The 510849-nt window shown below is 39.8% G+C and overlaps 3 protein-coding genes across 14 annotated transcripts; 1 reads left to right on the top strand and 2 right to left on the bottom strand.

The window, feature by feature from the left end:
* Positions 1 to 25349: 25349 nt before the first annotated feature.
* On the bottom strand, positions 25350 to 159969 carry LOC126412087 (dual oxidase maturation factor 1-like). 5 transcript variants are annotated; one of them, XM_050081503.1, is made up of 11 exons: positions 159864 to 159969; positions 149126 to 149333; positions 113198 to 113255; positions 112950 to 113090; positions 112671 to 112778; positions 92109 to 92262; positions 77298 to 77509; positions 56749 to 56865; positions 56339 to 56445; positions 30059 to 30177; positions 25350 to 25655 (listed from the first exon to the last, which is right to left on the bottom strand). In XM_050081503.1, exons 2-11 carry the CDS (start codon positions 149285 to 149287, stop codon positions 25607 to 25609), a joined length of 1227 nt encoding a protein of 408 aa, XP_049937460.1. In that variant the 5' UTR covers positions 149288 to 149333; positions 159864 to 159969; the 3' UTR covers positions 25350 to 25606. The 5 variants fall into 5 exon arrangements, with proteins under 5 accessions (XP_049937460.1, XP_049937459.1, XP_049937462.1 ...); XM_050081502.1 differs by lacking the exon at positions 159864 to 159969 and adding an exon at positions 150792 to 150938; XM_050081505.1 differs by lacking the exon at positions 159864 to 159969 and adding an exon at positions 150691 to 150937 and having other exon boundaries at positions 25350 to 25652.
* Positions 159970 to 160014: 45 nt separating this feature from the next.
* Positions 160015 to 423595, bottom strand: LOC126412085 (GPI mannosyltransferase 2). 7 transcript variants are annotated; one of them, XM_050081498.1, is made up of 4 exons: positions 423502 to 423595; positions 349021 to 349091; positions 197296 to 197346; positions 160015 to 162243 (listed from the first exon to the last, which is right to left on the bottom strand). In XM_050081498.1, exon 4 carries the CDS (start codon positions 161902 to 161904, stop codon positions 160378 to 160380), a length of 1527 nt encoding a protein of 508 aa, XP_049937455.1. In that variant the 5' UTR covers positions 161905 to 162243; positions 197296 to 197346; positions 349021 to 349091; positions 423502 to 423595; the 3' UTR covers positions 160015 to 160377. The 7 variants fall into 7 exon arrangements, with proteins under 7 accessions (XP_049937455.1, XP_049937454.1, XP_049937451.1 ...); XM_050081497.1 differs by lacking the exon at positions 197296 to 197346 and adding an exon at positions 233960 to 234089; XM_050081500.1 differs by lacking the exon at positions 197296 to 197346 and having other exon boundaries at positions 160546 to 160674; positions 160755 to 162243.
* On the top strand, positions 162022 to 419748 carry LOC126412084 (dual oxidase-like). 2 transcript variants are annotated; one of them, XM_050081493.1, is made up of 32 exons: positions 162022 to 162134; positions 189974 to 190179; positions 205239 to 205442; positions 213648 to 213809; positions 222261 to 222442; positions 223646 to 223889; positions 225056 to 225283; positions 232217 to 232300; positions 236936 to 237036; positions 237310 to 237433; positions 246469 to 246626; positions 263834 to 264018; positions 264224 to 264345; positions 273900 to 274106; positions 282175 to 282306; positions 287200 to 287399; positions 295450 to 295635; positions 303815 to 303955; positions 307537 to 307618; positions 307744 to 307837; positions 321066 to 321159; positions 337208 to 337371; positions 339487 to 339704; positions 344390 to 344620; positions 350160 to 350253; positions 357334 to 357544; positions 358187 to 358307; positions 360401 to 360630; positions 367420 to 367578; positions 392151 to 392306; positions 403419 to 403547; positions 419518 to 419748. In XM_050081493.1, the coding sequence occupies exons 2-32, from the start codon at positions 190017 to 190019 to the stop codon at positions 419644 to 419646; spliced, it is 4935 nt and encodes a 1644-aa protein (XP_049937450.1). In that variant the 5' UTR covers positions 162022 to 162134; positions 189974 to 190016; the 3' UTR covers positions 419647 to 419748. The 2 variants fall into 2 exon arrangements, with proteins under 2 accessions (XP_049937450.1, XP_049937449.1); XM_050081492.1 differs by lacking the exon at positions 162022 to 162134 and adding an exon at positions 189635 to 189757.
* Positions 423596 to 510849: the final 87254 nt, after the last annotated feature.

Below are 510849 nucleotides of genomic sequence, written 5' to 3' on the forward strand. Positions count from 1 at the left end.
TGTGTGTGTGTGTGTGTGTGTGTCAGTGAGGGGGGGGGGGGGAGAGAGGGGGGGGGAAAGAAGTATTTTTCAGCTGTCATTGTAGAAAACAATTCTTTTAGGGGGCACCATGCAGTGAATGGTTCTTCAAATTACTGAGTGGGAGGTGCCTGCTGGAAAAAAACTATTGGAAGCTTAGGAAGAGAGATAAATTGACATAAAATATGTCTAGAACTGACTGTTTGTTTAATTGTGGAGTCTGTGTTGTGTGTAATGTGATAAAAAAAATCTGTATGAGATGATTGTCTTTATGTGCTCTAAGATTGAGATTACAGTTTACGAAACTTATTTCTAGGCAGGCACAATTTAGTGATTATCATAATACACTATGTAAATCTCAGCACAGTATAATATAGTATCACATACCAGAACCTGTCACATAGAAGCCAGCCTTCTCAACTCAAAGGAAAGAACATTATACCTACAGGTTTTCAGTTTGTCTTCCTGTTCATTGTGAATTATACACAACCATCACAGTTACATGTGCTTCGTCGTCATCCCCCCCCCATCCCCCCCCCCTCTCTCTCTCTCTCTCTCTCTCTCTCTCTCTCTCTCTCTCTCTCTCCCCCCCCCCCCCCCCCCCTTGCCTGTCTGATACATTATTACAAGGGTGGTTTGAAAAGTTCTTGGAACGGAATAGGAAAAAAGTACTTACATCACTGAAACTTTTTATATTTTTCAATGTAGTCTTCTTGTAGATTAGTGCACTGGGTCCAACAATGTTCCAGTGCCTTAATCCCATCTCTAAAATGACTTTCCTTCAGGCCTGCAAAATAGTTGACAACTCCAGCTATCAATTTTTCCTTTGAAGTGAATCTTCGTCCACCAAGCAAATTTTCAGTTTTGGGATGAGATGGAAGTCTGATGGAGCCACATTAGGTGGATAAGGTGGGTGTGGCAACAACTCGTACCTTAGTTTGTGTAATTTTGCATGGCGACGGCACGTGTGTGCGGGTGCACATTGTCTTGATGGAAGATGACTTTCTTCCTTGCTAAACCTGGCCTTTTTTCATGTAATTTTTGTTCCAGTTTGTCCAAGAGGTTAGCATAGTATTCTCCAGTAATTGTTTGCCCAGTGGGGAGATAATCTACAAAAAGAGTCTCCTTTGCATCCCAGAACACTGATGCCTTGACCTTACCCACCGAACGAATTGTCTTTGCTTTCTTTGGTGGCCGAGAATCAGCATGTTTCCACTGCTTTGACTGTTTAGTCTCTGGGGTATAATAGTGCACCCAGGTTTCATCTGTGGTCACAAACTGGTGCAAAAATCTTGTTCGTTTCTCATAAAACGGGCCTAACATTGTTCCGTTATGTCCATTCTCATGAGTTTTTGATGCAGTATCAAGTTATGGCTCCCATCTGCAGATAATTTTTTTGTTTCTAATTCTTCAGTTAAAATGTAATATACCTTTTCAGATGACATCTGGCAAGTGCGAGCAGTTTCATGCACTTTCAATCTGCGATCCTCCATGGCCATTTTGTGCACTTTTGCAATGATTTCTGAAGTAGTGGCACATCTTGGCTGACCACCGCGTGGATCATCATCTAAGCTCTCCCGACCAAATTTAAATTCGTTTGTCGACTTGGCAACAGTTGAATATAATGGAGCAGAGTCCCCCAGTGTATTCTGGAAATCACCATGAATGTCCTTTGCTTTCGTACCTTTCTTTATGAAATACTTAATCACTGCTCAAATCTCGATATTTTTATTTATTTATTTATTTTCCATCTTCACAAATCGCTACTCAGGAACAACAGAGCCACATCACCCCCACAGCTCTCTTTAAAGAGCACTGATGTGGCACGTGTTTACAGGCAACAGTCCAGTAATATCACGTGAACAACTCGTTGCACTAGCACTGACCCCTTGTGGTGATTTTGAGAACTTTTCAAAACACCTTTGTATTTTCTTTTTGGACCACCTGAATTTTGCTTTTTGATTTAAAATGATAGCTGGCTGTAAACGTCCTTTCTCCAATTGGATCTTCCATATTGTGTATCTTACATTAGTTTGATTCTGTACTATGGTGCCTGTGTGACTAAATAAGACAGATGGTGTTACTGCTTTCACATGTCTCTCTTACTGTAGTTACCTGAAAAATGTAATTAAATGTGTGGGCTGGAGGAAGACAGCAAGATAGATCTCAAGCATAGGGAGGAAAAGATTTTTGTGCACACAGTTGTGTTACAACAGTGTATTGTATTGTATGTTAACCAGGGGCATAGAAACGACAGAAAGGCTCTGTCCCCGCCATAGCCGCAATTGTCCACAATCCCCACGACAACTACTGCAGTTTCACTTCATCCCTCCTCCGCCCCACACCAAACCACTCTTTCAGGGTTATCGTGCGGTTCAGCCACAGTTGGAACCCCCCCCCCCCCCCCCCCCCCCCCCCCCCCCCCCTCCGTCCTCCACAGGGAACCTCTCACACCAGACGAGTGGAAACCCTATGTTTACGTGGTAAAGTAATGGTCGTGAACACATACGTGGAGAACTTGTTTACGCAGCAATCTCTGACATTGTGTAGCTGAGGCGGAATAAGGGGAACCAGCCCGCATTTGCCAAGGCAGGTGGAAAACCACCTAAAAACCATCCACAGACTGGCCGGCTCACCGGACCTCGACACAAGTCTTCCGGGCGGATTCGTGTTGGGGACCAGGCACTCCTTCCCAATTTGGAAAGCCGTGCATTAGACCGCACGGCTAACCGGGTGGGCTTACAACAGTGTACCTGATGCTGTGTTAGAAAGTCTGATTTTTGTTGGCCAGCTGTTGGTTGTGGATGCCCATTGTATGAATGAGAACTAATTGTGCTGGCATCACTAATATGACTCGCACAGCCCAACGCTTGGACATTACAATCTTAAGGCTAAATTGTTTATATTGCCACAAAATTATACGTTTATATTGTGTGGTATGGAGATTAATTAGTTGTTTGAAACTTAGTATTTTATAACTAAGAAGTTTCAACTCTGATAATCTCAACATGTTGGGCAAAAGTTGTTTTTAAACCACCATCTGGAATTCAGTAACAAATTAGCTGCTGTAACAGTTTTAGCTTCATCTGATGAAGATGTGCAGACAATGGAGAATGTCCTCTCTTGAAATTCAGAGCAACAGTAAATGTGTTTAAAAAGGCTATGTTAATAAGAAAGTTAATCAGTTACAAATATTAGTAAGTCGCAAAGTGGCATCTGCTGATTGGTGGCTTCAATCCTGGTGAATTGCACAGTCCAGTAGGTTCAGGTGAACAGAATGCGTAAATATGGATTACATTCATTTGTCACACTTGAAAGAAAAAAAAAATCGCAGTTCTACTCATGCTGAGAAAACAGATTTGCACGTTACTGCCAAAGAGTTGGTCTATTATAAAAAAAAGGAAGCAGAACTTTTTCTCTCTGAGAGAATGGTTAAAACTGCTAGAAAGTGAAAAGGGTGTGCTATCTGCATCAGGCAAAAAGCAGAATGTACTTTTTGATCGAATGAAGACTTGTGTGCTTGAATTTTGATGATGAGTTCAGTAGTCTGTACCCCAGTATGAAGGATTGTGTTTGTTCAGAATTGATGAAACAAACAAAAAGACAGTTGTTAAGCAATTTGAAAGAAGTTTGCATAACAGAATCAAAAGGTTATATGCTGCACCTTTGTGATAGTTGCCCTGGAAGAAAAGCACTTGTATCATGCTTTACTGACCTGTACAGGGGCATTGACCTTGGAGAAACGAGTTACAAAAAGTGGATCCAAACAGGTCGTGCATCACTTGAAACTAAGCAATTCCTGGAAGAGGTGGCATCAAAAACTCTGACCTGGCTGTTAACCACTTTTTTGTCAACAAATCAAACTCATTAGTTTAAAACTGTCCAGCAAATCTTAAGCGTAGTGAAGTTATTGCACCCTGTGATTTTGCAAAGAATTATTTCTTTGTTGTCCAGGGCACTGTCCAAAGTTTCCTTTGATAAATGGTAGAAAATTACAAAGTACAGTGCAAAAGATTTTTGTGTAACTAATGAGAGCCTAAGACATGATACAGATGCAGTTCATTTCATCTTTCAAAAGTTTTGAATTCACTCCAACAAAATGTGACAAATCTGCAGCAAATCATGTACTGCAATGAGGAGTCAACATATACATCTACATCTTACTCAGCAAGCCACCTAATGGTGTGCGGTGGACGGTACTTTCGGTACCACTATCTGATCCCTCCAACCCTGCTCCACTCGCGAATAGTACATGGGAAGGATGTTTGTCAGTACGCCTCTGTATAGGCTCTAATTTCTCAAATTTTCTCATCGTGTTCAATACACAAGATGTATGTGGGGGGAAGTAATATGTTGTCTGACTACTCCTGAAAAGTGCTGTCCCAAAATTTCAATAGTAAATCTCTCCATGATGCACAATGTCTCTCTCATAACGTCTGCCATTGGAGTTTGTTTAGCATCTCCGTAACGCTGTCTTGCCAGCTAAACGATCCCATGACGAAACGCGCCGCTCTTTGTTGGATCTTCTCTATCACCTGTACCTCATAGGGATCCCAGATAGATGAACAATACTCAATAATCAGGCAAACAAGTGCCTTATAAGCCACTGCTTCTGTGGATGAGTCAAGTTTCCTTAAGGTTCTTCCGATGAATATGAGTCTTGTCTGCTTTTCCCACTGTCCGTTTTATGTGGTGATTCCACTTAAGGTCGCTCTGGATAGTTACGCCTAGATATTTTATGGCAGATGCTGTCTCCAGCTGTTTGTCATCAATAATGTAGCTGTACAGTTGTGGATTTCTTTTCCTGTTTATGCGCAGTATGTTACATTTATCCACGTTCAGGGTCAACTGCCAAAGCCTGCACCATTCTGTTTGTGGAATCTATGTGTATTTTTATAGAAGAGCTGTTCATTTTCCAAGAACGTCATAATTCTTGAGCACAAAATATGTTCCGTAATTCTACAACAGATTGACGTCAACAAAATGGGTCTATAATGGTGTGGATCTGTCTTATGGCCTTTCTTGAAAATGGGAATGACCTGTGCTTTTTTCCAGTCATTAGGTACCTTTTGTTGCTCAAGCAATCTACGATAAATTACTGCTAGAAGGGGAGCAAGTTCTTTCACATAATCTTTGTAGAATCTTATAGGTATCTCATCTGGTCCTGAAACCTTTCCATTGCTAAGTGATTGTAGCTGCTTTTCAATTCCATGGTCAGTTATCTCAATATCTGCCATTTCGACATTCGCACAATGATTGAAAGGAGGGACAGTGTTATGATCTTTCATGGTGGAACAACTTCGGAAGACCGAATTCAGTATTTTGGCCTTCTCTGCTATCTTCTGTTTCGGTGCCGGTGTGGTCGCTGAAAGAATGAAGAGATGATTTTGACCCACTTACTGATTTTACATATGACCAAAATCTCTTAGGGGTTTTACTCATGTCGATTGACAATGTCTTACTTCAGAAATCATTGAACGCTTCTCTCATTGCCCTCCTTATTCTCATTTTTGCTTCGTTCAGCTTTTGTTTGTCAGCTAGGTTTTTACTTCTCTTGAATCTGAGATGAAGTGCTCTTTGTTTATGTAGTGCTTTTCTAACTTAGTTATTAAACCATGATGGATCTTTCCCATCCCTTAAAACCTTACTTGGAACATACTTGTCTAGGCCTTATTGAATGATGCCTTTGAATTTTTTCCATTTGTTCTCCATATCTTTTCCTTGTAGGATCCGTCGTCATAGATGCTGTCACAGCCTTATGATTACTGATGTCTTCCTCTACGTTACGGGGACATTGTACCTGAAATTTTTTGAAATTTGACATTTTCTGTTTTCTACTCCATAATGTACTTTGTACTTTCCTGAACATTTTGGTATATAACACATTAAAATCAGACAATTGTGAGACCTTCAAATAATATTTTGAATGTTTACTTGTGACTGTCAAATTTTGCGGCGACGCATATACTGCCACAGTTGAGCAGTCGTATCTTGGTTGCTTTGTTTTGTGCATACTGCTACGTCTCAGAAGTTGGCATTACAAATAAACAAGTCAATCATTTGTTTCTGATACTAGTTTTCGTTGAAAGTAGTGTGATTATTGGCTATTTTTGTAGTAACCTAACTCCTATTGCTTTTTATACGAAAATAAAACGACTAAGCATAAAAATAACTTCAAGAAACGCAAATTTGTGGATGACAGATGTGAGACCTGCGTTTTCTCCTAAAGTACATGAAAACAGTGTGCTAGCAGTGAAGGAAACCACGATAATGTTTCTGAAGTGACCATGCCCCCTAGTGCATCGAAAAGGAAAGTAAGTTTAGAAACGAGTGACAGTGCTAAAAGTAATGATATTATGGACGTTGTCGTAATTGATCTGCAGATTCTTTTACAAGTTCTTTCTGAAACTGTCTCTTGCTGTCTTTGTGGTGGTGAAGTTAAACTTAGAGGATATTGGAGCTAGAATAGGTGTTGTGTCTAAATTAATTATTAAATGTCAGAAGCGCAAGAACAAAAAAGCATTTCATACTTCACAAAGTGTTCAGGTAATGAATTCTATGAAACTAATGTGAGATTGTTCTACGGCCTTAGATGCATTGGTAAAGGTGCAAGGGCTGGTAATGTTCTCTGCACTTTGTTGAATTTGCCAAAACCACTTTCTAGGTATACGAAATATGTAACAGCAATTGGGGACTCTGTAAACGCTGTGGCTGAAGATTCAGTGGTTGTTGCTGCATCAGAAGCTGTCGCACAAAATGAGGATGACACAGACACCAGCATTTCTGTGGATAGACCCTGGCAAAAGCGTGGGTTTCATTCTAAAAATGGTTTTACATCTGCAATAAATATTGAAACTGGAAAAGTTTTGGATTTTGAAATTCTCAGTAAATACTGCCAAGGTTGTACAGTGAACCAGAACAACAGATTACTTCATAAGCAGCAGTGTATAAGAAATTATTATGGCACAAGTAGAGGAAGGGAGGTAAAAGGAGCAGTTAACATTTTCCGGCATTTGCAGGAGGAGAGAGGTGTCAGATATGTGAATTACTTGGGTGATGGACACAGCAAGGCTTTCATAGCAGTACAAAACAGTAAGCCATTTGATGTTCCTATACTAAAACTTGAGTGTGTAGGACATGTCAAGAAAAGGATGGGAACACATCAGCATAACTTAAAAACCAAGCTGGGTAACACAAAAATTTGTGATTGCAAGACAATAAAATGTGCTGGAAGACTAACAAAGTAATTGATGAATTGTTTCAAATGAAAAACAGCCCACACTTTCACTAATTATGTCTAATCTTGATGATGGTTTCAACTATAATAATGTTAATAAATTAATAATATTAATAAAGTAAGGATAATTGCAGAATGTAGTACCACACAACATGGCACTATACAAAACTAGCACTAATAGCATAGTAACATAGGGGACACACACGACACAGATCTGCAAGTCCACGGTATTGGTGATAAGTTGAGAAAACCGTCCTGAAACATGTGCTACAAAACACCACTGTTTCCTATGCATGTACCCTGACATCAGTATGGGATATGATCACTGTGCACACGTACACAGCCCGCACAGTGGGTTGGCATCCTCTTGATTAGATGGTCGAGCAGCTGTTGGGGTGTAGCCTCCCATTCTTGCACCAGTGCCTATTGGAGCTCCTGAAGTGTCCTAGGGGTTTGAAGACGTGCAGCAATACGTCGACAGAGAGCATCCCAGATGTGCTCGATGGGGTTTAGGTCTGGAGAACAGGCAGGTCACTCGACTCGCCTGATATCATCTGTTTCAAGGTACTTCTCCACGATGGCAGGTCGGTGGGGCTGTGTGTTATCATTGATCAGGAGGAAGGTGGGACCCACTGCACCCCTGGAAGGTTGACATACTGGTGCAAAATGACGTCCTGATACACCTGACCTGTTACAGTTCCTCTGTCGAAGATATGCAGGGGTGTATGTGCACCAATTATAATCCCACCCCACACCATCAAACCACGACCTCCATACAGGTCCCTTTCAAGGACATTAAGGGGTTGGTATCTGGTTCCTGGTTCACGCCAGACGAAAACCTGGCGAGAATCACTGTTCAGACTATACGTGGACTTGTGCGTGAACATAACCTGGGACCACTGTTCCAATGACCACGTACTGTGTTCTTGACACCAGGCTTTACGGGCTCTCCTGTGACCAGGGGTCAGTGGAATGCACCTTGCACGTCTCCGGGTGAATAAACCGTGTCTGTTCGGTCATCTGTAGACTGTGTGTCTGGAGACAACTGTTCCAGTGGCTGCAGTAAGGTCCCGAGCAAGGCTACCTGCAGTTCTCCGTGGTCGTCTGCGGGCACTGACGGTGAGATATCGGTCTTCTTGTGGTGTTGTACACTGTGGACGTCCCGTACTGTAGTGCCTGGACATGTTTCCTGTTGCTGGTATCGTTGGCATAATCTTGAGATCACACTTTGTGGCACACAGAGGTCCCATGCTACGACCTGCTGCGTTTGACCAGCCTCCAGTCGCCCTAGTATTCTACCCCTCATAATGTCACCAATGTGTGTTCTTTGAGCCATTTTCAACACACAGTCACCATTAGCATGTCTGAAAACGTGTGCACTCTTACTCGCTGCACCGTATTCTGACATGCACCAATACACCTCTGCGTATGTGGACTGCTGCCAGCGCCACCATGCGACGAGTGCAGGTCCAATGCAACGCATGGTCATAACCTGAGGTAATTTAAACCCGCAAACCCCTCACCAGAGCATTGTTTCACCATGTACCAGCATATCCTTAATTTATGAGCATGAGTGTAGCTATCGTCTAGGTTCCTGATGAACGGTGCGTTGTAGCTCAATGTGTGTAGCGCCACCAGTGGCGCGCGGGATGTAGCACATTTGACGACCGTACGCCTAGTATAACAGATGTAATGGCAGAAGACATACAGTGCCATATGTAGTTTTACTAATGATCGAAACAGGCTTATGTCTGTTGAAGTTATTTTATTTTATTGATCGTGAAGCAGCCGCTGGGCTAAGACGTTTTTCGTTTTTAAAAGCTTATGTAAGTAATATGTTGTCTCACATGTAATTTTAGAAGTTTATGTATTGATGGTACTACTAGTCTAAATGTTATTTTGATCATGTTTGGGACTTCTGAAGAAGGCTATATTATTATAGTTGAAATCATGGTCAAGATTTAGTATGAACATTTCTACGGAATCCAAACTGATCTTCCCCGAGGTCAGCTTCTACCAGTTTTTCCATTCGTCTCTAAAGAATACGCGTTAGAATTTTTCAGCTGTGGGTTATTAAACTGATTGTTTGGTAATTTTCACATCTGTCAACACCTGCTTTCTTTGGGATTGGAATTATTATATTCTACTTGAAGTCTGAGGGGTATTTCGCCTGTATCATACATTTTGCTCACCAAATGGTAGAGATTCGTCAGGACTGGCTCTCCCAAGGCTGTCAGTAGTTCTGATGCAATGTTGTCTACTGCCGGGGCCTTGTTTCGACTTAGGCCTTTCAGTGCTCTGTCAAACTCTTCATGCAGTATCATAGCTCCCATTTCACCTTCATCTATATCCTCTTCCTTTTCCATAATATTGCCCTCAAGTATATTGCCCTTGTATAGACCCTCTATATACTCCTTCCACCTTTCTGCTTTCCCTTCTTTGCTTAGAATTGGGTTTCCTTCTGAGCTCTTGATATTCATACAAATGGTTCTCTTTTCTTCTAAGGTCTCTCTAATTTTGCTGTAGGCAGTATCTGTCTTACCCTTAGTGAGATAAGCCTCTAAAACCTTACATTTGTCCTCTAGCCATCCCTGCGTAGCCATTTTGCACTTCCTGTCGATCTTATTTTTGAGACGTTTGTATTCCTTTTTGCCTGCTTCACTTACTGCATTTTTGTATTTTCTCCTTTCATGAATTAAATTCAGTATCTCTTCTGTTGCCCAAGGATTTCTATTAGCACTCGTCTCTTTACCTAATTGATCCTCTGCTGTCTTCACTACTTCATCCCTCAAAGCTACCCATTCTTCTTCTACTGTATTTCTTTCCCCCATTCTTGTCAACTGTTCCCTTACACTCTCCCTGAAACTCTGTACAACCTCTGGCTGAGTTAGTTTATCCAGGTCCCATCTCCTTAAATTGCCACCTTTTTGCAGTTTCTTCAGTTTTAATCTACAGTTCATAGCCAATAGATTGTGGTCAGAGTCCGCATCTGCCACTGGAAATGTCTTACAACTCAAAACCTGGTTCCTAAATCTCTGTCTTACCATTATATAATCTATCTGATACCTTTTAGTATCTCCAGGATTCTTCCATGTATACAACCTTCTTTTATGATTCTTGAACCAAGTGTTAGTTATGATTAAGTTGTGCTCTGTGCAAAATTCTACTAGGCGGCTTCCTCTTTCATCTCTTACCCCCAGTCCATATTCACCTACTAAGTTTCCTTCTCTTCCTTTTCGTACTATCGAATTCCAGTCACCCATGACTATTAAATTTTCGTCACCCTTCACTATCTGAATAATTTCTTTTATTTCATCATACATTTCTTCAATTTCTTCGTCATCTGCAGAGCTAGTTGGCATATAAACTTGTACTACTGTAGTAGGGGTGGGTTTCATGTGTATCTTGGCCACAATAGGGCGTTCACTATGCTGTTTGTAGTAGCTTACCCGCACTCCTATTTTTTTATTCATTATTAAACTAACTCGTGCATTACCCCTATTTGATTTTGTGGTTATAACCCTGTATTCACCTGACCAGAAGTCTTGTTCCTCCTGCCACCGAACTTCACTAATTCCCACTATATCTAACTTTTACCTATCCATTTCCCTTTTTAAATTTTCTAACCTACCTGCCCGATTAAGGGATCCGACATTCCGCACTCCGATCCGTAGAACACCAGTTTTCTTTCTCCTGATAAAGACATCCTCTTTAGTAGTCCCCGCCCGGAGATCCGAATGGGGGACTATTTTACCTCTGGAATATTTTACCCAAGAGGACGCCATCATCATTTAACCATATAGTAAAGCTGCGTGCCCTCAGGAAAAATTACGGCTGTAGTTTCCCCTTGCTTTCAGCCGTTCGCAGTACCAGCACAGCAAGGCCGTTTTGGTTAGTGTTACAAGGCCAGATCAGTCAGTCATCCAGACTGTTGCCTCTGCAACTACTGAAAAGGCTGCTGCCCCTCATCGGGAACCACACGTTTGTGTGGTTAATAATAATAAAAGGAGCATTTGAAAATGGAGTTAAGCATTATAGACTTCACTTTGCTACCGTCAATTTCAGTTTCTGTCTCATTTGCTAGGGACTGGACACTAACTTTGGTGCCACTAACAGCCTTTACATACAATAACAATTTCTTTGGGTTTTGTGAAAGATCATTTGACAATATTCTGCTGTGCTAACCACTGAAGTATACATGCATTCCTCTCTTGACAGCCAAACACATTTCATCCAGCATCTCTCTATCTATAACCCTATGCTTTGTTTATGCCTATTGTGCAGTAATCTCTGTTTCTATGGAAGCTTCTTTACAGTGACTGTATACTGTGGGGGGTCACTCCCATTATGAACTGTACTGCTGGGTACATATCCATCCAGCGCATGGTCAGTTATTCCTTTAAACTAGAGCCGTAGTTCCTCTACATGATCTTGCTCTGTGCTGAAAGTTTCAAATTCCTCAATGATATATCCATGACACTACTGATTTTTTATGTAGTTTACTGACCATTTATATCTTTCTGCTTAATTTAGTTGTCCTTTGTACTTAGGTAACCATTCTTGCCATAACAGTGTCAGGGTCACTGATACGAGTGTTGATGTGGACATCCTCAAAGAGGTCAAGTCTCTTAATTGCCCCTAGATCCAATATGTTTCCATAATGAATGGGGTTCTGAACTACCTTTCCAAGATGATGGATCACAAAATTAAATAATTTAACATTGGCAGTACAGGACATACAATTTCCCCTTAACTGATTTGATAAGATCAGGTCTGTTTGTTGCCAGGTCTATGATGTTACCCTCGTGAGTTGGTTAGAATATCAAGAGCTCAGTTGGAAACCCTGTTCTAAGCAAAGAAGAGAAAGGAGTATATAGAGGGTCTATACAAGGACGATGTACTTGAGGACAATATTTTGGAAATGGAAGAGGATGTAGATGAAGATGAAATGGGAGATATGATACTGCGTGAAGCGTTTGACAGAGCACTGAAAGACCTAAATCGAAACAAGGCCCCAGGAGTAGACAATATTCCATTAGAACTACTGACAGCTTTGGGAGAGCCAGTCCTGACAAAACTCTACCATCTGGTGAGCTAAATGTATGAGACAGGCGAAATACCCTCAGATTTCAAGAAGAGTATAATAATTCCAATCCCAAAGAAAGCAGGTGTTGACAGATGTGAAAATTACCGAACTATGTTTAAAAAGTCACGGCTGCAAAATACTAACGCGAATTCTTTACAGACGAATGGAAGAACTGGTAGAAGCCGACCACGGGGAAGATCAGTTTGGATTCCGTAGAAATATTGGAACACATGAGGCAATACTGACCCTACGACTTATCTTAGAAGCTAGATTAAGGAAAGGCAAACCTACGTTTCTGGCATTTGTAGACTTAGAGAAAGCTTTTGACAATGTTGACTGGAATACTCTCTTTCAAATTCTGAATGTGGCAGGGGTAAAATACAGGGAGCGAAAGGCTATTTACAATTTGTACAGAAACCAGATTGCAGTTATAAGAGTCGAGGGGCATGAACGGGAAGCAGTGGTAGGGAAGGGAGTGAGACAGGATTGTAGCCTCTCCCCGATGTTATTCAATCTGTATATTGAGCAAGCAGTAAAGGAAACAAAAGAAAAATTTGGAGTAGGACTTAAAATCCATGGAGAAGAAATAAAAACTTTGTGGTTCGCCGATGACTTTGTAATTGTCAGAGACAGCAAAGGACTTGGAAGAGCAGTTGAATGGAATGGACAGTGTCTTGAAAGGATATAAGATGAACATCAACAAAAGTAAAACGAGGATAATGGGATGTAATCGAATTAACTCAGGTGATGCTGAGGGAATTAGATTAGGAAATGAGACACTTAATGTAGCAAAGGAGCTTTGCTGTTTGGGGAGCAAAATAAGTGATGATGGTCGAAGTAGAGAGGATATAAAATGTAGACTGGCAATAGTAAGGAAAGCGTTTCTGAAGAAGAGAAATTTATTAACATCGAGTACAGATTTAAGTGTCAAGAAGTCACTTCTGAAAGTATTTGTACGGAGTGTAGCCATGTATGGAAGTGAAACATGGACGATAAATAGTTTAGACAAGAAGAGAATAGAAGCTTTCGAAATGTGGTGGTACAGAAGAATGCTGAAGATGAGATGGGTAGATCACATAACTAATGAGGAGGCATTGAATAGAATTAGGGAGAAGAGAAGTTTGTGGCACAACTTGACTAGAAGAAGGGATCAGTTGGTAGGAAATGTTCTGAGGCAACAAGGGATCACCAATTTAGTATTGGAGGGCAGCATGGAGGGTAAAAATTGTAGAGGGAGACCAAGAGATGAATACACTAAACAGATACAGAAGGATGTAGGTTGCAATAGGTACTGGGAGATGATGAAGCTTGCACAGGATAGAGTAGCATGGAGAGCTGCATCAAACCAGTCTCAAGACTGAAGACCACAACAACAACAATAAGCTTTACTGCTGACGCAGTAAATTTATTTGAAACGAAATGTTTAATTTCACACTATTGGCTAGTTTCAACTGTTTGCTGCATTTCTAGTGCACGTTCATCTTCTAGCACGTATGGCATTATGCCATAATAAATAACCAGACATGAGATAATACAGTACTGGTACTCCAAGAGAATTTACATCCCGAAAACCATACCGAAAAGTTACGTCATTGGGAATCTGGACATGTGAATGTGCGCTTTAAGGTGAACTATGCATTTTAGTATGGTTCACGAATTTCTGACGCTCTTGGAGTATCCTCTGATGCCTTGTTTCTTTTATGACATTATGTAAGTAAACTCTTTTAGTGTTTTACGCGTACGAACATACGGGCTTCCTACGCCACCGTAGCTGCGCAAGCACGGTGACGCCTCTTATCTGGCACTCTCAGGCAACTGCTGAAATGAATCCATTTCTAACAGGTCGCAGGAAAATATTGCGAATTGTGGTTCGAAAAGCATTATTTTCAAAGTAAATTTCATGTTACCCAAGATTAATTATTTGCGAGAATGTACAATGAATTTCTTAAATCACAGAGCGTTTGCTCTCATCAAAAATCAACTCTTTGATTTAGAAGAATTTCGAGCCCAGGAGATAAGAGATGTATGTCGGTATTAAAAAATTTACTGCCGTATTTGTGCGACATATTTTGCTATTCTAGTAGCAACACTATGTATAGTAACTTAAACCATTGATTTTTCCTGTTGGTGGAATTCGAATTTATACTTTAATTGTACAAAAATATGCAGCGTACATGGTGCTGCATATCAAAGATCTTTCCAAAACGTGTTCCCCCCCCCCCACCCTCGAGTTTCGTTTTCTAAAGTGCCAAGTAATTCTATGCTGCTGTATAAAACCATATCTATTTGAAGGATTGATAAGTTTAACAGTTGTGACGGAAAGTATACTATCACTTAATACAGAAAAAGTGTATTTTCACCCGGGAGAAAATGTATTTTTAACCGGAAGATCTGGGAATTTTTTTCCTTGTCCGTGTATACACTCAGAAAATAGATATAAGGTCTCAAATGACACTACTGAGTTTGAAAATATACCAAAGGAGAATAAAGTAACACCAAAAGTTGGTGTGCAGATTTCTCATGGAACTCTGAGACCGCAAGTTATTAAACAGAAATAAATTTCTCTAAATGCAAAATTTACACTAGGAAGCTGCCCTACACAAGAATAATCACAAGACTTATGCAGAAACAAAAACTATGATTAATTTTCTAACCACTAGTCTACACAGTAAAATACACATGTACAGTTCACTTCTTTGCAGATGCACGTGAACAAGAAGCAAAGACTAAATTAATTTACAGTTTATCCCACAGCCCGGTAAAAACATTTCAAGAATTTTTCTAATTTGTGCTACCACTTCAAAGATTTTGGTGTAAATATTAGGATGAACTATTTTGCAACAAACTGTAGAAAATATGCTTACAATGGAATTGGAGACACTGTTAAACGATTGGCTTGCTGAGGTAAACCATCACACCCAAAGGAAAACCAGATTCTCACACTTGATATTTAAAGACATTCTGTGAGCAAAACTTGAATAAAATAAATTCATTTTTGGTCACACACACACACACACACACACACACACACACACACACACACACACACACACACACACACACACACACACACACACACACACACATTCCATGCATCCTTGGTGCCCTTGGAGATCATTTCAGTGGCTAGTTTGAAAATATACATGCTGGACCTCTGATCAGAACATTATCACAAAACTATTAGTGTCATGTACAACAACAGTGGAGCAGCAGTAGTTTCCTAGAGCCAGTCATTACATAAGTTGATGAAAAATTTAAATCACTACAGCACTAATGGTGTTTTTCTATGAATGTCACCGAGCGAGGTGGCACAGTGGTTAGCACACTGGATTCGCATTTGGGAGGACGATGGTTCAAACCCTTGGCCAGCCATCCTGATTTAGGTTTTCCATGATTTCCCTAAATCGATTCAGGTAAATGCTGGGATGGTTCCTGTGATAGGGCATGGCCAACTTCCTTCCCTAATCCTACAGGAGCGATGATCTAGCTGTTTGATCCCCTCACCCAAATCCACCACCCAACCACGACTGTCAATACGTCAACTGGGGTGCCATAAAGATACCCCAATACGAGGCATGGGAAAATGCTAAGTTTCTCAGAAGCTTGGGAACTTGGAAAAAGGCAAAAGTTGCTCCTGCTCCCCTTTTTGACAATGGGGATTCCAGTTTTTTATACAAACAGATAATGCCGAAAGCCACAATGGGTCTTCATTATATTGTGACTGACAACTACTTTTTAAAAAATCCTGTTTTTTTTTCTGATATGCCAAAATATTAATTTGCATGAGAAACTTCACTGAATTGTAGACCTTGTAGGAAAAAAAGACATTTGTGGAAATATGAAATTTTATAGAGAACAATGTGCTGTAACAAGTGGTGGTTAACACAAGGATGGATCAGACATGCTTTCTGAGATACAAGTCATCAAAAATCACTTATTTTGGCAGCAAATTTGTTTTTGGGCAACTTCATCCATGTCTTATCTTGATAAGCTATGAACATGAAAATGATAATACTTACAGGTTTTATGAACATGCTAAAAAAGGTCTTAAAGAAATAAGTCTTGTGATAATACATATCACTCCAGAGGAGTGATATGTATTCCCACTACTTCTTCCTACCAGTGAATGAAAACTATGTAAAAGCAGTCTTTGAGGGATGACATATGTCTTAGAGGTGGGATTACAATTGCAACTTCAGGAGAGGAAATACCTGCTTGGATGTGAAAATAGAAGTTAGGGATCATCAGCGTGCTTGGAAGGGGTGCACAATTCCTAAGATGATATATAAATACTTCAACAATGAAGGTTATGCTTTTTAAAAACCAGTGATCTTCATACTATCTGGTGGGATATATCTGATCTCAGAGCATGGAACTTCAACTAGCCTGCAGATTCTTATCATCTGTATAGCCCGTTGTATTGCAATTAGGCAAAACAAATTTCCACCAGTATATGATAAAGAATTCTTTACTAATTTTGGCTTTGAACTTTATATATCAATATGTGAGGAATGAGCTGATGTGGGAGCAGAATTGAAAAGTACTTTCATTTTGCATTCTTGTGACATTTTATAGCAGCCACATTGTAATTGGACAAGAAACAAAATAAGAGTATCTTTGGCCAGCACGTTCAGACAGCTGGAGTTCAACATCCAGATAGTTAAAGAGATCTGTGGTAAAAACCAAATGGAATGTGCTTGTTGCAAACCCATTGTTGAATGATAATATTGGCCGAAATTCTTGATGTGATTTGTTTAATGATATATGTGTTGCAGGCCGATATAAGAGTTTATGGACTGTTTATATTAATTGAGAGGAGTTAAAATTGTGGTATAGATTCTGTTCAATAAAAGCGCATTCAGAAGATGAATCTCGTAAGAGCTGTGCAGGCTAACACTACATTAATGTACGAGGGGGTAAAAAAAAAAAAAAAAAAAAGAACAACAACACTGCCATGTGCGGAACGGAACTTGTGCAGTACGCATTTCTGCTGCTACGTGTGTATGACACAACTAATTGCCGGTTCAGTACCGCCCGCCTATGTTGTCGACCTGGCTTGTTCTGTTCATCTGCAGTGACTGTTTTTGTTAGTGCTGTTTTGTTCTCCTTTCATTCTTTCATAATGGCAAGTTTAAGTGAACAACATGCAACTATGTAATTTTGTTTTCTGCTTGGTGAAAATTTTGCTGAAATTGCTTTAATGTTGAAAACAGCTTACCAAGATATGGAAAAAAAACTCTAGTGAATTGCTTGAATTAAAAATAGCAACATATTGATTGATGACAAACGTCATTCTGGACATCCATCAACTGCTCCAATCAATGAAAATATTGAAAAAAATTCTGGACTTCTACTCTCAGACCATCAACAGATAATCGATCAACTGTCAGATTTTTGGGTTGTCTTGGAGCTCAAGAAAGACCCTATTTGGGGCAGACAGGAGACGTGTTCTTCCACCACAAGAACACACCTGCACACACACAGCTATCTGTGTTAGATACACCCAAAACATCCGTTTTTCGTTTTAGGTGCATTGTGCTGCCATCTACTGCCAGGTACTCCATATCAGTGACCTCAATAGTCATTAGACATCGTGAGAGAGAAGAATGGGATGCTCCGTGGAACTCATGTGGTCAGGTGACTGGGTGTTACTTGTCATATGCCTGTACGCAAAATTTCCACACACTCACACATTTCTAGGTCCACTGTTTTCAATGTGTTTCTGAAGTGGAAATGTGAAGGGATACGCACAGCACAAAAGCGTACAGGCCGACCTCTTCTGTTGACAGACAGAGACCGCCAATAGTTGAAGAGGGTCGTAATGTGTAATAGGCAGACATCTATCCAGACCATCACACAGGAATTCCAAACTGCATCAGGATCCACTGCAAGTACTATGACAGGTAGGTGGGAGTTGAGAAAACTTGGATTTCATGGTTGAGTGGCTGTTCATAAGCTACACATCACGCTGGTAATGCCAAACGATGCCTTGCTTGGTGCAAGGAGCGTAAACATTGGACCACTGAACAGTGGAAAAATGTTGTGTGGAGTGACTAATCACGGTACACAATGTGGTGATCCGATGGCAGCATGTGGGTATGGAAAATGCCCTGTGAATATCATCTGCCAACGTGTGTAGTGCCAACAGTAAAATTCAGAGGCGGTTGTGTTAGGGTGTGGTCATGTTTTTCATGGAGGGGCTTTCACCCCTTGTTGTTTTGCGTGGCACTATCACAGCACAGGCCTACATTGATGTTTTAAGCACCTTCTTGTTTCCCACTGTTGAAGAGAAATTCAGGGATGGTGAATGCCTAGAGTCCTGACCTGAATCTTATAGAGCACTTTTGGGATGTTTTGGAACACCAACTTCATGCCAGGCCTCTTGACCGACATTGATACCTCTCCTCAGTGCAGCACTTCATGAAAAATGGGCTGCCATTTCCCTACCAGCACCTGACTGAACGTATGCCTGTGAGAGTGGAAGCTGTCATCAAGGCTAAGGGTTGGCCAACACTATATTGAATTCCAGCACTACCGATGGAGGGTGCCATGAACTTGTAAGACATTTTCAGCAAGGTGTCCGGATACTTTTGATTACATAGGGTATAATTTTCATCCTCCCCATCTTGTGCTATAACTAATTGATCATCTGCATATGGTAGGTGATGTAAATAAACTCCATCTTTAATTTCTAGCCTCATCCTCTTGCGTTTATGAGACCGTGTCTTAAGACTTACGTCTATAAAGTTTTTAAATAATGTTGGTGACATGGGGCAGCCTTGTAATAGACCTTTACTTGTTCTATATTTCTGTGAAAGTGTATTACCAATTTTCACTTGGCATATGTTATCTTTAAATATTTCTTGTATTATTTTAATTAAAGGGGCCTTAATGTTCATCATATGTAATGCTCTCCAAAGTGGTTTCCTCAGGACAGTGTCGTATGCTTTCTCTAAATCTATAATTTAATTCTATATATTATAATTTTTTGCTATATTTCTCCAAGATCTGTCTTATTGTGAATATATGGTCTTCGCATGATCTACCAGCTGTAAAGTCACATTGTTCTTCCTGGGTTTTAAAATTTATTTCCAGCTTATTTTTAATTATTTTCTCAAAAATTCTCATCACTTTGTTGATAACACAAGTTCCTCAATAGTTTCAGCAGTTTTTCGATCCCCTTTCTTAAATATAGTATTAATATATCCCAACTTCATTTCCTTTGTTACTGAATCACTATGTGACATTATGTTGAATATGTGTGTTATTAGTTTCGTAATTTTGTCACCACCATATTTTAAGAACTCCAGATTGATACCGCTTGGTTCAGTTGATTTATCATCCCCTGTCCTTACTACCTTACTCACCTCACCTCATCTCACTTTTTAAAATTTGGTCTCCTTCCCTTCCTGTTCCTTTTCATCCACTGTTCCTTCCTGCTGATACTCTTCTCCATCCTCATTTAATAATTTCCAGAAATATTCTTCCCATTCTTTTGGTGTTGTCAGTTGAAGATCGGTTTTGGCTTTCATCTCTTGTCGAAGTCGTTTTAATACTGATCACTCTTCTTCTGCTTTCCCAAATCCTAGTTTGCTATTAACATTTGCACATGTCCATTCCCATGCTGCATTCTTTGCTATCCTTATTTTTTATCACGTCATGCTTCTTTTCCTTGCAGATTGTTCTTCTTGCTGCCAATTTATCATTCACCCACTGGTTGACTGCATTCCTCTTTTCTTTAACTGTCACCTCTATTTCCTTTAACCACCATTCTGTTGCACAGCTGTGGTTGTTTCCCCTTAGGCGCAGCCCCTCTGTTGCTATATTTATAACATTGGATTTTATGTATTCATATATTTCCACTGTACTTCCTTCAAATGATTCTTCCAGTGTCCTTTCCATTCTGACAGCAAAGAATGTTTGTATACTAGTAGAAAGCTTGTAGTATTCTGTTGGGTGTCAGGACACTGTGGGCTGAAGTGTAATAAGCAAATAGAACCAGTAACATAAGAAGCTTGTCAGGAACACACTGCTATGTAATGTTTCATCCACCTGTGGGATGTTACACAATTGTTTCAGAAGCCAATGAGCCATTGGGGGAGAGTGGCTGGAAGTGACACTCAAAAAGCTGCCAGACGTGTCATTTTAAATTTGTATACTGGTGGGCCTACTTTAATTTGTGATTCTGTTGTGAATTGTGCTGCAGGTTGTCTTGATAAGTTTTCAATGGATTGCTAGAGTCATCAGTTGCCTAGTTGTATGTATTGGGTCAGTGAAAATCTGCAAAGTGCAATATAGGAAATAGTTAATTTCTTGGTTAAACAGTGTGGTGCATTTTGTGTAAGACAGTTATTCTTTAAAGCAATTGTAATGCATGAACAGTATAATAGTGTGTTACTGAAAGCATTATGGCAACTTTGCACCTGTCATTCTTTGCGTAAAGAATAAAGGGTGCTTAGTTCATCTGACTGACAAAATGCAGAATTGATACAACCAATAATATTTATTGGATGATACACCACAATATGAGGATTTTCAGTGGCCAGCAAACGAAAACTTGTTTTAATTAATGGTGTGCTTTCAGGTGATCAACTAAGTTGTCGACTCTATTTTACACCCAATATTTCGACAAATAACTGGTCTTCTTCAGGAGCTATCATCTCTGTTTTTATGAATACTCAATTGCCTGTACTCCTATAGACAGACTGTGAAGTATTGTTGGTGTTGCACCACTATTTATAACTATGCTGTTTTATGCTCATTTGTTTTCTGAGCCCACACAGCTACACTGTGAAATGCACGTTCTGTCAATGTTTTCCAGCTCTGGTGGATGGATGCCCTGTGAAAAGTCTTGTTTAAATGGAAACTTCCATCCTGGTTTATAATGTTTTCCAGCATTTTTATTTTAATAGCCTCCTTAATTATGCTGTTCCAGGAATGGAGCATTTGCACGACATTACTAGTCTCCTCCTATTTTGCTTCATGATTATATTTGAGGCAGTGCTTGACGACACCTGATTTACTTGGTTGTTGTAGTTGGGTGTGTCACAGATGTCCGTTCCATCTCTTTGACTGTTCTAATGGTCTGCTCCATGTAAGACACATAAATGAGGGCAATATGCTTACTCTTGGATAAAACAAACATTGAAAGGGCACAGAGTGGCAAGACCATGGTGAGTATTCCAACGACTTCTAATTGTTTCATTGCTCTGTTCCCATGGTCCACGTTTTGCATCCGTACACACCTAACATAATGGTTTTTTTGCTTTTGTTTTACAGGTTATGTTTTTCAATGAAAGCATCTATTTTTTCCAGTAAGCCCTCTTGCCCTGAGAAATTCTTGCTACTTGTACCCCAGAAAGCGTTGGTCAGCGCAGCATCACCAGTGACTCGTGCAATGTTCCAGCCTCAACGCTCAGGTATTGCGCAACAAAAAGTGCTGAGCCCTTCCTATCAGAAGTGCCACCTGGTAGGCGAAAGACCACAAATTCGTTAAAGCGATTATGAAGTGAACAGTTTTGTTAACTCGTATATGCCGCCATTCACACGAGTTACAGCGCCGACAGTCTTCGGAAAAAGCTCCAAAATTTGGAAATTTATGGTAAGGTCTTGTGGGGCCAAACTGCTTACGCACTACTTAATCTAACTTAAACTGACTTACGCTAAGGACAACACACCCACCCATGCCACATTACAATATTTAACCATGTCTATTGGGGGACTTCTCTATAGACTGTACACACCATTCGTCAGAGGTTTGTGCATGAGATGTCCGCCTCCGTAGCCTAGCGGTAGCGTTACTGCCTACCACACACGGGGCCCGGGTTCGATTCCCGGCAGAGGACTGGGTGTTGTGTGTCCTTCATCATCATTTTCATCTTCATTGACTCAGAAGTCGCAATGTGGCATCACCTAAAAAGGACTTGCAATACGGCGGCTGAACTCCCCCGAATGGGGCTTCCCGGCCAACAGTGCCATACTATCAGTTTTTTTTGTCATGAGATGTCATATTTAACATGCCAGTGGCTCTCCATTATTCCATTTGCTTGGAAATTATACGATGTTTGGGATTGTGGCTTATGTTATTGTAGAGATGAATTATTTCTTGTAGCATTCATTCTGAAAATTTTTGCTGATGTGTTTGTGGTATACATGAAGTTACACTTCGCTTGTTACTCTTAACTGGCCAATCCAAAATTCTTGAATTTCAGAAGCCACCATTTCATACTGTTTTGGTATACTGAATGCTGTCTCACAATATAGGGTTACTCTGATGTCTCACTAATGTTGCATGCTGTGCCATTGTAATAACTGACTGTTGTGCATCTTTTGTTTTGAATAAACATTCGACAGGCACAGCATAAAATAGGCACCATCTATTCATATTCATAAAGATTGGTTGATGACCTTTGCAACCCTGTGATGAATATGAGTAGAAGTTTTGAGTAGTAGCGGAAGTTGGGTTGTTACAGTAGTAACAGAGCAGTGGACTATATTACTGTGTGCTTTTTTAACTGGGACACTTTTCAAAAGTAATGACTGCATGGTAACATCCCAATGTAAGAATGAGCTGCACTTTAACAATGAAAGTTGAGGAAGAGTGTCAAACTGAATGTGAACAGAACAGTTCCATGCAACAATTCAAAGAAGTGAAAATTGTGAAAATTGATAGTACACAGTTCAAAGAACCCAGAGAAGATGTATATGATTTTGAAACAAGTCTTGGGCTTCCAGTGCTACAAAACTTAGTACTTCAGCACACATGATTGACAGAAGTTTTGTGATGATGTGCTGCCATGTTCGTTTCCAGTATTTGATTGTAATTGCCATGTTGCAAGAACTGCAGCTTTTTAGTCAAGAAATGTCAAATAACAAAGACACCCCACTAGCACAAATCACTGATAAAGAACAAATATAATAAAGAAGAGAAAGATACAGCAAACAAAAACTCAAATATGCACCTGTTGATCCTGCAAGAGTATGTCAAATTATTACCTTTAGAGATTTGAGTTTTCTCATAAATTTTCTAAGTGAAATCTTCATTTCGATTCATTGCATAATGTAACTGTGGACAGTGAATCATTTGCTACTGTTTATACGTGCAGTGTAAACTCGCTGATGGTTCACGCTGCCTCACAACTACAAACTAACGATAGATATGTTCATTGAGGTCTTATAGTTACACATTGTTATTAATCGCTTGTGTTGAACAAATAAATTTATATACACATGATACTTGGTGAACCTGAGTTTCTGAATCACGTGGGAATGATGAAACACATTTTACGTAAGTTTTCGTGACAGCTGCACTATGCAGGACCACTTGTGAGCAACTGCATTGTGTAATCAATTCCTACCGTGACAAACACAAAATCCTGCAAGCACAACTTACCAGTGAGACTCGTGATCCTTACTTTGATTGTGATGAAATGTAAACTGTCATACTTGTATTACAACAGAGAAAGGAGCATGTGACCACTCTAGGCAGTGCCACAGATTACCCCAGAGTTTTAATATAACACATACCTGTCATACTGACACATGTAAATCTACATTATGATGCAGGTTTACCCTTCGAAATGTGTTGTGGAGATAAATAAACGGTGACTGATAACAGTAAACTTGCACTATTTGCTGTTTCATTCGATATCAGTAAGGGCCATGGTGAAGCCCATGGAGTCTATTCTTACCTCCATGGTGAAGCCAAACCTAAAACTTTCACATCACGAGGGCTATATAATACTTCAGTAACTTTTTCAAAAGCTAAAAGGTTGTTACTGAAGAATAATGTAAAAAATTCCATCTTTCTAGCTCACATACCCTTCTATGTGTGTTAAATCAGTTTTCTTTCTGAATGGTAGTCACCATATTCTCAAGAAACTTTATCAGCATTAAATATTTCGTTTGTGGACATAGTTGTAAGTTTGGAGACATAGCATACTCCTGATTCTCACTTTTACTGCTTTCTTCCCTCTCCAGTGGGACTGACTAAATAGGGAGTAGTTGAAACTTGGATCCGTATTTGATAAACTTAAAAGTAAAAGTTCAGGAAGACATCAAGTACAAATATCTTATGTTGGATAAATTCATGCATTCATTTTTAGATACAGCTACCTGAATGGTGGATTGATGGCTAGCTATTGTGTTACATTAAATGAGGGAATATATTTTTGGGGGGGGGGGGGGGGGGGGGGGAGGTGGAACGAGATGGAATGTTAGGTTGGTTGTTCCTCACACACTTCTTTCTGTTGCTCACCCAGTTTAATTCAAGTCTCTTTCTTTTCAACTTTAATCTGCCCTTCCTGTTACATTTAGTAAATGTATCCCTGGCATTTTATACACAGTAATGATACTGGTGTCACAGGTGCTGTCCTCTGTCCTGGAAATGAAGTCATGTTCATCTCCCATACTTGTGTGTGTGGCATTTGTATCATTCTGACAATCGTGTTGTACACATATTTGTATTGGGATGTATTGCCATTTTGAATTTTATTAACAAAACAACTCACATAAATTCTTGCATGTGCAGCATATAACTGATTTCCCATATCTTATGAACTTGTACATTTTTTAATTAGTTAATGATGAAGGAAACTGCCTGGTAATGGCTCCATTATGTTTCCCAGACTTCATGAAGTGAGGTTAAAGTCTTGTATTCAGTTTTTTACCTGCTATGTTTTTGTGATGATATTAATATAATGCATTGTTTCCTTTATCAATTCTCTGGGCTTTCTGCTCTTTCAAAATTGCTTTAGTCTGTTATATTTTAGGACACACTAACTGTATGAGTAACTTCATTTATCTACACGTGGTTCTTAGATACAAAATGAGTGTAACTCTGTCTCATGAGTACAGGCTTCATATATTTTGATATACAACTGCAATCAGATACTCGGTAGATGGTAATACAGTTTAATTTTGTATTTTCAGAGGCCATGTGTTATTAGTGTAGTAAAACAGACAGTATGTGGTGGACAGAGATACAGACTGAGTAACACACTGCCACAATTTATTATAATAAAACTCTTTATTGGACATTGTTTATTTTCATAACAACCTTTAAAATACTTATATGTGGATTTGACATTTTGGTAAATGTTCTACACTAACACTAACACTTGCACTTACACTTACACTTACACTATGCTTTTTGCTCTCCATACCAATAAACTGGACAAGAACATTTCCATTCTTCTGAGAATTTAGTTTCAAAATCATTTATTATTTACTCATAAGTATTTCAAATATGTCTGTTTATAATACTGTCAGTTGTCTAATGACAAGAGTGGCCCATCATGGGTTGCTGGAGAACTGCTGTGGTGCAAAAACAAACATTTGAAATGCTTTAATACATCTGATGAAGCATGAAATCATAAAAAATGCAAAAGATTATTGTATATCTGCATCAAGAATAAAATAAGATAACATTCAAATGATGTATTGCACTAATGATTATTAATAAAGTTGCACTAGTTTTAAAATGCAAGCTGGAGACAACCATTCTTTCTATGCCTTTGAGTTATGATACATATCAAAACCACAAGAACTTATTGTCTTGACTGCAGCCTCTTTATTTTCAAGCAGTTTGTGGACAAGTGAATGGTATGCAGTTTTGATAGTCGATGGTTAATAAACATTTCCATAATAGTCAGTCTCAGATGTTCAGTAACAACTCGTAAGGGGTCCCTTATAAGTTTAGAAATTTGACCTGACTATTGATCTAACAAGGCACAAGCAGTGCAGCAGCTTGAAACATTGATAAGATTGGGGTGCCATTTCTATAATTTGCTCAACTCCTGTAATAGCTGTAAAATCCCCAAGTGTGGTGAACTCATTGTACTGATAGGTTCTAACTTGGTAGTAATAGGGTCTAATAAAAATTAAATTTTCACTAATCTTCAGTAGAAATTTTCTATTCAAATTGCTGCAAATACTGTTCTTAAAACAGTGTCATGCTGTGGCACTTTAGAAATTATATACTTAACATTCTTGCATGCTGTGTTAGTTCTTACATGTATAAATCACTGCCAATAATCTTATGCTTACTGCAAATAGATAGCATTTCACAGTTTCCTCAGGTTTTACTTTTTTGATTGTTAACAGATTTTGAGTATCAAGAAATGAGGAACTATTTCTGAAAGCCTTCCTATATTTCCTCCCCAGAGCAATATTCACTGATTTGCTAATATCATATAAAGTGGATCAATCATGCAGTGCACTACTAACTAAAAAATTGGCTCTAAGCCTTATAAGCAGATATCATCCCTTCAGGTCCCTCCACCAGCTGTAACTCCACTCATATCAAATGACTATCATGTCATATTCACACTATTTATCAGCTTACTGTGTTGTTGTTGTACTATCTTCTTAAATAGGAAAGCGGATTTTAGTATACAGTGTGTGTCATGGAAGTGCATACTGCAATGATTAACAGCTGCCATTGAACCAGAATTGTTGTGTATGCTTTACTGCAGACACATCTAATATTTCCAGTTTGGTTTCTGTTCTCCTGTTCTGCATATCTGTACTTTTGTGGGTTTAATGCATATTTCATTTTCATAATCCATCCTGAAGCTACATCGTTACTTTCTACTTCTTTTAAATCACTTATTGTCTGTTTCCCTTATATTTCATTTAATTTCATTTCTTTACCCCCTTACAAATCCTCTATGCTTCATCCTCTTACTACCATTAATTTATAAGCATGACCTTATATTATTTTCTAAAAACAAAGATGATGTAACTTACCAAACAAAAGTGTTGGTATGTTGATAGACACACAAACGCACACACAAAATTCGAGCTTTCGCAACCCACAGTTGCTTCATCAGGAAAGAGGGAAGGAGAGGGAAAGACGAAAGGATGTGGGTTTTAAGGGAGAGGGTAAGGAGTCATTCCAATCCCGGGAGTGGAAAGACTTACCTTAGGGGGAAAAAAGGACACACACACACACACACACACACACACACACACACACACACACTATCCATCCGCACATATACAGACACAAGCAGACATTTGTAAAGGCAAAGAGTTTGGGCAGAGATGTCAGTCTAACTAACAGTCACTAACACCAACCTATCAGAACTCCGGAGACAGGAACTTGCCCTTCAGTATATCCTCTCTTCCTGTTACCCAGCCGGAAAAATTGGCGATAGCAGAACACTGCCTAAATGAAGGACACAATATGAAATTTGAGGAAACTGTTGTGGTTGCCAACATTTCCGGTTTTTGGAACAGTGTTTATAAAGAGGCAATTGAAATTAGGTTGGCTGATAATTTAATCAACAGAGACAATGGCTTTCCTCTTAGCAAGACGTGGAATCCTGTATTATCTCGCATCAAAACTGAACATTCTTCGGTGCGGCCTTGATTGTGATATATCGTTGCCAGCAGTGTTTCACTACGGGCGGTGCCACCTCCCTGTTTTGGAAGGCAGAAACCGTGATGGGTGGCGCATGCGCCGTGTACTGAACGGTGGCCTATATAGGACGTCGATTTGCAACCTGGCATCAGTTCTCAGCGGGACTCATCAGCAGAAGCAGCATTTTCCTGAAGATGGCGACCAGTTGGATCGCTGAAATATCGAGTCAAGTTGATTTTAGGATCCGGCAGCAAACCCGAAGAGACTTTCAAGTATCAATCTGTCAGTCTGTGTTCACAATAATCACACACAATAAAAGTTGGATCGTCGAAATATCGAGTCAAGTTGACTTTAGGATCCGGCAGCAAACCCACAGAGACTTTCAAGTATCAATCTGTCAATCTGTGTTCACAATAATCACGCACAATATATACATTTTCGGACATATCAATGCATTATGGTTGTCTGAAGAAGATAGTGGCATCTGCTAAACCAATGTTAAATAAGTTTCTATAATACCTTTCTAATACTTTACACAAATGTATAACAAGGTCTAAAGATTTATAATATCCCTAATATTGGAGGCTTCTGAAGATGACAGATTAATTTGTCGAAGCAAGTAAAGTGAAATAAAAGTATATTTGCAAATGATAACTGAATTTTATTCTGAAATATATATAACAGTTGCTGAAAAATAACAGGTACGAATAAATTAACTGATCGAGAAATCTGTGGGGCCACCTCGATCGTGCTGTTAATGCCTTGGATCTCTCAGGTGAGAAATCTAGTGCAGCTGGCCACAGCACCGGAGTTGGCGTGGCTCCACATCCCCATAGGTATCTTACAGAACCTCACTGGCTCTCTTCCTGCATGTCTGGTAGCGGTCCCCTCTGCAAAACGTAGTTATTCAGGATTTTGACGGGTGCTTACATTAATGTGACTGGGCAGTGTATAATTATGTTTTTGATATAGTGAGTTCCGGGAAAAGGAAATTTAAGGAGACTGCATTAGCTAAGAATAGGGGGAAATGAGGAAAATCCATTTGGAAGCATGGATGTACAGGGGTGACAAGTGTGTACAGGGACAATGGTAGTCATTATTGTTGCTTCAGTGAATATGTCATTAACTGTCTTTCAAAATGAAGCTGAAGATAAGTTCCTGCTACTGAGAATGACTTCAAGAAAGTAGGTGAGTGATGGAGTGGGACAGAAAGGGTTTTGCTCTGATGAAAAAGGGTGTTTCTGACATATTGTTCAGACAAGTTTGAGGAGAGGTATGAGGTACAGTGTATGAAGAGAAGACAGAGAGTATGGAAATTCCTGCACACAACCAGGATAGCTGTTCATATGATATGGTCAAACAGTCAAATATCACAGACATAATGAACACAGGCATTCATAACCCATTCTATGTGACATGAGTTTCCCTGAGAAACACCTCACAGGATAGCATTGCTGTAATGAGTAACTGGAAGCACAAATATTGGTACAAGTTTCTTTGTCAGGTAAGGACAGAAGAGCTTTTTATATTTTTGTAGGGTATGGAGGGATGCTGATGCCTTCTTGCACATTGCAGCTACATTATCAGTCCAATTTCAATTTCCACCTATTATTACTCCAAGACTCCTTGCTGAGGTTGTTCCATTTAGGATTAAAGATGGTAGGGATTTCCCATATTGGGCTAATGAACATAGTATTGCTTGGGTTTTGGATGGGTTGAGCTGTAGTTTTGCACTTAGATACAACTGGAGGTCACCAGCATACATGTGCTATTTGCATTATGACAAAACTGATGACACATCATTGGCATACAATGAAAAGAGTATAGGACCTAATACAGAACCTTATGACTGTTACTGAAAAAAAATAACAGTTATTGGTCATGCAGTCTGCAAAAGTAGGTGTGCTCTTTATTTTTATTCATTCTTCTCATTTTCTTCCTTCCTTTTTCCCTGTTACTATGAGCACCATGCATCAATTCTTTATCAATATGTTCTCTAACATTATATTTCTACACTTTTTTTTGCAATGAATTGCTTTCTCTTTTGTACACAATGAGCACTTGCACACACTTGTCCCCAATTGTGACTTTATCAAATTTTGAGCAAGGATGTCATACTTCATGAGTTAACTTACCCTTCATTTCTATACAGTTAATACACCAGAAAAATGAATCTAGTATGAATCAGTAAATACGCACCTAGCAATACCACTATAATCAGTGCAGTCTTTGCATTCTTCACAAATGACGAATGATCTGTTATCATTTCCATAGTGGCATACGTAGCATATATTTTTAAAATTTGCTTTATAGTTTCACTATAGAGTGTCATATAAAGTCACATATATATTACCTTCCCCATCTGCTGTGGCCCACGGATGGGTCATCATCTGCCAAAGTAGATGGTTCCAGAGGTGTCCTAAATAGAGTTTTCTGGGCTTTTGTTACTGTTCCTCTCCTCTTGAATACAACCTGCAAGAGCAAAAGTGTATACGAACAATAACAGTTTTCCCACTCATTATATAAAAACAACAAAAAGACTCAATTGACAAGAAGATAACTATGAAATAGTAAAGCAATAAATTTCCTGTGCAAAGAAGATGCATTATTGAATCATTTTAATTATACATCTTTTCAAACACCAAAGACAAAGTATCCATAATGTCAACTGTATTTCCATCCGGATGAAAATTTTCTACTGGGGAAGTAAACACAAAATTGTAAGCTGTTTGGTGACAGCCTTCCTGTACACATTCATTCATTCACATTCATTCTTCATTCACATTCATTCATTCATCTCTCCATAGTGTTCCAGAGATCCCAGCAACAAAGAGAACCTTCCGGGCTAAGGAATGAGTCAAGGTATACATTAACATGAGACAAAGACATTATGGAAAGTTAATCTGTATATTGTATTAACAATAAATGATCACTGTACTACTTATACCATCTAAATTTGAGTAAATTGCAAAGCTGCTACTTCGTAAAAAGCTATTGCCTCCTGAAGTTTACTATATGACTGCTGTTTATCTGTTATCAGTAGCCTAATATATACTTGACTGCAACAGTTTTATGCATGTAAACACTAAGTATTATGTGTAGTAAATGCATGTAAAATAAGCTTGTAATATCCAGACTGAGGTGTAAGTATAGTTTTAACGTACGTACTGAATACATGGCAAGAGTTCTGGGATCATTGCAAGAGTTCTGCGGTCACCAAATTATGTTTATAATTGCCATCTTTTCATCAATAAAGCTTTGACATGCTAGTTCTGTATAATAGGCACTTCACACCCACACAGGCTGTTTTGATCTGGAAATTATTTGACAATGCCAAAGATGTCACCTGGTGGCGTAATCACTTTAAAAATTATTTTGTCATATTCTTTGTACTTGCAAATCAGACATCACATTTTTTGTATTTATGTAAAGTAGTGTAAACATAATTTGTTTTACATAAACAGCACACTGTGCTGTAACAGGGAAAAGAGAGTAACTAGCTGAAAAATGCTCCTGTCAGAGCACAAAAAAGGCAGATGTGCTCTTCTTTTAAAAAAACTCTGACAGTAAAATAGGCAACCAACTGTTTAATCCTCATTCGCCTTCCTCACCAAACATTTTGGCATGCAGACATATTCACGCTTTTTAATGCTGAGAGTGAGTATCAGAGATCCAGTGATGGTGGAAGAGAGAGAAGACATAATGGAGACAGTAGCAGTAGGAGCAAAATAGAGAGGAGACAATGGAAATGAAAAAACGAGAGATGAGTGGAGAGTATACATAGGCTTTGGAGGGGGGGGGGGGGGGGGAGGTGTTTAGACCCCTCCCCTGGACCAGTGAGTATGAAAGCTTCCTAAATAGAGAGATTGACTAAAAGAACTTAGAATTTACTGAGTTAAAAGAATATGAACATGAATATGCTCACAAGCCAAAATTTTAGGTGAGGAAGGTGGGATGATGATTGAAGCAACTTGTTGTCCACTTTTCTGTCAGAGTTTTTTAAAGAGGAGCATATTCACTCTGACAGGAGTTTTTTCAGCTGATGGTTGTCTACTTTATGTAATATTCTTACTACTCACTGCTGCTGAACAAATACTTTATTTACTTTAGGTGAAATGCCCCAGAAGAGAATTATTTTCGGTTAATACAATGACAGGTGCTTTTAAAGGCATAACAAGCTGAACTGAGCTTCTTGATTAGTTTGTCCATGTTTTGGTTCCATTTTAACTTGTTCTACGCACTTTTGTAAATTACACAGCCTGACAGAAAAAGTTAAGTACCCACAAGGGAAGGAGAAAATGAAATTAAACTTCACAGGTTAGAGGGTCTGTGATATCATTGCAGTGATTCCAAAACTGAGTCAAATTTGCAAATATCATTGTAGTATGATCTCACTTATATGTATTAAGCTGCAGCTCCTCTGACCTGGATGCATGTTCTGATTTGCTTGGGAAGGGGTGTCATAAGGCTGTTGTATTCTCCCCTGAGACAACCTGGTGGGCACTTACTGTAGCTGATCCTTGATGTTCCAGATACTGGCACTGGGACAAAGTTGACATCTGATCTGGTTCCACACATGTTCTATGGGCAGGTCTGGGGATCTTGGTGGCCACAGGAGTGCCTCAACATCACACTGACAGTTTATAGAGGTGTGTCATGTGGACAAGCATTGCCCCGTTGAAAAACTGCACTACAATACTGTTACATGAAAGGTAACACATTAGGATGCTGGATATCTGTGACATACTATTGTGCTGTCAGAGTTCTCTCAATCACTACCAGCCATGACCTGAACTCATACCCAATGAACCCCACACCACAATGGCATAAGTAACACTGCTTGCCTCTCCCTAACATTGGAAGATGGGACCTCTCCCCATGTCACCACCATGCTTGTCAACAATGGTCATCAGGAGTAGCAGTGCAGAGCTGTGATTCATTGCTGAGCACAATGTTTCGCTATTTACCAACAGTGCATGCCTCCCGGCCACAGCAACATTAGAAACACACCGTTTGTGTTGTGATGTTAACTACAGTATAGGGATGTGATGGTAATTCCCTAATCAGGATGCTTGTGTGGGATGACAGAGTATGTTACAGAGAGCCCATTACTTGTTCTCGGATGGTAGATGCAGATTTGAAGGGGTTACGATGTGCTTGGTGCACAGTACGTCACTCCTCCCTTGTGGTGTTAGAAGTGCGGTGGACCTTAACCTTGACATTGTGTATGCCTGCCCTCACATTTCTCTGCAGTCCCATGTTGGGCCACTGTCACATGCATTCTAACATTTTTGATGACTGAGATGTGTGAAGTGTATGCGCAAACTCCCCACTTCTCTTACACTAGTTGACTTACTTGGCAATGCGCAGCCGATCTTCATCTCTGGATAGCCGGCTTCTGGAATCCCTACAAACTTCTTCTCTGAAGAATGATGCTAGTCACAGGAACCTTAAGGACTCTCTCTCTCTCTCTTTGTGAAATAATGACAACAACTATCGGTATATTTGGTCTTTAACAAAGAACAAAATTCACACTTCTCACATAAACAATTGACTTCTTGTAAGTCAGTCGTGTCGTCTCACGTTATAAACAATTAAGTTACATTTACAACAGAGTTGGCTTGATAACCATGACTCTATTATACAGGAATCATACCCATGTGTTGCCTCTAGTAAGTTCAAGTTAAAAGTTACCAAACAATCTTTTTCACTCAATTGTTGTTTCATCACTAACAATAGTCACAGTTACAAAACAGCACAGAATAACACAGAAGTTCCTTGATGCTGCCATGTGCTTTCATTACGACTTCTGTGGACCGACCGACAAGTACTTGTCGGTGTCGTTCGACTGCCATGTCTACCGTCTTCGTACAAAAAACTTTAAACTGGCCCGCTCAGACAGGTGACGTGTAGCAGACAGGGTTCCTTCCCCCCCCCCCCCCCCCCTCCCCCCCCCCCCTGCCCCCCACTCACATCTAAAATACCATGTGTTCAAGATGGTGGAAGGCTGACTGATTCTAGAATTTGCACAGAAATTTTCAAAACACTACAGTATGTACCCACAAATCTGGATATTGCAGAAGTCGACATCTGACCCAATGGAGACCCACAATGAGGGCCGTTTCAAACTCTGTCACATGCTTTTAACATTTTCTCACACACTAATCACTCAACATCTGACACTGTTGAAGCTCCTTTATATACACTCCAGGTTGGCTAACAACAGTAAACATGAACAACACAAACACACTGTGGTGGCCATTCTACTCTAATAATTTACAAACCTACAATGGTGTGTACATTTAAGTTGTTACAGTCACATCTGACCATGTCATCTGTATAGTGGATGACCTTCATCCCACAAATACACAAAGAATACACGTTTTTCAAACAAATATATTTATTCAACTGTAAGACATACAGCTATGAAACTTGGGACACATATTTATGAATCTCTTAAGTTTAGATTACAGACGTTCGATACGTCCTCGATCACAAGATGACATATATTACATCGAGACTTAAATTCCTCCAATACTTGGATAAGCATCTCCATCATCACTGTCATTATGGCAGTATGAGTCAGTTCTTCAACTCTTGTTCTGTAGAAGCATTGGTGCATAAACGTCCTGAATGGAACTCCACAGGAAGGAGTCACATGGTGTCAAATCCAGTGACTGTGGAGGCCAGCTGAGAAGTGTTAAGCTGCTGGCTGTTTGACAACCAGTTTCATTCAAATATTCACACACACTTAGCAACTCCAATGAGGGGAATGCCCTTATCTTGTCGAAAATTGAAGTTGGGTTGATTTGGTGGAAGAGACCAAACAATGAGGTCATCGGTCTCATTGGATGAGGGAAGGATGGGGAAGAAAGTTGGCTGTGCCCTTTCAAAGAAACCATCCTGGCATTTGCGTGAAACGATTTAGGGAAATCATGGAAAACCTAAATCAGGATGGCCGGACTTGGGATTAAACTGTTGTCCTCCTGTGTGAGTCCAGTGTGCTAACCACCATCCCACCTCACCCCGTGAAAATGGAAGTTGTCCTTTTTTAGCCTTGAAACAATCAGTTTTGTAACATAGCAAGATACTGTTGCTTGTTAACTGTGTTTTGATCAAAGAAGAATGGGCTTGAACAGATGAGAGAGATATCACACAAAACACACTGACTTTGCATGAATTTTGTATATGTTCAATGTGTGCAAGTGGGTTCTGTACGTCCCAAATTCAAACTTTGTGTTTGTCCACTTTCCCACAATGGTGGAAAGTCACCTCATCACTGAACACAATGTATTGTACAAAAGTGCTACCATTGTCAATAGTATTCTGAATCTCATCAGAAAAGGCCATAAGTTTATGTTTGTCATCATGAAGTTGAGCCTGTAATAGCTGTAACTTGTAAGGCTTCATAATCAACTAACACGTCAAAACACACCAAATTATTGCTGTAGGCAGGATTTTGTTGGACTGGCCTGGGCAAACATTTTCAGCTGTCCCCGTTGATATTTATTAATGCCTGTAAGCAGCTAATGGTCTGGATTTCATTGTAATTTCACATTGGAACATGATTTGAATTCACATGATATTGTCATCGGTAATACATGGGTGGCCAGGATTCTTTCCTTTATGTACAAATCCTGTGTCTACGAATTGTCAATACCATCTATGAATGTTCCGTCCATTTGGAGGATCAGTCCGATACCTCAACATGAAACATCTTTCCACTATAATCACGAAATTACATTTCGGAAATTCGAGAAAGCAGAATGATTTCTTCTGCAGAGTAGTCATTTTGCAATGTGTGATGATAACCAAGTAAACCAAAGGCAACTGGTATCTAGCGGCAATGAATATGAACTAGAAAATGTTTTTGTTCATCCAATAACCAAGCCATGACATGGCAATCAATAGTTTTGACAACATAATACTTTGTAATATGTATATTCCTTTTTGAAACAACCTGTATTTTCTCAGTTGTGTAAAGAAAGTAAAATATGAATAGAAGCCCTCTCTATAAGCTGCAAGTACTGGTATATGTCCAGTTCTCAAAGTGTATAATCATTATAATGGTAACAGCCATGGCTGATCTGCAACTCACTTACTTGTTATAAGAATGTCTTTTGCAAGAAACACTTTGAAACTGCCTGGTGCAATACTGGGACTTCTGAATACCAAGCAATATTTGTTAACAAGGTGAAAAATGATTAACTGGAATAAATTTAAGGTATTCATAAACAACAGCCATAGCTGTGTGAAATAAATTGTTCAGCATACTTGGATCTCTTCTCACCGTTATTTACACTTTTCATTCATTCATACATTCTGTTCCAAAGAACCAGCTGTAAAGGAAAACCCTTAGGAATACAGCACTCCGGTTGGCAATGCCTATGTAAGATAACAAGTATCTGGCACAGTTGTTAAGTCAGTTACTGCTGCTACAATGGCAGGTTATCAAGATTTAAATGACTTTGAACATGGTGTTATAGTCAGCGCACGAGTGAGGGGATGCAGCATCTCCGAGGTAGAGATGAAATGGGGATTTTCCCATATGACCATTTTGTGAGTGTACTATGGATATCAGGAGCCCATTAAAACATCAAATCTCCAACATCTCTGTGGATGGAAAAAGATCCTTCAAGAATTGGACCACCGGCCACTGTGGCTGAGTGGTTCTAAGTGCTTCAGTCTGGAACCGCGCTGCTGCTACGGTCGCAGGTTTGAATCCTGCCTCGGGCAGGGATTGTGTGATGTCCTTAGTTTAGTTACATTACACTTCTGCATATTGTTGCAGATTTCAGTGCTGGGGCATCAACAAATGTCAGAGTGTGAGCCGTTCAACAAAACATCATTTATATGGGCATTCGGAGCTGAAGGCCCACTCGTGTACCCTTGAGGACTGCACGACAGAAAGCTTTACATCTCACCTGGGCCCGTCAACACCGACATTGGACTGTTGATGACAGGAAACATGTTGCCTGGTCAGATGAGTCTCATTTCAAATTGTATCAAGCAGATGGACGTGCACGAGTATGGACAGAGTTCCATGGACCCTGCATGTCAGCAGGGGACTGTTCAAGCTGGTGGAGGCTCAGTAATGGTGTGGAGCATTATCAACCACACTCCAGTATCATTTTTCTGGTGAAGTTTCCACCAATGCATGAAATAAGGCATATATGAAAGCCTTTTACTGTGACAGTGCAGAGTTACTTCAACACCTCCTGAACTGAAGGCATTCAAAGTATCTGTATGGGGTACCCACCTACTTTCCAAAGAAGCTAACTACTTTGATGGAAACTTCACCAGATAAATGATACTGGAGTGTGGTTGATAATATGTGGAAGTTGCTGATATATGTAATGAGAGCTTACCTAACATTGAAGATCTGAAGATGGGCAGCTAGTCTGAAACCGGTCATTTAAAATAAAAAATAGCAATCAAAGACTGAAATGCCATATTTCTATTCAAAGAACGATTGCGGCAATCCTAATAAGACAATCCTGTCTAGTTTTGATACAGATTATTGATGGCTGTCATAACAAGAAGATCCACAAAAACAAATTCGAGATCAACAACAGCTTATACTACAGCTGCTCATCATGATGAAGATTGGGACTCATATTAGATATCTGCAGTCTCACTTCCAAGCAAGTAGCATAACCAACATTGCTTTTCTGCTATCTAAAATGCAGACTTTTACAAAAATTACATCACCTCAATAAATATGATTTTTAGATTTGTCTGAATTCCGCAGATAGCTTTCTAAGCATTACAAGCAGCCAACACATGTTGTAGGATTTTTTCAGTGTCAGAAGTGGTCACATCAACCACTGAAAAGACTGACCTGTAAGCATGGATTTTTGTGTGAAAATCAAAATTCTAAATAATCATATGCAGAATCATTAGTGTGTGATGTAATAATTATGTATGAACCTGACAAAAACTACTTAAAATATTGAATGCAGCACAATGAAATTTTGATTAAAGTGAGGTAGATTCCTCAAAATGGTGTACCCTTCCACGTCACAGCTAAGTAGATTTGAACTCATCTTCATCATTTAACTCAGGATTTGAATCCTGATGTCCTTTTGGCAACAAAGCCCAAACAACTAATCAGCAGTGCCACATATTTCTACATCTGTACTCTGCAAATCAACGTGAAGCATATGGCCAAGGGTGTGTCCCATTGTACCAGTTATTAGGGTTCCTTCCTGTTCCATTCATGTATGGTTCACAGGAAGAATGATTGTTTGAATGCCCCTGCACATGCAGTAATTAATCTAATCTTATCCTTACGATCCCTGTGTGAGCGATACGTAGGGGGGTTGTGGTATGTTCCTAGAGTAATAATTTAAAGCCAGTTCTTGGAACACACTTGAGCAATATTCTAGAACCAGTTACACAAGAGATTTGTAAGCAATCTCCTTTGTAGGCTGACTGCATTTCCCCAGTATTCTACCAACCGCCTGCTATACCGATGACTGAACCTATGTGATCATTCCATTTCATATCCCTATAAAGTGTTACACCCAAGTATCTGTATGAGTTGGCTGATTCCAGCTGTTACCAATTGATATTATAGTCATAGGATACTATGTTTGTTTGTTTTATGAACTGAATAATTTTACATTTCTGAACATTTAAAGCAAGTTGCCAATCTCTGCACCAGTTTGAAATCTTATCAAGATCTAACTGAATATTTATACAGCTTGTTTCAGATAGTACTTCATTATAGATAAATGCATCATTTGCAAAAAGCCTGATGTTACTGTTTATATTTTCTGCAAGGTCAATAATATATAGGGCGAGTCACCTAACATTACCGCTGGATATATTTCGTAAACTACATCAAATACTGACAAATCGATTCCACAGACCGAACGTGAGGAGAGGGGCTAGTGTAATTGGTTAATACAAACCATACAAAAATGCACGGAAGTATGTTTTTTAACACAAACCTATGTTTTTTACATGGAACCACATTAGTTTTGTTAGCACATCTGAACATATACGTAATCAGTGCCGTTTGTTGCATTGTAAAATGTTAATTACATCTGGAGATATTGTAACCTAAAGTTGACGCTTGAGTACCGCTCCTCCTCTGTTCGATCGTGTGTATCGGAGAGCACCGAATTATGTAGGGATCCAAAGGGAACGGTGATGGACCTTAGGTACAGATGAGACTGGAACAGCACATTACGTCCACATGTTAACACCTTTTATTATATATGACGGTAGTATCTGTTCCCGAAAGAACAGTTACCGTTGATGACCATGCAGCTTTGCTAGAAATGAAATGATAATTAAATGGACACCCTAGCTGCAAACAGGCATTGATGTACTTCATTGGGGACATGTTGAAAATGTGTGCCCCGACCGGGACTCGAACCCGGGATCTCCTGCTTACATGGCAGACGCTCTATCCATCTGAGCCACTGCGGGCACAGAGGATAGTGCGTCTGCAGGGACTTGTCCCTTTTTATTGGTCTTTTTCACTGATGCACATGTGCATTACCATGATGGGTGAGGTACACGTACACACGTGGTTTCCGTTTTCAATTACGGAGTGGAATAGAGTGTGTCCCAACATGTCAGGCCAATAGATGTTCAATGTGGTGGCCATCATTTGCTGCACAAAATTGCAATCTCTGGCGTAATGAATCTCGTACACGCCACAGTACATCTGGTGTAATGGCGCCGCAGGCTGCCACAATACGTTGTTTCATATCCTCTGGGGTTGTAGGCACATCACGGTACACATTCTCCTTTAACGTACCCCACAGAAAGAAGTCCAGAGGTGTAAGATCAGGAGAACGGGCTGGCCAATTTATGCGTCCTCCACGTCTTGGTAATGTACATGTGCGTTAGTGAAAAAGACCAATAAAAAGGTGTTAGCATGTGGACGTAATGTGCTGTTCCAGTCTCTTCTGTACCTAAGGTCCATCACCGTTCCCTTTGGATCCCTACGTAATTCGGTGCTCTCCGATACACACGATTGAACAGCGGAGGAGTGGTACTCAAGCGTCAACTTTAGGTTACAATATCTCTGGATGTAATTAACATTTTACAATGCAACAAACGGCACTGATTACGTATTTGTTTATATGTTCAGATGTGCTAACAAAACTAATGTGGTTCCATTTAAAAAAACGTAGGTTTGTGTTACAAAACATACTTTTGTGCATTTTTGTATGGTTTGTATTAACCAATTACACTATCCCCTCTCCTCACGTTCGGTCTGTGGAATTGGTTCGTCAGTATTTGATGTGGTTTATGAAATATATCCACCGGTAACGTTAGGTGACTCACCCTGTATAACATGAACAGCAAGGGTCCTAACACACTCCGCTGGGGCACACCCGAAGTTACTTCTACATCTGATGATAACTCTCCATCCAAGATAAGATGCTGTGCTTCCCTACCAAAAAGTCCTCAGTCCAATCACTTCTTCATTTGATACTCCATATGATCATGCTATTGACAATAAGCATAGGTATGGTACATAGTCAAATGCTTTTCGGAAATCAAGAATTAATGCATCTACCTGACTGTCTATATCCAAATCTTTCAGTATATTGTTTGAGAAAAGTGCGAGCTGGGTTTCACATGATTGGTGTTTTCGGAATCCATGCTGGTTGATACTGAGGAAGTCATTCTGTTCAAGTGTTTACATTTTGCGGCGTCCACTGCAGCTGTAGTGGTTATAAGCTAAGTACTGTCAAACTTATTTGTGCTCTGTAATACAGTTATTAAATTTAATAGATTTCAGCGGTGTTGCGTGCTGTTTGTGGTGAAATAATGACCTAGTAAACTTTTGTAATCATTCGCTCGCTGTGTTTTTATAGAGTTTTCAGTGCACTGAAGTCGTTTAGTAAATTTCGTGTTTTAGTTTTCAACTGATGTTTATTGTTGTTTCTTGTGAAATATATCAGAAAAATTTTCATTCAGTATTTTAACTTGGAAATTTTCATTCAGTATTTTAACTTCGCTTAGTGTTACAGTGGCCATTTGAAGTTTTTGATTTAGCTAATAATTTTGTGAAGTTTTGGTGGTATTGGTATTGGCTGTGTTGTTGTAGTATTAATACAAGTAGTTGCTTTCTTAGTAGGCAGAGAATTTTGAAACCATTATTGTTAGTTCTTAAATAGTTCTACTGGTGTAACTGAACTTTAGTAATGTAGACATACAGTTTTTTTCAGTAACTATAAAATTTTACCATGAGTGAGAAGTGTGGGCTCTGTCGTAGGTTTTTGAGTAGTGGATTACGGTGTGGGATTTGTTCAAAGTATTTTCATAGGGGGGAATGCAGTAGGGAAGCCAATGGTCATTTTAGTGAGATCCTCTCCTGGGAATGTAGAATCTGTAGTAGGAACAAGTTGATAGAGGAGCAGAAGCGTAAGATCTGTGCCCTTCAGGTGCAGTTTCAATGTGCAAAGGAGGAACTAGATAGGTTGAGGAGCGCGAAGGGTGGTGGGGAATGGGAACTGGCAGTTGGCAAGAAGGCAGCTAGGAAGAGGAGGTGTTCAGAAAGTTTTACTTTGTATACATGCAATAGATATGACCAACTGTCAGAGTTGAGTGGAGAGGAGCCTCATGTACCTGTAGATGTAGGGAACTTGCAGCAGTCCTCAGCAATTAGGAGGCCTAGGTTAGTTGCGAAGTCTAGCAGAAAGAAGGTTCTGCTGCTAGGTAGTTCCCACGGTAGAGGTGTGGCCAGCAGTTGCAGGAAGTGTTGGGGAGTGAGTACCAGGTCACCAGCATTGTGAAGCCTAGTGCAGGATTGGCTCAGGTGACTGAAAGCATAGGGGAGTTATGTAAGAATTTTACGAAGGAGGATCAGGTAGTGATAGTGGGTGGAGCAGCGAACAGTCTTGATAGGGACAGGGAATATGATGTCGGTGGTGACTTAGTTAAGATAGCTACTCAAACTGGTGGCACTAATGTGCATTTCGTGCAACTGTTTCAGCGTCATGATCGGCCTCACCTTAATGCAGCTGTTAGGCGCATTAATGTGGGGCTGGGGAGGGCACTGATGGCGAAGGGCATGGATCACATCTCAGTGGTGCCAGTTGGGTCTATCAGTAGATCGGGTTTCACTAGGCATGGCCTGCACCTCAATAGGCATGGGAAGGGGAGGCTGGCTAAGCTTATAGGTGACAATGTAGTGGGTGGTGGTGGTGGTGTCACTCATGGAAAAATTCCTGTAGTAGTTGGTGTTAGAGCTGCACCTTTTTTAGATTGAAGTCCGCTGATAGGTATAACTGCTTAAAGGAAGTCCCTCTAAGGGCTCACCTTAAGAGGCTGTAATGTTTCCAAGTAGAGAAGGAATTAGCATATTTCATCAAAATATAAGAGGTATTAAAGATAAAGTTAGTGAACTGCTAATAGATGTTGTCTCTGAAATTATTGGTATTTCAGAGCACCACTTAAATAATTTGATAATTCAGAGGGCTTCCTTTACCAGGCTACAGATTAGCTGGCTGTTTCTCAAGGAGTTCCTTGCAGGGTGGGGGAGTGGCTCTGCATGTAAAAAACAGTATTCCATTTGGGTCCATAGACTTATCACGACACTGCACTGAACAGATATTTGAAAGTTGTGGAGCGTTAGTTGAAATCAGTGAAACTAAACTTCTAATTGTTGTTGTTTATAGGTCCCCTAACTCTGACTTCAGGGCACTTTTGCTCAAGCTAGAGAGGGTTCTTGATTCACTTTGTAGGAAGTACGAGAAAGTAGTTATATGTGGTGACTTCAATATTAATTTTGTATATGATTGTGCAAGAAAAAGGATGTTAGTCGATCTCCTAAATTCATATGATCTGATACAAACTGTGGTTTTTCCAACTAGTGTGCAGGGGAACAGTAGCACAGCCATAGACAATATTTTTATTCATTCTTCATTGCTAGATGGACATTCTGTTAGTAAAAGTGTGAATGGCCTTTCAGACCATGATGCACAAATTTTAACATTAAAAGGCTTTTGTACTCAAACCAATCTCATATTTAATTTCAAACTATGTAGGAAAGTTAATCCAACAGCAATAGAGAATTTTTTAAAACTTGTTAAGGAACAAGAGTGGTAGGATGTTTATAGTGCCAATAATATAGGTGATAAAGACAATGCTTTCCATGATACATTTCTCATGGTCTTTGAGAGTTGCTTTCCATTAGAACATTCTAAATGGGGTACTAGCAGTAATGGACAGCCCAGGTGGCTGACTAGTGGGATAAGGATATCATGTAGAAGAAAGTTGGAATTAGATCAAAATGTTAGAAGTAGTCACAGTCAAGCTACAGTAGCCTATTACAACTAGTATTGTAAGGTGCTTAAAATGTTATTAGGAAGGCAAAGGGAATGTGGTATGCAAATAGAATAGCTAATTCACAGGATAAAATTAAAACCATATGGTCAGTTGTGAAGGAAGTGTCTGGTCAGCAGCACAAGGTCAACGATATAAAGTCAGTTCACAGTAAAAATATTTCTGTTGCTGATAAATCAGATATATGTACAGTATTTAACAATCATTTTCTGAGCATTGCTGGTGAATTAAATAAAAATTTAGTTTCTACAGGAAATCATATAACTTTCTTGGCAAATGCCTTTCTGAGATTGATGTCTGAAATTCTCCTCTATGATACAGACAAGAGGGAGATTGAGTTCATAATTAAATCACTGAAGACTAAGGACTCTCATGGTTATGATTGAGTGTCTAGCAGAAAATTAAAGTACTGTGCTGCACATGTTAGCCCTGTATTTAGCCATATTTGTGATTTTTCCTTTTGGAATGGTCAGTTTCCTGAGCAATTAAAGTACTCATTAGCAATGCCGCTTTATAAAAAGGGAGAAAGGGATAATGTAGATAATTTTAGACCTCTTTCTATGCCATCAGTGTTTGCAAAAGTTATTGAAAAGGCTGTGTATGTAAGGATAATTGATCATTTTATATCATATGATTTGCTATCAAATGTACAGTTCGGCTTTAGAAGTCGTTTAACAACTGAAAATGCTATATTCTCTTTTCTCTGTGAGGTACTGGATGGGCTAAACAAAAATTTTCGAACACTTGGCATATTTTTTGATTTAACTAAGGCATTTGATTGTGTTGATCACAAAATATTGCTCCAGAAGTTGGATCATTACAGAGTACGGGGAGTAGCTCACAATTGGTTCACCTCTTACTCTAGCAACAGGCAGCAAAAGGTCATTATTCACAATGTTGATAACGGCTGTGATGTGGGATCTGAGTGGGGTGTTGTCAAGTGGGGGGTCATCCAGGGATCAGTGTTGGGGCCGCTCCTGTTCCTTATTTATATAAATGATATGCCCTCTAGTATTTCGGGTAACTCTAAAATATCTGTTTGCTGATGACACTAGATTGGTAGTAAAGGATGTTTGTGTGCAACATTGACTCGGTTTCAAATAGTGCAGTGCGTGACATCAGTTTATGGCTTGTAGAAAATAAACTAATTTTAAATCACAGTAAGACACAGTTTTTACAGCTTCTAACACACAAAATACAACAAAACCTGACGTTTTAATTTCACAGAACGGGCATATGATTAGTGAAATTGAACAGTTCAAATTTCTAGGTGTTCAGATAGTTAGTAAACTGTTGTGGAAAGCCCACATTCAGGATCTTGTTCAGAGACTTAATACTGCCATTTTTACTATTTGAATGGTATCAAAAGTGAGTGATACTTCGACACCAAAATTAGTCTACTTTGCTTATTTTCATTCACTTATGTCATATGGTATTATATTTTGAGGTAACTCTTCCCATTCTACAAGGATATTTTTGGCTCAGAAACGGGCGGTCAGGGCAATAAGTGGTGTGAGTTCACGAACCTCTTGTCGACCTCTGTTCACGAGTCTGGGTATTTTGACATTGGCCTCTCAATATGTATATTCCTTATTGTCTTTTCTTGTTACCAATATTAGTTTATTCCCAAGAATAAGCAGCTTTTACTCGGTTAATACTCAGACCTTCTGGTGACAAACAGACCCGAACTATTTGAAAAAGTTAACGCAGAACAGGGAATCAGCGATCATAAAGCGGTTACAGCATCGATGATTTCAGCCGTAAATAGGAATATTAAAAAGGGTAGGAAGATTTTTCTGTTTAGAAAAAGTGACAAAAAGCAGATTTCAGAGTACCTGTTGGCTCAACAAAAAGTTTTGTCTCAAATACAGATAGTGTTGAGGATCAGTGGACAAAGTTCAAAACCGTCGTACACAATGCGTTAGATGAGTATATGCCAAGCAAGATCGTAAGAGATGGAAAAGAGCCACCGTGGTACAACAAACGAGTTAGAAAAGTGCTACGGAAGCAAAGGGAACTTCACAGCAAACATAAACATAGCCAAAGCCTTGCAGACAAACAAAAATTATGCGAAGCGAAATGTAGTGTGAGGAGGGCTATGCGAGAGGCGTTCAATGAATTCGAAAGTAAAGTTCTATGTACTGACTTGGCAGAAAATCCTAAGAAATTTTGGTCTTATGTCAAAGCGGTAGGTGGATCAAAACAAAATGTCCAGACACTCTGTGACCAAAATGGTACTGAAACAGAGGATGACAGACTAAAGGCCGAAATACTAAATGTCTTTTTCCAAAGTTGTTTCACAGAGGAAGATTGCACTGTAGTTCCTTCTCTAGATTGTCGCACAGATGACAAAATGGTAGATATCGAAATAGACGACAGAGGGATAGAGAAACAATTAAAATCGCTCAAAAGAGGAAAGGCCTCTGGACCTGATGGGATACCAGTTCAATTTTACACAGAGTACGCGAAGGAACTTGCCCCCCTTCTTGCAGCGGTGTACCGTAGGTCTCTAGAAGAGCGTAGCGTTCCAAAGGATTGGAAAAGGGCACAGGTCATCCCCGTTTTCAAGAAGGGACGTCGAGCAGATGTGCAGAACTATAGACCTATATCTCTAACGTCGATCAGTTGTAGAATTTTGGAACACGTATTGTGTTCGAGTATAATGACTTTTCTGGAGACTAGAAATCTACTCTGTAGGAATCAGCATGGGTTTCGAAAAAGACGGTCATGTGAAACCCAGCTCGCACTATTCGTCCACGAGACTCAGAGGGCCATAGATACGGGTTCACAGGTAGATGCTGTGTTTCTTGACTTCCGCAAGGCATTCGATACAGTTCCCCACAGTCGTTTAATGAACAAAGTAAGAGCATATGGACTATCAGACCAATTGTGTGATTGGATTGAGGAGTTCCTAGATAACAGGACGCAGCATGTCATTCTCAATGGAGAGAAGTCTTCCGAAGTAAGAGTGATTTCAGGTGTGCCGCAGGGGAGTGTCATAGGACCGTTGCTATTCACCATATACATAAATGACCTTGTGGATGACATCGGAAGTTCACTGAGGATTTTTGCGGATGATGCTGTGGTGTATCGAGAGGTTGTAACAATGGAAAATTGTACTGAAATGCAGGAGGATCTGCAGCGAATTGACGCATGGTGCAGGGAATGGCAATTGAATCTCAATGTAGACAAGTGTAATGTGCTGCGAATACACAGAAAGATAGATCCTTTATCATTTAGCTACAAAATAGCGGGTCAGCAACTGGAAGCAGTTAATACCATAAATTATCTGGGAGTACGCATTAGAAGTTATTTAAAATGGAATGATCATATAATGTTGATCGTCGGTAAAGCAGATGCCAGACTGAGATTCATTGGAAGAATCCTAAGGAAATGCAATCCGAAAACAAAGGAAGTAGGTTACAGTACGCTTGTTCGCCCAATGCTTGAATACTGCTCAGCAGTGTGGGATCCGTACCAGATAGAGTTGATAGAAGATATAGAGAAGATCCAACGGAGAGCAGCGCGCTTCGTTACAGGATCATTTAGTAATCGCGAAAGCGTTACGGAGATGATAGATAAACTCCAGTGGAAGACTCTGCAGGAGAGACGCTCAGTAGCTCGGTACGGGCTTTTGTCAAAGTTTCGAGAACATACCTTCACCGAAGAGTCAAGCAGTATATTGCTCCCTCCTATGTATATCTCGCGAAGAGACCATGAGGATAAGATCAGAGAGATTAGAGCCCACACAGAGGCATACCGACAATCCTTCTTTCCACGAACAATACGAGAATGGAATAGAAGGGAGAACCGATAGAGGTACTCAAGGTACCCTCCGCCACACACCGTCAGGTGGCTTGCGGAGTATGGATGTAGATGTAGATGTAGATGTAGAAATCAAACCTGCATTTGGATCAGACTTCCTTAACTCTTGTGCAAAAAGGTGTGCAGTATACTGCTGCATCCATTTTCAATAAGCTGCCACTTGAATTCAAAAATCTTAGCAGTAATCCACGCGCTTTCAAATCGAAACTGAAGGGTTTCCTCATGGGTCACTCCTTCTACTCTGTCGAGGAGTTCCTTGAAAAATTAAGCTGAGTCTTATTGTATTGCTGATAGTGTTTACTTTAACTTATGGACTTACTTTTTTCAGGTTCATGAACATTTATTTTTATCTGTTATTACTTTTATGTTGTAATTTCATGTACTGACACTTCCATGACCTTGGAGATCTGCTCCTCAATTTGGTCCTACGGAACTTGACGTGTAAATAAATAATTAAGATACTTCATTATGTTTGAGCTCAGAATATGTTGTAAGATTCTACAACAAATCAGTATCAAGGATATTGGACAGTAGTTTTGTGGATCACTTCTACTGCCCTTCTTATAGACAGGTGTGACCTGCACCTTTTTCCAAGTCCTGGGCCCGGTTTCTTGTTCAAGGGATCTATGACAGATTATAGTTAGAAGAGGGGCTAAGTCAGCCAAAAATTCAGTATCGAATCTGACTGCAAACTCAGTATAGAATCTGTCAGGGATTTCATCAGATCCTGGAGCTTTGTTCAGTTTTAACGATTTCTGCTGTTTCTCAACACCAATGACATTAATAGTTCTTTCACTCATCATTTTAGTGTACGAAGGTTAAATTGTGGCAATTCTCCTGGGTTTTCCTTCATAAAGGAACATTTGAAAACAGAGTTAAGCATTTCAGCTTTTGATTTGCTACACTCAATTTCAGTTCCTGTCTCTTTCACTAGGGACTGGACACTTAACTTTGGTGCCACTAACAGCCTTTACATAAGACCAGAATTTCTTTGAGTTCTGTGGAAGATCACTTGACAATATTCTGCTATGGTACTCACTGAATATATCACGCATTGCCCTCTTGACAGACAAATGTTTTTCATGCGGCATCTCTTTATCTGTAGACCTATGCTTCATTTTACACCTAGTATGCAGTAATCTCTGTTTCTTTAGTTTTTTCATAGTGATTGTATACCATGGAGGTTCCCTCCCATTATGAATTGTCCTACGCTCCTGATCTGTGCTGAAACTTTCAAGTTCCCCATTGAGATAAGCCACTACTGATATTTTATCTAGTTTACTGAACATACATATCTTTCTGTTTGTTTTAGTTGGCCTTTGTAATTTGGTAACCATTGTTGCCACAATTGTGTCATCATCACTGATACCATTTCCAGTGTGGACCACCTCAAAGAGGTCAGGCCTCGGTCAGGCCTCTTTGTTGCTGTTGGATCCAATATATTTCCATCATGAATGGGGTTCCTAACTATCTGTTCCAGGTAGATTTTAGAGATGGGATTTAGTAGTTTCACAGGATGTCTTTACACACCCATCACTAACATAACTGTATTTTTCCCAATTAATTGTTGGATGATTAAAGTTTCCACAGATGATTACAGTATGATTAGAGAACTTATGTAGAAGTGAACTGAGGTCGTCTCTAAAGTTTTCTGTTACATCAGGAGATGAGTCTGGAGGATGGCAGAAGCCTTCAATTATCATTTTATGCTCGCCCCTGATACTGAGTCTTGCCCAAACAATCTCACATGCTCCTTCAATTTCAACCTTGGTGGGTCTGAGTTTCTCGTCTACTGCGACAAATACACCACCTCCATTTCCCATTTGCTATCCTTCTGATATGCACTTAAATTTTCCCCAAAAATCTAATTGCTATCAATTTCAGGTATCAACCAGCTTTCTGTACCCAGTATTATGTGAGCTTCACTGCTTTTCATGAGCACTTCAAACTCTGGAACTTTGTTGTGAATGCTTCTGCAGTTTACCATTAGGATTTTAAGACTTTCACATGTGGGGGGCATTCCTTTCGATCTTACATTGATACTTCTGGGTTTCCTACAGCTGTCGTTAACTGAATTGGATAGAGTGTCACCTAATCTAAAAATCCCTTGTGTGTGCTCCACACACAGTCAGCTACCCTAGTAGCAGCCTCTGATGTGTAATACACAACTTGTTACGGTGTAAAGTTAAGTTCCAGACTGCCAGTTGGGAACAATAGAGCAGAGAGGGCTGTGAGATGAGGTCAGCCAATCGCACACTGACCGACCCCTCTCCAGGACAACAATGCAACAGCAGCAGCCCCTCAGCGAAGAAAAGTGGTTGCAGCCCAGACGAAGAGAAGCTTCAAGACCAGTTACCTGGCTAGAAGCGTCATCTCTATTACTTTGCTTGTATTAGGATTGTTTATATTGAAGATCCTTGCTTATTTTGCATGTTGCCCTTTCCTTGTGACACATCTGTATAACAAAATGTTAAGTATTGTAATTGCTCATTTTGTAATACATTTCATTAATACGATTTACTTGAATTGTTGTCTAGCAATCCGAGAAAGCAGGTTTCCTGGACACCCCATCTTTGAGGACTAGGCAGGATTTAACACAAATGGCCCATTTAGGGGAACCTTATAGTTCTCAACCATATACTTGATTCACATTCTTCACATAGTCGCTCTACAACCCAAATTCACTATTATACCAATATGAAGTGGTAATCAGGGTACCCAGTGTGCTGAACATTTGCACACTCAGTGCCTGTACGGGGAAATGCCTTGTGTACAATGCTGTGATCAAAGACATGTGGCAGAAGTTTGCAAAAACTGCACCAATAATGCCACAGCAGCATACTACAGCCACAGCCATAGTTGAACTCTCTTACAGAGCAACCACAATAATTTTCTCTCCCACTAATGGACCAACAATCAGTTAATAAATTTTTTTGTTTATACTGGTGCACCAGTTGCTATTATAAATGAGGAAGCCTATGCTCAGACTGGTTCTCCATCTTGCAAAGATTACAGCTGTACAGCTAGCACCATATACTTTCGTATAGTAAATGTACAATAATGGCTTTGTGCAAAAAGTCAGCTGTCCAGTCACTTTCTTGATTGTACCATCACATCAGGCACAAAACATTATTAGGATACATGCTTTTTCGTCTTTTGATTTTAAAAAAATGGTATCAGTAGTTGTACCATTTTATGATCTTGATTCACTATGCACCAAATTTTCAGCTCTGTTTTCAGCATGCTTAGAGTGTGCAAATTATTATGCAGCTTACCTACAGTGGAAGTCTTCTGCAGTAGTCTCTACTCTAGAGCTAGACCAGTGACAGTAGCATTGTGAAATGTCTCCAAGTCCAAATTAGTTCATCTGGTCCAACAAGACATTCTCAAAGCCACCACATTTAGTAAATGGGCAACACCATTATTAGTGTTTTGAAAATCAAGTGGCTCGCTATGTGTTTGTGGTGACTTTATATCAACTATACTGTAAATGCACAATCAGAAAGTGACATCTATCACATCTAAGGCCAGGAGAACTTGTGTCAAGACTATATGGTGGATAGTACTTCTCTAAAATTAATTTGTTCAAATCTTATTTACAAGTGCCACTAGATGAACAGTCCTGCCAATTCATGGTCAACAACACTCCATTTGGATCATACATATACACGGGGTTGTCTTTCAGAATTGTTAGAGCACTAGCAATTGTCCAACATTTTATGGAGCAGCTAATCCAAATCAGTCCAAACACAGTAAATTATCAAAATGATATATTAGTAAATGACATAACAAGAGAGCAACATCTTGTGAGCTTAACATCTACTGTTGCAGACAAAACAATAAAATTCACAAAATGTCAACCTACATAAGTACAAATTCTTTTAAGAGCAAATGGAGTATACTTAGGTCACATATTGAGTTGTAATGGACTTAACCAACTCAGCAACATTTGGAAGCCATTGAAAAAGTCCAGGTGTATTCCAAATTAAAAGGCCCTCTCATTTCTCAGAAAAATAAATTATTATGCAAAATTTATACCAGTTCACCAGACCCCTTAATAATTTACACAGAAAAGGTGCAAAATATAAATACACACAATGGTGTCAGAAGGCTTTTCACAAGTTAAAACATTATCTAAAGTGTGTCCCTTGTTTGGTGACGTATAACCCATCTGTATATTGAGCAAGCAGTAAAGAAAACAAAAGAAAAATTCGAAGTAGGAATTAAAATCCATGGAGAAGAAATAAAAACTTTGAGGTTCGCCGATGACATTGTAATTCTGTCAGAGACAGCAAACGACCTGGAAGAGCAGCTGTACGGAATGGACAGTGTCTTGAAAGGAGGATATAAGATGAACATCAACAAAAGCAAGACGAGGATAATGGAATGTAATCAAATTAAATCGGGTGATGCTGAGGGTATTAGATTAGGAAATGAGACGTTTAAAGTAGTAAATGAGTTTTGCTATTTGGGGAGCAAAATAACTAATGATGGTCAAAGTAGAGAGGATATAAAATGTAGACTGGCGATGGCAAGGAAAGCATTTCTGGAGAAAAGAAATTCGTTAACATCGAGTATAGATTTAAGTGTCAGGAAGTCTTTTCTGAAAGCATTTGTATGGAGTGTAGCCATGTATGGAAGTGAAACGTGGATGATAAATAGCTTAGACAAAAAGAGAATAGAAGCTTTCGAAATGTGGTGCTGCAGAAGGATGCTGAAGATTAGATGCATAGATCACATAACTAATGAGAAGGTATTGAACAGAATTGGGGAGAAGAGAAATTTGTGGCACAACTTGACTAGAAGAAGGGATCGATTGGTAGAACATATTCTGAGGCATCAAGGGATAACCAATTTAGTTATGGAGGGCAGCACGGAGGGTAAAAATCGTAGAGAGAGACCAATAGATGAATACACTAAACAGATTCAGAAGGATGTAGGTTGCAGTAGGTACTAGGAGATGAAGACACTCGCACAGGATAGAGTAGCATGGAGAGCTGCATCAAACCAGTCTCTGGACTGAAGACCACAACAACAACAACAACCTATCAAAGCACACATCCTAGCCACTGACATGTCTCAACACAGAAATGGCACCATTCTTTCTCACAAAAGTAATGGTGGGCATAAACAACCTATCACATATGTATCTAAGAAGCCATTTCAGTCCAGACTAATTTCTCATAAATTGCATAAGGACCATAATGAGGATCCATAAATTCCATACATTTCCTTCTGGCACAAAATTTGACTCCATAACAAACCATAAATCATTAACTTCCTTGTACAGTCCTAAGAATGACCACTCATAAAAAGGAGTACAATATTGGAGCTTCTTCCTCAGAAGTTACAATTATTCAGTTCACAGCGTGGCAATGCAAATGCTCTATCCAGACTACCTATAAGACAAGATTCCACATATCATCCCTAGGAAACTCTGTGCTGTCTCCAAATAGACAATACCTTACAAAACTGCCTACAAGACTTAACTGTTACTGCAGCTGTAACTGAAAAGGGTACAGCCGAGGAGGACTGTATCCTCGAACAAGCTACAAAAAACACTTGCCAAGATTCCTGGAACATCTCCCACCCACTCTCTCCCTGAACTCTGCACACAGTTTTCCCCAATAAACAGGATCCACATGGTATAGGAAGTAGTGATGCTGAAATCAGATGTCAACAATGACTGCCTGATGGTGTTCCTACTGCCACTGCATGAGCAGGGCATAAATCTACTGCATGTTGACTACTGGAGTATGACACACATGAAAGCACTCACAAGTCAGTATGCTTATTGGCCCAGTATCACACAGGACATCAAGAGGAGTCAGCATCCCCCACAATGGTTCCTATCAAAGTTGGCAGTGCCCATGCATATTTCACTAGCCAGTTCCTCAAAAAGTTGTGGCTCAGTGTCACAGACTTATTTCCCAAGATGCATTATGTAATTCAAATGTCAATGCCACACCGAGGGAGATGATAAAACCTTACAGGTAAATATTTGTCATTGGGAGGCCCCCAGAAACAAACATTTCAGAGAATGGCCCTCAATTTTCAGGGTTTTTGGCCTTGGAATCACGTCCCTTCCCCCTAGCTCTTTTACCTATTACACAGGTTCTTAACAGGGTCAGAACAGGAACTATTTTTGGCTACTTACAAGTCACCATGCACCTTCCAAAATATGAGAAATACTTCATAATCTCAGGTCTAGCCTCCTGCCACATACAAATTATCACAAGAATGTCTTTGATTACTGGGTATCCAAATTTTCTTTGTAATAAAGAACATGCTGCATCATAGCAGTTGTAATAGCAACAATACTTAGAACAGCGATAATATGTTCAACATAGCCAGTCCTCTGCTAACTAGCAAGAAAGATCTTATCCAGTTGCAGGATCTGGCTGGTCACACACTGATGCAGGCCTGAGTAATATGCAAATGGAGGAGGAGGCGGCATGGGGTTCATGCTGGACACTCCTTTCCCTGATTAGTATATGGGTTTGAGCTATTAGAATGGTATCTGGCTGGGCGATAGTTGTTGCGCATGGTTTGGCAGGCCTGCCATCAGATGAGTTATGTTGCAAACTGGTAATGGACACGTAGGCTGGCTTCCACTCCATCAACCCACCACAAGGGGTTGTCAGTAGCAAATAAACAGTTCTCGAGTAGGAGAAGTATTCGCAGGTGTAGTAAGAGCACTGTATCAGAATTAGTTCCAGTGACAGATAATATTCTGTTATTAACAAATGAGGAATTAAGACAGCCATCGGCTGTAATAGAGACCCACCTCCACTTAGAGACATGAAAACATACTGGAAATAGTCCAGAAGGGCTAACTGACCGAATGAAAATGTAGCTAGTATAGTTAGTAAATGTCATAAGTTAGTAAATCATCATTATAGAATGCAGAATAATTGTAAGCAGCATACTTTGATCAATTTTTGAGATTGCTACTGTACATAATTGATGGGAATGGATGGTGTAATTATTAATATGAAAAAGTCTGTATCCAGTTGATGCACTGAGACTACAGGTAAGACAATATTTAAGATGAAAGGCCAAATACCATCAAAATAGTGATTTATTTTTACTAATTCAAAGGCAATAGCATTTTTCATACACAGTGTGCTTCTATTTTATTCAAAAAATTCCTCAGTGGCGAATTTTTGCTCTTCCATAACAATATTTATGCTGCACTATTGGAGAAACTTATACCCACATATATAGTAGCCAGTACTCAGTCCCATGTATTCCTTAACAATATTTATGCTGCGCTATTGGAGAAACTTACACCCACATATATAGTAGCCAGTACTCAGTCCCGTGTATTGTTCCTGTGTTGTTGCCTTGCTCATGGGATCACCCCGAATGGTCTTACCATTAAGTTACCCATCTCTAACTGCCGTCCCTCCTTCGACAGTGACCTCTATCTTTTCAAATTCTACCAGTCCATAGCCCTCACCACCTAGTCCTGCAAAACCATGTACATCTGGCCCAAACCTCCTTGCAGTACCTTCTCTCCATCCCTAAAATTCTCCTACTCCACAATCCCAAATTCCTGCATCCCATCTCTCACACTGAAACTCTTGCCTTCCAGGAAATAGAGCAGCTCGCACAATACTACCTAAAAAACCTCTCCAACCTGTTCACCTCCTACTCTCACCTTGGACTACCACTATGCACAACCTCTACAACAGTTTTCAAACCTCCCTCACATTACAGTTCCTCCACTGAGAGAGCCTCCGCTCTTGTAGACCAACAGCTTCAGCCTATTACACATAACCTACTCTCCTATGTATTAAATACCGACCATTTCCTCCAGCGACTCTCCACAGTTCTTGCTTCTTTACCACGTGGCACCTTGCTCATCACTTTTGATGCCATCTTCCTCTACGCTAACATACTCTTTGTTAGATCCTGAGCTTCCTGGGGTTACAACTTGTGACATAAGGGCACAAAGTACCTGGTGCTGCTGGTAGAAGTCACACTCAGGGAATCTTTCATAAAGCTCTGGTTGTTCTTCCCAAGATTTGTGAAAATGACTTCAATGTATTTGAGTGATAGATTTGTTATGCACAGTGTATGTGTGTGCACTCTGTCAGACATCATGTAATCCTAAATATGAGCTTTTATCTGACAAGGGACCTTATGGACTTGGAATGTTCAATTATCTTTATATATATTTATAGGATTTTAAAACCTGTACCCATGCATAAATTTTCTAAAGCAGTGCAACAAAATTTTAAAAAAGAAAAAATTGCCTCAAAAAATGAAATGATTTACAATCACTGTTAACTGCAAAACAATTGGCAGGTGTTTTGTAGTTGCTTGCAGCTGAATGCATAACATTGAAGACTGTCAATGGAAGAGTCTCCGGTTCAAATCTCATTTGCAGCAACTTTTTTTTTTACTTTTATTTAAATTCTATATTTTTTTCAGATGAAAATTATAATAAAGAAATGTTGGTTCATAGTTTTTTAACAAAAGTAACTTCATTTTATTTTCAATTATGGGTCATACGAAAAAAATTAAAATTTTATACAGACATGTGGGGGGCTTTCTTTCTCTAGTGGAGAGTGTGCTAAAATGAAACTTCCTCTCAGAGTGAAACCAGGTTTATCTGGCAGGAAACTTCCTCAATAATACTGGTGCATTTTGTTTGTCCATAAACAGTGATGGATAGTGTTATTTGTCCTTCTAGTATTATGTTTATGAATCATACTGTTATATCATTTATTGTGCTTGATTGTCAACAAGAAACTTCATAACAGATAAATGTCCACAGACTATGCATTCCACTGTATCGGTAAATATAATGTGAGGCTGCTGCCAGTATGGCCAACTGTTGCAGTTACAGTGTACGGAATGGTACTGGAAGATTTAAGATTCAAGTCAAACTGTGAAGCATTTTTGTTTAGCTCAGTAAGGATATTTTTTAACTGGTTTACAAAAGCAGCTTATGAATAAGGCATTGGGCAAATCATTTTATATGTATACAAGTGAAAGTAACTTCTATCCTCAAAGATTTTAAATGACAAATAATACGCTTCATACATTTAAATATTTTTGTATGGTGTAAAAGCAGTGATGCTGTAAATGTGGCTTTAAAGACTTTCTGAAGCTTTTGACCTCAGTATTTGCTTTTATATTTTCTAGAAGTTTGTTACAAAGTCTAAGGTAGTGTATATTAAAATTATGGCTCACATTTTCAGTATCAATCTAGCACAAAGTTTTAATCTGTTGGAAAGATTCATTGCAGTGTATGCCCCATGATGAAGTGAATGATGATGTCAGGGAGGAAGGAAATGAAACATCCTGTTGTTATTCAAGAAATAATTGAACCATAAAACTAACTGTATGGTATTGGTGAGGCAATAACAGACCTGAATTCCTTGTAGTTGTGGAAATCATTTTATGAGAGGAGTCATGCAAAAGTTAGCTGCTGGCAACAGATTTCTTTCTTTACCTGCAGACGACAGGTTTCTTTCTTTACCTTAGTTTTCAGCTCACTTGGTTCACCAGGCATATTTCCCATTTCAATAATGTCTTGTTGACTCTGAGTTGAAATTTGCTGACCAACTTTCCCAAATTCCTCAGCAGCTGTGGAAAGGAAAAAAATCTGTATATGTTGAATGCCAGTATACTTTCATATATTATGGCAACATGAAAAATTATAATTCATGTCACATTAGTTGTTTGTATTAATTTTAATATAAAGGATGAAATTTCTTGACTTTTTATCATAGTATTTGCTACATGGAATATTTGTGGGTTTGAGGCCCAGTTCAGTACAAAGTCTTAATTTGCCACAACATTCAGTATATTTTGCCAGTTGAAAGTAATAGACAGACAAATGAAAATTTGTGTTTCAAATACTGTATGGTTGCTAAAGAAATCACTTACTCAGATGGTATTCTTCATATTCAGACAATGGATCAAGCCCAAAGAATACTGCCAGATCATCTGGATAGTGAAGGTCAAGATAAGTTATCAGCAGACCAAGGATAACCACCAGCACTCCTAGAAAGAAATCAATTTCTGATCAACTACTGATTTTTACTTTATTTAAACCATTAAAGGTGATTTATTGCCAGAATAACTAAATAAATAAATAAATAAAACAGAGGAAGTAAAACAAAAAGTTAACAACAGCATAGTATGGGTAACCCAAAAGAAACAATAAACTGCTTGACCTTTGCAGATGAACTCATAATAATATGTAGAACCTTAGAGAATGCAAAATTAAGACTAGAACTTCTGAAGGAGACAGCTGAAAAGGCAAGTCTGGAAATATCTTTTGAAAAGATAGAGTACATGACCAATGAAGATAACTCAACAATAATTTTAAAAACCAAGTATGGTAACATCAATAACACAGACGATTTCAAATGTATGGGTAAAAATATAAACATAAAAAGTGAAAAAGAAGCAATTAAAACAGCAATTGAAAAAGTTAAAAGAGCTTACATAAAACTGGGAAAATCTGTACAAAGAAAAACGTTTTTCTAAAGATGTTACATTAAGGCATTGTAATACAATTGTAAAACCAGAAATCCTCTATGGGACCATTTTTTTCATCTGGTACAAAATGGCATTAGAAGATTTAGAGAAAGAAGTATCTTGCAAAAAATTTAGTGCAAAAAAAGCATCTTGCAAAAAATTTGGCGCAAAAGAAGTATCTTGCAAAAAATTTGCTGGGGGAAAAAAAAATGGCAATTGGGCTCGGGCTTTGAGACCAAACATGGCAACATAATCATTTTCCCCCTAAGTGACACATAAAACCAGGAAAAGATTGCTATACTCTGCACTTCTAGAGAGAATGAAGGAAGGCAGATCAACGAAGAAGATCCACACATTCTTCCAAAGCTAGATAACAGACAAACAGAAAAGGATGGAGATGCAAGACAAAAAAAGGACTTTAGAAGAAATGCAAATTGAACAGGGGATCTTAGTCAACTGAGAAAAATTAGGACTAGAAGTCACGGAGTTCCAGTATATTTAACAGAAGAAGAAATTATTGTGACTGGATTGGAGTATTAGGAGGTTTATGATGCAGGTTTTGCACCTGGGCCACCCACAGAGGAGTGATCTGAGAATAGGAGTGGAAAGAGATGGGCTAGGATACTGCATAAGTTTTTTGGGTAAAGCAATACAACTTTGGGCCATGGCTGTAGGTTGCTGGTTAGGATATATTTCATAATAGGGTAATTGAAGCTCTTCTAGATGATGTGATTGAGCTTTTCAAGGCCAGAGTGATAATCAGTGCTTCGCACTGGCAATGTGCGTGGCAGTGCCACTCTGATTCAGGGTTGCTGGGCAGGGTGTCACACTTCTGTTAAGTCTGTGGCAGGATTATCAACACATTCAGACAACTCCTGCTTCCCGCAGTGGTTGTGGTCACCAAGTGTGTCATGGTTGCTGTGAAAGGAGTTTTTGATAATATTGAGAGACAGCTGTCTAAGTTGAGGTTTTGTTGGTAGCTGGTGCAGTTGATATTAACCAAGATTTTTTTATGGGGCCATTCAACAGGTGGAGACCAACATCCTGGAAGGTAGATTATTGTACTATCAGGGCTGGATGGAGTAGATTTAGGAGTAAGTGTTGTGTTATGGAGGAAAGAGCAGAGGCTGTCTTTGCTATGGCTCTAGATTTATATCTATAAATGTGAACCAAAGTTTTTAACAGATTGAGTGAATAGCTAAGGCTTCTAAAGCTGTCTCACAATTACACTACTGGCCATTAAAATTGCTACACCAAGAAGAAATGCAGATGATAAATGGCTATTCATTGGACAAATATATTATACTAGAACTGACATATGATTACATTTTCACACAATTTGGGTGCATAGATCCTGAGAAATCAGTACCCAGAACAACCACCTCCGGCCTTGATACACCTGGGCATTGAGTCAAACAGAGCTTGGATGGCGTGTAAAGGTACATCTGCCCATGCAGCTTCAACACAAAACACAGTTCATCAAGAGTCGTGACTGGCATATTGTGACGAGCCAGTTGCTCAGCCACCATTGACCAGATGTTTTCAATTGGTGAGAGATCTGGAGAATGTGCTGGCCAGGGCAGCAGTCAGTATCCAGAAAGGCCCGTACAGGACCTGCAGCAGGCGGTCATGCATTATCCTGCTGAAATGTAGGGTTTCACAGGGATCGAATGAAGGCTAGAGCCACGGTTCGTAGCACATCTGAAATGTAACGTCCATGTTCAAAGTGCCGTCTGTGAATAAGGGGTAACCGAGGCGTGTAACCAATGGCACCCCATACCATCACGCCGGGTGATACGCCAGTATGGCGATGACGAATATACGCTTCTGATGTGCATTCACCGTGATGTCGCCAAACATGGATGCGACCATCATGATGCTGTAAAGAGAACCTGGATTCATCCGAAAAAATGACGTTTTGCCATTCACGCACCCAGGTTTGTCGTTGAGTACACCATCGCAGGCACTCCTGTCTGTTATGCAGCATCAGGGGAAACCGCAGCCATGGTCTCCAAGCTGATAGTCCATGCTGCTGCAAACGTCACCGAACTGTTCGTGCAGATGGTTGTTGTCTTGCAAATGTCCCCATCTGTTGACTAGGGGATCGAGACATGGCTGCACGATCCGTTACAGCCACACGAATAAGATGCCTGTCATCTTGACTGCTAGTGATACGAGGCTGTTGGGATCCAGCACAGCGTTCCGTATTACCCTCGTGAACCCACCGATTCCATATTCTGCTAACAGTCATTAGATCTCAACCAACGCGAGCAGCAATGTCGCGATACTATAAACCGCAATTGTGATAGGCTACAATACAGCCTTTATCAAAGTCAGAAATGTGATGGTACTCACTTCTCCTCCTTACACAAGGCATCACAACAATGTTTCACCAGGCTATGCTGGTCAACTGCTGTTTGTGTATGAGAAATCGGTTGGAAACTTTCCTCATGTCAGCACGCTGTAGGTGTCGCCACCGGTGCCCAACCTTGTGTGAATGCTCTGAAAAGCTAATCATTTGCATATCACAGCATCTTCTTCCTGTCGGTTAAATTTTGCATCTGTAGTATGTCATCTTCATGGTGTAACAATTTTAATGGCCAGTAGTGTAAGTTATCTCACCATACTTGTACCCATGACAGTTCACAGGTTTACATGTAGCTTTGAGCTTCAAAAGAGAAATAATTTCAGCCAGAATGCTAACAGGTTTTGAAGTGGACCTTATATTTTATGTAGTTGATGGAAATCATGTTGGACTTTTGAAATGGGGTCATAGTATGGTAAGGTTTGTCAGCAGAGGTTTCAGAAAGCTGGAGAGACCATCAGCCATGTAGTCACTACAGTTCATGATTATGGTGATGGAGACCTTGTCAGTGGGAAGAGTGATTAGGTCAGGATTGGCTTTTGGGTTACGAATAGCTGTTGTTTCCATAACTATGGAGCTGGACTTGCCAGGAAGAGATTTTAGTAAGGAGTATCGAGTCAGGTTGGAGATGAGGAATCCCTGGAATGGAAGATTACTCGGGATTAGAAACAGAGATGGATCACAATTGAAAGAAGATTGGAATGGTCTGAGCCGAGGTTCGATATTTGCTTTGGGATGACTGTGATACATGGCGTGGATGACAAATAAGTGTTTGCACTTAAAATAATGGATAAAAGAAATTACATAATTGACAAGTTCAAGGTGATTAAACCTGGGTTAGTAAGACAACTTGAGAGGACTAAACTGTAGGTAAGAATCAGATTTTTAAAAGATACATAGACAACTGTGTGGGAGTTCTGGAAAGGAAGCTTGAGACTAAGTTCAGAAGCAAACTTCTGTTTGGCTGTAAATAAAAAAACTTGCATGGAAAAAATGATTGGAAACATTCTAAGAAAAAGAAAATCTGTACCTACAAACAAATGATTACAGTTTCAGAAAATTGGATGATTTATTCAAGAGAAAGAGCTTCACACAATGAGCAAGTCAGTAACACATTGGTCGACCTCTGGCCCTTATGCAAGCAGCTATTCAGGTTTTCGGAGATTGGTAGAGTTGTTGGCTGTAGAGTTGTTGGATGTCCTCCAGAGGGTTATCATGTCAAATTCTGTCTGATTGGTATGTTCGATCATCAAAATCCTGAGCTGCTTGGAGGGTCCTGTTTATAATGCTTCAAACATTTTTAGTTGGGGAGAGATCCGGCAAACTTGGTGGCTAAGGTAAGGCTCAGCAAGCATGAAAACAAGCAGTATAAACTCTTGCCATGTCTGGGTGGGCATTGTCTTGCTGAAATGTAAGCTCAGGATGGCTTGCTATGAAAGGCAACAAAATGGGGCATAGAATGTTGTTGACATACCGCTGTGGTGTAATGGTGCTACGGATGACAACCCGAGGGGTCCTGCTATGAAAAGAAATGGCGCCCCAGACCATCACTCCTAGTTTTCAGGCAGTATGTTGGGTGGCAGTCAGGTTGGTATTCCACCACTGTCTGGGGCATCTCCAGACAGATCTTTGTCAGTCATCAGGGACTCAGTTAAAAAAGGACTCATCCCTGAAGACAGCTCTACTACAGTCAGTGAGATTCAAAGCTGAAGATAGGTCTGGTGATGCCCCAACAGTGATGAGATACCAGCGTGACTGTCACCCACCAAAAGGCCCAACAACCAGGAGATGCCATTTCTTTGCAGGACCCCTGTGATTGTCACTCACGGTACCCTTACAGCACAATGGTATGTTGACAATAGTCTGTGCCCCATTTTGTTGCCCTTCATGGCAAGCCATCCTGGGCATACATTTCAGCAAGATACTGTCTGCCCACACATGGTGAGAGCCTCTGTTGCTTGTCTTGATGCTTGTCAAGCCCTACCTTGGCCAGCAAGGTCTCTGGATCTCTCCCCATTTGAGAACATTTGGAGCATTATTGGCAGGGCTCTCCATCCATCTCATGATTTCGATGATCTAATGTACCAATTGGATGGAATTTGGCACGATATCCCTCAGTAGGACATCAATAACTCTATCAATCAATGACAATCCAAATAATGGCTTGTACATATAAAGGTCACAGGTAGACCAACATGTACTGACTTACTCAATTTGTGAAGCTCTTTCTCTGGAATATATCATAAAATTTTTCTGAAACTGTAATCATATGTTTTTCTGTACATGTGTATCTCATCTACCGATTTTCATCCCATTCATATAATTCCTTCATGGTGCATCATTTCTTTGTCTTAGAGTGTAAAGTCACCCTTTAAATTCAAGCATTTGTCATAGCATTTAACTAATTTACAAATTTCTTCTCCATAAAATTCTGCCACTTAGGTACATAGCCAATCTTTCACTTCTTCATGTGAGTGAACAGATGAAAATCACTTGGTGCCAAGTCTGGGCTGTATGGAGGATTATTGAAAACACCCTGTTCGAATTGCTTCAAAATTTCTAGAGCTTTTTGGGCACTGTGAGGATGAACACTGTCATGAAACAACACAACACTGGATGTCAGCATACTGCAATGTTTATTTTGAATGACTCACTTAGGTTTCTTCAAAGTTTCGCAGTAGACGTCTGAAGTGACCGTTGTTTCACACTCCACAAATTCAACCAGCAAAGCTCCCTCAGCATTCCAAGAAACCGTAGTCAAACCTACCTCTACGACAGAGTTTGGTGCACCTTGTCTGCCTTGCATAGAGTACTGATATGGCCACAAGACACTGACTGTTGTTTCATTTCAGCTTTTACATATGCCACCCAAGTTTCAACACATCAAAATTGTCTTAGAAAAAAACTTCCCCTTCTGCATCATAGCATGAAAGGAAGTCTAAGGCACAGCCCATTTGTTTCATTTTATGGACCTCTGTGAGCAATTTTGGTACCTACCGAGCACAGAACTTTCATAGCCTAAGGTAATGGAGACAGCCTCAAACAGAACCATAAGAGGAATTTGCGGGAATTTCTCAGAAAGTTCAGAGATGGCAAATTTTCAATTTTCATTAACTGTTTCATAAATTTTCTTGACAAGAACTTTATTCACTACAGAAGCCCTACCGCCCCTCTCTTCATAATGAATGTCTACTTAACCACTTTTAAGAAACTGGACCCATTGCTGTGCAACACCTTCACTCATGTTTGGATCTTATACAGTACACAACTGATGATGAATGTCTGCTGCTGAAACATTTTTCACAGAAATAAATCTTATTATTGTTGTATTTTGCAGGATTTTATGTTACAGCACTCATGTTTGCTATTATAAGAAGCAAATGCATGAAGTTCATACTTTCACAGCTGGATGCTTACTTAATCAGAGGACAATGACAGCACAACAATACTACCACCATGATGGAAAGGCAGCTACTTTCTGAACTGCCCTTGTATACTACAAGGTGCTTAATGAAGTTGTGGATATGTGAGAAGCAGAGCATATTAACAATGCATGGTCTGTGGTTATGAGTTGTTGAGGGCACTGTCATTGGATGGGAATAGAATATGAATACCACTGATAGCTTTGTCAGTCAGCACAGAGCGTGTTGTTCCAGATTTGGGAAAGGGAGGGGGGAGCAGCACCAATGGATGAAAGAAAACAAATAGCTTAACAATTAACATCTTATTTATTTATTGTTCCGTGGGACCAAATTAAGGAGAAGTCTCCATGCTCATGGAACGAGTCAATACATTAAATTATAACACGATATTAGAAACAGATAAAATGAAATATAAAAAAAACATATTCAGGTGACAAGTCGTAAGTTTAAATAAATAAAATCAACAATGTAACACTGGAATCTGCTTAATTTTTTAGCTCTTCCAGGAGTTCCTCGGCAGAATAGAAGGAGTGAGCCATGAGGAAACTCTTCAGTTTAGACTTAAGAGTTTGGGCTACTGCTAAGATTTTTGAGTTCTTGTGGCAGCTTATTGAAAATGGATGCAGCAGAATACTGCACTCCTTTCTGCACAAGAGTCAAGGAAGTGCATTCCAGATGCAGATTGGATTTCTGCATAGTATTAACTGAGTGAAAGCTGCTAACTCTTGGGAATAGGCTAATATTGCTAACAACAAACGGCATTAAAGAAAATATATACTGTGAGGGCAATGTCAGAATTCCCAGACTGTTGAATAGGGGTTGACAAGAGGTTCTCGAACTTACACCACATATAGCTCGAACAGCCCGCTTTTGAGCCAAAAATACCCTTTTTGAATCAGAAGAATTACCCCAAAAAATAATACCATACAACATAAGCGTATGAAAATATGCGAAGTAGACTACTTTTCGTGTTGAAGTGTCACTTATTTCAGATACTGTTCTAATGGTAAATAAAGTGGCATTTAGTTTCTGAACAAGATCCTGGACATGGGCTTTCCACAACAGCTTACTATCTATCTGAATGCCTAGGAACTTGAACTGTTCCGTCTCGCTTATAATATGCCCATTCTGTCTGATCAAAATATCGGTTCTTGTTGAATTGTGAGTTAGAAACTGTAAAAACTGAGTCTTACTGTGATTTAGCATCAAATTATTTTCCACAAGCCACAAACTTATTTCATGAACTACATTATTTGATACTGTTTCAATATTACACACAAGATCCTTCACTATCAAGCTGGTGTCATCAGCAAACAGAAATATTTTTGAATCACCTGTAATACTAGAAGGCATATCATTTATATAAATAAGAAACAGCAGTGGCCCCAGCACCGACCCTTGGGGAACGCCCCACTTAACAGTGCCCCATTGAAACTGAACATCACTACCACTCTCAATATTGCGGAGAATTACCTTCTGCTTTCTGTTCTTAAAGTAAGAGGTGAACCAATTGTAAGCTACTCCCCTTACTCCATAATGGTCCAACTTCTGCAGTAATATTTTGTGGTCAACACAGTCAAAAGCCTTCGTTAAATCAAAGAAAACACCTAGCGTTCGCAACCTTTTATTTAATCCGTCCAAAACCTCACAGAGAAAAGAGAATATAGCATTTTCAGTTGTTAAACCATTTCTAAAACCAAACTGAACATTTGACAGCAAATTATGTGAATTTAAATGCTCCAGTAACCTTGTATATACAACCTTCTCGATAACTTTAGCAAACACCGATGGCATAGAAATAGGCCTATAATTGTCAACATTATTCTTGTCTTCCTTTTTATAAAGTGGCTTCACTACAGAGTACTTTAATAGGTCAGGAAACCGACCACTCCTAAAGGAAAAGTTACAGATATGGCTAAGTACTGGGCTAACATACATAGAACAATACTTCAGTATTCTGCTAGATACCCCGTCATATGCATGAGAGTTCTTGGTCTTTAGTGATTTAATTATTAACTCAATCTTCCTCTTGTCAGTATCATGGAGGAACATTTCAGGTAACAGTCTCGGAACACTTTTTTCTAAGAGTGCTATATGATTCTCTGTTGGGACTAGGTTTCTATTCAGTTCACCTGCTATATTCAGAAAGTAATTATTAAATACTGTACATATATGCGACTTATCAGTAACACGGACATTCCCACTACGCACTGATTCTATATCCTCGACCTGTCTCTGCAGACCAGCCACTTCCTTTACGACTGACCATATGGTTTTAATTTTATCCTGAGACTTAGCTATTCTATCTGCATACCACATACTTTTTGCCTTCCTAATAACATCTTTAAGCACCTTACAATACTGTTTGTAATGGGCTGCTGCATTTAGATTTTGACTGTTTCTAACGTTTTGATGTAATTGCCACTTTGTTCTACAAGATATTCTTATCCCTCTAGTCAGCCACCCAGGCTGCCTGTTTGTGCTAGTACCCTGTTTTGAACGTTCTAACGGAAAGCAACTTTCAAAGAGCACGAGAAAAGTCTTGAGAAAAGCATTATATTTATCGTCTACTGTATCAGCTCTATAAACATCTTACCACTGTTGTTCCTTGATAAGGTTTACAAAGGTCTCTACAGCAACTGGATCAGCTTTCCGAAACAGCTGATGACTATATTTAACACGTGTTGCAGCACAAAAATCTTTTAGAGTTAAAATTTGTGCATCATGATCTGAAAGGCCATTCACCTTTTTGCTAACAGAATGCCCTTCTAGTAATGAGGAATGAACAAAAATGTTGTCTATGGTTGTTCTACTGTTTCCTTGTACTCTCGTTGGAAAGAATACGGTTTGCATAAGATTATATGAATTAAGGATGTCTACCAGCATCCTCTTCCTTGCACAATCACTTATACAATTAATATTGAAGTCACCTCGCTTATTTGTGGCAAGGACTTTGAGAGTGCAGCGGTCATAGTTACAGAAATAAATGTAATAGCTGCAATTGTGTACCATTCCCCATTAGGAACATTTGAAATATTTTTGTAAAGAATGAAAGTACAATGAATGAAAGTAGTCACAATTTATTTATTTCTATGATTTGTTTCAGATTATCTAACACCAGGTGAATTCCTGTGGATTAATACATGTATGTTTTGCATTACAACTTTGGGGAGGGGGGGGGGGGGGAGGTCAAGAGGGAGGATTGGGGGAGGGAGGGTAACATGTGATGCTGTCTCCAGTGGTCAAAGGCTACTTTTTATGTCCTGTTAATCACATATGCCATCACACTTTGTAAAAACAGACGGGATCAAAGGTGGCACTTAGAATCTAATACAATTAGAAAGTGTGATGGTGTATGTGATGTAACACTCAGAAAAAAAGTAGCCTGTGAGCACTGGAGAAGATGCCAAAGGTTATCTGAAAGGTGTAACATGACACATCCATGTTCTATTAATCCACATGAATCAGACTGATGATGGAAGTTCAAACCTCCGTAACGTGGCATGGATATAAATAAACTGAGACTACTAATAATGAACTTGCTGTTTCATCCAATATCAATGACCGCCATGGTACAGGCTAAACAAAAATGGTTGTGTTGTGACTCACCGATCTTTCAAAGTGCTGCCGTGCAGTTATGCGCATCCTCTACATGCGGCACTGTCTGCCAGCCATGCAGCAGCCGCGCCACCTAAGTGGCCAGCCAGCCAGCGGCCGCTAGACTTGGACTCAGTGCTGATTTGACTGTTACAGTGTACACACGTCTTACTTTGTTTACTTGAGCTGTGACTTACATGTATTGTGTTGACTTACATGTATTGTGTCGTCCTAGAAATATATTTGTTCAACTTGACGTTATAACAATTGGCGACGAGGTAGTGAATTTTTTGTTTCATCGTTGACCCACAGGTTTCCATGGCTACTTTAGAGCAACTATTACAAGGTCTCATTGAACAGCAAATGCTTCTCACATCTGCGATTTGTGATTTCGTTGCGGCGTTCAGTGCAGGGGGGTCTCTCGTCGTTGTCTCTACCTCCTTTTCCTCCTTACGACGAGACGGCGGAAGAATGGCCTGATTACGAAAAACGTCTTCGACAGCACTTCTTGGCATTTCATGTTGCGGATGACCAAACATGTAAGTCTTTGTTCCTTTCATGGATTTCACCTCAAATGTATCAGTTGTTGTCGCAATTGGCTCCTTTGCAGGATCCTGCGTCTTTGTCCTTTGCTGAAATGTGCCGGCCATGGTGGTCGAGCGGTTCTAGGCGCTTTAGTCTGGAGCCGCGTGACCGCTACGGTGCAGGTTTGAATCCTGCCTCGGGCATGGATGTGTGTGATGTCCTTAGGTTAGTTAGGTTTAAATAGTTCTCAGTTCTAGGGGACTGATGACCTCAGAAGTTAAGTCCCATAGTGCTCAGAGCCATTTGAACCATTTTTTTGCTGAAATGTGCTCACTTCTGTCCGTATATTTTCAAAAGCATACACATGTGGTAGCCTCTCGTGTTGCCTTTTATCATTGTCAAAAACAACCGAATCCCGAATCAATCCTATTGGGCTTGGGCGGCTGAACTTCACGGCCTCAGTCGAAAGTGTCAATTTGTTACTGATGTTCACAAAGAATCCTATGCCGATTCCATGGTACGGGATGCTATTATCCGGTCAGTGCCCGACAAAGAAGTTAGGCAACGTGCCCTTCAGTTGGCAAATCTAACTCTCGATGAAGTCCTATCCATCGCTCAGTCTTCTGAAATTTCTCGCGCCGCTGGAGCGCAAATAGAGGCATGGGGTGACGTCAGGGAAGTACAACCTCTGTGCACTGTTGACGAAGCATGCGGCGTGTCCCCGCCGGCCGACGTTTCCGCAGTACACTCCCAAGCGCAGCCTTGGCCTAACCATAAACAAACCCCTAAGAAACTGCAGCAAAACCCACGGCAACTTCCTTCATGTCCATAGTGTTTTACGAAGCATTCACGGGAGGATTGTCCCCAACGTTGGGCCGTGTGTTGCAAATGCAAAAAGAAGGGTCATGTGTCATTCGTTTGCAAATCTGACCACATACCTGACGTTCATGAACGTGACGCTGATTCTGCTTCTGTGTTGTCTGTCAATGGTACTTCTTCCCTTTCGGGGAAGTTATTCCTCACTATCCAAATCCTTGGTCGGGATGTTCGCGTGCAGGTGGATACTGGTTCTGCTGCCACTATCATCAATTCTCAGACGTATCTTCAGTTGGGTTCTCCAATCCTATCACCTGTCACTAGGCGATTACGGATGTACAGTAAACAGAAGATTTCTCTCTTGGGACAATTTAATGCCGAGGTACCTTACAAATCCATCGTTTGCACTGTTCCCATATTTGTGGTCAACCATAGTAACGCAGAGAATCTTTTTGGTTTTGATGCCTTTCGCGTTTTTGGGTTCTCCATAGATGACTCTGTCAATATCGTCTCTGATGCTATTCCTTATGCTCAATTGGATTCCTTGTCGACGACATTTTTGTCCCTTTTTTCTCCTAGGTTAGGCCGTGCAAACGACTTTGATGCTCATATCATGCTCAAACCCACTGCTCGGCCTAAGTTTTTTTGGGCTCAGCCCATTCCTGTGGCCCTTCGTGATCAGATCAAATGGGAGCTGGATCGTCTCACTGCTTCAGGGGTCCTGCTTCCTGTCACTTCCAGTGAGTGGTCCTCTCCTGTCATTGTCGTTGCTAAGCCCAATGGTGATATTCATCTCTGTGGCGATTTCAAAACCACTGTAAATGCTCAATCCCTTATCAACACTTACCCTATGCGCCGACCTGAAGAATTGTTCACTAAACTTGCTGGAGGCTACTATTTTTCTTAACTTGACTTGTCAGAAGCTTATCATCAACTTCCTCTTCATGCTGCTTCCCGGCAGTTCCTGGTCCTTAACACGCCTTTTGGCCTCTATCAATACCAATTATTGCCATTTGGGGTTGCCAGCACCCCTGCTCTCTTTCAGTGATTCTTGGAACAATTATTGCTCCCTGTCACTGGGTGTATAAATTACGTGGACGACATTGTTGTCACGAGCTCCACCACTGAAGAACATCTTCAGAATCTCCGCACACTTTTTCATGTCTTACAGACCACCGGTCTTAAGTGTAATCTTCAGAGATCAAAATTTTTTCAGGCATCTATCACGTACTTGGGGTTTCAACTCTCTCGGGATGGTATTCGTCTGCTTCAGCAAACTGTCGCTGCGATCGATGCCCTTCCTCGCCCTACATCTGTTAAGGAACTGCAGGCCTTCTTGGGGAAAATAGCATACTATCACAGGTTTTTACCACCTGCGGCTTTGGTGGCTCAGCCATTGCATCGCCTGTTGCATAAAAACGTGCCCTTTCACTGGTCCACGTCATGCGATGCGGCTTTCCAGAAATTGAAGACTATGCTGAAACAGGCCCCATGCCTGGCTACTTATCGACCTGGCCAACATCTTGTTCTTGCCACGGACGCCTCTCAATACAGGATTGGTGCAGTCCTTGTGCACCGTTTTTCTGACGGTTCTGAACAACCCATTCTTATGCCTCCAAAACACCCACGGATGCAAATTGAAAAAGAAGCTTTGGCCATTATTTATGCTTTTCATAAGTTTGGTGTTTTTCTCTATGGATCCAAATTTCATCTTGTTACGGACCACAAACCACTTGTTTCCTTGTTTCATCCATCAACGTCGCTTCCCGACAAGGCTGCACACCGCCTCCAGCGTTGGGCTCTTTACTTGTCTTGTTTCAATTATGAGATTCATTTCCGGCTGATGGCTCAACATGCAAATGCTGATGCTCTGTCTCGCCTTCCCATGGGTCCTGATCAGGCATTCGATAGAGATGTAATTTTGTGTTTCCACCTGGATGTTGCCGAGCAGCGGGTTGTGGACGAGTTCCCCATCACCGGGGACCGGCTAGTGGCTTTTACGGGTTCTGATCCTACCCTCTCCCGGGTTTTATGCTGTATTCAAAAGGGTTGGCCATATTGTCCATCTGCTAAGCCTTCTGATCCGTTGCTGAACTACTACGCTTTGCGTTACCGCCTCACGGCTAGGGATGGTGTTATCCTCCTTTCCACCGACAATGCTTCGCCGCGTGTTGTGGTACCTGCGTCTTTGGGTGCTTCGGTCTTGCGCCTCTTTCACCAAGGACACTGGGGTGTCTCTCGCACAAAATCTCTGGTGCACCGATATGTGTACTGGCCCGGCATCGACTCTGAAATCGCACACATGGTCGCTGCCTGCGGCCCTTGTGCGTCACAGGCCACCGCCCCGAAGTCATCTTTGTCACCGTGGCCTTCGCCTGAGAAGCCCTGGGAGCATATTCATGCTGACTTCGCGGGACCTTTTTTAGGTAATTATTGGCTTCTGGTTATTGACACCTACTCTAACTTTCCTTTAATTGTCTGTTGCACGTCGCCCACCACCGCGGCAACCACCAATGCTCTAGCTCGCATTTTCTCTTTGGAAGGCCTTCCCTCTATTCTTGTTACTGATAATGGTCTGTGATTTGCCTCTTCCGATTTTGCGGATTTTTGTGTCCATCATGGTGTCATGCATGACACGGCCCCTCCATTCCATCCACACTCAAACGGTGAGGCTGAACGACTTGTCCGCACATTTAAGGCTCAGATGAGGAAACTCCTGACTTCTGCTGCTGATGATGCGCTTCTCCAGTTTCTGGCTTCTTACCGTTTCACCTCCATGGGCGACCGCAGCCCGGCTGAGCTGTTACATGGCCGACAGCCCCGCACGCTACTTCATCTTCTGCGGACTTCCATCTAATGGCTGCGGGTGCCTTCGCTTGGCCGGTTCACCGCCGACAACCTTGTATGGGTAGGGGGAAATGGCAGGCAGCCAAAATGGAGTCCTGGCCGCATCTTACGACACCATGGCTGACACTTGTATGAAATCCAGATGGACACGGGTGTTGCAGTGTGTCATTCGGACCAGCTTCGGCCTCGTGTGCCGGTAAAGCCTGTTCCGAATGCCGCTACACCACCTTCGGCTCTACCTGACACTCAGGATCTTGGAATCTCTCATTACTCACAACGCAGCCCTCTCACCATCATCTCGGTGCCAGCACAAGAACTGACGCCACCAGGAGACGTGCCCATGCAGGAACCAGATGACCATCATCTGTTGGAGCAACTCTACTCGCCTCCTTGTCGTACGGACGCCGACACATCGCCCATGTCTCCTGTTATAACAACCGGACTTGCCGCAATGGGCAGATTGGGGCACGGGGCCCCAGCAGATTCGACCCCTACGTCTCCTGTCATCTCGACCCGTTATCATCGGGGACACTTCCATCCGTACGGGAAGCCTCCTCCTCGAGACTTTACGGCCAGTCAAACAACACCTATGGACGTTAGCAATCTACAGGCCACCTCCATCAAGACCTGTGCAAAAAATTCAAAGGGGGGAAAAGCGTTGTGACTCGCCGATCTTTCAAAGTGCCGCCGCGCAGTTATGCGTGTCCTCTACATGCGGCGCTGTCTGCCAACCATGCAGCAACCCCGCCACCTAAGCGGCCAGCCAGTCAACGACCGCTAGACTTGGACTCAGTGCTGATTTGGCTGTTACAGTGTACACACATCTTACTTTGTTTACTTGTGCTGTGACTTACATGTATTGTGTCGTCCTAGAAATATATTTGTTGAACTTGACATTATAACAGATTGCATTTAAAGTAAGTATAATTAATTGTGAGGCAGTCATTTTTGGTGACAGAAACATGGACTTCCTCACAGAAAATAAACACAAGTGTAAATTATTAGACCTAACTAAAGCACGTAATCTGAAACAAGGGTGGATGTTCCAACTAGAGTCACACCAACCAACCAGAAAACCTCGGACCAAGTAACCGTTAACAAGTATAAGAAAGGTGCATCAGTAAAAGTAGTGATCACACAGCCCAGTCCTCAGAATGGATTAAAAGAACAGTCTGCAAAAATAGTAGCCTAAAAATGAAACAAAGACTCTACATGTAGTCAAAGTTAAGACACTTTAATGAATTATTAAGTAGTGAACATTGGTCATGTATCAGTCATACTCTAAATGCAGATGATAAGTTCACCTTATTTGTAGAGTACTATATTTTGTATCAGCCTTTCCTTTATGCACATTATTAGACCTAACAAAAGCATATAATCTAGAAACAACAAATAACTGGAATATTAAAGGAATTGGAGCCTTGTGCAAGAGAATACGAATACTGCATGAAATGTGTAAGGAAAGAACTCATCGAATAGATGAACACATATACTACAAAAAACATCTTTAGAAAATAAATCAATAGTCTTAAGAATGTATAATGATAATGCAACAAATAAACTGGATTTCATCAGATAGGATATAGGGCATTATTTTTTTATAACTGAAACAGTGTGTGCTGGCACAGAACAATAAGAAAATAGCTAGTTCAACAGAAACAGCAAACATCTTCAACTGTTACTTAACAACAATAGCTGAAGATTTTAAACAAGACCATTTCACTACCAACATGCACACAACCAAAAGCAAAATCTAGTATTACCAAACGTGCATTACAAAAACTCATGTTTTTTACTAATGAAACCAGAGAACAGAAAAATAATGTCTGTAATTATTACCTAATTACTTTTGACCTCCATTTTTTCAAATTATTAGAACATATTACATATACCAGGATGACAAAACTCACGAACAAAAATTATACATCAATAAAACTAAAGCATGACTGCGAAAGCCAGGAATCAACAGACACCTATATATGGCTGTAGATATAGTAGTCCAAAACTTATGGATGGGAAAAGACATGTAATGGGAATATTCCTCGGCTTAACATAAGCATTTGATGTGATAGGCCCACCATTCTCCTTCACATACATGGAAACTATGACTGTGAAGCTTACCAATGTAGTGGCCATTTCTAAGTAACCATACACAAAGAGTTAGCACAAGACTCACAGACAACAAAATTAGATTAGTTTCTAACTGCTTATCAAACGAACAAACATTATCCTATCACTATAATATCAATCGGTCACAGTTAGAATCAGCCAACTCATAGAGATACTTCGTTGTAACACTTCGTAGGGATATGAAATGGAATGATCACAAAGGCTCAGTCGTGAGTACAGCAGATGGTAGGCTATGATTTATTGGTAGAATACTGGGGAACTGCAGTAAGTCCAAAAAGGAGATCACTTACAAATCACTTGTGGAACCCATTCTAGAAAACTGCTCAAGCATGTGGGATCTCTACCAAATAGGATTAACAGGGGAAATTGAACATATACAGAGAAAGGCAGCATGAATGGTCACATGTTTGTTTGATTCATGAGAGTGTGTCACAGAGATACTGAAGGAACTGAACTGGCAGGCTCTTGAAGATAGATGTAAACTATCCTGAGAAAGTTTTAAGACTGCTGTGATTCCAATGTCATTGGCTAACCTCAAAATTTTTATTACTTATCATTGATTTTCATTATTGCTTGTCAATGTACAGATTGATAACATTGGGGATAGACAGGGGATAGATAGGCTGCAACCCTGCCCTACTCCCTTCTTAAATACTGCTTCTCTTCCTTCAACTCTTATAGCTGCAGTTTGGTTTCTGTACAAATTGTTGATAATCTTTTGTTTCTTGTATTTAACCCTCGTATCTTCAGAATGAGGAGGTATTGACTAGGATTGGGGAGAAGAGAAGTTTGTGGCACAACTTGACTAGAAGAAGGGATCAGTTGGTAGGACATGTTTTGAGGCATCAAGGGATCACAAATTTAGCATTGGAGGGCAGCGTGGAGGGTAAAAATAGTAGAGGGAGACCAAGAGATGAATACACTAAGCAGATTCACAAGGATGTAGGTTGCAGTAGGTACTGGGAGATGAAGAAGCTTGCACAGGATAGAGTAGCATGGAGAGCTGCATCAAACCAGTCTCAGGACTGAAGACCACAACAACAACAACAACAACAACATCTTCAGAATTTCAAAGTGTGTATTCTAGTCAACATATTCAAAACCTTTCTTTAAATCCTTCAACCCACTGTCTAAGATAATTTGTCGGGTCATTTTTTTGTTTTACCATACATGTTTCTGCCTTTCTTTGGAACATAAACTGATCATCCCCAAGATTGGCTTCTACTAGCTTTTCCAGTCTTCTGTAAATAATTTACACCAGTCTTGTGCAATTAATATTCTCACATGTCAGCAACTCCTGTCCTTGGAATTGGAATTGTTACATTCTTCTTGAAGTCTGAGGATATTTCCACTGTCTCAAGTATCTTGCACACCATATGGAATAGTTTTGTCATGGCTGGCTCTCCCAAGGATCTCAATAATTATTGGAAAACTTTGTCTATTTCAGGGGCATTATTTCAGCTTAAGTATTTCACTGTCCTGTCAAATTCTTCTCACAGCATCATACCTCCCATCTCATCTGTAGCTAGTTTCTCTTCCCTTTCCATAACCCTGTCTTTCATCTCACTTTCCTTGAATAGCCCATCTACATATTCTTATACCTTTCTGTCAACAGATTTTTTGAGCTTGTGGATCCAGAGTAACATGAAATGAGACATGTTACTTCAAAAGGTAAGTAGAGGTTGTTATGCATTAATGGTCCTGGAAATTAATGTGTAAAATATAGAATGATATCCTGAGACATCTTTTCTGCAACACAGAGATGTATGGAATAAAATAAAAGACCACTATCAGAATCAGTCACTGCACACAACATTAGTGGCTCATGTACGAGTAGATCTTTGTTTAAAAGTTCAATATAGCACAATTGCCCAATATGTACATATCATAAATATTACTGTTCTTCAAGAAACATGAAATGAGTAAGGAACATATGAATAAAACTTCATAATCACTGCGCAAGATAACCAGATAATCTTCATGTTATGTCTAAAAACATGTCAAAAAGAACCTATCAAAAGGAGATAATACCCTAGAACAAAACTCCTAATATTGTAAAACCTATCACAGATAAGAAAAGTTTGAGAGGAAAGTACTGACATATTTACATCTATGAGGTATGTTTTTTACGTAAGTACCGTTTTGAAATTTAATCTACTTTTCTACATAATTCCTGTCAATATTGAGGCACTTGTCATAACGTTGTACCAGTTTTTGAATATCCTCCTCACAGAAGTCTGCCGCCTGACTTGTTAACCACTGCATCACCACTGCTTTGACTTTCTCATCGTCTTGAAGACGCTGACTGCCCAGGTGTTTCTTCAAGTGCAGGAACAGATGGTAGTCACTGGGTGCAAGATCGGGGCTGTATGGAGGATGATCTAGAGTTTCCCATTGAAAAGATGTGATGAGATCTTTGGTCTGATTTGCCACATGCGGACAGGCATTGTCTTGCAGCAAAACGATGCCCTTGCTCAACTTCCATGGACGGTTGCTTTGATTCTGGTGTGACGTAGGCTGCCCATGTTTCAACACCCATAACAATTTGGCTTAAGAAATCATCACCGTCATTGTGGTACCATTTAAGGAAAGTCAATGCACTGTCTAAACGTTTGGTTTTGTGCACATCCGTCAACATTTTCAGTACCCAACGTGCGCACAATTTTCGGTAATTCAAGTGCTCGGTCACAATGCCATACGAAACACTATGAGAATGTAAAGGCTTTACATATGTCTGCTTGTGTCTGCATATGTGCGGATGGATATGTGTGTGTGTGCGAATGAATACCTGTCCTTTTTTCCCCCTAAGGTAAATCTTTCCGCTCCCAGGATTGGAATGACTCCTTACCCTCTCCCTTAAAACCCACATCCTTTCGTCTTTCCCTCTCCTTCCCTCTTTCCTGATGAAGCAGCTGTGGGTTGCGAAAGCTTGAATTTTGTGTGTGTGTTCATGTTTGTTTGTGTGTCTATCAACATACCAACGCTTTCGTTTGGTAAGTTACATCATCTTTGTTTTTAGATATATTTTAACAATAGTAATATTAATGACAAGCTCATCAGAGGCACAGCACAACCTGGGTTAGGCGCAAATGAGGAAGGAAAAGGACCAAGTCCTTTCAGAGGAACCATACTGGAATTCAAATTAAACAATTTACTGAAATTATGGAAAACTTGTATCTTTATGGTCAGCCAAGAATTTGAAGTACCATCATCCTGAATACCACTGCACTGCCTTGTTCAGTAGTATAGAAACTGATAATCTGCACAATTTCTTCCCATGAAATAAATAACTCTTGTCATCACTGTAAACCAGCCACAGACTAGCGCTCCCATTATCACCTTGAAAAGACAACCACACCCTGTTGTCATGTGCTACGATGAGATGAGGAATATCTTACCTATAATTCCACTGTCATCCTACAAAGTGGTATTCTGTTGCCAATTCAGGCTACACAGTATCCAAATGTACCACTACACCACATCCTCTATCAATCAGCCACCCTATGAATCATTGCTTCATGCAAAGGCCTTTTCTATACATGCACTCACTACTTCCTGTTGCAGTCCAGTCACAGGCATTTCCTGTTCTATCAAAGTTTAGTTCATTTGTGAAAGAAGCTATGGTATACACTATGGGTGCTAGCCTTATGTGAGCTGTCTCTATTCAGAAAAGGCCACCTTCCAATTCTTGATTAACTAAAAACTTGACCACCCACTTGGTGAGCATGATGCACACTATAACACCAGTGATTTCAACAGTTGTTTCATTTTCAGTTCCATTAGGGCCTCCTTCCTAGCACAAGCTCCTCTGAACTGCACACATTGAAACTGCCAGCCTATAATATATCTCCACAATCCCTTGGCCCAAAGCTCTGCTAGTCCTTTATTTTCAACCACCATCTTCTGACTCATTCGCCATTACCCTCGCCATTTCCTTAATTATCATCTTCGGCCACATTCCCCACCTATGCCAACACTATACTCTTCTTACTTTCTCCTGCTTCTGCCTAACATGGTATCACAGTGGTAAGATACTTAAACTCGCACATGGGAGTACTGCATTTCATTTCCCCATTGACCAAATGGTGAAACAGTTCTGTTGAAAATAACATGAACACTTTTCTTCCCGAACCTTGTACAGTTTTACCTTGTACCCTGTCTCTAATGACTTCTTTCCTCATTTATCACTTTCTTGCCCAAAACATTACCATCCTAATATAGATACCAGTATTTAAATGTTTATAGCTTACCTACAATGAGCACAAGCCAAAAATGAAAGCCAAAGTGTGTCACAAGAACTTCTTTCCCGATAGGTATTGCTAGCTCTTGATAATTTCGTATTGATGCCCACAGGATGCAGGCTAGTATCTGGAAGAAGCCTGTAAGCACCATGAAATATCCTCCATAGCGCACCACATGCAAAAAGGATAGGTTGGCTACCAACCAGCATGGAAATGCAGACCTGCTCCAAAAAAAAAAAAAAATTAATTACTGCAGACATTAAAAATAAGGATTTACAGAGAGATTATTACATTACAATGTGCTGTAATTCCATTCTTAAAGCTATACAGAGACCATATCTCTATCTGTGTGTGTTTTGACCCATGGTCTTCAGAAACCAAAAAGCCATCATTACCAGAGCCACTTTCCTAGTGCAATATAGCAGCTATATGCATTGTGATACTGATGTCTTGCCATTGTGGTGATTCCATACAGTTTTACAGCCAATGAGAATTCGATGAAATTGGTCAGAGAAATGTGCAAAATGTGTTCACAGGGACAATAAATACAGATGTATACAAATTGTTTAGTGGACATTATGCTATAGATTATACATGTTGTGGAGCCCTTGGAAGTATAGAATGTTTTCTACAGCAAACATGTAATGAATTCTTAATAAGCAGTGGAGAGCATGGATCAATATGATACAAGATCAGGCAGAACTAAGAACACACCCTTTTATTCACATAATTTTCAAGCTAAACTTACCATTATTATGATTATTAGTATTGCTACACATGTAGCTATGAAAATATCCTCTTTCAGCATCTGATAGCTTTAAGGATCTACCAAAAATAATAATCTATTATAATGAAAAGTGGGAAAATGGTATGTTTGGTTAAACAAGTCACCATATCTTTAAGTCAGAGGTATGGCTGGCGATATAAAATTATTTATAAGTTTTACCCAACTAATGTAGTGTGCATCTATATTATTTAGTTAAAACAGAATACTGTAGTTTGTTTGGTCACTAGTTAATTAGTTATTTACATATTCTTTGGATCATAATTTTCATCTCTCACTGTGATGTGGAATGTGTCTGTTTTACAATTATAGTACACTTTCTCAGTGAAAAATTGGTAACATGCTGACTATTTATACTATTTCTTGAATGATGATTTTTCTTGTTATGTATTAAACTGCCTTCATCATTTGGACAGTGGAGGGGGAGGGTGGGAGGAGAGGCAGGTGGGGAAGGGGGGGGGGGGGGGAGTCGAAGATTTTCGTAGCTGAATACCTCTCTCTTTCTGTGCCACACTAGGCTCAGTGATGGACAGTATAAATCATTTCTCCTTCTAATGCTACATTTAAGCATGTTATTATTGTTTTCAAACTGTGATTGGTTGGTGAGAACAAATGTAGTCAGGAAGTAAATTTACTATGAGGCTGATGTCAGTATGGCCAACTGGTGCTGTCCACAAGAGGTACTAGAGTGGACACCACATACTATCCACATTGCATGCTTTTGTACAATGAACACTTCTTTCTCAATGATGAGTTACCCCAGAATATGCTCCCATAAGACATTAATGAATGAAAATAAGAAATTAAGTCAACCTTTTGACTTTTCATGTCCAAAACCTGATATTATCTGTAATGCAAAATTTGAAAAACTTTGACATTTAAGAAAATATATGACATTTGACTTCCAGTTCAAGTTTTTATCAATAAAGATACCTAGTAATTTCGAATACTCTGTTTTATTTATTGATTGACCCTCATGTATTATATTTATAATAGTGTAGTTAGGCATTATGCTGTATTGTATTGCATGTACCGTTTTTTAACAAATTCAGTAACAGTCCATTCGCAAAGATCCAGTAACTAATTTTCAAGAAATATTATTTACATTTTCAAAAAATGGAAAATCAAGAATGAGTCAACAGTAACAAAATAAATTAGGATTGTCTGCTAATCACCATATAGAGGAGAGGCACTGAGCAGTACACAAGCACCTTCAAAAGTAGATTTTGGGAGTGTGTAGAGACATGGTGGAACAGGATGGTGAACTGCTAGGGGCAACATCATCAGGAGAGCTGTGCTGGCAGTATGAGAGGAGGAGGTGGTGTGTATGTGTGGCGGGAGGGGGGGGGGGGGAAGGGGGGATGACTGGAGAGAAGAGAGAGGAAGAACTGTGCAGGTGAATGGATGCCAAAAAGCATGTGTAAGGTTGGAGAGGGAACAAAGCAATCAGTGAGGCAGGTGAAGGACAGAGGTTAGCAAAGGTTGAGGCCAAGTGGGCTGCAACAATGAAACACTTTGCAAGTAGAGTTCCCATTTGTGCAATCCAGAAAAGCTGGTAGTGGTGACAGAAAAATCCAGTTGGCATGGCCTGTGAAGCTGTCATTGAAGTCATGTACATCGTGTTGTGTGCAATGTTTAGTAATGGTGATCACCATTCATGAAGGCAGACAGTCTGGTAGTGGTCATTCCCACATAGAATAAAACAAAGTGATTGTATCTACACTGGTAGACTACATGGCTGTTTTCATAGGTGGCCTTTGATGGAGTAGGAAATGCCTGTGACTGGACTGAAGTAGGTGGCAGTGGTGGAAGGGTGCAGGGAACAGGTCTTGCATATAGGTCCTTTACAAGAACGTGAGCCATAGGGCAAGGGATTGTGGGTAGAGGTGGAACAGGGATAGACAAGCATTTGTGTAGGCTGGGTGGACAGCTCCCACTGTGGGAGGGAAGGGGAAGATATTTTTCATTTCAGGTCATGTGTCATCTATTGTTGACAAAGGCCTTAATGGCCAAAAGCTTCATTTGTGACAGTCTTTTTGTTGTGCCTAGCTGCGACTCAGCATCTCTGCTACATGGTTAGTGGCAACTTTCCTTTTTATAATATTGTTACATTCATTCCTGCATTTTCCATTGTTTGATACAGTTGTTTATGTGACATGTGATAGGTACATGAAAACCTGCAAATCAGTTATCAGGCAAAGTTACATTTAATTCATTTTTCAGCTTATTTTTCTCATTGCATTGATTCCATTGATACCAGTAATTTGTCTATAGATTATTTTAATTAAAAGTCATAGTTGATTAAAGATAATACTACAATTCAAGAAGAAGAAAGCAGAATCCATTATAATGACCCACACCATTCTAAAGCTACGAATTCCAATTTCCCAAATATGTACTTTAAATTACATGAAACTAATTCTCTTCTGAAATAATTAAAGTTGAACTTATGAGCTACTTCCAAATATAGACTGCAGATTTTGGCCTTAATCACTGTTACATTCTGACCTTCAGCAACCTACTTTCATTAACTTAATTCTTTTGTCCAATATGATGTACAGCACTAATTAATTGTCTGACTAATCAATTATTTCATGTAATTTACTATGATTTTAAATATGGTGGTTAAATTTATAAACAAAGAGATTTACATCATGGAAGCATAATAATATCCATATAATCTTCTAAATTTCTAACCAATAACATTTTTTATAAGCCAAAATTTATTAAAAGGTTGCAGTTCATTCAAAACAGCTAAATTCAGCCTAGCCAATTTTCAAAGTATTATGTAGTTGTTCTTATGCCAATCTTTATAAGACCATTTAAGTCCCATTCTGCAGTCTGTGATCAGAAATCTTAGAAGCAAAAACTATTGATAGTTGATACAGGAAAATTCACTGCAGTCAGTTTGTCAGAAGTGACAGTTCAGCAAAATGTACAATGCTCAGGTCGAATTTCATGTCCTGTCATTTCTTATTTAATAACTCAATGAAACTGCATTTTAATTATTTGTATTGTGAATTCTGTGCATGATGTGGTTGTGGTATCATAGGTCAATACCATCCCTACTGACACATCACAGTTGGCAACGGAAACACATATTTCTGACAGACACCAATAGCAGTGCCATGGGGACCCTGTGGATCCAACGATGTGCACCTGCCTGTGCCTTCAATGGCTCCGACTATGAGTGCCCTCTGCCACCATGACATAGGATGGCTGGTGGCAGCTATGCGGCACAGTCTCAGTTGCAGTCTTCAGTCTTAGTCAGCTTTCGACAGTTCACTCGCATCAGTAGCTGGAGCCCCACGTTACATGACACTTTCCTTGTAATATCTGGGCTTTATTGCTGTTTGTTCTTTTGTAAAGTTTCTTTACAATGGTGGAGAAAGCTACAAGTTAAATAAAACTTCTGTTTTCTGTATTCACGTGTTCACTCATCATTTCTACTCCTGTCCTGCCTGTACCCAATAGTGACTGATTGTGTCAGATTTCAACAGTGACCTACCAGGACAAGTGGTAATCAATTGCCATCAAAGACCATGTTAACTAACGAGAACATATGGTTACTATGCAGTCTTGTTTAATTTTGGCGTCTCTGCTCAACTTATAAGACAATTGTGTTATTCTAGTAGGGTTGTGCTATCACTTTAGATAGTGTTTAAGTCTGTGACTATAATGTTAACTGTTCTTATGACTCACTGAACAAATACTAACCATCTTTTTGAGGTCAGGACAGAGATTTTCTATGTAAGGCACAGTATTAAGCCATAATGTGATATCCTGGTGGTTGGGCTTACGTATTTTGGAAAGTGGGTAGAAGGTAGGAGTCTGGGGTTTGGCAAACGTGAGGGGAGTGATAAACTCAGGTTCTGGGATGGACCTATAGATGAGTGACTGGAGATTACACCAGATTTTTCAAATAGGATAACTGTAGCAGGACTTATTGGACATGTCTGACAGCTGACTGAGACCCTCCACCAGGTAATCCCTGTGAATCATAACAGCAGTGGTGGCTCTTTTGTTGATGGATAGATTATAAGGTACGGATCAGATTTATGTGGTGGACTGTGGTTCTTTCTGTGGATGTGATGTTGGTTTCCATACTGAGGGATTTGGGGGAGGAGTCAGACAGTTGGTGGAAGCCTTCCATCAGATAGTCACTGCAGTTCATCACAACAGTGGTGGAGCCTTTGTCTGCAGGGAGTATCTGTTGTAAGGTTGTACGGTTGTCCTTTCTTCTGATGAAATATTAGTGTTCTTAGAAAAGATAATGAGACCAAAGTGGAAGTACAAAATGCCTGGAAAGTGACCAGGGGGTGGTGGTGGTGGTAGTGGTGAGGGGGGGGGGGGGGGAGGGAGACAGTTACTGTTGTATGGTAGTACAAACTGGGAGAGGCAAGTTTCAATGTTGGAATTCAGTTGGCTGCATTTGGAGGGAATTGTGGCAAAGAAGTGCTTCCACTGTAGGAACTAGGAAAAGGTGAGTAGGTATCAGTTGAGTACAACACAGTTAAACTTGGGTATGGGGCTGAAAGATAGGTCTGGGGTTTTCACTGAAATCATTAACAACAGTGTTTTGGGTTTTTTTAGGTTCTGGATATTGTGGAAGACTGAGAGGTAGTTTTGGAGGACGTGGCGATTTGGAAAGGACAGCTAGGCAGAGTCTGGGTGCTATGAGGGGTTGACAAGGTGCTTCACTGTGAATGGGATGGGTGTTGATGGGTAACCGTGCTCCAAGGCAGTAGTAGTATCTCAGTAGGTGAGATAATTTATGGAGGTGTGAACTCCCCACCACGCCACCCTACTCCACCTGCCAAACTGCACTCCTGGTATTGTGCATCCATGCTGCACTGTGTAAGGATACAAGTGTGTGTGTGTGTGTGTGTGTGTACTCTAGCTAGAGAAAAGATAGTCCAAAAGGTGGCAAGTTTTCTGTCCTTTTTTGTGTATTGCTGTCATCGACTCAATGTTTCTGTTATTTGGTAAGTGATACAATTATTGTCTCTAAACCGTTCCTCTACTGTATGGACTACACAGAATGCTGAAAAATTTGTTCATGTCCTTCTGCATTTGGCGTTTTCTTAAGTGCAATAAGGGGAGCACATTGTAACTATGAAAAACACTCCGATACTCTAATGCCACCCCATCTGTACTTCACTGTTGGTACAACACCTGATGGCATTTCAAAAAATATATTGGTGTATTTACAACAATACTTTAGATTTTCTAGCTGAAACAAGTTTTTATAGGTACATTAATTCCAACATTACTACTTTAAAAATGTAAATTGTCAAACAAATTTCCATTTCAGTAAATTCATGACACTGTCAATCTGAAAGATATTTACTCAATATCGTAATCATATATCTCTTGAAATATATATTTACCTCAGCTTCTATGTTCTGGCACAACTTCTATTAATAATTTGATCCCTTTCTGCTTCAGTCACATCTTCATTTTCCAGAAAGACAAAGTAAACGCTACCATCAAGAACTTTCTTTCTCAGTGATGTCATTTAATACATGTCAAACAACTCCATGTTGGAATATCAACAACGTGAGGAACAGATAGATTGCTACTTACATAAAGATGACACATTAAGTTTCAGACAGGCATAATTAAAAGACATACTTCAGCTTTTGGCCACAGCCTTTGTTGGAAAAAGAAAGAGAAACATACATACATTCATTCACACAAGCAAGCGCACATCATGCACATGTGACTTAATCACTTTTGAGTCTTCTAAATGCTGGAGATAAGGCAAGACAATCTGGATAAATCATGATTCAAACACTGTTAGGCCAAACCAACCACTTTGATGACATACATACATTCATTCACACAGCAAGCAAACATCATGCACATGTGACCAGAATTTGGTCCAAGCTACCGGAGATGGCAATCATGTGTGCGTGTTTCTCTTCCTTTTTCTGATGTGGGCTGTGGTCAAAAACTAAATTGCAAATGTCTTTTAATTGCGCCTGTCTGCAACTTAACATGTCATCTTTATGGTAAGTAGTAATCTATCGTTTCCATACATTGTTGATATTTCGTAAATGTCTTTAGAGAAGTTATCAATTTTACCAATAAGAAAACTGAACCTTCTTTTTGTAGGAAATTTCACTATAGTGAAACCATTTTTATTTAATTCTTGGCCATCTTTCCTTCTTCTTATCCATTCCTTCATTTTCATTTGACTTGTGCTGTTCTACATCACTATTAAATGTTCTGGAGATAGAATCTGAATCACATGATAGGGATCCCCTGATTTGAGTTCTGTCAGTATCAGTTTCATTGAAGTTCCTGGCAACAACACCTTTTCCTGGAGTTGATGGTAAGCACATTGATTATGTGGCATTCCTTTTGTTTCATTAGAATGAAACTGCTTCAGCAGAATTTCAAAGGGTGCTGTCCAAGAAATTTACAGAGTTAATATCATGTGTGTTTCTTCTGGAATCTGTAAAACTCCCTATTGGGACAGGCAGGAAAAGTTCCTGCTTTTCCATAACATCAGAGTTAGAAGTGATAGTAACTTTTCAAAGGCCCCTTTCAATAACCTAAGAAATTCAGATTTTACTAGTTTCTCCAGGCATGATTTAGAGGTCTAAAAAGGGCACACACAGTGGCTGCCACAAACGAATAAAGTTAGGTGATAGAAACACAAACTGAATGCCATGTTCCTGCCACAGTTTAATCATGTTAAGTAACAGACGACTCAAGAGACTGTCACCTTAATCACTTTTGAGTCTTCTAAATGCTGGAGATAAGGCAAGACAATCTGGATAAATCATGATTCAAACACTGTTATGTCAAACCAACCACTTTGATTCCTATTTTAACTTGCACCAGTTAAACTTCTTTCAGAACAAGTATCATAGAGATGTTTTGCCCTATAAACTGTGTGCAATGTCTGCAGCCACTGATATCATTACATGATATTTGACTTAGAAATATCCGCAATCCTTTCAGGATGTTTTGTACTTAACTTCACTATTAATTCCACTTGTTCGGGATACTCAAGAAAGTTGATCTCATCACATTTTATAATACTGGAAGGAGGGACACCATTAACGGACACTTCAAGATTCTTAAAACAATCACTCATTGTTTTCCAGGGAAATGCTGCCTTTGCCCTCCTTACATTTCACTTACTCTAAGAGTTAGTTCCTTATTTCTTTCCAGAAAACAGTCTACTCACTCATGACCAGATCAGTTTTCATGAAATCTTTCTTTAATTTGCCCTGTTCAGTTAAGAGGTCCCTAACATCATTATTCCTCAAAGAAAATTCCAATTTTGCACAACAAAATATTCCTTCAACCAGATAATTTTCCTAATTATTGGTTAATGCTGGTTGGCCTTCCACTTTACATCTGTATCTGTTATTGAGTTTGTCATTTAATGTTGTATAAGGAACTGCATATTGTTCTGAAGCCTTGTTGATGCTTAACATTTCCTGATTGGATAGTGTTCAGAGCATTTATAAGGAATTCCGTGTTGTAGTAGGTTTTCCGGGTTAGTCTCCTCCTGCTTAGCTGGGTGGTAATGTGCTTGCGTCCCATGCAGTGGTCCCAGGTGGTTCGATTCCCAGAGGGATTGGAGATTTTCCCCGCTTGTGGATTGGGTGTTGTGTTGTCCTCATCATTTCATCCTAATCACCAGCCCGCAAGTCATCCAGTGTGGTGTTGACTGAAATAAGACTTGAACTCGGCGGTGGAACTTTTCCAGATGGGACCTTCTGGCCAACAGTGCCACATAATCATTTCATTTTTTTCTGGGTTAGTCCTAGAACCTTCTTGTGTACTCACATGATTGGATACACACTAAAAAATGCAATTTTATGTTGAAAAATAGCTAAAAGATTGGTTCACACCATCTGATTGGATTCACCTCATTTTATTTTATTCCATCTATTGTCATGCTATTAATGTTTTGTGTATCAGTTATTGTGTTCATACATTTGCCTTTAATTCTCGCACTCAGAGACAAGTAGGTGGTTTGCATTGCAGGTTTGCTGTGGATTTTAAGTGTGCATTCTGACATTACCAAAGATAAAGGCAGTGCTCATGGCATTCTCAGTATTTTGTGAAATGAAGCAGTGCACACTTCTAGACCTGACTTTCTTGTGTGGAAGAGCCACTGGCAATGCACATTGCACATGAAATTCAGTGCCTGTGTGCACTCTATATCTGAACAGATGTCAACTGAACAGACATCAACCACAGCCCCAAACATTTCAAACAAAACAGTTTACCACTGAATCAGGGAGACAGGTGCATGATGCCCACAGAGTATTCAAACAGTAGATATGGAAGAGAAGGTACTTGCATGTGTGAAAGAATAGCCATCGAAAAGCACGTGTGCCATCACTCATACCATGGATGTGTCTCAAAGCAGTGTGCAGTGGTTCCTGTATGATGAGTAGTTGCATCCCTATTATCAACAGTGAGTTCAAGGTTCGACTGTGGATGATTTCTAACAAGTAGTTCAGTTTTGTATGTGGATTGTCCCGTGTTGTGCAAATGTCCCCAATTTTTTAAGCAATGTTGTCTTGGAAGATGAGGCACAGTTCACCAGAGATAAATTCTTTAACTGTCATAACAGTCACAGCTGGGCATGGCACAATCTTTGCATCCCATTCAGACACCATCACCATCACAGGTTTGCAGTGAATGTATGGGCTAGTATTACCAGCGATCATGTATTCAGACCATATGTCCTGCCACCATGATTGAATGGATTAAGGTCTTGATCAAATAAGTTTTTCCAGAACTGTTAGAGGATATAACACTTAACAATCATTGTCAGATGTGCCTGCTACTATACCTAGCACCTGCAACTGTGCAACTATGTGATGCATTCAGTGTGACATAGGCAAGGCAATGGGGTAAAAGTGAAGCCCCCCCCCCCCCACCTTTTTCGATTTAGGGGGGTGGCGGGCAGGGATACAGTCCAAAAGCATCAAATACACGACACCAGTCCCTGAGGTAGCATCACTTCTCATGAGGTTACTTGCTACATCCAATGAGGTTCATGCAATATCTGGTGTACTTGGTAGAGTGCACCAGAATTTTCTACGAAACTGTTCTGCCCATATTGAATGTTATGGTCATCACTTTGAACAGCTCCTAAATTGTTAACAGCAAATTTTCTTCGCTAAACTTGAAGTGCAAGTGCATTGATTGTTCTTGTTGTTTGTGACATCCCAAAGTTTTTGACGGCTCCTGATTACTCCCAAGACCATAACTCCTATTCCAAAGCTGTTGTACTTAGATTCCTCTATTCATTTCTTCAATTTGAGTGCAACATTTTGAATCACTGAGTAGAATGGTGGGTTGTGTACCCAATAAGTGAGGAGAGTTATCTGGAAAGTGTGGCTGGTAACATGTTGTCTGCCAGTGAAATGTAAACTGATTTTCTGTATTGCTGACTCTTAAAACAAAGTTAGCCACCTCCAATGACCTAGACTGAACACTGTCCTTTGGTGCAATCTCATGCCATAAGAGTAGACAAATATATTCTGTAACTTACCGGCTCAGGTAAGACTTTTCCACGCTGAAAACATCTAGTAATAGGGTTCTTGCACTAGTGTTAATATCTATGCTATCCAATTACAAGAGTTTCTTTTATAGAATGTTGGCTTGTGTATCCAACATGCGAGAAGATTTTTCTGGATGGCGTGTGTGATGACACATTGTCTGGCATTGAACTAGAAGTTGATTTTCTGTATTGTTACCTCTTACATCAAAGGCAGCTGACAATGGTCTCTTTCTATCCATATTTTGTTGGCAATAACAGCAGGAGGGCTAGTTGATAAAAACTAATATAGTTTCATCAGAGTCTTTTCATAGTGGCACATTAAAAGCCATGAGTCCTAGTAAATTTTGCATAGTGTTATAGATGATTTTAATTATTGTTTTTGAGACACAAAATGGTTTGTTTTTCGTTATTTTTATGTTGAGTCATAGATGGATCAGAGGCCTTTCTTGTGTTTTTGGTTTAAATAAAACAATAGAAATCTGACTTAGTGGCAGTCTCCACATAAATTTAATTTGGCATCTATCCTCCCTTATGAATAGTGCTAAGCTGTAACCTTCCTGCCTTCACTTTTCAATTTATGATTGCTCTGCCATTTTGAGTGACTTCTGAGGGTCTGCATGTACATGTTTGACAGAATACTTCATGCTAAAGTGAGAAGCATTGTCAGTAATGCATCCTATGTCATTTTCAGTTGGGGAAAGAATTTATAAATGTTCAGCATGTAATCATATTTACAAATTAATTTGCGACGTGAATGTAAAATGGCTCATACCAGGTCATTATGATTTGTCATCCAAAACGATCTGTGGAACACGAAACTAACTAACTAGTGAAGGTTACAGTCCAAACACTTCCATCACCTCTGCCTCAATAATCACAACACGATTCACTTTGTCAAGATTCCTCCCCAGAGAGCCTAAATCACAGGTGACATTGCTGAGCACTCCACATGGCTTAAAAATACACTACTGGCCATTAAAATTGCTACACCAAGGAGAAATGCAGATGATAAACGAGTATTCATTGGACAAGTACATTATACTAGAACTGACATGTGATTACATTTTTACGCAATTTGGGTGCATAGATCCTGAGAAATCAGTACCCAGAACAACCACCTCTGGCCGTAATAAGGGCCTTGATATGCCTGGGAATTGAGTTAAACAGAACTTGGATGGTGTGTACAGGTACAGCTGCCGATGCAGCTTCAACACGATACCACAATTCATCAAGAGTTGTGACTGGCATATTGTGACGATCCAGTTGCTCGTCCACCATTGACCAGACGTTTTCAATTGGTGAGAGATCTGGAGAATGTGCTGGCCAGGGCAGCAGTCGAACATTTTCTGTATCCAGAAAGGCCCGTACAGGACCTGCAACATGCGGTCGTGTGTTATCCTGCTGAAATGTAGGGTTTTGCAGGGATCAAATGAAGGGTAGAGGCACGGGTCGTAACACATCTGAAATGTAATGTCCACTATTGAAAGTGCTGTCAATGCGAACAAGAGGTGACCGAGACGTATAACCAATGGCACCCCATACCATCATGCCGGGTGATACGCCAGTATGGCGATGACGAATACACGCTTCCAATGTGCATTGACTGCGATGTCACGAAACACAGATGTGACCATCATGATGCTGTAAACAGAGCCTGGATTCATCTGAAAAAATTATGTTTTGCCATTCGTGCACCCAGGTTCATCATTGAGTACGCCATTGCAGGTGCTCCTGTCTGTGATGCAGTGTCAAGGGCAACCACAGCCATGGTCTCTGAGCTGATAGCCCATGCTGCTGCAAACATCATCAAACTGTTCGTTCAGGTGGTTGTTATCTTACAAACGTCCCCATCTGTTGACTCAGGGATCGAGACGTGGCTACACGATCCGTTACAGCCATTGGGGTAAGATGCCTGTCATCTAGAATGCTAGTGATACGAGGCTATTGGGATCCAGCACAGCATTCCGTATTACCCTTCTGAACCCACCAATTCCATATTCTGCTGACAGTCATTGGATCTCGACCAACGCGAGCAGCAATGTCGCGATACGATAAACCGCAATTGCAATAGGCTACAATCCAACCTTTATCAAAGTCGGAAACGTGATGGTACACATTTCTCCTCCTTACGCAAGGCATCACAACAATGTTTCACCAAGCAACGTCGGTCAACTGCTGCTTGTGTATGAGAAATCAGTTGGAAACTTTCCTCATATGAGCATTTTGTAGGTGTCGCCACCGGCGCCAACCTTGTGTGAATGCTCTGAAAAGCTAATCATTTGCATATCATAGCATCTTCTTCCTGTCAGTTAAATTTCGCGTCAGTAGCACATCATCTTCATGGTGTAGCAATTTTAATGGCCACTAGTGTACTTGTCACTTTATATTCACTAACCAGGGAGTAGTGAGCTAGTTCCGACATTTCCCTCCAAGACTACTCCATAGCAGAAGGACCTTCTTTGTCTTTTTAGGATTGTAGCTACTATTTGCCTTAAATTTCACTTGTATCCCTGTCTTTTCAGACTATTCCTGAATTGTGGGCTCTCAGATTTCCTCAGCCTGTTTGACTGATGCTGTGCCTCTGGGTGTTCTGGCTTGTTGTTTCCATGTAATGCACAATATTTTGACAACTGACTCAGCCACCTCCTTCACATTCTGTGAATTGTGCTGTTGGGTGTACTTGCTGTTTGTACTCCAAAAAGTCTGTAAGTATACATAACAGCAAAACTCACAGCACCTGAAGAAGATAGTGGGGCAGTATCATAATATTGTGTGTTAAATGGAAACAACAATTTGGCAGAGGACTTGGAAACTTATCATTGTTCCTGAACTGCTTAGATTGTCTTCACACATTTGCTTACAGTCCTTAGTACACTGATACTGTTGTCGATGTCAAGAATAAAGCTAGCAGACTTGCAGCGCATCATAAACCTCTTGGTGAATTTGGCAGGTTTTCGCAATCTAGTCATCTACCATATTTCTAACATTACTGCTGTCAACTGCAGCTCTCAACTTTCTAATATCTAGACTGAATTTGAGTTTTATAATTAGCTACGCCTTCCACATAACCACAGAAAAACAGACACAATTACTATAGAGACAAAGACAAGACACACCTCCTTCCATGACAAGCGTAACATTTTCTTTTATAACCCTCTGAAAAGTTGAAGAGTTGTGTAAACTAAGACTGAAACAGATTTTAAATTGATGAAAAGTAAATGAAGAATTAAATTACACAATTCCAGAAACATGTTGCGGTGAAAGAGAAATATGGTCAACCTACAGTGCCTCATAAGAAGAACAATGGCAAAACACAGGCCATATAACTTAAAATAGCATGTAGAAAGAATAGTTTTATCAAGGAACAAAGGTACAAAACATATAAATATCATAATTGTTCTTACAATTAACCCCATTCACAGGGATTTGATAAACTACACTGAGAACTCAAAAAATTACTTGGAAAATATTTAAATACAAACATGAATTATGCTCCTCTGAAAATCAAATAAACTGGGAAAAGCTTTGAAATCAAAACAAGGTCATAATGAAAACACAGGTAATCTGTTTGAAAATGCAGATTTTTGCACATCTGTGAAATCAAACGTATTTGCTGGGTAACATTCAATACTACCTTGCTCCACCCTGAGCAATGTAGCATGCTGACCACAAGATGGTCAAGACAATGACACTCAAGACTCCCATTTTTCAACTTCTGCCTTCATGATTTAACCCACTGAGTGAAGAGGAAATGATGAACCAAAGTTTCAACTTGTCCCAAACATGCTTTATTATGTTAATGTCAACAGATACCACAGGCCATTCCATTTGGTTGATTTCTGATTCCTGGAAGAAGGTGTTCATGAGGGGGCACAGTGTGATCAAGCATTGTCCTGAAATATGAATCCATTGCTGTAATACTGACTGTAGGGCTGGACGACAGGTTGAAGGAATCTATCCTGATACTGCACAGCCCTCAAATTAACTTCAAAAGTGATGAGAGGGATTAGACATCCATGTGGAGCACTGGCTCAAAACACAAGTGACTTATCTCCCTGCAGAAACCTGAGACTGTGTGCCTGTGACATGCATTTGTGCAAGGCGACCTCCACAATCTTCTATGATGATCACCAGACATGAGACAAAAATGCAGTTATTTTTATTAACAGTACTGTCTCTGTCTTTAATAATTGTTTTGTGTTTTCAGCTAGATGTTTTGCATTATTTAAAGTATTCAGTAGTTTTTGTCCGATTTTTAGGTATCTTGTTATTGAAAGTAGAAATGAAAAGCATCTTAATAATGTGAAACTGAACTGGGAAAACAACCATGAAAAAGTAATAGTATCACAAGAACAGTAACAGATGAAACTGCAAAATGCAAAATTGATATAATTGGCTCTGTGGGAGCTAATTCAAGTAATAAACATAATAATGATTGCTCTATATTTAGTGAAACTTATACTCAAACATAGGCACTTAGTATTTTCAGACATACCACATAGCAATGTGGGCATACCAGCCAGCAGTCCGATAATAACGACCAAATCTGAAGCCTTCTCCATCAATGACAAGGTAATCAATTATCCACAAGATTGGGATAGGAAGCCCAATCAGCTGACCATGGCGAAATTCACGTTGCAACTGGCCAGCTGTAATACAATTAAGTTACATTTTATAAAATAGCTACTTCTGACAGATTACTCTTTTCTTTGTAAGATCTGCTCTCACTTAGTCATTTGACAGCTGCAGTAATAAGTTAATGACAGTGACAGTGGATGTAAAAAGTTGAGATGATTATTTTACATACACATAGTTGGGCACAGAGGCATTATATAGTTAAGTTACTTTTTTAAAAAGCAGATAATCATCTCAGTTATGATATATAAATTGCATTTTAATGTCATCAACATGATAAACACATAGAACAGCAACACCGAATTGCATTTAAGTACACATAAGGTTAGCAAAATCAATTGGAAATTTTATTGTCAGTCCAAGAAGAGAAATCTTGCAAGCCTGAGCTGCACAGAAATTGTGGCAATATGTGAATCAGATTGCAAGACACCTGTTAGGAAGTGTTTTTATGATTACTCTTATTGGTAATGTCTTTCAGATAAATTTCTGTAGTGTAAATATTTATGCTTGTCAGAGCATAATTTGGCTTTTATGTGTCACAAGATGTCAGCTTATACTGCTTGTTCACCTTTCCTTTAGCTTTGTTTTTTCTATGTCAGGATCAGCAGAAATTGGAAATCTATGGGCAAACAGCGTATATGCTTCTGGTTTTGCCAACCTTCACAGACAGCAGTGTGGTGGTACAGGGTTGTGTCAGAGTATTATGGTGGAAAATTCATTTCAGTTCAGATGAAATATTTAGGTTTTCATTATCTCTGCAGACAGTCTTAAATGATTAGTTGTTCTGAATGAATACCAAAATGCAACTGCCATTTCTTACATTGCCAGCACTTATCAAGGGGAGTGCTGTTTAGTGAATCTGCTCATCTCTCTATGCAGTAGCAGTTTATGTGTGAGGCAGAGCTAATCTTAACCACTTCCTACACACCTTACTGAAAGAGCTAAGGAATATGTGAACAAATAGTAACAATGGTGGGACAGGGTTCTTCTGGAGTTGTCAGTTGGATATTGATGTCAAAAGTCAGTTGTAGATGCACCTCTATGCAATCTAGCAGTATTACAACTACATCTGCTAACAACACCAGAAATATTTGTAAAAGTTTTTTTATTGATAACCTGTTCATTCTGGTATCCATTTGAATCATTTACAGTGATGAAAAGTTTCATTACAGGACTGTTTTAATGGCATTGTGGATGTTTTTGTGATTTAGCAGTCAATATCCACTGCTCATACAAAGTCACAATATTATAGGTTCAGTTTCACAGTGTATGCAAGAATCTCAACACAAAAACTGTAAACACAGGCTAAGTTCAAAGCTATAGGCACTGTAAATTTTTTCATGGAAAATAATAACGTGTTGTTGATTAAAAATTAATGTTTAGTAGGAGTAAGATCAAAAACATTAGCAATGAAACTAAACTGGAGTCCACTGGATACCAATTGTGCACAGCAACCATTGAACATTCAAACATAAAGAAAAATGGTAATCATTCACGGAAATCTGTCATTTATTGCAGATCTACATTTTGACTACAACATAATCATCATTAGTGCTAAAATAAAAAAAAAAAAGCAGGAATCAAGAACAGGCACAAAATATGTACACAACACAGTCATACAAATCGATGTAAGTGGGGACATAGCATTAACATACCATTACTAGAAGTCATATAGACATAATTGTGTCAGATCATAAACATGTGACTGATACTAGCATTTATATGACAGAAACAAAACTGAAGGTATCGTTTATAAACAGTGGAGGCAGCGAGAATATGAGTCATCAAGGACCTGTGGTGCCCTTTATTGGAGTATACATCTACAAAGCTATAGCTCACTTTTATTGAAGAACATAACAATTAAACAAACCTTAAGAAACAGTATATCTGGAATATGTGAATTACACAGTGAATGTATATATAAATGCGTAAAAACTGAACAATGGAATTTAAATAGAAATAATGACATAAAACACAGGATGGTTCCCCAGGGATTATGTTGTGATAAAACTATGTTGAATTTTATAACAAAGCTAATGGATGAAAAATCCATTTACAAAAGTTTTATGCAACATATTTCATTAATGGATGTCCAAAGGCAGTAATTGTGAACAGAAACTGAAAAAATCTGCAGTAATATAAAATAACATAAAATAGTACCATAAGAGGCATGAGGTTGCCTCTCTTAGATTATATTTGAGAGAGATAAAAATCCAAAAATACTTTAACTTATAGAACCTCATGGTTGGATAAATTTCTATTCCTACACTTCCACACGTAGCAATATAGTGACTATTTATCATCTCTCCCTGTAAATATCAATATTGTTGCCCTTGGCAGCAGGCAACAGTAACATCTTTGACTCTGATTTCAGTTTGTTCTGTACCTCCGACTTGAGTGTCATGGTGTATTGTCTACTCTGCCAATAAAGTATGGAATTGTCTACTCAGCACCAGTGTATATTATTCTTTGTAAACACGTTCCAGTACCGCGCTTGCTACATCGACTACTCCATCTACCATGCTGCATCATGATTTTGTGCAAATCTACCATACTGATTGGGTACACAACAATGCTGTCATTTCCCATTGTTTCATCTCACCATCTCCATGACATGGTGAAGGATATTTCACATACATTGCCACAATGTGTTACCAACATTCCATGTGACAATTTGCAAAACAACCTATGGCCTGGACAAAGTGACATTCAGTGCAATGATTTGGACAGGAACAATGCTGAGTGGAATCATGAACATGGCACCCTGTTTATCCTGCAACTGTTACCTTACATGCTCCTATATTTTTCACTGAATCAACTCCCGTGTCTGTTCACAGATTCCTGAACAATTCCACTGACTTTTAGGGTGAAAATCTCCAACCACAGTGCTATATGGATGCTCCTAATAGTGCCTTTACTGTACAAAAAACAGTGGCTTCATCAAACAATCCTGCCGTTATCTCGCCTACCTCTTCAATTTATGGACAGAAAATTCCAATGATTCATCCCTCCATGGTGTCTGAGTCTCATGTTGCACCTATTTCCACATTGTCAATTCTGCTCAGAAGTGCTGCTCGTGCAATAAACAATATCATCATGCCTGTAACAACAACACCTTTCATGTCACACATCAGTTTCAGCCTCACAACCACCACCACGGACCTCGCATCTAGCACCTATCAGGTGCATTCTGTCTACAGAGCAAACATGTTCCACAAGTTTGAGCTCTTGCAACCTTCACAGCTTCAGGTTTTGCCTCTGCAGGGCCAACCCATGTCTGACATCACACGCAAGCCAGCCTCGTTGCATGCTTTTGACCTTTGCATGCCACCCACAGAACTGAGACAAACCCGTAGAATTGACCGTGCAATACCCCTCCAGCACCTGCTGCGTAGTTCTTTGAGCCACATGCCACTGTGCTTCTGCGACTGCCTCAACAGAACTGTATATTGCCCGAGGTCTATACTCCATACAACATAACATCTGCACCACCTACATCGCGGGCTTTCACACTACCACCTGACGTGCACATCCATGAGATGCAACACCTGCATACTGCATGCTCCACTGTTCCCTTGCCAGCTGCACCAGTTAATGCCACACTCTGGCTGGCATTGCGTGTACAGCCAATGAACAGTCATAACGCCACCCAACCTTGCTTTAAACTGCCCCATTCTGTAATGATTTCGCCGGCCGGAGTGGCCATGCGGTTCTAGGAGCTGCAGTCTGGAACCGCGTTTCTGCTACGGTCGCAGGTTCGAATCCTGCCTCGGGCATGGATGTGTGTGATGTCCTTAGGTTAGTTAGGTTTAATTAGTTCTAAGTTCTAGGCGACTGATGACCTCAGAAGTTAAGTCGCATAGTGGTCAGAGCCATTTGAACCATTTTGTAATGATTTCCTGGCAGTACGGGTTGCTTTATGTGAGTGCCTGGCATCCAACCACAGCATCATCTATGACTTTACTCAGACATCGGAGATCTCTTCCTGGCAACACTTGCTCACAGTATGTACGAGATGGTGAAGGCCCTGTTGCTCCAGCACCTCTAATGCTTACCAGAGCAGCAGCTGCACCTTTTATACATTAAGAAACTGCCACAGACAGCTCACCTTCCTCACTCTGATGCCATCTCCACAAGCAGATTGATTTTATGTAGATGCCTGGCTGCATGCTCTCGACACTGTGTCTTCTTAAACTTCCCACATACGTCCAGACTGCAATGCTGTCCCACGAGGAAAGCCCCCTTGACACCAGAGCCTGTCTTGAAGACAAAATCACCACTGTGACCAAGCACTGTCATCTCATTAACAGCTAGTCTGATGTCATCAAGGCCATCGCCCCACTCAGCTACAGTGCGACTGAAGACAGCCAATCCCTACTGAGTCAGCTCGAGCTCCCACTCTTGCCACCAGTCGTCATCATCGCCTTCGCTCAGTGCAACTGCAGAATGACTGAGGACTGGTGACTCCTTCCGAACCAACCCAAGCCCACAACTGCTGCCTTTCCGTGCAACTTTCACAGCACGGACAGCCAACAAATGCCAGATGCTACAGTGAATACACTTGCCCCCTCCCCCCCATCCTGCCATCCCTAAAACACTGTTTACAAACAAACGCCGGGACAGAAAACAGCATTGCCCGCCTCTGCTCATTCAGCAGCCAAGCGGTACTGTTGGTTCCATAGCAGGTTTGGACAGGAGGCACGCAACTAAAGGATACCTTGTGCTTACCCAAAAATGTACAGCAACATGCCATAGGTTCACCAGGTAGCTCTGTAGCCACAAGATATCTTAACCAGCCACATTGGCACAGCTGTGCCACCTCAGATCATCCCAGTTATTTGTTTACAATTGTCTCACACGAACCTACTTCCTCATTGACACGGGAACTGATGTCAGCACTCTCCCGCCACCTCGAGAGCCATCTAGCTTACTCTCTCGCCATAATCCCTTCAATTACATGCCACTAATGACACCATTGTAGCTGTTGCCAGCACTGCATCCATTACCTTAGACTTGGGGCAGAAAAACACATGCTTCGGATCTTCCTCATCACCAGATTGTTGAGCCAGCCATAGGAGCGGACTTTCTATGTCATTATCAGCTGCTTCCTGACCTTCCCATAGTTTGTTATTATACCACGAAGATGGCAGCCCATTGGTGGAGTTATCGCTGATGCTCTCCCCAAGCAATTTCTATCACCATTCTATCTCTCATCATTGGAAGATACACCACTAGACCTTCTCCTTAAGTGTTCTGCACTCTTCAACAAACTTTGCTTTCTCATGTCTGACTACTCCTCACTACAAGCCGCAAATGACATCACGAGACATGGCAACATACACCTCATGGACACTGCTGCCAAACAGCACGTAGCCAAGCAACATCTCATTGTCTGCAACAGCTCCAACATTCATCCAGCACCTCAGAGGACGCCAACAGATTACCAGATCCTGTCTGCAAGGACTCTGAACAGGTTAGTGGAGTGTTGTGTCTGATTGTAGTGTGCAATTTTGACAGTGTACCAGTTGCCCCACCCAATGTTTCTTCTCTACAACACACTTTTTTCCCAGCCCCTGATGTGCTCCCCACTGACATGCCACACACCCTTTGCACCATTCGTGATGGTACTGTCCATCACATCACTACTACACCTGGCCTGCCCATCTGATGTAGACCTCAGCACCTCCTACCCCACAAACCAATAGTGGCAAGAACCGCTGTGGATGAACTGTTGAAAGTGGGGATCGTTCGTCCATTGGACAGCACTTGGGCGTCACCTATAAAACTAGTTTTAAAAAAAAAGACAGATTGTGGCAACTTTGTGGCAACAACTTAACACTCAATGCTCAAACTATTGTAGACAGTTATCCCTTTCCCAACCTACAGGACTTCTCACATGTACAAACAGGTGCCACAATTTTTAGCATAGTGGACTGTAAAAAATCATAGCTTCAGACTCCCATGGCGGAAGAGGACATACTGAAGACAGTGATTGTTACACCTGTTGGATTCTACGAATTTTTGTACAAGTCTTACAGATTAACAAACTGTGCAAATGTGACAACATTTTATCAAGAGTACCTTGTTCAGTTCACCAATTTGTTTTGCCTAGTTAGACAATGTCATTATAGGTTTACCCTCAGTCGAAGAGTATGTTTCACATCTACAAGTTCTCAACAGAGTATCTGCCCATGGGTTTGTCATTAATGAGAACAAATTTCAATTATGACAAACTCGCATGACATTCTTCTGTCATCAAGTACATGCTTCAGGCATCTGTCTGACACCTGAAAAGACCAAGACAATGTGACTCTTGCCACCATGCACTAATTATCAAGAATTATGCAGATTTTTAGGTGTCATTAACTTCCACAGAAGAGTAGTCTTGAAAGAACAGCCCAAACAACATGGCACTGATGTACAAGAACATGCATTGGTACAATGAAATAGTGCACTGATAATGGCTAGGCACTAGCTGAAATCAAGATTTGCTGAATAAAACCTGCAAGAAAAGGACAACTGATTGCTCTGGTCTATCATTTGAAAGTTCTACAAAAGACACACCCTGCACGCAGCTGAGAGTCTCCTTTTCTTGACACATATGCTCTGCAGGAAGAATACATTGAGTAAGTGTGAACTGGAGTGGAAATAATCCATGCAAACCACCTTTGATAAGATCAAGGATTCACTGAATGCAACTAGACTGGCTCATCCATCTCCTGATACACACCTTACAATAATAGTGGATGCTAGTAACCACACAGTCAGTGCCATAAAACAGCAAGGGATTGCTGGCATCCCTCAACCTCTGCAGTTTTTCTCATATTAACTCTCAAACAGGCAGCATAAGTGGTCAACCTTTGACCAAGAACTCCTCACCACCTATGAATCTATGAGTTACTTCCAAGATGATATGGAGGGCAGACCCCTAACAATTTACACAGACCAGTGTCATTTGGCCAACACGAAACATAACCCATCTGTGGACTCTGCCCCCAGGTGGTTTCAACACCTTGATTTCAAATCTCAATTTGTGTGCACTACATCAAGAGTGCAGATAATGTGGTCACAAACTATCTGTCACACATTGCCTTTCTTTCCCCCCAGCTTTATTACAACTAAATTGCTAAGGTGCAAGATCCAGACCAGGGCTTACAAAACCTGCTTCCTGACCTGGACACAGGCCTTAAACTAGAACAAATTACCTTTCTCAGTTCCACCAAACCAGTTTGGTCTAATGTTCCTGCAATAGGGGGACCTTTTCACAAAGCAGTTTTTGCTTCAGTCCACAATCTTGCACACCCTGGTGCACGACCATCTGTATGTTAAGTCATGGAGGCCTTTGTGCGCCCCATGTGCCAAAAGACTGAGACACATGGACCAGAGCATGTATCACCTACCAGCAAAGTAAAACTGGTTGACATGCACAGCCCCACCGTGGCAAATTCCTAATTCCCAAGGGGATTTCCCAACAAGTGCTAGCTGACATATCAGACCACTTCCTGACTCAGGGGGATGTCATTATATTTTCTGTGATTGGTTGAGTCATGTGGTGGGTTGAGGCAACACCTACTGCTGACATCTCTCCCTACACTGTCTTCTTAATACCTGTATTTCATGCTTTCACTATCCTGTGTCACTCCCTTCTAAATCCTTATAATTCAATGAGCTGTGCCATCTTGGTGGCTGCCACCACTTCTGCACCACCACTTATCATCCACAGTCGAATGGACTAGCAGAAAGATGACACTGGGCATTAAAAATGGCATGGGCAGAGATCCTTCCCTGAGTCGTGCTTGGCCTACTCACCACCCGTAATGAAGATATTGATGCTTCCTAAGCGGAAATCCTCTACAGCAAGATACTGTCACTTCCTGCTGATTTCATTGTGCAGGCCACATCTCCTGCTGCTCACGAACTGCCAGTTCTCATTGCCCATGTTACATGACACATACGAAGCATGCATGTACCCCTTCTGCCTCATCACTCAATGCTGTGGGTTCTTGTACATAAAGACTTTCCCACCTGGTAGCACGCAATGCTATGTGTCGATCCAGAGCAAGCTGCACTATATCGGCCATATGTTGGCCCTCATATAAGTGATAGCATGTGATACAAACACATTTGACATTACGACTGGGGGCAAAAGATCGACAGTGTCTGCCAATAGACTGAAGCCTGCTTGGACCATTACAGACCCATCTCATCAGCCACTCTCTGGTTCTGGACCTGCTTTGCCATCTTCTACCCCCTTCACATTGTGGATAAACCTTTCACACTTCCTCCCTGAGGATATATCAGTGATGCTCACTGATGACAATCTCATTGTCTCCGTGCATCAGCACAATTTCATCTAACTACGGAGGCCTCCCTCATCATCACCACCCCAACCTTGGCAATGGCTGTTCTGGCAACAGCAGACAATGACACCACATCACCTGACACTCTACCCACACTGGCAGACAGCAACACCAATGCTGATGCCTGTGCCCCACCAACGCCACTGCACAGGTCCTGACTACTTCATCTTGCAGGTGGGCTCTCCAGCCTGCTGCCCACCTTCAAGACTATGAGATCTCTGGCATCACTGCAGCCACAGCACTACCACTACCTAATGCCACTACTTCACCACTTCCTGTTGCTCTGCCACCTCCCACACTCCACACCCCAAGGGGGGTGGGGAGAAGGGGGAGGCGGATTCTGTGGCATCACAACGACTATTTATCATCTCTCACTGTAAATATTGATATCAATGCCCTGAGCAGCAGGCAACAATAACATCTATGACTTTGATTTCAGTTCGTTCTGACCTCTGACTTGAGCGTCACAGTATATTGTCTATTCTGATAATAAAGTCTGGAATTGTCTACTCAGTACTGGTATTTATTATTCTGTATTTGCACCTACCAGTGCTGCACTTCCTGCACTCATCTATGTCTGTTACATAGCTGTAAAGGTACTGATAATAAGCATGTCAGACCACTCCTTCATAATATGAGCACTTGAAATTTTGTTTATTGGGAACTAGGTTTGCATGTCACGTAAAAGAATTTTACAAACTTTTGGTTTTTTAAGTTTTTAAAAGTTTTTAATGGCCTTTCATAAAATTCTCTTATATGACATGTAAACATAGTTCATAATAAAATTTCAAGCATAAATTTGTGAACTGCTTACATCAGGAAGGAGTGGGTTGATGTACCTGCTAGAAATACCTTTATAGCTATGTAACAGATACAAATATGGAAGTGTGTACATGGAAAATTATCAAAACATTTGGTTCTTTAAGATGAAGTGTTTTTAGGTTTTTAACTCTCTCAAATGTAATCTCAGAGAATGACGACAAAATGATTATCGAAGCGAAATGTTTACTGAACAGTTAAAATGCAGACATCTATATCTAAGTTTTGAACCAAGTCATTGGTTGTTGGAATAAATGTGTTGCCTTGTATTGTGAACATGCACAGAGGGACTATGTTTCCTGGTTACAGCTTGATTTCTATATGTGATAATTAAAACTGTATGACTACCTCTAAAACTTCATCATCATTATCAGAACCAGCGGCAGCAGCAGTAGTAGCAGGCATACATCATCCACTATTGGATACATGTCTCTATGAGACTACTCTATACGTTGGGATCTTCATCTCTCTGCATCAAAATTTGTCTTGCTCGGTTTTCTTTAATTATCAATCCATTTTCCATTGTGTAACCCTCTAGGTCTTTTCTTATCAAGAATAATTCAACACAGAATCTCTTTACTCCATCTCCCTTCATTTAGTCTTGCTGTATCCTTGCCCTGTTTCTTTTTCAGTTTCTAATAGTCATTATTCCTCCACAGAGAATATTGCCTCATCGAAGGCACCTTATGTGCTGGGTGGGGAGGCTTACGACCTCTAAAGAAGCTAGGGTTATGTCGGGGTGGTAGCATAGTTGTTGACAGGGTCATCCAAGCCAGACTGGCCTCAGCAGAGGAACAAGACAAAGCATGTCGTACACCATAGGGTGGGTGGGGGTGGGGGGTGGAGGGGGGGGGGGGGGTGGGGGGTGGGGAGGTTCTACAGACTACATTGCCAACTCCTCTAGTGGAGCCAACCTAGACCATCCATAAGCTAGTACTAGCAGTATACATCGGTTGTGGACGTTCCATTTAATGCACATCAGGAATTTATTTTGAATATAGCATTCAGTTTTCCAGACGAACCCCAAAACATTTTTAACATTATCTGTATTTCTTAAAGTGGTCAGCCACTAGTTATTTTCAGTTGCCTCCAGTATATAAATTCAAGTGTTTCTATAGTTTCATCATTAAGCTTTATTATTCCCCTGGCTGCATATTATTTTCGTCTTACTGTAACTCCCATCTGTGCCATTCAGAGAAGCTCATGGTGGATGGGAGGATCCAGATGGTCTGCACTGTGAAACAACCATTGAAATCAAGCATATTAAATTCAGTGATATGTTGTGCCACACAGTGGGCCACTTTGCTGTTGACCACAATTTGGCAGTGGGTGTTCATCATGGTGGAGAGCTAATCATACCAATAGTCATACCAATAGCCATAGCCAAGAGCAAAGTGGACCACCCTGCTGGTCAACATGCTGCTGAAAATAACATGCTTCATTTCAGCATCTGCTTCACAACCCAGGCCATTTGGATCCTCCCCTCCACTACCAGCTTTTATGAATTGCACAGATGGGAGTTATCCTTACAACAAATCCTCCGTCCCTGAAATCATCCCAGCCTCAACCTACTGTCCCCCCACTCTCCAACCAGCAGTTTCCACTCTCTCAGTCCTATCCACTCCTCCCAGTTCACATCCCTTCATCCTCATCGTGTGCCACTATCTTACAATACAACCACCAGTCTTTCCCTTCTCTGATACCTCCCCACCTCCCCTCTCTTCCATCCCACAGCCTGCCAGAGCTGCGCCTGGAAACCTTATTCTGCCACCATCCAGTCTTTGTACACTTCGCCAGACAGCACTGACTTCACTCCCCCCCATACATTCATTGCCATCCCTCACCCTTCCCTGCCAATTCCAGGTTGCTGCTTTCATTCAACACAACACCTGCATTCAGGCCAGAGTGGCTGGAGGTAGTGGTAATGTGTGTGAGAGATGTGCTTGCTTGTGTGTGTGTGTGTGTGTGTGTGTGTGTGTGTGTGTGTGTCTTCTTTTCTGAAGGAGGCTTTGGCTGAAAGTTCATGTGTAACAGCTTTTTCATTGTGCCTATCTGCAACTCAATGTGCTGTATAGCAATCTATCTTTTTCATAATATTGTTGATATTCCGACCTGGGCTTTCCATTGTTTGGTTTAATACTAGCCGGCCGCTGTGGCCGAGCGGTTCTGGGCACTTCAGTCTGGAACCACATTGCTGCTATGGTCACAGGTTTGAATCCTGCCTCGGGCATGGATGTGTGTGATGTCCTTAGGTTAGTTAGGTTTAAGTAGTTCTAAGTCTAGAGGACTGATGACCTCAGATGTTAAGTCCCATAGTGCTTAGAGTCATTTTTTGTTTAATGCTATTTTTGCTATTCTGTCAAACATTCTATCAGTATCAACAACCTGGTCTTTAATTTTCTTGTCAATGATAAAACCTACTAATAACTACAGGCATTTGCCTGTGCCTCTGTCACAAAAGACATTTCCTGATTACAGATCTGATTCTCTTCCTTTCTTCTTGCCTCTCATATCCCAGTGATATCCAACTTGATATTATTTAGTTCTGCTTACAGTTCCAACAGGCTTTCTTCATCACTAAGCATGCTGCAGTTTAAGATCCTTACACAGAGCTTTTGACAATGTTGACTGGAATACTCTCTTTCAAATTCTAAAGGTGGCAGGGGTAAAATACAGGGAGCGAAAGGCTATTTACAATTTGTACAGAAACCAGATGGCAGTTATAAGAGTCGAGGGACATGAAAGGGAAGCAGTGGTTGGGAAGGGAGTAAGACAGGGTTGTAGCCTCTCCCCGATGTTGTTCAATCGGTATATTGAGCAAGCAGTAAAGGAAACAAAAGAAAAATTCGGGGTAGGCATTAAAATTCATGGAGAAGAAATAAAAACTTTGAGGTTCGCCGATTACATTGTAATTCTGTCAGAGACAGCAAAGGACTTGGAAGAGCAGTTGAACGGAATGGACAGTGTCTTGAGAGTAGGGTATAAGATGAACATCAACGAAAGCAAAACGATGATAATGGAATGTAGTCGAATTAAGTCGGGTGATGCTGAGGGAATTAGACTAGGAAATGAGACACTTAAAGTAGTAAAGGAGTTTTGCTGTTTAGGGAGCAAAATAACTGATGATGATTGAAGTAGAGAGGATATAAAATGTAGACTGGCAGTGGCAAGGAAAGCGTTTCTGAAGAAGAGAAATTTGTTAACATCCAGTATTGATTTAAGTGTCAGGAAGTCATTTCTGAAAGTATTCGTATGGAGTGTAGCCATGTATGGAAGTGAAACATGGACGATAAATAGTTTGGACAAGAAGAGAATAGAAGCTTTCGAAATGTGGTGCTACAGAAGAATGCTGAAGATTAGGTGGGTAGATCACATAACTAATGAGGAGGTATTGAATAGGATTGGGGAGGAGAGAAGTTTGTGGCACAACTTGACCAGAAGAAGGGATCGGTTGGTAGGACATGTTCTGAGGCATCAAGGGATCACCAATTTAGTATTGGAGGGCAGCGTGGAGGTTAAAATCGTAGAGGGAGACCAAGAGATGAATACACTAAGCAGATTCAGAAGGATGTAGGTTGCAGTAGGTACTGGGAGATGAAAAAGCTTGCACAGGATAGAGTAGCATGGAGAGCTGCATCAAACCAGTCCCAGGACTGAAGACCACAACAACAACAACACGGAGTGAGGTAGAAGCAGTCTAGTCTTTTTGAGTTGTGATATTTTGTTTTAATAAAATTTTGTGCGATAAGATGTGAGCACAGCAGTAGGTAACTGTATCCCATGTTATGAACATAGTGCCATCAGTTCACTACTTCCAGTATGCTTTAACACAGGTCAAGATACTAACATTCCAGGAACTCACACACAAAAATAAAACCTCTGACAACCCTGTCCATAGTACACCAGCTGGACAGGCAAAAAAGTTTGGTGACACATATGTCAAGTGATTAACCTCAGCAGAGCAGGGCTCATGGCAGTTTCAGTCCATTTATAGGGGACGCTGATTGTGCAGATGGAGAGGTTTGTGTGTTCACCTGATGCTGAGATCTATAATGACATTAACACAGTCATTGATAGGATCTTCCAAGCCAAATCAGTCCCAGCGGATGACCTAGACACAGTGTGTCTCAAAAACATCCCACCACCCTGTGAGGTGACCTTCTGGAATGACTTAGATATCATAAAATAAATTCAGACAATGCAAACTCCAGATAGGAATATCAACAATGCAGGAAAAGATAGATCGCTACTTACTGTGAAGAAGACACGTCAAGTTGCAGTCAGGCACGATTAAAAGATGCTACACACACACACACACACACACACACACACACACACACACACACACACAAGCAAGCAAGCACACATCATGCATGCACAACTGCCAACTCCAGCATCTCGGGCTAGAAAGTGTGTGTGTGTGAGTGTGTGTGTGTGTGTGTGTGTGTGTGTGTACTGATGAAGGCTGTGGCCAAAAGCTACATGTGAGTGTCTTTTAATCATGCCTGTCTGCAACTTGACGTGTCTTCTTTACGGGAATTAACAATCTGTCTTTTCCTACATTGATAAAATAAATTCATTTTGATAATTCTTGTAAAAGACTTGTAAATAACAACACATAAACCTGTATGTATTACATGTGATCTGTGATATTGTTAAGCTTTGTTGGCTGTAATTATTCCATTTTAGTATTGAAATAAGTAAATTCTTCATGTGTAGGTTATGAATAGTTGTGTATGCTATACCAGAAGTCCTTTATAGACTGTATTTCTTGAATCCCTTTTATTCAAAGTATAGTTTATAGTTAACTCAAGGCAATAACATAAGTATTATGCATAAAAACATTTTATTTGAGGAAATATTCAAAAGTTTAGAGACTGCAAAACCACACGCTCACAAAAGTTTGATTCCATTAATAATTATTTGTTGTAAAATTGATGTATATCATTTGAAAGACCTCATTTCTTTCCTTCTTTTTGTGTAGTCTAGGAAATATTTTAATCCAAAATTATTGCTGTCACATCTGTTCCAGAGTGTTCAAATTTTAGAGCATAATCTTTTCAATGTTTCAGTCTAACTATATTGTCATCTCGATTTTTCTGTATCCACAAATGTACAGCATTACAAATAAAACATATTAGTTAAGGAAGTATCTCATGGAGGTTAGTTCATCACCATCAAACATTTTAGTCCAGAAAATCTCTCATTAACATTAGTTCACACAACATCGTAATCGTCAATTGTGTAAGTGTTACCTATAATTCATGACTTATATTGTTATTAAATATGAGGGCTATCAGTTTCTGTTAAAATATCAAGCCAGTTTTAGTTTAATACACCTTACACAATTATAATTATTTTGTAAAAGTTTCTCAGAACAATCTGTCTGGAATATTTCTCCACGTCATAGATGAAATTGGAATAAATGATGTATTCTGAGACTATAAAAAAAAGTCTCTGAGACAGATTTGCTAGCCAGTACTTATCTTTAGGAGGGAAAATATTTAGTACAGCCAATAGGCACGTATGAAAGTACATGATACTCTACCATCTTTTGGAATTATAGTTACTTCCTCAAGGAAAGAGTAAGGCAGATTAGGGCACATACCTCAGGCACCAGGATAATAGGGACTTGCCTGTGTTCAAGATGGCATTTTTATTTATTCACAGTTTCAGGATAAGTAAAAATTCTTACAAATGAGTGTGCTATTTTCTCACACCAAACAACACCGACAACTGCAATTTAGTTAGTTATTACATACCACATGCACACTGTAAAAGAAAGAGCAACTACAAAATTTTTCAATAAAATACCATATGCAGGATATACACTAGCATTAAATAAATATAAGATCACATAAGCTAAGACTAGAAAAGAAAAGGTTAAGAAGACCATTCATTCACTTCCTAAAGGCCAAACCATTTAGAAGCAATCACTGTATGCTTATCATTCAGTACTCTTTTTATTTCTCCATAAGTTTTGCATCTTGGCTGGTCTTGATGCCTTCAAAGTAAATTTTACTTATGTGTTCTCTTGATTTAAAGCTTACGATCTTGCCTACAGACACAGATCATCCCAAACATTTAGACTCAAAACTGCATATTAAGTTGGGCATTTTGACATATGGAACTAATGATCAGAAATGAATGTTTCAGGCAGTATGAGGTCTTGATCAAGCAATGCGTGTGAAGCACGTATTAGTAAAATGCTTATGTTTCATGACAACTAACACATTGACATTGTTAATGCTACCTTGAGAAACAATATAGAACTGTCTGTGGTTTATCTGTGTTGGATTTATCACTGTTCGTGGCTGGTTGGAACAAAAATATGAGGTCCAGCAAAAATGACATTACAGTTATGTATAATCAATTGTAGCTTGATGTGATAATTAATATTTATGTATTGCTGAATAGTGACATGTTAAAGAACAGTTATTAGTTTTGTGGGAGGATGGTACTTCATGTGGTGGTGTGTGTTTCAAAGGCCTCTGGGCATCAGAGAGATGAAGGTGCATGATCAATGGCGAGAGTAAGAGATACACGGAGCACTGAGCTAAGCATCACTGTTTCAGACCACTGCAGGTCCATGTATAGAATGTCCTTAAAGAGTCCTCTAAGAATATTGCTTTGCAATGTTCTATTTTGTGAATAAAAACTTTGGAATTGTAACATGATTCATGATGTGATTTTGAAAGTGTAGTCAGTCTCTGTGGGTGCTGATGGCATGGAAGAAGTTTAGCAGTAGCAGAACAACAGAAACATAATAGGATTGCACAAAGTCCACAGATAATCCTCAGAAGATATTAGAAGAATGAAAAGAACATACTACAAAATACACCAAATGAATATTCAGGGAAAATGTAAAGGGTTATCAGTTTCAAAATATATGTTCTTTGAAAGAACAGACACCTATGTGTTGGGTAGCAATCTGTCCTATTTTGTACTTTGTATTCCATTCCAAATTTTCCATTGTTAGAGTTCGGTCTTGGGTAGAAATCTGATATACAGGTCGGAGTTCAATTATGGTATTAATTTTTGTGACTAAACTGAATTGAGACGCAATACACACAACAAGACAGGGTCGACTACCTGTAATACATATGTTTATGGTGGTTGACTCGCCACTCTATTAACTAACGAAAATATTAACAGTTCATTTTAGGTGTTACCAAAAATTTCTGAGTGAAATACAGGTCTATGAATGATGAAGTTGTTTATACTTTAAATGAAAACTAATTGGTTAGCTTCCTCTAGCATCTACCACAGACACCCAGAGTCACAAGAACATATATTCATTATTTAATGCTGCCCTTTCAGGTATGACACTGGTTTATTGTGTCTTCTTGGTACAATATTTTGAAAATGCAACTTGACATCATCATCAGATGCTCCCCCCGTGGTGCACCCAAGATTACATAACATATCAACAGTCCTGGGAAACTGTAAGATCTTACATACATGATGACTTATAAGCTGACATTAATAATAAATAGTAAATAATAATAATAATAATAATAATAATAATAATACCACAACTTGTGATGAGGCCATTGAATTTATAATTCTGGCATGGAAGAAGTTTAGCAGTAGCAGAACAACAGAAACATGATAGGATTGCACAAAGTCCACAGACAATCCTCAGAAGATATTAGAAGAATGAAAAGAACATACTACAAAATACACCAAATGAATATTCATGGAAAATGCAAAGGGTTATCAGTTTCAAAATATATGTTCTTTGAAAGAACAGACAGGTCTCTGTAAACAAATACTAAAGAAAACTGAAAAATCATTAAAAAAATACTTCGATAAACTCCTCAACTGCGGGAAGCATGTAGAAATATTACACTTCATGGAAACAATACCAAATTCAGATTTGAAACTGCTTCCAACCACAGAGCCTGTGGAGAAGATGGCATTATCTCCAAGACTTGGAAGCTCAAAGAGCAAAATATCACAAAGAAAATTCACAAAAATGTGGATCACACAGGAATGGAAATGTGGATTGATTCACCCACTCTGCAAAAAGGACAAGACAGACCCTAATAATTACAGAGGTATCTCATTCTTAGCAGTCACTAACAAAACTCTCTCCAAGGCATTACTCCATAGGTAGGTAGACCCTCTTTCACACTAGAAAAATATAAAACAGGCAGACAAACTAGGATTTTTGTACAAAAGACACTCGCAGACCCACATCTAAAATAAAATTTAGGGAGAAATCTCAGAACCATTTGAGATACATATAGGACAAGGAGATGGTCTCTCACTGCTTTTATTCAATATGGTCTTTGACAAAATTATCAAACAATGGGAAGAAAAAGTAAAAGGGATTTGTTTATGAAGAATGTGTGCAAACAAGACAATCCTAAAACGCCTGACATTTGGAGATGACCTGGCAACAGTCAGCAATAATGGACAAGAAGCACTCGAATATTTCTACATCTAAATCTATACTCTGCAAACTGCCATGAAGTGCTTGGCAGAGGGTACATCCCATTGTACCAATTATTTGGATTTCTTCCCATTCTATTCAAGTATGGAGAATAGGAAGAATGATTTAATGTCTCTGAGTGTGCTGCAGTTTTTCTAATCTTATCCTAATGATTCCTATGTGAGTGAAATGTAGGGGGTTATAGCATATTACTAGATTCATCATTTAAAGCCAATTCTTGAAACTTTGTTAGTAAATTTTTTTGGGATAGTTTACATCTATATTCAAGGGTCTGACAGTTCAGTTTCTTCAGTATCTGCGTGATACTCTCCCATGGATCAAACAAATCTGTGACCATTCATGCTGCCCTTCTCTGTATACATTCAGTATACACTTTTAGTCCTATCTGGTGCGGTTCCTATGCTCTTGAACAATAGACTCCAAAGGGAATGGTTAGGTTGCTGTTAAAAGAAGGTGATAAAGCTGACATTTCCAACTACTGGCCAGTTTCACTGCTGACAAATCTTTCTAAAATCCTAGAGAAACCTATGTTCAAGAGAATCATGGATCAACTTAATAAACATAAATTCCTTAATAAAAATCAGGTAGGTACAAAAAGAGTGTCACAATATATACTTTCAGCCAACAAGGCTTTTATCAGCCAGAGGCTTCAGTCGTGTGTGTGTGTGTGTGTGTGTGTGTGTGTGTGTGTGTGTGTGTGTGTGAGTGTGTGTGTGTGTGTGTGAGAGAGAGAGAGAGAGAGAGAGAGAGAGAGAGAGAGAGTGCGTGTGTGGTCTATTTTTGACAAAGACCTTGTTGGCTGAAAGCTTATATTGTGAAAGTCTTTTTGCTGTGCCTATCTGCGACTCAGCATCTCCATTATATGGTGAGCAGCAACTTTCCTTTTCATAATATTATTACATTTCATCCTGGATTTTCCATTGTTTAATAAAATAAATTTGGATTCCAAATGGGTATTTCAACTGAACATCCCATTTTCACATTTGTCGACCATCTTCTTGAATCCATAAACAATAAAATATGCCCTGTTGGAATCTTTTGTGATCTGCCTATAGCATTCGACTGTGTAGATCACAAAATTATACGTACAAATGCTAAGCACTATGGCTTATATGGTAAAGTAGGGATGTGGCTCAAATGATCTCTGGATGAAGAAGGCAGAAGATCGTAGTGAATAATTCTGCAAAGGAACCTACCTACTCTGACTGGGGCACAGTGAAATGTGGAGTCCCACAGGGCTCAGTGTTGGGTCCCTTACTTTTCCTAATCTTCCATGGTGTATGACACTAAAAGCACACTTCATCCTGTTTGCAGATGATATCACCATTATGATAGAAAATGTACCAAATTGCAGTCTAGAGAACTCTGTGACCACTATATTCAAAGAAGCTCTAGATTGGTTCACTTCTAATGGACTGCCTCTCAGTGTTAACAAGACTCAATTCATTCAGTTTCAGACAGCAAACAAAAAGCTGGAAAATATTCAAATAAAATGTGGTGACAAAGAATTATCGAGAGTTTAGTTTTCCAAATTCGTTGGATTACACATTAACATAAGTCTAAACTGGTCAATTCACATTGTCGAACTGTGTAAAAGACTGACTTCAGCAGCATTTACCATTTGCTCAATTTCATCTGTTTGTGTCTTGGAAACAATCAAAAAGCTGAGTACTTCAGATATTTCCATTTACTTATGATATATGGCTTCATATTCTGGGGAAACCAGTCATGAGCAAATAAAGTCTTTATTGCACAGAAGAGAGGCATCAGAATTATGGATAGAGTGAACCCTATATGCTCGTGCAGAAACTTGTTCAAACAACTGGGGATCCTCACCATGCCATGCCAATACAGTCTTTCACTAATTTGCTTTGTGAACATTAATTAGACAATGTATGGGACAAGCAGTCAATACCATGATCATGATACAAGAAGTAAACATGATCTTCACAGAGATGTAAAAAATCTCAGTATGGTAAAGAAAGAAGTACATTATTCATGAATAAAAGTGTACAATAAATTTCCAGTTCACGTTAAATCAGTCACCGGAGATAAGACTAAATTCAAAAATAGCTAAAACTTAATTTTTTGAATAGTTCTTTCTACTCTTTACAGGATTTTTTTGATAATGCTTAATAATTAGTGAAATTTGTTTAATTTTAAGCTTTCCTATAAGAAATGACTATATAGCACTGTATATTAATTGCTGACAATGTGTTTTATATGAATTAGAATGTAAGCCTTACAATTTATTTGTGTAAGCATCATTACTACTATAATCTATGCCGTTATTTGAAGACTTCAACCTCATGTATCTATTTAGTATGATTTAGATTGTAAGCCTCATGACCATTTACATATGATTATTGTAGTAATAATCTGACATAATCTACATCCTAGCTATACATTGTGTCAAAGATCCACAGAACTCGAAAATAAATAAATAAATAAATGGTAAATGAAAGAGACAATTTCAGAAATAAAATTATGAACATGAAACTTGAAGTAAAATAAAGAGGAAAACAGTGAAAATACAGAAAGACCAAAGAAAACAGGAACACATAAAAGAATGAAGATCTTACAGGACGAGAAAAATAAGTAACAATAACAATAATAATAGTAGTAGTAGAAGTAGGAGTAGAAATAGTAGTATTAGTGTAGTAGTAATTCACTAAAATACTATTAAAACAGGCTAATATTACAAAGCACTGAGACTGAATGAAATACTATGTGGAAAAAAAGGTAAAAGGAATTTATTGCAATGTATTCTTTGTAAATATCTTACCTCGTGGCCCAAAACCAAATATTCCTTGGTCCCACTCCCAGGTAAAACGTTCATTATAGTTGATAATTTCATCTTTGAGAGCTTTATCATCTGATGTGTTCTGTCCTCCTGAGATAGTGTCAAGTGACAGAAAAAACACATATATACAAAGCAATGGATAAGTGCACAATAAACTTTTTTTCCTCTCTCTCTCTCTCTATCTATCTATCTCTCCTCACCACACATACACCCTCACACTCACAAACACACCACATACTAATAATTATGAAAACTATATACCTTCCTGTTTAAGAGTGACATTGACGGAACGCAATCCTAGTTTGACACCTATGATGGCGTTTATCTCCTTTGGAGTTCCAGCTTTGTAAGGGGTTTTTGCACTGACATCACCAGTTTCCCATTCTTGCCCAAAGTTTCCGACTACAGCCCAAAATACAGAAAAATGTGGATTATTAGAATTCAGAGCATTAAAAGCTACCTAAACAGTTCTAAAAAATGAATTAGGTAGAAGAGAATTTGTAGCTCACGCATCAGTGTGACACCAACAAACAGGCTCAGTGTTGTCCTTAAGCATATCCAAAGTCTCTGGAAAACAATCATAAATATTGATGATCACTATGTGGATACCACATAATGCATATAATTTTAAAAAGTAGATTGTACAACTATTGTGTGGCTCTGAAGTACAACTACCATACAGTATACACATAATATGCAATTACAATAATTACATCTATTGTGAGATGCATATCTAATTCTCTCTCTCTCTCTCTCTCTCTCTCTCTCTCTCTCTCACACACACACACACTTATGTAACCCCCCCCCCCCCCCTCTCCATCCCTCACACCACCACCGTTCCTGGCCACTTATCTTGGGAAAAGTATATCTGATCTCTAAGTTAATGCTTTAATTCATTAACAAAACTTCAAAAAGCAACTAAATCTATGTAGTAATTTCAGAATATAGCAAGTTGATTAGCTTTTAAGTTTGTTAAAGCAGGACTCGCTGTATGTAGGTGCATTCAGAACAGTGGTCACTTTTACTTCATATACATTATCAGATAACATATATCAAAGCAGCATCCAAATGATACTGTAAGAAAAACTTGCAATTGTTAAAACAGCATAAAAACCACATTTTATTTTAAAAAATATGTTTAAAAATAGCTTAGTCTTCAAAACAATTCAGGGTGGTTAACAACTGTCACTTACAAAGAGGTTATAATGTTTATAGTTCCGTTATGTCATCAGCCACATAATAAGGATTTATCAGGATGAAGTGATTATTTTAGCCTTTATTCAGTCAGTCTATATAGGTTTCAAAAGGTAAACAAGTGCCATTTGTAATAAGAGGTTGAATGTATGATTCAATAGAAAATCTCTGTAATCTGGAGTTGCCTAGCAGTTTGCACAAATGCAGGGCAGAGAATACTGTTGTTTGTAGGGTGGCGGCAACATCAGAAGACTGTAGTGAAATTAGGGACTGGCAGTCAACCCTGAACATGAATAAATTCTATATAAAGCACATAAATAGTTGAAGAGATCCATTATTGTTCAATTCCGCTACAGATGACAAATCACCAGACACAATAATCACTATAACATAGCTAGGAGTAACCAACTGGAGTGACCTAAAGTGAAATGACCACATTAAATAAACAGCAGAAAAGCCAATACAAGACTGAAATTCATTGGGAGAATCTTGTGGAAATGTGATTCATCCATGAAAGAAGAGAATTACAAAACACTTGTTTGACTGATTCTTGAATACTATCCATCATTCTGGGGCCCTTACAAAGTAGGATAAAAGAAGAAGTACAGAAGATCCAAGGAAGAGTGGTGCTTTTCATCACTGAGATGGGTTACTCAGTGGGAGAGGGTTATGGAGATGCTCAATAAAATCCAGTGGCAGATGCTACAAGAGAGGTATTGTGCATCACAGAGAGGTATACTGTTGAAATATTGCGAGCTTCCACTCCTCCCAAATTTCTCTGCGAAATCATCACCCTGAGAAAATTAGAGAAATTAGATGTCATACTGAGCCTTTCCAACAATCATTTATCCTACACACCATTCGTGAATGTAACAGGAGTGTGGGAAAACATACTGGTGCCAGAAGTACCATCTGACATTGCTGTAAGGTAGCTTGCACAGTACAGATGAAGACTGCAAAAGAGTATATATGCATTCCAGTCACAAAGGAGATATTTACATAAGAGGGGTTCTAATGAGGTGTAGGTTAAAAAATTAGACAGAGATTTAGAAACCAGGTTTTAAACTAAAAGCATTTCCATTAGTAGCTGTTTACTCTGACTGTAATTTATTAGTTATAAAACACAAAACAAAGTTGGATAAATTGTAAAAAGATAGAAAATTAAGTATGTGAGCCCTGGATAATTTGAAAAAAGCCAGACATCCTTAAGAGTTCCAGAAGGATTAGCAGGCAGCAACTAGGAAACATGAAAAAGGAATACGACAGAAGACAAATCAATATTTTTGAGAAGTAAAATACTGAAGGAAGCAGGGGAAAACTAGTAAATAAGACAAGTCTCAGCTAAAAGACTTGGATAATACTTGAGAAACTCAATCTGAAGATTAGGAAATATAAGAATACAGCAACTAAAGCAGGTAAATGTGAGTATGGATGCCTGAAAAATGAGATTAACAGAAAGTCCAAAGCAAGAATGACTAAATGAAGAAAGCTAAGGGTATGTGATTGACAATAGGAAAGACAGGTGCCATTCATAAGTAGTAAAGATGGGTGCCAAACATGGGAAAATTAAACAAGCGTTTGGAGAAAATGGAAAAGCGTATGAACTTCAAGAGGTTAGATCGTAATCCGGCACTATGCATAGACAAAAATGCTGACTCTCTCTCTCTCTCTCTCTCTCTCTCTCTCTCTGTGTGTGTGTGTGTGTGTGTGTGTGTGTGTGTGTGTGTGTGTGTGTGTGTGTGTGTGTGTGTGTGTGAGAGACAGATGATGCAATACTTCAACAAGAATTTGGCTGAGCACTGAAAGATCTATGTCATAACAGCACCCTTATAATAAAGAACAGTCCCTCAGAATTATTTAAAATCTGTGGGAGAACCAACCATGACAAAACTGATCAGCATGATAAATAGTGTGCACGACACAGATGGCTTTCACTCAGACTTACAACATAATTTAAAAACCCTTACACCAAAGAAGATTGACACTGGAAGGTGTATCACTGAACCGTCAGATTAACAAGGTGTGCACATTACTGAACCATTGGGCTAAAAGCATGATTGCAAAATTCACCACAAAATAACCTAAAAAATGAAGGAATGATTGGTAGAAGCTCACCTGGAGAAAGACTTATTTATATCCTGTAGAAACATAGGAACATGAATAGAAATAGTGACCATGTGTCTTATCTTAAAGGATAGATTACAAAAAGACAGACCTTCATTTACAGCATTTGCAGATTTAGAAAAAGATTTGGTAACGTTGATGATAATTTAAAATTCTGATGGTATCACTTATAAAACATGTGGATGAAACGTTACCTACAACATGTACAGGAACGAAACTGCAGTTCTAAGAGTCATAGGATACGAAAGAGAGGCAGTAATATAGAAGGGAGTGAGACATGGTTGTGGCCTTTCCTTTATGTTCTTTAATTTGTATATTCAGAAATCAGAAAAGGAAGCTAAGGAGCAATTCTGGAAAATGAATTAAAGTTAGGCAAGAAGAAATAAAATTTGGATGTTTCCACATGACATTGTACTCCTGTCAGAGGGCAAAGGACTTGTGAAAGAAGTTGAGCAGCGTGAAACAGTTTTGAAGGGAGATTATATGATACATATCAATAAAAATAAAGGAAGAGTAATGGAATGCAGTCAAATTAAATCAGATAAGGCTTATAGAATTAAATTAGGAAATGAGACATTAAAAGTAGAAGAACATCAACACCATCATATACATTTTCCCAGTTTCCAGCTGCTGGCCAGGTCTGTTTTGAACGTAAGTCTCTCCATCATTTTATGTCTTCCCACCATCTCTCTGCCTCCACCTTGATCCTTTCTTTCACATGCAGTCCTTCACTTCTTTTGGCCACCTGTCTCTTAGTCTTCCTTTTGGTCTTTTTCCTCGATTTTCATCGTGTGTGTTTTCCTGGGAATACACCTCTGTTTCATTTACTTAACATGTCAATACTATCTAAGCCTCAGTTCCTCTATCATAACCTGTAATGGTTCCTCCTTCACTAATTCCCTAATCCTCTCATTCCTTACTCTACCTTTTTTTTTTTGTCAGCCCAGCATTGTTTCTCAAGAATTTTATCCCACTAGCTTGAATTTCACTTCTCTCTTTTTCTTTTGCCGCATACATGTTCAGGACATAGGTTAAGATTGGAAAATACTATGCCAGATGTATTAAGCTTCAGAGATATATGAAATTCTCCACCTTAATCAGTTCTTCCCCACCAGTTGTTATCCCACTGCAGCCTTACTCTTATTCCTGGTTGTTGTCAACATTTCAAATATATTTATGCTGAATTTCATCCCATATAGTTGTGCTATTCATTGCCATATGTCCAACTACTCCTGCCCTGCCTCCTCTTTGTTTTCCAAATCTTCAAACCATCTGCAAACACCATTGCTTTCCTTGTTCTTTCACGAATTACTTGTGTCACTCTGGCTATTATCTCATCCATACCCATGATGAAGAGCAATGCTGATAGTATGCTTCTCTGCCTCAAGCCATTCTTCTGTTCCAACCAATCTGATCTCTCTCCTCCTTCTTTCACACAGTTCAGACTCCTGCTGTCCATATGTTTATGCTCCATATAGTCTACTTTTCTACTCCTCTGTTGTCCAGGGACTTCCATGCATTGGTTCTATACACATCATCATATGCATTTTTGATGTTGAGGAAGGCCAACACTAGATCTGTTACATATTTTCTGTGGTGTTGTGACAGCTGTCTTACAGTGAAAATTAGATTTAGCTGTGGATCTTTCTACTCTGAACCCATGTTGTTCTCACATCCTTCCTTCTGTTATTGTCCAAATTCATGTTACCAAAACTTTCTCGAACATCTTTGCAAATAGCTAATCAATGTGATTCCCCAATAGCTTTGCACTCTTTTCTATTACCTTTCTTCCAGTCTTCTGGGGTCCTCCTCTCTCCTGCTGCTATCATTATTTCCACACTCAGTTCATCCAAACCAGGTGCCTACCCTCCTCGTGTCTTTCTAAACGAATCTTCCACTTCTCACCATGTTAAGTCCTTCTCTGTTTGTAGTTCCTTTTCTTCTGCCTCACCTAGGTCTCCATTTGGATTCAGGAGTTTCTCAAAATACTCCCTCTGCACAATCTTGAATTTTTCCTTGTTTTCTATCTTTTGGCCACTTTTATTCACCATTCCAACATAATCTGTCGTATAAGTCTGCCTCTTACTTTTAACTGTCCCATATGGGACCTTTTCTGAAGCATCATTATCCTCCTTTGTCATTCTCGTCCACTCTTCCATGCATTTTCTTCTCCCCTCTGGAACCACTCTTTCTGCCTCTTTCCTTCTTGTTCTGTAATCTTCTCTTTTTTCCACTGACTTATTCTGGGACCATAACCTAAAGTCCCGATTCTTCTTCTACATGCTGTTTTCCAATTTTTTCATTTCACCATGATATTTCCTTCCAGGAGTTTTGCTACTTGGGCAGTAAAATAACTGGCAAAGGCTGAGGTAAACAGGACATGAAATATTAGACTTTCTATAACAAGAAAAACGTTTTTGGAAAAAGAGAATTATGCAGGGTGTACAGAAAACTTCTGAAAGAAAATCTTGGATTTTGTTCAGCTTTGTGAGGACATTCATACTAGTTTTCAGTTGATAACATGAGTTCTGCAAGATGCCATGGAAATAAATGGTTATGCAAAAAGAAAAAGATGCAGCAAAGGCAGTGAATATCTACATCTACATTTTTCAAATCACTTTGATGTAAGCATTTCGGGGCAACACAGGAGGACGAACAAGTTGCTGGAGGTCACGAGCAACACAGCGAGCTGAGCAGACGATGTGGAAAGGGAACACCAGTCAAAAGCAGCAGTCGTCATCAAAGCAACACAAGCTAAAAGTGTTTATTTTGTCAAGTGTCTACTCGGTATTTGAGAAAATTTAAATCTTAAAATTAATCAGTCATTCAAAGTGGGAAGCTGTTGAATTTTGTTGGGAAGTTTTAAATGAGATACTAACAGCTGTTATGCCAAGTCAATAATGCCGGTGTGCCCCATAAAAAGACAGTTGAGAACCCATGTAAAAGGAGAATGGACACTTTCTAATTCTGGAGTGAACAACAACACATATTTAGAAATAGTTTGTAATCATAACAGGGATGTGCTGAGTTTATTCAAAAAGAGAATGGGAAAAGTAAATGACAATTTGAAGATATGGTAAGCAAAATCCAGAGAGTGAATCATAATGTGTGTGCCATGCCAAATCTATCTTCTTGTGTTAATTGCAAGAAATTTACTGATTTTGAAGAATATGGTGAAGTGTACCCTGCTGATTTTATTACAGAATTTAATGTGTCTGCCAGAAAATTATAATCATAGGAAAAATATCTTTTGTGGGGGGGTGATTTTTAAGAGGATATTTCTATAGTTGGGTAACTGAGGTTGCAGAATCCTCCAGTTCATAGGAAGAATTCAAGGAATTATTTTTGAAGGAATATTGGTCTAAAGATGAACAGCAAAGTATATTAAGTGAATTCTGGATAGGTGATAGATATGACTCATAATTGTGGAATTAAAGAAAAAAATGCTCCACAAAGTTAAAGAATTGCTTTTACGAGGGCAGTTCAATAAGTAATGCAACACATTTTTTTTTCTGAAACAGGGGTTGTTTTATTCAGCATTGAAATACACCAGGTTATTCCCCAATCTTTTAGCTACACAACACTATTTTTCAACGTAATCTCCATTCAATGCTACGGCCTTACGCCACCTTGAAATGAGGGCCTGTATGCCTGCATGGTACCATTCCACTGGTTGATGTCAGAGCCAACGTTGTACTGCATCAATAACTTCTTCATCATCCGCGTAGTGCCTCCCACGGATTGCGTCCTTCATTGGGCCAAACATATGGAAATCCAACGGTGTGAGATCGGGGCTGTAGGGTGCATGAGGAAGAACAGTCCACTGAAGTTTTGTGAGCTCCTCTCGGGTGCGAAGACTTGTGTGAGGTCTTGCGTTGTCATGAAGAAGGAGAAGTTCATTCAGATTTTTGTGCCTACGAACACGCTGAAGTCGTTTCTTCAATTTCTGAAGAGTAGCACAATACACTTCAGAGTTGATCGTTTGACCATGGGGAAGGACATCGAACAGAATAACCCCTTCAGCGTCCCAGAAGACTGTAACCATGACTTTACCGGCTGAGGGTATGGCTTTAAACTTTTTCTTGGTAGGGGAGTGGGTGTGGCGCCACTCCATTGACTGACGTTTTGTTTCAGGTTCAAAGTGATGAACCCATGTTTCATCGCCTGTAACAATCTTTGACAAGAAATTGTCATCCTCAGCCACATGACGAGCAAGCAATTCTGCACAGATGGTTCTCCTTTGCTCTTTATGGTGTTCGGTTAGACAACGAGGGACCCAGCGGGAACAAACCTTTGAATATCCAACTGGTGAACAATTGTGACAGCACTACCAACAGAGATGTCAAGTTGAGCACTGAGTTGTTTGATGGTGATCCGTCGATCATCTCAAACGAGTGTGTTCGCACGCTCTGCCATTGCAGGAGTCACAGCTGTGCACGGCTGGCCCGCACGCGGGAGATCAGACAGTCTTGCTTGACCTTGCGGCGATGATGACACACGCTTTGCCCAACGACTCACCGTGCTTTTGTCCACTGCCAGATCACCGTAGACATTCTGCAAGCGCCTATGAATATCTGAGATGCCCTGGTTTTCCGCCAAAAGAAACTCGATCACTGCCCATTGTTTGCAACGCACATCCGTTACAGACGCCATTTTAACAGCTCTGTGCAGCGCTGCCACCTGTCGGAAGTCAATGAAACTATACGAGACGAAGCGGGAATGTTTGAAAATATTCCACAAGAAATGTCCGGTTTTTTCAACCAAAATTGGCCGGGAAAAAAAATGTGTTGCATTACTTATTGAACTGCCCTCGTACCTGCCACTAGGACGAATACAAATGAATTCTTAAACTATATGGAACCAAGTAGAGCAAACAAAACCCAGGTCTCAGAATAGGAGAGGGAAACTAGCAAGTAAATAATATAAGAAGAACAGATACTGGTAGGAACAAGGGTTAATACACTGTGATTGGACAAAAAACAGAAAAGAACCACTGGTGATTAGAGACAACCTAAAAGAGACTGATGATAAAGTGAAGGGAGATAGGAAAGTAGAGAGAGAAACTAAACCAGATCTAGAAATAAAGAGAATAGATTCCAGTAGAAAGCATCACTTTACATCAGAGGAAACAGATAAAATGGAAAAGCAAATAAAGGAGACAAAAGAATATTCCATGAAGTTTGATAAGAAATATTGTCAGGAAGGCTATCAGAATGCTATGAAGGAATAAAGCAACAGCAAAGAACAAAGCTGTTTAAATGCTTAAATGCCTTCCTTCATGGTCAAAGAATGTGGACAGAGAATGGGGGCAGAGCCTGCCCCCCAATAATTTAAGAAAATTATTAGTTATATTATGCTTTGTAAAATCACAAAATTATGTTGGAATTTTTTATTTTCCATGTTTGATAATAGTTACCTTTTAATGAGTCAAAACAAATATTTATTATGGTGGTAACAGGTTAACTGAACACAAATGGTGTGAATCATGATATTGTTACAATGCTGTGGGCACACTTAGAATTTGTCCCGGTGCACTAACTTTTGGGTCTAGTGCTGGCGGGCCAGTGCTGCGGCCGCAGCGACATCAAAAGGACTGGAGCAGAAGTGCCTAGAACCCTCCACCTCATGTTGCGTTGACGCTTCGAGACATTACGATGCTGTGGCTATATAAAGCCCACCCTCCTGTTGCAGTCATTCAGTGTGGATAGTTTCTTTCAGTGCATGCTGCAGATGTGTTTAGTGTTCCAAATTTAGTGTGTAGTGGGTTATTTTATATGACTATATTTTATTCGTTTACTTTCATCTCTCGGTTTATTGTGAATTAAGTTTGCAATGGATAAATTTGTTACCAAAAAGGCATGCTTGGAAGTTCATGACACTGCAAGTCAACCTCCAACAATTATTGTGTCATCAATTGCTTCGTCGTCTTCAGGTGAGAACCGTTCACAGCTGAAACCTGGACAATCCAGTAAGGGAAGATCATTTCAGAAGTCTTGGTTGATCAAATGTACATGGCTAGAATATGAAGCATCCACCTAAAAAGTTTTTTGCAAAACCTGCAAAGAGGCAGATGCTAAAAATCTACTACAATTTTCTTCAAAAAAAGAAGATGTATTTACTTCTGTAGGGTTTTCTAACTGGAAAAAGGCTTTGGAAAAATTCTGTCTTCATGAAAATATGTTTATGCATAAAGAAGGTGTTCTGAAACTAAATTCTATCACTAATTGAAGTGTGGTCTTCTAATTGAATGAACAGTTAGATAGTGATATGAAGAAACGCCGTTTAGCCCTTGAGACAATTTTTAATGCCGTGCAATTTCTATGCCAACAAGGACTAGCAATTAGAGGGCACGAAGATGTAAACTCAAATTTTTTTCAATAGTTGGAACTCCAAAAGAATGAGATACCTGGGTTTAAAGATTGGTTAGGACAACATGGTATAAGTGGATGACCCACGATATTCAAAATGAGATCATTGATCTACTAGGAAAGTTTGTGTTGAGAAAGGTATTGGCTTCAGTCAAGAAGACTGAACATTTTTCTATTATGGTTGACAAAACAAGTGATTCTTTGATTCATGAACAAGTGTCATTTTGTATTCATACTGTCGATGATTCCTTAATCATCAATCAAGACTTTATTGACTTATACGAGACCCCCAACACTGAATCACAAACTCTGTTTAGTATTTTAAAACACGTTTTTGCTCATTTTGGTTTGTAATGGATAACTTAAGAGGACAGTGCTATTATGGTGCTTCGAATACGAGAGGTAAGTTCAAAGGACTAAAAAAAGTTAGTTTTGAATATACAACCTAAAGCATGTTATGTACACTGCCCAGCACACAGCTTAGACTTGGCAGTTGTAGACAGTCTCTGCCATTTACGTCTATGAGGGATATTGTGGCTTTGGCCAATGACTTAATAAACGCCATAAGGGAATCCCACAAAAGGGTAGGACTTTTCAGAAGCATATGCTGTGAGAGCGCCAACGACCAAGCTGGTCTATGACCCCTTTACCTAACTTGATGGACTATGTGAGCTTCTAGTATCTTGAGAATACATTTTCTGCACAAGACATAACAGAGGCAGGTTACAACTATGCAGGCTACCTTGAGTCAATGTTACAATTCAAGACTTATTTCGTTTTACGTCTTTATTGCCATGCAATGAACCCAGTAGAGGATGTCACTGAAAATATTCAATGCACTCATCTAAGTGTTGCTGATCTGGAAAAAATATATGAGGGCTTGATTTGTATATTGAATGGAAGATGTGATAGTTTTGAACACTTTTGGGAATTGTGTTTAAAAGAAAAACGTCCACAAGTTGATTATCCTTCACTTCCTTGGAATCGAAGTATACCAAAGAAGTATGAAGACAACGAAGGCAGCTCACCACACACCTTCAAAACCCCAACGGAATACTACAAAGCTATTTACATTGAAGTTTGTGAAACTGTGCGATCTTGCATTACAGAGCAGTTTGCTTCAACTGGACTCACACAGGTCATTGCAGCTGAACAAGAGTGCTTGCTTTTAGTAAATAGAGGTGAAACAAATTTGGAAAAATCAACAGAGTTTTGTAAAAATGACCTATACATTGAGAGACTGTGCTTACACTTGAATATGTTAGGTGATATCGCTAATAAAAAACAACTGGTCTTAAAAAATATGCGTGAGAAAGTACATTACACAAGAGCCTGCAGTTGGAGAAATGTTATGTGGAGTAGTGAAGTGCATCAAGCTTCTCCAAATAGTTCCAATCATGACAGCAACAGCAGAATGGTCATTTAGTGCCCTTAGATGTCTAAAGTCATATCTCTGATCAACAATCGGACAGAAGCAATTGAACAATTTGGCTTTTCTTCATGCCCACCGAGATGTTTTGGATAAATTGGATATCTGACCAGTCATCAATTACTTCACATTCAGTAATCCAGTCAGACAGTCAACATTTGCACCTTTCTAAAGATGGCATTTCTAATAATGGCATTTAGAGCAATAATAAAAATCTTTATAAATAGAGAAATAAATACATACATAATGTTAAATTTTCAGTTTCGAAATATTAGCACTAGTTTAGTATTGTATTACTATATTAATATAGTACTGTATTAGTTATTTTCAAATGATTAAATATTTTTAGGGTGTAAGACCCAATTAAAACCCGCTATTTACATACTTTTTGACTGAAAGTATTAGGCATACTATATTAACTTTATTAACTGTATTAAAGCATTAACTCTGAGATACTGTTTTTATTTAATGAACCCTGAGCTTTATTCAAAGTAAGCTTATATTAACTATTTCACATATTAATCAAAGTGCTATTACTGTGCGACAGCAATATTTTATGTTTTATTCTTATAATGATAGTTTAGGATTTATTTAAATATAATTTCAGTCTTTTCAGTGTTATATATTCACTGCTCTGTAATAGCCTATAAGTGTGATTATTACTGTAAATTAAATTAGCTTTTTACAAAAATACTTTGCGTGTTTATGGTTTTTTTCTTCTTTTTTTCTTTTTCAAAGACAAAAAATGTGTCAGGCTTGTCGAGTTTCCCCGAGTATTGAGTTATCGAGACTCCAGTTTTCAGGGTTCTAATGTTGATCATATGACTCTAAAATGCTTAAAAAACTTTCAAAATCACTAATTTTTAATGTAAAATTTAGAAAACTTCCCAGGGCAAGACCACCAGTACGGGCCTCCCCAATATTTTTTTTATAAGTCGGTACCCCTGTGGAAGACCTCTCAAGGCTCCTCCTCTAAATTGTGTTCAGAGAGGGGTTCATGTTTGTAATAGGACACACTCCTCTAACATTACCTATTTTTCATAGAAATAACCGATACCATTTATAATTTTGATTCTTGTATAGGTCTACCAACATTATCTCAGTTGTTTAACTAAAAGATTTCCTCTCCGGGGGACACCACCTTGATGAAGCACTGTCCGTGCGGGTGGAGAGGCTTGCGTATCTGCAGGAAGCTGAGGGCTATGTCGAAGGTAGAGGACCTACTGCCGGAAAGGACTCAGCCGATGGATCAGACTAAGAGTGTCTCATAACGTCCCCTCTTCCCTATCCACTCCTAGTCCTACCCTATTCCCTGACCCAACCCAAGGTGTGATGCGATCCATGCTGAGGGGTGCGTGGCACACGGGAAAATGTGTGGCAAATGGAGCCTCAGGGATACCAGACGACCTCCCTGGGTAATTAGCCTTACACCGCACGGGGTATTCGTGGTGTGGACCTTCTAGAGTCCCAAATCTCGTGGGACCAACATGGACACGATTACAGAAAAGAAAAAGAAACTGAGGGGCAAATTGAGACCTCAGATACCCAAACATCAGGGACTGAACAGATGGAAGGCACTTCCACTACTGTATCAGGGTCTAGACCTGAGCCAGAAGTGGGAACTGTAACCGAGAAGCTAGACCAGATTCAGATCAAAGGCTTGTCTGGGGCCCAAAGGAGGAAGCTACTCAGGGAACAGAGGGAAAAGGAAGGAAAAGAATGGCTTCCTAAACACAAATGGAGGGAAGTAAAGGGACTAGAACCCAAGACCCCCCAGGAAAAAATGGTCTCAGGTTGAAGGGGACACGCAGACCCCCACAACGTCAAAGACAGGTAGTAAGCGGATAAGGGAGGAATCAAAGACTCCCCCCTCCCTGGATAAGCAAGCCCAGAAAAAATTGAGGCAAGAAATAGGGAAACAGACCTATAGTACTGCAGTCTCGGTTTTTAGGATGGCAGTTATCCATGAAGGTTATCCACTGGTGGCCATTACCTCGCAGCAGGAGGAACTAGTACAGATGGCCCTCTTTGAAAAGATTGGGGGGACGCTGGCCCAGGACCCAACTTCAGAAGGGTCTATCTAGACTGTGGTGCACTCATTTTTGTCTGTGAGGGGGGTGCACACAGTAGAATGGCTCAAGGACAAGGTGCCCATGAGATATCCCCATGGGAAGATGCGAAGCTGCTGGTCAAGATGGCAGCGGAACTTCTTAAGACCGCAAAGATATCATTATGGGTACCTAAGATCTTTAAGGAAGTCTCTCCCAAGACTCTGTTCGGGAAAATGGGGGCCCAGAACCCAAAAGTCCCGACACAAGACTGGAGAGTGATTAAATGGTTCAAATGGCTCTGAGCACTATGGGACTCAACTGCTGAGGTCATTAGTCCCCTAGAACTTAGAACTAGTTAAACCTAACTAACCGAAGGACATCACAAACATCCATGCCCGAGGCAGGATTCGAACCTGCGACCGTAGCGGTCTTGCGGTTCCAGACTGCAGCGCCTTTAACCGCATGGCCGGAGAGTGATTAACCAGAAGGTTGCTCCAGAAGGATGAACCCTGGTGGTGGAGGTTGGTGAGAAGTCCCTGAAGGCGATGCGGGAGCAGGACCTGAAACTGTTTTTAGGGTTCTCGCAGGTCACCGTCAGGGTTCTCAAAGACTTCAAAGATGGCAGTAAGACAGAGCCTGGAGGTGCTGCAGATTAATCTGCAGCACAGTAAAGGGGCCTCTGCTGCCCTGAGCTGCTGCCTGGGGAGACAGGAAGTGGACGTGGCCCTGATACAAGAACCCTATTTATACAAAGGGGGTGTATCGAGCCTCGGAGGCACTGGAGGTAAGCTGATCTATGCTAGAAATCTAAGAAACTCCAGAACATGCATCTATGTTAGAAACGGCATTTCTTTCATGCCAATGCTGGATTTCTGCTCTAGGGACTTAGTGATCATCAAAATGCAGCAATGTGAGGAAGGTATCACGAGGGAAATAGTCTTGGCCTCAGCATACCTTCCTTACGAAGACAGTTCTCCCCCTCCCTTGGAGGTGAGGAGACTGGTAGAGACTTGCCATCGGCAAGGTGACCAACTGCTGGTGGGGTGCGACGCCAATGCCCATAACCTAGTGTGGGGCAGCAAGGACACCAACAGTAGAGGTGAGTACCATCTTGAATTCCTCTTAGCTAACTACTTAGAGGTCCTGAATAGGGACAATGAACCTACATTCAGGAATAGCAGAAGGGAAGAAGTAATTGATAAAACATTTGGTTCCATGATGTTGGGTAGCTATGTCAAACAATGGCATGTGGTGTTGGAGCCATCCTTATCGGACCACATGTACATTAAAGTCAAGGCTGAAATGGGAATCAGACAGACCATGACTTATAGAAATCCCAGGAAAACAGACCGGGCAGACATAGAGGAGGGACCTCGACTTAGGCTTATCGGAAATTAAAACCACGATAAGGAAGCCAGTAGAATTTGAGTAAGTAGCAGAGGCTGTTACTTCTGCCATAGTGACCTCATATCAAGACAACTGCACAATCACCAGGAAGTGCACAAATAGGAGTGTTCCTTGGTGGAATAACAAATTGGAAACGCAAAGAAAACAGGTACGGAGACTGTTTAATATTGCGAGACTCAAAGGACAATGGGCTAAATATCGTGAGGCCCTTGTCAGTTACAACCTTGCAATAAGACATGCAAACGAGGCATCCCGGAAGGCATTCTGTGAGGAAGTGGAAGGCACGGCTACACAAGCCAGACTTCACAAGATTCTCACTAGAGTACCAACTAATCCAGGAGGTACATTGAGGAAGGAGGATGGGGAATATACAAAGACAGCGCATGAGACGCTGGAATTGCTCCTCAAAACTCACTTTCCTCAATATGCTCTGCCGGATAACACAGACCAGTATGTGACCCCAGAGAGACAACGGTTCTCAGACACTCGAAGAGAGGACTGGGAATTGGTCAAGCAGTGTATGAACTTCAACAAAATCCAGTGGGCAGTGGGAACATTCCAGCCGTTCAAGTCACCTGGCCCAGATGGCATTTTTCCAGCTCTCCTGCAACAGGCAGGAGGAAAGCTTATAAGAATCCTATGCAGGCTATTTAGGGTTAGCTTAGCAGTAGGAATCATTCCCAATGTTTGGAGGGCAGTGAAGGTTGTCTTCATTCCAAAGACAGGGAGAACTGATCATACCAAGGCCAAGGATATGAGACCAATCAGTCTGTTCTCCTTCATTCTCAAAACACTGGAAAAACTGGTTCATGTATATATTGGGGAGAGGAGGCTACGTAGGGTCCCTCTACACCTGAACCAACACGGATACCAACCAGGTAAATCATGTGAAACAGCTCTCTACCAACTCGTCTGGAAGATGGAAAAAGCACTTCACTTCCAAGAAATAGCCCTTTGCATCTTCCTGTATATCGAGAGGGCCTTTAGTAACACGACTTTCGATTCCATGGTAAGGGCAGCAGAGGTGCCTCATCTGGGGCCACTATATGTAGGTGGACCAGAGCCATGCTTAGTGGAAGGAAGGTAGAGGCTACCATGATGAATGAAAAGATGGTAATTAAGACCACTAGAGGCTGCCCACGAGGAGGAGTTTTGTCTCCTCTATTGTGGAATCTAATGGTGAATGAACTCATTGAGGAACTAAATTCCAGACAATGCTTCTGCCAAGGATACACAGATGACCTTGTCATAGTAACACTTGGCAAATTCGCTGACACAGTCAGGAATATGGCACAAGGAGGGTTGGACATTGTGCATAAATGGTGCATTAAACAGGATCTGAGCGTTAATCCTAAGAAGACTGTTGTGGTGCCATTTACGAAGAGACATATTCAGCATGCAAGTTGGAATCTAAAGCTCTTCGATGAAACTCTACCTGTGAAGGGGACAGTGAAATATCTAGGTGTAACCTTGGACAAGAAGCTAACTTGGACCCCCCATATTAAGAGTATCTGCTCCAAGGCAAAAAGCACTTTAGTAAGTACTAGGAGGGCTTGTGGCAAAAACTGGGGCCTAAGCCCCAGGGGTATGCACTAGATATACACCACAGTGGTTAGACCTAGGATTTACTATGGGGCCGTAGTGTGGTGGAAGAAGGTAGAACAGCAGGTTGCTGCTAAAGAGCTTTGCTAAGGTGCAGAGATTGGCCTGCTTTGTCATGACGGGTGGAATTAGCAGCACACCAACCGCTGGAATGGAAGCTATGCTGGACATGTCTCCACTTCACCTTTGGGTTAAGATGGAGGTAGCAGCTGGGGCATACAGACTTAAAACTGGCCAAAACTGGGTCTCATTTGGATATCCAAAACCACACACTAACATAGTGAGTGAGTTAAATATAGGTATGGCTGGGGAAATGACTATAATAACTCCTAACTGCTTCGATAAGCCTTACAACATAATAATTGGAAGTAGGGAGCAGTGGGAGAAAACAGTTTGACACCGTACAGGGGACATTGTTTGGTTCACCGATGGGTCGAAAACATATCAAGGCATTGGGGCAGGGTTGTACGGGGTTCAGCCAAGGCTGGAGAGCAGCATCTCTCTAGGGAAACTGGCCTCTGTATTCCAAGCAGAAATTACTGCAATCAGGGCATGTGTGGAGGAGAATATGAGCAGGTGCTATAATGATCGTAGCATCTACATCTATTCAGACAGCCAGGCAGCCCTGAAATCATTGGCAGCTCCTGGCCACTCAGGGATCTATGGCAATGAACAAGCCGACAGATTGGCTAGGATGGGGGCAACAACTCCATTTATTGGACCAGAACCTGTCTTGACGACCACCAAGGCTATGATCAAATTAGAATTACAGAACTGGTTTAGGAAACAGCACGTAGGATATTAGACTAAGGTTAATAAACAAAAACATGGTAAGGTAATGATGCCCAAGCAATGTTTTAAAAGAAGCTCTGTAATCCTGGGATTGAACAGGAAAGAGATCAAACTCATGACTGGACTGATGACCGGCCATGGGAACTTCAAAAGCACCTACACACAATGGGTATAATGGAAGAGGACCCTAAATGTAGGATCTGTGATGGGGGTGAAGAAACTGCATCACGCCTAATCTTTGAATGCATGGCACTGGAGAGTAAAAGATACAGATCTTCGGGACAACTAGACCTGAAGAAATTGTGTCTAACAAAAAACTGGTAGAGGGACTCCTTGCACTATTCAAGGGCACTGGTTGGCTTTACTACACATACAGGGAGCGATACCTAGTTTTGGTGCGGGCAGTGGCGGGTTAGACCTCAGCTGTTTTAGCTCTCCTGTTAAAATCAAATCAAATCAATTAAAAGATTTTCATACAATTCTGTAAATGATGTATTATATTTCAGGCTAAAATATATAAAAAGAAATTAATGCATTACAATTGATATGTACTAACAGTTAAAATTACTCTTCTTTTAAAAATATTCGAAATTAAAAAATATCTGGCATACTTACAATTCCTATTATTAATTACACAATTTGATGATAACTATAAAATTTATTTCTGGTCTCATTTACAAAATAATGATATATTTTAGCAAAGATTCTTCTTTTGTCAATAAAATTTGTAAACTCTTTTGCTTTGTTAACTCTTTTGCTTCATAAACTCTTTGGAATATTGTGAGTACCGCAGAATGTAAGTAGTGGTGGGCATGTCTCTGATGGAATCGGTCAGATTGTTATGTTATGCCATAACACTGTGAATTTGAGTCCTGAAGTGGAAACTGTAAAAACGGTGTGATATGGAAAAATGTGACAAAGAATAAAATTCAAGAGTAATACAGGCAAATCTTCAACAGTTAGTTAGTCAAAATTTCAGGCACAAGAATGTATCCCTAGACACAAGAACTGAAATCAACAACAATAAGCAGACAAAATAAAGATAAGTAAAAAGTTTTTCTTTTGTATATCTTATGCCTCAAGAAGCTTTCAAAACTTGTGCAGAGACAGAGAATTTTAATAGTTGTATGAGGGAGGGTAAGATTACAAGTGTGGGCATCAGCTGGACTCAGTTGACTGATAATGAAGTCTTGTCTGTCGCAGAAGAAGAAAGGACAGTGATTTGTATCATTTCCAGTTTTTATATACATACGGAAACTCCAATCACTTGAGGAAAGAAAACCCGAGAGCTGCCCAACAAAGTTGGATCACCAGTGACCGAGATAATATCAATAATGACGGACCACATCAATTGAAAGAGGACTTTACAACTATGATGAAGGAAATCAGAAAAGATAAGTACAAACTATCTTTTTTCTGAACGAAAGCTGCAGGACATAGCCTAGACATGTTTGAACCAAGTGATAGTGTAGTCAGCAAAGAAACAGTGGAAACCGATATTTTGCAGTTGATTTTAGTAAAATTAGAGGAAATGAAGACGGATAACAATAACAAATTTTGCGCTGGTAATGATCAGTTAACAGAAATAAAAGCAGTTAACAACAGCAAATTTAGTGCAGTCAATGATAAGTTTTCCGCAGCTTGTGGTCTTACAGTAGGATTCTCGCTTCCTGCACACAGGATCCCGGGTTTGATTCTCGGCGTGGTCAGGGATTTTATCTGGCTCGAGATGATTGGGTGTTGTTGTGTCATCTTCATCATCATCATTCATCCCCATTACGGTCGGAGGAAGGCAATGGCAAACCACCTCCGCTAGGACCTTGCCTAGCACAGTGGTGTGGTTCTCCCACATCATCCCCTACACTCCTCGGAGTATGGGACCTCATACATAGTGATAAGTTAACAGAAATATGAACAGAAAACAATGATAAAATGAACAGGGTACAATACCAAATAGACCTACTAAGTAATCAGGTTTTGGAGTTAAATAAGGGATCGTCAGACGGATTAAAAAGTGAATGAGAAAGTCGAAATTTATTGTTTTGGAAAATGAGTTAGGTGCAAAATCCGCAAATCAGGAGAAGAATGTCAGTGACGTCAAAGCTCAACAGAAGGCCGTAGAAGAAAAAATTGAACAGAACTTTAGTAGTTTAGATCAAAAAATTTTAAATGTTGAAACAGTATGCTAACTAATGTAAATGTTTTAGATCAAAAAATTTCAGTAGTTCAGGAAATTTGCATTCACAACAATCTGTATTCAAATAATGGTATTGTGTGATCCAACATTCTGGTAAAAGTTTTCCATCAGACAAGTTACATCCAGTGACTTTTCTACATCACTGTAGAGATAGTTTTTTGCTGGGCATGAATGATGACCAAGAGATTAAATTTGTTAAAAGATGTCTTGAAGGTGAAGCTCTGTCTTGGGTGAATCTAAATTTAAGTCAGTGGGAAACATATCAAAGTTTCAAAACAAGGTTTTTAAATAAATTTTGATCAGAAGCTGAACAAGGGAGAATTAAAAGTTAATTTCTGAATGGTCTAAATTATAGGAATAAGGACAGTACCCTAAAAGAGTTTTGTAAGAATCAACTTAAGAAATTGATTGATGCACTAAAAAGGAGGTTACCAGAAAGGTTGCAGTGGGATTTAGTACACGGACCTGATGATTGCCTTGAACAGTTTTCACGATATGTTGACAGGCTTGACAGGGCAGTAGAAAGAAACATGTACCATAACAACCATAATGATATAAATCACAATGGTAATAACTACAGAAACAGAGATAGTGGTAACTTCTGTCAGGGTCAAAATGGTAATAGAGACAGAAACTTTGAACATCAGCAGAATAGGAATAATGGGGATAACCATGGGCAATTTATAGAAGAAACAATGATAGAGATGACCATTCAGGAAATGGTGATCCGCCTCAATGAAGGTCCATAGTTTTGAGGTGAGGAAATACTACACATGCCGCACCCACAATTTACACTTGCATTTAGATAATAACAACAGTATTAATAATATGGCACAGGTATCTGAAGTTGAACAGAAGGAACATCAGATTTCTCACTTATGTTCTGATCAAAAGTTTTGGAATACTTGTTTAATTATAGTTATGTAGATACTAATCACAAACCAGAATGTGAGAGTAATGAGAATTTTTATGTAGTGTGTACTAATGATTTCTTCTCTTGGTCAGAAAACGGTGTTATTGATATATGTTAAACAGGTGAGGACTGTATTGGATCTGAATTAGGTGGTATTTTTAATGTAGATGTGAATGAAAGCTGTGAAATGACTGAGGTTGGTAAGTCTGAGACTAGTAGCTTATAGCAAATGAATGTAGGTGAAGTGTGTGTCTTTGATGGTATTGAGACTTGGTTGATAATGATGTTGTTGATGAACTAATTTTGGAAGACTATGATTATGATGATGATGAGTATAAGGTATTTGTGGAGTTTAAGAACAATGAAGTTTCAGAGTTGTTTGTGAATACAGGTAAGGTAAGTGGTGTTTTTGATGATGTAAGGGAGAGTCATGGAATACCAATCCATTCAAAGCAGTTTTCCGTTAATGTCGTGTACAGTAATGATCCAAACATTGAAGATGAGTTATATGTAAGCTTAGAGAATAAAGGTGAAAATTTTTTGAAATTTGTTTGGGACCAAATTGATGATAACATAGATAAATGTGCATTTTGGAGTAAGTTAGCTGTGGTTAGTCAAAATTTGTGTCCAAATTGTTGGAATGAAGTGAAAGAAGATTTAAGTAGGAAATGTAATTTTGACAATAACATATTTTGTGTTACTTCTGTAATAAGTGATGTTAGTTGTGCTATAGAACCCATTCAGTGCGTTCCATCTTTACCTGACAATGTGTGTAACCAAAATAATGCTATGATACCAGTGAAGTTGATAAAACCCTGCAAAAACACTGTGAATATAGCATTTGATGAAATTGAAAATGATCTTTTACATGAAGTGTCTAATAACAGAGATGATGATTCAGATTTTGGATGTCCTTACATTAAATTAAGTTTGAACAGTGGAAAGGGACCTGATACAGGTAGCCCAATTTGTGATATATCTGAAAAACTTAGATACGATGAACAACTTAGATACGAGATCCAGTATAGTAAGAATTTTGTGGAAATGCCTCTTGTAGGTGTAAAGATAAGAGGAGCTACTGATAAGCAAAGCAGTTATGTAAAATGTCAAGTACTGTTAACGTTTAGTACAGAGGACAAGATATATGAACATGATACCTAGCCCAGAAGAAAATATTCACTATGTTTGTAGATTTTTAAGACTATATAATTGTGTTTTGTTTGCCATGAATGTGGTATGTAAGATCATGTAATTCTATCTTATTTATTGACTGAGTTAAAATCTATAACACACTGTATAGTTGTGTTGTGTTTTAGATTTGTGCTTTAGAATTTGATACATATATCCCATGAGAGTAAATGAGTAGATCGTTTTACAATTTTGAAATGGCACACTGTTCATAATTTGTACCGCAAAAATTAGGAATAGTATCTGAGCATATCTGTGTGTAATACATTATTAGTAAATTATTTTCATTGCATTTAACTCTGTTTATTAATGTTTCATAAGTGAACGCTTTTTAATCTCACCTGACATAAATCCCATGTAATTGACTTTAAAAAAATGACTAAGGAGAGCATATCTCGTGTGATGTGAAGGTGTTGAGCAGGACATTTGGTACACAAAACAATGTTTCAGGATGTGATGTGAATGCTAGACAGGAAGTTATCTATCCATTGGAGTGTGTGATGAGAACTCTACGGAGGAATGTAAAAGATGTGGACGGATCCACTCCCCACTCTGCTGTATGGCGTATCCTGCTGGACCAGTCAACTTGCAAGAGATCATGGGTGCTGGGTAACATACTCGAGCATCTGTCAACTGGATCTGTGTTGTGACTGATATTTGTGAATTGTTAGTCAAGACTGCCAAAGACAATGTTATTCTGCATAAATGCATGTTTTTTTCAAATAGGGGGACTGACTTTCCAACACATTATGTAACTTTAAATCACTACTTATTTTTTCACCAATTTTAAATGAATCTTCTAGGTCTTTTTGTACGTAGGTTACTTGTATGGACAATTAGCAAATAGTGTGGAAGACACCTACTTGTATAAACAATATAACAGGATGTAGACATGTCTGCTTTCATACTCTGATTTTTGTTCTCAAGTTACTGGATTGTGTCAGCATTCAAAGCTAATTTATGACTCTGTTTACCTGTATTTATCCTGAGTATTGCAATATTGTATCTGATTGGAACTTGAGTCATAGACAGACTCATGCTTAACTCTGTTTTGGGTAGCCCTGGTCATCACAACTGTGTGTATGTGTGTGTGTTGATATGATTATGTACTTTATTCATTTTGTTATGTCGAAACATTTTTTGCTGGTTTGTACCCGGTGTGGTTTGGATTCATGTGTCAGTCCTCACATCGTAAACTCAGGCCCTAATATTTTTCCATTATTTTGTTCTTTTATAAGTCAACATATCCTTAAATACTCTGGTTTATGTGGCTGATTGATTCCTACTCATGATTGAGTGTGTTTCTGCTGGTCTGTACCCGTCATTGTGAGTTTTACGAGTTGACTCAATCATCGCACACTTAGGCTCTGAAATTTTTTCTCTTCTCTTTTGAAGATTTTGGATGTTTGTTTGTATGGATGTTAGCTTAAAATTTGTAATCCTAGTAATTTGCCCTGTCTCTGTAATTATTTCTAGAGTTTAGTGATGTAATGTTGTAGTTTTGACTTTTATTGGTTGTCTTGTGACAGTATGTTTCACAGATTTGAAAATCTGAATGCCATGTCCTGATATATGTATAGATTATGGCTTGTATAGAAGATATTTTTCTTATGTTTTCTGTAATATGTTATGTATCAGATACTCCAATACATCTATCTGCTGTCCTGGGCAACATTTTGTACACCTGTTGGAAAACCTTGTAGTCTGTCACAAAATATTGTAAACACCCTGTTTCCAAATTTTGTGAGGGGGATATTGTAATGGGACACCCTCCTCTAACATTACCTTCTTTTTATAGAAGTAACCGATACCATTTATACTATTGATCTTGTGTAGGTGAACATTACCTCAGTTGTTTAACTAAAAGAATTTCATATGATTCTGTATATGATGCATTATAGTTCAGGCTAAAACGTATAAAAAGAAATTAATGCGTTACAATCGATATGTACTAACAGTCAAAATTACTCGTCTTTTAAAATATTTGAAATTACAAAATATCTGACATACTTAAAATTCCTATTATTGACTGCACAGTCTGACGATAATTATAAAATTTATTTCTGGATTCATTTACAAAATAATGATATATTTTAGCGAAGATTATTCTTTTGTCAAGGGAGTTTTAAACTCTTTTTGCTTTGTAAACTCTTTGGAATATTGTGAGTACTGCAGAATGAGAGTAGTGATGGAATCGGTCGGATTTTTATGTTGTGCCATAACACTGTGAATTTGAGTCCTGAAACAGAAATTGTAAAGATGGTGTGATATGGAAAAAATGTGACAAAGAATAAAATTCAAGAGTAATACAGGCAAATTTTCAACAGTTATTTAGTCATCTGGAACCCACTAAGTCAAAATTTCAGGTGCAAGAATGTTTCTCTAGACGCAAGAACTGAAGCCAACAACAAGGAGAAATTACTTCTTCTCCTTGTTGTTGGCTTCAGTTCTTGCATCTAGAGAAACATTCTTGCACCTGAAATTTTGACTTAGTGGGTTCCAGATGACTAAATAACTGTTGAAAATTTGCCTTTATTACTCTTGAATTTTATTCTTTGTCACATTTTTCCATATCACACCATCTTTACAATTTCTGTTTCAGGACTCAAATTCACAGTGTTATGGCACAACATAAAAATCTGACCGATTCCATCACTACTCTCATTCTGCAGTACTCACAATATTCCAAAGAGTTTACAAAGCAAAAAGAGTTTAAAACTCCCTTGACAAAAGAATAATCTTCACTAAAATATAACATTATTTTGTAAATGAATCCAGAATAAATTTTATAATTATCATCAGACTGTGCAGTCAATAATAGGAATTTTAAGTATGCCAGATATTTTGTAATTTCAAATATTTTAAAAGACGAGTAATTTTGACTGCTAGTACATATTGATTGTAACACATTAATTTCTTTTTATACATTTTAGCCTGAACTATAATACATCATATACAGAATCATATGAAATTCTTTTAGTTAAACAACTGAGGTAATGTTCACCTACACAAGAATCAATAGTATAAAAGGTATCGGTTACTTCTATAAAAAGAAGGTAATGTTAGAGGAGGGTGTCCCATTACAATATCCCCCTCACAAAATTTGGAAACAGGGTGTTTATAATATTTTGTGACAGACTACAAGGTTTTCCAACAGGTGTACAAAATGTTGCCCAGGACAGCAGATAGATGTATTGGAGTATCTGATACATAACATATTACAGAAAACATAAGAAAAATATCTTCTATACAAGCCATAATCTATACATATATCAGGACATGGCATTCAGATTTTCAAATCTGTGAAACATACTGTCACAAGACAACCAATAAAAGTCAAAACTACAACATTACATCACTAAACTCTAGAAATAATTACAGAGACAGGGCAAATTACTAGGATTACAAATTTTAAGCTAACATCCATACAAACAAACATCCAAAATCTTCAAAAGAGAAGAGAAAAAATTTCAGAGCCTAAGTGTGCGATGATTGAGTCAACTCGTAAAACTCACAATGACGGGTACAGACCAGCAGAAACACACTCAATCATGAGTAGGAATCAATCAGCCACATAAACCAGAGTATTTAAGGATATGTTGACTTATAAAAGAACAAAATAATAGAAAAATATTAGGGCCTGAGTTTACGATGTGAGGACTGACACATGAATCCAAACCACACCGGGTACAAACCAGCAAAAAATGTTTCGACATAACAAAATGAATAAAGTACATAATCATATCAACACACACACATACACACAGTTGTGATGACCAGGGCTACCCAAAACAGAGTTAAGCATGAGTCTGTCTATGACTCAAGTTCCAATCAGATACAATATTGCAATACTCAGGATAAATACAGGTAAACAGAGTCATAAATTAGCTTTGAATGCTGACACAATCCAGTAACTTGAGAACAAAAATCAGAGTATGAAAGCAGACATGTCTACATCTGTTATATTGTTTATACAAGTAGGTGTCTTCCACATTATTTGCTAATTGTCCATACAAGTAACCTACGTACAAAAAGACCTAGAAGATTCATTTAAAATTGGTGAAAAAATACGTAGTGATTTAAAGTTACATAATGTGTTGGAAAGTCAGTCCCCCTATTTGAAAAAAACATGCATTTATGCAGAATAACATTGTCTTTGGCAGTCTTGACTAACAATTCACAAATATCAGTCACAACACAGATCCAGTAGACAGATGCTCGAGTATGTTACCCAGCACCCATGATCTCTTGCAAGTTGACTGGTCCAGCAGGATACGCCATACAGCAGAGTGGGGAGTGTATCCGTCCACATCTTTTACATTCCTCCGTAAAGTTCTCATCACACACTCCAATGGATAGATAACTTCCTGTCTAGCATTCACATCACATCCTGAAACATTGTTTTGTGTACCAAATGTCCTCCTCAACACCTTCACATCACACGAGATATGCTCTCCTTAGTCATTTTTTTAAAGTCAATTACATGGGATTTATGTCAGGTGAGATTAAAAAGTTTTTCTCTTGTATATCTTATGCTTCACGAAGCTTTCAAGACTTGTGCAGAGACAGAGAATTTTAATAGCGATATGTGGGACAGTTCTTTCAGTTTATCCAGGTCCCATCTCCTTAAATTCCCACCTTTTTGCAGTTTCTTCAATTTTAATCTACAGTTCATAACCAATAGATTGTGGTCAGAGTCCACATTTGCCCCTGGAAATGTCTTACAATTTAAAACCTGGTTCCTAAATCTCTGTCTTACCATTATATAGTCTATCTGATACCTTTTAGTATCTCCAGAGTTCTTCCATGTATACAACTTACTTTCACGATTCTTAAACCAAGTGTTAGTTATGATTAAGTTATGCTCTGCGCAAAATTCTACAAGCGGCTTCTGCTTTCATTTCTTAGCCACAATCCATATTCACCTACTATGTTTCCTTCTCTCCCTTTTCCTACTCTTGAATTCCAGTCACCCAAGACTATTAAATTTTCGTCTCCCTTCACTACCTTAATAATTTCTTTTATCTCGTCATACATTTCATTAATTTCTTCATCATCTGCAGAGCTAGTTGGCATATAAACTTGTACTACTGTAGTAGGCGTGGGCTTCATGTCTATCTTGGCCACAATAATGCGTTCACTATGCTGTTTGTAGTTGCTTACCCGCACTCCTATTTTTTTATTCATTATTAAACCTACTCCTGCATTACCTCTATTTGATTTTGTATTTATAACCCTGTATTCACCTGACCAAAAGTCTTGTTCCTCCTGCCACCAAACTTCACTGATTCCCACTATATCTAACTTTAACCTATCCATTTCCCTTTTTAAATTTTCTAACCTACCTGCCCGATTAAGGGATCTGACATTCCACGCTCCGATCTGTAGAACGACAGTTTTCTTTCTCCTGATAAGAACGTCCTCTTGAGTAGTCCCCGCCCGGAGATGCGAACGGGGGACTATTTTACCTCTGGAATATTTTACCCAAGAGGACGCCATCATCATTTAATCATACAGTATAGCTGCATGACCTCGGGAAAAATTATGGCTGTAGTTTCCCCTTGCTTTCAGCCATTCGCAGTACCAGTACAGCAAGGCCATTTTGGTTGGTGTTACAAGGCCAGATCAGTCAATCATCCAGACTGTTGCCCCTGCAACTACTGAAAAGGCTGCTGCCCCTCTTCAGGAACTACACGTTTGTCTGGCCTCTCAACAGATACCCCTCCGTTGTGGTTGCACCTACGGTACGGCTATCTGTATTGTTGAGGTACCCAAGCCTCCCCACCAACAGCAAGGTCCATGGTTCATAAGGGAACGATTGACAGGAATGGGGGAAAGAAATACAGTAGAAGAAGAATGGGTAGCTTTGAGGGATGAAATAGTGAAGGCAGCAGGGGATCAAATAGGTAAAAAGACGAGGGGTAGTAGAAATCCTTGGGTAACAGAATAAATATTGAATTTAATTGATGAAAGAAGAAAATATAAAAATGCAGTAAATGAAGCAGACAAAAAGGAATACAAACGTCTCAAAAATGATATCGACAGGAAGTGCAAAATGGCTAAGCAGGGATGGCTAGAGGACAAATGTAAGGATGTAGAGGCTTATCTCACTAGGGGTAAGATAGATACTGCCTACAGGAAAATTAAAGAGGCCCTTGGAGAAAGGAGAGTCACTTGTATGAATATCAAGCGCTCAGATGGAAACCCAGTTCTAAGCAAAGAAGGGAAAGCAGAAAGGAGGAAGGAGTATATAGAGGGTCTATACAAGGGCGATGTACTTGAGGACAATATTATGGAAATGGAAGAGGATGTAGATGAAGATGAAATGGGAGATATGATACTGCGTGAAGAGTTTGACAGAGCACTGAAAGACCTGAGTCGAAACAAGGCCCCCGGAGTAGACAACATTCCATTAGAACTACTGACAGCCTTGGGAGAGCCAGTCCTGACAAAACTCTACCATCTGGTGAGCAAGATGTATGAGACATGCAAAATACCATCAGACTTCAAGAAGAATATAATAATTCCAATCCAAAAAAAAGCGGGTGTTGACAGATGTGAAAATTACCGAACTATCAGTTTAATAAGTCACAGCTGCAAAATACTAATGCGAATTCTTTACAGACGAATGGAAAAACTGGTAGAAGCCGACCTCGGCGAAGATCAGTTTGGATTCCTTAGAAATGTTGGAACACGTGAGGCAATACTAACCCTACGATTTATCTTAGAAGAAAGATTAAGGAAAGGCAAACCTACATTTCTAGCATTTGTAGACTTAGAGAAAGCTTTTGACAATGTTGATTGGAATACTCTCTTTCAAATTCTGAAGGTGGCAGCGGTAAAATACGGGGAGCGAAAGGCTATTCACAATGTGTACAGAAACCAGATGGCAATTATAAGAGTCGAGGGACATGAAAGGGAAGCAGTGGTTGGGAAGGGAGTGAGACAGGGTTGTAGCCTATCCCCGATGTTATTCAGTCTGTATATTGAGCAATCAATAAAGGAAACAAAAGAAAAGTTCGGAGTAGGTATTAAAATCCATGTAGAAGAAATAAAAACTTTGTGGTTCGCCGATGACATTGTAATTCTGTCAGAGACAGCAAAGGACTTGGAAGAGCAGTTGAACGGAATGGACAGTGTCTTGAGAGTAGGGTATAAGATGAACATCAACGAAAGCAAAACGATGATAATGGAATGTAGTCGAATTAAGTCGGGTGATGCTGAGGGAATTAGACTAGGAAATGAGACACTTAAAGTAGTAAAGGAGTTTTGCTGTTTAGGGAGCAAAATAACTGATGATGGTTGAAGTAGAGAGGATATAAAATGTAGACTGGCAATGGCAAGGAAAGCGTTTCTGAAGAAGAAAAATTTGTTAACATCGAGTATAGATTTAAATGTCAGGAAGTCGTTTCTGAAAGTATTTGTATGAAGTGTAGCCATGTACGGAAGTGAAACGTGGATGATAAATAGTTTAGACAAGAAAAGAATAGAAGCTTTTGAAATATGGTGCTACAGAAAAATGCTGAAGATTAGATGTGTAGATCACATAACTAATGAGGAGGTATTGAATAGAATTGGGGAGTAGAGGAGCTTGTGGCACAACTTGATAAGAAGAAGGGCTCAGTTGGTAGGACATGTTCTGAGACATCGAGGGATCACCAATTTAGTATTGGAGGGCAGCACGAAGGGTAAAAATCGTAGAGGGAGACCAAGAGATGAATACACTAAGCAGATTCAGAAGGATGTAGGTTGCAGTAGGTACTGGGAGATGAAGAAGCTTGCACAAGATAGAGTAGCATGGAGAGCTGCATCAAACCAGTCTCAGGACTGAAGACCACAACAACAACAACAACAATAATGTGGGAGGGTAAGATTGCATGTTGCACTTGCATGAAATCACTCTTTGTGGACAAAGCAGCAGTGGGACACAATGCTCTTTTCTAATGAGACCTGTATCAGTCTCCACCCTGACAATACTGATACTTGTGTGTGGGGGCAATAAGGATGACATTTAGATTCTGATTGTATCACAGACCACCACCCGTATCAAGGTGGTTCCATCATGTTTTGGGTTGGAATTATGTCTGGCTGCAGGATATCCCTTGTGCCAAAACATGGGAGAATGACTGTTGTGAAATATCAAGACGAGACAACATCTTTGCATGCACTGTGGCTTCATTTTGTGAACATATTGCAGCAGGATGTACTCTGATGGATAACAATGAACACCTTTGTCATCACGATCTTGTGAACACCTTCGTAATGGAGCACAGAACCAGCTGGATGGAATGGCCTCCATATTCTCCAGTTCTCACCTGCATTGAGGATGCATGGATCACATTGAAATGAGCAGTTTGCAATCATCCTGCCCCACGTAATAGCATATCGTAGAGGCCGCTGTGGAGGAATTAGACAATATCCCAAAGGATTGTCTGGGAGATTTGGTAAGGAGTATGCCTAACTGTATTCAGAAATGTCTCTAATTATGAGGAGGACCAATTCTTTCATAAACAATGTGTTATGCATAATGACACTGATAGAAACAGTAGTGTTTGAAGTGGAATCTTTTGTAAGGTTTTGTTTGTGTTTATGAAGTGGAAATGTGTTTATCTTCTTTACTTTCTTTTACTTATGACTGTACCTGACAGAACAAAATCAATTTTGTTTCCTATAATGTCCAGTATTGACATTGAAGCAATATGGAACATTTATTTCAGCCACTGTACTTAATGATGAGGGCATAGAACTTGCTTCCAGTCAGAATGAAGCTTTTGGAAAAGCAAATAATGTCAAACAGGAAGGTAATGTAAGAGAGAACGGTGAATCATTGGTAATTAGTAGTGATGTACATGAGGAGCAGTCTGTTGATACCAAGGTAGATGTTGTAACTGAAACAGGTTGTTTACTAGCTGGAAATGAAATGATCAGCCAGTTTGATAACTTTACTGAGGCAAAGGTGTGTAAAATGCTGCAAATTAGCAACAGTATAAATGAGTTACCAATGGTTCAATGGGAAGCAGACAAGAGACCCAACAGTGTAGGGATGTATATGAAACAGTGAATAATGGGACATTAATGTAAATGGTTTTGATGAGCACATAGTTGTTGATATGAATGTTGATGTCATTGTGGATGGCTGAGTCAGTAAGTATGGAAATAACAAATGACATTCTTCAAAAAATAGATAACAGTGTGAATAGATGTCAGATAGAGAAAGAAGCTGAAAATTTGCTGGTAAACAGTAATGTAAGTAATCTGCAACTAATGAACTCATGGTCTTGTAATTATGATAATGAACTAATTTGTGGGGAAGAACGTGGAAAAGCTGTTGACATTCCAGATTTGGGGGTTGAGCAGATGATACTAAAGTAGATTGTATAGCATTAATGAATGACACTTTGGTTAACGTTAATGTCAGTGTGAACAAATGTCAGGATGGAGGAGAGTGTGAATCATTAATTATGGAAATGGGTTGCATACAGATGAATGTGATGTGACTGGGAATGAAATGCCATTTGTCTAGAAAAGGAATGACAGTGTTAAGGAGAAACACAAAAATGTACACAAAAATAGCTTGATTTCTACAGAAAGTAAAAACCTATCTGAACCACCAGTAACTCAGATTTGGAGGATTTTACCAAAAGGAATATCAATATTTGACAGTAATCAAGTAGAAATTCAGATTGATAATATTGACAACAAAGATGAAGTTAAGGTGAAAGTTTGTGAACTACCAATTCCTAAATAGTTTTCTTGGTACCTTTAATGAAACATTTCCACCCAGACTCTGCAACAAATAAAGTGACAAATAAATCAAAGTGGGGCATCCAGGGCACAAAAATTTCCATTGCGAGGAAAAGGCACGGAGAATCAAAATGTAGTAAAGATACTGATTTCATTGAATATGTGAGACTCAGTAAAATTATATTTAAAAGAGCTGTCAATGCAGCAAAAAACTGGTAAATAACAGAGGCTGTATGGTCAGTCATCAAATCTGAGTTAGTGTTGATGCCTGTAACCAAGAAATTTCATAAAATTAACATTGAAGGAAACTTGAATATCAGAGTGCTTCATTGGATTCCTTATAAGTGTAGAAAAACCTGGTATAAATGTAACTTATTATTACAACAAAATAAATCCCTTTGGCCTTAATGAACTCTTAACAACTTAATTAAAAAAAAAAAAATCCTGTGAAGGATGTAGAAAATTGAATCCTAGGGTTAAAAAACAAAAACTCTGCAGTCTGTGATGGAATACACACTAAAGTTATTAAAGCAGTACACAAAAAAACTGCAAACCCACTAGCTCAGATAATAAACTGATGATGAAGAGGGCTGCTTCACTTTGAAATAGGCCAAAGTCAAACCAGTTTTCAAAAAGGCGTCAGAAGAGATGATGGGAAATTATTGTCTTATCTCAGTTCTTTCAGTCACATTTAAAATATATGAAAAATTTTCTGTTGGCCAAATCGAAAAACTTAATTGCAAACTATTCCATTATTTTGAACAATCAATTTGGTTTTCAACAAGGGAAAAGCACCTTAGATGCTGAGAAAGTAAGTACATCATTAGACAAGAGGAATAAGGTGGCAGGAATTGTCTGTGACATGACAAAGGTGTTTGATTCTCTGAAACCATGAACAAAATACTGTGAATAATGCAGAAAACTTTTCAAATGAAAAGTGAAATTCTTGACAAAGTTATCATTGGTGTTAATCAGGGGGTAGTATGAAGAACTATTAATGTAAATACTGACACATAAGAGGGAGATAGCAATGGAATGATTTCTGATGTAGTACCAGAAAATATTATTGATTTACAAGATGTGTGGGTCAGAGCCACAGACAGAAGGTGTCACTTCAACACAATGTTAACGTAGAGAACAAAATCAATAATAGGGTTTACCTCTCAGATGAAAGATCAATAAAATATGGTGTTCCTCAGAGCTCTGTTCTATGGCTGTTACTTTTCCTCATTATTGTAGATCACATGAGCCCACAAAAAACAATCCTGTTTGCTGATGATACAAGCATAGTGTTGACTGGATCTAGTCCTAAATAACTTCAGTCAGCATCTGATAACTCTATGAAAAGGCTTTCTGAGTGGGTTTGCTATTGCAAGAACAGACACGATTTATGGAACATAGTACTTTATAGAGCAACACGTAAGATGCAGGGAAGCACAGGTTGTGTGCAGCACTGAACACACTGACTGGACAACAGTAATACATGTTACAGAATAGGGCAAGCACTTGTTTGCAATTGTTTAAATAATACTGTTTCTTTGGTGACTCACCGGAGTGCGACAAGGGGCTGAACCAGGTGGCCTCTATAAGTGGGCCTGTGAACTGTATGGATAGGCAATCTATGAAATTGCGGGTCATGAGTGCAGGTAAATCAGTCCTCCCTAGCAGGTGGGAAAACAATATACACACATAAAAACACAAAGAAGAGAAAAATATATGGTACATAAAAATGCTTGGTATAGAAAAAAATACATAGTACAGAAAAAATGCCTTGTACCAAAAAAGCACTGATCTCACAAGGCATTGAGATTATGAGTCACAGAAAACACCAATGACAGCAATGATGTAGATTTTATCACCGCCTTGTCCGTCACAGAAGCCAAAGGGTTAAAAAGGGCAACCAACAGCTTGTGATCCATGATTAAATGCAACTTAGAATCAAACAAAAATATGTGAAATTTCTTGAGGGGGAACACAATAGCTAAAGCCTCCTTTTCAACCTGAGAATACCACTGCTGAGCAGTAGCTAAAGTCTTAGAAGAGTAAGCAACAGGTTCTTCAGACTTGTCCGCATATTTCTGTGCAGACACCACACCAAGACCGTGCTGAGAGGCATCTGTAGCTGACACGGAATGCTGACCTGGCCAAAAAGTGGCTAGACATGGGGCAGATTGAAGCTTAGATTTAAGCAAAGCAAACGCTTGGTCACAAGCTGAGGACCAGAAAAAGGGTTCATTTTTATGCAAAAGTGTGTGCAGAGGTGAGCAATAGAGGATGCGTCAGGTGGAAACTTATGGTTGTACACAACTTTACCAAAAAACACCTGCAATTCCTTAACTGAGGTCAGCTGCAGCAAAGGCCCAATTGCACCAACATGGTGACATAAAGGCTTGATCCCTGTGTATGAAACCTCAAAACCTAGGTATTCAACTGATGGTTGAAAACATTGATATTTAGCAAGATTGCACTTGAGACCCATAGACTGCAAAATGGAAAACAGCAATCAGAGATTTCTAATATGGTCTGCAGAGAAAGAACCTAAAACAATGTTATCATCTAGGTAATTGATGCAGCTAGGCACAGAGGATGTCGGCTGTTCTAAGAAAGGTTGAAAAGTTGTGGGAACCCTAGAAACGCCAAAAGGCAAGCATTGATATTGGTATAGGCCGCAAGGTGTGTTGATAATGAGAAGGTGCCTAGTGGCCTCATTCAAGGGGAGCTGGAGGTATTCTTCTGACAAATCAATCTCGGAAAAGTGCTAGCCGCCTTATAATTTTGTGAGCAATTCATCATGGCAGGGCAAAGGAATGTGCATTAATCATGACACTGAAGTCACCACAGAGGTGAATCTTACCCATTGGTTTCTTAACAATGACCTGTGGTGTAGCCCATTTATTGGATGAAATAGGCTGAATGACATCGAGTGACATCAAACAGTCTAATTGAGCCTTGACAGAGATGTGTAATGTGATGGGCACCTGCCGCACCCAAAAAAATGATGGCAGACAGACTCTTTGATGGTAATGTGGGCCTGAAAACTGGTAGCCCAAGGGAAAACAGAGACAAAAACTCTGTCCAGAGGGACTCCAGTTGCTGATACAGAACTTGATCTGGCACTAAATTTACCTCATCGGCAATGGAGAAACTGATAATGTTAAACGTGTCTAATCTGAACAGGTCTGTGTCATGGGAATGATCCACAACAAGGGAGGTGATAGGGCGAACAACAGGTTTGTAGGGTAAAGGAGCAGAAAACTGACCTAGGGTCAAAATCTGCTGTTTATTGTAGATATCCAACTTCTGTGAAACCTGTGTGAGGGGAAAGGAGCTCAGGTACTCGTACGTTTGTGTGTTTACTAAAGTCACTGCAAATCCTCTGCCCACTTGCATTTTTAGTGGTTTCTGAAACACACATAAATCAATAAATAAAAGTTATGTCCATTGGTACTACTGTGCCTGCCATGTTTGTAGAGGAGCTACACACCAATACAAAATGGCCTTTATTTTGGCACTTGTTGAAAACAGCCCAACACTTAGGGTACACAGCATGCTCGTATTGGACGAAGCAGTATGATCAAGATGGAAGGTGGTACATGGCTGCTGTCATGATGCAACCTGTTGCTGTTGTGGCTGTAGCTGACACTGAGACAAAGGTTATACTGCTGCAGTGGCTTCCCTGTCATCCTGAACGCTTGCAGCGTGCCTAACTGTGGTTGGCTGAGCATTTTCTGATACCTCTCTCCATGAAGCAAACTGATTGCCTGTGGCCCATGACACTTCAAAGGACTGTGCTATATTGAGTACATCTGTAAGCATGGGATTCTCACACTGAAGTGTTTTTTTGTGGACTTCCTTATCTGTGGCTAGATGAATAATAACATCAAGCACCATATGACCAGCATAGGGTTTATGATGGGTACTAGTTATAAATTTACGATGACGGCTCAAACCATGTAATTCTGCAGCCCAGTCTTTGTAAGATTGGTTTGGACATTTTTAACAATTGTTCTTGCACAGGCACAAGTTGACACAACTGATAAATGCACGGTGAAAGCCAGGAAAGAAAGAAATCCCTACACTGGTTGAGATCATCCATGTGAAAAATCTAGAAATGTTGGTATAACTGTGTCTCATAGGAGTCGCAATCTTCAACCGATTTATTACATGCTGGAAAGGACGCTGACAGGTGAGTAATCTGCTGTGATCACATGGGTGCCACTTGATTGAGTGCATGGGCAAGGGCCTATTGTTGTTCTGCGAAAGCTTGCTGGTGGGCAGTGATACATTGAGATGATTTTCAGGTGACTTAGCACTGACACTAACATGCGGAAGAAACGTAGTCCTCACCAATCACCAAGTTTGCTATAGCAAGAACAAACACAATTTATGGAACATAGTACTTTATACAGAAACACATAAGATACGATGAAGTACAGGTTGTGCCTAGCACTGAACACATTGACTGGACAACAGTAATACAGGTTACAAAATAGGCCGAGTGCTTGTTTGTGATTGACAGCTCGCCAAAGAATGCCAGGGGGCCGACCCAGGTGGTCTCTATAACTGGCCTGTGAACTTTATGGACAAGCGATCTCTGAAATCACACGCATCATGAGTAAAGATACATCAGGTTTAACAAAACTTCCTAATTGTTAATAACAGAAAAACGGTATGTCTTAACTTCCATTTAATTCCTTATGCCTAAAAACAATCCAACTACATTTAAATAATAATATAATTCAATATCTAAATACAACAACATTTTTGGGTCTATGGGTTCAACAGAATTTAAAATGGGATTCATAGATAAAAAACTTATCAAAAAAACTCATACATCCACAGTAATGCAAGCATGCCATGCATAGTTCCACTCCTTACTCCACTATGGGATCATCTTCTGAGGAAATTCAGCTCACTGCACAAACATATTTAAACTACAAACAAGAGCAGATCTGGTGACCACTGTCTCGTAGAGGTTCAGAAATAAATTTAAAAATATGGTCTTTAACCTTTGAGTACCTACCTATTCCAGGAAAAAGTAAACTACTGAAAGGGGATCAAGACATAGGAAAGAGTTGGAAGCAAAATGTAGGTACATTAAATATGGGAATAAGAATCATAAACACCACATTTTCGTTGGTACTTAGTTATGGACAAGCATATTAATAAATGAACATAATGAAGCACAATGTTCTATTTATTCAAGTCTTACTGATCATTTGCCATCTTGTGCTAGATGTCAGCTTCCATTTGCACTCATTTCAACAAACAGTAAAAGCAGTGCTTCAAAATACTAGATCTTTAGTTTCACCTTGACACCTCCAGTTACATTGCAGGTGACAAATGCAAAACACAGATTATGAAAATCAATATTATGATTTCTTGTGTGTGTAGGAAAATTCACCACCCTGTATTTGTTTGTACTTACTTCCTTCCCTTTATATCCTGGTATCACTAAATAAAATGAAACGGCAAGGATGACAAATGACAAAATCAGTCCTGCTTCTAACACATCAGCAGTAACAGCTGTTTTACTCTCCTCATACTGTGTGGGGAAACCATGAATGCGGTGGAAATTAAACCAGCTCATCTTCAGGTTTTCTTAGTTAAAGTACAGATCAACTTCAACTGTTTATCTGCAAAAATTAAAATAAAACAAAAAATTAAAGTAAGAATTATTAAAAGTTGTTGCAAGACTGTTGTGTAAGCAGTAAATAAGCGCAACAGTGAATGAACAAAACAGAACATAATGAAGGCTTGAAATCTTAACGGCCCTTCCCCTAAAATGAAGGACAGTTACAAACAATGAATTTATGTACACAGTTTTACAATATTTTAAACAGAAATAATGAACAAAAGGGATGCACAAATTTAAAAATATAGTCTTTAACTTTTGGGTACCTACCTATTCACAGGAAAAAGTAAACTACTGAAAGGGGATCAAGACGTAGCAAAGAGTTGGAAGCGAAATGTAGGTACTTTAAATACAAACTCAAATCATAATCCATTAAATATTTTGCAACCCAACCACGCTTTTAAGGAAAAATAGTCTCATAAAACCAGGAAGTTCAATTACAGTAGATGGCAAGTAATGAAGTTTCCCCACTCTCCTTTTTCACTCAACCATCAAATCACCCAGCACCATATAATATCAGTAAGAATCCTACTTTCTTGTAGAGTAACATAATGACCTTCTCCTTTAAACCCTCTCAAAAATAAACTTTTTCATATCACAAACTAAATAATCAAAACCAAGAGATTCTGAGCATTATAATGAATTTATTACAGAAAGATAAAAAACATTCTCTCTTCAAAGATGTATCTGCCCTCTCTTAAGAACCTGTTGCAGATGTTTCTTGGAAATTCCTGTTTTCTTCTTCAGCATTTTATTCACAACTCAGTCACTAATACATCTGTGGGAATAATGACAGCTTGTCTATCAATCTGACTGTTCCGTGTGACGTGGAAGAGGCTTCCTCAAATCTTGAGGTCATGAATCTTTGCTCTTGACTGATTGGATTGTATATTCCGCAGCTTCAGATCCAAGTGCATTTCAGTTTCTTTCCACAAATATAAATTTATCTGGTTGTACTTCACATTCTATATTCAAAATTGGTTTTGTTAATATTTTCTTTATACATACAAAACATATAAATAAATAGCAGTATTTACATTTTGACAGCTGCCATCATTTGTTTCCAATACTCTCCCCTAAAATGATAGCCTCATGCATTCACTCACTTGAACATTATATTACATAGCAGGTCCTAGAATGTAGGGGAACCTTCGGGGAAAATGGAGTTTGTCAACAAATATACTAACAGAGAGAACAAGCTTTTGTAATCAGATTTGGTGTACTACACTATCTAACAGTTGTTTTAGTGATGATCTCATGTGTTACTAAGATACGTTTTTGCTTTGAGGAATAGCCTATACTCCAAAAAGAGTATATAATATCATTCAGCATGTGCTTACTTATTGTTGTATACTCACTGTTCACAATATATTGTTCTGTATCATTCACAGAAAAACACTGGCATCTTGTATCAAGACACAGCATCAGTAATTTCCTAAAAATGATTTATGGAGCTTACATTTGTGGCATACAAAAGTGAAAAATCTCTGGCTATAATTCAGTCTACTTGGTTATGGTCTACTTCAGTAGAATACTGCACATTGAGGCAATGTAAAGAGTTCACACACGGAATAACACCAATCCTTAGCAGACTTCCTCCTTCACTATCTGCAGTTCCAGACAGAAGCTCGATCAGACACCAACATCCGGTGAGAAGTGATAACAAGTTTGATAAATATGAAAGGAAGTCTAAGTTGAAGCCAGAAATCAGTTTCACAAGCTAGGTCTGAATCAGCACCAAGTATTACACACAGGAGATGCATGAGCAACTGTATACAGCTCCAGTGAAATGAAACACTAATATAGTTATTGATTAAAAATGGATTTATTGGCAGAAGTAAATTGTTTCCAAAATATGAGAGATTATACTATCTAACCCAATCTCCTTGAGAAGTACACATAGCATAGGTTCCCCTCTCCTCTGCTCGATAGCTACACATTTAACTATTCATAGTCTAAATTGAACCATGGCTACTAACAAGTAACAGACTTATTTTAGCCCATCATCCCCCACCATACACACACACAACAAAGAACAGATTCTATTGTTACATTTGTATCACTGCCTTGCAGCACATATTTATCATACGATACACAACATTAGCCCCCCCATGAACCATGGACCTTGCCGTTGGTGGGGAGGCTTGCGTGCCTCAGCGATACAGATAGCCGTACCGTAGGTACAACCACAACGGAGGGGTATCTGTTGAGAGGCCTTTTCAGTAGTTGCAAGGGCAACAGTCTGGATGATTGACTGATCTGGCCTTGTAACAATAACCAAAACGGCCTTGCTGTGCTGGTACTGCAAACGGCTGAAAGCAAGGGGAAACTACGGCCGTAATTTTTCCCGAGGGCATGCAGCTTTACTGTATGATTCATTGATGATGGCGTCCTCTTGGGTAAAATATTCCGGAGGTAAAATAGTCCCCCATTCGGATCTCCGGGCGGGGACTACTCAAGAGGATGTCGTTATCAGGAGAAAGAAAACTGGTGTTCTACGGATCGGAGCGTGGAATGTCAGGTCCCTTAATCGGGCAGGTAGGTTAGAAAACTTGAAAAGGGAAATGGATAGGTTAAAGTTAGATATAGTGGGAATTAGTGAAGTTCGGTGGCAGGAGGAACAAGACTTCTGATCAGGTGACTACAGGGTTATAAACACAAAGTCAAATAGGGGTAATGCAGGAGTAGGTTTAATAATGAATAGGAAAATAGGAACGCGGGTAAGCTACTACAAACAGCTTAGTGAACGCATTATTGTGGCCAAGATAGATACGAAGCCCACACCTACTACAGTAGTACAAGTTTATATGCCAACTAGCTCTGCAGATGACGAAGAAATTGAAGAAATGTATGATGAAATAAAAGAAATTATTCAGATAGTGAAGGGAGACGAAAATTTAATAGTCATGGGTGACTGGAATTCGAGTGTAGGGAAAGGGAGAGAAGGAAACGTAGTAGGTGAATATGGATTGGGACTAAGAAATGAAAGAGGAAGCCGCCTGGTAGAATTTTGCACAGAGCACAACTTAATCATAGCTAACATTTGGTTTAAGAATCATGATAGAAGGTTGTATACATGGAAGAACCCTGGAGATACTAAAAGGTATCAGATAGATTATATAATGGTAAGACAGAGATTTAGGAACCAGGTTTTAAATTGTAAGACATTTCCAGGGGCAGATGTGGACTCTGACCACAATCTATTGGTTATGACCTGTAGATTAAAACTGAAGAAACTGCAAAAAGGTGGGAATTTAAGGAGATGGGACCTGGATAAACTGAAAGAACCAGAGGTTGTACAGAGTTTCAGGGAGAGCATAAGGGAACAATTGACAGGAATGGGGGAAAGAAATACAGTAGAAGAAGAATGGGTAGCTCTGAAGGATGAAGTAGTGAAGGCAGCAGAGGATCAAGTAGGTAAAAAGACGAGGGCTAGTAGGAATCCTTGGGTAACAGAAGAAATATTGAATTTAATTGATGAAAAGAGGAAATATAAAAATGCAGTAAATGAAGCAGGCAAAAAGGAATACAAACGTCTCAAAAATGAGATCGACAGGAAGTGCAAAATGGCTAAGCAGGGATGGCTAGAGGACAAATGTAAGGATGTAGAGGCTTATCTCACTAGGGGTAAGATAGATACTGCCTACAGGAGAATTAAAGATACCTTTGGAGATAAGAGAACCACTTGTATGAACATCAAGAGCTCAGATGGCAACCCAGTTCTAAGCAAATAAGGGAAAGCAGAAAGGTGGAAGGAGTATATAGAGGGTCTATACAAGGGCGATGTACTTGAGGACAATATTATGGAAATGGAAGAGGATGTAGATGAAGATGAAATGGGAGATACGATACTGCTTGAAGAGTTTGACAGAGCACTGAAAGACCTGAGTCGAAACAAGGCCCCCGGAGTAGATAACATTCCATTGGAACTACTGACGGCCTTGGGAGAGCCAGTACTGACAAAACTCTAACATCTGGTGAGCAAGATGTATGAAACAGGCGAAATACCCTCAGACTTCAAGAAGAATATAATAATTCCACTCCCAAAGAAAGCAGGTGTTGACAGATGTGAGAATTACCGAACAATCAGTTTAATAAGCCACAGCTGCAAAATACTAACACGAATTCTTTACAGACGAATGGAAAAACTAGTAGAAGCCGACCTCGGCGAAGGTCTGTTTGGATTCCGTAAAAATAATGGAACACGTGAGGCAATACTGACCTTATGACTTATCTTAGAAGAAAGATTAAGGAAAGGCAAACCTACGTTTCTATCATTTGTAGACTTAGAGAAAGCTTTTGACAATGTTGACTGGAATACTCTCTTTCAAATTCTAAAGGTGGCAGGGGTAACATACAGGGAGCAAAAGGCTATTTACAATTTGTACAGAAACCAGATTGCAGTTATAAGAGTCGAGCGACATGAAAGGGAAGCAGTGGTTGGGAAGGGAGTGAGACAGGGTTGTAGCCTCTCCCTGATGTTATTCAATCTGTATATTGAGCAAGCAGTAAAGGAAACAAAAGAAAAATTCGGAGTAGGTATTAAAATCCATGGAGAAGAAATAAAAACTTTGAGGTTCGCCGATGACATTGTAATTCTGTCAGAGACAGCAAAGGACTTGGAAGAGCAGTTGAACGGAATGGATGGTGTCTTGAAGGGAGGATATAAGATGAACATCAACAAAAGCAAAACAAAGATAATGGAATGTAGTCGAATTAAGTCGGGTGATGTTGAGGGTATTAGATTAGGAAATGAGACACTTGAAGTAGTAAAGGAGTTTTGCTATTTGGGGAGCAAAATAACTGATGATGGTCGAAGTAGAGAGGATATAAAATGTAGACTGGCAATGGCAAGGAAAGCGTTTCTGAAGAAGAGAAATTTGTTAACATCGAGTATAGATTTAAGTGTCAGGAAGTCATTTCTGAAAGTATTTGTATGGAGTGTAGCCATGTATGGAAGTGAAACATGGACGGTCAATAGTTTGGACAAGAAGAGAATAGAAGCTTTCGAAATGTGGTGCTACAGAAGAATGCTGAAGGTTAGATGGGTAGATCACATAACTAATGAGGAGGTACTGAATAGGATTGGGGAAAAGAGGAGTTTGTGGCACAACTTGACCAGAAGAAGGGATCGGTTGGTAGGAAATGTTCTGAGGCATCAAGGGATCACAAATTTAGTATTGGAGGGCAGCGTGGAGGGTAAAAATCGTAGGGGGAGACCAAGAGATGAATACACTAAGCAGATTCAGAAGGATGTAGGTTGCAGTAGGTACTGGGAGATGAAGAAGCTTGCACAGGATAGAGTAGCATGGAGAGCTGCATCAAACCAGTCTCAGGACTGAAGACAACAACAACAACAACAACAACAACACAACATTAGACTATAAGCCATGCTATTTTGACCTTCTTGTTTTTCTTCTACTGAAAATGCAACAGATGAAGACTTAATCTGGAACATATTTTTCCTCCTATACCCCAGATGTATTCATACATTTTCTACCACATCTCTAAGTAGCCTCCATCTAGGTCTACTACAAGGAAGCACAATCAGCTCCTGTGTTTGCTGTTCTGGAACTTTTCTTTCAGTTCCACTGCCCACCATTACTCTACTGAACCTTTGTACCTCTTTTTTTGCTTCTTTGTCTCCCCTTTACTTACAATTCCTACTTTGCTTCACTACCTCTTTGCTCTATAATTCATTTTGTCATGAAATTTAAATATTTGCTCATAATGCTCTATTTCTCACAGAAGCTGGATAGCTGTTCAGATACCAATATGGACAGTCAAAATAGCCTACTAAAAATTATGAAGCACTCCCTCATTTTTTATGTAATATATTTACCATCATTGATGTGAAACTTCAGCCATATAGACAGAGTTGGACATATAACTAAGAGAAGTAACAGTTAAAAATTAATTATGGACACTGTATGAACAACCAATAAACAGTGTTTGTGGTTATAGAGCTAAACAACAGACATTTCCTGAAATGTAGATTTAAATTGTTTGCTAAGCATTTCCAACAAACTTTTCAACTACCATCTTGCAGCTTCTTCTCCTTTTTTCCCCTAAGAAATCTCTGCAATGTCGTTTACCTTGTTTTAATTTTTGTAAGTACACTTTTGTTTTCATCAATTCGCAAAATTAGGTGCTTTTGGCTCTACCATTACTTTGACATGTAGCAGTTCAATCGCAGGCAATGCTTATTTCTTGATGTTTAGTTATGCACCTGATGATGTGGCTATAAGTCATGAAACTGGTACTGCTTAAATAAAATTGGTTCAAGATACAGCTGCTTTTAAGTGAGTTCTTGCTGTAAAATGTATTACCACCACTGCGGATGGCCCGACCACTGAGTTGTTCGTCATATGCACAGCATTTGGTTTAGCTGAGTTTGTGTCTTTGGTTAGTAAGCTTGTGTTATCAGCAAAGATTATAGTGTTAAAGTCTTTGGTACATAATTTAAGTATGTCAATAACAGGGATGGCTCCATCAGTGAATGTTGTGGTATTTAATAATTCGTGTTCCACCAGCATAAATTTAGTTTCAGTCCCGCACTGCAATTTGTCGAACTGCTTTTGATGTCTGCCATGAAGGATACGTATCAAAATAAGAGAAATGCTCTTAATTTATTGGGAAAAATTTTATGGTTCAAACACATAACAATGTCAGTGTGATCACTAAATATGTGAATGTGGTACCATAGCTTTTTCTTGTTTAGTTGGTGACAGCTGCATTTTCCAAGCCTTATATTTCTTCCACTATGTAAAATTCTGGAATGCAGTTAACAACATTGCTGAGTATTTCATTTTTGTTACTTTCTCGGGAATTACAGCTGATCACATTAACTCTATTTTTAGGGACTGTCGTTGCTACTGAATCTGAAGTCTGTAACAAACTTGTATCTTAAGTCATTACAAAGTTAGCTTGATGACTGTCTTATCATGTTAGCAAAATATTTTAATACTACATTGTAAATGCCACAATGGGCAGAATAACTACTGTTTTTAGCCACCTACCGCTTTTTAACCACTGTAATTTTGTTAGGTGCTTAAAAGATGAAAGTAATAGCATTCCTTAGGTAAGCAGTGTGCACAAGATTAAATCAAATGCTTCTAATCTTTGTTGACCCTCCTTACCGATGGGTCCCTCTCATCTAGTGGTCCAAGTGGTCTGGCCTTTTTTTTTTTATCCATTCTCTTCTCCACGGAAGGAACAAGTAGTTCCGTAAGCTAGAGTGTCTTACTTTTATTTTTGTGTGTGTCTATTTGCAGTGCTGCAGATTTCACTTCTTGAAGATAAGTACTGGAGAGCATTTGTGTATCAGAATTTATTAGTTCTCTCACATGAATTGTCCTTTGCTACTTCTGAATTTGGCTGTTTGTCAACAACTGCAATTATTACTACCGCTGAAGAAGTAATCATTCAGATTTGCAACCGATGATTTTAGCATGTCTTCTTTTTTGTCACATGGCATTAGAGAATGCAACTGAATTAGCTTTTCTATTTTATTTGCTCTTCGTTTAATAGTGTTCCTGGTTATTTTTGCTTTGTTTTTTGAACACTTTACTTTTGTACATGTACATGTGTTTTGCTATTTTGCTTACAGAATTCAACACTTTACAGTACTAGTGTTAATAAATTTTCATTTCTTGAAGAGAGCCTGCATTATGAATAAAATAAAATGGTAAAGCCATCATCCACCCACAGGTTGGTTTGAACACCACAGTGATTTACTAGGCATGGTCCTGTTGGAGATAGTTTGCCACTGCTTTGCTTTACTGGTTTCCTTTGACCTTTGAACTGACTTATTCAGACATGATGCAAATCAGCATTTCTTACATTAGCAAACATTTCCAGAGGTGAAAGAAGTGATTAGTGACAGATAATAATCCTAGGATTAACCAGGGATAGAGCCCAAGACCTTTGGATCCACAGTCTGGCACTTCACCATTGAAACACTGAGCAGCCTTCTGAGTTCAGTAGGAGTCTCTGTTTCTGCCACAAGCTGCTATATTTCATGTGTTATCCATCCACTGTACATTTTTCTGTCAAAGGTCTCAAAGTGCTGAAGGAATACATTCAAGGGAAGAATGTATTGTAAACTTCATGCCAGGGTTTTTCCTGTACGTTTTCTCACAACTTCATGCCCACATTTCTGTATACATTTTTTTATGTTCTGAACCTAACAGCCTGTTTTAATGATGACATTTTAATGTTGTGGTGATGTAAATTATTTAACTGTGCTTTTACATCTAAATCAATGAAGCCAATTGGCCCCAATACCAAGTTGTACACAGCTGCTACATTGTATCCATTACTCATCAGTGTCAAAGGAGTGAAGTGACTGTGTAATTAGAGGTGATTTCCTCATCTCCATTTATATATATGGATGACACTACCGCATATTGAAGTGTGAGGGGAAATATACCATGGGCCTTTGACTATTCACGAATTCAGGTCAGCCTATCTAGACAGTAAAAAGTTTTTAATGTTTTGCAAGAAACACTGTCATACCGAAGATTTTCAATTATATGAAGCGCAAATGTGGCTGAATTAAGTTGTTTTAGAAGTCCCAAAATGTGTTTTTCACAGTTTAAATTTTCACTGATACAGACACCTAAATTTTTTAAAGTTTTCATCAACTTATCATTTCATCACTATATGTTACATTTATCAGAGATGTAGTACCTCTTGATGTGCTGATGTGAATATGTTGCTTCTTTTTGAAACTGAGACCATACACAGCAAGCAACTCAATAATACTTGTAAGAACATTATTTACACGTTCTTCTATTATGGTGTGTGCATTTGGACTGATTACAATTCTACTGTCATCCACAAAAAGAAGTAATTCTGCCTGTTGTCTATTAGATGGAAAGTAGTTTATGTGTATGAGAAACAACAGTGGATCTAATATCGAACCTTGTGGAGTTCTGTAAGTGATTCCCCCCTCCTCCCCCCCCCCCCCCAAAAATCAGAAGAATCTCTCCTACTTACATTGGGTAAATTATTAACTACAACTTTTAGCACTGTTTTGGTTAGATATGACATTATCCGTTGGTTGGCTATAACACCAATTCCATGAAACCTCAGATTATTTGAGAGAATATTGTGATTCACATAGTCAAATCCCTTATGTAGGTCACATGCAATACCAGCTGATGTTATTAAGAACAGATAAATGGAAAAGGGGTAAGTTTCATTAACTGTGTTCACACCAAATTTTGTTTTGTTTGAAAAACAAGATTTCTGGGGAAAAGAAATTAATGTAAAAACAGAAAAAATGTAATATGTTGATATAAAATGATGAAACACATTTGAACGGAATAAAAAAATCAGAAGCTTAACTTGAATGTTAAAGAAGTTTTTCTACAGAAAATTGTGTGAGCTAAGTAAATATCCCAAGCAACAAGTCTTGGGTGAAATGCTGTCCCAAACAAATACCAGTGATGCATGTAATTCATTCTCCTCCATCTTTAAGGGATATTTCATTATGTGCTTTCCAAGCAATTCAAAGACAAGTTCCCGGATCACATCTGACATTATAAATTGTTGTGGAACTCTACAAACACTGAATTGTGAAATGAAAATACAAACAAGAACTGTGAAATAACAACACACAGTCCTCTCCAATCACACTGCAAATCCATATATATAAAACTTAAAATACTAACAATACCTTCACCATAGACATTCAAATGTGCTTTATACATCAGGTCACGCCTTGAAGAGTTTCTGACAAATTCTAACTTTCATAGTTACAATACCTGATATAGTTCAGCACCCCATACAAGTAGAAGAAAAAAAAAAAAAAAAAGGATCAACACACAAAGACACATAAACCACATCGATCTTAAACTTTACAACAGACTGCTAGTCTACATCAGAAAGTTGCAAGAGGGAAATAAATTTAAAGCAGAATTTTAAAAACTTTTACTCGGTAAGTGACTATGTTGACGAATTACATTTTATTGATTAAGATTATATAAAGCCAATACCTAAATTACTGTCTTTTGTCCCTTAAAATTAACATAACATTTACACATCTGAAGAGCAGCTGTCATTTGGCAAAAACAAATTCTTTGTTGAATCACTGTTCTGTTAAACGATTATCTGGTTGAGGAGGATAAAAGTAGAGGTCTATGAATAACTGATAGCAATTTTTAATAACAGAAGTGTGTAAGTAAATAAATTTTATTAATATGTATTTTATCATCTTTGTGTTATTTGTATGTGTTATTTTATGTATGTATCTGTTTGTTCTATTCCCTTAAATGATTTTACATAAAATGTGCATTAGGACAACAGCCATACAATATTTATTATCTGTGAACGGATAATGTAATAAATAAATAAATAAGTTTAGATGTGATCTGACAGACAAAAAAATGACAGTGTTCACTACATCTTTTGTTCTATATGGTATGAATGCTATATAAACATTCTTCTTTTATCATGTAGTCTAAAACAATGTTAATTACCAGTATTAAATTTTTATTATGGATGTATTGCAATAACAGCAGCATACCTCATGTAAAAGTGCAACACAATTTACTTGCAAGTGAAATACAAAATATCAAGAAGTTACTATAACACAGATTTACCTATAGGTTTCAACATTCTGTGCTGCAATACAGGAAATTCTGTGGCCGATAGATGATTAAAGAGGAAATACTCCACCACAAAAATTAAAACCACACATCCTGTTGTATGTTCTTTATTCTAATGCCTATTCCTGCAAAGATACAAGTATTCTGTAACAAATCACTATCAGATATAAGAATAATAGTTTTCAAGTCTATGATTATCACAAGGCTCTTAAGCATTTCTTTGACTGGATACCATATTCATTGTCCTTGGTCACCACTGTCTTGAGAACAAGAGTGCTTTACATGTCCATAAATTAAAAGTAAATACTGTTTCTCACCAGTAATTGACATGAATTTTAATGTAATGATACAATGAAATACATGTTCTCATTTGTTCATTTGATTAAGGAAGAAAGAAAAAAAGTCAATCTTCTTTCTATTTGTAAGAACCTTTTAAGTCCATGGATAAAAGTTACTGAAAAGTATGGTTCCAATGATTAAATAAGATATGAAATAAATTTTGATAAACTTTGAAAACATTTTTTGTGGTATGTCAAAAGTCACAAACAAAATGTTCCACCAGTCTTCAAATTTTGTTTCAAACTCAACTGATTTTGTTTTTTTCTTTGATACATCTTTTTTATCTTGTTTCTTGCAGGCTTCATTTGAGATGTGGAGTTTACCAGTTAGAACATATGCAGAAAACCAGTACAGTACTGGGCTTGATGAAGCTACCATTCTAGTTGTCACCTGTACATGAATGTTTAGTAAGCAAAATATTGTCAGTCCAGCAGCATGAGCAATAAAAGGGAGAATGTTCAGTGGCATACCTGAACTAGACTCTACCTTTAAGTTCAAAAATCGTATATTAAAGTTCATGTGTAAGCTCACAAAACAAAATGTCATTGTGAATATTAGGAATATAACTGGAGCAGCAAGAATAAAATTAGGGATCTGCTTAAATTCGTAGTATCTCAAGAAACCAACATTCCAGTAATGTTGCTGCACATACATGTAAGGAAGAATGAGTTTGTCATCACACCACGGAAGATATCTTGAGCCAGGCAAGACAAAATCTTTCTCATGTGCAAATATGGCTAAGAAGGCAGCGATGTCATAAGTATCAGCTTTGCAATATTTGGAATAGCAATATGCTTGAAATGCAAAAAATGGTGCCAATGAAATAACAGTCACTAACACAGCCTTCAAGAACAGATTCAAGAAGGAACCATCTGCATCTATTACATCTGTCCTCTTCACAATTCTTTTATCAGATTTGAGTTTATTTGACAATCTTTGGAATACATTATTGGCAATTTTGAATAATGGAAACCAAGTATTTAATATCCCATTGGATCTCACCGATGCAGAAAGACCTAAAGGCACACTGCAAAGAATACCATGATCTGAAACAGATAAGTACATCCCATAAAACGAAAAGAAGGAAAATAGTGTTTCAGAGTATGGTGCACTAAAGAAGATGCTGGCAGGATTTACACAAAACATTATAGAAGCAACATAAGCCAGTTGACAATTCTTGAACAGTTTTTCAGTCAAATCATATAATACTTCTGCAGCCTTTACAAAAAAGTAAAAATTAATGGCAACTGCACAAAAAGTGGTTACAGATGTTTCATTAAGAATGATTGAGAGAGGAATATACAAGATCCTCGATGTCAGATGTGTAAGGATTGGGTACGTGGGAAAGAAAGCAAGGCAATTTTCAAATGTATACCCATACCGAGAAATGTGCAAAAAATACTGGGCATCCCAGCGGTTAATACCACCAAAGAGGAAATTGACAATACTATCACAGACTGTGGCATTCTTTTCATAAGGATTTGATGGACTAATAAATGCATCGGAATTGTGATCAGGTATTAAATTATTAGACAGACATGACAAGGTAAGTACAAACAGTCTTGATAAAATTGCAAAAGTGGTCACTTTTGGCTTCAAACTGAATGCCTTCACAGTCATTTTTATTCATTGTGAATCTTCCATGTGCACGTTATTTTAACATACTACTATGGCTTTCACTGAATACTAGACACTGTCTCACAAGCCCTCCATCTATCACTGTCCTAATCTGTTGCTGTAGTTAAGCAAGCATCAGGAAGGAAATGGGTCTTCCATTTCCTGGCAGCTGCTCTGTTTATTCACTGCGATGTATGTGCTTGGGAGTGCACTAACAGTCTTCTCATGTTGAGGTAAGGAATCACTTCAGATCATCATAAGAGCTAATGAATCCTCTTGGCTATGTCCAAAACTGCATCTTGTCATTTAGATGGAGGTGTTGTGGGGTTTTCTGTTGTTTACCTGTAACAGAATGAGCCACTGTAGAAAACAATGAATTTAGAACTAACTTGTGTATATCACTACATTTATGTTGATATGAGCATTTTGTTTAAATTATCACAAAACAAATATGGGGCAATCAATAACATATTAGCAAAATGAATATTGATAAACTGTAACTACCTATTAAAATAGCTACTAATACCTATTGTTACTAGTATTGATCACAACAATAGGATTATAAGACAATTTAGTTACAGTTTTTATATTACACTTCTTTTGCTGCCGTTTTTTCACTGGGTCAATATATCCCCCTCCATCTCAATGTGTGTGTGTGTGTGTGTGTGTGTGCGCGCGCGCGCATGAGAGAAAAAGAGAGAGAGAGAGAGAGAGAGAGAGAGACAGAGAGAGAGAGAGAGAGAGAGATCTTCAATATTTACCAGTTTGCAATGAAATGGGCATCATCACTGGTGCAAAAAAATGTGATTTAATGGCTTGTCTGGTGCTAGTTGTACAACTTTATTTTAAAATTTTTTATCAGCAGAGAGCGCTGTGCTAATTTATTGCTGATTCTCACTGGGTTGGTACAGTCGGGCTAGAGTCGTATTTTCTGTTTACATTTTGCCACAGCAAATCTAGACAATTTCATTTAATTGTTCTTTGCTCCCTCCAGGAATTTAACTGTAGGGTACCTCTTCATTATTTAACTCACATATCTGGAAAGTAGCATAACATTTAATTTGTTGTTTCAGGAACTTTGCACTGTTGTTTCTGTTTACATAAAGTTGCGTATAGGCCAAATTTGTGGAATCATATTACATTTATCATGAGTGAAAAGTGCTTGACTTGCCGTTGAATTGTTAGGTCGGGGCTTTGGTGTGATGGGTGCTGTAGTTTTTTCCATGTGGGTGGCTGCAGTGGTGTGGGAATAGGGGAAGTAAATGAGACTCGTCAGTGGTTTTGTAGGATATGTAGTAGAGATAGGCAGATACTAGAACAGAAGGGGAAAATTGCCACCCTTCAGGCTGAGTTAGACAGGGCCAGGGAAGATCTTGACAGGTTAAGGAGGGAGAAGAGTAAAGAGAGGTGGGAAGTGGCAACAGGCAACAGGCCTAGAACTTTGTCTGACAGCTTTGTGGTGGATGTGGAAAATAGATTTGACCTGTTGCTTCGGATAGAAGCTGGTCAGCCTCAAGCAGTTGCAGGTGTAGACAGGGCACAACGAACTTTCAGCAGCAAATTGAAAAGTAAGAATGTAGGGAAATCAGTCAAGAGGAAGAAAGTGTTGTTGTTAGGTAGTTCCCATGGAAGGGGTGTTGGCCAACTTTTGCAGGATGAACTAGGATCAGAATACCAGGTCACCATTTTTTAAAACCTAATGCTGGTCTGGAGCAGGTGACAGACGATTTAGGATCACTTTGCAAAGATTTCACTAAGGAAGACACCGTGGTTATAGTGGGAGGGCCAGGTAATAGTATTGACAAAGATCCTGGGTACAGTATAGAGTGTGACCTGGCAAAGATTGCATCAGCATAGAAGCATACTAGTGTTGAGTTTGTATCTGTTCTTGGGCACCATGACTGACCTCATTTGAACTCTTCTGTTGAGAGTGTTAATTTGGAGTTGGAACGGCTGCTTATGTCGGGGGCACGGTCACACATTGGTGTGGTTCCTGTTGATTCTCTCAATAGGTGGGATTCTACTAGGCATGGCCTTTACCTCAGCAAGAAAGGGAGGGGTAAACTGGCTGGGAAAATAGCAGGAAAGTTAAAAGGGGGGAGGCACTGTCATGAGTGATAAAATACCAGTGGTTATAGGGTTCAGAAAACACCCTTTTTAGGGTGGGGAGGGCAGAAAGAAACCAAGTTTTAAGAGAGGTTAGGACTGAGACAAACCTTCAGTTTGAGAAAGAAAACAAAAAACATAATTCTAGCTTATTACATCAGTATAAACAGCTGTTGGTTAAGAATTTTCAACAATCTGTAGAAATTTCATCTCTACCCAATTTTAATGCAGTCAATGTGTAATGTCAGCTGTCTTTATTGCATTAAAATATTCGAGGCCTGAGAAATAAAATTAATGACTTAATTAACAGCATAGATGAATTAAGAGTCATGACATAATCTGCCTCTCTGAACATCATGTGACCACTGGTATAGAACTTTTAAGTGTTATAGGATTTAGGTTAGCATCTCATTTTAGGAGCAGAAATGGAGAAATGAGGAGTTGCCACATTCATAAGAAACTGTCATAAATTTAAGAACATAGACATTCATAAATTTTGCCTTGAACAGCATATGGAAGCATGTGGAACAGAAGTAGAATTTCATAATTCTTCATAATACTTAGTGTATATCGAGCACCTGCAGGCAACTTTAATCAGTTCATAAACCACCTTGAAGCTGTACTGGCCTGTTTACCAACCAAAAATAAAGAAACGGTGTTTGCTGGTGATTTCAATGTAGATTTCCTGAAAGACTCTCCCAATAAGAACTTATTTGAGTTAGTAACAATATCATTCAACTTAATTCCCATTGTAAAGTTCCCCACTATGGTAGCCAATTGTTCACAGCCAGCCATTGATAAAATCTTTATAGAAAAGTCCAATGAACAAAATTATATTACAAAACCAATAATCAACGGCCTCTCAGGCCATGACATGCAGTTCCTTCTGTTAAATCTTAATACTGAACAGGATATGAAATCTGTTAAATCTGAACTCAAGAGGGTAATCAATAAGCCAAAAATTGATTATTTTTGGGCACTCCTCAGAGACATTCACTGGACTGATGTTTACACTGCTCATGGCATGAATGAAAAATATAAAACTTTTGTATTAAAGTGCTTACCTTATTTGAATACTGTTTTCCCCAAAAACTAACCAGAGTTAGAGCAAAGTCTACAAAGAAGCCACGGATTACTCAAGAACTAGAGGAATCTTGTAAAACAAAAAGGAAAACTGGATCTGTCAATCCGAAACAGATCTGATGTTGATGCTATAGCACATTAAAAGAAATACTGCAAAATATTAAAGACTGTAATACGGACATCAAAGCAAATATATTACAAGGAAAAGACAGGTATATCAGATAGCACAATAAAGACAATATGGGATATAGTGGAGGAGGAGACTAGTAGAACCAGACATAAAGAGGGACAAATAGCATTAACAGTAAATGATACATTGGTGACAGATGTGTATAGTGTTGCAGAACTTTTTAACAAACATTTTATAACTGTTACTGAAAAGATGGGGTTTTCAGGTTCTGTATATGCTGCTATGCAATACCTAAGACCAGACATTTCAAGTAACTTCCATAATATGAATTTGACCCTCACTACCCCAGCAGGAGTAATGTCCATCATAAAATCTTTAAAATCAAATACATCTAGTGGGTATGATGAAATATCAACAAAGTTAATTAAAGAATGTGATTCTGAGTTAAATAACATATTAAGCTATCTGTGCAACCAGTCATTTATCAGTGGAATATTTCCCGAATGGTTGAAATATGCTGAAGTTAAGCCACTGTTTAAGAAGGGAGATAAAGAAATAGCATAAATTTTCTGTCCAATTTCACTTTTGCCAGAATTCTCAAAAATTTTAGAAAAGGTAATGTACAATCGGCTTTATAACCATCTTGTCACAACTAACACACTGTCAAAGTTGCTGTTCGGATTTCTAAACGGTTCTGATATTGAGAAGGCTATCTACACTTACAGTGAAAATGTACTTCATTCATTAGACAAAAATTGCAGGCAACTGGTGTATTTTGTGATCTGTCAAAGGCATTTGACTGTGTAAATCACAATATCCTTTTAAGTAAAGTGGAATATTATAGTGTAGCAGGAAATGCTGCAAAATGGTTCAAATCTTATATCTCTGGTAGGAAACAAAGGGTATTATTAGGAAAGAGACACGTATTAAGCTATCAGGCATCATCCAACTGGGAACTAATTACATGTAGGGCCCCACAAGGTTCCACCTTAGGGCCCTTACTTTTTCTTGTGTATATCAATGACCTTTCATCAGTAACATTACCAGATGCCAAGTTTGTTTTATTTGCTGATGATACAAACATTGCAATAAATAGCAAATCAAGTGTAGTATTAGAAAGATCAGTTAATAAAATATTTGTGGACATTAATCACTGATTCCTAGCCTATTCCTTGTCACTAAACTTTGAAAAAACACACTACATGCAGTTCATAACTTGTAAGGGGTGTCCCACAAGTATATGCCTAACATATGATGACAAGCAGATAGAAGAAGTGGACAGTGTTAAATTCTTGGGATTATAGCTTGATAATAATTTCAACTGGGAAAAGCACACCACAGAACTGCTGAAGTGTCTTAACAAATATCTATTTGCAATGTGAATTGTGTCAGACATAGGGGATATAAAAATGAAAAAGTTGACATACTACACTTACTTTAATTCCATAATTTCACATGGGATTATTTTTTGGGGTAATTGATCAAGCCAGGTTAAAGTTTTCAGAGTACAAAAACATGTAATAAGAGTTATATACGGTGTGAACTCAAGAACATCCTGCAGAAGCCTGTTTAGGGAACTAGGGATACCAACTACCACTTCACTATATATTTATTCCTTAATTAAATTTGTCATTTAAAAATATATCACTTTTTCAAACCAACAGCTCAGTGTCGGTTGGTCGCAGTCAGTGTGCTCCCTGCCGCCGTTGGATAAGCAGCTGAGCAGCAAGTCGTATACTCCTAGCTCACTCATTTGTTACATAGTTTAATTCTTAATTTCTTTGCGTGTTTTTGGTTCTTGCATTGTTTAATTCATAAATTTCGGGCGTATTATAGTATTTGAGAGTGTAGCATCGTGTTTTAGTACCTGAATAGTGTAATTTCGCTTAGTCTCCTTCCGCCGCCGAGCAGTGTCAGCAGTGCGCAAGTAGCAGCATTACTGCATTTACTAGGCAATCTTGTATTTTAATAACCGTTTAAATTTTGTCGATTTGTTTGCGCTCTCTGTAGATTAGTTCAGACGTTCTTTGCAAAACAGTTTTTAGCATGGATAGGGACTGCAACTGCTGTGTTCGGATGCAGGCTGAGTTGGCATCCCTTCGCTCCCAGCTTCAGGCAGTGTTGGCTTCGGTCACACAGCTTGAGGCTGTTGCCAATGGGCATCACTGTGGGGGTCCGGATGGGGGTTTGTCGGGGACGGCCAGCTCGTCCCACGCATCCCCTGATCGGACTACGACTGTGGTTGCCCGGGATACTGCCCGCATTGAGGCTGATCCCTCACCTGTGGTAGAGTGGGAGGTCGTTTCAAGGTGTGGCAGGGGGCGAAAGACATTCCGGAGGGCTGAACGGAAAGCCTCTCCAGTTTGTCTGACGAACCGGTTTCAGGCTCTGTCTCAGGCTGATACTGATCTTCGGCCTGACATGGCTGCTTGTCCTGTTCCAGAGGTTGCCCCTCAGTCTGCAAGATCCGGGCAGTCGCAGAGGGTGGGCTTACTGGTAGTTGGGAGCTCCAACGTCAGGCGCGTAATGGGGCCCCTTAGGGGAATGGCAGCAAGAGAGGGGAAGAAAACCAATGTGCACTCCATGTGCATACCGGGGGGAGTCATTCCAGATGTGGAAAGCGTCCTTCCGGATGCCATAAAGGGTACAGGGTGCACCCATCTGCAGGTGGTCGCTCATGTCGGCACCAATGATGTGTGTCGCTATGGATCGGAGGAAATCCTCTCTGGCTTCCGGCGGCTATCTGATTTGGTGAAGACTGCCAGTCTCGCTAGTGGGATGAAAGCAGAGCTCACCATCTGCAGCATCGTCGACAGGACTGACTGCGGACCTTTGGTACAGAGCCGAGTGGAGGGTCTGAATCAGAGGCTGAGACGGTTCTGCGACCCTGTGGGCTGCAGATTCCTCGACTTGCGCCATAGGGTGGTGGGGTTTCGGGTTCCGCTGGATAGGTCAGGAGTCCACTACACGCAACAAGCGGCTACACGGGTAGCAGGGGTTGTGTGGCGTGGGCTGGGTGGTTTTTTAGGTTAGATGGCCTTGGGCAAGTACAGAAAGGGCAACAGCCTCAACGGGTGCGGGGCAAAGTCAGGACATGCAGGGACCAAGCAGCAATCGGTATTGTAATTGTCAACTGTCGAAGCTGCGTTGGTAAAGTACCGGAACTTCAAGCGCTGATAGAAAGCACCGAAGCTGAAATCGTTATAGGTACAGAAAGCTGGCTTAAGCCAGAGATAAATTCTGCCGAAATTTTTACAAAGGTACAGACGGTGTTTAGAAAGGATAGATTGCATGCAACCGGTGGTGGAGTGTTCATCGCTGTTAGTAGTAGTTTATCCTGTAGTGAAGTAGAAGTGGATAGTTCCTGTGAATTATTATGGGTGGAGGTTACACTAAACAACCGAACTAGGTTAATAATTGGCTCCTTTTACCGACCTCCCGACTCAGCAGCATTAGTGGCAGAACAACTGAGAGAAAATTTGGAATACATTTCACATAAATTTTCTCAGCATGTTATAGTCTTAGGTGGAGATTTCAATTTACCAGATATAGACTGGGACACTCAGATGTTTAGGACGGGTGGTAGGGACAGAGCATCGAGTGACATTATACTGAGAGCACTATCCGAAAATTACCTCGAGCAATTAAACAGAGAACCGACTCGTGGAGATAACATATTGGACCTACTGATAACAAACAGACCCGAACTTTTCGACTCTGTATGTACAGAACAGGGAATCAGTGATCATAAGGCCGTTGCAGCATCCCTGAATATGGAAGTTAATAGGAATATAAAGAAAGGGAGGAAGGTTTATCTGTTTAGCAAGAGTAATAGAAGGCAGATTTCAGACTACCTAACAGATCAAAACGAAAATTTCTGTTCCAACACTGACAATGTTGAGTGTTTATGAAAAAAGTTCAAGGCAATCGAAAAATGCGTTTTAGACAGGTACGTGCCGAGTAAAACTGTGAGGGACGGGAAAAACCCACCGTGGTACAACAACAAAGTTAGGAAACTACTGCGAAAGCAAAGAGAGCTTCATTCCAAGAGCAAACGCAGCCAAAACCTCTCAGACAAACAGAAGCTAAAAGATGTGAAAGTTAGCGTAAGGAGGGCTATGCGTGAAGCGTTCATTGAATTCGAAAGTAAAATTCTATGTACCGACTTGACAGAAAATCCTAGGAAGTTCTGGTCTTACGTTAAATCAGTAAGTGGCTCGAAACAGCATATCCAGACACTACGGGATGATGATGGCATTGAAACAGAGGATGACACGCGTAAAGCTGAAATACTAAACACCTTTTTCCAAAGCTGTTTCACAGAGGAAGACCGCACTGCAGTTCCTTCTCTAAATCCTCGCACAAACGAAAAAATGGCTGACATCGAAATAAGTGTCCAAGGAATAGAAAAGCAACTGGAATCACTCAATAGAGGAAAGTCCACTGGACCTGACGCGATACCAATTCGATTCTACACAGAGTACGCGAAAGAACTTGCCCCCCTTTTAACAGCCGTGTACCGCAAGTCTCTAGAGGAACGGAGGGTTCCAAATGATTGGAAAAGAGCACAGATAGTCCCAGTCTTCAAGAAGGGTCGTCGAGCAGATGCACAAAACTATAGAACTATATCTCTTACGTCGATCTCTTGTAGAATTTTAGAACATGTTTTTTGCTCGCGTATCATGTCATTTCTGGAAACCCAGAATCTACTATGTAGGAATCAACATGGATTCCGGAAACAGCGATCGTGTGAGACCCAACTCGCCTTATTTGTTCATGAGACCCAGAAAATATTAGATACAGGCTCCCAGGTAGATGCTGTTTTTCTTGACTTCCGGAAGGCGTTCGATACAGTTCCGCACTGTCGCCTGATAAACAAAGTAAGAGCCTACGGAATATCAGACCAGCTGTGTGACTGGATTGAAGAGTTTTTAGCAAACAGAACACAGAATGTTGTTATCAATGGAGAGACGTCTACAGACGTTAAAGTAACCTCTGGCGTGCCACAGGGGAGTGTTATGGGACCATTGCTTTTCACAATATATATAAATGACTTAGTAGATAGTGTCGGAAGTTCCATGCGGCTTTTCGCGGATGATGCTGTAGTATACAGAGAAGTTGCTGCATTAGAAAATTGTAGCGAAATACAGGAAGATCTGCAGCGGATAGGCACTTGGTGCAGGGAGTGGCAACTGACCCTTAACATAGACAAATGTAATGTATTGCGAATACATAGAAAGAAGGATCCTTTATTGTATAATTATACGATAGCGGAACAAACACCGGTAGCAGTTACTTCTGTAAAATATCTGGGAGTATGTGTACGGAACGATTTGAAGTGGAATGATCATATAAAATTAATTGTTGGTAAGGCGGGTACCAGGTTGAGATTCATTGGGAGAGTGCTTAGAAAATGTAGTCCATCAACAAAGGAGGTGGCTTACAAAACACTCGTTCGACCTATACTTGAGTATTGCTCATCAGTGTGGGATCCGTACCAGGTCAGGTTGACGGAGGAGATAGAGAAGATCCAAAGAAGAGCGGCGCGTTTCGTCACCGGGTTATTTGGTAACCGTGATAGCGTTACGGAGATGTTTAACAAACTCAAGTGGCAGACTCTGCAAGAGAGGCGCTCTGCATCGCGGTGTAGCTTGCTCGCCAGGTTTCGAGAGGGTGCGTTTCTGGATGAGGTATCGAATATATTGCTTCCCCCTACTTATACTTCCCGAGGAGATCACGAATGTAAAATTAGAGAGATTAGAGCGCGCACGGAGGCTTTCAGACAGTCGTTCTTCCCGCGAACCATACGCGACTGGAACAGGAAAGGGAGGTAATGACAGTGGCACGTAAAGTGCCCTCCGCCACACACCGTTGGGTGGCTTGCGGAGTATCAATGTAGATGTAGATGTAGATTCATGGAATCAATACTAGAAATAAGAATAATCTTGAAAAGGATTTAAAATCACGTACTCTTGTACAAAAAGGTGTCATTATTCTGGAACACATTTACAATAACTTGCCAGCAGCCATAAAAAGCTTAACAACCAATGAAATTCAGTTTAAGAGAAGACTAAAGGATTTATTGGTGGACAACTCCTCCTACTCCGTTGATACATTTCTCAGTAGAACCCAATACATCCATTAGGTGTATTGTGTATATTCCTCTGTGAGAACACAAACCGTTCAGTCCATTAGTGATATGATCTGGCGAACTCTCTCTTTACTTGTGGTTAATATTGGAGCACATTGATGTGGTAAAATATTCTCTGGCATCCTCATAACAAGGATACATGATATCCCAAGACAGTGTTTCTTGTTTAGCTCTATCAGGACTTCATTTGTGACACAGTATATTGTGACCTCCATGGAGAATCCTTTATCAAAGACAAACTAAAAGGAACTTATGCTATGAAAAAGGAGTTAGCAACAACTTTTTTTTTAAAGACTGGAGATAGAGATGATATGCTCATCTCCACGGGTGACATTACTACATTTTTAAGTTTGCAAAAAAAAGATTACAATAACAGTTCATGTGCAGACATTTCAAATTAGCACAAGATTTTATTACACTACTGAAAATTGTCTTTTCCTGAAAAATTGGTGATTTGTTTTCATGTAATGATCTCTTAATTAATGTGTTTTGGTAGTGCAAACTGTATCTGTCACAGCAAATCTAATACACCACTGTTGGTAGTTTAACAATGTACATACTGTTCACGGTTACAGTGAGCAAGTTATCAGTGAATTGGTGGACAATGATTTCAGTGTGGGATCTTTTCTGATAAAGCTGTTATCTGTGAACTCATCTGCCTCACTGCTTTTATTTGTTCGTTATTTAACTATGCGTAGATTTTTTAATTCTTCAAGGGTGTTATCCACTGTAACTTTTAACTCTTGGTTACAAACAGTTCTATGAACCACAAAGTGGTATCTTCCACAGCCTTAAAATACACAAACTCCATGTGGTACCCATTCCTTGTTTGTTCTTTAGTTTCATTTCATCCTAATTAAGTTTAGCAGTAAGTGGAAGTCAAAATAATGACAGGAGATCCTTAAAGATAAGTTAAAATTTTCATTGACACTGTCTGCTTCACAAATCTCTTTGTGGGGTCTACCCATTAATTTCTTTCCAAACATGTTGGTCAAATCATTGGTTATATTTTGGGTAGACAGTATATATCTTTTACGATCTGAACCTAAATAACTGGCATCATCATCTACCCATCATAATCAGATATAATTACTCTTCATTTTACATCACAATCACTGAAAGAATTTGGGTTGAAGAAAAGGCTGTCTGTGGACGTTGCAATATGAGCTTCAAAACCTGTTGGGAACCATACAGCTCAAAAGCTATAAATCAATAACTTAAGGTGTTCTTGAACACAACTATCACATAGAAAACCAGCATCATAGTCTTCACAAATAAGGAGTCTACAATTAAATCTGAATAATCACAAAAATCTCAGGGCACATTAAAAAATATCATCATCCCCCCCCCCAGAAATAAAACTAAATGTGCACTGAGGACACATTTAAATAGCAAATAGAATCAGGGTTATTTTTTTACTTCACTTATTTTCATTCTTGACTTACATGGATAATACAGCAAAGCTGTTAGGCGATTGTTTAAACACTGTGATGTTGGCTGATGATACAACTATACTGATAAAGGGCCTAAACGTATCCATGCCAGACACAGCCAGGAAAATAATGAAACAGGCTCACAACTGGTTCACGGCAAAGAGCTCTACTTTAATCTCACAAACATTCAGCTTATGCAGATTGACCAAAAGAAAACCTACATTACAGGTATCGAATGTAGAGATCAAGGGGTACACACTAAATAAAACTCTATTTGTGAAATTCTTTGGCACTGAGATGGACAAAGAAACTAAGGTGGTATCAGCTCATGGTTCAGTGTACCACAATTAACTCAATTTTGGTTGCTTTGTAACTACTAATATCTCCAATTGTTTTAAACTGAAGATGAAATTGACAGCAGATTTTGACTCAATACTGTTTTTGGCATAATACTCTGATGCACACAGCTAAGGTTAAGAAGGTATTTGTTCTACAGATACATGGAGTAAGAATATGAGTAACATTGATGACCAAACATCCTGCAGTAGGCTCTTCATTGCTTCTGGAATGCTTTCACTCATTTGCTGCATTTCCTCCCTAATGTTATGCATAATTAATAACAAGTGTGAATTTAAGATGAACTGTAAAATTTGCAACAACATTGCTAGTAGGAAAATTATAGTCATATAGACTATGCTTCCCTGCCTGGGATTCAAAGTTGAGTTTTATATATAAGTTTCCTATAGGCATAAAACATGATACCATAATTGCCCAAATATTAAAAATCTTAGTAAAACAGTACTTTATTAGCCACTTCTAAAATTTTACAGTGTCATGGCACTCAGTGCTGTAAAACCCCTTTAACTTTAATACACATACTATACAGGTTTTTCATTTTTCCAGTACATAGATAGCTGATAGTTTTCTCTGAAATCAGTCAAATTACATAAATGCTTGTTATGAGGTAGTAAATAGAAATGACACCTGTGTAGTGTGAGAGAAAGAACAGTGGCTTCTTTTTAAAATAGTAGCAACTTTTCTTCTATCATTATCATCATCGTACTCATCATTATCGTTGTAGTCATCACACTGCTGCCTAAAGGCTTCCTCAAAACTTCACCATGCTTTACAGCACAGGGTGTTTATAAATGAATATTGGGGTTTTAATGCTTTATAATATTTATTATATTAAACTTAAGAGTTATAAATGATATGTCAAATGAAAGAGCAACTCAAACAGTTGTACCAAGAATCTTATAAATGTTCAATGTGAGCACCATTTGTCACACGCCACACATCATGCTTATAGCCGAGTTCTTCCCAAACGTTGATAAGTGTGTCTTCAGTGATTGTAGCAACAGCTGATTCAATCTGGTTTCTTAATTCTTAAGCCCCAGATGTGCACATTGTGAGTGTTAACATGTCAACTAAGGTGAAAGGTTGATTCATTGCTGAAGACAACATGATCCAGAAAATCCTCATCGTAATGAAACAACATTTCGTTTGCGAAGTTGGCACATAATCCATGGTCTGTCGGCTTTAGAGCTTTTAATAATTGTAAACGTTAAGGACGTAGTTGTAAGTGTTTCTTAAAACTTTCCAAACAGTTGACACAGGAACTTGTAATTCATGACTTCCGGGCTGATTTCTTTGGGCTACAAGTGAACGACTCTCTCACTCACTCAACAGTCTCTTCACTAACTCTTGGTTGTCCTATGCTCTTCCCTTTACAAAGGTAGCTGGTATCTTCAAATTGATGACACCATCTATGAATGTTGTTATCACTTGGATGATCACAACCGAACTTCAGCCGGAACGCACGTTGCACAGTAACTACAGATTCAGTCTTTGCAAACTGCAAAGCACAAAATGCTTTCTGTTCACTAGTCACCATCTTCACTGCTACCACTGTCTAGCAAATTGCGGAGGAAACATTGCGCTGGTGCCAAACACAATTGTTTGATTTGCTCTTTCATTTGACATGTCATTTATAACTGTAAGTTTAATGTAATAAATATTATAAAGCATTAAAACCCCGATATAATCCCTGTATATACATTTCTGCATATTTTTAAAAACAAAGATGATGTAACTTACCAAACGAAAGAGCTGGCAGGTTGGTAGACACACAAACAAACACAAACATACACACAAAATTCAAGCTTTCACAACCAACGGTTGCTTCATCAGGAAAGAGGAAAGGAGAGGGAAAGACGAAAGGATGTAGGTTTTAAGGGAGAGGGTAATGAGTCATTCCAATCCCGGGAGCGGAAAGACTTACCTTAGGGGGAAAAAAGGACAGGCATACATTCGCACACACACACACACACACACACACACACACACACACACACACACACACACACACACACACATATCCATCCGCACATACACAGACACAAGCAGACATTTGGAAAGGCAAAGAGTTTAGGCAGAGATGTCAGTCGAGGCGGAAGTACAGAGGCAAAGATGTTGTTGAAAGACAGGTGAGGTATGAGTGGCGGCAACTTGAAATTAGCGGAGGTTGAGGCCTGGCGGATAACAAGAAGAGAGGATATACTGAAGGGCAAGTTCCCATCTCAGGAGTTCTGACAGGTTGGTGTTAGTGCGAAGTATCCAGATAACCCAGACAGTGTAACACTGTGCCAAGATGTGCTGGCCATGCACCAAGGCATGTTTAGCCACAGGGTGATCCTCATTACCAACTAACGCTGTCTGCCTGTGTCCATTCATGTGAATGGACAGTTTGTTGCTGGTCATTCCCACATAGAAAGCTTCACAGTGTAGGCAGGTCAGTTGGTAAATCACGTGGGTGCTTTCACACGTGGCTCTGCCTTTGATCGTGTACACCTTCCGGGTTACAGGACTGGAGTAGGTGGTTGTGGGAGGGTGCATGGGACAGGTTTTACACCGGAGGCGGTTACAAGAGTAGGAGCCAGAGGGTAGGGAAGGTGGTTTGGGGATTTCATAGGGATGAACTAAGAGGTTACGAAGGTTAGGTGGACGGCGGAAAGACACTCTTGGTGGAGTAGGGAGGATTTCATGAAGGATGGATCTCATTTCAGGGCAGGATTTGAGGAAGTCGTATCCCTGCTGGAGAGCCACATTCAGAGTCTGATCCAGTCCCGGAAAGTATCCTGTCACAAGTGGGGCACTTTTGTGGTTCTTCTGTGGGAGGTTCTGGGTTTGAGGGGATGAGGAAGTGGCTCTGGTAATTTGCTTCTGTACCAGGTCGGGAGGGTGGTTGCGGGATGTGAAAGCTGTTTTCAGGTTGTTGGTGTAATGGTTCAGGGATTCCGGACTGGAGCAGATTCGTTTGCCATGAAGCCCTAGGCTGTAGGGAAGGGACCGTTGCCAACCGTTCCACATCAAACTGGATGCCTCCCGTCAAGCTGCTAGATACACATTCCCAGTCCCTGCCCTGCCCCCTACCTCCCTCTTCCTCTACCCCCTCACCCGACACCACCCCCACCACAACCAGTCCACTTGGCAAAGTACAGAATACAGCATTGGCACTGTTAATCCAGTTGGCGTCATGTAGGGGCATATGTGTGATGTGTGTGTGTGTGTGTGTGTGTGTGTGTGTGTATTTTACTCTAGTTTGTCAAAGGATAACTCTTTAGCTAGCAAAATTTCGTTCTTTTGTGTGTGCTTATTGACAACTCAATGCCTCTCATATTTGGCAAGTCCTCTCCTTTAATCCAAACATATTTACATACAGTAAGAACCATAGAAACCATAGGCCTTGCCGTTGGTGGGTAGGCTTGTGTGCCTCAGCGATACAGATAGCCGTACCGTAGGTGCAACCACAACGGAGGGGTATCTGTTGAGAGGCCAGACAAACGTGTGGTTCCTGAAGAGGGGCAGCAGCCTTTTCAGTAGTTGCAGGGGCAACAGTCTGGATGATTGACTGATCTGGCCTTTTAACACTAATCAAAGTGGCCTTGCTGTGATGGTGCTGCGAACGGCTGAAAGCAAGGGGAAACTACAGCCGTAATTTGTCCCGAGGGGAATGCAGCTTTATTGTATGGTTAAATGATGATGGCACCCCCTTGGGTAAAATATTTCGGAGGTAAAATAGTTCCCCATTTAGATCTCCGGGTGGGGACTACTCAAGAGGACGTCGTTATCAGGAGAAACAAAACTGGCAATCTACGGATCGGAGCATGGAATGTCAGATCCCTTAATCGGGCAGGTAGGTTAGAAAATTTAAAAAGGGAAATGGATAGGTTAAAGTTAGATATAGTGGGAATTAGTGAAGTTCGGTGGCAGGAGGAACAAGACCTTTGGCCAGGTGAATACAGGGTTATAAATACAAAATCAAATAGGGGTAGTTCAGGAGTAGGTTTAATAATGAATAAAAAAAATTGGAGTGCGGGTAAGCTACTACATACAGCATAGTGAACGCATTATTATGGCCAAGATAGACACGAAACCCATGCCTACTACAGTAGTACAAGTTTATATGCCAACTAGCTCTGCAGATGATGAAGACATTGAAGAAATGTATGATGAGATAAAAGAAATTATTCAGGTAGTGAAGGGAGATGAAAATTTAATAGTCATGGGTGACTGGAATTCGATAGTAGGAAAAGGAAGAGAAGGAAACGTAGTAGATGAATATGGATTGGGGGTAAGAAATGAAAGAGGAAGCCGCCTGGCAGAATTTTGCACAAAGCATAACTTAATCATAGCTAACATTTGGTTCAAGAATCATGATAGAAGGTTGTATACATGGAAGGACCCTGGAGATACTGACAGGTTTCAGATAGATTATGTAATGGTAAGACAGAGATTAGGAACCAGTTTTTAAATTGTAAGACATTTCCAGGGGCAGATGTGGACTCTGACTACAATCTATTGGTTATGAACTGTAGATTAAAACTGAAGAAACTGCAAAAAGGTGGGAATTTGAGGAGATGGGACCTGGATAAACTGACTAAACCAGAGGTTGTATAGAGTTTCAGGGAGAGCATAAGGGAACTATTGACAAGAATTGGGGAAAGAAATACAGTAGAAGAAGAATGGGTCACTTTGAGGGATGAAGTAGTGAAGGCAGCAGAGGATCACATAGGTAAAAAGACGAGGGCTAGTAGAAATCCTTAGGTGACAGAAGAAATATTGAATATAATTGATGAAAGAAGAAAATATAAAAATGCAGTAGATGAAGCAGGCATGGCTAGAGGACAAATGTAAGGATGTAGAGGCTTATCTCACTAGGGGTAAGATAGATACTGCCTACAGGAATATTAAAGAGACCTTTGGAGAAACGAGAACTACTTGTATGAATACCACGAGCTCAGATGGAAACTCAGTTCTAAGCAAAGAAGGGAAAGCAGAAAGGTGGAAGGAATACTTGAGGGCAATATTATGGAAATGGAAGAGGGTGTAGATGAAGATGAAATGGGAGATATGATACTGCGTGAAGAGTTTGACAGAGCACTGAAAGACCTAAGTCAAAACAAGGCCCCAGGAGTAGACAACATTCCATTAGAACTAGTGACAGCGTTGCGAGAGCCAGTCCTGACAAAACTCTAACATCTGGTGAGCAAAATGTGTGAAACAGGTGAAATACCCTCAGACTTCAAGAAGAATATAATAATTCCAATCCCAAAGAAAGCAGGTGTTGGCAGATGTGAAAATCACTGAACTATCAGTTTAATAAGTCATGTCTGCAAAATACTGATGCGAATTCTTTACACACGAATGGAAAAACCAGTAGAAGCCAACCTCGGGGAAGATCAGTTTGGATTCTGTAGAAATATTGGAACACGTGAGACAAGGTGGCAGGGGTAAAATACAGGAAGCGAAAGGCTATTTACAATTTGTACAGAAACCAGATGGCAGTTATAAGAGTCGAGGGACATGAAAGGGAAGCAGTGGTTGGGAAGGGAGTGAGACAGGGTTGTAGCCTCTCCCCGATGTTATTCAATCTGTATATTGAGCAAGCAATAAAGGAAACAAAAGAAATTTCGGAGTAGGTATTAAAATCCATGGAGAAGAAATAAAAACTTTAAGGTTCGCTGATGACATTGTAATTCTGTCAGAGACAAGGACTTGGAAGAGCAGTTGAACGGAATGGACAGTGTCATGAAAGGAGGATATAAGATGAACATCAACAAAAGCCAAACGAAGATAATGGAATGTAGTCGAGTTAACTCGGGTGATGCTGAGGGATTAGGGAATGAGACACTTAAAGAAGTAAAGGAGTTTTGCTATTTGGGGAGCAAAATAACTGATGATGGTTGAAGTAGAGAGGATATAAAATGTAGACTGGCAATGGCAACGAAAGCATTTCTGAAGAAGAGAAATTTGTTAACACTGAAGTGTCAAGAAGTCGTTTCTGAGAGTATTTTTATGGAGTGTAGCCAAGTATGGAAGTGAAACATGGATGATAAATAGTTTGGACAAGAAGAGAATTGAAGCTTTCGAAATGTGGTGCTACAGAAGAGTGCTCAAGATTAGATGGGGGAGAAAAGGGGTTTGTGGCACAACTTGACTAGAAGAAGGGATTGGTTGGCAGGACATGTTGTGAGGCATCAAGATATCACCAATTTAGTATTGGAGGTCAGCGCGAAGGGTGAAAATTGTAGAGGGAGACCAAGAGATGAATACACTACGCAGATTCAAAAGGATGTAGGCTGCAGTATGTACTGGGAGATGAAGCAACTTGCACAGGATGGAGTAGCATGGAGAGCTGCACCAAACCAGTCTCAAGACTGAAGACCACAACAACAACAACAAGAAATTTCCTACAACATTTATATCACTATATTGCTTAGTGGTTCATGCTTATGTTAGCCAAATTTAATCAAGTAAATTACTAAGGAATGCTATTTTTCATTTCAAAGCTTTGAATTTTTGGATGCTCATTGCTCCTTCACGAGTGGTCTGCTCTAGGTCCTTCCATAGGCTAACAATGACTTGGAATGCCAAAAACAGCAACCCAACTGATCAAATTATTTTGCAGCAGTATCTTGTTTTCATCATACATCTATAAGCTTTGCCATTTCTCAGGTGTTGAAAGTGCTTTCTTCACATTTTGCACAGCTATTGCACAAAAAACTTTAAACATTGTACGATATGGAAATGAAACACTGTTCCTTGACCACACACTTTATCACCACTTGATGGCTAATAAGAAACCTCAAACAACTTAACCACCATGAGGAATGTGATGTGTTTCTAGAACATTACTGGCAGACAGATTATTCCATCACCTTTCTGGTGTGTATCAGCAATAGTATTATTCCTTCTCCACATAACTTGGCTGATACCTGTACAGCCATCATCAAGGTGAGCAGATGACATAATTAATACCATTTGATACAGTAGTGTGGAGTAAACCCACATTTACTCTACAGTATTGTGTCAAGTGATTTTAATTATGTCACCGACTTGCCTTGAAGATGGTTGTATGATCGTCATCTAAAATACCAAAAGATGGAAATTACTATCCTAAATGCACAGCTGAAAGATGATGGAACGTGATGAAAATAGTTAGTAGTTGGCAGGACCGTGGCAATGAGGTATGTGCACTGTGCTCAATTGTTAACAGCAGCTCAATCTCTCCCTTACATTGTCTGGTAAGTCATCCATGACCTGCTGACAAGCTTTTGTGAATCCATTGGAGCTTCACGAAAACATGTCACTGGTAGAGCTGCAGTGTTTTATCCAAGACAGGAATAATTTAAACAGAAGATACTTTACACTGATTTTTATGGAAATTGTGAGACTGGTGTCAATGAGTGTTTTACAGGAGAAAGCATATTGGATGGGAGTGTCTTAATGAGGTTTTACTGTTGTTTTTTTCTTTTCTTTTGCTGTCTATCCAATCTTGGTATCCAACTGCCCTAAATATAGAAGGGTCATTTGATGTCAAGTGATCAACTTTCAGGAAATGCTCCTGCATAACCATAATGGATTTTGCTGAAGATTTGTACAAACTTTCATACATGATCCCAGTAAACGTTGTTAAAAGTTTCACGTCCATTAAGTCGATACTTCTGAGGTATAGTCATTTGTTTGACTTCATAGCACAACTATCAAAAGTTCATCTGAATATTTTTGGAAACTTCGAGACATAATATCTTTGGCAATTTGGCACAATTTCTTGCACTGTATTAAGGAAATAATAAGAAAAGATATCCTGAGCTATTTTCATAAGGATAATGTGAAGCAAAGTTGACTGAAAAATTGAAGCTCAGCTTTTTATACTCGAGAAGTAATCGTGGAATAAACATGAGACTTCGTACATAATAACTTACCAACATAAGGTCTTAGAATAGAAATTTACATTCTCCTAATACTTTCCAATAGTTTACAAATTAAGGGCAAAAAGACGATTTTTTCTATAAATGCCAAAAATGACTATTTTTGGCCCACTTACAAAAAAAAGTGTCTTCTGCAAACTCCTTTAAACTGTTTTCGCTACAACAACCACATTCTTAATCACTTAAAAACTATATTTGGTTTTGTAATGTGAACATATAAGGCCCCAAAAAGATATGACAAGGTGGAGGTGCATTGAAAATGGGCCTATTTTTCACTGGTACTCAAATTAAATTTGACATCTTTTATTGTCTTCTACAGTTGTTTAGGACACTCTGTGGAAGGTAACATCAAATGTCCTGAAAATTAGGAAATGAGCTTCAGTCAGAAAAACTGCAAGTAAATAGTCATTTTTCTGCAAAATTATTTTTTATAAAAAATGAAATGGAAATAGAAATCCAATAAAAAATACAGATTTCTCTTTTTGTTGCTTCAATAATTTAAAGTAATCTCATTTGAAAAGTGTAATTTTTTGCTTTCTGTCTTATCAAAATCTCTTCCTAAACAATTCCATTGATGACATCATCTGGCCGGTAGTATAGCTTTTCTCACGACTTTCTACAGAAAATTAAAGAAACCTGTAAACAATTCAACTAGCTTGAAGAAAACATAAACTCAGGAACTTAAGAGAGACCTTTTCTAGCTTTGGCCTCTGTCACTTATAGAAATATATCATCAGCTTGGGATACTGTGTAAAGAAACTCTCATCAGGTTCACTTCCTTCTCATCAAGACTTTTGATACTGACTTCTCCAGAAAGTACTAAACAATCATAGAACATAATTATAGGTGTCAGATTTAATTTAAGTACCACCGGAATATGGGCCCACTTTCAGTGCACCTCCATCTTCTTCTTGTTTTTTATGGCCTTGCACTGCACAACCAAATGTTTTTTGGTGGTTTACAGCATGGTATTTCTAATGACAATGGTTTAAAAGAGTTTACACAAGACACCATTTTTAGTGCTTTTTACGAGAAATCGTCTACTTTGCCTTCAATTTTTAAATCGTCAGAAAGCATTTGGAGAGTGAAATTTTACATTTTAAGACTTTGTATTGGTAAGTTATTACATGCAAGGTTTCAGGAGGATACAGCAATCACTTCCAGTGATATAAAAAGATAAAACGTCACATTTTTCAGCATCTATTAATTCGAATGACTTTGTTTCAAATTCTCCATATGAAAATCACCCAAGAACTCTTTTTTATTATTTTTCTTAAGGGAGCACAAAAACTTGTACAACATGGCCTAGTTTTGTTTCTTTCAAGGAAATATTGCTGGAGATATTGCGTCTCTAAGTTGCCAACATGTCACAGATGCACTTTTCGATATCTGAACTAGGATGTCAAACAAATGACTATATCTCTGGATGTATTGAATTAATGATCGTGACACTTTACCAGTGTTCATCGGGAACATATGCAATTGTTCATACAAAATTTCATTAAAATCCATGATGGTCATTTGGAAAACTCTAGACCATTTGGCATGGAACAACCCAAAACCTAATCAACAGCTTCAGAAACTTGACCGTCAATTTGTACACTTTCTTTTTGATATGTTGTTTATACATTACTTTGATTGATGGTTTATGCACTATTTTAATCTTATTATAACCTCCCCCCCCCCCCCCCCCCCCCCCCCTTCTTGCAAATTGAATTTCATATTTCCTTTAAAACTTATTCTACTACTTTCTTCCAGTAGCTACTGACATTTATGTGCACTAGAAGGAAAGTACAATGCCACGAGCATATCTGATATCGTTCAGGTATATTAGATCAACACTTACTCCTCTGTTTCCCCCTTTCCAGTATTTGAAAATTTTCTGTGGGATTTCTGAGGATAATTTTGGTAATATGGAATCTTTTTGCCTCCTCAGTCCATTTTGAATTTTTCACTATCCTGAATAAGTCTAATGGACGCTGTAGCATTTATAGTACTAACATACAATGTTGGCCAAAAGTCGCAAAATGCTTATAACTGTGACTAACTTTTTTATTTTATAATGGCGGATATCTGCACCTACACCTGCATCTACATCTACATCTACACTCTACAAACCACCATGAGGTGCATGGCAGAGGGTATGTCCCATTGTACGAATTATTAGGGTGTCTTCGTGTTCCATTCACATACACAGCATGGTAAGAATGATTGTTTGTATGCCTTTGTGTGTACAATAAATATTCTGATCTTATCCTCATGATTCCTGTTTGAGCAATATGTAGGAGGTTGTAGGATATCTCTAGAGTAATCATTTAAAGCCGGTTCTTGAAATTTTGTCAATAGACTTTCTCGGATTAGTTTACGTCTGTCTTCAAGAGTCTGCCATTTCAGTTCCTTCAATATCTCTGTAACATTCTCCCACGTATTAAATGTCGATCCCTGGTAGCTGAGTGGTCAGCGCGAAGGACTGTCATACCTAACGGCCCGGATTCGATTCCCGGCTGGGTCGGAGGAGATTTTCTCCGCTCCGGGACTGGGTGTTGTGTTGTCCTTATCATCATCATTTCATTCCCATCGACACGCAAGTTGCCAAAGTGGCATCAACTCTAAAGACTTGCACCAGGCAAACGGTCTACACAATGGGAGGCCCTAGCCACACGGCGTTTCCATTTTACGTATTAAACAAAACTGTGACCACTTGTACTGCCCTTCTCTGTATACATTGAATATCCCCTGATAGTCCTATCTGATATGGGTCCCACACACTTGAGCAACATTCTACGATAGGTCACATGCATGATTTGTTAACTATCTCTTCAGTTGACTGATTGCACTTCCCCAGTATTCTACCATAAACTGATGTCTACCACCTGCTTTACCCACAACTGAACCTATGTTATCATTCCATTTCATATCCCTACAGAGTGTGACACCCAGGTATTGGTTGTTGACCAATTCCAACAGTGACTCACTAATATTACAGTCAGAGGATTCTACTTTTTTTTTTAATTTGTGAAGCACATAATTTTGCAATTTTTGAAAATTTAGAGCAAGTTGCCGATTTTTGCATCATGTGGGAATGTTATCATGAACTGACTGAATATTTATGCAGCTTCTCTCAGATAGTACTTCATTACAGATAACTGCATCATCTGCAAAAGGTCTGATTTTACTATTAATATTGTCTGCAAGGTCATTAATATACAACATGAACAGCAAGGGTCCCACCACATTTCCCTGGGGCGCACCTGAAGTTACTTCACTTTTGACTATGACTCTCCATCCAAGAAAACATGCTGTGTTCTCCCTACCAAAATTTCCTCAATCAGGTTACAAATTTCACTCGATACCCCATATGATCATACTTCTGACAGTGAGCATAAGTACGGTACTGAGTCAAATGCTTTTCAGAAATCAAGAAACACTGCATCTACTTAGTTGCCTTGATCTAAAGCTTTCAGTATGCCATGTGAGAAATGTGCAAGTTGGGTTTCACATGATCGATGTTTTCAAAAACATTCTCTTCAAGATACTTCATTTTGTGAGCTCAGAGTATGTTCTAAGAGTCTACAACAAACCAATGTCAAGGATACTGGCCTGTAGTTTTGTGGATCACTTCTACTGCTATTCCTGTAGACGAGTGTGACCTGTGCTTTTTCCCAGAACTGGGCATGGTTTTTTGTTTGAGGGATCTACGATAGATTATAGTGAGAAGAGGGGCTAACTCAGCTGCAAATTCAGTATACAATCTGATAGGGATTCCATTGGGGCCTGGAGCTTTGTTCAATTTTAACAATTTTAGCTGGCATTTCAAGGAAGCTTACAATTTGCAGCATTTCTCAGGACTGATCATGGTCTTCTGGTTCTGAGTCAAGTGGGACGGCTGAACCAGAGACTTCGAAAGTTCTGTGACAAGCTAGGCTGCTACTTCTTGGAATTATACTGAATCATTCACCGTTTCCGTGATACGAGGATTAAACTGTGGGAATTCTCCAGCACTTTCCTTTGTAAAGGAGCACTTGAAAATGCAGTTAATCATTTCAGCTTTTGTTTTGCTACCTCAATTTCAGTTCCTGTCTCATTTGCTAGGGACTGGACACAAACTTTGGTTCTGCTAATAGCCTTTACATATGTTCAGAATTTATTTTGATTTTGTGGAAGGTCATTTGATACTATTCTGCTGCAGTAATCATTGAAGGCATCACGCATTGCTCTCTTGACAGCCAAATGCGCTTCATTCAGATCTCTCTATCTATAGCCCAACACCTTCTTTTACACCTATTATGTAGCAATTTCTGTTTCTTGAGAAGTTTCTTTATAATAACCGATACCATGGAGGTTCCATCCCATTATGAACTGTTCTACTGGGTACATATCTATCCAGTGTGTGGTCAACTATTCTTTTAAACATGAGCCAGAGTTCCTCTGCATGTTTCTGACTTGTGCTGAAAGTTTCAAGTTGCGCATTGCCATAAGGCATTACTGATTTTTTATCTGGTTTACTGAACATATATATGTTTCTGCTTGTTTTAGTTGTTCTTTGTACTCTGGTAATCATTGTTGCCACAACCGCATCATGGTCACTAGTACCTGTTTCGATATGGACATCCTCGAAGATGTCAGGTCTATTTGTTGCCATTAGATTCAGTATATTTCCATCATGAGGTGGGTTTTGTAATTATCTGTTCTAGGTAATTTTCAGAGAAGGTATTTAATAAAGTTTCACAGGATGTCTCATCATGCCCACCACTAACAAAACCATAATTTTCTCAATTAATTGTTGGATTATTATAGTCTCCACTGACGATTACAATATGATTGGGGAACTTATGTACAAGTAAACTGAGGTTTTCTCTAAAGTTTTCAGTTACATCAGGAGAAGAGTCTGGTGGGCAACAGAAGGATCCAATTATCATTTTATGCCCACCCCTGATACTGAGTCTTGCTCAAACAATCTCACGTGCAGCTTCACTTTCTACTGCAACATATACACAACCTCCATCTCCCACTTGCCTGTCCTTTCGATGTACACTTAAATTTTCCCCAAAAATCTCACTGCTATCAATTTCAGATTTCAAGCAGCTTCCTTTACCATGTATTATGTGAGCTTTACTGATTTTCATGAGCGCTGCAAACTCTAGCACTTTGTTATGAATGTTTTGGCAATTTACCATTAGGATTTTAATAATCTCACTTACGGGAGGCATTTCTTTTGATCTTATGCTGATACTTCTGGGTTTCCTACAGCCATCATTACCTGGATTGGTTGGAGAGCCACCTAATATAAAAAACCTTTGTGCGGACTCCACACACAGGTCAGCTACTTGAATAGCAGCCTCTGATGTATAGTGCACCCTGACCTATTTAGGGAGACCCTACAGTTCTCAATCATCTGGTGCAAGTCCAAGAAGTAGCAGCCTAGCTTGTCACAGAACTTTCGAAGTCTCTGGTTCAGCCGCCCCACTTGACTCAGAACCAGAAGACCATGATCAGTCCTGGGAAATGCTGCAAATTGTAAGCTTCCTTGAAATGCCACATGCAAGGCTACTCTTCTCAACCTTCTCTGCCAGTCGCTAGAATGAACCAAGAATGACTTCGGAGTCCAGGCGGCAGGCATCATTTGTTACAACGTTTGCTACAATCTGCAGTTGGTTGCATCCTATTCCCTCAATGGCTGCTGGTACAGCCGCTTCAATATATCAAATGAGGCCCCCAGTCATACACACTGAGCACACCTGGTGCCCTTTCCTGTCCCTTGCTGCCATTTCCCTAAGGGGTACCATAATTTGCCATATGTTTGAACTGCCGACGATTAATAGACCCCTACCCTTTTGCATTTGCCTCTTCCTGGCACCGGATAAAACAGGTGAAGTGAGATTGTATTCCACACCTAAGTGTAAACAGTCCCCCATCCTTGGGCTTTAAGTTGGTGAAATATCACTGGAAACTAATGACAAATAAAAAAATTATTCACAATTGTAACCCCTTTATGATTTCCGTCCCACCTTGTAGATATTCTTCAATAGCCTCAAGTAGGCTGGATCAGTACCTTGTTTCCAAGGGCTCTTAGTGCAGACTTTATTGTACTCAAGTTAAAAGCCCAGCTCTCTTTTCTTTTCAGCTTTACTCTTAGTTATTAACAGCACTATTCATTCCAGTTCTCATTAATGTTTCTTTACTTCTCACTCTACAATTCTTTCATCTCTGGAATGGAGCTTGCCAAAGCATTGTATTTTTACCTCGCCTTCATCTTCATCTTCCCTTATCCACAAAACTGGTGGGTTCCTTTCAACTTAGGGTCTGTGTACCCTGTCCCTTCTTCCCACCCCTCCAAAACCCACCCTTCTTCCTATTTGAGGCAGAGACTAACAATTCCAAAAGCAAGTAGTCGTTTTCTCTACTTTCAAAGTCTCTATCAGCAGTACTGAAATTTTGTCTTCTGAAGGTATACACTGGCCAGCCCCGCTGTATCCTTGTAATTTTATGGTGAAGTAATTGTCCTAATTAAGCAGCAGTTGAATAATATTGTAACACTGAACCCACAATCAAGTCCAAATTGGAAGGCAGGGTTGTCAATAAAGCACAACACTTAAAACTGAAAGCACATTTATTACTGACACCAATGTACATACAGAGCAGGACTGAACAGCTGGCTGTAGAATGCAGCTATTTATATAAACATCAAATATTCTGCAACACTGGTACTTGTACAAACATAGAATATGCTAGAAAATACAAACATAAGGTACATCTAGAACCTACTATAAATGATAAATAACAAATAATTGCTGGTAGTCAGGTTTGATCTGGTGACCTTCAGAACACCAGTAAGTGATGCTAACCACTACGTCACACTGCATTTGCCACAACTCACAGCTAGGAAAAGTAGCAGCTCTTTTCAAAGGAGTTGTTCGTTTGCTAACTTGCTATTGTAACACTTCTATAGGCTTTTCCAGAACATGGTTAATCCCTTTAATAAATACCAGGTAAGCCAAAAGTAATGATAGATTTTTGTTGTTTTAGCATACCTGAACTTCTTGACTTGCTGCACATCCTTACATGTGACATCTCGTTAAGGTTCAGTGGGACAGTAAGTGTGAATGAGTGAGAGAGCGAAAAATATACTTTGATGCACTGATTCAAATTTCTATCATTTCCTGCTCATAACATATGAGTTCCTCTTAGTATAGAGAATGAGATACGTGGTTCCTCTTACAAGTTTTTTCACCTAACTCAATCAATCTTTTTCCTCAATGAAGAAAGAACTTATTGTTCCAAAGCTAAGAGAGCTGTTGTCTATTTTTAAAGTTTTTATCAGCAATACTGAGATTGCACATTCTGAAGCTATGGACTTGTCAGCCTTCCTGTCTCTCTGTTGTTTTGACAACTTTTTGAAGTAAATTTACATTTTATACAATGGACTTACTTAAAATTTTAATTTATGATATTTTGTAACCACTAGTGCTGTAAACAGAAAATAATTTTAATGCAGTGATAATCTGAATCCACTAACCCTATTCCTGATTTTTAACTTAGAACGATTTATGACAAATAAGTAGTGTTAATTAAATGCTCTAGCTGTCATTAAAATCCTCTCTTCAAGGCAACCAACAGGTACTTACTACAGATCAGAAACGAGCTCCATACACTCGCTTTAAAGCAATGACCACTACATAAGCAACTGTTTTGAAAGAAATTTGCACCATTAAACTGTAAATTACTATTCATTTACTTCACACAATCATGATTTCTACTTTATAGCTATTCTCAAGTTAAATTTGAAATGTCAAAAAATGTCCGACCTGCCTACATGACAGGAGCAACCATTGTGCATGACAATTATTATATACCAGTATACAAACTGATCAGTTAGCAGTGAATACTGTTCTGTTTATACGTAAATTTAGTATGTTTTTCAAAGATTACAGTAAATTTATTTTAATATTTAATATCTATTTAGAGAATTACGTTGCTATATACACACTTTTGAGTCATCATTGAGTCTGTATTGAAAGTACCCGAAAACATGATATGAGGATGAAGTGCAATCTGTAAATGATGAATAATTATTAAAATAAATTACAGAAATGAATGATAAGCAACACAGCTTGCTGTTAGCCCATAAACACAAGTTACCATGAATACAAAAATAGTGCCCTTTTTTGTTGCAGAGATATAACAGTGACATTGCTCTGCACTTAGTTTTTGTTTGACACAACACATACATTCTTTAATGGTGGGGGTGGAATATACAAGAATATACAAGAATACTACCATTTTGTCTGCTCTGCATGAAATTTGTAAATTTTTTTTTTTTTTTTGTCGGAAAGACGGGCTACAGCATGAAACTTAATCCAGATACCACTCTTCCTCTAATGGGTACTTGGCATCAATTAATTTTTGCCTTACAACCTCTACACTACAACAAAACATAGCCCCATTAAAAGCCATCTGATCCCAACAATCAGTCATTTCGCCTTGTCAATGCTACTTTACAGCAAAAAGATCAGTGTTCATCATCTGCACTAACAATAAGCTATGACTAACCTTACAGTGTTGCATGTCTCAGTAAGAGTGAAGGAGTCGATGGATATTAAGCAACTGCAGCCTCACATTTCTCAGACATGTCATACTCGTGGAACTACAATGGGGAAAAAGGAGGCCTGTTAGCACTGAGGTAACAGCGCTGCCTGGATTTGCGAAGTATGCAGCCCAAACATTAGACTTGTACTCTCTCTGTTTCTGATATCTATTACTTACATAACAATTTTTGTGTGTTTTCTTTCCTTTTTCTTGAGTGAACTGTTACCTGTCAAATTTTATTCTTTTTGAAGTAAAACTATTTAGTAAAGGACTAGCTTTTGATAGAAAATGTGTTGTATTCTTGTTACAGATCACAGTCTTTCAATACACCATACGGATAGAGAAACTACACCATGGACTCTTTCAAATACATATGTTTGATGTGGATTTTGATTTTTTTGGTGGGAAATGTGTGTAGTCACACAATAAACACATTTTTTCCACAAAATTCACTGAAATTGTCAACAGTTGCTATGTTGTACACACTGTCATTCATAGCAGGGTCTGTTGGACAAGGTCTGTATATTAATCCTATTCTATCAAATGATCTGGGAATCTCCATAATAAAACTTAAATGTAGTGACTTAAGAAAAGAAATGAATCTGTTTTTGGTTTTCTTTTTCTGCATGGCATTCGTATGTAACTTTGTTTACTTTTCTCATGTCTGCAAGACTGCGAGTAAATTAATGCAGGCTATTAGTTGTTTATAGTTATTATGTATTAGTAAATACAATTGTTTTGTCTGTGTTTTTGCTGTGTCCCTCCCTACCTTTCTCTAATCATTGATCAGCTGTTATCATTACTATTACTTTAAAAATTGTTTTTTTGCACCAAAGATAAATTTGTGAGCAATTTTGTTTATTCCGTGTGAAACTTGCGGTATGACATGTCAAATATCATATTATAATATGGTCTATGGGCAAAAATAAACTAAACAAAACTACATCACTTGAAAAGACGAATAGAGAAAAAAGCTAATTAAGATTGTAGAGTTGTCTGTAAGGTTAGAAGTTCACTCCTGTGATTTTCATTTAGTTCATTTGGGGAAGTTGCCACTTCTGGAAGTTATGAGTAAGTAACATGATTACCTGAATCAACATAATTTTAGTTCCTGGAAAGGTATAATCCATCCATCTAAGTTTCAAACTCAGATTGCAGTGCTTGTCATATATAATCATCATACAAAACTTTGTACATGGCTAAGAGAATTAATTCTCTGCAGAGAATCCTGAGGTTGTAGATATGTCACCCTCACCGCTATACCCTTTCTCTCAGAGGTGCTAGTCTCGCAAGATTGCAGAAGAGCCTTGACATAGTTTGAAACGAAAGGAGATGTGCCTTTTGCAAGCTGAAAATATGAGCTAGTTGCACAAGTACTTTGTGGGGTTATGAAATAGAATAATCACATACACTTTATTGTAGGTAAACAACCAGGTGGCTGACTTTGGGTCACTGGTATGGTCTACAAAGGACACTGCTTACAAAACACTTGGTGATTCATCCTAAAATATTGCTCACATTTATGAAACCCATACCAAATAGAGCAAATAGAGGAAACTGAGTTCATACAAAGAAGGCCAGCACAAATGGTGACAGGTGTCTTGCGTAAGAAGGAACTTCTCATCCCATTTTCATAGCAAGTACGGTCACAAGAAGAACTGCACCACAAAGGAAATGCTGAAGAACCAGAAATGGAAGATACTCAAAGATAGATATCAATTACCCCACGAAAGTGTATTTACAAAGATTCAAGAACTAGTATTTAGTAAGGTTTTATAAATATCCTACAGCCCTCTATGTATTGGGCCTGTAGGTTCTACAAAGAAAAGATAAGAATAATTACAGTGCACACAGAGGCATTCAAGCAATCATTCTTTTCACACTCCATGCACAAATTGAATGAGATGAAGTCCTAATAACTGGAAGTACTCTCTGTAATGGGCTTCATGATGGTCTGCAAAGTGGATTTAACTGTCTTCTGTTATTAAGACATTTATTTGCATTGACATAGGCCTATACTGAAACCTATCTAGTCATTACTGGTGTTATACCATCCCACACAGTGCACTGCACAGTGACATGCCCTGTGGCTACTGAGTACTTTATCTAACAATTCTATGTTGAACAGAAGGCATTATTTTTTGTCTCTCTCTTCAACTTAATTTTGATTAATAATTATGAAACTTCTAAGGAATGAACTTAAAAAAAAATCTGGGTGACAGCTGCAGAAGCAAAAATGACAACCTGTTATGCAAGCTTTTCTTGAAAATGTATAAAGGGCAATCAAAAAGTTTCCATTCAAAGGTTGTACAGTCCAAAACTGATATGCAAAATCAGGCAACATTGCCACGATTACTATAGAAATCATCCCACTGATGCACCAGGTTGAAGAAATCCATTTGGTAGAACACCCTGTCCAGTTGCATGAAGAAGTCTGTAACTGCACTTTGCATATCTGTGTCTGACGGAACTAGTGGATCCTTCAAGGCCTTTTTTAAGGGACTGAAGGTAAGATAATTGCACGGGGAGAGAGGACTGTAAGGTAAATGCCTGTGCGTCTCCCACTTGAGTTGGAGTTAACTTCGGCTGGCTTCCTACATCGGACAACATCTTCGGTTGAATTATGACCAGCATGGAACTTATTGCACCATACCACAACAGTGGTTTTCAACAGACATGTTACCCCATACACATTCTTCATTCTATGATGGATGTCTTCTAGAGTTTGTCCTTTGGCAGCCAAGAAAACAATAACAGCAGGTTGATCCAGTATGGATGCATTTGATAAAAACGTCACCATAGTTTACATTTCTGCATTTATAGTACACATTTCAAAAATGCACAAATTCCATACTAATCTCTTGCCTGCATGTCGGTGTTTATATACCAACTTCGGAATCATGTTAAACTGCATATACACTGCAGCAACACCCTCAGTACTTCTTCATCACTTCTTATATGCTGCCTGGTCTCATTGTGATGCTACATTCCTTTATGTAATGTAACTGTCGAGTTCTTTCTCTGCTATCAAATTTACATGATCTTTCTTCAGATTTCCTATTAGTTCAGTTGATGCAAACATTAACTTATCTGATGATCAAGCCTACAAATCAGCCAACATCATGCCATCAGCAAGAAACTGTATCTTGATAACCATAATACACTAAATAGAACACAATGTGTATAATTTTTTGGGTCTAGCTGCATACCAAATTAAAAGTGGTGTCAACATACACACATAAAGTAATCAAGAAGCTAAATTTCTTATGCTTAAAAGCATCCTGCATTAAGATGATTTGAAGATAAAGATATTAGCTCATTTTGCAAAATTTCCTCCCTGTTGTGTTGTGGCAATATGTTTTAGGGACAATGCTGCTAAAGTGCAGTAATTATATATTCAGGAAATTTAAGCAGTAAGAATATTGTGTAAAGAAGATAACTACATATTTTGCAGATATCTCTTTATATATATTAGATTTTTATGCACACTTCCCGGTATATTTACTCCTTACTGGTTTTTAAAGATATAGTGTACAGTCTGGGGACGGGTTTCATGAAGCTCTCAATGCTTAGTGCTATTTGTTACTAATAAAAATATAAAAAAAATAAAAAAAAATTAAAAAAAAATTTAAAAAAAGCTGATTTACAGAACTAAAATGCAAGAAACAAAAATAATTTTCATGTAGACTTTGTCATTTTGTCAAGAGTTGAGAATGGGGTAACTTTGTTTTGGTACAGAAAACTTCAAGAGGATGCCATCAAACACAAAGCAAGACACCGGGAATCCATAAAATTCTAAAGAAAACAAAATCATAACTGACGAGTCACTTCTTCCTGAAATCATTAGGACACAATAACTGAAGGTTTCAAGAATGTGCAAGACAAATAGCAATGTTCCATATACTCAGAGCTCTCTGGCTGCAGAAATTTGATGGCTGTTGTTCTATGATTAATAAGAATGTATATATTAAAACAGTAGAAGCAGATAAACATTCATTATTTAACCCAACCGAGGAAGCAGCAACATTTTTATAACAAAGAGGCGGCATTACTCCTAATTATACTGTGTAGAATATTGATTGCCTAAGCACAGGAAAGCTGAAAGGTTGAAGGAATATACAGAACAGCTGCACACGGAAACCAGACTTGAAGACAATATTACAGAAAGAGAACAGGAAAATGAAATGCGAGACATTCCAGCAAGGAGTGGATTTACTTTGAAAACATCTTAAGTGGAAAATTACACAATGGAAACTCCTCCTGTAGCAACCAAAAGATCTCCCCTGGTCCATTCAGCCTCTGTAATCCACTTTTTAGGGTTCAAAACTCCCTTCATCATTCTTCCTTGCATTATGGCTCTTTGAAATGTGAATGAGCTTAGAGTAAGGTTTCTCCTATGCATATTAACAATATTATGTACTCTGGTCCCAAGACTGGCAAAATATAAATGATCGAGTGTTGAACAACCCGTGAGAAGACATATGTGATCTGTTAGCCACCATGTGCATTCTGTCAAGCATTTTATGTTGATGCAGCCACTACAGTGCAAGCAGTCAGGTTTACTGGCAAAGACATTATGTTTACTGGTAGGACCCAATGCTCTGTTGCTGAAAATATTATGGAATATTGTACCTAAAGGAAAATTTACTTGAAAAAACTACAAAATTATGAGATATAACTTTCGACCAGTACTACCTCCAGAATACAAAAGTTTTAGCACTGCTAATAGACACACAAGAAATCAGACAAAAGTCTTCCACAGGGGAAGAAAAAGTATAGATTGGGAAAGGTTAAAAAGAAGGGCAGGTTACTTAGACCTCGAGTAGCAAATCTCTCTACTCTCTCTGATGCCTCCCACTTCATCTTTACCTCCCCTTGTTCTCACTACATGTAGGCCCTTCTCATCTTAGGGTCTGTGTGGCCTGTCCTGCCTGTCTGAGGAAGGAATAGTTCCGAATGCTATATTTTCATCTACTTTTATTAAGTTTCTATAAGCTGTTCAAAAAAATTCCACTGTCTGATGGTAAGCACTGAGCAGTAATTCTGTCTCATAATTTTATGTTACGGAATGTATCACAATGAATCTACAGTTTTCATTAACCCCGTAGTGTCACTTGAGCCTTCCTGCACAGCACTAGTGATCCTGAAATTTGCACTCTCCAACAAATACTGACTCATTTTTGAAGACATTGTTGCAGGAAGTCAGTTATCACAATGTAATATTTGAAATTAATTATAAAGCAATCTACATCACAAGACACATTTATTAAAAGGTGACTGGTTTTGATCATTATGTGATCATCTTTAGACTTTCAACCATACTGATGGACAATGTGGACAATGGCTGTGATAGTCACCTTCTCTCTCTCTCTCTCTCTCTCTCTCTGTCTCTCTCTCTCTCTCTCTCTCTCAAAGGAAATTAAATTACATGCCTCTGTTTCTAAAAAATACCATTTGATAACTAGTGAAAATAAGTAGTGTCAAAAAGTGATAAATTAAAATGATTTCAAGAAGAACAAGTATGAATTTAAAATGTAATGCTACGACTGACTTAATGTTGCCAATTATTTCTAAATGTAACAACATCACATAAATATTTAAAAAAATATCCTGAAATTAAAAAAAAATGTCATGAGCCATTATATTTAAATTAAATAAAAAAGAAGCATAGTAATATTGATCACAATAAAAAGAATGTGCAGAAGGGTGTAAAATAGGTTTGTGCAGTTGCAAAAACAGGTCATCACAGTAAGCATTCTAAAGTAGATGATCAAAGAGCTCAAATAAATGTTTGTGTTTGAAGTCTAGCTGCTTGTTTATAACAAACATGAGTTTATTTTTGTGAAGTGAATAAATTTCAGTTTCTTCTAATGTATTCAGGTGCATTATGTAAAATTTTCATATTGATAGAAATGCAACCTGAAGAGTAATTATGGTCATCAAGAGACTGACCAATCAAGGATTAGGTATGTGCAGAACCAGCAGTATGTTTTCTAAAATGAATCAAAAGTTATGGTTAGTTCATTTGATATAATGTTCATTGCAATTATTGTGTTGTATTTTGTAGATAACAGAATCTTGGTATTTTTAGATTTGCCAATTGTACATTTCAGTTTCTTTTGTAGTACTGTAAGTTGTTAGCTGTGAAGGCTATCACCATTTTTTAAAATACTTTGTTTATTTTGTCTGAAATAAGCCCTATGTCAATTATTTTCGTGAACCTCCTATTGGAATTTTTAACAATGTTATTTGTTTGTTGTAATTTTTGATATAAAAAGTAGACCTGACTAGCACTGAAGTCACTGGCAATGGAAATTTGTTTTCAAATCTCAGTTTCTTGCATCAGGTTGAAGGTGTAACTTTAATAATTCATGTATCATTGTTTTGAGGAATGCTTTTTTATATTTAGTAGGATGGCATCACGTGGCATTAATTATTATATCTGTTGATGTCGGTTTTCTGTAAATAGAGATACAATGGTTTTCGTTTTGACTATCGTCATCCAATGGGTTCCTGCTGCATGCTCAGCCTATGGCTGAAGGTCTGAAGATGATCACATAATTATCAAAACCAGTCACTTTTTAATAAATGTTACTTGTGATCTAGACTGTTTTATAATTATTTTTCACATACTTACTCAGTTCTTCTGTCCACTGTGGTCTTATTTTAGTCTATTAGTTCCACTTTCCATTTTACTGTGCAAAATGAATGCTGCGATGTAGAATGTGTTGACTTAATAAAAGATTGTTGTTGGCCACCTACAGGTTTGTAATCATCTATTTTTTCTAATCAAAAAGTCCCATGCAGTATAGAAGAGTCATTAAGAAGAAACAACTTCCGTCAGTATTTGAGAGGATTTTTGATGCTTGTCAGATATTTTATATCTACGTGCAGATTGTCAAACAGTTTTATAGCTCCAGAATGAGATTTTCCCTCTGCAGTGGAGTGTGCGCTGATTTGAAACTTTCCTGGTAGATTGAAACTGTGTGCCAGACCGAGACTCGAACTCGGGACCTTTGCCTTTCGCGGGCAAGTGCTCTACCAACTGAGCTACCAAAGCACGACTCATGCCCCGTCCTCATGGCTTTACTTCTGCCAGTACCTCGTCTCCTACCTTCCAGAAGCTCTCCTGCAAACCTTGCACAACTAACACTCCTGAAAGAAGTGACCCTAGTGTGTGTATTTCTAACTGCTTAAACGGATGTATGTAAAACCCACTCATAATTCTAATTACTTTCTTTTGTGCAATGAATATTTTACCTAAGTGACAAGTAACCTGATATTATTATGCTATTGGACAACACTGAAAGAAAATACGGAAACTATGTTAACTTAACAGATTTTTATATTTCTAAAGTTGGCAAGTATTCATATAACATAAATAGTTGAACCTAAATGATTTACCAGATCAACAATACAGCTTTTACACAGTGTAAGTTTTTATCAATATGCACACCCAAAAATAGTGAAATTCCTATTCTTCTACTATTTTTTGTTTTTGTAGATTATCTTAATAGGAGGTAGATTATTTTGACAGTATTAAAGCGGATGAGTTATTTGTTCCCCCCCCCCCCCCCCCTCCAAAAAGAAAATTTAAAGCTACTTAAAAACTTAAACAGAAACATTATTTACCACTGTCCTACTGATGCTTCTTTTGTTTGGCATGACAATAAACCGTATCAGCTGAAAAAAAGAACCAATTCTACCTTTAGATTAAAATGACACATCATTAACATAGAGCAAAAATATAGCTGAACCCATGACCAAACACTGAGAAAAGCCCACTGTAAATTCTCTACAGATAGATGATGTGGCATTCCTCTTTGTAATATTTGGAAACTGGGATGTGCTGAACCACGTATTCCATAAAAATGTAACTTTTAAAACAAAATTATGATTAAAACAGCTAATTGCCTTCAAGAAGTTTCAGAAGATTCCAGCTGATAAATACATTATCAACACCACAGGAAAAAAACTTTCAGTATTATTTGTGCTGCCAAACTTAGATAAATCATGTCATTAGCAGTTTCCAAAATTAGATGTGCTTACTATTATAAGTGAATATATTTTAAAAGCAACATTGCTTGTGAAAACAAGCAAACTAAATTCCAACTGTGACATAATACTAGATAAAAATCAAAATATCGTATAGATATCCATCAAACTGCATCATGTGAAAATAATGAAGTTCATGCTGGGCTGAATCTAGCCAGTGTCTTTTCTAATAATCTGACAGCACTTCCTACTACCAAATTAAAAGACCAACATAAGTAATTAACAAAAAATAAATTTATTCTATAGAAGAATTCTTTGTCTTTGTAAAAAATAAACTGAAATATTTTGTTTTGTATTTCCGTTTCAGAGTATTAATGTAATTTATGAGAAATCAAATAATGATAAAAAACAGAAATTGTAGCATTGTTCTTATATATTAACAAATGTAAACTTGATCAAAACGTAAAATGTATGGTATTGTTAAACTCAAAACTGTAGTTTGCAAATTCCAACCTTTAACATTTTTAACTGATGTATTCAGAAGAATACCCTGGGTTTTGTTTTGAAACTTTAATTTTCTAGGGCGTGTATTGTCTAATCTGTGAAATACCTATTACCATTATTAGTATTTAATCATTCAAAAATTTGATTACGTATTCAGCAAATACACAAATAGCCACCAGAACAGGGTGGTCGTTTTAAAATACAAACTGTGACTAAGTATTCAAATTACTACACAACAGGATGACAACACTCAAGTACATCACTGTCTCTAAATTTTTTGAAAGTGATGTAAGAAGTGGAACTGGATAGTAGGAACTGACATCTATGAGGCTGTCTTTTTTTATACAGAGGGGCCAAACAATGGCATATTTTAATCTATCTTGGAAAATAACCTGAGTTGCTGATGTATTATATGAGGGTAATCCCAAAAGTAAGGTCTCGTGTATTTTTCTAAGTACATATACCTGCTTATTTCTAGAATGGTTTACATCAGCTTACAGCTTGAACATTTAGCTATTTTTCGACATAATCACCATTTCTGTCGTTGCATTTTTGTAGAGCCTTTGGCAGTTTTAGTATGCCCATGTCATACCAGCTCGCCGCCATGCTGTTCAGAAAGTTATGAACTCTTCTTTCACCTCGTCGTCGGAGCTGAATCACTGGGATCACAATTAACACTGACAGGTACTGTGAGACTCTGAAAAAATTCAAACAGGCAATTCAGAACTGGAGAAGGGGAATGTTGAGGAAGGATGTACACATTCTCCATCACAGCGCTCGCCCACACACCGCTCGGCAAACTGTTGCTCTCCTGCAACACTTTCAGTGGAACATAATCACCCACCAACCCTATAGTCCTGACTTGGCACCCAGTGACTATCATCTGTTCCCTAGGTTAAAAGAACATTTGGCTGGAAAGCGATTCAGCTCCGACGCCGAGGTGAAAGAAGAGGTTCATGACTTTCTGAACAGCATGGCAGCGAGCTGGTATGACATGGGCATACAAAAACTGCCAGAGCGTCTACAAAAATGCATCAACAGAAATGGTGATTATGTTGAAAAATAGCTAAATGTTCAAGCTGTAAACTGATGTAAACCATTGTAGAAATAAACAGGTCTATTTACTTATAAAAAAAATAGGACACCTTACTTTTGAGTTTACCCTCGTACATGCAACTGCATATTAAGGGGCTACAACCCCTACAAACAATTTCACTTAAGCTTTTACTTCAAGGGTAATGTTGATTATCTTCATTTTTGAGGAGGATGTATGAGAAATCTTCATTTCACTAAATTTCTCATACATTGCTTTTCAAGTGATCTGTTTTGCTTCCTCTTCTGAACATCTTGAAGCAAAGTAATAGTTAAAAATTCCTGCTACATATGAACTGTCTTTAAACCTGTTCTCTTTAATAGAAACAATGATATCTTCTACAACTTCTTCTTCTGTCTCTTTTTAACCAATATTCCATACTGGAATGAATTATTACTCTGCAGTGGGGTGTACACTCATATGAAATTTTGTGGCAGATCGAAACACAAGACCTGGTAACTTTGCCTTCACTGAGCAAGGACTGGTAGGAGAGACAGGTTGGAGGACAGATCATGAGTGATGTTCGGGTAGCTCAGTCAGTAGAGCGCTTGCCCACAATCTCAATTCCTTGTCTGGCAAACAGTTTTGATCTGCCAGGAAGTTTCAAATCAGCAGGCACTTCACTGCAGAGTCAAAATTCATTCTGGAAGTAATCTGTCAGGTTGTGGTTAAGCTAATTCTCAGCACTGTTGTTTCCTCTAGGAGTGCTAATAATGCATGATATGCAGGCAGCCAGACAGTCAGTGGAACAAGTGGCTGAAAAGCAAAGGTCCTAAGTCTGAGTCCCAAAAGGGCACACAGTTTGGTTGCCCAGGAAGTTTTAATATTCCATACTGATTTCTTTTTATTGTCTGATTTGCAAATTTTTGACAAAATGTGTGTACATATGGATTTTTTAGAACTTTTATTAATATGCTATAGTATTGTTTATAATATGAAAGTTATTTCTGGATCCTTACTTAATCTCACTATTTTGTAGATTTTTTAAATATTACCTGACAGTGCATTCAATCATTTTTTTGGGAAAATCCTTTCAAAAACGGATAAGGCCTTATTAAGAAATATGTTGAGTTTAGAGCTGGCATTAGGCTGACAGCAGTCTTCATTCAATCCATTCGATTTTTTATGATTCCTCTAATATATTTCATTGTTATCTTTGCATATTCTGGACTGTGTACATGCTAAATTATGTAATGATCGAACAATCAATTCCCATAGGACAGGCATGTGCATGGTTAGCTTCTGCTTGTTGTCTGACTACATTACCTACATTATCTAACCACCAACAGAATCTGCATTTCAACAGCTGCAATCCCTTCCACACCAAAAAATCCCTTTCATGCAGTCTCACCTCCTGAGGATGGCATATCTGCAGTGATGAGAACTCTCTTGCCCAGTATGCAGATGGTCTCACAAAGGCCTTCACAGACAGGCACTATCCTCCAGTTGTCGTCAACGAACAGTTTTCCTAAGCCACATTGCTACCCACCCCGTATCCTCCCACCACCTCCAAGAACCAGCTACAAGAAATTGCTCCCTTTGTCACCACTACCACCACTAACTGGAACAACTGAACCACATCCTTCATCAGGGCTTTGCTTACCCAAGACTCTACCCACCCCTCCTAAAATGGTGTTCCATCGGCTATCCAATGTCATAACTTCCTCGTCCCTACCAATGCCACTCCCAGTCCCAACATCTTGCCACAGGGATCATATCCCAGTGAAAGACCCATGTGCAAGCACTGCCCAATCCATTCATCAGCACACGCTATTGCAGTCCTGTCACATGCTTATCCTACCCCATCAGAGGCCAGGCCAACTGTGAAAGCAGCCATGTCATATACCAGCTCTTCAGCAATCACTTTACAGATTTTTGTATGTGTGTGACTGCCAAGCAGCTGTATATCGGGATGAATGACCAAAACAAACTGTGGCCCGGAGGAAAGTGGACCACCCTGTGGTACAACAAACAGCTGAACATAACATGCTTGATTTCAATGGCTGCTTCACAACTGGGCCATCTGGATCCTCCCCTCGACCAGTCCCTTTCCAGAACTGTGTAGATGGGAGCTTCCTTACAACACATTCTCTATTCCCAAAATCATGTCGGCCTCAACCTATGACAACTTACTTTCCCCACAAACCACCACCTAACAAGTTCTGCCCCATCTGTCCTATCACCTCCTCCCAATTCATGTCTCCTCAACCCTCATTGTGCACTGCTCTCTACCAATGCACCCACCAGTCTTTTCCCTTTCTCTCATTTTGCATCCCCCCCCCCCCCCCTCAACACACCTCCTCACTCCACAGCAGCCCCCTGACAGTGCACGTGACAGGCTTGTCCTGCCATTTCTAGTTTCTGCACACTCCGCACTCCACAAGGCAATGCTGATTGCCCCCATCCCCGACCCATACCCTGATATTCCTCCCCGATTCCAGATTTCACCTTCCGTTTGAAGAAGTTGCATTCTGGCCAGAGCAGCCAGAGATAGCAGTCATGTGTTCCTGATGTGTGTGTGTTTGTGTGAATGTGTATGTTTCCTTTCTGAAGAAGGCTTTGGCCAAAAACTCAAAATGCAGTAGTATTTTCAATGTACCTGTTTGCAACTCGTCATTTTTATGGTGAGCTGCAATCTCTCCTTTTCAGAATGTTGTTACTTCTTTTTCAATAATTTTACCCTTTCACAAATTTATTTTAATCTTTTATACTTTTAGTTTACCCTTTATTTCCATCTGCATCCATATGTCGATTCAGTTCTGCATCTTTCAATTCCCATAATATAGCATCTTGAGTCTCTTTTCCTACCTCCCAACCATGGGCAGCCACAGAAATTTATCCAAAAGAGGACAAGATTATAAAATTTCATTTGAATCACCTAACTGATTTGACAAGTTTGAGAATGTCAAATTTGAGAAAAGAAATTACCTACATATCTATATAATTATCCAGTGTATCCAACTAGTTACAGAATAAATCTAGAAAATATTCACAAAATGTAATATTTTTGTTCATATTCCAATAATATTAAACTGATCCTGAAAATATATATATATATATATATATATACACTCCTGGAAATTGAAATAAGAACACCGTGAATTCATTGTCCCAGGAAGGGGAAACTTTATTGACACATTCCTGGGGTCAGATACATCACATGATCACACTGACAGAACCACAGGCACATAGACACAGGCAACAGAGCATGCACAGTGTCGGCACTAGTACAGTGTATATCCACCTTTCGCAGCAATGCAGGCTGCTATTCTCCCATGGAGACGATCGTAGAGATGCTGGATGTAGTCCTGTGGAACGGCTTGCCATGCCATTTCCACCTGGCGCCTCAGTTGGACCAGCGTTCGTGCTGGACGTGCAGACCGCGTGAGACGACGCTTCATCCAGTCCCAAACATGCTAAATGGGGGACAGATCCGGAGATCTTGCTGGCCAGGGTAGTTGACTTACACCTTCTAGAGCACGTTGGGTGGCACGGGACATGCGGACGTGCATTGTCCTGTTGGAACAGCAAGTTCCCTTGCCGGTCTAGGAATGTTAGATCGATGGGTTCGATGACGGTTTGGATGTACCGTGCACTATTCAGTGTCCCCTCGACGATCACCAGTGGTGTACGGCCAGTGTAGGAGATTGCTCCCCACACCATGATGCTGGGTGTTGGCCCTGTGTGCCTCGGTCGTATGCAGTCCTGATTGTGGCGCTCACCTGCACGGCGCCAAACACGCATACGACCATCATTGGCACCAAGGCAGAAGCGACTCTCATCGCTGAAGACGACACGTCTCCATTCGTCCCTCCATTCACGCCTGTCGCGACACCACTGGAGGCGGGCTGCACGATGTTGGGGCGTGAGCGGAAGACGGCCTAACGGTGTGCGGGACCGTAGCCCAGCTTCATGGAGACGGTTGCGAATGGTCCTCGCCGATACCCCAGGAGCAACAGTGTCCCTAATTTGCTGGGAAGTGGCGGTGCGGTCCCCTACGGCACTGCGTAGGATCCTACGGTCTTGGCGTGCATCCGTGCGTCGCTGCGGTCCGGTCCCAGGTTGACGGGCACGTGCACCTTCCGCCGACCACTGGCGACAACATCGATGTGCTGTGGAGACCTCACGCCCCACGTGTTGAGCAATTCGGCGGTACGTCCACCCGGCCTCCCGCATGCCCACTATACGCCCTCGCTCAAAGTCCGTCAACTGCACATACGGTTCACGTCCACGCTGTCGCGGCATGCTACCAGTGTTAAAGACTGCGATGGAGCTCCGTATGCCACGGCAAACTGGCTGACACTGACGGCGGCGGTGCACAAATGCTGCGCAGCTAGCGCCATTCGACGGCCAACACCGCGGTTCCTGGTGTGTCCGCTGTGCCGTGCGTGTGATCATTGCTTGTACAGCCCTCTCGCAGTGTCCGGAGCAAGTATGGTGGGTCTGACACACCGGTGTCAATGTGTTCTTTTTTCCATTTCCAGGAGTGTATATATATATAAAAAGAGAGAAGAGAGAGAGAGAGAGAGAGAGAGGAAAAAAAGAGAGAGAGAAAAAAAAAAAAAAACAAAAAAAAACAGAAAATGCTGTTGTTTACTAACAAATATGCCATTGATTAATACTCCTCAAAGTGCAGAAAAGGATAAACAAATTTTAGAAATGATTAGATTCCATTAGGAAGACATTATTTACTGACAAAGCCTATTACCTGATCATGTTAATGGATTTACTGCAGTGTTTTCATGCCTTCTGTTTTTTAAAGTTTACTATATAATTAAAGTTTAATAAAATGTGCTAAGGGTTTTCGGTAAAGTCTAATCCCCCACCAGTATTCAATGAGATGAATGTAGAAATCGCCTAGAACAATCCCAAATTGGCCACTACAACCTACTCTTAGCGGTGTTGTACCGAGCCAAGAAGGTCCTTGTCTTCCCAGTTTTAAATATACATGCCAAATGGACTGCTAAATTTGTAATTACATTTTTGCCTGTTACATTATGTTGCACCCCACGTGATTTGTGAAGCTTCCAATTACTGGAGTGGAGATCTTTTTGATCTTATAATTTCGTGTCTTTTTTCCTTCTCTTCTAGTGAAGAAAATTGTATTCTTTCTTCCTGATTGATGCATTTGGGTAAATAGATGATATACAGATGAATACATGGTTCAGCAAGAGTATTCTTCAAAGTCAACTGCAATTGTAAAATTAAATGTGGTATCAGCCAACTGTGATAGGTCTTAATTTCCAAACAGACAAATGGTAAACCACTGTTGTGGTTAAGTTGTGCTGCAGGAGAAGGGACCATCTTTGAAGTTGGGTACCAAAGTGAGGCATTTATCCTGTAATTGGGTTGGGAACAGACACTGGAATCAGTGTGCTGGAATGGTCCCTTTCTGCAGCTCTATGATGATTCTATGAGGACATGCCTGTCATTAGTTTGGTGAAACTATATTGGCAACGTTCCGCAAATACTCACATCCATACTGACTGCAGCACAGCACTGAAACCACCACCATGTCAAATGAAAGGTATAATTTCCCTTGGACACCTAACAACCAAATAAACCCAATTTTAACAGTGATCGCTAAAAAAACACTATTTTACATTGTACTCAGGAATGCTATATATATGATCTAGTAAAATCACAATCATATTTCACGAAGTGCACCCTCTTGACCCCTCACCAGTCCCCTCTTTTGCAGATCCCTATGCTCTGAACTATCATTTTTCTACTTCCTGTTTTCCCACTTTTTTGTTACTTCATGTACATTTGAGAGCTAGAACTCATTTGTTGTTAAATTTATGGATCTGTTACTCCTCCTCTTATTTTTCTAGGAAAATGTTTATCTTTTGTCATAAATATTGTTAAACTTTATTTATCAACTGAGGTCTCTCACTGAATTACTTTAACTTGCTGAAATGAATGTTGCCACATTCATGTTAAAATATACTGTATTTGAACTTAACAATCTTTCAATTTTCAGACAGAAGATTAAAACCACCAGGAGAGGTTTTGGCTAATCGAAATGATCATAATGCAAGAGGATACCTTGCACAGTGGCTTGTTAGTGGATGTTGGGGTGAAGACTGCCATGAAGGAGGAAAGCCTAAATCAAACGATGAGACTGAATATGAAGGTTATGATGGATTTTATAACAACATGGCTAAACCTGACCTTGGAGCCATAGGTAAAAAACAAAATATAATGATAAACTGAGTTATCCACATAATACTTTTGCACTATGGCAGATTAAGTTGAGAAAACTGGTTAAGAATAAAAAGTCATATTCATACTCCAAATATTGAACAATTTTTCATAAAACTGAAAGAAGCTGACACAAAATAACATAAACTATTTCCCTGGTTAAAGAGAAACATCGCAGATATCAATGAATTTAATTAAGCTAATGCAGTGTACATTTATGTGATTACAGCTACAGTTTTAAGAAGTTTTGGATGATTACAATTGTAGCACATGACATATATCATAGTAAAATGACAGTTTGAGCTACACTTGTGTTATCTATGAACATTATAACACACATTATAACACTATCTTGCATGGAATATTGTTTTCCGTTAATTCCTAAGTGAGTATTTACATGATTAGTGCAATATTTCCACCTTTTTCTGATTGTAGACCAGTTTTTCTACAGTTTCAGATTTTTGTGTTTCTTTTTTAGATTGCAACATAAACATAAATTGTATAAAGTTGAAGAAAGTCATGTTATGCAATGAGCTGCTTTCAATCAATGCTTTATTGGAGACTAGTGTCAATAAGGAGTACCGATTTGCAGTCAACCAACATAATAGAGAAAAATCACAAGAAAATATGTAAATGTACAATTATTTTTATACAAATCATAAAGGTGTTGTGCAGAAAGCTATTTGTAGCTAATAACATACACAAAAAAAAAAAAACACTCCCCCCCCCCCTACTCAACTCCCTGTAGATGAGGCTATTAAAATTCTAGTGATCAACTGCTGGAGTATTTGCACCAAAGTCTCAGAGTTTGTAGCACACAAAAAGCAATAGTGCTCATAAAGGGTCCATCAGAATGAATAGGAGGACATGAAGAGGATATAACTTTGGAACGAATTAATAAATTTATCACCTAATTCAGCATGGTCAATGTGATCTCCAGAGTTGCACACATCCTTTCCTTGCATTCAGCCATGATATGAGAATGTGTAGCGAACACTTGACTCTTCAAGTATCACCACAAAAAGAAGTAAGGGGTACTCCAATCAGGTGACTGTGCTGGCTAATGAATGTGTGTAAATCTGAAAACCAACTGACCAGGAAAATGACATCATAAGACAATCTGGGTCTTGTGGCGGAGGCGGGGAGGGGGGCATATGAGCTGTTGCGCGGTCCGGTTGGAACTATGAGTCGCTGGAACGAGGAAATAAGTTAAACTGTAGATGCAGTGATCACTAGTAACTGTTACTGCATGGCCAAGGAAGATCATGAAAAAAATATGGACTAAGATGTTGAACAGAGGCACAGTGCACCACACAGTCCCATCTCATTCAGCTTAAAAGGAGCACCTTGGTTATGTGGCACCCAGTATCTGCAACTCTGTTTATTTACACAACCATGTGTATGTCTCACTGACATCAGTATGCTGTACTGCATCTGCAGTCAGCTGCTAAAAGTTCCACAAAGCGAAAGGTGGAGGTTCATCAATCTCATTCAGTTAATTTCTGTACAACCTGAAATTTGTATGGGTGGAAGCACAGATTATCAATGATGATCGCCACAGGGAATGATCTTGAGGGAACGATCTCGACACTGCTGGTGCCAAGGCATGCATGGCAGCAGAATGGTTAGAACTTCATGTGAGTACTTGACATGCCTCCATCACTTGGTCCGTGGTCCACTGTGTCCTTCACTGCCCTGGATTTTGCTTCTTTGCACAAGGTGCAGCAGTCTCAGGTTGTTGCACCCACTGAATAATTTTCTGATGATCTGGGACTTCATCAAATTGTTTTAACTCAAACTGGTGATTAAAATGTTACTGACTGTGATGGGAGACTTGTTATTTTGTAAATATGCCTTGATGGCAAATACTCGATACACTGAACTCCACAAGGCCATAATTACAAATGATCATCCTCCCTCAATGCAGCGTGTGTATACCTATTGGAGAAGGCATATTACACGACTCAAATCCTATTATTCATTCTGCCCAACCCTGTACAATACTACACGCAGAAAGCTAGTTAAAGCCCAAAAGTAATAGCATTGAGAATTTTTGGGTCAATAGGATAAATAAATGGGAAGTGGAGGTGTTACGTTCTTCAAAACAGACAAAAAGCTCAAATCAAGTGAGATGGAAATTTGACAATTGCGAGATTGTTTTGAACATACTCAGTATCAAGGGAGGGCATAAATTTATAATTGGGTACTTCTATCAACCACCACTCTCACCCTTCGATTTAAATGAAAACTTTACACAAAATCTCTGCTTGCTAATACATATATTCTTCAACCACATAGTAATCACAGTGGAAGACTTTAATCATCCAACAATCAACTGATAAAAACTAGAGTTACAATTTTGTAAATGATGAGGGGGCAAGACATCCTGCAAAACAATACCAAATTTCTTCTCTGAAAAACTACTCTGCACAAAGGAAGATTCAATCAAAAAATGAATAAATATGAGGCAGAATTTTTTGTCAGTACTTACATTCAGGAGGCAAAATATTTACTACTGCTGATAGTCATTTATTATAAAAGTGGAGTCTGAGGGCTCTTCCCTTCCTTTTTAACCTTTCGCACTTTATACCACTTTCCTTCCCAACGAAGCAACTAATAGTTCTGAAAGTTAGGATAATGTCACCACTTTCACTATTGTATGCATCTGTTGGTAGTCATAAACATTTTTGTCTCCTGAAGATATTCCTGCAATCTTCCTCTGCACTGAAACTTATATCTGGGTTTTAATTCTATGTGAATGTCATTTATTCACTGTACATCTGATAAGTGCACTACATCCTATCTGATGTAATTTAGCTCCTGTATCAACTCCATAAACTTATCTTTCGATCCTAAAATTCGAACAATGGAAAGTCTAGGATGGAATAACAACAATATTAAAAAAAAGATCAGACCGCTACACACTATGTAGAGCAGTCACTCAGTCACATACAGGCACAATGAAGAGACCGCTATAGATTTAAGCTTTCAGGCAAAAGGCATTCTTCAAAAGTAGAAGACACACATATCCACCTAACAAACACTCACACGACTACTGTCTCCAGCCACTGTGGCTGGACAGTGGACTGCAACTGGGCCTGACAGAAGGGGCAGTCTAGTGCAGTTGGTGGGGTGTAGTTAGAAGGCACGAGGCAGCGAAGGGATAGTGGAGTAGGTGTTGGGGAAGAGGTGGAGACAGGGTGTGCTGCGAAGTGCAGTTGGGACGTATTGAGGGGGAAAGGATGGGTGGGAGAGGGGAGTGGAAAATGAGAGAAGTAGAGAAGGGGAAAAAGACTGGTGGAAAAAGACTGGTGGCTGTGTTGGTTGAATAGAAGGTTGTGTAGTGTTGGAAAAGGGAGCAGGGAAAGGGATAGGTAGCTGGAGGGCAGGAACTAGTGGAGGTTGAGGCAAGGGAGGTTACAGGAACATAGGATATATTGTAAGGAGAGTTCGCATCTGCACAGTTCAGAAAAGATGGTTTTCATAAGAAGGATCCGAACAGCGCAGGCTGTGAAGCAGTCACTGAAGTGCAGGACATTGTGTTTGGTTCTGTCCTTTCGGTGTGCCTTCATGCAAACCAACATCTCCTCTATATGATCCTAAAGTTCTGGAATTTATTGTTGCTAAAAAAAAAAAAAATTGGAGCAGTTAGGGTTATATGGTCTATGTTATTTTTTATGTAGCCAAACTTTATGTATAGAGGTGAGGATGAACAGTAATCGAGAAATTTTCCATGGGCTGAAACCACTGCCCAAGTTACTTCAAACCAGTACTTATATATTCTTTTACCTAGGCTGGTATACCAATTTCCCAGGAATGCATACATGACAGTAGGGCCTGCAACAGTCCTACCAGAAGTACACCAGTGATGTAACGCGACCTTATTGGTGGGCATACACACAATAAATGATGATTCTCAAATAGTGTATAAGTAATACTTTATTAGCATGACACATAAAGATCAAGGTTCAAAATAATGTCATCAGTGACATATACAGAAGATTCAAATAGCCATAACTGAAGGGTCCTCCAAATCTAATAGAAATTTGATGAAGTCAAAGTCTGCTGTACTGTAGCTTTTGATGGTAACTGCTAGGCATAGGTTCACAGTCCAAGTCCCACAGAAAAATACCACTCCTAGGACAGTGATACCAGAGAAGGCCACTGTCAGAGGAGGCTCCAAAGGTGATGGTTGGCATCTTGGTGTGGCTGCTGTTGAGCATCTTCCATGGGCAGCTGCCAGAGCAGTGTCGTGGTGCACACTAGATCCAAGGGCTGTACTCGGGAGGACAGAGCCTGTGAGCTCTAAGAGACAGAGCCACTGGGCATGGCTGGCTGCAAGTGGTCAGACAATGTCTTAAATATACTGTTGGTGGAAGGATACTCGTCTGGTGTTCAGTGAGCATGTGAATCACGGATGCACCATACTGTCCGCAACTGTAATGCCAATGTCGTCGATATGTGCCCAGCTAGTGGTGAGGCTGTCACCTCTGGTGGTGCCTGCTAGAGGTTAGCTTGTCAGCAGGTGTGTTTATGTTGTTGGTTGTAATGTTGCTGTATAGATGGTGTGTACACAGCTAATGTTTGGATTGCCGATACATGTACTGTATCCAGCAGAAGATGCTTGCTCTACTGGAGAGTGCAGCCAGACACTAGTTGTGGGCACTATGCTGATAGCTGTAGCATTAGGCAAATGACTGGGATATGCCATCCCTTTCTCCTTAACAAAAAGATGGAAGAGCCATCTTGACACTGGCCAAAGGATGCAGCATCCTCTCCCCTGCAGGGAAAACATTTTTGTCAAGTCAACAATGAGATTGCAGTGCCAATGGGTGTTCTCCCAAATGAACTTGTCTTGGAGTGCATGGTTTGGCGTGGCTAGTTGTGTGGAGCAGTTCAGGTGGAGCCAACTGGTTGGAGTGAGAGATGCCCCTCGGGTGAAATATGCACCACCCAACAGAAGAACATGGTGCAAAGACTAGCCCGGTGCATCGCTGGGTGCGGACAACAGAATGATAAGATACATCAAGTGGAGCCTCCTGTCTGAAAATGGGTATGCCACAGGAGAAGTGAACTTTGCACTGCTGAGAGAGAGACTGCATCTGCTGGAAAAGGCAAATGTCCTGGAGGGATCTGTCTCAGCTCTGTTCGGTCCACTTCCCGAAGTGTGGAGACCCCTCAGGTGACCGAAAACTTGGCTGGTGAGAGGATGTACTCGAACAGGCGCAGCTGAGGAATGGCTGAAAATCCAATGGTACCTGCCATTCGTCATATGGCAGGCTGCCAGGGGTGCCAACAAAAAGTGGGGTAATGTGACCAAGCAAGGAGTGGAAAAAATATGCCGTATACAGGTGTAGAAGCCTCTAGAAGGAAATGAGTGGTGAACCAAGAAAGTAAGGGGACATACACAGAGAGCGAATAGGAATGACCAGTAGAAAGTCCCGGGAGGATGTGAAAATGTCTTGAAAGGACGGCATGCATAGGATCATGAGAACAGCATAGGAAGGTGAATCATAAGTGGTATGTATTAGAGATACCAGAATCGACAATGTGGAAGAGGAATAAAAGCCTGTAAGAGGCTGAAGCACTGGAGGAAACATAGAAAACCACAACATAAGCACAAGTCACTCAGAAGAGAAAAGGCATGAAGTGATGTGCTGCCCTGATGAGCAACACCAGCCACGGTTGCAATGTCTTGGTAAAGGCGGGAAGCGGTGAAGGCAGCATTGCGCTATGCCAGAGGAGGGGAGTGGCTGGGGGGACCATGTTGGTAGAGGGGAAAAAAAACAACAACAACAACAACACACAAGGAGAAATCAAGCACCACAGGAAGTGATGCACAGCACCCAGATGTGAGAACAGCATGAAGTGCTGTGCGACCCTTGTGAGGAAGGCCATCCATGGCTGCATCTTCTTGGCAAAGGTGTGAAGCAGGAGAGGCAGCATTGCGCTCAGCCTGGGCAGACAGCATCTGGGTGGGACGTGGTGGCAGCCAGGTCTAGTTTCAGCAATGCTTGATGACTACCCTGGAACTGCTGATCCCACCCTCATCACCCACTGATGTGTCCTGTCCTGAATGGTAGATGCATACACACAATAGATGGTGCTTCCTAGGTAGTGTGTAACCAATATTTTATAAGCTCAACATATAAGGAGCAAGGTTCAAAATAAGGTCCTTAGTGATGTATGTGGCAGATTCAGGTTGATACAACTATAGGATACTCCTGACCTGATAGGAATATGACAAAGTCCATTGAGATGGTAATTACTAGGCAGATTCACAGTCTAAGTTCCACAGACACCCCACAGGAGAACACTCATCCTGGGAAAGTGATGGCTGGTGGCACAGTGTGCAGTGTAGTGCAGTGCAGTGTAGATTCGATGACTGGGCTCGGCTGGATGGAGCTCACGAGTCTAGAGATACCTGCTCAGTGCTCAGTGAGCACACGACTTGCAGTTGAATGTAGTGAAGGCAACTGCAGTGTTGCTATTGTTGTTGTGTGTATGTCAGGTCATAAGGATGTTGCCTCTTGTGATGCACGCTGGAGCTTAGTCTGTCAACAGGTGTGCTTGTCAACTGTAATGTTGCCACATATACAATGTGCACGCAGCCAGTGTTTGGACTGCTAGTGCACATTCCATCTCCAGCAGAAGATGCTTGTGGTACTGCAGTGCTGTTACCAGCAGGTCGCTGTAGCTATAGTGGCACGCGAATGGCCGGAATAATGCAAGTTGTCTACTGCAACCTGTGGTGTTTGCCAAAACAAGAACATTGATCACAATAGACTCAGCAGTGACCTGAGTGATCCTAAACATCAGGGCCATAGATCAACAGCTGATCATTTGCCAGCAAGAATCTATGACAATACTGTCATTTAAGAGTGAGTCAATCTTAATTTGATTTGTAACACATTTAGTGTAGATGGTAACAGACTGTGACTTACCTGACTGTCTACAGGGCAGGTTGGTGAGCTGACAGCTATACTTCCTTGGTGATTTCTGTTTTATGGGCATTAGGCTACAGTCGAAGGCATGTTTCTGTGTCTAATATTTTGCCTCCTAATGCTGGAGATATCCTCAGAGTCTAAAAACATGCAGTTAGTTAATTTTCAAACTTAAGCAAGGCCAGCTAGCTGAAATGTTTACATGTAACTGCACAACAGTTGTGTCATTTGACTGCCCCCAAAGATAGTGAGTCATGTCAAAATGTGTTATGGAGTTTGGATTCCACATTTCTACCATTTTCTTTACTTAGCACCAAGATCCACAACTTGTCGTTTTTGTGATTTTGAGTTTCTACGGCCCCTCTGTACTCCCTTGTATAAAAATGATTTGACCTTGATAAAACTACAGAATAGAATTTGGTGATATACTGGTCCCAACAAATGGTCTCCTACTGGCTATTCAACCGTGTTTCCCAGATGGTTATTGGTCTTGTGTTCTTTCCGAGATGTGTTCATGCTACTGTCAGTAGTTTCCATATAAACTTGAACTTAGTGCTAAATAAAGCAAATATCACTAACATTTATATAGTACAAGCTCCATAACAAATGTTGGTGCAAGCTTCAGTAGTGGTTGGATAAAATCACAACCCAACTGTTGTGTGGTTACATATAAATAGTTTGGCTTCCGCATCTTTTTTTAAGTTTGCAGATCAACCAAGCAGAGCTTTGTAGCCGCTGAGGATGCATCCAGCATTAGGGGATGAAACATTAGGCAGTGAAACATACTTTAGACCACATCTTAATGTCTAATAAACAGAAACCACTATGGATGTAAATACCAGTAGTCAAAGCGTGCAAAACATTACCATCGACATTTGTTCCCCACAAAACAATTCATGAATATTGTTATGTTAAGGACACCTATGTCTGCACAGTGTGAATCTCTCCATCTGACATTGGGAGTTACCCAGGGTGGTTACTTCTATCCTCACTAATTCAGGGCTTCCTCCCAGCTCTTAACAGAATCACTTTTGCACCCAGATTTTGAGATTATGTTTAATAAATAACAAGCTTAATGGTGTGCTTGTGGATGTAAAGCTGAGCTGTTGTTTTGACTTAAGCATAAAGTGGAAACAGCAACTAGGCTGTATACACAGAAGCACACCATCAAACAGTCACACAAAGAAAATCAGAAAGGTCTCAAATAACAAGCTACTAACATCAACTGTTTTGTTCTTTACCAGATACACCACTCTTACGAAGGGTTCCAGCAGCGTATGCAGATGGTGTTTACCAGCCAGCAACAAAGAACAGGCCCAATCCTCTGGTTCTCAGCGAACAGCTCATGAGTGGAAACATTGGAAACAGATCGAATACTGGAAAATCAGCTTTGCTTGTATACTTTGGTAAAGATGATATCTTTATTGGCTCTTTACTGAGTCTTCAATTATGATAAGAGTATGGATATCCTTGTGTTGTTGTAAAAGAATTTTTTTGCAGTCCCAAAGGCATTTCACAATTAGAGCTACACTTTGTGTGGATGTAGGAAGATACCATCGTATCACATGCAACAGAATGCAGTCAGTATTCTTTAGGAGTTGAATATGGAACTTTCCTGTGCTATGCTTTTTAGTTTCTTCTGATAATGGAGTCTTAAGAAATATATCACTTGAAATATCCCCATGTAAGTGAATTACAGCATTAAGGATGGATAAATAAATAGGTAGAGAAGGAGAGAAGGGGGTGTGGGAGGAGGGGGGAGAGAGGGGCTGAGAGAGAGAGAGAGAGAGAGAGAGAGAGAGAGAGAGAGAGAGAGAGAGAGAGAGCTGCTGCACTGCTACACAGTCCCGTTACTGGCCCAACACATTGCTGCACTCTGTGGTGTTGCCATCACAGCTCCATGACATTGTTGTGTAATCAAACACAGAAGCTAGCATGGTGTGGAACACTGGACATACAGTGCTCTGACATTTCTGTAAATGATTCTTCAGGTCTTATTGTCATCACCTGGAAATATCCTTGGACTGTATAATTCAACAGAACAATTAGAGGTTGGTCTACTGATTAGTGCCATACTAAATTACGATTTTCATACCATTAGTTCTGAACAAGAACTGATGTAAAGTTTTCCACTGACAAGAAACCAAACTGAAAATATTTTTAAAAACACAGAAACTGTGTGTTACTTGTAGATGATATCAGCAATATTCTTTAATATTAGTGTTGGGAATTGAATAATACAAGAAATAAATACTTGTGAAATATCAGTTGCCTCTTAACAGTTAATAAGTGTACTCTCTAACAATGAAAACATTCCTCTCTCCTTCACAACACATTTCAATTGTAAGTGGTATAATATGCCACTGCAATAATGGCACGATTAATCGAATTGGAAAGTGGCACTTGACATTGCGAATTTTGTTTTCTGCTCCAATGTCGAGCCTCGACACAATTTTTTGTAGCTCTCACATGCTCCATTCTCAAATCTGACTGTATAAAGTATCAATGTTGCATAGTACAGCCATCTCAGTAAGCCTATGTTAACTCAATGTCAAACTGGTGCAGTTGTGTTGAGAGAAAGTTGTAATTATTATGTTCAAGTTAGTAGGTGCAAAATGGCCAGTTCTTTATGCACTGACTGTAGAGCTTTTAGAGGAACTTCTAAGAAAAAACAAGAGTAACAATGAATTTGATGATAAAGAGTGAGTCACCTGTCAACAAACTGAGTGAAATGACAATGGAAACAGTTCACTCTAAAGAGTTTCAAAAATATCATGCAGTGAAAAGTTTTGTAATGTAATGCTTATGTAAATATATTTGAACAAAAGCACACTTTTTGTTTTAATGTATACCATGACTGTTTGTCAGTGGCCTGATTGTTTCCACAGAGACACTGTATAATTTTTTGTAGTGCACTTACTACCCAAGTGGTAGTGATAAATAAGAGCACACAGAGGTGCCCTGTGTCTGCATTATGGTGTGAAAAGGGTTAAGGGTTAATATTTCACTAACAACGGGGTCATTACAGTCTGAACATATGCATCGATATGATGTATGGAGGTCATCTTCAGAGGAGCCATTTCAGCATTTGCCTTAATATGTTTAACCAAACCACAGAAACCCATATCTGAATGTCCTTTATCTATGGAATGTATGACATTAGATTGCTGAGATAGACAAGCTCTCATGAAATGTATATTAATGACTTTCAGCAGAAGTGCAATAGAGCCAGATTTACTGTTAGCATATAGTTGGCAGTCTGTGCACATGATATCCGTATGCTGTTTTACTTTGGAAATTTTCATTTCTGATATCAAATGAGTTAATTATTTAGGGTCTGTAAAAGTAAAAAAAAAATTGCGATCCAAAAGAAAGAATTTTTAATTAACTAATTAATCCACATACTGTGTTCCATAAAGTTTATCAGGAGAGTCTTAAGGGATATGAATGAGTGAAGTTATACATCAACAGGCAAACAAAGCCACTATTAGCTATTTCTGTAAAGTATACTAACCCTGTATTATGATTAATGCTAATCTTAACAGAATCTTCCGTCGGTTCTTGGTAGAACAACATTATAATAATAAATGAAAAGCACCAGTTTGCTTTTGTTCTACAATATTGCTTTTCATTTATTATTGATGCTAATCTAATCACTCTATTAATTGTGGGAATTACTTCTAGAGTATCTTATACCTGACTGTTTTCAGTACTGGATGATGATGATTGATGATGATGATGATTATGATTATGATATTTGGTTTGTGGGGCGCTCAACTGTACGGTTATCAGTGCTCAAAAAAAAATTCCCAACCTTTGCTCAGTCCAATCTGCCACTTTCATGAATGATGATGAAATGATGAGGACAACACAAACACCCAGTCATCTCGAGGCAGGTGAAAATCACTGACCTGGTGGGAATCGAACCTGGGACCCTGTGCTCCGGAAGCTAGAACATGACCACGAGCTGCGAACGTCAGTACTGGAGAAGGTAGTAGTGGGAGGACATACAGGACAGGTCTCGCAACTGCATCTGCTGCAGGGATACGAGCCGTGAGGCAAATGGATTTGGAGCAGGGGTGGGGTAGTGATGGAAAAGGAATACCATTGTGGGTGTGGTGGGAAGGATAGTGGGGAGGATATTTTCAATTTCAGGACAGGATAAGAAACAGTCGAAATCTTGGCACAGAATGTGATTCAGTTGCTCCATCCAGGGTGGTACTGTCACATGATGAATGCTCCTTTTTGACTGGACTCTGGTTATATGTGAAAAGGGGGGGGGGGGGGGACTGGTGGCACAAGGCACAGAAGATCTGTTTCTGGACAAGATTTGAAGGTGTGTGAATGGCTGAGTGAGACCCTTGGTACTTTTGGAGAGGAACTGCTCATCACAAAAGATGTGATTACTTTGGTCATTGAATGGACTTCTGGGTGGGGAATGGATCACAGCTGTCAAAGTGGAGGTATTGTTGGTGGTTGGTAGGTTCCGTGTGGACAGAGGTACTGATGCAGCCATCACTGATGAGGAATTGACGTCATGGAAGTTGGCTCATTGCCATGGGGAGGACCAAGTAAAGCGCCCTACACTTGGCTTAGTTACCAGGAATTCACCACCTAGGGAGTTCTGTAATAGTTCAGACATTCCTTTCCCTACACTGCTTCCTATCAGGACCTTTTGGTCTTTTTAAACCTTTTACTAATACCAACCTTATCTTGAATTTTTTTCCTTGTCTTGTCAGTGTTTCTTAGCTCCTGCAGACTTTTCTCCAAAGTCTTCAGCACAGTGAAGCTGTTGGAAACATCTACACTAAAGATAGCAGACTGAATGCATCTGTTGGACCTCTTGCCTGATCAGACAGATCACAGTTCCATTCCTAAATTTAATGTTGACAACTGCAGCTCTCAATTGTACTAATTGTTCTTGTGCCACTGCCATTATCAGCTTTTGAGGTTCACAACTACTACAGTGCACAACAGTCTAACAGCATCTCTACTCAAGTCGGCTGCTTCATAGTGCCCAATATGAAAAAAATTGTAGTCACTCTTGATGCTGTAACCTATTTATCATGACTCTGTGGCAGTTCCACACGTCTATTTCGTGATATATATTTTAGTCTTGACACATTATTTGGCAATAGCTGTTCAACAAATAAATGTGTTGGCTCAACTTTTGTGGTTTTATTTAATTAGAAACGATTACTTATAACATTGGTATGTGAATTATGGAGAAGACATATATGTGATGCATTAATATTACTGAATTGGATAAATGTTATGTTACTAAATATTTTTCAGTGAAACATCATGATTTCTGTATGTGATTGAACTACTATTACAGTAAAAACGAAAATCAGGTTAAGTTCCATTCACTGCATAAGTATAAAGTGAGCAAACTTTTTTGTAAGTTACAGTCTCACATTTTTTTATCATCAGAATTGATGAAAAACTTTTAACTGCTTTGTATAAATTGTGTTTCAAATAGTAGTTTACAACAATACTACTGAATACAATACTTAGCTTTGCTGTCCTTGGAACAAAGACTACTATCAATATACGACAATCACTGTAAACACACATATTGTAATGCTTCTGCAGTGACAGACGCAGTAAAAATAAATTTATAATTAACTCTTACTTCTATATCAGTTTTTAATCACTAAAATATCAAATTTGGTGGCACTTGCAAGTCTCAGATATCTTATCAGCATCTGTGTTGTCAACACAACATTTAGTTCACAGTTCTGTTTAGGTCATGAAAATCTTTGTTTTCTATGGTTCACAAATGATTAATTTCTACGAGCTGAAACAGCCATTTGTAAAGAGAATGAAATAATGTGTACAATTTGGATAGAAAATATATTAATATAAGTGCCAAAAACCAATTGTTGCCTCTTATTCAGACACTGACTGATTTTGACGAAAGGAAATAATCATGGTCATCCATGATTTACTGCACAAATATAATTTAGACTCTGCTTAACAAGATGTGGTTTGTTACACTGACAATGCAATACATAAATTCTTTCAGGAAACTTGTTGACACGACAGTGCTCGTTTAAGTGAAACTGTGACGCACTTTGTGATTGCAAGACAAGTAGAGTGTGCGCGTGCGGGAGGGGGTGGGAGGCAGGTATGCATTTCTTCATGAAAGGGATGGTTCAGAGCCCATATTAAACTGTAGGTATTGCAGTTACTGGCTTGGTAACACCGTTTAAAGGTTGGAGGAAAACAACAATATACCACTTCCAATACGACCTTGCCTAGTAAATCTCTCAGGTGTTCAAACCATTTTAGTTCTCTTACACAGAGTTCATTCTTGGTATCAGTTACAACATTCTGTACTCCAATTGTTGTTCACACTTATACTTGTCTGTCTAAAGGAAAAACTCATTCCTATCTTAAGATTAAAATGGATCAAGCTGCTGGTGCAAAAAATAGTTATGCTTCCTGATTTATGGAATCCCCATGAAGACATTGCTGATGTCATTCCTAACATCCTAGAGTCCAGCACTGAGCCTCCCCAGTCCATCTGCCAATCATTTACGACCCACATGTCCCATCCACTTTCATTTTCGTTTCAAAATAATCTGTTCCCTGCCCCATTTGTTTGCTTTCCTTCCCCTCCAAGCAATTCCCAAGATGCAACTCTCCACCTTTAAGTGAGCAACTTACAATTTTGGAATGATTTTTATATTTCAAGTCCAGAATTAACTGCCATATGTCAAAAACTGGTAATATACGCCAATTGTAAAATTTATGTTTTAGACATACTGGAAACTCCATTTTGAATCTTTACATTGTCTGCCTTTACATTCAACTTTCCTAGAATAGTGACACACTTACTGAAGCATTTTTGAACAACAAGTATTGCCAACGTCCTTCACAACCTGAAAGCAGATGCTATTTCGATTATGAAATTTCCCACTGTCAGTGTCAAGACATCATCTAGCACATTTCCACTGCTTAATTCCTTACAGTCAATGTAATAATATTTTGGATAACTCAGTTAGGGTACAAAGAATATTTTACATAAAAAGTGAGCCATATGGGTCATTTGCTACGTTATTTTATGAATCTCATTAAGGCATCTATTTAACAAGCTGGGGAGTCTTAAACAGATGTAAATCCATTTATTCAGTAATGAGACACAACATAGACTCGTTTACTTGGAACGGCAACATTCCCAGTAAACAAGCCTAACTGATAAAATTATCATTGTTTAGTATATTCTGGAACTTGTTGAACTTTTGACTGTATGGACTCCTTTTATGTGTCATATGACTCGCCTCATTTTCTTTTAGTATTTTCTCTCATAGCTGGAGATCCCCAGGGACTTGTCTTTCATCCTCTATACATCATAGAAGTGAAGTATCTCATGGCCTTGTGGCTTTTGCCTCGTGCACACAGGAGCAGGATTTCTGGTAGAAATGCTAAGGAACCACAGAGGCTTTTCTTGAGATTGCACTCGCTTCACAGATCACATACAAAACAATATTACAGTGAAAGAATTTAATACACACTGTACAGGGTTATTACAAATGATTGAAGCGATTTCACAGCTCTACAATAACTTTATTATTTGAGATATTTTCACAATGCTTTGCACACACATACAAAAACTCAAAAAGTTTTTTTAGGCATTCACAAATGTTCGATATGCCCCTTTAGTGATTCGGCAGACATCAAGTCGATAATCAAGTTCCTCCCACACTCGGCGCAGCATGTCCCCATCAATGAGTTCGAAAGCATCGTTGATGCGAGCTCGCAGTTCTGGCATGTTTCTTGGTAGAGGAGGTTTAAACACTGAATCTTTTACATAACCCCACAGAAAGAAATCGCATGGGGTTAAGTCGGGAGAGCGTGGAGGCCATGACATGAATTGCTGATCATGATCTCCACCACGACCGATCCATCGGTTTTCCAATCTCCTGTTTAAGATATGCCGAACATCATGATGGAAGTGCGGTGGAGCACCATCCTATGGTACGTTTAGCTCCCTGCTTGCTTTATTCGTCGACTTCCGTGGGCTACGCGTGAAACTTGCCCGCATGCGTTCAACCGTTTCTTCGCTCACTGCAGGGCGACCTGTTGATTTCCCCTTACAGAGGCATCCAGAAGCTTTAAACTGCGCATACCATCACCGAGTGGAGTTAGCAGTTGGTGGTTCTTTGTTGAACTTCGTCCTGAAGTGTCGTTGCACTGTTATGACTGACTGATGTGAGTGCATTTCAAGCACGACATACGCTTTCTCGGCTCCTGTCGCCATTTTGTCTCACTGCGCTCTCGAGCGCTCTGGCGGCAGAAACCTGAAGTGCGGCTTCAGCCGAACAAAACTTTATGAGTTTTTCTACGTATCTGTAGTGTGTCGTGACCATATGTCAATGAATGGAGCTACAGCGAATTTATGAAATTGCTTCAATCATTTGTAATAGCCCTGTATAAATGAAAAAAAGCAAGTATGCATAAAATGGAAATAACATATCAACAAACTGGGGGAAGACAGATTAGTTCAACAACTAATCAACTAGAAAACAAAAGGAAAGAGAGGTGAATGACAACTGAGAAACAGATGACTTGAGTGAAGACAGAACAATCTGTAAACCTATTCCTCCAAGAAGTGAAGAAAAATAAGATCAAGAAAATTAAATTTTAATGGCGGTGCACTAAATGAAACACTGTGTGTCAAATGCCATAATGCCAAGATGAATAAGAAGCTGTAATGGAATCAACAAAAGGAGGGTAGTTTTGTAGTTATCGTAATCTTTCAATACGGGACATAGACACAGTTTCCTTGTGAACTTTGTCGCCTTGACTACAATTCAGACTGGGTTTCTCTAATTTGTTGCAATTAGTGCATATCCTGTCTCATTCAACATACCTGAAAGTGTTCCTTCTGGAAGAGATCTCCAAAACATGATGAATGAATAAATCAAAGGTTCCAGAACGAGATTTTCACTCTGCAGTGGAGTGTGCGCTGATATGAAACTTCCTGGCAGATTAAAACTGTGTGCCGGACCGAGACTCGAACTCGGGACCTTTGCCTTTCGCGGGCAAGTGCTCTACCACTTAGCTACCCAGGCACGACTCATGCCCCGTACTCACAGCTTTACTTCTGCCAGTATCTCGTCTCCTACCTTCCAAACTTAACAGAAGCTCTTCTGCGAACCTTGCAGAACTAGCAATCCTGAAAGAAAGGATATTGCGGAGACATGGCTTAGCCACAGCCTGGGGGATGTTTCCAGAATGAGATTTTTCACTCTGCAGTGGAGTGTGCGCTGATATGAAACTTCCTGGCAGATTAAAACTGTGTTTTTAAATCAAAGGTGTTTAACAAGGGTATGGTGAGAACAAAAAATGAGGACAATTGAAAATTCAGAAGAGAAATATATATTATAAGTCCCTTCTTTAACACTTTATCTGAATATCTAGATTAAAGGTTCACACTAGTAAATGTTCATTGTAAAAAGGTTTTAAATCTTACAGTTCTTAATCTTTCATGCTAGTAAGTATTAGACAAAACTATAACTGTTTAGTGTTACTGGGAAAGCAGCAGCATTTCTTTCCAAATTATGGCTTTCCAACTAATTTTATTTTTTGAGTTCACTTACAGTGTGTCTAAGTACAAGTAGAATACAGCAGTATAATCATACTTATTATAAACATAACATACATAATAAGTTTTTGACAATTTCTTCCCTCTGATAATAAGCATCTTGTTTCATTCCAGATCGTTGAAAGTTCCCTTATATGATCAGGTTTATGAGACCTCTTTAATAAATGGTTTGCACTGTTAATTACTGCTCTACTGAACAACCCATTATTCCTTTAGTAATGGAAAATGTACCTGTCATTTTAAGGTCAACAAGTTGTGGAAGAAATTCTAGATGCACAAAGGCCATCATGTCCACCAGAATATTTCAATATTGATATACCCATGGGCCACAAATACAGAGAGGAGAGTGGTCTGACTATCATGCCAGTCCTCAGAACAAGATTTGATATGAACACTGGCTTATCTCCTAATAACCCTCGGCAACAGGTACTGTGAATTCGTTGATGAAGCTTCATACCTAATGTGTACTAGATGTGCTCGCAATACGTTGTCATATGTGACATTTGTTTGTTTCTACACTATTTTCTTAAGTTCAGAAACAGTATTTAAGGTTCTTCACTACGGCTTCACTGACCTCTTGAATGTCCTAAGAAGGACATCCTACCCAAAATTCTACCCTTGCCACCCAAGGTACCATTCTAGTCTATACAATATTATTGTCTTTCTTCATGCTAATACTGCACCCAAAGTGTCTTTATCCTATCCAGGTGCAAGACCTGTCCCTTACTCTAGCCCATCAATTCTAACAGTAGTCCAGAAGGACCACATAATAGAGCAGCTATGTCACAGATGCAGTGCAGTTAGTTTTCAGTGTTTTATATGGTTATGAAATCTAATGAGTTTTCTGCTTCCACAAATGGCCATGGTCAATTGGTGATTTACTGCGAACTGAACCACTCAGTCACTGAAAATGCCGAATACTACAATATCAGTCAATATCTGCTTAAGTACTTGCCCCTTCCAATATAGCTCCTTCTGAACTGTGCAGATGAGGACGGTCACTCTAGGGCACATTCCAATCTCAGAATCCTCTTGTACTAAACCTTTGCTTGTCCCCATTCTCAGCTGTCATCTTCTCACTCCCTTGTCCTCACACTTTTTCTACTGTCATTATGCACCCAGTTCCTCCTCTAACCTGATACTGTACTTCTCTCGACTTGCACTGCTCTCTATCAAATGGTCCATCTTTCCAGTATAGTGACTGTTAAGAATTAATTGTAATTGTCACCATAATTAACCCTCCTCTTGCCTCTGCTCTGAAAGGCACCAATTTCCCATCTCCTGCCTCTCAATATTTTCCTGATTCTTATTTGTTAGTTCTTCCCTGGAATTTCCCTTCTTGTAATATCACTTCTGCATAGGTGTGAATATTTCTAATTTGGAACTTAACACTTTCTGTCAGTGACATATTATATTACAATATGTTTATAGTAAAATAAGTTGGAGAATCTTCTTTTCTTCCACAGTTAACTTAATACAACACATTCTTACTACAAAACAACAATGACAATTGAGAGAGATTATGAGTTTTCATAAGTCATAACTGACAGCATATTTTTAAATAGAAATAAGGTTTTTGTATGTGCACAACTGCTTTTTTTAGTTATTTATTCAATGTGCATGTTTCAGCTGAATGAAATAACACCTTGGATAGATGGAGGTTTAGTATATGGAACTACAAAAACATGGTCAGATGTACTGCGGACTGATGAAGATGGGAATCTTGTACCTCATGGAGAGCTTGCTTCATCTGCAGGAGGACTCTTCCCAGCTCTGAACAAGCAACGGCTACCCATGGCCAATCCACCACCACCTTTTTATCACAGTACCTACACCAAGCGACACTCTACAGATCCTGTGGAAAGATTTTTCAGTATGCAGATTTTTTTTGTTGCCGACAGCTGAGACTAAGTATAATTTATTAGTTTATTCCCAACAGGTGCCGTGAAGAGTTTTAGTCATAGTTCTATTACAGTGTAGTAGCCAGGACAACTTAAAAATGTTTAAGTTTGGTTTGACAGTTGAGAGCTTAAAACATACAAGATGTGGCTACAAAAGAATGGGAGTGATCCTATCACAGAGAAAGTACACATGCACCAAAGATGAACAACCAATAGCTGTGATGTGTGAAACTTTCTCATTTGAATTTAGCATCTTTGGTGTCTATAAACAAATCAGTATGCCCATGGGCTTCATTTGTGTAAGAGCTGCTTATTTTTGCCAGAAAAATGATAAGTGTAATAATAGAGTGAGAAATTGAGATGAGAAGCAGTGGTTGCTGAGCTGGGAGAACAGCAATAAACAGAATTTATCACCTGTGAATTTTTAATATAACACTATTCTCTGTGTCTGATGTCTCCACCTTTTCATCTTGCTAATTTGCATATTTCTCTTTCTCCTGATGAAGTAATTTATTGAAGCTCCAGCAACTGGAAATTCAATTATGTCTCAAAGTTTTTTTTTCCCCTCCATTTCAATGGTTGGTAGTTAATATCCTTCCCCTATCTCAACAATGTTTATTCATCCATGAACAAAAAACGGCTGTGCAAACTTCCTCGCTATAGTTCATCTGTTCCATATATTTGTCTTTCATCATTCCTCTGAAACAAATTTTTACTAGTTTCTTTCTCCTTTGTTTCTCATCACTGTGAAATGAAGTGCCAAGAAAGAAATATTAAAATGAAAATGATGACAAGGTCTTACGCCATATTAAATTTTTTCAATGGACCATAAGATATAAAATGTATAAATAAACAATAAGAACTAAATCTTTGACTGTGGCACACAATAATAGAATATTTTAAGCTGTAACTTATATTTTCAGCTGTAACTTTCCTTTTGATGTGGGTGTGTGTGTGTGTGTGTGTGTGTGTGTGTGTGTGTGTGTTTTTTTAATAACAGGTAGATATAAAAAAAGGGCAGACAGTTTTTGAAGTATATTTTTCGAGTTAATGTTTTGCTGATTTTTGTTGGGATTGACGTTCAGTTAAATGTATGAAATACATTTCACAAAGCACATTGTATTTCTTCACACAACAGAACTTGGTAACCCAAGAGGAAATGAGAATCCATTCCTACTAACATTTGGAATTCTATGGTTTCGATGGCATAATAAATTGGCACGTAAACTACATGAGCTGAATCCTGAGTGGACTGATGAAAAAGTGTACAATGAAGCACGCAAGTGGGTTATAGCAACTCAACAACACATAACTGTCAACACATGGTTGCCACAATTGCTGGGGAAACCATTGCCAGACTACAATGGTGAGCACAATTTAATATTTAATCAATAAAGAATTATCACAGTCAGATTTTGTGTGTGTGTGTGTGTGTGTGTGGGGGGGGGGGGGGGGGGGAGGATGGTTGTAGCTCATTAGTATCCATTTGTTTATTAGTAAAAACATACAATGACATAACATTACCAAAAAGAAATGTGACAAGAATATAACGATTTCTGATTGGTATAATGGCTAACTGTAATTGCTGCAATACAGCATGAAAGCCAAAGCAAGGTTCAACTGATCTGATAAGTTTCAGTACATTCTCATACACGATGATGGTAGAATATGTAAGCATCAAATATCAGTATGCCGTTCAGATAAACGGTGATACCCTTCAAAAACTATAATGTTTGCTGATGACAGGAACATAATAATTGGAGTTGCGTTCTACCAAAACTATGACTTGGTAGTTTTGGTACAGTACATAAAATGACATAGTAAATGATAGGATTAGTAGGAGGACCACACATCATTCAGCATTAGTTCACTGTGTATTTTATATCTTTACAAAATATAAATTGCATTTATAAGTAAAAGATGCTCACGTAAAGTCGGCACTTTTATGTAACCCAAAAGAGTTACTTTTGATGCAAGTAGAGTTTACATGCACAAACAAAAAAATTGTTTTTGTTTCTTTTTTTTTTTTTTTTAATTTTACCATTTTTTTGAAGAATTACTTATTTTACTTTTTCGTGTCCGGAGATTTTTCCGGTGTTGGAAGGATTGGCCGTTGTCTTTTATTGCAACGTTTCCGGGGGACGCCGGCATTATCAGACAGAAGAAATTACATTTTCTACTGCTATATGATAAACCTATTTTTTGTGTTTTTGCTTTTACCATAACATCCCTCTGTTTCACGTTACTAAGCAACAATTTTCAAATAAAACCTGAATTAAACAATGACTATTTCAATATTGCTATAAATACTGTTTATTTTTATATATAAGACAAGCAGGTGACTATGTAGAACAAAAATGTTCTGTAGATTACGTGGCCCTTTATATATCCTCACTCAGTTTCTACACAGTTCACCGCTTCTCGTTTCTAGGGAAATCTAGTAAGACACTGATTGCATAAGCAAAAAAGTGGTCAAAATGAGGTAACACCTAATAGGTATACAACACAAGGTACTGCGGTTATGACCTAAGCTGACCAAAGCTGCTAATAAAACTACCATAGTCTACGTTTACTTACGACGGTATATGGTAGCCTACAGTAGTTTTACAACTCAAATAATAATAATTAAGTGTCCAAATTTAATGTTAGGAGATATAGCTTTAACAGTAGCTGAGCAGGTCTAAAGTGCTTCTTAGTTAACAGCTTAAAACTTCATCTCACAAAGGTTTATATTATGGAACTTCATCCACAAACAATTATCCATTAATACCAGAAGTAGACATTAATGGTAATATACTGAATGAAGTACAGCGTGTGAAATTCCTTGGGATCCAACTGGATAATAGGTTAAAATGGAGTCAACATATAGACAAACTAATCAAGCAGCTCAGTTCAGCATGTTATGCACTCAGAAGCATCTCCCACTATATTGATCCAAACACACAAGTGTTGGTTTATTTTGCATGTTTTCACTCCCTGCTTTCCCAGGGAAGTTTCGTATGGGGCAGTGCACCTAAAGTGAACTGTGGTGTCACCGCCAGACACCACACTTGCTAGGTGGTAGCTTTAAATCGGCCACGGTCCGGTAGTATACGTCGGACCCGCGTGGCGCCACTATCAGTGATTGCAGACCGAGTGCCGCCACACGGCAGGTCTAGAGAGACGTCCTAGCACTCGCCCCAGTTGTACAGCCGACTTTGCTAGCGAGGGTTCACTGACAAATTACGCTCTCATTTGCCGAGATGATAGTTAGCAAAGCCTTCAGCTACGTCATTTGCTACGACCTAGCAAGGCGCCATTATCATTTGCTATTTATCTTGTGATACATGTACCGTCAGACCGATGTTCACCAATTATGAATTAAAGTTAAGTATTCCAACAGCTACGTACTTTATTTGCTAGACTTAAATCCTTTAACTGTTCCAGACCTCACGCCAGCCTGCGTGAGCTTAAACGCATGCCTTTCGGCTTCACCTCCTAGTGGCTTGGCTGTCTTGCCAAGTCACAACATGAACAAAGCATTCATTCAGAAGAAGTGGGCAGTAAGAAGCTGCATTTACATCTACACATATACCCCGTACAGTGGATGGCATGGGTTACCCTATGCCATGTGCTGTATGGTGAATACCCGCAATCCACTGTACAGAACATGGCGTAGGGTACCCCATGCCATCCACTGTAAGGCGCATGGCATAGGATACCCCCTACCACTACTAGTCATTTCCTTTCCTGTTCCACTCTCAAACAGAGCAACGGAAAAATGACTGTCAACATGCATCCGCGTATGAGCCCTAGTTTACCATGTCTTATCTTGGCGGTTCTTACACGCAATGTCTGTTGGAGGCAGTACAATTGTTCTGCATTGAGCTTCAAAGGCTGGTCCTCAAAAAGGATGTTGTCTTCCCTCCATGGATTCCCATTTGAGTTCCCAGAGGCACGTCTGTAACATTTGCATGTTGTTTGAACCTACCACTAACAAATCTAGCAGCCAGCGTCTGAATTGCCTCGAAGTCTTCCCTTTATCCAACATGGTACGGATCCCAAACACTTGAGCAATGCTTAATAATAGGTTGCACTAGCACCCTATATGCAGTCTCCTTTACAGGTGAACCACACTTTCTTAGAATCCTCCAAATAAATCAAATTCACCTTCCTACCACAAACTTCACAGCCTCATTCCATCTCATATTGCTCTGCAACATTATGCTCAGATATTTAAACGATGTGACTGTGTCAAGCAGGACACTACTAATGCTGTATCTAAACATAACGGGTTTGTTTATCCTATTCATCCACATTAACTTCCATTTTTCTACATTTAGAACTAGCTGCCATTCATCACATCAACTAGAAATGTTGTCTAAGTCATCCTGTATCCTCCTACAGTCTCTCAGTTTTCAAACCTTACTGTACAATGTAGCATTACTGCCTACACTGCTAAGTCATTTGTGTGTATAGAGAATAACAGAGGTCCTATCACACTTCTCCGAGGCACTACTGATGGTACCCATGCCTGGGATAAACACTCGCCATTGAGGCCATCATACCATGTTCTACAACTTAAGATGTCTTTGAGCCACTCACACATCTATGAACCTATTTCGTATCCACTGATGAGCCAAAACATTATGACCACATACCTGAAAGTGTGTTGGTCCACATCTGGAATACATTTCAGCAGAGATGCATAGATTTGACAAGTACTTGATAGGTTTTCAGAGATGTGTGGCACCAGGTGCCTATGTACAGGTTACACACTTCCCGTAATTTACAGGCAGTTGGTTTGTGGGCACGGAGCTGGCACCTGATAGCGTCCCAGTTGGGTTTCATCACATTCAGATAAGCTGAATGTGATGGGCAAGACATCAACGTGAGTTCACTATCATGCTCCTCAAACCAATGCCGCACAATTCTGGCCTTGTGACACAGACAGCTATCCTACTGGAAGATGCCATTGCTGTTAGAGAAGACATCAAGCACAAGGGGTAACAGGTTGTCCCTAACAGTGTTCATGTAGCCCCACAACTGTTATGGTGCTTTTAGTTCCTACCACAGGTCCCATGGAATCCCAGGTGAATGTCCCCCAAACATAATACTGCTCCCACCATCCTACGTCCATGGCATGCTGCACGTTTTGAGCAGCAGTTCATCCGGATGATGACCATCGACCTGGTTTAGCAATAAATGAGATTCATCTGACCACACAACACAATTCCATTGAGCCACGGACCAATCTCAATGATCCCATGTCCACTGTAATCGAAACTGACGATGTTGGTGGGTCAACAGGTGAACACGTAGAGATCCTCTGCTGTAAAACAGCACGTCCAACACTTTCTGCTGAACGGTGTGTTCCAAAACACTTGTGCCTGTGCCAGCACTGTACTCTGTCATCAGTTCTGCCACAAATTACTGCTTATCGTGATTTAGAGTGCAGTCAAGCCTCTGATCCCTATGTTCTGTGATGAGGTATGGATGTCCAATTTCTTGTCATTTAATTGTGGTTTCAACATTCTTCAACCACTTTCCATAGATTCTCACAACAGTAGCATAAGAACAGCCGACCAGCTTCACCATTTCTGAGATGCTCGCTCCCAGGCACTGGACCATAACAAACTGGCTGTTGTCAGGCACTGGACCATAACAAACTGGCTGTTGTCAGAGTCCCTTACGTTGTGGATTTTGGCGTTTTCACTGGATATTGTCACTAGAAAGGTTCCCCACTTGCCTCTGCTTCACTCACATACTTTTCTTATTGCCTCATGTGCCCTCAGTGCCACATGACAGCATACAACCTCACAGTGGGCAGTGGTCATAATGTCTTGACTCATCAGCGTACTCATACCTTCTTCAAAAATAGCCAGCAATAGGTCGCCACGTAAAACGCTTTCCGTAAGAAAATTTATTATATTCAGACTGAGAACATGTTCAAGGATTCTGCAGCAAATAAATGTTACAGATATTGGACTGTAATTTTGCAGGTCTGTTCTTTTGCTTTCTTATATACAGGCATCACCCGCACTTTTTTCCAGTTGCTGAGGACTTTATACTGGGTGAGAGATTTGTGACAATAAAAGCTAGGTAAGGGGCCAATGCCATACAGTACTCTTTCAAAAACCGAGCTGGGATTCCACCTGAACCTGGTGAATTATTAGTTTTCAACTCTTCAGTTGTTTCTCTACATCAGGGATGCTTATTACCATGTCGTCCATAAGGGAGTCTGTCTGATGGTCAAATGTGGTACAGTTGTAAGATTGTCCTGTGTGAACAATTTCTTGAATGTAAAATTTAAAACCTTGGCTTTTGTTTTGCTATCTTCAACTGCCACATCGTACTGGTAAAGAAGTGACTGGATGGAAGCCTTGGACCCAGTTAGTAATTTTGTACAGGACCAGAATTTTTTCGGGTTCTCAGCCAGATGTTTTACTGTGATATGACAGTGGTAGTAGTTGTACACCTTGGGCTTTGATCTTTTTACAGATGCACGAATCTCTGGTAACTTTTGCTGGTTGTCATTCTTGTATTCTCTTTTGAACCAAGACTGCAACAGCCTCTGCTTCCTTATTTTCTGAATATTGTGTAAAATATATAACTGTGCATCTTGTGTAGACATTTTTAAGGATCTTAGAATTATTAAACTCACTTCCCAACACATTCCTCCTTAATAGTTTTTGTTGCTGATAATAAAGATCAGTTTAAGCTAAATTTTGATTTACACAGTCACAATACAAGAAACAAACATAATTTTTATGTAAATTTTACCTTCTTATCTAGGGTTAAGAATGGAGCTATATACCCTGGTGGGGACGTATTAAAGGAGGTTCCATACAAGATAAAAAAGGAAATTGGTAATTTGTACTAATTCAAAAGAAAACATACTTCATAAACCCCTGTCTCTACTGATCATCCAAATATACAGATTCAGGAACTGAAAATTTCTGTTAGCTAAATGACAAATTGTAACATTCATTGCAAAGCTGCATGAGAAGTAGTAATTTACTGCAAATTTGATTCAGTGTTTACTGATACAGGTAAATATTTTCTGTGAAAAACAGTTTTAATCAAGTAAATCTTACGCTACTAACAGCTAATAAAGAGCAGCTCTATAGTATAGCTTGGAGGCAACAGATTTGTTTCCAAGTAGCAGCTTTCCTTCTAATTTACTTGATTAAAATAAGTTTGTATAAGCATGAATAGCATTGTGAAGTAAAGAAATTGTTTATTTTTAATACAGTAAGCAGATTATTTTTCTATGATTCTCTTGTCCTTTGTTAATGTATACCTCGACTCATCCCACACCCCTGAAGGTTTTCCCAGGGAATATGATGAATGAATGAACACAGGAAATGTTTACCAGGAAGAAGAGGCTCCCTAATGCATCTGTCATTATGTGCCACAGACAAATGCTGGCAGCTTACATGTACCATTTTCTTCACACATCACTAGATCCTGTTGAATAGCTTGCTTGTTGTCAGGCTGATGTGAACAATTTCTTGTCAAACATTGTCCCAGGCACTGAAATGGACTCAACACTTTAAGTCTGAAATAAAATGGCAATCGACACAATGTCTCCTCCATAGAAGTAGTTCATGAGAGTACCCTCAGCTGGTGGAGACATGGCTACAGTCTTCGGGGTCTCTGAAAGGGTCATTCCATTTGATGCCCTTCCTCTTGGTCAAACTATCATCTTTGGTGAGACTCTTAGTAAACAGAGAAAACAATTCATGGGCACCAAAAATGTGAACAGATTTCTCTTTTACCATGATAACACAAGGCTACACAAGTCTCGCATACCGAAGGGGCAATCACAAGACTTCCTCATATGCCATACAGTCTGAATCTTGGATTGTCTGACTTCCATTTCCTTGGCCCCCTGACAGATAGATTCTGTGGGTAGCACTAGTTCAATAGGGAAGTTACAGAAGCAGCAAGAACTTGGCTGACACACAGATCTGAAGAGTAATACAACGAATGCATACAGGCTCTAGCATTAAGGTGATGTACGGCCACAGAGCTGAACTGAGATTACATTGAGAAATAGGGTTTTATAACCAAAGAATTGGAGAATAATATGTCGTATTTAGATCATGAATAGAACATTCTGTTTTATGAAAAAAAATTGTTGCGTTATTTATTGTAAGATCCTTATAGTAATCTCATTCTCTGTAATATAACTATTACTGATTTAGAAACAGCTAATATCAATAAATTTGCACAATCACATATCATTTTTAGGATGTACCTGGTTTAGTTGTTCATTATTTGAAGTAGCTGTAATATGCCATGTATTCTTTTACAGGATATGATCCATCTATCAATCCACAGATTGATCAGTTTTTCCAATCAGCTGCATTTCGATTTGGACACACACTTGTGACACCAGGTACGTAGTTATTTAAGAAACTGGGTAAACAAATTTATTAGATAAGTTGCCAGAAACACAGCTATTTCCATTGCATTAGTATGAAGTTAAAGATTAATGAGATTAATTAAATCAGGAGTTTAGACATACACAGTATCCGAGAAAGTCCTTGTACCCCGTGGACTTTGTACAGTAGGAAAACAAGTGGCTGTTTTATTGGTATTCCTGCTTTGAATAATGTTTCTTTCAATCAAACAGGATTGCTTTTTGAGATGCAGCCTTGCCAAAGTGATCTTTAAAGGCACTGATTGCCTCTGTCACTGTTTGCCCTGTCTGTAGATATTTGTGCACCCTCCCACATACCACAATGACACTAATCACTCCTCAACAGTGTCACAGTGGCCACTCACATCAGCCACAGCCTCACAACTGTAATATTGCACCATGGTTCTGTCTGATGAAGCAGACAGCTTTTGTGACTGACATAATAGGGTGGGTTCACAATACACCTCAGCAGCTACGAGCACTGGCGCAAGAAGTACCCCGACACAGCAGTATGCGCCACCCAGGGCCTCTGAGAGGAGGAGCCGGTACAGCATTAAGGCACCACCGGGGATACAGTGTTGCTGCTTGGCAAGAAAGCAGGAGCAACAATTTCAAGGTAACCACTCAGTCACACTGTCCGCAGCTCGTGGTCTTGCGGTAGCGTTCTCGCTTCCCGCGCACGGGGTCCCGAGTTCGATTCCCGGTGGAGTCAGGGATTTTTCTCTGCCTCGTGATGACTGGGTGTTGTGTGTTCATCATCATTTCATCTTCATTGACTCGCAAGTCGCCGAAGTGGCGTCAATTAAAAAGGACCTGCAATACGGCGGCCGAACTTCCCCGCATGGGACCTCCCGGCCAACAATGCCATACGATCATTTCATTTCATTTCAGTCACACTGAAGCCTCAACCTTGTAAGAGCTTAGAGGGCAGAAACACTGCAGTTTCAATAACAGTAACAGATCAAGCTTGCATATATACTGCCCAATTCAGGCAGGCATTGTCTGGCATCATCAGCCACTAGCCACAGTGGGAGCTCCAGACCAGTCTATGAGCTAAAATGAGACTCTGTCTTTACTTGCATCAGGCTTAGTGCCTTTCCCTTAGCAAGCTGCCTGCTGGCTGACTGCCAACTGCTGCTGGATGCCTACTTTCGTGGACCGCGGTTGGAGCCTTGACCATCTAGCTGCCCGACCATCACAACCCGTGCAGGTAAACACTCACCGTTCATAACCCTATGTAGGCACATATCACAGCCACTGGTTGGCTTCATCCATGCTGGGGACTGCAGTTTGATTCCACCTGCACTATGCTTCCCGCTGAGCAGTGGGAACGAGCCAGCCGCTCAAGCACCACACGTTGCTCACTGCGCGCCACCCAGCCCTGAACCTACATTGAGACTATGGCTGCTGCTCAGATGACAGCACACCTTCGCCAGCTGCCACCACCTCTTGCGGAAGTATATCACGCACTGTCCACACGACGACCCTTTGCTGACACCAGCATGCTTCTGTTGGCTAGCCTGCATCGTGGTGAGCATTGACCACCTGCTAGTACCGGCAGTACTGCGTAGTTTGTTACGGAACAGAGAGATCACTTGACAATACTATTTTCAAGACAGAGTGTATGACACTTACCTGAGACCCATGACAACACTACTGCAGCATACACAGTGTGATAACCTGACGGCATCCTGACTTATCACATTCGGCCTCGTGACCCATTGCAATGTTCACCCACCTTGGACAATAAAGTAGCAGCGCAATACTGAAACATAAGAATACACTACTAACAATGCTTTTTGTCAGTAATGTACCGTTTTGTTTTAGTATTGCATTATTTCATTTGTGAAGCCACGGCTAATGTGACGAGCAATTAGTGTCATGTACGGGAGTGCATTAATGGCCACATACACGGCAAAATGATAGAGGCTACGAGTGACTTGAGAAAGCAACTCGGCAAGGCAGTCAGAAACACAAGAGGAAATGTGACAGTAGTTCCATCAAATAAGCATTCACCATTGAAATCCACTGGCAAAATAGCAGCTGAACTTCAAGTGCTACCATCAGCACTGCATGGACACATTAAAAAAACTTCAAAATTAAAAGATTTAGACTGATGTTTGTGAAATAATTGTCTGAAAACCAGCTGTAGCTTGACACTATTTCTGAATGACATGCCTTACTGAAGAGTGCTATTTTCTGATGAATTTGCAATATATCACATTTCACAAAGGAAGGATATGGTTTTCTGGATGAAGGAGATCCCCATTACGTGTGTCGGACAGGAACCTGGCTCACATATGATGGGGGCAAGGCTGACATTACGATACCTGTTCAGAACACATTTTTTGAAGAGTTTATCAATGGAAATTCTTATTTGGACATGTTGAAAAGACATAGTTAATACTTCATCTCAAAGACAAGGAAGTCATGGATCACGTGTGATTAGAGCACAACCAGAGCTGTAGCAAGTTTTGCTATTCAGGTGTGTGAGTTTCTTGAGGAACAATTTCAAGGCCAATAGATTGGACGTGGTTCGGCAAAATCTCGAGCCCTGTTGAAACTGCTACCAGAGGCCGTGTTCAAACAACTCGTTATGGAGAATAATGAAATCCCATATGGCTCAACATTGGTACAAGAATAACAAAGAATTGTGCACGAGTGTTGAGGAAATCTTTAAAAGTAAAACTCCTCACAAGGTTGACAAGATGTCAAAGAGGACATGGAGATGTGTAGATATATGTGTAAGGGATGAGGGTGCACATACAGATCTGTTGGGTACATGGTTTTTAAACATAGTTACTCCAAAACACAATATAATGTTTCGACCTGTGGGTACGGGAACTTCTCGAACACACTGTATATCTTTAGCACAATTATTACACCATTAATCTATCTGAACATTGTAAGCATACTGCACATTATCCATTAGGCTCTTGTATGTTTCCACTGTCACTCTGAATGATACAGCCCTACTTCAGTTTGATGCAGCTCTCCATGCTCCTGTGCTAGTCTCTTCACCTCTGCATAATTACTGCAACCATCTGAACCTGCTTACACTGTCCATGCCTCCAGTCTCCCTCCACATTTATTTATGTCCAGGCTTTCCTCTGCTAGCAAAATGACTATACCGTGATGGCTCGGGAAGTGTCCCAACAACTGATCCCTTCTTTTAGTGAAGTTGTGCCTTAAATTTCTTTCTACCTCATTTGATTCAGTACCTCATCCTCAGTTATTCAATCTAACCATTTAATTTTCTTTATTCTTCTGTAACACCATATTTCAAAATCTTCTATTATCTTCTTGTCTGAACTGTTTATTGTCAATATTTCACTTCCATACAAGTTTGAGTGATCACGATTTTAAAAGTGATGACCAACATATGACAAAGATTTTAAGGAAGGTTTAAGGGATATTTGGTCACAATAAGTTTCAATAGGACAACTAAATTATGTTCTTAGAGTGGGCAACAACTGAGATATAAATATTAAAAAAATGGCATACTTTGTTTACATTTACTGTATCATGTCATACAGAATCATATTTTGGGGTAACTCTACAAAACACTTTCGTGAGCCTTTGTTACGTATTTTATATCATAACTGCTTATTGGTCCAAGGTAAGTTCACCTGTGGCTTGCTGCCAGCACTCACTGAGAAACATTTCCCCCTCATACATGACCTTTAGACGCATAAGCTGTGTCTTTCTTTCCCCACTCCTCGCATTCCCTTGAGCCAAACCATTTTCTTTCTGTAGAAGCAAGAACAGAAAAACTACTGATTAGCATATGAAAAATGTTCAAGATTTGTTGGTCAGGGAATTTTAACTATCAAATAAGGTAGCCAGGCAAAAAAAGGCTATAATATGGGAGATTCCAGTAAATATGGGAGATTCCAGTAAATATGGGAGAGTTGGTCACCCTTGTGCAAGTCTTGCACTCTACACAAATGCCTTGAGGAAATAGTTCCTAACATTTAAATTTATATTCATTATCAACAAATTTCTCTTTTTCAAAATGCTACTCTGTCAAGTCAGTCTATATTTTATATTCTCTCTAATTCGGTCATCACCAGTTATTTTGCTGCCCAAGTATCAAAACTCATCCTCTATTTTTAATGTTTCATTTCCCAATATAATTTCCATAGCATCACTTAATTTAATTACTGTCAGCATATGTACCTCAATTTTACTGTTTAGAGCCATTCTTTTCCCCAAGTGTTAAACTATCTAAGGGTTTTTACGTTTTTCCAGAGATTGTTCTAATTATATGAGTTTCTTATGTACAACTGAACTGGCTGTGAATAATTTAAAGTGACCACCAACTTGGATGGAAGAATGGCAAGGAAAACAGGGAGGATGTAGAGTCAGCAGTTATATATTTTCATAATTATTGCTTATCCTCCCCAAGTCAATTTTCTTTGGCAAATTTTGTATTTACCTTTTCTCTTTTACTTGACAAGGAAAACACAAACCTTACAATTATTTATTTATTTCTCTGTTTATTCACATGCTGTGTGAATTTACTTTTCATTGTGGCTTCATTCATGCTGTTGGTGGTTGCACAAGATAAAATCAATGGTGTGCATTAAAATATTAAATTTTGTCTCATAGGTGTTTACATCAGAGACTATGCACGAAATGGATGTAAAGTGGGTGTCCTCGGTGACAAATTCAAAACAGTGCGGACCTGCCAACATTACTGGAGACCATATGTAAGGCACTTCGAATGGTTGCAATTTGTAACAAGATTTACTGTTTTGTGTTACTGCTATTACTTTTCACATGTACTGTACAATACGGCAATTCATAAGAGCAGTAAAATGATAAAGTTATCATCAATATGTCATTAGATACTTGTAGTATCATTAGATACTTGTGTTCATTATTTACTATTTCACTTACACTAGAATGTCAACAGTATTAGTTGAAGAAATAAATTAGTTTTGTAAATACTGGAGCTTGAGCCACATATTGTTTATTGCTAGGAATCCATCACAAGGAAATATAATAATGAAACATCAGAATTTGTTGACATTGATCGTCTGCTTATGGGAATGGCAATGCAGATGTGTGAAAGAGAAGATAATGTGATTGTTGAAGATCTCAGAGGTAAGACACCTCTTAACAGTAGTTAATCATTAATATTAACAGGTATTTCAGCTAGCTAGTTTTTGCCTTAAAGGTACCATATCCTTGACGGATCTTCTACATGATGCAGTCCATTTAATATGATGAACAACAGAATATATTACAAAATATTCTATAAATATGATTGAATTGTAGTTATGTTTAAATTAAGTAATCAGATCTTTTATTTTTTGCTACTCTTCCAATATTTACTTTTGGGTCATTCCATGCCAAGTGGTCTAAACCTTCCCACCATCATGTCTCCAATTTTCTTCAAATTTTATCTGTAGCACTAGTCAAGTGCTAAATTAAGTTTCTCAAGATTTCAAGCCTCTAGCTGCAATACTTGCTGATCTACACCCCCTTGTCTGAAGGGTAGTAAGTTCGCATGCGCGCGACATCAGACAAAATGCCATTTTTGGGGTCTCATAAAATTGAAACCAATTCATAAGAATGGTTAGTAAGATGAGACCCTGTACAGTTTTTTGTGCTGATTCAAACGAAATTAATTATAAGATTACTGATGCAAAATCCGGTCAAACAAGTCGACTCAAAGTGTACCCCTAATTCTGTCGTGACTTAATGCGACAAATTTTGACCAATATTCAGACTGCAATAATTTCCTTGCAGATAAAGATATGGACTTGAACTTTTTACCAAGTCTTATCTTTGTGCTGGACATAATACAGCTGGATTTCCAACTACCCAGGCTTTATAGTCGCCTTGCAAAATCTCTTCAAATTTGGCAGTGTCAGCGCAAATGGCTTTATTTACCAAAGTTCAAAGCCCATTACTACAAAATAGTCAGCCTGGATTTAATTGTGAATAGTATCATCTGAAAGAGAAACTCTTGCTCTACGAGATGGATATATTTTTCTTTTGCAACGCTTCCATTAAGTGCTTATTTACTCAGGTCAAAGTATCTTATATTTTGTGTGCGCAGTGCCCTGCGTTGGTCCATGATGGCTGAGCCATTACTGGTTATCACAATAAAACCAGCATCCCCATCGCCATAGGGGCCACGCCCGATAGCCATGCAGTAACAGCCACGGGTGGGTATCTTTACTGCAGGTTCCCAAGCCTGATTACAGGGTGTCTTTACCACAGGATCCCAAGCCTGATTGTGGGTTTCTTTATGCAGGTTCCCAAGCCTGTCTTCCTCAGTTACTTCATCATTCTGGAAGCATCGTTGATTTGCAAGAGAATGCTTTCAGGAAAACTGTATTGCCGACCAGATGATGTCACTGATGGAGCTGGAATAACACCAATGATAAGTTGTTCTGGAATCCAGCAAGTATCACGTCTTAAGGGCCAATAAAATGAACTTGCAGGACCATGAGGATGCATAAAGCTTATGAAAGCATCTTTCTGTTCGACTGAGATTTCAACGATGTTTCCAATCCACCATTTCTTTTCATAAATGCAAGCAACATACTGCCCAGGCTGAAGATCCATGACTTGAACTACTACTTCAGCAGCACTAATTTTGGCCAAAAAAGATGTCGCATCATTAGAAACTCTACTGACCTTAATTGTCGTCATATCAATGGGCAAAAAATGGTGGTTTTCTCTTGTGCCAGCTAGAGTGTGCCCTTGCAGGAATCTTTCTTCTTGAGAAGCTTTTTCTTCTTCAACTTCCTCTTTGCTGATGAAAAAGAATTTGATTCCATTGATATTATCATTGCAGAAGTTGAAAAGATCTTTGGGTGTTAGAATCTGGTTTTCATATGGACGTTGCAAACTTGCTCTTGCTGCCAACCGTTTTGTTGTGCCTCCAATGCCATCACAAGGCGACTTTCCATGGCTTGTTCCAAAGAAATTCCATTCTGCTGTTATTTCAAAATCTTCTTTGTGATAGCATAAGTTGAGAAAATTCTTGAAATTCTTATATTGTGCAGCTGAACCATCACTGAAGTAGTGGATGTGGCTTATTTTGGAAAATTGCATCTTCAGGTAATTGATTACTTTTCCAATGTAAACATGGACAGTAATCGTATCGTGTCGAAGGCAGTCACTAATAACACAAAGATTCATACATTGCACCTCTTCGTTTTCACAGTAGTAGACTACAAATGGATGAACTGTTGCTTGACTGTTTTCCCAGTGAAAGCCTTGCACTGCATCTTGAACAATAAATGAATAGTTTTCAGCAAAATCCATTAGTATTATGAATTCGCCTTCTTTCAAATCAGTTTTGAGAGCTTTCAGGTGCTGGCTTTGATGCTTGGCAATGTAGTGATGACAAGACAGGTTCCAAATTTTTGCTGCAATATCTTCAACATACTCTTCTGTTGAAAGCTGCTTTGTTTCTAAAGTATCCCTGTCGGTATGAATCCATTGTTTGTACTCAATCAGTTCTTCAGGGTCATTATCTTCAAAATATGTTGCAATAACTGCTTCTACACCTTCTGGACCAGGGCAGTTTTCACAACGATGAAGCATACAATCCTTGTTTTCCAAGCTGCAAACAGCTTTGCTAAGAATTTCCTTGTAGTCTTCATTGATTGATGCACCAGTGAGCATAAGCTTGACATTTTGGTGTATTGTACAGACACAAACTGAGTGCATTCCAGCAGAGCCAACTGTAACACACCATTTTGGTCTAAGCTCGCAAAACTTTGAGAAGCCAATTTCTGGTCCATTTTGCTTCTGATAAGACACGTACATTTCCTTCAAATTGCAAAGCAACAACCGCTTTTGCTTGTACACCTTTGTTCCTGAAATTCTCACAGGCACACAGTCTTTCTTCCCTGGACAAAGTCTGCTGAATTCGTCATCTTGAAAAAAGTCATGTACTTTCTGAACAACTTCATCTGAAAGCTTCCTTCCTTGCCGATTTGCTGGAAAAGCTAGAACACCTTGCTCATTCTTCAGTTTTCTCGCTTGCTTTACCATTCTTTCTGATACATTAAATGCTGTTGTCGTATCTTTAATTGTCCAGCTTCTTGGAACCAAGGTCAATATTTGAACTTTTGTCCTACGATTTGACACTTTACATTTTTCTTTCAACTCTTCTATAAGATTATCAAGATCTGCACAATTATTGCATGGGCGACTTTTACTTGAACTTGGCTGTTCATCGTAATTGATTCCTACAGCAGCAGCAATTTGATTCCCAATTAAACTTTGTGCATCCAAGATCTTTCTTTTTGCATAGCTTTGCTTATCTCTTTTACTTAGTTGTCTTCTTTTCAATGGTGAAGCACCAATAAATGATAAACTTTTGTTGATGGCTGGTTCAGTTTCATCCGTTGTGAAATCTTGTTCAGATTGGGTTGATAGTGATGATGAATCTTCTAGCTTTTGGTTCAGTGCCGACATGCAGCGAGGGCAAAGCTTCTGACCAGGTTTTATATCAATCACTTCTTTTTTCTTTAACAGGCAAAGTTTGGCAGCTGTTTCATTATCAAGCAGTCTAAGTCCAGCTTTTACATTGTGATTCCTCTTCTTGAATGGATTGCAACATTTCTTTTGCATCGCTTGATATTCATGTAGGAAGAGGGCTTCATGGTGGAAGCAAATGATGGAATTTTCGTCAAGTTTGGCTTCTGAACGCGAAACAAGCAATTTCTGGTCACATTCTGTGAAATCACTAAACGCTTTGAATCCAGTCTTCTTAGCATAGAAGATAACATGGCACTTCGATGCAGCAGCATCTTTTCCAATTGAACAGGGGGCCAACGATTCTTCTTCTTCATTAACTTCTGACATCTCTCACTGGCCAATCACTGAATAAAACACGAATGAAATATCCAATTATATCAGTAATTCTAAGCGACTATTAAGATTCAAATTCCTAGAAATGAAGAAAAATTAGTGCATCGCGCATACAAAATATAACAACTTTGATGTGAGTTAATGAGTACTTAATGGTCGCGTTGCAAAAAAAACAAATGTCAGTCTTGTAGAGCAAGAGTTTCTCTTTTAGGTGATACTATTCACAAGCAGATTCAGGCCAACTATTTTTTAGTAATTGGCTTGAAACTTTGGTAAATTTTACCGTTTGTGCTGACACTGCCTAATTTGAAGAGATACTGCAGGGCGACCATATGGCCTGGATCATTGCAAATCCGGCTGCATTATGTCTAGCACAAGCATGAAGCTTGGCCAAAAGTTCAAGTCCATATCTTCAACTGCAAGGAAATCATTGCAGTCTTAATATTGGTCAAAATTTGTCGCGTTGTGTCACGACAAATTTTGAAGTATACTTTGAGTCGAGTTATTTGACCGGGGTTTGCATGAGTAATGTTATACATAATTTCGTTGGAATCAGCAAAAAAAACTGTACAGGGTCGCATCTTACTAACCATTCTTATGAATTAGTTTCGATTTTATTAGACTCCAAATATGACATTTTTTTTATGTTGCATGCACACGGACTAAGTACACTTCAGACAAGGGGGTCTAGATCAGCAGCTATTGCAGCTAGAGGCCTGAAATCTTGGGAAACTTACTTCAACACTTGACTAAAGCTACAGTTAAAATTTGACGAAAATTGGAGACCATGATGGTGGGAACTTTTTTCAGTTTTAGACCACTTGGTGTGGAATGACCCTTTTATCATTCTTTTTAAATTTCTAAATTTTGTATTATTGTTCTGTATTAACATTTAAGTTAAAACAGGACAAGTACTGAATTCCCGCAGATGAAACATATACATGCATACACACTTCTGGTGTCTTGTCTTTAGACGTTAGCTGCTTATCTCCACTCTGTAAATTGATAATACAATACTGCACAATATTCTACACCTTGAGTGAACAGCTGATTGCAGGGAGGTGTGTTATCAAATCAGGGTATAATTTAGATACTTTGTCAGTCTCAAATTTTTAATTCATTCCAATATTCTAGCTCAAGACTTCCTATTTTTCACTGCCACTAATGACCTCAATGTCAGCAAGACATTAAACCCAGTCTTCATTCCCTTCTATTTTTCAGTAATGAATGATTTTCATGGTTGGGACCTATGAAACAGGTGTCTATTAGCATTTGCAGTCTCAATGTTTGTATATCCCAGAATAATGCTGTTGTCATCATTTTGTCATTTAGATACCCTAAAACTTTATTCATAAAACCATAGATTCCTTATTTGGTTGACAGATCATTTCAGAAACCACACTGTCTTTTGTTGACAATATTGAATCTATCTAAACGTTCCAAAATTCCTGTATACATAAGATTTTGCAGTATCTTCAAAACAACTGTCAGGAGAGAAATTGGCCTGTAATTTGTAACTTTTGTTTTTTCGCCTTTCTTGAAGAGGAGTTTCACAAAAGCATATTTGAGTCTATCAGATACAGTTCCTTGTTGTAAGGATGCATTGACCATGTGGCTATGTACATCACTTATAGAAACACAGCACTGTTTCAACAAAGTGTTAGAGATATTATGTACTCCAGTGGAATTTTACTCTTCAGAGAGATTATTATTCTTTCAATTTCAGATACTGTGACAAGGCTAAGATGAATCTTACCGATATTTCTGGGAGTAGTCTTTTGCATAAGACTCAACAATTTATTAACAGAGCCCTTATAGCCTATTTCTTCTGACACTGGCAACAAGTGTTTTTTTTGGAAATATTGACTCTGTTTTCAGAATTGAATAAAAGATTTCCTTCATGTTCAATTTTGAATTCTTCTAAAGTTCTTTTGTTCTTGCAAGTATCCCTTCTAAAGATATTCCAAATAGTCTTCATCTTGTTATTAGAGTTATTAATTTCTTGTCCTTGTTCGTAATATAATGCTTCTGATTTTGGTATCAACTTCAGGATCTTACAGTACATTTCATAATGACCAATTCTTGTTGTGTCCTTTGACATTGTAACTGCCATTCAAGCAATCATTCTTCTTGCACTCCATATGTCACAGGAACAGAAAGAAACTCAACTGTAATGTTAAGTTCCCTCTGCCATACACTTCACAGCAGGTTTCAGGGTAAGAGTGTAGATAAAGTGTAGACATAAGAGAAAAAGAAAAGAAACAATAATGTTTAAAGGAACTGAAGGAACAAGAGGGGGAGGGGGAGGGGGAGGGGGACAAGCAAAAGAGAGAGAGAGAGAGAGAGAGAGAGAGAGAGAGAGAGAGAGAGAGAGGGAGAGAGAGAGAGAGAGAGAGAGAGAGAGAGGAGGGAAGAAAGTATGGAAAAAAATTAATGGAGGGGAAAATAAATGTAAATTAGTACATAATATCATTCAAAGAACTGCCATATAGGAAAAATGGGGGGTGGGGTATGCTTATGAGAGAACACAAGTGAGATGGGATGAGACGATTTGTTGGAAAGAAGGTTGCTATGTATGTGGTTTGTCTCTTGAGGCACGTTGTAGAATCATCAGTATGAATGTGGGGACATCCATCCATATTGGTGAAATAGAGAGACTGATCAGCACATGTGAGCTGGAGCAGAAGCACTATGTGTAACTTGGGCAGCACAGTAAACCAGAAATGGCCAAACCTAGCCTGGCAGTAGTCAGCCCACCATTTTGCAAGAAGCTCACGGGCGTGCCAAGCTGTCACAAATACAGAAATGGAAAATATGAGAACCAATAAAGATTTTAGTGACACGACTGAGAAGATCAGCTCAGAGATGCCAATGTCACAGTTGCAAGTGATCCCAGACCAATGAGGCACAAATGTTCACCAGATAACAGTTCCTCAAAACTAAAATGTAATCGAATTAAGAAATGGCCACAAGATAACTGCAAAACATGGTATCACTATTTCCTTGCAGAAAAGGATCTGCTTTAACTACAGGCTGCTAATATGCTGTTGCTTGGAAACCATATATTAAAGTAATAAAAACAACAGAATCTTATAAAACTGTTCCATCACAGGCATCTTGATTTTTGCGTGTCTCATGGCAGTGATCATCACATAAGTAATGGGAACACTTCAAGGAAATGCTGAGAAACCTGAAGTGGCAAATACTTTATGATAAACTCCAGCTGTTCTGCAAAAATCTACTTACAAAGTTTCAAGGACTAGTATAATAGAGGAGTCTAGGAATATACCACAACCCCCATGTATTGTTCCCAGAGGGACAAGATTAGACTTACTACAGTTAATTACAGAGGCATTTAAGCACTCATTTTTCCCTCAGTCAAAACGCATTTATAAAACTATATGAAATCATAATAAGTGATACAGTTGGAAGAATCCTCTGCCACACACTTTATAGTATACTAGGAAGAGGGAGGGGGGATGAAGTACCACGAAGGAATTATCTAAATGGGACAGAAATTGGTATATGTGACGTACACGTGAAGTCAAATAAATGATGAGTACAATTTCAGAAAAATTGGAAGATTTATTTAAGAGAAAGAGCCTCACAAATTGAGCAAGTCAATAACACGTTGGCCCATCTCTGGCCATTACGCAAGTAGTTATTCAGCTTGGCACTGATTGATATCTTAAGTGATATTGTTCCAAATTCTGTCCAAATGGGGCTTTAGATAATCTAAATCCCAAAGCTGGTTTGAGAGCCCTGCCCACAGTGTTTCAAACATTTTCAATTGGGGAGAGATCCCGTAACTTGCTGGCCAAGGTAGAATTTGGCAAGCAGGAAGACAAGTAGTAGAAGCCCTCACGCTGTGCAGACGGGCATTAGCTTGCTGAAATGTAAGCCCAGGATGGCTTGCCGCGAAGGGCAACAAAACAGGATGTAGAATATCGTTGAGATACTACTGTGCCATAAGTGTACCACTGGTGGCAACTTAAGGGGTCCTGTTACAAAATGAAATGGCAGCTCAGACCATCAGTCCTGACTGTCAAGCTGTATGGTGAGTGACAGTCATTTTATTATCCCACTGCTGTTTGGGGACACCTCCAGACACATCTGCACTAGTCATAGGGGCTCAATTCAAAGTGGGACTCGGCACTGAAGACAATTTTACTCCAGTCAATGAGATTCCAGGCTGGAGATGTGTCTGGAGACACCCCAGACAGTAGTGGAATACCAACTCGACTGTCGCACACCACATAGCCAAACAATAAGGAGTGGTGGTGTGTGGGGTGCCATTCTTCTTATAGCAAGGCTGTCATCCACAGTACCCTTACAGTACAGCAATATGTCGACCATATGCTATGCTCCATTTTGTTACTCTTCGTGGCAAGACATCCTCCACTTACATTCCAGCAAGGTAATGCCTGCCCATATGTGGCAAGAATTTCTATTGCTTGTCTCCGTGCTTTCCAAACGCTACCTTGGCTAGCAATGTCACTGGATCTCTCCCCAATTTAGAACATTTGGAGCATTATTAGCAGGGTCTTCCAAACCTCTCAGGAGTTTGATGATTTAACCAGCCAATTTCACAGAAACTGGCACAACATTCCTCAGGAGAACATCCAACAACTCTACCAATCAATGCCAAGCTGAATAAACTCCTTGCATAGGGGCCACAGGTGGACCAACGTATTACTGACTTTCTTAATTTGTGAAGCTCTTTCACTTGAATAAATCATCCAATTTTTCTAAAACTGTAATCATTTGTTAGTCTGTAGATGTACAACACATCTACCAAATTACCTCCAATTCAGATAATTCCTTCTCGGTACATCATTTATTTCTGTCTTAGTGTGTATTTGCAGTGTTTGAAAGTAGATATAAAGGGCAATGGAAACAGAAAGTAATATACGGGGCAGATCACCATCTGTAAACAATAATTGTGTCACTCTGAAAAGGACTAATCTAAGAGCTTTGAATTGCCAGATTTAAATTTATAGATGATATTTAGTTCTACAGAATGATGCAAGCTAACATAAAAAAGACTGTACTCAAAGTGACACTAGTCACATATCCCACAGACTTATAAGAGTGATACCAGTTAACATCCTGATTGAACATCACAGGTGACAAGGACAGCAGTTTGACAGGGTGGGATAGAAACTACAATCTTATGTCAAATCATTTATCCTTTAACATGTTGTCACTCTATGGTTTCCCTTAAATCCAACTTTTATCACTGCAAGTTGCCATTAGCATTAAATTATATTTATGGTCACACAGTGTACTTTATTTTCAAGGTAGAGTATTCGGTCCCCTGGAATTTTCACGTCGTGACCTCATGGCTCTGAATATTCAACGTGGCCGAGACCACGGGCTGCCCGATTTCAACACAGCTCGACGGGCATACAAACTGGAGCCTATCGAAGACTTAACATATTTCAAAGATAAAGTACCTGTAAGTATTCAGTATAACTCACTATGTAACTGTCAGCAACAATTACTTTTTTGTCAAAATTCATGCACAGAGAAACCTGTTTTTTAACATTTTCTTTACAAAAATAAACAATAAACATTTGATATTTGCAATTACCAAGCAAAAATGGGAAAAGGCAATCAGTCACTTGCAATAGTTTGTAGGTAGGATGGGTCACCCGCCTTTATGTAATTATTAAACATCATTACGGCTGTCAAAAATTGTTTTATTTTTTACTTGTTGTGATTGCAACTTTGAAAATTAACTTATGACCAGAAAATAAGCCATACTTTCTATCTAAATTTCACCCTCAAAAAGTAACAGTGTGGTTTATATTTGCTACCTTCTCTTTTTACATACCTTTGCTGTAAAAAAAATATGCTTGTCTACAACAATACAACTGGTGTCTGCAACGGAAACTGTCAACAAAGCATTTTGTTAAGCAACAATGCAAACTTTTACTGGTATTTTATCAGCATTAATACTTTGTAGAATTGTAGGTCTACCAATATTTTTTGCTAGCTTATAATTTACTTTCAATTGGATACTGGTAAGAAAGCCAGTTATGATGATATGTATGACCATTTGGAGTGAAAAGCATCATCAAGACAGGGAATTTGATGCAATTATGATGCATGCTTGCAGTCATATGTTATGCCAAAACCACAACCAACAAAGAGGCTGGAAGAAAGTATGGACTGGACAAATCTAATGTGCAATGTTGGATTGCTCAGAAGAAAAATGGAAGAAGGCAGTTTCAACAAGAAAATCATCCAGGAGACCAAAATGTGGCAAATATCTGGATCTTGAAGCTAAGGTTCGTTCCTACGTGTAAGATAAGAGAAAAGATGAGATTCCTATCTCACGAGAAGTAATCCACTGAAGGCTGTGAAAATCACAAGAGTCTTAAATGTACCACAAGGAGAACTCTGTCCAAGTATTGGTTAGTGTTGTCAGTTTATGCAGAGAAATGGCCTTGCTCTCCAATGACATGCTATACTAGCACAGCTAGTGCTACACTACCACTTCCAGCGGTACATCATCCAGTTGTGAAAGTGTCACAGCTTTTTCATCGAATTGGCAATGCTAGCGAAACACCAGTTCTTCCTGACATGCTGAGCAATACATGAAAGGGGCAAAAAGTATCCCATTAAAAGGAACAAAGAATGAAAAAAAATTGGGTAATTGTGGTGTTAGCAGTTACAGCCAATGGGAGAAATTTATCCCCTTATGTCATTCTTAAGAGAAAAACTGTGCTCATAGAAAACTTTCCTAGAGGCTTAGTGATTTGCAGCCAAGAAAAGGGCTGTATAACAAAGCAACTGATCTTTGGATGGCTGTCAACTGTTTTGAATTGCACCCTGGGGCAAGAGATTCATGCTGGTTTTGGAGCTTTTAAGGAACATCTAATTGCTGAAGTAAATGATAAACTTGCTGTAAGAAAGACAGACTTTGTCAAAATACCCAGAGGAATGACTTCAAAACTACAGGCACTAGATGTGACCATAAAACCTTCAAGGACAACCTTCGAAAAATGAATTCAGATTGGCAGCTGGAAGAAGGCCACACCCTTACACTGTCTGGTATGATTAAGAAGCCATCAGTTACTCTTCTGTGTGAGTGGGTTCTTGCTTCACAATCCTCCATATTGCCAGGTGGTTCTATAAATGTTGCATATCAAATGCACAGGATGGCAACTTCGATCATGTATTGTAGGAAGAGAAAGAAGAAAATTATGGCAGTGAGGGTAATGAAGTGAATATCAGTATTTATAGTGATGAGAGTATGTAAGGCAAAATATGGTACAGTTATGTTAGGTGTCAATGTGTTGCATCTAATGTTAGAACAAATGTTTATGGTAAATAACTACATATTACATGTTAAGTACCAACAATATTATAACCGAGCGAGGTGGCGCAGTGGTTAGCACACTGGACTCGCATTCGGGAGGACGACGGTTCAATCCCGCGTCCGGCCATCCTGATTTAGGTTTTCTGTGATTTTCCTAAATCGCTCCAGGCAAATGTCGGGATGGTTCCTTTCAAAGGGCACGGCCAACTTCCTTCCCCGTCCTTCCCTAATCCGATGAGACCGATGACCTCGCTGTCTGGTCTCCTTCCCCAAAACAAGCAACCAACCAACAATATTATGAAAAAGACAGATTGCTACTCACTGTTAAGATGACACATTAAATTGCAGACAGGCACAATGAAAAGACTGTCACTCACTGAGCTTTCAGCCAAAGCCTTTGTCAGAAAAGACAACATACACATACACTCGCATAAACAAGTACACTTCATGCACACATGACTGCTATCTCCAGCCAGAATTAAATTGTACATATTTAAGTATATATGAATTTCTGGTAATTTTTCTCTTCTCAGTCAGTGTGCACAAAAAAAATTTTTATACAAATTTCTTCCTCAAACTTCAGGAGTGCGGCTTATATGCAGTGGTGGCTATTTATCTGGCCAATACGGTACTCATCTTCAAATAGCTGGAGTGATATTGTCTCCATAACATCCATCTGCCACATTTGGTATCCACTCATCAAGTAGAACCATACAAGTTATAGTTTTGTGCTTATTTGTGTACTTATTTGTGCCTGTGTGACTTGGGCACCATTCATATGTAATTAAGTGTTTGGATTAGTGGCTGTATTTGTGCCAGTGAACATTTTTGCATTTGAGATTTGTCAATGCTGCTCACCCTCAGTTTCCCTTATTTTATATACAACACTTGAATAGTATAGAATATTTTATTCATCTTTCAATATTTTATTCATCTTTCAATATTTTCTCATAAAACTGGCTTTGTGAAAGTTTACAGTGGAGTCAAGTTGTATACAATAATCAATTACATACATAGAAAATAAACAGGTTGTTTAAGAACCTAAAGATTTTATCACTTAGGAAAAAACATATATTATAATGATTAGTTTCTAGGAGCTTCTCAGTTGAATAGAGTTCACTGTATTTTAGTACTTTTTTAATATGCTCTTATGGTGTATATTAAACAGTTATAGTACATATACAGGCTGGGTGCTGTCATTACATCGAGACATTCGAACCTGTTTGTGTATGACAATCTGGGCGATAATTCTATCAAACATCTGACTGACTTCTTCTGCCATCTGAAAATACATTTAGCTCATTGCTCCTGAGCTATATTCCATACTGCAGACAGGGATGGAAGAAAGCAAAATATCAGTGGAGAACAACTGTTTGCTCAAACTGTTCATTAATTTATGCAATTAAAAAAGTACACCACCTAGTTTTCTGCAAAGATAATTAGCATGTACTTCCCAAGAGAGTTTTTTATCTATGAACAGTTTACTGTTCATTTTAATTTTTTGTTGCCTTTAGATTAAAAATTATTTCTTTTGTTTTTGTCTGGTTTGTGCACAGCTGACTTGTTAACACCAATGACTTGTCATTTGCATCATTTCTCTACTGTTAGCAAGTAGACTTCGCAAACTCTCACCCATGGTTATTAGTGTCTTGTCATCAGCAAATAGTATAGTCTTATATGACACATAATTCAAAAAGTCATAACTGTGAATAGACAGCAAAAGCCCAAGAACAGAGCCTTGTGGTATTTCTCGTTTTATTGTAAGTATTATTGATCTCTGCTTATTTGCATGCACAAGCTGTAACCTACTGCTTAAATAAAATTTGAATAAACTGAAGATTGCTGAAGTGTAGCCTTCATCCAATCGGCAGTGTGGGGGTGGGCATTACTGTGCAACAAGATGATTGTGTCTGACAGACCACAGGCAAACAGCAAAGCCAACAGTGGAAACATCCCACATCTCAACTGTGAAAGAAATTCAAAGCTGTTAGCACAAGTTCCGGTAAGGTCATGATGACTTCCTTCGACTGCAGAAGCCCTCTGCTCATAAGTTCCTTGAGTGTGTAACAACAATCACTGCACAGCATTATGAAGCCACTCTGTAGAAACTAAGATGAGCCACGAAGTCAAAATGGCCAGGACTGCTGTCAGATGGACTCATCGTAATGCACAATAATGCCTGTCCCACACTGCCGAACGGATGGAGGCCACGCTTCAGCGATTTGGTTGTCAGTCATTGCAACATTCTCTGCACACCCTGGGTCTTTCACTGTATGATTTTCATATCTTTGGCGACCTGAAGAAAGACATGCATGGACACTGGTTTCAGTTGGATGAGGAAGTGCAACAGTGAGTGCGGTTGTGGATCCATCAGCGACTGACTGCGTTCTACATTACAGAAACTGGTCATCTTGTCTTTTAGTGAGATAACTATCTTAATGTGAGTGCTGATTACTTATGAATAGAACCATTTCATGGTCCCACTGTGGCGGGTGTTTGGTTTATTTCACTGTCCCTTATAGTACCTGCTAGACGGTAAGAGAAGTGGCATTTTGCTTTCCTATATAATTAATGATGAAATTACTAAGTCCAAAATGGGATAAAATTTTCATACACCAGTATTGGCTTTCCTAGCATTGCAGCACAGCAAACCATACTGCAAATGGTGTGTCTTGGCAAAATCTTGGCACTATACCATTGAAACTGCATGTTTTCGGAATATTCAAGTCTTAATATATTATCCAACAAATATGGATCGTTAGCTTCTGAAACACTGAAATTACAATGTCAGCTGCTCAATTTGCTGCTGTCAGCCAATTGCAGTGACCACAGGACACAACCAATTACAGCGAGCACAGTACATGTGATATAGTCAACCAAGGATGACATGACTATTTCGTCATGAATTCGTACATTATAGAAATAAGAAGAATTATGCTTTCACATATAATTTTGGTTGTCACGAATATTTGACACTTTTTATCCAGAAATGCCATTAGTTTAGGTTGTAAGAGCACAGCTTAAGTTCCTGTTCTTGTTTGTGAGAAATATTTGGCTGTTTTACTCCAAATATGTTGTGGTTTATCATGACTTCCACTTCCATGGGTATGGTTAGGCTTGGAAACACAACTTACATTGCTGGGAATGAAGCAATTTCATTCATATTCCTTGTTGTTATAAATATTTGCCTGCTGTTCTCCAAATAGGTTGTGATTTCCAGGAGTGTGGTTAAGCTGTTCTATTCCAACTATCTTGCAATTTCCGAGGGCTAGGCTGGGACACAAAAGCACAGCTTGAATTTCCACAACAAAAAAAAAAAAAAAAAAAAAAAAACTGGTGTGTTGACAAGAATAATCTTTAGTATAGCCCTAGGTCTGGTTTAGGTTGAAAGTGAACAGTCTGGTTGTGAGTTGCCAACAAATGTGAAAGCAAAAATTCTGGTTGTGGTGACAGATGATCTGTAGTACAGCTCGAGGTCTAGGTTAACTGTTTGGTTGTGAAATGGCGAAACCTCTCAAATGTGAAAGGAAGAAATCTGGTTGTGTTGATACAGTGACCTACAGCTTAACCCAAGGTCTATGTTAAATTGGAAGATAACACTTCATGAAGTGGCAAAACCTATGAATATAGAAGCAAAAATCCCGGCTGTGGTTGCAACACTTATCTTTAGTTTGGGGCACATCAGTGAAACGTATAATCTTGCTTGTCATGAATAATCAGCTGTTTTCCTGAACATGTCACAATTTCTGAGGGCGTGGATAGGCTGAAAACTAGGAGCACAGCTTCAACTGATGGAGACAATTATTTGTTATAACTTAGATTATAAATTTGCTGTTTCATGAAACTGACGGTATTTAAGCAGAGGTATAGCTTGTTGTAGCTAGTTTGTAGCATACCCCTAGCACTCACAGGTGAAATGTGGTGTTATCATATGACCAGTGTCAATACCATATTGAACATTATGACTTATCATGAAATTTGGGCCCATTTAAAGGTGAGTATCATTTGCCTAGTCATAGTTCAGTCTAGAACATGGAGTTACGGGTGCCTTCCATGTGATGCTGCAGTTTATATTTTAAGCAAAGCCAACCAATCATGATGTTGGTGGAGCAAAACATTCTACCTTAAGCAATGGACAAACACTTTGTAATTGTTTATCAAACAAGGACTCTTTCCATTGTTGGTGCTGCCGTACATAGTCCCACGGTCAGTGTGCAGTGCACATCCGCAAACGATGAACTGAAAAATCGCTGGCTTCTTCACCACGTTGGTCTCCATGTGTTATATGACAATTGTAAGGCTTGTTACAAATTTGTGAATTTTGTATCAAGTAGGCAATGAAATATTCATAACAATTAGGATGACCAAGAGTCATCATAGAAATAGACAAGGCGAAATTTGGGAAAAGGAAACATGATGCAGCCCACGAAATACGTGGAAACTGGGTGTTCTGTAGAGTTCAATGAGGGCAGAAATAATGCTTCCGTGAGAATGTTAAATTTTGGCCCAACTGAATGTTGATAAGAATAACAAAGACAACATTTTTCGTGGGCTGACAATTGTTAGTGACTGCTTCAGCTCATACAAAACTTTTGTTACTGAAGGTTTTCAGCATCTTAGTGTGACCCATAGTTCGAACTTTGTAGATCTGAAACATTGTTCCATTCACAAACAGAACGTGAAGAGAATGTGGTGGGACATCAGAGGTGCCATCCCACAATATCTCAGACAGAACAAATGTTTCTTGGGTTACCTAGCTGAGTACATATTGTGTTGAGCAAGCAAAAAATATTATACCACTGTTTGGTGAGGAGGGAAAATTTCACTGCAACTATGATGCAGTCATTCTTTTGATGAATGCTGCAAGCACAATTAGTAATTACAACTCTGTGTCTTTTGGGGAAACCAGTGCTTCCACTGTCCTAAACATTAAAAGGTATGTTATAGCACTGTTTTGGGTACTGTACACTACGTATTTTACTTTGGAACATCTACTTTATTCCAGTTTGATGCTTAAAATTTTTTTGTAGTTTGAGTGTTTGCACATCAAAAATGTGGTGATGTGACTGTCCAATTACATCACATGTTATGTATGTACTCTGATTCTGTGCTGTGATTGGCTGCCAGGATCTTGTCTCCTGTTCTCTGATATTGTGTTGTGATTGGCTGATGAGACCACGTGTCATGTGCTCTGATTGTCAAAAAACACATCGCAATCTTGTGTTCAGAGTTTCTGAAGCTATTGTGTAGTATTTGATGGATTTTGCAGTAATCATACTTGTTATTCCAAAAATATGCAGTTCAGTGATACAGCATGTTAAAGATCTATTCAAGAGATAACTTTTTTTCATTTGTTGTACTACAGTGCCAGAAAGCTCAATACTGATGATTTAAAAAAAAACCGTACCCAAAATAGTTTTCTATTTTGAAACTGTTAGTTTGTATATCGAGTTGTGAATGTCATTTAAAGTGATTAGTGTCCAGGTAAATTTCTCATTTGTTTGTTTTGCATGAGTGAGTGAGGTTTCTATATCTACAGTAGAACTACTGAGTGCAGTGGTGGTGCTAGCATTATTATTAAGTATTCATTGTGAGTACCACAGTCAATATCGAGACACTTTTCTTTATTGATATTTGTAATTTCCTTTTTAATGAAATTGTAGACTACTCCTTTACATTCATTTCTGGAATTTGAAATATACTCATCATTTGCACTGCGCTTACCATTATTTGATTTTGGACCTGCAGTGGTTTTTTATAATTATGTAATTTTCCCTATCCCAGTCATTTTTATGAGGCTTCTCTTTCAGAATTAGTAGTAGCATTCTGAGTATGTTAATTTGTGAAGTGCACCACTTGTTGGTATGATACTGCCTATGTGTATTATTAGTGTGGTACATTTTGTTTACAGTGGGCTACGTCTTTTCTAGTATGTCCTTAATCTCTGTAAGAAAAATGGAAAGGCACTTATCAATTGTTTTATTATCATCATCCACTGTTACTCCCAGGTTATTTGTCTTGGTCCAGTATTAAGAGTTGAATTTTCTGTTTGAAGCCATTGACTTGTATGATACAATATGCCTAATTCTATAACATCACATTCAAGAGTGTCTCTGTATACAATACTAATTACAAAGGGTGCCCAAAAAGTTTTGCACGGTTGTCTCTAATTTTTTTATTTTTTACAGGACGAGAATGAAATTTTTTGTGAACATACTTGAAACATACATTGAGCCTACTCAGTGTAGCCTCTATCAGCAGTGACGCATCTGGGCAAACGTTCTTTCTATGATATAAATGCACTTTGGTAAAATCCTAGGGATTGACTTTTACACCATCGCTTGACAAAGGAAATAAGGTCTTTCTCACTATCAAATGTTTTGCCACGCAGGTGGGCCCTCAGACGACCAAAGGGGTAAAAATCAGACGCAGCCGAGTCCAGACTGCAGGGAGGATGAGGAACAATTTTCCAACCCATTTCCTGATTTTCTCCTGCATCATAAGGGCTGAATGCGGTTTGGCATTGTCACGGTGTAGTCTGGTAAGCTGTCCCTGAAGCTGTGGTCTGTGGGTCTTGTCCTATTACACACAGTAAAGGTCCCGGTTAATTGCTAAGCCAGGTTCCAAAAAGTCACTGTCGTCGATGGTCTACCACATTGTGGATTGTCCAGTAGAGAAATCACCTTCTTTAAACCCCTACAACCACCGCTGGATATTGCTGTGACCCACTGTGTCCTCGCCATAAACAGGGAGCAACTTCCTGTGAATCGATGTGGGAGAGTCATCGCCGGTCTTGAAGAGGAACTCCATCGCCGACTGCTGTCACAACCTGATCTACTTCACGTTTCATTATGGCTAATCCATAAATAAAAGAAAATGCTTTCATATACCAACTTATAGCTAAATGTTATAAGTATGTTCACAAAAAATCTCATTCTCCTCCTGCAAGAAATAAAAAAAAATTAGAGACAACTGTGCAAAACTTTTTGAATGCTCTTTGTATGTTATAAAGATATGCATTCAGTCAAGTGGGCTTATCACTGAGACAATAAAGAGTTCAGCGTCTTTGTTGGTTATAGCACAACTTTTCAATGACCAACTTTTCCTTGGATTATTTCTTACTTTTAGTAATCACACCACACAATGGAGAGAACACATTTATTAGGCTCAGAGTTATTATCACCTTGAAATTGTTTGATGATACAGCTTTGTTTTCTCATTACAGCAAATAATTTAGAACAGCAAAATGTGAACAACCTTAAAAAGCAAACAGGTTAAAAGAACAGCTAGGAAAAAGTAATTACTTGGAATGTATATATCAAAAGAAGGAATGTTTTAAACAGAGGGTAGCACAGACTGCATCGAGACATAAACACAGTGTCCCTGGCAAATGGAATAGAAAATTTCTGATAGCTATGATGCAGCTTTTACGACAATTGATACTCAATCGTAACACTGTACGATCACACCATGAAACTGCTGTCCGTGATGACTGCAGATGACAGTGTGGCATAAGCCCCTCAGTGGAAGCAGGGCATCAGTGTCGAGGAAGCGAACAAGGATAGGTACTCTGCATCCCTAATGAGCCGTTTGTGCCAGAGGTTGTGAGGTATCTGGCTGGAGATGCACTTGCGGCTTGGAGGAAGTTGCAGGTTCTGGAGGCAATGACTTTCCTTGAATAGTTGTAGACAATGGTACTTCCTGGAACATGTATGCAGGCTTGACTCTATTGATGAGGACAGTCAACCCCTCGCTGTTCCATAAAATGTCCACTGCCCGTGCACCTCATCGTAACATGGGGTATGGGCCAGTGTGCAGTGGCTGTAAAGGTGGCTTCACATCCTCGGCATGGAGCACGACATGTGGGCATGTGTCTAATCATGGTGCACATAACATTAGGGAGTGGCACGACGAGAAGCTTTTGTTGGGTTGATTTGAGACTTGAGCAATGTGTTCACATAGCTGTCATAAGATATCAGTTTGGTATTGCATGACTTTAAGAACTGTGTTTGCATCATTGAACTTGCGTGGAAGATGTATTGTCTCTTTGTAAACTAATTCTGTGGCCAAGGAATCGATGTCTGGCTTGTATGTAGTCTTCAGAACCAGAAGTACTATTGGCAAAGCAGTCGACCCCGTGACGCTATGACACGAGTGCCACTTTCAGCCAGTGTTCCAGCATGCCTTTACTGGCCGGGAGGTAACTTGTCTTCTATGGTGTTTATAGAAGCAGAACTCTGTATCCACTGCCAGCAGTCTCTCTCTCTAATGTTTCAATTATTCGAACGGCAGGACATATCTCTGGGTGACACATGGTGGAAATGCTGTCAAATGCTTGCTTGTGGAATGGCAGTGAGAGAAAAGGGCGCTGTCTTCCTCTGGAGATGTCACAATACAGTTTTGAACCTGCTCTGAGAACGTCAACAAATTGCAGCTAGAGTGATGAAGTATCATTGTCAATGAAGGTGCAGAGTTCGTCGTCCACCTGCTGTGCTTGTGGTAGTGCTGAAAAATCGATCAGATTTTCCACATTGATGAAGTGCAAAAGACAGTCCGCTTTGATGTTATCAATACCAGAGATACGTTGAGTGTCTGTACTGAACTGTGCCTCAAACTCAAGCTGGTTGAATTGGCATAGAGAGCTGTTAGTACTGTTCCACTTAATCACATAAATCAAAGGCTTATGGGCCATATAATGTGGATACATGGACCTCATTATGTGGAAGAAAATATTTAACAGCCTCATATGCTTCCAACAGCTCATTCCATTTCCTCTGTGATTGCGACAGTTTATGTGTGTGTGTGTGTGTGTGTGTGTGTGTGTGTGTGTGTGTGGCGGGGGGGGGGGGGGGGGGGGGGGGCAGGGGGTCTAGTGACTGCCATGGGCTTCTACCCACTGTTGTCATGCTACATCTATAGCTGTCTGACTTGTGTCAACATCCAATGCTAATGGCACACCTAGCTAAAGGTGAGCTAGATGTGCTGTGTTAGGTATGCTCTTCATAATATTGCCAAACACGGTCCACCGTACTGAGGAACTGTGTTTTACTTTTGGTCCTGCAAGCGCTGTAGTCAACGTTCCTGTATTTCCACAGAGTGTGGCAAAGTTAGTGATAAAAGTTGAAGCTACTTAAAAATCTTCTCAATTCCCTAACCATGGTGGGCTTAGGTATTTGCATAATTGCCTCTACTTTCTCTGCCACGGATAAGGAATAGTCTGAGAAGATTTTGTGTCCCAAGGAGGTAACTTCAGACTTCCCAAAAAACACATTCAGCTGAATTTAGAATGACACTATAACACTGTTGATTGATTCGGGGGAGGGGACCAAACTGCGAGGTCATCAGTCCCATCGGATTAGGGATGGAAGCCAGCTGTGCCCTTTCAAAGGAATCATCCTGATATTTGCCTGAATCAATTTAGAGAAATCACAGATGCAGGCTTGAAATGTCGTCCTCCCGAATGCGAGTCTAGGTGCTAACCACTGTGCCACATCGCTTGGTGACACCATAACATCCTAGGTGGGTAAATATCTCTCGCAGGTTTGGTAATGCTGTTCCTTGTCCGCTGAGAACACAAACACGTCAGCCAAATATACGGAGGATGGAATCGAGGATGGAATCGAGAAACCTCTGCCAAGTCTGCACCATGTTCCTCAGCCCGAATGTCATAAACATACTTTCCAGAAGTCCAAATGGCATTATGACTGCTGACTTCAGAATATCACCCTTGGCCACTGGCATGTGCATGTGCACCTTTGCACGATCATAAACGCTGATAATGGTTGCACTGCACAGAGATCGGTTGTAGCATCTATATAATGACACAAGGTACTGATCAGGCAGCTTTTCCGCATTTCGCAGTGGGGTACTGTAATCCCCACACGTGCAACAAGTTCCACCTTTTGGGCACCAGATGCAAGGCAGAGAACAGTGGACTACTCAATAATCTAATCACGCCTTTGCACAGCATTATGTTGAACTCTGCCTCCGCGTGACTCTGGCGGCGCGCCGCCTCCGCGTGACTCTGGCGGCGCGCCGCCTCCGCGTGACTCTGGCGGCGCGCCGCCTCCGCGTGACTCTGGCGGCGCGCCGCCTCCGCGTGACTCTGGCGGCGCGCCGCCTCCGCGTGACTCTGGCGGCGCGCCGCCTCCGCGTGACTCTGGCGGCGCGCCGCCTCCGCGTGACTCTGGCGGCGCGCCGCCTCCGCGTGACTCTGGCGGCGCGCCGCCTCCGCGTGACTCTGGCGGCGCGCCGCCTCCGCGTGACTCTGGCGGCGCATCGCCTCCGCGTGACTCTGGCGGCGTATCGCCTCCGCGTGACTCTGGCGGCGTATCGCCTCCGCGTGACTCTGGCGGCGTATCGCCTCCGCGTGACTCTGGCGGCGTATCGCCTCCGCGTGACTCTGGCCATGGTAAAACTATCAGAATAGACAATGTAATCCTACATTCAATTCCACGACCTTTGTCCCGCATTTGGTTATAACTTATTGGTGGCTGTTAAACATAATGCGGTGGGCGGCCTGCAGCAGTGCCTTGAAATTCAGGAAGAGTGCTCAAATCAGAGACACTATCGATGAGGAACTTCACACCACAGGCACACCCATTGTTGAACAGATGCTCAGATGACAACGGCCAGTCAGCTGCATGTAGGACCGACTGACACTGGCATTTGGGTAGTTACATGGTGCCGTACAGTTCATTTCTTCATCACTGAATCATCAATAGTACCAACATAACCACTACTCCTTGTGAGGCAACTTGGTGTGGCTGGCCAACAGACACCTGGAATGTGTACGGTAGCATCACCTGACGTCTTTCGTGGTGCCTTGAGAAAACAGTGTGCTGATCTGTGTGCACAACAGCTCCACTTTTGCTGCTAATACCTCGTAATCTGTGTGTGCAACAGATGGGTGTGATAATGTAGTATTCCACCGTGCTGTGACTGCACTGAGACCGACATTGGGAGGATGGCCTTCTGTATTCGGTCCACTAGTTCCGTCACTGCGTCTGTTAGCTACTATGGCTTCACCTGCAGTAGTACTTTGTTGCTCCATAGTGTACTTAAAAGACTGACTGGGATGGTACTAGTGTAGCCACTTGGCTACACTGTCTAAAGGATCATTCTAAGAAATACCAAATTAAGATCAACCTGAAGATGCCTAAATAAGGTGAAACAGATAATTGAAAAATAAAAAAACTAAAATTGCAACCACGACTGTTATCAATCAATACTGTCAAGCGCTGGTTTGCTGTATACCACAGATGGATTGGAAGAAATTCATCAGGAAACCTCTAGATTTTCATTTCTCCTCTCTGAACTTGAACTGCTTCTCTAAATTTTTCTTTGGTTTCCTTTAATGCTTGCTCAATGTATAGATTGAATAACATCGGGGATAGGCTACAACTCTGTCTCACTCCCTTCTCAACCACTACTTCCCTTTCATGCCTCTTGACTTTTATAACTGTGGTCTGGTTTCTGTGCAAGTTGTAAATAGCCTTTTGTTCCTGGTATTTTACCATGACTATCTTCAGAATTTAGAAGAGAGTATTCTGCATATGTACACTAAAAGAAAAAAGAGGAGGAAAACCTCTCTCTAATAATTGTGCAGTTCTCTGAGCTGTTACATGTGCCTGTGCACTACTCACAAATTACCTGCAGGCATCTGCGTGCCTTTGATAATCTTTTTGTTGTTCCCCTTCTTGAACTTCCATTATTGTGAAAAACATAAATGAAATTCATAAACATAGACTGACTGTGATTCTCTATAGTTCTAAGTATTAAGAATAACACATAATAAAAAACACTTTTTATATGTTTCCCATTCTGTAGTTACACATGACAACTTTTGAAGTCCCCAACCTACATTATATTGGTAGACTGTTTCAAAGATGTTATTACTGTGTTCTTGTGTACTGCCAAGCAAAAAACTACATCCTCAAGGAAATTCGGTGATAATTACAAATTCTGTATCATCTTACAGAATACAAATTAAATACTCTATGTAGGTTAGCACTATGCCGTGTAGACAATGGAGTAGTATTAAGTACAGAACACAGGAAGTCGGAACTCATCAAGGTTTTTGCCAGCTATCTTGTCAGTGTTTGAGGAAAGTGTATTACTACAAGGTATGTGGTTCCATAGTGCTTCTAGCATCTTAATAAACACACAGGAGGAAAGGACTCAAATCAGTTTCCCTTTAGATATTTTGGTAGTATCAAGGAGTCATGACTAAGAGAACTCAGTGTGGTGACTGAATAGCTATCCAAGATACCCTGTTTGAAGTTTTTTGATTTCCACTGTTTCAAATATCTCTGTTCTGAGTACTGGTTTGGTTTCTAAACAACGCTGTAGGATGATAGGGTCAGTTTCCTGGAGCTCCTAGCGTCTGTGATGTTTCTTCTACAGCATACCCATCTTTTAGTGTGCTGGATTACATTTATAACAACACTGACAGTAATATCCCCTGTGTTTTTCAGTTCACATCTCTCGGAAATTTCTAATTTCCTGCATGATGTCTAATGGCAATCTGTAATAGATATGTTCAACTGAACCTAGACAGGGCAATTAATTAGATATGGAATATAATTTTACTCCTAATTTTGTATTGGGAATTTCCACACTTCTTATTAATCACAAATACCATTTGGGAACAAATGTCTTGACACCTAAACATAAGAAGCCAGTTAATAAGTCAGTTGTCCATTCCTTTATGTACTTGGTGGTCAATGATGTGACTACTAAAATTTTGTTTTGCTGCTTTTGGTTTTTCTATTATGGATGTGATGCATCTGGTGTCAGATTAAGTGCCATATTACAAATTGAAGTCCTTCTGTTCTGAGTTTTTGGACCTGTTTGTCCCATGGTTAAATTGTACAAACAGTTTCACAGCATACATCACCCTCAAACCCTCTGCCCACCATCACTTTTTTGGGCGTGGCTGATGCAAGTAGCTTTACACAACTACGTTAAGATGGAGCTGGGTTGCTCAGTGTCATTGGGGAATGATTAAACCAATTTCCTCAAGTCAATAGGCTACGCCCTTAGTGACCCTAAGGCAGCTGTCAGGTCAGCTTCAGCTCTGTGGTGACTTCAAGGTCACTTTAATACACAGTCAGTCGTAGACATTCCCCTGTCCTGCCTACAGGCGTTGCCCACAAAGTTGGCTGGGTGTCATTTCCTTTTCAAAATTGACTCTCGGTTGAAGCCTACCTACAGATTCTGTTGGATGAGGCATCAAAACCCCTTCCAGCCTTAATCAGTATCAATGGACAATGTTCAGGTTCAGTAGGGCACCTGCCATCTTTCAACATTTTTTTTAGAACAGGTTAAGCCGGCTGTCCGTCGTTGCGTTATTTATCTTGATGATATCATCATGTAGGTGCTACCACAGAGGATCACCTACGTAACTGCCATCCTGTGTTTACTGTTCTCCAGGCCATGGGCCTCAAATGTAATCTAACTAAGTCTCACTTTTACCAGCCTTCCATTGTTTATAGGGGTCATGAAATTTCTCAACAGGGCGTGCACTCTAAGGACCAACATGCTGTTGCCATTACAGCTTTTCTTCCTCAATCTAATCTCTGACAACTTCAAGCGTCACTAGGCAAAGTGGCATAATATCACAAGTTGATTCCCAGAGCAACTGCTACCACCCAATCCTTGCATCTGTTGCTGTGATAATGTGCTCCTTTTGTTTGGCCTGTGGTCTATGAACACACTTTTGAACAGCTTAAGGTTACTCTTTGTTCAACTGCTACCACCCAACCCTTGCATCTGTTGCTGTGATAATGTGCTCCTTTTGTTTGGCCTGTGGTCTATGAACACACTTTTGAACAGCTTAAGGTTACTCTTTGTTCTGTGCCGTGCTTGCAACATTTCAAGCTGGCAAGCAACTTGTCCTGGACATGAAGGTGTCCGAATATGGGGTGGGGATAGTCGTGGCCTATCACCACTCAGATGTCATTGAACAGCTTAGTGTCTTTTCATTATAGAACCACTTGCATCCCAGGATGGGCACAGGGTTCCCTCCTCGGGCTGTGGGCCCAACACCTCAATTTTTGTCAGCCCTGACCGCTCCAGGAGTTGGGTAGGCCTTGTCATACCCACCTTGCCTCAGCGATTGATGGGTTTGCTTCCTGCAACTAATGCCAACACCTCCTACTGCACAGAGCAGGTGCTGCTGCCAGTGGAGATGAAGGCTGGTTCTCTATCACCAAAGCCTCCTCCTCTCTAGTCCACAGTCATTGCTACCTGGGCCGATGCCTCTCGTCAGTGACTGACATCCTGATGGCTCCTGCCTCTGTCGCCAGTCCTGCCTACCAGACAGTCCAGGGTTTCCGGACAGCAGGGGGAGCCTCACCCCAATCACTTTTGTCCATATGTACCATCTAGGTGGATTAGAAATTTCTCACATATTTGGCAGCTGCTTCTGTCACCACAATAGATGCCACTGCAGTAACAGCATCATGGATGGTGATACCTGGTCCTTCCCTCCACAAGGAAGGAAGAGTATAGTAGCCCACTGGTTACTACACCTACAGCGGATGTAAGCTGTGCCACTACGGCAAGCACAGTGTGTGCAAACGGCATACCCACAAATACCCGAGCACTATCACTGACTGCAGCCAGTGACACCAGACAAAGACAACACCTTTACAAGGCCTTACACATGCTTCCGGGCCCTCAGTTGTTAGTCCAACACTGTTGCCAGCAACAATGATTTCCTGTGAAGAACCTCAGTTCAGTTTATATCTAATTTCGAGTTTCTCCTTGAGGTCTAGCATAATGTGTTTCCCTTTAGATGCCATGATAATGATCCGTCAGGAAAGCAACAATTTCAAAGCGTACACGAATGTTGAATATTATAATTAACTAACACCACTGTTTTAGATGAAATTTCATTATTGTAGGCGTCATTTCAGGTTGAACAGCTAGAAGCTGGAAAAGTGCCGAATTACTGAGAGGCCGGAATACTGAGGGCCATATTAGTGAGAGTCACTCTGTAACTCTACTTACATTGTACTCTTCTTCATGTCACTATGTGACCAAATAAATGTGTGTTTCTCTTAGTCATGTGTTTCCTTGTGTCCCTAGCTAGAATAAGTCTGGCTTTGAGAATTCATGTGAATACATGTGACTTTCATTTATCTAGTAATAAAGGGTTTTCATAGAATAAGTTGGAGGATAATGTTTTAAGTAACATAACACATATAAATGTACGTAATTCACTATTAGCACAACATGAAAATATGTCATTAAGCAACTAAATCAGTTAGAAAACTGAAGCTCCACAACATTTGTAGTGAACACATAACATGGGAGAACTTGTTGGATTTCAGGATAAAATTTGGGAAAATCTCAATACACTTTACAATGGTTCGGTGGATAATTTGGATGTCTGGGTTGGAGGCCTGCTTGAAACGACAAAGAGGGGACCTGGTAAACTCTTCTCAGCTATTATCACAGACCAGTTCCAGAGAATACGCGATGGTGATCGCTTTTGGTATGCCAACATAAATAATGGGTAAGTTTCTATATTTTTAAATGATGCTAAAATGTAGCAGGCAGTTGTCCTTTCCCAAAGCATCCTTGATTATAAATATTGAAAGATTGTGTGTTCCTTATTTGAATAGTAAGGTTAAAATGAATGTGTTTCCTTCTCTCTCATACTGTAAGTTCAGTTTTCAAACAACGCAAGTTAATTATCCTACTTTTTTTTTTTAATACAGGCATTTCACTGGAGACGAAATTCAACGTATAGAAAACCTGACAATTTATGATATTATTATGTCTGTGACAGACATGGACCATGATGACATTCAAAAAAATCCATTTGTTGTGCCTTTACATGGTAAGACTTTATCATGTTTCTTGCACATTATCACTTCATGATTTTCAGTTTTCAAATTATTGCTCATTTTTCAAATTATTGCTATCACAACAATCGATATTCTGTTCCTGTAACTAAATTTTCAATTTTCATTTTAGAAATAACTGATGAGCTATATAATTTTCTTAATAACTTCAATCAAACATTACTGTGACTCTCTTATGGTTAGCAGTGAATTCCATTGTATTCATGCAATTAGTATTGGCTAAGTTGAGAAAATATACCTGTTATTCTAAAACCTTTGTTACAGTTTTAGTATGAATACTTTATTAATGACATTTAACGTATATACATGAAAGTATGAACAATTCAAAGAAAAAAAAAGAAAAACAAGAGAATGTCAAAAGCAATATACAAAGATGAGATCAAAGAATAAACAGGAACCAGCTACAATATAGCAACGCATAATGACACTGCATCTCTATTACATTTCATCACACCCCACTACACTTCATCATGCCTCCTCCCCCCATCAACTTCTAACAGTACTTCCTATTGAAAAGGGTGTGACATCCAGATCACGTGACAACTGGTGGAGGGGTAGATGGTTCTGCCTAGTCTGCTGTAGATTCATCAGTTGTTTTGTCCAGCATCTGTTGCAGCTTGTCCTTATCAGTGGAGGGCTGTGTGACTCTGCCAAGTTTGTCATAGACTCAACAGGCATTTTGTCTTGTCAAGTCTGTCATAGACTCATCAGGCATTTTGTCTGGCATCCACTGCTGCTTGTTCGATTTACACATACAAGCTTAAGAGGTCCAGAAAGCATGTTGAAGGTGATCGATGGAAATTTTAGTTGAAGCACAATTAACATCTACCTTAAATATCTTCGCTTCTCGACTAAAGACTGTATATGGTCTATCATATGGTGGCTGCAAAGCTTTGCGGAAAGCTTCATGTCCAACAAAAACCTGGTTACATTCCCAAGATCAGCGAAACTGAAAGGGCGGCAAATATGCTGCCGCTTCTCGACTAAAGACTGTATATGGTATATCATATGGTGGCTGCAAAGCTTTGCGGAAAGCTTCATGTCCAACAAAAACCTGGTTACATTCCCAAGATCAGCAAAACTGAAAGGGCGGCAAATATGCTGCTCTCTCAATATGACTGGATGTAACTGGTGAATATGCAAACATAATTTTTGAACGAAGTTTGATGCCTCAATCAGGTTTTTCAGCATGTTGCTGAAGAAATCACAGGGCAATGAAACTGGTCGACCATCAATCAGCTTCACTGCTGTGATGTTAAGATCTTCCTTGATGGAAGTAGAGCTGCTGAATACCTGCCAGGAAAAACAATGTAATTCTCAAGACACAAATTTTTCAGGAGTGAAGAAAGAACAAGTAAAAAAGTGATATGGCCATGCATGCTTGTTCTGCCATTGGTAATCAGTTGAAATGAGTTCACTAGTTGTTTATGTACAATAATTTTGACAATGTGCGACTTTAAAATCAAGATATGAGACATGATCATTGGATGTCCATGCAAAAACGTTGTATTTCTAAAGGAATTGGCACACTTTTGAGGGTTACAACATTTATGCCACTGAAAATATTTAGCTTTCAATACTGTTCCTTTGTTTTATTCTGTACAAAAACAATGAGAGATAAACCATACTTGCAATCTGCATTACTCAATGCCACAGCTTTCCACTGTGTAACAGAATTCATTGAATACTACAAATGCCATTGCAAAAGAGTGATTAAGCTTCGATGTGTGACTTCATTTTATCTTTCTTTTTTTTCTCATTTTGTTACAATCCTGAGTGGGTCTTAGCTTCTTCAACAAATTTCTTTCATTCTGCCCTCTCCAGCACGGTTCTCCATCATCCTCAGACTTCGAGAGATTTTATATCTTCTCACAGACTGTCTATCCACCCCAAATCCATTGCAGAAACATCTTCAACAACTTTCACAGAATACGTGACAGAGAATCCTCAACTTATTTATGTGACTCAGTACCAGAAAGTAATTTAAATTACTTATTGCTTTTACGTTAGAGTGATATCACGGCAAGTAACTTCCTGCAAGACAGTAAACAAACAAACACACTTTTAGAGTTGTTAAGCTGTACATATAATTGCCTTTACCTCAATGGGTGACTGTGGTGCGCAATGTCCAGTCACGTATTAATCAGAGCGATATTCCATGATGGGATGGTGATGACCGAACGGTATGTGAAGGTTTTGGAAGATGATTTCATCCCCATTATCCACAGTGACCTCTCTAGAAGAGCGTAGCGTTCCAAAGGATTGGTAAAGGGCACAGGTCATCCCCGTTTTCAAGAAGGGATGTCGAACAGATGTGCAGAACTATAGACCTATATCTCTAACGTCGATCAGTTGTAGAATTTTGGAACACGTATTATGTTCGAGTATAATGACTTTTCTGGAGACTAGAAATCTACTCTGTAGGAATCAGCATGGGTTTCGAAAAAGACGGTTGAGTGAAACCCAGCTCGCGCTATTTGTCCACGAGACTCAGAGGGCCATAGACACAGGTTCACAGGTAGATGCCGTGTTTCTTGACTTCCGCAAGGCATTCGATACAGTTCCCCACAGTCATTTAATGAGCAAAGTAAGAGCATATGGACTATCAGACCAATTGTGTGATTAGATTGAAGATTTCCTAGATAACAGAACGCAACATGTCATTGTCAATGGAGAGAAGTCTTCCGAAGTAAGAGTGATTTCAGGTGTGCTGCAGGGGAGTGTCGTAGGACCGTTGCTATTCACAATATACATAAACGACCTTGTGGATGACATCGGAAGTTCACTGAGGCTTTTTGCGGATGATGCTGTGGTATATTGAGAGGTTGTAACAATGGAAAATTGTACTGAAATGCAGGAGGATCTGCGGCAAATTGACACATGGTGCAGGGAATGGCAATTGAATCTCAATGTAGACAAGTGTAATGTGCTGCGAATACATAGAAAGAAAGATCCCTTATCATTTAGAAACAATATAGCAGGTCAGCAACTGGAAGTAGTTAATGCCATAAATTATCTGGGAGTAGGCATTAGGAGTGATTTAAAATGGAATGATCATACAATGTTGATCGTCGGTAAAGCAGATGCCAGACTGAGATTCATTGGAAGAATCCTAAGGAAATGCAATCCGAAAACAAAGGAAGTAGGTTACAGTACGCTTGTTCGCCGGTTGCTTGAATACTGCTCAGCAGTGTGGGATCCGTATCAGATAGGGTTGACAGAAGAGATAGAGAAGATCCAACGGAGAGCAGCGCGCTTCGTTACAGGATCATTTAGTAATCGCGAAAGCGTTACGGAGATGATAGATAAACTCCAGTGGAAGACTCTGCAGGAGAGACGCTCAGTCGCTCAGTACAGGCTTTTGTTGAAGTTTCGTGAACATACCTTCACCGAAGAGTCAAGCAGTATATTGCTCCCTCCTACGTATATCTCGCGAAGAGACCATGAGGATAAAATCAGAGAGATGACAACCGATACAAGTACTCAAGGTACCCTTCGCCACACACTATCAGGTGGCTTGTGGAGTACGGATGTAGATGTAGAAGTAGATTTCGACAAGATGTGGTTCTTGCACGAAGGAGCTCAACCTCATTAAATCAGGAGACTTTTTGATGTCCTGGACGAGCATTCTGGCTCTGTGGCACCCAGAGGCCAGTGGCATCAACCTCAACTGGCTGCCATGTACTCCAGGTCTAAACATACTTGACTCCTTTTTGTGGGGCTATATTAAAGACAAGGTGTACACCAATAACCCAAAAACCATTGCCGAATTGAAAATGGCCATTCGAGAGGTCGTTGAGTGCACCAATGTTCCGACACTTCAGTGGGTCGTGGAGAATTTCGCTATTTGTCTGCACCGTATCATTGGCAATGATGGCAGGAATACTGAACATGTCATAACTTAAATCTGAATATCTGTAGTGACGTTTACATGTTGAATAAAGTGTGTGCACGCTGTAAATTGTAACTAATGTGAGTTTCATTTTTTCATTTAGTTCAATAATTGTCACTCTATACATATGCAATTACTATTATTATTATTATTATTATCATCATCATCATCTTTTCTTTCTCAGACGTTATGTCTGGTTAAAAATGGAAAGTGGTGCGGACCTTGATCAAGCGTGACTTCCTTTTAACTGTACGGTATATGTTACATTGCATTTAGGAAATTTCGGCTAATTGAACATGTATCAATAATTACAGATTTCTGTAGTTGCATATATAGGTTTGGATGTAGCTGTATTGCGTTGATGTACTGGTGGATATTGTGTGGTATGACATCCCTTGGTTGATAGTATAATTGGTATAATGTCAACTTTATCCTGATGCCACATGTCCTGACTTATTCAGCCAGTTGGATGTATTTTTCAATTTTTTCACCTGTTTTCTTCTGTATATTTGCTGTATTGGGTATGGATATTTCGATTAGTTGTGTTAATTTCTTCTTTTTATTGGTGAGTATGATGTCAGGTTTGTTACGTGGTGGTGTTTTATCTGTTATAATGGTTCTGTTCCAGTATAATTTGTATTCATCATTCTCCAGTACATTTTGTGGTACATACCTGTATGTGGGAACGTGTTGTTTTATTAGTTTATGTTGTATGGCAAGTTGTTGATGTATTATTTTTGCTACATTGTCATGTCTTCTGGGGTATTCTGTATTAGCTAGTATTGTACATCCGCTTGTGATGTGATCTACTGTTTCTATTTGTTGTTTGCAAAGTCTGCATTTATCTGTTGTGGTATTGGGATCTTTAATAATATGCTTGCTGTAATATCTTGTGTTTATTGTTTGATCCTGTATTGCAATCATGAATCCTTCCGTCTCACTGGATATATTGCCTTTTCTTAGCCATGTGTTGGATGCGTCTTGATCGATGTGTGGCTGTGTTAGATGATACGGGTGCTTGCCATATAGTGTTTTCTTTTTCCAATTTACTTTCGTTGTATCTGTTAATGTTATGTGATCTAAAGGGTTGTAGAAGTGGTTATGAAATTGCAGTGGTGTACCCGATGTATTTATACGAGTGATTGCTTTATGTATTTTGCTAGTTTCTGCTCGTTCTAGAAAGAATTTTCTTAAATTGTCTACCTGTCCATAATGTAGGTTTTTTTTGTCAATAAATCCCCTTCCTCCTTCCTTTCTGCTTAATGTGAATCTTTCTGTTGCTGAATGTATGTGATGTATTCTATATTTGTGGCATTGTGATCGTATAAGTGTATTGAGTGCTTCTAGTTCTGTGTTACTCCATTTCACTACTCCAAATGAGTAGGTCAATATTGGTATAGCATAAGTATTTATAGCTTTTGCCTTGTTTCTTGCTGTCAATTTTGTTTTCAGTATTTTTGTTAGTATTTGTCTATATTTCTCTTTTAGTTCTTATTTAATATTTGTATTTTTTGTCTGTATCCTAGATATTTACAGGTATCTGTTTTTTCCATCGCTTCTATGCAGTCGCTGTGGTTATCCAATATGTAATCATCCTGTTTAGTGTGTTTTCCCTTGACTATGCTATTTTTCTTACATTTGTCTGCTCCAAAAGGCATATTTATACAATTGCGGAATATTTCTGTTATCTTTAGTAATTGGTTGAGTTGTTGATTTGTTGCTGCCAGTAGTTTTAGACCATCCATGTATAGCAAATGTGTGATTTTGTGTTGGTATGTTCCAGTAATATTATTATTATTATTATTATTATTATTTAAAACAAAAAAATAATGCAGGGAAAGGACGGCAAATAGAATATTAACCCTTTTAGTGCCAAATACGATCTGATCGTGATCCAGATTTTCGGCGAAAAATGCCAGTAACGATTTGATCGTGATGCCTTTCTCATTCATTTTTTCCGCGCTTGAAGGCAAAGTTGTTAGTATTTCCTAGCGAATCAGAAAGGCATCACGATCAGATCGTTACTGGCATTTTTCGCCGAAAATCTGGATCACGATCAGATCGTATTTGGCACTAAAAGGGTTAAAATTAAGAAATATGGGTCAATATAAAAATAATGATCAAATGTATGTTGTTGTGGTCTTCAGTCCTGAGACTGGTTTGATGCAGCTCTCCATGCTACTCTATCCTGTGCAAGCTTTTTCATCTCCCAGTACCTACTGCAACCTACATCCTTCTGAATCTGCTTAGTGTATTCATCTCTTGGTCTCCCTCTACGATTTTTACCCTCCACGCTGCCCTCCAATACTAAATTGGTGATCCCTTGATGCCTCAGAACATGTCCTACCAACCGATCCCTTCTTCTGGTCAAGTTGTGCCACAAACTTCTCTTCTCCCCAATCCTATTCAATACTTCCTCATTAGTTATGTGATCTACCCATCTAATCTTCAGCATTCTTCTGTAGCACCACATTTCGAAAGCTTCTATTCTCTTCTTGTCCAAACTATTTATCGTCCATGTTTCACTTCCATACATGGCTACACTCCATACGAATACTTTCAGAAATGACTTCCTGACACTTAAATCTATACTGGATGTTAACAAATTTCTCTTCTTCAGAAACGCTTTCCTTGCCATTGCCAGCCTACATTTTATATCCTCTCTACTTCGACCATCATCAGTTATTTTGCTCCCCAAATAGCAAAACTCCTTTACTACTTTAAGTGCCTCATTTCCTAATCTAATTCCCTCAGCATCACCCGACTTAATTAAACTACATTCCATTATCCTTGTTTTGCTTTTGTTGATGTTCATCTTATATCCTCCTTTCAAGACACTGTCCATTCCATTCAACTGCTCTTCCAAGTCCTTTGCTGTCTCTGACAGAATTACAATGTCATCGGCGAACCTCAAAGTTTTTATTTCTTCTCCATGAATTTTAATACCTACCCCGAATTTTTCTTTTGTTTCCTTTACTGCTTGCTCAATATACAGATTGAACAACATCGGGGAGAGGCTACAACCCTGTCTTACTCCCTTCCCAACCACTGCTTCCCTTTCATGTCCCTTGACTCTTATAACTGCCATCTGGTTTCTGTACAAATTGTAAATAGCCTTTCGCTCCCTGTATTTTACCCCTGACACCTTTAGAATTTGAAAGAGAGTATTCCAGTCAACATTGTCAAAAGCTTTCTCTAAGTCTACAAATGCTAGAAACATAGGTTTGCCTTTCCTTAATCTTTCTTCTAAGATAAGTCGTAAGGTCAGTATTGCCTCACGTGTTCCAGTGTTTCTACGGAATCCAAACTGATCTTCCCCGAGGTTGGCTTCTACTAGTTTTTCCATTCGTCTGTAAAGAATTCGTGTTAGAATTTTGCAGCTGTGACTTATTAAGCTGATAGTTCGGTAATTTTCACATCTGTCAACACCTGCTTTCTTTGGGATTGGAATTATTATATTCTTCTTGAAGTCTGAGGGTATTTCGCCTGTTTCATACATCTTGCTCACCAGATGGTAGAGTTTTGTCAGGACTGGCTCTCCCACGGCCGTCAGTAGTTCCAATGGAATATTGTCTACTCCGGGGGCCTTGTTTCGACTCAGGTCTTTCAGTGCTCTGTCAAACTCTTCACGCAGTATCATATCTCCCATTTCATCTTCATCTACATCCTCTTCCATTTCCATAATATTGTCCTCAAGTACATCGCCCTTGTATAGACCCTCTATATACTCCTTCCACCTTTCTGCTTTCCCTTCTTTGCTTAGAACTGGGTTTCCATCTGAGGTCTTGATATTCATACAAGTCGTTCTCTTATCTCCAAAGGTCTCTTTAATTTTCCTGTAGGCGGTATCTATCTTACCCCTAGTGAGATAGGCCTCTACATCCTTACATCTGTCCTCTAGCCATCCCTGCTTAGCCATTTTGCACTTCCTGTCGACCTCATTTTTGAGACGTTTGTATTCCTTTTTGCCTGTTTCACTTACTGCATTTTTATATTTTCTCCTTTCATCAATTAAATTCAATATTTCTTCTGTTACCCAAGGATTTCTACTAGCTCTCGTCTTTTTACCTACTTGATCCTCTGCTGCCTTCACTACTTCATCCCTCAAAGCTACCCATTCTTCTTCTACTGTATTTATTTCCCCCATTCCTGTCAATTGCTCCCTTATGCTCTCCCTGAATCTCTGTACAACCTCTGGTTCTTTTAGTTTATCCAGGTCCCATCTCCTTAAATTCCCACCTTTTTGCAGTTTCTTCAGTTTTAATCTACAGGTCATAACCAATAGATTGTGGTCAGAGTCCACATCTGCCCCTGGAAATGTCTTACAATTTAAAACCTGGTTCCTAAATCTCTGTCTTACCATTATATAATCTATCTGATACCTTTTAGTATCGCCAGGGTTCTTCCATGTATACAACCTTCTTTCATGATTCTTAAACCAAGTGTTAAAAGAAATAAACACATTTTTATACAAAGCAAAAATTCAATCTTAAGAACTAAGTTATTAGGAAGGGGTCCTGGGGTCTGAATGACCTGTCCTTCATTTCTAACCTTTTCCAATCTATCATTCTCTCCTCCAAGGTGAAAGCACTAATAGTTCAGAGGTGTGGGACAGTATAATGTACTTTTATGTGTCTATTGGTAGTACTAAATATTCTCCCACCTGACGGTGAGCAGTGATCAGCAAAACTGTCTCATAATTTTAGTTTTCTTGACTAAATCTTCCTTTTGATATAATATTAAGAACTGCATGATGCATTCAGAATAGTTTATTTGTAGTGTGTCTGAAATTTGTAATATTTGCAGCTTTTGGGTATACTGAAGAGCATTTGATGTTAAATGATGTATTATTTAATATTTGGTGCTGGCTGGGATTACGTGGAATCTTGTTGCATTTGGCACCGAGCTTTGCTTTTTCTTGAATCAGTTTGCTTGTGCTCCTCTGTCCAGGGAACATCACATCTAGTTTTTGGCTGTTTGCCTCAATTTAGCTCTTTTGTCACTTTTTCTGTAGCACAGCTCTCTGTCAAAAATGTCTTTGAGCTTGACTGATATTTGAAGGACTTCTTTGATAGTTGTACACCAAAGCTTAGGGGGTTATAGGTAGCGTGTCAAAAATTAAAATATCTTTGTCAATGTTTTTCCTTCTATTCATTTGGGGTGACTATAAAATTGTACCTTCATTTTGAAAACATATCTGTGAGCTTCCTCCTTTAAAATATATTCTTGTTACTGGAGTCTGGTATTATTATAATGGTTTTGTGCTCTTTCTTCTCCAGCTCTCTGAGGAGTCATTTATTGCTACGCAGGAACAGCATTACAGCTGCATACAAAGTCATTGTATTCAGAAATGTTGTATAACAATCCTGATGTTTTGGAAAAGGCATTTCTATTGTACATTGCTTCTGATGTAGGCTATATAAAGCTTGCAAAACAATTCATGTAGGTAAAAAAAAGTAGTTGCAAGCTTTCAACAACTGTATAATGAGAGCATTAAATGGAATATGATACTGTGTAATATATCAGTATGATACCACTTTGGGTATGAGGGAGGAGGGACAAATAAGAGAGAAGCAGGGACGACCTAGGTTTGAATCAATGCATGTGGAATTAATCATACCATTTTTGATTTTTCAGGAGACAATATAAATTCCAAATGTAAATTAGAAAAAAGTACATGCCTGAGTATGACAACAGATGAAAATTTAACATGCTACCATCTACCACTTCTTAATTCATCTAAAGATGTTGAAGCCTGCACCACTTTGCAGACATATGACTACTTCAGAAACAGTGAAAAAGCATTTATTGTAACATACCTTGCTTGTGGAGTTCTCATAATTGGTAAGTTACTTGAACTTTATTGAAAAATATATAAAAAATAACTCAGTTTTTCATCTGACATGTACAAAAATACAGTTAATTGTGTGAATTCTTAATTCCTTGAAGTTCAGAAAGCTGCCAGACATATTGTAAATCCTGAAGGATCTTCTCATTATGGATCTATTAGAATGAAATGTATGTCTAATCTAAGCTTTGTTTTCAATGTCGTATGACTTACCATCTGGATTTTTAGGTGAACTGAGGATCTCTCGACAGCAAGTATAAAGCATCTTAGGACAGACATTAACAGTTAATTTAGGTGTGACTTGGCAAAATATGGGCTATAATATTTATGTTATATACATAATACCTCGGTGAATGATATTCAACTTCAGCTTTGTGCCTGTACGTGACATGTGTTAAGGTAGTGTAAGTAGTGATTCACTAGCTTCAGCATGGCCACAAGGAATAAAGCTTGTGCCATTACCTTCACTTGTTATTCTAATGCCTATATGGTGTACTGTGACCAACATTTTTAAGTAGAGAGATCAAACTGAATGGCACATTCACAGCATAGATGTGATGGGCAACCACTTTACACAACTGTTGAAAATAGGACCTGTCTAAACCCAAGATCTTTTTACTTAAATAGGCTTGGGTTAGAATATCGTGTCCCATCCTCCATTTTCTGAAGTGTCAGCTATAATTGATGAGCTATGGATTCAAGACTGTAAGAAGAGCAAAAAATCAAAACATCATCTACAAACAAAGAGTCTTCACTGTGCTGTTTATCAGAGTGGTAAAGAGAGCAACACTTAAAATGCTCCCTTTAGGGACACTATTGTGCAAAGTTACTTGATAGTGTGTCTGTTATTTGGTAAGGGCATTTTTACTCTGAAAGGAAGGATTCCAATATAACTGACACACTTTCACATAAGTTCCAGTTGTGAAGCTGGCTAAGTGTACTTCCACGTGGTGTTGTACAAGGGTCGGTTTACACTTAATTTTGTTTTACGCTAACTAAGACTTTCTGTGCCTTGACTGATGGATGCACTTTCTCAACATAGTTTCCATTAAGCTGCATACACTTGCACCAGAGATGTGAAAACTCCTGTAGGCCCTCCTCAAACCACTATCAATAAGTCTGTCACACTCACCATAGGACACCTGCTAGCAGTTCCTAAGTGTCTGCAAAACGGTGTCCACACAGAGGTACCTTCATAGTGCTGAATAGGTGGTAATCAGAAGGGGCCAAGTCAGAACAATATGGCAAGTGGAGCAGTACCTGGATCCCTTGTCAGTGTGGTTATCCGAAACATAAGGGGATGAGGGTTGTGTTGCAAGAGCATTCCTTTCGCTCATTTTCCAGGGTGGTTCTGCTGAACTGCATGGCAAGACTCATTGAGAGTTGCGTCACACAATTCAAAAGAAATAACCAGGAAAATGGGCCAAAGGAGTGCTCTTGCAACACAACGCTAATCCCCACACATCTCGTATAACCACAGCTGCAATCATTCTGGGATTCCAGGTACTGCCACACTCACCACATTCTTCTGACTTGGCTCCTTCCGATTACCACCTGTTCAGGCCTATGAAGGTACCTAGGAGCTGCAAGCAGCTGTCCTGTGATGGGCGCGACAGACTCAATGAATGCAGTTTGAGGAGGGCCTGCACGAGTTTCCACATCTGTGCTGCAATGCATGCAGCTTAATGGAGACTCTGTTAAGAACGTGCATGTATCAGGCAAGGCACAGGATGCTTCATGAGCATAAAACAAAATAAAGGTAAACCAAACTGGAAAACCCCTCATACAACACCCTGTGGAAGTACAACTCAGCCAGTTTCACTAATGGAACTTTGTGACACTGTGTCACTTACATTGAAATACTTCCTTGCAGAATAGACATTATATTACCAAATAAGAGCCATATTCTTGAGCAACTTTATGTAAAAGAATAGTGTCCCTGAAGGAAGCATTTTAAGTGTTGCTCTCTTTACCATACTTATCAGTACAATGAGCACAGTGAAGACTTCTTGGATTGTAGATAATTTTTTGATTTATTGCTCTTCTTACAGCAATGGCAGCTGGAGACTTCTAGCATAAGGAGTCGCCTTCATCTGCCAACAGCTTGTCAAAGAGGACAGAGGAGTGGACAGTGTTTCAGGGCAACTTCTTGCCCTTGGGTTGGGAAATTGCCCTCACGAGGCAGAATAACGCCACGATCAATGTCGTGAGGATGCAGAAGACGATGGAAACCATTACATTAAAAACACACAGGACATGTAGCCTTAACAGAAAAAGTGTCCATAGGGGGAAGAGCCATGAGGGAAAGATCAAATAGTCAACAAAAGAGTAATGTTCTACAAGTCAGACTATGGAATGTCAGAAGTTTGAAAGTAGTAGGGAAGCTAGAAAATCTGCAAACGCAAATGCTTAATCTGCATTTAATGAAGGCCAGTAAAGTGAAATAGAAAGAAGATACTGATTTTTGCACAGATGAATATAGAGTACTACCAAGAACAGCGAGAAATGGTATAATTGGAGTAGGATTCATTATCAACAGGAAGTAGGGCAGAGAGTAAGGTAGTGTGAACAGTTCACTGACAGAGTTGTGCTGATCAGAAGCTGCAGCAAACCAACGCCAATGACAATAATTCAAGTATACATGCTGATGTTATGAGCAGAAGATGACAATGTAGAGGATGAATACAAGGATATCGAATGAGTAATTCAGTATGTGAAGGGAGATGATAATCTAATAATAATGAGGGATTAGAATGCAGCAGCAGGTGATAGAACAGAAGAAAGGTTTATGGGAAATATGTGCTTGCTAGAAGGAATGAGAGAGGAGTAAGACTAATTGAGTTCTGCAATAAAATTCAGCCAGTAACAGTTGTTATATTTTTCAAAAATCACAAGAGGGGAATGTGTACTTGGAAAATACCAAGAACCACAGGAAGAATCCAGCTTGATTACATCATGGTCAGAAACAGGTTCTGAAATCAGATAAAGGATTCTAAGGCATATCCAGGAGCGAATAGGGACTCGGATCACAATTTAGTATTACAGTAAAAATAAAATTTGAGAGAACTGTCTGGAAGAATCAACATAGAAAGAAGTAGGATACTTAAGTTCTGAGGAATAATCAGATGCGTTCGAAATTCTGTACGGCTGAAGATTAGCAACATACTTAACATTCAAACTGGTAACCACGTAGTAAGACTCCCCATGTTAAGTGAGTACTGGGAACCGGGGAGTTCTGGGAACTGGGGTGATGCAAAAAATTTTTTTATGTGTGTAGATACAAAGAAACAAACTGAGGATGAGGACAGGTTAATCAAACAGGTAGCTGTAAGACTTGCTACCAAAATAATGCTGTAAAACAAATGAAGAATTTATAATGAAAATGTTTTTAACCTTCCCAAAAGATATTTCAAAATTATGTTTTCATAAGGTGTGGACAAGATAAAACTTCCTGCAAAAGGAAGAAAAATTAGAGTTTACCATTCCGTCGACGACATGTTAAGAGAAAGTTAGGGGAGAGGTTCTGGAATGGACCTAAGGATCTGAGGAGGGACTGGAGATCCTGCTAGATACCTGGAATGGGTGTGACTGTGGAACGGTTTTTAGATGGGTGTATTTGACAGATGGCAAAGTCCCTCCAACAGATAACTCCTGTGGTTCAAAGCCACAGTCATGAAGCCTTTGTCGACAGGTATGACTATAAGGTGGAGATTAGTTTCAGGTGGCAGATTGTGTTTCTTTCCATGGATGTGAGGTTGGTTTCCATGTTGAGGGGTTTGGGGAATGATAGCGAGGCAGTGGTCGAGGTTACAAATTATGGAAAGATAACACAGGATAATTTGGGGGCAGTGGGTGTGTATCACAGTTAGATAGAGGAGAAAACTGAGTCAGGCAGAGTTTAATATCAGTTTTGCACTGAATCTGATTGGTAGGGTTAGTAGTGAAAAAGTGTTTCTGCTTTAGGGAAAGAGACAAAACATTTAATAAGCGTATGTTTGAATTTGGGAGTGGGGCAAAAGATAAGCCGTTTGACAAGGACAGAAACTTTTGTAGGATTGAGGTTTTTGGAGAACAGGATCATGACACTACTGTAGGTCTGTTCAGACTCTGGATTCTGCAGGATGGCTGCTGGGAAATCCTGGAGTAGTAGTAAATGTAGGTGATCTGCAAGGTAGTGTGTGATGGCTATGAGGGGATGTTGGGCAGGTCTGATGGAAGCCTTCTGGCTCCCGTCTCTGAACGGCCTCCTGATGCTGCAGTTAACAGCCCTATCCTGACCCCAACAGTTCCTGCACATTCCCAAAAGCAGCACTAGCACCTTTCCCCCACCCCTATCCTACTATCTGCATAACCTTCCCCACACACCACACCACTTCTCCACCTCCACTATCCATTCCTGAAAAGATTGCTGCTTACTTCAGACACAGTCACAGTCAGACTTTGTTCTTAATAATCATGCCCATCCAGAAGGTGGCACAGTGGCTGCAGCTTAAGTTGGTAGATCACTTGGCTGCTTGCACAGGTGCCACTGCCTTTTATGGGACAGGACAGGATGGCGGTAGGTGGTAGTGAGAGGATGTATGGGACAGATCTTGCATTTAGGTCTACTGTAGGTCTGAATGCTTGTGGACCAACACCTTCAATATATTATCCATAATCTTCCCTGCTATGTATAAGACACCAACCACTTCCTCTGCCAAATCACCATAGCTCCTGTTTCTTAACACCTGGCACCCTGCTCCTTACTGTTGGTACCACCTCCTTCTGCACTAAAATTCTCAATGCCCCTGGGATTGCCGCTATTGAACACTACCTTTCACAATGCCTAACAGACACGAAACCCAAGACCTCCTTCCTTGGCACCGTGGCCAACTACATCATCTCCCACAATCCTTTCAAGGCATTATCTATTACAAAAATCTGTGATACAGCAACAGGCACCTGCATGACACCATCCTATTCCAACCTATCGCGGATCATCTACAGGATCACTTCCTAACCGACCAGAACCCCTCACTGATTGATTAAATGATGACATATCCATGATCTGCACCAAGATTCAGGACACCAACTCCACATATCCTGGCATTCTCAACTTCTCCCCCATTTGATTCAACTGCTCCTCCTCAGCCCAAGACACCTTCCTTGATATTGACCCCCACTGCAAGGATGGCTACATCAGTACCTGTGTCCATGTCAAACATATCAACTACCAACAATAATCCGTTTTGACAGCTGCCACCCTTTCTACACCCATGTCTATAGTGATGAGCAATCTCTCTCCAAATATGTCAAGGTCTCGCACAACCTCATACAGAAGCATATCCCCTGTGGCTTGTCTTCCTAGTCACCTACCATACCCGACATGCCCACTGTGTGGCCAAAGAGCAGCACACTCTCCTAACTCAGTACAACCCAGGAATGCAGCAAATGAATCATATTCTCTGCCAGACTTTTGACTATCCCTTTTCACACTTCGGAATGAGAATAGCCTCCCCATTACTCTCTCCACCCCTCCCACAGTGGTATTCTGTCATCTGCCCAACCTATGCAAAATCGTTGTCCATCCCTATTCCCCTCCTGCTCCCAATGCCTTGCCCCCAGATATCTTCCTACTACCCTGTATGCCAGCCTTGTCACAGGCATCTCCTTCCCCACCAAAGGTAGGGCCGGCTGTGAAAGCAGCCACGTGATCTACCAACACAGACGCAACCACTATGCTGCCTTCTACGTGGGAACTACCACTAACAAGCCATCTGTCTCCAAGAATGACCACTGCCAAACTGTGACCAAGAGGCAGCTGGACTGCTGAGTTGCTGACTGTGCTACCACCACAGTGTTTTTCACTTTAATGACTGCTTCACAGCCTGTGCTACCTGCATACTCCCACTAACACCAGTTTTTCTGAACTGCACAGGTGGGGCTCTCCCTGCAACATAACCTACATTCCTGTAACCTGCCTGGCCTCAAACCTCCACTAGCCCTTTCCCCTTCCCATTCGCACTCCTGATCTACACACACTTACCATCCTACTAGTGCACTTTCCCCTTCCCTGCCTCCCCCCCACACACACACATCCTTTTGATGCTGTAACTACCAGCCCACTGTTCTGTCAAGCCATGTCCATATACACTCCCAAAGACAGCATTAGCATCTTTCTCCAACCCTACATTGTTATCCCTTCCCCCCCCCCCCCCCCTCTCTCTCTCTCTCTCTCTCTCTCTCTCTCTCTCTCTCTCTATCTCACACACACACACACACACACACACACACACACACATTCTGTACCACCACTACTCACCCCAGTAAAGAGAGTGCTTCTCATCTCAGACAGTCACAGTTGGATATTAGCACCTGGATGTGACAGTGGCATGTTTGTGAGAGTTATATATGTATTTATGTATGTGATTTTCTTTCATGTATGTCTGATGAAGGACTTAGTTCGATAGCTAATAATATCTATGAGTATTTTTTCATTCAGCCTGTCAGCCACTCAACACCTACTCAATGTGGTAAGGAGCATACTGTTGCTATTCCACCAAGAATTTTCCATTGTTCGAGGATACAATCAGAAATATGACTTTTGAAGTCGACTACGTTTCTGCCTTACGTGGGTGCTCTTTCCATGTTAAAGGTAGACTGGATACTTGAGAAACACCTTGTAAAAGTGATCTTCCCTCCTCGTATGAAGACTGCAGGTTTACTCGTTTCTGTGAAGGATGGCTCGTCACAGCAACAAGCGGATGTGGACCAAATTCAGTGTTGGAACATTACATACATATGGTCCACTTAACGAACTACAGCAACATGATTTTAGCATCCACATTATTGTTTTGAGAGTCAGTGTTTAATGATGCCATGGAGATTTGATTAGTAGACTATTTAATAAATCATGATAGTAGTTTTAATTTGAGCAAGGGATGAGATCTGGCCCTTGCTATAACTAATTCTCCATGTAGTTTTAGTAACCGAAAGATACACAGAGAAAGATTTAGCCATTTGAGCACTTTCTTCACTTGCACAGGAGGTACACACTTATGAGGTACAGACCAGAATCTGTGGTATGCATTGGTGCTACAATGGCTCATGTAAGTCCACTTTTGGCATTACATCAATATCTCTTGGTTCAAAATAAAATAATAATAATACTCCAAGAATGGCCAGAATATATGCAGCTGAAATATCAGTGGAAGTGATGAAACTTGAGTGGCTGCAGGACAGAAATTTTTTGAATCATTCATAATGCCAGGAAAAGCTGAAAATTCGGAGGAGGATTGATGTTTTAAAAAACAGAATCATCACAAATTGAATGAGGCGCAGGTAGGAAGTCAGCCACGTCTTCTTCACATTATGTTCTGACAGTTACCTTAAGAACCTTAGAGAAAGAACAGGAAACAAAAAAGATGGTAAGATGAAACACACTAAAAATAGTAGAACAATTGTAAAGATGGCATTAAACCCCCTCAGTGTTAAAAGTGTGTGAAGACTCTAATGCATGATGAATAACAGATAGAGTGGAAAGCGTATAACCACAGCAAAGTAGACACTGATTGAATAAGATTTGCTTACAGGAGAGCAACTTTCGAAAACTATGATAAAAATTTCCTGTCATAGGACCTCTCCCAAAGCCCTACGACGTATTCATCATTGTGAATATCAGTCACACAAGCATTAGTTTCCAGACATTTGTGTACAAGACAGGTCACAAAATATACAGTAAAATATACAAAATGTTGAATTTTGTGTTGTCAACACTATTTAAACGCCATACCATTACACAGTCAAACACTGTAACAGACAATGTCAACGGTGTTTATCACCAGTTGAAACTCTTAAAACATGGCACACAACTACAATGCTGACTGGACTCCCTTGTCAGGTATGGTACGGAATATGCAAGAGAATTATCTCCACTCTTAAACTACAGAATTTGCAAGTGATTTATCCCTACTCTTAAATAATATTTCCTTTTTTCTTTTATTTAAATTATTTTACTCCTACATTAGGCTAACTGAATGAATTATAAATACTTGTAATCCACTGTGACTATTTGCATTCTCAAAGTTTTTGGAGTATCTCTATGGGTGTTGGGAGCCAACAAGCAGAGGAAAGTGATGGAGATGAAGCAAACAACTGCAAGTCAAATGAGAGAATCCTTCCGGAAGGAATGTCAGCAGCAGATAACTCCATATTCTGGTAAGAATACTTGTCAAAAACTCAAGTCATCAATGTGCTAGCACTAACTGGCAGATGTAATATCTTGTTTGTGCCTCCATATATACAAATTTTGTTAGAACTCATTCCAGCAGCATTTGTTGTTTACAATTGTAGAGCACATTCAATATTCTTAAGCCAAAGTTCTTAAAGTATTATCCAGAAACCATTTTAATAGTCAAGGAACATTTTAGTGGTATAATATTTTTGGATACAATATTTCACAAACAGCACGTTTGTAGAGATGCTGAACAGAAAATCTTTTCTTGTGTGTTTCACCACTTTAAATATTTGAAAAACATTCTTGTAGTGAATTTTTTCAACTGTTGACCTGTAAATTTACTACTTTGTAGTTTGCTTCATGTATTTTTCAGCACTGCTGTACCCATAAATAAACAAACATTACTGACAATATAGCAAGAGATTTAAAAATCATCTCTAAATAATAATAATAATAATAATAATAATAATAATAATAATAATAAATGCTACCTACAGACATAAATACATCAGTTATTAGGCTCACTACTACACCAAAACTTGTCAATAAGCTGAACATATTCTTATGGTCTCACTGTTGATGATACATGTACCATGGCCCTTCTGAGAAAGTTCTTTCCCAAAAAAAGGAATGCAAGCATTTCTGATTAATATTCAGTGTCCTCTCGCTGTCTGTAAGGCATGCAAGAATATAGATTCAAACAAAATGTGAACAAGAGGTAACAATCATATCAGGCTGCAGTTGGTAGTGGACAAACTTGTCCTGGTCTTAGAATCCCAGTTGTTGTTTGAAAGCATAAACCCACACTCTGGAACATTACAATCGCATTTGCTGCCTCACACAATGAATGACCAACTGTTGTCCTATCAATAGCTCACCAAGCCACAGATTCTTCTAAATCATGCACTGAAACATAGCACAGACATTACTGGCATCAAAGTGGCACAGGCATTACTGCCATCAAAGTGAACACTGGCACTGAATAGAAACAGCCCTTGAGATTGTAATACTGAACAAAGCCAGACATCTCAGACATGCATCTACTTGACACACGTGGTTGAGCAAAACAATCTTCTCTCCATTTCTGTACAAATACAGGGTGGCGTTATTTCAAACTGCCTCGAAGCTTCTTCTTCATTTATCAGAATATTTTAACAGATCTCATAACTGTTTTCTCCAGTTCAGAGGCCACTTAAAAAGTATGACAGCAAAGTCTGAACTTTTCATGTTTCTCCCGATGGCAGCTACAAGATTGCTACATACGTGTAGGATTATTATGAAACAATAGTGACTGTATGGGCGAGTTGATGATGTTTGTTTATTTGTTTCCTAGCTATGCAAATTAACTCTGAATGCCAGCTAAATAATTTATCATCCTTCATATGTGCCTATCTATCACTCAGTGCTTGGTTTATTAGGTGAGTAGTGACCTACCCCTAACCCCAAATTATGGATACTGAGGCTTTATTTGCTCAGTTGTGGAACTAAATCCTCAGGGATTTAACAGCTTGGTGGTGCAATACCAAATGAATAATTCTCAATCATAATCTTATCTTAAGAAGTACTGTCAGAATCTAAAGTAAAAAATAGGAGCCTGTAACATCATTCTCCCTCTTCTCCTATTTTTGACAGATGACACATGGGCACAGGATCATGGGAAAAAGTAGATGCTTGGTTAAAACAAATCTGCTTAGTGATTAATAGGTATATAATTCCAGTACAAATGATAGTAATTACTTAAGAAATGGGACTTTCTGTGCAACAATAAGTCTTATATTTTATTGGGAAAAAATACCACCTCTGCTGTTTTTACTCAAAACATTAACAGCTCATGAAAATATGGTGTCACTTCTGCTATATAACCTAGGTAAATCATTATTCATCTGTTATACTGATGACACAACCTTCCTTACCTAACATTACAGCATTTCAGCTGTGAGTAAGTGAAGTGAGAAATCACTTAACTCTGTAATGAGCTATGCTGCAGTCAATAAACTCCCTTCAAATTCAGATAGAACTTGACAGTTCTCGTAAGTTTGATGAAGAATACCAATAGGAAATACATACATGTTTTAGGTATTCCAATTATTTCCAAACATAATTAACCCTAGCCTTAATTTAGCATTATATGCTGGTTCTCCATATAGGTCGTAAACTATTTTGTTTTTAATATTTTCCATTCTAATATGTTCTAATCCTGAATACCACCAAACTCATATCAATGGGCATTTTCAAAATAAAATAAAAATCCCAATAACATAATGCACAGTTCTCATGGTGCGCTGCCATCTTCATAAAGCTCAGAGTGCTAAAAACAAATAATTTGGACATTTATTTCTCTGAGCTCTATGTCAATAACAACATTTTTTTATCTATTACCAAAGAAAAATTCATCAGAACTAAGTCAAATCCTGATATGTCAAGGTACAAACCAGCAAAAACTGGAAACACACAGGAAGTGAATTATAACTGGTCAATGTCATTTAAATATTGTAAAATAAAACAGTATCTTCAATGATTTCTTTAACTATTATTACGTGTCTCAGATGAAGCCTGGTCAATTGCAAATATACTGGTGTGTAGTCAAACATTTAACCAACTTCTTACCCCCACTCCAACTCACCACAGTACTACCTCGTTTTACCCCTACAATTTTTATTTAGTTACTTTCAAAACTGGTAAGTAGTATGTGTACGACGTTTGGTTGAATATGCTCCTCGCATTCCACAAGTACACTAGGGCAAACACATTCATTGACAAAAAACTGCTCCATACGCAAATTTTGAACAAACAACTGGTTATTGACTCATATTTCATAATGTGTAAATGCACTATTCTGCAGTGCTATAACTGAATTAAATAATCTTGAGCTTCCACCCACACCAAGTGGGTCTATATCCACGAGACTGAGTGTTCCTCGGCTTTAGTCAGGTGATAACTTACTGCCGGGTTGTTGCTGCCTTCGCCCTTAAATACACTGAAGAGCCAAAGAAACTGGTACACCTACCTAATATCGTGAAGCCCCCCATAAGCACGCACAAGTGCCGCAACATGATGTGGCGTGGACTCAACTGTTGTCTGAAGTAGTGCTGGAGGGAACTGATGCCACTAATCCTGCAGAGCTGTCCATAAACCCACAAGAGCACAAGGAGGTGGAGACATCTTCTGAACAGCACATTGCAAGGCATCCCAGATATCCTCAATAATGTTCCTGTCTGCAGAGCTTGGTGGCCAGTGGAAGTGTTTAAACTCAGAAGACTGTTCCCGGAACCACTTTGTAGCAATTCTGGACACGTAGGGTGTCGCACTGTCCTGCTGGAATTGCCTAAGTCTGTCAGAGTGCACAATAGACACGAAAGGATGCAGGTGATCAGACAGGATGCTTACGTATGTGCCACACATCGAGAGACACATCTAGACATATCAGTGGTCCCACATCACTCCAACTGCACATGCCTCATTCCTTTACAGAGCCTCCACCAGCTTGAACAGTCCCCTGTTGACATGCAGGGCCCACGGATTCGTGAGGTTGTCTCCATACCCGTACACGTCCATCCGTTCGATACAATTTGAAACGAGACTTGTCTGACCGAGCAACACGTTTCCAGTCATTGACAATTCAATGTTGGTGTCGACAGGCCCAGGCGAGGCATAAAGCTTTGTGTCGTGCAGTCATCGTGGATACACAACTGGGTCTTCGGCTCTGGAAGTCAGTATCGATGATAATTCGTTGAACGGTTCACACGCTATCACTTATTGATGGCTCAGCAATGAAATCTGCCGCTATATGCGGAAGGGTTGCACTTCTGTCAAGCTGAATGATCCTCTTCAGTCGTCATCGGTCCCGTTCTTGCAGGATCTTTTTCCGGCCACAATGATGTTGGAGATTTCATGTTTTACCAGATTCCTGATATTCACGGTACACTCGTGAAATGTTCGTACGGGAAAATCTCCACTTCATCACTATCTGAGATGCTGTGTTCCATCGCTCGTGGTCTGACTATAACACTATGTTCAAACTCACTCAAATCTTGATAACCTGCCATTGTAGCAACAGTAACTGATCTAACAACTGTGCCAGACACTCATTATCTTATATAGGCACTGCCAACTGCAGCACCATATTCTGCCTGTAATCATCTATGAGCCATCATCTTTACTGATGGTGTTAAAACTGTTACCCTTCATAGATGTTCAGCTACTGCCAGCTTCTTAGCTATGGCTACTCTGATGTGTTCCCCACTGCAGCAGCATCCATCTGATCCAGATACACTCTACCATACAAAAAATAAGACAATGACAGGTGTAATTCAATAGATTTACCATCAACATAACTGACAAACATCATAAACACTACAGTCTGCAGCTGAAACAATGTGGTACCTGTCCACTACGAGATTAAAGCAAGTGCGGGATGGAAAAAAGTGCCTTATATGGTGATGAACTGAGGAGCGTGATGTCACAGCTATACAAGGCAGTACGAGGAGCAGGATAGCAACCACATTGCCCCCTGTTACCACTTGACAATGGCCAAGGAGCACTGGGCCATAGATATATAAACACATGATGCAGTTTGAAGTAAAAAAAGGTTTTATTTGTATTTGATATTGTTCTGGTTTGAAGTTTTTAGCAACTTTACACAGTGGTTATGAGAAAGTAATGTGAAACAGGATTAAAAAAGCAGTAAACAAGAAAACTATGAAAAAATTCCATTGCTGGACCTTAAAAATGTATCTGCTCACTGAGAGCATAACAGTTTCGAAGTAATTGTGATACTGCTTATGATCAATTCTACATCAATTTTACACATTCATAAAATGAATTCTAATAGTGTATTTCACAATTACCATTCAGTGTATCTTCTTTCATTACAGTTCTTGAATGGGTGGATCACAACTGTGCAGCACGTGAGGTACTACTCGTGCTAGAGAAATCCCGCAAGCAGATTCAGATTTTAAACCACCGTGGGCAACTGCTACGTGCCATGGACCTTACACATGCTGGAGTTCTCCAAGTGTTTATTATAGCTGATGGCCACCATGTTATGCTGCGTGTCACTAATGATTATGATCTGGTAAGTATTCATTAGTCTTCACTTGAAAATACTGAGGAAACAAGAACAGAAAGAAGAAGAGCCCCATACAAGGGGAGCTCAGAAATTCCTGGCTTTGCACAGTAATAATAGGGTCAGATTGTTGACAGTATATGTTTTTTAAGTACCTCCCTCCTCTCAGACTGAGGTACATATTGCACTGTTGTTGCAGCTTTTTCACATCATTCAAAAATAAACGATAACATGGTTGCCACATGTTTCCCCACGTGAAATTCCCTGATTTCCAGACAAGTTTTAGCATTTTTCCCTGACAAATTTTGATATCTCAAGGGTAAGTTATTGTATAAGCTATAGTACATGAAACAATAGTGCAAACACGGAAATATCTAAAAAAAAACTTGCAAGCAGATGGCGTTTCCTGATGTGAGCAAAAACTTTAAGTACTAACATCAACATCTTTTGTAATGAACTGTTTTTAGTTGGAGAAAGCAAGCCAAATGGTATGTGTGTGTCATTAAGACAACCAATATTTTGTGATGTTTAAAGCTTTCCCGGCGTACTGATTGTTCCATAAAAACACAGGAGAACTGCCGGATATCAGTAACGTCCTGCCACGGTGGAACAACTGATATTTTATTTCAATAAAACATAGCACACCTGGTGACAAAAATACGTATTTCCCTGGAGTCACTGATTTAAGAAATAACATCCGAAAAAAGTAGGACTCTTGAAAGAAGTGTATAATGTGGGGAAAAATTGTGTAAACCAACACTGTAGGGGACTGCAATTAAAATGTCGGTTCTACTATGTTCGTTATTGTCGGTTATTTCCCATGGTGTTATATCTACTACTTTACAGGTATTGTGTGTTTTTTCCTTCAAGAAATATACGAGTACATAGCATCCATACTTTTTATATGCCACACACAAACAGACCCAGCCAGAGGGCAGGTCAGTGAGACTAGATCCTAGATCCAACAGGCAGGGCATGCACATTAGTGGGAACGGAATGGCTTCAGATCGGCAGACCTGATCCATTACAGATACCCACAGAAATGGTCTGTGGTTTTGGCCCATTGTGGAAATCCACTAGTGTGGCCAGCCATTCACGAGCCAGATAGCATGTTGATGAAATGAGACCATGGTGATCAGTCCATGCAACAGATAACTTGTTCAAATACTCTGAAAATCAATAATAATAAGGATAGGTAGCAAATCACAGTAAAGATGATTGCCAAGTCGCAGACAGGAATGCAGAAAAGACAATCACACCCTCAAGACTAAATTTTCAGCCATAGTTTTTGTCAGAAAATGAGAGTACACACACATTCACACAATCACTCAGTCACAACTAATGCACAGATGATTGCTGTTTCTATTGCTGCATCTACAGTCTCTGAGAATCAGATCCAAACAAACCGCTCCTCAAGCCTCCTGCCTCTTGTTGGCAGCTGCTAGGCTAGCAGCAAGAAGTAGTGGCAGCACTGACAGCAAGCCGAGGGGAGTGGCAGGAAGAGGAAAAGCAGTAGTAAAGAGAGTAGGAAAGCAGCAAACACTCAGTTGCACCCAGCCAGCAATGATGCACGACACCTCAGTAAATGAACCATTTCATCCACTGAGACAAAAACGAGGTTTTTGCAGTGCACTTTTTTTTCCCAAATTTCCCTGATGTGTTCGATATTCCCTGATTTCCAGAACCTGTGGCGACCCTGGATACGATAAATGGCCAAGTGAACTCTCAGCAGCACGTTTAACATCTTCATTATTTTCACACTGATGACCATTTAGGAGTTTATTCATGCTAGGAAACAGATAGTCAGGTCAGGTGAATACAATGGTGGTCCACCAGTCCGAAACACAGGACCTTCAAGTTTGGCACCAACAACTTGGGATGTGTGTGAAGGGACACTGTCCTGCAATAAAATAATCCCTCTAGTCAATTTTCAATATGTTTTGTTTTCCTTCACCTAGTCGAGGAGGCTGGTATAATACTTTCCAGTTATTATAAGGTTCTAAGGTACTCCACCAGCACATCATTATCTCTGTTCACAAAACAGGTGTCATAACTTTTTGACAAAGTCAGCAACTCCAAGCACAGATGAGGTATTCAATGAAGAACCATTCATATCCTCTACATCTACATTCAAACTCTGCATACCACTATGAAATGCAGAGCAGTCAAATGAGAACCTTAAAAGTGTAATTTAAAATCGACATTTTGCGCCGTTGCTTTGTAAGCTGATAGAACTGTTTCCAGTGATGTAGGGAATGCCCTACAGATAGCAGCATGCTGCAGACGGTTGAAATGTGGCCACAATACCAGTTCAAAGTGGCTGCCCCGTTTGCAATGTGCGTCAAGGAAGAACAATGTTCAATCCAATGTTTTATGAGCAATGCAGGTACAAAATCTATTGAACTCCATCAGTGAATGACGGTCCAGTATGATGATGCATGTCCATCACTGCAGAAAGTGTAGGAGTGGAGCAGAAAGTTCGAAAATGGAGTGACTTCTGAGACAGACAATCAGTGCCACGGTCAGGCCCTCCGTATTGTGACACCAGAGTGTACTGGAGCAATTGAAGCCACTGTCAAGTAAAATCACCCTGTGATGATGGATGAAATAGCCGCAAATCTGAACATTAGTCATGGCTCAGCACATTACATCATTCTTTAAGTGCTTAAGCTTCACAAAGCATCTGCAAGATGGGTGCAATGGCAGCTCACTTCCAAACTCCAAGAGCAACATGTTCCGCCATCTGTGAAGAACTTATGCAGCACCTTGATGCAGAAGGTGATGGTTTCTTCACAAGAATTGTTACAGAAGACAAACCTGGGTACTGACACCAACCTGAGACAAAGAGGGCATGCAAGGAATAGTGCCATTCCTCATAATCAAAACCCAGGAAGCTCCTGATGCTGCCTTCTGCAGGTTTTGTTGGCCCTCTTTTGAGGTGAACATGGCATTGCCTCGGAACACTACACGACTAGGGGAAAACACTGCCAGCAGTGCGTCATTTTCCAGTACATTAAAAATCAGCTTCGGCCTGCAATAACAGCAAAGCAACATGGACTTCTCACCAAGGTTCCATTTTACAACATGACAATGTTCGGCCTCATACTGCCCATGCAACATTTACAGCCAGCGATGACCTTCACTTTGATACTCTTCTACATCTACCATACTCACCAGACCTCGCATTGAGTGATTACATGTCTGGACCACTCAAAGAGGTGACAGGAGGAAAGCAGGCAGTGCACGAGTGGCTGCACACACGGCCAAAAGGACAGAGTGCTTCTTTCGCACCATCTCCCTCAAAAGGGGGAAGGAGTGTAGTACATGAAGCTCTGGTTGCCTGCATGTACACACACACACACACACACACACACACACACACACACACACACACACACACACACACACAGCTGTTTCCTGTCAAGCAGCTGCCATAGCATCTGGGGGTGCATGCCATGCTGATACTTGGTGTGCAGGTCTCGGTAAACAGCATTACACTCATAGGCATCTATTCACATCCACGTAATCACGTGTCCGCATGATGCCACACCTGTATTCCTCCACCTAAAGGTACTTAGGTCACTGCTCAGCCCCTCCATGATCAGTTCAGCTCTGGGCTCTAGACCACTTGTGAGTTGCCCTCAGGCCTACACTTTGGACCACAATGCCTGCTGGTGCCACCATCCATCCAACTTGGTGCCCAGTCTAAGAGCCACTCCGGAAGGTATCGCTTCCTCAGCTCATTGCCAGTACCGATGATCATGGACTTCGTCATAGCAGCCATCGCTATCCGTAATTATAGAACCGTGATACTCATGTGGACCTTCATCCTCTAATAAACAAACCATAGTTATTGTAATCAATGCTTATCAAGCACATCTTTGGTACACCACTCAGCCATGGGTTACCACAAGAAACAGCTCTACATATATAAGGACATACACAACAGTAACACAGTACTGCTTACAAGTTATCATTTATGAGTGCAGCCATATCACCAATGTGAGCAATGATGAACTTGATAATGCATTATACTGCAGAAGATAATGGTTCCAAAGTTGAGGATAGGCTTTCTTTCCAAACACAGGGATGGGAAACCTACCGAATTTTCATTAGGACTATTTGCAAGCTTTCTTAAGTGGCTGAGAGGCAAAGGAGACCTTTGGGAAAGATGTGACTGGGGATACTGTATATTTAATATTTAGCAGTTCCAGTACTTGACATGCTGACCGAGTATTGGGGAAAAAATCTACTATTCAGCTTATAAGTGAGAACTGGCTGAAAGATTGTAACCCACGAAAGTGCCTTCATATAATGCCAGATGTCACACCAGACAATATCTCAAAAGTAAGAAAAAGCAGAAAAGAAGGACTCTCATCAAGTAATGGAAAGCATAGTGTACCAGAGGAAAAAATTTACTTATGTAAGGACTGATCACAGTACTAGAGCACCTCTATATTAGCAAGAAATAAGAATTCCATGAATAACTGTCCGCTTGTCAAAGAGACCTTGCTGATATAGATTTAAAATTCGGAAAACAGGTCTTAGTGCAAATTTTCTTGTGTTACTTTAAATGAAAGACACTTCTGCCATCCACATTCTACATGAAATCATAAAACAGACCTACAACATCTGTGAGGTACTATTGTCATAGGAGTGATCAAATTCACAGATTATTAGAAACTGTCATTTTTGCCATTTTCCATTGCGCCTCAGCTGCTTCAAAATTTGTGGTCCATCTTTGCAACTAAATAAAAGAAAGTTTGTTTCTTTGTCACACATCTCATTTCTTTTATTTATGAAGCATGTTCTGTGGCCTGTAATACATGTTTCTTTTTATACATATAATAAATGCTGGTTACAATATGTTACACTGTTACATTATCTCATGTTTTTCAGATTAGAAACAACTTTTATACCACAAATTTCAGGAGGATAAATTGTCGTTGGTGTTACTTATGATTTCTGATGTATGGTCATGGAGATGTATCCATTTGGTCACCATACTCCAACTGGCAGATTTATTACAACACACCACTTGCACTTTTCATTGTGTGATCAACATGTGTGTGTTTACAATGTGTAGTGTTGCCAACTGTCACTGTGTGTATTTTTTCGACTATTGTTTGTGTGGTGTGTGCGGTTTGATTTTTTTCATTTCTTTTGTGTTTCTGTATGTGTATTTCGTGTATGAATGTGTCTTCCTTGTGAGAGAGTTTTTTTATGCATTATTCTTTGTGTGTGTGTGTGTGTGTGTGTGTGTGTGTGTGTGTGTGTGTGTGTGTGTGTGTGTGTGGTGAGAGAGAGAGAGAGAGAGAGAGAGAGAGAGAGATGGGGGGAAGAGAGGGTAGAGCAAGATCCATTAATTATTTATTCTGGTTATGTTTCAGATTTCTGTTAATTACTGTTTTAGTGGCTAACATGATCAGAGAGTTATTCCTCATATTGGTCATTAATTACTTTCCTTTTCACTGCACGCATTCTTTATAAATGAAAGTTTTCATGTATTCTTTGTAAATGAAAGTTTTCCTGTGATGTCTGGAGCTTTTTGTTGTGATTGTTCACTCTGATAATTTTCGTGTCTTGCTCCATGTTGAATGATTCATGTCCACGTTTTATCAGATGTTCAGCACAAAAGTTGAGTGGACATATTCATACCTGAAGCTTCTTATATGTTCTTTATACCTACTTTTGAAATTCCTGCCTGTCATCCCCAGATACACTGATTCAAAGTCTTGGAATTCTAACTGGTACACACCTGCTCGTTGGTACTTACCTGGTTGTTGTTAGTGTGATTGGAGTGTGTTTCTTGTTCTGCAAACATCTTTAGTATATTTACTATCGTAAGTGTTGATTTGTGTCTGAACGTTAAAGTGTTAAACACGTCATGAGTGTTACTGTTTGCTGTTTCCATGTGTTGTAGTGTCTGTGGGGTTCTTTAGTGCTTGTGTTCTCTGCTTGTTTTCATTTTTCTTTAGTTGTCTTGATTTTTTGGTTGGGCCTTTGTACTATATGCGTGTCATAACCATTGTTTGCAGCTACGAGTTGTATTGTTTATAATTCTTTTTCATAGTTTTCTTTGCTGAATGGGATATTATTTAGTCTGTGTAACAAGTGTCATGGGCGCAAATTTTTTATTTTGTGGGTGGTTGGCTGAAGCATGTATAATTGTATCTGTGGCTGTAGGCTTTCTGAAGATGTCAAATGTGTCCTTGATGCTGTCTCTCTTTATTGTTATATTCAAGAAATATTTTATTTTTTTGCCACGGAGAATTGAATTTTCTTATGTATACTAGTCATGACTGTATAAGTTTACCCATTTTCTCTGTTGGTTCATCTAACATACAGATTATATCATCCAAACATGTGTACCAGTAAACAATTTTGTGTATTTTCTTTGTGAAGACTCTATTGAAGATTGTGTTTTCTATGTGGTTTATGAGTATGTCTGATGTTATGGATCCCACTGGAAGCCCATCTTTCAGTAAGTACAATTCCTTTTCAAATTGGAAGTAATTCTGAAATGTGATTGCTTTAAGGGTTTCAGTTATTTCATTAATATTGTCTGCAGGCAGTTTGTTGCATATCAATAAGTTTTCTTCAATTAGTTTTATAGTGTGCAGTGGGTATTGAGGTTTCTCTATGTTGAAAGAATCATTTCAAAATATTGCTTTATTATTTTATTCATGTGTTTTGCCACATGGTATGATGGTGCATTCATGAAATTAATAACAGGCCTCAAAGGAATAAGAGGTTTGTGCACATTGTCTTGGCTTCTGAGTACTGGTGAAAAATATCAAACCACACAGACAAAAGACGAACATAAAAACACACAGCAACTGTTGACAGCACACACACACATGTGGATTACACAGTGAAAAGTGCAAGTTATGTGTTGTAATAAATGTGGGTGAAAAAATGCTGGATATCAGCCAGCTGGAGTATGAGGACCGAACGAACACATCTCCAGGACTGTACATATCAACTAACAACCTCATGAAATCTGTGATACAAAAGGTGTTTACACTCTGAAAAACAAGGGAAAACCAAGAGAAAATGTAACATAGTAACATATTGTAACCACTATCTATTATATGTATAAAAAGAAACATGTATTACAGGCCACTGAAGATGCTTCCTAAACAAAAGAAGTGAAACACGTATTGCAAAAAACAAACTGCCTTTCATTTAGCTGTGAAGATGGAACCTACCTCCATCAATATTAGACATTATTTTACATGAACTGATGAATAAGTGTTGTTGAATTTATTAGTAGTAGCATCATGAATATTTCTTAAGGACAGTTTAAAAAGGAAAAAGCATAGATATATCATTTCTCAACTGAAATAATGTCATTTGATCTTATAACAGTGTTGATAATAAATGACCTTCCCCTACCTGTTGTAATATGTTTGATTAAGCATACATTTGCACAGTGCTATCTAATTAAAATAGTATAAGTAGTTGCAGACTATTGTCTGTAGTACAGTGCAAGCCTTATCTGGCAGGCTGGCAATACACTTCTGCTAAATCAGTGTCAGCCACTGGTATTCTATGCTTGTCATCTGTGTATCAGTCTGTAAGATGCTTGTACTCATGTGGTATCTTGTGAACGGATAAGAAAAGACTTTGTGTGCATTCAATAAAAACCTACCTAATTCTGAGCACTGATGAAGCAGTAAAAAAATTCAGCAACTAAACTAAAGGTGATATTCACTATCGGCAACTGCTTTTCACTTTGATGTAGCACTAAAACAGCCACATGCCTTTCAAAAAAGAAAAAGCAACTACAACAACACCCCCATATGAAACGTGATCCAGCGAATTATTTCCTTACACAGAGCAACTATTATGACAATATTAAAATGTAGCTGAAAGAGTTTGATTAAAACAGTATGTCTAAATATGTACTGCAATAAGTTTCTCATTAAATTACAGTAGCAAAAAACAAACAAAGTCTCTATCACATTAGAAAGCATCCCAACCAAAGGAAACATCAGTTGCTATATTTCCTGTAGACTGTCATGAGTTTTTTTTTTTTTTTTTAATTTTTTTATAGGTCATAAAATTTGAAGCAAATCTGATGCGTACAAACTTCCTTCGGAATCTGGAGGAGTTTCTGAAAGAATTGAACATAAGGCAAGAGAACTTCACAACTCCACTTCAGCCTGCTCTTCGGCAAGCTATCACTCGAAAGGCACGCCAAATGAGGCTTGAGAAGTTTTTCAGGGTTGTCTTCTCACAGGTAAAGATACATTACAGCATAAAGAACATTTAATATGTATAGATAGTGTGATTTATAACACTATCCTTTACACTGCTCTGTTAGCAAATAAGCATAAGACTTCATAATAAAGTTCATTTCTAACGTAGTCCCTTGCACAAGTAAAAATTTTTTAAAGTTTTATTTTAACAGAATCTCTCGTGCTATGCATGCCACTGTTTTATGTGCCATAATCATTGGTTCATAATGAAAACTTAAATGCAGTTATTATAACTCAGTTGCAATCATTGTCTACTTACTTGCATTTACCTAATTTGCTTGTGATTAATGTTCTAATTCTACATGAAAGTTCAGAACTTTCGAATGTTTTTTCCACAGCCATGCAGACTTCTGCTGCTGTATTCATGTCCTTTTAAGGGAATAATTTGTCTCGTACAGTATGAGTATAATACAGGAATGTGTTTTTCTACCTCTTTTCTTTCAAGACTTTTTCATTTTAATGGATTTGAAGGAGAACTTTAACATCCGACAGTTCATCATGGACTAAATGCACCTTCATGACAAATTTTTGTGTCAAATAATTTTTGCTCCCAATCAACTTTTCAACTATTAGAAGTACAGATGAGGCTGTACCACTCTTTTTTGGTAAAAATGTAAACTCTACCTACAGGTCCTGGCAGGCCCCAACTGTATAAAATAACCAGCAATCTGCCACAATCAATTGATTAATGATCAATTTAACAGGGGAAAATACATGTGACTAGTTACAAACTGAATTTAAAGTTCTGCGCACAACTTGTATTTTAACATTTATACACAGTTGCTTTCACACCTAGTCGTGGGTGCATAACCATTTACTGAGCAATTTTAGTATTAATGTGAGAACTTTGTAAAAGAACATTATATTAAATGAAAAATCAAGATGAGCACCAAAATGACTACACATATGCGAACATGCAACACCCAGAGTATCAGTAAGAACAAGGAGTAAACAGAAAACTGTTAATATTAATTTACATATCCCAACAAGGCGTGTGTAACATATCAAAATAAAACCCCTGATCAATAAAGATGGTGGATGATTAATGTAGGAAAACAGGTTATTGTCCTTTAAAATATTTGCTGCCTAAGGTTAAGCATTGCTAACAATGTATGTAGAGGTCTTGTGTATTTTGGGCAAGACAGCTGGTGGAATTTGGTTGAATTTAGTGTTCACAATACATTAAATGTCAGCAATGCCAAAATATCATTGTCCTCTCAAGTGCTTCTTCAATAGAGAGAGGAAAGGAAACAACTGGCAGGGGCACATCCTGGTGGGTAAGAGGTTTGGTGGAGCAAAACATCGCCTTAAATGCCAGGACAGCTGGAGGATTATGGGCATAAGAGACCATACATTATCAGACACATACACATACATCAGCATGCATAAACATTGACGAATACTACACTGACTAATACTTCATTTGTGATACATCGGGGATTCTATGTCTGGTTATCTTGAGGAGGCAATCCCGATGTCCACATAGGTACTTGTATTTAATGTTGTGCCTTCTTACAGGTATGCTTTACGAATGCTACCTGCCAACAATTGAGCTGCCCATAAGTGACCTTAGATAAAGGTTGGTTTAAAAGAGGTGGGGAAGGGACCAAACTACAAGGTCATCAGTCCGTTGTTCCTAATAAAACAATGCCACAAGTGTGAGGATAAAATGGACGAGACATATAACACAAAACAGAAAGAAAGGAAAAACCACAAGAACGAAGGAAAGGCAACGAACACTAAAAGGAACAAAGGAGGACAAGAAAACAACAGAGATGCTAGAAACAGAAGAGAGTAAAACAAGAAAGCAGATTACAGTGTCTGGCCGACCACGAGAATAAAAAGGAGAAGCCACCCACTCTGCAATACATTAAAACTTCCACCCTAAAAACACTAGGGTGGAGGACACAGAGGGACAAAGGATATGCGCTAAAACCTACACAGGACTATAAAACCCACTCTCATAGATAAAACTTAAAACTAAAGCTGCTGCTGAGGCATCGTCGCCCAACACCGAAGGTAGGGAGCTGGGAAAGTTAAAAGTCTGCCGAAGAGCAGCTAAAAGAGGGCAATTCAGCAAGAGGTGGACGATTGTCAGTTGGGAGTCACAGCAACCCAGAGGTGGGTCCTTGCGACAGAGTAGGTAGCCATGTATGGCCAAAGCGGAGTCGGCAGTGAACAACTGACTCCCGGAGAGAGGACCACATGGAAGACTTCCACACATTCGTCGTTTCCTTAATTATACGCAGCTTTTTGTGTGTACTGTTGCGCCATTCCGTCTCCCAAAGCCTGAAAACCCTGCAGCATAAGACAGAACACAGGTCAGCTTCAGGGATGCCCGTCTCCAGAAACGGTTTGGCCAGCTTGATGGCAAGTTCATTGCCTGGTATTCTGATGAGTCCAGGAGTCCACACAAACACCACTGAACGATGGGACCGTTCCAGGGCTTAGATGGACTCCTGGACAGACGCTAGCAGAGGATGGCAAGGGTAGCACTGGCCGATAGCTTGTAGGCTTCTTAGTGAGTCAGTAAACAGCAGAAATGATGTGCCAGGGCATGAGCGGATGTACTCAAGAGCATGAGGTACGGCGCCAGCTCCGCAGTGAAAACACTCCAGCCATCTGGCAAGGAATGCTGTTCAATATGTCCTCCACGAACATAGGCAAAGTCTACGTGACCATCTCCCATCGAGCCATCAGCGTAAACCACTTCAGAGCACTGGAACACGTTAAGAATCGAGAGGAAGTGACAGCAGAGAGCCACAGGGTTAATGGAGTCGTTAGGGCCATGCGAAAGGTCCAGACGAAGCTGCAGCCCAGGCGTACCCCACGGATGCATACGTGAACGGACCGTAAGTAGAGGTGGTAAAGGGAAGGACTCCAGTTCGGAGAGAAGAGATCGCACACGAACCGCAATCATTAGCCCCACCCTGGGCCGCCGATGCAAGATATGGACTGTCGTGCCGGAAAGGACATGGTAATTCAGATGCTCAGCAGAACTATGAATGTGTGCAACGTAACTGGTGAGCAGTTGTGCATGTCTGATCTGCAATGGAGGGACCAAAGCCTCCACCAGTATGGTGGTCACCAGACTCGTCCTAAAAGCTCCTGTCACTAGTCGAACCCCGCAGTGGTGCACAGGGTCGAGCAAATGCAACGCTGAGGGTGCTGCCAAACCATAAACTACACTCCCATAGTCAATTTGGGATTGGACAAGGGCTCTGTAGAGCCACAGAAGCGTAGGGCGATCTGCACCCCAAATGGTGCTGCTCAGGCAACAGACGACATGGCGGTACTGCCAGTACTTCTGCTTAAGCTGACAAAGATGAGGAAGCCAGGTCAATCGAGCGCCGAAAACCAGTCCTAAGAATCGATATGTTTCCACTACAGTGAGTGGATTGTCATGAAGGTAAAGTTCTGGGTCCAGATGAATGGTACGACACCAACAGAAATGCACGAGACACGACTTTGCGGCTGAAAACTGGAAGTCGTGGGCTAGAGTCCATGAATTCTCCTTGAGGATGGCTCCCTGTAGGCGATGGTCAGCAACACCAGCACTGGAGCAGCAGTACGAAATGCAGAAGTCGTCTGCATACAGAGAAGGTGAGACGGAGGGCTCGACAGCTGCTGATAAGACTGTTAATTGCCACTAAAAATAGAGAGAGACTCCATTCTCCTGGATACGGATGGAGCTATGGGAGGCACCAACTTGGACACAGAAAGTACAGAGCGACAGGAAGTTTTGGATAAAAATTGGGAATAGGCCCCAGAGACCCCACTCATACATGTGGCAAGGATATGATGTCGCCAGGTTGTGTCGTATGCTTTACGCAAGTCAAAAAAGTCAGCAATCAGGTGTTCTGGAAAAGGCTGTTTGGATGGCAGACTCGAGGGCCACAAGATTATCAGTGTTAGAGCGGCTCTGGCAAAGCCACCCTGACATGGAGCCAGTGGGCCACGTGACTCCAGGAACCAACCCAATCACCAACATACCATATGTTACAGCAGCGTACAAAGAATGTTGGTGAGGCTGATGGCCCAATAACTACCCACATCAAACGGATTTTTACCAGGTTTGAGCAACGGAAAGATGGTGCCCTCCCTCCGATGAGGAGATGTCACTTGTAGTCAGATGAGAGATGTTTAATCATCTGGCTGGGGATCCAATCAGGCACAGGAGCTGTGTCAGGGCAATGTGCAAGGCCACTGAGGAGCTCCCACTCTGTGAATGGGGCATTATAGGATTCACTATGGCGTGTAGTGAATGAGTGGATGTTCCCTTCCAGTCACCGTATGAGAGTCCGAGAAGCTGGGGAGGGGGGCGGGGGGGGAGGGGGGGGGGGGGTGTAATTCTCCGCTGCAGAAGCTCGAGCATAGTGCTCGGCACTCGTGTTTGCGTCAGTAGATAACATGCCATTTATGGTAACGCCAGGAACACCTGTTGGGGTCTGGCACCCGAAAAGATGTTTGATCTTTTCCCAGACTTGGAAAGGCGGCGTATGGCACCGAATGGTTGACACGTATCTCTCCCAACACTCCTGCTTCCGTCGTTTGATAAGTTGGCGAATGCGGGCACTGAGCCATTTAAAGGCTATGAGGTGCTCCAGGAAAGAGTGCCGCTTATGGTGCTGTAGAGCTCGCCGATGCTCATTAATAGCTTCAGCAACTTCCAGCGGCCACCAAGGGACTGCCTTATGCCTCGGGCACCCTAAAGAGCAAGGGATCGAGTTTTCTGCCGCAGAAACAATTGTGCTGGTCACCTGCTCAACCATCACATCGATGTTCCCGATAGGGGACCATCACATAAGGCCAAAACGTGTAAGACCGTTTTTAGTCACCTCTTACGACAGGCGGGAATACCTCGGGCCTATTCTAAGCCCCCCGGACCCACAGGGGGAGATCTTAGGTAAAGAAGGGTGATTTTTATCAATGTTGTCACTGGCAACAATAACACAGGATGTCCTAGATACTGCACATCTTTTACACTTTCTTTTAGCATATTTATTGATTGTTGGTTGTATTTATCCTGTGACCATTCATTGTTTACGCTTCTTTCACTGCATCCATCCTCGGCATTATCAACAAGTCATTCCAAGTGAAAAGTTCATTTTTGTGTGATATGTGTTAAATATTCACAAACAATTAATTGTGCTTCTCTGTCAGAAAGTGGTGGATAAATATAATTCCTCGTGAAACTTCCTGGCAGATTAAAACTGTGTGCCCGACCGAGACTCGAACTCGGGACCTTTGCCTTTCGCGGGCAAGTGCTCGACCAACTGAGCTACCGAAGCATGACTCACGCCCGGTACTCACAGCTTTACTTCTGCCAGTATCTCGTCTCCTACTGGCAGAAGTAAAGCTGTGAGTACCGGGCGTGAGTCGTGCTTCGGTAGCTCAGTTGGTAGAGCACTTGCCCGCGAAAGGCAAAGGTCCCGAGTTCGAGTCTCGGTCGGGCACACAGTTTTAATCTGCCAGGAAGTTTCATATCAGCACACACTCCGCTGCAGAGTGAAAATCTCATTCTGATAATTCCTTGTGTCTAAAAACTGTTGGGTGCAAGCATACCATATGGTAATATGGACATGGTAAGGACATAAAAACTACTTTTCCACTAAACAGTCAGGCAAAATGTGCCTCAGAAGTGTGACATGTATACAGGCAGTAGCAAGCAGTTGTCAATCATGAAGAACTAGCAGCTCTGGTAGAACTTGACTCTTTCTAAATTGCAAGCAGCACACCAATGACACTGGAATAATATACAGGGTTTCTTTTAATCCATTAATAACAATATTATGAAAGATAACAATACTATGAAAGGGATAGTTGCTACTCGCCATACAGCAGAGACACTGGGTCGCAGATAGGTACAACAAAAAGACTGTCACAAAATAAGCTTTTGGCCAACAAGGCCTTTGTCAAAAATAGATGAGACACACACAAAACCACTCTCTGTTGCAGCTGAAGCCACACTAGTGTGGCTTCAGCTGCCACAGGCTGTGGTCAGTGAGTGTGTGTGTGTGTGTGTGTGTGTGTGTGTGTGTGTCTGTCATCTATTTTTGACGAAGGCCTTGTTGGCCGAAAGCTTATCCTGTGACAGTCTTTTTGTTGTGCCTATCAGCAATTCAGCATCTCCGCTATATGGTAAGTAGCTACTATCTCTCTCATAACATTGTCAGGACCGAAGACCTCAGCAGTTTGGTCCCACAGAAACTTACCATAAAATAATATTGTTACATTCCATCGCGGGTTTTCCATTGTTTAATATTATGAAAGGAATAACAAGAAGGCTGATTAACATGTGAACTTTTGCCAAAAGACTTTCTTCTAAAGTAGACAACACACACACATTCACGCAAGCACAACTCGCACACATATGACCGCTCTCTCTCACCACTGAGGCCAGAGTGCAAGCAACAGCACATGATCGGAGAGCCAATCTGGGTGGTTGGGGTAACAAGGAGCTTGGGGCAGGAAGAGTGAGTGATAACAGGGTAGGGTTAGTTCGTTAGTTGGGTGGGTGGTTTGAGGGAGGGGACCAAACATCAAGTTCATAGGTCCCATCAGATTAGGGAAGGATGGGCGAGGAACGATTTCCTTGCCCATACCCTTTCAAAAGAACCTTCCTGCATTTGCCTGAAACAATTCAGGTAAATCATAGAAAATCTAAATCAGGACGGTCGGACGTATGCTTGAACTGCCATCCTTCTGAATCAGATTTCAGTATGCTAACCACTGTGCCATCTCACTCAGTGGTAGGTTGGGGACAGTTAAGTGCTGCATGTGGGTGCATGTAGGGACATGGTGGGAACATACCACAGCTTGGTGCAGTCAGGACATTAGACCGGTTCAGGAGGTAGGAAGGGGAGTGGGAATGGACAGAAGTAGAGGAGAGAAAAAAAAAGACTGTGGGCAAATTGGTGGCATAGAACGCTGTGTAGTGCTGGAGTGAGAGCCCAGAAATGGACAGGTGGGTGAAGGACAGGGGCTAACAAAGGTTAAATCTGAAGCTGGAACGGGGTGGGGAGACTTACGGGAAAGTGATTCAGAAAAGCTGGTGTTGGCAGGAGGGATCCAGATGGTGCAAACTGTGAAGCAGTCAGTTAGGTGAAGAATGTTGTGTTGCGCAGCATGCACAGCAACTGGGTGGTCCAGTTGTCTCTTGGTCATAGTTTGCCAGTGCCCCTTCCCTGCTCTCACTCCAACACTACACAGTCTTCTATTCCACAAACACACCACAGTATTTTTTCTCCTCCTCTACTTCTATCCTTTCCCATTCCCCATCCACCTCCCCCCCCCCCCCAGACCTCCTTTCCCATTCCCCATCCACACTGCCCCCCCCCCCCCCCCCCCGACCTAATGTCTCCTCTATATGGTGAGTAGCAATCTATCCTTTTCGAAATACTGTTACTCTTCCATCCCAGATTTTCCATTGTTTGATTTTGAATTCACTAAAAATACACAATACATGACCAGAACTTAAATTATAATGTATTGGTTGTTTCATGTATCACATATGTGATAATTTGTTACAATATGGAAGATGATCATATGTTTTAAGTGTTTCTGTGTCTGTAGGGTGGTCAGTTAAATAATTGTTTTATTTACCCCACAATAATGACATAGTGAAATTGCAAATGAAGTAACAAAATCATTTGTCTATTTATTTAGAAAAAAAACCATGGGCAACATACACATTAAGCCAACACACTTCTGTGACCAGTCACCATTCCACTCAGCTGAGAGTCACCTCGCTTACTTGTTTTCTATGTAAGTGTTTCAATACAGTTCTTTTTCTGCTACACTGTTAGTGCTTCATCAATTAGGTTGGACTCCTGGGAGAAGACGTAGATCATAACTTTATCAAAGGAATTGTGCTGGTATTTGTCTTTGATAGGCCACAGAAAAACTGAATCAGGATGCACAGATTCTATGTTGAATGGAGCTGCCCCAAACTATCATCCATTTTGAACGATCTCATTCAGTAAACCCTATTGCTCAGCTTGTAGAAATAATCTCACTGTAGCTGTACAACAAAGATATTTTTCACTTTATGATATCTAAATATCAGTTTACTGAAAGAGGAACAGTTATGGGACTAAGGTAAGATAAAAACGGTATGTAAGGACTACATTTAACTAGATTTATACTTTCTTCCTCTAGGCTTTCAACATTTCCCGATCTTTGGCTGTAAAAGAGCCACTCAGTGCTGGAGCCGCAAAGGAAGTAATTTATACAGAATTAACAATAAATGAGTTTGCTGAAGCACTGAGTATGAGGGCTGACTCAGAATTTGTAAGAAAGGTATGTATCTGAAAAAATTAATTTGTGTGAAATGCATCTGCTGCAGTGCGTTAAAGTTTCCTGGACAATATGAACAAGACGTTACAATGACATGTAAGTACACCTACTGCAAAACATTAATGATTTTTATACAAAGGTTCACAGTGTCCATTTACAGATTAGTACATACAGTAATGTTCTGCAGAGCAATAGCAAGTAAGTGTGTCAGTCTTTTACACTATTTCTGGTGTTTCTAAAATTCAATAACAAGTGTCAGGAGAGTGATGATTCTGAGGCTCAAAGAAAGAAATATTGTTCTTACTACTGTGTGTCCAACAACTTGCTGGGAGAGGGATTCAGGCATTTTACAAACTGTGGTACCACAACCTACACCAAAGTAGTTGTCTACTATTCAGAGAATATAGTACATATATTGTAATATAGTTTAAAAACAAGTCAACAAAGAGTACTGGCAGGAGGGTGAGGGGTGTAAAAAGAAAGAAAAAAGAACCTTTTGACACTTTCTATGATCTTGCCACGTCCTTCGATTGTGCATATCATGTATAACTCTACGAGGGAAATTAAAAGTTTATAGTAGACATATTCCCTTCTACATGGATGGAGTTATATCTTAACACCAGCAAACAGAAGTTCACATTTACAAATGATATCACAGGAACAACAATATCCGAGGAATAATATTGAATTCAGAGTTGAGAAACCTTAAATGTGGTGAACTGCAAGATTTGGTGCTTGGCCCACTCCTATTCTTGACAGACATAAATGATTTATCAGGGATACTGGAGGGCTCTCGGCTTTGTTCTTCTTTAACTCTAACTCAGCATTTCTTTTTATTACACCCAATTCACTTTTTAGTATTTAAGAATGGACTCCATTTGATACATGAAGTTGATTATAAGCCGCAGTCTAACATCAGGTTTTTAAGAAAGTAATTAAATATGATTTACTTCATTTAGCATGTTGTTTATAATTAAACATTCCAAGTGATTCTTGTTTATTGATTCCTATCTCTCACTGAAATGCCGAAACACCTTAGATATTATTATGTGGTGGAGGAATTTCTTGTTAGGAAACATTCTTTAAATTTTTGTTGCTTATATCGTAAATACATAATCCAGTCACTTGAGGTGACCACCACCTATGTTTAATGTCAACCTGCAATAGCCACTCACTGACAGCCGGTGGCAGCACCAACAGTGGAGGGTATGCAGGGAACAGTGCAGTCGTCATCGTATCGAGGTAACAGAGCGATTTATCTGACATCCAAAAGGGCATGACCATTGGCTTTTGAGCCATGTCTGGAAGCATTTCCTAAACCGCCAAGTCTACAAACAATTTCAATGCCACCATGTTTAAAGCACACTGTGCATGGCAAAATGACTCTATCCAAAACTGGCACCAAGGTAACTATGATGCACCACAGGCCCTAGGTGACAGGGCTGAAAAGACAGCTGCAGAGATGTGTATGGCCGAATAGATGTTCCGCTGTCGAGCAACTGACCACCGAGATGAACCAAGGGGACTATCAACAGTGCGTCCTCAATGACCATTCAGCGAATGTTGGCACGTACGTGCCTCCATCTAGTTCATGCGCACCCATGCAGACAGCTCTTCCATCAGTGAGGAAGGCTGGAATTTGCATGCCCATACTGCAAATGGACGTCCACTGAGTCGCGACAGGTGGACTTTTCAGGTGAACATTATTTTATTCTCCATCGAGCAGATAGCTATCGTTGTGAAACGTCTGCTAGCAAACAAAGATGGAAAGTTATACTCTAGGGAATGTTTTCTTGGCATTCCCTTTGTGATCTCATCATCCTGGAAGGCACAATCGATCAACACAAGTATGCAGCTAACCGTTGGGGGCATGTCCATTCCTACTTGGAGTTTGTGTTTCCTCAGCACGATGGCATCTCCCAGCAGAACAAAGCAACATGTCATACAGCTCGCAGTGTACATGTGTGGTCTGAAGAAGACCGGGATGAGTTTTCTGTACTCCATGACTGGACAGTGTATGTTAATGATCAACTGCTTCAGAAATTATGAACTCATAACAGCAAAACATTATATTAATATCAGTGACTTAGGCACGTTACAAAGTGACAGAAATGCTATCCCTATACTGCATCATCATATGGGGTTACATTTGTATACAGAAATGCTCCCAAGATTGGCAAAGAATTCTTGTGTCAGGCTGTCAAATTCCTCCACCAACGTGGTTGACAACTGCTGGACAGTCGTTAGTGTGCGTGGGCATGCTGCAACCTCTCACCAAAGCATCCCACACACGCTCGAGGAGGTTTAAGTTGGGCAGAACAGGTATGCCAGTCCATTAACCGAATACCCTCTCATTCCAAGAGCTGCTCCACCTGCACAGTTCCATGCAGTCATGCTGTAAAAATGAAGTTGTGGCGAAATGCACCCTTGAAGAGACACACATGGGGAACGAGTACAGTGTCATATTAACGCTGACCAATGGGTGTACTGTGTTCAGAGATTTAGAGTTCAGTATGCCCATGCATATTATGCCTCCCCACATTGTAACACCTGGACCGCCAAAACAACCATGTTAGACAACATTCCTAGGCACATTATGTGTTTCCAACTCTCGCCATATGAGGGAACATAATGTAGCCAGGAACATTGTTGAGCATGATTGTTTTGATGGTCCAGACGTTATGGTGTAGGGAGACATAATGATGCATGTACGTACTGACTTCCAAATCTTCAACATAATATTCTCACTGACTGCTTCCCCATGTGTATCGTTTCAGGAATGCAGTCGGCCACCTTCATTCTAATACATGACAATGCATGATGTAAAACTAATCAAGGGAAGGAGCTCTTGGAGCGAGTGGATATTTGGTGAAAGGACTGTCCTGCACATTCTCCTGACTTCAACTCCATTGAACATATATGGGATGCACTGAGAAGACATATTGTTATCATGTCCACATGCACAAAACACCATCCAGAAGCTGTCAACCATGCTGGTGGGCGAGTGGAATGCCCTACCACTTAAACACTTAACCAACCTTGTAGCCAGCATGGGAGCACTTTACAGAGCATGCATTGCCGTCCTTGGTGATCACACAACCTATTAAGAACTATGGCCCTCCTATCGTAATGTCCTGAGGACCATTGTAAATCATGTAGACTTCAGTGTAATTATAGTCTTTGTATAAAAGGGTCATTTCTGTTTGCCTTATTGCTTATTTCTTTCAGTTACTTTCTGTACTATACTGTAGCTGTTATTTCTGTGTATGGTCCAAGTTTCACTGAGATACTTTACTTGGAGTGACAGCATGTGAAAGTAACTTTTATCCTTAAGTTTTGTATACCAGCATATATTACATATACAACAAAATCCCTTCAGTTTGAAATCAGCATTAGCTTCACTTGGATAAGAAGAATGGGGTGGAGGATATATGGCAGTGTAATGGTTTTAAAGCATGAGGAAAAAAATAAAGATTATAACTAAGATATGTGGCTATTAACTTTCAGACAACAAAGAAAACTTGAGTGACACAATTAACTGTTTCGGCTAACTTGACAAGTCTGAATCTTGTTTTTATTTTCAGATGTTCGCTTTGGTGGACAAAGATCACAATGGCTTTATTTCCTTCAGAGAATTTCTTGACATGCTTGTAATATTTTCAAAAGGTTTGTACAACAATGAAATAATTTAAATCTCTAAACATTGCCAAGGGCTTAGACAATGATGTCTAACTTCTACTACCTGAATTTCAATCATGTGATATTTTACATAGGAATCATCTGATTTTCAGGAACAGCCGAAGATAAAGTGAAGTTGATGTTTGATATGTATGACATAAATGGTCATGGTAAACTAACAAGAGAAGACTTCAAAGACATGATCAAGTATGTTCAATAACAATTTTGTTGATATCCTCAGCTTCCATGCTTTGATTTACTAACATATCCTCCTCTAGTTTTACAATTATATGTACCTTTATCCTACATCTCACTGTCATATCTGCCTAAACACCAGACAAGTTCCCTAGGTGTGAAGCACTACACTTTAGAGGTCTTATCCTACTGTCTCTCACTATTAATTTTATAAATATTCAGTCTTGTCCGCTCTTCACTGTCTCATACTAACAGCTATACCTTGGCAGAACTAAAGAGCTGAGTGATTTGACTGTAATAATATACATGAAATGTGATACACTGGTCAGAATATTTAAACAATTTTTTTAAAATAAAGGCTATTCAATTGTCAGTAAATGGTTAAAAGTAAATAACATGGTTTTTAGAAACACACACACATTACTGCTGAAGAGCACAATGGAATTTAATCAGAATTTCATTTTTCTTTCTGATATTTCTTCACTTCATTTCTGTGTTGCTTCTTATGTTCATTACATCAATGATCCAATGCCTGTGGTTGTTAAATTCACGTGTTCCTTCCTATGGAACACTTTTACATTAAACCCTTCCCAATTTGGTATCTGCTCCCTTTTTAAGACTCTAGTGCACCACTAGCATTCAAAACAGCAAGTTAATTCCAGAACCTTGAAACTACAATTTTGCCAATAAAACATGTGAGTTGATTGGCACAGTCTCGTATGTAGAATATACAGTATTTAATGTGTACGCCTACCGGAAGGTCATAAAATGTTATGAAATGTTTTCAGTTATCATTACTAGTGAGTACCTGAAGATTGTACCTTAGAACAACACTGATATATACACGGATACACAATTACAGGAGAGCTATAGAGCAGCCATCAGACATGTAGAAATATCCAATTCCCTGATTTATCACACACTTGAAACTGAGGGTAACTGTGTGTAAAAGTCGGCTTCTTACAAAGGGCTTCACTTCAAAGGAAACTGCCAACACATTAACGTCAATTCTCACTGTGCCACAAAAATCAGGGAAAGTACCCCACAACTGAAAAAAATCATTTTGTTAGTGTTATAAGGAACAATCAAAAAGTTTCCATTTGAAGCCTGTACAGTCCAGGTTTGGTACACCAGTCAAGCGAAACTGCAGTGAGTACTGAGGCAACCATCCCATCAATGCACCATTCTGAAGACACCCGTTTGGTAAAACACTGTGTCCTGTTGAATGAAGAAGTCCATAATTGCCTGCTGCATATTCTCGTCTGATAGGAATCACTGACCCTTTCAGGCCCTTTTTTAAGGGACCAAAGGCATTGCAATCACATAAGGAGAGATCAGGACTATAAGGCGGGTGCTAAAATGTCTCCCACTTTAGTTGGCATAATTCCTGAGTTACGACATTTGTGATATGGGGATGTGTGTTATCTTTAAGCAGCAGCACCCTTGTCATACACCATTCCAAAAGACATGCTACGCTATAGACAATCTTCATTCTGTGATAGATGTCTACCGATGTTTGTCCTTCAGTAGCTAAGAAAAGAATAACAGCATGTTGATCCTGTTAGAGAACATTTGGTAATAACGTTGTCATAGTTCTCATTTTCACACTTATCACATGCACATCAGAAAGACACAAATATCACTCTAAACTCTTGCCTACATATAGGTGCTTATACGTCCACATCAGAGTCACACTCTGTTGCATATATGCAGCAGCAATGCCCTTTATATTTCTTGGTCACCTCAGGAACACACACAAAAACAATATTCAAATTTTAATTCTTAGTAATTACCTCCTTTTTTTTCAATTTTCAACTTAGTTCAATAATACTGCTAATTTTTACATGGTTCTTCATACACCCATTGCGGGTGTAGCATCGTAGACTATGCTAAATTCATGTCATGGCATTTGGCACTTATACACCAAGCACAAAAGGAATCATTCTTGAAGATCATTTGATAGAAGTATCTGAGAATATTAATAATATAAAAAGTATTGTACCACTTAACAGATGCATACTTGTAACACCACCATGTCCTTGTGCAAAATAACCAAGATTAGGAGTTAGCATCTTATCTACATGAACTTAATAGAAAAGAGCACTTGCAATGATAGGAAAAGGTTATGACCACGGCATTTTCAAGAAACCATCCTGATTTTGTATGAAGTGAATTATCGAAGTAACAGGAAATCTAAATTAAATGACTGAAAAGGAATTTTTCCTTCCTCCTGTTGCCCAATCACATAAAACCAACATTATCTTTCAGATCATCGCTATATTGTAAAATAATTTTTGTTTCTAAAACCTTCCCTAACTTTAATACTGAGACACATGTTGACCTTCCAATAACTTAGGAAAACTTTTCTCACATACACATTACACTTAAGTGTTCAAATGAGAAAGGAAAGTTGTTTCATAATGTCCTATCGATATCACACTTCTTACTTAACTAACAGCCACTGATCCTAGGATAAGGGTGGTAAACAAACTTTCCATTTTCTTATTGAAGGAACAATCCTTGCATTCAGTTAGAAACATTTGAGGTCACATAAAACTTAAATCAAGTTAGTTGGTGGACACTTGAACCCCTAACAAACTTACCAACAAAATGCAAACTTGTCAAGGTTTACTGACATAAAAATGAATTAAAAAAGAGAAATTATAAATAAATGATGGGAACTAGACCTGGTGATTAATAATTTCAAAAACAACCACACAAGCAAATACATCAGTACAGAAATTCAAATACGTGTCGAGTTTTTATCTTTATCAGAACATTCTGCAACAATTTCTACTTCTGCTGTAAAATGGCCAAATTCTTTGATTTATGATATCAATGAGCCATAATGAAGAAAGTGCGATTTTTATACAGAAATGCAGGACATTATGCCAATTGGGCATACCTCCATCTCTCCTCAACTCTGAATCATGTGATGGGTTTGCAACTATTCCTGCATTAAGATTTCCATTAAATGATGAGACACAGACACTCTCTTGCTGAAAGTATTCAATGACATACACAACATTTTATGCTTACTATGTGGAGAATGTTTTTTCAGTTGTAATTTTGAAAGTAAATATCAAAACACGAAACAGGTTAAGTAATGGAAGGAGTAATAGTAACAAAATCCAGTACAAATGAGGTGTTCACTGGGTGATAATTGTGCAAGCAACACTGACAATGTACGATAACATTCAGGTAATGTCCTTTTCCAGAGCACCTCAGTGTACTGAACATTTACATGTTTTGTGACAAGTTATTTATTTCCCTTTAAACAAAAATATGTTTAAGATTTTTTTGGATTCTTCCACATGTAAGACGTTCACTGCACTTGAGATCTGTGAAAGGTACATTATCATATTTGCTTTTCTTTGTAAATATTTATGGTGTATAATTTTTTTTCTGATGTGGTCTACATCCTGGTGGATATCCTCACTATTGATCTACTGGAATGAAAAATACATCTAATCTAATCAGAGATGTTATCATATAACTACTTTCACAAGTGTCCTTTCCTTTAATGAGATATAATATGCCTGTGTCAGACTGGATCGAATGGGCCTGTTGAGAGCAAAGGACATACAGGACTTGCATCTGGGCCTTCGAAGGGATATGAATTATGTCCCAAGGGGTTGAGAGAGGTAACAATAGACCAGGATATTCCACAGATTGGGTGCTTATCAGAATGCCATACACCAGTTTGCTGGACAGGGAAAAAGGAGGGGGTAAATTATTTTCTGTCATAACGGTAAGTGATAAGACCCCAAAAAAAGGTATTGTTAAGTTCTCTCAGTCCTGAGTTATTTAGAATACAAGGATGAGGCCCATTTGTCAATATATTTATCACCAAACTAAATCCCGCAGAAGTTTTGGTCCTGTCCTAAGACTTCACCTACAGCCCATCACAATTCAAATCATGCTGGACTCATCAAATACCTACAGTGGAAATATTTTCCTGCTATCAACCACTTAGACCAAAACCCACACTCAACCTTGCTTCTCTCAGTTCATACTACTGTCCAACAGTTACCCTTCCTCAATCCTGTTTAACCACACTATGGTTGCCTCCAACTTGGCCTAGTTTCCTAGGATCCTTCCCGATAACACAAACCTCTCAGTAAAGGAAAGAACAGCCATACACCACCTTAAGACAGATTCCAATTTCATCATCCTACATGTGGACAAAGAATGCATCACTGCTATGGTGAACCACACTGATTACTTAACAGAAGGTTATTTCCTTAACAGAAGGTTATTTACTTAACAGAAGGTTATTTACCAGAAGGTATCCACCAGTTATCAAGATTCTTCCATCACAAGACCTGCCATAGCGGTCCTGGCCAAAGAGAACAGCATAACCTCCTATACACACTCAAATCCTTACACCCATCCTACCACCTACCACCTTCTCACATTAAGCCCCCCGCCCCCCTCCCCCATGCAAAACATTCTACATACTTCTTCAATATCCACAGCCCTTATCATTGTGGATGCCCCACTGTAGATGGTAGCTGTGCTACTATTGAAAGGCTCCATGGTCTTCCTAACCAACACCTCCAATCAATGCCCAGAACATTGCTCCCCACATCAAAGTTACAAGCTATGTTCTTCAACCAGACTCACCCCATTACAACATAAGACAGCTACACATCACTGTTTGTATATAATGTCTTACAGACTTCAAGCCCACCAGCTCACTCTTTGTATACCTGAAAAACAACATCCTTAACCATTACTACTACTCCTTCGAGGAGACAATATATAAAGAGTCAAGACGGCAGGTAGTGTAAATTTGATGTGTGGCTCTGCGAAATAATGTCAATTATGCTGTTAAAAAGAAAAACTGTGACAGTTGTAAGGATGAAATAACAAAGCTCAAGTTTACAGTTTATCATCAGTTCATTGAAAATGGTTGTCAAGAAATTTAAACAAGAAAATAGTGTACTGAACACGACATAATCGTGACATGCAAGTTCGACTTCGTCGGAGAACTGGATGGAAGTAAATTTCAAAAGACACGAACAGATAATAGGGGGTGTACAAAACTGTGTAGGGAACAAACATAGTGCACGAAAATCACTTTCAAGTTCTTTCTACGACGAATGTGATTGTATTGTTAACAGTTCGAGTGCACCACTTGGAAAACAAAACGACTTTGTGAATGAGGTAGAACATGGAATATTTCAGCCGCAGTTAGGTGAATGATCGTAACTGAAAGTGCTCCCAAAAAATTTGCCACCAATAACCTGTTCGCCTGAAACATTATCGATTTATGTTAGCAAAAAAGACAAAATAAAAAGTGCCAAACAAGGTAGGCAAAAAATCGGTACGCTCCGAACACCAAGTACATATAAAACTGAACTGTATGCAGACAGCCAAGGGCGAAATTAGGGTTGCCACAAATCTCCCCAAGTGAAATTCCCTGATTTCCAGACAAGTTTAAGCATTCCTCCTTGCCAAATTTTGAGATCTCCAGGGTACATTAAGATGTGAGTTGACAATCCATCTCTGCAGCTACCATACAAGAAACAATTGTGCAAATGCAAAAATATCTAAAAACACTTGCAAGCAGATGGTGCTTCCTGATTTGAGCAAAAAGCCTAAGTACTAACATAACATCTTTGGTAATGAACTGGAGAAAGCAAGCCAAATGGTAAATGAGTTTTATTAAAAGCACTGATGTTATTTTACTTCAATAAAATAAAACACATTTGGTGACAAAAATATTTCCAAGACGGATTTAAAACACCTTCACTGATTTCAGAAACAACCTCAGAAAAAAGTAGGCCTCTTGAAAGAAGTGCATAAGGTGGGAAAGAACTGTGTAAACCAACACTGTAGGTGACCACCAATAAAATTTTGATTCTACTATGTTCATTATTGTCAGTTTTTACCCAGAGTGTAGTATCTATTATTTTACAGGTATTGTGTGATTTTTTGTTTGCGAAATATACGAGTACACAGTGTACAAACTGCCAGCAGCTGACACAATTTTCTTCTTCTTATCGTCCATACTTTCTAACATATAAACTACTTTTGAAGTGACAAAATGTACTAGGACAAATAAAACGTCTACAAAATGCTACACTGTACAATGTGCTTGCAGTGAGACAGTTGCAATTTCTGCACACCATCGCCCATGGCCTCTGGCCTACTGAGGAGCACCACAATCCTGGGTCCACGGATAAACCACGAAAATCCACCGCATTACAACACATACAAACATACCCAGCCTGCGGGCAGATCGGTGAGACTAGATCTGACGAGCAGGGCCTGCACATTAGTGGGAACCAAAAGGCTTCAGATTGGTATGCTCGATCCATTACAGATACCCACAGAAACGGCCATCGGTTTTGGCCCATCACGGAAAGCCACTCATGTGGCCAGCTATTCACGAGCCACAGACAGCGTGTTGTTGAAATGAGACCATGGTGATCAATCCGTGCAACAGATAACTTGTTCAAATACTCTGAAAATCAATAGTAATGAGGATAGGTAGCATTTCACAGTTAAGATGATTGCTGAGCTGCAGACAGACTCGTAGAAAAGACAGTTTCACTCACAACTAAATTTACAATCACTCAGATGCAACTCATGCACACACGACAACCGCCTCTGGCTGTTGTGTCTACAGTCTCTGAGAATCACATCCAAAGAAACCATTCCTCATACCTCCCTGCCTCTCGTTGGCAGCTGCTAGGCTAGTGGCAAGAAGTGCTGGCAACACTGACTGCAAGCTGAGGGGAGAGGTAGGAAGGGGAGAAGCAGTAGGAATGAGGGAGTAGGGAGGCAGAGAACATACTCAGTTGCACCCAGCCATTGTCGATGCACGACACCTCAGTAAACAACTCACCTCATCTACTGAGAGAAAAATGAGATTTTTCCAGTTTCTCCCCCCAAATTTTCCTGGTATTTCTCTGATATGTGTGAAATTCACTGATATTCCCTGATTTCCAGCAGACAAGCAATCAGAATTTTAATTGCATAATAAAGCCAGGAGCGAAATTCAGTGCTGCTACGTCAATGAGTAAGGAAAAAATTTCCTCATTGAGCAGAAAGGTTTTTTTTTGTCTTCCTGGCAAGGAATGAAAAAAAGGATTTCTTAATCTCATAAAAAGATAACTGTATGAGCTGAGAGGAACAAACATTATTGTTTTTTTCAGCACCACATTGTTATGACATGAGAGAATGGTCCTGTGTAAACAAAGAAATTGAAAGTGCAAATACATGCAAAATATTTGCGTGCGGTTTGAAAATGTAACAAAGCACTGTACAGAAAAGATTCCACATAACACACGGTTTTCATTTAAATAAACATGCGAAAAATGTTTTATCAACAAAAATTTAAAACTACTTTCCATAAATATTTATTGCAAAATTGTTGTTATAGTATACATGAATATCCTGAAACATAAAAATTTGTTCTGTATTTTGTACGTAAGCCCAAGCACCTTAATACAGAAGTGTGTCACCTTTATTGTTTTACTTAAGAAATAGATCTTTAAATGTATATGGTACTTTTGAGTTTCCATGTTATTTGCTTATGTTCCTTTCCCTTAATAATGTGAACTTTTTTTACAAATAGTGTGCAATTCTGAATTTTTCACAAGATATCCACCTATACACTTTTCTGTTTCTTGGCATTACACATGTATTATATGAACACTTGTATAATTGTAAGATCACTGTCATAATCATTTGAACATTGTATCATCTCATCTCCATTTTTGACTTGTCCTGTGTAATCATGTGCTTCTCTGCACACGATGTATGATCTACAGGATAAATAAAATTACAATTACAAAAGAAATCTATGGCCTGGCCATGGTCATCTGCGTTCACCCTACTATGCCAGCAACTTTATGAGACATCTACAGCATACCTTACTAGCCATCCAAGATCCCAGTTTCCTTATCTGGTTCAGTTTCTGTGATAACTTCATGATCTGGCTAAGGGTCAAGACACTTTACCCTTATTCCTCAACACATTCCTCCTGTCTACTTCACCTTGTCCTCCTCAGATCTGTGTGCCCCTCTCCTAGATGTTGATGTTGACCTCAACTTCTCTTATGGCTTCACAAAAACCTGTCCATACCACTGACCATCAACAGTACTTCCATTTTGAAAGCTGCCCTCCCTTTCACAATAAAAGTCACTCACACACAGTCTGGTCACCTCTGTATGGAGCATCAGCAGTGATGAACAACCCCTCACCCAGTACACTAAAGGTGCTCGTAAGCCCTTCACAGACCGGTCAGTACACTCAGGGTCCTTGTAAGACCTCCACAGATAGGTGTTGCCCTATAATTTTAGCCCACAACAGATATTCCATACTCATACATAGCCCAATCCTCTCACCATGCCCTTAATCAAGCATGTCCATCAAGGCCACAAGCCACATCCTTCCCCAGGGCCATAAGAACCTATCACTGTGTTTAGAGCTGAGGAACATTCTACCCACAATTCTTCCCACCTCCCCTAAAGAGGTACTCTGCAGCCCACAGAATGTATGCAATATTCTGCTCCATCCTTATGCTACACACACACACACACACACACACACACACACACCCAACTCCTTGCCACATCATCTGTGCACACATGTAAGACCCAGGCACAAGACATGTCCTGTGAAACTATCCATCACATCCTACATTCCAAGCCCTTCAAGGATAGCCTATCCTATCAGAAATAGGGCCACATGTGAAAGCAGACACATTCTGTTGCCACTCTCTCCATGGATGGCAAACTTATTATCATCACATTTGGCTTGTGGCAATTACAGCTGAACAAGCCTTTGAGACTATTAAAGATTTTACTATATAAAATAATTAATAGTAAATATAATTTAATTGTGATTTTGTGTGAGTTGTGTGGGCAAATGAGAGATACCAAATCAGTAATGGTGCCACAGGATAGGATTGCCAGCCAAAAATTTTGTGGGTCACGACTGCTATTAATTAAGAAATTACTGATTTTCTTCAAGATAGGATTTTCTTTTGTAAGGAAGCCCTATGTGTCTAGTTTGGATGATCCTTCACACGTGGATGCACTGCAAAAGTGCCGGGGAATGATCCTGACCATTGGAGGAAGCCAGTGATAGCTGACCTAACTTTGCAGCCTGCCCAAAACTGTGCAAATAAGCTTTGTTGGGCTGGCTATGAAAAGTAGAGCCTTCCACACAGTCTGATATTTCCTCCGAAACCCAAGGCGTTCAATAACCTCCACAGCAAAAGCTTTGCCTTACTCGGACACTACTACTTCTGCAGTCTAGATCCATTTCCGTGGCTGGTGGAGAGCATCTCCAAACCACATTCTCCAATTGTTTAGGTGTCATGTGGAAACAGTTAAACTGAGTACTACAGACAACAGGAGAGCAATCTAATACTAGCAGTTAGTCGGAAAATAGATACTTGGTTTGTTGTTTGCTAGTAGCAACAATCTGACCATCCAAAATTATGTCAGTCATTCGTAACTATGGTCGCAACTGGACCACTGACACCTTCCTGCTGCCGCTAATGTAATTTGCGTCATCCTCTGCCATGTGCCATCAATACACTTTATCTGTGTCAGCTGCCCTCAATAACATGTTTTAGTCCTTCCTTTTGTAAGTGTTCTCTAATAATTTACATATGCAGTATCTAGACTGACATACAGTTGGCTCTTGGTCCTGTCATCACTCTCTTTGTATCCAGGCACTTTTCCCACTGATTTCAGAGCCTTTTCACCTTCTGTGAACTGTTTTATTGATGTGATTGAGGTCTTTTCAATTAGATCTGTTTAAAATAGTCTGTGGTTAACTATTATTTCAGTAGAGTTATGCTATTCCCTTCTGTCCTTACCCTATTATTACATTAGATCTATTCCCCCATGATCATATAGAAGAGGTCAAATCAAACCTGTAGTAAGAAACGATTGATGCCTTAAGCTCTGTCATGGAAGATAGGAGGGTAGTGGGTGTTTGTTTCCAAGCCACACAACTGGGAAGGTAATTGCACTGTTCCACATCATCATATACCAGCTCCATAACAACCACTGCACAGCTTTAAATGCGGACATGACACTCAACCATCAGTCCACCTGAATGAATGTCCACAGCAAAACTGTGGACAAAGACTGTGTTGACAACACAGTCGTGGGACACGTTGCTAAGCACAAAATGCTTGATTTTAACAGCTGCATCACAACATGTGGCACCTGGATTCTCTCTCTCCCTTCACTCCTTCAAATCAGTTTCGGCTGCAATTTGTAATAGCTGCTGTCCCACACCCACTTCCATCCCTGTCCGCATGACCCTATGCCATTCATTCTAAGACTTAAATCATCAGTACTTAACCACATCCCTGGCAGATATGAGGCAAATAATTTGTCACTGTACCTCTCGACTTTATGGAAACTGGCAGAGAAAGAGATTAGAGGAGGGTAATAGTACTTTGTTTTATACTTTTTGAATGATGTAACTAGTTTTCAGCACAAGAATGTGCATCCAACACTGGAGAAAGAGGCAGTTGATATTTTTTTTAATTTGCTCCTACCATCGTTGTTCGGAAGTAAGCTAAGTACTTACAGTATCTAAAATATGATTATTTCATAGATAGCACATCAGCTTTAATCTTCTCAAAACACTTGAACATATTAACTTATACTTTCATTTTATACCTATACTGATTTCATACTTTATTTTAAAGATTAAATATACATTGTTGTTTCACATACTGATATCTGAAATACACAAATTCAGTTTCACTATTTACGAGAAAATGTCTTCATAGATTTTGGTATCTTAATGCTGACATAGTTGCGCCACATCTGATATCTAAAGGACACACAGTACATTCGGTATAGCTATATATGAGAAAATATTTTTTCAGATTTTGATAACTGCATGCTGAAACTAAAAACATGTTTACATTTCAACAGTCTGTGAAATTCTGCAGTATATAAGCGATGTGATCAAAAGTATCCGGACACCTGGCTGAAAATGGCTCACAAGTTTGTGGTGTCCCTTATCAGTAATGCTGGAATTCGCCCACCATTAGCCTTGGTGACAGCTTCTACTCTCACAGGCATACGTCCAATCAGGTGCTAGAAGGTTTCTTGGGGAATGGCAGCCCATTCTTCATGAAGTGCTGCACTGAGAAGAGGTACTGATGTCGGTGGTGAGGCCTGGCACAAAGTCGGCATTCCAAAACATCCCAAAGATGTTCTATAGGATTCAGGTCAGGACTCTGTGCAGGCCAGTCCATTACAGGGATATTAGTGTTGTGTAATCACTCTGCCACAGATCATTCATTATGAACAGTTGATCAATCGTGTTGGTTGGTTGGTTGTTTGGGGAAGGAGACCAGACAGCGTGGTCATCGGTCTCATCGGATTAGGGAAGGATGGGGAAGGAAGTCGGCCGTGCCCTTTCAGAGGAACCATCCCGGCATTTGCCTGGAGTGATTTAGGGAAATCACGGAAAACCTAAATCAGGATGGCCGGACGCGGGATTGAACCGTCGTCCTCCCGAATGATCAATCGTGTTGAAAGATGCAATCAACATCCCCAAATTGCTCTTCGACAGTAAGAAGCAAAGAGGCCTGTGCTGTGATAGTGCCACACAAAACAACAAGGGGTGCAAGCCCCCTCCATGAAAAGCACGACCACACCATAACACCGCAGCCTCCAAATTTTACTGTTTGCACTACAAATGCTAGCAGATGACGTTCACCAGTCATTTGCCATACCCACACCCTGCCTCCAGGTTGCCGCACTTTGTACTGTGCTTCGTTACTCCTCATGATGTTTTTCCACAGTTCAACTGTCCAACATTTACGCTCCTTACACCAAGCAAGGCATCATTTGGAATTTACCGGCATGATCATGTGGCTTATGAGCAGCTGCTCGACCTTGAAATCCAAGATTACTCATCTCCCGCCTACCTGTCACAGTACTTGCAGTGGATCCTAATGCAGTTAGCAATTCCTGTGTGATTGTCTGGATAGATGTCTGCCTATTACACATTACGACCCCCTTCAACTGTCAGCACTCTCTGTCAGTCAACAGATGAGGTCGGCCTGTCGCTTTGTGCTGTATGTGTCCCTTCACATTTCCACTTCACTATCACATTGGAAACTGTGGACCCAGGAATGTTTAGGAGTGTGGAAATCTCACGTACAGATGTATGACAAGTGACATCCAATCACCTGCCCACGTGCGAAGCGCGTGAGTTCTGCAGAGCGCCCCATTCTGCTCTCTCACGATGTCTAATGACTACTGAGGACGCTGATACAAAGTACCTGGCAGTAGGTGGCAGCATAATGCACCTAATATGAAAAATGTATGTTTTTGGGGGTGTCCGGATACTTTTGATCCTATAGTGTAGTAACTTTTGATCATATAGTGTAGTAGTGTGGATTACCAGCAACAAAACTGGTCCAGTAAGTAGGTAACAGCTCATTAAAACATTTGTCTGGAGTGTAGCCACCGAGGGAGGTGGTGCAATAGTTAGCACATTGGACTCACATTCGGAAGATGACAATAAAAATCTGGCCACCCAGATTTGTGTTTTCTGTGGTTTCACTAAATCAGTCCAGCCAAATACTGGGCTGGTTCCTTTGAAAAGGGTATGGCCTATTTCCTTCACCATCCTCTATGTAATTTGAGCTTGTGCTCCATCTTTGATGACCTCGATGTCGACAGGACGTTAAACCTGATCTTCCTTCATTCCTGGAAGTGTAGCTCAAAAAGGGGTGAAATTTTGACAGTAGAAAAATAAGAGAGGAAATGACAATTTGGTGGTACAGAAGGATTTTGAAGGTCATACTGCTGCAAACCAATATCGGAGAACAACACAAGAGATACAGAAAGACGAGGGCAGAGAGAGAGAGAGAGAGAGAGAGAGAGAGAGAGAGAGAGAGAGAGAGAGAGAGAGAGAGAGAGAGAGAGGCAAATATTAATATGGTGTATTTAAAATAGTATCTACACTTTTGATTACTGCTCTAATACCAGTTATTCTGCTATCTGAATTGAAGTGGATTAAATGACATTTCTGACAAATGTGTGTACAGTCACAAGGGGCATTTTTTATTACTCCACTCAAGTGTAATGCCACCGAATTGAAAGGGAAGCAATCAGTAAAACAATAACCACTTGATTCTAATTTAAAAATTCTTAATTTTTAGTTTACATTATTTTGATTTGTAAAAGTTAGATATTTGCTGGCATAGTATATACACATTCTGCTTATGTTTTAGGTCACTGATTGAAACTGCTAACTCTGATGTTGATCAAACTCATCTGGATGACCTCATAGTGTCAATGTTGCGTAATGCTGGTTTGGCAGACAAGGTAATGTAGCATAATTTAAATCACCACTCAGACTGCATGCATAGCATGAACACTACAATTACAAAAACACAATAGGATTCAAGCATAATATATTTCACTAGACGGAGATCTCATGTAAAACCTACAACATTGACACTACTCACAGACAAGAAATGCTCTTAAGTATATAACAGCACATTTGAGTGCAACTTAACTGAAGGCAATCCTAAACACAAGAATGTTGACTTATTTTGCATATTTCCATCCCATGTTATCTCATGAAATTATCCTATTAACTAAAGTAATTAAAAGCAAGTAGAGAATATTGTGTAAAATGGACTTTACATCACAAAAAGCATTTTTAAGGATCTTAGAATTCTTACATACACTCCCCTATATTTTTGCTTCTCTGTTGCTGACAATAAAAATCAGTTCCAGCTTAACTGTGATTTACACAATCACGTCACAAGATAAAAAATAACTTTAAAGAAAACTTCTCCTTGTCTAGCATTCAAAGTGTAATTGTGTACTCTTGTTAAAAGGTGTTCATCACACACATATCTAACATAAAGAAAGAAACTGGAATTTTCAATTATTACAAAAAGAAATAAAAAACGTATCTATCAGCCATTCTTTCTACAAATTATCTGAATGTCAATGATTGAGAAGTTCTATAAAGTTATATGGCAAGTAGAATTATACCGTAAACAGGGAATTGTATTTAGAAATATAGGTAACTAATTTCTTTGAAAAATGCCCATGTAATCAGCTAAATATTAAGCTATCAATAGGAAATACACGTAGCCATTCAAGATAAATGACAATACAACAATGTTTTTCGAAGTACCAGTTTTCTTTCTTATTTACTTTATTAGCTTTAGCAGGCATAAGTAAAGGGTGTCTCATGAAAGATGCTTGTCAGGGTCTGCGGGTCACATGGCGCCTTTGCCAGCTGTTGCTGCTGCGTCTGCCGGTCCTTGTTACGCATAGTTTTCAGACACCAACACTTTGCGCATGTCCCAACACTCCGCGACTGAGTGTACTGGTGTTTTCTTTTGAGTATTTTTGTCAAATTTATTCATTGCTAGAAGTCATTACTGCAATTGCACCGAGTCTAGGGCTTTCCCTGCCCATATGTCACAGGGCCAGGTCCTCGGACAAAAACACTATGTGCATGTCTTCTGTACTGTGTGACACGGAGTGTTCAGGTGTTTTGTTTTGAGTTTCCATTTGGTATGGTATACACAAAGGATCAATGAATGTTTCTCGTGTTGAATTATGCAAAAATTTAATTGTATGTGCAATGTTGACTTGAACTCATACGAAAATTTCCCGGTGTGCATGTTCCCTATGATTCGATGATACGCAGATCAGTGAAGAAATTTCAAGAGACTAGATCTGTTTTACACAAACGATGGCCTACAGAACCTAGAGCTTTAACTGAAAATAAATTAGATGAGATAGGGGAGGACTTGGAAAGAGATCGAGAAAATTTCTGCACTGTTTGGCTCTTCAGTCTGGAGTATCAAGGGCATCTGCTCACAAACCTGTGCACAAACTGGAATTGAAACCTTACAAAATAACAGTAGCGCATCAACTGAGGAACTAAGATACTGTTTCTTGAAATCATTCCTACAACAGGCTGCCTGTGCACGATGGGCAACTTGATCCTGAGAGGCTTTTTTTCTGATGAAGCGTGGCTGCATTTGTCAGGGTACATAAATTCTCAGAACAATCTACTGGAGCTCCAAAAATCCTCACGGATTATATCGGCATCCTTGGCATGATGTGAAAACACGAGTCTGGTATGCAATGTGCATAATGAATTATTCGACCAATCTTTTTCCACAAAACAGTATGTTCTTACAGGTATGTGAACAATAAACTGCATCCTTTTTTTCGAGAACTAACACCTATAAAAGGTTTACCGTAATTTCAGGTAGGACAATGCAAAGCAATGCATCGTCAATGCCTCTATGATAGCAATACAGAGTATTTTTGTTGTCTGACCTCCACACTCTCCAGATCTACATCCATGTGATGTTTATCTTTGGGGAATGTTAAAAAGACACTGCATGTACCCAATTTCCACACACTCAAAGAGTTGATAGACAATGTTCGGCTAGTCATCTCCCAGATTTTGGCACCCAAAACCTGTTGAGTGTTTGCTACTGTGTTCAGCAGACATCACACTGTTCTTATCACAGAGGGACTTCACTTTGACACCTGATGTAAGTAAAGGAAAGCTTAAGTTAATCGGATGGCACCATAGGCTTAACTCAAGGGAAACCACACATGCAGCCAACTACTGACAGATTAGTGTCTGAGAGCTGGATGCAGCAGCAGCTGGTGGATGTGTGACCTTGCTGCGCAACCCGCAGACCCCTCCCGGGTGTCTTTCATGAGACATCCAGTATTAATATTATTATGCAATACAGCAATAGTTTACTTCTATAAAGGAAACAGATTTTCAGATTTTGTGAATGGTTTATTTTTAAAAAGGAATCAGATTCTGTAATTTGTTTGTATTGAGTGCATTTACAGCCCCCCCCCCCCTCAATGACTCGTTCTACATTCCATCAAGAAGCTCTCTTTGAATGCAGTGAACATTCATCACTCACTCATTGTGTCATGTTGAAGGTTCTCATTCTTGATGGGATCAACAAAACACAACTAGTGGATGATGAATACTGATCACTGTTTTTAAAAAGAGCTCGGTTTAACAGCAGCCATTTCCAGTTTATCATTCAAAATGATTTACCTCATTATGAATGTTAATATCAAAACTTCTTGAAGACTGGTTTATGGCTCATACAAAGCTGCACTGAGACGCGAGTGGATTATTATTAACACTGCAGTGGTCAAAGGTAAATACAAGGGTGACTCAAATGAAAATCATAAAAGTGCTACAATATTTTTAATTGTACCAATGAACAAAAAACTTACATATCATTTTTCGACGTACTTTACCTGACATTGAAAGCATGTATTCCACTGCTTCAGATGTGCCCAGATATAACGGTGAAACAATTCTTTCTCTTGTTTGTGCAGCCACTTGTGCACCACGGTTTCCACCCCTTCCACCATTTCTGAAATGCCTGCCTCCTATTGCTTTTATGAGTGTACTGAACAGATGAAAGTAACTATGAGATCTGATGAATAAGGTGGATGTACCAGAAATTAAAATCTAATTTCTTGAATAGTGTCAACTGTCTTACGGGCTGTATGTGGTCGGGCACTGTCATGCTGTACTCCCGAAGTCAGAAGTCCTCATTGTTCACGCCTGACTGCAAGGCAAAGTTGGTTTCTCAGCCTATCTGAATAAGAAGTACTGGTTACTGTCACTCCCTAGTCCATGTAATGCTATAAAATTACTCCCTTTGCATCCCAGAAGAGAATGAGCACGACTTTTCCAGCAAGTGGTTGCTGTGGAATTGTTTTGGTTTTGACAATGAGCTGTAGTGACATTCTTTGTTTGATCTTTTCACTTCTGGTTGGTTATAAGTCATTGGCTGCAACAATTCTTCCAAAAATGTACCACATTTGATGTGGAAACAGTGCAAAAATTTTTGACAGGCATCCACATGACTGTCTAATTCGCCAGTCAACTGGTGTGGCACCCATTTTGCTGACAATTTACTGAAGTGCAGTACATTGTGAACAATACTTTGCGTTGAATCAATACTAATCTTCAAACTTGTGGCTATTTCATTCAGTTATACATCTATTCTCCTTTACCAGCTCTTCTGCTCACGCAATGTTCTTATCTGTCGCTATGTGGTGGGCCTGCCCTGGTCTTGGGGCATCCTCCACAGAAGATACACCACTTTTAAACTTCCTACACAACTCGTACACTTGCTGCAATGACATTCTGCGATGAATTTTGACATGTTTGAGACCTTCACTACACAAAAAACACATCATAAATCGCTGTTTAACTGCGGTGAACTCTGACAGAGGGGTGGCCATCTTCTTGTGAACACTGCAGCCTTCTCCCGCATCGTAGCGTCAGTCTGCCATATATCAGTCACTACCTGAACATCAAGGAACACTACTGCCACCTATCAACTCCATTACACAAGTTTTTGAAATTTTATGGAAATTTTATAAGTTTTTCATTTGAATCACTCTCGCAATATGTTACCAGAAGCCAATAGACACAAACTCATTTCAAAAGAAATCATATTTCCGGCAAACGATTCTAAGGGCATATAGAGCTTTTTGTCAGCTACCCCCATGACCACACATCCATCCTTGCCACCACACAACACTAAAAATTAGTAACACAATTTCTAAAGTCATCATGCTCAAAGACTGGTTCGATGCAGCTCTTCATGCTAGCCTAACCTGTGAAAACATCTTCATCTCTACTCAGCTACTACAACCTACATCCATTTGAACCTGCTTACTGTACTTGAGCCTTTGTCTCCCTCTACAATTTTCACTCCCTCACACTTCCTTCCATTACCAAATAGATGATTTCTTGACACCCTAAAGATGTGTCCTATCAGCCAATTCCTTATTTTACTCAGGTTGTGCCACAAATTTCTTTTCTCTTCAATTCAACTCACTACCCCTCAACCAGATATTCACTCTTCTTATCCAATTTTCAGCATTCCTCTGTAGCATTAGACTCCAAAAGTATCTATCCCCCTCTTGTCTAAACTGGTGTCACTAACATTCCACTTCCAAACAAGGCTACACACCACACAGATGCCTTTAGACAAGACTTCCTAACACTTAAATTAATATTCAGTGTTAACAAATTTCTCTTTTTCAGAAATGTTTTTGCCACTATTGCCATTTTGCTGCCTAAATCACAAAATTTATCTTCTTGGTATTTTAGCATATCATCCCCTAAGCTAATTCCTTTCTAAATTTCTCCTTGCTTTTCATTAGCCTGCTTAATCAATGTAGAGAAAGAATAACATTGGAGATCCTGTCTCACATAACTGGAGCCTGATTTCTGTGGAAGTTGTGGATAACTTTTCCCTGCTTTTCTTTTATCTCTGCTACATTTAGAATTTCAAAGAGCGTATTCGCATCACCATTGTTAAAAGCTTTCTCTAAATCTTTAAATGCTGTAAATATAAATTTGCCTTTTTTCAGTCTGTCTTCTAAGACAAATTCAAAAATCAGTATTGCCACTTGGGTTCCTACATTTCTCCAGAATTCAGACTGACCCTCGAAGTTATCTTCTACCAGTCATACCACTATTCTGTACATAATTTGTGCTGTATTTTGCAACAATCTCTTATTAAACTGATATTCTGTACATAATTTGTGCTGTATTTTGCAACAATCTCTTATTAAACTGATGGTTCTGTAATTTTCACAGAGGTCAGAACTCACCTTCTTTGGGAATGGGATTATTACATTTTTGTTGAATGTCAGAGGGTACTTAATGTCAGAGGGTACTTCACCTTTCTTATATCATGCACAACAGAGCTCAATAATTCTAAGAGAATGTTGTCTACTCCAGGTGTCTTGCCTCAACTTAGGTCTTTCACTGCTGTGACAAAATTCTCTCTCAATACTGCACTTCCCATCTCATTTTCATCTACTTCCTATTCATACACATAACAGTGCTTTCATTTTCATTTCCTCTGTACAGTCCTTCTATATGCTCCTGCTGCATGTCACGCTTCCCTTTTTTGCTTAATACTGATTTGACATCTGGTCTCTTCTTCAGTCTTAATCTGCAAGTCATAATCATTAAATTATGGCCAAAGTCCACATCTGCCCCTATAAAATGCTTTGCAGTATAAAATCTTGTTTCTAAATCTCTGTCTTACCATCACATAATTTAATTGCAACCTTCTGGTGTCCCCAGGTTTCTCCTATGTATACAACCTCCTTTCATGATTCTTAAACCAAGTGTCAGCTATGACTAATTGTGCTCTACGCAAAATTCTACCACGTGGCTGTCCCTTTCTAGATTTACTACATCTAGATCTGTACTCTAGAAAGCATCGTGAGGTGCATGGGAGACGGTTAGTGCCATTGTGTCAGTTATTAGGGTTTTTTCCTGTTCCATTAACGTATGGAGCTCGGGATAGAGTAATCATTTAAAACCAGTTCCTGAAACTTTGTTAACAGACTTTCTTAGGATAGTTTACATCTAGCTTCAAGAGTCTTCGAGTTCAGTTCCCTAAGTATCTCGGCGACACACTCCCATGGATCAAACAAACCTGCGACCATCGTGCTGCCCTTCTTTGTATATGTTCAATATCCTCTGTTAGTCCTATCTGGTACGGGTCCCACACACTCGAGCAATATTCTAGAATCTGTTGTATGAGTGATTTCTAAGCAGTCTCCTTTGTAGACTGATTGCACATCCCCAGTATTCTACCAATAAACAGAACACTACCATCTGCTTTACCCATGACTGAACCTATGTGATGATTCCATTTCATATCCCTACAATGTCTTACACTCAGCTGTTTGTACAAGATGGCCGATTCCAACATTGACTCACTGATATTATAGTCTATGTTCTTTCGTTTTCTGAAGTGCAAAATTTTACATTTCTGAACATTTAGAGCAAATTCCCAATCTCTGCACCACTTTGAAATCTTATCAACTACTGGCTGAATATTTATTCAGCTTCTTTCAGACAGTAATTCATTGTAAGTAACTGCATCATCTGCCAAAATTCTGAGGTTACTATTAATGTTGTCAGAAAGGTCATTAAAATACAACGTATACAGCAAGGATCCCAACACACTTCCCTGGGGGCACACCCAAAATTACTTCTATGTCTCCTGAGGGCTCGCTGTTGAAGATATCTTGCTGCATTCTACCTACCAAAGAATCCCCAATAAAATCAAATTTTGGTGGATAGCACATACAATCTTACTTTTGACAAAAAGCATAGGTGTGCTACCGAGTCAAATGTTTTTCAGAAACCAAGAAATACATCATCTATCTGACTACCTTCATCCAAATCTTTCAATATTCATGTGAGAAAAGTGCACATTGGGATTCACATGATGATGTTTTCAAAATCCACACTGGGTAGCAGCGAGTAGGTCATTCTGTTCAAGATACCTGATTATGTTTAAGCTCAGAACACGTTCTAACATTCTACAACAAGTCAAGAACAGTGGAGAGTAGTTTTGCAGATCACTTTTACTACCCTTCTTGTAGACGGGTGTGACCTGGACCTTGTTCCAAGAAAAGGGCACTGCTTTTTTGTTCGAGGGATCTACAGTAAACTATAATTAGAAGAGGGGCTAACTTAGCTGAAAATTCAGTATGTAATCAGACAGTGATTCCATCAGGCCCTGGAGCTTTCTCAGTTTTAATGATTTCAGCTGTTTCTCATCATCACTGACACACTTATTTCATTCATGTTTTCAGTGGTATGAGGTTTAAATTGGGGTAATTCTCCTGGGTTTTCCTTCATAAAGGAACATTTGAAAATGGAGTTAAGCATTTCACCTTTTGCTTTGCCATTCTTAATTCCATTTTCTACCTCATTCACTAGGGACTAGGCAGTAACTTTGGTGCCACTAACAGCCTTTGCATACGACCAGAATACATACAGTATTATGCTATGGTAGTCGATGAAGACATCACACATTGCTCTTTTAACAGCCAAATGCATTTCATTCAGCATCTATAGCCCTATTCTTTGTTTTACAACTATTATGCCGTAATGTGCGTTTCTTTAGAAGTTTCTTTACAGTGACTGTGTACCATGAAGGTTCCTTACCATTATGAACTGTTCTACAGGATACATATCTATCCAGTGCATGGTCAATTATTCCTTTAAACTTGAGCCATAGTCTCTCTGCATGCTCCTTCCCTGTGATGAAAGTTTCAAATTCCTCATTGAGATACAACACTGCTGATTTTTTAACTAGTTTAAGTGAGCATATGTATATCTCTGCTCAGTTCAGATGCCCTTTGTACTTTGTCAATCATTGTTGCCATGACTGTGTCATCGTCACTGATACGAGTTTTGATTTGGACATCCTCAAAGATGTCAGGTCTATTTGTTGCCATTAGACCCAATATATTTCCATGAGTAGGGCTCCTAGCTGCATTTAGTAAAGTTCACAGGATGCCGCATCACGCCCACCAGCAACGAAATTGTAATTTTCTTATTTAATTGTTGAAGATTATAGTCTCCACCGCTGATTACATACGATTGGAAAATGTACGTACAAGTGAACCAAGGTTTTCTCAAAAGTTTTCAGTTACAACATGTGACAAGTCTGGTCAGTGATAGACCAATCATCATTTTATGCCCACTCCTGAAACTGAGTCTTGCCCAAACCATCTCACATGCAGCTTGAATTTCTATCTCAGTGGATTTGCCTGTTCTTTCGATATACACTTCTATTTTCACCAAAAATCTCAATGCTATCAATTTCAGGTTTCAACCAGCTTTCTGTACCTAGTACTATGAGAGCTTCACTACTTTTCATGAGCACTTCAAACTCTGGAATTTGTTGCGAATGCTTCAACAGTTTACCATTAGGATTTTAATACGCTCACCTGTGGGGGAGGCTTTCTTTCAACGTCACACTCATACAGCTATCATCTGGATTGGATGCAGAGTCACCTAACCTGAAAAAACTCTTGTGTGCACCCCACACACCATCAGATACCTGAGTAGCAGCCTCTGATGTGTAGTGCACAGCTGACATCATTTAGGGGGGACCATTAACAGTTCTCAACCCTATGTCGCGAGTCCAGAAAGTAGCAGCCTAGCTTGTCACAGATCTTTTGAAGTCTCTGGTTTAGTCCTTCCACTTAACTCAGAACCAAGGGGCCATGATCAGTTCTGTGGATAATACTGCAAATTGTGAGCTTCATTGAAACACCACACACAAGGTTGATCTTCTAAACCTTCTCTGCCAGTCACAGGAATGACTCAAGAATAATCTCGTAGCCCAGACGACAGGCATCACTTGTTACAACATGCACCACAATCTACAGTTGGTTGCACCCTGTTCCCTCAATGGCTGCTGGAATAGCCTCTTCAACATGTTAAATGAGGCATCTGGGCACACACACTGGTGGCCTTTCCAGCCCCTTGGTGCCATTTCCCTAAGGTGTACCATTATTCGCCGTATGTCTGAACTGCCAGTGATTAAAAGACCACTAACTCTTTGTGTCTGCCTCCTCCTGACACTGGACAAAATAAGTTCCCCCAAAACATGTGAAGTAAATCCCACTGGCTCAGTTTCAGTGAAACACAGCACCTCAAACTTGTTGGTTAGGGGGATCGGTACAACAAACTGAATCCTCCCTAGTCCCTGTCCACCCTCTGCAGGATGCCTAGATCTAGCATTGACATGTCACTTGCAGCAAGTAAACAGGTAATGACAGATCCTGTACTTTCTGCAGAGGAGACATGGCCCACTGTAAAGGGTAGTACTTGAGGTAGCTATGGTATAGATAACACCCGACCACAACTCTCAGGAGCTCTTCTAACACACTGATTCGCAGTAGCTGCCAATTGTTTAACAATAGTTAGGGCGAATTCCAGCTGCTTACAAATGTCAACAAACTGTGTCTGAAAACAGCATTCGCAATGGGGCTACATTTTGGCTGGTGAAATGTATTACAAGGCAGTGAACAAATAACTTTAAATTAAGCCCACTGATCATCTTTTAATCTGTTGTGCTAAAATGATGCTAATTCCCTATAAGAATTGAAGCAAATCCAGAAATCGGTATTTATATTAAGAAACACAATAACCTGTGGTAAATAGTAGTAGTTTCCTATAAAGTTTTGAAGATAATTATAGTTATACGGAAACTCAAAACCAGAGTTAATTTATGATGAATGTGGGTATTATATAGGACTACTACTCTTTAAGGGAAAACTGGATGTAACACAACAAAGTTCAGGGATGATGTGTTCTGTGGAAGAACTGAAAACCAGAAACGCTGATTTGCTATGAAACAAATTACGTAACCAAAACACTCGTACCGGTAACTTACGAAAATATAGTTTTGCAAGCGTCCGAAATTTATCAAAAATAACCTATTTCTCACGTGATTGTACAATGAAATTAGTGAAAGATTGTTTTGAACGAAGATAGGCCTACTATTTTCAAAAATGTTAAAAGAGCATAATTAAGTTTGCTCCTACAATTAACGATAATAGTACGAGTTTATCGTAGCACTTGCGAATGTTCAAAATTTCAGAATATATCACAAGACAAACGAATATTGATGCAATCAATGAAAAATTCCGCAGTAACAACGCGAAACAGTAAAATATGCTAATGTAGAACTGTAAGTTGGCACACGGTCTTGAACACGCAGCCTCACACAAAGGAAAATTCGCACTGACTTCTCACTTAGCTGATTCTGTGTACACTTCTACACTGGCATGTCTAAGAACAGCGCGAGTTTATCTCGATCAAAATTGCTAAAATGCGCGACACAAACAAAGCACGTCGTCCGCCAGTTGCAGCTAACAATGCCCATATTTCATTTCCTTTCCCCCTGAACAAGTATTCCTACTACTTTTTCTTCTCTTTTTACCTATTACTGAATTCCAATCCCACCAAGACTATTAAACTTTCGCTTTCCTTAACTAACTGCAGTTTCTTTTATGTCATCATACATTCTTCCAATCTTTTCATCGCCTGGGGAACTATAACACTTAACTCATGAGGAGTGGTCTCTCAGACCGCGGCGAACTCGCTCCCCAAAGCCAGTTGTGGTGGAATGCTTTCATACTTCCCGTATCCTCCCTAAATTGCCGAGCTTATGATGTTTTGTTGTCGGTTGCGTTGTCACCTTCTGTGTTTATTGTTGACACGTGTTATTGATAGGTGTTGCGAGTCTCTTAGACCGCGCCTCGTGAACCATGTACCGGTCTCTGTTTTCTTTAGTACAATACGCTATAGCTGAAAATGTGTTCGCATGAATGTGTCAAGTCATAACTTTCCCGAGTTCGATGAAATTGTTAGTTGGTCTATGGAGGAAAGTGTCAGTGATATGGATGAAGAAATAAACGAAAAAGACGACTATTTTACATTAGCCAGTGATACACAGTTCTGCCATCAAACAAGAGTATCATTCAGAGTAAGGACTTCAGGGAAGTTGTGATGGGGATCTGTCTGTTTCTTCAATGAAATACTTACAGTGTTTGTTACAATCGAATGTGTTCTGAGTGGTGATACGAAAAATGTAGTTCCCAGTGATGAATGTCAATTTGACAGGCTTTCTTTTTAATTTTTATGCGCAAATTTAAGCTCTCGAATTTATATTTATTTGCAAATTTCTTACAGAGATTATATAGTTTTCCAGACTGTAGAATTCAGTACTCCAACAGTCCATTTACTTGTACTATTTAAAATAACCACACAAAATTATATGCCTTTGTGTGTTAAATAGTAAAATGCTGCAGGCTTTGTTTATTGTGATACAATAAACTAGGGGCATTTAAACAACAGTTAAATACTTGTAAAAATAACTGTTATATAGAATAAAATAAAAATCTTATATGGTTTTTGCCTTTTAATCTCAGTTTAAACATGGGGGTCACAGAGACCCCACCTCGTGGTACATGTTACAGAAAAGTCACCTGGCGAGTTAAGGTGTAATAGTAAGCATATAAACTGTAATGCTCTTTTGGGGTACTCACATAATTATTTTCACATCTATTGAGAATGACATACTGAATACTGACTCCTTGGATGTCCTGAATCTAGTCACTGGTCTGGAAATGTGGCAACAAAAATAACTGGGTAACGCCAGGTAATAAGCTAGTACTAAGTAAGTAAAAGAGTAATTTAGAATTTCCACTCTCCCTCACTTCAGCAAGAGTGTGGCACAATACTGAGTCATGATGAAACATTACTGAGGGCTGCCAAAGAAATTAAACTTGTCCAAAGCAGCTAAAATGACTCAAGTTACATAAAAATTCTTGTAACAAAGCTATCAAATCGTTGCTATGTTTTGTATGTCCTGAGCCAGACCACAAATAGATCAATAGTGAGTGAAGTATATTATGTATTACTTGCAGTAGACATATGGATTAATGTAGTGGAGAAACTCGGCAACTAATCAAAAATAATTTTACACAAAAAAGGCTGTTAGGGTTGAAACAATACCCTTCTGATGTCCTCTGCAACACTTATCACTGGATGCCAGAGAGACACACACAGATCTAGTACTCAGAACACAAGGACTGTTAGCTCGCTACTGCTGAACAGGGTTTTGCACTGTCATACAGAACAATAATGCATGTAGCAATGAAGACAGGGTACTTCCATCAAATTGTATTTTTTGTTTGTTTGTTAGTTTATCTGCCGTATATTGTAGCTACTGCCTGTTATCATGTCCTCACTGTCAAATTACAACACCTCAGCAAAATAATCCATCTTTCAAGAGATATGTGCTATAAAATCACACAAGCAACTGGGGTCATCAAACTGGAGATGAAATGGACAGATGTAATATCCAGAAACAGTTAGGAACAGAAACATGCTTCCTTTCACCGTCCAATGAGAGAGATGATTGCTATGAAGTTCATTACTTGTCACCCGCTGAAGTTGGTGAACATACTCTGAGCTGAACAGTATTTTAGGCCTGGTTGTCAGAGAACTGCACTTTCCAACATAAACAATATTAACCATTAAAACTGTAACATCAGGAATTACAGGAAATAATGAAATTTTACTTACTGCGGGTATACGGTATAATAGGAAGAATACACAATCATAGTGGTTGGCAAGTAGTGGCCCACCAGTCTCTCGGTAATTCACATACAGATGTTTTCAACGGACAAGAGGTCTGAAGAATGTCCTGGTCAGGGCAACATTTGGACCCCTAGGTACTGCAGTGGATCAGGACAGAATGGGGATCATGTGGTCCTGCACTCGCTTTGTTGAAAGATAAAATCACAGAGACCTCATAGATACAGCACAGTCAGTGGTCTTAACATGTCAGAATATAACGCCAGCTATCCAAACTACCGGATAGAGGTGATCTTGTGTATCCTATGGTACCCATATCAATGTGCCTGGTACTCGCCCTTATGACGATAACAAATGCAATCCTGCAACATCAGTTCTCCTTAAACTGCCGCGCGAATACCACCATTGTAACACTGTATGCAGAACTGGGACTCATCTGTACAGATGACACAGTGCCACTCCTGTATTCACTGTTGTTGAGTGCACCATTGTTGGCACACCTCACTCTGGATGTAGCATCAATGGAAACCAAAACAATGGTTCCTAAACTGACAGTTTGTGGTACTACAGACCTCAGCACACTGTCCACATTGATACTTTTCTTTCTGCATACAAGTCTGTTCATGATTTAAGGTTTGTTGTGTGGCTCTACAGCCCTGTACGACCAAGCAAACAATACGTCTGTATGTTTGGATACTCGTCACACAAGATCACTGATATCTTGCGTGAGTATGGCTCTGCGTAACCCACTGATTTGAAAGTTGTGGAATGCTAACCACAAAAAATAGCAATATCACAGGACAATAAACCACGGCACCATACACAACAATCTTGCCACTGTCTATTTCCAACATATGCTGCTAAACATCATATCACAAACAATCAACAATAAAATGGTATTTCTGAATGAGAAACACAAAATGGCCAGCAGTGTTGGAGTCTAGGAACTGTGGCATTACTGTCAAGTTATCTGTATTGTAATGACACCATTATTATATTCTTCCAACAAACAGCTACACTGACAAGCCAAAACACTATGACCACCTGCTTAACAACTTGTTTGTCCATCTTTGGTATAAAATACATCGTGTCTTCGCACAGACCATGTAAATTGTGTAAATAACGGGCTGCTGACTTTTGCATGCAGTGATGGCACCCGATAGCGACCCAGATGGATTTCATAGTATTTACATCAAGCGAATCTGGTCACCGACACATCAACATGAATTCACTATAATGCTACTGAAGCCACTGTAGCATGTTTCTGGCTCTGAGACATGTACAAATACACTGCTGAAAGATGACATTGCCACTGGGGAGGACATAAAGCATGAAGGGATGCACATGGTTTGCACCAGTCATGGTGTTTTCAGTTACTACCACAGGTCCCAAGAAAGAGCAGGAGAGTGTTTCCTAAAGCATAATACTGCTCCCACCAGCCTGTGTCCATGGCATGCTGCACGTTTTGAGCCATTTACCTCCATGACGATGTTTGTGGAGATGACAATTGACCTAGTATAGCAAAAATATGATTCACCCGAAGAGCCGACACCTTTACATTGATCGACAGTCGAATCCTGATGGTCCTGTGCCCACAGCACTCTTGATTGAGCGCGTTGTTGGGTTAAGATGTGAACACCTAGGGATGATCTGCTGTGGAGCTCCACATTCAACAATGTACGATGAACGATGTGTTCCAAAACACTTGTGTGTGACCAGCATTGTGCTCTTTCGGTAGATATGCCACAGATCACCATCTGTCCTACTTTACAGAGCAGACAAGCTTCCGAACCCCACGTTCTGTGAAGATTTGTGAACTTCCAACCATTTAGCATCTGGCGGTAGTTTCACTGTCCTATCTCTTTCCCTATGTGCTCACAACTGCAGTAAATGAACATTCAACCAGCTTTGCCATTTTCGAGATAACTCATTCACAGGCTCTGTGTAATAAAAATCTGCCCTTTGTCAAAGTCACTTATATCTATGGATTTTACCATTCGCAGCCCATATCTTCAATAGGTTGACCCCTTTTCATGTCTATTCCACTTACATACTTTTGTTACCACACCACTTGCCCACAAAACCACTAAGTGGCATCCGACATTGTGGTGGGCGGTGGTCATAATATTTATGCTGTTCAGTGTATAAATTTCAGTAGCCTACTTATAGTGAACAACAGTTGACACTTCCTCCTTAGACTGACAGCAAAATGTGTGTTCTTTGTTCATGTTTGTTGTCCGAAGCGTTCTATTTCTTTCCTGTAACACAAATTGCTACAGCCAAATGAATGATGAAGGGACACAACTGCATATCACCAAGTTGGTATGATTTTCTTCCCTACAGGTGTCAAATTTGATCATTCAACAACCTGAGCTTAGCATTTTTGACAAAGACATTGAATATCTAGGTGCAGCATTGGAACAAATGCCAAACTATCTTTAGGTATTCTGAAGAGATGTGTAGGGAGCAATTACGCCCATGCATTAAATTTCATATGTATATTCTATGAAACAAAAATATTACGAGACAGAACTTATTTTGCAATCATGTTTTGTACATCCATCCTGGCCTTTAAACTGACTTGGTCAGAAGAGATATCTGAATACAACATACTGATGGCTTCTTTGATCTATATTGTTTACTTGACATTTGCAATGGATCTGTAAATTCAGAAACATCATAACAACTGCATTTCATTTTCTTGAGTATCTGAGGCGTAAGCACAAAAAATTTCAGCCGTAATAGTGACAGTGACTGTGTGATGGAAATAATTAGTTATAATTAAAAACTAATGAACTTCATCAAAAATGCTGAAATAGAATACAAAAAGCACTATCCATTTTACACAAAGAAATTAAAATATATGTTCAGATAAAACATTTCTGGTTTTTATTTACAGAAAAATCTAAGTCAGTCACTTCATGCAGTTCACAATAAATAGACTACCAAATTGTATCATTTAGGAATTTTGTATGAAAAACAATATTGCTAATGACGTTTTCATATTTTCCATTAGTTTTAAGTAAAACATATTATCTCATCATGAATGTGTATGGTGTTTTACAGATTGCACATTATCCTGAAGAGAGTCATCAGTAGACAAAAGTAATTTTCAACTTTAACACCTCACTTTTCATTGTAATGCTTCTTTTTCCTATGTATTTCCTCCCGTATTTATTTCTACCTTGATCTTCAACCTTTCTTGTCTCATCTACATTTTTTTCCCCAGTGTGTGTTTACTTACGGCTAACTGCTCTCTCCACTATTCCCGATTTCTTGAGCAGTCCAATTTTCAAATGGTGTAGAATTTTGGTGATTTTTAACTTTGTCCTTCATAGACATTTTTTGTGTACTACATGCAACATGTAACCCACTAATAAAACATGCACTCTTCAACAGGATGTCATAACGCTTGAAGACTTTCAAAGCCTACTTACTGATTATAAGGACAAGCTGGGATATACACAACTAAATTTCCCAGGAATTCAAGGATATCAAAATGTTCTTTCCAACAGAAGTACACAGTTCGAGAAGGCTAGATATACAGTATTCAGCATGTATGGGTAAGCAAACCATTTATCAATGTCTGTTCTTCCATGAAAACTCAACCAGGATAATCACTAATTGCTATTGTTGTTAAAAACACAGCATATCATTCTAGAGAAATTTCTTTTCAAAATCCAAGAGATTGTAAGCACTCACATGGTGGAAATAATATTCAGTGAAAAGTGAATGTTGTTGATAAACATTGGGTCTGCCTTTATCTAAACTAATTACAATGGAAAGTTGAGGAAATCTGCAATTTAGCTCCCTATATAGTGTGTAAATATAGTGACTATTTGAAGATAGATCCTTTTCAACCTATGCTAAGTGACAGCTACTAAAGGAAGATGTTTGAGTACAAAATACCTGTCCAATATCAGAGATGCTATTGGTGTACTAACAACAGTAATTATTCCTCTTAACACTATATATGTTTTTCTTGAGAAACTCCAGTGTTAGCTGTTTGTGAAGAATTCATTCAAAGCACACTTTCCTTACTACATAGATGTCAAGTCACTGAGCTTTTCAAATTGCTTTGCTTTCCTAAAACAGTTGAAGTAGAGGAATATAGTATCGGCTATGAAATTAAGAGTTTAGAGTATGGCAAAAAACTTAAACACGTTTTATAACAGGCAATTCCTCCACCTCGTAACAATATCTTCAGTATTTCAAAGTTTGAGCAATATTTAATCATACATAGCACTACAAATGAACAAAATCAAGTCAAATTACTAAAACCAGAAGTTAGATTAACGACAATGCCTAATATCAGTTTCATGTACAAATGAAATATGTTCTAATATCTAAAAACAAAGATGATGTAACTTAGCAAACGAAAGCGTTGGTATGTTGATAGAGACACTAACAAACACACACACACACAAAATTCAAGCTTTCACAACCCACGGTTGCTTCATCAGGAAAGAGGGAAGGAGAGGGAAAGACGAAAGGATGAGGGTTTTAAGGGAGAGGGTAAGGAGTCATTACAATCCCGGGACACAAGCATGCTTGTGTCTGTATATGTGCGCGCGCGCGCGCGCGCGCGGGTGTGTGTGTGTGTGTGTGTGTGTGTGTGTGTGTGTGTGTGTGTGTGTGTGTGTGTGGGGGGGGGGGGGGGGGGGGGGGGGCGTGCGAGTGTATACCTGTCCCTTTTTCCCCCTAAGGTAAGTCTTTCCGCTCCCGGGATTGGAATGACTCCTTACCCTCTCCCTTAAAACCCACATCCTTTCGTCTTTCACTCTCCTTCCCTCTTTCCTGATGAAGCAATCGTGGGTTGCGAAAGCTCGAATTTTGTGTGTGTGTTTGTGTCACTATCAACATACAAACACTTTCGTTTGGTAAGTTACATCATCTTTGTTTTTAGATATATTTTTCCCACGTGGAATGTTTCCCTCTATTATAGAAATATGTTCTTATATACTGAAAAATATATTGTGCACAACAAAAACAACTACAGAAGCAGATTTTGGATTAAAAAATCGAAGACAAGAATGATGGAGAATAATACAAAGAAAATAGCAGTTTGCTTAACTTGGAAACTAGTGAAACGCAGTAGAGCTGAAATAAGGAACCAGAAACAAAATACTAGCAGTGCGAAGTCTTCAGACTTCTAATGATTAAGGACTGGGAACAAAGGGCCGAAGAAAGTGAGACTATTTTAGCTTGTCCTCTAGGACTTCAAGGAAAAAATAATAATAAGCTGTAAAATAAATACAAAGATGTGCAATGATCTGAAACCACAGTTATAACGATTAATCATCTTTTGTTCTAAAACTACACTAATGTAAATATTATATAGTTTCCTTAAGCATTCCCAGTGAAACTTTTCACAAGTCTACAACTACTGCTTGATTTGTCATGGTATGCCCTGATAATCCGTACCAACCCCCCCCCCCCCCCTCTCCCCCGACAAATGAAGCACTGTCTACGACCATCTTGCTCAATTATTGTTAATTAAGCACTATCAGTAATCATATTGTGCGCTTTACGCAGTGAAACAAACTAGACAACTGTTAGCATATTTATTGTAAAAAGAAAAGCTTCTCAGTGAAAATAATGTAGTGTTATGAACTTAAAATTATAAATTTCTTCATTACTTGTACCATTTGTAACTCATGCCATTTACTATGTTTCAGTGGTTCTAAATATTCTGGAACAGAGAGAGAGCCACTGAACGTTACGAGCAGTATCATGCCAGACCAAGATATTACATTACATACAAAGAGCCTAGATGATTCACAAAACACAACGTACTTCACATTGGTATCAACTGTTGCAAATTATAGCCGTGAAATTTTCTGGGTCACTTTGTACACACTTGTTGTGATTGCAATATTTGCTGAGCGAGCTTACTGTGAGTATAGCAGAGAAAATAAAACACTCTTATCTGTAAAACAAATGAAAGTAGAAAAAATTTCTTGTGTGAGAAACACATTATGTTTCTTCTTCTTCTTCTTCTTCTTCTTCTTTTGTTATCTATGAACTACGTTATTTCAACAGTTCTTATTAAAATTCAGACAGTGATAACCACAAGGGCCTAAACACACCATCACTAATTTTGAGTTTGTCTAGCGTGTATGCAGTTTTATCTGAACATCTAGCCACAGAATGTGTTTAATGACAATGACGATAAGGAAGACCATGACGTATTGGAAAAGATGATTGAGTACATGTTGCATTTAGTATCTGTTCTGTTATGGTCTGATTCTAGTTTCACGTTAACTGCAAATTTTACACTGTCAGAAGACACTATTGTCACAGTCTATATATGGGTAAATTATTTTTCATATGAAAGATTGGATGCTGAGACTTAGTTAAAAAATAATTCAGACCTACGAGACTGGTGGTTTGTTTACAAATTTGATTTCCACAAATGAATATTCTTCTCAAAACTTTGTATCTGTGCTTCGGACACTTATGGTCCCCTGTGGCTTAGTTCTTTATCTTTTTTTTTTTTTTTTCTCCCCCCTGTTGAGTTGCAATCTCTAATGTTGACTAAAAAATGATAGAAAAATGTGCTGACAAAACTCTTTGTTATGACTGGAAATAATTCTTATGAATGGGAACTGCCTAAAACCATACCAAACCAAACAACTGTGGGAAACCCATTTGATATGCCTGAGAATGATTGGTCAGAAATGTGTCACAGACAGATAAAGCCGATTTTGTAACTCTCAATGTCCCATAGTCACTTAGTTTGCCTTCTGACAGGAGCAGACATTTCTTCTACCTAAGCTGAATAACATTTGGGATTGTCTACAATCTTGTTTCATCTCTAAATGGTATCCATTTGTTTTCTTTTGTATTCGTTTCCCCAGTTCCATCGGCTACTGCTCTCTTTTAAACTATCGGCAATCTCCGATTCTTTCACTTTATCCAGGTCCCATCTCCTTAATTTCATATACTTTTGCAGTTTCTTAAGTTTTAATCTGCAGTTCATAACCAATACACTGTACATAATTTAATAAAACTGTTGCTTTGTGTGCTAATCTTGCTGCTGTTCTTTCCAACTTGTTTTTTCTCAGCTAGCAGTACTGCCCGCTCACAATGTTCCCTATTTCCTTTTTTATCACTCATCTGTGTGATCCATCACTAATCATATCATACGGATACTATTCCAGCCACTACTGCTGTTTTACAACAGAAGGATTAGTTGCTCAGAACAATCACTTTTGTTATCATATCTTTTCAACGTGAGTAATCGCTTCTCTACTATGATATGTTCTTAATCCCAGCCAGAAAGTCATAATTCACTGATCATCTCTCCTTCAGGATCATATGTAAGAATCCTTTCTGGAAAACAAAGTTCTAATCACTATTGAACTATGGCACTAATCAAGAATGGGATTCAGAGAGAAGTGAACATCAAACTGCTGCATTAAGCCACCTGCAAGTACACATCAGAGCTACTTGTTGCACATCGTAATATTCAGTTCTTGTCTGCAAATTACGAAACACAGAGTCTCCTTTTACATTATCTTAAATTTCACGTAATCCTACCATCTGCAACATCCTTCGGATATGTGCACCTCTTGAGATACACTTTCTTAGAGCAGACAAACATAATAGTACTGTCAAAACATACATCCAATCTGACCATCTCTAAGTGTTAAGCACACAGACTGATGAAAGACTGGTGGCATTCACACACACATTGAAAATAAGTTGACACACCTAGAAGTGCTTACCTGGAGTAATCTATAAGCCTTTAAACATTACCTATGCAATGTATTTTCAGTTGGCACTATACCTACTTCACTCCCAATATGAGCATGTCAACATAATGGGAGACGTGAACACAGACTAGTTCAAAACGTTCCCTCAACAATAAACCTAGGAGATTCCTTAGCTGCAACTGTAAACAACAGAGTGCACAATCACACCTTTAGAAATACCATTCCAATTAAAAGCACTGACAAAAGTGAGAGCTATTGTCAGATACCAGCTCCTGGCCTTGCATCACATGAGATAATATTTTAGGTCTACTGTGCACATCACCCATAGGTCATATCATATCACTTTACATGTAGGGAGTTAAAAACATAGATCATGTTGCAGAAACAGAAAAAGGTCCGCTCAAAAACCCAATGACGCAATAAGCAGATATGTTTTTTATAATTTTTAAAATAGGAAACAACTTCATTTAAATGAAATGGTGAGAAAAAGTTTGTCCACATTAGTTACATTACACTTTAACAAATTTTCTTTTTTTCCTTTCATCATTCAAATTGTCAGTCTCTGGAAAAGTTTTTTGATGTCATCAATAAATTGGCACAGAATTTAGAAAACGTTTATATTAAAAGGTTACAGTTTTCAGAGCACTATTCAACAGTACTAATTTTGTACCCCATTCCCATTTTAAAATGTAGACGTTGAGTTCATTTCCTACACTTTTCAGCAACTACCAGGTTGACACCTTGGTAACAAACCTGTCATAGTAATGCCCCTTGGAGCATGATGTGTAGAGATTGTGCAACTGCTGACACGAAACATAGCCACCATCATTTATTCAGCAGCACCTGTTACTCAAAATGTTTTTGGTGGCTACTGTGAGTATGTTCTTCCATTGAAATGACTGGCATTGCATTCTCACAATGGAAAAAAGTATTCACGACTCATCGATTATCAGAACTTCTAAAAAGAAGGTGTCATCCATGCCATCATGATGTGTCAGCAATGCCTGGAAACTGTCCTGCATGCAGCCTTGATATGATCCATCAGCCCTCATGGCACCCCCGTGGAAAACACTTTCCACATTTTCAGGTCATCATGCAGGATTTTGTCAACAGACTTCACGGAAATGTAAACTTTGGAGACAGTATATATTACACCCAGTTACTGATGTTTCAAAACAAATATTTCCATTCACATGATCATGATGTCAGAATGGCTGGTGTGAGGTGAATGTCAAGAGACTGGCAATGAAATGATTATTTGATTCCTTTGACAGATCAAAGAAGAGGACAATCAATGAGTGGAGACCACTGGGCTCCTATGCACAAACAAAAGCACCACTATGCAGTTTGCGAGAGAAGTGGTGAAGTATGAACCAGAGAATAACCCATCAGCTTCACTTTGCACCCCTTGATTGAGGTGGTTCTTCTGTCACCATAGTGACATGAGACAAAGACTTTCTTGGAGATTTAAGTTAAAAAATAATTATCATCTGAAGGACATTGATTTGAGTTTTAAATTATTCTTCATTCCATAGTTGTATGAAAGCCATGACAATATTGACTATTATCTTTGTTTTTGTTTCTGCAATGTGGCACTGCAGTAGTCAATATCAAACTGATACAGAGAGGAAAGGAAAAAGAATTCTTACTTAGTAAGCAACACTAGACCATAACATGAACAAAAGTTGCCACACAGTTTTTTCACCCACTAAAAAAAAAAGGAATCACTAAGGAAATCAACAGGTCAGTTTTACTGGAGGCATTTTTCCTTGCAGACATTTTGTTTCTTTATTCTGATAACATTGTTTTTCATATCAATATGTGGAAAGGTTGAGCTGAACTAATGATTTTCTTAAAATATGTACAGATGAGATGACTGCTGCCTGAGTGTCAGTGTGGTCATAAATTAGGAATTTTATACTTGAGTGAGAGGTAAAGTCCTTCACAGCTAATGTCCTCAGCTGATAGGTGGATCACCATCATGGTTTGCTACACCCTTAAACTTTAAGGCACTTTGGGGACCGCAGAATCTAACTGAAGGCATTAGCACATAATCTGGCAGACTCCAGTAAAAATCTCTTCGCCCACAAGATTCAAATCAGCTGTAACTGAAACAAGTGCCAGTGTGTTATCAAAGGTCCTTGGCTATGGGGCTTGGTTCCAACCTGTTTCAACAAGGCTAAATAGTGGAAAAGGCGTCCAGACCACAAAGGCATAGTATAGATCACTTATGACATAGACAAGAAAAGATGATTTTTCTCCTCAGCTTTTCGCGCACTTTCAGAATGCCACCTTAGAAGCCATCCATCTAACTTCTTTAATCCAATAGTCAAACTGATTCCTTCATATTCATCATGCGCAGTGTTTTACTGACCAGATTACAAAAACGTGCCATAATAATTCTGTTGGTGTGGATGTATGTGGAATGCATGCATGCATGCATGCATGCATAGTGTGCAAGAGTGGTTGCTTCTCATCTCTTTTTGTTTCTCATCTCTCTTTGCTTTTCATCTCTCTTTTTCTTTTTTTTTTCCATCTGTTCACCCTTGCTGGTATTACTGGAGTGGAGATAAACCAAACCTAGTTGTTACACACTGTGCTGATTATGCGCTTATGTTACTATCCATGAAATAACATAATTCTCCTCAGTGGCAGTGGGCTATCTCCATTCCAAATTACAGAATATTACGTAAGTGTTAGACAATTTTCAAACCAAGAATTTGATGTAGTCCAGACCATGTTACAATATAATGAATATAGTTCGAAATATAATTTAATGAAAGGTAGTTATTTACTTGCTGTTTCAGAAACTACAATACACAACAAATGAGTAACTGTATTTTCTTGGATGTGTACATTCCAGACTATTCAGTGGAAAGAGAGCACACTGGTTTACGGCGCATAGCAGGCTACGGAGTTACTATAACACGTGGTGCAGCCTCTGCCATGATGTTCACCTACTCTACCTTGTTAGTCACCATGTGCCGTAACACCATAACTACACTACGCAACACTGCACTACATCTGTATGTGCCTTTTGATCGTGCTGTACAAATGCATAAATATATTGCTGTCTGGGCTGTTGTTTTCACTGGTAAGTCCAACACAATACTAAATTTGCTGAAAATTATGAGTGATGAATTCATCCTAAAAAATTATTCATTAATAATTACTATTTTAAATATTCATAAGAATTTTGTATGTTGGAAACTATCACATTAGAAATAATCATAAATGAACATTTGTAGATTAAACATGAATATGGGAATCCATTATTTTTCAATGGAAAGAGATCACTTGATATTGTTGACAGTCCTTCCCCACATTGGGAGTGTTAAGCTTAGTGATAAACAATTCCATCATACTGTGTGAAGGACGGACTGTGGATTGTCACAAGACTTCATTGTTTCCTTTTACCATTGCAAACCAAATGCAAAGACCAGCTAAAAACATACACTAAAACTTAGAACAATGCGAAATTTCCCTGAGGGTTTCTGCATTATCAGTGATACAAAACCCACCTGACAATACAAGAAAATATCGAGTAAGTTCTACTTTAACTTACTTGTAAGTATTATATTACTTCAATTATTAAGGTCACTCATAAGTGAGCTGTTGTGTACAGAAGTCTAGGAAAAGTGGTAGATTTTGAGAAATTTACCCAGAACTGCAGGTCAGGGGAGACTTACCAGACAGGATGAGAAGGAAAGACTGATTGTTGGGGACTGCACCAGACAGGATTTGAAAACCTGAGAGCTTAAAGGTGGAAGACAGGGTAATATGCAAGACAGATATAACTGCTTAAACATAATGCATGAGTTAATAAAAGTGAAAAGCTAACTGCATTGTATATAACAGAGGTGGGGGGGGGGGGGGGGGGGTGAAAAACAGACAGGTAAGAAAATAAAAGATGTATAAAAGCACAACTGAGTGAAAAAAGTAGTAGTTACTGTGAAGAAATGCTGAGACAGAAGAAATTAACGTAAAGTAAGGCCAGGTGGGTAGCAAGAACTAAGGACGTGTAGCACTAGTTCCCACCTCCAGATTTCTGAGAAACTGGTGTCTGGGGGAAGAATCCAGATGGCACATGTGGTGAAACAGGTACCGTTGTCATGACTGTCATGTTGTACAGCATGCTCTGCAATAGGACATTGTGTGTTGCTGTATACACCCTCTGCCAATGTCCATTTATCCTAACTGATAATTTTGTGGTAGTCGTGCCGATGTAAATGGCCGAACTATGTTTACTTGTGAGTTACAGGGTTGGTATAGGTGGGTGATAGGAGGGTGCATGGGGCAAGTCTTGCAGCGGGGATGGTTACAGGGTAGGAGCCATATAGTAGGGAGATGGGTGCAGAGGGAGCGTAGGGTCTGATAAGAATATTGCGGAGATTAACAGGGTGGCGGAAAGCTATTCTAAGTGTGGTGGGCAAAATCTCAGACAGAATGGATCTCACTTCAGGGCACGACTTTAGGAAGTCCTGCCTTTGTCGAAGTAGCTGATTAATACATTCCAAGCCAGGATAATAATGAGAGACCAGTGATGTGCTCCAAAGCTGTTTTTTGGCAAGATCATCAGTACCAGGATTGGATGTGATGGCCTGGGAAATCTGCTTTTGAACTAGGCTGGTGGGGTAATTACGTCCAGTGAAGGCTGAGGTGAGAATGGGGGCGTTTTGTTGTAAAGAGTCTGCATCCGAACAAATACATTTGTGTCTCATGCCGAGGCTGCATGGTAGGGAACATATGACATGGAGAGGACGGCAATTGTCAAAATGTGAGTACTGTTGTTTTTTAGTAGGATTAATGTGGACAGACATGTACAGCTGGCCATCGGTGAGAAAGAGATCAACGTCAAGGATAGTGGCACAGGATTCGGAACAGAACCATGTGAAATTTAACTGAGAGAAGGTATTTAGAGATTCTAGGAATTTTAAGGGGCCAGCCTCACGATGGGTCCATTTGGTAAAGAGGTCAACAATGCACCTAAACCAAACTAGAGGCTGAAGACTTCGGGATCCCAGAACAGCCCCCTCCAAGTGACCCATGAAAAGATTGGCACAGGACAGAGCCGTCCTGGTTCCCATGGTTGTATTCCTGATCTTTTTGTATGTCTGCCCCTCAAATGTGAAGTAGTCGCTGGTAAGTGTAAAGCTGATTAAGGTGAGTAGGAAGGATGTCATAGATTTGGTATCTGATGGGCACTGACCGAGGAAATGTTAAGCAGCAGACGGATCATGCACAGGGGGATGTTGGTATAGGGAGAGGAGGGATAAATGGTAAGAAGCAAGATGTGATGATGGGAGCGGGACAGGCACGGATTTCAGACAATCTAGGAAATGGTTGGTGTCTCTGATATAGGACGGAAGTCTCTGTACTACGAGTTGCAGGCGCTGATCAACTAAGGCAGATATACGTTTGCTGAGTGCATTGAAACCAGCAACTATAAGTCGGCCAGGATGAGAGGGACTGCATGTCAGTTCGAATCACAGGGATGGGATCTCATGGCAGACGCTGTAAGTACAGGTGACTGACAGCTGGCATAAACCTTCACTGTAGTGCTCTTTATCGATCAAGTACCACAGCGGTAAATCCTTTGTCTGCTGGGAGGATAATGATGTAGTCATCAGCTTGTAGGGAACGTAGAGCTTGGAGTTCTGCAGAGGACAGGTTAGGGTCATGTTGTAGGGACCTGAGCAACGGTTGTGAAGCAATGCTGGATGTGAGGAATTCTTGGAAGGCTTGTAAGGGATGATTTTGAGATAGTTGTGGTGGATCTAGTTGAGATTATGATCGGAATTGTTCAAGGCTGGTTCAATGCCTGATTTGCTGTTATAAATGTTTTGGGATTGGATTGCAAAGTGATATTTCCAGTTGACATTGCGTGTGAAGGAAAGTAGGTTCCTCACCACAGCAACATGATCAAATGCATGCAGTTTTTGAGCTGAAAAATGAGACTCTTAGGTAACATAGACAATTCAGGAGGGGAGAGGTGCTTTAGGCGAGAGGTCGAGGATACTCTTATCAGACCCTATACTACTCCTGCATCCATCTCCCTACCATACGGGTCCTACCTCTGTGACAGCCCCCCCCCTTCCCCCCCCCCCCTGCAAGACTTGGCCTATGCACCCTCCAATCACCACCTACACCAGCCCTGCAACTGGCATACAATACTATCAAAGGGAGATCCACCTTGTGAAACAACACATCATACACCGGCTGTTATGTAAACACTGTTCGGCCCTTTTATATCAGCACGAGTACCATCAAATTATCAGTTAGGATGAATGGGCACTGACAGAGGGTGTATACAGTCAACACACAATATTCTATTGCAGAGCATGCTCTACAACATGACAGACATGACCTCGGTACCTGTTTCACGAAATGCGCCATCTGGATTCTTCTCCCGGACACCAGTTTCTCAGAACTCTGCAGGTGGGAACTAGCACTACATGTCCTTGGTTCTTACCAGCCACCTGGCCTTACTTTACATTAATTCCTTCTCTCTCAGCATTTCTTCACAGTAACAGTTTTCTACATCTTTCATTTTTCTTACCTGTTTGTTTTTCGCTGCCCCTCTCCCACCTCTGTTACGTACAATGCAGTTAGCTTTTCAGTCTTATTAACTCGTGCACATTGTTTAAGCAGTTATACCTGTCTTGCACATTACCCTGTCTTCCACCTTTAAGCTCTCAGGTTTTCAAATCTCGTCCGGTACATTCCCGAACAATCAGTCTGTCCTCCTCATCCCATCTGGTAAATCTCCCTGACCCACGGTTCTGGGTGACTTTCCTGAAATCTACCCATTTTCCTAGACTGCTCCAGTCCTCTTCCTTCATCCCTCTTCCCCTACCGTGCTTCTGCATGATGAAGGAGCCACTGGCTCCAAAAGTTTGCCTAATTATAACCTCCTTTTGTGTATGTGTTCTGCCGCCACTTGTTGAGAAGATTTTTATCCATACAATTATTTTGTAAAAAAAAAACGAAATGTGACAAAAGAGCAATGACAGCCATACAGAAGGGAACTTGGGGCAGCAATACTGGTACAGGAGAGGACAGGGGACGAGGATGGGGAGTGGGGGTCACTTTAGCAGTCACCAGCCTTCCGAGTAACATTTTTGGACAACATATTTCATTATTTTGAACACACCTGAATATCCTAATGAAATTATCTATGAATCTTTTATTAACTTCATCTGTTGCTTATTTAGTACATCTCCCACCATTTAAGAAGGGTCAAAGTGCTGAACTCACAACTATGCTAAATTTTTATGGCTTAAAGGTTTCAGTGCACAGCTCCTACAAGAGTATCACTGGTGTTATGCTAGACGTAAAACATGGGAGATGAGTTTGTCAGATTTTGTCACATACTGCTTCCAGCAAGATAATTATACTTCCAAGGAAGCACAAATAACTCAGGTGGCACTGGTGCACAGAAGCACAGTTGTGACCACATAAAAATAATAATTTTTAAACACCAATGTCACATACCATGACATAATTTCCAAATGTGCAGTCTTTTCTGTGCAGCTTTTGCAGTTTTCAGCAACAGGATTCAGTGTCTGAAACAGAACAAAAAAATTCCACTGATTTAAGTGTTTATGTTTAAGATAATTCATTTTCAGATGAAAACTTCCACACTGAAGTAAAATTCCCCATTATGTGGGAATGATTGAGTTTTGTTCATAAGTCGCAATTATACATAAGTCTAAAACATTACACAAGCTAAGTACCACAAAAAGAACCAGACTTATAGTACACATTGTATATTAGAGCACTTGGTTGTGTCGCACGTAATAGGTTGAAATGTGGTCACAAATTATTACTCAGTACATTGTTTTTTAACGCTTCAAAATCAGCCAGCCATGTGTCGCAATCCTACCTCAGGTGCTACATTGTTGTGTAGCACAAACATGGAGTGGGGAGGTGGTTGTTGTTGTTGTTGTTGTGCTGACAGGGCAGGGGAGATGTGCCGAGAAGAGCAAATGACAGCACTGCTGCTACCGAGGTGGAGGGGGGCTGCAGAGGGTGTTGCAGCTAAGGGGGAGCGCAACCAACACCAGGGGCAGGCTGCCGCCACCAACATGAGAGGGGAGACTGCACAGCTGCTGGGCGCCAAGAGATGGCTGTGGAGAGGTGGAGGGGTAAAGTGAAAGAGGAAGGAATAGGGGTGGGACAGGTGGAGGGGTACAGTGAAAGAGGAAGGAGTAGGGGGCGGCTAAGACGGAAGGGGCTGCAAGCAGTTAATGGGGTAGTGTAGGTGTAGGGAATAAGGGGTACAGAATGGGAAGGAAGAAGATATTATATTTTATTTCATATAGCCTCACTGAATCATCAGTAACAGAATAAATACCGTTTCAGTTTAACTCTTATCCAACAGATACCTGTACTAAAAACAAGTTCTTGAATGGAAGAAGGTAGATCAATAAACTTATGCAAATGCCAGTTGTACAGTCATATAAATTTAATTAATGTTTAATGATTGTACAACTTACACATGCCATGTCAACATATAGTGTGGATATGACTAATTGCGTAGAATTCATATTATTAAGAATGTTTATTAATCACACAAACAACTCATGACTTTCTATTGGCATATTAAATATGATGTGTAAATTTTATTTCAGTAATTCATATAGTTGGACATGCTTTCAACTTCTACAGCATCAGCACACAGCCATCAGATGATCTCTCCTGCTTGTTCCGTAATTTTCAGCATTCGTAAGTTTCATATATATCTAAAAATGTATATGTATGTCTTCTTAAAATACTTTAAACTTAAAGGGTGAAACCTAAGTACGTTGGCTGAATAAAATTGAAACATGTGTCATGTATTCTATTATGTAACATTAGACAACAGAAAGAATTACACCAGACTGCACAGTACTTTAATAAATTTGGACAACAGAAAAAACTACTGCTTACATTTATAAATCTGACTCATTCCCAATCACTAATTAAACTTGAGCATATGGGTATGACAAAAGTGTAACAACATGTACACCTAGCTTAATATAGTACCAAATACAAAATACTGCAAGATCACCATGATTTTCTAATTAGGCAGAATGGTTCACCGATAATAACAGAGCTTTTATTCCACAGGAAGTTTCAGTGTACTATTACTGAGTTAAAATTTCCTCAGTTTCCATAAATGCAAGGACTGTTGCTGCAACAATTCTATTTGTACAGTCTTTCTCCATCTTCTGTAATACTGTGATTGTAATGACCCCCAAAGCAACAATAATACTAAACACCAGCCTAAAAATTATCATTTGATACAGAGAATCAACTTACACATTACTGACAGCTTCCCTCCTATAACATATTAGGCTCAAGAACTCATTCATTCTGTAGATTGCAACAAGACAAAGAGCCTTCAGAGATATGGAATGAGTCAAGTTATACATTTAAAAATAACAAACAAAGCACAGAAAGAATCTGTACCGTGTGCTGACAAATTATCACCATACTATGTGATGTTGCCTACAAAAAAAGAAGAAACACTGCAACTTTTCTAAATTGTCACTTCTTCTGTTATATTAAATAGCTGATGCTTCACTTACATTGAAAGCTTAATGTTTACTTGGTTACATTTATATTTTTTGGAGAAAACTCTGTATCTACAGAGGCTAATTAATAATACACAACTATTTATGTTGTAGCTTTAAAACAAACACTTTGACTTGTCATGTAGCTGACAGAAATGTTCAGTTCTCAAATACAGATATTTAGATAATTTGCACAGGCAGACATCTCCCATTTGAACCATAGACAAGAAAGCAAAATCAACTTGAAAATTATTTTCGTGTCTTACACTGTGATTGTGTACATCACAATCCAGCAGAAATTTATTATTATCAGCAACACAGACCATTAAGGTATAAATTTACTGAGATGTGAATCTCATTGTCATATGTTATGGTTCCAGGTTCTGAGGAAGTTAGTTTCATGCTTGTGATACAGTCTGTCAATGAGACCCTTCATTTTCCGTTATGGAAGTAAAAAATGTATGCAAGAAGGATGGCATTAATGCCTTAACACTTTTCCGAGCAGAATTTTGAAATCCACCCATGCATGCACAAAAAATATACTAACGGGATTTATCTATATTTTCATTTTTAGCTCTATTAAGACTTAAATTGTGGCGTCTTGTATTGCTTTCTCCATGGATAATCCTTTGCAAAAGCTAATGTGAGAGGTAGTTAAAGTATGTCAGAATATAGTCCTAAGTAACAGCCTGATTAAAAGAACTACTTTAGCGTAGTTCAGTCATTTGAATAAGATTTTACAACTCCACTAAAAATGACACAATTGCAGAGAATGATCTTAATTTTTTTGTAATCTTCTTAGGTGTTTTATCTTTGTGATTAATGTTTGTTGGTCATGCATGTAGCATCGTTTGCTGGTCATACGTATAGTATCTATCTAAAATGACTTGACGTGGCTGCTTATTAGTTGGTGCAATTTTTGTTTTAAATTTGCTTTTGCATTAGTCCTCAGAGTGTTTTACTGAAGGTAATGAAGTTATGCCTCTGGACTATGGTTTGTCTTCTAAATTATATAGAGCACAAGGTACTTTGTTATATTGAGTTATCCTTCTCTGTTCAATTTCATCCTCACTTGTTGTTGGGGAAAAACAAGGCTCAAAGTGCTGTAGGAATGTGGATAATTTTCCATTTGCCTGATAAATCTCTTCCTGGAAGTCTTCACATAATTGAAGTGTTGACATAGGAAAGCATGTACAGTAGAACCCCCCCTAATCCGACCTTGTATGGTCCGTCACTCCGGTTAGTCCGACTACGCTCAGGCTTGCGAGCCTGTGCCGACTTGTCACTGACTGGACTCCCGTAGGGCCATTGTTGCGGTGTCTATCGCTGTGCATATTGTTATACTGTACGTTATTATGCAGTTTTATCCTTTGTTGGCATTAAAAAACGTCGTCGTTTGCTTTATTCCGTCTTCTCTACAGTACTCATTACTGTAGATCATTGTGTGTACCGTTGTCTGTTTTTCGGCATGTCTGGATTCAAGCTTAAACATGTAACTCTTTCACTAAATGAAAAAGTAACAGTGCTACAAAGACTGGACGAAGGAGAATCGCTCCAAATATTGCAAAGGAACTGAATGTAGGTACTACGACAATTAAGGATTGGAGGAAGAATCGGAAAGACATTGAATCCTATACAGTTACGATTGATGGTGAAAACACTCTGAAGAATCGCAAAACACTAAAAAAGCCTAAACTTGAACTGCTTGATAACGCATTGTGGATGTGGTTTTGTCAAGAAAGAAGGAAAGGAACTCCAACATCCGGGTCAATTCTCAGAGAAAAAGCGAAAGTTTTGCACAAAAAACTGGATGCTTAAAGTAAATTTGCTGCCAGTGAAGGCTGGATTGACCGTTGGAAAACTCGTCATGGTGTCCGATTTGTTTCTATTTCCGCTGGCCGGTGTAGCCGAGCGGTTCTTGGCGCTTCACTCTGGAACCGCGCGACCGCTACGGTCGCAGGTTCGAATCCTGCCTCGGGCATGGACGTGTGTGATGTCCTTAGGTTAGCTACGTTTTAAGTAGTTCTTAAGTTCTAGGGGACTGATGACCTCAGATGTTAAGTCCCATAGTGCTCAGAACCATTTGAATCATGTCTTTGTTTCTATTTCCGGTGAAAAACTATCTGCTGATGCCGCAGCTGCTAAGGAGTTTTCTGTTAGGTTTCAAGAAATTGTAGAAGAAAATGAACTATTACCCTGCCAAGTGTATAACATCGACGAGACAGGGCTGAACTACATAAGTGCTCGCAGCTTCAAATGAATCCGTGGTAGGAACGAAACTTATAAAAGATAAAAAAAAGTCATTCCTCGTAGCAAGGCAGATGGTACCCACAAGCTCCCCTTGTTCGTCATTGGCAAATCTAACACGCCAAAGGTATTCAAAAATATAAACTTATCATCCTTGCCGGTTTATTACCGCAATCAAAAATCTGCTTGGATGGATTGCAACCTTTTTAAATCCTGGTTTTTCGACAAGTTTGCGCCATCGGTCGAAAAAGACTTGAAGCAAAAAAATCTGTCTGTTCGTGCTCTACTGCTGTTAGATAACGCACCATCACATCCATCTGAACAATATTTGGCGAAAGGGGACATAAAAGCTCTCTTTCTGCCTCCTAATGTGACCTCACTCATCCAGCCAATGGATCAGGGCATTATCGAATGGTTAAAAAGGCGATATCGCAGAAAGTATATCGGCTCAATCTTGGAAAAATCTGAAGGAGGTCATAACTTATTTGAGGCAATGAAATCCCTGAACATCAAAGGTGCTATATACACAATTGCTGCAGCATGGGATGAACTGAAACCTGACACACTGCGGAAATCGTGGCGTAAACTTTGGCCACAAGTTATGACTGAAAATGAGCATACCGAAGATGAGCAAAACAACGACACACTGAAAATCGTTAAAGATCTACAAACTCTGGAGACGAACGTCCCTGCCAATGAAGTTGAAGAGTGGATCAATGAATGTGACTAGGCCGGTGACACTTTTGAAGAGCTCAATGTGGACCAGATTGTTGCCGCTGTTGGCAAGAAAACTGTAAATGAGGACTCGGACGGCGAAGACGAACCCCCCCACCCAGATTTCACACAACGATGCAAAAAACGCTTTTGACATCGCCCTTCAATACATCGAGCAGAATCCAACTTCAACTCCACTGAACGTTTTATGGGATAAAAAATGGAGGGACACTGCAGCTAAATCTAGAATAACATCTGCTCAACAAAAATGTATCATTGACCGTTTTTCTAAGTAATTTACTTTCGTTTTTACTGTAAAAACAATGCATACAGTATAATCATTTCTTAGTTGATACGTACAGTAGTTTATTTCTTTGTGAAGAATTTCTTTTTACATACAGTGCTATAAACATTTTTTAGTTTACAGTATATATTGTTTATACGTTATTAAGTACAGTACAGTACTGTAATTTGTTTCTCGTTTTTCCTTTTAAAACCAATACATATTATAGTGTGTGTAGACTTTTTTAATTAATATATTGTTTTACACTGTGTAAAAAACATCTTTTTATATTACTGTAGACGTCTTTTACTTCTTAAATTGTTTAATTTTTTGTACTAAATGTCTCTTTATATTTTTTGCAAGAAATATTAGATTTTTTGGATAATCCGACCTTTTTTTCGTTCCGACCATGGTCCCAGTCCCGAAGGTGACGGATTAGAGGGGTTCTACTGTAAGTCACAATTTTAATTTGGACAGAAAGACTAGCTGACAGCTGGGAGGAACAGGCAGCATGTGCACAGAATAGGTATGTGACATCAGTGATGTCACTCTGATATGGGCACGGGCAGTTCTGTGTATTGCACTATGATGTGTAGCAGTGGACCAGAAGGATACACCCCTCATGGGGTACATGTGAAACACCCTGTATATCACAAATATGAATGATCCAAAGACAGAACCCTATGGGGCACTCTGGAATGTTGTAAAGCATTTGATATGCAATTGTTGATTCTTGATGAATAGACAAGTTCTGGATAGAAACAGAAAAATGACTTTTACACCAATTCTTTCAAGCTGAGTGAGAGAATGCATCAGATGTTTTACTTAGATCCACGAGTAGAGTAAAAGCAACAAACAGCTTTCGAAATATTCTGAATTTAACACCATAACAGCAGACAAACACATTCGATCATTTCTTTGTATCATACAGGTAAATTGGATTCATTTAAGAACATCTGTGGAAACATTGGAGCACAAAAAATGTGAATGTGTTCCTGTTTATTTAAGAAGACTGACTGAATAGTGGGAAACCATCTGCCTGATTTTACCTTCCTCAGCACCTTTAAAAATTTTCCCAAAAATTTTGGAATGCAAACATATCACACTTTTTTTTAAACATGCTACTCACTTCAAACTCCCGAAAGCTCCCCTAACTATCTCGCTCACACTCACTAGTCAATCACTGTTAAGTCACTCATACCCATCCAGTCCCAGTTCCCCTTTCTCACTCATTCAGCCGTTGTCTCTTTGTGTCTCTGTGTCATTGTCTCCTGTGTCACAGCCACAGTCCCCTTTGTTCTGTCCTACTGTCACTGTCACTGTCTCCCTCTTGCTGTTTCTTACTGCTAATTCCTTCCTACTGCTGCTGCTGTCTCTTCTCACTGTCACAATTTCTCTCTTCCTGGTCATCATTGTCATAAACTTTGTGTCTCATTACCACTGGCTCTCACACACTTTCACTTTCTCTTTATTCCTTTCCCCTGACACTGTCTCCTTCACTCTTTTCCCAACACTGTTCTGTCACTGTCAACTATATTCTACTACCACTGCGTTTCTCTCGCACTACCTTTGTCTCCTTCACTCTTTCTATAACACAACTACTATCTACTATCTTCCAGTACTTATTACTTTTCGATGTATTTGTCACTGCCACTATCTTCCCCCTCTCACTATAAAAAAGCATGAATATGTTTGCATGCCAATTTTTTTAAAGGTGCAGAGAAAGGTACACTAAGGCAGCTGGTACTCCACTTCATTCAAAGTCTTGTAAATAAACAAGAACACACTGACAATTTTCTGTGCTCTGATGGGAACATCTTTCTGGTGGATCCATTCTTTTCCCTACTACAGCGGGGCATGTGACTCATACGAAATGTATGGGTCAGAACAATTTTGCTAGTTTGTGCATGTGAAACTGAAATAACGCAAAACTAATTTTATACCTCACAGAAGATTTCACTCGCTATAAAAATTGCATGTGCTTTAGTATTACAAAGTGGGGTTCCATTTTCACCTCAAACTGGATTTCACATGCATATTTTATATTTACAAGTTAGTTAACTTTCAAACTCTGTATCTCAGAAATGGATAAATATATGAAGAATATTTTCAAGGTTGTCCAAATTTGGGATCTTAGGAATATATTGTACAAATTTTCAGCCATTTGTTGTGCATAGCCGTCTTGGAATCTTCATCTGGATTTTGGTCTACTGACGACGACAAAAATATAGTAAAAAAATAAACTTTTGTGCGGTTTTCCAAGGAAATGCCCGTAAACTAATTTTTCAATATGTCCGTTCAAGCCCTCCATTGACCAAATAAAATACGAAAAGAACCAAATGATTTGCTCCATTTGCCTAAGCAGGAGGATCTGTGTATTATTCATACTTTGACACTGTCCTGTAGGACAGTGACACTAAAACGATCCTTCTGTTGGGTATACAAATGGTTCCTGGCCAAAGGACTATCCAAAACACTTGACCTATCTTTTTTATCATCAACAGAACCCAAGGTACGAGCACTAGCAAATCCCATTTTTGTGTGTGTGGCATTTTGTAACTTATTAGGTACGCATGCTTTGTGTGTGGCATTTTGGAACATATTAGGTACAGATAGTTACACACCTTACAGAGTAGATGTTGAGCCACAGACAAGAGAGACTGCTATACATTAGAGCTTTTGGCTAAAAGACCTTCCTCTAAAGTAGAAAAACACACACACACACACACACACACACACACACACACACACACACACAAAGATGAGTATCAATCTATTCATTTCACAATAATTTAGTTATTCGATTCTGGATTTTCCTTTGTTTCATTCAAGATAATATATCATGATGCTGTAATTTCAAAATTAGTAATGTTTATGTTTTTCATAGAATTTCATGGAAGGTTTATGAAAGATTTTCCACGTACAGCTAGCTCTCAATGTAATTGAGAAACAAATATTTTGGCACTATTCTCACAACAGATGTTGTTTACCATCATTCTGTTTCAGAACACACGAGATTCCTAAATTCCAATACTGGTGTTGGCAGACAATCACTGGTGTAACTGGAATCCTTCTGACACTGCTCCTTGCTCTGGTCTGCATCTTCTCCACAAGATATGCACGGCAGCATCTGTATAATGCATTTTGGTTGATACATTCACTTTATCCAATTTTCTACATACTTATGTTCCTTCATGGAATGGGACGGCTTGTACAGGTATGTGAATATTTATCACTGTTATTTAAAAATTTCACGTTACAATTGCTTATAAATGGCATGAAAATCTTACAGTAGTCTTTCAGCCCACAACTTCAGATAATGTCTGAAAATTAACTCGGTAATTACAAAACAAGAACATAGTATGTGAGAGAGACGCATACATGCTAGGCCTAAATGTCTCCGAGTATTTACTGCGAAAAGTTGACCCACAGCAGGTCTCATAAAAACAGAAAAGAAGGGCCATGAGAATTTTGTGTAATGACACTAAAATAACTCCCACCTGAGTACAACGACTTTATTGTTGAATAGCTTTAATGAGGTACTAATGGACAGCTTGAAACAAAAATAAGCTACATTACAGACTGATTGTAGAATATGAATGCTGCCACATGCCCTGAATCAGCTACAGGGTTTATTTCATTTATCATGTGGATAGGTTAGATTAGACTCAGCCTATAGTTTGTCAAAAAAATAAAATGCACGATATTTTTTGTACTCAATGTCATAACATTAATGAAACAGACATCTGAAACTTAAACTGTCACCATGAATTGCATCATTTAAGTAAACACAGTAACTGTTTCATATGCTAATGATAAATTGGCTCATGCAAAAATATCAAAGTATATTTTGTTCCAGGAACCATTTATGGTTTACTTCTTCATTGGCCCGTGTCTTCTATTCACAATTGACCGTTTCATTACGGTAGCCACTAAGAAAGTGGAACTTCCAGTTGTGAGAGCAGAATTGCTACCATCAGGTAACATAAATTTTTTTGACTATTTATTTCAATGCCAGAATTTGTGTCTGGGACAGTGTTATGCAAACATCTGAACAGTAAAGCAGCAGTTAATGTCACTTGCACATAACTGATAAACAGCACATTGTCCAAGTACAAGAGTTCCATGAGTCTCTCCCCAATTCCATTCAGTACCTTCTCGTTAGTTACATGATCTGCCCATCTAACCTTCAGCATTGTCCTGTAGCTGCACATTTCAAAAGCTTCTATTTTCTTCTTGTCTGAACTGTTTATTGTCTGTGTTTCACATCCGTACATGGCTATGCTCCATATAAACACTTTCAGGAAAGACTTCCTGACATTTACATTTTGATATTTAACAAATTTCTCTCCTTCAGAACAGCTTTTCTTGTCATTGCCAGTCTACATTTTATAACCTTTCTATTTTCAGCCTTCAGTTACTCAGCTGTCTAAACATCTACTACATTATTTGTCTCATTTCCTAATCTAATTACCTCACCATCATTTGTTTTATTTTGACTACATTCCATTATCTTTGTTTTGCTTTTGTTGGTGTTCATCTTGTATCATCCTTTCAAGACACTCAATTCTGTTCAGCTGATCTTCCAAGTCCATTGCTGTCTGTGACAGGATTACAATGTCATCAGCAAACCCCAAAGTTTTTATTTCTTCTCCCTGAACTTTAATTCCTACTTCAAATTTGTCTTTGTTCAGTGTACAGATTAAATAACATTAGGGATAAACTGCAACCCTATCTCTCTCGATTTCAACCACTGTTTCCTTTTCTTTCCCCTCAGCTCTGCTGTCCGATTTCTGTTATATGCAACCTTACCTCCCTGTATTTTACTCCTGCTATCTTCAGAATTTCAAAGAGTGTATTCCAATCAACATTGTCAAAAGCTTTAAGTCCCACCAGATACAAACATAGGTTTGCCTTTCCTTAACCTATTTTCCACGAGAAGTCTTAGTAGAGTCAATACTGCCTTTCATATTCCCACATTTCTCCGGAATCCAAACAGACGTTCTCTGAGGTCGGCTTTTACCAGTATTTCCTTCCTTCTGTAAAGAATTCGTGTTAATATTTTTAAATTGGTAGTTTGGTAATATTCACACCTGTCAGCACCTGCTTTCTTTGGAATTGGAATAATTATATTATCCATGAAGTCAGTATTTCGCCTGCCTAGTATTATCTTGCAGACCAGATGGAAGAGTTCTTTCATGGCTGGCTCTCCTAAAGCTATCAGTAGTTCTGACAGGATGTCGCCTACTCCTGAGGCCTTGTTTCAACTTAGGTCTTTCAGTGTTCTGAGTTCGTTAGCCCCTGTGCTGTCCATGATATACAGTATTGTCATCATAGATGTACAGTATTGTCATCATAGACGTACATTCAGTATACGTATATTCTTGACATTGGAGAATTTTCGAATGATTTTCAGGCATATTTCACCCCAACTACCATTGTAAATTCAAACTCGTACAACCATGACCACACTATAAAATGTTTCAGAATTACACACATACTAGTCTGATGAAAGAAACTACAATGCAATGTCTATAGCAGAGTCAGCAAAGGATGATTCCAGACAGCTATTTCACGCGACTAGCTCAACTAATCACATAATGCAATTTTGTACACCTGTACAGCAACACCTCAAGTGTTCTCACAGCTCTGTAGACAAAAATTGTTTTTGCCTGCAGACATTTGGGATGCACAAGGAAAAACCTGACAATATCACTGCCAGCTCTCAGGGATCATCTGTTCACCAACTCTAAGATAGTTGCATACTTTTAATGCAGCAATTTGTCTGCTGCTATATATGACTGACAACTCAACCTTTGGCAATGCCACATATTGTGCAGCAATGTGAAGCAAAGATCAGACTAGCTACTGTGTATATAGTGACATTTTCAACATAGAATGCAAAATAATGTACTATTACACCTCTTATTTGCTAGAATAAGAGCTCAAACTGAAACAAATCACTCTTATTTGCCTCCCAGCATTCCACAAGAAGCAGCTGATAATACTGTATGTGGAATGCATATTTGTTTATTTATTCTGCATAACCACAGATACTTCTTTAATGTTCCAGATGTGACACTCCTTGAATTCAAAAAGCCAACTGATTGTGAATACAAGTCTGGACAGTGGTTAAGATTGGCATGCCCTGCACTTAATACAAGCGAGTATCATCCATTCACCATATCTTCTGCACCTCACGAGACAAATCTGACTGTGCACATTCGAGCTGTTGGCCCTTGGACTCAAAACATACGTTCTCTTTTCGATGACTGCCTTTCTCACGAAAAGCCGCTGCCTAAGGTAAGGAGCTAAATACTATTGTCTCGTATAGTTAACACTGAAGCGAATTACTGAAATATGTCTACATAGCACACAATGTCTCAAAATAGTCACCGTCTACTGTGAGGATCACGAGGAATATTCTCAATGAATAATACAAACATCTTAAACAGTTTTGACTCTTTCAAAATAACGTAAAGTTCCTTAGTCATTCCTTTGAGAAAACACAATTTATAAAGGCTGCACTCATGTGCAGATTTGTCAGAAGATCTCAATATAGCACTTTCTTTCAATTGCTTCTTTACCTGTTTCACAATCATGTCTCTGATCAAGGACCTCACACTGCAGCCCTGCACTGTTTCAACAATACTCAGCTAGACTATAATCTATCTCAAAAGGCCTCAGAGTGCCAAATGGTACTGACCCACCACCGTGTCATCCTCAGCCGATAGCCATCACTAAATGCGGATATGGATGGGCCTGTGGTCAGTACACTGCTCTCCTAGCCTTTGCAATCTTTTGTGACCAGAGCCGTCACTTCTCAATTGAATAGCTCCTCAATTGCCTCACAGGGACTAAGTGCAGCCCACTTGGCAACAGTGCTCGGCAGACCTGGACGTTCTCCAGTTCTACTGCTAGCCAAGGGCTTAATGATCTGATGGGAACCGATATTACCACTGCAGAGAGGGCATTGGTGTTTTGACTGCACACAGAGGGAATTGGAATTGTTAACTGCGAACACCTTGGTGGAATAATAATAAACTGACACTCCACTATCTCCATGCCTATGAGATATATTAATTAAAATTTCATCCTAATGCAAGCTTATTTTCAATATTTTCATTACAGAAAAGAGCCATCCCAACAGGTGAATAATGGTGTGAGTTCATGATGGTTATCAGATGAATCCAAGGTCACCGGACCCTTCCATGTGGAGATTACAACACGGCATATCCTGGGGACATGCAAGTGCCATTTATTGCTATCCTTTGGACTTTGAGGAAGATTAAATCACTGGCACAAGCATGTGCAATACTGCAGAATAAGTGATCAGATGGACTCAGGAAAACAGTATGCAGTCATTCCAGATGGAGTAAACCATGAGAAGATGGTTGAATTGTTCAACTGACTCTGACGAGTAGACAGATGATGAGAGCTGAAATCTGGGCAAATGTTAGAGGCAGAATGTCGCCCAGTCTATTGGGAATATTTTACTGTAAACTGGGTATAGATATCAAGTATTTTTTACCACTAACACCATACCAATGGCCTTACCAAGTTGATAAAACCGGCTCCCACCCGATCACTGAAGTAAAGCAAAGTTGGGCCCAGCTAGTATCTGGATGAGGAAACTGGATACTGTTAGTTTCAAGGACACACATGTTGCTGAAGTGGTGTCCAACTGAAAGACTCACACCAGGCCATCATGCCACACAACACTTTTTTACCATGCAAAAGATGAATGAGAATATGTTGCATGGGTAGAGGCAGTGTAAACTGGGAAACTGAGTGGCATTCTGGAGTGTCGAACATTAGTTGATTGTCTGACTGTCACCAACTTTTCATATAAGTTCTGGTGAAAAGTCATAGGAAGCAGCAATTCACAAGACTCGTATCTCTCAAACTCTTCGAGTCATGAGGTGTAAAGCAGGTAAGTGTGGGTGTGGCAATAGAACTGATTTGGTTATCACTGAAGAGAAGCTGAGTACTGTCCAGAATGGTGAACCTAGTTGTCATGCCCTTAATGACCAGGGTCAAAATGCCATATTCCAACAGGATAATTCAAGACCTCACACTCCAGTTCACACAATAAATGCCATTGCTGTATGTACAGAGCCTTGACTGGAGAGTCAAGACCTCTGATTTGTCACCCACAGTGTGTGTCTAGGATGGGGAGCCAATGGGAAGATACACATTTTCAGACTGGTCTGACACAGCAAGTGTTTCAGGTATTGTTAAGAAATGTTTTGATATGATATTCAGAAGCTACTTGCTTCCATTTCACAATGAATACAAAAGTGTATTCATGCCCAAGACGATCAACACCTCATACTGACGTTGAAGATGATAGACATCAGTTCCAATGGAATGAAAGTTTAATCATTTAATTCCCAGGGCATGACGATAAATATCAGGCTGGTACTTCATGGTGTAACACTTCCCACTTCCGTAAGTGCATATAATTTAAAGAAAACCTGATTCATTACAACCTCTCACATACTGGTCTGTGTCAGCAGAAACAACCAATTCCCAGATGTTGGTTTTGACCTATGATGTGATGATGTTTCAGTAATGTGATGTGATTTAACAAAAGTGCAAACATACACAGAACAGACCAATGACACTGCTTCTGCATTATTCTTTCAGATGTTAGTTCTGGTGACAGACTGATTTGTAATGTAGCCCAAGGTCTATATTAGTTTGGAAGATGACAGTCTGGTTACAAATTGACAAAGCCGGCAAATGTGATATTTTGCGATTTACTATAATTCTTCTTTTGTCACATATTTCGCACACAATGGATTTCAGTAAGTATTCTATCCCATCATTTTGATGATATCATAGACCAAAGCAGACTGGTGGTATCGGTGGGTTTGATATTTCCACCTGAAGAATACATTAACATTTTCAGTTCTGCCTTCATAGCACACATATCCAGACATGTCAGTGAAAAGCTTAACAATCATCAGTACAGTACACATATTAATTTCATCAGTATTTGTAAAATTGTTGGGACAGGTAAAATAAACCTAATTTGAAATACAGTTTTACCAGGTCACATGATCGATTTAAGTTATTTCTTCATGTTTTGCAAGCATGAAAGCTGAACAACAAACAATATAATTAAATGGGTGTTTGTCTGCACATTCATTCATTAAATCCTCAACTAAATTGTCATGTAGTGATCTTGAAAGACACCAGAGCAAAAAAAAGTGGGAGGAAAATGCTCAAGGCAAATACCAAGAAAATTATGAATGGGAATTGTAAAGTAGAGGTCAGAAATACCTCAAACAATGTATGCATGAAGCAACTGATACCTTTTGTATACTATTTCTTGATTCTGCACTCAGAAGGATGCTGTGAGTGAACGTTTGTTCTAGAATGCTGGTAATGGGGATGGGAACAACTAATTACATGAGAAGGGGGCCTGAGATGGGTGTTGGAAGCATAGCTCCACCTTCTTTGTGCAATGCTTGCATTACCCACAAACGTGCTTCACACTACGAATTTACATTTCTAATTGTTTTTCGTACTTCACTACATATGATAAATTTCTTTTCTAAGGAGTCAGAGGTAGTGTGTGTGATAGTCCAGAAATTGCTTCACCTGTATTACTGATCACCCAAAAGAAGAGAGAGAGGTATGCCCCAACTGTACAACATGGCATTTATTTACATCACAGTTACTACAACACTGCATTTAGAACTATTATTGTTATATTACCTAGGTTGGCAGTAGCTAAACACAATACATTAACCACTAGGAGATCAAATTTTTCAGACTTCTACTAATTCAGAGCCAAGAGGCAACGGAATCAAGAAATTGTTTACAAATGTAATACCACAATTGTGTCACACCCAGAAATCCAAAAAGGTTATTACACTGCTACTCTGCATTACCTGCATATTTATTTTGGCAACATGTCCCTCCATACTATCCTATACTTATTGGAGTACATCTACAGTGATTGACTACAATACATTATTGTGTAATTATCTGTGATAGTGTATCATAAAACATTAATTAAATGCCCAGTGCAGCAAGACATTCATAAGTAGCTGCTCCACATTAGAATTATCACAAATCATGAAGCAGAAATGCCTCATCAAGCATTAATTGAATATTATAGAATTGTAACCTCTCTCTGGACTTTTGTGTTTACAGACTGGCTACAAAGAACATTATTCATAATTTTAAGTGGAAAATTAAAAAGTATTTATGAAACACACATTTATAAACAATAAAACTAAACTAATACACACATATCATTTGCCACATAATTTCACGTACTTTGTCTTTAACATAGAGGCAATTGTCATACCTGGACACCAACTAAACAGCTCCACCTCATGCTGTGCAGGTGCTTGGTGGTTCACAGAAATATGTGGAAGGTCCTTAACTCAAAAAGCATCTACCATCAAAATGCTTCCTGATATCTTAAAGTCAGAAGACATCTTTTCTATTTTTGCATTTGTGAAGATCAGGGTTACAATCCCTCAGTGACATGAAGATTTGTTCCACTTTTCTTAAGCATTCATCACCTCCTCCTCATATTAATATCGTTAATAAATCCTTCATTACAAGTGGCAAAAATATGCAGACTTACTCCATAGGATTTAGTTGAGTAGTTGAAAGGCACAGAAACAACATTAGTAAATTTTCTGATTTTCCAACCAAACCCAAGAATTGGTTCCAAAGGAGCACCCTCCTTATCAGCAAATATCATCCCAGGTTGAAGCAACTGAACCTTCACCAGAACTTGGTCTGTTTATCATTTCCCAGAAATGAGTAACATCCTATCACAATCCTTTCCATTTCTATCAACATATAAAATATTCTGGGCCATCCATATGCCACACACACTACCAACTCCCTGAATACATTGGTCATGTCCCTATGGAAGACCCTGGTTCTACCTCAACTCCACCAAACCACATACAATTCTATTCATGCTAGGGACACACATGAAATCAGCCACATCATCTATCAGGTCTCCTGCACAGCCCTGTATGTGAACATGACCATCATCCATCTGTCCACCCAAACGGATGTCCATTGACAACAGGCCAAAAGCAGAATTGACCACCCAGTGACAAACACACTGGTGGGCATAAACGCTCCATTTCAGCAGTTGCTTCACAACTGTGGCGTCTGGTTCCTTCCAATACCAGCTTCTCTGAGTTACATAGCTGAGAGTTGTTCTTGCAACAAATTCTTCAAAACAGTAATCTTCCGGCCTCAGTCTCTGCTAGAGCCTAGCACCAAACCCACCCCCACCTACTGCCCTTGAGATTAATTTCACCCATCTTACTTGTACATCCTCTTTCCTGCAGTCTCTTCTTCCTCTGTTGTAACACCCCCCACTCCCCAAAGCTACTATTCCACATAATTGCGTGCTGCATGCAGAATGAGCTTACCAGTGCCAATGCTACAATCTTGTCCTGTGTACCTGCTGCCTCACCCTCCCAGCCATCAGATGCCAGTCTCCAACACTCCCTCTCACTCTCCACCTCCTCTCCTCTCCTCTTTTACACCAAACACAACACCTCATCTCAGCAGCAACAGCACCACGTAGTGAACAAGTAAAATATACCGGTAGCCATACAGTAGAGAGAGAGAGAGAGAGAGAGAGAGAGAGAGAGAGAGAGAGAGAGAGAGAGTTTATTCCTTAAATTACAAACAAAACGCACAAAATGAATGACTAGCATGGTATGACTTGTCAATCCTACACACAAAACTGTACTATTTTGATGAGCAGCTTTATCTTTATTAGTTAATCTTCTGTTTGTTGATAATTCTTCCGGGTTATAATCATTGTATAATCTTTTGTTTGGTTAGGCTCTACTGAGTGCTTTTTTTAGAAATAGAACAATTGCAGTTTCAGCTAAAAGTGGTAGGCATGTATGTCATTATGTCATATTTTCACTATGACAAGCCATTGGCACGAGCGAAATTCAACTCACCTATCTCTCTGAAGAATAAATGTTTAAGTATTTTTGGAAAGTAAGAATGTCAAAGGAAACATATACTGTAATGCTTTAAGAACTTTCTCAATTACATTGGCCAATGTCAGCTTTTGTAAGCCTCCACATTCATAGCCAAGTGCAATAGTAGGCCTATTACAATAATTCTTATCATTGTATTTATTTAATTGTAACTATGGGTATTTGCTCTGGTGCATGCATGTTATGTCAAATTGTTTATCGAGAAATGAGTTTCTTGTCTTTACAGTGTAGTGTTCTCCATATAGTAACATTCACTTCAGATTTTGCATATACTTCTAAATGCTCCTTACAGTAGCATGAAAAGCCTGTCACTCTTTAAGCTATACACAGTCTTTGGATGCAGTGTTATGTGTGAATGTGATGCTGGAAGTTGCTAGGAGGAGAGGGCTCATCCTTGGGTGTGACTGATGCGTCATCCTCACTCACATCTGTATCTGATGGATTGTTTGTTTTTTTTTTTTTTTTTTTTTTTTTACAGTGGAATAATGTGCTCCTTCAAACTGAATGATTCAATAACAGATTATTTGCACAGATAATTACCAGCTAGAAGCTAGTATCTACATAATTTCACTAACTTAATAAAGTTTGTTCATTCGTTCAGCCACTGAGATATGGGGAAACAAAAATGTGTATTATCATTTTTTATCAATTACATGTTTTATGTACTATTTGTGCAATAGTGTATATATGACAACAAAATGCCTAGCCCGTTTTTGCTATAAAAAGCAATACAATGGATGGTAAGGTAGCAACTACGTCGATTTTACATCCATTTTCTGATGTACATGTACTTCTAAAAAGTGAAAATGTCTTTTTATATCATTAGAAATAGTTGGCGACAATGTTTCTGTACCAATTTTATCACATCATCATTTAGTTAACATTGTGAACATATGAATATAACAACAACAACAACAACAACAACAACAATAATAATAATGAAGATAATGATAACAACACAATATTCATTATTAATTCTTACTTGAAGGTATTGCACTGGTTTCTACTGTTTTTGATCACTGATCCTCTTTTTGTGTGTTTAAACTTTACAAAAAAGTAAGAAAATGCAATTCGGTTTTCACAGGTGCACATCGAGGGACCATTTGGCGAAAGTCATCAAGACTGGTACAGATACGAGACAGCTGTCCTCATTGGAGGTGGAATTGGAGTTACACCATTTGCCTCCATTCTTAAAGATATTGTCTTCAGAGCTAACTCTAACCGTTTTTCAAGCTGTAAAAAGGTAAGTTTCATTGTCTTACAACACTTCATATTCAGGCTTTTCCTTGAGTAATTGTTTTTGAATTTGATGATCATGTTGAATTTCCTTAGTTGTTTTTTTACATACTGACTTCTCTGCCAAAATGGGAGGAGTGGAAAGTTATGTTTGGGGGTCAAGATAACTCGCGGAATACACATTACTTGAGTAGGCAGCTGGATCAAGTTTGGTAGATCCTACAAAATTTCATTGAAGATCAATGCTGAAGAGGTGGTCATCTTATGGAGATCGCATTGGGACTTGTGTTACTGGGTGGATGACAGTAGCATGTCTCAAATAATGTAATACTCGAGACTGGAGAGTGGCCACTTCACACGTGCAATATTACTGGTACTATAGTTCATGTCATGTAGAAAGGCTGCTCAATTTGAAGGGGTTCTGCACTTTCCCCACCATTAATGGCTAACAGTCAATAAGGTTCATTTTCACTCCAAGCGGCTAGCCACGAGTTACACCTAGACTGCGAGAATCTCTCTTCCACATGTAGCACTGTTTCCGTACTTCACGGCAATACAGTTCAATTCACAGAGTGACTGAATCATTGATTCAGAAGTCAATGTTATTTCCTTGTAGTAGTATAGCTGTGAATGTGTGTCTGTAAATATTTTATCGAGATTTCCAAATAAATGTGTTAGGTGATGGCAATAAATGTAAAGTACTTCACAAGAGGTGAGTAGGTTTATTTACTGTGTTTATAAAGTTTTCAAACATGAATCTGACAGCGGGACTCCTGCTTTCGACATTCTGAAGACACGAGAACGATCTGCAAAAGCATGTGTTGGCAAGGAAACTATACAGAGAATAGTAAGCTAAAGCGCCAGAGCTGCAGAAACCCCAGGAAAATTTGGTTCCCTGTCACCTGGAAAGCACTGAAATCTTAAGAAACCTAAAAACACAAGTGAATAGTTTTGAGAATGATATTTTGAAGTGCTCCATGTTTGAAATGTATATAAGTAGTGAATAGCTTACATTACAAAATCTTGTCACAATTTATGCATGAGAAAATTAGCTTCAAAGATAGCACTTCATCAATACAAAGAATTCTAAAAGACATCGGTTTCAAATATGTCAAGAAGAAAGTTTCTAATTGAAAGAAGTGGGGTAAGTGCAACACAAACCACATCCCTCAAAGATCCAAGATAGAAGAGTAAGGGGTAGTTCAACAGTGCATTACCTTGAGGAAATGTGGGTGAATCAGAATCATTCGATTAATACCTGTGGGAAAATGAGTGATGGTACCGGCAGTTTTAAAGTTGCCAAAGGAAAATGTTCTCCGATATTCATTCTGCATGCTGGCTCTTCTTCTGGTATTGTTACTAACTGTAAACCTGCATTTAGGTGCAAGAAATACAGCAAAGACAACTATGCAGAAATAAACGTTGTCAGTTTCAAGAAATGGTTCATTGAACAATTCTTGCTATACATTGCTTCACAGTAGGTCAATGTAATTACCATTCCAGCTATCATTCAGCTGTTACTTAGAAAACACCAAGTACAAGCACTGAAAGCAGAGATTGTGCTTAAAAATAAAAATATTTCGCACTGTGTAAGCCAGACTCATGCCGAACTCTTGCAGCTGGATATTTTATACAAGTCACATGTGAGAATGTAGAAATTTGACTTTCTTGAATCTCGTTTCATGCAAGCAGGAACTAGTGGCTGATGAAAGTGCTCACAACCAGAAATAACTTGTGATTAGTGTTACTGCTGAAGGAACTGGAGCGTGCCTAAAATAAGAAAGACGAAAGAGAATCTTCTAAGAAAGGTAGCAATAGAAAGGTAGCAATCTGGGAACCTGGCTGGATATTATTGCAGTAGCCACCAGAAAGATCGCGGGAGGCGCACATTGGCATGGCGCGTCACAGACGGTAGTTGCTGCAAGTAGAGTCCCGTCCACCAGAGGGCACGCGAGAATTCGGACGCGACCTCTGCCGGCATAACAACAACAACTCCGGCAGCACGGGCCGTGCCCAGTCAGTTAACATCGGGCATGCTAGGACACAGCCCGGTCTACGCTAAGTGAAGTGCGACGTAAACGTGAACAGTGTTACTACACAACTGGCGACGAGTAGGGTCGTTCTTTCGCGTGTTGCGTCGTCGTTCCAGTTTCACAGCTCCTCCACAGCATGGAGGATTTGGTGCGGGTTTTGGTTGCACAGCAGACGGAGTTCATGGCCACCATGAAACAAGTGCCTCCGGCGTTGCTCTCCACGCCGTCTGCTCTGGCGCAGTTCCATCCTCCCTTTCCCCCGTATGACGAGACGGCGGAGGATTGGGACACATATGAACATCGCCTTCGGCAGCATTTCCAGGCATATCATGTTGCCGATGCGGAGGTATGTCGTGCTCTCTTCTTGTCTTGGATATCTCCCTCACTGTATCAAGTTTTGCAGCAGCTAGCGCCGTTGCAGGAACCCTCGTCCTTGTCTTTTGACGCATTGTGTTCATTGCTGTCTTCTTATTATCGCCGCCACACGCATGTTGTGGCAGCCAGGGTTGAGTTCTATCAATGCAAGAAACAGCCCCCTCAGTCTTACCGTGTGTGGGCCGCTACTCTGCACGGTCTTAGTCGCAAGTGTCATTTTGTCACGGAGCAGTCGCGAAAGTCGTATGCCCACGTTATGGTACGCGACGTCATTGTTCGTTCGGCCCCTGATAGGGAGGTCCGGCAACGGGCCCTGCAGTTAGAAGACCCTTCCCTCGAGGAAGTCCTGTCCATTGCTCAATTGTATGAAGTCTCTCACGCAGCAGGTCAACAGCTGGAAGCGTGGTGCGATGTCGCGGAGGTTCAGGGCGGCACGGCCGCATCCACTGTGTCCAGGGTGGACGAAGTGCAAGCAGTACAATCCGGCCGTTACGGCCGCTCCCGCACGGCGCGTAGACAGAATTCCAGCCGCCAGCCCCTGTTGCCGTCCTGTGCGTCGTGCTATATACATCATGATCGGTCAGAGTGCCCCCAGCGTTGGGCCGTTTGTTGCAAATGTAATAAAAAAGGTCACATTGCTAAAGTTTGCCGCTCAGCCTCAAAAGAATCGAAGGAAGCAGGTACAGAGGACATGGACGTTGACATTCAGGAAGTTTCATCGGGCCAGGCTCCCGACGCACCGGCACGCAAACTCTTTATCGAGGTGTCGGTTCGGTCGCGCCGGTTACAACTGCAAGTAGATACGGGTACGGCAGTTTCGTTGTTGAATGCACAAACTTATTCAGACCTTGGATCGCCCCCGTTGGCGCCAGTTTACCGGCGTCTACGCGGTTATGGTAAACAGTTCATTCCCCTACTGGGTCAATTCACTACCGACGTGACTTACAAATCAGTCACTCGGCCTATTACTTTTATTGTTGTCAGTGATGCGAGCTCCGCTAACCTTTTTGGCCTGGATGCCTTTCAAGCTTTCGGTTTTTCTATCGCTGACACCATACAGTTGGTCTCCGAAGACGTTCCCTATCAATCATTGGTATCTTTGATCTCAGACTTTCCAGATATTTTTGAGGAGGGCCTGGGGCGTGTTTCAGATTTTGAAGCTCACTTAACGTTGAAGGCGTCGGCTCGCCCGCGTTTTCTACGCGCGAGGCAGATCCCCTTGGCTCTCCGCCCTCAGGTAAAGGAAGAGCTAGACCAGCTGACAGCCCTAGGGGTCGTTCTTCCCATTTCTTCCAGTGAGTAGGCTTCGCCCCTCGTTATTGTAAGGAAGCCCTCGGGAAAATTACGTCTTTGTGGCGATTTCAAGGCCACCATTAATTCCCAATTGGTGGTGGACACCTATCCTTTGCCTCGTGCTGATGAATTGTTCTCTGCCGTGGCAGGAGGCCAATATTTTTCGAAAATCGATCTGTCGGAGGCTTATCATCAGATACCACTTGATGAGGACTCCAAACGGCTGGCAGTCGTCAACACCCTGTTTGGCCTTTACCAACACCAGCGGTTGGCCTTTGGAATATCCAGTGCCCCGGCGATATTCCAGCGTTATATTGAGCATGTCACGTCGACAATCCCTCATTGTATTAATTACCTGGATGACATAATTGTCACAGGCCGCAGCACGAAGGAACACTTGCACAACCTTCGCACCCTCTTTCTCAAATTCAGGTCTGTGGGCTTGCGTTGCAACCTGCATAAGTCAACCTTCTTCCAACCGTCCATTGAGTATGTGGGCTACACCATATCTCGGCACAGCATCCAGCCACTAGGAAGTTTGGTCCAAGGTATCATCAACCTTCCTCGGCCCGCTTCGCTGAAAAAGTTACAAGCTTTTTTAGGCAAGATAGCCTATTACCAACCACCGGTTCATTCCCAGGGCTTCCACTATAGCCCACCCCCTGTACTGCCTTCTGCACAAGGGTGTTCCTTTTGATTGGTCGCCTGCATGTGAGCGAGCGTTCACCTCGTTGAAGGGCCTCCTCACGTCAGCCCCTTGTTTGGCTACTTTTGATCCCCATAAGCCGTTGGTCCTGGCTACAGATGCTTCGCAGTATGGGGTGGGGGCGGTCCTGGCCCATCGCAATGCAGATGGTTCCGAGCAACCACTGGCGTTTGCATCTAAAACGCTTAGTCCCGCGCAGGCCCATTACTCCCAGGTGGAAAAAGAGGCTTTGGCCATTGTCTACGCTGTTACCAAGTTTCACCCTTTCTTGTATGGCACGAAGTTTCAGTTAATCACTGACCACAAGCCGTTAATATCGTTATTTGGCCCCGCCTCTCAGATTCTGGATAGGGCGGCCCACAGACTACAGCGCTGGGCCTTGTTCCTCTCTAAGTACCATTATGACATTCATTTTCGCCCTACAGGACAGCATGCCAACGCCGACGCTCTTTCCAGTCTTCCGGTGGGCCCGGATCCTACGTTCGATCGAGAGGAGATTATGTGTTTTCATTCGGATGTGGCATCCCGCCAAGCGGTTGATGGCTTCCCGATCACTAGTTCTCGAGTCGCCAGGGAAACGGCGGCTGACCCGGTTCTCCGGCAAGTAGTTCGCCTCATTCAGCAGGGGTGGTCATCCCGCCCTCCGGGCCGGGCCTCGGACCCTCTTCGTAATTATTTTCTTCTACGAGACCGCCTCTTGGTCTTGGAAGGAGTTCTCCTTCTGGCTACCGATGATACAGCTCCTCGTGTGGTTGTTCCTGCAAGTTTACGAAGGGAGGTCCTCACGTTATTACATGCGGGGCACTGGGGTGTTTCCTGTACTAAAACCTTGGCTCGCAGACATGTGTACTGGCCCGGTATTGACAGAGAAATTGAGCACTTGGTGGCCGCCTGTTCCCAGTGTGCGAGCCAACAAGCATCTCCCAGGGCAGCGTTCTCTTCATGGCCGCCGGCAACCCAAGCATGGGAACCTGTTCACATCGATTTTGCGGGCCCGTTTCTCAATGGCTTTTGGCTCATTGTCATTGATGCTTATTCCCGATTCCCATATGTGGTTCGCTGCTCCTCAACCACTTCAGAAGTTGCAATCCAGGCACTAGCAAAAATCTTTTCTGTGGAAGGTATGCCAATCACCCTGGTCTCGGACAATGGACCGCAGTTTATTTCGCAGACCTTCCAGGATTTTTGTAGGCGCTTCGGTATTCGGCACGTTTACTCTCCCCCCTTCCATCCACAATTGAATGGGGAAGCCGAGCGCATGGTGCGCACATTTAAGATGCAGATGAAAAAGTATGTGCACGAATTTTCTGCGGAGGAAGCATTGACGTTTTTCTTGACGGCATACCGGACCACACCAATGGGAGAACGCAGCCCCGCAGAGCTCCTCCGTGGGCATCAACCTAGGACTCTGCTGCACCTCCTCCGGCCTGGTCCTCGCCAGTCTTCGCAAAACGGAGTACCTGGCTTTCCACTGGGTATGTCTGTCTGGGCCCGTGGGTTTGGTCGCAATCCACGTTGGATACCGGCGGTGGTCCTACGCCGAAATGGCCGCCGGCTCTATACCTTGCAGGCGGGGGACCGGGTGGTACGTCGTCGCCAAATCAGCTACGTCCACGTTCGGGCACCCACCCTCCGACCTCTCGGGACACCGGCTTCCCCATTGCCGGCACCTGTGTTGGTTTCACAGGGGACGTTACCCCGTCTCCTCGCTGTGACTCTGCCGCACTGCGATGGTTCTCAGCCTTGGCAGCCTCCAGTAGCTCCAGCACCGGCATCGCCATCGTTCGAGATGCCCCAGCGAGAGCCGGCCCCCCTAGCAGGCCCGGTTTCTCAGGAGGCTGGTTCACCTGTGGTCGTCCCTTCCCCTTCGTCCCCGCCACTGGGTCTTGCCCCCCCCCCTCCCCCTTGAAAGAAGTGTATAAGGTAGAACTGTGTAAGAATTGTGTAAACCAACACTATAGGCGACCGCCAATAAAGTATTGTTTCTACTATGTCCGTTGCTATTGGCTATTACCCACTTTGTTATGTCTATTGTTTTACAGGTACTGTGTGATTTTTCTTTCAAGAAATACATGAGTAAATAGCAAACAAACAGCCAGCGATTGCCACAGTTTTCTTCTTCTTATCGTTCATACTTTTTAATACATAAACTACTTTGAAAGTGCCAAAATGTACTAGAATAAATAAAATATCTATAAAACGCCGCACTGTACGAGCACCATAGTCCTGGGTCAATGGATAAACCACGAAAATCTGCCGCATTACACCACACAGAAACAGACCCGACTCGCATGCAGATCAATGAGACTAGATCTGACAGGCAGGGCCAGCAGATTAGTGGGAAACTATGGGCTTCAGATTAGCAGGCTCAATCCGCTAGAGATAAACACAGAAATAGCCTGAGATTTTGGCCCATCGTGGAAGTCCACTCGTGTGGCCAGTTATTCACATGTTACAGACACTATGTTGATGAAATGAAACCATGGTGATCAATCCATGCAACAGATAACGTGTTCAAATACTCTGAGAATCAATATTAATGAGGACAGGTGGCAACTCAATGTAAAGATGATCACTGAGGCACAGATAGGCACACAGAAAAGATAATCACTTTCTCACAACTAAATTTTTGACTACAGCCTTTGTCAGAAAGTGAGAGCGCACATACATTCCCACAATCACTCAGACACAACTCGTGCACACATGGCCCTGTCACCGGCTACTGCATCAACAGTCTCTGAAAATCAGATCCAAACAAACTGCTTCTCATGCCTCTCTACCTCTTGTTGGCAGCTGCTAGGCTACGGGCAAGAAGTGGTGGCAGCACTGACTGCAAGCTGAAGGGAGTGGTAGAAAGGGGAGAAGCAGTAATAATGAGGGAATAGGGAAGCGGAGCACGTACTCAGCTGCACCCAGCCACCAATGATGTGTGACATCCCAGTAATATTCCCCCGATTTCCAGAACTTGTGCACCCCCCCCCCCCCCCCCACAAACGCACACATAAAAATCCTATAAAACCATGAAAATCATGTTGTCGTCGTTGTCAAGTGTCAGACTGGTTTGATGCAGCTCTCTTTGCTACTCAATTCTGTGCAAGGCTCTTCATCTCTGAGTAACTATAGCAACCTTCATGCTTCTGAATCTGCTTATTGTATTCATCTCTTGGTCTCCCTTTACAATTATTGTATCCCTCCCCCTCCCCACACACTTTCCAACAATACTACATTTGTGATACCTTGAAGTCTCTTAACATATCATCAACCATTCCCTTCTTCTGATCAAAAAGTGTAAACAAAATAGCATTCTAAGAATGGTATGCGGGCTTCAAAATCAGACTTCACAGAGGATCCTGAAATTCTGTAAAGCAGCTCTGGTTTGCAAGTTGTGACAGCACCAACTCACAGCGTATACTGCTGCTCAATGTTGTACAAGGGTAATCCCAAAAGTAAGGTCTCCTCTTTGTTTATAAGTACATAGACCTGTTTATATTTACAATAGTTTACATCAGTTTACAGCTTGAACATTTAGCTATTTTTTTGACATAATCACCATTTCTGTCGATGCATTTTTGTAGATGCTGTGGCAGTTTTTGTATACCCTTGTCATACCAGCTCGCTGCCATGCTGTTCAGAAAGTTGTGAACCTCTTCTTTCACCTCATCGTCGGAGCTGAATCGCTTTCCGGCCAAATGTTCTTTTAACCTCAGGGTGTATACGGGGACAAGGAAAAAAAAATTCCCGAATTTCTCCCGGATATCCCGTTTAAAAAATATGCTTTTTCCCGGGCGAAAATACACTTTTTCCGTGCTAAGTGACAGTAGGTTTTCCGTAAATTTTCCCTCGGAACTGTAAAACTTATCAATCCTTTGAATGGTTAACGTTTTATACAATCGCGTAGAACTTCCCGGAAAAAAAGAAAAGACGGGGCAGAGAAGGTTTTTCTAGAGACTTAATAAAAAAAAGAAGTTTTGAAAAGACCTTTGATTTGCAGCAACATATACGCTGCATATTTTCGTATTACGAAAGTATAAATTCGAATTGCACCAAACACAGCGCGTTAGTTTCCGGAGCGTTGAAACCGAGGTTGCGATGTCCTTTTGTAAGCGAGTCATATCTCAAGCCACGAGATCTCGCCAGCCGATGACAGCAACTATTCAGAGCATAGGACACGTGTTATAGTCAGCCAATAGCAAAATCACTGGTTACGTAGCGCGAACACACAGGAGGAAAATTACATTAATGTGAACAGTACCATATATCTACAAGAAAAGCTAAGCTTTCACATATAATATTGGTCTCTAAGATTAACACGCTACAACAGAAGCTAAGCTTTCACATGTAATATTGATCTTTTTTTGCTTGTGTTATGCTTTAAGATACATCACACAAATGTGCCAGTAAATTTAAAATTATGACAAATGTCTCGGCTCGAAATTCTTGTAAGTGGCTGGTTCTCAAACTGTTCAGTTTCGAACGCTCTGTGATTTAGATATCCATCCCACTTTCTCACACGTAACATATTTCATCTTGCGTAAAAAGAAATTTACTTTGAAAGTAACGCTTTTCTATGGTCTGGGAGACGAGTCTTTGGTATTGACGGCTCGGTAGCGTCTTTCCGTTGCCTAGCGACTGCAGGCAGGCAGCCAATGACGGCCTGACTGAGCGGGTAGCAAGGGCCACGTTGCCGCTCTGAAACCCGGTCGCGCGCACTTGTGAAACTTACCAGTGTCTCGCGTGCAGGCGGTGTGATCGTTCGTCGTTTGTCTGAAGTTGAATTCGCAGTTTATTTCGTTTTTGTTGTTTTTAGTGTTTCTTTGTTTATGTTTCGTTGTAAACAATGTCTAGTGCGGCGGGTAGTACCAGCCCAACACAAGAAGTGAAATGGAGGAAGAGAAGTGTGCTACACACCCAGGCTCGTGAATTCGTGTGCTCTGTGAGGGATAACTTTGAGAAAGAAAAGGACAAAGGTGGGCCCTTAATTCCTGTTGTTCAGGTTGTGAAGAGAAATGCAGCAGCATTGAAAATAAGTAAGAACACTGTTGTAAAGATAGGGAAAGAACAGTATAGTGTAGATTGTGACGAGAGTGGCACAACAAAGCTGCACACACTAGGAAAGAAGCGACCGAGAAATAAGCAGGTGACAGCTTTGGACGATATTCAGAAAGACTCTATTTGTCATCATATATACAGCTATTATAAGAGAAGGGAACATCCCACTCTATCTAAATTACAGGTGTCGCTTCAGAAAGACGATCTTTTTAAAGGGAGCAAATTTTCATTGCGTACAGTGTTGAAAGACATAGGCTTCAGCTATTCACTGTTTAACGGACGCAAAATATTAATGGAAAGGACAGATGTAGTTGCATGGCGGTGCTGATTTCTGCGCAGGATCATGGGTGTGGAATTCGAAAGTATAGTGTGGTTAGATGAAACTTGGGTCAATGCCAGCCATTCTTTGCGTAGAGGCTGGAATGATGGAACGCCCGAGGTGGCAATGGCAGTGCCTGTTGGCAAAGGAGGGCGTATTATTGTCTTACGTGCAGGAACATCGAAAGGTTTTGTGCCAAACTGCTTGAAAATGTTTCGGTCAAAAAATACGGGAGATTACCATGAAGAAATGAACAGTGTAGTATTTCAAGAATGGTTCGAGACATCGCTTATGACGAATCTGACAAGTCCATCAGTGACTGTTATGGACAATGCGCCTTATCATTCCGTTTTTCACGATAAGGCACCAACCTTGGCAACAAAAAAAGACGATATCATTCAGTGGTTGAAACGGCGAAAAGTAGATTTCAGAGAAGATTTAAGGAAGGCGGAACTGCTCGAAATTGTGGCACAAAGGAAACCCCAATTTCCAACATATGTAATTGACGAGATTGCTAAAAGGCATGGGCATGAAATCGTTCGGCTTCCTCCATACCACTGTCACTTTAATGCAATTGAAGGAGTGTGGGCGCAGATAAAAAAATTACATTGCTGCAAACAATAAAAAATTCACGATCTCTGAAGTGGAAACTCTCCTTCCAGCAGCTATCAATAAAGTGACAAGAGAGACGTGGGCTAAAATTGTAAACAGCACTGCAAGTGCCATCAGAGAGGCGGCCAAAACCGAAGGGGTTGTGGAAGAATGCATCGAAAATTTAATTATACATCTGGCAGAGAGCAGTGATAGTTCGAGTAGTGCTGAGGAAGACAATGTCAAATCAGATTCTGACAGTGATGTGAGTGGTGTTTTTCCATTACAGTAACTACAACGTATTCAGGAATGTAAGGAGGGAGTTTGCTATCGATCTACAACCAGATCATAACTCTTAATACACTGACCAATTATTCTGTAGCTTGTAGTAGAACAAATTAATAATGCTAATACTTAACAATGGAAACCAAAACTGTTAATGTTCAACAACTTGCGAAAATAGTTTTCATTTCAGTTGTGAAGTTTAACAAATAACTTTATTATGTTTCAGCATCTTAGATACTTGTACTAAATAGCTCTTATCAGTTTTCGAGTTAATATATTTCAAGCATACTCTTTAAATAAATTCACGCGCACCAATACGACTTGTATTTTGTCTCGCTTTTATTTCTGCTGCTAGAGAATGCGTGTAGCAGACAGGGCGCCGCGTGCTGTGAGCCACGTTCGGCAACAGCGCCGTCTGCCCGCCGGAACTGTCAGTACCACTCGTCTCACGGACTACAACCACCGTTCGCAGTACTATCCGGAGACTGTTAGAAATAGGTTCGATTTCCCAGTTGCCAGAGAGCGCCAGAAAACAGACATCATTGTGCGTGTGCAACTGCAGTGGTATATAAAGCACTAAGAGAGCTTACATTACACCATAAAAGAAACAGGGCATCAGAGGATACTCCAAAGAGCATTGGATTTTCGTAAACCATACTAAAATGCATAATTCGGCTTGAGGTGCAAATTGGCTTTTTCCAGATTCACAATGAAGTAGGTCCCATCTGATATTAAGCTTTTCAGTGTGGTTTCTGGGATGTAAATTTTCTTGGAGTACCAGTACTCTACGATCTCATGTTTGGTTCTTTATTATGGCATAATGCCATACAGGGCAGAAGATGATAACGTGCACTTGAAATTCAGCGAACAGTTGGAACTAGCCAATACTCTAGAATGAAACACATCGTTTCAAATAAAATGATTGCCTCAGCGGAAAGATTAATAAAGCCAAATTTCTTTAGCAAACTTGCAAAAATAACTTCATTGTTCTGCAAGGCGATTAATGCTTGACTGCTACTAACTTGGAAATAAAATAAAATCAGAAAACTGAAATTAATACTATATTTTTGCCCTCCGTAATTATGTGAATGTATTTTAATTCACTTGATAGCTTAAGCCACAGAAATCCGTTTTGTTTTCATTTGACATGGGAGCTGTACACGAAGAGAAGCAGCGAAATCACTTAACGTAAACACGGGTCACGTGGAGACTGACCTCCTCCCCACTACTAACTCAGACAACTCTGTGCAAGCGCGAATCTGGCAACTAGGGCGCGCGAGAAAATTTTTTCTCGTTTACATCTGGCTGCTTGCTGCTACTACCGATACAGCTAGCAGCCAAACTTCAAATAGCGGGAAGCGGGAGAAGGTACTGCTTATTCGCGAGTCAACTGCGCATGCGCAACAGACCGCTGGCAACTGGTCAAACGAACCTAATGTGGTTAGTTGTGACGTCATGATCATAGCAAGCAGTTTATTGTTACGAAGAATTAGTCTGCGCCCTACGGCCTTTGGCATATTTTTGCTATTTGCAGACGCTTGTGCGTGCACGGTGTTTTGTTGTTGTATACTGCGCATTTCCTTTGCCACTAAAGTTTTATTTTTTTCCCCTCTCGTTTATATTTTATTGCTGCAGTATTTCTCCAGTAGCAGAATACAATAACATTCTTTGCTAGAGAATCAATTCTGCAGTCAAAATTACAAAAATTTAACTGAAAGCTAAAACAATGAAAAATTCCCGGAATTCCGAAAAATTCCCGGGTTTTTCCCGGTTTTCTCCCAGATGAAAAAATTCCCGGGTTTTTCCCGGGTCGTATACACCCTGAACCTAGGGAACAGGTGATAGTCACTGGGCGCCAAGTCAGTACTATAGGGTGGGTGGGTGATTATATGTTCCACTGAAACTGTTGCAGGAGAGCAGTAGTTTGCCAAGCGATGTGTAGGCGAGTGTTGTCATGGAGAATGTGTATGCCCTTGCTCAACATTCCTCTTCCCCGGTTCTGAATTGCCCGTTTTCTCCAGTTCTGAATTGCCCGTTTGAGTTTTTTCGGAGTCTCACAGTATCTGTTAGCGTTAATTGTGCTCCAAGCAATTCAGCTCAGACGACGAGGTGAAAGAAGAGATTCATAAGTTTTTGAACAGCATGGCGGCGAGCTGGTATGACATAGGCATACAAAAACTGCCACAGCGTCTACAAAAATGGATCAACAGAAATGGTGATTATGTTGAAAAATAGCTAAATGTTCAAGCTGTAAACTGATGTAAACCATTGTAGAAATAAACAGGTCTATGTACTCATATAAAAAATAGGGACCTTACTTTTGGAATTACCATTGTAGAAAGCTTGTCCAATCGATACAAACTCCACCTGTAAAAAGAAATTTTTCTCTGCCTCCCTAAATGATCTCCTCTTCTTTTTTCGAGTTTTCATTAACTGCTTTTGCTTCATGTTGTTACTTGCCTCTTCTTTCTTCTGGATGTCCTCTATCTTCCCATTTCATACAACAAAAACAGTCAAAATGTGGGCACTGAATAATATTTTTATTTCAAAAAATCAGTTTCAAAATACAATTACATAATATAATTCAAAGATTATCTCTATCTGTTGATTGCTGTTACTATGCCAACCAAGGATCACAGTTAACCACAAGATCAGCGATTTGTCGTAAATCTCTGGCAGGTGTGTTAACAATTCTCAAGTACAGTAAATTATTGTCAACGGCCTTGCCTCAGTGGTTTCATCAGATTACCGAAAGTAGCAGTTATGGTTACAAAAACTGGCAAGGATAGGGAAAGTGTGCTAACCACATGCCCCTCAACATTGGCATCTAGTGATGCCTTCGGCTGAGAATGACATGGAGTCTGACGGTACTGTTTGGTCTTCTGATTACAGTTCAGACGGAGAAAGACAATAAATTATTATTGACATAATTTGTGATGACTCTTAGTCACTTCCTAAATAAAAAACTTAATCACTTTCTATAGATATACTCTATCATGTCCATATTTTTCAAAATGTTTTGATATTAACACCTTATATCAATTTTTCATGATGTTGCCGCATCAGAGATTACTCAGCACACTCAACTGGCTTTGTAATAGCTTTTAAACTTACATTAAACAAACAAACAAAAACTCACTTCCAAGCATTGTTCTTTAAACACATCCCCGGCAAATATTTTTGATTCATTATCTTCCAAAATAATTTGTAACAAACACTTTTAACTTCTTTCCCAAAGACATAAACTGTTTTATTAAAGAACACTATGTACACACTGCCATGTAAACTATGTGGAATTCTCTATACATGTTTTAGCAAGCATGTCTCCTCCTGAACTAAACATAAATTTTATTTTTCATTTCAAAACACTGCTACGCTGTCTTAGTAATGAAGGCCGTAGCATCTACGGGAAACTTCCGGCATCATCTTGTGTGAGGCCATCTGGACGTAAGTCTATGTCCGCCATCTTCAACATTCGTAGAAGGTTGAAGATTCCTTGGGTTGCCTCTTAGCTGATGTGATCTTCACGAAATATAAAATACACACATTTCTAGTTTTCTTAAAGTTGACATAATATCTACAAACATATATTTCACATAAGGACCACAATGATACTATACAACAAGCATTTGACTCTGTACCACATCTACAATTACTGTCAAAAGTACTGTTGCTACCCATCTGTATGACAACCCACATTGGATGATCAAAAGAGAAGAACGAACACTGGAAACTGTATTAAACTTCTACTATCTCAACTGACAGAGTAAAACCAGCATACTTATTTCTGAACTGCCACCTACACTTGTGCCTCAAAACCAAATGCATGTACTACCATCCAAAAAAGAAGCACAATCTAACCGAAGAACATGCTCCGGATGCTGAGTTGATTTTCCAGAAAGATATCTGGACGATGTTCCACTTCTTCCTAGAGGGTTGATGAAGCTAGTAAAACAGTCACAACTACGTTTCGTAGATGTTGAGGAGTTCGCAGACCCGTCACCAGAGGTACCCTTTGTTCGGCATCGGAGGTTGTTTTGTTTAGCAACACTCCATAGAAGTAGACAGAATTTATTTAGATACACATTGTGCTTAGCATTACCTGCCAGATTAGGCAAGAGTGCTAATGCGCTGCTTCCTGGACTCTGGTAGGCGGGCCGGCCCCGGATCGAATAGGCCCAGCAGATTAACAACGTGGGCCAGTGTGCCAGCCAGCCTAGATGTGTTTTTAGGTGGTTTTCCACATCCCCCTAGGTTAATACTGGGCTGATCCCCACTTCCTGCCTCAGTTAGAAGACTCACAGACATCTGAACACATTAGCACTATTCCATGGATTACACTAGATGCAGACAGCTGGGGGGGGGGGGGAGGGACTAATTCCGTCCCACCGGGGTACAGGGTGGCAGCAGGAAGGGCATCCAGCCACCCCTTAACATTAACCTTGCCAAATCCATACCTAACCACGCCGATCCTGTGACCCGCGGGATAAAGGCGCGAGCAAAAGAAGAAAAGAAGAAGATCGTGCTTAGCATTAATTTGCTAAAATTTATAAGTTGCAAGGTCTTGCTTATCTTAAAAAATGGTAACTTAATAGGATTCTTGCAAGTATGTTAACTCAACAGAATTCTTGCAAATTATTTCATATAAAAGTGTTGTGGGAATCCTGAGTTCTACAACAATTATAATTGGAAAAGCCTTCCAAGAAAAGTAGGCGCACAACAGTCATAATAAGTATCACACTGAATGTTACACCTCACAACCCACTTCTGACCATGACACCAGTAGTCACCCCTGAGGTGGTCAGTATAACTCTTCTTCACAAAATTCCTGAATACATTTGTGTTCCACTACAGTACAAGAGCAATATTACAAATAGGGTCTGTCTTTATGTTTCTGCTGCATTGGGGAACGTACTCCAGTGGTTCCCCCAGAAATGCATCATAGTCCATTGCAGTTATAGAAACTGATACCATATTGTATCATGTAACAAGCACCTGTGAGCAGTATGTATACGGACAGGGCCTTTTGGACAAGGCGCTGCGTCCACTTGACATCTTGTGCATGAGGTTCAGCGTAAAAATCAACATGTTTTGTTACACACACACACACACACACACACACACACACACAAATTTTAAAACCTGAAGATGACAGTTAAGATTGTCGAAACTGGTTGTCTTGAATGAAAAATATTTAATACGATCTTGGCTTTTGAGAATGGTTTTTAATAATAAAATTTCTAGTTGGTGTGATGAATGGCAGCTAGCTCTCAACACAGAAAAATTTACATTACTGCAGGTGAGTGGGAAAAACGATCCCGTAATGTTCAAATACAGCATAAGTAGCATGTTGCTTGACAGTATCACAGTGATTAAATATCTAAGTACAATGTTGTAAAGCAATATGAAATGGAACAAGCACATAAGGATTGTTGTAGGAAGGGTGGATGGTTGACTTATTGGGTGAATTTTAGGAAAATGTGGTTCATCTGGAAACGAAAAGCGAATTTGACGCTGTGCGACTCATTCTTTACTACTGCTCCTGCATTTGGAATCCCCATCAAGTCAGATTGAAGGAAGACATTGAAGTAATTCAGACGGGGGCTGCTACATTTATTATCAGTAGGTTCGAACAGCAACCATGTATTACAGAGATGCAGTGGGAAGTCAAATGGGACTTTCTGGAGGAACGCAGGAGTATACAGTAATCCAGAAATAACATATGTATAATGACAGAAAAACAGTGAATGCATAATGACGGAAATAAAATGTAGAGCTGTACCATCTTACGAGCTGTACGCTGGGACTGCCACTCGGGCTGGCTGTGTTGCTGTGGGCCTTCCGCCGCCCTTATGCCATCTAGACGACTCACTGCAGGAGTACGCAGTAATCCATAAACGAGTCTAAGCGCACCTTCACTCATCAAGAAGTAAATTACTGAGCTGGGCGTTGAAGCTTACTCTTGTGTCTGTTTGCCTACAAATAAATTTGTTTTTTCATAGGTGCCACCTTATGCAAGCACAATTTTTTTGCTTCTTTTCTATACAGACATGTTTTTATGAAGTTACTAGATAGCCACCAAACAAAAAATGCTATGATTATGTTGTACTTCCAGCGAACCATGTTTGGGTTGGAAAAAAGAAGAAAAATTGTTTGGTCAAGGTGTAACCCACAGATATTCAAAAACAAATTAACTACAGAGTTCATTCCTGGGCTCGCAACTTGCATGATTGACATTCCAATAACTTTAAAGACCTCTTCAAATATGTAATGTTTGCTGGTCATACAATCATACCAGTCAGGGACCAAAACTTGGCCACACTGCATACAGTCCATACAATAGCTGAACAGGCCTATCACTGAGTCACAGCAAATAGTTTGCATCTTAAACCCAGTAAGACTCATAACATGTAGTTTCAAACGTAAAAAAAAATGAAATGCTGGAACCAGAATTAGACATTAATGGTTGTGGCAAATCAGAGGGGAGGGGGGGGGGGGGGTTACCTTCATAGTCCCAGATGCTATTGAATTTGGCATATGTTAAAATTCAGGAGTTTGTAAAAACACTTATTTTTTTGTTTCCTCCAAAAAATTCCTGCCCTGAGATACAGATCTCCAAAGATGACACTGCAAACACCATTTTGAAGATGCGAATTTTGGAAAAATTTTTAAAATGCTGTTCTCTGTAACAGTTCTAGGTATTTTGTTAAGCGTTTTTTGATTTGAAAGAGAATTGCTTTATGATTACAATAGTATCCTCCTTTTGGACATATCTGTCAAAGTTATTTTCCTGTCACCTTTTGAATTTTTCTTTTTTTATAATTTAGAGAAAAAACTGTTTTAATGCCAATCCAGATTGTCGATTAGTACTATATAGTACTATATTATAAATGATAGCTTCCACTTTTAAGTTGGACAAGTTTTATTTTAAAAAATATTTTTTTTTCTTTCAAAGGTAATGTATGTCTTCACTGAAGCTGTTTCTTACTAATTTCTTTGTTACAATGTTTATTTCTATTGTCTTTGTTGCAGTTATTTCTTATTTTCTTTGTTGTAGATATTTCTTGCACTTTCTTTGTCGTGGTTGTTCATTGCAGGTTTCTGTATTTTAGTTGTTACATGTTAATGTGTTTACTGAAGAGGTTTCTAAGAAATCTGAGACCATCCAGCGAGTAATGTGTTTTCGTGGGGAATTTGCCAGTTCACACAGTTGCAGTGTGTTTTGTGAAAAGGACTATTTGAAATGTCTTCTGACTGGGGCCATAGGAGAGTGAAGTGTGCTGACTATTTGCATATCCATAAAAGAGTGATATATAAGACAAACAAAAAAACAGTCTTTGTTCAGGTTGGGAATAAGTGTTCTCATTTGAAGACACTGTTTCAAAGTGAAGATGTTTCTAGTTACAACTTTTTGTGTTCTAAATGTTTTGACAGAATAACAACAATGATAGTATCTAAACAAGGTGAAGCCTCCTATGGTGCAGATGATGTAGATTTTGCATCCACAGAGGAAGAATTGAATATCCTGAATCAGTCCACTACAGAGGTAGGTGTTAAGTTCTGTTAAGAAACTGTGGTCAATGAAGTCGAGTTATAAGCTCTATGCACCAAGAAAGCACAGAGAAATTACTAAAGCTGTGAATGAATACACTACAGCAAAACTAACAATACTCTTCAAAGTAGAAATTCCATCTTCAGAAGAAAATGAACCAAAGAACTCTTGCACCTCTTGCCAGGAATTTTTCACAAGTATAAATTCAGCTGTTGAATATTGTGCATACTACAGTTTTAATTATTATTCCACAGACATTTTCAAAGAAAACAATTTTGAACCACATTCCATCAATATCAAAGTACATGGTAGACAAATCAATAAATGTGAGATCTGTAAAAGGAGTCTTTGGAAGACCAGATCCCTATTATGGTCATCCTGTAGAAGCAGGTCAAGTTCAGACAGACACTATAACCGTAACAGTTGAAAGTCAAAAAGTTGCGACAGTGAAGAGGTACATGACTCGCAGTATCAGAGAAACTTTTGCAATTTATAAGAGCAACTGTACAACTTCACATATTGGAAGATTAAAATTTTATGCACCATGACCTAAGTGGGTAGTTCCACGCCCACCTAGAGATGTCTGTTTTTGTGTGCAATGCGCAAATTTTGAACTTCGTGTGGTAACTTTGAAGAATTAACTGGAGCACGTACCATATGACACCTCGGTTGGGCATGTGAAGTCATTAGTAGTCTGTGACAAAGCGACAGACTTGTTTGTTTCAAGAATGTGGTGACTGCCCTGGAAAGGGAGGACTGTCTTTACAGACATTTGGCCTGGAAGACGTTGCAGATAACTCTGCAGAAATTACATACGAGACATGGGAGGAAAATAAACTAATTAAGAAAGCTGTTTCCTTTGACAGTTTCATTGATGAACTTGGTAAATGGTCAGTGAAAGCAGTAACATACCACCATCTGAAGAAATTGCAACAACACATTGCAGAAGTGAAAGGGTGTGTAAAGGCTGAAGAACTATGTTTAGTGCTTCACTGTGAGTTCGTTGAGAACTGGTCTGTAATTCCCCCACAGGAAGAACAAGGGTATCATTGGAGTAATGACCAGGTTTCAATTTTTACAGGGGTAACATTTTCAAAACAAGACCACAAGTATTGCAGTTATAAGTGATGACACTGGACATGACTCAGCACATGCTTTGCTAGCAATGCGCAAAATTCTTCAACTGCAAACAAGGGCAGAGAAGTGCATCATTATTTCTGACGGTGCTCCTAGTCATTTTAAAAATCGTTACTAGCTGTTTGAATTGACTAAGTCACTTGTGCCAACTGACTGGATATACAGTGCTGCTGGCCACAGGAATGGGCCTTGTGATGATGTAGGAGGCCTGCTGAAGCACCATGCTACACAACATAATCCTAGAAAACAATCTTTCCAGACCAAATACAGCTGTGATTCAGAATGCTGAAGATTTTACAAGAGTCGTGAAATCTTACACATCCACAGCCCTCGTTCTTTTGTCCAAGGAGGAAATCAAGGAATTCTGTGAGCAGAAAAAAAGAAGAATGGTCCAAGCAAACTACTCCTGTGAAAGGAATTCAGAAGACACATTTTTGTACTCAGAATGATGGGCGAACTCATATTTCACACACTTTAGAGAGCAAGAAAGAAGAAATTTTGTTCGTTCGGCCAATACCTCAGAAACAGCAGAATAATATTCAGATTCACAACCTGAGAAGGGGGATGTTTGTGGCTTGTGTATGACTGATCAGTGGATTGCAGAGATTATAGAAACCAGTTGTAAGTTAAACAAAACTGTAGTGAATTTTATGCTACCATATAGACCAGCTGCTGGATATAGATTTCCAGCTGAAAGCCAGCAACACCACCATCAGTGCTCACTTCCTGTTCACAATGTTTTGAAGATTGTAAGTGCTCCAGTTCTTATTGTTTCAACAGGAAGGCATCACTCTATACCAAAGAAGAATACTGAATCAGTGTAACACTGGCTTATTTCAGTACAAAACAGAGTACACAGAAGTTATATAAATTGAAAAAGTCTTTCGACCTTTCACATACATTCTGGAACCATTTAAAAATGTTTGAAAAAAGAGTATCTTACTCATCTTTCTAAACTAAAATTATGTTAAATAAGGCTAGGTTTTGATTTTTATGAGCCTGTTATGTGATAATGTGGTACTAAAACAGGTTTTATCCATGGCAAAAATTTCATTTGTTTATAAGACCTGTTCAACCTAAAAGTGGAAGCTCTCCTTTTCAGGGAAATGTAGAACTATATGGTACTAATCAACAGAAAAAACAATCAAAATTGTATGGATTGGCATTTTTGGAAGAAAAAAAGGGAATTTCCATAAATTATAAAAAAGTTCAGAATGCTACAGTAAAAGAACTTTGAGAGGTAGGTCGAAATAGAGGATTTCTTTGTAACCATAAAACAATTATCTTTCAAATAAAAAAACCAACTAAACACTTAGAACTGTTCCAGAGATACAGCATTTTCAATTTTTTTTTCCAAAATTTGCATCCTCAAAATGGTATACGCAGTGAAATCTTTGGAGGGCTGTATCTCTGAGCAGAAATTATTTTGGAGGGGAAAAAAGTGTTCCTTACTTAGTCCGTCATTTTAACATATGCTAAATTCAATAACATTCGAGACTACGTAAGATTTTTTCCTAGCCTGCTGAATCGATAAGGACTATGCCTTATATTCTAAATTAGTGCTGTACAATTCCTTGGATTCTGGCCAGTTAGCAAAATAAAATTGAGTTAACTCGCAGCTAAACATATCAAGATGCTGGACCCAGCTTGTTTTGTTTTAGAATTGTCTCTAATCGTGTCGAGTTGTAGACAAGGGTTTTTGCACGCTTATCATACTTTCATTTCTCTATTCAATTTTATTTTGTTGAACCATACTGCCAACAACTTGATACAAATACAAAAATATCTACATAGAAATACTACAACAGAAAGAATCTACACAATAACTTATAAACAGTATCCATATATTATATAACTTTTAAAAAAGACAACATCATATATAACTGGAAGAAAATACAAAAAAAGGGAACTTAACATAATTTTGGGAAAATCTTCCAGGAGACGAGTCTGATAATATACACAAATTTATACATATTACTGTCCCATAAGGCTGGTTCACACTAGGCCAGTAATTTAATCAAGTGTTACGCGATTTAATGAACATGGTTTAGTAAATTTGGTAAATAAAACAGTTTAGCTGGCCCGATCCAGTATGTTAAATCGTAGCCAGTCAAGTAGCTTCCCCCATCCCAGATCACCACTGGCGTGCAACTGGACACGTAAACACCGTTTGTTCAGTAGCATGCAGTATTATCTGTCTTTGTTCCACTCTATTTTCAGTCATGTTTCTAGTGGCTCAGCAACATGACTGAGTGACAATACAACGTTAAGTTTGTTTCTCTTTACATGGAACACAAGTGTTTGTGTAATGTGGAATGTCCAATGTACAAAAATTACACAGCAAAAGAAGTCACTATCGCAGAGCTGTAAAAGTTAATGTGAATACCAGGGCTCCATGAGAAGGAGATTAAACAGAAAATTAAAAACTTCAAAATTTTTTGTCACAAGAAACAGAGTTTGATGTGCTCGGAAAACATGTTCCCCTCTGGCTAAAGTAATTGCCATGGCTATTGGCTTTGAAGGTCCAAAAACACATGGAACTATATGTAAACAGGATTCACTGACAGCATACAAGGGGTGACCCAAAAATAACCGGAATTTCTTTCTAGAAAGTATATACTTTATTGGTTTCAAATACAACCTTAATCTCCTTCAAAGTACTCTCCATTAGCATTAATACACTTGTCCAAACGTTCATTCCAGTGTTTGAAGCACCTTTTAAATTCGTCCTCTTTGATACCTGCTAGCACTTTCATGACATTGCGTTTTACGTCTTCCACATCTGCAAAACGCTTCCCTCTCAAATCTCTTTTCATCCTCGGGAACAGAAAGAAGTTCGAAGGTGCTAAATCTGGCGAATAGGGCGCGTGGGTCAAGGTAGTCGTCTTCGTTGGGACCAAAAACTGGCGAACGCTGAGAGCCGTGTGCGCGGGAGCATTGTCGTGATGCAGGAACCACATGCCAGACTCCCATAAAGCCGGACGTTTTCGCGACAAACTCCCAAACTCCTGCAAAGCCGTTTCATAATCTCCAAATAGAATTGTTGGTTTACTGTCTGGTTTTCAGGGACAAATTCGGAGTGTATGGTCCCTTTGATGTAAAAAACAGACCAATTTCGTTTTCACATTCGATTTCACTTGTCGAGCTTTTTTTGGTCGAGGTAAGCAAGGTGACTTCCATTGTCATGACTGTTGTTTACTTTCTGTATCATACCCAGAGCACCATGACTCATCACCTGTAATGATTTTGTTGAGGGAATGTGGATCATCTTTGAACGCGTCCTTCATTTCAAGACAGACTTGGCGACGATCCCTTTGATCTCTGGCAAGAAGCTTCGGCACGGATTTTGCTGCCACTCTTCGCATCCTCAAATCGATGGTCAAGATGAGCTCCAGGACAACCCGGACAAGTTCTCGAGTTGGTCGATTGTCCTGCGTTGATCTTCACTGATGAGATCACGGATTTTGTCGATGTTGTCTTCAAGCAGTCGAAGGTCGACCGGAACGGGGCTGATCTTCAACCACCATTTCTCACTTTTTAAACCAAGAAAACCATTTGTACACTTGCGTTTTACTAAGAGCATGGTCTTTGTAGGCTGTCTGAATCATCACAACAGTTTCTGCTGCGTTCTTGCCGAGCAAGAAACAAAACTTCACTGCTGCATGTTGTTCGTAAGAACTAGCCATTTTCTCGTGTCACGTCTGCACTGTATGCACACTCAAAGAACTGCCAAAGGAACCACACTTCTCACTGTTGGGTGATGCCGCGTGGCAGAATGACTCAGCAGAGCTCCTACTATAACCCTCTGGTGGCGCAACCTGCTACTTCAAGTACACAATGTGCAGCATTACGATTCCGGTTACTTTTGGGTCCCCCCTCATAGATTACAAGACTCCATTGGGCAATACAGAATGGAGATTATCAGCCACACTTCGATGGATTTGCCTTGACCTTATGCTCCAAGACAAGAAAACAACAATTCCACTGAAAGTGCACTGAGCACGGAGAGAGATTCCCCTCATCTGCAAGTAAAAGCATCGCATTATCAGACTACTCCATACTCAGAAGAAGTAGTGTCAAGATATAATGAAACATATCTACATTTCTCATTTGTGTCACTGAACCACTTGCTTCCCATTCATCACTGAACTCTGAACATTCTCCAACAGACATCACTTCAGAAATGACAACTGATAATCTCCCAATTGCATTTTATGTGTAATGAAGTCTTGTTTTAAAACTTTTTTGTTTTATCTTACAATGATTACTTTAAAAATATTTTGTTTTAAAATAAAGAAATACATAAAACCATGAGATGGTTTTTCAGACCATAACTTGATGGACTCTTTCAACACTTCATAATTAGCATCACAAACTTCTCGAAAGAATAAACAAATAGTTATAATAATAATTTCATGTGGTTCACTGGCTCTGTGCAAGTCTTTCAACTGGACACCACTTCTGCACAAAAAGGTACAACACTTCCTACGATTTACTTTCTGCAGTTAGGGCTCCTCTTCAATGAGTACTTTTCTAATAGAAAATTGCAGCAACTTTTCTGACATTCTCAAAAGTATTCTTTCGGGTCATCAGTTGAGAGGTCTTTCAGAAACACATTGAAAGTTCCATGCAAATCTCTCTAGCTAATCCATTTTCATGCTCACTGTCTCTTTCTCTTCCTTACTGTTTCAATCTTCTTCCACCTCTTCCAGTATAACCATTGTTGTAAGGTGTATAATCATGTGTGAATGTGTGCTTGCTTACTTGTTGTTTAGCTGTTAACTAGGCCTACTATATCATTTGCTACTTGACCGAACAGTATACAGATGTAAACTATCCCGAGAAAGTCTGTTAAAGTTTCAAGAATCAGCTTTAAGTAATTACCCAAGGGATGTACTACAATCCCCTACACATCACTCACAGGGATCATGAGGATAATATTAGAATAATTATTGCATGCACAGAGGCATTCAAACAATCATTCTTCCCGTGCTCCATATGTGAATGGAACACGAAGAATCCCTAATAACTGGTACAATGGGATGCACCCTCTGCCGTGCACCTCACACTGGTTTGCAGAGTACATATGTAGATGTAGATGCCGATGTAGGTGTAGATTGTGAACTAGCCTCTAGAGTGGTGATGCAGAACACCTATTAGCATATTTACAATGCATCTGAAATGTGATCTTCTGTAGCAGTTATCAACAAGTAACATCAAAATTGACTTTTTATTGCAGGTGTACTTTCTGTGGATAACAAAGACACAAAAACAATTTGAATGGCTGGTAGATATCATTAGAGAGGTGGAGAATGCCGACATCAGTAATGTTGTGTCTGTACACATTTTCATAACACAATTCTACCACAAGTTTGATCTCAGGACTATTCTTCTGGTAAGTAAACTATGATTTACAATTCATCATGCCTGGTCACATGTTAACACTGAACGTGATAACTAAGCAGACAAACAGTCAGATGGAAAAATTTCTTGGGTTATTGTAATGTGTTAGTGTTAACATTTCAATAAAGCAAATGGATGGGAGAATTTCTAAATAGCCCCTTGGAGTAATGTGATTTACAACTATCACATGAATGAAATAACCTCTGCTTTGCCCGATTTAATTTGACACCATTCTATTATCCATTTTTCATTTTTGTTAATGTTCATTGTACAATCTCTTTCTTCATTCCACACCTTTTCCAAGTTATTTGCTGGCTCTAAATTAAAGTTTCATCGTCAAACCTCAAAGTTTTTATTTCTCCTGCCTGAACTTTAATTACTTTTTCAAATTCGTCCTCGGTTTCATGTAACACTTTATCAGTGTAGAGACTGAATAACACTGGGGAGATGGTACAGTCCTGTCTCACTCCCTTCTCAACCACTGTCCCATTCCCCTTTCACGCTCTTCAACTTTTATAGCTGCAGTCTGGTTTCTGTACAAGTTGTGCATAATTTTGTGCTCTATTTCATCCAAGAAACCTTCAGAATTGCAAATAATTTAATCCACTCAACATTGTCAAAAGCTTTCTCCAAACCCACAAATACCATGAACACTGCTTTGCCTTTTTTAACTTATGTTTCAAGGTAAGTCTGACAGTATTGTTGCATGTGTTTTCATATTTCTGTCAAATGACCATCTCTGAGGTCAGCTTCTACCAGTTTTTTCCATTCTTCTATTAATACTGTGTGTCAACATTTTGAAATTATGACTCACGTGTCTCGTGTTATCTTGCACACCAGGTAGAACAGTTTTGTCATGGCTGGCTGTCCCAAGGAATTCAATAATTCTGAGGGAATGGCATCCTCCTGGGGCCTTGATTCAACTTTCCTCTACCAATGTCTTATTAAAGTGTTCAGTTTTGTATTTGTCTGTGGATGGTCCTCCTACAGGTGATGACACAACATGAAATTACCTCTGATGCTAGTCCCAGAATGCTCCATGCTTGGAAGAGATGTCTTCTACTAGGAGCTTGGCAATCTCATAAGCTTCATCAGTCGGCACAGCTTCACTCACAGTGTAGCAGGTGCAGTAGTCAGTGCAGATTATCCACCGATACCAGTTTGTCAACTTTGGAAATTTCCCCATGAGGTCAGTTCTAAGCCAATGGAACAGCACTGCTGCAGGTGGAATTTGTATCAGCTACCTTGGAGGCAACTGTAACACACACATCCACTCATTGGCCTTTTTTACAGGGGGTCACACAGTGTCCTAATGGATCAGTAAACACCTGACCTGATATACCTGCGCCTGGTTCTGTCAGTCTTTGTGAATCCCATGTGACCCACAGAGCATTCAGGACTGCCCCAGCCCAGGGTCAACAGGATATTTCATTTAAATTCCTTCCCATGCAGGAGAATGGCACTAGGACTGTTTCTTCATAGGGCTCCATACTGTGGAACGGTTTCAAATAGAATGGGCACACAAGTGGCTACAAAAGGTATTATCCCAGGATATTTCATTCCTAACAATAATGGGCAGTGGTTTAAACACATACAAACAATGAAACAGAAGCGCACAAGACAAGTGTTTACATCATTCTGTGATGGTTGCCACTCTAAGTAAATAGGCCAAACTGGAAGCTCCTTTGAAGTTAGGTTTAAGGAACATATTTCCGGTTCAGTTATAGTTCTGCCTTGACTTATTTATCCAGCACAGATCACTCAGTTTTTAGTATTAAATCTGCTCTTTCTGGTGCTTTTTATAATCTTTTTCTCTTGTTCCATTTGTTCATAGGCTCCAGATTCATTGCCACTTTTTAATCCATGACTATTGCTTTTTGAAAAATTCCCAAATTTTAAGAAAGTGTTAGGATCGGACTGTAAAACTGGTTTTACCGCTGTAATGTAAGCATTCAATCTTGTGAACCTTTTTTGTCACTATTATATGGTCTTTGCATAGTATTGTTTATGGTATCTTCCTTTTGTTCAGATTTTCACCTGATGTAATTTAAATTACGGAACCAGTTGTGTTTTTAATAAAGGATCTACAACTGTAGCACCTTTTTTTCTTTCTTTTTTCTTTTTTTTCCCCCAACACACAAAAGTTTGGCTGTGAATGCCAGTACAATAAAAATATGTACTTCAGGATAGCTGGCCGTAGATGAGCTGAGATGACAATTATTTCAGCACCACGGGATCATAATCCCTCTCATAAAACGCCCTGTTTATTAATAGGAGTTGTTTGATCAGTTCTTCCTTCTTAAAGGTTTCACTGTGTTCCAGCAATGCTTGATCTTGTCTCTGTTCAGCAGCAATGTCACTTAATTCAGTGATAGCAGTCATCATCCATGCTGGTACATTCTGCCAAAAAATTCCTTGGAAGGCAGTCAGCATCCTTTTGTTTCCATCTGCTTTCATATAGCACTGTGACATCATACTCTTGAAACTTCAGTGTCCATCTCGCCAGTCACAACAATAGATCATTCAGGATAATGAGCCAGCACAGAGTATATTTGTCCATCACAATGGTGAACGGTTTGCCACACAAATACATGTGAAACTTGTTGGTCCAAACAACTGCAAGGTACTCTTTATGGCTGTAGAGCAGTTCATCTCGGCCTCAGAGTACTCTCGAAGCATGTGCTATTCTGAATTTATTTTTGGCACATTTCTAAACTTCTGGAATTGTACCTAGCCCATAACTGCTAGCATCAATGTGAATTTGTGCATCAACATTCTCGCCACACAATGCTAGCACTGGAGAAGATGATAGCATCACCTTATAAACAAAGATCCTTCTTGCACCTCATACCAGGAAAATTTGGCACCTCCCTGCAGTGGTTCTTCCAAGGGACATTCCTTGGTACAGAACTTCTATATGAATCATCGGTAGTAAGAGTACATCCTGAGAAAACTTCTCACTTAACCAATGTGCTGAGGATTGGAAAATCTGTGACTGGTCATATTTTCTCTGGATTGGAACAGAATCCATCACCATTAATTAGGCATGCCAAGAGTTTTGTTTCTTGGGCAATGAAGAGGCACTTTTTCACATTCAGGCAGAAGCTTGCTGTCTGAACATATTGAAAGGTTGTCAGCCAGCTTACATGTTCTTCAAATGTTTTTTGAAAAGATTGTCTTCCAAATATCAAACACACATCGTCCATTTAAGATGTCAAAGCAGAGTTTCCATCACACGTTTGAAAGTGGCTGGAGCAATATATGGTCCTACCTGCATAACTTTGAACTCTCTAAGGCCATCAGCTGTTGTGAAGGCAGTCTTCCCACAGCCCACCTCTTCAACCTTTATTTGTCAATAGCCTGACTGCAGATCCGTAGTTGAGAAATAGCGTGTTCCTTTCAATCGGTCTAGGGTGTCATTAATGGAGGGAAATGGGTGGACTCTTTCATGATGGTTTAGTTGTCTGTAGTTGATGCAGGAACACCATGTGTCGTGCCATCCTCATCCATTATGACCACTGGAGAGGGCTAAGGACATTGACGATTCAATGATATGACATTGCACCATATTCTCTATTTCTTCCCGGATAATCTATCGTTCAGCATATGACACCTTATACAAACAACGGCTGATTGGTGGATATCTCCAGTGTTGATATGTGCTTTATCATGGGCCACTTGGTCTGTGTTTTCTCCACTCCAGATTTGAATGCATCACAAACTATTGCCAATGTTATTCCTCAGTCGACCCAGATCCTATTGGCAGTTCAACAGTACTTTCCTCACTGAATTTTCTTTAGTAGTAGTGAAGCACTAAGCTGCTCTTTGTGAGATGATTTGGCTGTCTCTGTTCACATACCTTTAGGGATGAGTTGTAGCAGCGAACGGCGTTAGTAATCCAAAGCTTTCCTCGGCTACCAAAAAAGCTTATGATCATCACTGGCATGTAGATTTATTCTGTGAGCCTGAGTAGCTTTTTGCAATCAACAAAGACTCCAGCAGTTTCAATGAGCATCTAGATTGCTGATAGGAACTTAACTCTTTGACGGCTGGCAATAACAATGGCTTCAACAGCAAACAACTGTCAGAGCAATCTTCGTTATGTGTGCTTGCTGGGATAGCTTAATCAACTTGGGAGCTCTGATCTTCCACATTCTGCCTGCTTGTGATGCTTCTAAGAAGTCCCATCTAAGAATAACATTATGACTATATTCTGTTAAAATGATGAATTCGAGCAGCTGTGTTCTGTCACTGTTAGTTATTCGTGCTGTACTTGTTTCTGTTGGCTGGACATAACTCCCATGTGAGATTTTCAGAACAATCACTTTCGTATCACCATCATAGCCGTCCTTAGCTGGTGACGATAAGCATTCCACATTGAAGAAGAAGAAGAAGAAGAAGAAAGCCCTGAACTAGAGCATTGAGAGATTGGCCATTGATGATGCCATCAATGAGATTCCTTGACATCTTGGTAAATGTCGTCTATAGAGGATTTTCATCTATGGCAACCTTGCCTCCACATATGGTCACCTCACATAGTTTTCCTGAATTCAGCAGTGAGGGAAGAGGCTGCTATCTCTGTACAGCAACAGGGAACAGCTGCAGCACGTTTGGGAGCGGACTCCTCCAGGGTAAAGTGATTGACTTCGTCCCACAGCTAAGACCACAATCGTCTGCAGCTGTTGAGACGGCTGATGTCTGATGGTGCAGTATAGTCATTGGACACTTGCTTTCTCTAAAGTAGCAAAGAACGTGTGCAGGTTGTCCACAATGGATGAATGTTGTTCACTGTTCTCCAAAAATCATTTCTTCTGTGGGACGTTACACTTGCCACAAGATTTGATTGACCCAGCTTTGGTCAGATGCTGAATGCCATTTGACAGTCATGACATAAGTTGGAGTTGAATGAGTCCACAATTCATGATGTATTCAACTGGGGATTGAGATTTGTGCCAAATATTGAAACATCTCTTCTTCAACATTTCCTGTTACCTCCTGATATATGGAGTGGACTTTCATGGCTTCTATCCCTTGCATACTCAGACTTTTTGGCTGCCATAAACTGCTGTATTTCTCTTCTCTCACTACCTGATGTATGTGAGGTGAGGCCATGATTGTGAGTTGTTCATGCCTCTTTGGTACTGTTTTTTCTGTTTCATTACCTCAATGTGATGGCACCACTTGACAAATTTCTCTGCTGCTGTTACATGTTTACCAAAAGAGCTTGGTAGATGTCTTCTGCAACTCCTTTCATCACGTATGAGATTTTGTCAGCTTCTATCACATTTGGATTCACAATGTGGCGTAAAGCGAAAACATTCCATATGTATTGTTTCCCCATTAAGTTGTGCACTATTCTTCAATTGAACTTCTGATGAGCAGACTTGTTGCTGTGTCATCAAATATTTTCTTCAGTTTGGTCTGGAATTTGTACCAGCTATCTAGTTCTTTCCGATGTTCTGGAACCACTGCAGGGTTGTTCCATCCAAGTAAAAGTACACATTTGCCAAACACATCATGTTATCCCACCTTCTTGTATCTGACAGCTTAGTTGAATCCTTTCAGCCACTTCACTGTGTCCTGAGCAGCATCTGAGGAACACTATTGGATGCCTGATGGCAGCTGTTTTGAAATCCACTGGTCTCCTGTAAGTACAGACCTCAGGAATGATGTACCTCTTTTATTCCACTTCCTGTCCATGTATGTGATGGCTTTTATATTGGTTAATTGGAACCATGGTGATGTAATCATTTTGAAGAACCCTGCATCTCCAACAAACGATGCCATGCCATAACCACAAACAGGTCCAAATCCAAAAGTAGGATGGTCAATGAAGTACAATACTTATCAATGAAAGCACATTCATTACGGTGACCAACATACAGACAGGACAGAATAAAACTGCGGTTGGACAGAGGGCACTGCTATTTACACACATATCAAATGTTCCAGAATACACGAGAATTAGAAATAAGAAATTTGAGAACCTTCTAGAAATGATAAATACAAACAAATATTTGCTGATGATTGTATTAGGACTGACAACCTGGAGCACGCCAGCCAATGAAGCTAACCACACCTCTACCATGCACACAACACAGTTTATGGCAATAATGTCTTCAAGTCATTTCCCCTGTATATACTTCCACAATTCCTTCTACCTTTTAGCTTTCTCTCCTTTGGTTAGTACTAGTTTGCCACCTGGGCTTAGCCAAATCCAAAAGTAGGATGGTCAATGAAGTACAATACTTATCAATGAAAGCACATTCATTACGGTGACCAACATACAGACAGGACAGAATAAAACTGCGGTTGGACAGAGGGCACTGCTATTTACACACATATCAAATGTTCCAGAATACACGAGAATTAGAAATAAGAAATTTGAGAACCTTCTAGAAATGATAAATACAAACAAATATTTGCTGATGATTGTATTAGGACTGACAACCTGGAGCACGCCAGCCAATGAAGCTAACCACACCTCTACCATGCACACAACACAGTTTATGGCAATAATGTCTTCAAGTCATTTCCCCTGTATATACTTCCACAATTCCTTCTACCTTTTAGCTTTCTCTCCTTTGGTTAGTACTAGTTTGCCACCTGGGCTTAGCCATGTATGTTTCTACAATGTCACATTTGTCCTCTAGTAATATCACTTACCCATCTTGCACCTCCTGTCAATTTATTTTTAGACATTTAAATTTCCTTTCGCCTGCTTTATTTACTGTATTTTAATTTTTTCTAAATTTGTCAAATCTATCTTACCATAATATAATCAATCTGAATCCCTCCAGGTCTCTTCCATGTATGCAAGCTTCTTAACTCAAGTGTTAATGGTTCTACTGTATCGCTTCTCCTTCCAGTCCTAAATTATAGAATACCAGGTGATCAAAAAGTCAGTATAAATTTGAAAACTGAATAAATCACGGAATAATGTAGATAGAGCGGTACAAATTGACACACATGCTTGTAATGACATGGGGTTTTATTAGAACCAAAATAATACAAAAATTCAAAAAATGCCCGACAGATAGCACTTCATCTGATCAGAATAGCAATAATTAGCATAACAAAGTAAGACAAAGCAAAGATGATGTTCTTTACAGGAAATGCTCAATACGTCCATCATTCCTCAACAATAGCTGTAGTCGAGGAATAATGTTGTGAACAGCACTGTAAAGCATATCCGGAGTTATGGTGAGGCATTGGCGTCGAATGTTGTCTTTCAGCATCGCTAGAGATGTCTCTCGATCACGATACACTTGCGACTTCAGGTAACCCCAAAGCCAATAATCGCACAGACTGAGGTCTGGGGACCTGGGAGGCCAAGCATGACGAAAGTGGCGGCTGAGCACACGATCATCACCAAACGATGCACGCAAGAGATTTTTCACACATCTAGCAATATGGGGTGGAGCGCCATCCTGCATAAACATCGTACGTTCCAGCAGGTGTTTATCAGCCAGGCTGGGGATGATGCGATTCTGTAACATATCGGCGTACCTCTCACCCATCACGGTAGCAGTTATAAAACCAGAATCATGCATTTCCTCAAAGAAAAAAGGCCCAATAACGGTAGATGTGGTAAATCCAACCCATACCGTGACTTTCTCGTCGTGCAATGGAGTTTCCACGCCAGTTCTAGGATTTTCGGTAGCCCAAATTCTGCAATTGTGGGCGTTGACAGACCCTCGGAGTGTGAAATGAGCTTCGTCAGTCCACAACACGTTACTCAACCAATCGTCATCTTCCACCATCTTTTGAAACGCCCACACCGCAGATGCCCTCCGCTTCACTAAATCGCCAGGTAACAGTTCATGATGCCGATGGATTTTGTACGGATAGCATCAGAGGGTACGCCTCAGTGCCATTCCTCAACTGTCTCAGCAGCATTTTGTTCTCGGTCGGCCACTACGGGGTCTATTGTCTTACAACCCGTGGCTTCGACCTTCAAAATCATTCTCACCACAGCTGCATTGGTCAACGGACCTTTACCCGTTCGTATCCCCTTCCTATGGAGATAAGATCCTAACGCTGAACTAGCACATTCCCCATTCTGATAATACAGTTTCACTAAAAGCGCGTTTTCAGGTAACGTCAACATGCTGCAATTGCTGGTGCATCTGATTCTCTCTCTGATTACAGCTCCTTTTATACACGATTGTCATGCGCAGTCACTGACGTTTTGCTGTCCAGCACCATCTGTCTGACATTTTGTGAACTTTGTTTTTACCTCTCTATCTACATTATTCAGTGGTTTATTAAGTTTTTAAATTTATACTGACTTTTTGATCACCCGGTATTTTTGGATAAAACCAGAGTTTTACACTCTGCTGTGAATGTGTATAGGGACTTACCAGCAGACATAGGGCATAAAATAGAAGATCCCAAGATAAGAATACCACACTAGCTAGTCCTGTAATTTATCATAATATTTGGACTCAGGGATTTAAATTCTGCATAAATATGTGCTGAACAGGCATTGCAATAGTCAGTATATACATAGCTGATACGTGATCTGTGCAAAGTAAACCATACATCTGTATTATTAGATAAAAACAGCAGCAGATTAATATAAGAGTAGCTGTTTTTCTCTTTAAAAAGTATTTATATAAAGTAATTACAAGTAATTCTCATAATTATTAACATGCAGATTAGTACTAATCATAATCTGTTGTAAGTATACTTTACAAAATGAGACTGCATTGGCTGCTTCTGTCAAGGTATTATTTTACTCATCCACATCCCTGAAGGCTTTCCATTACGGGATTTAACGAACATAACACATTAACTAATCAACGGTTAAATTGGTTCACAGATTGGAGGAAGGCAATGGTATATCGTCTTCTCTGAGGTTTTATTTTGAGTCACATTACCAGGTGTCTACCTGTACCTCCCACAATGAGAAATATTAACAGCTTGTACCATCTGTTACTTTGATCAAATGAATATTTAACAAACCTCTGACAGCACTGTTTACCTCAGAAGCAGAGAGAGAGAGAGAGAGAGAGAGAGAGAGAGAGAGAGAGAGAGAGAGAGAGAGAGGGGGGGGGGGGGGGGGAGGGGGAGGAGTAAGAGGCAGCTCAAGTAGGGGCACAAGGTATGGGAGGCTCTGGTGGAACTGATAACTCGACTCATGTTACAAGCAGTGTGCTGTTATTGAATTCTTGTGGGCAGTGTATGGGAATGCTGCAGTTGATAGGAGTATAGTTGGGCGATGGGTAAAGTTACAGCCTCAGGAAATACAGAAACAGAGCTCCATGATTAGCCACACTCTGGACGTCCTGTCACAGCCACTGTTTCAGACATGCTGAATCGTTCAGATGCCATTATTCATGCTGGCCAGCACATCACAACTCGACAATTGGCTCTACAGTTGTCGGTCAGCATTCGAACTGTGAGAGTGTCAGTCATACAGTGAAAACACTGCTACGCCTACAGGACAAAAGCTTTTACCAGCAGGGAATACATGCTCTTCCACAACATTGGTGTATGGTCATAGAACGTGATGGAGACTATGTAGAAAAATAGGACATGGGCAAGACATGTTGATGTATATTGTCACCAAATTCTGAGCCTTAACAATAAATACGTTCTGCAAAAAAGAATAATGGGCATTACTTATTGAATCACCATTGTACAACGAGTAACAGGCTGTTCACATCTTGTACAGACACCAGAATGCAGTTAAGAGTCAAGGGGCCTGAAAGGGGAGTAGTAGTTGGGAAGGGTGTGAGGCACAGTTGTAGCCTATACCGTATGTTATTCAGTCTGTACACTGAGCAAATAGTAAAGGAAAGCAAAGAAAAATTTGGGAATTAAATTCCAGGAAGAAGAAATAAAAACTGAGGTTTGCGATGACATTGCAATTCTGTCAGAGGCAGTAAAGTACTTGGGAGAGCAGTTTAACAGAATGGACAGGGTCTTAAAAGGAGCATGCACATATGATGAACATCAACAAAAGCAAAACAAATATAATGGAATGTGGTCAAATTAAATCAGTAGATGCTGAGAGGATTAGATTAGGAAGTGAGCCAATTGAAGTGGTAGATGAGTATTGCTATTTGGGCATCAAAATAACTGACGATGGTTGAAGTACAGATGATATAACATGTAAACTGACAATAACACAAAGTGTTTCTCAAGAAGAAAAATTTGTTAACATTGAGTATCGATTTAAGCGTTAGGAGGTATTTTATGAAAGTATATTTCTTGAGTGTAGCCATGTACAGAAGTGAAACATGGATGACAAACTGTTTGGACAAGAAGAGAACAAAAGCTTTTGAAACTTGGTGCTACAGCAAAAAGGTTGAAGATTAGATGGGTATATCACATAACTAATGAGGAGGTACTAAACAGAATAAAGGAGACAATAAATTTGTGGTACAACTTGATCAAAAGAAGGGACTGGTTGACAGGACTCATCCTGAGACATCAAGGAATCACCCATTTAGTACTGGAGGGAAGTGTGGAGAGTAAAAACTGTAGAGGGGGACCAAGAGATTTATACAGTATGTAGATTCAAAAGGATGTAGTAGACTGCAGTGGTTACTTGGAGATAAAGAGGCTTGCACAGGATAGAGTAGCTTTGAGAGCTGCATCAAACCAGTCTTCGGGCTGAAGACAACAACATATTGTGTAAGTACAAGTAAGTACCACGCTGGTGATAGCAACTTACAAAGTTTATGGGACATGTACCTTGGTATCACACATAGTGTGGCTTTTACAACTGAAAGTAACTGCAGTTCCTCCTTCCCTCACCAGATATACCATCTGTATCTCAACAAACATCAAAACATTTTTGTTCAACATTAAAGACACATCATGAACACTGTAAAAAAAGTGTGGAACTTTGTCAGTGGAACTAACAAATAAAAAGTAGTACTCAGTTTTCATGGAAACACTTTCATTTCAGATCATACATACATGTGCACGTAACTGTGCCATAGATAACATCAACTAGTCCTAAAGGAACATCCAGGGACAGAAACTGAGTCAAATAGCATTCAGAAATGACAGAGAAACTGTATTAAAATTTAGCTACCAGGAATAAACTATCTGTACATTTACATTTGCTCTGGAATTCTCTTATTTGCAGTACATCTGCGAAAGGCACTTCCAGCGAATATGCAACCACTCACTGTTCACTGGTCTACAAGCAGTCACCCACTTTGGCAGACCAGATTTTCCAGTTTTCTTCAGGTCACTGCAGGCCTTGAACCAAAAGGTAAAATCTTTAATCTATTTATCATTAAAATAATATGCACAAAAAATGATGCTTTAGTCTTATAACTTCTACTGCCACAAAAAACACTTTTGTCACTGTTAGTATATGATCAGTGTCAATAGGCACTATAAATGGAAGCATGTGGAAAAAATGGCAGGTATCTTTCATCTTGGTTAAAATAAGATCTAGCCTAGGCAAATATTTGAAGTGTACGTGCATCCAGGAAGCCTTGTGCTTTGTCGTGGCCTTGAATTGTGTGTCCCTGATATACACAGCTGGCACATAACACAGAATCCAAGCAGTCTTAAACCATTCTCACTTATCTCGTCATTTTCATGTATGCCTTTGCAGTCTTGTCAAGTGGCTGAATCACATCAGATATGAGCACTGAAGTCACCTAGAATGCACACAATCCTGAGGGTGCACTCATATTGAGACGTTCATAAAAGTGATCTTGTAAGTCCACAGACAAGGCCATCATCGGGGTTTGCACAGCTACTAGTGTTATTGGTCCACTGCTAGTTGACAAGTACAAAGCCACAATGTATTTAGAGATCCTTATCGGGATTTCTGTGGTGTGTAGTAGATCAATACAAATAGCAAAGCCCACACCATGTTGTCTAGAACTGAAAACATCCTTTCCCTTCCACAAAATTTGTGATTTTCCTCCTGAATTGAACACTCTGGTTGCCTGGTTTTCTTGCAAGGCTGTGATAGCAATAATTTGGCCTGGCTGTTTTGAAGTGAATAACAGATACTTGCATGGATCTTGAAAGTTTTCACAGGTATCAGAAAAGCCTTGCATTATTGTGCAGATGCTCCATGTTTATATTTCTTTTTTGTTTCAGTGGGTGTTGTCATTACAGCAACGACTCCTAGCAATGCTAGTATTCCATATACCCGAACAGATGAGTCAGTGTGAGGACAAGCCAGTACCCAATTGTCTGGGAATTGCCTAGCTTTAAGTGGGAGTGATTGGCGAGTGGAGTATCAGTAGCAATCCTTAGTGCCCATACTTTCATCAGTTTTGTGGATTTATAACTGGTAAACTGCTGCTACCCGTGTTAACTGCACTTGAATGCAGGTGCACAGAGTGTCCCGTCCATCAATGCTACTGAACCTGCGATGCGTTTGAGGTGTTGACAAGCTTACCCACTTCCCATGTCACTATCTAAGCCTCGCTGACTGGTTCAGCAAAAATGAAAACACACAATTTGTGGAGTTTGATTGGCTGCATGCATTTGCTGATCATTTGAATTTTTACCATACTCGCATCTAATAGAAATTCCAGGATTTGGTTCAGTTGCATCATTTCCCTTTATGGATCGTATACCAGTATAGACAGAGTTCACATTTTCTAAAGAAAGAGAAGAATAAAAGAATAAGAATATGATAAAGGAAGAAAGGGAGTTGTACGACTCACTTTGTCAGACTCCTCCACAGAGGCCCAACACTTCCAATAGATTACACTACCTTCTGCATAACTCTGTGGACAGTGCTGTATTATTGCAGTGTAAGTCATACTTACTGTCGCATGATATGCCTCACCTACCCTTTCTTATACATAATGACAATATTATGAAAAGAGTAGATTGCTATTCGCCATATAGTGGATACGTTGAGTCACAGATAGGCACAACAAAAAGGCTACTTAGCAAGTAAGCTTTTGCCCAGAAGGCCTTCTTCTGAACTACACAAACTACTTCTGAACTACACAAAATACGCACACACATTTACACAAACACAACTCATACATACATGACCTCGTCTCTGGCTGTCGAGGCCAGACTGTGAGCAACAGCGCATGATGGGAGAAGCAATCAGGGTGGGTGGGGGGTGGGGATGGGGGCAGGGGGGGGAGGAGTTGAGGGGGAGGCTGGGGTGTAATGGGATAGCAGGGCATGGGTGGGGAAAAGTAAGATGCTGCCTGTGGGAGCACACAGAGACGAGATGGAGAGAAGGTAGGGCAGCTAGGTGCAGTCAGGAGGTTAGACGGAGGTGGGAAGGATATATATATATTGGGGGGGGGGGGGGGGGCCTTGGTGCTTTAGGGTACAAAACTGCTAAGTTCATAAGTGCCAATATCATAATGCAAGACAAAAGAAGTAATATATAAAAACCTGAGGCAAGAAAGGCAAAAATGCAATCAAGCACCTTTAAAAGAGGAACAGTTAAGGACAAGAACTTCCTTAGGGAAAGTTTTTCAAAGCATCATAGATGTTTTTTTGTTTTGTTTTTGTTTTAGGGCGCAAAAACAACTAGGGTCACGCATGTCCATGTCAAAACTGTAGAACACGAAGGCAAAGAGAGGAGTTAAAAAAGACTTCTCATCAATCCCAATCAACAGAAGATAAGACAACTAAAAACAGGGACGTGGAGAAAGATCAATAAAATATGTCATAGAGAAACAGGTCCAGAGCTAAAAATTAAATGGCCTTTGCCATATTGCTCTGATGGATAAAAAGTAAAAAGCGGTCAACAGCCTGTGTGTCGTTCGTCAAGAAATGGCAGATAGTTAAAAGTTGAGCACAACGTGCACAAAGTGGTGGGGGAGCACCACTTAACAAATGGTGATGGCTAAAAAGGCAGTACCCAATACACAACCTAGTCAAAATTACCTCCTCAAAGCGAGAGGTGGTCATCCAAGCCGCTGGGAGAGGCTTAATAATCTGGAGCTCATTCCCATGAAGGGAGGACCAGTGGTGATGATAAAGTGACACCACCTCCTGACAGACGGTAACACAGAGATTACGGAGGGAATGTAAGAACTAGCAGGCTGAGGTATGAGGACTGCAGCCCTGGCAGCAGCGACAGCATCCTCATTTCCTGCCTAACTGACGTGACCAGGAATCAACAAAAACATCACAGCGGTTCCATTAAGAGTGAGCAAGTGACAAGCTTTCCTGAACCTGTTGCACTATGGGATGGATGGTGTGCAGCACATAGAGGTTCATACAGCGCTGAGAGAGTCTGACCAGATTACGCAATCGAAAAGCCTGTGTTGCCGCACGTACTGCGTGGCCCGATGCAGGGAGAAGAGCTCTGCTGTAAATACTGAGTAATGTTCCAGAAGCCAATACTGAAAAACGTCGCCGCCAATGACGAAGGCACACCCGACACCACGGTCAGTCCGAGAGCCATCAGTGTATACAGAGTTGCTATCTCGAAGTTCCATGGTTGTCCTCAGGAAACGAATGAAGGCCAAGGTGAACACAGGCCGCCTCACGAAGCCAAGGTGGTGAAGGGTTCACACCAACCGGGAAAGTTGCAAGGAACATGAAGATAAGCTGCCAGATTAAGAACAGAAAGCAAACGAACAGAGAAAAGGGAAGTGCCCCATATTGGTGATCAAAGGAGCCATCGAAGAAGAAGGGATACGATGGGTGGCCACACGTGGCAGACAAAAGGCTTGCATATCTGCTGAGGAGAAAGTCACGGCAGTAGAACAGCAGTAGTTCAGCAGCTTCTCCATACAGACTCTCAACCGGCATAGTGTAAAAGGTGCCAGTGGCCAAATGGATGCCACGATGGTGGATAGTACTGAGACAGCTTAAGAGGAACAGACGTGCAGATGAATTGATAAAACACCTGTAGTCTAATTTCGAATGGACAAGGAGCCGGTACAAACGGAGGAGGGTGGTTCGATCTGCAGCCCAGGAAGTACCATTGAGGACACATAGGACATTGACGGACCGCAACAGTGGGCTGCTAGGTAAGAAAAGGGAGGACCAAGAAAGTTTCCTATTAAGCATGAGCCCCAGGAATTTCATAAGTTTCAACGAATGAAAGAGCACAACAGGCTTAAGATGTAAGGACAATGGAAAAAACCAATTGCACGACCAGAAATTAATACAAATGATTTTGTCAGTGGAAAAATAAAAGCCACTGTCAAGGCTCCGTGAGTAAAGACGATTGAGACACTGCTGAAGACGTCAGTCAATGATACAAGTACATGGAGAACTGCAATAGATGGCAAAATTGACAACGAAAAGGGAGGCGGAGATGCCCAGCGGGAGACAGGCCATTATAGGGATAATGGCAACAGCAAAGAGGATGACGCCCAGAACGGAACCCTGAGGCCCACAATTTTCCTGGATAAAGCTGTCCGACAAGGCACAACACACATGTACTGTGAAAACTCTGTCTTTAAAAATTCCTGAAGGAAACAGTGCAGACAGCCATGGAAACCCCACTTGTAGAGAGTACAAAGGCTACCAGTCCTCCAGTATGTGTCCTAGACTTTCTCCAAATCGAAAAACACTGCCACTGTCTGGCATTTCCACTGAAAACCATTCATGACATGGGTGGACAAAGTGACGAGATGGTCAACTGCAGAATGGCACGCTCGAAATCCACACGGTGCAGTGGTTAGTAAATTGCGAGACTCGAGCCACCAGCTGGGCACGAATCATATGTTCCATCGCCTTGCAAACACGGCTGGTGAGAGAAATGGTTGGTAGCTAGAAGGCAGCTGTTTGTCCTTACTGGGCTTAGGTATGAGTATGACTGTGGATTCATGTCAGCATTTGGGAAATGTGCCCTCTGACCAGATGTGGTTATACATATTAAGCAGAAAGTGCTTGCCTGCAAGAGAAAGGTGCTACAACATCTGAATGTGAACAGCACATGGCCCTGAGGCAGAGGATCAGGATGAAGTGAGAGCTAGATCTAGCTCCTCATAGTAAAAGCGGCATTGTAGCACTCACGATTCTGGTAAGAGAAGGGTATTGTCCGAGCCTCCTCTGCTCATTTTCGATGGAGGAAGGCAAGGTGATAGTGGGAGGAGCTCGAAATCTCTGTAAAATGGCAGCCCAGGGTGTTGGAGATAGCAGTAGGGTCCACGATGACATCGTCTGCTACTTTCAGGCTGGAAATTGGAGAATGGATCTTGGTCCCAGAGAGCTGTCAGAGATTGGCCAACAAGACATAAAGAGGGAGTGGAACTGTTAAAGAACTAGTGAATTAAATCCATCTAGCTTTCTTGTTATCCCAAAGAATGTGACAACACTGAGCATGCTTCTGTTCGTAATGAATGCAGTATGCCATTGCAGGATGATTGTTAAAAATGCAGATAACACGTCTCCACACGCAAACAGCATCGCGGCATGTCACAGTCCACCAAGGGGCGTGGACACGGCATGGCAACGAGCAAGTGCAAGGAATGGAATGTTCTGCAGCGGTTGAAGGTCGCCAGGGAGGAGTAAAGCCTCCAGTCAGCATTAGCTGCCATCTGGCTGTGCACGAAGGTAGGGTAGGAGTCAGCAAACAGATAGCTCACAGGAAACGGTTGCTCAAGTACGTCTCAGAGAGAACAGACCACTCGAGATGATGGGCAACCTGGTCAGTGCAAAAAGGTAAGTCAAAATGGGAATAGGTGTGTCAGGAGTCTGAAAGGAACGTTGGTGCTCCTGTGTTAAAGCAGAAGAGGATAAGTTGATTAATAAGGTCAGTCAAGAGGGCACCTCTCTGGCAGATTCTGGGAAAGCTTCAAAAGGGAGCATGACTCCCCCATCAGATGGAATGCAAACGTCAGGGGGAAGGTCAAAACGGACTGGGACGAAATTTGAAAGCCCAAAGTGGTCATGACGACGCAATTTTGTTTGCTGAAGGCAGAGAACAAGTGGATGCTGCGATTCTAAAAGCAGCTGTAAATCCTCTTTGTGGGATCAAAGGCCATGAAAGTTCCATTGGAGGAGAATCATGAAGAAGATGAAAAAAAGAAAAAAAATGAAGGGGTGTCACCTCGGCAGCTGCCAAATATCAGCCAGCAAAGACTAGCTGCCACAGGGCACTGAGGCAGGAGGAATGTGCTTCATTAGGTCCACAGAAGCATCAACTTTCTTCTGCAGTCGGCCTGCACAGTCCAACGCAGAAAACAGGTTGGTGGTGCACACCAGCGACACCGAGGTCAGCCATGCATGGATATCACGTGGTGACAATATTGAAGAGGATCTTCGAGTCCGTGAAGGAGAAGATCGTTTTCCTCTGTTTGACTTCTTCGAGTCTTTTTTGGGAAACAGAGAAAGAATATTGTGTTGGTTAGCAGGTGGGACATAGAAAGTCTTCACGGGAGTATTCCTTCTGTCCTTTTTGGCCTGCCGGTTATGTAGCTGGTGACTTCGCCCGTGAGGCAAGAACTTGATGGCTTTTTGCACAGCTGGACGAGGAGATGGCAATGCTACCATGGCACTGGGCGATTTTACAACCTCAGAGCCGAATATGAGGTCGCATGTCTGCATGAACATGTCCTCCTCAGAGAGAGATAAGCAAGAACGGTACTGTAAGTGCAAGACGGTAGAATGCAGGGTTTGCGACTAGCCAATAACTTGTGAACAACGGGGTAAGGTACCGCTCATTGAGATACTCGGGACAATCTCGAGAGAAGGCAGCACGGTCGCCATTGCAGTTTATACAATAGGGAGCAGGAGGCAGACATCACCCTACCACAGGTTACACATTTGGCTGGGTGTTGACAAGACACGCGAGTGTGGTTGAAATGATGAAACTGGTAGCAGTGAATCGGGTTCTGAATGCACAGCCTGACTGTGATGACCTCATAGCCTGCTTGGATCACGGATGGAAGCACAACTCTATCAAAGGTGATAAAAAGAGTGTGTGTGTGTGTGTGTGTGTGTGTGTGTGTGGGCACTAAGGAGGCGTCTACCTCTTTCATCACCTGATGAATGGCAACGACACTCCGATCAGAGAGGTACGGTCGGATTTTTGCCTCTGTCAGACTGTCGAGCAGCCTAGAGTAATAACATAGTGGAAAGAATTCAGCATTTGACTGGCCTCAACACGAACAGGATATGAGTGAAGTTGCAAGCAGTTGTTGCGCTTGAGAATCAGAAGTAGTTCCCAAAAGCAAAGTACCACTGCGTAAACGAGAGCAGGATTTCACAGGGCCAGCAACTGATATTAACACTTTTCTAAACAATAAGTGGATTTACTGTTGCAAAGGCCTGAGCACTTCAGTATGGGAAACCACGAGGAACCTTGGTGCAGTTGGAAGAGTCTTCGAATCATTAGCCTCATTCCACTTATTTTTTGTAGCCACTGACTGTGAAGAAAATTGGCTCATTGCGAGAAAATCCCCCAGCGTTTCCGAAGGTACACTCCTTTTAACTGGGGGCCCCCTTCAGCAAGGGGTGCAACCATCTTAGGCGATTGTTCACACTTCAGGTCACACCTCCTGAACACCTGACACGAGGGACCAATCAGCAATTTGGGAAGGTAGCAGCTGGGCAATCACCCCTGTACCAGGGGGTACATGCAAATTCTACCTGTCAACCTGGGGCTGGGAATAAAGCGTTACCCAGACACCTGTTACCAAACATGTGGCCTAAGGATAGCATTTGTAAGGTATTCTATCTGGTCATCAATGCAGGGGAAATGGTGTTCATCGAAAATGGCCAGTGAGGAGTAGAGGGAGGGAGGTAGGTTGGTTGATTGGTTGGTTGGTTGATTGGGGTTGAAGGGACCAAACAGCAAGGTCATCAGTCCCTTGTTTCAAAGGTGGTCCATTCAGACGGATTTATATCTGAGAAGAGTCATAGCGGTAAAAGGTTAAAAAACGTAAAAGTGCAGTCGTGTTGTCAATGGTGAAAACAAAACAAGGGAAGTCAGCTAGTGGACAACCCCAAGGCTATGCTGGAGGCAGGAAATATCCCACCTCTGACGCAGTACAGGCAAGACCACCTGCTATTCAAATGCATTCACCCACTAAAATGTTCAAGTGCGTATTGTAAAAGGAGACTAACCAAATCTAAAAAGCGATAAAAACACAGTAAAAGGGAGAGAAAAGATGATCTTGGCCAGGGAGGGGAGTCAGGAATCTTCAAAAACAGCTTACAGTGGGAGACACCCCAACCCTAACTGCCCTGCCCCTACTCCAAAGGGAGATTAAAAACCTTACAACTGAAAATAAAAACCACTTTCACGGAGGAAACTGAGAACCAGTATAACCATCTGGGAATCACCTGTCAATATTAAAGGTAGTGCGGGGAAGTCTGTACTTAGTACCCAGAGCCAAAAGAAGGGGGCATTCCACCAAAATGTGGGCTACTGACTGGAAGGCTCCACAACCACAAAGTGGGGGTGGCTCATTAAGCAAAAGAATTACCAATTACCTTGAAGAAAACAATCTATTAACACACAGTCCTGTCAGGAGGGAGATAAAGATTGCAAACTTTGATCCCAGAGTCCAAGTGGACCTGAACAGCAACCGCTTCCAATGTAGTTTGAAGAGGAATCCACGTGCTAGCAACGTCCATACGGACCAACGTACAAACACCATCAGAGGCCCACAGGGGGCCAACCCGATTTCGACAGAAAGCACAGAATCCACGGCGGATCGGTGAGTGAAAACCAGTAAAATGAGATTCCTGTAGAACCACACAGGCTGCTGAGTAAAATGAAATAAGGGATTCCAGAAGGTGACGGTAATATCCATTATAATTCCATTGGATAACCACAGAACAATGATTCAAATGGAGGGTGAACTGGCTAAAGCCACTCATGCCGCAGGGTCACCATCCATCAACGACAAGGAGGGGGGGACATCCATGAACAGCAGGTCAGAATCAGATTGCGAAGGTGAGGACGGGACCTCTGGTGACACCAGAGGCTCCTTGTCCTGGGACTTATGTTTCTTCTTCTTTTCTGTTAGAGTTCGAGAAGGGCTGAGTGGCATAAAGGAGCCAGCTGCAGCAAGATCTGGAACAGAAAGAGAGCGGGCGACCTGGGGGCCCACAGACCGTGGTTCTCGTGGCCGTAGTGTGGCAGCAGACCTTTGACCTGGAAGGTGCCGGGAAGGGTGGTCCCGGGAGGGGCGCCCTTGATCGGCAGACACTAAAGAAGTGGGACACTTCTCTGGCGGGGGACAGGGAGTGGCGCCCGGAGGGGAGGGTGTGGGAACTGCAGGGGAGAGAAGAAGGAGAGGGTTTGGGACTGGGGTAAGGAAGGGGGAGGAAGGGGTGAAGATGTAATCAAAGCATGGATAGACGTCATTGGCACAGGATGAAGATGTGCATACTTCTTACGAGCCTCAGTGTAGGTTAGACGATCAAGGGACTTATACTGCCGTATCTTCTTTTCCTTCTTATAAGTGGGGCAATCCGGTGAACGTGGAGAATGATTGCCGTGCAATTAAAACACACACACACACACACACACACACACACACACACACACACACACACACACACACACACAGTGGACGTCCACAGGCACCACAGAGAGGGGTCTGCGAACAGTGGGAAGACGTGTGTCCAAAACGCAAGCACTTGAAACATCTCATAGGTGGTGGGATGTACGGCTTCACATCACATCGATAAACCATAATCTTGACCTTCTCAGGGAGGGTATCCCCTTCAAAGGCCAGGATAAAGGCACCAGTATCAATGTGATTGTCCTTCGGGCCCTTCTGAACACACCGAACAAAATGAACACCCCACTGTCCTAGAATGTCCCTAAGTTCCTCATCAGTTTGAAGGATGAGGTCCCTGTGAAAAATTACACCTTGAACCATATTCAAAGACTGGTGGGGGATAATGGGCATAGGAATTGTGCCAAGATGGTCACAGGCACGAAGGGTCGCAGACTGGGCAGCTGAAGCAGTTTTGATCAACAACGAACCTGACCGCATCTTGCCCCGAGTGTCCACTTCGCCAAACTTGTCATCAATGTGTTCCACAAAAAATGAAAGTTTGGTATTGGTGAAAGATCTCCATCAGTTCTCGTGCAGACCAGATAACGGGGGAAAGGTTTCGCCCCTAGCCAGCAAGCCTGACCGTCCTCCCAGGGGGTGGCCATGGAAGGGAAGGCGGAAGGGGCAGAAGAAGCAGCACTAAAAGAACAATTTCCATTCAAAGAGATGGCCGTAGAAGAACAGCCAGAGTTCTGGACCCGTATGCGTTTCATTTGTTTAGCGTCCGCCCTGATACCACCCACTCCGATAAGGGGCTCTCCCCACAGGTGCCACCCAGCCACAGCAATGGCTGTCTGGCACGGCGGCCACTGCTAGGAGTTCTGAAGCAAAGGAGTGTGCGCAATAAGAAAGAAATGTGGGTGTAACCGTGTTCAAACAGATTAGATTGACCTGGTTGAAGATATCTACTAGGAGAGAGCCTCTCGGACAGGGGCATGGAGAGCCCTAAAGGGGATGGTGGGCATTGAAGTCGCCAAGCAGCAAAAAGGAGGGAGAAAGCTGAGCAATAAACTGCAAAATGTCTGCCCTGGTGACAGCAGAAGACAAGGGTGAGTATATGTTGCAAAAGAGAAGGTGAAACCAGGAAGGGAAAGATGGACAGCAACAGCTTGAAGCTGGGTGAGCAAGCAAACAGTGTGACCATACACATTGTCTCAAATGAACAACACGACTCCCCCATGAGCCGGAATTCTCACCTCAGGAGGAAGGAGAAAATGAACTGAAGTGTGGGGGGTGAAAGCAATTGTTAGGGCATAATTTTGTTTCATGGAGGCAAAAAACAACTGGACGGTATGGTCGCAAGAGGAGCTGTAATTTAACTCTGCTGGCTCTGATTCTGTGAATGTTCCATTGAAGAATAACTATATCCAATGATAGACAGGAGATGGATCAAATAAGGGGGCCAGTAACCATGGTGCCTGCCGAATGCCAGAATTCGAACATGCACAACAACTAGGTTCAGAGGTTGGAGGGTCCTGGTCCATTAGTTCAACAGAGGTGTCGGTATGCAAGTTCAGTTGGCCAGCAGACTGGTTGTTGACAGTGCGTCCCGTGAAATGGAGGTCGGCCAGTTGACGGTATCGCATGGTGACACTGTTGAAGAACACTGACTTAGGGAAGGGAAAGATCACTTGCCTTTGTTTGCCTGCTTAGAACTTTGGTGTTTGTTGGGTGCATACCCAACACTGGCTGAGTAGACGTGCACAGGAAGCAAGTACAGGAGTACTCCTTTTGGGATTCCTGTGCTTCTGTTTGCGAGGCATGCAATTTCAATGGCACAGGTGAAGGTTTGTTTGTATGGTGTGCACACACAACAGGTAAAGCTATATTTGACCTTGGAGCTGGACGAATCCACGACCGTGGCATTAAACTGGAAGTTGCAAGTTGACGTGGCCATGTCCTTCATAGGTTAAAGTGTAACTAGAACTGTACTATAATTGTCAGAGGGTGGTTACAAGGTTTTTGGCTAGCCAACATTTTCCGAGCAATGCTTTTCCTTCGCCCGGATCTCCTGAACGGCTCTCTCATTGAGGTAGATTGGACAGTCATGGAAGGAAGCAGCATTATCACCCTCACAATGGAAACAGTGACGGGCTGGAGGTGGAGAGACACCTTCATGAGCGTCCGTGGTGCAGGTGTCGCATTTGGCTGCACTTTCACAAGATTCACAGGTGTGGTTCTAGTGCTGATATTTATAACAAGACATGGAATTCAGGATGTATGGCCTGACAGTAATAGCTTTGTAGCTAGCCTTAATATTTGATGGAAGTGCCACACAGTCAAATGTGAGAAATAGAGTATGGGTTGGCAGTAACTCTTAATCAACCCTTTTTGTGACGCAGTGAACTGCGGTCACTCCCTCGTCAGTGAGATAAACTATTATTTCAGCCTTGGTCATGTCATCAAGCAGCCGAGAGTATAGGACTCAATGGGAGAAATTCAGAGTGAGGTGAGCCTCTACTTCAACATGATAGTGGTGGAAAAGTGTCGCACGAAGCAGTTTCTGTGCTTGAGAAGCACTATCCGTCTCCAAAAGCAAGGTCCCATTACACAACCGAGAGCAGGACTTCACAGGACCGGCGATGGCATTTACACCCTTTGAATAACAACTGGATTAACTGTCGTGAGATTGTAACCACCTCCCGTGGGTGACACCACGAGGTATTGGAGTGCAGCTGGGAGAAGTGTCAATTCTTTAATCTCAATCCAATTACGTTTTCGATATGAGGAACTCATCACGGAGAAATCCCTCATGATTGCTGGCTTCTTCGATGGCGCACTCCTTCCTGCTGGGGGGGGGGGGGGGGGTGACCCCATCAGGAGGGAAGGGCGGAGGGGGTGGGGGGGTGCTTGCTTTAGGTAACTGTCCACGACTCAGGTCACACCTCCTAGGCTTCAGACAGAGGGATAAATCAGCATTGAGGAAGGTACCAACTCAGGCAATCACCCCTCCCTGGGCCTTGCCTTTACCAGAGGGTACGTACAAGCCCTACTCGTCAACCCAGTGCTGGGAATTTCACATTACACAGTCACCTTTTACTTGTCAAACGCATAGGGAGGAAGGTGATGAAGACCTTAATCGCTAATGCGGAGCAAGGGTAAGAAATGGGAGGCCAGGGAAAAAGACATTGGTCGCCAGGACGAATTCCCACACAGTTTTACGACGAACTTCGGTTTCCCGAAGAAGGCATACAACTCAGTCCCAAAGTGAGGGGAAAAGAACAGCAGGTGGACAGATATGCAGCAGGGAAAGGGAAGTAGCATTGCAAAGGATGGGGCCCCGTGATAGCCAAGCCCATACTCGCCAGTGGTTGACAGGTGGTTGAAGGACAGTGACTAACAAAGGTTATGGGCAGAAGGGTTAGAGGGACATAGGATATATTGCAGGGAGAGTTCCCACCCATGCAATTCAGAAAAGCCAGTGTTGCTAGGAATGATCCAGGTGGCACAGGCTGTGAAGCAGCCACTGAAATAAAGAAGGTGTTGGGTAGCGTGCTCATCAACTGGGTCTTCCAGTTGTTTCTTGGCCACAGTTTGTCAGGACCATTCAGGACAGACAGCTTGTAGGTTGTCACACCAACATAGAATGCAGCACAGCGATTCCCGGTAGCCCCGCTTTTGGTGGGATAGGTGATGTTTGTGGTTGGACTGGAATAGATGGTCATGGGAGGATGTATGGGACAGGCCTTGCATCTAGGTCTATTACAAGGATATGAGCCATGAGGCAAGGAGTTTGGAGCGGCCGGCGAAATACCAATGTGGGAGGGATGAGAAGGATAGTGGGTACGACATTCCTCATTTCAGCACACGACAAGAAGTAGTCAAAACCCTGGCGGAGAATGTGATTCAGTTGCTCCAGTCATCGGTGGTACAGAGTCAAGAGAGGAATACTTCTCTGTGACTGGATGCTGGGACTTTGGGAGGTGGTGGGTGACTGGAGAGATAAGGCACAGGAGATCTGTTCCTGTAAAAGGTTGGGAGGGTAATTTCTGACTGTGAAGGCCTCAATGAGATACTAGGTGTATTTTCAGAGGTACTGCTCATCACTACAGATGCGATGGCCAGGAGCAGCTAGGTTGTATGGAAGGGACTTCTTGGAATGGAATGGGTGGTAACTGTCGAAGTGGAAGTATTGCTGGTGGTTGGTAGGTTTTCATATGGATGGAGGAACTGATGAGGTGGAGGTCAACATTGATGTAGGTGGCTCAGTTGTTGAGGAGGAGCAGATGAAGCAAATGGGGGAGACGGTGAGGTTCTGGAGGAATATGGATAGGGTTTATTCACCCTCAATCCTGATCACTAAGATGTCATCAATTAATCTGAACTAGGTGATGGGTTTAGGATTCCAGGTGGTTAGGAACAATTCCTCTAGATGGCCATGAAAAAGTTAGCATAGGAAGCCTTCACAGGGGTGACCACGACTGTTCCCTGGATTAGTTTATAGGTGGTGCCTTGATAGGAGAAATAATTATGGGTGAGGATATAGTTGATGGTGGTGACCAGAACGGAGATTGTAAGACTGGAATTTATCAGGCATTGGGGAAGGTAGTGTTCAATGCAGCAAGGCCATGAGCATTAGGGATGTTATTGTACAGGGATATGGTATCAATAGTGATTAGCAGGGCACCTTGTGATAAAGGAACAGGAACTGTGGAGAGTCAGAGAATATAGTTGGTATCTTTTATATAGGAGGGCAGGCAGCCGGTTGTTGCTTGCAGTCTGGCCTCGGCAGCCAGAGGCAGGATCACATGTGTATGAGTTGTCTTTGCATGATTTTGTGTGTGTGTGTGTGTGTGTGTGTGTGTGTGTGTGTGTGTGCGCGCGCGCGCAATTTAGAAGAAGACCTTTTGCCCGAAAGCTTACTTCTTTAGCAGTCTCTCTGTTGTGCCTGCCTGCGGCTCAACATCTCCATTATATGTTAAATAGCATTCTAAAATCTATCCTTTTCCTAATATTGTCATTATTCCATCCTGGATTTTCCACCATTTTATTGTTACTGATTACACACACACACACACACACACACACACACACACACACAAACAGAAATCATTTTATCAAACTGAAATTAGATAAGTAGAAAATCTACTCCCAAGCTGTGGCATGAGAACACACATATAAAAAGTATTAAAGATTGCAAGCTTTCAGAGCCAATAGCTCCTTCTTTTGGCTGAAGGGGAAGAAAGAGGGATAAAGGAAAAGGACTGGTGAGGTTTTGGATGGAATGTTTAAGAAAGACTGAGTTTTGATGACTGCACCGGATGATATTTGAAAACCTGAGAACCTAAAGGTGAAAGATACGGTAATATGAAAGACAGAAATTACTGCCAAAACATCGTGCACGAGTTAATAAGAGAAGAAAGCTAAGTGCATCATTTGACTGAGGTGGGACAGCAGTGACAAAAAACTGACAGGACAGAAAATGAAAGACGAAAACTAAAACAGTGAAGAAAGGAATAGCTACTGTGGAAATATGTTAGACCGAAGAAATTATGGTAAATTAAGGCCAGCTGGATGGTGAGAATCCAGATGGCTCGTTTGGTGAAACAGGCACTGACTCATGTTGTAGAGCATGCTCTGCAACAGAGTATTATTTTTTGTTGCCGGCATACACACTCTGCCAAATCCCATTCATCCTAAATGATAATTTGCAGGTATTCATGCCAATGTAAAAGGCCGAATGGTGTTTTAACAGCTGATATGTGAGGTGTTATTTCACAGGTTGCTCTCCCTTTGAGGGAGAGTTAGAGTTATCCGTTAGGATGAATGGGCACAGGCAGAGGGTGTATACTGGCAACAGTTGCACAGCATGCTCTACAACATGATACTTCATGACCACAGTGCCTGTTTCACACACGTGCCATCTGGATTCTTCCCCCAGACACCAGTTTTTTCTGAACTCTGGCACTACAATACGACCTTGGCTCTCACCAGCCACCTGGCATTTATTTACTGTAATCTCTTTGGTCTCAGCATTTCTTCACGGTGACTATTATTTTCTTCACTTCCTTAAAGTTTTCTATATATTTCATTTCCTGGCCGATCTATTTTTAGCCATCATCCTCTCACTTTTCTCATGTACAAGGGTCACTACACGTCAAGGGGACCAGGGGTCCCCACTCTACCATCTTCAAATCTAATGAAATTTGGTGTGAAGGTTCTATGTGATCTTTGATGGTTATATACCAAGTTTCAGGTCAGTATATTCAGTAGTTGAATTTTTATGCGCTTTTAGAGAGAGGCTACTCATCTTCGCATCACATAAAGAGGTGCAAATGTGCCACATTTGCTAGGCTTTTATAAAAGTTTTTTTGTTCCCGATACGTATTATCATTAAACTACAATGGGTGTGTTGGGGAACCTGGCGGATTCGTCCCCAGAGTGGAAGGCTGGCACGCTACCACCAAGCATGCGGGTCGCCTTGGATACATCACGATCTCCGACAGTCAAGCAATCACAGTCATGCATTGTCCGGAGCATCCGCCAACAGCGCAATCCCGCAGCCAATCTGAGCACCAAGCTTCCATAGTTTAAAAATTGCTCGTTGTTGACCTACACAACATTAGTAATTCTGGCTACTACTGGTATCAGCTATCCAGGGTTAAACTTTGGTGACAATTTTTCTCCACCGTGTGTGTGTGTGTGTGTGTGTGTGTGTGTGTGTGTGTGTGTGTGTGTGTGTGTGTCATTTAAGTTTGATTTTCTACTTATTACCCTCCATTTGACTTTTATGTTTATTACTGTTTGCAACTTGTTTTCCAGGTGCGGAAAATAGGAGTTTTTAGCTGCGGACCACAACCAATGACACAAAGCATCGACAAAGTATGTGCCAAAATCAATAAAGAGACGATACATGGGCCCATCTTCCAACATTATTTCAAGAATTTCTAGAAGTTAAGAGGAACAGTTTCTCTGAGTATCAAAACATTGTGCAGTACAGCTGCAAGCCTAAATTAGTAATTTTTTGAAATATAATTTTCACTGTGATTTAAAGTGGTCCTTTTTTTAATTGTATCTGACAACAATCACCACAACTTAAGAAGCCTTGTAACACAGAAGTTCACGAGTTGTCAAAGCGCTTACAAGTATGTTGTACCTCCGTGTTACAGATGAAAACAGTCATCATAAAATAAAACTAGCAACTGCCATCAGACATAATAAAAGAAGGAAAAGGTACATAAAAGAAGAAAAAAAGAATAATCTAGAAAGAACGTCAGATTTCAATTCATAACATATAGCAATAATCAACCATGTAAGTTTTAAATAGAAGTTTCCAGGCAGTGATCACATATTATACAACAACTCACATTTAACAATAAAAACTAATCTGTTCTTATACCCTTGTGACAAATTCAGACCTCAAAATGATTCTGAAATGTCTATTCATAGATTTACAAGATGCTGGTTCCATAGTGCAACATAAAATATTGCAAATCTGTTTGTTAATGAAGCCATTGAATATAATGCAACAAAATATAATCTGCACTAAAATCATATAGCTGTCTTCCAGAACTATTTAGAGAAGTAAAATGTATGTTGTTTGTCAAGCTGTTTGACTTAAATGTCATCTGATAAGAGACTTCGTTCCTATAATTTTCGAAGCAAAAAACATGTTATAAAAATAATTGTCTTTTATTCAAGCAGTTGACTAGTTTTTAAAAAGAGTAATGAAATACTGAAATTATATATGTTTACTATTCAGAACTACAGATAACAAATCAGAAAATTCAGCTTTGTTCACAATTCCTATGATCGTGTTTCATTGTAATTATAGAGAAGATCTACCCAAGTTGATAGAAAATAAAGCTAAATGCATATTGCAACGGAAAACAAAGTTAAATACTGCTCAGTTTCTATCCACGTAACAGGAGTAGTTCATTAATAACTACCACAGTTTTATTGCAAAGCAAGAGGCATAAGGAAGCACTCAAACTTTACTTGCAAGCTGTTTAAGCTCAGGTAGTTTCAGGGCTGTGTAGTGCTGGAATGGGGACAGGGAAGAGGCTGATGGGTAATCACAATGACTAACGAAGGTTGAGGCAGTAGGGTTACTGGAATGTAGGATATATTGCAGGGATAGTTCCAACTCCACAATTCAGAAAAGCTGGTGTTGGTGGGAAGGATCTAGATGGCACAGGCCGTCGAGTAGGCATCAAAATGAAGAACATTGTGCTGTGTGGAATGTTCAGCAACAAAGCACACAATTTGTCGATGGCCATTCATGCAGGCGGACAGCTTGCTGGTTGTCATGCCCATTAAGAATGCAGCATGGTGATTGCAGCTTGGCTTGTAGATCACATGACTGGTTCCATAGGCAACCCTGCTTTTGGTGGGATAGGTGATGTTTGTGGCCAGACTGGGATGGGTGGTCTTGGGAGGATATATGCGATAGGTCTTGCATCAAGGTCTATTACAAGGATATAAGCGCCGAGGCAACTGGTTGGGTTTAGGGGTTGTCTGGGAATGGACAAATATATTTTGTAGGTTCGGTGGGCAGCAAAATACGACTGTGAGAGAGGTGGGAAGGATAGTGGGTAGGACATTTCCCTCTATCCCACCAACACACCTAGTCTTTTTCCTTCTCTCCTTTTCCACTCCACTCTACCCCGCTCCACCATCTAACTTCCAGACTGTATCAGGCTGCCATAGCCTCTTTTCATCTTGTCCCTGTTGTGTGGGCGCGCGCACGTACACCTGCCTATCTGCGACTCGGCATCTCCACTCCACGGTGAGTAACAACTACCCTTTTCATAAAAATTGTTACAGTCCATCCCAGATTTTTCACTCTTTGCTTTCGCCATGTCACGTTACATAAGGCTTTTTTGCCAGAAAAAGTCAATTAAGAGACCTGAATGAAGTAGGTACATTCTATAACATGATCTCATAGGAGTTACATGTGCTCAAATGCAGTATTATACAGGCTGTCCACAACTTACTGAGTCCAGTGCCAGATAAGATACTTTAATATTTTGTTTGAGACGCATTTCATACCAGTGCTCATCACTGTGAAACAGTGATGCCTACTGAATCCAACAGGCAGTGAAAAAAAAGGAAAATAAATTGCAAATACTTTATTGCCCACTGTGGAGTCATTCTTCATAAATACATACTGCTACAGCACGTATGGTAGATAAAATATGTCTTTAGTTCATATTTACAATGAACAATATGACTGTAAATCAGCCACCAATGTACTGAGTTGTATAAATTAAAAGTAAAATTATGTAACTGATTTCTTCTATTCAAGACCTCTTATCTGTATACAAGTATCTGTCAAGAAGAAACAACTTATACATAAATTCAGACCTTTTAGATGCATATTTATACTTCTGCTCTCACACCAGTGTCAACGTTATGAGACTACAGAGAAACAGTGATGACAGTTGTTAAAAGCTCTTACTTAACTGTGAGGGCTTTATTACCGATAAAGTAGTAGGCCTACACAGTTTGCACACTGTAAGGTACATACCCCATAATATTATCATAAAAGGTTCGTTAAATTTAAGAAACAATGTTTGTGAAACGGATGCCTATTCCAACAATTACAATCAAGTTACAGGTAAGTTCATCTACAGTTTTATACTGAATAAGTTGTCCAGTTGGAGTCCCAGTAAGATACCTCACTAAGTCACACATGGAGGTCCAATATCACGACGAAAAGCCTACTTCCAGGTCCATTCATCTACAACTTCATATTGAACAAGCTGTCCAGTTTCAGTCCCAGTAACATGGCTCACTCAGTCACACTAAGTGTTCCAAAAAATCATGACAAAAAGGCTCAACTGATATGGAAAGAATCAAGTTACATAGTAACGGCAAAAGTAGACACCGTAAGCAACTTTTAAATATATATGCCAATAAGAAACTATAGCTAATTGTTAATGGTATATTGTCTAACAAGTTAATCGCTTCACATTTCCCTTTATCGGTTTAAGTTACGTAGTGGACACAACCTCCCCTAAATCTTTGTAATCCTTGTACAGCTGCATCACACTTGTAGCCAGTATTTCTTACACGTTTTGTGTACTTATTGCACATCACACTTAATTCAATATTTAGGTTGGTTCGGAAGAGTGGAATAAAAAGCGAGATAATCAATCCCATCGGATTATAGAAGGATGGGGAAGGAAATCGACCGCACCCTTCAGTTCCCGGCATTTTCCTGAAACGGTGTAGGGAAATCCCGGGAAACCAAAGTCTGGATAGCCGGACGCGGGTTCGAATCGTCGACCTCCCGAATGCGAGTCCTGTATGCTAACCACTGCGGCGCCTTGCTTGGTTTCCACATCTAAAATCATAGTACTGTACAGTTATTAAAAAGCAGGAACTCCAACGCAGAAACCATAGCGATTTCAAAACTACTTTTCTTACTAAAGGAGGTAAAAGGCAACTAACTGCAGACACTGTAAGATATTTTTACGTAGCCATGATTGGCCGCCTAAAGATAAGATATTGGTAGCGAATGATGAAAGATACAATACACAACTTATCCATTCAGTAACGTGTATCCTAAATCGAATGTTTGCAACACTGTGACTGATTGTCAACTAAGAATCCATTGTTAAATACATAAACAAGACATCCACATGAGATACTTGCTTCAACTGTGTTGAACACTTGAAATTTATTTCCCAGAAAATGTTTTGTACTGTGACAGTATTCCAAAATGTCATCAAGGAACGTACATACCCAGCCAGACTTTTATATTATCATACTTCCGATGAAAGACCATTGTCCAACACTTACCTCCACATACAACAATCAGCAGAAAACCCAACCGGACTGTCAAAATTCGCACAATGCCGCCGAACCAAAGTCACTGGCAGTAGTATCAGCAAAGATGCAACCAAAAGCGTGAGGCGATTACAATTCAATATCAATTCAAGCCTATCGATATGTCAACAAAAGCATCAAAGCGCTCCAGACCGCCAAAAACTACGTCATCATATTATTTTGTCTAAATTTTACGTGCTGACACAGTGACTGCGTGAAGACACCGTTTCATTATTACAATAAGAAGAAAACACAATATATTTTATCGAACTAAAACCTTCTTCTTGCTGAGAGTAGTGTTTAAGGCTGGTAAATAATGTACGAAAGTGCGACGGGAACTAAACGGTTCAAAGATACTACCACAAAGTACCAAAATTATAAGATGTGAAAGGACAGAATTCCTATCCAGTAAGACGACTTCGCTTCCTGACCGGCCACTTGGAGCACTGCAAGAAAATCAACACATTATCTCGCTTTCCTATCGGTTGATTTTTAGTCTAATCTTTTTGTTTCCGTTTCATAGTTAACAGAAGATGGTTTCATACCATTGTGCTTCTGATCATGGCTTCTCGTGTGTATTGTACACTTTGAAATGCATTGTAGATATGTTGCTTGTATTCTGATTGCGTTCTTCTCAAACTCGCAATATTGGTGGTGGTAGTGGTTAATGTTTAACGTCCCGTCTACAACGAGGTCATTAGAGACGGAGCGCGAGCTCGGGTTAGGGAAGGATTGGGAAGGAAATCGGCCGTGCCCTTTCAAAGGAACCATCCCGGCATTAGCCTGAAACGATTTAGGGAAATCACGGAAAACCTAAATCAGGATGGCTGGAGACGGGATTGAACCGTCGTCCTCCCGAATGCGAGTCGAGTGTACTAACCACTGCGCCACCTCGCTCGGTCGCAATATTGCGTGGGGTAAATGATTCCATGTGTGTTTTTGTTACATTACATTAATATTTGTTCCACAGATCATAAATACCAAATTTCGTGATGATTTCAAACGTGTCAGTTAAACATAAACTTTCATTGCACTGTATATATATATATATATATATATATATATATATATATATATAAAAATTGATCTACTGAGACAAAGGAGTTGTCATTCAGAAATTCTTTTGATTTCTTTGTAAATGTCGCTTTGCTATCTGCTAGAATTTTTAGCTAATTGGCAAATGTCCAAAGATTTTTGTGGCAGCATAATTTACCCCTTTCTGTGACAAAGTCAGCTTTAAACTCGTATAAAACAGAAGCGCTTTCAATTGCATGATGTTTTGTGGAGTCATGTAAAACTGTTATTCCTTAGAAATGTAGGCAACTTCAAACTGGCTGTCTCGTTGCGCCAAAATATTCTCCAATGCATTTCAAATGGCAACATCAACACTGGCCGCCCCGTCACATCGCATCACGTCACGGCAACCTGAAGGTTTCTGAACAACAGTGTTGTCAATGCTTAGCAATCAAGGACCTCAAAATAATCTCCATTTCAAAAATAGTTACAGAAATGCTTACATAGAAGAAAAATGACCATAAATTACATTAAAACTTAACCATGTTGCTTATCCTATCCGAGTTTCCTGGCGCTGAGCGATACCATGCACTACTTCTCATCGTTTCTTTCGTCAGCTCGAAAGAAACACAGCCTCCTTCGCCTTCTACCCCTCATCTGCAGCCATCTGCGCAGCCACCGCTTAAGTTTTCAATCTGTTCCTATGAAATGTTTTCAAGTGTCTAAGGGTACTAAACACTCCTTCCACAGAGGAGAAACAAGATTGTTGTTGTGTTGTTGTTGTCTTCAGTCCTGAGACTGGTTTGATGCAGCTCTACATGCTACTCTATCCTGTGCAAGCTTCTTCACCACCCAGTACTTACTGCAACCTACATCCTTCTCAATCTGCTTAGTGTATTCATCTCTTGGTCTCCCTCTACAATTTTTACCCTCCACACTGCCCTCCAATGCTAAATTTGTGATCCCTGGATGCCTCAGAACATGTCCTACCAACCGGTCCCTTCTTCTTGTCAAGTTATGCCACAAACTCCTCTTCTCCCCAATTCTATTCAATACCTCCTCATTAGTTATGTGATCTACCCATTTAATCTTCAGCATTCTTCTGTAGCACCACATTTCAAAAGCTTCTATTCTCTTCCTGTCCAAACTATTTATCATCCATGTTACACTTCCATACATGGCTACACTCCATACAAATACTTTCAGAAACAACTTCCTGACACTTAAATCTATACTCGATGTTAACAAATTTCTCTTCTTCAGAAACGCTTTCCTTGCCATTCCCAATCTACGTTTTATATCCTCTCTACTTCGACCATCATCAGTTATTTTGCTCCCCAAATAGCAAAACTCCTTTATTACTTTAAGTGTCTCATTTCCTAATCTAATTCCCGAAGCATCACCCGATTTAATTCGATTACATTCCATTATCCTCGTTTTGCTTTTGTTGATGTTCATCTTATATCCTCCTTTCAGGACACTGTCCATTCCGTTCAACTGCTCTTCCAAATTCTTTGCTGTCTCTGACAGAATTACAATGTCATCGGCGAACCTCAACGATTTTTATTTCTTCTCCATGGACTTTAATACCTACTCCGAATTTTTCTTTTGTTTCCTTTACTGCTTGCCCAATACACAGATTGAATAACATCAGTGAGAGGCTACAACCCTGTCTCACTCCCTTCCCAACTGCTACTTCCCTTTCATGCCCCTCGACTCTTATAACTGCTATCTGGTTTCTGTACAAATTGTAAATAGCCTTTCGCTCCCTGTATTTTACCCCTGCCACCTTTAGAATTTGAAAGAGAGTATTCCAGTCAACATTGTCAAAAGCTTTCTCTACGTCCACAAATGCCAGAAATGTAGGTTTGCCTTTCCTTAATCTATTTTCTAAGATAAGTCGTAGAGTCAGTATTGCCTCACATGTTCCAACATTTCTGCAGAATCCAAACTGATCTTCGCCGAGGTGGGCTTCTACCAGTTTCTCCATTCGTCTGTAAAGAATTCGCGTTTACTTTTTGTAAATGTGAGAAATTTGGATTTTTGCCTACAGATTTCACATCAAATTTTTATTTCCAATATGTGGAGGAAGGTTTAAATACATCTAATCTAAATTTCTCATTCTCCAGCAAAGGATAATTTCTCCATTCAGAATCCAGCAGCTGACAACTAATTTATTTTTGAAAATGATAATCTCTTTACGACAGGGAGCACGGATTTCACAGTGGAGAATTGGGCTATGTTTGGTTCCACTATGGAATAGGGTCTGAGAAGGCAAATAGCCTGTTGGTCTGTCATACAAGCTCTACATGGAAATTCAAGCAACTTTTTAAAAAAACAATTTATGTCCTGTTGCTGTACTTCAGTGTTGGCTTTGAGACCATTAAATGTTTCCTGTTCAACGATACTCAAGTACATCTTATGTAACCCAACGAAGTGCTTTCGATTTTTATGGTCTGGCAGAAAAATTGGAGTTGTCTTAATAATGTCACAATTAATGAAATCAGAACACAGACCTTTTAGGATTTTTTTCTACTTCTGACTTCTGTTTCTGAAGGACAGCGACTTCACTATGAAAAAATTTATTAAAATATGTAAGTATGCCTAAAACATACAAGATGAATTCCAAATATGTCAAAGGAATTGCGTTATCTCTAGTTGAAAGCTATACCTGCAAGTTACCTACAATTTGAGTCCAATAAATGTCATTTTTGTACAAATGTGGTCTCCAGTATCCAAGTATACAAGCTACTGCATTGTGTATGCCCACACACAAAAACAGTTAATACATTTTAAGTATATTGCTCGTTTCAACATAAGTTTTGCTTGCATCTGTTTTCTGTAAATTTCTCACAGTCAATGGAGAGCTCCAAATTAGCAGATTTTGATAGTACTGGTATTCAGAATCATTACATCTTGTCATGGAATGAGTGTGTAATTCTGTTTTGAATGGTGTTGCTTCTTTCTACTTAGTGCCATGCATTTCACACTGGCTTCCAGTCTATGGATGTGTAGTAAGCTTTATTCATTTCAAATGCTAAAAACATTTTAACAGAAGACTGTGTAAATATTGGTGCCCTCCCTTAAATGTTAGAGTAAAAAATGGATGATAACAAAAATAACATAGAATACGAGCGATGTACTTACAGTGCATTTAAGTCCAGCAGTTTGAGCAGTAACACACACACACACACACACACACACACACACACACACACACACACACACATATATATATATATATATATATATATATATATATATATATATATATACATGAGCCCACAGCATACATACTGACAAAATCAGTTTTTGTTTCATATGAAACGAAAATAAATACGAAATGAGTTACACTGCACAAAAGCCCAATACTATGGATGAGAGTAAAATGTAAGCAAAATACAAGCAACATATTGACACTATATTTCAAACAGTGCAATACACACAAGAAAGTCATAAGCAGAACCATAATTTCCACTTTGTAACAGCCACACAGTTGTAATTGCAATACTGGGTTTTGAAGAGAAATATAATTTAGCACCAAACACACAAATTAAGTACAAATGAAAAATATTATCATCTAGTGCTTGTATTTTACAAACAAAGAATGCAAATTATGGTGCTATATTTTCCCGAATTGGAAGGTCACTACCACACCACTTGAAGTGCTACTGTCAGTCTCTGTTTCTGCATCGAAACAAGGGCTTTGAATCTTCTGTCACTATGGTACAGAAACAGAAAATGACAGTAACGCTCAGAGTGGCCTCACAGTGAACTTCGAATACTGGAAAATATGGCATGAAAATCCATACCGTTGCTTCGGGAAATTCGAGTAGTAGATGACAATATTTTTCATTTATACTTATGGGTGGGCCTCGTAGTCTGATGGTAAAGTGCGTATTTCGAAACGTTTTTGTGAACTTATAAAATAATTCGAGAAATTTCAATCAAGAACTAGGATTGGCTTTTCGTAGCTGCGTTGCAGAGACATGTAAAATTTCGTGAATGACATCATAGTCGCTTTTCGACCGTAAAATAATTTGTTTCTAAAACGTAATACTGAACGTTTCAATTATCAAGTGGAGATAATTTTACCATAGCGCTTGTTAATACCTGATAATCATCTGACATTACGTGACATATAAGGTGGTTCCACCGTATATGATTCCTGAATACGATCTTCTTCTGTGTATTGCACTGTTTGAATTCCATTCTAAATATGTTGCACACACTCTGCTTAATTTTTGCTCGCATTCACAACACAGTATTGGTTGGGGCAGAATGATTTCAAATTGGTTTTTGCTTCATATGAAACACAAGCTGAATTTGTTAGATGGTTTTCTGTGGACTCATGTTTATTTGTTACTGCATACAAATCACTGTGTGAACTACTCCATTTATTGTACTGTAAGTATATTGCTCTTACTGTACATTATTTTTCTTCTCAAACGTCATCTCACATTTAATGGAGGCTTCCCAATTTTTCGTTAGTGAGAGAGACTGGTTCTAGTGCATTTACTCCTGCTAAAATGCAGAAGTTTTGTGTGTTCACTATCAGTACGAAAATTTCCGTGTCGAAAATGAGAATGCTGCAATGACAAATGTACCATTAGGACACCCAAATACATACAGTATAACTGGCCACTGCCGGCAGGGAAGTGTAAAACGAATTTACTATTTACATTATTTCACCAAAAGGGAAAATAGAATGGCAATACAGATGAATCAAATATTAGCTAATTTGCTAATGCTGGTAAAAACATAAATACGCTACATTTGTAATGAAATAAATATTGTTTGGAAAAATCGAAAGACCTGAGAGAAGACATTGCGATGACAGACCATTAAAAAAAAGTACTAAATACAGATGTAAGGAAATAATTATGATTATTATTAAATTAGGGCATTTTACATATTTTATGGTAATTCAAAAGTTTATTGTAAATTATGTTATTATGACTATAAAATTATTATGATCATGACTGAAGACAGTGTCAAGTATTAGACACAAAGTCCCTGATCATATTACTGTAAAGAAGAACGTAAGTCTTGAGATAGGAAAACCAAGAAGAAGAAGCCTAAAAATTCAAGAAAGGTGTAAATGAAAACAGAGGATGAATAATATTCATACTGTGACAACTTAAAAGCACAACGAGTGAGAAGCCTGATTCTGAACCAAAGCAAAGATGGGTACATGTAGCCACAAACTATTAGAAATTGAAATGAAAGACATTGATGAAGCAAAAAATACAAAAGTGGAAACAACAATCTCTGTTCTAATGCATTCTGTGGTCTGCGACATTCCCGAATTTTTCAAGTCTGAGGATTTTAATCTATATATAATAATTTATTAATTAAGTTGTGTAAAAAACTTTATTACAATATACAAAGAAGATATTGACAGCCAATTAATCTACACATAACGACTAATAACTTCATTTAAGTATTTCTCAGTTTCAGGAATAATCGGTGAAATGCGAAATAAGTAGTTCAAACTTGCACATGAGGTTAGGGTTACGAGCTAACGAAATGTTATTGCTAGTCTTGTCCCCACATTTTACAAGCAGTAAATCTGTAGCTTGTGGTCTACTTGCTAGTGTTGCTGCCCCTGCATCACAGGATCCCGGGTTCGATTGCTAGCCGGGTTCAGGTTTATCTCTGCCTGGGGACTGGGTGTTTGTGTTTTCCCCATCATTTCATCATCATCATCATTCATAGGAAAGGTTTCTCTCGACGAAATTTTTTACTTTGTCGTCGTCTACTAACATTGGAAGTTCACATTCGCTCTTAAGGCGCGTTTACATTGAGCTCAGAAGATGTTTTTGTTTGGAACATTGTGTGCAAATTGTTCCCTGAACATGTTGGCAACATTGTTCGTTGTTCGCATTCCGCTTTTACACTAGTGAGCAACATTTCTACGTATTCGCATAGTCTGCTGCGGTGAATTGATAGGTTACTTTGTGTATTCACATCAAGAGATACGCTATGTCAAGTGAAGAGGAAGAGTTAATTACATTTGGTGCTGTATTAATAATACTTAACGAAATAAACAGACGGAGAAAATGATGTAGTCGTCGTCAGTGGACCAAAACATACTATAGAAGACGTGGCGGGAATGACATGCTTTGTGAACTGAATTTGGAAGACGGTTCTTCAGTAGGATATCGCCGTCAGATTTTGAAATGTTGTTGAATATTATAGGACCATTTGTTTCAAAGAATGACAAATTTCAGAAAAGCAATCCCTGTGAACCAAAGACTTGCTGTTACTCTTCGTTTTCTGGCATCAGGAGACTCCTATCAAAGCCAGCCATATCTCAAATAGTTCCATATCATCCAGAAAACGAAGATATTTAAATCCAAACCACTTCGTTTTCTAAAGTGTGTCAGTACCACATCCACATTTTTTACTTTCCTCTATTTTTCGTTTCTCTCATCGGTACTGAGACAAGAGAGATTTAATTTTTTTGTCCACGTCACTGCTGCTGGTGCCAAGCGCCGCAGCAACCTTTTGTAAAGAATCATGTTTGATTTTAGTATTTTTGCAACCTGCGCAACGTACATTTCACAGGTATTCCTCTGCCTCATAGAGCGACATCAGCTGGAAAATTTTGGCTCGTGACCACTCCATTTCAAATAAAAATGAAGGGACAAAAACAAACGCACCAGTACACTCTAGCAAAACAAACACCAAAACACTCACTCAGAGCAAACGAACACTAACGCTGCGTAGCGGAATTTTGTGGTAGCAGGCCACAAACAATGTTTCTTTTATCTCTACCGACACAGCTGTGGAACACCGATTTTGTGTTGCGAACATGTTGCCAACATCTTGCGAACATCGGTAGTCCGTTACTAGCCACGAACAATGTTGTGAACAATATTGCTAAATCAGCGTAAACGCGCCTTTACGCATCCTATGGTAGTGGATTTTGTGCTTTTGTATCTTTTAAACTTTTTTTTATTTTCCCTTTTATTATTTTCCCTTTCTTTGTGGGAAATTGCAAATTTCTCAAGCAGCTTGGATGTTTTTCCACTGAGTGTTCTTTCATAAGGGAGGTACCAAATGGAGACACTCTTCATGCTCGTATTGTGGACGGCTGTGATACAATACGCCAATCTCCAGGGCTGCATCAGCACATCAGGGGTTCCATGCGATGCAGGGTGGATGCATGTATCCTCGCTAACGGAGGACATTGTGAACATTTCCTGTAACAAAGTGTTTGAAGTCACGCTGGTACGTTCTGTTGCTGTGTGTTTCCATTCCATGATTAATGTAATTTGAAGAGAAGTAATAAAATGATCTCTAACATGGAAAGTAAGCGTTTCCGGACACATGTCCACATAACATATTTTCTTTCTTTGTATGTGAGGAATGTTTCCTGAAAGTTTGGCCGTACCTTTTTGTAACACCCTGTATATAAGAACATTAGATGAAGCAATTTCCAATAAAGTGCCATTAAGTCTGCCAGGAAATTTCACGTAAACGCAGAATGAAAAATTAATTCTTCATTAAATTACTTTTTAAGTGAAACAGTCAAAACTAATAAAGGAGATAAATATTGTTGTTTATGATGTTATTACAAAAAAAAAAACACGTAATGCATGAAGTAAACAAGGTCTAGGTGTTCCCTCACAAATACTGTTTGATGTGTCTGAATGCATATATTTGCTAACAAATAAATGTCGATGCTTTCACATGTTGCTTTGTTTCCAGGACTTTATCACAAAAACTGATAAGATCATACGTTATGAGGTTTACTTTGGCCATTAATAAACTTTATCTTTGTGAGTTCCTCAGTTCTCATATTATACTCCAACTTTTTCTATCACAAATGGTGTCACGTAACCTCACTTTCGCAGTTCAGTTGTGGGCTTAACTGAACTGACATAATGTGATATGATATGCAATATGAATGCAGCCTGACGTGATGTGATGTGACAATCTGTTGATATCTAGAGAGAATCAGCATTCAAGATGACAAACCATTCCAACTTCCACAACTTGATTTTTACAAAAATTATAAATAATACTATCTGCTGTCCATTCCTACCATTTCATGTATTGCTAAGATTGTGAAAATATATCTGCAGAATCTGTGTGAGCAAGTAAATGAGAGGGTTGCTGCTTCTTTCAATTGTTTCTGCCTACATTCATGAGGTCGCTCTATGATATTTTGTCCACTTACTGGAGGTTCTTTACTTTCTCTGTCCTTCCCTGCACAACTTTTTGTGATTTTCTAATTTATTTATCTATTTATTTTTTAATTATTCATGTCCAAGAATTCATCATACAAGATACACACATAATATTCCAATTCCATTTAATTAATGCAGTGACTGTAATTTGAATTCACCAATGTCTGCAGTGCACTTAGAAACCAAAGAAATTTCCAACTCACGTTTCTGTTTTCTGTGAGTGTTCTTTGTTGCAAGTGCGTATTTCGCGCCAAAACATCTCATTGCAAGACACAGTAGTGCCAACCTATACTGTGTATGTGTGTGTTTATACGGAATACATTCATTAACAGTGAAAAAGTCTGTTTTATAATTCAACCAACTCTCGTCACTTGTTTCTCAATATGCCTTGAATACTTTAAAGTTACAACAAATACTAACATTTATAAAATAGTTGCTAAATTTAAAAAAACCGTTCAGTTCAGTATTGCATCTTAAAGATCACTGTCTATACATTAACATAAAGATAAACAAAAGAAATAAAGAGAAAGATGTCAATATAAGTAACTTTAGACCAATATTTTTCAATGGCAACAACCTCAGAGCTTGTGGACAACAGATCATCAATATGTGTCTTGCAGCATGCACTCTGCATTCTATGTGTGATCCATAATTTATTGAACTCCACAATCACAAACGACTGATGACATGTGGTAGCCTCTTTTCTGCAATTTGTCTTTTGACCTTGTAACCCCATTTCTGAGCCTGTCCAGAGATTTCGACTTGGATCATTCTTCAGTGAAAGCAGCTGACAGATTTTCTGACGGTGTCATCCACTGGTGTCTGGACCTCATATTCCACATAGATAGTTTAGATTGTGTCTGTTAGAAATACTTCTTGGATATCAGCTGTGAAGGACGAAAATAGTGACAATGTACTGGGTCTTAATGGGAGGTAGATACCTCATACCTTTCTTTGCATGCAGCTATGTCAGACTTAGTACTACTGTGTAGAACAGTTATTACTCAGTAATTGCGCCAATACAAATACTTTCGAATTTATGTAGTGTTTTAATTAGGGTCAAATAAATTTTGGATTTTCACTTAAATATAATATTTACACTAGAAGACTAAAGCAAAAAGTTATATTCATTACACTGAAATAAAAAATACCTTCACACCATTGACTATTCTACAGTATTATGAACTTTGGCAAGTCCACACCCACAGTTAGAATACATTCCAAATGCCTTTTGTCACTTCATATAATGCTATGTTACTTTGTGAGAATTTAGTTATTACAAGAGATTGCTGAATGCTAGACTGATATTCCTATCACACAGTTTAAGAACATTGTGACTCTATATAAAGTATTTATTTATTGAAGTGGAAACTAAGCCACACCTGCATCATGACAAAAGTATGGGCATTATTTTGACATGATTCTATTTATTCAGGTACATAAACAAACGATTCAAGATATATAGATTCGAACAAATGAAAGCACAGTGAGCATAAATCAACATAGCAATGGTTCTGCAGTTCATTGGAGAGGGAGTAAGGGGAATGACTCCATGAAAGAAAGTTAAATGCCGTTTAACTTTCGTGACTTATACATAACTTGGTATTATAGTATGCAGGTAGGATATTTTCACAAGTAAGTTCAATTATACATATGTGTCAAATACTTATCATATCTTTATTCATACTATTTATTCTCAATTCATGAAATCCCTGGACTAATACGATAGTAAGTAAACAATTACCGAAAGCAAAGGACATTTGAGAAAACAGACAATATTAAATCCTTTCAATACCAAAGATAAGTCGTTGCTTGTGTGCTTGCACTCTAACTAGTATTGACTCAGTCTGTATTGAGGTCCCAATATCAACTGTCTCACTTTTTGTAGAGCTGAAGCTCGTCCTGCATTTTATAGACTTATTGACATGTCTGCTACAATACAACGTCTTGTTATGATCTGTTGTTACAAAACCAGGAGCCCCTCGGTTAAGAGCAAAATTGCAACTCACCAGTCTGCCAGACCATGTGAATATTAGTGTGGGCTTTGTAGGAGACACTAATCGTGGAGTCGGAATTATGAATGCAGTGGTGGTTCTAATGCATCACTCTCACTGGCATGTGTGCCTGAAGTGGAAAGTGGACCGATGCGCTGACAGCTGCAGATGCAATGTCTTTTGTATATGCTGGATTAAAGCGTTCTATTGAAATGCTATCTAGCTTGCCGGTTTTGTCTACTGTTATTGTCTTATCTTTTAATTGTGCTAAAGGCTTCAGCATATGGTGCAGTAAGTAGAGGTCTCATAGCATCATCCCTCAGCCACAAATATTCACACTTAAATAAGACTTTGAAAAAGAAACTTTTCCATTCTCCATGCCTTACAGGGCTTTGCAGCACAAGAAGAAGCATATAGGAATATAACTGGCATAGGAATGCTGTCGACTCTCCTTATAGAGGCTGAGGAATGGAAGTGGTTGGGAAGGCTTCTCCCAGTGCTCATACCTGTTCTCCAAACCTGTGCAGATGAACAACCCAAGTCTTCTTTTATTGCCATGTGCAGTCCCAATAGCCCCAAAGACAGTGCATCTGACCAGGTGTCAGGGGGACATGTCAGTACTGCCTTTAAAGACCAATTCATACGCTCTACCACCCCATTGTTAGCAGGGTGTCAGCTCATACTGTAAAATTGTTTGGATTCTCATAATTCTAATAGCTTCTTGAACAGCCAGTCCTTAGATTGTCTGCCACTGCGGTAGTGATTATCTGCAGAATTATAAGTCTCGCAAACCAGCAGTTAACTAGAGTATGGACCACTATATGACTGGAAGAAGCAATGCTTCAGGCCTTCTGGTAAATATGCAAATAAGAATCGAAATCCATCAGAGTATTAGAGATGGCCCACAATAATAATAGGTATGTGCGAAAATCTTCCTATAGGTGTACAGATATGCCTAGAAACTTTGCAGCTTTGACACGTCCTGTGAGTATGTGCCAATCTCCAACAATCCTTTTGAAAACCTGGAAGGCCACTTTGTCCGCGACCAGCTTTGTGGATGCTTTAATCCTGAGATGTGAGATTTCAAATGCTGCATCACCATCTCACAGGAATGAATGGGCGTAGTGCCCTGCAGTGGTATGCACTATGGGGGTAATATAGTGGACTTCATGTTAACTATAACCTTCTGGAGGTAAGCATCTGTTTCTTGTTCCTTCAGCAACTCTGCTCAGTCAATTGCATTAATGCTTGCACAGTTCCAGGATGGACAGTTTGCTACAACATTGTTTTAACCAGCACTGTGATGGATGTCACTTGTCATTTGGCACTGAATTCAGTATGTCTGCACTAGTGAGCGAAACTGAGCTCTGTCGCTCGTTGTAAGTCCGAGGTCAGAGGCTTGTGATCCATAACAACTGTGAAATGCTGGTCCTCCAATCAAGGCCTAAAATGTTTCACTTCAAAGTACAAGGGCTGATCAACAAAAATTGAACCTGATTTTTTCCCGTAACTCCCATGATAGTTTCCCAGCTGTACCATGAATAATTGAAAAGAGAGGGTTTTTTATGTATAATGTTCATTGCCGGCAGTACTCTCATATCAGTAGGATGGAAGAAGTAATGCTATATTTTGTAGTCGCTTTTTGTATTTCGCATACCAAACAAAGGTGATAAGGATGCAAAAGGAGAAGAACGATGCAATAAAATTCTGTGTTCACTTAAACCATACAGACACTGAAACATATAAAAAGCTGCAGCAAGTATATGTTGAAGATGCAATGCATTGGGCAACATTGTTTAGATGGATGAAGTACTTTGAAGAAGGGTGACTTTTCTGGGTTATGCAAGTTGAACCCCATGTTTTGGCTTCTGCTGTGATTGAAATCAACATCAACACAGCTGTTGTGATTGTCCATGAGGATCGGCAGATAACATTACAAATCCTCAGAGAAATGTCAATAATTTCATTTGACTGTGTCTTTATGATTATGTGTGATCATCTCCATCTGACCTGTGTTTGCAACTATTGAGTGCCATATCTGTTGAGTCTTGAACTAAAGGCTGTGAAAATGGAGAAAAGCTGTGATGTATTGCACCTCTTTGCTGATGGAGGGCATACATTTCTGGAATCGATTATCGCCAGTGATGAGTCATGGCTGCATCATTATGATGCTGAAGGGAAACAGCCAGCACAGTGTAGAAATCGCCAGGTTCTCTATCACCAAAAAAGGTGAACGTTTTTCTTCTACAGTGATGGTGATCATATTTTTGACTGTCATGGAATCATTAACTGCATCCAGTTTCCCCTCACAGTACTGTTACAGCAGTGTACTGCACTTCAATACTGGCTAAACTGAGGAAGCACAATACAAGGAAACGAATAGAACTTTCTCGGACTGGGTGCTGACTTCATGATGACAATGCTCTACCACATGTCGCAAATCAAGTCACAAAGTTTCTGGCTCAGTCCAGCATTACCTGTGTACTGCTTGTGCCTTATAGCCATGATCTTTCACCCCATGACCATTTTATTCCCACTTCATTAACTGGTTTTCTGTGACTAGCTCAGACTGGGCTGGTGCACTGGGCTTCACTGTACCGGACTGGCCCCGTGGGTTGGCGGGCTGACAGTGGCTCACCTCGCATATCACAGTGCAGATTGAACTTGCCCAGTGACTCGCTACCTACAGAGCCAGTGCCACCTGTCATCTCCAAATGGGCAGATCACTTAAGTGTGCACTGCTTCAAAGTTCGCTGATTTGAATAAAACTTAAAAGAAATACAAACTACTTATCATTGATTTTTTTCTTTTGTTGTCATTCACTTTTTGCTGTTCCTTACAATAAGGAGTTGTGGCAGTCCATGAGTATTTCATTTTATTTCCACCTTACACGAGATGAGACTGCCGTGCAAACACAGCTGTTGAGGATACCCAATTTAATTGTTTGAAAAATAAACCAGAAATTACCAAAAACCCCTTTTACATGGTGTGAGTGTGTGAGCTTGGATGGCAGAAACAATGAGGAGAACATTCCAGACTTGTGATGTGAAACTGCTATTTGGTTCAGCATCATCAACCCAAGAAGCTGGAGGAAATGGTATGTTCTGAACCACAGAGAAAACAGCATGTTCACAGATATTTTAGACATATCACATAAAAAGTCTGATAAATATATAAAAATACAGCTGCCACTACAGTTTTGTATGTAGTACCACTGAACAAAGTGAACCAATGTTTGTTGAGTATTTTTAATTTGCATTGTTTAAGTTGGCATTGTTTAAGTTTGTGATCGACATTATCTAGTACCCTGAGTGGTAATGTATATCACAAATAAAAGTATAAGGAGTTACTGAGTATATTATGAATCAATGTGTGAGAATCTAGACAGTCAAAGTAAAGAAGTACTCGGAGGAAATACCTCACAAATAAAAGTATAAGGAGTTACTGAGTATATTATGAATCAATGTGTGAGAATATAGACAGTCAAAGGAAAGAAGTACTTGGAGGAAATACCTCAGGAGAGATTTTTGGGTTGGAATAAAGCCCTGACTTTTGATGATTGCCTCCACAACTGAAAGCTTGTGGTTTTATCTGAATCAGATGCATCAAGTTAACACACAATTTTTTACCCAAGTACGCCATTGTGAAAGACTACAAAAACTTTTTTATGAGAGGAAAATGGCGGTATTAAATTGCAATTCTTTTGGCTTTATTATTTTCTTGACATGACTGAATTCGGTGACTAGATTCAGTGATTGGAGACTATGTAGTAGGCCATAAACCACTGACTTTAACAGTATGCTTCTATCATTTCCATTTATTGTCATTATCTCTTCATGTTGCTCTCAGACAGTGGCAAGAGCCATACCAGACAGCCCGCTTGTTTGTTGTCCTCTTGTTGCTCTATCATTTGGTTTTCTTCAACTAACCTTTCAATTGCAGTAGACTTTGTAGAACTTCTGTTTCTTGTGATGTAGTTTTAATTTCTTCTTGTAGTAGTGAGGCAGTCAACTTTGAAAGCCAAGGTCTATTGAAATAGGTGTGCTATTCACAGTTACACTATCTATCTCCATTTGTGAATCACTGCATGAATTGCCCACATCTTGAGTGACACCTCCTTCATGCTGGCTACATCTACATCTACATCACAGTCCACAAGCCACCTAGTGATGTGTGGCGAAGGGTATTTCTGGTACCACTAATGATGTCCCTTTCCCTGTTCCACTCATGGGAAAAATTATTCTTTGTAAGCCTTTGTATTACTCTAATTTCGTCTGTGTGCTGCGAAAAGTGGCAATTGACACTGAATAAAGAAAAGTGTGAAGTCATTCACGTGACTACTAAAAGAAATCCGCTAAATTTCTATTACACAGTAAGTCACACAAATCTGAAGGCTGTAAATTCAACTAAGTACTAGGGGATCACAATTATAAATAACCTAAATTGGAATGATCACATAGAAAATGATGTGGGTAGAACAAACCAAAGACTGTGATTCATTGGCAGAACACTTAAAAGGTGCAAGAGATCTATCAAAGAGCCTGCTTACACTACTCTTGTCCATCCTATTCTGAAGTATTGCTGTGTGGTGTGGGATCCGCATCAGGTGGGACTGACAGACGACATCAATAAAGTTCAAAGCAATCATTAAAACAAAGGTGTTTTTCGTTGCGACGGGATCTTCCAATGAAATTTCAATGACCAGTTTTCGCCTCCAATTGCGAAAACATTCTGATTGCACCCATCTACCTAGGGAGAAATGATTATCATGATAAATAAGAGAAATCAGGGCTAGCACAGAAAAATTTAAGGGCTCGTTTTTCCCACCTGCCATTCGAGAATGGAGTGGTAGAGAGACAGCTTGAAGCTGGTTCAATGAACCCTCTACCAGGCACTCGTGAATAGCAGAGTAATCACGAAGATGTGCATTGTGGTCATTTTGTGAGATGTTTGTGGGAGGAAGTGATGTGTTATCCTACTCTTCCTGGATAGCGCTCTCTCAGACTTTCAACAGTAAATCTCTCTGTGATGCACAATGCCTCTATTGTAATGTCTGATACTAGACTTTGTTGAGCATATTTGTAGGGTGCATTCAGAAATGCAGCAGACAAACTGTGCAGAGAGCCCTGCGTGAGGCGACTTCACCCAGTGTGGAAAATATTCCCTTGTCACCTAATGAGGCAACACACAATGGCAGCTAAGTTTCAGTGCCATGCTTGCCAGTGAACTTGAATGAAGAGACATTCTTTGCCACCCGTGGTGGTGTGCTTGTTGGTGATGTGATGTGCTGTGCTGACAGAATCGATATGAACACCCTGCAATCTTTCTCACACGATATTACTGAAACTAATCGGTAAAAAAACTGATTTCCACATTAGTTATGGCTTTATATGTCACCTTCAAGGTGAACTGTGAAAAATTTTGATATTCGCATTTGAGTATGAAACTGCAGGAAATTCGAGAAGTTTGCAATGACAAATAGAGGTCACTATGACTTTGCATTTGATGATTTACACCATATGTTGCTGCAAATGAAATTTAGCAAAGATATTGAATTTTCCTTTAGACTTGTCAAGAAGTCTCCATCTGTCTCCAATCTCGGGAAATAGTAATTTATGTAGCACATTCGCTTCTAACTGCTCTCATGTGAAAATGGAATATTCATGACATACCTCATATCCACTGAACCGTTTGAGATATCGAAACGAGATTTTGGCAAATGATAGTACACAGAGAGGACAGTATTTTTCCATATGATTAACGTGTGGAACTTTCTTATCCATGGCGATATAGCAGAAACTATAATTTCTATTTTATTTTTTCAATCCAGTACTGTAATTTTTTAAGAGATTCGATATCTATTGAAAACAGAAGTTGCTAGTAAGAAAACAAAAATTAATTTCTTTTCTTTTATTACTACAACCTGCTGTAAGCTGTTGACCTCTTTGGTTGCCAATTGTTTGTTAAATATGACACTGTTTCCAAATTATGCCACAGCAGCCATTGCAAGGTGAGTTTGTCCAAAGAAGCAAAATTAAACATTTAAACAAGAGAAATGCAACCATTACTCATAACTCATGATGTTTCTTCAAATGAGAATACGTTAACAATTCAGATGAATATAAATTACCAATCCTGTAGCAATATTGGTAGATTTTCATAACCCATCATATTTTCAACTGTGAACGTCTGGAACAGAAATTTTCCAAAGTATTTTCTTTCTATTCTTCATCTGAGAAATATGAAAGTAATTCACAGAAAATAGTGTACTATATTTTTTGTTCCTATTTTCTTCACCTTGATTGTCTTTTGCTGAGTTAGATATATATATATATATATATATATATATATATATATATATAATACATATTTATAATCTATTTTAACCTTAATGTAATGACTATCACGTTTTTGTAACTTTGTTATCTACACACACACACACACACAGACAAAAAAATTTTATATTTCTAATGGAACAATGCTAAATTTTTGCAGCAGAGTAAAATTGACTGAATAAAACTTTTTCATAACTCTGAAACTGTGAACACATCAACGACTTGCAGAACCTGGCAAACTATTCATCAAAGCCAATATTACTGATAAATAAAAAAATATTTGCAGTAAGATCAGTCCTTCACTCTGTACGGGAATAGGATCGGAAAGATCATTTGCTGTTTGCTGCGCTTTTTCGTATGTCAAATATTAGTGAGGTGTACAAAGAACACCATCTGGTAAGTTTCGGTCCCAGTTGTTGATTAATAAAGATACATTGGGTTACAGGATTACCATGAAATAGCAACAGAATTGGTGATTTAATTTCATCTGATTGTTGAAATATTATCTTCTTCTTTTTTTCAGAGAAGTGTCATCTACATCTACAGCTACATCAATACTCAGCAAACCACTGTGAGGTGCACGGCAGAGGGCATGTCCAATTGAATCAGTTATTAGGGTTTCTTTCTGTTCCATTCACGTATGGAGCACAGGAACAATAATCATTTGAATGCCTCTGTGCATGCAGTAATTATTTTAATCTTATCCTCAGAGTCCCTAGGTGAGTGATATGTAGAAGGTTGTAATATTTTTCCTAGAGTAATAATGGAAAGTCAGTTCTTGAAATTTTGTTGATAGACTTTCACAGGATAGTTTATGCCTATCTTCAATGCCTCTGTGCATGCAGTAATTATTTTAATCTTATCCTCAGAGTCCCTAGGTGAGTGATATGTAGGGGGTTGTAATATTTTTCCTAGAGTAATAATGGAAAGTCTGTTCTTGAAATTTTGTTGATAGACTTTCACAGGATAGTTTATGCCTATCTTCAAGTTTTGAGTAATGCATACATTCATCTAATTGTCATGTTAAATTTTGCATTTTTGCCAAAACAATGTATAAATTGCACAAAATCACCTTGCATTAGCTATTGTGACAATCTTGAAACAGAGTCTTTTATTAAACAAGCAAAAGGCGACCAGACAGGCCAAAATATATTATGGAAAACCTCACTGTGTCTGTTTGTTGTAACATAAGAGAAGAAATTTCACATTTACTTTCATACTAAGACGTTCTCTTGTCACAAGCTATCAATGACTTTTTAAAAATTGCAGTATTGGATTGAAAAAAACTGAAATAAAAATTGTACTCTTGGCTATATCAGCACAGATAAGATAGTTCTTTGTGTTAATCATAAGCCAAGATACTCTGTGTGCTATCATTTGCCAAAATCTCATTCCAATACCTCAAATGGTTCAAGAGATATATATGTTATCAAGATTTCATTCTCATGTGCATGTAGTCGAAAGGGAACATGCTACTTGAATTCCACTGTTTTGTTATTAGAGACAGTTAGAGACCTCCCATCAAGTCTAAAGGAAAATTCAACATCTTAACTAAATTTCAGTCACAGCAATATATGGTGTAGTATGTGCCAAATGCAGAATCATAGTGACCCATAATTTTTCATTAATTTTTTCAGTACAGTGCCATTGGTAGCACACTCTAAAGGACAAAACAAATACTTGCACTATTTATATGGATTCTGAATAGTAAAAACACAACTGACCACCACAGGTAGTGTTCAAAATGACCACCAGCAGCAGCAGTACCATAAAATGAGGTGAATCCAATCAAAAACGGCAGTTTTTCTCAAATTGCTTCTATTTACTCTTGTGATATCAGAATAAAATTTTAATTAGGTTAATCTCACAACCTTGATAATGATGTATTCATGTATTACATTATTTTTAGTTTGTAATTGCAGTTATTATTTTAACTTAATTATTGATTGGTTTCACCTCCTGAATTGGGGCAAATACAATCACCTTTGTAGTTTGTATGCAGGAATGGAATCAGATTTACAGTGGAGTGAATGTGATCACTATTTAGATTTTTTAAAAATATATCACTGTATTTGCAAAAAAGTTTTACATTTTCTAGACTGAACAAATTTTTACAAGCACATTAAACATGAGATTTTTGCTATAAAAACACTTGCATTCACAAAATTTGACAAGCAAATATTAATTTTTAATTATTGTACATCATAATCAATGTGAAAAGTATTTACTCAGTGTCATAATCATTATCCCTTCAAAAATAAATTTAGCTCACCTTCTATGTCCTGCAATGACTTTAGTTAATAATTTGGGTTTTTTCTACCTCAGTTGCATCGTGAATTTCTGGAAAGATAAAATAAATTTTACCATCAAGAACTTTCTTTCTCAGAAATGGCATTTCATAGGTGTCATTAGAGGTGCTTTCAATTTTACCAATAAAAAACCTGAACCGTTTTTTCGTAGGAAATTTCACTGCGGCGAAACCATTTTCTTTAAATTCATGCCAATCTTTATCGTTCTCCTTGTCCATTTCTTCATTTTCATTTGACTCATGCTGTTCTAGATCACTGTTAAATGTTCTGGATAGGGACTCACTGCTTGCAGCACTATCATTTTCATTGAAGTCATTGATAATAGTTCCTTTTCCTGGAGTTAATGCTAAACGCTTTGCTTGGCGCTACTTTCATTTTGTGTCGATACAGTGAATCTGTTTCAATTGCATTTCGAAGGCTCCTGCCCAAAAAACTTTTGATGAGCTGCCGGCCGGAGTGGCCGAGCAGTTCTAGGCGCTACAGTCTGGAACCGCGCGACCGCTACGGTCGCAGGTTCGAATCCTGCCTCAGGCATGGATGCGTGTGATGTCCATAGGTTAGTTAGGTTCAAGCAGTTCTAAGTTATAGGGGCATGATTACCTAAGAAGTTAAGTCCCATAGTGCTGAGAGCCATTTGATTTTTTTTTTGATGAGCTGGTGCCATGTGCATTGTTATCAGTTGCTTCTGGCATCTGTGAAATGACTCTATCGGAACAGAAAGGAAAAATTCCTACTTTTCTTAAACCAGATATTACATTTGATTTGGATTTGTTAGCTATATTTTCAAAAGATATTTTTTTAACAACCTAGGAAATTCGGGTTTCGGGACCACTCCTCTATTCTTCCTTTTCCAATCATCTAACACATTTCCACACGGAAGTTTTAAACGTCTAAAAAAGGTCACATCAAGTGTCTGACACAGATGAGTACAATTAGGTGGTGGCAGTAGAAATTTAATGCCCTGTTCCTGGCTCAGTTTAATCACGTTATACGACAGATTGTCACCTATAGCCACTTTAGGTCCCTGTAATTGCCAGGCATAAGGCAAGACAATTTCAACAAACCATGAATCAAACACTATTAGGTCAAACCAACCACTCTGATTTCTATTATAACCTGCAACAGTTATGCCCCTTCAGTCTAAGTATCATAGAGGTGTTTTGTCCTATAAACTGTGTATGGTGGGAGGATTGAGTTGTCGGCAGCTACTGCTATCGTCACACTGACTTAGAACTATCCACTATTCTTTCAGGATGTCTTGTGCCTCGCTTCACTATTACTTTCATTTGTCCAGGATCATCACAAAAGTTTGTCTCATCATAGTTTATAATGTTGGAGGGAGGGACACCACTCAAGGTCACTTCAAGGTTTTTAAAATAATCAATCATTCTCAATCATGGTAACTGCCGGCTTTGCCCTCTTGACATTTCCACTTACTCCAACCATTAATTCTTTATTTCTTTTCAGAAAAGATTTTACCCACTTGTGCCGAGGTCGATTGTCACGAAATCTTTTTTCAATCCTCCCCGCTCGATTGAGACATGGCTGTACCGTGTCCCTAACACCCTTATTCCTCAAAGAAAACCCCATTTCGCACAACACAATTATCCTTCAACCAGTCTTTTTGCTCACTATTGGTTAACACTGGTTGGCGCCTATTTTGTATTTGAACCTTTCTTTGAGTTTGTCATCTAATGTGGTATTTGGAACTGTGCATTGCTCTAAAGCTTTCTGGATGCTTAATTTTCCTGATTTGACAGGTTTCACCGCCTTTAGGAGAATTTCTGGTTTGTAGTTAGATTTCTGTATTGGTACCAGAACCTTTTCGTATACTCGCAAAATCGGATTCACCCTACAAAAATGCAATTTCGTAATTAGGCCTGCATAATGACTAAGCGGTATTAGCAATGAACAAAAAAACGAAACTGGATCACTTAAGACATTCATATGCAAGCAACAATATTGCAACTTACCAGTTGCACTTCAGAAGTAACAGGCGCCAGCGCAAGTTTTCACATTGTTGTGTTGAATACATGAGTGTAGCACATGAAACACACATCTACTGACAATACGATTTGATGGTTGTGCGCACTCCAACAGGCCTTTGTTGTTGATAGATTAGTCAAGAATTCATGACATTGGTCAGCTGCAATGTAATTGTTAAAATGCTACACTCAGTTACCCAAATGTGGAAAAACCGGTAAATGATCGGATTGACAGCACCTGATCGGATTCACCTCATTTTACGGTGCATGCTTATAGTCCAGAATGGAACAAATGCTGCACACACATGCTAGAATCTCAGTGGTGATTTCCAAACAGGCTGCAGTAATACATTGTTGCATATTCTTGAGTGTATTTGATATCTTCCTGTACATGGCATTTCCGCACAGGAAAAGTCTACTTGTGTCAAATCTGGGGTATGGGCCAGGCAAGGTAAAGGTCCTCTGTATCCAATCCAACAATTTGGAAACAATTTGTGAAGACATCCTATAGTACTTCATGCACTATGGTCTCAACAGCCATCATGTTGGTACTACAGGTTCCTCCTAGTCTGCAGAGGAATGTCTTCTAGCATCTGTGGGAGATGATCTGTTAAACACTCCATGGACGCCAATGTTCCACCTGATGAAGCCAACACGGATTGTCAGGAAAGCCCAAATCAATGAATTAATTTTTTCACACTCATCTTTTGATATACTGTTTTTTCTTTTTAGTTGTAGAACACAGTCGAGGTTTTCTCTCATAAGAGAAGGATTTGCATTTGTAGAGTAAAAACACTGTAGTCTAAGTGTATTTAAATATGCATGCATTATACAATATAGAAGACCAATATAAAGAATTTTTATTTATGGAAGTCTGTGAAGTGAATTTTTATGTTATTACGACAAGCATCAGTGTCCACGGAGTTCTTTAGCTGCCTGCATCTTCACCAAATTAGTAAGGAAGCCTGATGCACAAGCAGACATTTTTAAAGAAATTCAATTCATATTCAATTACTAATATTCAATCAATTAATTATTAATTCATTTATTTTTAATTATATTACAATTGGCAACCTGTATGCTAGGACTTCTGGGCACTGGTCGTGAATTGTGTTTGTTAACTATTGTTATGATCAGAAATTTTTATGACATTGTTATAAATTACAAAAACTAATTGCCTGTATTTTCTGCTTGCATGAATCATGATGGGGAGCAAGTATTACAAAAAGGTAAAAGTGGAGGAGAAAAATTTTGAAAGGAATGTCAATTGGACCCAAATCACGTAAAATTTTCCATAGTAAGCTGTTTTATTCAGCACAGCAAAAGGCAGGATGGCTACGCAAGTTGCTTGCATGATTATGCTGGGGTGCGCTTCCTTTGATGTAGACAGAAACCTTTTCCTCAGTATTTCCTTCCTTGAATTTTATTGAAAAAAAAATACAAGAAATTTACAGGGTGATACGTATTGCAGTAAAGCAAAGAATTGTGACACAATATTTTGAGCATAATAATAGACGAAAAACTAAGCTTTGACAGCACATAATTTGCATTTATAAAGTGTAATAATTAATGTAGGAAATTTTTAACATTTTTGTGAAATTTATGTTTTTTAAAAAAATTCATGTAATATGGGCGAAAAATATATCCCCATTGTTGGCCAAGATGGCATAGAATTGCAAGATCGAACAATTGAAGTTCAGGTGCCATGCATGTCTGCTGCAGAATTTTTAAGCAGATCAGAGATGAGGGTCGCAGGAGAGATGTTTACCATTGGCGAAACCATGTCATGCATCTCCCAAAGCGACATAACGCTCATGAAAGTAACATTGGAGAGTGATCAAAATATGAATCTTGACAACACGTTACGAACACAACTTGGTCACAACACAAACATTAACTTAGGAAGTACAGCAGACAGCATACACAGTAGTACAAATGAAGTACTGCTAGGGCAGCTACTACCTAATATGAACACGAAATTAGATAATATCAATACCAATCACAATAATTTGACACAAGATATGAACACTGACACACAACGACTAAATGTAATGAAACAAGAACAAAAACAAGTATTCAAGGATTTGCAAGACACGGTCTCACGGAAATTCGATGATTTAGCCAAAAATTTTCGCAGTGAAATACACGAAAAATTGAATAATATGAAAACACAAGTAAAGCATGAAGTACTTTCCGATGTTAATGGTAACATTTCGGAGTTGAAACAGATTCGTTTAATGACCATCACGATCTCATAGAACAACAGGTAAAGAAAATTACAGACGCAAAGACAAACATTGAAGACACACAAAATCAGTTGGTTTCGACAGTAAAAAATGTAACCACTGTCGTTATCAAACTAAATAAAGAATATGAAAGTGTACCTCTAGCTGTAGAAGAGCTTACTTTAAGGGTAGCAAGCTTAGAAGTTGACTCAGCATATGCTAAGAAGGAGAGGGAGAAGAGTAATGAAAATTTGAGTGATATCATTAGTCAAGCTGAAGCAGGTACGCTGGATAAGGATAACACCATTGCAGAGAAGCTAGTAACCGACTGCAAGTTATACACAGATGTAGTAGATACGGCTATTCAGAAAAAGGAAAATGAAATTGTGAACAAGGTAAACATTAACCTACATGCTGCGGAAAATAGGATCCGCAATCTTTTGGAGGAAAATATTGCTGGATCTCGAAATATGGATGTAAATAATACACAGGCTACAGTAAACAAACCACAACCTGTTGGTATATATTCACAAATTGTCACGAGTCCCACAGCAGGTACCAGTGACAGTTGTAGATTGCAAAATGTAAACATACCCACAACTGCAATACCTGCACAATTACCAGCTGGAATTACAGATAACTACCACAACGACACAAATACGACCGAAAATGCCATGTGTTTACCAACTGTTTTTGCAGACGAAGGTTTGCTGAGACATAACTTTCCTACATTCACTACCGAAGGTAAAAGAATGAATCCCATAGTATTTATTAGTGCTTTTCGTCATGTATTTCCACGCAAATGGACAGAAGCACAGAAAATCAGATTTATTGTAGGCTATACGCAGGCTGATGTGCTCTTATGGGCAACCGAAGTGGCTGAAGGTTGCAACATTTATATTCAAATTGAAAGAGATTTCCTCGACAAATACTGATCTGAAGCAGTGCAAGAAAGACTCAGACTCGAGGTTTTCAATCCCACACCATTCAATGGCAAATATGGTAGTCTATGTGGTTACTTTGAGAAATACCTGAACAAGACACGCTACTGGACGAAATTAATATCGCAGATAGACGTGGTAAAATTTTTGAATAGCCATTTACAATTGTACATTAGAGAGAAATTAGTCACAATGCCTGAGCACGACACTGAATATTTTCTGTCACTGTCACATTCGACGACTTAATCTATGAGAAAAGACCAGTACCCCATCAACAGAAGATCCGGCACAACAATATAATAACGTAAATAAGTCAGTAAAAAATGGTTTAAACACACAGCAAGATTGGTACACCCAAGAGCAAAATTACATACCCAGAGCTAATGAGTATGGTAACGGAAATGGAAAAACAAACGATTTAAAAGAGATTTGCAAAACAACAGGGGGAATTTCAGCACACGAGCGAATTACAATTCACCATCACAAGGCCCTATGCCGAATATGAATACAAGCAGTCAGCGACAGCAGTGGCCGACGCGCGACAATAATGTCATGACGCACGCTGTACCGCAGCCAACCTGTGGGCAGCAACATAACTGCACGGCAGGTGACGACACAAACTGGCTAAGTATACAAACAGTGCAGCTTACTGAAATTTCTCCAGGTAATGAACTAAGTCACACTACGCTGTCGGAAAACACCCACTGGTCGTAGTAAAGCCCAAGGCTATTGACCTCTCAGGGAGTGGGGGCAAGGCCAAACTACAAGCATGTTTCATAAAGTTTGACAAACGAGGTGACATCAAGATTTGTATCAGCATGAGTTAGATATAGTAGATAAGGTCAAGAAAGAACAAGTACAAGCAATCATTAAGGTGACAATATTTAACATTTACACACAGTCAATTTTAGATACAGGTTCAACTACCAACCTAATGTCAAACGCATTTTTTGCGAATTGTAGAAGTGAGTTAAGTTCCCAATATTTCCTGTACAAAATTGCAACGTACGAACTGCTACAGGCAGAAAGACTACATTGGTTAAGCATCATTCCAGTACAAATTGAACATTTCACAGTGAAGTGCAACTTTCTTATAATTGACGAACTTATTGTTAATTGTCTTGTTGGCATGGACACATTTAGTACGTACAAAACACAGTCATAGGTAATGGTAAATGCCACTTTTATGTAAAGGATCAGACCTTTTCTATTGATTTAGTCAAAACACCTGATGAAGGTAAGATAAAAAAACAGAGTCAAATGTCGTAGTACAATATTCCTTTCCAGCTGTGTATTTCACTAACGACTTTCGTAATGAACAAGAAGCGAACACTGGGGTTAATTACGAAATGGTAAAGCAGAAACTAAGTGAATCACAGGTACTAAATGAGATGCAACAAGGAGAACTTGTTATTTAAGTATGCCCATGTTTTCAGTAAGGATCCAAGAGTAATCAAAGGCTATAAATGTAAATTTGAAGTCTATCGACATTAAATATTTTGTGTAATGTTGTATCCTATTCCATGGGCAAAACGAGGGGCAGTAAAGGAAGAGATCAATTGCATGATTAAATGAGGAATTATACAACCTTAATTTTCATCCTATTGTAGTCCAATATTTCCAGTAAGCAAACCAGATGGTTCTGTAAGATTAGTTCTCGATGCTAGAGGTATCAATAAGATTATAGTACCAGTATGTGTAAGACCAGACAATTTGGATGAACAGCTTTTAAAGTTTTACAATACAAAATATTTCAGTATACTCGATCTCAAAATGTCCTACTGGCAAATAAAGCTCCACGAAGAAAATCGAAAATATACTGCATTTGCTTGCGGGTGCAGAAGTTATGAGTTTTGTGTTCTATCTTTTTGGACTGAACATTTGCACAGGACTATTTATATCTGCATCAGACAAGGTCTTTGAACCAGAATTGCTTAGCAATGTCACTGTGTATGTTAACGACCTGCTGATAGCCACACGCACTTGGTTAGAACATATCAGGCTCATTGGACAGGTGCTTCAACGCTTTGCAGATTGTGGAGTAACAGCCAATTTAAAAAATTCTAGTTTTGGTAAGGAGCAAGTCAAATTTTTAGACATGTTGTATCAGAACAAGGTATATTAACTGATCCGAAAAAAATTGATGCCTTACGCAATTGTCCAGCTCCAAGGAATAAAAAATAACTAAAAGCCTTTTTTAGGACTAGCTTCGTTTTTTCGTAAATTTGTATCACAACAACTAATGAACAGCGATGCATTGCTCAATTTGTTACGAAAAAATAGGTTTTGGTTATGGGATGATAAGTGTCAAGAGGACTTTAATAGCATAAAGCAGGCATTGGTAAATGCAAACATTCTTAGCCACCCTGATATGTCCAAGGATTTTTGTCTATGTGCAGATGCCTCATCATAAGGGGTGGGGGCATGTTTATTTCAGATGTGAGAGGAAGAAGGTAAGGAAGGACCCAAAGTAATTAGTTTTGCTACTTGCACGTTATCAGAAGCAGAAAGGTCTTACTCTGTGTCAGATTTGGAAAGTTTTGTGGTAATATGGATATTTAATAAGTTTGAAAATTTTTTGGGGGCAAGAATACCAAAGTGTATTGTGACCACCAGTCACTGTCATTTCTCTTAACATGTAAGCTATTGCACCATAGGTTAGCTAGGTGGTGTTTATATTTACAAGAGTTCAATTTTGACATCATTTATATCAAAGGAAGTCAGAACGTTATTTCAGATGCCTTGTCTAGGCTACCACTAGGTTTAGAGGAATTTAGTGAATTAACAGAGCAAGATGCAGAAATCAAAATGTTATTAATGCAAGGTACAACACAAAAAATGGTTCAAATGGCTCTGATCATTATGCGACATAACTTATGAGGTCATCAGTCGCCTAGAACCTAGAACTACTTGGACTAATGACCTCAGCAGTTGAGTCCCATAGTGCTCAGAGCCAGCCTAGAACTAATTAAACCTAACTAACTTAAGGACATCACACACAACACAACAGTCTGATCACAATATGTTTTGTAAGCAAATGAAAATACTACAACAGCAAGATCGCAGTTGGAGTAAAGTCATGCTAACCCTTAAGCATGGTGAAGGCGGAAAGGTAAGTAAATGGTATCAGGACTAAAAGGGCGTTTTGTTTCATAGGAAACGAAAAATCTGACCAATGGTGTGTGTGTTTTCCTGAAGATTATATCGACGAATTTATAAGACACACACATGACGTATGGGGACATTATGGAGTAGGGAAATGTACTGAAAAAATTGCAACAATTTGTTATTTTCCAAATTTGAGAAGACGAGTCCTAGGGGTATTAAGAAAGTATGCAGTGTGTCAAAAATCAAAACAGTGAAACGTGTCAAAACACAGGGTGTTTATAAATGAATATCGGGGTTTTAATGCTTTATAATATTTATTCCATTAAACTCACAGTTATAAATGATATGTCAAATGAAAGAGCAACTCAAACAGTTTTAGCAAGAACCTTATAAATGTTCAATGTTAGCACAATTTGTCACACGGCACACATCAAGTCTTTAGCCCAAGCGCTTGATAGGCCACCAGGTGCCCAATGAAGGGCTTGCTTTGTGTGGCCTCCACATTCACCCGACCTAACGCCATGCGATTTTTACCTTTGGGGCTTCATCAAGGATCGTGTCTACGTGCATCCGCTACCAGCAGACCTCCCTGAATTAAGAAACTGGATTGAAGCAGCTGTTGCTACAATCACTGCAGACACACTTATCAACGTTTGGGAAGAACTCGGCTATAAACTTGATGTATGCGGTGTGACAAATGGTGCTCACATTGAACATTTATAAGGTTCTTGGTAAAACTGTTTGAGTTGCTCTTTCATTTGACATATCATTTATAACTGTAAGTTAATGTAATAAATGTTATAAAGCGTTAAAACCCCGATATTCATTTATAAACACCCTGTATACTGAGCTACACCTAATGCTCACAAAAAACTCTTTATATGGTATCCTTGGACATAGCCAGCGCCGGCTTTAGGGTGGGGCGACTCGGGCGGTCGCCCAGGGCGCCGGGGCCGAAGGGGCGCCACGTACTAAACGCATGTAAAAACAAAATTACAATTTACAATCACCCATTTCGCGAAACTAAAATATTATTCAGTCTCATTCAACATACGTCGCTAATCTCACGAATGCGCGATGAATTCGGGGTAGCAGAAGAGAAATCATGCTGAATGCAATCTTCGTATTGTCTGCAACCATCCATGTTTGACGCGGGCTAGCACGGGCTCTACCAAAGCGCCTCTCTTATTTGTTTCAAGAACTGCAACAAGGAAGAGCCCATGCAGCCGCACCATCTCTCGTTTACAACAGAAACTACCGGTCGCTCCAAATAAAAGAAAATACAGACTGTGAAATATACATTACATTATGATTTAATTAATACGAACGTATTTATATCGAATATTTATGACTTAATGACTCATGTACATTAATTAATAGATCATGCAATGCGTGCACTGCATTCATAGAGAATTCTCCCCTAACTTACTGAAATAATACAGCGCCACACAATGTTTGTTAGACTGCATATGTTGGCAGCGCTACGATTGGCACCCGCATGTCAGTAATTGTCAGTAAGAGTCGGAGGCAGCGGTCATGTTTTCGTGGCTGAATAATTGTGAGTGAAACGAGTGTCGTGACTGTGTCAACATTTTAATTTTGTGGTAGGTGCGAAAAACATTTTTATCTTTCAGTTCAGGTTTTTTCTTTATTTGTTATAGATCGAATATTGTGGTCGCGAAATAGAGCAGTGTCCAAGCAATAATTTGTCTAATTATTAAATCATGCCAGAAGAGAAGGAAATGATTTAAAAAAAGCTTTCTGGTTCAGAAAATCGGAAAAGAAAAGCTGAAAAAGAAAAAGTTCTTGAAGAAACTACAAAGCACATGAATATTTATAAGTACCTTAAAGGAAATTCTAAGGTAAATACTTCAGATATTGAATCAAAAGTCCATGTATCAGCAAATATTTCTTCAGACTGTGAACAATTATACACAAAAAATATACAATCACCTATTGAAGGTGACCAGCGCAGTACATCTTTGCATGAATCCTCTGATATTTCTCCAAGTCAAAATCAACACATGACATCTGTGGTCGATGAAAGTATCAACGTTCTTGCAATAAAAGAATACAATGTTTCTGATGTAGGTACGTGGCCAAAAGTACTTAATGCTAGAGATATAGATCGCATTATAATATGTGGACCCTCACAAGTATGTCTAAATAACTTTCCAAAAGATGAAAATGGGCGTCATTTCCTTTCAACTCATTACACAAGAAAACTATCAGACGACGGTGGCTAGTTTATTCAGTATCAAACGACAGTGTCGTTTGCTTTTGTTGTCGACTGTTTGATTTAAAGTCAACTACTAATTTGACTACCACTGTGGGTTTCAGAAATTGGAAACATTTAAGTGAAGCTCTGAAACTGCATGAAAATAGTCCTAACCACAAAAAAGCATTTACTTAATGGACTGAAGCTGAAATCAGGTTTAAAGCTGGATTAACTATTGACAAGGAAGAACAAAAGCTAATTTCTAAAGAAAGTTTACGATGGAGCAATGTGCTTCAAAGATTGATGCACATTACTTTGTATTTGGCTGAAAATAATATGGCATTCAGAGGGTTATCAGATAAATTATTTACCCCAAATAATGGAAAATTCTTAGGTCTTGTACAGTTATTGGCAAAGTTTGATCCAATCATGGAAGAGCACGTCAGACTGGCATTGAATGGTGATTTGGCTGACCATTATTGCGGCAAAAATATACAAAATGAATTAATAGAACTCATGGCATCACACGTTATGTCTACAATCGTATCCCGCATAAAGGGTTCAAAGTATTATGCAATCATAGCTGACTGTACTCCAGATATAAGCCACAAAGAACAACTTTCGATAACTTTAAGATGCGCCGACATAACAGAGGATGGCGTAAGTGTAAAAGAACATTTCATCTCATTTCTGCAAATAGATGATACAACCGGTGAAGGCCTCACAGAAATCATTTTAAAAACATTGAGTGATCTTGACCTAAACATTAATGACTGCAGAGGATAGGGCTACGATAACGGCGCGAACATGAAGGGGAAAAATAAAGGCGTCCAGAACAGAATTAAGAAGTTAAATCCACTAGCTTTTTTTGTGCCATGTGGATGCCATAGTTATAATTTGGTATTGTGTGATGCGGCAAAATCATCAGTAAAATCCGTGACACTGTTCGGAATGTTACAAAAAATGTTTAATCTATTTGCTGGATCGGTAAATAGATGGAAAATTTTGACCGACCATTTGAAGATATACACCATGAAAAATGTAAGTGACACACGCTGGGAATCTCGAATTGATAGCATCAAAGTGGTTCGTTATCAATTATGCGAAATGCATGACGCTTTGGTTTCCTTGGCCGATGATACTGAACAAAGCGATGCTGCGGTGTCACACGAAGCGACAACACTAGGAGGACAATTAAAAGACTTAAGACTTCAGCTTCATTGTTTCTCTCGTGACATGGTATGATGTTCTGTTTCAAATTAACGTTGTGAGTAAAGCAAGTCAGTGACCCACAATCAACTTTGTCGAGTTTATGGGAATCCTTGACAAATGTTGCTCTTATTTGGAAAAATATAGACAAACAGGTTTCGAACAAGCTATTGTAACAGCAACTGAACTGGCTTCGGATCTTGATACGCAGTCATTATTTAAACCACAAATGCGATTAAGACGTATTAAACGCAGGCCGGGTGAAGAGGCTGTTGATGATCAAATAACTGACCCAAAAAAGAAGTTTAAAGTAGAGTTTTTCAATGCACTGTTGGACACCGTGCACATATCCATGAAAGAAATATTTGAACAGATGCAAGAATTTTCTGCGACGTGGAGTTTCTTGTTTGACATTAAAAAAAAATCAAAACAAAGAAGAACTAATACAATGCTGTTCTAAATTACAAGAAAAGTTAACTGTCAACATGAAGTCAGATATTGATGGAAATTTGCTGTGCGACGAAATTTTAAGCCTGCAACACTATCTCGAAGACAGCCAGGCAACGCCTATTGAAGCCTTAAACTTCATAAAAAAGCATAATCTTCAAGAGTTATATCCCAACATCTGGATAACGTTACGTATTTTGCTAACATTACCAGTGACTGTCGCAAGCGGCGAACGCAGTTTTTCCAAACTGAAGTTGATAAAAACGTACCTGCAGTCTACAATGTCTCAAACAAGACTAACCAGTTTGGCCTCACTGTCCATTGAAAATGAAGTTGCAGAAAACCTGGACTTTGCTAATCTGATCAGAGACTTTGCCGACAGAAAAGCGAGAAAAGTAAAATTTTAGTCGTTTATAATTGTTTTTCATTAGGCGTAATATGTTTTGTGTTCAGATGACTGACAGAAAATATAGGTTTATGGCTTACAGTTATATTAAATTCAATAAAAATATGGTACCCAATTCAAAATTAGTGTTTTTTCGTTATACATATTACCTCTTATATATAAAAATCTATTGCTGTGTGTTAGTCTCACCAAAACAAAGAAATGGCTTGACCAATTTGAATAATTTTTGTTTTGTTTTGTTCCGTTTAGTACAGGGGTGCTTCAGAAAAGAAAAGAAATATTTGGGATATACGAGGCTGTTTCAACCACATTTTACGCATCTTTTCTTTGTTTGGAACACGCAAAAACAATTTTCTGGAGTTGTTGTAGATGTACAGTGCAGTACTACGCAATATTTTTAGACAATTTCCCAAAACGTGAATGCCCAAACAATATATCACTGCTATACTGACTGTTACGGCAGCGACAGCAGCATGCTGTACTGACGTCACAGGCTACACAAGACTCACATGGAGCGTCTTAGCGGGCTTTCAGATTATTTGGATTTCATTTCCATTTAAAAAAATAAAATACTCAAATTTACGATGGAAAAAACCATGTTATGATCATAAGATGACGCCATTAACCACTTAAGACGATTTCTAGAAAACAGTCAAATATCGTGTTGCAAAGCACTGCCAGGTTCGCTATTTATACAATAAAGGGCGCCAACTGGACGACTCGCCCGGGGCACCTGGATGGCTAAGGCCGGCCCTGGACATAGCTGGTCCATATCCAAGAAGTAAAGGAAGAGTAAAATATGTAGTAGCACTATACAACATTTTTTCGAAACATGTCAAAATGTATGCCATTAAAAATGCATCAGCCCCAAATATCAAGAAAAGAATTGAAGGAGGCTATTTGAGAAGAGTAGGTGAACCAAAGGTACTACTTACTGATAATGTTTCATACTTCGTTGAGCAAAAATGGGAGCAATTTATGACTTCACAGGGCATAAAGCACATGTTAGTAAGCTATTTTCACCCAGAAGCAAGCCCAGTTGAAAGAGTCTTTAAAGAATTTAACCGGGTTATTAGGACATAAACACCATACAAAGAAGCCAGATGGGTAGAATACGTAACTCCTTTCATGCAAGTTGTCAATAATCTTCCATATTCTTCAACAGGTTTCACACCTAATGAATTGATGTTCCAGACTAAGCAAACAAATGAGTGGAAGTCGCCCATACCAAAGGTACCCACTACAGAAATGACACTACAAGATTAAACCAAACAAGCCATAGTTACTCTAGATACAGGGCTGAGTATAGAAAGAAAATTTATAAGAAGAAACTGAAATGTGTTACACAGTTCTTTGAAGGACAACGAGTCCTCTTACAGACGCACCCTAAATCGACAAAAATAAGTAAACTGATAATGCTTATAACAGTGTTTGGTAAAAATCTGGAAATCTAGTACCTTTCCAGTATCCACACTGGTCACTGTAGCAACAGAATTCTCAGAACTGTAGCTGCACTTCTGCCCAGTGCCATTAAAAGCTACTGGTATGTCAGTCATACCATAAGTTATTTCAACCGCTTCGACTGAAGCGTCCTTCATTGATTCACATGTTACAGATTTCATAATAGCTCCAATAACTCCTGCATACTTGTCGATTTTACAAGGTGAGCGTGACATATTCATCACAGCACACATTGTTTCTGCTGCAGTGTGTCCTTTGCCAATAGCTTTCAATCCATTAAACCACCTAACATTTACTTCAAAATAATTATTTTTACACTTATCAGAATTCCAAAATGAATGAGTATTTTGACAACTAGCACAATTAATGATAAGTTTCCTGGCTAGTCCATTTGATACCTCACTGTCTTCATGTTATGGGAAACAGGAACACGGATAACTGTATACGCAACAAACTGTTTCCATAACTGTCTATATATACATATATTTTGGCACAAAAAAGATACATATGTACACTGTACAAGCTACAAAGGCTGACTGGAACATTAACATGGCGGTTCGCCAGAGCAGCTAGAATCCAAATATTATGCTTTACTTGGTCGATGTGACCTATCGACGCCACACAGCCCCCCCCCCCCCACCCCTGCAGTTATGAGTACGGCCTGTGTGGCCTGAGGGGAGATCATGTGGGCGTCGGCGTTGGAGTGAGTAGTGCGAGGTGGCAGGCACACAACAGGAAGTTCCACTTCAGTCAGGGAGGCATGCGGAGGTGCAGTGACGGGCTGCAGCTCCATATCGTAACCAGACAGCCAGTGGGGGCAGACGATACGTCGCCTGGCCCGGGAGTGTCGATTCTGCAGTGTCCGTAAGGAACACGAGCACATGGTCAATGAAAGCGACAATCGACATGTCGTTGACGCGGTTCGGTGGTATATTGAAGCGCAAGTTGAAAGTCGGGGAGCAAGTCTCTCCAGTAGATGAAACATCATCAAAAGTTGTGCGTGAGGTTGATGACGACATGCTTGGGAAATCCGCGAATTGTGGTGACGAATCATCAGAAGGAGAGGACCCTACCATGGGATGAGCTAACTCATTATCGGGCTCGGCAATGGAAAATTCGTCCAGATGGTCCGACTGGGACGACAGAGGGGTGTAGAAGTCCATGAAAGCAGGCTTGAGCTTGTGTAGCGAAACAGTCTGCGGGCGATGTTTAACCATAATGTCGAACGTCGTCTCGTCCCTCCAGAGTACTTCAGAGGGGTGAGGTATGAGGGTTGCACGGGTTGTCTAACGGAATCGTCCCTGAGCATAACATGGGAGCATTTGTTAAGAGCGGTTGGCACGTAAGTGTCCGGCGGGGAATGGCTGACAGGAAGGTGCATATATAAAGTGGGTGCGCATTCTACTAATTAAGTCTGGGGAGGTGGGAAATCCTTGGGTGCTTGAGGCAGGATAAGTTCCCCAGGTAGAACCAGGTTCTCGCCGAAAACGAATTTGGAGATGGTTCCCTGTAAGTCAGGTTTAAAGGTTGAATGGACCGAGTAACACCCAAGGAAGCGCCTCAGACCAGAGTCAGTCATGGCTCCTGAGTGCTGTTTTAAGAGTGCAGTGCCATCATTCCACTAAATCGTTATTTTTCAGGTCGTAGGCTGTTGTGTGAATTTTTTTAATACCGCAAAAGTTACATAGAATCGTGAAAAGTGCAGACTCGAACTGTCGACCCTGGTCGGTGGTGATGGTTGACGGGCAACCGAACATAGCGATCCATGAGACGAATCCCTTGGGCACGGTTTCTGCTGTGATGTTGGGTAAAGTAACAGCTTCCACCAAACGAGACATGCGGTCCATTGCGGAGAGGATATATCCGTGGCCCTTTGACGGTGGCAGAGGGCCGATAAGGTCGATATGTACACGAAGAAAACGTCCTTGCGGAATGTCAAACTTGCCAAGGGGGGGAGAGGTGTGGCGTCCGATTTTGTTGTGTTGGCAGGAAATGCAAAATGCAGCTGCGTGCCCAGTTTTGACAGCCCTGCCTAACATTTTTCCAAACAAAACACTCGGTGACAAGGCAAGTCGTGGCGCAGACGCCAGGGTGGGTCAGGTTATGCAAGGCGTCAGAGGCTTGTCGGCGCAACATGGGACGGAGCAACGGCCGCAGAGTGCTGGTAGAACAGTCGCACCACACTTCTGGAACGCCAGGGAACTTGGCTTTGGTAAACACAAGCGATGTCTGAGGATCTGTAAGAAGAGCTTGAGATTCCTTGTCAAAGGCCTGGAGAGCAGCGAGGTCGGATAAATCGACGATGCGTGAGACAGTATTGATCCGCAAAAAGAAATCAGCGGGGATGTTTTCCATGCCTTTGACGTAGTGTACTACCGTAGTAAATTGAGAGATCAGGTCGAAGTGGCCGAAACGCCAAGGGGGTGGGTCCTCGGGAGGGTTGCAGAAGGCGTCTTCCAGTGGTTTGTGGTCAGGAAGGATGAAGAAAGAATGGCCCTCGATGTCAGGGCGAAGGTTTCTGATGGCTTCACAGACCGCCAGAAATGTTCTGTCTTCTGTGCTGTAGACAGTTTTTAGAGAAGAAATGAAGGAGTGAAACCGTGATGCCTTTGTGTTGCCGTAGTACTGTGCCGACCGCGATGTCGTTGGAGACCATAGTGATGAACAGCTCGGCGGATGAATCAGGGAGGGCGAGTACGAAGGCATAAGCTAATGCTGTCTTTATACCCCTGAAGGCCTCTATCATGGGTTCAGACCAATGGACTGGCTTAAGGCCAGAAATCTGTTTGCCGAACAGTGAGTCTGTCAAAGGGGCCTGCACGGCGGCAGCAGAAGGTAGATGTCGGTGGTAGTAATTTATAGTACCCAGGAAACGTCGGAGTTCTTTGTACGTAGGCGGGGGTGGCAATGACATGATAGACAGCACGTTGGATTTGGGAGGCTGTATTCCATCTGCGGAGACGGTGTAACCCAAAAATGTCACAGAAGACTGGCGCAATTGGAATTTATCTTTGTTGACCTCGACACGGTTGGAGTTCAAGGTCTGGATGATCTGGGATAAATGATCTTCATGGTTCTCAGTCGACTTGCTGAAAATGAGGATGTCATTCAGATATGCAAATCAGAACTCAAACTGTTGTAAGATTGAGTCAATGAAACATTGCCACATTTGAGCCGCATTCTTTAAGCCAAATGGCATGAAGTTGTATTGGAACATACCGAGCGGCATGATGATAGCAGTCTTTGGAATGTCTTCCGGCACTACGGGAATCTGGTGATAGGCACTTTTACAGTCAGTCACACTGAAGACTGTAGCACCCGATAACATATGGGTGAAGTTGTTTATGTTTGGCACTGGGTAATTGTCCATGATGGTACAAGCATTTAAGCATCTGTAATCACCACACATTCGAAAAGAACCGTCATGTTTGGTGATGAGGTGAATCGGTGAAGACCAATTGCTGTCCGATGGCTGTAGAATGCCTGCCTCCAAAAGTCGTTAAATTGCTGCTGGGCCACGCGCAACTTAATGGGGTTTAGGCATCTAACCTTGTGCCTAATAGGAGGGCCAGCAGTAGTTATTATCTTGTGTGTTGTTCTGTCAGTGACGTAAGAGACTGAGAACTGCACACGAGGCTGAGTAATGTCCTGACGTGAAGTTTTGGGATGAGAGGGGCGCGACGAGGTGTAGCCATTAGTGCGAGTGGGAAAAGCCAGCACAAAAGTCAGATGGCTATTACGTGAGTGCAGCATGCACTTGTTTGGTGAGGTCGGCTGCTCGCGAAGGCACAGAGCGGATCGGGGCGCGCAGTGACTGTCTGTTGTTAGCTTTGCCTTGAATAACTGGCACGGGCAAGAGAGGTGTTGGCGACGCAGGGGAATGGCGATGACCGCCGAATCACGTGGTTGGCGCGTGAGAGAGGGGGAATGTTTACCAACATGCAGGGTGGCTGCCTGCGCTGTGGGTGTGGTTGCATCGCGTGCGATGCACTGTTTGAAACACATGGTGGTGGAAGGAGGAGGTCACAAATTAAATCTGAGTGGTCATGGAGGTGTGTGACGAGTCATAGAAATTTAGAGTTGTCATCGGTCATCTGATGTAACTCGAAAAGGTGCACCACAAGCGCAAACCATGAAACAGGGTTGTCCCGAATAAAGGGGGTAGCTTTGGCAGAAGGCCAGGGGAGGTGGGGGACAAGGGTGGTTTCGGCTTTCCTTGGAAGGCCTACTGTCCAGTGATAGGATAGGCTGTCCAGTAACCCAGCACTACTGGCGTTGGCGTATTACTAGCAAACACGTCCCGAACAACAGCCGGTTGCAATGTCCCTGATGAGTCACGGAAGCACAATGCAGAAGGCACAGTCGGTACCATGGGAACGAACAGACGAGTGGTGCATGAGGTAGGCCCGTAATCTGGACTGGAGGTTAAAGGCACAGTACTTAAATTGTCCACCTCGGAAGAGATGCGGAAGGCTGCCATGGCAGGTGCAGATGGTACTGCAGACGGAATCGGGGCACCCTGAAAGTGGGGGGGGGGCCAGTAGTGGGGGGGGGGGGGAGGTGGTTTGGTATTTGGTGTGGCAAGAGCGAGAGTTTTCTGTGCACATCGGAAACGCACCCCATGTGGTAAGACCATAAATCACTGGTGAAACCTGCTGGCGGTCATATTGTTGTGGCATAAAGTTGCTGGATAGCGAAGTGCCGTCGGGTGTGGTCGAACCTACGTGGTCGACAAATCTGGTGGTTGAGCCTGTCGAACTTGATGTATAAAAATGTCTGTTATTAAATTGTGAGTAAGGTAAAACTGGCATAGCTTGATAGCAGTTGACCGCGTGTGCTTTTTGCACGAATGGCGGCGTTGCGCATGGCACTACTATAACCAACGTTGCGGCGCGTAGAGGATCAAAGTATATGTGCGAATTTGGGTCCCTTTGAACACTACATGAGTAATTGATCGTTACACTATTCTGGAAATCGTCCCCTTCACCTTTCATAAGTTGGTGTGCACAGTCCGACGACACGAAACCTGAATCCATTGGTTGAGGTAACGGCGCAACACTCGGCCGTTTTAGAACTGCAAAGTTTGAGGTTAACTTCGTTGAACATCGTGAATCACTGTCCGTTAGCGACAAAACATCCGTTGACAGGGGATTGGAGTGGCCTGGTAGTAGTAGCTGAGCCTCCAAATCCTCGTATAAATCGTTGGGTGAGGCAGCCATGGCGTCGAAGACGCAGAAACTTCAGTGTCACCAATATGTGAAACGGGAATACAGATAACTGTATATGCAACGAACTGTTCCTATAAATGTCTATACATACATATATTTCAGTACAAAGAAAGATACACGTGTACACTGTACAAGGCACGTGGGCTGACTGCAACATTAACATGGCCGCTCGTCAGAACAAAGAACAGTTAGAGTTCAAAGATCATGCTTTACATGATCGATGTGACCTATCGACTCCACAATGTAAAGTAACTGGCCCTCCACATACTATTTTAAACACACGTATTCACCTAACAACCTTTTTAGGATATGTAAATCTATCAGAATATAACCTAACCTACCATTTACACCACTTCTGTTTTGAGAAAACTGTATCCCAACGTTTTATTTTAATCTTCGAAGCACTAATGCTTGTTTCTCGAGATACTGACGAGTCTGTATCTTCACATGAACACAATGTTTCCCTTTATTCGAGAATCTATTACCATGAAACCCACGTTTCTTAAAAACACTTTTTGAGGCATTTATCAATCTATTCATCACTTTTCCTGGGAAAAACGTTAGCACTTCGACATACAACATATGTTTATACTATGAAACGATACAATACCGTTTTTGAAAGTGCTACAAACACGTAATTTAACCTTTATAACACTGCAACCCACAGCTTTCTATATAAAAAGTTACCAGTTTTTTTGACTTGAGTAGTCATGTCTTCTTCTTTCTTCGTTCTTCCCAAACTATCTTCATACATTCACTGTGTTCTCTCTTGTGTTCTTCCAACCATCTTTTTCCCGTTCTGTTCTTGTTTAAGTGTGTGTTTCTTTATGATGTTTCTAAACTGTTCTCTATTGTTTATGTTGTCTTGTGTGATTCCCACTTCTTTAATGTCTTCTTCTGCTTCAGTGATCCTTGTCATGTTTTTGCTCTTGTTTACTATCTCAAAGATTTCTCTTGTGAGCATGCTTTTATTCATCCTGCTGATATGCCCATAAGCTTTCATCCTTATCTTTCTAATGGTGTCCGTTATTGTTTCTATGTCTTTGTAAATCTCTCTAGTTGGCCTACTGTTCCAAATTACTTCCCGAAACACTGGTCCATATATTTTCCTCAGAATTTTTCTTTCCTACTTTTCAATCTCTCTGATCTTCGTGTGACCATGAATCACTGTAGTCTCTGTAGCATAAAGTGCTTCTGGTAGGACTACTGCGTTGCAATGCCTTAGTTTCACATTGACAGAAATAGATTTCTTATTATAGTGATTCTAAGTGAGCTAATATGCTTTTTGTAATCTGGAGATTATCTTAATTGGCGATTGAGTTCAGTCCTGATGGTTTGATTATCTCTCCCAAATATCTGAAGTGGGCAACTTTTGCACTTTCCCATACAGAGTAGTAATGGGGAGATTATCTATAGATTTGTTTTCCATATACTGTGTTTCTCGTAGAAGATTTGTAACCCAGTTTTCTGTGAGATTTCGTGTAGTTTTTGCAATGCAAGTTTGGCTTCCTCTCTATTGTTCGTTAGAATGGCAAGATCGTCTGCGAAAGCCAGACACTTCACCCTAATTCTCTGTTCTTTTTTAATCCCAAGTTGAATTCCTTTTATTTCCTTTTCTCATGTCCTCACAATTTTTTCCAGAAGCATGTTAAACAGAAGGAGGGACATTCCAACTTCTTAGTGAACACCAGTATGAATATGAAATGCTTCTGATGTTTCTCCCATGAATTCAACTTTGGAGGTTGTATCTGTTAATGCCTGTTTTACTGTCAATCCTGAACTCCTCTAAAGTGTGGAATAATGTTTGTATATCTATTAAAGCTTAAGCCTTTTTAAAATGGACAAAAGTTACCACAGTATTTCTGCATCTTCTCATTTGCAAAATTGTTTTTAAGTTTCATATCTGTTCGATGCAAGATCGACCTTTGCGAAACCCTGCCTGATACTCCCCTATTAACTGGTCCGATTGTTCTTCTAGTCTGTTTATCAGGGCCTTTGAAAGAATTTTTTGTATTACAGGGAGCAGTGAAATTCCCCTGTAATTATTTGGATCGGTTTTTGCACATTTTTGTGGAGAGGGTGAATTAATGCACATTTCCACTCTGCAGGTATTTGTTCAGTTTCCCAAATATTTGATATAATTCTGTGGGTTGCTTGTGTGAGATTATTGTCATTTAATTTCCATACTTCTGCTATGATTCCATATTTCCCTGGAGACTTGTTGTATTCAAAGAATTGATTATTTCCTTTACCTCTTTAAGTGATGGCGGATCTGAATCGGGATTGGATGTGGGTTTTTCGAAATCTAGTTCTGTCATTACCTTGCAGTTGAGAAATGAGTGAAAATATTTAGCTAAAATTTGACAGTTCTTTTTAGGGTTGATTTGCAGTGGTCCATTGGGTCGGCAAAAGCACAGATTAGGTGACTGATACCCTGTTAGGTTTTCTTTGAAAATTTTGTAAAAATTTCTGGTGATTCCAAAAATTGCAAATTTTATAATGAGATAAAAATTCGAAAATGTGAAAAAAATTCTGATCTAACTCCCCTTAAGGCCCGTCCACACGCAACGATCTGTCTGCGCAAATGTCTGCGCACATCACATCTGCGCAAACAGATCGTTGCGTGTGAACAGAAGATTTGCACCAACCTGAGGTGTGTGCAAACCTGGAAGTTGGAGTTGGAGGTTTGAGCGAAACCTCTCAAATCTGTCGTTTCAAACCACATCTGCGCAGACGAGTTGGAGCGTGTGGACAGGAGATCGTCGCAAATCTGGCACGAAACAGCTGTTTGCTCAGTCTAGTGTTTGTATTTGTGTGCACAGGGCATTAAAATGGCTGATACTCGTCAGTGTTCTCGAGAGTTTGTAAGTGAATTCATTGAAATATACAGAAACCACCCATGTTTGTGGAAGATTAAAAGTAAAGAATATAGTGACCGAGACAAAAAGACAGCAGCATACAATGCTCTAATTGAAAAATTGCGGGCAGTTGGCGCCTCGGCAAACAGAGAAACGGTAATAAAAAAATAATTTCGTTGCGAACTGGCGAAATTATTTGCGGATGGATGTCGAAACTTATAATTATCTCTTAAAGCATGTAACCCCTCATATTATGAGAAAAATACTTGTATGAGAAGGGAAATTTCTCCTCATGAACGCCTGGCAGTAACATTAAGATTCCTAGCAACAGGAAGGAGCTACAATGATTTGGAATTTTCATCTGCAATATCGAAACAAGCATTGAGTGAAATAATACCCAACACACGTGAAGCTATTTACGCTTTCCTGAAAGATGAGTTCATGAAGGCAAGTCAAGTAAATTAGTCTGTCAGCGAACTGTTTACCGAAAAGAGTTATCCAAAGTTCAGAAATCTAGAAGATCTGGTGTACGAGTAGATCAAGTATACCAGCCAACGTTATGGTATTTTGATCTACTTGGCTTTCTTAGTGATCAAGAAACGCCAAGACCAAGCAGGAGTACAATTGAAGATGAAATTGGAGTGCCAATGTGCGAGGAAATGGAACACGAGGTTATGTAAAACAAAACAGGTTCGCCCTGCAACTCTCTCAGTAAATTTACGTGACAAAACTGCTTTCGCTTTAGCAGCCACTGTCTGCACCATTTTGACCGCTTTCTCCGTTTCCTGCGGTTGGTCTGAATGTTTTTTGCAACACAAGTTGCGAACACAGACCACAACAGAACTTCCTCCATTTCTATTTTTCAAAATAACTGAATTAAATTTTGACGTTTTCGGGGAGCGTAGTCGCTTGCCACTGATATTTCTTTTCTACACCGACAGATGGCGGGCGAGTAGTAGATTGGGGTTTGTGTCGTGTGAACACACCACATTTGCAGCGATCTTTTGCATGTACAGACATCTGCGCCGATGTCTGCGCAGACAGATCGTTGCGTGTGGACCGGGCTTTAGCGTTAAGAATTGTGCAAACCCGCTTTTTCTTTGTAAAATGTAATCATGAACTGCATAAATGGAAGAAAGTCTTAAAGGAAATAATAAATATGCGCCAAATTTAAACTCACAAAACTGTGCAAGAAAAACTATCTAAAAGATTTACCATACTTAGTAGCCACAAAGTCCCATTACCCCCTATAATAACTAACATAAAATCCAATACATAAACAGATAACATGAGCAACAGTTTTCCAGAGACGTTTTCTTGACATATGAACCATGTAGAGCTGCTTGTGAGCGTCTATGCTCTGCTACTGATGGATATCTGTGAGACTAGGCTGTCTGCATTGCAATTGAGATGAACATTGCTCATTATTAAGTCCTCTTCGACCTATATGAGCCGATTCAAAATATTTGAAGTTTACTTCAAGTAAAAGTATAAATGCGATGCCATTAATTTGTAGCGGACATGAAGACAAAACTTGCTGTTTTTCCCACATCTGGTGTGTCTATTACTGATCGGTCAGGTCATGTGAAAGAACAGGGAGCAAACAACACTTCACATCATTTCAAGACGAAAAAAAAGAGTCTGTTTTCAATGGGTTAACGCTATGACACATTCATATACAACAAAGACACTGATACGTATGAGTGGATTACTGTTTGCAGCTTTATGTGTGGCATCAGGGACCTCAAGGCGTATTAGGAGCAAATTAAAAAAAAGGACTCTTAGTGGCAAAAATCTTATAATCGACCTATCAAAGTCTGAAAATATAGGAATGAAAGATTTTTAATATTTCATTTGAAATGACTTCTAACCAGTTGCTGATATGGTTGTCAACTATCCAGCTTTAGACCGGACGGTCTAGTTTTTAAATAAAAACTGTTCCATTTGAATGTCCTGACAAGATGTCAAACATCCAGTTTTCGGGCTCTGTTAAATTAGGCTAAATTCATATTTACTAATTTCAATTTTTTTAAGTTTTTGAAGAAACCAGATAATGAAAATGTAGTCAGTTACATTTTTCAGTTTGGTTATGCTGTGATTTCAATATTTCATACCAGATTTTGTCACAAGTGGATTTGTCACAAAAAATCCAATGTATTTTAATATAAGTTGGCAAGTTCATTTGTTTGACAAGCCATGTCAAAGAGTTCAAAGAGGCATTGTATTTTTCTTACACAGTGGTGTCCATTGTTGTCAAGTCATTTGAAGACTGCTCCAGTAAGAACGAACTAGGAAAGACAGGCCAACAATAGCTTGTGTTTTCTTATGATCGCTGCATGTCACTTCCAAGTGGACAATAAAGCGAAATTACAATATTAGTTTATGTCTATTTGTTCTTCTACTCGGTTATATTATATAGTGGCAAAAAACAACAAACAAAACAGGGCGTGACAATGTTGCATTTTAATTGTATTATCAGTGCCGGAAAAACAAATCCGTTTTCAAGGAGTTGAAAAATATGTTTGAAGCATCACATCTCATTGCAGAACATTGTCACAGGCATATAGTGCGAAATATGGACTAAAACTACTGTCATACGATCTTGAATTGTTGGTGGTTAAGGTACTTTATGAGTTTTCTTCATGTGTGAACAAGGTGAATGAGCTGCAGAAATTTTATTGAGTTCCTGCACTCAGAGTACTCCACTCTACTGTAGCATGTTTCTACACACTTTCCGACTCTTTTTCTGCTTTAGATAGATTGCTCCAGAACTGGCCATTGTTGAAGTCCTATTTTCTAAGCTAGGGTGAAAACCATACTGCCAAACTTATTTGGACATTTGTAGCCCATGAAAACGACAGTGAAAGGGACACTGAAATAACACTCCCAGATATTTACATTTATTTTGCCCACACTGTTATGCATTTATTTAACATGACCATAAAACACATGGAAAGTGATTATATACGAATAACAAATATATTCTACTTTCCTGAAGTTGCATACACAAACTATTAATAGACAAAGAAATAATTTCTTTGGATTCAAGGTATTACAAGAGCTGGAAAATGTCTCCAACATGAACAAGCAAAACTTGCCAGAGATATTCAGCAAGTTTATACTAAGATTCTGGAACACGTAGTAGAAAAATTGTTTGACTTTAGTGAAGATCCAATTTTGAAGCTTAACTCTCAATTAAATCTTGAAGACCCTCTTAAAATGGAGGACATAATAAAACTTATAGATTATTTCAACATAAATAAAAATGCTGATGAAACGTGTTCTGAATGATGTCTTCCCATTCATTAAGGACTTACCAGACTCAAACATTTCAGACAAATGGATGACATTTTTTAAGAGATGCAAAGCACATAATTTGCTGAAAGTTATTCAACATGTGCTAATAGTGCCACAATCCAATGTGTTTATAGAGCAGATTTTCAGTGTGATGCTAAATATCTGGAGCAATGAAAGAAACAGACTGAAAGTGGAAATGATGAAAGCTGAACTATTTGTGAATTTTAACTACCAAATAAAATATTCTGAATTTGCTAAATTTGTCAAATCTGACAATGGGAAAGAACTTGTTCAAGCTGTGAAGTCAGAAAAGAAGTAAAACTTCAAAATATATAAATGCATACTTCCTATTGCAGGATGGCACAGATTGTGACACAATAATTAAAGTCAAGCACATAGCACTGGGCTGCGTGCTCAGTAATTATATGGTTCAGCTGTCTCTTCACCAGTTTGGCAGAAGTTACTCATGCAGACAGACAGGTTGTCAGTGGTCGTGCTCCACAGGTGCTGGAGCTGAGTTGGTAGATCACATGATGGCTTCACACACGGCCTTGCCTTTGATGGGGTAGGAGATGCCTGTGACAAGACTGGAGTAGTTGGTACTGTGAGGATATATGGGATAATCTTCATCTAGGTATTATGCAAGGGATATGGGCTGTGGGGCAAGGGACTGAGAATGCAGATGGAATAGGGATAGGCAAGAATATAGCATAGGGTGGTAAGGTGGTGGAATTCCACTGTAATGTTGGTAGGTGTGAACATGATTCAGACACTATAGTCTTAGGTGGTACTGGGCCAAGAAGACTGCTCCTTTGTGGCCAGACAGTCGGTATGTGGGGGATGATCGGTGACTCACAAGACAGGGCAAGGGAGATGTGTTTCTGGACAAGACAGGGAGGTCTATGAAGCCCTCAGTGAGACGCTCAGCATATTTGGAGGTGAACTACTCATCACTGCAGATGTGATGAAGGGGCCAAATAGCTTTGCTTTATGAAAGGGACTTGTTGATGTAGTGGAATGGGTGGCAGTTGAAGTGGAGGTAATGTTTGTCGTTTATAGGTTTGATGAGGATGGAGTACTCATGCAGACATCCTTGAGGTGAAGTCGGCACCAAGGAAGGTGGCTTGTTGGGCTATGGAGGACCAAGTGAAGTGAGTGGGAGAGAAGGAACGCAGACAGGCTGTCCCGCCCTCAGCCCAGATCATGAAAATGTCATTAGTGAACATGAACCACAAGAGAGATATGGAATTCTGGATGACTTAGAAGGATTCCTCTAGATGGTCCATGAGCAGGTTGGCATAGGATGGTGCCACATGGAAGCCCATTTCTGTAACATGGATTTGCTTCTAGGTGATGCTTTCAAAGGAGAAGCAATAGTGGGTAAGGAGATTATGTCCGCAGCTCGTGGTCTCGTGGTCACGTTCTCGCTTCCCGTGCATGTGGTCCCGGGTTCGATTCCTGGTGGGGTCAGGGATTTTAATCTGCCTCATCATTCATGAAAATGGCAAGTTTGGGCTGCGCAAAGCTTGGGAATGTGTACAGGTGCTGACAACCGCGCAGTTGAGCGCCTCACAAACCAAACATCATAAGTGATCATGATGACCTGGGAGGAGGTTGTAGGTCTTGAGCCAGTCAGATGCTGGGAAAGGTAGTGTTCAATAGAGGCAAGGAAATGACCATTGGAGATATAGTGTGGAGGAAGGTGGTGTCGACAGTGATGAGTGGGCACTCGGTGGGAAAAGGTACAGGAACCATGAACAGCCAACAGAAGAAATGGTTGGTGTCTTCTGTATTGGAAGGTACGTTATGTGTAACATGCTGAAGGTGTTGGTCCAAAAAGGAAGAGATGCATTGCATGGGGATGCAGAAGCCAACTACAGTGGGTTGTCCTGGGTGGTTGGCTTTATGTACTTTAGAAAGCATGTAGAAAGTAATAGTGCGAGGAATTGTGGGGCTGAGAAGAGAGGTAGACTCAGGGAAGTGGTTCTAGAATGGCCCTAAGGATTTCAGGATGGAATGGAGAGCCTGCTGGATTTCTGGAATTGGATCACTGGGGCAGGGCTTGTAGGTGGACATTCTGCCATCTGGCAGAGCCTCCACCCACCACCTCCTTTCCATAAGGTAATCCATGTGGCTCACAACAATAGTGGTTTAGCATCTGTTGACAAGAGTAATTGTAAGGTTGGGATCAGTTTATAAGTGGAGGATTGTGGATCTTCTCTGTGGATGTGAGATTGGTTTTCATCTTGTGGGATTTGTGGAATGATAGTGCAGCAGAGTTAGATGTGTGAAACCCTGGAATGTTAACAGGGGATAACACAGATGGAGTGCAGGTGGATCACAGTTAGATGGAAGAGTAAACTGAGTAAGACAGTTATCAATATTTGTTTTGGGTCTAGTCTGATTGGTAGGGTTAGTGGTGAAAAAGTGTTTCCACTGCAGAGACCAAGAAAAAGAGGTAAAGTGTTTCATGAGCCCAGAACATTGAATTTGTGACTGGGACATGTGGTGGGGTCTTTGGAAAGGGCTGATCCTTTTGTGGTACTGATGTTTTTGGAGGACATGCTCATGATTGTGTTGCTGGTTTGTTTGGGTTCTGGGTTGTGTAGGCTGGCAGGAGGAAATTTCTGATGGTGTGGCAAATAATGTGTGTGTGCAAGGCAGGGCATGGCGAATATTTGATAGAGGATTGGGTGAGGCTTTATGGAAGCTCTTGTAATTGTGGTGGATAATGCATGCGAGAGTATGAAGAGAATTGTTTCGACAGCTGGCACTGTACTTTCTGCTCTAGTTCTTGGAGGGCAAGGATTACAATCTGAGACAAGGATTTTTGGATTGAAGAGCAGTAGTAGTTTATTGATAAATTACAGGTGGTTTGAGAAGTTTGGATTTTATTTACATGGTTTTGCAGGACTAGGTTGGTGAGAAATATGGACTGACAGAATTGGAATATTATTTATTTGTCCTACAGCATTATTTCAAATCACACTAATTAACATAAACCATGAATAACATTTATAAAGAAACATCATACATACATAGTTAACTGAACTATCAAATGTATTCTGTAACATGTTTGTGATTTAACCTGGATTGTCTGTCTTTTTACTTCACACTTGCACTTTGGAGATGTGGTTAGTTTCCATTTATACAATAAGTCTGCACATTTGTCATGGTTGGTTCTAATTCAATTGAGAGTTGCCCAGGATTTTCTTCGGAGGTCAAAGCCAGTCAGTTTTTCAGAAGTACATCAGAATTCCTTGAGTTTAGTTGGTGACCATGGGGTATGAGTACATTGAAAGGTCACTTTTATGTTTTTCTTCAATACCCAAAAACCTCAGCTTGTAGCAGAAATGTTTCCAATACAATATAAAACTACATTAAATTTTCTACAAAAAGTCCTCTTCATTTTTATTCCAAGATTAATAGGTTTTGCATTGCAGGGAAGGGAAAAATTACAGATTATCAAAAAATAATATTTTAACTGTATAAAATTAATGTTTATTGTCAAATCAAGTAGGTTAAGAACAACTGTTAAATGTATGTACCACATATAAGTGCTGTATAACCATATTAAGGGATGAATTGTTTCCTGGAAGGTGTAACAGGGTTGAGGAGGGTGAGGGGAAGTGGAATGTAGATCTGTGAAGAAAGGCAGGTCACCTAATTGTGGTCATTCATTTTCCCCCTTTGGAGGTCTGCAAAGTAAACTGTGACACAAAAAGCATCTATGGGGTGAAACTTCCTGGCAGATTAAAACTGTGTGCCCGACCGAGACTCGAACTCGGGACCTTTGCCTTTCGCGGGCAAGTGCACTTGCCAAGTTCGAGTCTCGGTCGGGCACACAGTTTTAATCTGCCAGGAAGTTTCATATCAGCGCACACTCCGCTGCAGAGTGAAAATCTCATTCTGGAAACATTTGTGGGGTGTTTCATAAGTTATACAGGCCCTTCCACAGCATGCATTATGAATTGGGTGAGTGGATGGAGGGAGGTGTTATTTTCCACAGAATATGTTAACACTACATGTAATACAGATGCAAGTTATTAATGATACCAATGCTAGAATCACATATGGAAAGTTTCTAAGTAAATCTCTGCACATTACTCTACACTGCTAAATTGTGTTTTTCTGGGAAAAGCAACTTTCCCTACCATAGCTTCTTATTGCTTTTCAATTTACAGATGAACCATGGACCTTGCCATTGGCGGGGAGGCTTGCGTGCTTCAGCGATACATATAGCTGTACTATAGGTGCAACCACAACGGAGGGGTATCTGTTGAGAGGCCAGACAAATGTGTGGTTTCTGAAGAGGGGCGGCAGCCTTTTCAGTAGTTGCAGGGGCAACAGTCTGGACGATTGACTGATCTGGCCTTGTAACACTAACCAAAATGGCCTTGCTGTGCTGGTACTGCGAACGGCTGAAAGCAAGGGGAAACTACAGCCATAATTTTTCCCGAGAGCATGCAGCTTTACTGTATGGTTAAATGATGATGGTGTCCACTTGGGTAAAATATTCCAGAGAAAAATATTCCAGACGATCTCTGGGCGGGGACTACTCAGGAGGACATCATTATCAGGAGAAAGAAAACTGGCATTCTAACGGATTGGAGCGTGGAATGTTAAATCCCTTAATCAGGCAAGTAGGTTAGAAAATTTGAAATGGATAAGTAAAAGTTAGATATAGTGGGAATTAGTGAAGTTTGGTGGCAGTAGGAACAAGACTTCTGGTCAGCTGAATATAGGGTTATAAATACAAAATCAAATAGAGGTAATGCAAGAGTAGGTTTAATATTGAATAAAAAAATAGGAGTGTGGGTAAGCTGCTACAAACAGCATAGTGAACACATTATCATGGCCAAGATAGGTATGAAGCCCATGCCTACCACAGTAGTACAAGGTTATATGCCAGCTAGCTCCACAGATGATGAACAGATTGATGAAATGTATGATGAGATAAAAGAAATTATTCAGATAATGAAGGGAGATGAAAATTTAACATTCATGGGTTACTGGAATTCGATAGTAGGAAAAGAAAGAGAAGGAAACATAGTAGGTGAATATGGAATGGGGGTAAGGAATGAAAGAGGAAGCCGCCTGGTAGAATTTTGCACAGAGCATAATTTAATCGTAGCTAACACTTGGTTCAAAAATCATGAAAGGAGGTTGTATGCATGGAAGAGGCCTGGTGATACTGGAAGGTTTCAGATAGATTATATTATGGTAAGACAGAGATTTAGGAACCAGGTTTTAAATTGTAAGACATTTCCAGGGGCAGATGTGGACTCTGACCACAATCTATTGGTTATGAGCTGTAGATTAAAACTGAATAAACTGCAAAAAGGTGGCAATTTAAGGACATGGGACCTGGATAAACTGACGGAACAAGAGGTTGTAGAGAGTTTCAGGGAAAGCATTAGGGAACGATTGACAAGAATGGGGGAAAGAAATACAGTAGAAGAAGAATGGGTAGCATTGAGGGATGAAATAGTGAAGGCAGTAGAGGATCAAGCAGGTAAAAAGATGAGGGCTAATAGAAATCCTTGGGCAACAGAAGATATATTGAATTTGATTGATGAAAGGAGAAAATATAAAAATGCAGTAAATGAAGCAGGCAAAAGGAATTCAAATGTCTCAAAAATGAGATTGACAGGAAGTGCAAAATGGCTAAGTAGGGATGGCTAGAGGACAAATGTAATGATGTAGAGGCATATATCACTAGTGGTAAGATAGATACTACCTACAGGAAAATTAAAGAGACCTTTGGAGAAAAGAGAACCATTTGTATGAATATCAAGAGCTCAGATGGAAACCCTGTTCTAAGCAAAGAAACGAAAGCAGAAAGGTGGAAAGAGTGTATAGAGAGTCTATACAAGGCCAATGTACGTGAGAGGATGTAGATGAAGATGGAATGGGACACATTATACTGCGTGAAGGGTTTGACAGAACACTGAAAGACCAAAGTCGTAACAAGGGCCCGGGAGTAGACTTAGAACTACTGATAGCCTTGGGAGAGCCAGCCCTGACAAAACTCTTACCATCTGGTGAGCAAGATGTATGAGGTAGGCAAAATACCCTCAGAATTCAAGAAGCAAATAATAATTCCAACCCCAAAGAAAGCAGGTGTAGACATATGTGAAAATTACTGAACTATCAGTTTAATAAGTCACGGCTGCAAAATAGTAACATGAATTCTTTACAGACAAATGGAAAAATTAGTAGAAGCTGACCTTGGGGACGATCAGTTTGGATTCCATAGAAGTGTTAGAACACGTGAGGCAATACTGATCCTACGACTTATATTGGAAGATAGGTTAAGGAAAGGCAAATCTACATTTCTAGCATTTTTAGACTTAGCGAAAGAATTTGACAATGTTGCCTGAAAAACCCTCTTTCAAATTCTGAAGGTGGCAGGGGTAAAATACAGGGAGCACTATGCTATTTACAATTTGTACAGAAACCAGATGGCAGTTATAAGAGTCGAGGGACATGAAAGGGAAGTAATGGTTGGGAAGGGAGTGAGACAGGGTTGTAGCCTATCCCTGATGTTATTCAATCTGTATATTGAGCAAGCAGTAAAGGAAACAAAAGAAAAATTCGGAGTAGGATATAAAAACTTGGAGGTTTGCCGATGACATTGTAATTCTGGTAGAGACAGCAAAGGACCTGGAAGAGCAGTTGAATGGAATGGACAGTGTCTTGAAAGGAGGATATAAGATGAACACCAACAAAAGCAAAATGAGGATAATGGAATGTAGTCTAATTAAGTCGAGTGATGCTGAGGGAATTATATTAGGAAATGAGACACTTAAAGTAGTATATGAGTTTTGCTATTTGGGGAGCAAAATAACTGACGATGGTTGAAGTAGAGAGGATATAACATGTAGACTGGCAATCGCAAGGAAAGTGTTTCTGAAGAAGAGAAATTTGTTAACATCGATTATAGATTTAAGTGTCAAAAAATTGTTTCTAAAAGTATTTGTATGGAGTGTAGCCATGTGTGGAAGTGAAACGTGTACGATAAATAGTTTAGACATGAAGAGAATGGAAGCTCTCGAAATGTGGTGCTACAGAAGAATGCTGAAGATTAGATGGGTAGATCACATAACTAATGAGGAGGTATTGAATCGAATTGGGGAGAAGAGAATTTGTGGCACAACTTGACTAGAAGAAGGGACCGGTTGGTAGGACATATTCTGAGGCATCAAGGGATCACCAATTTAGTATTGGAGGGCAGCATGGAGGGTAAAAATCGTGGAGCGAGACTATGACATGAATACACTAAGCAGATTCAGAAGGTTTTTTTTTGGTCATCAGTCTACTGACTGGTTTGATGCGGCCTGCCACGAATTCCTTTCCTGTGCTAACCTCTTCATCTCAGAGTAGCACTTGCAACCTACGTCCTCAATTATTTGCTTGACGTATTCCAATCTCTGTCTTCCTCTACAGTTTTTGCCCTCTACTGCTCCCTCTAGTACCATGGAAGTCATTCCCTCATGTCTTAGCAGATGTCCTATCATCCTGTCCCTTCTCCTTATCAGTGTTTTCCACATATTCCTTTCCTCTCTGATTCTGCGTAGAACCTCCTCATTCCTTACCTTATCAGTCCACTTAATTTTCAACATTCGTCTATAGCACCACATCTCAAATGCTTCGATTCTCTTCTCTTCCGGTTTTCCCACAGTCCATGTTTCACTACCATACAATGCTGTACTCCAGACGTACATCCTCAGAAATTTCTTCCTCAAATTAAGGCCGGTATTTGATATTAGTAGACTTCTCTTGGGCAGAAATGCCATTTTTGCCATAGCGAGTCTGCTTTTGATGTCCTCCTTGCTCCGTCTGTCATTGGTTATTTTACTGCCTAGGTAGCAGAATTCCTTAACTTCATTGACTTCGTGACCATCAATCCTGATGTTAAGTTTCTCGCTGTTCTCATTTCTACTACTTCTCATTACCTTCGTCTTTCTCCGATTTACTCTCAAACCATACTGTGTACTCATTAGACTGTTCATTCCGTTCAGCAGATCATTTGATTCTTCTTCACTTTCACTCAGGATAGCAATGTCATCAGCGAATCGTATCATTGATATCCTTTCACCTTGTATTTTAATTCCACTCTTGAACCATTCTTTTATTTCCATCATTGCTTCCTCGATGTACAGATTGAAGAGTAGGGGCGAAAGGCTACAGCCTTGTCTTACACTCTTCTTAATACGAGCACTTTGTTCTTGATCGTCCACTCTTATTACTCCCTCTTGGTTGTTGTACATATTGTATATGACCCGTCTCTCCCTATAGCTTACCCCTACTTTTTTCAGAATCTCGAACAGCTTGCACCATTTTATATTGTCAAACGCTTTTTCCAGGTCGACAAATCCTATGAAAGTGTCTTGATTTTTCTTTAGCCTTGCTTCCATTATTAGCCGTAACGTCAGAATTGCCTCTCTCGTCCCTTTACTTTTCCTAAAGCCAAACTGATCATCAACTAGCGCATTCTCAATTTTCTTTTCCATTCTTCTGTATATTATTCTTATAAGCAGCTTCGATGCATGAGCTGTTAAGCTGATTGCGCGATAATTCTCGCACTTGTCAGCTCTTGCCATCTTCGGAATTGTGTGGGTGATGCTTTTCCGAAAGTCAGATGGTACATTGCCAGACTCATATATTCTACACACCAACGTGAATAGTCGTTTTGTTGCCACTTCCCCCAATGATTTTAGAAATTCTGATGGAATGTTATCTATCCCTTCTGCCTTATTTGACCGTAAGTCCTCCAAAGCTCTTTTAAATTCCGATTCTAATACTGGATCCCCTCTCTCTTCTAAATCGACTCCTGTTTCTTCTTCTATCACATCAGACAAATCTTCACCCTCATAGAGGCTTTCAATGAATTCTTTCCACCTATCTGCTCTCTCCTCTGCATTTAACCATGGAATTCCCGTTGCGCTCTTAATGTTACCACCGTTGCTTTTAATGTCACCAAAGGTTGTTTTGACTTTCCTGTATGCTGGGTCTGTCCTTCCGACAATCATATCTTTTTCGATGTCTTCACATTTTTCCTGCAGCCATTTCGTCTTAGCTTCCCTGCACTTCCTATTTATTTCATTCCTCAGTGACTTGTATTTCTGTATTCCTGATTTTCCCGGAACATGTTTGTACTTCCTCCTTTCATCAATCAACTGAAGTATTTCTTCTGTTACCCATGGTTTCTTCGCAGCTACCTTCTTTGTACCTATGTTTCCCTTCCCAACTTCTGTGATGGCCCTTTTTAGAGATGTCCATTCCTCTTCAACTGTATTGCCTACCGCGCTATTCCTTATTGCTGTATCTATAGCGTTAGAGAACTTCAAACGTATCTCATCATTCCTTAGTACTTCCATATCCCACTTCGTTGCGTATTGATTCTTCCTGACTAATGTCTTGAACTTCAGCCTACTCTTCATCACTATTATATTGTGATCTGAGTCTATATCTGCTCCTGGGTATGCCTTACAATCCAGTATCTGATTTCGGAATCTCTGTCTGACCATGATGTAATCTAATTGAAATCTTCCCGTATCTCCCGGCCTTTTCCAAGTATACCTCCTCCTCTTGTGATTCTTGAATAGGGTATTTGCTATTACTAGCTGAAACTTGTTACAGAACTCAATTAGTCTTTCTCCTCTTTCATTCCTTGTCCCAAGCCCATATTCTCCTGCAACCTTTTCTTCTACTCCTTCCCCTACAACTGCATTCCAGTTGCCCATGACTATAAGATTTTCGTCCCCCTTTATATACTGCATTACTCTTTCAATATCCTCATACACTTTCTCTATCTGTTCATCTTCAGCTTGCAGTAGGTACTAGGAGATTAAGAAGCTTTCACAGGATAGAGTAGCATGTAGAGCTGCATCAAACCAGTCTCTGGACTGAAGACCACAACCACAACAACAACAACAACAACAACAATACCTCCCCACCATTTCCTGTCCTGTCCTGTCCTCTTATGTGAGTAGAGAAAATAACTTCACTGGGCTTGTGTTTATATAATGGGGTTATTTTCAGTTTATTAAATAAGTACTTATTTGCAACTGTTAAGTGAGCATTTATATACAATATGTATCAATAAACAATGACTGAGAAGGTTTTTACTAGTAAATGTGATGTCAGTGACCTATGTAATGTTGGTGATAAAGGAACTGTATTGGTAAATATGGTACTCTGCTGCTGTCTATCATTGACAATGAATTGTAAAGTCTTATAACCGTGTTGTAGTCACCAGTTGTGTTTTAGTCACTTGGTGGTGAATTAATGAATTACCAGAAAGTTACTGTTCTTCTCTCGTCATCAACTGCATTACTGGTAGACTGCATAAATCTCTGCCATTCAGGATTTGCTATCACTTTTAGAGTGGACTGCACTGAATTGAGCCACTTACCATGCAAAGTTGGTGTAATATGTTTGATGGAATGGGACTGATCATGCTCAAATCTAGACTAGTAATCTGCTGTTATGCATTGCTTAATCCTTTCATGGATAAAATTCATTTTTTACAGATTTTTAAAATATTAAGGTGATAACGTTTTATTTTTAGTCCCATTATTATATTTTCACCACCAAAATATTTTTTAAGTTCTCCATTTTTTCACAACAGGAAGTGGGACACATATGTCCCATGAACCAACGCAAGATACTTTTTCTGCTGACCGACTGATTTTGTAATTTTTTTTTTTAATTTTTTTTTTATAGCCATAAACTGGATTTTGTGGAGAATAAAATAACTACAAATTATACATGCATGTAATCTTTTTATTTGTGTAGAGCCAGTGTAAAAAATATTCATTATATTTCAGTTTCCATGATGCATGACCAATACTTACAAAACTTTACATTCCATGAAACTTGGAAAAACATTGTGTGGCACAAAGTGGTACACCACAAGCAGTGCAAACAACTTTTGTTCTCAGAATGAGATTTTCACTCTGCAGCGGAGTGTCCGCTGATATGAAACTTCCTGGCAGATTAAAACTGTGTGCCGGACCGAGACTCGAACTCGGGACCTTTGCCTTTCGCGGGCAAGTGCTCTACCAACTGAGCTACCCAAGCACGACTCACACTCCATCCCCACAGCGTTACTTCTGCCAGTATCTCGTCTCCTACCTTCCAAACTTTACAGAAGCTCTTCTGCAAACTTTGCAGAACTAGCACTCCTGCTTTTGCAGTGCAGTCCCGATTTTTTCTCAGGTTCAGTAGAGTCGTCCCTAGATAGCAGCACCGTGCAGAGCTGGGTAACATACATCCCGACACTCGAAGTGGCGCTCAAAGTTAGTGGGACATATATGACCCATCAACCACGAAAGGGTTAACTCATGTTCAAAAATCTGAAGTTTCATAACGTCTAGGTGACCTACTTCAGTTGCAGCCTTTTGAGAAGTTGGGAGAGCTCAGACTAGGGTGATGGATTTCATACCCTCAAGCTGCGGAAAGTATTCCAGCTACTGATAGTAAAGAAAATGAAACTGACATTGTCAAATACATGTTGACAGCATGTTGCACTTGGGCCAGGTTCTTCAGCCTGGTAGACAGTTGACAACTCCAACAGTTGAGCTTTTTTACATATCTTATCTCGCAATTGCAAATAAGAACTCAACTAATAAACTGAAAATAACTCCATTATATAAACATGAGCCCAGTGAAGTTATTTTGTTTACTCACATAAGAGTACAGGAAAAATAAGAGAATGGGAAATTCTGGAGAGTTATAATCTGTAAAAGCTAACAGCAGTAGTGATGGGGGAAGTTTTTTTCTCAGAAGAAGACTGCATGTGCTGTACAGGAAGATGAAGAACCAATTTTTTCCTCTAGTAGAATAAAATAGTGTGCAAAGATTCTAGATTCTGTCCGTTTGTGTTTATTGCATTAGTCTTTTTACTATATAATATCCATATTCCATGTATTGTTAGCACACTTCACGGGCAATAAACATTCTCAGAGAGTGTTTGCAAAATGCGTCACTACTTATTCATTAGCAGCACTGTGGAAGGGTCAGTACAACTCTGTGAAACACCCTGTCGTTGCTTCTTGTGACGCAATGGGATAGCAAGAGTGGGAACTGCCTATTTGCTTTTCAGTTTGCAGATTTACAAAGTGGGAAAATGCATGATCACAATCAGGCAGCCTGCCTTCCCCTATATGTCTACCCTTCAATTGTACCCCTTGCCCCTCCCTTGCATCCAGAGTAAACAATTTATCCCTGAATACAGCTGTTGTGTACTTAAATGTGGTTCATTTAGCAATAAACATTAATTTTATACCATTAAACACTATTTTTAATAATCTGCAATTTTTACATCCCCTGTAATGTGGAAACTATTGGTCCTAGAAAAAAAAATTAATAGGACATTATTTGTAGGAAATTAAACGTAGTTTAATTTTGTAATGGGAATCATTTTTGCTAGAAGCTGCAGTTTTTGAGTTATTCAAGACAATCATAACAAATGGCTTCAAAAGCCCTCCAATCCCAACCACCATATCCACCCCCCACAGGTCAGGATTGTTTGTATGTTGCCTATGCACTCCGTCTTACCTCACAAACTTTCCCCCTAATTTTTCTTTGTTAGCTGGGCTAACAGGAATTTGCTGGGATGTAACAGTTGTTACAAAGTTGAGATCAGGATAGTTTCATTTTCCCTGGTTGCTAGCTTAAACGCACCACAGTCTTTTCCATCAAAAATAATTTGATGTTCATTCTTTTCCCTCCCAGACTGGTTGGTGTTCACTGTTTGATCAGAAAGACTTCATTTGCTTTATGTGGAAGTGGCAATTAAAATCCCTCATGTAAGGTCCTGGATGTGAGAGAGGTACTGTACAAGAGTCCTTTGAGGCCACGGTGTTTTCAGAGGCTTATAGATATTGTTTATAACTGCTTATTCAACTTGAACAATGACTTTGTAGATGTTTTCAGATGTTGTTGCTTTTTCTAGAACAGCCTTTTCTGAATAACTCCATAAGTTTGTTGCTATGCCATATATTTCAAGTATGTGGAACCGATTAAATCATAACCTGCCATTTTTCCTCCTAGCTTCAGCTGTTTTCATTTTATGTGTCAGTTTCTTGAATGACGACTATATCAATATCATTTTCACCCAGTATTTTGCATATTTTGGCATTTAGCTCTACTAATACTCTCAATTTTCAGTTGGCACATTCAAACACAAGGACCAACTGTTCTGTTCTGTTGCACCTGGAAAGAGCAGTTAGATTCGAATTTGCATTCACTGTACTGGTCACGAGACCAAGAAGATTATCCGACTGATAGTTGTGCTAGTTCATTTAATCTTATTCAGCATCATCTGTAGGTTATTTTGGAAGGACAAATTGGGACAGGTCATTTGGGGGATTGCATGACCAGACAACAACATAGGAAAAGTATGTGGGACTGCTTCTGGCTAGGGATAGGAAAACTCTTCTTTATTGGCACAGATGGAAAAAGCAAGGTTTCACAGTAAAGGATAAAAAACACATGGTAATATCTCAAAAAAGATGGAGCCAGAGGAAGTGTAGTGAAACATGAGATGAAAAAAAAAAAAAAAATATCAACATAAAAATAGTACGTAATCAAAGTGCAGGGAGGGTCAGGAAAATATGTGAAGATACACATAGGTGATGTGAAGTAGTGGAATCAGTTTGAATGTCCAAAAATAATTATATCAGTGGGGAGAATGTGGGACATGGAGTCCTGCATCCACGTTCTGGGTAGGCATGTTGCATATATGAGACTGTTGATAAAGGGTGGCTCAGAATTCAAGTGTGTGACAGGGGTTCAGAGGTGACAAGAAAACATAGCAAAATAGAGAAAGAAAATATTGGAAATCAAGTACCGTCATTCAATAGAATGGAAAATATGGGATGGAATGACAACAACATGAAATGAAAAGATGCTAAGATCGATTTGCAATATCAACAATATTATGAAAGGTAGACTGCTACTTCTTGTAAAGATGACATGTTGAATTGTAGACAGGCATAATGAAAAGACTGTTGTTACATATAAGCTTTCAGCCAAAGGCTTCTTCAAAGAAGAAAAACACTCAACACACTCACACAAGCAGGTACACCTGACCACTAACTACAGGCAGACTGCAACAGAAATGCATTGAACAGGAGCAACAATCCTGAGTGGGGTGGGGACTGGAGAGGGAAAGCAGGGAACAGTTGGGGAAAGAGCAATTCGTGCTGTCTGATGGAGCATGCAGGGGTTAGAGATGGCAGGACAGGCCTGGCAGGTGCAGCATCTGGTAGCTGTGTGGGAGGGAGAGGAGGATATCTAAGGACTCTAGTCTGATACCTAATAATGTCTAGTAACCTCTTTTCAAAGTGGTGAGTAGCAAACTATTGCAGGATAATGAGACTGGGCAATGTGCTTGCGCATGGCACCAGTCTGACAGGAATGTTTTCCAGCTGATACCAGGGCAATGTATTCCGTACTGAAAAGAATGAGATTACTCCACTCACACTCAACCATAAGTAACTTCATACTTAGCAAGCCTGTGCCAGGTTAACTTTCAGTATGTGAGTGTGATGACCAGTGAACTGGAAATGTTTGCTTAGTTTAATGTTTTCAGAAGTGATGTAGTGCATGTTGTATTATTACATGCTGTTTAGACAAATGAAGTAGACCACTCCCTATTTATGATGAGGAAAGATGGTCGTGAGAAAACAGTAAAGTAATATTAGGTAGGGAATAAGCAGCAAAACACATACTGTGTGCAGTCATTTTGTTTCAAGTTTGGTGTGCAGAGCTGAACAGAGAGCTGTGCAGTTTGAATAATCGGCAAGGCACTACAGCGAATAAACATCTTCATCTGCTGTGGATAGGGCCTCTTATGTTTTGACATCACAGCTTGGCAGTGTCTTGACCACCAAGGAATAGATACCTTCTCCAAGAATGAAAACAGCAGTGACCAAAGGAAGCTCTAAAATGAAATGTGACTGACTTACAAACTGCTTCTTGTTGAGACTTCGAGGTGGATGTTATGTCTGAAGTGAATCGCATTTGCTACAAGTTACGAAGTAATTGTGATCTGCACACCTACTGAAAGAAAAGACATCATGTCAACATGAAATATTGATATCATTTCATAATTAGAGTAGTTATTGTTTTTCCTTCCACCAATAACAGCTGTAAAGGAGAAGAGTTCAAGTCTTTCCATGGGCTATGCACAGTTCTATGGAGCTACTACTTTGCTGGACCTTCACGTAAAGAAGATAATTCACGGTGACCGAGTTGCATTGGAGGTAAATTAATACACAATATATCGGGTGACAGATTGAATGTGAGTATTCTGATTCAGTTCAAAAGCATAAGAAGATGTCAAAAACACTTCAGTGTCACCACTCACTCACTAATTAAACTGTAGGTTTGCAATACTAGGAATTCTTTTGTTGTTTCTCTCTATTTTCGCTCTGATTGTAGTAAGCATACAGTTGATGACAACATGTCGTGTTCATTTGGATGGATTTAAAGTGAATGCTATGAACAAGGATACGTAGTGAACACAGAGAGAAATTAATTGCATTTAGTTGAAGCAGCCACCACTGAGAGTCAATACAACACACACCACTACACACAGATTAGGCCTTAGCTGTGTTCTGGCTGGTTAGATGCAGCTTACAAGGCAGTACGAGGAGTTATCTGTGATTGTAGTGTACTTGATCAGCATGTCGCCTATTCCTCCAACTGTTATTCACAGTGCATGAATCCTAGTGATTCCTGTGCTTCTTTATTTGAGCAGCTCCTCATTTGGCATCACATGACTGAGTGGAGCCCATTCCAGACCACCCTGTCCCACAAAAATCTAAGGAGGTACCAGGATTGAATCCAGTTTCCTCTGCAACAAAGGCAGCAATGCTAACAATAGCAAAGGAGACGGAGAAAGTGAATAATGATAGTTATTCTGAGGGATCATAATGATAACTGTTGGGGGTTGAAAGGCTGAACAGGCCAACTGATAATGATAGTGATGACCTCACTCTGACTGATTTGAATCAGCTATATGTTATTCTGAAAAGATGCATGAAGGAAACAAGTTGCAGGAGCAGATGGATAGGTCAGTCTCACAAATTCCAGTGGTTGCCATGAGGTGTAAGCTACAACCAAGAACCTGGATGAGTCTGTGTGGGAAATGTACTTATAACAGTAATGAAATGAGACAACTTTTGGCAAGCAAAGAAAAATAAGTAGAAAGAGTGACAATAAAAGTTTGGGAGGAATTAGTCTCTGCCAAGGGCAGACCACAAGGCCACTTCAGTATGCAAAAGTTGCAATTGGAAGCTCTTGCAGAGAGATCTGACCAGGTTGAAACACACATGGAAGTGTGAGATAATGAAGTGATGGGTAAGACTGACCAACTGGTCAAGCAAGAAGTTACCACTAGCATCTCACAGTTACAAAGGCAAGTGATGGACATTGTAGACAGAATAAACATATTGGCCTTATGAAAAAGGAATGAAAATGCAAGTTGAATGAGGGAAGCAGGGAGTGAGACAAGTGCATGTCTAACAGATAAGGAGGCAGTAGAAATTCCTATACCTCACTATTTCTGACCAAAACTGAAAGTGCATTCCCATCACCTTTAGCAAGCAGTTCCCTAATACAAGGCTTAAAAACTGAAGCAAGAAAAGGAAGAGCAGTTAAAATCTGTTATGACCTCAGTAGAGTGGAAGCTGAAGCTTTGTCTTGGGGGAAGAAGATGCAAATTGCTGTCTGTCATTTTAAGATTTCGAAACAAAATTCTAATAAACGAGATCAACTGTTCAATAAAACAGTGGGGTGGGTCTGTGGATCTTCTGTACACAGTACCAGGAACAAAACTTTTCTTTAACTGAGTCTTTTTGTCCAGAGGTAATGAGCATACTAATTATTATGAAGTTTACCAGTAAAGTGGAAGAGTGGTTGATATCCATTTCAAGAAGCAATATGGAACACCTGGAAAATGCTCTAGATAATATCAGTATACTTGTAACAGGAAACACGACACCTCACCAAGATGACAGGACAGTGCACTGGCCTGCCACAGAAATGCAGAGTAGTAGAGAGCATATCTACATCTACATCTACATCCATACTCCGCAAGCCACCTGACGGTGTGTAGCGGAGGGTACCTTGAGTACCTCTATCGGTTCTCTCCTCTATTTCAGTCTTGTATTGTTCGTGGAAAGAAGGATTGTCGGTATGCTTCTGTGTGGGCTCTAATCTCTCTGATTTTATCCTCATGGTCTCTTCGTGAGACATACGTAGGAGGGAGCAATATACTGCTTGACTCTTTGGTGAAGGTATGTTCTTGAAACTTCAACAAAAGCCCGTACCGAGCTACTGAGCATCTCTCCTGCAGAGTCTTCGACTGGAGTTTATCTATCATCTCTGTAACGCTTTCGCGATCACTAAATGATCCTGTAACGAAGCGCGCTGCTCTCTGTTGGACCTTCTCTATCTCTTCAATCAACCCTATCTGGTACGGATCCCACACTGCTGAGCAGTATTCAAGCAGTGGGCGAACAAGCGTACTGTAACCTACTCCCTTTGTTTTCGGATTGCATTTCCTTAGGATTCTTCCAATGAATCTAATTCTGGCATCTGCTTTACCGACGATCAACTTTATATGATCATTCCATTTTAAATCACTCCTAATGCGTACTCCCAGATAATTTATGGAATTAACTGCTTCCAGTTGCTGACCTGCTATATTGTAGCTAAATGATAAGGGATCTTTCTTTCTATGTATTCGCAGAACATTACACTTGTCTACATTGAGATTCAATTGCCATTCCCTGCACCATGCGTCAATTCGCTGCAGATCCTCCTGCATTTCAGTACAATTTTTCATTGTTACAACCTCTCGATACACCACAGCATCATCTGCAAAAAGCTTCAGTGAACTTCCGATGTCATCCACAAGGTCGTTTATGTATATTGTGAATAGCAACGGTCCTACGACACTCCCCTGCGGCACACCTAAAATCACTCTTACTTCGGAAGACTTCTCTCCATTGAGAATGACATGCTGCGTTCTGTTATCTAGGAACTCTTCAATCCAGTCACACAATTGGTCTGATTGGTGTGTGTGTGGGCGCGCGCGCGCGCATGCGAGTGTATACCTGTCCCTTTTTCCCCCTAAGGTAAGTCTTTCCACTCCCGGGATTGGAATGACTCCTTACCCTCTCCCTTAAAACCCACATCCTTTCGTCTTTCCCTCTCCTTCCCTCTTTCCTGATGAAGCAACCGTGGGTTGCGAAAGCTTGAAATTTGTGTGTGTGTTTGTGTGTTTTTTATTGTCTCTATCTACCAGCGCTTTCTCGTTTGGTAAGTCACAGCATCTTTGTTTTTTAATATATATATATAAAATAAAAAAGTGACAATAAAAGTGTCAGCCAAGAAAGACATGCACACAGACCGCAGGGCCACTTTAGTGTGCTAAAGTTACAATTTAAAGCTCTTGCAGAAGGGGGAAGGAAAAGGAAAAGAGTATTGGTTGTGACTTTTTCATTAGTCTACATGTGAATTATCTGAAACTAATAAAACCAGCATAGTTGGGGTTTGTCTCTTCAACCATAAAGGTTTTATATGCTTAACATAAAAAATACATTAGCTCATTTGTAAAAAAATGAGACATTTGATGCTGTTTCATTTGTGTAAGTGAATTTCTTTAAAGAGGCTGGGGTGGGAATGGGGTTTAGACTAATTTATTTTTGACGGGCCCAATGAAAAATTAAAGTGCTGAGTTACCACAGAGAGAACCAGGAAGCACTATTGCTGGAAAACAAGATAGCAGCAACTAAGAAGTGCCAACTAGTTGTGCCACTGGTGATTCAAGCTGGATAACTACTTGTTCTAAATTCTGGGAGAAAGCTATTGACTTTATTGTAAGGTTCTTAAGCATTACTAGTAGAAAGGTGTCCTCTACCAAGATTAGTGCTATCAGGCACAGAATATGAGATGTTGTGGGAAAGAAAAGCCAACATTTAAAGAACCAAATCTGATTGGAGTTTGCGATGGTCAACGGCATATTTAAAAACGTTATTGTTATTCTGCAGTTATGCAATCCAATTCTACTGGGATGGGATTGGCTATGAAGTGCAAATGCCATCTTATATGTTTAGAAAGAGCTACCCATCCCAAGAGCTGATGGAAAAAAAGAATTAATAGTGGAACTTGAAGAATGGGCATTGTCCTATGGCGCAAAGGGTTCCAAAGGATTATACAGGGTGAGTCAAACATGACTTTACAACTTTAGAATGATATAGAAATTTATAGAGATAATATACATAATTTGTAGATGTGTCATTTTGAGCAAACAGCCTCAAGTTTGATTCATGTAGTGCATCAGCAGGGTGTATAGGACCCGGGACAACCGGGAGATCCGGGAAGTTTTTCATCCGGGAGAAAACTGAGAAAAACCAACGAATTTTTTAGGATTCCGGAAATTTTTCATTGTTTCAGTTTTCTGTTAAATTTTTGTAATTGTGACTGGTAAGAACCGATACTTTAACAAACGATATTAGTGTGTCCCGCTACTGCAGAATAATACTTCAACAATAAAACGTAAAAGAGAGAAAAAAACGAAAAGAACTTAAATTGCAAAGGAAATGCGCCATATACAACGACGACACACAGTGCTCATGCAAATTGCAAACGTCTGCCAACAGCTAAATGTGTCAAAGGCTTTCGGAAGACTATGCAAGGCTTCATAACAACAAATTGCCTCCGATAAGCCACAACTGTTTACAGTAGATTCGGTTTTGCAGCGGGCTCAAGCGCATGCGCAGTTGAGTCGCGTTTGAGTAGTAGATACTCCCGCTTCTGGCTGTTGGCTGTGCAAGCAGTTGCAGCAAGCAGCTAGATGCTATCGGGAAGAGGGGGCGCCAAATTCGTATTCTTCAGAAAAAAAAAAAAAAAAAAAAACAAACTTGTTTCACAAAGCGCCTAGCATCCAGTGCACGTTGGTCTATCGAGTATTCATATGATTTTGAAACGCATCCCTGTTGGTTTTTGAACATTCTTAAACACATTTTAAGTTTATTTCTGAATGAATCATAAGTTGATTTTTGAATGCGTGCATAGTGTACGTGATGTCTCTGCCAGGAGAATCTTCATCGCATCTAGAAATAAACTTTCCGCAGACAAAAGGGGATGGGGCTATACGAGCTGAGCGGAGTAAAGCCGAACGGATAAATGCCAATCGCTGTCTGATTATGTGGTTGATTGGGTTTACGAATGATCAACGTTGTTACAATTACTAGTGAAATCCATAGATTCAGACTACTAGAATGAAAATAAGCGACTAACAGCAATAACAGGTGAGAAAGATTACGTATTATCTTCTTGGTGTATCCAAGAAAATGAACTTTTGACAGAAACTTTTTGGCCAGATTGCTACACTAGTAAGGACCAGTTGTACAGTCCCCGGCTAGCAGCTTCTTAAGTTCTATTCTGCAAGACACGCGGAAAACGTGTTGTACGAACATGTAACAACACCTAACCGGAGAATACTCGCGAGATAACTAAACCTGTCATTTTGGCGGGGTTAGTGAAGTTAATCTGCGAACAAATGTTGACAATGGCAGGTATAGCTACAGAATTGGTGATGACAAGGTGTTAGAACGAGGAAGGAGAAGAAACAGGGACGTCACACAAATTATGGAAGACTAAGACGCTTCCAAATTTATACAAATATTTCGTAATACTACTTTTCGCTCTCATGCTTGAGAAACTGGTGCATATGAATGAAATGTGAAACTACTTCCTGACATAAAGCTTTTTGCTTGTAGTAGCCCTAATAGGCATTTGATATTGGTACTTCGTGAATTATATTCTGTCGTGTTATAAAAATGACTATTTGTGTCAAAACAGTCTCGTTTATTTGGTGTGTGTTACAAAATTGCTGCAATATTAGAAAGACCTACCTAGCAGACAATGACAAAATAGACGTAAACAGATCGAGAAACCACACCAATCTTAGGTATTTTATTTGTATTAACAGCTTTTTTCAATATTACATACCGACATTTTGATTTTTCACGTAGCAAAACGTTTGACGAACTTTGATGAGGTAATAGATTCTTTCGCAGAAAGGAAAGCACGCCATGTAAAGCTGTAGCAAAATTAAAGAGAAAAAAATGCTAGGAGCTAAGGATTGAAGAAATGTGTACTTTCTTGCTTGTCTCTTGTCATTATTTTATGTATCCTATATTTAATTTTATGTCACACAAAACAGCAAGTTATTAGTTAATAGGCAATATAGAGTACAAATCTCCTGAAGAATTCTTGTTCTTCCAATTACAAATAACCCATCCGCTATTAACTGCGAGATTTTTTATTTTATTTATTTTTTAAAGAGGGGCAGGCTGTCAAACCGGCCGACTGGGAGCAGGAGAGGCACCACAGGACATTTCAGTTTCCACTGTCCTGAATATAGTTTGATGGCATCCATTACAAAATATACACGTTTCAATTCCACAGAGCGAAATACAGTGTCGTGCGATAGAAGAATGCTGTATGGAGAGGCGTGGCACTGCACTTTGGCACACTTAAGACCAAACAACATGTCTTCCGTTTCCTCGAACACATACTTTTAAGTTTCAGACTTTTCATAATGATGTGTGGTACAAGATGAACATATCTTCAAAAATTCGACTTTTTTAGTATTGACCCGGTTAGCAAATATCGTAGGTCCGGGGCTGATCCGCAGAGCAGTCTGAGTTATAGTGGGTAGTCTCCACGTGACCCGTGTCTACATTTAGCGATTTTGCTGTTTACCCTCACGTCAAAAGAAAACCAAACGGATACTTGTGGCCGGGAGCTACCAAGTGAATTAAAATACATTCACATAATTACTGAAAGCTAACATATGTTTTTAGTTTCAGATTTTATTTTATTTCCACCTTTGTGACAGTCGAGCATTAATCGCCTTGCAGAACAATGAAGTTATTTTTGTCTGTTTGCTAAACAAATTTGATTTTTATTAACTTTTTCCGCAGAACGAAATGTTGAATTCCACAGTGCTGGCTAGTTTCAACTGTTCGCTGCATTTCAAGTGCACGTTTTCATCGTCTGGCACGTATGGCATTATGCCATAATAACAAACCAAACATGATATAATACAGTACTGATGCTCCAAGATAATTTACATCCCGAAAACCACACTGAAAAGGTCGAGGTCTACTTCATTGGGAATCTGGACATACGAATGTGCGCTTTAAATGTGCACGTTTTAGTATGGTTCACGAAATTCCGATGCTCTTGGGAGTTTCCTCTGATGTCTTGTTTCTTTTATGACATAATGTATGATCTTTCAATGTTTTACACGTACGTACATACGGCATTCCTACATCATGGTAGCTACGCAAGCGCGGTGTCGTCTTTTATCTATGCTCTCTGGGAACTGCTGAAACGAACCTATTTCTAACAGGTCGCGGGAAAATATTGCGAATGGTGGTTTGAAAAGCGTTACTTTCAAAGTAAATATCCTTTTTTGTAAGTTGAACTATGTACGAGAATGTACCATCACAGAGCGTTTGACCCTCATTTAAAAATCAACTCTTTGATGGCGACCCATTTAGAATTTAGAACCCTGAAGATCAGACAATTATGTCATTATTAAAAATTTTACTGGCACATTTGTGTGATATATCTTAATAACACACACAAAAAAGATCAACATTATATGCGAAAGCTTAGCTTCTCTTGCAGCTTATTAACCTTAGAGACCAATATTATATGTGAAAGCTTTGCTTTTCTTGTAGCAACACTATGTATATTAATTTAAACTATTAACTTTCCCTGTTTGTGTGTTCGTGCTACGTAACAGTGATTTTGCTGTTGGCTGACTACATCACGTGTCCTATGCTCTGAATATCCGGTGTCATCGGCTGGCGAGATCACGTGACATGAGCTACGACTGGGTTACAAAGGCGCATCGCAATCTCGAGTTCAATAATTCAGAAAGTAACATGCTGTGTTTGATGGGATTCCAATGTATACTTTCGTAATACGAAAACACGCAGCGTACATGTTGCTGCACATCAAAGATATTTCCAAAACGGGTCTTTTTTTCCTGAGTATCGTTTTCTAAAGTGCCGGGAAAATCTGCGCCCGTGTATAAAATCATAATAATTCAAAGGATTGATTAGTTTTGCAGTTCCGAGGGAAAATACTGTACTTAACACAGAAAAAGTGTGTCTTCACCCAGGAGAAAGGGTATTTTTAACCGGGAAAAACCAGGGAATTTTTTTTCCTTGTCCGCGTATACACCCTGATCAGTACACCATTCTGCCATCGGGAATGCCAGCATACTGCATAGTGTACAGTTAAAATGGCTACTTACACTGTTGCGCAACGTGCTCGCTGTGTGCTGTGGTTTCACGTAACGAACTCTGCTACAACTGTTCAGTGTAATCCTCGACACCAAGGATTTCTTTCTCTGGGTTTCATTAAAGACCATGCATATGTTCCTCTCCTACCAAACAATTTAGCAGACCTGAAAAATCAAATCTGCGCCAAATTACACCTGATTTGTTGCAAACTATGTGGGAAGACATTGATTACTGGTGGGATGTTTGCCGCATCACAAATGGTAGTCACATTCAACCAAAATGACATATTTACCAGTTCTGTAAGTCATTTCAAAAAATTTCTGTATCATTCCAAAGTTGTAAAGACCTTTTTTGACTCATCTCATGTGTGTGTTTATCGTATGACAGACAATGCTCATTAACTGAAAATGCAAGAGTAGTACAGGTAACAGAACAGATCATTATTCATGATAGTTTCGCCAATGAAGCATGTTATGAAACAAAGTCAAAGTTTGCAGGACCTGTGCAGGTACCACCCAAGGAGAAAGAACAGTCAGGCTAGTTGACATACTGTTACCAATGTGTTTTTGCTGTATTCGAGTGGAATTGCACAGTACGAATACTACTGGGTATTTCAAAGCAAATATCAGGGTTTTAAGGCTAAGTAACACTTATTTCATTCAATTTAAAATTATAAATAATACATCAAATGTATGAGCACCTCTAATAGTTTTTCTCATAAGAGTTCCCAAGCCTTGATCAATGTGTCTGGGGTAATTGTTGCAACAAGAGTTTCATTCCTGTTTTTATGTTGGGTAGATCAACAGGTAGTGGAGACACATGCACGTGATCCTTTATGAACCTAGAAAGGTAAAAATCACACGGCATCAGATCTGGTGAACATGGTCATATGAAACAGTCTGTCACCTGGCCTCTTGTGGATGGGTATAACGTCATTTAACCAATCGTGTACCGAGTTATACCAGTGAGGAGCACCATCTTGCTGCCGAATAAAGTTATGTGGTTCACCTCCTTCCACCTGAGGGAAGTGTCATAGTTCTAGCACATCGAGATAAGAAACATCAATTACAGCTGCTTTATCGAGATAAGAAACATCAATTACAGCTGCTTTATCAAAAAAGAAAGGCCCAGGAACTTTCCACTGGGATATGGCACAAGAACATTCAATTAAAAGAAATCTCGTTGCAACTGCACCATCTTGTTGTGATCTGCTGATCCTCAGATGCACACATTATGCATGCTCACATTTCCATTTAGCTGGAATGTCGATTCACTGCTAAAGATGACACAATCCAGAAAATCTTTCATTGTCATGGAGCAACATTTTGTATACAAAACTGCCACGCAAACTGTAATCTGTAGGCTTTAGAGCCTGTAACATAGATATACACACAAAACTGTTTGATATCCTCTTTCATTTGACGTATTATTTACAATTGTAAGTTGAATGTAATGAATGCCACAAAGCCTTAAACCCCAATATTCATTTTGAAACAACCAGTAATTTCAAGTGAAACATTCCATGCTTTTTTACACTAATCCACATCCAATCCCACTTACAAAGAGAAAGATGGTGGGTAAGGAAGCCCAACACATACTGGATGGAGGCATCCTCGAGCCAGTAGTAAGCTGTTACAATAACCCTATAGTGGCTATTTCCTAGAGAGATGTAGTAGTGCAGTTATGTTTTAATGCTTGCATGTTGAACTAAATTCTTGTTAAGGAGAGAGATCAACCAGAATTAATGGTGATAAGATATTTCATGGGATGGCAGATGTTCATTAGCCTCAATCTTATACCTGGGTATTGGCAGATTAAGTAAGCACTGCTTGCAAACAGCTTTTGTGCACGGGGTAGTCTTATCAGTTTACAAGGCTACCCTTAGGGATTTGTATCTCTACTGCAGCATTCGTAAGTACTCTGGACAGTATTGGGTCACAAGCTAGAAAGTAAGCTCCAGTCTACATAGATGACCTACTAACAGCAGGCAAAATGGGGTGGGAACATCACCAGTTACTACGACAGGTATCGCAAGCTTTAGGAAATAGAAAAGTGTCAGTGAACTTAAAAAGGTCCATATTTAGGCAATGGTAAATGAAAAATGAAATTCCTCAGCCATATAATCTGTCAAAAGGTGAATAACACCTGTTACCAGTAGCCTCAGTGCAATATAAAACTCGCTAGTCCCCCCACCAATGTACAGCAAGTACGTGCTTTTATGAGACTAGTGGAAGGGAGTTTGTTAGCCACCAAACCCTCAATGCCCCACTTTTTGGCCCTTACCAAGAAGAATGTATCTTGATAATGGGAGTAGCAACATTAACAGAGGTTTCACATCAAAGAAGAGTTGGATCATGCAAGACATTTAGCTCAACGTGAGCTTACACAGCCATTTCATTGTGCAACTAATTGTTCCTGTTGGGAAATCAGTGTTGCACTCCGTCAAATAATGGAAAATGAAAATGGGAAGGAAGACAAGTTAATTGCATTCATGATTTGGGTGCTGAATAAAAGTGAAAGGAATTTTTCTGTAATCGAATTTGAACAGTAGCCAGTATCTGAGGATTTCAAAAGTTGTGGTTTTCTTGCTATCTTGGCACACACAAGTCTAGGCACGCTATAAGGTGCTAGAATTCCTGTTGAAGGGTAAACTCAGTCACAGACACTTAATGCATTGGGCACTGGCCTTCCATCCGCTAATCTGACAGGCAAAGAGAACTGGACTGCAGATGCCCTATCACGACTACCTGTTGGGGAGGAGTGGCACAACCATTACAGGGTTCCCAACATGAAATAAGGTTGCTGTATATCAAAGGTGCTACCTATGAAAATTTCTTGCAACATCTCTTTAATACCCTTGTAGATGAACAAGGAAATGATCCCACACTGCGAAACATAATCAACTGATGGAAAGATAGATAGCAGAATTGCATAATGCTAAGTTTGCTTGGCGAGGAATGAAGCACTGTTTCACAGGTAGTCAGGTGTGAGGGAAATGGGAAATGTGTGTGCCTGATGAAGAAGTAAACAAACTTAATGTGGCATGCACCCATCAGTTGGACAGATTTTAGAGGGGGAGGGGGGAGGGAGAGTTTGGCACTATTGCACAGAAACTGCCATTTTAAGAATATGGTGAGTGAATAAGGATGGTACTGCCCTCTTGTGATGCACATCAAAGAACTACAGTACAGACAATGACTACTACATCCCCTATGGAGTACATAGTTCTGAAAGGTATTAGTGATTTGGTGGCAGTTGACTTGTATGGGCCTTTACATAGGAGCAGTGGATATATGTATGTAATGTTTTGAAGTTTGTAAATTTTATGTCCTCAAAAGAGCCACTACAGAAGCAACAGCAAAAATGTTGATCAGACAGCATTTTCCTCAGTGTGGCAAGCCAAAGCTGTTAATATCAGACAACTGGCTAGAGTTTGTTGCAAAAGAAAGGGCAGAAATGCTTAAGGAACCTGAAGATCAAGCTGATACACATCTCTTGTGACATCTGCAGGCTGATCCCACTAAGCACATTATAAGAGAGATCAGACAGTTGTGCCACCTGTGTTCTCATAAGCAATGTAATGTCTAGGCCAATAGATCTTCTGATTTTGAGCATGTTCTCAATAAGCTTGCACACTACACCACAAGGTGTGCCCCATGTGAAGTGTTGCTAGGTCAGAACCCAATGGATATGGTGAGAGAATGTGTAAAATTTCCCAAAAGTAGAGAGCTTGGTTTAGTCCCAATAAGCTGGTAGCATGGAATCATCTGGTGGATGTAACCGGTGCATGAAAAACCAGACGCAATAAGAAGACTAAGTGCCATACATACCAGGGAGGAAGGGAGTTCTCATTATGATAAAAGTGCATGAGCATTCCACTCAAGTGGTGAAGAGATTAATTTTTTTTCATTTTTTACGAAGGCCCTTCCAGCAACATGAATAGCCCATGAAAACACTTTGTAGCTGGAACACCTGGAAATGAATTAGAACAATGGCACGTACAATGTAGTTAAAAAAATCAATTCATGTTAAATGAAATGGACATAGGGTACATTCATGAGAAAAGAGTAACTAAATTATGGTGTAGTGGTTACAGAGGAAAAATACTACAAGAGACAGCAGGAAGAACCACAGGGTGTATACGTGGACAAGGAAAAAAAATTCCCAGATTTTTTCCGGATTTCCCAGTTAAAAATACACTTTCTCCCGGGTGAAAATACGCTTTCTCAGCGTTAGGTGACAGTATACTATTCCTCGGCACTGTAAAACAAATTAATCCTTCGAATGTTCATGGCTTTATATACCGACGTAAAATTTCCCGGCAATTAAGAACACGAAACTCAGGGGGGGAAAAAAAAAAAACAAGTTTCGAAAGACCTTTCATGCATATTTTCGTATTACAAAGGTGGAAATTTGAAATCCACCAAACACCGCATGTCACTTTCCGAAGCATTGAAATCGAGATTGTGATGCGCTTTCGTTAGCCAGTCATAGCTTATGTCACGTGATCTCGCCAGCTCATGACAGCATAGGACACGTGATGTAGTCAGCCTATACCAAGATCACTCTTAAGTAGCGCGAACATACAAATAAGAAAAGTTAATGGTTCAAATTAATATACATGGCATTCTTATATAATATTGGTCTCTAAGATTAATAAGCTGGAAGAGAAGCTAAGCTTCTACATATAATGTTGATCATTTTTGCGCGTGTTACACTTTAAGATACATCACACAAATGTGCCAGTAAAATTTTTAATAACAACGTAAATGTCTGATCGTCTGGGCTCAAAATTCTGATCTTCTGTACTCGAAATGCTTCTAAATGGTCGTCCTCAGAGAGTGGATTTTTAAATGAGAATCAAACGCTTTGTGACTTAAGAAATTCATCGTACATTCTCGCACATAATTCATCTTGCGTAAAAGGAAATCTACTTCGAATGTAACGCTTTTCAAACCACTTTTCGCAATATTTTCCAGCGACCCGTTAGAAATAGATTCGTTTGAGCTGTTGCAAGAGAGCGCCAAATAACAGGCGTTACCGCGATTGCGCAGCTACGATGACGCAGGAAGCCCATTACGTCCGTATGTGTAAAACATTACAAGATCTTACAGTATGTCATAAAAGAAACAAGGCATCAGAGGATACTTCAGGAGCGTCGGAATTTCGTGAACCATACTAAAATGCATAATTCGGCTTAAAACGCACATTCGTTATGTAAATTTTCTTGGAGTACCAGTACTGTATTATCTCATGTTTGGTTCTTTATGATGGCATAATGCCATACGTGAACTTGAAATGCAGCTAACAGTTGAAACTAACCAATAGTGTGAAATTAAACACTTCGTTTCAAATAAATTTACAGCCTCAGCAGTAAAGATTAATAAAAGCCAAATCTCTTTAGCAAACCAGCAAAAATAACTTCATTGTTCTGTAAGGCGATAATTGCTTGACTGTCAGAAAGGTGGAAATAAAATCTGAAACTAAAAGCATACTTTAGCTTCCCGTAATTATGCGAACGTATTTTAATTCATTTGATCGTTCCTGGCCACAAAAATCCGTTTTGTTTTCATTTAATGTGAGAGCAATAAACGAAGAGGAAACAACAAAATCAATGAACTTAAACACAGGTCACGTGGAGACGATCCACCTCCCCACCACAACTCAGACTGCTCTGTGCATCAGCCCAAGATTTACTATATTTCCGAATCGGGGCAATAGTAAGTAGTGGCGCCCAGACACACATCTGTAACCAGAAGCGGGAGAAGGTACTATCCATACGCGACTCAACTGCGTGTGCACAAGAGCCCGCCCGCAACTGCTCAAACGAATCTAATTGAAACAGTTATCACGTCACGCTCATGGGAGGGAATTTGTTGTTATAAGGCGTAGCATAGTCTTCCTAAAGCCTTTGACACACTTTGCTGCTGGCAGACGCTTGTATGAGCACTGTTTTGTTGTTTTATACGGCGCATTTCCTTTGCAAATAAGTGTTATTTTCTTTGTCTCGTTCATGTTTTGCTGCTGCAGTATTATTCTGCAGTTACGGGACACAGTAATATCCTTTGTTAGAGTATTAGTTCTTACCAGTGAAAATCACATAAAATTTAACTGAAAACTAAAACAATGAAAAATTCCCGGAATTTTAAACAGTTCCCGGGTTTTTCCCGGATGAAACAATTCCCGGATCGTATACACCCTGAACCACTAACAGGCCAGTAATGCATGGGGGAGACAGCAACTGCAAATACTGACTTTCTCGTTTATTTATTTATCTAGTTTTTTTTAATTTTCAGAGAGACTATAGTTGCCAGAAGGATGCACACTTGTAGATAAACTCATACAGTACCAAAACAGACTGGTGTGAAGCGTAGAGAATCAGTTTTTAGCCATTACTTTAGAGATAATTTTGATCATGTTGAACTTTACAACTTATTGACACTAACATTAACGATTAATCAAAAACACCACAGCTGTACTACTAATACACATTTAACTGTGGTGGTCACACCGTGTAGATTAGATTGCCACTGTACTTCTGAGACTCCAGCTCAGAATGCATGTACGTGAACAGCAGTGTTAGCTGCCTGAATAGTGGATCAGAATCTGTGAATCTACCTACAGTCCTTACTGTGACAAGTCACCAAGTAAGGGGACAGTGGAGAGATTACAGCCACTTGTGAAGAGGAACAAATGTATTACATTCTTAAAGGAACTAACACCTAGTGACAAAACCCAAGGATGATGAAGCTGTGCATTCTGGCGAGGTATCATGTATCTGAGCTACAATTGGGAACTCGAGAAAAAGGCAACAGCCAGTCAAATAAGTAGGGGGTTGCAGCCAGCATTGACCATAGCTCAGCTTTTCTAGGTGGCACAGAAAGAATGTGAGTCACATCTCACCTGTCAGTCCCATGTCAACAGATGTTGTGGAAGGGACACACACCCTGCTATGTCTCAGCTTGATTTAATGCAAAGCTAGGAAGACACTCTCCCATCTCACTACCCTAATGACAGACCTTGTAAACATATACTCACACCTACTGGGGCAATTCCTGCGTCTACTTGTCACTGCCTGCTGAAATGCATGTCATGGTCCAAGGTCTGAACTTAGCTTCAGTATGCACATCACTTCACAACTACTTGTGTGAAGTGACCTACCAAGCAGGGAAAAAAATTAATAATAATGTGTGCAACAGTGTGGACAATACAGTCCAGGAGTACATAGTGGCAGATAGCTAGCGAGCATTAATGTGAACCAGAGTGGTTGTTTCATTAAAAGGTATGATTTCCTCACCATATTGTTCTGTAAATTTACAGTCCAAAATCTTACAAACCTGCATGTTACCTTACTTCCAATGTGCAAATTGAAGTTTCCTTTTTTGTTGCTGCAACATAGGGTTGACACTGTCAATGTAATAAAGAATACTGTCCCCCCACACATGGGCAACTGGAGGATAACAAATATTGACATAATGTTTGTATACTCGTATATACTATGTAGAATCCTTTGGTGCAATAATGATAGTGTTTTGAATATACAAAGATTTTTAATTAGGAAAACATTTACACTGAGACAGGGTTTGTGTGTGTATAATTTGTGGACTCTTTCATTGTAATGGAAATGATAGTTCACATTTTACACCACCGTTTACCAGGAATTGTGATTGACAGTGTATACTAGTTTGTGAACATTTCATTTACAAGGTTAGAGAACATTTACAATGACAAAGTAGAGTGTGAGTGAGTGTGTGGTGGTACTTTTCTGAAAATCAATGAATTTTTATGTTAGGAAAAAATAGAGAAACACCCAATCTTCATAGATTTTGGTATACTCAATTTGAAAATGATAATTTTTGTTTTTTAATTCCTGTTTTTGTACTATATGAGGTTTGTTACGTCCTCATTACTGTTCTTCTAGCTTTCATTTTCTTGTTACATCGGGAATGGTACTGAAACCACATGTGAATGCTGTGTATCGCACTTTATAAGATACGTGCATTCCAATGTGAGGAGACGATCTTGAACACACCCTCAGTTACATCAATTGGTGAACACATGCTCTGCATGATATGTTTTGCTTCTAGCTAACAGCGTGAGACTGTTTGCCTTCTGGAGTTATCTATTGAGTGTTGCAACTTTTAGGCAAGTTTCTGAGTTGCTGTTATGGCCAGACAGATTTGTTAGCAACCCCAACAATTTTTGTTACATATGTGGATACATAATTTTTGGACAGTGGAAATGAACCTTGTCACACACAGTGAAAAAAAGCTTATTTTCTATATTTCAGTTGCCACTGAAACATTTCCGTCAGAAATGTTTCATGTAATCTTTCTCACAATGTTATTTTCACTTGATACTGGCACCTTGTATTGTTGGTGCATTTCTTGGCCCAAGCCAGGAGAAAACTAAGCAGTGCATATTTCATGATAAATTAACTTAATGGTGCAGGCAGACTATGCTCCACATCTCTCCAATGTATTTATATAAGCATATTTATGTTCCATGCAAGCCCTTAATATTATTTATATTTTGTGCTTCCACATTTCCCAGCCTTCCTTACCCTCTGTGCGCAAGAGTGAGTGGATGTATGTGTTTCTACAGTATTTAGTAGTGCAGCACTTTGCTGTCTGCTGTAGACACGGGGTGGCAAACTTAGTGAACTCAGGTAAAGCAAAGAAGAGGTTTATGCCCTATAAGGGGTCTTTCAGATGTATGAGTAATTTCACAGCTTTCCACACATGGTCATAAATTCTTTCTATGTGCCCTCAGCACTATCCCATTGTATTTTCAAATGGCTCTGAGCACTATGGGACTTAAACATCTATGGTCATCAGTCCCCTAGAACTACTTAAACCTGACTAACCTAAGGACACCACACAACACCCAGTCATCACGAGGCAGAGAAAATCCCTGATCCCGCCGGGAATCGAACCCGGGAACGGGAAGCGAAAACACTACCGCACGACCACGAGCTGCGGACAATTGTATTTTCTATGGTGAACTCTTGTTCAAAAAATGGTTCAAATGGCTCTGAGCACTATGGGACTCAACTGCTGAGGTCATAAGTCCCCTAGAACTTAGAACTACTTAAACCTAACTAACCTAAGGACAACACACACATCCATGCCCGAGGCAGGATTCGAACCTGTGACCGTAGCGCTCGCGTGGTTCCAGACTGTAGCGCCTAGTAACGCTCGGCCACCAGCGGCCGGCTGAACTCTTGTAATAAAAAATATACAGTGTAGTTTAATGTTATCACATGATTTTATTGCTTTAAGCACTGATTGTCATGTAACTGTTTTGTTCATGGGCTGCATGCACAGATGAGTAAATTTAGTCAACAGCTTCTAACATTTATCATTTGCTAATTTTTTTTCAATTCATTTGGATTTTTTTCGTCATGGCATGTATTTATCAATTTAATTTACCTCATAAACATTCAGAAAATTTACAAACACTCCATTTAATTAGGTCTTTCACTTATGTGGCTCTTTTGTGCATAGGCTTACTTTGTGTGCAAGTGCCCAGCACCATTTCAATTTTTTACAGCAACCTTAATGTATTGGAAGGCATGAACCTCATGGTTTGAAGTCATGTTGTGACGGACTGACTTCCTTCAATCTGTATTCTTTAGTGTGAACTTAGTGTGCATGTGAATTTATCCTATCCTACCCCCATTTTGAATGAATTATATCAGTATCCAACTTACTGTTCACAGGAATGATATCAGTATGTAAAAGCTAGCAGTGGCAACTTTAAGTTAACTTTATTTCTTACGCAGTGTTTAAAATTTTCTTTCCATGAAAATAAATTGTTAAAAGTTGATGACTGTTTCTCAAGCAACCACCTCCTTGTCAGAACAGGCACAGTACATCCAGCCTGGCATTTTTCACAACAGTTCTTGTAGGCCAATTTGTTTCATGTTCCTTAATGGGAATTTAGTACTGTATAGTGTGTTGAGACTTAACCTCCTGTTACCTTTCACCCTGAAGGAATCTACTTCATAAATTGCTTGACTCCAAGTGATCAACTGATGAAAGCATTTAAGGATATATAACTAATGTGTATAAAAGCAGTGATTAATTCCCTTTCTTGTGACTTAATTTTCCAAACTTAACTGGGCGGCGACTAAATAATTTAATTAAATGTGGAACGAGCTGAGCAGACCTGCTTATAAAACAGAAATCATTTACCATGTAGGGGACCAATCAACAGCAGGGGCTCCTCATTTTTGTTATATGAATGGATGAAAGGAAAAAATGTCCATGTATTTTGCAGTGGTGATCATTTGGTGTGTCACTACAAAACAAATGAGAGTGTGCTACTTCTGCTTGGTGCCTCTGCTCAATAAGTGCTTTAACAAGATAAAGGATTCTAATGTACCTAGTACGATGTGACCAGTACCTCATGGAGTAGGTCTTCCAGTTCCAGATCCTCTGTAAGCCACAAGAACAAACTGTCTAGTGACAGTGAAGATGACAACCAGTCAGATACATGCCATCCTTCCATATTTAACGGATCCAGTCATTACACCATCATCTAGTAAAATGCACAAAATCACACAAAGTGAGCTAAATGATCTTGTTGGAGACTTGGACCTTCCAAAACATAAAGCCGACCTATTAGCTTCCGTTTCATGCAGTGGAACCATCTGGAGGATACAGCTCAAGTATGTACATTTCGCCAACATCAAAAGCCATCTGAAAGAGTTTTCACCACAACAAATGTAGACATACTGTACAGATGTTGAATGTTTGATGCAAGAACATTATATCTCATATAAACAGGACAAATGAAGACTTTTCATTGATGGTACAAAAATTAGTTCTAAAGCTGTGCTAGTACACAATTGCTTGTATGTACCGATTTAAGAGTCAGGCTTATGGACCTATAATGTGGATATACTAAGTACTTTTGCTAAATTTGTGTTGGGACAGTCATGCTAACAATTTATGTTACAACAAACAGAAGGACTCACCATGAAAAAAAAGCTTTATTGCATGGCAAGAAAAAGACCTCATGGGAACCAAATGTAAATCTCAGTAAAGTCCTGCCACTGCCGCCGCCACCACACGTCAAGCTAGGATTGATGAAGTCATTTGCAAAAGCAGTGAATAAGAGCAATGAACGATCATTTAAATACTTGCATGGAAAATTCCCTGCACTGAGTGTTGAGAAGAACAAGCTGGGACGATTAATTGGTCCACAAAAAAGTAATTTGAGTGTATTTTCAGTCCCAATGAGCTAAACATGCGGCAATGCTTTCAGAAAGTTACGTCATTGTTATTTGGCAATAGGAGGGCTGAAAATTACACTGGAGTTGTAAATGACCTTATTTGTGCCTAGGAGAAACTGAAATGCAATATGACTCATGTATTGACTTTTCCCTGCAAACTGTGGGGCATTTAGTGATGATCATGGTGACGGGTTTCACCAAAAAATCTCTGTATTGGAATATCAATGCCAAGGAAGATTCAATGCTTCAGCATTTGCACATTTCTGCTGGACTTTGCAGACAGGTTTGGATCTACACCATAAGTGGCAGGCAAAGACAAAATTCATGCTGTAAAAAAAGCAGCTGTAAACAGTTAATCTTTATTTGAACTAAACTGCTGTATTGGTGTTTCAGTAAAAATATTAACTTCAACACACTATACCTAATGAAAACTAAAGCCATTCTAGAACAACAGACTCCATATTTGTACCAGTACATCAAATTAATCCCAAAAACACTGTTAAACATTCTGACGCAACCAGTTACAGGTGGTCCTACAGTTCAACACGGATTGCAAACTACAGTGCACTTCGACAGGTTTCACATCAACAAACATTACAAGAGGTTTAAGAAATAAGTGAGAGATAAAAATCATAGGACTGACTGGGGATCGAACCTGAGAATTTAGGATTTGTAAATTGGCACTTTACCATTAAACCAGGCGATAGTTAAAAAAACGTGAAAAAATGACAACTCCCCATAAATTCTAGCTAGAAAACTGTTACCTCAATCACATATGTGTGTATACATATATTAACTATTTAATTGGTTTAGACGTGTTACACATATCACTGTTACTGTCCCCAGTTGCCCTAAACCCTTTTATCTGCATCTTTAATTCCTTCATTAGGTGCTCTGGAGGTGCGTGTATGTGGCCGCTTGCCACTACCTGTGTACTTCCTATGTATTAAGATGGGTGACCACTCAGATTTCTGTGTGCTCCGGATGCATTAATGCACAAGGCACTTAGCAGCCAGGTAGAACAGCTGAGTAGCTGCATTCCTGTGCTTTGTGCTCAGTAGCTGTACAACGTTTGACCTATGTGCAACGTTTGACTTGTGTGCTTTTGCTGCTGTGATTTTATTTGTGTTAAAGTTTTCATCTTTGTTTTTTTACTGAAAAAATGGCATGCCATTGTGGTTGTACAGAGGAAGCAATCAAGAAGATGGTGACAGGTAATTATACTTTGTACTTAACATCACAGGATAAAAGCAGATTATCGGATGCCTCTGTATAGAGGCCATTTCAGTAGTGCTGCTGGAGAGACTAGTTGGCAAGCTGATACCCACTACATGTGGCTATAAAGCACTCTACAGGTTGTCAGCAAACAACTGTCTTGATGGAAACTGAAATAATTAAACCATTTAGTTAAGTCGTGATTACATCTTGAGACATAATAACAATCAGGTTTAGATCAAAGCTGAAATCAAACAATGGAAAATCCAGGATGGAATGTTACAATATTATGAAAAGGAAAGTTGCTACTCACCATATAGTAGAGATACCGAGTCACAGATAAGCACAACAAAAAGACTGTCAAAAATAAATCTTTTGGGCCATAAAGCCTTAATCAAAAATAGACCCACACACACACACACACACACACACACACACACACACACACAGGACTGCAGTCTCAGGCTGCTGTAGTGACACTGTGTAGCCATGTCTACTTTTGACGAAGGCCTTACAGGCCGAAAGCTTTATTTGTGACAGTCTTTTATCGTGCCTATCTGCGACTCAGCATCTCCGTTGTATGGTGTGTAGCAACTTTCCTTTTCATAATATTGTTGAATTAAAGCCGAGTAGCCCACAAACAACATCCTAAATATTAATATGTGGAATTCAAGAGTATTCTATTTTTGATGATATACTGTTATTAAATGAAGCACATTGTTTCATTAAAAAACCACAATAGTTACTTCCATATCTCACAGATAGTTTCGAGTATTAATGACAGGGCAAAACACGCACCTCTCTGCATGCTATAATTTCAAGAAATTTCGTTTCAGTAACTTGAACCATTTATGACAAATGGGTGTTACGATTACATGATACATGCTGTGAGTGCACAGAACAATGGGCACACTGCACGGAACCCTCTTGTACATATAAAAAGCCAAAATATTGAGAATCACTCTGGTTTCAGCTTTGAATACAATTTCCATATGTTAGTTACATTTTATACACAGCAATGAATGACCTAAAATGAGCCATATGCAAAGTCTACACAAAGTTTGTTTTTTTACCCCTGCAGAAAAAATTTCATGCAATGCTTCACTTAATTTGATGCAGCACAATAACTATGATGAATAACAGAAGCAAATTTAATCCCCTATCAACCGAATATCAGGCTGTAAGATATAAGAGAATAAAAGTTTTTCACCACACCATTTTCTTAAAATTGCATAATATGCACAGCCAGCATGTCTGCTAAAGCACGTCGCTAACAGGTCATGTCTGCGCTGTGCATATAAGACAGAGTAACCACGTTGCAGTTCTCTAAGTCACTTGGTAATCTGTCCCCCCGTTACAAAGTGTTCAGTTTGCTGTCATGTATGAAACAAATTACACATGAAATTATATTATGAAAAGGACAGTTGTTAGTCACCATATAGTGGAGATGCTGAGTCACAGATAGGCACAACAAAAAGTGTGTCACAAATTGAGCTTTCGGCCAACAAGGCCTTTGTCGAAACACACACACACACACACACACACACACACACACACACACACACACACACACACACACAAAATCACTATCTCTGGCAGTGAAAGCTTGACTACAAGCAGCAGCGCATGATGGGAGTAGCAACTGAGTGGGGTTCAGGAGAAGGTGGGGGTGGGGAGGGATAGCATGACAGGGGTGCAGGACGATAAAGTGCTGTTAGCAAGAGTGCAGGGACGAGATGGAGAGAGGCTGGGGCAGCTAGGTGCAGTTGGGAGGTTAGACACAGGGCGGGGGAGAGGGAGGTGGTAGTGGAAAAGGAGAGAAGTAAAAAGACAGTGCCTTGGTGGAATAGTGGGCTGTGTAGTGCTGGAATGGGAACAGGGAAGAGGCTAGAGAGGTAAAGAGAATGACAACTGAGGGTTCAGGCCAAGAGGGTTAAGGGAATGTAGGGTATACTGCAGGGGAGTTCCCACCTGCACAATTCAGAAAAGCTGGTGTTGGTGGGAAGGATCCAGATGGCACAGGCTGTGAAGCAGACACTGAAATGAAGAATGTCATGTAAAGGCAGCATGTTCAACAACAGGGTGGTACAGCTGCTTCTTGGTCACAGTTTGTTGGTGGCCATTCATGTGGACAGGCAGCTTGTTAGTTGTCATGCCCACATAGAATGCAGCACAATGGTTGCAGCTTAGCTTTTAGATCAAATGACTGGTTTCACAGGTAGCATTGCCTTTGATGGGGATAGGTGAGATTTTTGCTGGACTGTAGTAGGTGATGGTGGGAGGATGTATAGGAGAGGTCTTGCATTTAGGTCTATTACAGGGATATGAGCCATGAGGCAAGGGGTTCATCCTGGATTTTCCATTGTTTGATGAAATTATCAAAGACAGTTTATGAAACAGAATCAATAAACATGGAGCGAAGAAAATTATTATTGGGGCTTCCAATTACTGCAGAGGTATATATACGACATCAAGGATAGAGTTATCCTTTCCTTTAGATATTACTGTTATGAATGTATGGAGGACAGCAGGTGCTGTGAAAGAACGCTACGTTACTGAAGTGCATCCAAAGCAACATGTCTCTTTTGGCATAGGCTTATAAAATCCTACTAAAGACTCCACAACAGATGAAATTCCTAGCTGTGAAACAATATTGACACACCTTTGTGTTTATCTATGCAGTAATTCATTTCTGGAGAAGATTTAAGGGGAAAAATTTAAGTCATCAGAGTAACTATCTTTATTTTGTATTGGGGTTAGGTAGGTGAAAGCTGAAGATGAAAGTCATCACACCCGGATCTCCAGAATATTCAGCACAGGCGAGCTGGACTGTACGGCTTAACTATTCCACAGATAGCGGCTGGAACGCTGTCTCAGCACAGGTAGCAGTATAAGGCGACGACAAAGCCACACTCACCATGGAATGCAGCAAGCATGTCTGTAGCAGTTTAAGTGTTATGATCTTCAGATAGTGGTGTAGTGGTTAGCGTCACTGCCTCTATACCTCAGGTCCCAGGTTTTATTCCAGGCTCAGTCAGAAATTTTCTTCAAACAGGGACTGGGTGTTTATGCTGCCCTTATCATTTCATCTCATTTTCATTGACATGCAAGTTGCTGAAGTGGCATAAAATAAAAAGACTTGTAGCAAGTAGCCAAACAACCCCACAAAAGATCTCCGGCCAATAATGCCATACCATCATTTCATTTCAGGTATAGTAAGCAGTCAGCAACTTTTGAGTGTTTGTTTCTTTTGAGATGGTTATCATCTTAATTCTGAATTCACATTTTGGACGGGCTTACAAAAGGCAAAGATGCCATGAAATTATAGAAGTCACTCACAGATGCTACAGTTAGGGAGAGAGGGATTCCTGTTGCGCACATTGCCTTGCTGGAATTGATACAGTGAGGTATTTCTTGATGAAAAGGTTGTGTCAGGTAACGAGATATTAGGATCTGCTTGGGGCGTACGTAACCAGCTACGGCGTCAACCTGGAAGGAACAATTTACAGCTGACCCTAGGACGGTGCACTCCAACTACTGTTAGAAGGGTTAACACTTCCCCCCACTCGCTACTACTCAAGAGAAGAGAGATTTTCAGACATACAGTTTAATTATGGGACCAGATCATGGTGTGAAATTGAGAGTCCTAAAATTACAAGTAATTAGCACAGTGAGCAATCTGGTTTAATAAGAAAGTGGAAAAAATAGGTAAATACGGATTATATTAAAGTCACCTTTATCTGTATGTGGCATGATAATGCTTTTTCTGGTAAAATCAGACTAGGTCACCTGTTTCACAGATTTTCAGCACAAACTGAAATAATCATCTAATTCCTAAATGCCCTGTTAATTTCAGTAACTCTGAAGGTATGATGCATACACATTCAGTGTTCTTGACAAATTCTACATTACTAGATGATCTGTTTCTTCCAGCCCAGCTCCCTCTTCCTTCTCTTCATTATAATTGTAATTATGTCAAAATCCACTCTGGTCTCTGATCCAATTTTTTTTTTTTTCCCTAAGTAATTCCAAAATCTCGCCGTTGCTCAATGACCAATCATCATTTTTCATATTAAAGTCAGTGCCTCACGGAAATGTACAAAAAAACAAAGTTGGTAATGAATGGCTGGAAAGAAGATTAACAATAAAAGTCCTGTCAATGGCAATGTCATCAGAGGCTCAGCACACACTTTAATATGACATGGATAGGGAAGAAAATCAGGCAAAGAAATCATTCCAGCATTCAACATAAGCAATTTAGGGAAACCGTGAAGTCTCTGGAAAGACACTTCCAGAGGGGGAAGAAGTCTAGTAAATTGAAACTCGTGGCAGCCTACCCAAAATTATGGCACCTCGGATGCGAATGGTTCCTTGAGGTTTTCAGTGTACTACTAAACTTGTACAACATTTTTACTGAAATGATCATCAATATGCTGCTGATAGGGAAGAAAATGTAAACCTTAAATAAATAAATAATAATTCAATGTGTGAGATTCTCTTGCAGGAGTTTTCTTGGGTTTTCTGTTTCTCAAAGCAGTTTCTTGAATTTTGTTAGAATAAGCATGTGAAAATGAAATCCAAACTAAGTATGGCACTAATCTTTTTTTAATTATGTTGAACATTTACACATAATTATGTATTAATGCTTTTATTTCTTTTGTGCTTTTCCCCCCCCTGAAGAGTCATGGTCTGCCACTAGGTGTTCAAACTTGTCCTCAGCCTCAGTTTGGCACTGACCATTCATCTGCATCAACATGTGGTTGATGGTGATTCCCACATAAACAGTCAGTATCTGTTGCTGTTTAACACAAGAGACTTACCCTCTCGTAGAAGATGATATGGCCAGAAAGGACTAATATTTTGCACAAGCTCAGTATAGAATAGGTCTTGCACTCCTACTCTCATGTAAATACCGTACGATCAAAGAGACAGGTGGTTGGAAGTAGGAGAGGTGTATGGATGGACCGGAATATTACAGACTAGTTGTGGAGCAGATGCTAAGCATTTAAATGTTAAGAAATGGGGAAGAGCACAGATGGATGATATGATTTGGCTGTTACTGTCAGAAGATATACTGGATATTAAAGGAGATGATTCTTTACAGCCAGTCAATGCTGGGTGTCGAAGATCTGTTTGAAGACCGGGTATGTGGTGAAGTATCTTTCCAGCATATTGGGCTAAAGGTGAGCTACCTATGGATAGCAAGAATTTGTGGGAGAGTTTTCTCTTGTGGAATGGGTGTGCGCTATCAAAGTTCAGATAAGTTAGGAAAGTTGCTACTCACCATACAGTGGAGATGGTGAATAGCAACTTTCCTTTTCATAATATTGTTACGTTTGATCCTGGATTTTCCATTGTGTGGGGTAAGTTAGGTTGTTTTTTGGTTTTGATATAGGCAGAGGTTTTTATACAGCTATCAGAGATGGATGCTAACACCCAAATAAGTAGTTACACATTGCATCGTGTAGGGACATGTGAAATGAATAGGAGTGTTTATGGGGATGTTGCAGATGGAATACGTTAGTAAGAAACTGTCAGAGTGTTTTGAGAGGTTGAAGAAGCCTCGAGATTATCTTTGAGGTTGCATAGCTCATCATGAATAGTGACAATATTATCCTGGATCTTCCATTGTTTCATCATGAATAGTGGTATTCTGTTGCAAGAGTATGATATCACATCATAAAACTTCTTGCAGTAGTGTCTGGAGTGTTGCTCCAGCTGTTGAAGAACGAGGGCTATGAACTGGGGAAAAAGGAACATGGAATTGCAAACTAGGGATATTTATCGAGGCAACAGAGGTAGCTCATGGATTCCTGTGCTATGGAAATGTATCTTTTAAGAACTAAAAATGGAAGGAATTCCTCTCCCAACATTCTGCTAACTGTGAACTAACAACTTTGTTTTTAGCCACTTTTCAACCCATGTCATACAATCGTATGTGCAACACCAGCTTTCTATACAACATATCTGTCAGTCCCTCAATCTCCCTCGCCACTATCTCCAATATTCCCTCTCTTTCATCTACCTTTGTCCCTGTTTCTATATTATCTCCATTTTCCAATGTATCATTGTCTTAATCCACAGCTTGTGTCCACTTCATATGTCAATGAATATTAATTCACACTGTTCTCGCATATGACTCCCTCACCTCTATTTTATCCTGCTGTTTCAATCCCTTTGTATCATTTCCATGTGCTATTCGAACATTCTGCTACCATTCTGCTTTCCACTTGTTGATTGTCCTCTCTACTGCACTATACAAGGAGTAATTATCTCCAGCCAT

The sequence above is a fragment of the Schistocerca serialis genome, chromosome 7 (assembly GCF_023864345.2).
Source record: "Schistocerca serialis cubense isolate TAMUIC-IGC-003099 chromosome 7, iqSchSeri2.2, whole genome shotgun sequence".
Taxonomy (NCBI): domain Eukaryota; kingdom Metazoa; phylum Arthropoda; class Insecta; order Orthoptera; family Acrididae; genus Schistocerca; species Schistocerca serialis.

What these genes read in the sequence shown, in the direction of transcription:
- LOC126412087 (XM_050081503.1), bottom strand. Translation starts at nt 149,287, where the DNA reads ATGAGCTGGTTTAATTTCCACCGCATTCATGGTTTCCCCACACAGTAT. An exon ending in TATGCCCACATTGCTATGTG is followed by an intron (nt 77,510 to 92,108) that starts GTATGTCTGAAA and finishes TTTTTGGAGCAG; the next exon opens with GTCTGCATTTCCATGCTGGT. An exon ending in ATATGAAGAATACCATCTGA is followed by an intron (nt 56,446 to 56,748) that starts GTAAGTGATTTC and finishes TCCTTTCCACAG; the next exon opens with CTGCTGAGGAATTTGGGAAA.
- LOC126412085 (XM_050081494.1), bottom strand. Translation starts at nt 161,904, where the DNA reads ATGACTGTGAAGGCATTCAGTTTGAAGCCAAAAGTGACCACTTTTGCA.
- LOC126412084 (XM_050081493.1), top strand. Translation starts at nt 190,017, where the DNA reads ATGGACTCTTTCAAATACATATGTTTGATGTGGATTTTGATTTTTTTG. An exon ending in GCAGATAACTCCATATTCTG is followed by an intron (nt 282,307 to 287,199) that starts GTAAGAATACTT and finishes CTTTCATTACAG; the next exon opens with TTCTTGAATGGGTGGATCAC. An exon ending in ACAGTATTCAGCATGTATGG is followed by an intron (nt 337,372 to 339,486) that starts GTAAGCAAACCA and finishes ACTATGTTTCAG; the next exon opens with TGGTTCTAAATATTCTGGAA.